Source organism: Bombina bombina, chromosome 4 (genome assembly GCF_027579735.1).
Source record: "Bombina bombina isolate aBomBom1 chromosome 4, aBomBom1.pri, whole genome shotgun sequence".
In the NCBI taxonomy this organism is placed as follows: domain Eukaryota; kingdom Metazoa; phylum Chordata; class Amphibia; order Anura; family Bombinatoridae; genus Bombina; species Bombina bombina.
The window spans coordinates 616,677,664-617,121,711 of record NC_069502.1 but is presented as its reverse complement, the minus strand read 5'-3'; the positions used below and the strand labels follow the sequence as shown (position 1 = coordinate 617,121,711).

The following is a 444,048-nucleotide window of genomic DNA, read 5'->3' as shown; positions in this document are numbered from 1 at the left end:
TAAAATAGTACATGTATTCGGTCATGTTTTCTGGTTAATATACAAGTGATATTGTCGGTAACCATTTCTTTGTTTTATTTTGCTCACTTGTGTATATATACTATAGTTTGCTTTGGAGTGTTTTTTAAGTTTCACCATGATAACAAAATACAGTAGTAGCTCTGTCTAAGTCATGAAAGTTTAAGTATTATATTTAATTAAAGTATTTTCACTCTCTTTTGTATAAAATTCACCCATGTATTACACTATTTTGGTATGTTATCAACAATAATAATAATGTTCTTTTCATATCTGTAATATGTCATCATAAACACATTTCTAGCAATATCTGAAATGCACCATTTAGTGAAGTTATTCTGATATAAAGTTCAATTACATGATAGCACATGGTCACATTGTCAAGGTATTTGAAATATTAGTAAATAATATATACAGGTATGCTTGTTATTATTTAATAGGTCTGTGGATGTGTACATCAAAAAATTCATTTAACTTTTAAAAGCTATAAATGAACACTGGGTAGAAACCAAACCCCTCTCTCTCTCATCAAATGGATTGTTTATAGAACAAAGAAATGTTCTCAAGTAACCTTAGAGAAAATATTTGCTCTAATTAACTTAGGCAATCACTCAAAAAGAAATGACCATGTTTACTTAACTATATACAGAGTTTTTATGGCTTATGATAACATAGTCTTTGAAGCCATCAGCCCTGTGGGGGGCAAGGCCCAGGTTGACAAACAGGGGCCATCAACCCTTTTTAAAATTTCAAAATACAACATTTACTCCTTAATAGGAAGTGCAAATTTCAGAGCACTCTTTACCCCATGCAGTGAGTGAAGACGAAGTGTCTGGAAATTTTCTTTAAGGTAGGATGAGATTGTGGGGAGGAGCAGTGTTGGTTGAAGAAATGACTGTTAACAGCCAGGTGTAAATTGTCCCATGTGGGGTTTCCATGTGCAGAGAGCAGACGGATTGGCATTTGCAGTCCCTGTGTGGCATAAATAAAAAATATATTATTCTTGAAAAAGAAATAATTCAAATAACCCATATATGTATATATATATATATATATATATATACATATATATATATATATATATATATATATATATATATATATATATATGTTGAAATGGGACATACTATATTAAAGGGGTAATTGCTGCATTAAATATATATATGAAGAATAAATTCAAATCTGTAATAGATTAAATGGAAATTGTAATAATCCCATGTTTGAAATATATTTTTTCCAGATGGAGCTAAAAGATGATAAATACAAGATACTGCATGGAAATGAATGTGTATATATATATATATACATATATATTTTTTTTATTTTTTTTATTTGAAAGCATAAAATGTCTTAGCATCTGTGTTTTTATGAATATTTGTGGACCTAAAAAGAAATTATTAATAACACTTATTTTTATTTCAGATGGACCATAGACAAGAAGATTCATGCATGCAAAATTTGTTAGAAATGTAAAACATGCTGTAATTGTCTGAATATATATATAACAGATATATAAATGCCATTAATTTCAGAATAATTAGCAGTATAAATTGCTTTAATATAATATAATGTTAGACACATGATGTTTCATATCAAAATGATCAGAGAGGTGATGTGATACTACCCCATCTGTGATTGATATTGTGAGTGATTGATGCAGGAAGTTATAGTCTAATGAATAACCATTCCATAGAAATATTGAATTGTTAAAAATGTTGGAAAGTAAATGTATTGCTCTGTTGTTGTCTGCTGCCACCCGAGGGCCAGAACCCAGTATGACAGTTAAGGGACTTAAGTATTAAAAGATGCGTTTCCATAGCGACAATATATACTAAACCAATGGGGAGCGTTCCCCAGAGATATCCAATGAGACGGGACAAGCACATTTTTTTTGTGACTTGCTGAGACTAAGTGATTGGATGTCTGGCTGCCATACTTGGAACACATTTCATTTCAGCAAAGAACTGGAAACTTACCCTTGATCTATGCAAAAACTTTCCTTCGAATGAGATGATCTAAAGACCGCTACAAATTGGTTCAAATTGGTGAAGTATAATTATCCTAAACTTTAATATTTGAAACAAAGGTTATTGGTAGAAACATAGTCAATTTATAGTTAAGTAGATTAAAGAGAGCAATTTGTGTTTTAAACTGTATTTCATAGTCTTGAATAGCTCTTAGCTTGCCTTTTGTATGCAAAACTTTTAAAGCAAACATTCATTGTTGTTGTATGTAGCAGATTTAAAGAAATAAATTGTGTTTTAAAATTGGTATTCATAATCCTGTATAAGGCTAAGTTTGTATCTTGCATGCATAAATAATTCATCTGTGCAAAATATAGAATATATATATATATTTTTTTTAATATTATTTATTGTTTTCTCTTTAACAAACACAAAAACAAAAAGAAATAAAAAACAAAAAAAATCACAAATTAAAAATGCAGTCTTGCAGTAAATATTCGTGAAGACACAGCTTCCATCAAAATAAGAAGAGAGTCACAGCTCCCATAGTGATTTTATACTTTAAAGTGAAAATTAAACACAAATTACAATCAAACCATGTCAACTGACTGAATCCTCCTAAAAAATAAGGGAAAAGACCACCACGGCTATCCCCCCCCGACGCTCCCCTCCAGGCCGCTCAATCCAGCTGTGTGGAAAGACATTTAATAAGGTCAATTCCGCAAAGCTCACTGATGATAGGAAGGGGGAGAGAATCAATTTTGCAGCATAATTGTATAAGATAATATAACAGGAGACCATCTCCACAGAAACTTCTTAATTTTTTTCTCTGCAGCGTCATAGAGATGGTATGATTCAAACACAATTTGGTCTTGCAGTGTTTTAAAAACCATAGCTAGACCTGGTACATACCTAGCTTTCCAGTTTTTAAGTATACAGTATCTAACTGCTAATATAATTGTATTTAGGCTATTTATAGTATTACTATTAAGGACATCTTTTGGCGGAAAAAGAAAGATAATATCTTCCGCAGATAAACCTATTGTAACTTTGTATAATTTATTAAACCAGTAAATAATTTTCAGCCAAAGTTGTCTAACTTTAGGGCATGTCCAAAACATGTGAAGTATATCTGCCCTACCATGCGCACGTCGCGGACATAAATTGACCGAAGAAGGCTAAAACTTAGATATTTTCCAAGGTGAAAGGTAGAAATTATTAATCAATTTCATATGCGATTCGTTCTAATACACTGGTACTTTACATTTACGCATTGAATCAAAACTCTGGTTAATTATTTCATGATCTACTGAAGGGATTATTGAAGCCCAAGATTTACATATATTATCACTAATAAGCTGACTCTGTTTATTCAGCATAATGTCATACATCAGAGAGATCGACGAATCCCCTATAGTAAATTTTTGTATACATAGCTTAATATCCGCCCAGGCCGTTATGGTATGGACACGCCACTTCTGCTCTGAAATGAAATGACGAATTTGGAAGTAAGCAAATAAACTAGACCTGGGTATTCCATATTTACTGAAAATATCTTCTGCTGATACCATTTGCTAATTTTCATCCAGTAATTGTTTTACATATTGTAACCCTTTTTCAGCCCAATCTTTAAATACTTTTTGATATAACCCTGGAAGAAAACTTGGATTACCTAAAATGGGTAAAAATTCAGAAAAAGAGTAATCCAAATCTAGAATTGTACAAACTTTTTGCCAGGCATGTACAATATTTTTAATAGAAATAAGACAGCTGACATTCTGCGGCAGTTTCTGTATTGCAGCATGTATGATGGCTTTTAGAGAAAACGGGGCAATTAAAAAGGTTTCCATCTCTTCAGATGATACTATGTTAGATCCAGTGAGCCAATATATCGCTGTTTTAACCATAGTAGCCAGATTATAAAGTTTAAGATTAGGCAAAGCTAGTCCTGCTACTCCCATATTTTGCATTAATCTGCCCAGGGCAATTCGAGGCAGAATATATATATATATATATATATATATATATATCTTAGAATTGATTTTAATTATAAGTAACTAAGAATTTGTTCCAGTTTAAATAAATAGACATTTTTAAGTAACGGTTTACAGTAAGAATATATATATTTTTAGTATCCTAATTAGAATTGTGTTACAATAAAGCGTGGGTAAATAGCTGAGTATATTACTTGTAATTTCATTGTGTTAATTGAATGAAAGGCTATTGTAAATAAGGTTAGTTTTAAAGATAAACTTTTATGAGCTTTGTAAGCAGTAAAGCATATCTTAATAGTTTTTAAATGTGTTTAATATTGTTTCATATTCTGGTATTACAAATATATTCCAATGTGTTCATAGATATTAACTAATAAAAAGAATTCAGGTATTTATATTAATTTTGTGGTTTCTAGTAGATGCATATTGATTGAGGGTTTATTTATAAAGGATAATTATTTAATATATTGTATTATAACCCTGCCATAGACTGACATATTATTTGGAAAGCACTACTGAGATTCTTATAAATATACTGACAACATGGTCTTTGCGTGCGGAATGGTAATTGATTTGATATTACAAATCGCGCATTCTGTCTTTCCTGCGTGCGATATGGCCTTTACTGCAACGATCCATTCCGCACTCAAAGACCTGTAGTTATGTGTTTTGTGAAACCAAAAAGTTTCACAAAACCCATCTAAAATACCTTACAAAGTGTACCTACACCGATAAACTGCACTATTATCCCTTAAACCGCCATCTCCCCACATCTCAACCACTAAATAAAACTATTAACCCCTAAACCGCCATCTCTCACATTGCAACCACTAAATAAAGCTATTAAACCCTAAACCACCATCCCCCCATGTTGCAAAGTATTAAACTAGTAATATCTAAACCTCCTAACCTAACACCCCCTAACTTATACCAAATTAAAATACACCTAAATTAAAGTAAAAATAAACTAACTACCCTAAAAAAAAACTTACCTGTAAAACAAAATTAAAAACTAAGCTTAGGCTAAAAAAATAAAAAAAAAAAAGAAAATTACATAAAATAAAACACCTTCATTACAAAAAAGCCTAACATAACAAAAATAAAAAATACTAACATTGCAAAAAAACTAAAAAAAAACTAAAAAAAAAAAACTACAAAAAATAAAAAACCCTACATTGCACTGGAAGAAAGTTTTGGCCACCAAACAAAAGACAGAAGACATCAAAGGGTGATATGAATGAATTTTTTTAAAAGCATTTTTTATAATTTAGTGCTATATTACAAGTTTGAGCTTAACGTAATAATACTAGAGCACGCAAATTTAAGTGTTCTGGTATTACAAGCGAGGTGCAACGCAAATGCGAGAGCATGTTTCCATGGGCTCCAAAAGAAGCCTCGTTCTCATGCCATGGGACATGGCATGAGAACTAGCGTAGCAAAGGGGATAAGTCATGGAGCGATGGGCAGCAAATATACATATATATGTATATGAATATATATCTATATATTTAAATACACATATTAACACATAAATATATATGTATATAAGCAAATACATATGTATTTAATGGGAACACAGAGTCCCCAGGGCCATTTTGCCCGCCAACTTTATGATACTTTTTTATTTATTTTTTTAAAATGAAAAATGTATACAGACATAAAAAGTAAAAATATACGCCTAGATTTAGAGTTCTGTGTCAGCCGTCAAAAGCAGCATTAAGGGGTCCTAACGCTGCTTTTGGCTGCCCGCTGGTATTTAGAGTCAGGCAGGAAAGGGTCTAACGCTCACTTTCAAGCCGCGACTTTTCCATACCGCAGATCCCCTTACGCCAATTGCGTATCCTATCTTTTCAATGGGATCTTCCTAACGCCGGTATTTAGAGTCTTGGCTGAAGTGAGCGGTAGAGCCTCTACCGACAAGACTCCAGCCGCAAAAAAAGTCAGTAGTTAAGAGCTTTATGGGCTAATGCCGGATTATAAAGCTCTTAACTACTGTGCTCTAAAGTACACTAATACCCATAAACTACCTATGTACCCCTAAACCGAGGTCCCCCCACATCGCCGCCACTATAATAAATATTTTTAACCCCTAATCTGCCGACCGCACACCGCCGCCACCTACATTATCCCTATAAACCCCTAATCTGCTGACCCTAACATCGCAGACACCTACATAATATTTATTAACCCCTAATCTGCCCCCCCCCAACGTCGCCGCTACCTAACTACACTTATTAACCCCTAATCTGCCGACCGGACCTCGCCGCCACTATAATAAATATATTAACCCCTAAACCGCCGCACTCCCGCCTCGCAAACCCTATAATAAATAGTATTAACCCCTAATCTGCCCCTCCCAACGTCGCCGCCACCTAACTTCAAGTATTAACCCCTAATCAGCCGACCGGACCTCGCCGCTACTCTAATAAATGTATTAACCCCTAAAGCTAAGTCTAACCCTAACACCCCCCTAAGTTAAATATAATTTTAATCTAACGAAATAAATTAAATCTTATTAACTAAAGTCTTCCTATTTAAAACTAAATACTTACCTGTAAAATAAACCCTAATCTAGCTACAATATAACGAATAATTATATTGTAGCTATTTTAGGATTTATATTTATTTTACAGGCAATTTTGTATTTATTTTAACTAGGTACAATAGCTATTAAATAGTTATTAACTATTTAATAGCTACCTAGTTAAAATAATTACAAAATTTCCTGTAAAATAAATCCTAACCTAAGTTACAATTAAACCTAACACTACACTATCAATAAATTAATTAAATAAATTTCCTACAATTACATAAAATTAAATAAACTAAACTAAATTACAAAAAAAACAAAACACTAAATTACAAAAAATATAAAAAGATTACAAGAATATTAGGCTAATTACACCTACTCTAAGCCCCCTAATAAAATAAAAAAGCCCCCCAAAATAATAAAGGTCCCTACCCTATTCTAAATTAAAAAGTAACCAGCTCTTTTACCAGCCCTTAAAAGGGCTTTTTACGGGGCATGCCCCTAAGTAATCAGCTCTTTTGCCTGTAAAAAAAATACAACCCCCCAACATTAAAACCCACCACCCACATACCCCTACTCTAACCCAAACCCCCTTAAATAAACCTAACACTACCCCTCTGAAGATCTCCCTACCTTGAGTCGTGTTCACCCAGCCGGGCACCGATGGAACCAAAAGAGGACATCCAGAGCGGCAGAAGTCTTCATCCTATCCGGGCAGAAGAGGACATCCGGACCGGCAGACATCTTCATCCAAGCGGCATCTTCTATCTTCATCCATCCAGAGCGGAGCCATCTTCTTCCAGCCGACGTGGATCCATCCGCTTCAACCAACGCCTACTCGCCGAATGAAGGTTCCTTTAAATGACGTCATCCAAGATGGCGTCCCTCACATTCCGATTGGCTGATAGGATTCTATCAGCCAATCGGAATTAAGGTAGGAAAAATCTGATTGGCTGATCCAATCAGCCAATCAGATTGAGCTTGCATTCTATTGGCTGATCGGAACAGCCAATAGAATGCAAGCTCAATCTGATTGGCTGATTGGATCAGCCAATCGGATTGAACTTGAATCTGATTGGAATTCGAGGGACGCCATCTTGGATGACGTCATTTAAAGGAACCTTCATTCGGAGAGTAGGCATTGGTTGAAGAGGATGGATCCGCGTCGGCTGAAAGAAGATGGCTCCGCTCCCGATGGATGAAGATAGAAGATGCCGCTTGGATACAGATGTCTGCCGGTCTGGATTTCCTCTTCTGCCCGGATAGGATGAAGACTTCTGCCGCTCCGGATGTCCTCTTTTGGTCCATCGGTGCCCGGCTGGGTGAACACGACTCAAGGTAGGGAGATCTTCAGGGGGGTAGTGTTAGGTTTATTTAAGGGGGGTTTGGGTTAGAGTAGGGGTATGTGGGTGGTGGGTTTTAATGTTGGGGGGGTTGTATTTTTTTTTACAGGCAAAAGAGCTGATTACTTAGAGGCATGCCCCACAAAAAGCCCTTTTAAGGGCTGGTAAAAGAGCTGGTTACTTTTTAATTTAGAATAGGGTAGGGACCTTTATTATTTTGGGGGGCTTTTTTATTTTATTAGGGGGCTTAGAGTAGGTGTAATTAGCCTAATATTCTTGTAATCTTTTTTTATTTTTTGTAATTTAGTGTTTGTTTGTTTTTGTAATTTAGTTTAGTTTATTTAATTGTATGTAATTGTAGGTAATTTATTTAATTAATTTATTGATAGTGTAGTGTTAGGTTTAATTGTAACTTAGGATTTATTTTACAGGTAATTTTGTAATTATTTAAACTAGGTAGCTATTAAATAGTTATTAACTATTTAATAGTTATTGTACCTAGTTAAAATAAATACAAAGTTGCCTGTAAAATAAATATAAATCCTAAAATAGCTACAATATAATTATTCGTTCTATTGTAGCTAGATTAGGGTTTATTTTACAGGTAAGTATTTAGTTTTAAATAGGAAGACTTTAGTTAATAAGATTTAATTTATTTCGTTAGATTAAAATTATATTTAACTTAGGGAGGTGTTAGGGTTAGGGTTAGACTTAGCTTTAGGGGTTAATACATTTATTAGAGTAGCGGCGAGGTCCGGTCGGCAGATTAGGGGTTAATACTTGAAGTTAGGTGGCGGCGACATTGGGGGGGCAGATTAGGGGTTAATACTATTTATTATGCAGTTTGTGAGGCGGGAGTGCGGCGGTTTAGGGGTTAATAACTTTATTAGAGTAACGGCGAGGTCCAGTCAGCAGATTAGGGGTTAATAAGTGTAGGTAAGGTAGCGGCGACATTTGGGGGGCAGATTAGGGGTTAATAAATATAATATAGGGGTCGGCGATGTTAGGGGCAGCAGATTAGGGGTACATAGGTATAATGTAGGTTGCGGTGTTGTCCGGAGCGGCAGATTAGGGGTTAATAGTATAATGCAGGTGTCAGCGATAGCGGGGGCAGCAGATTAGGGGTTAATGAGTGTAAGGTTAGGGGTGTTTAGACTCGGGGTTCATGTTAAGGTGTTAGGTGCAGACTTAGAAAGTGTTTCCCCATAGGAAACAATGGGGCTGCGTTGGGAGCTTAACGCTGCTTTTTTGCAGGTGTTAGGTATTTTTTATCCCAAACTGCCCCATTGTTTCTTATGGGGGAATCGTGCATGAGCACGTTTTGCCAGCTTACTGCTACCGTAAGCAACGCCTGTATTGATGGTTGAAGTGGCGGTACATTTGGCTCAACGCACCCTTCTTGGAGCCTAACGCAGCCCTTCAGACAACTCTAAATACCAGTGTTGTTTTAAGGGTGCGTTGGGAAAAAAAGCTGCATTAGCTACGCGGGTCTTTACCGACAAAACTCTAAATCTAGCCGATAGGGTACTGTCAGTATATTTATGAAAATCTTAGTAGTGCTCTCCAAATAATATATCAGCTTATGGCAGGGTTATAACACAATACAAATAATAATTATCCTTAAAAATAGAAACCCTTAACTAACATGCATCTACTAGAAACCATACAATTAATATAAATACCTGAATTCTTTTATTCAGTTAATATCCATGAACATTTTGAAATATATTTGCATTACCAGAATATGACACAATATTATATACGTTAAAAACAACTATTAAGATATGCTATCCTTCTTACAAAACTCAGAAAAATTTTCAGCAATATGATTTACAGTGCTAATTTAAACAATAATACAATATACACTTCTATTAAAACATCAGGAATTTTCACAGATATATCACTTAGCCTACCAGATAAAAATTTAAACAATAATACAATATACACTTCTGAATTATTATTATATATTTGCATAGGTAAACAATTTAAGATTGGGATTAGTTTAACAATACATAGGCTATGAAATGCTAACTTGAAATAAAAACTATTTCCTTAAATCTGCTTATTATAATTTAACTGTAGTGACTATGCATATAACTTATCTTACCAATAACCTTGTATACTTTACCAAATAAACCAGTCGATATCCAGTTTCCAATGTTTCTCAACAGATTCAATTTCACCTCAGAAATTCAAAATTGGGGATATTGCATATGGAGTCCAACAGTAGCCGTGTGCTTTAATAATAACCACAGTAGTTATTCCTTCAGGATTAGCCAGCCAGCCTCCCTTTATCAGTCTCTATGCTTGGGGTTAAATCATCTGATTTTACCCCTCCCCTTTTTGATTATTATCAGTCATTGGTGAGTATTGGAAACGCCCACGGAAGCCTTGTTTCGGATTGGTTCTTTGCAACTGAACATGGATTGGTTTATTTGGTAAAGTATGTTGTCAAGGAAATGCATCCTTGCAACAACCAATCATCTCATGGCTGCAATTTCGCATCATAACACTAGGTGGCAGAAGACAGCACAACACAGCAATACATGCAATATTATTTCTAAACATTTTAACAACTTAATTCAGTATTTCTATGAAATGGTTATTCATTTTATCATAATTTACTGCAACAACTACTCGCAATATTTGTTTTGGATAAGTAATATCTTATGGATTTTCTGATCATTTTGATATGAAACACAGTATATTATATTAAAATAATGTATCCTGTTTCTGAAATCTATGGCGTTTATTATCTAATATGTTTTCAGAGCCGTATTTAAACTTTCATAACCATCTAGTATATAATCAAATAACATGTTATATATATGATTAGACCATGGGATTATTACAGTTTGAAACTATTTTTCATATATCTATTAACTGCAGCAATTATTTATTTAATATAAAACGTACTATTTCAATATATATATATACACATATGGGCTATTTGAATCATTCCAAACATATATGAAGCTATTGGTATAATTTCCTTTGTAAAATGTATTTAATTTTTTTTTATCTGTGTTATACAGGGGTTGTAAAAGTTAATTCTTCAACCCACACTGCTTTCAGTAAATTTTAAAGTTATACCATAGCACATGTCTGTTGGCTAAGGCCTTCACTGCCCCACCCACATAGCATGGGGTCAATCCATGAGTAGTTGTAAAAGTCACAATACAACATATTTTCTGTTTAGCTAGCAATGCAGGCGTGTATTTGATGTTTAGGAGCAATTAACACCTATGTGCATAAAAACTCTATGATTTTGACCAGTTTCAAGAGGGTATTCCAGACACCTCGTCCTTACTCATAGCATGGGGTACAGAGTTTTGCACTTCCTAATTAAGAAGCAAATGTTTCCCTTTTGTTTCTTGGGACATGCTGTCTGTAGTTCAGCCTGGAGATGTATATTCAATTTGCGGGGGTTTCTGAGTCAAATCCTGACATCAGAATTGCAATCCTATTTCAAAGAATATCTGATAAAAATATGGTTTTATACATAAACACATTTCCCTGTCCTATTTACATACATATATATATAAATATGTATTTACCTGTGCCCTGACATAATTCCCCCTTTCAAATTCAAATATATGTAGGACACATGTATTTGAATTGGATCAAAGTCAGTGGTACTCGGTGAGGATATTGGCCGTATACATCATAGGCGGTCCTTTAAGTAGAAAGTCCGTTATTTTTGAGCCAGTCATCTTCAAACTACAGTATGTCTTTAGTGCATTTGGGGATATGACACTTCTTCTTTTCTTTTTTTTTTTTTTAATATACTTTTTTATTGAGTTTAAAATCATATTACAGCATAATCAAACTGAAACACAGTGTATATGAATATAGAAGAGAAAACTCACAATATAAACATTTGTAGAAAACATAGAATCACTTCTATTGTAACATAAAAAGATCCATACAAGAAAAAAAAAGAAAAAAAAGATCTTAACTTCACTTTTCCAAATTTTATACATTGAGATATTCTAAACATATGAATAGCTTCTATTATAACTTTTCAAGAAATCAAAAAAAGTGCTTCATAATCATCTAGTGAGAGATGATGAAAAATAAAAAAATAAAATTCAATTAACTTAATTAGAACTCCAAATAGATCGTGAAGATAACAATCAAAAAACTTATAGGAGTCTTTCAAATAAAGAAGGAGGGATAGAAAAATAAAAAAGAAAAGGGGGGGCGGGGGAGCGGAAAAAAAAAAAAAAAGAGGAAGGGGACCCAGGCCCATCTTGAGATGGCTTCTATCATGTGGCCCTCTCTGTTAGCCATAGCCTAGGTAGTACTCCAGCTATAATCAAATTTAAAAATGGGACTGCATTCTGAAATGTCTCCAAGAAGCGAACCTGCAACTCTGGGGCCCAAGAACTTATGAAACATCCCCATTTTTTAAAGTAATTTTTATAATGTTTGTCTGAATCAGCCTTCAGATTCTGCCTTTCAACAATCATCTGGGTTTTAATGACATTGATAAGTTCCCTAATACTAGGGACATCTCTTTGTCTCCATTTTTTAAAAAGCAGGCTACATGCCACCAATATCGCAAGATTAATGAGATGTCTATCGCCAATATTGGCTGAGTTTTTTGAAAAAAATATATGCTCTGCCTGCAACTCAATCTTATTCTGGAGATGGCAGTTCAGCCAATATTGAACCTTTGCCCAATACTGCCTGACTTTGGGACAACACCAGATGCAATGCAACAGATTTGCCCCTGCCTCTGTACACTTGAAACAGTTCCCTGCCTTGGACTCCGTCCATTTGGCCATTCTTGATGGAGTCAGGTAAAAATTATTAATTAATTTGCACTGTGACTCTCTCCAACTGGTACAGGAGGTCGCCTCGGCAGCGAGTTTGATACTTTCGGTTATCTCCTCAGTTTGTAACCTGTCAAAATATTTAGTAAATTTATCCTTAGCTTGGATAATATGTGCCTGCCCTTTAATCATTAAAATTTTCTGGTACCACCAAGAGATTGAGCATTTCCCTGCTTGATAAAGCTTTAGGCCCGGAACTATCTGAGCCTGTCCCCATTCGGTTGCCACTTCTCTATTGAGTTTTTCGGTATAGTGGCGTACCTGCAGATATGCATAAAAATTATTGGCTGGCAGATGATATTGCTCTGCCAGGCTCTGAAATGTTCGAGTCTGACCGCCCCTATCATCTTTCAACTGGACGAAATGACTCAGGCCCTTCTCTCTCCATTCAAAAAACAGTCTGTATTTAAAACCTGATGGGAAATCAACGCAGCCAATAATGGGTAGGTGCGGAGACACACGAAATTCCTACCCAACTAAAATACAGTATAGCTGCCACCCTTTAATGATGTTGGCAAATGTCAACATCACGCTTAGATTCTGTGGTAACTTCCTATACGGACAATGTAACATAGCTTGTGGACTAAAAGGCCTAATCAGCTCAGTATCTAAATTGTAATATGTTACATAGTCTGATTTAGTAAGCCAGTTTATTCCAAATTTTGCCAGGGCTATTAGATTATAATATTTAATATTGGGGATAGAGAAACCTGCATATTGTTTAGAATTACTCAATTTATCTAGAGATATTCTTGGTCTCTTTTTCCACCAGATAAAAGAGGTACAAGATTTATTATATTTGTCTATATCTTTCCTAGTGACAAATAGGGGACGATTTTGTATCAGAAACAAGAGTTTCGGGAATATGATTGTTTTAATTATCATGCATCTAGCCGATATCGACAAATAATGTAGATTCCATTTGTTTAAGTCATATTGGATTTTATCAAAAAGTTCGCTATAATTTAATCGGTACCAATCACTAGGCTTCCTAGCAATCTTGATCCCTAGGTAATTAATGACTTTAACTTCTCTGAAGATATAATTTGTACTTTGCCTTGTTTTATTAACCCATAATAATTCCGATTTTTTAGAGTTAATTTTATACCCAGAGAAAGCACTGAACTCCGTAATGATTTTAATGACTCGTGGGATAGACTCTATGGTATTCTGCAGAAAAAGGAGTATATCGTCTGCATACAGAGATATGAGTAGACTCTCCCTACCTATCTTGACTGGTTGTATTGTTTGTCTAATATAAACCGCCAAAGGCTCTAGGGCAAGATCAAATAGCAGCGGAGATAATGGGCAGTCTTGACGTGTTCCTTTTTCTAGAGTAATATGTTGTGTTAGTTCCCCAATCACTAAGAGCTGTGATCTAGGATTGTTATAGACCACCCTCACCAGATCAACCAGCCGGCCAGGAAAAACAACATTTTCAAGAGAAGTTATAAGATGGTTCCACTCAATAGAATCAAAGGCTTTTTCGGCATCTACAGTGATTAACGCTAGATCTTTATTCATAATATTATGATAATCCTTACTACCCGGCTGGCCAACCCGGTGAAAGTGGTCCAACACGGTTAAGACTCTTCTCATATTACGGACAGAATTCCTATTCGGGATAAAGCCCACCTGATCTGTATGTATCAGTTTACCTATGACTCTTTTTAGCCTATCGGCTATAATTGACATAATAATTTTATAATCCTGGTTTAACAGGGAGATTGGGCGGTAAACTGATAATTCGTCTGGGCTTTTCCCCTTCTTGTGTATGAGGGTGACAACTGAATCAGAGAAATAAGGGGACTTCAGAGCTTGTCTTAGAAAATAGTCATTGTATAGATTCTCTAGTGTGGCGCCCACTGTTTCAGATAGAATTTTATAGAATTCGATTGAAAGGCCATCCGGGCCTGGGGCTTTGCCTGATTTTATCCTATGTATTACCTTAACTATCTCTGACTCCGTTATTGCAGTGTTAATTTGATTCAGTTCCTCAGGAGATATACTAGGTAGTTTGATTTTATCCCAAAATTGTGCCTTCGCACTCTCATTTATTCCCCCACTAGTATAGATGTTATGATAGTATTTAAAGAATGCATCTCTGATGTCTGTAGATTGAGTAATAGTCTTATTCCCATCTTTGATTGCTGAAATAAAAATTTTCTTTTTCCGAAACTTTATTATCTTTACCAGGTGTTTGGTTGAAACCCCCTGATACCCTTGATACATAGCCCTAGCCTTAAGATCCTCCCCTGCCCATTTTTCTCTAAAAAAATCCTCTCATTCAGTTTTGGATAGTATATATTTACTCCAGGTATCTTGATTCGGGGACTGAAGATATCTGTTATATGCATTTCTAAGCTGGTTAGCCAGCTGTACCTCTCTCGCTCTACATTTGCGTGTTAATTTGACCATGTATGCCTTGATTTCTCCTCGCATAACTGCTTTCCCTGCTTCCCAGAAAATTTCTGATTTGTTTTTATATTCTGCATTCTGATCACAATACTCTTGCCACTTTAATTTCAACCAATTTGAAAAATGGATATTCTGGCTCATATAAGCTGGGAAACGAAACAAATTCCCGGGACTTCTGATTTTTTTGTCCACCCAAACCTTAAGGATAATAATAGCGTGGTCAGACAAAAAAATGTCAGCGATCTTGGTTTCCATCTCAAACCTAGCTACTTGTGTGCCTATCAAGAATAAATCAATACGCTAAAAGCTCCTGTGGGTCTTAGACTCACAAGTATATACCCGATCATCCGGGTGTTGTAACCGCCAAATGTCTTTTAATTTTAATACTTTAACATAGTTCCTAAAAAACTTGGCTTCTCGATTATTCGATTGACGACATCTAACTCTAGACCTATCCATCTCCGGATACAGAGTGAAGTTCATGTCCCCAGCTATGATCAAGTTCTGATCCAGATATGGTATAAGTTTTTGTTGAATCTTTTGCCAGAAACATTTCTCAAATTTATTGGGGCCATATATGTTACAGAGAATCCACCTTACGCCCTCTATCTGAATCTGAAGGACTATAAACCTGCCCTGAGGATCGCATTCTTGCTTCAAATTTTTGTATGTAAGCTTTCTATTTATGATAATGGCAACCCCACGCTTGCGCTTATTGCAGGGTGTCGCTACAATTTCTGCAACCCAGTTAACTTTCAGTTTCTCTATCTCGGGGCCCCTCAGGTGCAGTTCCTGGAGAACAATAATGTCTGGTTTCTCACCTTTCAGTATTCTTAAAACATTCTTCCGTTTAATGGGGATATGACACTTCATTCTCCCTCTATGACTTGTAGTTGGGATCTAGGATGACATGCCCGCAATTGATTGATATGGACCCATTTATCTATGAAACTTTCATTTTTGGGGATCCTTATTTTATAGGCCACTGGAGATATTTTGTCAGTAATGACAAAAGGACCTTTCCATGAGGGAAGAAATTTCTTCTCCCTAACCTGATCTCTTCCAAAGTTATAAAGATAAACTTTATCATTTATTTCATATTCCCTTTTGGACGTTTTGAGATCATAATAGGTTTTAGTGGGAGTTGCGGCTCTTTCTAAATTCCTTTCAGCAAATGCAAAGGCATATTGCAGATGTTTTCTTAGGTTCTCCACATATTGATGTGTATTGGCAGCGTTTGTCAAGTTTTGGTCCGATGTACGGTACAGCAGATGCTGAGGTAGAACCATTCTTCTACCAGTCATCAGTTCAAAAGGTGACATCTTGGTAGCACTACTTGGAGTTGCTCTTAATGCCATTAGGACTAGAGGTAGCTTTATATCCCAGTCTTTACCCGTTTCACTCACAAACTTTTTGAGGATTTTAACAATGGACTGGTTGTAATGCTATACACCACCACTTGAGGCAGCTCTATAAGCAATATGGAGCTTTCTTTTAACCCCTAGAATTTTCCACATTTTGGTCATCACTTCGCTAGTGAAGTGGGTCCCCCGATCTGACTCGATGTGATATACCTTTAAGGTATCTCCCTGCATGCACTTCACTCCTTTAAAAGGGAGCCTCCTACTTTCATACCTTGCCTGATTATTGAGAAGACAAGCAGCCTAAAACCTGCACCTTTCGCTAATCTTCAGGTCTCATTCCTATCACTTGGATAACTCTAAGGATATTCCTCTACTAATCTCCAGATAAGCATACGTGGGACCTTCCAACCATTTCCCAGTACCTTAATCTATGTTCCAGCCGCCACAGCTTTTACGCTCTGAGAAGAATCCAGTTCAACTCTCCCTCTGCAGCTCCTGTCAGTTTTACACTGACCGCGGTACCGCTGCAGCTATCCGACTGTGGAACATCCAACCGGAAGTGAGTCACACATTCACCGCGGACCGATCAGTTCAGCAGCAGTGATCCTCTGTCTCTCTCCACAGGTAATCGTTCCTGGAATTCAACTACCGCTTATTGTTCATATTTAAATTAACCACTACCTGATAACTTTGACCTGAGTTGCCTTGAATACCTATTCCTCCTGCTCAGACCTACTTATATTACCAGTTGCAACTACAGCTGTGAAATTGTTTCTTATTATCCAGAGACTGATTCAACCTAACTGAGTGACTGACTTTGTACATATTTTATGGGTGAATGTGTGTGAAGGAAACTACGTTACCAAGTCATATATACTGATTCTATTAAGCTGTGCTGTAAAGACTTTTTCATGTGATCTTTGCTCTAAATTGACTTCTGATTGAAAGGAGTTCAGTAATACCTTTATCTAATTCTACTGGCTATTAACTGCTCACTGTTTCATTTTTCTGTCAAACAGAGTCTGTGTTTGCAGAAATTGCTAAACAAAAGAGCTACATTTAAACCATTTCTGGTAACTGAGTGCTGGATTCATTACATAATAATCAGGCCTAAAAATAGATCATGTTACATTCATTAAACATGGGTCCCATAGTAAAAAATGAATTCACTAATGTGTACCAGAAACTGGAATATTTAGCCCATGCCGTACAAGAAATCCAGACAGAGAATAAAGCCATAAAAGCAATGATAAAAGACTGTTTAACCCCTAAACAAGTGGATATACCAGAACCACAAGTACATACACCAACACCTTTTTCTGGGAAACGATCTGAGTTCCGTGATTTTAAAAACGCTTGCAACTTGATGTTTTCCCTGAAACCACGCACCTACCATTCAGATAGGATTAAAGTGTGCACCACAATTTCATACTTACTAGGAGAACCACGCACCTGGGCTAACAGATTTTTTGAGCAAAATAACCCCATTTTAGATTCATTAAATGATTTTTTTTCAGCAATGACAAGTCTCTATGAGGACTCTAACAGCCAGCTACAAGCTGAGACAAAACTCCGGTCACTTAAACAAGGGAAAAGGACTGTAGAGGAATACACTACCGATTTCCAGATGTGGGCCTCTGACTCATTATGGAATGAGGTAAGCTTACTTAACCAGTTTCGATTGGGTTTGTCTGAATCATTAAAAGATGAACTCTCTCGACTGGAACTCCCTGAAACACTTCCTGGGTTAATCAAGCTAAGCACCACACTGGACAGACGTCTGAGGGAAAGAAAAGCTGAAAAAGGCATGTATGACCCTACAATCAGGCGCACTTATTCCTCATCATTCACCCAAGACAGAAACTTGACTACAAGCACCCCAATGGAGATTGGGGCAATCAAAGGTCCTCTGACTCAAGAGGAGAAAACAAGGAGAAGATTGGGTAATTTATGCCTTTACTGCGCTCACAAGGAGCACACAGTTTCAACTTGCCCACTCCTATCAAAGCAAAAGAAGGGTAAGACAAAGAATTTAATTTCATTATTTAATCTATCTACTGCTACCCAGCTCACTGTCTCTCTCTCCCTACAGTGGGACCGTCTCCACATCCAGAGTGACGCATTAATAGATTCCGGGGCTTCAGGAATATACATTGATGTTACTTTTGTTAAGAAAAATAAAATTCCCACAGTGTGTAAACAGCAACCAGTCTTTGTGAAGTTAATAGATGGTACTTTGATTCAGAAAGGCCCAATCACACACCATACTATTCCCTTACTCACAACAACTAAAGATGGTCACACAGAATATCTCACTTATGATATTATTCCTATTGATAGACACACTATTATTTTGGGATACATATGGTTAAAAACACATAATCCAAGTATTGATTGGTTAAAAGATGAGATAAGTTTAACATATGTATATTATTGCACAAATACATGTTATCCACATTGTTCTATTTCTTCTATTGAGACTGGTGTTCCAGCGGCATATTCTGATTTTGTAGACGTATTCGATATGAAAGAGGCTGAATCATTGCCGCCACACCGTGAGTTCGACTGCCCCATAGAGTTAATACCAGGGTCTCAAATACCCTATGGCAAAATATACCCACTGTCCCAGGATGAGCTCACTCATTTACGTACATACCTAAACGACAATCTGAAAAAGGGTTTTATTTCACACTCAACATCACCCGCCGCAGCTGGTATATTTTTGTTAAAAATAAGGATCTAAGTCTAAGACCCATAATAGATTACAGAGCCTTAAACGCGATTACAGTTAAAAACCGTTACCCATTGCCTTTAATACCAGAATTATTGGAAAGACTCACCAACGCCACCATATATACCAAACTAGATCTAAAGGGGGCGTACAATTTAATTCGGATCAAGAAAGGAGACGAATGGAAAACAGCTTTTCGTACGCGGTACGGATTGTTTCAGTACAACGTTATGCCTTTCGGGTTAAGTAACGCACCAGCAACTTTCCAGCACTTCATTAATGAGATATTCTGAGATTTAATTGACATATGTGTTGTAATTTATTTGGATGATATTCTTATTTATTCCACCAACTTACAAGATCATGAGAAACATGTACGCTGGGTTCTCACCCGTTTACGACAACATAGATTATTCGCCAAACTGGAAAAATGTAATTTCCATGTTAAGCAAATTAAATTTCTCGGTTATATTTTATCCCCTCAAAAGGTCCAAATGGATCCTGAAAAGATTAACACAATCCAGGAATGGACCATACCACGTACTGTTCGAGCGCTACAGAGGTTTCTGGGCTTCTCTAACTTTTACAGAAAATTCATCAAAGACTTCTCTGCTATCGTTAGACCACTAACGCAACTTACAAGAAAATCCCACAGATATCATTGGAATGACGAAGCTCAAAAGGCTTTCGACAAATTAAAACACTGTTTCTCCACCGCACCAGTATTGACTTTACCAGACTATCGATCTCAGTTCATATTAGAGGTTGATGCCTCCAACGCTGGCATAGGTGCAGTTCTTTCACAAAGAAGTAAAGAAAACCAAGAAACACACCCTGTGGCATTCTACTCCAGAACTCTGCTTCCAGCCGAATCTAACTATAGCATCGGTGATAAGGAACTTTTAGCAATTAAAAGTTCCTTAGAGCCTTGGAGGCATTTATTAGAAGGGTCAAAAGAACCTTTTCTCATTTTCACTGACCACAAAAACCTCGAATATTTGAAGAAAAAAAAAGACTCTCTCAGCACGTCAAGTCAGGTGGTCCCTCTTTTTGGATCGTTTTAATTTTTTGATGACATACAGACCAGGACACTCTAACATCAAAGCTGATGCTCTCTCTAGAATGTCCGACTCTGTGAACAATTCTGCGAACCTCAATCCTATTATTCCAGAAGAGAAATTTATAGGCTCTCTTTCTAACTTGGAAAAAGACATACTCCTTGAAACACAAAAAGAAACTGATTATCCAACAACTTGTGAGATAGATTCCACATCTGGTTTACTATACCATAACAATAGAATATATGTACCTAAGGCTCTTAGGGAGGTTATATTAAATCATTATCATGACAATGTCTTGTCTGGCCATAAAGGTGTACAAAAAAACACCGACTTGATAAAACGATATTTCTGGTGGCCGCAGTTGAAACAAGATGTTATACACCATCTAAAGATTTGTGATACCTGCGCAAGCAATAAAGTGGCACACAAAAAACCTATAGGTTTATTAGTTACTCTACCTATACCAGATATGCCATGGTCCACCATATCAATGGATTTCATTGTAGACCTTCCAGTTTCACGAAACCACACCACCATTTTAGTCGTTATAGATCACTTAACAAAATTGGGTCACTTCATCCCACTCAGAAGTTTACCCACAGACATTATTACTGCAAAGGTCTTTCTGGACAATATAGTTAAACTACATGGTTTACCAACCACGGTGATCACTGATCGTGGTACCCAGTTCACCTCAGCATTCTGGAGGTCCCTGTGCAAACTCCTACAGATAGATACACGCTATACTACTGCCTTTCATCCTCTGTCGAATGGTCTGACTGAACGTTTAAATCAGACATTAGAACAATTTCTACGGTGTTATCTAAGCAATCTCCAGGATGATTGGGTTGATTACCTTCCGATGGCGGAGTTCTCCTATAACAACTCTATTTCATCTTCAACCAAGGTAACTCCATTCTTCGCTACATATGGTTTCCATCCAACCACTATAACGTTCTCTACTACTACAGTGAACTGTCCAGGAGCAACAGATTTCAGCAACACCTTACAGGATAGACTTCAGTTGCTTAAAACTCATCTCCTGGAAGCTCAAGAACATCAAAAAAAGTACTATGACTTACATCATTCCCCAAGTCCCACCTATAAGATAGGTGACTTGGTTCTCCTGTCCACAAAGAATCTGAAGCTCAGTGTACCTTGCAAAAAGTTTGCCAACCAATTTATTGGTCCTTTCCCGATTGAGGCAGTTGTGAACCCGAACGCAGTTCGGTTGACTTTACCCAAAGATCTTACTGTTCGTCCTACGTTTCATGTTTCTTTGATCAAGCATTATGAAGCTGGTTCCTCGCTACGTCAGGTTCCTCCTCCTCCACCTATTTATCACCAAAATCAGTTGGAGTATGAGGTGGAGTCGATCCTTGATTCTCGAATACGTCGCGGACTTGTCCAGTACCTGATACAATGGAAGGGCTATGGCCCTGAGAGCAACTCCTGGGAGTCCCATACGGATGTTCACGCACCTGGTCTGCTCTCCGCCTTTCATCGACGGTTTCCTGGGAAGCCCTGTCCCCGCTCTCTCGCTGCCTGCCCTTAAGGTGGGGGATATGTGATATACCTTTAAGGTATCTCCCTGCATGCACTTCACTCCTTTAAAAGGGAGCCTCCTACTTTCATACCTTGCCTGATTATTGAGAAGACAAGCAGCCTAAAACCTGCACCTTTTGCTAATCTTCAGGTCTCATTCCTATCACTTGGATAACTCTAAGGATATTCCTCTACTAATCTCCAGATAAGCATACGTGGGACCTTCCAACCATTTCCCAGTACCTTAATCTACGTTCCAGCCGCCACAGCTTTTACGCTCTGAGAAGAATCCAGTTCAACTCTCCCTCTGCAGCTCCTGTCAGTTTTACACTGACCGCGGTACCGCTGCAGCTATCCGACTGTGGAACATCCAACCGGAAGTGAGTCACACATTCACCGCGGACCGATCAGTTCAGCAGCAGTGATCCTCTGTCTCTCTCCACAGGTAATCGTTCCTGGAATTCAACTACCACTTGTTGTTCATATTTAAATTAACCACTACCTGATAACTTTGACCTGAGTTGCCTTGAATACCTATTCCTCCTGCTCAGACCTACTTATATTACCAGTTGCAACTACAGCTGTGAAATTGTTTCTTATTATCCAGAGACTGATTCAACCTAACTGAGTGACTGACTTTGTACATATTTTATGGGTGAATGTGTGTGAAGGAAACTACGTTACCAAGTCATATATACTGATTCTATTAAGCTGTGCTGTAAAGACTTTTTCATGTGATCTTTGCTCTAAATTGACTTCTGATTGAAAGGAGTTCAGTAATACCTTTATCTAATTCTACTGGCTATTAACTGCTCACTGTTTCATTTTTCTGTCAAACAGAGTCTGTGTTTGCAGAAATTGCTAAACAAAAGAGCTACATTTAAACCATTTCTGGTAACTGAGTGCTGGATTCATTACACTCGATTCTTTGGGGTAAACCAAATCGGTAAAATACGTGGTTGATGAGCAACGCTGCACATGTTTCAGCACTGTTGTTAGGTGCACTAATGCACTCTACCCATTTAGTGAACAGGCATGTCACGGTAAACATGTATTTGTTACCTCTTGATGACCTTGTTACCGGACCAATAAAATCAATTTGTATATCTGACCATGGCATTACCATCCCCCTTTTCTGCAATGGCGCTCTATGCGTTGGTGCAGTGGGTTGGAACTGTGGGCAGATTAAACAACCTTGACAGTTGGTTTGAACATCTTTCAACATGTGTGGCCAAAAAGCGTAGTCACATAATATTTCATACGTGAGTTTGGCACCACGATGACCAGATGTGGGAGCATCATGGGCATGTTGAAGCATTAGACCTCTGAACTTGGTGGGTACTACCCATTGCTGTATGCCAGTTTTTGAGGTTCTAATTAACAAACCATCCTGTAACTTGAATTGGGATCTAGATTTTATTAAGATTCTAAGATCTTCTTTGCCAATACAATCATCTTTTGAGATGGGGTTGCTTTCAGGATCTTCTATGTGTTTATAGAAGATGCCTACAATGGGGTCTTCTTTTTGACTAGTGATCAGGTCCTCACTAGGAGAATCCTGACTCCATTGTACCAAGTTAGGCTCACTCTGTTGTTTTGCCTGGTTTCTGGTAATGGCTTCTACCTGAATTGCACCCATTAAGTGGTCAATATTAAGGAGTTCTCCAGTTATGGCTCCTTGTTTGGCTAATGAATCCGCAAGGTCATTGCCTTCCTTATCCGGACCTAGAACTCTGGAATGACCCTTGGTCTTTTTCCAGTGTATGGCTAAATCATTGGATACCACCAGATTATCAATCTCGCAGAACAACTTGCCATGCTTGACTGGTTTGTTATTGCTTTTCTGCATGCCATTTCTTTTCCAAGTTGGCAGGTATTCAACAAAACTGTCACGCACATAATTTGAGTCAGTTATGATCACAAATTCATGAATACCATGTTCAATAGCCATTTCAATGGTTTTGAAAACAGCAGTTAGTTCTGCAACTTGACTTGATCTTGGTCCAATGTTGAAACCTATAGATATATTTGAGAATCCATTTGCCCCAGTTATACCAATGCCAGCGACTAATCTGCGCTCATTATCAATAGTGGCATGGTAAGAACAACCATCAACATACACCCAAGGTAATGTTTGGCAATTTTCCTCATTGTACATTTTATATGGGGAAAGCAATTGCTCCTCCAGAAAATCATCTTCTGATGATTCTTCCCCAGGATCTCTAGCAGTACAGTCGTGGAGCTCGGCAAGTCCCTGTGCGACTGGATTCTTTTTATTCTGCTTGTAGCGAATTTCTAATGGCCAGCCTTGTAAGGAAAGAGTCCATGCTGTTATGCGGCTATTTGACAAATTCCCATCTCTTATTCTTTCATTTTGCAAATATAGCAAAGGCTGGTGGGCCGTTTCTACAATAATTTTCTCGCCCTGTATATAGCTGCGGAAATTTTGTAGAGCCCATACAGTAGATAAGAGGGCTTTTTCGCAATCGTTAAACTTTATTTCTACTGGGGATAGATTTTTGCTCGCATAAGCAATGGCTTTGTTCAAATTATCATGCTTTTGGTATAAAACAGCACTCATGTTTACATCTGTGTAACCTGTCTCTAAGAAGAAAGGTTTACCACCTTCAGGGTACGCTAAGCAAGGTGCTTGAGTGAGTTTTCTCTTCAGCTCTCTGATGGCTGTCTCTTGAGACTCACTCCAGTGCCATTTCACATCTTTCTTTAGAAGAAGTAGTAGTGGTTTAGCTAATTCCGCATAATTATCAATGAATTTGCGAGAATAATTTGTCATACTCAGGAATGATCTCAATTCCTTTAAGTTAGTTGGGTTTTTAGAATTCACTATAGCTTCCACCTTTTTCTTCTGGGGATTTAATCCTTCAGAGGTAACTTCATGTCCCAAGAAGTTTACACGAGTGCGGCACCATTGAGCTTTTTGTAGGGATAATTTGACACCTGCCTTTTTAAGTTGGCTGAGGACGTGTTTAAGCTCTGCGATGTGTTTTTCAAAGTCTGTGCTTTTGATTAAAACATCATCAACATAAGATAAGGTCCCCCTTTCCAGTGCATCAGGCATAGCCTTATGCATGAATACAGCAAATTCATGTCCAGAATTTATGTATCCAAAAGGAAGTCTTTGAAATGCATATTGGACCTTTTGGAAGTAAAATGCTAGCTTATATTGGTCCTCTTCATGTACCTTTATGGTCCAATATCCCTGTGCACAATCAATGGCAGTGAATATTTTGGATCCCTTTATTTGTGCAAAGCACTGGTCAATGTATGGTACAGGCCAGCCAGACATGTACACTCGTTTGTTTAGCTGTCTTAAATCAGCACACAAACGCCATTGTCCATTGGGCTTGAGAACACCTAGAATAGGATTATTATAAGAGCTGTGCACCTGTCTGATAATACCTCTTTCTTCCAAATTCCTTATGATCTCTGCAAGAGAATCATACGAGGCTAGGGGAAGTCTGTATTGTTTGACAAATACAGGTGGTGCATCAGGATCTGTTTGTATTCTTGCAATGTGCAAGTCTGTAGTACCACAGTCATAAGAATCCTTAGCAAAAAAATCCTTGTACTCCATCAGGAGTTCTTGCAGCTTTTGGCGTTCATCATCGCTGGAACAGCCATTAGCTAAGGATATTTGCTCTTCGACTATTTGCTGAAATCCTGGAAAGATTTCAGGCTGTCCTATTTCATAGGCTTCTTCCAATCTAGAGGTGAGTAACCTTGCTGTTTGATTGGCTGATCAAACACTAGAGAGGCTTCTTCAATTTTACAGATGCCTTCCTCTGAGCTGAAGGGATAAATAGACTGAATATTAAATAGACCCTCTGGCATAGATGCAAAGGATTGTTCTATTAATTGTTCTTCAGTTAAGTATCCTTCAGGTATTAGCCCAATTACATTATTCTGGAATCCAAAAGTGTAATAACTTGATTCCAGTGCATATCCTATGGTAGTTCCCTTTGATAATGTTATAAGCTGTGGGGTCATGTTATGCATAACAATATGTATTGGAACAGTTCCAATATTCACCATAGGAGTGTAGGTCACTGTGACACCCAGATTTTGTATTCTATAGGAGAGGCAAATCAGTGTTTCAGAAGTTTTTCATTTCTGACCTCTCTTTACCTGTAAGGGTAAAATAAATTTATCAGACCTAGCAGGAATTATAACATCGCTAGATACCTGCATATTCACAGCATATGGCAATTGCTGGTTTGATTTCAGGGCTGCATTTTCATCCTGAAATACTTCAGGGTCCCCCTTTAACCTGCTCCAGAGGCAAGAATTAATCAAATCTATTTGTATGGCATATCTATGTAAGATATCATTGCCAATGTATATTTGATTATGGGGAGTATTTAAAACTAAAAACAGGTGCTTCACTGACTTATTACCAATAGAGATAGATAATAAGCTTAGCTGTGATGTTATAGCTTTCAGACCTGTTATCCAGGTTGTGGACACAGTGGTCTTGGGGAGAAAGATATTTAATCACTTTAGGTTCAGCTATCTGCGCTAATAAATCTTCGCTTATATAGCTAGCTTCCTGTTTTAAGTTTATTTTAGCATACTTGGTTTTACCAAGGTCATGCACTTGTATAGGGATAAATAGATCCTCTTTAACTCTCTCAATCCCTGTGAGGTATTGAGCGTGGCCAACCCCCCTTAGGGATTTTATGATCCCCCTTGTGGAGTGATATGGTTAATACATCGCCATCTAGGGAAATATTCGCTATCTTTCCAGGTGAAATTTTACAAGTATTACCATCAGAGCCACTAAAAGGAGTCTGATCATCTATTTGTAGAATAGTGATTTCAGGTACAGAGTTATTCCTGAAATGAATCTCCACAGCATCTGGTTTCTCTTCCACCACGTGACAGCTATGTCGGGTGCGAGATATACCAGATTTTTCATAATTGATAGGCCTTTTAACTTGTGACCAAATTACATTATTTATGCAATCAATTATGGTGCTTAATCGCTTCAGGAGATCACTACCAATAATTAAACGATCAGTTGGCAGATCCACTATAATGACAGGGTGTCTTATGACCCTGTTCCCCAATTTAAATTTTAACCAGGCAGTACCGTAAACTTTTAGGGAGTCACCCCCAACACCTATTAGGGAACCATCAAATTCTTTTATTTTAGGTTTGTGGGGTGTTAGCTCATTTAGCTGTGTGTAGTACTTGTGGGATAAGATAGTTGCCTGAGATCCGGTGTCAATTAATCCCATGATAGGGTTGGAGACTGAATCTTGCAGCTCAACTAATACATAATACCTTCCTGCATTTTCTACCATTTCACACATAAAGTTGGCGTTATTATACATCTGTGGGCTTCGCCACGTGTTACCTGAGTTCGCCATGTTTTCCGATGCAGAAGAAGCTTCATACCTACCGGTCTCCTCTATGATAGGGTCGGCTGGATTCTTGTGTACTGCATCTGTGGAAATAAGGATAAGGGCGTGCTGCAAAGGAAGAGATTTGTTAACTTTTCCCGGATGAGGTTGCTTGTCACCACAGCTAAATTGTCCGTTTCCGGTCTGTGGGGAGAGAACATGATTAGTATCATTGATATTTATTATTACATTTTGTATATCTCTCCCCTTCTCTTCAGGTGATACTGCAGTATTTATGACTGTGCCTGTGGTCCACTGCTGACCACTGGCTGTACCCCTAAAAAAGTATTGTTCGGTTGCTGAGCCATAGAAGGTTGACTCATATTAGCGAATTGTTCGCTCAACCGATTTAACTGGGGAAACAGCATATCTACCTGATTGTACAAGTTACCTTTACCCCTGGGCCTATCTTTTGGTGCCCCATGATAATGATTCCTGGACCATTGGGTTCCCTCAGAATCAGGGCCGCTATTTCTATTCTGGCGTGGTTGCCCCTGGGGTTCAGCTTGTTCAGTATTAGTACTTTGGGGAGCATTATATACCTGGGGTGTCTGGTTACCCTGAGAATATCTTCGCCGTCTATTGTATCTACCCTTGCGCGGATACCAATTATTTGGTGAGTATTCTCTTTGTGAGTAATTATTTACCTGATTATGTCCCCCACTTTGGTTATAGTCTCCATGCGCCTCAACCTTTGTAGGGGAGGCGGCAGAGTTAAACCTCTGTGGAGATGGCCTGTTTTGATTGGCCACCTCCGCATACGTTTTCTTTTTAGACTCCAAATTGAGGGGGCTAGGTGATACCCTAGTTTCTGCTACAATTTGGGGTTTTGACTCCTTTTTCACCTCCTGTTCACTGGACTGCTGAATAGAGTATAATTTTGTACTCTCTTTGATCAGCCATTCCAATGAGCAGTCCTCATCAAAATCTCTAGCTAAGTTAATTTTGATGGGTATAGGCAGTGCTTCAAAAAATAAATTTACAAATTCTGAGCCATCAAATCTGGGATTATCTTCAGCCATACTGTACGCATTCTTCAATTCAGGAAGGAATTCGATTGGACTCTGATTCGCACTACATTTTAAACCATATACCGCTATTTTCGCGTCAGTTTTAGTGCGATATTGCCCGAATTCTTTTCTGCATTGTCGTTTTATTTCATTCCAGGAATGAATATTCATATCCTTTAGTGAAGTAAAGAATCTGTGATGCTTACTGTCAAATACCCAGGGCAGAAATTCAATTTTTAATTTCTCACTTGTAACATTCATTATAGCTAACGCATTTTCAAAAGCCTCTAAATGATCAATTACAGATGTTGTTCCCTTATTGGAGAATATAGGTACTGCGCGTTGTATGAACGTGATTATTTTATGGGAATCATATACTTTATTAGACTTATTTTGGGATTCTCTGTTAGAGTTTCCCTCCCCCGCACCAGCTGCGTTACAGCAGTCCTCTGGATTTACATCATGAGGTGACTGCCTATTTGGGAAATCTATTTCTGACCCATTAGGGGTCATTTGTCTATACTGTTCCATATATTTTTGTACCTCGTCCCTGACGCGTTCGCTAAAGGAGTTAGTATTATCTGCATTATTCTCACTGTTAATATAAGGGTTTTCATTATGGCGATATGACCTTTTTAAATCGCTTAATTCTCTCTGGCTTTGCGCAAGCTGTTTATTTAAATCTTGTATCTGTGCGAGTAAGCCTATGTTATGCTTATCTAAAGTGGTTTTGGGCAAATTCATCCATTTTATTTTTGGCTATTTTTAAATCCTCTTCACATCTGCGTGAGGAACGAATACTACTTTCTAGCTCCTGTATTTGCAATCGTTTGTCTATGACACAAAACGACATTTCATCAATAATGCATATTAAAAGGGGCCAAGATTTTAGTATTAGTTTGTCTCGCTTTTTGTGAGTCTTGCATTGATTAATCATTAATAATTCTTGGAAGAATTCATTCTCTTCATTCCACATATTATTATTAACGGTAATATTTTTAGCCCTAGTTTCAAGCATATCCATAAAATCATTTAATTCACCCGCAATATTAAACTTCCCTTTAATGTAACTTAAGATATATTTCTTAAGGACCTGACCTTTAGTAATGGGTATTGTAATGGGACCATTTTCATCGCTATGTATAGAATTAAATGAGTCACTTCTGGCTACAGACATTATTATATTGGTTTAGTATTTAGTTAAATTAAAACGCTAATACAATTTTTGCCAATAAAAAGAGAGAAGAAAAAAAAATTATATTTAAAAAAAAAAAATAGTATTAATTTTGAAATATGAAAAATTAATATTTCAAAATATGAAAAATTTATATTTTTGATTAACTTTGAAAATATGAAAAAATTAATATTTTGATTAATTTTTAAATATGAAAAATTAATATTTTTATAAATTTTTCAAAATTAATCTTTAATAATATTTCAAGATATTAATATCAATCTCGAAATATGAAAATCAATATTTCAACTTTTCAAAAATTGTATCTTCAAAATATTAATATCGAAATATGAAACTTTTTCTCTCTTTTATAATAATTTCTATTTACTACAAATATATGGTATCAATATGATGGATTTTAATAAATCTCATGCAATGCCTCCAATATATTATGTCAGTATATTTATGAAAATCTTAGTAGTGCTCTCCAAATAATATATCAGCTTATGGCAGGGTTATAACACAATACAAATAATAATTATCCTTAAAAAATAGAAACCCTTAACTAACATGCATCTACTAGAAACCATACAATTAATATAAATACCTGAATTCTTTTATTCAGTTAATATCCATGAACATTTTGAAATATATTTGCAATACCAGAATATGACACAATATTATATACGTTAAAAACAACTATTAAGATATGCTATCCTTCTTACAAAACCCAGAAAATTTTTCAGCAATATGATTTACAGTGCTAATTTAAACAATAATACAATATACACTTCTATTAAAACATCAGGAATTTTCACAGATAAATCACTTAGCCTACCAGATACAAATTTAAACAATAATACAATATACACTTCTGAATTATTATTATATATTTGCATAGATAAACAATTTAATATTGGGATTAGTTTAACAATACATAGGCTATGAAATGCTAACTTGAAATATAAACTATTTCCTTAAATCTGCTTATTATAATTTAACTGTAGTGACTATGCATATAACTTATCTTACCAATAACCTTGTATACTTTACCAAATAAACCAGTCGATGTCAAGTTTCCAATGTTTCTCAACAGATTCAATTTCACCTCAGAAATTCAAAATTGGGGATATTGCATATGGAGTCCAACAGTAGCCGTGTGCTTTAATAATAACCACAGTAGTTATTCCTTCAGGATTAGCCAGCCAGCCTCCCTTTATCAGTCTCTATGCTTGGGGTTAAATCATCTGATTTTACCCCTCCCCATTTTGATTATTATCAGTCATTGGTGAGTATTGGAAACGCCCACGGAAGCCTTGTCTCGGATTGGTTCTTTGCAACTGAACATGGATTGGTTTATTTGGTAAAGTATGTTGTCAAGGAAATGCATCCTTGCAACAACCAATCATCTCATGGCTGCAATTTCGCATCATAACACTAGGTGGCAGCAGACAGCACAACACAGCAATACATGCAATACTATTTCTAAACATTTTAACAACTTAATTCAGTATTTCTATGAAATGGTTATTCATTTTATCATAATTTACTGCAACAACTACTCACAATATTTGTTTTGGATAAGTAATATCTTATGGATTTTCTGATCATTTTGATATGAAACACAGTATATTATATTAAAATAATGTATCCTGTTTCTGAAATTTATGGCGTTTATTATCTAATATGTTTTCAGAGCCGTATTTAAACTTTCATAACCATCTAGTATATAATCATATAACATGATTCAGGTATCCCATGCAGGCACTCCATCTGAAAAATAGAAAAATTATGTTATATATATGATTAGACCATGGGATTATTACAGTTTGAATCTATTTTTCATATATCTATTAACTGCAGCAATTATTTATTTAATATAAAACGTACTATTTCAATATACAGGGAGTGCAGAATTATTAGGCAAGTTGTATTTTTGAGGATTAATTTTATTATTGAACAACAACCATGTTCTCAATGAACCCAAAAAACTCATTAATATCAAAGCTGAATAGTTTTGGAAGTAGTTTTTAGTTTGTTTTTAGTTTTAGCTATTTTAGGGGGATATCTGTGTGTGCAGGTGACTATTACTGTGCATAATTATTAGGCAACTTAACAAAAAACAAATATATACCCATTTCAATTATTTATTTTTACCAGTGAAACCAATATAACATCTCAACATTCACAAATATACATTTCTGACATTCAAAAACAAAACAAAAACAAATCAGTGACCAATATAGCCACCTTTCTTTGCAAGGACACTCAAAAGCCTGCCATCCATGGATTCTGTCAGTGTTTTGATCTGTTCACCATCAACATTGCGTGCAGCAGCAACCACAGCCTCCCAGACACTGTTCAGAGAGGTGTACTGTTTTCCCTCCTTGTAAATCTCACATTTGATGATGGACCACAGGTTCTCAATGGGGTTCAGATCAGGTGAACAAGGAGGCCATGTCATTAGATTTTCTTCTTTTATACCCTTTCTTGCCAGCCACGCTGTGGAGTACTTGGACGCGTGTGATGGAGCATTGTCCTGCATGAAAATCATGTTTTTCTTGAAGGATGCAGACTTCTTCCTGTACCACTGCTTGAAGAAGGTGTCTTCCAGAAACTGGCAGTAGGACTGGGAGTTGAGCTTGACTCCATCCTCAACCCGAAAAGGCCCCACAAGCTCATCTTTGATGATACCAGCCCAAACCAGTACTCCACCTCCACCTTGCTGGCGTCTGAGTCGGACTGGAGCTCTCTACCCTTTACCAATCCAGCCACGGGCCCATCCATCTGGCCCATCAAGACTCACTCTCATTTCATCAGTCCATAAAACCTTAGAAAAATCAGTCTTGAGATATTTCTTGGCCCAGTCTTGACGTTTCAGCTTGTGTGTCTTGTTCAGTGGTGGTCGTCTTTCAGCCTTTCTTACCTTGGCCATGTTTCTGAGTATTGCACACCTTGTGCTTTTGGGCACTCCAGTGATGTTGCAGCTCTGAAATATGGCCAAACTGGTGGCAAGTGGCATCTTGGCAGCTGCACGCTTGACTTTTCTCAGTTCATGGGCAGTTATTTTGCGCCTTGGTTTTTCCACACGCTTCTTGCGACCCTGTTGACTATTTTGAATGAAACGCTTGATTGTTCGATGATCACGCTTCAGAAGCTTTGCAATTTTAAGAGTGCTGCATCCCTCTGCAAGATATCTCACTATTTTTTGACTTTTCTGAGCCTGTCAAGTCCTTCTTTTGACCCATTTTGCCAAAGGAAAGGAAGTTGCCTAATAATTATGCACACCTGATATAGGGTGTTGATGTCATTAGACCACACCCCTTCTCATTACAGAGATGCACATCACCTAATATGCTTAATTGGTAGTAGGCTTTCGAGCCTATACAGCTTGGAGTAAGACAACATGCATAAAGAGGATGATGTGGTCAAAATACTAATTTGCCTAATAATTCTGCATTCCCTGTATATATACATATATGGGCTATTTGAATCATTCCAAACATATATGAAGCTATTGGTATTATTTCCTTTGTAAAATGTATTTAATTTTTTTTTATCTGTGTTATACAGGGGTTGTAAAAGTTAATTCTTCAACCCACACTGCTTTCAGTAAATTTTAAAGTTACACCATAGCACATGTCTGTTGGCTAAGGCCTTCACTGCCCCACCCACATAGCATGGGGTCAATCCATGAGTAGTTTTCTGTTTAGCTAGCAATGCAGACGTGTATTTGATGTTTTGGAGCAATTAACACCTATGTGCATAAAAACTGTTTCCCTATGATTTTGACCAGCTTCAAGAGGGTATTCCAGACACCTCGTCCTTACTCATAGCATGGGGTACAGAGTTTTGCACTTCCTAATTAAGAAGCAAATGTTTCCCTTTTGTTTCTTATGACATGCTGTCTGTAGTTCAGCCTGGAGATGTATATTTAATTTGCGGGAGTTTCTGAGTCAAATCCTGACATCAGAATTGCAATCCTATTTCAAAGAATATCTGATAAAAATATGGTTTCATACATAAACACATTCCCCTGTCCTATTTACATACATATATATATAAATATGTATTTACCTGTGCCCTGACAATACATACAGTATTTCAAATATTTGCTTCATATCTGACAGTCAAAAACGTACCAAAAAAGTTTCCATCCTCATTATTTTGCTCCCATAGTTAAGTATAGGTCACTCTTGGACCCCTAATACATAGGTTGTCTATAATCTGGGGTTAACATTAATTAATTAATGCATCTCAGCGAAAAGTAATACTTTGCTAGTACTTTTGTATATAGAAGAGCGATGCAAAAACCAAAACTGGAAGCCTATAAGTTCTGTATAACGGTATTATATAATAAACAAGATAGAGGGAAAGTCAGCTAGTACATTATCAAACTAAGTCCCAATGGTCAGAAGGGGCATGTTATCTTCTATTGGGGTGGAGCCCATTTATGTGTGTCTTTAATATATATCTCGCTGGGTCTATGTGTTTTAGCTCTACAATTTAGCATCAGGGCAATTATTCTTGGTGTGTTAATGAGTCAATTCAATGGTCAAATGTCATAGCTCTCGTACCCACTTAATAATCTAATCATTGATAATGATATCATCTTGGTCTCCCTCGATGTTGAGGGACTTTATTCATCCATTCCTCATGAGGTAGGAATGGCAGCCTGTAGATCTTTCCTTGAGAGCCGTGGCCCTTCCTTTAATAAGCACACTGATTTTGTTCTTTCCCTGCTTAAATTTGTGCTTGAAAACAATGTTTTCTATTTTGATGGAAAATACTTTAAACAAATCCGTGGTACGGCAATGGGGGCCACTTGTGCCCCCACATATGCTTGCCTACACCTAGGGATTTGGGAACTATCAGAAGTCTTTGGTACTCATAATGACATTGTGGAGAAATCTGTTCAATTGTGGCTTCGTTATGTGGACGATGTCTTTATGATATGGAAAGGAGATTTAATGAATTTGGATTCTTTTGTAAAAACTCTAAATAAAAATTGTTATAATATTCTTTTGACTTATGAGGCTGATTCTCATGAATTATCTTTTCTTGATATTATGATTAAGAAGCAAGGTAGATATCTCCATACTGAAATTTATCGTAAACCCACTGCTACAAATAGTTTACTTTTAGCCCAAAGTAATCATCCTTATTCCCTGAAAAAGGGAATCCCATATGGACAGTTTCTGCGTTTACGCAGAAATTGTTCCACTAATTCCAGTTTTGATTATCATGCCACAAAGATGAAGGAAAGATTTTTTGCTTGTGGTTATTTAAAAAAATTGGTTAAGAGTTCACTCAGTCGAGTTAAAAAACTTAAGAGAGAAGACATTCTTTTTTCTAAAGGTGAAAGAACGGTTGAACAAACGCATTTCAGATTCATTACACAATACAATTCCCACTGGGACAAGATTCGTTTTATACTAACAAAAAATTGGCATTTTTTGCTTGCAGACAAAAAACTGGCAGGAAAAGTGGGGGATCGTCCCCTACTAACAGCAAGAAAAGCAATGAGCCTTGGTTAAAAGCCATTTTGTGAAAACTCAAAAACTCAAAAACAGAATTGGCTCACTATGCGTCAGTCCTACAAAGGCAGTTTTCCTTGTGGAAAATGCGTTTCTTGTAGGTATATTACTAGGACTGAAACTTTTTCAACTGGTGGTAAGGCTTACCATATTAATCACCCAATTAATTGTCAAACGTTTGGAGTGATCTATCTCTTATATTGTCCTTGCCCCATGTTTTACGTAGGGAAAACAAAACGTCAGTTTCTTGACAGAGTGAGAGAACATCGGGATGATGTTAAAAATAACAAAGATACCAGCAGTGTTGCACGCCATTTTCAGTTATGCCATAATTCCAATTTTGAACTACTTCAGTTTATTGGGATTGATATTGGGCTGACACACAATAGAGGAGGAGATCAAGACAAATGTCTACTCCAAAAAGAAACTGGTTGGATATACCGCTTGCACACATGTGCACCCTTTGGGTTAAATGAGAAACTTGAATTTGCTTCTTTTCTGTAAATACCCTTGATTTTGTCTTCATTTTTAAATAATAACTTTTAACTTTTTTCTTGTCTTTTGATCTGGTCATCATTTTGATGAGCAATGTACTTTTGTTTTCTTAACTATAGATGAAGTAATTCTTTATATTATGTTCCCTCTCTTAAGACCTGCTCTTTGGTGAATTTGGTCTAGTGGACTAGGACTGGTTCAAAATAATTGAATATTTATATACCTTTTCGGTTCCAGGTTCTAACCTTCGCCTCAATGCTAAATAAACAACCAAAAAAGCTTCCTTGATGAAAATTTCTTTTTTACATTTATTGTCCAATAATTTGGACGATGTACTACACATTTAAAAATTACCCAAATTTCTGAGGTTTGCCTGTAAATTCATTGGTGTGACTTAATTAGTTATTGGGGCTCTATAATTTTTAGGCTTTAGATTACCACCCTATGTGGTTCTCTCGTTTAGACGAGTGGGTTAATACTAGTGTAGCTAGCCTTTTTCTCAGGTTACTTGGTTGAGAGGTCCTAGGTTCGATCCTGCTGCAGTCTCCATAAATATACAAATAAATTTCTTTGTATATTTTGGATTTCTGCGCTAATAACTTGTCCGGTCTTATTTACTGAAATACACTTTCCTTGACATTGAAAGATTATATGTTTTAATAATTGATAATTGAACCCTTGTTGGTGCCCTTTGTGCCTCTGGGGTTGCTCTCATTTTTTGGTTCCGCCTTCTGCATTATTATTTATACGTTTTTTTTATTTCATTTAAAATTTGTTTGCATGCGTTCTAAAAATACCTAGCTTTATTATTCAATATATATGTTACGTAGGAATTATGTGAATATACATTATTTCAATTATTGCTTCAATGTTGCATTTATATTTTCATTGATTCCCGGAGGCGTGTTTGAATTTGGCCTATAAAAGGCTATGTTTAGGACTATGACGTCAGCCCTGAGGAAGTCCCTGTCAGTCAAGGGGATGAAACGCGCGTAGGCAGTTGCAGCAGCTGGTCTCTCTGATGAGACGCCTACCTGTGGGATTCGTTTGCACTTTTGGATAGCTTTAAGTGACTCATTGCTTGTCTTCAACTCTAACACCCACTGGATCGCAGCAGCTCAAGGATCAAGTGTTTCACCATATTGAAATAGACTGTAATTGCATGTGAAAGAAATATATGTTATTTACACACAGGCAGTGGAAATTTACATCTCTTTTCCTCCCGCAAAATAAGTGGATGCCTGGGTGGCGCTCCTCACAGCTGGTCTGGAAGGACTGATTATCAGCTCTGTTTTTTCATATGCTGTTGATTTATATTGAAACTGTATCACACTGTGTATCACACTGTTTGAACTTGCTGCGCAATACCTATACTTAAACACATAGATCCTATGCTTATATCATGACAGTATTAACCCTTTTATTTGGGACTGTCCTCTAATTGTGGTGTTGTGTTTGAGACTTGGTATAGTGACAATGCTGTATATGTGTCACTTTTTGCATAACCATTGAAATTGTGGTTTTATGTTCAACTTTGGCTTTATGATTAAGTGAAATGCATAGATCCTCACTATATTATTACGGCAACATGACCCTTATACAAACAATAAATTTTGGGGTTGTCCTTTGATAGAGGTGTTGCAGGTTCACTATTATATTAAGCCATTTTTATGCTTATGACCAAAATTTACCACGAGACGTCTCTCTTAGATATCAAGCTGCATATATAATATTAATCATTTGGTTCTATATTTTATGTTTTCATGAATTTTTGCTTTTTGTTTATAATAAACCATTGGTGTTTTGAACGCATGCTAGTTGTCAGGTGTCTATTCCTTGTATCCACCAGGCTCCACACTCCTCTCTATATATATTGATATTTAGGATTTTACTTATAAAATTTTTTTTCTTAAATGTGTAGTGGAGAGTGCTGAATTCCCTATCTTTTTATAAGGACTACTTATCCTTATTTTCTTTCTCCATATACCTTTTCGATTATAGTATTATAGGGTCTGCACCTCCGTTATAATTATACACATATCTAAATTATTTTTAACAGTTCCCTCATCCCTATGTTTATAGTCTCGTAAAGACAGTCGGCAGGTTGTCGTGTATATTGAGGTGATTGATTGCCAGGGGTTGATGGAGCTGTTTGTTAAGCAGACGCACTATGTTGTACTAATTAAGATATGTATCTCTAACCACAAACACTGATTTGCCGGTGTTGACATTTACAAGATTATATTCAGGTCTGAGTTAGTGAGTATTTTATTTCTTACTAATGAAAACTGAGGGTGATTCCCATGCACATAAAATATACCTCTCGTCCTCTCCATGGCTCCGGCCGTAAGCCGCAGAGTAGGGATCTGTTAGATAACAGAAAAACACACTTTATCGTTATGAGTATAGTAAGTTACAAAAAGATCATATGAGCAAGGGGTATAGTGTGGTATTATTGTAAAAATCATCTCTGCCATAATCTGGCTCCATCAACTCTCAGGCTATGAATGTTGATGACATATGTGGTTCATTAAGTATTATTTGCTGATGTAAGTAAGAAATAGTTGTCTAAACAGTGCGGGAAAGCCTCAATAGTTAATGTGTGCTGTGAATAAGGCCTCTGCCCTAGGAAATTGCCTGCTTGTGAAACATCGTACAACAATTTTATGAATAATGACTATAACTTTTCTTATAAAGAGAGTATGACGTATAAAAGCTAAACTTTATGCACACAAATCAAGCTAGGGCTGGATTGACTTCCTATAAGATGCAACAATAACTTCATATTAATTAATATAGATATAATATCAAGCACAATTGTTATGTGGCACATAACAAATGATAGCTGTAATAAAACCTATGCAGAACATAACTCTCACAGTAATTAAATCATAAGCAGAAATATCAAACTAGTGCTGGCCTGCTTTCTTGTATAATACGATCAATAACTTTTAATGTTTTAAGCACCACTAAATTAGTGGGGATTATCCCCCTTGTCTGGGGTGCTATGCACCTCAAGTCCTCTTGCCTGTGTGCAGAATATCATCCCTGAGCCTGATTGTGAGACTCCATCTAGAGGATATTGTGTCCATTTTGTTGAGGTTAGCTTTTTTTGGTTGCTATTTTTTTAACAAGGCTCAGCTCTCTTAGGAATGTAGGATTGTCCGGCCAGGAAGATGGATCTTCTTGTGTGCCGACTTTAATCATGTTAGAGAGTGAAGGATGGATCACGGAAGTCCCCATGATGGTCCGGGAATCCCCCCCAAGCTCCTGTGGATGCACAGATTCCAGCGGAATCCATCTCGCATGCACTAACATTTGCGGTGTGTCGGCAAATGTCATGGGTGGTGAGGTGATGATGGCTGGACTACCTTCATCGGAGTGTCCACATTGGTCAGTCTGGCTGGAAAGACTGGTAGAGAAACTGTGATATCTCTTTAACAGATCTGTTTCATAAAGTGGAGCTTGTGGCATAGCTTTTGAGGCCTACTGTGGTTTAAGCCTCATCTGATGTTGGATTGCAACGGTAGTATTTGTGGCGGTAGATTCTTCGATTGTAGGGTATAAGATTGGGGCCTCTATAAGATGTATCGGCGTCAGAGGTGTAGAATGTAGATTTAACAAGCATTTTTTAAGGTTTTTTATTCTTTGGTTAATGCGTTTGAGTAGCTCTGATTCCCATTCAGTAGCCATACTTGCTGTTTGATGAGGTGTAGAGTTGTCTTTCTCCCCTTCTATGGCTTGCTGCTCACTCACTACCGTGCTTGGCCAATGTAAATAAGGTTAATGTTAAGATGTTGTTCTTTCTAGTTGTGGTAGTGTAACAAGGCGTACCGAAGGGGGTAGCACTGACTACTATGAGCTACCGCTTTAGGCCTCAAATGCCCGATCCTTTGCTCTAGTATCAAGCACACAGCAAATTTCAGAATAAATAGCACACCACTAAATAGCACAGTGGTAATCTATATAGATTTTGAGTTTTCGCTGTTAGATGACTCCTGTATCGGCAGATTGTCAGAGATTCAGCCAGATGCTCAGGATCGCAGTTTGGACACGCCCCCAAAAATGATAAAAAATGTTTAATAAAAAACTAAATTATACTTTAATTTGGGGCCAATATGGGAACTTTTAAAAAATTAACCAGAGTTCTAACCTCTGGTTAATTTTTTGAGCACTTATTGCTTGTAATGGCTGGTTATTAATCACACGCCCGTAAACAGTGAACTTTGCCTGTTTTCCGGGCACGCAATAAATTAGCGCTCCACTTGTAATCTAATTTTCGTTGGTTTGGGAGATCTTAGGGTAGGTGGTCACTTTAGGTGTGGGCTACTTGTGGTGGAGAATCCTCAGTTCGGAGGGTCCTTGCAGTGGTGGATAGTGTATTAGTGGTTAGGGGTTCTTAGTGGGGGAGAGGTATTTTTGCTTTAGTGTTATGGCAGAGTTTTAATAGCAAAGAGGTATGTTTTTGGATAATTATTGGTTTCACCAATGGTGGTGAGACATTTTGTTTAAGATTATATAAAGCATCTCATTAAAACAAGATTGATTAATTTTGGCTAGGGAGAAACCATGGAGGGGCCAGAAATATATCATTAGTGTAAGATGATAAACATTACTACTGAGCACTTATCAAATGACAACCAAACAACATATTATTCAATCATTTTTATTATCATAAGAAAGTGATTCACTAAACCAAGGCGGAGTTCTCCAGGATGTAGATAATCAAATTTATATACTATCTTAGCCAATGGAGATATTTGGAATCTATATAGTTGGAGTGCACCATGGGGATTTAATATATATACACGTACAAATCCAGAGTACCAAAATCCAAACTTATTCTGAAGTCCAAACTTTTTAATTAATATTATATCAATAGGGGTGGAGCCTGGCCACGCAGGATGATGGCTGTAATTTCTGGCTCTCAAACCTTGCACCCGATTTTTAAGTTTAACAGGGCCAAGCACTTAAAAATAACTCTGCTAAATATGTGCAATGATTGCTGAACACCCAAGGACCACAACTGGAATGGTGGCACGCAAGCCCGTAGCCAATTACCTTTAATCGCACGGCACCACAGTAATCCGGGCCTAGACCGCACTGCGCACACATCCATTTTGGCAGATCGCACATCGCGCAAGCGGGAGGACCGCAGCAGAGAGGTGGACTACCAGCGACCACTACAACCTCAAGAATCAGGTTAGCAAACTACGCTACTAGAAAGGTGGCAGTTTAAAATAAGTCAGCAACATATTGCGACATTGCCACTGTGCACAAGTTGAGGCAGGCCTGGTGAAAGCCCGTTAATCCTCATATGCCACTCAGAGCAGTGTCTACTAATTAGCCGAGAACAGAGGTTAAAACCAGCACACTGATATCCTCTGGATATAGCGATAGCTAAAAAATAAAAAAATTGGCATGTAACTGAAGTAAGGATTATACACAACAGAAAAAGGGTTCGCAACAGAAAAGGGCCATATTCAATACATGCCTTAAACACCTTCTACATTAGGCTGCTACTGACGTTCATGAAGAGGGATCACACACCAGCCCCACTGAACCCACATCCTATTATTAAGTTGAAGCCCTAATCACAGTGCTATCATCATACACTGGGAAGAATAGCGCTACTTATTTTCACACACATGTGGTATTCCAAAAGATATAGCACAGTGTTAATTGTCAGCAGAAGAAAAAGGATTGAGATCTAAGCAACGCCACATATTACAGGATATAAAACCTGTCTAAATTTCTGTTCTCTCTATACAATAAATGTCCAACAGGAAAAAGATGGACAAAGTTGCTAAACATAATAATTTAACTAACTATCTAAAAGTGACATCTCCTAATGAAGACACTATAGAATCCGAGTCCCCCTCCCGTGCTTATGGTATAACTTCTCAGGTCCACACTCCAGACCCACAACAACAAACGTACTTAACCTGAGAAGATTTAAAGACCATATTCTCCAAGGAGGACATTAATACTGTTCTCTCTGAAATGCGATCACTTTTTGGAGGGCCTTGAAGAAGGCACTTAACTAAGTGAACCAAAAAGTTCAAATACTTGAAAAAAAGCATGAATCTCTTCAAAATAAGTGAGAGAAAACTCACAGTATATACAAGATCATGAGGAGAATATACGGTTCCTTTTGTCCAGGATAGAAGACCTGGACAATAGGGGAAGGAGAAACAACCTACAGATAAGAGGAATTCCAGAAACCATCACAAACACCCCACTGGAAGGCTACCTACAGGACCTGTTCAGAACGATAAAGGGCACACCAAGTTTAGCAGCTATACCATAGAAAGGGCGCACAGGGCCCTGAGACTAAGACCTTCACCCAAGGCACCACCAAGGGACATTATAATTAAATTCCTTAGCTATAGGGACAAAGACGAAATATCCCAAAGAGCAAGATCCATCGAAAATGTGACACATGCTGGATTCCCCCTACAATTTTATAAAATTTTTTCTCTGATTTGAGCCAGACCACTCTACAAAAAAGAAGGGACCTTAAATACATTACCACGGAACTCTAAGCACCTAAAATTTCCTACAAATGGGGGTTCCCAGTCTTCATTATCACCACCAAAAAGGGCACACAATCCATCTACAGGACACCAGCAGACCTCCCTGAATTTTGCAAAGCACTAGAAATCAACATCCAGCCTCCTGAGTCGACAAAGCTCTCTCATCTGGACCAATCCTCACAGGAAGAACAAAACCTTAGTTATACTCTCGCCACTTAAAGGACTCAGCAAATTAGTGAGAGATGGACCCTTGCAATACTATAAAGTATCTGATAAGTATTACAGTTTACTTATGTATGCATGAGATTGCAGAGAGACGGCCCTGCAGAGATAAATTAGACTAAAGTTTATAATCATGGATAGGCAAGGTGTCTGTACATGGACACTGGTGTCCGTGACTAGCACTTGCAGTGTCCGCCACAACCTTAGTATACCTTTTCTTTCAGATTAAATAGGAATAAAAAAAATATGTAGTGTGAATAAAGTTAGTGGCTTGTCAAGAGACTGCTAGCGATATTGGGTGATAAGTAATGGACTAAATAAAGCCTGAGTGAAATACTGGATTTGTATCTGCCTCTGTATAACACCCAGCTCTATACAAATACACAGTAGTAACACTGGCACATGCGTAAAGTCCAGACAAGGGCTGGTTATAGGGTCAGTGGTATCTGCATCAGTATAATAACACCCAGCGCTATATAATGACACAGTAGTGACACTGGCACATGGGTATAGCTAGAGGATGGCTGGCTATAGGATCAGTGGTATCTGCATCAGTATAATAACACCCAGCACTATATAATGACACAGTTTAGACACTGGCTCATGGGTATAGCCAGAGGGGGGCTGGGTATAGGATCAGTGGTATCTGCATTAGTATAATAACACCCAGCACTATATAATGACACAGTAGTAAAACTGGCTCATAGGTATAGCCAGAGGAGGGCTAGTTATAGGATCAGTGGTATCTGCATCAGTATAATAACACCCAGTACTATATAATGACACAGTAGTGACACTGGCACATGGGTATAGCCAGAGAAAGGCTAGTTATAAGTAGACTTACCATAATATTTAGAGGTGAAACTGGGACCATCTGGCATGGTGCCAGTGGGGGTGTGGTCAAGGGGGCGTGATGATTGTCGACTGGAGCTGATTTTCTAGAGAGGGTTGCTATACAGAGACAGATATGGTAAATAGCCCAATAATTACTAATTAACCTTTGTGATCACTGCCTATCACAAAGTGCAGCTTTTGCTAAGCAGTTCCCCAGAATGTGTTCTATCTGCAAAAGCTCATTATTACACAGCATTGTACCATATAATATGCCAGACGGGAAATGTCCCCATTACAGAGCAGCACCCGATGCACTTATTACAGAGGTAATGCGTAACTTACAATAGGCACTTACCTAGTACACAGACTCCACACATATGTCAACACTTAATCTGGAAGTGATCTTCTAAGGCAAAGGTCATATAATAAGATGGTGGTGCTCTGTCACTGTTGCTATGGAAACGACTAAGCATACAGTGGAAATGTTTTCTAATGTTCACATAGCTTTATTGTAAACATAACACACCCGTGCACTGTACACACAGGATAAATAACGTTACATATATAGCTATTTACACAGTGTCTGCTACTGAGTGCATGTAGCTGCTGCTATAGCAATGCCTGCTCGGTGACCAACAGTAGCCCTTGGCTGGCAGCCTGATGCTCATTATGTGACCGCAAAGCCATTTGTGCCAGGAAAATACGCTGTCCTAGTCACTGGCACTGCTGGTGTTAATGTGTCACCTGTTGGCCGGACTGTTAGTGTCTTGCTACCATGGCAACTGCATGTCCCATAGTGCTGTGCAACTCACATGCTGCCTACCATCACGCTTGCCGCATATCATATGACTGACGTAACTCACTTCTGCGCTATTCAGTGCTGCACTATTTAGCTTCACAGTGCCACTGACTGTAAACCAAGGCAGTCAGTAAGGCACATGGACAAAATGGACCCAAAACTGTCAGTTTTTTTAAAAAGTATTTTACCAGACAGCAACCAGACATACTGGACTGTCCGGTCAAATACCGGACACCTGGCAAACTGGAACAAAATTAACAATTGGGTGGGACACTGGGACAGCGCCTCCAAACAGGGACAATCCCAGTCAAACTGGTACTTCTGATAAGCCTAGTTATAGGATCAGTGGTATCTGCATCAGTATAATAACACCCAGCGCTATATAATGACACAGTAGTGACACTGGCTCATGGGTATAGCCAGAGGAGGTCTGGTTATAGGATCAGTGGTATCTGCATCAGTATAATAACACCCAGCAATATATAATGACACAGTAGTGACACTGGCACATGGGTATAGCCAGAGGAGGGCTGGTTATAGGATCAGTGGTATCTGCATCAGTATAATAACACCCAGCACTATATAATGACACAGTAGTGACACTGGCTCATGGGTATAGCCTAGAAGAGGGCTGGTTATAGGATCAGTGGTATCTGCATCAGTATAATAAAACCCAGCACTATATAATGACACAGTAGTGACACTGGCACATGGGTATAGCCTAGAAGAGGGCTGGTTATAGGATCAGTGGTATCTGCATCAGTATAATAACACCCAGCACTATATAATGACACAGTAGGGACACTGGCACATGGGTATAGCCAGAGGAGGGCTTTTTATATGATCAATGGTATCTGCATCAGTATAATAACACCCAGCACTATATAATGACACAGTAGTGACACTGGCACATGGGTATAGCCAGAGGAGGGCTTTTTATATGATCAGTGGTATCTGCATCAGTATAATAACACCCAAAGCTATATAATGACACAGTAGTGACACTGGCACATGGGTATAGCCAGAGGAGGGCTTGTTATAGGATCAGTGGTATCTGCATCTGTATAATAACACCCAGCACTATATAATGACACAGTAGTGACACTGACACATGGGTATAGCCAGAGAAGGGCTGGTTATAGAATCAGTGGTATCTGCATGAGTATAATAAAACCCAGCACTATATAATGACACAGTAGTGACACTGGCTCATGGGTATAGCCAGAGGAGGGCTGGTTATAGGATCAGTGGTATCTGCATCAGTATAATAACACCCAGCACTATATAATGACACAGTAGTGACACTGGCACATGGGTATAGCCAGAGGAGGGCTGGTTATAGGATCAGCGGTATCCGCATCAGAATAATAACACCAAACACTATAAAATAATGTTTTTAATTTCAAATGTACCTTAGTGTCCTTCAGTAAGGTCTGGTCCTTGGAAAATGTCTGCCACAGCCTTTGTCTGTGCCTATCCCTGTTTATAATTGTAGTTTTAAAAATGTTTAGTGAAAGTTTTATTTTCCACTGTGTATATAGTAACTATATGTTGTTTGCTCACACACTTACCCCTCCTTGGAGGTCATTGCTTACAACGTAATCCTACTATGTCACCTAAGAACACCCCACACATGTTAGAGGATTTCTCCAACTAATTCTTATTAGAGCAGAAAGATAAGATATAAATACCACCGTAGTAACAAGATAGTAGGTAAAGTAATACTAATGGTAAGTACCTATAGGTGCCAAATATTTTTGTAATCAACAAGCACCTGTTAGGAGACTCATAGAAAAATGAGTTACAAAGTCTGTAACAAAAAAGAGTGCTTTACCCCTACAATTATATAGGAAAAGTTCTCACTGAATAATACAGGAATGATTTTTTAACCATTCATACTTTATCTTTATTGGTTTAACTAAACCAATAAAGATAAAGTATGAATGGTTAAAAAATTGTTCCTGTATTATTCAGTGAGAATTGTTCCTATATAATTGTAGGGGTAAAGCACTCTTTTTTGTTACAGACTTTGTAACTCATTTTTCTATAAATACCACCTTACCTAAGTAGTTCAGGTTTACTTGAGCCCTACACCCACAAATTACAGCTTTTTCACCGAATCGGGTGTGAGGCTACTGACCCCACACCTTTATACCTTTCTTTAACATAACCAGGCTTGGTGAGGTTAATTTCTCATACAGGTAATTAACAACACTTCTACCCTTAACCTACAACAATTAACAGGCGTAAGACGCTACCCGACATCTGTATCTTTTGTCAACTTCTTTTTTCCCACTAATTTCCTTTTACCCTCTTGTATACCCCCTTACCTCTTTATATAAACCTCTCCACTTTCCCCACTCCCCCTTTTTTATTTACCTCTCTCCTTTTCCACCCTCCTTACCCCAAAATGTCAAACCATTGCAAAAATAACTTAGCAATACTGACCATAAATGCGAAAGGCCTGAACACTGCAGAGAAAAGATCACATGTAATACGTGACGTCACTAGATTGCATTGTGACATAGTTTACTTACAAGAAGCGTACTTTAAAAGAGGTAACGAACCAAGATGGTCTAACCCCAAATTCCCGACATCCTTCTTTGCCTCAGGTCCTACAAAAAAGAATGGAGTATGAATACTCATTAAACAATCTTCCCCTTGTACCTTAATATGTGAGGAAAAGACCGGTCACATTAGTTAACGTTTACTTCAACCAATGCCAAAACAGATTCATGAATACTATCACAAATAAAATCTTAGAATTACAAAAGGGAGCGCTGATTCTTGGCTGAGATTTTAACCTTCCCCTAGACCCTCAAATAGCTCCAGGGGGGCTAGCATCTATCTCAAAGAAAATTATTAAACAATGTAACACAAGATTGGGGGAATTAGCAGTGTTTTACACTTGGCGAGTTGCACACCCGACACAACGGGATTACACCTTTTTCTCTCACCCCATGACCTGTATACTAGAATTTATTAAATTTTTATTGATGAATCTACTTTAGCTCTCGTTACAAACACACAAATCCTCCCCATGACATGGTCTGATCATGCTCTTGTAATATGCAAACTTAGATGGCCCACTGTACCAGACCATCCCTTTATATGGAGGTTTGACAACTTTTTGTTTGACAACAAACTGTTAGAGCAAAAATTGAGACCACACTTCTTGACTATTTCACTCACAATGATATAGACGAAAGACCAAAACATACAATATGGGAGGCCCGTAAATGTGTGTTGAGGGGAGAACTTATCAAACAAAAGGCTTTACTAGCCAAATAAACTAGGGCCAAATATGCTTCCCTCTTAACTAAAATACATAATCTGGAAATCCAACGCAAAAAAAAACCTTCTGACATGACCATCTGCTCAGAACTTAAACAGTCCAGATCAGAAATCCAAGAGTTACACTCAAGGGAACACCAAAAACTAGTACTTATAATGCATCAGAAATATTAGGAATTCAGGGATCAACTAGGGAAACTATTAGCGAGAGCTTTAAAAAGGAAACAACTAAAAACCCACATTCACACCATTACCAACCGACATAATTCCACATGCTCAGATAGTCCCGATATAGCGGAGGTTCTACGAACCTATTACCATGACCTATATAACCTGAAGGACCCTGGACACCCATCAAATGACTTTTGCATACAACCAACCCCTTCAGATATTAATTCATACTTGGACACCTTTACATTTCTCCTCACTGACGCAAGAAGAAATTGAGGGACTAGAAGCCCACATAGCTACTGAAGAAGTTCTACAAACTATCAAGAACCTACAATTAGGTAAAAGTACGGACCCTGATGTTTTTAGCACCAAATATAAATTATTTAAGACTATCCTGGCCCCACATTTAACCTCTTTTTTTAACTCACTAGAGGAATCACATGGATTTCACTCTTCCATGCTGGCCGCTCATATCGCCACCATCCCAAAACCTGGCAAACCCGCAAACCACCCAGAAAATTTTCGACCTATATCACTCCTCAACGTCAATATAAAAATCTTCGCCAAGATCCTCTCCACCAGACTAAATAATTTCCTACCAAAACTAATCTCTCCGGATCAGGTGGGTTTTGTGCCTGGCCAAGAGGCCCAGGGACAACACCATAAAGGCCTCTCTTCTGGTGAATTATGCTCAAAATAATAAAGTTCTGATGATACTAGTCTCCACAGATGCAGAGAAAGCCTTTGACAGGGTTAGCTGACATTTTCTGAAAGCAGTCCTGTCAAAGATGAAATTTGGGCAACAATTCATACATAAGGTCTTCTCCCTTTACACCACACCTTCAGCACAGGTCAAAATAAACAACATCCTCTCAAACCTTCTTAGCATAACCAACGGGACCCAACAGGGGTGCCCACTTTCACCACTATTGTTCGTACTAACAATAGAGGTACTAGCACAGAAGATTAGGGAAAATGACTGGATCTCGGGAATCAAAATAGGAGACCACATGTTTTCTCTATACCCAGACGACGTCTTGCTGTCTATTTCTTGTCCACTCATATCACTGCCAGAGGCCTTACAGGAATTTGAGGAGTACGGAAAGGTGTTGGATTTCCACCTGAACCAAACCAAATCGGAGATTCTTAATGTAAATCTTCCTCAAACAGATCTATGTGAACTCTCTTGCGCATATGTTCAATGCGAATTAAAACACGTACACTTAAATATTTAGGAGTAAGCCTTACTCCAAAGATAGACTCACTCTTTGAAGCAAATAATACGGAATAATTCACTGTGGTTGCCAGAGATCTATTCTAGTGGAGAAACAAACCAATCTCCTGGCTGGGGAGAATCGGGGTAGTCAAAATGAATGTCCTTCTCCGTGTTCTTTATTACCTACAGACCCTACCAATCCCACTACCCAATCACTATTTACAACTCCTCCAGGGAATCTTGGAGGATTTTATTTGGAAAGGTATAAGACTCAAAGTTCCTAATCTAATACTATGCAGAAAAGCTATTAATCCCCAAAACCAAGTAGAATGGTGCAATAATAAATGATCAAGTAGACAAAACAATCCTACAAATACAAAACCTGGGTTACCTAGGTTGGACTTCACCTAAATCTCAATCTAAATTGTTAAATAAATATTAATTTTTAGGAGAATTTTTCACACAATGGGACAAAACCCTGGTAGATTACCCCCACATATCCTCAAACCTGTCTTCCCTTACCTCCTATACAGACAACCCAGATATACCGACAACCCAGATATTCCTTGACAAGACACAATTATCTCAAGTGTTCTTTTATAGACTTCTAACAGATAAAAAAAACTTCAACAGAGAGAGGAATTAGAAAATATGGGTCTTAATTTTTTCACCTGGTACTCTCACATACAATTATAACACTACCTTTCAACACACAGAACTATTGAACTTCTGACTAGAACCCTAAAACTCTTGGAGTCACTTTGTTTACTATCCCAGACACCAAAACATTTGATCTCTATCACATGATGTTGCATGCTACTACTACACAAGGAGGCACCTCCCCCTAACTTTGTCAGACACTGTAACCCAGGAACTCACGCATCCTCCTACTGACAAAAAAATGGAATAAGATTTTCCATAACCACATAAAGGCCTCGGTCTCGGCTAGAGTTCTTGAATCTAACTACAAGTACCTCTCTAGGTGGTACTTTACTCCAGATAAAATCAAGAAGATATATAAACAGACAGACGGGAGGCGTTGGAGAGGCTGTGGGGAACAGGGCTCATTGCTCCACATCTCGTGGGACTGTATGTTAATAGAACATTTTGGCGATCAGTGCTAGACACAATAGAATCAAAATTAAACATTAATCTTGCCAGGTCACCCAGCCTCTCTTACTCTTCCACAATCTCCCCAATATAAAAGACAAACCTAGAAAATATCTTCTATTCCTTAGCACCAAGACCCTTATCTCCAAGCAATGGAAAACAATCAATATCCCCTCTTTAACTGACTGGGAGAACCAAACCGAACTATACTTACAATCAAAAGATTTTGATATATGAGAGACGACAAAATATAAATTTATGAGTATATGTTAGACCTCTGGAAACCTCTCATGACTGTTTAAATCTAAGATGCAGGCCATAAGAAGACATGCCCATCAGGCCTTTCTTCCCTTACGCGTACCTAGCCTCTCCACTTCAATTCCCATACCTCACCCTTCACACACACACTTTTTTTTTCTTTTTCCCCTCTCCACTACCTTCTTAGTTCTTTCCCCCTCTTTTCTTAAGCATCCACATCTGTCCCCCTTTCCTTCTATTCACAGGGTTTATTGTTTATAATTAGCAATTTTTATGCTTTTAGCTGTCAGGATATAAGATTGTCATTTGGATTTTATTGGAACACATAAAAGAATTTATGTTATTGCACTTATATGTTACTGTTTGATGTTCCCTCACATGTTTGAGTTACCCATTATGCAGATTATAATGAAAGAACTTAAGGATTTACAAATTATGGATTAAAGACCCACCACCTAAGTAAAGAAGACTACTTCTCCAAAGAGACTTTATCAGTAGGGGGTATAAGTAAAATAACCCTTTAGCGCACTTTATGTACAAATTGGTGACAAGCTGTGCAGGATCCTTAAATTGTATAATTGTATAATGACTGTCGTCTACTTTTATTGATGTATTGTTTTATGATATCTCAATAAAGCATTTAAAAAAAATACAGATCCAGGTTCAAATCCCCCCCCAAAATTTTTATATATATATATATATATATATATATATATATATATATATATATATATATATAATTATCAAAAATTACTATTTAATATACAATCTCCTCTGCCTGTGTGTTTGGTTTGGTTTTTGTGTTCTAAAAAGGCAAATAATACTTTATATTTATTTAAAACAACAAATATTACCTTTCTGGTTACAGTACTGTATTATCTATCTGAGGGTACTATGTATACACAAGTATTAAAAATTAGATTAAACTACCTTTAGCTTAGTAGGTGTGGGCTGCTTGTGGTAGAGAATCCTCAGTTCGGAGGGTCTTTGCAGTGGGGGGCCTTGGTGGGTAGTGTTTGGGGTTCTTAGTGGGGTAGAGGTATTTTTGCTTTGGTGTTATGGCAGTTATAGTTTTAATAGCAGAGAGGTATGTTTTTGGATAATTATTGGTTTCACCAATGGTGGTGAGACATTTCGTTTCAGATTATATAAAGCATCTCATTAAAACAAGATTGAATAATGTTGGCTAGGGATAAACCATGGAGGGGCCAGAAATATATCATATCTTTAGTGCAAAATTATAAACATTATTACTGAGAACTTATCCAATGACAACCAAACAACATATTATTCAATCATTTTTATTTTAATACGAAAGTGATTCACTAAACCAAGGCGGAGTTTAATCAAGTTTATATACTAGCTTAGCCAATGGAGATATTTGGAATCTAAATAGTTGGAGTGCACCATGTGGATTTAATATATGCACAGGTACATATCCTCAAATCCAGAATACCAAAATCCAAACTTATTCGGAAATCGAAACTTTTTAATTAATATTTGTATATAAATAAAATGATCAAAAATGACTATTTAAGTTACAATCTTCTCTGCCTAGTGTTTGGTTTGGTTTTTGTGTTCTAAAAATGCAAATAATAGTCTACCTAATAATAGTATTACCTTTCTGGTTACAGTACTGTATTATCTATCTGAGGGTACTATGTATACACAAGTTTTAAAAATTATATTAAACTACCTTTAGCTTACATCACTGGTTCCCAAACTGTGGGGCGCACCTCCCCAGGGGGGCACCAGAGCACTTAAGGGGAGGCGCGGGAAAGGAGGAACTGAAATTTTTTTTTCTGTGCCTGTATTTTTTTGTTTTACTCTGCTGTGCCACTTGAGACTGAGAGCACAGCGCACCCTCCATGGGAAAGGAGGAACGGAAGTTTTTTTGCTTTGTTTCATACAGCGCCAGACTGACACTAAGCGCGCAGCACACTCACTGTGATGAGTAGACTGACACTGCATTGAGCACGCCGCGCACCCGCCGTGTTTCAAGTAAAACAAAGAACCAGATTGGCTGTACTGTAAATACAAAGGGTCACAGGGAGGGAGGCAGGCATGGTTTTGACTCATGTTCCATCAAGCAGCTCTAGCTGTTACTCGGAGGAACACTGGAACATCCACCATAACTCTGGTTACTAGAAACTTGCAAAGCCATAGTTCATAGCAAAACCTGTCCTGGTGAGCACTGCAGCTTGATTTCTGCAATGCTCACCAGGACAGGTGTTACTACATACTATAGTAAGCAAAATGATGGTGGATGTTGAAGTACTCCTCAGTATTATCCTCAAGCTGCACTAACTTCAACCTCTGTCTTGCCGGGCTACATATCCCTCCACTTTCCAAATTTCTTTTATATTTTCACATGGTACCAATTTTTTAAACAAATATAGATATATGTATATAAAGTGACGGTTTTTCATTTTAGATCTTCCTGGAGTATCACTTTTGTTTGCATCAATATCCCTTACTTCAATCTGGGACTTTTGTGGTTTGAGCGCTACTCCTCTGTGTATTTATTTTCATGCTTTTGCTGTTTGGGGCGTATTCAGCAGGTCCGCCCGGAGTAGCAGCCTATCCGCTCTTTGCAACAAGGGGGTGTGTTCCCGCCCACTCTCCACTGTGCCGTATCTCCGCCCCTGCTCCTGATTCACAGGGGAGCACGAATATTGGTGATCCTGTAACTGTGTATGAAGTTTCTGCTCCACCAATCTGCAGCCCGAAACTGAAACAGAGGTAAGCGACAGTACAGCTTGTCTTTTTATGTGAGAATTCACTTCTTCATGTTATATAGATTCTGCTGTTTGTTTGCATACGGGGCTTTGACAGGGAGACTAAATCGGCTGAAGACGAGGAGGGTTATTAGTTTTTCTAATCTCCATTGGCAGTCTAATTACTTGCTGAACATATTGAGAGCCAGCATTTTTACATACATCTTTTAAGCAGACTTTGATAAAGAACATATAAATCCCTTCTTTTCACAAGTTTGTCATTTACTTTAAGGACTTAAGATATTTGTCTTCAATAAAAGTCTTTCCGTGTGACAAAGGATAAATGCAATAGAAAAGTTTTTACTAGAGGTTATAATGGAGGAAGCTTATGTATTGAGCGAATTTAAGGATAAGACGGCTGAATTATATAATGAGATTATACATACCTTGGATAGTCTCTTCTTTGATATGGATGAATTAAGGAGAAAGGATATTAAACTTGATTTGGATATCAAATCCTTTTTATTATATAAACAGGAACAGCGTCCCTAGGGGATTACGAATTAAAAAATTTCCCTCCTTCATTGTGACCAATGTTGATTTTATTGAAAAATGAAATGCAATATTGGACTCTTGCTCTTTTGCATTGATTGATCTAATAATCACATATAAAAAACAGCAAAGAATAGATCTAGCAATAGAAGTAAAGGAGACACAATTAATTCTCAGAAAATACCAACAAGATCCTGATTTTAGCAAATATGATAAGGAATTTAAAAAAAAGATGAACATATTCAAAAGAGAACTGTGGATTTTTAAATCAAGGAAAATGAGCAGAGATAAGAAGGACTATGACTCCAAACAAGTATACAGATGGTCGCAGGAGGACACTACTAGAAAAGGCTACAAATGGAATCGTAAAAACCGTAACAAAGAGGTTAAAGGTAACAAGAAAGGAAAGAGTGTAACGTTCTCTGATACTGAATATGAATGTGACTCTTCAGATGGGGATCTAACTGAAGAAGGAGCAACAGCTGCGGTATTACAAACTGAAGATAGTTCACAGTATTGCAAAATACCTACTACTCAGTCAAAAAACGGGCAGCGACAGACTGTTCAAGGGGTCAGAAAAAAACACATAGAGGATGCACAGGAGGCCGCCAAAAAGCCCAAAGAAAACAGAAGAACGAACATAAGGACTTCCTATGTAACCAGATCACAGAAGGAGCCCAAGAAATATGCATAAATAAAGATAAAAATGTCATTAACCTCTCTAAACTAACCCTTTCCTCCACACAGGAAAACGTTCTATCTAAAGGTCTCAATTTTGTGCCCTCTCAAAATTTTAATATCTTTGAAACAATTCTGGACATTAACAGATTTGCAAGGAAAATTACATTACAAAAGCATTTTTTTGCTGTAGATGTTGAGGGGACACAGGAGCAAGTTGACCTAAATGTAGATAAAAATGTTGACACACAAGAGTACATTCTACCCATTCCACACATGTCCTAAAGTAATTGACGTTTTTCAGAAAATTGTGGAAATTAAGCTACGGGACTTAGATGACTCTATTTCTAAAAAAACAAGGAATTATACTAATTTGACATCTAAAGAGAAATTGGCCCTTAAAGAATTATCAGGTAATGATGACATCATCATCAGGCCATCAGATAAAGGGGGCAATGTGGTGGTCCTTAATAGATCAGATTACATAGCAGAGGCAAAAAGAAAACTTGAGGATGAAAATGTATACATCAAACTCAGGGAGAATCCCACTAACAAATTCCAAAAAGAGATCACTGAGATCATCAAATATGCAAAGTATAATAATATCATCACACAAACCATTGAGGAAAGGCTTATGGTGCAGCATCCTGTCACACCCATATTTCACCACTTCCCAAAAATACACAAAAACCCCAATTTTCCACCGGGGAGACCTATCATTGCGGGTATTGGCTCCCTAAATTAAGCTTTGTCCGAACTTGTGGACACTTTTCTGCAGCCTTTAGTTAGCAAATTACCCAGTTACATTCAAGACACTACCACTTCATCAATAAAATTGAGCATTTCAGTTGGAAATCCAACTATAGATTAATAGTGGTAGACGTTACCTCTTTGTATACCTCCATTGATCATCAAAAAGGTCTCACTGCTATTGAATTTTTTTTAGACTCAACATGTAAATTTGAAGCAGTGACTAAGATTTTCTTGCTAAGAGCGATTGAATATCTGCTCACCCATAATTTTTTTATGTTTCAGACTCAATACTATCTCCAGAGATGCGGGACGGCTATGGGGGCTAAGTTTGCCCCCTCCTACGCCAACATTTTTATGGGTTGGTGGGAGGAGTCCCGCGTCTTTGGAGATAGTAACCCTTTCAAAAACATCATCCTGAAATATTACCGCTATATTGATGACCTGTTCTTCATCCTGGACTGTGATGAAAAGACAGCAGCTGATTTCTGCAGGTATCTAAATGACAACCAATATGGAATTGAGTTTACAGGGACAAACAATAATCAAAGTGTAAATTTCCTGGATCTCACAGTCCAGGTGGGAGACAATGGGTCCACAGTGCAAACGAGCCTGTACAGAAAGGATACGGCAGGAAACACGCTGCTCAAATATGAGTCATGCCACCCTAGACATGTTCTCAAGGGCATCCCCAAGGGGGAATACATTTGTATTAAAAGAAACTGCTCTGAGGAGACAGAATATCAGGAACAGGCTAGGATAGCCACAGAAAGGTTTATACAACAAGGGTACAGAAAAGATCTCCTAAAAAAACGAAAGACAATGTAGATCAGATTCCACGTGAACAATTACTTAAGTATAAAACAAAGAGAGTGGAAGATAAACAGCCAAAAATTCAATTTATCACTACTTATAGTGTTGAGTATAATAAGATATGTGCTATAGTCAGGGAAGCTTTACCTATCTTATACTCTGATCCAGTCATAAAAGAAATCCTGTCTTCAGGTTGTGATTTTATTCCAAAAAGAGCAAAGACACTGGCTAATTATCTGTCTCCCTCAGGCATAAAGCCCCCTAAAAATACATGTTGGCTAAAAAGAAAACAAGGTTTTTCGAGATGCAGACGTCCAATTTGTAAAACTTGTAATTTTGTTTTTGAGGGTAGTAAATTTCTCTCATGCACTAATAACAAAGAATATGACATTAAATACTCTATAAATTGTGCTACCACACATGTTGTTTATCTTTTAACATGTGAAATGTGTAAAAAACAATACACAGGGAAAACTAAGAGGTCATTAAAGGACAGATTTTTATAACACCTAAGATCTATTGAAAACGAAGACAGTGATACCCCGGTATCTAGACATTTTAAATTACAACACAACTCTGAGGTAGATACTTTAAAAATACAAGGTATTGACCATATACCAATATGGAAGAGAGGGGGTAACAGAGAAATGTTACTCAGCAAAAGAGAAATCTTTTGGATGTTTACATTACAGACCAGTGAGCCTGATGGTCTAAATGTTAGACGAGACTTAGACACATTTACATAGGTTAACAACATCCTTCTATTTGATATGACCATTTCTACCTATTTCTGTCAACATATATTCCTCTTGGCTCTTACACTTCAATAGGAGTGATATTATGTTCATACTTATTTCTCCTCTTACATATCTTTGAGGTCCCAATTACATGTTCATTTCTAAGCATTACATTCGTTTGATGTAAATATTCATATGTGACGTCTTGTTTTGTAAGGATTAGGGATATTATTATAAATCAGGTTTAATTATTTTTCATCCCTATATATAACTACATATTTTGCACTTTTTAACTTCCTCTATGGCTGACATTTCTGTACCTTAATGTCACTCATTCAGCTCATGTTAGAGCGTTATATGAAGAATGTGGTGTACATGCCAGTTTAGTTTTTTTGGTAATTTACAAGCATTGTGTATTAAGGAAGTATGAGTGCTATATCTCCCTTCTTTCCCTCTATGCATGACGTGATTGTATGATTTTTTTATTGCTCGGTATTGATATAAATTTGCTTCATATAATGGAGTTACTTGAAAACCGTTGCGATACCTGAGCACATCATATCAATGTATTCCTTTCTAATGCTCTTCATTCCTACCTTATATTCTCGCATATCCTCTATGATGTAAATAAGGGGGGTGTTCCCTCTAGTCTGCTTTCAATCAGGTACTGTTAACGAACCAATCAAGAAAGATGTCAGCCTTTATGAGGTGTTTGAGCTGATCCCCAGGTAAGCAGTGAACAAGTGCGCATGCACACGAAACGTGTCTGCATGGGGATCAGCTCAACTACCTGATTGACGTGTCTATTGCTGGCTCTCTCTTCTCCTGGATTACACTTTGATGTTTGTCCATTTTAACGAATAAAGTGACGGTTTTTCATTTTAGATCTGCCTGGAGTATCACTTTTATTTGCATCAATATCCCTTACTTCAATCTGGGACTTTTGTGGTTTGAGTGCTACTCCTCTGTGTATTTATTTTCATGCTTTTGCTGTTTGGGGCGTACTCAGCAGGTCCGCCCGGAGTAGCAGCCTATTCGCTCTTGGCAACAAGGGTGTGTGTCCCCGCCTACTCTCCACTGTGCCGTATCTCCGCCCCTGCTCCGGATTCACAGGCGAGCGCGAATATTGGTGATCCTGTAACTGTATATATATATGTGTGTGTGTGTGTGATTGTGTGTGTGTGTTTGTGTGTGATCGTGAGTGTGATATTGTGTGTGTGTGTGTGATAGTGTGTTTGTGTGTGTGTGATATTGTGTGTGTGTGATATTGTGTGTGTGTGTGTGTGTGATATTGTGTGTGTGTATGAGATATTTTGTGTGTGTGAGATATTTTGTGTGTGTGTGTGTATGAGATATTTTGTGTTTTGTGTGTGATATTTTGTGTGTGTATGAGATATTTTGTGTGTGTATGAGATTGTGTGTGTGTGTGAGATTGTGTCTATGAGAGTGAGTCTGTGTGTGTGTGTTAGATTTTGTGTGTATCAGATTTTGTGTGTATATGAGATTTTGTTTGTGTGTGTATGTTTGTGTATTTCTGCAATTTTAAAAAATACATTTCAAGTATTGCAAAGCAATATTGGGGTATGGAGCTAGGAAAGGGAGCTATAGGGTGCAGCTATTTCTAAAAAGATTAACTTTATTTCAACAGATTAAAATCTATTTGAGTATCAATCAAACAAAATATATATACAAAAAAGATACATATATATATATATATATATATATATATATATATATATACAGAAAAAAGTAAGTAAAAAAAATATATATATATATACTATAGGGTATATATCCATACCTACTAAGTCCAAAAAAGAGCTTCTCTCCCCCAGGTGGCAAAAAAGGCCTTGTTTCGGAGGATTCCTTCTCAGGATAAGGAGAAGAACCAGCAGGGCTTTGTAGGAAAAAACTGTAGGAAGATGTCAGAGGGAAATGGCCCCAAGATTCTCGGCCGATAGCTGGATACCTCGGCGTCAGGTGGGGACACCCCTCACGCACAGTACTTTACAGTCAAGGTAACGCGTTTTGGCCCATATAGGGGCCTTTATCAAACCAGAAAAAGAGCTGTATTAATATCTATTGGGTGGGGCTCATCTTGAACATTTCGCCAAAGAGGAGGCCCAATGTCTTACATGTATAAGCTGTATTATTACATGTAAATATTGCCTAAATGACATAAGTTGTTGTTTACATTTGGTTCCATCCCAACTCCAAACTGTATCATTTTACAGATGCAGATATAAAAATACTTTAAAATCCGGTGGGCGGAGCTTGGCCGTTCTGAGACATGGCCGCGTGAAAAGACAGCATCTAGGCCCACTCTACCCAAGCGCCAAACACATAGCCAGCCAGCCATCTAAAATCATACCCCAGTGAGTCGTCAACCATCCTAGGTCCTGGAGGAGCGGAGCGAAACAGCTCTGAGGGAAGTCGCCATTCCTGTGGCATCCGAAAGATCCAGTGGGCTGACATCCCGCGTGAAGGCCGCAGACAGTGGCAGACACAATTGCGGCTCCAGCCGCTATAAAGACCGCAAGCCGCACAGGGGGCAGATACTAAATGCCGCACAGGGGGCAGATACTAAACCGGAACAGCTGCAAGATAGCCATACAGGGGGGCCACGCCATGTAGACCGCAGACGCAGCACATCAAAACAGGGCCTCAGGCAAATGATAAACCGCAGGGGGGGACACCAGAAGGGTCAGAATTAAAGGAGACACACAGGGCAAACTACCCTCTTGTGCAAACGATCAGGCCCCTGCATATCATTTAGTGAAAGAAGGTCTTGCACTTACTGGCCCCAATTGTATGCGACGCAATACAATAGAAAGCAGCTTAGGGTCCCAAGTGGGCCTCACTGGGTCCCTGTGCAACAGTACCTACATCTCCCCATATCTCATATCTTCACCACTCACTGAGGGCAAGCACTGGGACATTGCTCGGAAAGGCCCTGGCCTGAAAGGCCTCAAATAACCAAATAACATTGAACGTGGCTACAGGACCCAAGCAGGCCTAACCAGGTTAATAAGCAGCAGAACTTTCACTGTTCTATATTCCACATCCCCACCCCTCACTGAGGGCAGACACAAGGAAATCAATCTGAAAGACACTAGCAGGCCTTGCACTTTTATTAGCCCTCTCCTATAGGTTCAGATATACAGGGCAGGCAGGCCCCAAGCGGAAGGCGCACAGTCCCTAGTGGCTGCACAACAGTAAATACACAGTTAACCCTATAAATTCAACACACCTCAAGCAAAAGAGGGCTGCACACAGAAAGCACAGCTGAGGAGCCTAATACCCTAACCTGCCGGGTTTGACAGCCCCAACCACTAATCCCTAGGCCTGACGGGTACCTACATGGGGCATACAGCTTAATACTAGCATACAAACGCTCAGGTTTGTACCCCTCATTAATCCACCAATTAAAAGGACATGTCAGGTCATAAACAGAATAAGCCAGACGGGGCCACAAATTCCAAAATGTTGCAACAATACCTGAAGCCAGCAGCTCCTCACTTGACATCGGCCACTGTCACCTCCAATGCCCATACACAATTTGAGGGACAACAGGTCCTACCGCCAGCATTACCCAGCTCTTTAAAACTTACAAAAGAAGATTTACAGTCTCTCTGCACCAAAGATGATGTCAAAGAAATTATGTCAGACGTTAAAACCTGTTACACAGACCTGAAAAGGGATATATCAAGAGTGACACAGAGAGTTACAAATCTAGAAGAGAATCACAACACAACATATAATGATATCCAGCATATGTCCTGTCTGCCATATGAGCAAGATGAAACTATCCATCATCTTCTGGAAAAGGTAGAGGACTTGGATAACAGGGGCAGGAGGAACAACCTTCGGATATGTGGAATATCAGAGACTATCTAACCAGCAGCCCTGGAGGGGCTATTTCGGACACTTAAAGAAGATAATGGCGCGCCTGAGGTGGTTATTAAAAGAGCACACCGAGCTTTGCAAGCCAAACCCCGACCCAAAGCACCCCCTAGGGATGTCATCCTCAAACTTCTCCACTTTAGAGATAAGGAAGAAATCCTTAAGCACGCCAGACAGAAACAGGACTTTACACATGCGGGAAACCGTATTCAATTTTTTGTGGACCTGAGTCCGGCAACTCTACAGAAGAGAAGAGAACGCAATCACATAACCACTACCTTACGTGCACAGAATATACCCTACAGATAGGGCTTCCCGGCCAGCAACAAGAGAGGACACTACTGTTTTCTACAGGACCAAGGAGGACCTAACATTCTTCTGTGAAATGCAGCGGATCACCAGAATATCCAGGACATGAGAACATCGAAGCACAGCAGCCACACAGCAGATCTCAAAGGTCATCAGAGGAGAGATCGAGGCCGGACTCTGAAAAACAAGCTCTTGCAACAAATGTACACTCAAGCCAGAAAGACACTTGCAGGCCTTTCAACAGTGTGCAATCATCAGCTCGAAGAGACACTCACTAATCCTTTATGGCTACAGGTCGTATAATATAAGTTTACATTTAAATGTTTTGGCTTGGGGGTGGGGATACTGCCCTATTTGATATATTTTCTCTCTTGGTTGATATTGTTATCTTGTTACTGTATTGCATTTTTGTCATAAGTTCAACTGAGAGATTTGCTATATTTTCGCTCTCTAGCCATTTTGTTACACTACACACTTCTCAACTGACAGCCTCTACTCCATACGAGATAGTACAGATCTCCCGGTTCTATAATGAGGGTACAGGGACTAAGAGCCACTTTAGCAAGACACACTAGATTCTTTGATTTTAACTAAGACTTGCTCACCCCTCTTCATATCTCTAGCCATTTTGTTACACTACACACTTCTCAACTGACAGCCTCTACTCCATACGAGATAGTACAGATCTCTCGGTTCTACAATGAGGGTACAGGGACTAAGAGCCACTTTAGCAAGACACACTAGATTCTTTGATTTTAACTAAGACTTGCTCACCCCTCTTCATATCTCTAACACTTTAGAAGAGGAGGACGTACATTTCCATATCAGGTCAGGAAAAGACGCAACCACGCAATAGCATAGCAATCAATGCTAAAGGGCTTAACAGCCATGAAAAGCGGTCAATAGCTTTTTACCAGTTGCACAAGGAAGCAGGGGACATACTTTATATTCAAGAGACACATTTTAAAAAGGGGAGAGAGCCCAAGTCTATAAACAATAAGTACAGGACCTTTTTCTTGGCCTCGGGACCATCAAAGAAAGGGGGGGTGGGCATATTCCTAAAAAACTCTGTCCACTTTCAACCAAAGCATATCATTAAGGACCCAAATGGGGCATATGTGACGCTAGTGAATGTATACCTAGCCAACCAGGGACAACACACAGTATTCAAACAAGTGACTCAGCTACTACTTGAGCACACAAAAGGTGTACTGTTTATGGCAGGTGACTTTAACCTCCCACTAGACCCCTTGCGTGACACTTCCACAGGAAGGACATGTACCCCACTGAAAGTAATAAAGTCCACAAACACTCAATTGCAACTTCAAAAACTGCAAGACATTAGGAGAACGAAAAACCCAGACTCGCTAGACTTCACATTCTACTCACACCCACACCATACCTACACTAGGATTGATTATCTTATTACAGACCAGCTAGGACTATCAATGATTGAGACATCCACCATACTGCCAATTACATGGTCCGATCATGCCCCAGTGCTCTGCACGGTTGCTTGGCCGGATACACCACTACGCCCCTTTTTGTGGAGGTTGGATGAGCTTGACTTAACGAACCAATTAGTTACATTAGACTTTGACGAGACCTTAGGACATTATTTTAGGGAAAACGCACCTGATGACACATCCACGTCTACAACATGGGAAGCCCACAAATGCATGGTAAGGGGGGAGTTTATCAAGCATAAGGCGAGAAAAATGTAAACTGACTGGCAGTTCGTGAATTTCACTCTATCACAAATATGATACTGGGAGACGCAACACAAACATGCCTCCAATTCCACAAATATCTTAGAAACCCTAACCAAAGCAAGAAATGACCTTAACAGTCACTGCATCAAGGAATACCAGCACAGGGCTACAATTTTGCAGCAAAAATACTTTGACGCAAACAATAAGCCAGGCTCATCGCTGGCCAAGGCGTTAAAATGACAGCAATTAAATACCCATGTACATATGCTATCAGACGCGACAGGCCATATACAAAGAGACAGTACTAAAATAGGGGAGACGTTTAGGCAATACTATGAGACATTATATAACATCTGCAATGATTGCGGGCAACACAAAATAGATAACTACTTGGATGGGGTGAATTTGCGCGCATTAGACTCAGAGGACACAGAGTCACTAGATTCACCGATTACACATGACAAAATTACAGCAGCCATAAAAAAAACATGCCGAATGGCAAAAGCCCAGGGCCATACGGGCTGAGCATTAAATACTATAAGACTTACATCCACCATCTGCTGGCACCCCTAGCATCTTTATTTAATTCCTTATTACAAGACGGGGGTTTCACGGAACATATGCTAGAGGCCAATATCACAGTACTTCAACAAGGTAAACGCACAGACAAACCAGAGAATTTCCGCCCCATCTCCCTTCTGAATTCTGATATCAAGATTTTTACTAAGATCTTGGCCATCAGAATTAATAAGTACCTACCTAAGCTGATCCACCCGGGTCAGGTGGGCTTTGTGCCTGGAAGGGAGGCACAAGACAATACACTAAAAGTATTACAATTGATGACTTATGCCCGACAACATCATATACCATCAGTTCTTGTATCAACAGACGCTGAGAAAGCCTTTGACAGGGTTAATTGGCATTTCTTAAATGCGGTTCTGCACAAGATGAAATTTAGCAACACCTTCATAGCCCAAATCTTCACATTATACTGGCACCCTACAGCGAGGGTTAAGGTCAACAGTCTCCTATCTGACAAATTCACCATCCGAAATGGTACAAGGCAGGGGTGTCCCCTCTCACTGATCCTTTTTGCCATAACCATAGAAGCCCTAGCCCAAAAAATAAGGGAGGACACACAATTATCGGGGATACACACAAAAACAAGCAAGCATAAGCTTGGGTTATATGTGGATGATGTGTTACTCACGCTAACTAGTGTAGACATCTCCCTACCCAAGGCCCTAGCTGCCTTCAAGGAATACGGATGGTTCTCAAACTTCCACCTCAACATAACAAAATCCAAGTTACTGAATGTCACATATGGCCCTGCCTGTGATCTTACAAGACTGCCCCCTTGGGACCCAACTATCTAAAATAAAGTACCTGGGAATTTACTTGTCCCCAGACCCACAAATTATATTCCAGGCCAATTATAAAACATTGGAGCACACTTTAGTCACTGACCTCTCCAGCTGGAAGAAAGCGATCTCATGGGTGGGGAGGACCAACGTTGTTAAAATTAACGTGATTCCTAGACTACTGTACCTATTCCAGACCACCCCCGTACCGCTGCCAGCAAACTATCTACATAAGACCAAGCCTAGATTAGCTAAAAAAGACACTGTACCTTCCAAGGGACAAGGGGGGCCTTGGAGTGCCCAATATCTACACTTATAAACAAGCCATCACACTACAGAGACTAATTGACTGGTGCCACAATGACCCCAATAAGATGTGGGTAAAACTGGACCGTGACATACTAGACACAAGAAATGCCGGCTTACAGGCATGGGTCACAGACAAGGACAGAGCCTCAGCCACCTCTACATATCAATTACTAGTAGACTTCTACACGTACTGGGACAGAATATTACATACCTCGACAAATATATCTTCCACGCATGCTCCACTAACCCCCATTTATCAGAATCCTGAAATGTCTTGAAACTACATAGAGAAGGAGGTGGGTCAAACGGTATCCTTTAAAGACTTGACACTTGCAGCTCTTTTAGATGGGGATAAACTTAAACCACTAGATGAGATACAAGAGTTGTTACCAGGCATACACATGAATTGGCTATCGCACTCACAGCTTAGTCACTTCCTTGCGACTCATCCCTCTAAGCGCACCTTCACAAGACGAGTGACAGCATTCGAAAACATGTGCTTACGAGACACCCCCTTGGCACACGCCATATCACTAACATATATCCTCCCCACTTACACAAGGGCCTGAGAGAGGGAACTACAAATTGAAATAAGCAATAGTGAGTGGCAGGCTGCATTTCAGATTACTAAAAAAAAGCCTAAATTTTTGTAAGAGTGCAGGAGTCTAGTTACAAGTTCTTATCTAGGTGGTACCTTACTCCCAGTAGGCTACAAAGAATCTATAGGTCAGCATCAGGTGGGTGTTGGAGGGATTGCGGGGGAAGAAGTGCATATCTGGTGGCACTGCCCTAAGTTAGACACATACTGGGTGGATATATTCAATCACATAGAACACACGATAGGGAAACCCCTGCAAAAGAGCCCAAAAACGATACTGTACAAACACGGACAATCCCAATGATAGAGGAATGGAAGCAACAGGTAGACACTCTGTTACAGCTAGAAAGGTACCACCATCTCCAACAGGGCACAGCAGACATACATGATCTTATGTTGCAGCAGTGGCCAGAGAGCAAAAACCGCCAGGAGTAACATACCCCAAATTGTAGCATTAGACAAGTGAGATACAACTATTTACGCACTACACATTATTTTACACCTCGTGGTAGGTCGGAGAGGCTAATACATCTAACCAACAGTCAGGGTGAGAAGTACATATTATCTCAAACTAGGATATTGAAGCGCTATGAGAGCTGTTTTTTCTTTTTTCTTTTATCTTTTTCTTGTCGTCTACACTGTACCTAAGATTTATTTGATCTATATGTTTTTTGTTAATTATTGTTGATGACATTTGAAGGGCTGAAGAGCCTACATGGACATGGATTGCTTATGGACACTATGAAGCAATGATATAGCTCTAGATAAGGCACTGGGTGCCAGAAATTTAATTGTATAATGGAAAACACGATATTTTGAATATTCTGTACAGCTTGTTTTGTTTTCAATAAAAAACAGAATAAAAAAAAAATGCTTTAAAATCCAAACTATGTATATACAGTCATGTGAAAAAGAAAGTACACCCTCTTTGAATTCTATGGTTTTATATATCAGGAGATAATAAAAATCCTCTGGTACTTAGCAGGTCTTAAAATTAGGTAAATATAACCTCAGATGAACAACAACACATGTCATATTACACGTTTCATGATTTATTAAACAAAAATAAAGCTGAAATGAAGAAGCCATGTGTGAAAAACTAAGTACACCTTATGATTCAATAGCTTGTAGAAACTAAGTACACCTTATGATTCAATAGCTTGTATCAGTCTAGGATTTTTACTGAAAATAAAAATCCTAGAATGATAGGAGATTGGTATTAGAAAACGCTGGAAAACCTCAAAGTGAAACAGCACGCAAAGTTCAGCTGATTAAAAACAATTAAGTAAGAAAAATCATGCAGATATTTATGCAATTCAAAAATAATAAAATACGCATTCTTATAAAATAGCCAATCTATACAGTAATAATATTGCTCACAGAGGCGGACAGACAGAGCTGAAGCTGAGACCAAGCTGAGCCACCCATAGTTACAGCACACTCACTAAGGGGTTCATAGTAGATATTTATGAATAATCAGCATTCTTTTCTGAACTTGCACATTACTCCTGGTGATCCATTGGGATACTTGCCAGCTTGTACCTCTTGAATTGGTTTGTGTGTTAGACTGCAGAATAATTTACTATTTACTAATTCTGAGCAGTTCCCTTCTAGACACATAAGTGATTGAACCATTTTCAGACCCACAATGGTGGCCCAAAGATCTGGAGTGGAGACGGGTAGATGAGCACTTGAGATATGTGAACCAGAGTCCGTTTGACACTGAGCGCATATCAAATTTTACTTAATCTTGGGGCCTTGTAATGCGGTCATTGACAGAATCATGAAGGCTCTAAGCATGCCTGTGGATCATTATTTATATAGAATGATATATGAAGGTTATTCTGTTTAAAATGTGATTTTTAATTTGGTTTTGTTTTGTTTAGTTTGCGATCTGTGTATATTTTGTATGTTCAATGTGTGGAAATTTTTACTGAAACCATAATAATGCTATAGCATACACAGAGGCAGAATGAAGTATCTAGTTCCTATATCATTTTGATGGTTCAAACTCAGAAATAGTATGTTGCATGTGTGAAATTCTGAATAATAGGACATTTTGCTGTTAGTTATAAATGTATGTCATGGGTCCATGATTGGCTCTTATGTTTTATTAGGGGAACTAATTTCATAGTATACTTTATTAGGGTCTAAAGGTCTCTCCCGTGGAGTTGTGCAGGACACAGCACTAACTGGCTTAAATGCAAGTCAATAGATAATAAATAAACAGCCCTGAGATAAGGGGACTGTCTGCAGAGGCTTAAATACAAGATATTAGATACAATTCTAATCGTCATTGTGTAACCTGCTAATTTAATCGTAAATTTAAGTTACCTCTATTAGGTTCATATATGTGCTTCTCAGGCGTATCATAGCTACTGCCTCACTAGCCTCTGAGCTCACCACACACACCTGAATGCTACAGACCAGCAAACTACTAAAACCTTGGCGTTTATAGAGGTGGTCACACTTGCTGATGATCAGTTAATCAAGGGCATTTGATTAGCAGCACCTGGCTGCTACTTAGCCTCTTAATTCCTATGTAAGCAGTAAGGGTGTACTTAGTTTTTCACACATGGCTTCTCCATTTTGGCTTTATTTTGTTAAATAAACCATGACACTGTGTAATATGTCATGTGTTGTTGTTCATCTGAGTTTGTATTTACCTAATTTTAAGACCTGCTAAGGACCAGATGATTTTTATTATGTCCGGATACGTAAAACCATAGAATTCAAAGAGGGTTCCTTTTTGCCATGGCTGTATACAGGGCTTTTTTGTGGGGTACTCACCAGTATTGTGTATCCCCACATCTGCCAACTCATAACAGGTATTATTTGTAATCATCATGTAAATACTCTAGATTTAACAAGAGGGGGCTGCAAAACAAATCAAACATTGTAAATAATCTCTTTGGTTTTCTCAAAGTTACTAAGCAGAATATAAATCAATGAGTACCAGCATCTTTTTTTTTTTTTTGAGTACCGGCACCTTTTGTTTTACGAAAAAAGCACTGGCTGTATATATACTGTATATTTACATAAATACACACAAAATGATTGTTTTAAATGATTTAACACTGGTTTTCTGTTAGCTCAGTTTACAAGGTTTTGTAAATCCAGAGCATTACAGAGATACATTTATTTTATTTTTTTTACATAAATTTTGCCATCATTTAAAAGCCAAATGGCAACATTACTGGGCTGATAGATTCTTATTTGCTGTTTAAAATTATCACCTAGATTACGAGTTTTGCGTTGCGGCTTTTACCGCTGAGAAAATGGCAATTTCAGCGTAAAAGCAGTAACGCCACTATTGGGAGTCGTGGCAGAATAACTATTCCGCAAGCATTTGGCCTGTAACGCAATGTCAATCCCGCCCTCAAAAAAATTAAATTTTTGCGTGGAATTTCCATAGTGCCGGTATTACAGGTTGTGCAGTGAAGCTGAAATGCTTGCGTTACAGCCTATACCGACACGATCCATACCACCATCTGAGACCAGTAGTTATGAGTTTTGCGCCACAAAAATGTTTCACAAAACTCATAACTAAAGTGTTACAAAGTACACTAACACCCATAAACTACCTATTAACCTCTAAACCACCACCCTCCCGCATCGCAAACACTATATGAAAGCTATTAGCCCCTAATCTGCCGCCCACCCACATAGCGACTATTCAATAAAGTTATTAACCTCTAATCTGCCGCCCAACAACATCGCCAACACTATTTAAAAATATTAACCCCTATTCCCGTGCACCCCGACATCATCACCACTATAATAAAGTTATTAACCCCTATTCCGCCGCTCCCCCACATCGCCGCCACTAAATAAAGTTATTAACCCCTAAACCTCCGGCCTCCCACATCTCTGCCACTAAATAAACACATTAACCCCTAAAATGCCGCGCCCCCCCACATTGCCAAACACTAAATTAAACTATTAACCCCTAAACTTAACACCACCCTAACTTTAAATTAAAATTACAATATAAATCTATTTCAATAAATAAAAACTTACCTGTGAAATAAATATAAACCTAACATTAAACTATAAATTAACCATAACTAATCTAATAAAATAAAAAATGCTACCAATTAAAATATCTAAATTCAAAAATTTAAAAAACCAAACACTAAAAAAATACCATGTTGCAATCTTCTGAAAAGATGTTACAATATAGTGCATGAGGACTGCAGGAAATAATAATGGTATTTTCAATAAACCTATATTTCGTTATTTAGATTCTATGACAAAAGTAAATCTTACTTAGAGGTAAATTTTACATTCTTCAATTTGAGTTACTGCGTGTAGGTTTTTGAGCTAGTTCCTTAAAGGGACATAAAACCCAAACGTTTTCTTTTATGATTCAGACACAACATACAATTTTAAACAACTTTCCAATGTATATATTATTTATGTTCTTAGTTTTCTTGTAATCTTTTGTTGAAAAGCAGGAATGCAAGTTCAGGAGTGTGCACGTGTCTGCAGCACTATAGGGCAGCAGTTTTGCAACAATGTTATACCTTAGCAAGAGCACTAGATGTCATGTAGTAGTGCTTCACATATGTGCACGCTACCTACCAAGGTATCTCTTCAACATAGAATAACATGAGAATGAGGCAAATTTGATAATAGGAGTTCATTGGAAATGTTTTAAAAAGATTGTATTCTTTATCTGAATCATGAAATAAACAAATAGGGTTTCATTATGTCCCTTTAACCCCTTAACAACCACACCGTACCCTTGTCTGGGGATCTCTACTTCTACTAAGTCTGACAAAGTATTCATGTCCTTGGCAATTATTTACAGGAATTAAATGCTGCTATATATATATATATGGTCTGAGGAAGGGGTTTTTGGACCCTGAAACATCACCATGTTATAATAAATGTTGTTATTGTTTTAAAAATCCAGAGCGTGCAGTTCCTCCTTTTGAAAAAATAGATTTACTTATGATCTGGCACCCTGGTTGCTGTTCGTATGGAAGAGCAAGTGCAGATACCTTGGGACTTTGCTATATATGTCATGTAGTTAGGGTCAAGCTTGTGCTCTGATCTAAGCAATCACTGTGTGATTTCACCTTTCTTAAAAGGACAGTAAAGTCAAAATTAAACTTTCAGATTCAGATAGAATAGTCAAAAGACCGCTGCTCCTTAAAGGATTACTTTCTGTTATAATTTTTAAGCTAAACAACTAACATATTAAAGTTAATAAACATTAATTAAAACCTACTGACCTATATTTTCTCCAAAACGAAGTTTCATAATTTTCTAAAAGTTATATCTTTTATTCGACGATGATGTCACGTTATCCTGCCCACTATTTTCAGCACTGAGTGTTCAAAATACTTAAACCAATAACTTTGTGTTTAAAGCGCCATTTTGAAACCTAGGTATTGTAAACGGATTGGTACAGAGCAAAGGATACCCACGGAGTGGGTTTGGAAAACAATTAAATTTGCAGACAAGATTTCTGATATACGGTAGAGATATGTTAATGAAATGCTATTGATAAAAACCGTATTTGGGGTAGTTAGTTAGAAACAGGCATAGAAAATATTTACTAACAGTGGCCCTTTAACTTGTCTGCCACCTCTGAGGCAGCGGAAAGCAATCAGCCCGTTCAGATACGATCGGGTTGATTGACACCCCCTGCTAGGCAGTATTGCACAAGCATTTCACGAGAAATGCTTGTGCAATGATAAATGCTGACAGCGTATGCGGTTAATGAGTAATCCCAGGTGATATACAACAATTGGAGGATTGGACAAACGACTGGGATCTAAAGTTTAACACAGCAAAGTGTAAAATAATGCATTTAGGGAAGAAAAATCCAAATGTTAATTACAGACTCAATGACACTTTACTGACTGTTACAGATGAGGAACAGGACTTGGGAATTATTATTTTAGATGATTTAAAACTTAGTAAACAATGTAGTAATGCAGCGAGTAAGGCTAGCAGAATGCTTGGATATATTGGTAGAGGTATTTGCAGCAGAAATAGTAAGGTTCTTATGCCACTTTATAGATCATTAGTTGGGCCTCATCTTGAGTATTGTGTGCAGTTCTGGAGGCCATATCTTCAGAAGGATATTACCAAACTTGAATCTGTGCAAAGGAGGGCTACCAAAATGGTACATGGTCTAAAAAATAAAACTTACCAGGATAGGCTCAATGACCTAAATATGTATAGCTTAGAGGAGAGAAGGGAAAGAGGTAATATGATAGCAACTTTCAAGTACATTAAAGGGTTTAGTAAAACTGAGGCTGTGGGTATTTTACATAAAATGGAAAATTCAAGAACAAGGGGTCATGAGCTCAAGCTAAAGGGTAGTAGATTCAGGAGTAATTTGAGGAAGCACTTCTTTACAGAAAGAGTGATTGATTTATGGAATAAACTTCCTCAAGAGGTAGTAGCAACAAACACTGTGGGGGACTTTAAAAATGCATGGGACAAGCATAAGGCTATCCTACAAACTAGATAAGTTTATACTGTTAGGTAAGGTGGGGCAGACTTGCTGGGCCTATGGCTCTTATCTGCCGTCAATATCTATGTTTCTATGTTTCTATGTTTCTATTTGAACTTTCCACCAGTCCAGCTAAACATAATAGTCCACAAAAGTTTATAGGATACTCCACTAGTCCAAACTGCATCGGTTCTGCAAGGTTAGGACACTTTGCCCTAACATATCCTTTTCTGCCACACTCAAAGCAGATTATAGTATTTCCACCAAAGCGATCCTCTTTCACTGTAGTGCAGTCCCTAGAGTCTGTTCTGTGCAAATGCACTCCCAATCCAGACTCCACTTGGGGCTCACCCTTTCGGGGTCTTGGCCTCGGAATCAAAGCAAACGCCTAAGGGGAAGGTTTTTCAAAGTCCTTTACAGACAGATAATAATTCTACTTGAGCTACCATTCTATTATAAGTTGTGGGGTTTCCTTGACTGACCCATTCACGTAGACCAAGGGGAAGCTCTATCTAAAATCTGTCTAGCACCAGGGTCTACACGATTTGTGCAGGACTTTGACTCTCTGTTTGAGCCATTTTCGAGTCAGATGAATTAGATCGAACATCTGTGACCTGGGAACTTTTCCTTCATTAAATCGCCATTTATAGAAGCGCTGAGCTCTTACAGTCGCTGTCACCCCAAACCGGGCCAGAATTTCAGCCTTTAATTTTAGGTAATCTGCAGCAGCCTCCTCTTCCAAGTCGTAATAAGCTTTTTATGCTTCTCCAAGGAGGAAAGGAGCAATTATACCAGCCCACTGCTCTGGAGGCCAAGCTTTACGGATGGACATTCATTCAAACGTGAGCAGGAAGGTCTCCACATCATTATCTGGAGTCATTTTCTGCAGACAGCTGCTACCTGTATCATTCTTACACCTCCAGCTTGTACAATATCCTGCATTTTTATTGATCTTTTTTGGGGGGGGTTCTGTACCTTTAAGGCTCTTGTGTCAGTTAAGCCGGTGCAACACCAATCCCACTTCTGACACCATTTGTGGAAAGGCCACTGCAAATACAGCCAGGCAACTGTATTTTGTATGAAACTTTTCTTTAATAAAAGTAAAACAGTCTTTTTCCAGAGTCAGGGTATACCTCCCCTTTAAATGAAAAATGCTTTTCAGCAGCAACAGAAAATACAAAACAAAAAGGCCTACTCCTGTTAACTAACAGTAGTTTCCCTAACTACTTTTACTGGTCCAGCTACTCTAGCCCCAGTGAAAAACAAACAGATATTCACAGCTTTTACAAAACAAGACCCCTACCTGCTTTCTCAGAGCTTTTATATAGCCCTGGGCCTAATTAACAAGGAACAAGGAACAGGTGTACTAGCTAAAAGAAAAACATTAAAGACTTAACAACTGGGATAGATTGTTCTTTGTAACCTCTGACTGATATACACATGGGCCCATATTTATCAAGCTCCGTACAGAGCTTGAAGGGCCATGTTTCTGGCAAGTCTTCAGACTCGCCAGAAACACAACTTATGCAGCAGCGGTCTAAAGACCGCTGCTCCATAACCCTGTCCGCCTGCTCTCAGCAGGCGGACAGGAATCGCCGGAAATCAAGCCGATCGAGTACGATCGGGTTGATTGACACCCCTGCTGGCGGCCGATTGGCATCGAGTCAGCAGGGGGCGGCATTGCACCAGCAGCTCTTGTGAGCTGCTGGTGCAATGTTAAATGCAGAGAGCGTATTGCTCTCCGCATTTAGCGAGGTCTTGCGGACCTGATCCGCACTGTCGGATCAGGTCAGCAAGACCTTTAATAAATAGGGCCCCATGGTCCTGTACCCTGTCACAATAGTTATAAACAATGTTGCAAACATTGCTGACAGCTTAATACACATGAGTGCTCATGAGCTCACCTGGGATTACTCATTAACCCTTTTATGACAGGGTTATAATGTCTACATCGGAACAACGTTCCGATGTAGACAAATTGAAATCCCGCTATTGTGCACGCGATCGCAAGATTTCAATTATGGGATCGGGTCAGGGGGCGTCCCTATGACGCTAGGCACGCCCTCCAGACCGTGATCACATCCAGGAAGCTTCAGGACAGCCAAATGGCTATGACGTTGTATTCTGTCCTAACAGTGCTAAAAGGTTAACAAGAGAACTAAGCAAAATACATAATAGAAGTAAACTTGAAAGTTTTTTAAAATGTCATGAAAAGCAGGCAGGAAAACCAAACACTAAAAATATTATATTACAAGATACCATTTTGCAATCTTCTGAAAATATGTTACAATATAGTGCATAAGGACTGCAGGAAATAATAATGGTATTTTCCCTTAACCTATATTTCTTTATTTAGATGCAATGACAAAAGTAAATCTTACTTAGAGGTAAATTTTACATTCTTCAATTTGAGTTACTGCATGTAGGTTTTTGAGCTAGTTCCTTAAAGGGACATAAAACCCAATCTTTTTCTTTTATGATTCAGACACAACATACAATTTTAAACAACTTTCCAATGTACATATAATTAATGTTCTTAGTAATCTTTTGTTGAAAAGAAGGAAGGCAAGTTCAGGAGTGTGCACGTGTCTTGGTAAAATAGCTTTGAGACCATGCTATAGTATAGATATATTTTTTACATTAACATTATCAGAAGTATATAGAAATACATATTCAATAATAAAAATATAAAAAAAAAAAATCTATGTGAAGAATTTGGGAATGTAAAATATGTGTAATGAGCTTCGGGTTTCACGCTTAAATCAAATGCTGTGTAGGGTTATTACATATGAAAACTTAGTTATCTTAAGGCACGCTATTGAAATATTAAATATAAAATATTAATAATTATTATTAAAGAGACGTGCATTAGTTTTTGTACAAATGCAAATTTGTCACGGAAATCGGATTTTTGTTTTTGTAAATTTAAATAATTGAAAGAAAACAAAAAAAATAGTAATGAAATCCTTCTGTATTTATTTGTTTCCTTTAAATTACTTTTAAAGAGTTAATACTTACCTTAACACACTCTGGAGAGCGCTATCCCGATCCTCTTCTTGCCATGTCCCTGGCTGCGCTAACTGGAGTCTTAGGCCTCTATTTATCAAGCTGTCTACTTACCTGCATTCAACGGCACCAATACGCTCGCCTAAGATCGCCTAACATCGCCGCCGCGGACCTGAATACGTTCTGCAAAATTAACAAGAAAGATGTCAAAAAGCCGCACACCAAGTACGGAGCGATGAGCAGTGGACTGTTGTTAACTAACAGTCATCGATCTCGCTGCTTTTCGGCTTTTTTACAGCTTTCTTGCTACCCTGTCACTAAGCACCCACACTATACTATACTGTTTACCCCCTATACCGCCGCTCCCGGAGCCCCCAGCAACTATAATAAATATATTAGCCCCTAAACCGCCGCACCCGGACCCCGCCGCAACTCTAATAAAGTTATTAACCCCTAAACCGCCGCTCCCGGACCCCGCCGCCACCTACATTATACATATTAACCCCTAATCTGCCCCCCCTACACCGCCGCAACCTACATAAATTTATTAACCCCTATCCTGCCGATCCCGGACCCCGCCGCAACTAAATAAAATGTTTAACCCCTAAGCCGCCGCTCCCGGAGCCCACCGCCACCTACATTACATTTATTAACCCCTAATCTGCCCCCCCTACACCGCCGCCACCTACATTATATCTATTAACCCCTAAACCTAAGTCTAACCCTAACCCTAACACCCCTAACTTAAATATTATTTAAATTAATCTAAATAAATATTCCTATAATTAAATAAATTATTCCTATTTAAAACTAAATACTTACCTATGAAATAAACCCTAAGATAGCTACAATATAACTAATAATTACATTGTAGCTATTTTAGGGTTTATTTTTATTTTACAGGCAACTTTGTATTTATTTTAACTAGGTACAATAGTTATTAAATAGTTATTAACTATTTAATAACTACCTAGCTAAAAAAAAGACAACTTTACCTGTAAAATAAATTCTAACCTAAGTTACAATTACACCTAACACTATACTACAATTAAATAAATTAAATTAATTAAATACAATTACCTACAATTAAATAAAATTAACTAAAATTAACTAAAGTACAAAAAAACCCCACTAAATTACAGAAAATAAAAAAAATTACAAGAATTTTAAACTAATTACACCTAATCTAAGCCCCCTAATAAAATAAAAAAATCCACCCAAAATAATAAAATTCCCTACCCTATACTAAATTACAAATAGCCCTTAAAAGGGCTTTTTGCGGGGCATTGCCCCAAAGTAATCAGCTCTTTTACCTGTAAAAAAAGAAATACACCCCCCCCCCCAACATTTAAACCCACCACCCACACACCCAACCCTATTCTAAAACCCACCCAAACCCCCCTTAAAAAACCTAACACTAACCCCCTGAAGATCACCCTACCTTGAGTCGTCTTCACCCAGCCGGGCCTAAGTCCTCAACGAATCTAGGCGAAGTGGTCCTCCAGATGGGCAGAAGTCTTCATCCAATCCGGCCAGAAGAGGTCCTCCAGATTGGCAGAAGTCTTCATCCAGGTGGCATCTTCTATCTTCTTCCATCCGATGAGGAGCGGCTCCATCTTGAAGACATCCGACGCGGAGCATCCATCGATCCCGACGACTAAACGACGAATGACGGTTCCTTTAAATGACGTCATCCAAGATGGCGTCCCTTAAATTCCGATTGGCTGATAGAATTCTAAGAATCGGAGAATCGGTATTAAGGTAGGAAAAATCTGATTGGCTGATGCAATCAGCCAATCGGATTGAAGTTCAATCCGATTGGCTGATCCAATCACCCAATAGGATTGACCTCGCATTCTATTGGCTGATCAGAACAGCCAATAGAATGTGTGGTCAATCCTATTGGTACGCTGGGCCGGAATAGTGGCGAGCGTACCTGGTTGTTCTTTGATAACTAGCCAAAGTAGTCAGATTGTGCCGAACTTGCATTCGGAACATATGTAGTGACGTAAGCATCAATCTGTATCGGACTGAGTCTGGCGGATCATATGTTACGTCACTATATTCTACTTTTGCCGGTCTGTAGGGCTTGATAACTATGGTGAATCAGCCTCGCCACAAATACGCTGCGGAATTCCAGCGTATTTGCGGTTGACGGCTTGATAAATAGAGGCCTTAGTGTGCTCGGCACCCAGGACCTGCACTAACTTTGCTCTGGCAAAAAGAGGACCGAGTTAGCGCACTATCCAGTAGGAGTGTGCATCTTCACTAGTTTCACGATTCGATTACGATTATCATGTCAGCGATTCGATTCCACGATGCATCACGATTACTGCCCATGGTTTTCATCAACAAATATTTTTATTTAGAACAGTAAATACTAAATGTGTGTGTGTATAATATATATATATTTATATATATATATATTAGCACACAGAAGAGCACTCTCACTTTACAGGGAGTGCAGAATTATTAGGCAAGTTGTATTTTTGAGGATTAATTTTATTATTGAACAACAACCATGTTCTCAATGAACCCAAAAAACTCATTAATATCAAAGCTGAATAGTTTTGGAAGTAGTTTTTAGTTTGTTTTTAGTTATAGCTATTTTAGGGGGATATCTGTGTGTGCAGGTGACTATTACTGTGCATAATTATTAGGCAACTTAACAAAAAACAAATATATACCCATTTCAATTATTTATTTTTACCAGTGAAACCAATATAACATCTCAACATTCACAAATATACATTTCCGACATTCAAAAACAAAACAAAAACAAATCAGTGACCAATATAGCCACCTTTCTTTGCAAGGACACTCAAAAGCCTGCCATCCATGGATTCTGTCAGTGTTTTGATCTGTTCACCATCAACATTGCGTGCAGCAGCAACCACAGCCTCCCAGACACTGTTCAGAGAGGTGTACTGATTTCCCTCCTTGTAAATCTCACATTTGATGATGGACCACAGGTTCTCAATGGGGTTCAGATCAGGTGAACAAGGAGGCCATGTCATTAGATTTTCTTCTTTTATACCCTTTCTTGCCAGCCATGCTGTGGAGTACTTGGACGCGTGTGATAGAGCATTGTCCTGCATGAAAATCATGTTTTTCTTGAAGGATGCAGACTTCTTCCTGTACCACTGCTTGAAGAAGGTGTCTTCCAGAAACTGGCAGTAGGACTGGGAGTTGAGCTTGACTCCATCCTCAACCCGAAAAGGCCCCACAAGCTCATCTTTGATGATACCAGCCCAAACCAGTACTCCACCTCCACATTGCTGGCGTCTGAGTCGGACTGGAGCTCTCTGCCCTTTACCAATCCAGCCACGGGCCCATCCATCTGGCCCATCAAGACTCACTCTCATTTCATCAGTCCATAAAACCTTAGAAAAATCAGTCTTGAGATATTTCTTGGCCCAGTCTTGACGTTTCAGCTTGTGTGTCTTGTTCAGTGGTGGTCGTCTATCAGCCTTTCTTACCTTGGCCATGTCTCTGAGTATTTCACACCTTGTGCTTTTGGGCACTCCAGTGATGTTGCAGCTCTGAAATATGGCCAAACTGGTGGCAAGTGGCATCTTGGCAGCTGCACGCTTGACTTTTCTTAGTTCATGGGCAGTTATTTTGCGCCTTGGTTTTTCCACACGCTTCTTGCGACCCTGTTGACTATTTTGAATGAAACGCTTGATTGTTCGATGATCACGCTCCAGAAGCTTTGCAATTTTAAGAGTGCTGCATCCCTCTGCAAGATATCTCACTATTTTTGACTTTTCTGAGCCTGTCAAGTCCTTCTTTTGACTCATTTTTGCCAAAGGAAAGGAAGTTGCCTAATAATTATGCACACCTGATAAAGGGTGTTGATGTCATTAGACCACACCCCTTCTCATTACAGAGATGCACATCACCTAATATGCTTAATTGGTAGTAGGCTTTTGAGCCTATACAGCTTGGAGTAAGACAACATGCATAAAGAGGATGATGTGGTCAAAATACTCATTTGCCTAATAATTCTGCACTCCCTGTAGAGTCAAATTGCCAGGATGCTAGTAGACAATAACTAAAAGTAACAAAAACTTGCACTCGCTGGTCTTCTTTTCAAAAACACACTTTACTGTGATGTTTCGGAGACAGAGTATCTCTGAGGAAGGGTCTGAGGAAGGGGATACTCTGTCTCCGAAACGTCACAGTAAAGTGTGTTTTTGAAAAGAAGACCAGCGAGTGCAAGTTTTTGTTACTTTTATATATATATATATATATATATATTTATTTAAACAAACACACATATACAGTATATATATACTGTATATATAGCACGCAAGATAAGTGTGGTAGGGTGTGTGTTTTATCTATCTTTTATCTTTTCTGTGGTTTCAGACCTTAATTCCATAGTCTATATCACATAAAAAGTTTTATCCTTCAAATTATTATTACTTTGTCTTCAACACTGGGTACAGGTTCCTAAGATTACAGCAAGGTTTTTAAAGCACACTATCATTATAAATGACATTGGGTGTCATGATTCTGTAAAAGACCTGCCTAATTGATGAGAAATTATTCTGGCAAAGTTAGCTGTTTTTTCTAGGCACTCACTTATGTATATTATTGAATGTACAGCTACATAATCCATCCTGGGCGCTTTTATCTCAGGCTCAGAAAGCTTTGTGGTTATTGGATAATACTTCTAAACATATCTGTTGTACATTGTTGGAACTTCCAGAAACTTGGAGATTTATACCAGGATATTTTGAATACCAGGTTTCTTTAGACTTAGCTTGAAGAGCTTTTCTTGGGATTTAAATTATAAAAAATACCAAGAAAAGATTTCAAACTAAGTCTAAAAAAATCTGGTATTCAAAATGTTCTGGTATAATCCTTTCATTCAAAAAGAAAGTTGCCATTTGCAAGGAATAGGTAAAAAAAAAAAAAAAGTTTTGCAGAGTTGCATATAAACATATAAAAGATAAAACTACTTCATAATAATCAAACTATTAAGCTACATAAATAACTATCAGTCCTTAATACGCTCTCTACATTAGTTAGATTAATAACATTAAGCCTTATATTGTACTTTATCATTATTATATAGTCCAGTCCAAGTGGCAATCACAAGGGGTGTCCCTTCCCCCCCCCCCCTCAGAATTAGTGTGCGGCATGCGCGCAGCACTACCCAGGGAGATAAGTCAAGGCGCAATGCGTGCAGTGCTGTTTTGGGTGCTAAGTCAGAGTGCGTGCAACATAGCTCTTGCTTATTCCCAGAAATGCTTGGTCTGGTCCCCGGGTAGTGAGCGGGGGATGGCTTTGGCTCGCAGGGAATACATCGCTCCTAATTGGCTGCACAACCTTCCTCACTTACAACTTGACCTACAACTGAGGAGCAGCGAATTCAACCCGACGGTAAGTTTTGTAACACTGGTGTCACTTCATCTGCCCCCTGGGTTGGGGGCCACACCTTCATGCTGTTTTATAAACAAGATTTGGTTTCTTGAATTGTTTTGATTTATTCCAATTGAAAGAAGGTATCCAATTAGAGCCAGGGGTTTTTGGAGAGGGGGAAGGTTTTTGATCTTTGTTTTGAAAAGTATGAAAACGATTAGGAGCCTTGAATTTCCCCTTAGATCTATAATCTTGAGGCAGAAAATCTGACTTACCTCCAGTGATAGAGGAAATAATTTAATCTAATTGTGAACCAAAAAGATTCTTTCCCTGAAAAGAAATAGATAATAATCTCATTTTAGAGACCATATCAGCATTCCAAGATTTAAGCCATAAAGCTCTTCTAGAAAGAATAGCTAAGGACATGGTCTTAGTATTTATCTTAATAATTTCAAAAACTGCATCACTAAATAAAAATATTTGCTTCCTGTAGTAAATGAAGAATATTACAACATTCAGGGTCTAAAGAAAATTGCTGAGCAAGATTGGAGAGCCAAAAAGTAGAAGCAGCAGCTACGTCAGTAATAGAAATAACTGGCCTAAGGACATAACCAGTATGTAAATAAGTCCTTCTCAAAAAATATTCAAGTTTCCTATCTAAAGGATCTTTGAAAGAAGTACTATCCTCTAATGGAATTGTAGTAAGTTTAGCTAGAGAAGAAATAGCCCCATCTACTTTAGGGATAGTTTCCCATAGCTCTAAATTAGCAACAGGTAAGGGATACAATTTTTTAAACCTAGATGTAGGGTTAAAAGAAGTACCAAGTTTAGACCATTCCTTAGAAATAATATTAGAAACTGCGTTAGGAACAGGAAATATTTCTGGAAGATCAATGGTAGACTTGAAAAAAGAATTTAACCTGTTACAAGGAATATTCTCAGAAGGTTTAGCTTCTTCAATTCCTAAAGGGACTAAAACTTATTTTAAAAGAGAATGAATATGTTCAATTTTAAATAAAAAAGAAGATTTATCTGTTCTGTATCAGCTGGGGGAAGGGGGACTTCATCATCATGAGAAGATACATCAGCATTAGTCTGATCATTACATACTTTACTAGATGAAGGTAAAACATGGGCTGATCTCTTACGCTTATTTGAAGGTGGAATTTCAGTCAGAGCCTTCTATATTAGAAATGAGGGTGAAAAACATACAAGACAGAATCTATTTAAATAAAAAGGCGCAAAAATGCCGCAAAAAAGCACGCTGGTGCAATTATGATGTCACCAGGAGCTCAAAAAAAGGCGCAACACGGCAGCTGCTCTTGTTAGATAATTTCCCCGAAAGCAGCACAACCCTCTGCACACTTAATGCTCTACATCCTGACAGAGAAGCTCCAAAAAAGCTATAACGCTCCCATTAAACAAATTTAAAAGCAAAAAAATACCTTACTCTAAAAATGTTTGGAAATTAAAAAACATACTTGTCCCTGGGCTGCAAATATATTATAATATATAAGCATACACTTAACAACTGCCCAATATAAAAAGTGACTTTATGTTTAGAAAAAAACTATATACTTTACTTTTTGTGGACGTGTGTCTGAATAAAACAGGTGACAGACAACCAGTACTGAAAACATAGCAGCAGAGGAAGAAAATAGGAGTATGTAGATCTGTAAAGGGAGGCAGAAAGAGATTCAGTGTGAACGAATTTACAGGGAGACTCTCTTTTAAAACTTGGGGCGCGATCCGATATACGGCACAGGTTTCGGCGCAAGCGTGGAAACCTGCACCGTTCGTAGTTTTAGCTCGCAACTCGAGCTATCACATATACGGCGCCGTCAGAGGCTAAAGTGCCGTAAGTCTCACAAACCAGCGATGTCCGGAAATCTGCATAAGTACAAATTTCTGGAGTCGCCAGTGACTTACGGCACTCTAGAAACTGCCGGCGCCTACAAAACCTGACTAAGTTATTAAATCACCCGTACTGTCTAACACGCCTCCTAAACATAGCCCTACACGTATACCCTTCTATTCGCTATCCCCCCTCACTCTCCTAATAATAATAAATGTATTAACCCCTAAGCCGCCGCCACCTATATTAAATAGATTAACCCCTAATCTAATCCCCCTACACCGCCGCCAGCTATATTAACTATATTAACCCTAATTATATTAGGGTTAATATAGTTAATATAGTTATTATATTATATATATTAACTATATTAACCCTAATTATATTAGGGTTAATATAGTTAATATCGTTATTATATTATACATATATTAAGTATAATAACCCTATCTAACTCTAACATCCCTAACTAAATTCTTATTAAAATAATCTAATTAATATTAATATTATTAATTAAAATATTCCTATTTAAATCTAAATACTTACCTATAAAATAAACCCTAATATAGCTACAATGTAATTAATAATTACATTGTAGCTATTTTAGGGTTTATATTTATTTTACAGGTAACTTGGTATTTATTTTAACTAGGTACAATAGCTATTAAATAGTTAATAACTATTTAATAGCTACCTAGTTAAAATAATTACCAATTTACCTGTAAAATAAATCCTAACCTAAGTTACAAATACACCTACACTATCAGTAAATTAAATAAACTACAAATATCTAAACTAAACTACAATTAAATACACTAAACTAAATTACAAAAAAAACAAACACTAAATTACAAAAAATAAAAAAGATTACAAGAATTTTAAGCTAATTACACCTATCCTAAGCCCCCTAATAAAATAACAAAGCCCCCCAAAATAAAAAAATTCCCTACCCTAATCTAAATTACAAAAATTAACAGCTCTATTACCAGCCCTTAAAAAGGCCTTTTGTGGGGCATGCCCCAAAGAAATCAGCTCTTTTGACTGTAAAAAAAAAAACAACACCCCCCATTACAACCCACCACCCACATACCCCTATTCTAACCCACCCAATCCCCCTTAAAAAAACCTAAGTCTAACCCCCAAGTGCTCCTTACCTGTCCAGAAGACCGGCGGAGAAGGTCCTGTTCCAGGCGGCGACCTCTTCTTCTTCCAGGATCCAGCCGGCGCGGAGGACGAGTTGAAGACTGATGACCGCGGAGCTGAAGACCGTCCATCTGGAACTGAAGACCGGCGATGCTGGAACTGAAGATCAGCGACACTGGAACCGAAGACCTCTGGAACTGAAGACCGGAGCCGGAACGTGGAGGATCCTCTTCATACGGTTGCCGCCGTACACTGAATAGGAATTCAAGGTACGCGATTAAAAATGGCGTCCCTTGAATTCCTATTGGCTGATTTGAGCCTTCAAATTCAAATCAGCCAATCGGATGTGAGCTTCTTTAATTCTATTGGCTGATTTGAATAGCCAATAGAATAAGAGCAACTGTAATTCTATTAGCTATTCTAATCAGCCAATAGAATTACAGTAGCTCTTATTCTATTGGCTATTCAAATCACCCAGTAGAATTAAAGTAGCTCGCATCCGATTGGCTGATTTGAATTTGAAGGCTCAAATCAGCCAATAGGAATTCAAGGGACGCCATTTTTAATCGCGTACCTTGAATTCCTATTCAGTGTACGGCGGCGATCGTATGAAGAGGATCCTCCACGTTCCGGCTCCGGTCTTCAGTTCCAGAGGTCTTCAGTTCCAGCACCGCCGATCTTCAGTTCCAGATGGACGGTCTTCAGCTCCGCGGTCATCGGTCTTCAACTCCTCCGCTCCACGCCGGCTGGATCCTGGAAGAAGAAGAGGTCGCTGCCTGGAACAGGACCTTCTTCGCCGGTCTTCAGGACAGGTAAGGAGCACTTGGGGGTTAGACTTAGATTTTTTTAAGGGGGGATTGGGTGGGTTAGAATAGGGGTATGTGGGTGGTGGGTTGTAATGGGGGGGTGATGTTTTTTTTACAGGCAAAAGAGCTGATTTCTTTGGGGCATGCCCCACGAAAGGCCTTTTTAAGGGCTGGTAATAGAGCCGTTAACTTTTGTAATTTAGATTAAGTTAGGGAATTTTTTTTATTTTGGGGGGTTTTGTTATTTTATTAGGGGGCTTAGAATAGGTGTAATTAGCTTAAAATTCTTGTAATCTTTTTTTATTTTTTGTAATTTAGTGTTTGTTTATTTTTGTAATTTAGTTTAGTGTATTTAATTGTAGTTTAGTTTAGATATTTGTAGTTTATTTAATTTATTGATAGTGTAGGTGTATTTGTAACTTAGGTTAGGATTTATTTTACAGGTAAATTGGTAAATATTTTAACTAGGTAGCTATTAAATAGTTAACTATTTAATAGCTATTATACCTAGTTAAAATAAATACCAAGTTACCTGTAAAATAAATATAAACCCTAAAATAGCTACAATGTAATTATTAATTACATTGTAGCTATCTTAGGGTTTATTTTATATGTAAGTATTTAGCTTTAAATAGGAATATTTTAATTAATAATATTAATATTAATTAGATTTATTTTAATAAGAATTTAGTTAGGGATGTTAGAGTTAGATAGGGTTATTATACTTAATATATATATAATATAATAAAGAATATTAACTATATTAACCCTAATATAATTAGGGTTAATATAGTTAATATATATAATATAATAACTATATTAACTATATTAACCCTAATATAATTAGGGTTAATATAGGTGGTGGCGGTGTAGGGGTATTAGATTAGGTGTTAATCTATTTAATATAGGTGGCGGCGGTGTAGGGGGATTAGATTAGGGGTTAATAATTTTAATATAGGTGGCAGCGGTGTAGGGGGATTAGATTAGGGGGTAATACATTTATTATAGGTGGCGGCGGTGTAGGGGGATTTAGATTAGATGCAAAAGAGCTGATTACTTTGTGACAATGCCCCTCAAAAAGCCCTTTTAAGGGCTGGTAAAAGAGCTTATTTCTTTGGGGCATGCCCCGCAAAAAGCCCTTTTAAGGGCTGGCAATAGAGCTGTTACTTTGGGGCAATGTCACGCAAAAGGCCCTTTTAAGGGCTGGTAATAGAGGTGATTACTTTAGGGGGATTAGATTAGGGGTTAATACAATTAATATAGCTGGCGGCGGTGTAGGAGCTCACATTAGGGGGTAGTTTAATGTAGCTAGCGGCGGGGTAGGAGCTCACATTAGGGGGTAGTTTAATGTAGCTGGCGGCGGTGTAAGGGGCTCACATTAGGGGGTAGTTTAATATAGCTGGCGGCGGGGTACTAGCTCACATTAGGGGGTATGTAATGTAGCTGGCGACGGTGTAGGGGGATCACATTAGGGGGTTATACTTTTAATGTAGGTGGCGGCGGGGTCCAAGAGCGGCAGTTTAGGGGTTAAATACTTTATTAGGGATTGCGGCAGGGGATCGCGGTTGACAGGTAGATAGACATTGCACATGCGTTAGGTGTTAGGTTTTATTTAGCAGTTCGCGGTTGACAGGTAGATAGACATTGCGCATGCGTTAGGTGTTAGGTTTTATTTGGCAGGTAGTTTAGGGAGTTACGGGGCTCCAATAAACAGCGTAAGGCTTACTATGGCTGCATTTTGTGGCGAGGTGAAAATGGAGTAAGATTTCTCCATTTTCGCCACGTAAGTCCTTACGCTGTATAATGGATACCAAACTGCGCAGGTTTGGTATACCTGCCTATGGCCTAAAAAACTATGGGCGAAGCGTAACTTCTAGGTTACGGCGTATATAGAATACCAAACCCGCGCAAATGTTGGCGTCGCCGGCTTCTGCGGGCGACGCTGTATATCAGATCGAGGCCATGGTGTCTTAAGGCTAAACTCCCCATACATCCCTCTGACAAACATAGTAACTCTGAGGGGTACCCCGGACTTTAATATACACTGAAGCACCTATCTTAAGCACATCATACTTTAACCACCTCCAAAGGATGTAAAATTTAAACTGAGATATGAGAGAGGTGGGTGGGCTATTTATAAGCTTTGAGGTTTGGGAAACTTTGCCTCCTCCTGGTTGGAATGTGTATCCCATGTGTAACAAATCGTGGATATCCAACATAACGAATGATAGGAGCACCAGGCACTTGTAGTGGTTTAATAAAATTTAACTTTTATTCTGCTTGTAAGCAGTTTGCAGCAATTAGCAATAAAACAAGTTTAATTCAATATTCACACATCATGGTATGACACAGGCAGTGTCCCAGCTTACGCGTTTCGGTTATTGCCGTAATCATAGCTACCTATTGGGATCAATACCTTGAAACGAAGGCTATTAAATCAAGATTTTTTTTGTCCGGGAACAATTAAATGGGACATAACATAACATGCTGTTTTAAGTGGTGCTGGGACTTTTTTGCTTTGTATTTGAATATTAACAAATCATGGACTCTCGCCACTTATATGAAAGAAATAGCTACAGATTAACTTTTCACCTGTAGCTTTAAAACAGTATTTGTTTTGTTTTAAACTAAAAGAATTCCCAATAGTGTAGCCAATGAATATTCGGCGGAACAAATTTTTTATTGAATATTCGGATTGAAAATTTTATCTTAAATGAAATTTCCTTGGCTGCACATATCTAATATATATATATATATATATATATATATATATATATATATATAGGAATATATATTTAATAATAAAAATAACATGTCCCTGTATGTGAGGAACATTGGAATGTGAAATATTAATAGCTACTGTCGAGTTAGCATGCAAGGGATAAGTGTAAGGTTTTTTTCTTCTGTGCTCTCCAATGAAGTCTATGGGGGGGAGTTAGCACGGTCACGATATCCAAGGTCCTGCAGTTAGTGCACATCAGGTTTCGCTCGCAAGCAAAAAGATTACTACTAGCGATGTTATGCTCGAGCGGGAGCACTAAATAGTGTGCCACTTGTAATCTAGCCCTTAATGGGCCCAACTTAGCTCTGTGCTAAAACCAGTAAGAAGAATGCAGATGTAAAGAAACTGTGAAAAGGGTGTGACAATGATGTTATGATGGAACCATGGAAATATAAGTCAACAAGGCAGAGGAATTATTGTACGTTGTTAAATTATTGTAAATCTAGTAGCAGTTTTTTTACTTTATCTGGTTTTAACATTTTGGTATATGATTTTTGAGAAATATCCCTTGTTCTGAAGGATAAATGATACTATACCAGTAAAAAAAAATCTTAAAACCCAAAATGTTTCTTTTGTGATTTAGAGTCTACAATTTTTAAAAAGTTTCCAGTTTACTGCTACTATCAAATTTACTTTGTTCTCATGGTATTCATTGTTGAAAAGGTAGAGCACACATGTCTGGAGCACATGGCAGGAAAAAGTGCTGCCATCTAGTGCTCTGGCAAATGTATAACATTCTTACAAAACTACTGCCATATCGTTTTGCTGACAAGTATACTCCTGAGCTTATTTTCCTGCTTTTCAACAAGGGATACCAAGAGAATGAAGAAAATTTGATAATAGATGTAAATTTGGAAGTTGTTTAAAATACATGCTCTGTCTGATTCATGAAAGAAACATTTTTGGATGTATGTCCCTTTAAATAGCATAATTGTACAGTATTATGGGCCTTCCCACAGGTATTTATACGTGAAGCTGACCCTACTTCCCCTGCTGACCATACCCCCCACAGCACATATCAAGCTTTTTTAACAGAACAGGTTTACAGTTTACTACCTCCCCAATATTCTAAACATATTTCTGGGCCTGGGGGCAGGGCATGGATGACACTGGGGAAAAGCGTGGACAATCGTAAGACAGGGATTGTACAGTTCACAGCATGACCTGTGAAATTTTTGTTGGGGGGATTCTACAGCATCATTTGTTATACAATGTCATATATGACATAAGATGTCATATATCCTAAAGAGAAACTGGGGCATCAGAAATGATGAATAACCAAACCGGAGCTGCTAAAATTATATTTATTCAAAAAATGTTAAAAAGGCTCACATGTGAATATCTAAAATCGGCACAGACATGCCAGATGCATTTTACGTGTTTCGGCTCTGACAGCCTTAATCATAGACAAATAATCACCTCCACCTGTAAAGCTTTATACACTTCCTCATAATCTTATTGGTTAGTCAGATGACTGTGCCAAAAAAGTTTTCTGGATTGCAAAGACAGTGTTGATACATAAATTCATTTTTAATAGACAACTCACACAATAGCTTGTTGTCTTGACTTTTCCAATCTTAGTAAACATTAAAGGGACAGTCAAGTCCAAAATAAACTTTCACGATTCAGATAGGGCATATAATTTTAAACAACTTTCCAATTTACTTTTATCACTAATTTTGCTTTGTTCTCTTGGTATTCTTAGTTGAAAGCTAAACCTTTGTAGGCTCATATGCTAATTTCTTAGACATTGAAGGCCGCCTCTAATCTGAATTCATTTTGACAGTTTTTCACCACTAGAGGGCATAGTTCATGTGAGTCCTATAGATAACATTGTGCTCACGCACGTGGAGTTACCTAGGAGTCAGTACTGATTGGCTAAAATGCAAGTCTGTAAAAAGAACTGAAATAAGGGGGGTAGTCTACAGAGGCTTAGATACAAGGTAATAACAGAGGTAAAAAGTGTATTATTATAACTGTATTGGTTATGCAAAACTGGGGAATGGGTAATAAAGGGATTATCTATCTTTTTAAACAACAAAAATTCTGGTGTTGACTGTCCCTTTAAGCTCTATGGTAAATGTTCTTACTATTTTCCAATACACATTAGCTTTGTGATTCATACAGCCCTACTGCTTTAATATCTCCCTTTCTATTATGTGGTCACTATAGTGCATAAATATGATTACATATTCTTACTGATATTGTTACTCCTACTTTATGGACAAATAACTTTATAGCAACTTTACTAGGGCCTCAAAGATCCGCTATCATACAAATGGACAACTTTTACTGGTGACCTAAGTCATAGCAACCTCAAGCAGCATACTACCAATTAATATTCCAATTTATCTAGATAGCATTTGCCATTTTAATGCTGCTGCATGTTTAACATCAATTTGCCTAAATAGTACCATATCCTATCAATATTCAAAATAGCATGTCTAACCTATGGCAACATTTTTTATGAAGTTTTATTGCCAATAACTAATTAAGTCTCCATCAATGTTTATTCCCGTTGGTCGGTGGTTTTTAAGGGTAAAAATCCAGAAGGTTTCTCTCTTATATAATTTCTTAATGCGGTCTCCCCCTCTTGGTTTCCTCTTAATAAGATCACCATCCATGTAAATGTATTTACTCTCTGTTGATGTTCATACAGTATATGAAATGTTTGGAAGCACCGGTACAGGGGTCCCCCTTATCAATATCTCTAAGGTGCTCCCTAATCCTTACTCTTAACAGCAGAACCGATGTCCCTATCTGGGATTACCCTGCAAATAGACTAATTTATGGGAGGTATCCTTTCCCTGTAAAACACATGCAAGATGTAACCTACTCTTTTGCACTTTTATGCTGAATATTTCACAAAATGATAAAGAAAATATGAGACTTCATGGGCAAGACATGCTACATTTGTAGCAGGAGATAACTAAAGTGCAAAACATTTTGGGCCCCCCCTACACACACATAGATAATGAACATGCTGCACTTGATGATACGCAGTATTTTTACACTGACAGTGACCACAGAGTGCTAAATTTTGATGCGATTTTCTATACATTACACTGCTCTGTATGAATACTCTGATGAAGATGTGCTGTATAATGACAGAATATTTATACCCTCATAGGGACCACAATCCACTGTATAATGCTGATGAGTATCTATACACATATAATGATCACATAGGCACATGCCCACTTATATCTATAAGTCTTACACGCACACAGCGTTCTGCTCCAGGCTCCGTCTGCTTGGGAGTATAACCAGAAGTGTATTCTGCACGTAACCCCGGTTATGGCAGTAAAGAAAAACATTTCCCACCTAACTTGGGGGCCTAACGAGTGGTGAATCCAACCACTTAATACACACAAAAGCACAAGAAGGCCATCTCCACACTCCAGAATTGTTGTTGTTTAAAAAGATAGATAATCCCTTTATTACCCATTCCCCAGTTTTGCATAACCCACACGATTATATTGATATACTTTTTACCTCTGTGATTATCTTGTATCTAAGCCTCTGCAAACTGCCCCCTTATTTCAGTTCTTTTGACAGACTTTCATTTTAGCCAATCAGTGCTTACCCCTAGGTAACTTCACGTGCGTGAGCTCAATGTTATCTATATGACACACATGAACTAACACCCTCTAGTGGCGAAAAACTGTCAAACTGCATTCACATAAGAGGCGGCCTTCAAGGTCTAAGAAATTTGCATATGAGCCTACCTAGGTTTAGCTTTCAACTAAGAATACCAAGAGAACAAAGTAAAATTGGTGATAAAAGCAAATTGGAAAGTTGTTTAAAAAGACATGCCCTATCTGAATCATGAAAGTTAATTTTGGACTTGAATGTCCCTTTAATAAATAAATAAAAATGAGTAAGCGCCACTAGAGGGCGCTAAACACATCAGACATTCCTTGTTGGAGAGCCCCCATGTCTGTATGTATTTTTTATTTTTTATTATTTTTATAAGTTCACGTGTGGAGATGGCCTTCTTGTGCTTTTACTTGCCTACATATAAAATAGTTGCTATGCACCCCCCCCCCCCCCCAGCACTTGGGTCCCGGTGCCACTGCACCTGCTGCACCAATGGTAGTCGTCCTGACCCTGCAGGAGATGTCATATGGAAAATAACTACACATTAAAGCTTATAATATTGTCTTGTTTCAATTAAGCAGTGCATTTTATAGCATATTTTACAAAAAGAAAACAGATTTTTAGAAATGGTTTTATAGAATTTTAAAAGAGAGGTTTCTAAAATATGCTTATAACTACTTGTCTGTGAGGAAAATTAAAATAGACCCAGCGTTTAAGTAAAACAGGTTGTCACTGTTCTTGGTGCAACTTTCATGATTCAGATAGGGCATGTAATTTTAAACAACTTTCCAATTTACTTCTATCACCAATTTTGCTTTGTTGGTATTGGTAGTTGAAAGCTAAACCTAGGTAGGCTCATATTCTAATTTCTTAGACCTTGATGGATGCCTCTTATGTAAATGCATTTTGACAGTTTTTCACCACTAGAGAACGTTAGTTCATGTGTGTCATATAGATAACATTGAGCTCACGCACGTGAAGTTACCTAGGAGTAAGCCCTGATTAGCTAAAATCAGGGTGGATTTGATTTAAATCAAACTGATTTAATTCACGATTTAAATCACTAGTCAGTAAAGCTTGATTTCAATCATAGTTTTCTACATAAAGACTAATTCTTGCTGGTATAACTTTAATATGCAAGTAGATGAAGATTTTTAGAATAACAACGTTTCATATTAGTTTTTTTATCCCCAGTTTAATAGGTTAATCAATATAATTCATATTAGGAAGGGGAAAAATAATCATTACCTTAATAATAACAATTTAAATAGATTTATTCAACTGAAACAATAACATTACAGCATATGTTATTTGCTTAAACAAACATCAATTTTTGTTAACTAATTTGGCTAAACAAAATATATATATATAGTTTAAGAAACTTAGGCCTAGATTTAGAGTTTTGTCGGTAAAGACCCGCGGTGCTAACGCTGCTTTTTTTTCCAGCGCACCCTTAAGACAACGCTGGTATTTAGAGTTGTCTAAATGGCTGCGTTAGCCTCAGAAAAGGGAGCGTTGAGCATAATTTAGCTCCACTTCAACTCTCAATACCAGCGTTGTCTACGGTAGCGGTAAGCTGGAAAAACGTGCTCGTGCACGATATCCCCATAGGAAACGATGGGGCTGAGCTGGCTGGAAAAAAACCTAACACCTGCAAAAAAGCAGCGTTCAGCTCCTAACGCAGCCCCATTGTTTCCTATGGGGAAACACTCTCTAAGTCTACACCTAACACCATAACATGAACCCCGAGTCTAAACACCCCTAACCTTACACTTATTAACCCCTAATCTGCCGCCCCCGCTATCGCTGACACCTGCATTTTATTATTAACCCCTAATCTGCCACTCCGGACAACGCCGCCACCTACATTATCCCTATGAACCCCTAATCTGCTGCCCCTAACATCGCCGACACCTATATTATATTTATTACCCCCTAATCTGCCCCCCCAACGTCACCGCCACCTACCTACACTTATTAACCCCTAATCTGCCAACCGGACCTCGCCGCCACTATAATAAATGTATTAACCCCTAAACCGCCGCACTCCCGCCTCGCAAACACTATAATAAATTGTATTAACCCCTAATCTGCCCTCCCTAACATCACCGCCACCTACCTACAATTATTAACCCCTAATCTGCCGCCCCCACCGTCGCCGCTACTATAATAAAGTTATTAACCCCTAAACCTAAGTCTAACCCTAACCCTAACACCCCCCTAAATTAAATATAATTTAAATTAATCTAAATAAATGTGCTATCATTAAATAAATTATTCCTATTTAAAACTAAATACTTACCTATAAAATAAACCATAATATAGCTACAATATAACTGATAGTTACATTGTAGCTATTTTAGGATTTATATTTATTTTACAGGTAACTTTGTATTTATTTTAACTAGGTACAATAGCTATTAAATAGTTATTAACTATTTAATAGCTACCTAGTTAAAATAATTACAAAATTACCTGTAAAATAAATCCTAACCTAAGTTACAAATACACCTAACACTACACTATCAATAAATTAATTAAATAAATTAACTACAATTAGCTAAACTAAAATACAATTAAATAAACTAATCTATAATACAAAAAAAAACACTAAATTACAGAAAATAAAAAAAATTACAAGAAGTTTAAACTAATTACACCTAATCTAAGCCCCCTAATAAAATAAAAAAGCTCCCCAAAATAATAAAATGCCCTACCCTATTCTAAATTACAAAGTAATCAGCTCTTTTACCAGCCCTTAAAAGGGCTTTTTGCAGGGCATTGCCCCAAAGTAATCAGCTCTTTTACCTGTAAAAAAAATACAACCCCCCCAACATTAAAACCCACCACCCACATACCCCTACTCTAACCCACCCAAACCCCCCTTAAATAAACCTAACACTAACCCCCTGAAGATCTCCCTACCTTGAGTCGTCTTCACCCAGCCGAGCCGAATTCTTCATCAAAGCGGAGCAAGAAGATGTCATCCATCCGGTAGAAGTCTTCATCCAAGCGGTGCAAGAAGAGGTCCTCCATCCGGTAGAAGTCTTCATCCAAGCGGCGTCTTCTATCTTCATCCATCCGGAGCGGAGCGGAGCCATCTTCCATCCAGCCGACGTGGAGCCATCCTCTTCAACTCTTGATCTGAACAGCTAATAGAATGCGAGGTCAATCCGATTGGCTGATTGGATCAACCAATCGGATTGAACCTCAATCTGATTGGCTGATTGAATCAGCCAATCAGATTTTTCTTACCTTAATTCCAATTGGCTGATAGAATCCTATCAGCCAATCGGAATTCGAGGGACCTCATCTTGGATGACGTCCCTTAAAGGAACCTTCATTCATTGTTAGTCCGTCGGTTGAAGAGGATGGCTCCACGTCGGCTGGATGGAAGATGGCTCCGCTCCGCTCCGGATGGATGAAGATAGAAGACGCTGCTTGGATGAATACTTCTACCAGATGGAGGACCTCTTCTTGCCCCGCTTGGATGAAGACTTCTACCGGATGGATGACATCTTCTTGCTCCGCTTGGATGAAGAATTCGGCTCGGCTGGGTGAAGACGACTCAAGGTAGGGAGATCTTCAGGGGGTTAGTGTTAGGTTTATTTAAGGGGGTCTGGGTGGGTTAGAGTAGGGGTATGTGGGTGGTGGGTTTTAATGTTGGAGGGGTTGTATTTTTTTTAAAGGTAAAAGAGCTGATTACTTTGGGGCAATTCCCCCGCAAAAAGTCCTTTTAAGGGTTTGTAAAAGAGCTGAATACTTTGTAATTTAGAATAGGGTAGGGCATTTTATTTTTTGGGGGGGCTTTTTTATTTTATTAGGGGGCTTAGATTAGGTGTAATTAGTTTAAACTTCTTGTAATTTTTTTTATTTTCTGTTATTTAGTGTTTGGGTTTTTTTGTATTATAGATTAGTTTATTTAATTGTATTTTAGTTTAGCTAATTGTAGTTAATTTATTTATTTAATTAATTTATTGATAGTGTAGTGTTAGGTGTATTTGTAACTTCGGTTAGGATTTATTTTACAGGTAATTTTGTAATTATTTTAACTAGGTAGCTATTAAATAGTTAATAAATATTTAATAGCTAATGTACCTAGTTAAAATAAATACAAAGTTGCCTGTAAAATAAATATAAATCCTAAAATAGCTACAATGTAACTATTAGTTATATTGTAGCTATATTAGGGTTTATTTTATAGGTAAGTATTTAGTTTTAAATAGGAATAATTTATTTAATGATAGTACATTTATTTAGATTAATTTAAATTATATTTAACTTATGGGAGTGTTAGGGTTAGGTCTAGACTTAGGTTTAGGGGTTAATAACTTTATTATAGTAGCGGCGACGGTGGGGGCGGCAGATTAGGGGTTAATAATTGTAGGTAGGTGGCGGCGATGTTAGGGAGGGCAGATTAGGGGTTAATACAATTTATTATAGTGTTTTCAAGGTGGGAATGCGGCAGTTTAGGGGTTAATACATTTATTATAGTGGCGGCGAGGTCCGTCAGCAGATTATTGGTTAATAAGTGTAGGTAGGTGGCGGCGACGTTGGGGGGGCAGATTAGGGGGTAATAAATATAATATAGGTGTCGGCGATGTTAGGGGCAGCAGATTAGGGGTTCATAGGGATAATGTAGGTTGCGGCGGTGTCCGGAGCGGCAGATTAGGGGTTCAAAAAAATGATTATATAGGGTTTGCGATGTGGGGGGGCCTCGGTTTAGGGGTTCATAGGTAGTTTATGGGTGTTAGTGTACTTTATAGCACAGTAGTTAAGAGCTTTATGTTCCGGCGTTAGCCCATAAAGCTCTTAACTACTGACTTTTTTTGGCGGTAGGAGTCTTGTCGGTAAAGGCTTTACCGCTCACTTCTTCCAAGACTTGTAATACCAGCGTTAGGCAAATCCCATAGAAAAGATAGGATACGCAATTGACGTAAGGGGATCTGCGGTAGCCTCGAGTCGCGGAAAGAAAGTGAGCGGTAGACCCTTTACTGTCTGACTCTAAATACCAGCGGGCGTTAAAAAGCAGCGTTAGGACCCCTTAACGCTGCTTTTGACGGCTAACGCCAAACTCTAAATCCAAAAAAATCCGATTTAAATCAAAAATATCAGATTTAAATTAAAAAAAAATCTGATTTTTTTAATTTTTTTAAAAAAATCATTGATTTTTATCCACCCTCGCTAAAATGCAAGTCTGTCAAAAGAACTGAAATAAGGGGGCAGTTTGCAGAAACTTAGATACAAGGTAATTAAAAGGTATATTTATATAACTGTGTTGGTTTTGCAAAACTGGGAAATGGGTAATAAAGGGATTATCTATTTTTTTAAACAACAAAAATTCTGGTGTTGACTGTCCCTTTAAGAATAGTTTAAGAGTGTCATTCATTAGTTACACACCTGAGAGCGCAATACAGAAATGTTTCCTCTAAGGAACATGTTATGTGCTCTTTCTATAAGGATATGTTTAACAAATGATTTGGTGTTTGAATACTTCCTGGTATAAATAGGTCAGTGAACACTTGTCTTATACCTCATGTCACCTTCTTATAGCTGCTCCCCAGCTGCTTTCTGATTCTTCTCTGGCATTTTCCTTTTAATATGCAGACACTCCAGAAGTTATTTATTCGCATTATCTTAGTTGATTTAAATAATCCAATAAGAATGATCATATTGGTCAATTTTAAAATTCAGTTTAGCCAATAGAAAGGATTTTAATCATTGATTTTTATATGGCAGTTAAATGTTTACTTGAATGTCAATCTCTGTTTCATTTCTTAAATTACTTTCTTAAAAGGACATGAAACCCAAACATGTTCTCTCATGATTCAGACAGAACATACAGTTTTAAACAACTTTCCCATTTAATTCTTTTATCTAATTTGCTATGCTCTCTTGGTTATCCTTTGTGAAAAAGCTTATCTAGGTCAGCTTATTTGCTGAAAGCTAGTTGCTGATTGGTGGTTGCACATATATACCTCTTATCATTGGTTTATCAATGTGTTCAGCTAGCTCCCAGTAGTGCCTTTGCTGCTCTTTCAATAAAGGATAACAATAGAATGAAACAAAATTGATAATAGAAGTAAATTGCAAAGTTGTATGTTCTATCTAAATGATGGAAGAAAAATTGTGGGTTTCATGTCTTTTTAATGAATTAAGTAAACCGTATATTCAAGTACTTTCTGATTAACTTATGCACAATGTATATTATATAATATAGAAAAGATTATCCGGCTTGCATGATTTCTATTGAATTGTATTGTATCTGTTTTTTGAAATACCATTAAGCAGAAACTAAAAATTCCTTGCTTGTTCATACTTAAAACTGACAAATTATTTTCAAAAACATTATTTTCAATGATCGAACAGGCTTAAACGTGTTATCTGTATCTTATTTAGTTTTTTCCCCTTTTTTGATGTGTCTTTTCAAGTTCTTGAAGGGATTCCCCCCACCTGATTCTAAAATTTCCAGCTATCAGCCAGGAAAGTGGGGGCATCTTCAGGGGGAAGCATTTTGGACATCAATTTGGTTTTCCTTGTTATGTTCCTCTTCCCCCTCTTTTGTTTTTTTTGTTTTTTTATTTATGAATACTATGAGGTTAGGGATTATTGCTGCAGAGTATTTTCAGACCTTAACACTTAAAAGAGCAAAACACTTGTGGGCCCTTTGGCCTTTTATATTTTAATTAATCTAAGTAAAAGTTACATTTTACTGGAGATAGTGTGTGCACCCAAAAACCCAAAATGTCAGATGTTTTTTTGGTACAATATATATCTATACTTGTATATATATATATATATATATATATATATATATATATATATATATATATATATATATATATATATATATATATATAGATAGATAGATGATTCTATATAGGTATAGATATATACAGATATATAAAGGCAGGGCTCAAAATTTCCACTAGCCCACCAATGGCTAGCCACTGGAGAGTGGAAATTTAGAAGGTATAGTTATTTACAGTAAATACACAGCATAAAACTTTATTAAATATGAATATTGCATAAATATGATTTTATATATATATATATATATATGTGTACATATGTATTTATGTGTTAATGTGTGTATACATATCTGACTGTAAACATGTATACATACACATATAAATACATATGTGCACATATATATATATATATATATATATATATATATATATATATATATATATATATATACATATACATCTTTAGAGTCTTTACTAGACATGTATATGTATGCATCTCTTTTTTTCTGAGACCTCATCTCTGAGCACTTATAACTTTTTTTGTGCAATATTTTTTTTCAAATAATTTCCATTAGATGGTGTTATTATGAGTGTAAGTCTACTTTGTAATATTTTGTGACTTTTTTATTTTGCAAAACAGTTCACCAGAGCCCTTAGGACGCGCTAACCTGATGCGCTATAACTTCAATTGCGCTCATGTGTTCGCGTTTACTTTCAACTTGTAATATGAGTGAAAAACCAGACTGCAATAAACGCTTTTCCAATCAGGCGTAACTCGTAATCTGGCCCATAATCTTGATCCTACACAATACAGCTCTCTTCGTTTTTTTTTTACAGAAACTGGGTCAACTGGGTCTATGTCTTATTTATACACAGATCCAAGTCTAATCCTCATGAGCATAATTATACCCAGCTGAGTATAGGGGCAGAACTACCATTGGTGCAGCAGGTGCGGTGGCACCAGCGCTCAAGTGCTGGGGGCCCTATAGCAGCCTGTCTATACATAGGCATGTGCAGAACGTGTACAATCCTAATGTAGGGAGCCTTTTATTAGTGCAGGTTGCAGGTCCATCTCTATCCTCTAAATCATTATACAGTGATGCATTTATATTATTACTATTGCTGGGGGGGGGGGGGCAAAAAGTGTTTGCATCAATTCTGCAACCTGATTCTGCTCTATTTTGTTCATTAATATTTTGTAACATTTCACAGATATAATAACAAAAGAGAAACCATAGGAATCCAATAAAGTATTAGCGGAAATAGTGGCACTAACTATTGCGTTTAAAGTCCTTTCCTTCTTGAAAGATTGTATTTATGAGTCCATGTGAAGGCTCTTTAGAAGGTCCAGGTGATAATAAACTTCTATTGTAGCTTATCCCTGGTAGCGAGAGAGGGGAGATGAGATCTCAGGTTAGTGCAAATCTTCTTTCATTATGACCTAACTGGCTTTATTTTAATTTAGGTTCTTTTATGATTTAAACAGATGAGATTTTAAACAACTTTCCAATGTACTTCTATTATATAATTTGCTTTGTTCTCTTGGTATTCTTAGTTAAAAAGCATTCCTAGGTTCAGGAGCAGAAATGCCTCATTGTCATTGTCATTGGTTTACCAGATCTGTTTAGCTAGCTTCAAGCACTGTATTGCTGCTCCTTCAATAAAGGATGCCAAGAGAATGAAGCAAATTTGATAATAGAAGTAAATTGGAAAGTTGTTTAAATTTACATACTATGACTCTTGAAAGAAACATTTTGGGTTTCATGTCCCTTTAATAATAAGGTATATCCTGTTACTAAATTTAAAGGTAAAAACATAACATCTGTTTCATAATGTATTCTCTGTTAGCTGTTTTTGATGTTGAGTTCACTCCTCTTCAAAGTCTTTATGTAGATTGGGGCTTAGTGTAGATACAAATAAATTATTGGGAATTTCTAAGTACCCATACAGACAGTATGCTACTATTCTTTATTAACAAAGTGCCTGATTAAAAAGATATATTATATTTGATGTATGTCACAAAAATAACAGAAAAAAATTCAAAATATAATAGCCATTTATGTTTCAAGTCCAGGAGTGAATTAGGTGTGGCAGGAAACTATCTGCATGTTAGTAGATCTTGTGCTCAGTAATAAGGAAATGAGTACAGTAATTCAATATCTAAATGATATAAATCCTATTTCATAGCCAGTATAATCTTTCTGTAGTAAGCTTTTGATTATGCACTTTGAATTAGTTTCTCACATATATCTTTAAAGGGATAGTAAACACCAAAAATTTTATTGTTTAAATATATAGATAATCCCTTTATTTACCATTCCCCAGTTTTGCATAACGAACACTGTTATAGAAATATACTTTTTACCTCTGTAATTACCTTGTATCTAAGCTTCTGCTGACTGTCTCCTTTTCTCAGATCTTTTGACAGACTTGCATTTCTGGCAATTAGTGCTGACTCTTAAATAACTCAACGTGTGTGAGCACAATGTTATTTATATGAAACACATGAACTAACGCCCTCTAGCTGTGAAAAACTGTCAAATGCATTCAGATAAGATGCGGCCTTCAAGTGCTTATAAATTAGCATATGATCCTACCTAGGTTTAGCTTTTAACTAAGAGAACAAAGCAAATGTGATGATAAAAGTAAGTTAGAAAGTTGTTTAAAATTACATGCCCTATCTGAATCATGAAAGTTTAATTTGGACTTTACTATCCCTTTAAGTAAGCGTTCTATAATTACTAATTTAATTACCTTAGTAAAATTAGGAAATGAAAGCAATGTAGTCTCTTCTTCCTCTTATATCATGTGCTAAAAAAAAATTTTTGAACCACAACAATGTGATAACTCTGAGGGAAACGATTCCTTTGAAAGTAAGCAATTTCCGCAATCATGTCTTATAACTTCATCATTTTATGCTCTAAAAATACAGTGCAGAATAATTTCCCCCAAATAATTTTGGATTTTCTGATTCAGCAAGTTCAGTGACAAAGAATATGTATTATTATACACAATATACAATCAATATTCATTAGATAATTTATACATTTTTTCTTAATCATTCATGCTTTTTAATTACCCAGAACATTTGAGAATACAGGCGTACCTCAGAGATATTGCGAGTTTGGTTCCAGACCACCGCAATAAAGCAAATATAGCAATATAAAGTCGCACAATTTGTTTTGTTTCCCAGTGCATATATACAGTAGGTTATATTTACACTATATTGTAGTCTATTAAGTGTGCAATAATATTATGTCTAAAAAAACAATGTACATACCTTAATTTAAAAATACTTTATTGCTAAAAAATGCTAACCATCATCCGAGCCTTAAGGGAGTGATCTTTTTGCGGGTAGTGTGTATATAAAGGTGTGTATTCATGTGTATTTGTGTGTTTATATGTGTATATATGTTGGAAAATGGCTACATTTAGCCACCAATCAGCAAGTGCTACCCAAGTTCCTGAACCAAAAATGGGCCAGCTCCTAAGCGTACATTCCTGCTTTTCAAATAAAGATACCAAGAGAACGAAGAGAACTAACCTTTCTCCCCCAGAGATCTGGGAAGGGAGAGAAACAATACTGCCTATACTTTATTCTATACGGACGTGAGTTTTAAATAGTAACTGTGCTTTACAGGTTTTGTTATTCTGTCATTGCTGCAACATTGTTTATAGCAGAGTTATACATTGTTGTAAACACTGCGGCCATAGAGAAATCTTCACTTTGCTGCTTGCCTAAGTAAATTATCCCTTTAGTGTCCTTTTAATATGATATATAATAATTCTAAATAGGAAGCTCTTCTCTATAATTTTTATATTATAGGGTTTTTAGTAAACACTGTAATTTATGTTCCAGCAGACACATTATTGTGCAATAATTACTTTAAGGTATATTATCTGACATTCTTTAAAGTCCCATCACCTATGGTAGCCCTTTTTTTGTAGCCCAGGAGTTTGTTGTGTATGTTTCATACATCATATGGAATTGATTTTTTTTCCTGCTATTTATTTGTATATTGATGGAATCTGTCCTAGTTGTTAATCGTGCTACTTTACTTAATAGTTTGGAATTTTCAAATAAATAGTGCAGACTATAACTAAATATTTTCTGAATCCATTTGCTTGTTTGTTTTTTATTGATGTAAGTTTCAATATAGCCCAATTTAGAACCTAATAGCTATATATTTATAATTAATCATATGCTATGAAAGACATGATTCAAACTGATTTTCTATAAGATCCTCATTCTGTTGCTAGGGATACGTATTTGGATCTTGTATGAGAATGAGGATTCGTATGTGGAAGTAAGCAGCAGCTTGTGCCCTTTGTATAATTTCATAGCCAGATTGATTTCCACATGAAGATCTCTGCAAATCCAGATCTTAGAATGGGGATATCCAAACAAGAACCAATATGGCAACGAAAATATCCGATGGGCATGAGCTGCTAATTACTTCCGCATTCAGCTCCTCACAAAAGATCTGAATGTGCGTTGTCTACCCAGCATAGAAGGATTATTTTACGCAGAATCGATCCGAAAATTTCGGATTTTGCCCCTACCGAAATGGGTCCCCAGGCTGAGGGCTTATTATTTGGAGACTTAGGTTTAAAGGAGCTAAGTACTTATGTTAATACCTTTAACTTATTAAATAAGGCTAAAATTATTTCCAAGAAATTTTTTTACCCCTCTAATAACCGTGTTTTTGAATGGGCTGGGAAAGGAAGAGGTCGTTTTCCCGGCCGTCCTTACTCATCAAACAGACCTCAATTCCAAGCCTTCCCACCTTCAAACCCCTCCCTTACTCGACCATGGAACCAAAGATTCTCCAGGGCTAGATCACGTTCAAGAAACTTCTCAGGTAAGCTCCCTATTTTTACTCAACACAATTTTTTTCCCACACAACATTGGGGGACGATTATCCCTTTTCATAAAAAATTGGGAATCCATAACTTCAGAAGTTTGGGTCATTCAGACTGTCTCCTTTCTCCTTCTAGACTTTGTCTCTCCTCCATTTCAGACTCATTTCCCAAATCCGATAGTTTTCTCAAAAACAGAATCAAATCTCTTAGACACAGAGATAAATCTCCTTCTCTCCAAACAGGCCATAGAACTTGCCCCAAACAACGAAAATTCTTTTTTCAGCAACATGTTTTTTGTGAGGAAGAAAGAGGGTTCTCTTCGACCTGTTATAAATGTAAGGAATTTGAATGCAACCATTTAAAGATGGAAGGGATTCATCTTCTAAGAGATTGTCTTATGGACAAAGACTGGTTAGTAAGACTATACCTTACAGACGCTTACCTGACAGTTCCCATCCATCAGTCTCATCGCAATTTTCTCAGGTTCCTTTGGAGAAACCAAATTTGGCAGTTTACCTGTCTCCATTTTGGACTCTCTTCAGCCCATTGGGTATTCACAAAAAAATTTAAACCGGCAGTAGCCTGGTTGAGATTGAGGGGTGTTCGTCTAATTATTTATCTGGACGACATTCTTATAATGAATCAAGACCAATCTCTTCTTCTCTATCATCTGAATCTAACTATGGATATGTTAAAAAAAACTGGGTTTTCTTATCAATTCCAAGAAATCGGTTCTCACTCCTTCACAAAAAATTATATTTTTGGGTTTTCAAATAGACACCTCTTTTTCTACTTTGAGTCTTCCCTTGGAGAAGGTGAACAAAATCAAATTAGAAATTTCTTAATTGTTAAAGAAAAAGTTCTTTCCTATCAGAACTCTCGCTCGAATTGTGGGTCTTCTTTCGGCCTCAATTCAGGCAATTTTCCCAGCTCCCCTTCATTACAGGGCTTTACAGAGATGAAAAATTTCTTATTTAAGGAAGGGTTTTTCCTATTCTCACAAAATCTCTTTGCCAGAAGATGCTCAGACAGAATTGACTTGGTGGCTTTCCAATATAGAATCTTGGAATGGCAAAGCTATATTCGGAAAAGCTCCAGATATTATTATTGAATAGGATGCAAGCAATTCGGGCTGGGGTGCCAGATGTGGTTCCCAGATAACGGGAGGCAAATGGTCTCCTTGGGAACGCAAACTGCATATAAATTGTCTAGAACTGAAGGCAGGTTCCTTTGCGATAGAGCTTTATAAAGCAGAAATCTCCAATTTCATGCATGGACAATATTTCTGCAGTCAGATATCTGAATCGTTTGGGTGCCACTCAGTCCAAACAATTATCAGATATAACAAAAAATGTTGTTCATCAATGTCTCCACAACAATATCTCTGTTCGAGCAGAGTATATCCCAGGTCTCTCCCACATTGCAGCAGACTGGGGTTCTCAATATATTTCGGACTCAAGCGATTGGAGACTACACCCAGATATCTTTCACAAATTACAATCTATCAGAGGTCCCTTCTCGATAGATTTATTTGCTTCATGTCTGAATTACCACATTCTCCCTTTTTTCAGTTGGCGTCCGGATCCAGAGGCATCAGCAGTGGATGCCTTCCTTCAACCTTGGCCTACTCAGGGAGCCTACGCTTTTCCTCCTTTTTCAATGATCCCTCGCATACTGAATGTGATCAGGAGGAACAAGATCTCTCTGGTTTTGATATCCCCATTTTGGCCGACCCAATCGTGGTACCCATTTCTTCTCTTCCCGGTCCTTCTTCCACTTGTTCCCCATATCTTATTAGATCCCTTAGGAGGTTTTCATGACCTTGTTCTTCAAGGATTGCACCAGCTTATTGCTTGGACAATTTCCGGGGATCCTGAACTTCCAAAGGACTTTCTGCATCAGCTAAATCTTTATTACAGGAAGCCTGGGCTCCAGGAACCAATTTATCTATCCTCCTGGTCTAGATGGGCTAGCTGGTGCGATCAAAGACACTTGGATCCCATTTCAGCTCCTCTAGCTGAGATCTTGAATTTTCTTACTTCTTTATTTGATGACGGCTTAGCTTATAGATCTATCAATGTTTATAGATCTGCTATTTCTGCCGGTCATGAATTAATCAACAATTTACCAATCGGCCAACATATTTCTATTTCCAGACTTATGAAATCTATCAAACTTAAAAGACCCCCTTCTTCTAAATATTCTTTTTGGGATGTTAACCTAATTTTTTCTCTTTTCCAATCTTGGCCGGTTAACCAGTCTCTTTCTTTAAAACAGCTTTCTTGCAAATTAGCTACTCTTCTTTGCCTTTTATCTTGTAGAAGAGTATCAGATGTGAAAGCTATCAATTTTTCTTCCAAAATGTTCTCTCCTCAAGGAGTCATTTTTAACTTTTATAGAAGAAATAAATACATGTCCTTTTTTGGATTGCCCGACCTTGTGTGTGGTTCTTTGCCTAAAAGAATACGAGAATCGTACCTTACCCTTTAGAAATTCTGATTTTAATCAACTTTTAATTTCTTTTTCTCCTCCTCATGTTCCTGTTTCTTCCACTTCTATTAGTAGATGGATTAAATGGGTCATGGACGAAGCAGGTATAGATAAATCTTCTTCTTCTCATTCAGTAAGGGGAGCTGCTGCTTCTAAAGCTTTCTGTAAATCAGCCTCCCTTTAAAAAATTCTAAATGCAGCAGACTGGTCATCCGATTCAGTCTTCAGACAGTTTTATTTCAAACCTATCAATTCTTTGCCTCAATGCCTTCTGGATTAAATTTATATATAGCTTTAAACTTGCAAAATAGGAGTCCCTGTCCTTGTAATAAAATTCCGATTATCCTAGCCTTGGTGAAGGAATAATCTAGATTTTATTAAAGAGACGAGTATTTTCCCTTCCCTTCCCATACCCTTGGGCAATTTTATTTAGTTACATAATTATAACTTATTTTCTGTTATGTAATTTATTTGTATCTTTTCAGCTCCTGGTCTCTCTCATACAGGATTTCAACCTTCTATATGAATATGAGGATAATCTTCATGATCAAGATTCTCTCAGTCAAGTCTCTTCATTTTCTGCAGGACTTCAACCTCAGACTTCGTTTCTCCCGGATGATCTACACGGAAAATGTTTTCTTTTATTCCTATGGTTCCTGTTCATGTTTTTTCTGTTAACTTTTGGTCTTATTTCCGAAGATCCTTACAATATTTTTTTCAGCACCAAAGTTCAAAGAGGAAGTTGGAATGTAATTGGGACTATTTATAGCAGAATGAACTTCTCTGATTGGTCTGCCTTTGATCATACCATTCAAGCTTGTTTCTCATTGGTTACCATATTCATTTATTTTATTTCTATGTTAAACTTTTAATGTGTTTTTTGTTACTTTAAATAGCTGTTGAGCAGTAAAGGAAAAGGTTTTGCAAAATACTCGTCTCTGTCTCTTTAATAAAATCTAGATTATTCCTTCACCAAGGCTAGGATAATCTGAATTGTTTGCATTCTTTCCATCTGGTCAACAACAAGAGGTCTTGCCTAGGGAGCAGATACTACCATAGTTACAAGGAGAAGGGAAGAATGTCACCTGTTCTGTTGGGGCTTGTTTTGAAGTATCAGAGCCAAACTTGGAGAAGCAAAGACACATCAAACAGCCTGGTTTGGTTGTGCTCACGTCAATCCGAGTATGTGTACAATTTGATACCTTTTCATTTGAAAACTACTGCAAACTTCTTGGCTTGGGCATCATGCCTGTATGAAAACACACAGATTATAAAAAATTCTAAAGTCAGCCAGTCTGCTTTCTTTAATTTAGTTCCCATCTACTGCCCCCTCTATTCCTACTGTTGAATACTGATATTCAGACATGTATAAATTCAAAAAAGAGAAGAGTAGAATCTCAAATTTTAAGAGATTCCTTAAAGACAGGGAATACAGCACTCAAACAACAAAAAGATTAATGCAGGTTTAGCAAAGGTTAATACCCATTCATACAACAGAAGCAGTCATATGCAGTTATCTCCTGGGTTCAAATATACAAATCCTAAGATATAGCTACATCTGCATTAATCTTTTTGTTTTCTGTTCTTGGTTTTAGAACTGGATGAATAAATAGGTGTTTTGTAATATTTAAAGAGTGCTGTATTCCCTGTCTTTAAGGAATCTCTTAACATTTGAGATTCTACTCTTCTCTTTTTTGAATTTATACATTTAAACATAGATGGGTCTGCACCAATAAGAAGTTATCTTGCTTCTATAAATATACACCAAACTGTTTGAATAGGTTATTATAATATATAAATCTAACTGATACTAAGACATCTGTCTTGATTCCAGAGCCTTATCCTTGACTGCTGTGTTACCTGATCTGGCCTCTTCTTTATCGTATCGGTCTCATCTCCTGACCCATTCTTTTATATACTCTGGAAGAGTACAGACTTTCTTTAACAGTAGCCTAGGAAATGGTAAGCACTGTTCCTGCAACTTTGGTTATAGTTCTTCCAAAGAACTAACTCATGTATGGACATATAATACCCAATAGTAATGCATATGCTGCTGTTGTGAATATAAAGAATTAATTTAATCATAAATCTTGTTATATATACAAGCCTATGTAAAAAAAAAACCAAAAAAAACACTTGTATCAACATATTTTATTCAGTTACACGAAGGTATCTGAAAATGTAGCCATGCAATTTAGGAGAGTTACAGCTTATAAAATATAGTGCTGCTAGATGTGTGACTCCACACATAGATTCCAAAAACTAGTCTTCCTGCAACACTGTATGACATACATGTTCATAATGAGCAATGATGCCACCACTAAGATTTAAATTTTCATTTTAAAGTATCAACAGATTTAATCTACACATTAGCGGATACTTCCGGTGGGCAGTTACCAAAGATGGCAGCAACTTCACAGAGCTCTGCAGGTTTTGTAGTTTCTTAATGAAGCTGCTGCCCTCAAGTCTTTTAAAACTACCTAAGCAGCAAGATCTGTTTGGCACTACCTTTTCATTGGTTCTGTAGGGTAGATGTGTGAGAAAAGGTCTCAAAAACACCTCTACCCTGGAGGACACATTCTCACTTGTTGAACGCTTGCAGACAGTTTCACTATGGTGTTAACCCTTTCATCACATGTAATGAATACCAAAAACAATATTGCAGCAGAATTTCTTTTGATTCCTCTCCCTACATGGTTTTGGCTTCTCTCCAGTTGTACAAGGCTGAGCAAGGTGGTGCAGACAGTGGAGCAGCCATGCTTCCCACGGATGGAATATGCTGCTGGCTTGGCATCACAATTTACCGTTGCAATCGTTAAACACAAATGTTTCTTACTCTCTGGAGACTGAATTAACTTGCAATTTTACTACTGCAGCTCCCTCAGGAATAATCAGAGTAAAGACAACATAATGGTGGGAAACATCTTACTTATCTCCTAATTTGTCAGCCGTTTACTTCCCCTATCCTGCAGGGATCACCAGGGCCACACTCAGTCTTGGACTCGGCTACTATGATGCATAAGATGGTGGAGAACTTTTTCAATAAATCTGGTGTTTTCTTAATTACAATATAGTAAAGTTGTTCTGTTGTAAACGCCAGCAATCTGTACTGATATAATTTTGGGTAACTGAAACTGATTTTTGGCAGTTTTGTGCCGTGCCTTCAAATTAGCTTTAATCTCAGAAGAATGTGCAATAGGAATTGGCTGAAATAAAGTCCAGATTTTATTGTTGGAGGTTGTTTATAGACTTTGGTATAAAGATTTGAGATTTTTGCAGTTCTCATTTATAACATTGTACAGTACTATATATATGCCTTCCACGTTGGACTACATCTACATCAATTCTCAGTTTGTATTGGAGTGTTTTTGTCACTACTCAACACTGCAGCCGTGTTGATTGTTAGTGCTTGACCACACATCTAGGCAGTATTATTATAAATAAAGACACAACACAGAAAATGGGGGGAAAAGGCAGCAGCCCGCGTTTATTATTTAAAATAATTGATAAAATTTATTAAACAACAATAATATTAAAAGGTGCTTGCCAAATAAAATCACGTGCCTTCCACTGGCGCTCGGCCAGGCACGCCCACATCCTTAACCTCTCCCCATACCTGAGGAGGTACCCAGAATAATTAAATATAACTTAGCGGCTAGCACCCCGCTTTAGCTGCGACAACCACTTACCAAATCCAGGGAGGGAGGGAGGGCGGACGGGATCTTCGTGCTGGCCTGGATGCCTCACCGCCCGCCGTGACGACTCCTCCGGTTCCGGTATCCTCTTCGACCGCCAGCCGCTTCTGGATCCATTCTTCACCCTTTGACGACAGCAGCTCCTGGACCGTCGACAGGATATTCTGAAGCTCCGCCATGGTAAGTAAAAATTTCACTGCTTCACTTCGCAGGTCTTCACTCCTGCTTGGCCAAACATCAAGTGAGCAACGGCTCACGTGACCACGCCCCTAATGCCTAGCGTGAGGTCATTAGCCCCTCCTCACATAGGCATTAATACGGGGTTGCATTGACCACACATCTAGGCAGTATTATTATAAATAAAGACACAACACAGAAAATGGGGGGAAAAGGCCGCAGCCCGCGTTTATTTAAAATAATTGATAAACTTTATTAAACAACAATAACATTAAAAGGTGCTTGCCAAATAAAATCACGTGCCTTCCACTGGCGCTCGGCCAGGCACGCCCACATCCTTAACCTCTCCCTATACCTGAGGAGGTACCCAGAATAATTAAATATAACTTAGCGGCTAGCACCCCGCCACTGCTCGAAAAGACTTTCAAGCACCAACCCACAGGGCTAAGGCCTTTTTAACCCCTTCGCTCAAGTTGAAATTAAAAAGATGCAAACCGATTTTTTTAAGATGAACACCATCTTTTAAGAAGAAACAGCTTCCAGACTCTCCTTCAAACTCCACATGCCTGATGCTGAAGCCACCCAATTTTGCTACAAAGCTTGTGATAGTCCGATTAATCTTTTTACGGGATGAGTCCAATCTTTTAACATCCCAAGCAGACCTCCACGCTAATCTGCACTCAATGTCGGACCAAATAATCATTATCTCAGGTAATAATTCCTTTAACCTAACAATATCCCTTTTAATCATATCTATAAAGTCTTTCTGTGCCATAAACCCCAAATCATTACCCCCTGCATGAATAATTAAAATTTCAGGTGGGTGAAACAGTCTAGCCCAACTAATCACTTTAAATAGTAACTGGTCCCACTTCATACCCCTAATCCCGAACCATTTGATTAATATTTCTTCAGATGAACAGCTAAGCTGCAGCCCTGATTCTCTTATTGCTGCCTCTTTCCTTGCCCAGTATATGTAAGAATGTCCCACGATCCAACAATGAATAGGACCTGCCGAAATAAAAAACTATAACTTATAGCTTATTAACAAGCTCAGGTCTCACATATAACCTAAAACATTCAGACCTCCATCTCCCAATCTTTTTAACTGTACCCACATTCAATCCAGAAATACTAGCTTCAGTCGCTGCCCCCATTCTAAATGATTGACAGCCAAATTCGCTACTATTCAAACCAATCCTTTCTAACGCTTTCTTTAAGACTGATTCAAATTGGAAACGAGATGGAAAGGTGCCATCCTCGTGCACCAATAACGGAATACTATCAATATATTTTCTAACAGTAAAAAATTCCCTAACTGCCGTGACCGGGCAGCACAAACCCCCAATTTCTCTCAAACAAATCCAACATCCTTTACCCATTTGATCCGTCTTAGACTTCTTTAACCAAATTAAAACTTCATGCGGGTTCAATACTACATCTTTATAACTCAAACCCCTGCAAATCCACCTGTTAGCAGATACTAATTCTGAAATCCTAAAAGCACCAAAAAATGCTAGTAAGAATGCCACTCTGAATAACAAAACTTCAAATTGCGAAAAACAAATAAAGGGCAACACTTCAACCACCCTGACAACCACTGCAAAAACCAAGGGTCTTCTATTATCAACTGAGACTTTACCCCTAATTAGACTCCTAACTGCCATTCTCACAGAAAAATTTTTGGACAGATCGACCCAACCCAACAGGTTAAACAAAAAGGATAAAGGCGCCATGTTCCTCTGCACCACCGATTTAGAAACAACCTTCTCTCTCCATTCTTCAATCCAATCTAATAAGAGGAATTCCTCTTTGTCCCCCTCAAAAACAGATAATTTATTCAACCATTGAACCCACACAGGTAAATACGCTTTCCAAGTACTAGGAGCCAAGGCTCCCCTCACTGATCTCAACAATCTAGGAAGTTCAAATGCCACATCTCCTCCGGGCAAAGAGAACCGATTTCTTCTGCATCTGGCACTGCCTCCCGGAATCTCCGCCACTGAAAACGAGAAAGAGCGTCAGCCCCCACATTCTCTTTGCCAGGAACATGAATAGCTCTAAAATAGACATTATGCTTCATACATTCAAAAACGAACATCCTAAGCAACCCAATCACTGGCTTCGAACTGGATGATAAGCGGTTGATTGCAAAAACAACCCCCATATTATCAGAATGAAAGACTACCTTTCTGTTCTCAAATTCGAAACCCCAAATTTTTAAAGCTACCACTAGCGGAAATAATTCCAGAAATACCAGGTTTTTTGTTAAACTTGCCTCCACCCAATATTCAGGCCACGCACCAGCACACCATTTGCTCCCAAATAGGGCTCCAAAACCATGAGCCCCCGAAGCATCAGTGAATAAATGAAGTTCACTACACAAAATCTCTGTAGTTTGAATTAAAGATTTACCATTAAAATCCTTTAAGAAAGCTTTCCAAATCTTCAAATCTTCCTTTACCTGAGCCGATAAACGAATCCGAAAGTGGAGAATTTTAACTCCCACAGTGGCTAAAGATAACCTTCTGCAAAATATCCTACCAACCAGAATGATTTTACACGCAAAATTCAGTTTACCCACTAGTGACTGAATTTCTTTCAAAGAAAGCTTTTTTCTTGCAAGGACCAAGTTAATTGAGGATACGAGATCACTAATTTTTTCCGCAGGAAGTCTGCATTCCATGGAAACAGCGTCAATACAAATTCCCAGGAAATTAATCACATGAGAAGGACCTTCAGTTTTTTCACTAGCAACAGGGATCCCAAAATCCCTAGATATCAGCATAAAAGAATCCATCAGAACTTGGCATGACTGGATACCTTCAGGGCCCACAAACAGAAAATCATCCAAATAATGAGTAACTGATGACAAACCAGAAATCTGTTTTACCACCCATTCTAAGAAACAACTACATTTCTCAAAGTAAGAACAGGAAATAGAACAGCCCATTGGTAAGCATAGGTCCACGAAATAGGATCCGCCAACAAAACATCCTAACAAATGATGACAAGATGGGTGAACAGGTAACAGCCTAAATGCCGATTCAATGTCCACCTTCGCCAACAAGGCGTTAGGACCCGCCTCCCGAACCAAATCTAAAGCTTTATCAAAAGACGCGTATCTGACTGCAGATAACTCCGGATCAATACCATCATTTACGGAAAAACCTTTCGGGAAGGACAAATGATGAATCAATCTAAATTGATTTGGAACCTTCTTCGGAACCACTCCCAAGGGGGAAACTCGTAAGTTCTTAAATGGAGGGGCCTCAAAAGGACCCACCATCCTGCCCAAAGAAATTTCTTTCTGAATCTTTGCCATCACCACTTCCGGAAAATCCAATGCCGACTTCAAATTACCAGCGAAAACTGACTCAATCCCCTCTGAAAAGGGGATATAAAAATCAACTGAAAAACCCTTCAATAAAGTGCTCGCATCTAATTTTTTAGCTTTCTTCCTACCGTACAATTCTAACAACGGCGCCATCCTTTCGACTTTCACTGGCGTCTTGGCTTTGAATAGTACTTTCTCCCTTTGTGAAAGATTTACCTTTCTTGAAGTATTTTGCACTTGAGTGGATTCCTCCACAAAAGGAACATTCATGCTTGTATTTACAAGCTGTCCCAAATTGACATGCTCCTTCGTTAAATTGGAAGCCCTTTTCTGAGGGCCACTGCTGATGATGATGATGAGGAAGCATTGCTTCCTCCTCCCGAACCACGAAAGGACTGAGACCTTAAAGGAGTCATAAGCTCCAGCCATATGCCCATATCCCTATCGTCCCATCTCATCTCCGGCCAAACCGCCAGACGTTGACGGAACTGCTCGTCATACTTCCACCACGCAAGGCCACCATACGTACGACAAGCACTGGCTATTTCATTTAGATAACAAAAGAGGGAAGAACAAAGCTCCGGGCTTTTTTCCCCAATTACACTTGCCAAAATACAAAACGCAGTCGACCAATTAGATAGAGTTTTTGGCAGTTTCCTAAATTTCCTTTTACGCTCCTCCTCCTCTTTTTTAACAGACTCACTCCTTACCTCATCTTTAATGTCAAAAACCTGATCCACCGGAAGCAATGAGAAAATTTCAATAAACTCTCTCCTCCAAATCTTTTCTTTTATCTCTAAAGATAAATGAATACCCAGAGGCCCCACAGAACATAAGCAAGGGCGTCTAAAAGCCTGATCAGATACTTTTGATTGCCCAACCATACTTGCACTACTTAAAATTACTGAAGCAGCCTGATCTGGAGGACCACCTCCCGAGGGCGCAATTTGCGGAACCCAAACACCTACAGGGCCTGAAGTGCCCTCGGCACTCACCGGTCCACTATTTTTTAATTGACAAACTAATGCTTTCAAGTCCTTTAACATCAACTCACACCTTACATCAGAGGCATTCACATCATGATGCACATTTGCACTTGTACTCTCACCTGCAGTATTAGACATTACAGGATTCTCCCTTGTAATGACCGTCTCCCTCCTTGCTTCCTGACGTGCTGATTCACTACCTTTTCTCTGTTTTTCTCTTTCATTTTGTCTCTTTTTAACCGGAGTCCTAGACCTTCTAGGTCTCCCTCTCTCTCTTGACTGCTTCTCCAGGGATCCCCATAGAGAAGAATCACCTATTTCTTTATTTTGTCTGAATGTAATAGGCGAACAGGATCTCTCCCGCCGCCGTGACACTGGACTCCTGGAACTTTCCTCCTGTCTCTTTCTTCCACTTTGGACTACCTGAGGCTGAGAGGATGCATATTCCCTGTTAGCTAACCCTCTATCATAATAACTAACACCCCTGTCAAAAGAGCCCCTGCTAAGAAAATCCCTTCCACTATCATTTCTAACCCTAGGATTCTCCCCTGAAAAATTACTCAACCTGTTACCTTTAGAATTATCATTGTCTGGGACTAGTGCTCTGATTAACTGTGATAGCATTTCTAAACTGTTTACCTGTTCCATCGCTACTGGTCCTGGCGAAGCTGCTTCATCTTCCCCGAAGTCACTGTACTGTTCATCAATCCATAATGAATCTGCTTCCTCCTGTGTCCTAGAAGGAAACGTATCACTGCTCCGGCCGGGTGTCATAAATCTAGAATGCACAGAATCTGAGGAAAAAGAAACGTTAACCTGCCTAGAGGCAGCCTCCCTATTCACGAACTTACTTGCTCTATCATTACCATTATTTTCCCTCAAAACCTCTCTCTGCTACTATCACCTACACTGGCACTTTCCCAATTTTTAAAACTCTCTGACCTAACATCCCTCTCGGCGTTTTTTTCTCCTGAACCTGAAAAGCAATGCTTCCTTTTTTCCAATGCTTTTCTACCTGTTGGAGCAGAAGCTCTGACAGGAACTGGCTTATTAGCCGTAATGTTACTTAAATTAATCTTATTTATTGAATCTGCACTTGATGTTCTAGGCTCAGTGGCCGTTGCAGATTGCACCTGCATTTCCTGACTAAAATGTCCCTCATAACACTCTTCCTGCAGTATATAAGGCTCCTTAGCCGTAAACTGTTCCTGACCCCTGTCGTTTAAATTATCTCCATTGCCTGACTTTGATACAACATCTCTCACCCCATGAATAAATTCATTTACCCGGCATGTATTTACCTCAGGCCTAGAGGCCGTAATCACTTCTAATTGCCCTGCATTATTTGGGCCTATTAAATCTAAAGGCCTAGCGGCCGTAATCAAATCCTGATGTGGTGCTTCCCCTTAGGCCTGATGCCGTTATCACCTTTTTTGGCGCCAAAATACTTACATTCACAGCCTCGCAAGATTCTTCCTCACCTGCCGCCATCTCCGCTTCTTCTGATTCCGCTTCATCACCACGCACGAAGACTGCTCCTGAAAAAGAATTACCTGCTGCAGCTTCGTCCGTTCTGCTGATGGTTCCTGGTCCTGTCCGATTTCCTGCAGCTCCTCTCTTCCTCGCCGACACCGACCCGCTCCTCCTGCTGAAGACCTCACCGGCTTTCCTCTACGGCTCCCGGATTCCTGTCTTCTCCCGGTCGATGGACTTAACCTCTCTGGCGGACGGGATCTTCGTGCTGGCCTGGATGCCTCACCGCCCGCCGTGACGACTCCTCCGGTTCCGGTATCCTCTTCGACCGCCAGCCGCTTCTGGATCCATTCTTCACCCTTTGACGACAGCAGCTCCTGGACCGTCGACAGGATATTCTGAAGCTCCGCCATGGTAAGTAAAAATTTCACCGCTTCACTTCGCAGGTCTTCACTCCTGCTCGGCCAAACATCAAGTGAGCAACAGCTCACATGACCACGCCCCTAATGCCTAGCGTGAGGTCATTAGCCCCTCCTCACATAGGCATTAATCAGGGGCTTCATATATTGTAGTCCGTATTTCAATTGCCTTAAACAGTATATGCTTCATCAATGTATTATCCAGACAGAATTCACATTATATGAAGATACCCATAACCTCAGATCTTATTTTACATATATGGTAGAGTTTTAGAATACTGCCCCCTAATCAACCTATTGTAGATTTTGACAGGATTAACTCTTTAAACATAGCCACATATATGTTTAACTATATTGAATGGTAAGATTCTAGACATTTGGGTATAGTATAAAATAGGAATCTACCACGTTGGCTGCATGCACTAGCTGTTCTGTTGATTTTCTACCAATTAGTCTTTTCAGCCTGCATTCTTAGCAGTAATGCAGGAGGTCAAAGAGATAGATCTCCAGAATACCAAAGTAAACTAAATCTTACGTGATTTACTTTTGCACTAAGACCTCGATTAGGTCTTTCTCGTCAATTTGTGTGTCTTAATACTTAAATATTAAATTCATTTTTATACAAATTCTGTAAATGTCCTTCAGATTACTATGATCCTTAATGTGGGCAGCAATAATTTTGTACATGTTTTGTGTGTATGCTTTTATGTTGATGTATATCTGTGCTTCCTCAATATAAAAACAAAACTTTATTATTATTATTTTTTAAAAATGAAGTGTATTTAGCCCAGATTACAAGATGCTAAATTGTCAAGTGCATTACATTCCCTGCCATAGGTAAAGAGAGAGCAGAGTCCATCTATGAACCCTAGAAGGAGAGCCTCTGAGGCTAGAAAAGCATAGCTTTTGAGATATCTGCATGTCCAACAGCCTAGAATTGGTGCTGATCGCAAGTGGCGAACAACATCCTTTGCTTTGGGGCACCTTTGGCACAGTTTTGCTATTCATAGGCTTGAGTTTGGCAAATTCCAGGAGCAATAGCTACTAAATTGTTAGTTCCTAAACTTTGAGATTATTTTGTGCATATCTATATCTAAAATCAATCCCCAACTCCTAAAAAATGGTTTACTAGATCCTTAGTATTATAGATGGCTCTTATGCTTCAAATAAATATCAAGTAAAACTGCACATTATACAACAATCAACTTTAAAAAAAAAAAAATTAAAAATTCATCCTTCTGTGTAAAATAGGACATAAAAATGACTGAAATAGAGAGCATGTGTCTGTTCAAAAATCAGCTAGTAAAAGTGTTGACAAAAGACAAGAAAGGTATTGGTGTGTCCACTTTATTGTAATGAAACAATGAAAAATTCAGCATTCATTCATTTTTATTAAGAAACGATAATACTACAGAAAACCCATTTCTTTACAAAATAAACATGTATTTGTACTGTGTTGCAAAATGTTGTTTTGTCCATGAATAAAAAAAAAACCAATACTGTAATAATATGTATGAAAATCTACACCCATCTTTTTTTAAAGAGCCAAAAGTGTCACATTTCTGTTCCAACGAGATTGTACAAGACATTCTTTTAATATTATACACATGGTAATAGTCTGATTTGATTACCAATTCTTACATTTGGTTTTGTGGGTATGGGAGTAAACTGCTCAAATTTTATTGCAGTTATCATCATTATCACATGGACTTTTCTAAGCATTTGGTCTGTCAGTCTCTCTCTCTGTATTTAGTCCTCTCTTTATAAGGCTTTGGGCTTCTGTCTCTTCTCCGGTCTCGGTCCCTCTCCTTTGGTTCTTCTCTGTACTTCTCTTTTGTGCTGTAGTAGTTATTGCGCTCACGTGAGCGGCTCCGGCTTTGTCGAGATTCCTTTTTCTCACTGCGCCTTTTTTCTCGACAGTAGTCTTCCTCATGCCTTCGGTGTCGGGAATTCTTTTCAGGATCCTGAGGGTAGAAAAAAGAAATAAAACATTAAATCTGTCCAAAAAGTTTAAACATACCATTCAAAGATTCAAAAACAAATCTATTTTAAAACACACCCCTGTTATCTTTACAATATGTGTATTTATTTTCCTATACGTATTGTAAGTATCAGTTGTGATCTATGATTCAGCCGGTGATAAAAGTAAAGTTAAAAATGAGGATTATTATTGTAAAGCCTTAATAACTAGTTTTAACAAAAGGGGTAAAATGTCTAGATAATATTGTATTAAATAACCACTATCTTCTCACACAATGAGATTCAGCTTTCATACTGCAGATTCATATTTCCAGCACAATTTCACAAAACTAATATAATTTCACAAAATAGATCCTTTAACGTACAATACCTGAATATAGTGTAAGCAACATCCACTAAGTTTACATACACACTGCCTAATGTAGGAACACCGATCTCAAAATGTATTCATATTACTCTGAAGTAAACCTTATTCATTTAAATTTTTGAAGCAAGCTTGGAAATGATTGGCTCTAAATACAAAAACTAAAATGCCAAATTCAAATTCCAAAATGAGATCTTAAAAATACTGCACAAATAAGGTCAGGACAAAGGAATCCTGCCACTAAAAAAAAAAAAAAAGTGTGAATTTCAAGAAAACTAGTAGATAAAACCATAGCCAAAACTAAAACCAAACACTGTACTCAAAATAAGCGTAAGCTTCCAGCCAAGTACAAATGACAACCAAAGATTCATCAGCCACCAAGCTGACTTTTAGGCAGGGCTCAACACATTTGTTCAAAATCTAGGAGCCAGCCCATACATTTGGAAGCCAGGTAAAGAAATTTACCTCCCTTGAGCCCATTAAAAACCGTAACCAAAGTGAAAAAACTGGAAGTTTGGAAAAACATAATTTATGCTTACCTGATAAATTTATTTCTCTTGTAGTGTATCCAGTCCACGGATCATCCATTACTTGTGGGATATTCTCCTTCCCAACAGGAAGTTGCAAGAGGATCACCCACAGCAGAGCTGCTATATAGCTCCTCCCCTAACTGTCATATCCAGTCATTCGACCGAAAACAAACAGAGAAAGGAGAAACCATAGGGTGCAGTGGTGACTGTAGTTTAATTAAAATTTAGACCTGCCTTAAAAGGACAGGGCGGGTTGTGGACTGGATACACTACAAGAGAAATAAATTTATCAGGTAAGCATAAATTATGTTTTCTCTTGTTAAGTGTATCCAGTCCACGGATCATCCATTACTTGTGGGATACCAATACCAAAGCTAAAGTACACGGATGATGGGAGGGACAAGGCAGGATTAAGCGGAAGGAACCACTGCCTGAAGAACCTTTCTCCCAAACACAGCCTCCGAAGAAGCAAAAGTATCATATTTTGAAAATTTTGAAAAAGTGTGAAGCAAAGACCAAGTCGCAGCCTTGCAAATCTGTTCAAAAGAGGCCTCATTTTTGAAGGCCCACGTGGAAGCCACAGCTCTAGTAGAATGAGCTGTAATCCTTTCAGGGGGCTGCTGTCCAGCAGTCTCATAGGCTAGGCTTATTACGCTCCGAAGCCAAAAGGAAAGAGAGGTTGCCGAAGCTTTTTGACCTCTCCTCTGTCCAGAGTAAACGACAAACAGGAAAGATGTTTGACGAAAATCCTTAGTAGCTTGTAAGTAAAACTTCAAGGCACGGACTACGTCCAGATTATGTAAAAGACGTTCCTTCTTTGAAGAAAGATTAGGGCACAACGATGGAACAACAATCTCTTGATTGATATTCTTGTTAGAAACCACCTTAGGTAAAAACCCAGGTTTGGTACGCAGAACTACCTTATCTGCATGAAAAATCAGATAGGGAGAATCACATTGTAAGGCAGATAGCTCAGAAACTCTCCGAGCCGAGGAAATAGCCATCAAAAACAGAACTTTCCAAGATAAAAGTTTAATATCAATGGAATGAAGGGGTTCAAACGGAACTCCTTGAAGAACCTTAAGAACCAAGTTTAAGCTCCACGGGGGAGCAACAGGTTTAAACACAGGCTTAAATCTAACCAAAGCCTGGCAAAATACCTGGACGTCTGGAACCTCTGCCAGACGCTTGTGCAAAAGAATAGACAGAGCAGAAATCTGTCCCTTTAAGGAACTAGCTGATAATCCTTTGTCCAAGCCCTCTTGGAGAAAACACAATATTCTAGGAATCCTAACTTTACTCCATGAGTAAGTCTTGGATTCACACCAATAAAGATATTTACTCCATATCTTGTGGTAGATTTTCCTGGTAACAGGCTTTCGTGCCTGTATTAAAGTATCAATGACTAACTCGGAGAAGCCATGCTTTGATAGAATCAAGCGTTCAATCTCCATGCAGTCAGTCTCAGAGAAATTAGATTTGGATGATTGAAAGGACCTTGTATCAGAAGGTCCTGTCTTAGAGGCAGAGTCCATGGTGGAAAGGATGACATGTCCACTAGGTCTGCATACCAAGTCCTGCGTGGCCACGCAGGTGCTATCAGAATCACTGATGCTCTCTCCTGTTTGATTTTGGCAATCAGTCGAGGGAGCAGAGGAAACGGTGGAAACACATAAGCCAGGTTGAAGAATCAAGGCGCTGCTAGAGCATCTATCAGTGTCGCTTCTGGGTCCCTGGACCTGGATCCGTAACAAGAAAGCTTGGCGTTCTGGCGAGACGCCATGAGATCCAACTCTGGTTTGCCCCAACGATGAATCAACTGAGCAAACACCTCCGGATGGAGTTCCCACTCCCCCGGATGGAAAGTCTGACGACTTAGAAAATCCGCCTCCCAGTTCTCCACGCCTGGGATATGGATTGCTGACAGGTGGCAAGAGTGGTACTCTGCCCAGCGAATTATTTTTGAGACTTCTAACATCGCTAGGGAACTCCTGGTTCCCCCTTGATGGTTGATGTAAACCACAGTCGTGATGTTGTCCGACTGAAATCTGATGAACCTCAGTGTTGCTAACTGAGGCCAAGCCAGAAGAGCATTGAATATCGCTCTTAACTCCAGAATATTTATTGGAAGGAGTTTCTCCTCCTGAGTCCACGATCCCTGTACCTTCAGGGAATTCCAGACTGCACCCCAACCTAGAAGGCTGGCATCTGTTGTTACAATTGTCCAATCTGGCCTGCGAAAGGTCATACCCTTGGACAGGTGTACCCGAGACAACCACCAGAGAAGAGAATCTCTGGTCTCTTGATCCAGATTTAGCAGAGGCGACAAATCTGTGTAATCCCCATTCCACTGACTCAGCATGCATAATTCCAGCGGTCTGAGATGAAGGCGCGCAAATGGCACTATGTCCATTGCCGCTACCATTAAGCCGATTACCTCCATACACTGAGCTACCGAAGGGCGCGGAATGGAGTGAAGAACACGGCAAGCATTTAGAAGATTTGATAACCTGGACTCCGTCAGGTAAATTTTCATTTCTACAGAATCTATAAGAGTCCCTAAGAAGGAGACTATTGTGAGTGGGGATAGAGAACTCTTTTCCTCGTTCACTTTCCACCCGTGCGACCTCAGAAATGCCAGAACTATCTCTGTATGAGACTTGGCAACTTGAAAGCTTGACGCCTGTATCAGGATGTCGTCTAGATACGGAGCCACCGCTATGCCTCGCGGTCTTAGAACCGCCAGAAGTGAGCCCAGAACCTTTGTAAAGATTCTCGGGGCTGTAGCCAACCCGAAGGGAAGAGCTACAAATTGGTAATGCCTGTCTAGAAAGGCAAACCTTAGAAACCGATGATGATCTTTGTGAATCGGTATGTGAAGGTAGGCATCCTTTAAGTCCACTGTGGTCATGTACTGACCTTCTTGGATCATGGGTAGGATGGTCTGAATAGTTTCCATTTTGAAAGATGGAACTCTGAGGAATTTGTTTAAGATCTTTAGATCCAAAATTGGTCTGAAGGTTCCCTCTTTTTTGGGAACCACAAACAGATTTGAATAAAAACCCTGTCCTTGTTCCGTCCGCGGAACTGGATGGATCACTCCCATAACTAGGAGGTCTTGCACACAGCGTAGGAATGCCTCTTTCTTTATCTGATTTGCAGATAGCCTTGAAAGATGAAATCTCCCTTGTGGAGGGGAAGCTTTGAAGTCCAGAAGATATCCCTGAGATATGATCTCCAACGCCCAGGGATCCTGAACATCTCTTGCCCACGCCTGGGCGAAGAGAGAAAGTCTGCCACCTACTAGATCCGTCGCCGGATAGGGGGCCGTTCCTTCATGCTGTCTTAGAGGCAGCAGCAGGCTTTCTGGCCTGCTTGCCTTTGTTCCAGGACTGGTTAGGTTTCCAGGCCTGCTTAGATTGAGCAAAAGTTCCCTCTTGTTTTGAAGCGGAGGAAGTTGATGCTGCACCTGCCTTGAAATTTCGAAAGGCACGAAAATTAGACTGTTTGGCCTTTGCTTTGGCCCTGTCCTGAGGAAGGGTGTGACCCTTACCTCCAGTAATGTCAGCAATAATTTCCTTCAAACCAGGACCGAATAAGGTCTGCCCCTTGAAAGGAATGTTGAGTAATTTAGACTTCAAAGTCACGTCAGCTGACCAGGATTTAAGCCATAGCGCCCTATGCGCTTGGATGGCGAATCCGGAATTCTTAGCCGTTAGTTTAGTCAAATGAACAATGGCATCAGAAACAAATGAGTTAGCTAGCTTAAGTGTTCTAAGCTTGTCAATAATTTCAGTCAATGGAGCTGTATGGATGGCCTCTTCCAGGGCCTCAAACCAGAATGCCGCCGCGGCCGTGACAGGCGCAATGCATGCAAGGGGCTGTAAAATAAAACCTTGTTGAATAAACATTTTCTTAAGGTAACCCTCCAATTTTTTATCCATTGGATCTGAAAAAGCACAACTGTCCTCAACCGGGATAGTAGTACGCTTTGCTAAAGTAGAAACTGCTCCCTCCACCTTAGGGACCGTCTGCCATAAGTCCCGTGTAGTGGCGTCTATTGGAAACATTTTTCTAAATATAGGAGGTGGGGAAAAAGGCACCCCCGGTCTATCCCACTCCTTGCTAATAATTTCTGTAAGCCTTTAAGGTATAGGAAAAACATCAGTACACACCGGTACTGCATAGTATTTATCCAGCCTATACAATTTCTCTGGTACTGCAACTGTGTTACAGTCATTCAGAGCAGCTAATACCTCCCCAAGCAACACACGGAGGTTCTCAAGCTTAAATTTAAAATGAGAAATCTCTGAATCAGGTTTCCCCGAATCAGAGATGTCACCCACAGACTGAAGCTCTCCGTCCTCATGATCTGCATATTGTGACGCAGTATCAGACATGGCCCTTACAGCATCTGCGCGCTCTGTATTTCTCCTAACCCCAGAGCAATCGCATTTGCCTCTTAATTCAGGCAACCTGGAGAATACCTCTGACAGGGTATTATTCATGATTGCAGCCATGTCCTGCAAGGTAATCGCTATGGGCGTCCCTGATGTAATTGGCGCCATATTAGCGTGCATCCCCTGAGCGGGAGGCGAAGGGTCTGACACGTGGGGAGAGTTAGTCGGCATAACTTCCCCCTCGTCAGAATCTTCTGGTGATATTTCTTTTATAGTTAAAGACTGATCTTTACTGTTTAAGGTAAAATCAATACATTTAGTACACATTCTCCTATGGGGCTCCACCATGGCTTTCAAACATAATGAACAAGTAGTTTCCTCTGTGTCAGACATGTTTAAACAGACTAGCAATGAGACTAGCAAGCTTGGAAAACACTTTAAACAAGTTTACAAGCAATATAAAAAATGTTACTGCACCTTTAAGAAACACAAATTTTGTCAAAATTTGAAATAACAGTGAAAAAAGGCAGTTACACTAACAAAATTTTTACAGTGTATGTAACAAGTTAGCAGAGCATTGCACCCACTTGCAAATGGATGATTAACCCCTTAATACCCAAAACTGAATAATAAAAGACAAAAACGTTTTTTTTTGTTTTTTTTTCAAACAGTCACAACAACTGCCACAGCTCTACTGTGGCTTTTTACCTCCCTCAAAAACGACTTTGAAGCCTTTTGAGCCCTCCAGAGATGTCCTGGATCATGCAGAGGGAAGCTGAATGTCTCTGTCAGTATTTTTAGCTGCACAGAAAAGCACTAAAAAAGGCCCCTCCCACTCATATTACAACAGTGGAAAGCCTAAGGAAACTGTTACTAGGCAAAATTCAAGCCAGCCATTTGGAAAAAAACTAGGCCCCAATAAGTTTTATCACCAAATACATATAAAAACGATTAAACATGCCAGCAAACGTTTTATATTACATTTTTATAAGAGTATGTATCTCTATTAATAAGCCTGATACCAGTCGCTATAACTGCATTTAAGGCTTTACTTACATTAGTTCGGTATCAGCAGCATTTTCTAGCAAATTCCATCCCTAGAAAAATATTAACTGCACATACCTTATTGCAGGAAAACCTGCACGCCATTCCCTCTCTGAAGTTACCTCACTCCTCAGAATATGTGAGAACAGCCATGGATCTTAGTTACTTCTGCTAAGATCATAGAAAATGCAGGCAGATTCTTCTTCTAAATACTGCCTGAGATAAACAGTACACTCCGGCACCATTTAAAAATAACAAACTTTTGATTGAAGAATAAACTAAGTATAAAACACCACAATCCTCTTACGACCTCCATCTTGGTTGAGGCTTGCAAGAGAATGACTGGATATGACAGTTAGGGGAGGAGCTATATAGCAGCTCTGCTGTGGGTGATCCTCTTGCAACTTCCTGTTGGGAAGGAGAATATCCCACAAGTAATGGATGATCCGTGGACTGGATACACTTAACAAGAGAAATGACAGTTTACTAGGGCTGCAGAAAACACCCCTTAGAGTATCTATAATAAGTCAGCCAAAAGTTCAGGGAAGACCTCATATGTTTTTAAAAAAATTAGACTAGAAAAAAAGCACTAGGAAGAGTTATGATGAATTGTAAAACTGAAACACATCTAACAATAGCTGCCATCCATCACAACAAAACCATGTGATGCCTGCTCCCTTGAAGGGACAGTATACACCAATTTTCATATAACTGCATGTAATTGACACTACTATAAATAATAATATGCACAGATACTGATATAAAAATCTTAGTGTAAAACTGTTTAAAAACTTACTTAGAAGCTCCCAGTTTAGAACTGTTAAAAAGGTTACTGGAACACCCTACTTTAAGTGGGAAATAACAGACACCCCCCTCCCGCTGCATATGAAAAGACTCTTTACACAAACACGAGCAAGCTGGAGTAGGTATACATCAGTATTCTTCTAAAATTTTGGGGCTTGGTTAGGAGTCTGAAAATCAGAGCAATGTTATTTTAAAATAAGCAAAACTATACATTTAAAAAAAACAAAAACTATATGGGCTATATAAATGGATCATCTACAAAACATTTATGCAAAGAAAAATCTAGTGTATAATGTCTCTTTAAAGGGATACTAAACCCAAATTTTTTTCTTTAATGATTCAGATAGAGCATATAATTGTAAGCACCTTTCTAATTTACTCCTATTGTTAATTTTTATTCGCTCTCTTGCCATCTTTATTTTTTTTAAAAGCAGGCATGTAAAGCTTAAGAGCCGGACCATTTTTGGTTCAGAACCTGGGTTATGCTTGTTTATAGGTTTGCTAAATGTAGTCACCAATAAAGCAAGCGCTATCCAGGGTGCTGAACCTAAAATGGGCTGGCTCCTAAGCTTTACATCCCTGCTTTTTAAATCAAGATAGCAAGAGAACAAAGGAAAATTGATAATAGGAGTGAATTAAAAGTTGCTTAAAATTGCACACTCTGTCTGAATCATGAAAGAAAAAAATGTTGGTTTAGTGTCGCTTTAACAAAACCATGTAATGCCTGCTGCCTTAACAAAAACATACAATCCCAAGTCTTCACTATGCTTAGTGTTAAAGGGACATTACTCTGTACAACTACAGTAGCCCCCGTGTCTGAGGCTCTCTTAGAAACTGTTCTATATTTAAACCCATTATAGGTGTTGGCTGCTTAAGCTCTATATTTTCTTTCTGGGCGCGGTCATTTTAGAGCACAAATATTCTTACACCCTCTAATAGGAGCTGTGTGAATTCACATATCAGTGATGGTGACTTTTTGACAATGGTACCCTGCACTTTAGTTTAGCTCACACAATAGAGAGTGGAAGTTTTACATTTTTTAAGGATTTTTCTTTTTTTTACACAATTTAAAAGTTAAAGGATTACTTTCTGTTATAATTTTTAAGCTAAACAACTAACATATTAAAGTTAATAAACATTAATTAAAACCTACTGACCTATATTTTCTCCAAAACGAAGTTTCATAACGTTCTAAAAGTTATATCTTTTATTCGCCGATGATGTCACGTTATCCTGCCCACTATTTTCAGCACTGCGTGTTCAAAATACTTAAACCAATAACTTTGTGTTTAAAGCGCCATTTTGAAACCTAGGTATTGTAAGCGGATTGGTACAGAGCAAAGGATACCCACGGAGTGGGTTTGGAAAACAATTAAATTTGCAGACAAGATTTCTGATATACGGTAGAGATATGTTAATGAAATGCTATTGATAAAAAGCGTATTTGGGGTAGTTAGTTAGTAACAGGCATAGAAAATATTTACTTACAGTGGCCCTTTAAAGGGACATTTCAGCCAAAATTGGAATTCCCATGGATGCATTTCAGTTTGGAATAGAAATATTTTTTGAAATATACATGTATTAGTAAACATGCTTCCAATAAAAAAGAAAATTTATGCTTACCTGATAAATGTATTTCTTTCCGGATATGGTGAGTCCATGGCTTCATCAATTACTGTTGGGAATATCACTCCTGGCCAGCAGGAGGCAAAGTGCACCACAGCAAAGCTGTTAAGTATCACTTCCCTTCCCACAACCCCCAGTCATTCGACTGAAGGGAAATGGAGAAAAAAGGAGTAACACAAGGTGTAGAGGTGCCTGAGGTTTAGACAAAATTAACAATCTAGAAATAAAGGGCGGGGCCGTGGACTCACCATATCCGCAAAGAAATTAATTTATCAGGTAAGCATAAATTTTCATTTCTTTCATAAGATATGGTGAGTCCATGGCTTCATCAATTACTGTTGGGAACCAATACCCAGCTAGAGGACACAGATGAATAGGGAGGGACAAGACAGGTAGACCTAAACAGAAGGCACCACCGCTTGAAAAACCTTTCTCCCAAAAGTCTGAGGCAAAAGCAACAACTTTGTAAAATTTGGAAAGAGTATGCAAGGAGAACCAAGTTGCAGCCTTGCAAATCTGTTCCACAGAAACTTCATTCTTGAAAGCCCAAGAAGATGAGACAGCCCCGTGTAATGAGCCATAACTCTCTCAGGAGACTGCAACCCCACAGTCTGAAAAGCAAACGAAGTAGCAGTAACTTTCTGTTACAGAGAAAACAAACAAAAACAGAAGAAAAAATAATAAGCATGCACAACATCCAAATTGTGCACACACGTTCCTCAAGAGATAAAAATGAGGACACAGAGAGGAATAACAAATTCCCAAACAATATTTCCACTTAGGTTAAAAAAAGATAAAGCAAATCACACTGCAAAGCAGAGAGTACCTAAACTCTCCGTGCAGAAGATATAGCAATAAAAGAAAACTTCCAAGATAAAAATTTAAAATCTATGGAATGCTATGGCTCAAACTGAGCCTGCTGGAAAATCTAAAAACAAGGTTAAAGCTACAAGAGGAGCAACAGACAAACACAGGCCCAATACTAACCAGAGTCTAACAAAAAGGTTACACGTCTGACACGTCTGGCACATCCGCCAGACACTTGTGTAAAAAAGGATAACGCAGAAATCTGACCCTTAGAGAACTGACTAACAAACCATCCTCCAGACCATCCTGAAGACGGGTAAAACCCCTAGAAATCCTGACCCTACTTCCAAGAGTAGTCCATGGATTCACACCAATAAGGGAATTTACACCATACCTTATGGTAAAAGTTACCAGTATTAGGTTTGTGAGCTTGAATCATGGTCTCAATGACCGATTCAAAAAACCACACTTAGACAGAACTAATCATTCAATCTCCAAGCAGAAGGCTTCAGAAAAAGAAAGTTGGATGAAAGAAAAGACCCTGAATTAGAAGGTCCTTCTTCAGGAACAACCACCAAGGTGGAAGAATTACATCTCCCCTAAGTCTGAATACCAGATCCTGCGAGACTATGCAGGAACTACTAAAATACCGATGCACACTCCCATTTGATACGAACAATGACTCGTGGAAGAAGAGCAAACTGAGGAACTGGGATGTCAGACTGAAATCCAAAGGAACCGCCAGGGTATTTAACAGAGCAGCCTGCTGATCTCTTGACCTTTAACATAACTTGGAAGCTTGGCGAACTGCCATCTCCAACTCCAGCACCCCCATTTGAGGGTTAACCTAGAGAACACCTCCGGGAGAAGCGCCCACTCCCCGGGATGAAAAATCTGACTGCTCAAGAAGTCAGCTCCCGGTATTCACTCCTGAAATGTTAATAGTGGATAAACAACGAATGTGAGCGTCCGCCCACCAAACAATCCACGCCAATCATGGCAAAGGAACTCCAGGATCCTCCCAGGTGGTTAATGTAAACCACTGAGATGAAATTGTTCAACTATAACCTGAAAAAACAGTTAAGACGACTGAGGCCAAGCCATCAGAGCATTGAAGATTGCTCTCAACTCCAAGATGGTTATAGGGGGAGCAGATCCCAAGTCCATAATCACCAACCCAACAGGCTAGCGACCTTGGTCACTATTACTCAGGAAGGTCTCCAGAAGTATGTGCTCCAAGACAGAAGCTCCTGAGAAAACCAAAAGATTTTGGATAATGCAGACAACGATCCCGCTACCTCTCGCAAGCCAAGCGAACGCTCTACCACTAATTCCCCTCTCTGATCCACAGGGAAGAATCTCATGTCAACAGATCTAGATCTATCCTCCGAGACAGAGCCACAAGATCCCCGGTCCACTATCTGAACATACATAACAGCAGACTCTCAGACGGAATTGAGCAGAGGGATGATGTCCAATGAAGAAACTATCAGACCAATTACCTCTATACATTGATCCGCTGAAGGGCCAAACAGTAGAGTGCCGAAAGAGGCAAGAGGAAAGAATACTCTATTTTCTGACTTCTGTCAAAAATATTTTCAGAGATAGGGAAACTAATAAGGTCCCTAAGAAACTACCCATTTAGTAGGAACAAGGGAACTCATTTTCAGATTCACTTCCATCCGTGGGAAAAAAACACAACTTACCTGATAAATTCATTTCTTTCATATTGGCAAGAGTCCATGAGCTAGTGACATATGGGATATACAATCCTACCAGGAGGGGCAAAGTTTCCCAAACCTCAAAATTCCTATAAATACACCCCTCACCACACCCACAATTCAGTTTAACGAATAGCCAAGCAGTGGGGTGATAATGAAAGGAGTAGAAAGCATAAAAAAAGGAAATTTGGAAATAATTGTGCTTTATACAAAAAATCATAACCACCATAAAAAGGGTGGGCCTCATGGACTCTTGCCAATATGAAAGAAATGAATTTATCAGGTAAGTTCTTACATAAATTATGTTTTCTTTCATGTAATTCGCAAGAGTCCATGAGCTAGTGACATATGGGATATCAATACCCAAGGTGTGGATCTCCACTCAAGAGTCACTAGAGAGGGAGGGAATAAAAATAAACACAGCCATATTTCGCTGAAAAAAATTAATCCACAACCCAAAAAAATAAGTTTATTTTCATTTTTGAAAGAAAAAAACTTAAATCAAAAGCAGAAGAATCAAACTGAAACAGCTGCCTGAAGAAGTTTTCTACCAAAAACTGCTTCAGAAGAAGCAAATAAATCAAAACGGTAGAATTTAGTAAATGTATGCAAAGAGGACCAAGTTATCGCTTTGCAAATCTGATCAATTGAAGCTTCATTCTTAAAAGCCCATGAAGTGGAAACTAATCTAGTAGAATGAGCTGTAATTCTCTGAGGCGGGGCCTGACCCGACTCCAAATAAGCTTGATGAATCAAAAGTTTCAACCAAGAAGCCAAGGAAATAGCAGAAGCCTTCTGACCTTTCCTAGGACCAGAAAATAAAACAAATAGACTGGAAAATCTGAAATCTTTAGTAGCTTCCACATAATATTTCAAAGCTCTTACCACATCCAAAGTAATTTTCAAAGCTCTTACCACACATCCAAAGAATGTAAGGATCTTTCCAAAGAATTCTTAGGATTAGGACACAAGGAAGGGACAACAATTTCTCTACTAATGTTGTTAGAATTCGCAACCATAGGTAAAAATTTAAAAGAAGTCTGCAAAACTGCCTTATCCTGATGAAAAATCAGAAAAGGAGACTCACAAGAAAGAGCAGATAACTCAGAAACTCTTCTAGCAGAAGAGATGGCCAAAAGGAACAACACTTTCCAAGAAAGTAGTTTAATGTCCAAAGAATGCATAGGTTCAAATGGAGGAGCCTGTAAAGCCTTAAGAACCAAATTAAGACTCCAAGGAGGAGAAATTGATTTAATAACAGGCTTAATACGAACTAAAGCCTGTACAAAACAGTGTATATCAGAAAGTATAGCAATCTTTCTGTGAAATAAAACAGAAAGAGCGGAGATTTGTCCTTTCAAGGAACTTGCAGTCAAACCCTTATCCAAACCATCCTGAAGAAACTGTAAAATTCTAGGAATTCTAAAAGAATGACAGGAGAATTTATGAAAAGAACACCATGAAATGTAAGTCTTCCAAACTCTATAAATCTTTCTAGACACAGATTTACGAGCTTGTAACATAGTATTAATCACTGAGTCAGAGAAACCTCTATGACTTAGTACTAAGCGTTCAATTTCCATACCTTCAAATTTAATGATTTGAGATCCTGATGGAAAAACGGACCTTGAGATAGTAGGTCTGGCTGTAACGGAAGTGGGCAAGGCGGGCAACTGGACATCCGAACCAGATCCGCATACCAAAACCTGTGTGGCCATGCTGGAGCCACCAGCAACACAAATGATTGTTCCATGATGATTTTGGAGATCACTCTTGGAAGGAGAACTAGAGGCGGGAAAATGTAAGCAGCATGATAAAACCAAGGAAGTGTCAGCGCATCCACTGCTTCCGCCAGAACATCCCTGGACCTGGATAGGTATCTGGGAAGTTTCTTGTTTAGATGAGAGGCCATGAGATCTATTTCTGGAAGACCCCACATCTGAACAATCTGAGAAAACACATCTGGATGGAGAGACCACTCCCCTGGATGTAAAGTCTGGCGTCTGAGATAATCCGCCTCCCAATTGTCTACACCTGGGATATGTACCGCAGAGATTAGACAGGAGCTGGATTCCGCCCAAGCAAGTATCCGAGATACTTCTTTCATAGCTTGGGGACTGTGAGTCCCACCCTGATGATTGACATATGCCACTGTTGTGATATTGTCTGTCTGAAAACAAATGAACGGTTCTCTCTTTAACAGAGGCCAAAACTGAAGAGCTCTGAGAATTGCACGGAGTTCTAAAATATTTATTGGTAATCTCGCCTCTTGATATTTACAAACCCCTTGTGCTGTCAGAGATCCCCAAACAGCTCCCCAACCTGAAAGACTTGCATCTGTTGTGATCACAGTCCAGGTTGGCCAAACAAAAGAAGCCCCTTGAATTAACGATGGTGATCTATCCACCATGTCAGAGAGTGTCGTACATTGGGATTTAAGGATATTAATTGTGATATCTTTGTATAATCCCTGCACCATTGATTCAGCATACAAAGCTGTAGAGGTCTCATGTGAAAACGAGCAAAGGGGATTGCGTCCGATGCTGCAGTCATGAGACCTAAAACTTCCATGCACATAGCCACTGAAGGGAATGACTGAGACTGAAGGTGCCGGCAGGCTGCAACCAATTTTAAACGTCTCTTGTCTGTTAGAGACAGAGTCATGGACACTGAATCTATTTGGAAACCTAAAAAAAGTGACCCTTGTCTGAGGAATCAAGAAACTTTTTGGTAAATTGATACTCCAACAATGTTTCCGAAGAAACAACACTAGTTGATTCGTGTGAGATTCTGCAGTATGTAAAGACTGAGCTAGTACCAAGATATTGTCCAAATAAGGAAACACCACAATACCCTGTTCTCTGATTACAGAGAGTAGGGCACCCAGAACCTTCGAAAAGATTCTTGGAGCTGTTGCTAGGCCAAATGGAAGAGCAACAAATTGGTAATGCTTGTTTAGAAAAGAGAATCTCAGAAACTGATAATGTTCAGGATGAATCTGAATATGAAGGTATGCATCCTGCAAGTCTATTATGGACATATAATGTCCTCGCTGAACAAAAGGCAGAATAGTCCTTATAGTCACCATCTTGAAAGTTGGTACTCTTACATAACGATTCAAAATTTTCAGATCCAGAACTGGTCTGAATAAATTTTCCTTCTTTGGGACAATGAATAGATTTGAATAAAACCCCAAACCTTGTTCCTGAAGAGGAACTGGCGTGATTACCCCTGAAGACTCCAGGTCTGAAACGCACTTCAGAAAAGCCTGAGCTTTTACTGGATTTGCTAGGATACGTGAGAGAAAAAATCTTCTCACAAGAGGTCTTACTCTGAATCCTATTAGATACCCTTGAGAGACAATGCTCTGAATCCATTGATTTTGGACAGATTTTATCCAAATATCCTTGAAAAACCTTAATCTGTCCCCTACCAGCTGAGCTGGAATGAGGGCTGCACCTTCATGCGGACTTAGGGGCTGACTTTGGTTTTAAACACAACACTTTTTCAGAGAACCTAAAGTGCTTGTACAATCTGGTAATGACTCAATTAGTTAATTGCTGACCTGAACCCCAATGGCAGCTGCAGTGTTTAAAATGCTGGTGCGGATCTGGACGGTGGCCATGACTGGTTGCAAGAATAGAAAGCTCCAGATATTCTGCAATTAATCCAATGTATATCTAAAAACATTCTAAGAATCCAGGACCCCATCATATAAAAACAACATTATGAATCATTGCCAGATCAATGGATATTATTTTTATGGCTATCACATTATCTGGGGAGCTATACCAGATTGTTAGGTGAGGCAACGGCCTTATAACATCATTCCTAACCCCCTCTCTCAGTGCGCCGGGTAAAGCAGGTCTAACTCAACTGCTGATACTAGCTGATAACATCTGCTTGATCATGGATGAGGTACAGAGTCAAACAATTCGAGCCCTGCTGTCTGATCTAGCTCACAAAATGAACAGCTACTTCTCACAGTTGGTGTGCCTTATGAGAGCTCCAACTTCAGAGAATAAAAGAGCATGGAGTGTGTCATGGAGGATGTGCAGCACTATTTCCCACAGCCCTTCATAGCTACAGCGGAAGTTGCTTGGAGCATCAGTTACAGAGCATCACTCTGTGTAACCGTATACATAGGATCCTATACCTTACTACGGAACCTTCTCTAACCAGATTTGAAACCGCACTTGAAGCCAGTCCACTGCGAGATTGGGTAGGTGTGGCCAACTACCCGAGACGAAACCTGGGCCAATATCGCACTCCAAAAGTGATCAGTGCATCTGACATTTCTCCTTTGTGTTTAGAAACACGATCAACCGTGACTTTGGAAGCCCATATCTGGCGGGTGGAAGGTGATATTATAGAGACTAATCCCTCTCAGCAATCAAACCATCATTCTCATCCTTATGTGTTTGGGGACATACGATCGGGTAACATAGACTTCACTCTCAATCCAACTTAAAAGGGCTATGTTTCTATAATATACTTGCTGCATACACTCAAATGATGACCCTATAGTCTGAAATACTTTTATAGTTACATGTAGCTCTATCTAGCCCATATGTTATATATATTTGGCTATCCTATTTGTATTGTCATATATTCAGCTTTTATTATTTTTTTGCATATTTCTCAGGCACCTGTATCGGTAACTGTACATTTTGCTATTTACATAAGCAGTGTTCAATGGCTTAGCCAATATAAACAACATTACATTATTCTCCTTCATACGCATCTCAGATCTATTTATCAGCATTATATGGTTCTTCATTATATGGGATACCCGAGGGCACAATTAGAGATAATTATATTTCTATTTGCCTATAATGCAAGATAGTTTTATCCTAGTAAGCTCCATTTACATTTTAGTTGTGTACATGTTTCAAATATAAGAGATCTAATTATCAGCTACTCCTATCTAATTATGAGCAGAATTCATAGAGGCCAATATTTGATTAGGCCATATTAGGGAACCCTAGAGGTTACCCCTTTATATCCCATTAGGACACTACCCATATACTATTGATGGTATCTCATTTACTAAACACAACAAGTAAGGGTTTGAGCATAAGGAAAAACAGCCATCATTAACACAATGAGCCAAGATTATGTGGTGTATTATATTGAACTAAATTGTTTTGACTGTTTTTCTTTTGTATTGAAACTTAAGTTATGTATGTGGATGTCTCACTAATGATGGTTTCACACCCATCTTCCTACCATTTCTGGTAGGTTTAACTCATATTGTAGTACATTTTATTTAGCCATCACCTCCTATACATTCATAAAGACATACTGTATGTCCTTGTTCTCCCTTAGCCGGCAGGGGAGAGGGAGGATCTTAACACCTTATAACAACGTCAAATAGCCTATTCATCTGACATCCCATAATATATAATATAGAACTAAGGAGGGCTGTCTCTGTAGGACCTAGTCAGAATTACCATATGATAGCTGAGATACACATATTAAAGTGGACTTAAAGTTTCTTAACAGTTTTATTCCCAATGCCAACTGAACATTTCCTATGTATGCTTAGGTCTTTTTGGAAGATCACATGCTCACAAATTTTGTATATGGTTATATTGTTATTCGCAGATGCCTGCCATCCTTATTATAAGTGGTACATTTTGCTTCATAGAAGTTAAACATATGAGTTACACTACTACTGGCCATTGTTATTTTTCTTGCACTGTTCTCTAATTCCCTGAAACTTCCAATACTATGGAAAGTTCATTATCCTAGTTTAAAAAGAGTTGCATCTCCACAATCTTATATCTTACATAGCCTGCCTCACATTGGAATTATCTTACTCTACCCTTGTAGCATGGATATTGTAATTCAGCTGGCTACATATAACATAATGCGTATGATTGCCTTTTCAAGTGCTTTTCCAGGAGGAACAAGCTTTGGGAGAAAGAGTCTTTCCCCCCCGTCCACCCTACAACTCTAAGCGGTGGTTATCCGCTGAATACTATAGCTGTATCATTTCTGTGGTTATCATATTTAGAGAGCTCATGTTACCTATATAAGATGGTTCATAAGTAACCATTGCATTAGCCACTGTTAAATGCCATCACCGATATGTAACAAAAAGAGATTCTCATTACTGATAATCATGTAATGTACAATCCTCATTGAAATGTGTGAATGTCAACTTTACATGTAGATTGCTGGTTATGTTATTTTATTGTTGTTTGCATATCAAGAATCTCAATAAAAGATTATTTTTAAAAAAATGCTGGGGCGGAGCCTGGATGAGCATGGTGGCAGACATGTAAAGTGTGAGCTCCTGCTGTAGTTTCAAGAGAAAATGGATTTATAACGCTCAAAAGCTTGCAGGTCTGTTATAGGACATTAAATACCCTTTACAATAGCAGACCGCAACCAAAAACATAATTTATGTAAGAACTTACCTGATAAATTAATTTCTTTCATATTAGCAAGAGTCCATGAGCTAGTGATGTATGGGATATACATTCCTACCAGGAGGGGCAAAGTTTCCCAAACCTTAAAATGCCTATAAATACACCCCTCACCACACCCACAATTCAGTTTAACGAATAGCCAAGAAGTGGGGTGATAAGAAAAAAGTGCGAAAGCATATAAAATAAGGAATTGGAATAATTGTGCTTTATACAAAAAAATCATAACCACCACAAAAAAAGGGCGGGCCTCATGGACTCTTGCTAATATGAAAGAAATGAATTTATCAGGTAAGTTCTTACATAAATTATGTTTTCTTTCATGTAATTAGCAAGAGTCCATGAGCTAGTGACGTATGGGATAATGACTACCCAAGATGTGGATCTTTCCACGCAAGAGTCACTAGAGAGGGAGGGATAAAATAAAGACAGCCAATTCCTTCTGAAAATAATCCACACCCAAAAACATAATTTATGCTTACCTGATAAATTCCTTTCTCCTGTAGTGTAGTCAGTCCACGGGTCATCCATTACTTATGGGATATTAACTCCTCCCCAACAGGAAGTGCAAGGGAATCACCCAAGCAGAGCTGCTATATAGCTCCTCCCCTCTACGTCACACCCAGTCATTCGACCGAAAACCAAACGAGAAAGGAGAAACTATAGGGTGCAGTGGTGACTGGAGTATAATTTAAAATTTAGACCTGCCATAAAGAACAGGGCGGGCCGTGGACTGACTACACTACAGGAGAAAGGAATTTATCAGGTAAGCATAAATTATGTTTTCTCCTGTTAAGTGTAGTCAGTCCACGGGTCATCCATTACTTATGGGATACCAATACCAAAGCTAAAGTACACGGATGACGGGAGGGACAGGCAGGATCTTTATACGGAAGGAACCACTGCCTGAAGAACCTTTCTCCCAAAAACAGCCTCCGAAGAAGCAAAAGTGTCAAATTTGTAAAATTTGGAAAAAGTATGAAGAGAAGACCAAGTTGCAGCCTTGCAAATCTGTTCAACAGAGGCCTCGTTCTTAAAGGCCCAAGTGGAAGCCACAGCTCTAGTAGAATGAGCTGTAATCCTTTCAGGAGGTTGCTGTCCAGCAGTCTCATAGGCTAAACGTATTATGCTACGAAGCCAAAAGGATAGAGAGGTAGCAGATGCTTTTTGACCTCTCCTCTGTCCAGAATAAACGACAAACAGGGAAGAAGTTTGGCGAAAATCTTTAGTTGCCTGTAAATAAAATTTCAGGGCACGGACTACGTCTAGATTGTGCAGAAGTCGTTCCTTCTTTGAAGAAGGGTTAGGGCACAATGATGGAACAACAATCTCTTGATTGATATTCTTGTTAGTGACTACCTTAGGTAAGAACCCAGGTTTAGTACGCAGAACTACCTTATCTGAATGAAAAATCAGATAAGGAGAATCACAATGTAAGGCTGATAACTCAGAGACTCTACGAGCCGAGGAAATAGCCATTAAAAACAGAACTTTCCAAGATAACAGCTTGATATCAATGGAATGAAGGGGTTCAAACGGAACACCCTATAAAACGTTAAGAACTAAATTTAAGCTCCACGGTGGAGCTACAGTCTTAAACACAGGCTTAATCCTAGCCAAAGCCTGACAAAAAGCCTGAACGTCTGGAACTTCTGACAGACGTTTGTGTAAAAGGATGGACAGAGCTGAGATCTGTCCCTTTAAAGAACTTGCAGATAAACCCTTTTCTAAACCTTCTTGTAGAAAAGACAATATCCTAGGAATCCTAACCTTACTCCATGAGTAACTCTTGGATTCGCACCAGTGTAAGTATTTACGCCATATCTTATGGTAAATTTTCCTGGTAACAGGTTTCCTAGCCTGTATTAAGGTATCAATTACTGACTCCGAAAATCCACGCTTTGATAAAATCAAGCGTTCAATTTCCATGCAGTCAGCTACAGAGAATTTAGATTTTGATGTTTGAAAGGACCCTGAATTAGAAGGTCCTGTCTCAGAGGCAGAGACCAAGGTGGACAGGATGACATGTCCACTAGATCTGCATACCAGGTCCTGCGTGGCCACGCAGGCGCTATTAGAATCACTGATGCTTTCTCCTGTTTGATCCTGGCAATCAAACGAGGAAGCATCGGGAAGGGTGGAAACACATAAGCCATCCTGAAGGTCCAAGGTGCTGTCAAGGCATCTATCAGGACCGCTCCCGGGTCCCTGGACCTGGACCCGTAACAAGGAAGCTTGGCGTTCTGGCGAGACGCCATGAGATCCATATCTGGTTTGCCCCAACGTCGAAGTATTTGGGCAAAGACCTCCGGATGAAGTTCCCACTCCCCCGGATGAAAAGTCTGGCGACTTAGGAAATCCGCCTCCCAGTTCTCCACTCCTGGGATGTGGATCGCTGACAGGTGGCAAGAGTGAGACTCTGCCCAGCGAATTATCTTTGATACTTCCATCATCGCTAGGGAACTCCTTGTCCCTCCCTGATGGTTGATGTAAGCCACAGTCGTGATGTTGTCCGACTGAAACCTGATGAACCTCAGAGTTGCTAACTGAGGCCAAGCCAGAAGGGCATTGAGAACTGCTCTCAATTCCAGAATGTTTATTGGAAGGAGACTCTCCTCTTGAGTCCATGATCCCTGAGCCTTCAGGGAATTCCAGACAGCGCCCCAACCTAGTAGGCTGGCGTCTGTTGTTACAATTGTCCAGTCTGGCCTGCTGAAGGGCACCCCCCTGGACAGATGTGGCCGAGAAAGCCACCATAGAAGAGAATCTCTGGTCTCTTGATCCAGATTCAGCGTAGGGGACAAATCTGAGTAATCCCCATTCCACTGACTTAGCATGCACAATTGCAGCGGTCTGAGGTGCAGGCGTGCAAAAGGAACTATGTCCATTGCCGCTACCATTAAGCCGATTACCTCCATGCATTGAGCCACTGACGGGTGTTGAATGGAATGAAGGACACGGCAAGCATTTAGAAGCTTTGTTAACCTGTCCTCTGTCAGGTAAATTTTCATTTCTACAGAATCTATAAGAGTCCCCAAGAAGGGAACTCTTGTGGGTGGTAAGAGAGAACTCTTCTCCTCGTTCACTTTCCACCCATGCGACCTTAGAAATGCCAGTACTAACTCTGTATGAGACTTGGCAGTTTGGAAGCTTGACGCTTGTATCAGAATGTCGTCTAGGTACGGAGCTACCGAAATTCCTCGCGGTCTTAGTACCGCCAGAAGAGAGCCCAGAACCTTTGTAAAAGATTCTTGGAGCCGTAGCCAACCCGAAGGGAAGAGCTACAAACTGGTAATGCCTGTCTAGGAAGGCAAACCTTAGATACCGATTCACAAAGAACATTACCGGTATGTGAAGGTAAGCATCCTTTAAATCCACTGTGGTCATGTACTGACCTCTTTGAATCATGGGTAAGATTGTCCGAATAGTTTCCATTTTGAACGATGGAACTCTTAGGAATTTGTTTAGGATCTTTAAATCCAATATTGGTCTGAAGGTTCCCTCTTTTTTGGGGACCACAAACAGATTTGAGTAAAACCCTTGTCCGTGTTCCGACCGCGGAACTGGGTGGATCACTCCCATTAGTAAAAGGTCTTGTACACAGCGTAGAAACGCCTCTTTCTTTATCTGGTTTGTTGACAACCTTGAAAGGTGAAATCTCCCTTGTGGAGGAGAAGCTTTGAAGTCCAGAAGATATCCCTGAGATATGATCTCCAACGCCCAGGGATCCTGGACATCTCTTGCCCAAGCCTGGGCGAAGAGAGAGAGTCTGCCCCCCACTAGATCCGTTTCCGGATCGGGGGCCCTCACTTCATGCTGTCTTAGGGGCAGCAGCAGGTTTTCTGGCCTGCTTGCCCTTGTTCCAGGTCTGGTTAGGTTTCCAGCCTTGTCTGTAGCGAGCAACAGCTCCTTCCTGTTTTGGAGCAGAGGAAGTTGATGCTGCTCCTGCCTTGAAGTTACGAAAGGCACGAAAATTAGACTGTCTAGCCCTAGGTTTGGCTCTGTCTTGAGGCAGGGCATGGCCTTTACCTCCCGTAATATCAGCGATAATTTCTTTCAAACCGGGCCCGAATAAAGTCTGCCCCTTGAAAGGTATGTTAAGTAATTTAGATTTAGAAGTTACATCAGCTGACCAGGATTTTAGCCACAGCGCTCTGCGTGCCTGAATGGCGAATCCGGAATTCTTAGCCGTAAGTTTAGTTAAATGTACTACGGCATCAGAAATAAATGAATTAGCTAGCTTAAGGGTTTTAAGCTTGTGTATAATCTCATCTAATGGCGCTGAGTCAAGGGTCTCTTCCAGAGACTCAAACCAAAATGCTGCCGCAGCCGTGACAGGCGCAATGCATGCAAGGGGTTGCAATATAAAACCTTGTTGAACAAACATTTTCTTAAGGTAACCCTCTAACTTTTTATCCATTGGATCTGAAAAGGCACAACTATCCTCCACCGGGATAGTGGTACGCTTAGCTAAAGTAGAAACTGCTCCCTCCACCTTAGGGACCGTTTGCCATAAGTCCCGTGTGGTGGCGTCTATTGGAAACATTTTTCTGAATATAGGAGGGGGTGAGAAAGGCACACCGGTTCTATCCCACTCCTTAGTAACAATTTCAGTAAGTCTCTTAGGTATAGGAAAAACGTCAGTACCGCAAAATATTTATCCAACCTACACATTTTCTCTGGGATTGCAACTGTGTTACAATCATTCAGAGCCGCTAACACCTCCCCTAGTAATACACGGAGGTTTTCCAGCTTAAACTTAAAATTTGAAATGTCTGAATCCAGTTTATTTGGATCAGATCCGTCACCCGCAGAATGAAGCTCTCCGTCCTCATGCTCTGCAAATTGTGACGCAGTATCAGACATGGCCCTAGCATTATCAGCGCACTCTGTTCTCACCCCAGAGTGATCTGGTTTACCCCTAAGTTCTGGCAATTTAGATAAAACTTCAGTCATAACATTAGCCATGTCTTGTAGAGTGATTTGTAATGGCCGCCCTGATGTACTTGGCGTTACAATATCACGCACCTCCTGAGCGGGAGATGCAGGTACTGACACGTGAGGCAAGTTAGTCGGCATAACTTCCCCCTCGTTGTCTGGTGAATGTTGCTTAACATGTACAGATTGACTTTTATTTAAAGTAGCATTAATGCAATTAGTACATAAATTTCTATTGGGCTCCACCTTGGCTTTTGAACATATTGCACAAAGAGATTCCTCTGTGTCAGACATGTTTAAACAAACTAGCAATTAGACTAGCAAGCTTGGAAATACTTTTCAACTAAATTTACAAGCGATATGCAAAACGTTACTGTGCCTTTAAGAAGCACACAAAAACTGTCACAGTTGAATAACAATGAACCGGATTAGTTATAGAAACCAAATTTTCACAGTAAAAAGCATAAATTTAGCAAAGGATTGCACTCATTAGCAATGGATGATTAACCCTTAATACCAGAAAAAACGGATAACAATTGAAAATATAAGCGTTTTTATCACAGTCAAAGCACAGTCTCACAGGTCTGCTGTGAGTGATTACCTCCCTCAAAACTAGTTTTGAAGACCCCTGAGCTCTGTGGAGACGTCCTGGATCATGCAGGGAGAAAAAGGCAGACTGTGACTGAATTTCTGATGCGTAGTAAAAGCGCCAAAATAGGCCCCTCCCACTCACAATACAACAGTGAGGGAAGCTCAGTAAACTGTTTTAATTTAAAACAAACGACAGCCATGTGGAAAATAACGCCCAAACCAATTTTTCACCAAGTACCTCAGATAATTAAACGATTTAACATGCCAGCAAACGTTTAAAATCTAATTTATGAAATGTCATTAAAAGCCTGCTGCTAGTCGCTCACACTGCAAGTTAGGCTAAAAGTTATATGCATACAGTATTTTCCCAGTGAAGTGCCATTCCCCAGAAATACTTAAGTGTAAACATACATACATATCAGCCTGATACCAGTTGCTACTACTGCATTTAAGGCTGTACTTACATTATATCGGTATTAGCAGTATTTTCTCAGTCAATTCCATTCCTTAGAAAATAATATACTGCAACATACCTCTTTGCAGGTGAACCTGCCCGCTGTCCCCTGATCTGAAGTTACCTTACTCCTCAGAATGGCCGAGAACAGCAAATGGATCTTAGTTACGTCCGCTAAGATCATACATAAATTAGTAGATTCTTCTTCAAATTCTGCCTGAGAAGAAAACAACACACTCCGGTGCCGTTTAAAATAACAAACTTTTGATTGAAGATATAAAAACTAAGTTTAATCACCACAGTCCTCTCACACATCCTATCTATTAGTTGGGTGCAAGAGAATGACTGGGTGTGACGTAGAGGGGAGGAGCTATATAGCAGCTCTGCTTGGGTGATCCTCTTGCACTTCCTGTTGGGGAGGAGTTAATATCCCATAAGTAATGGATGACCCGTGGACTGACTACACTTAACAGGAGAAATAAAGTTTAATGAAAAACATAAACAGAAGATTCAAACTGAAACCGCTGCCTGAAGTACTTTTCTACCAAAAACTGCTTCAGAAGAAGAAAATACATCAAAATGGTAGAATTTAGTAAAAGTATGCAAAGAGGACCAAGTTGCTGCTTTGCAAATCTGATCAACCGAAGCTTCATTCCTAAACGCCCAGGAAGTAGAAACTGACCTAGTAGAATGAGCTGTAATCCTTTGAGGCAGAGTTTTACCCGACTCGACATAGGCATGATGAATTAAAGATTTCAACCAAGATGCCAAAAGAAATGGCAGAAGCTTTCTGGCCTTTCCTAGAACCGGAAAAGATAACAAATAGACTAGAAGTCTTTCGGAAAGACTTAGTAGCTTCAACATAATATTTCAAAGCTCTAACAACATCCAAAGAATGCAACGATTTCTCCTTAGAATTCTTAGGATTAGGACATAATGAAGGAACCACAATTTCTCTACTAATGTTGTTGGAATTCACAACCTTAGGTAAAAATTCAAAAGAAGTTCGCAACACCGCCTTATCCTGATGAAAAATCAGAAAAGGAGACTCACAAGAAAGAGCAGATAATTCAGAGACTCTTCTGGCAGAAGAGATCGCCAAAAGGAACAAAACTTTCCAAGAAAGTAATTTAATGTCCAATGAATGCATAGGTTCAAACGGAGGAGCTTGAAGAGCCCCCAGAACCAAATTCAAACTCCAAGGAGGAGAAATTGACTTAATGACAGGTTTTATACGAACCAAAGCTTGTACAAAACAATGAATATCAGGAAGATTAGCAATCTTTCTGTGAAAAAGAACAGAAAGAGCAGAGATTTGTCCTTTCAAAGAACTTGCGGATAAACCTTTATCTAAACCATCCTGAAGAAACTGTAAAATTCTCGGAATTCTAAAAGAATGCCAAGAAAAATGATGAGAAAGACACCAAGAAATATAAGTCTTCCAGACTCTATAATATATCTCTCTGGATACAGATTTACGAGCCTGTAACATAGTATTAATCACAGTCAGAGAAACCTCTTTGACCAAGAATCAAGCGTTCAATCTCCATACCTTTAAATTTAAGGATTTGAGATCCTGATGGAAAAAAGGACCTTGCGACAGAAGGTCTGGTCTTAGCGGAAGAGTCCACGGATGGCAAGAGGCCATCCGGACAAGATCCGCATACCAAAACCTGTGAGGCCATGTCGGAGCTACCAGCAGAACAAACGAGCATTCCTTCAGAATTTTGGAGATTACTCTTGGAAGAAGAACTAGAGGCGGAAAGATATAGGCAGGATGATACTTCCAAGGAAGTGATAATGCATCCACTGCTTCCGCCTGAGGATCCCGGGATCTGGACAGATACCTGGGAAGTTTCTTGTTTAGATGAGACGCCATCAGATCTATTTCTGGAAGCTCCCACATTTGAACAATCTGAAGAAATACCTCTGGGTGAAGAGACCATTCGCCCGGATGCAACGTTTGGCGACTGAGATAATCCGCTTCCCAATTGTCTATACCTGGGATATGAACCGCAGAGATTAGACAGGAGCTGGATTCCGCCCAAACCAGAATTCGAGATACTTCTTTCATAGCCAGAGGACTGTGAGTCCCTCCTTGATGATTGATGTATGCCACAGTTGTGACATTGTCTGTCTGAAAACAAATGAACGATTCTCTCTTCAGAAGAGGCCAAGACTGAAGAGCTCTGAAAATTGCACGGAGTTCCAAAATATTGATCGGTAATCTCACCTCCTGAGATTCCCAAACTCCTTGTGCCGTCAGAGATCCCCACACAGCTCCCCAACCTGTGAGACTTGCATCTGTTGAAATTACAGTCCAGGTCGGAAGAACAAAAGAAGCCCCCTGAATTAACCGATGGTGATCTGTCCACCACGTTAGAGAGTGTCGTACAATTGGTTTTAAAGATATTAATTGAGATATCTTTGTGTAATCCCTGCACCATTGATTCAGTATACAGAGCTGAAGAGGTCGCATGTAAAAACGAGCAAATTGGATCGCGTCCGATGCAGCAGTCATAAGACCTAGAATTTCCATGCATAAGGCTACCGAAGGGAATGATTGTGACTGAAGGTTTCGACAAGCTGAAATCAATTTTAGACGTCTCTTGTCTGTCAAAGACAGAGTCATGGACACTGAATATATCTGGAAACCCAGAAAGGTTACCCTTGTCTGAGGAATCAATGAACTTTTTAGTGAATTGATCCTCCAACCATGATCTTGAAGAAACAACACAAGTCGATTCGTATGAGATTCTGCTAAATGTAAAGACTGAGCAAGTACCAAGATATCGTCCAAATAAGGAAATACCACAATACCCTGTTCTCTGATTACAGACAGAAGGGCACCGAGAACCTTTGTAAAAATTCTTGGAGCTGTAGCTAGGCCAAACGGCAGAGCCACAAACTGGTAATGCTTGTCCAGAAAAGAGAATCTCAGGAACTGATAATGATCTGGATGAATCGGAATATGCAGATATGCATCCTGTAAATCTATTGTGGACATATAATGCCCTTGCTGAACAAAAGGCAAGATAGTCCTTACAGTTACCATTTTGAACGTTGGTATCCTTACATAACGATTCAATATTTTTAGATCCAGAACTGGTCTGAAGGAATTCTCCTTCTTTGGTACAATGAAGAGATTTGAATAAAACCCCATCCCCTGTTCCAGAACTGGAACTGGCATAATTACTCCAGCCAACTCTAGATCTGAAACACATTTCAGAAATGCTTGAGCTTTCACTGGATTTACTGGGACACGGGAAAGAAAAAATCTCTTTGCAGGAGGTCTTATCTTGAAACCAATTCTGTACCCTTCTGAAACAATGTTCTGAATCCAAAGATTGTGAACAGAATTGATCCAAATTTCTTTGAAAAAACGTAACCTGCCCCCTACCAGCTGAGCTGGAATGAGGGCCGCACCTTCATGTGGACTTAGAAGCTGGCTTTGCTTTTCTAGAAGGCTTGAATTTATTCCAGACTGGAGATGGTTTCCAAACTGAAACTGCTCCTGAGGATGAAGGATCAGGCTTTTGTTCTTTGTTGAAACGAAAGGAACGAAAACGATTATTAGCCCTGTTTTTACCCTTAGATTTTTTATCCTGTGGTAAAAAAGTTCCTTTCCCACCAGTAACAGTTGAGATAATAGAATCCAACTGAGAACCAAATAATTTGTTACCCTGGAAAGAAATGGAAAGTAGAGTTGATTTAGAAGACATATCAGCATTCCAAGTTTTAAGCCATAAAGCTCTTCTAGCTAAAATAGCTAGAGACATAAACCTGACATCAACTCTGATAATATCAAAAATGGCATCACAGATAAAATTATTAGCATGTTGAAGAAGAATAATAATATTATGAGAATCATGATCTGTTACTTGTTGCGCTAAATTTTCCAACCAAAAAGTTGAAGCTGCAGCAACATCAGCCAATGATATAGCAGGTCTAAGAAGATTACCTGAACACAGATAAGCTTTTCTTAGAAAGGATTCAATTTTCCTATCTAAAGGATCCTTAAACGAAGTACCATCTGACGTAGGAATAGTAGTACGTTTAGCAAGGGTAGAAATAGCCCCATCAACTTTAGGGATTTTGTCCCAAAATTCTAATCTGTCAGACGGCACAGGATATAATTGCTTAAAACGTTTAGAAGGAGTAAATGAATTACCCAAATTATTCCATTCTCTGGAAATTACTTCAGAAATAGCACCAGGAACAGGAAAAACTTCTGGAATAACCACAGGAGATTTAAAGACCTTATCTAAACGTTTAGATTTAGTATCAAGAGGACCAGAATCCTCAATTTCTAAAGCAATTAGTACTTCTTTAAGTAAAGAACGAATAAATTCCATTTTAAATAAATATGAAGATTTATCAGCATCAATCTCTGAGACAGAATCCTCTGAACCAGAAGTCATTAGAATCAGAATGATGATGTTCATTTAAAAATTCATCTGTATAAAGAGAAGTTTTAAAAGATTTTTTATGTTTACTAGAAGGAGGAATAACAGACATAGCCTTCTTGATGGATTCAGAAACAAAATCTCTTATGTTATCAGGAACATTCTGAACATTAGATGTTGATGGAACTGCAACAGGTAATGGTACATTACTAAAGGAAATATTATCTGCATTAACAAGTTTGTCATGACAATTAATACAAACAACAGCTGGAGGAATAGCTACCAAAAGTTTACAGCAGATACACTTAGCTTTGGTAGTTCCAGCACCAGACAGCGATTTTCCTGAAGTATCTTCTGACTCAGATGCAACGTGAGACATCTTGCAATATGTAAGAGAAAAAACAACATATAAAGCAAAATTGATCAAATTCCTTAAATGACAGTTTCAGGAATGGGAAAAATGCCAGTGAACAAGCTTCTAGCAACCAGAAGCAATAAATAATGAGACTTAAATAATGTGGAGACAAAAGCGACGCCCATATTTTTTTAGCGCCAAATAAGACGCCCACATTATTTGGCGCCTAAATGCTTTTGGCGCCAAAAATGACGCCACGTCCGGAACGCCGACATTTTTTGGCGCAAAAGAACGTCAAAAATGACGCAACTTCCGGCGACACGTATAACGCCGGAAACAGAAAAGATTTTTTGCGCCAAAAAAGTCAGCGCCAAGAATGACGCAATAAAATGAAGCATTTTCAGCCCCCGCGAGCCTAACAGCCCACAGGGAAAAAAGTCAAATCTTTAAGGTAAGAAAAATATTTGATTCAAATGCATTATCCCAAATATGAAACTGACTGTCTGAAAATAAGGAATGTTGAACATCCTGAGTCAAGGCAAATAAATGTTTGAATACATATATTTAGAACTTTATTAAAAAAGTGCCCAACCATAGCTTAGAGTGTCACAGAAAATAAGACTTACTTACCCCAGGACACTCATCTACATGTTTGTAGAAAGCCAAACCAGTACTGAAACGAAAATCAGCAGAGGTAATGGTATATTTATAAGAGTATATCCTCGATCTGAAAAGGGAGGTAAGAGATGAATCTCTACGACTGATAACAGAGAACCTATGAAATAGACCCCGTAGAAGGAGATCATTGAATTCAAACAGGCAATACTCTCCTCACATCCCTCTGACATTCACTGCACGCTGAGAGGAAAACCGGGCTCCAACCTGCTGCGGAGCGCATATCAACGTAGAATCTAGCACAAACTTACTTCACCACCTCCATAGGAGGCAAAGTTTGTAAAACTGAATTGTGGGTGTGGTGAGGGGTGTATTTATAGGCATTTTAAGGTTTGGGAAACTTTGCCCCTCCTGGTAGGAATGTATATCCCATACGTCACTAGCTCATGGACTCTTGCTAATTTCATGAAAGAAAATGTGATCACAAAACTGCAGATAAAGGAATTCAAGCTGGAAAAAGATCTTACAAGCTGCAGGGAAACAAGAAAAAGGAGCTACTCAGAAATGGAGACAGAAAAATCATCTCAGCATCAACAACATAACGACAAGTAACCTGATATATCTCCACTAGAAGTCCGGTAAGCATATAAACACTATACATGCTTAACCCCTTAAGGACCAAGGCCATTTTTCAATTTCTTTCCCTTAAGGACCAGGGCTATTTTTACATTTCTGCGGTGTTTGTGTTTAGCTGTAATTTCCCTCTTACTCATTTACTGTACCCACACATATTATATACCGTTTTTCTCGCCACTAAATGGACTTTCTAAAGATACCATTATTTTCATCATATCTTATAATTTATTATTAAAAATATTATAAAATATGAGGAAAAAAAACACACTTTTTCTAAATTTGACCCCCAAAATCTGTTACACATCTACAACCACCAAAAAACAACCATGTTAAATAGTTTCTAAATTTTGTCCTGAGTTTAGAAATACCCAATGTTAACATGTTCTTTGCTTTTTTTGCAAGTTATAGGGAAATAAATACAAGAAGCACTTTGCTATTTCAAAACCACTTTTTTTCAAAATGAGCGCTAGTTACATTGGAACCCTGATATCTGTCAGGAATACCTGAATATCCCTTGACATGTATATATATTTTTTTAGAAGACATCCCAAAGTATTGATCTAGGCCCATTTTGGTATATTTCATGCCACCATTTCACCGCCAAATGCGATCAAATAAAAAAAATTGTTCACTTTTTCACAAACTTTAGGTTTCTCACAGAAATTATTTACAAACAACTTATGCAATTATGGCATAAATGGTTGTTAATGCTTCTCTGGGATCCCCTTTGTTCAGAAATAGCAGACTTATATGGCTTTGGCGTTGCTTTTTGGTAATTAGAAGGCTGCTAAATGCCACTGCGCACCACACGTGTTTTATGCCCAGCAGTGAAGGGGTTAATTAGGGAGCATGTAGGGAGCTTGTAGAGTTAATTTTAGCTTAAGTGTAGTGTAGTAGACAACCCAAAGAATTGATCTAGGCCAATTTTGGTATATTTAATGCCACCATTTCACCGCCAAATGCGATCAAATTTAAAAAAAAAAAATTTTCTCACAATTTTAGGTTTCTCACTGAAATTATTTACAAACAGCTTGTGCAATTATGGCACAAATGGTTGTAAATGCTTCTCTGGGATCCCCTTTGTTCAGAAATAGCAGACATATATGACTTTGGCGTTGCTTTCTGGTAATTAGAAGGCTGCTAAATGCTGCTGCGCATCACACGTGTATTATAGCTAGCAGTGAAGGGGTTAATTAGGTAGTTTGTAGGGAGCTTGCAGGGTTAATTTTAGCTTTAGTGTAGAGATCAGCCTCCCACCTGACACATCAGACCCCCTGATCCCTCCCAAACAGCTCCCTTCCCTCCCCCACCCCACAATTGTCCCTGCCATCTTAAGTACTGGCAGAAAGTCTGCCAGTACTAAAATAAAAGGTTTTGAAATATTTTTTTTTATTTTTTGTTTAGCATATTTACATATGCTGTGGGGTAGCATCCCCCCTTAGCTCCCAACCTCCCTGATCCCCCCCAAAACAGCTCTCTAACCCTCCCCATATGCCTTATTGGGGGCCATCTTGGGTACTGGCAGCTGTAGTTTTTTTTGTTTGTTTGTTTTTTTCTGTAGTGTAGCTCCCCCCCCCCCCACAGACCAACCCCCACCACCTGCCTGATCTTTTTTTTTTCTTTTTATCCTTTTTTTTTTATTTGTACTCCAACTTTTTCTGTAGTGTAGCGGTTCCCACCCGCTCCCTCCCCATGCGCGTGCGTGCACGCCCCCGGACATCCCCGCCCACGATCCCGCCCCCCTCCACATCACCGATCAACATCGATGGCCGCCACCCGCCTCCCACACAGGCTCCAACCCACCAACGATACCGGCCATCGATGTCCGGTGCAGAGAGGGCCGCAGAGAGGGCCACAGAGTGGCTCTCTCTGCATCGGATGGCCAAGGGGTGTTATTGCAGGATGCCTCGATATCGAGGCATCACTGCAATAACCCGAAAGCGGCTGGAAGCGAGCAGGATCGCTTCCAGTCGCTTTAAACCCCTAATGTCGTACAGGGTACGTCGCTGGTCTTTTAAGACCAGGTTGTGTGCGACGTACCCTGTACGACATGCGTCGTTAAGGGGTTAAGGATGATAAGAATATAAGAGTTATAAAACTTATAGCCATGTGGGAATAATCGAAGATGGCTACCGGACAGGACTCCTAGCTAGCTGCTGAATACAACACAATGTCTAACAATCTATTTTAAACAGTGCAAAGGGAAATCGATACACAAATAAACCAGGGAGGTTTTAGCACTACATACAGTGATATTTAAGACTGAGGGAAATAAATATTAAGATAAAGCAAGTGTGGAGAAGTCAGTTCATAATCTTAACACAGCAGAGAGAGAAAACAGTGACAGTTTGCACTTCTTTCTCTGTCATAACTCTTCCCAAGCTACAATATAAGCTAAAGGCAACAGAGATTACAACAGGTCTATGTTTTCTAAGAAAAGGAGGGGAAAAAAAGCTACAGCATTTAAATTTTAATGAAGATACAGTTTGAGATAACAGCTGCATTTGCCCTCATTAACTAAACTCTGCTATCTGCATTGTTTGAACTCTGATGACTCTGTATTAACATACAAAAGCAAAGGCAGCACAGTTTCTCTAGCACTAGCAATATTTATTGCAACATAGCAACTAAAAGACAAAATAAATTATCTACACCAGGTAAATCTGCTGCAGCAAATCTTTTCTTCAAATCATCTAAAAGTGATAAAATAAAGGAAATGGAGCCTAACACACAAGATGAGGAGTTAGAACATGAATTGGAACCTCAGCAGCATGATGGTGACATTCCTGCTACTAAAGGGGACTTAAGGAACCTAGTCTCCGAAAAAGATATCAATGCAAACTTTAATAAGATGTGGGAAAAAATTGATTCATTTCAAGATACAATAACAAATAGTCTTGCAGAAATTAAACAAGATATATTGGAGCTTGGAACAAGAGTGGACACACTAGAAGAAAAGGATGAATCCATAGAAGTAGATATCACTAACATTACACATCAACTGACAGATCAACAACAGGATAGAAGATATTCGTGAACAGATGGAAGACTTAGAAAATAGAAGCAGGAGGTGCAACATACACCTAAAGGGTGTTCCAGAATCAATAACTGCAACAGGACTAAATGAGTATTTAAAACATCTATTTCAAGCCATCACAGGGACATCTGAAGAAGGAAAATTTCAATTGGAAAGAGCTCATAGAGCTCTAAGAGCGAAACCAAAGCAGGGGGAACCTCCAAGAAATATAATATCTAAATTATCCCGCTTTCAAGAAAAGGAGGAGATAATGGCAGCAGCTAGGAAGAATCCTACTTTTAAATTAAAAGGATCTGTAATACAATTCTACCAAGACTTATGTCTCAGAACTTTACAGAAACGTTCAGCACTACGTCCCCTAACACAATTGCTACGGAAGTATCAAATAGCGTATCGATGGGGATTCCCCTTCGCGCTTCATATATTTCAGGATGGTAAAACAACCACAGTGAAAGTCAAAGAAGATATCTCAGAGGCCTGCCAACTTCTCAAATTAGAATGTCCAGAAATGCGGGAAAGTCAGCCAGACACCAGAAGAAGACCACACGGACAACAACAACAACGCATCTCTCAAACAGAGAAGTGGTCTAAAGTTCCAAAGAAGAAACAGAGACCCTGAATCATGGAGTAGACAGTGACCAAGCTAGGATTTTTTCTTTGCCTTCTTTTGGCGCATCTTTAGAAGAGCGCTACTCCCTGATCTCTTGGACTATACCCTACATGTGTCCCTCATAATATTGGCAGAGGATACTGGATACAGATGAGTATATAAATGTCAAGCTACAAAATTAACTTTGCTTGGGATATATCAATGGACATAAAGATGTAAAATTTATGTTATATATAGTCATTGTTTACTTGTGATGGAGGGTAAGCAGATTAAGTCCAATATTCACATAAGATCTGGGCAATATATTTTCAATAAATTTAAGTTGTTAGTAACTCTATATATTAAGAAACTACTATCCCGACATTATGGTTAGAACTATGCAAATATGCTACAGGGAAAAACAATGTTATAAGATTCAAATGTTTATTGCTGTTTGTTTTTTGTTTATTTCAATTTATTTTATGTACCGTCGAGCAGGTGAGACGAAAGTTTCTCCATCAGGAAAAGTTATACAGGAGAGCAGAGGATTTCACAACATTGCAAGTGGAGATATTGGTCAGCTACAGGTAGAGAAGGGGAGGAGAACCGACTCATGACTCCCAAGATAAGAATAATCTCACATAATGTAAGAGGGTTAAATACGGATAATAAAAGAAAAACAGCAATTACACAGTATCACAACTTAAATGCTAATATTATATTCTTGCAAGAAACCCACTTCACAAATAATCAAATACCCAAATATTGGAGTAGATATTTCACGCAACAATACCACTCCACTACTGACAAAAAAAGACAGGAGTGTCAATACTTATACATGATGCAATTAACTTTATCAAAGAAGTAGTGCTGACAGATAAAGAGGGCAGGTATCTTATAGTGAGAGGACGTATGCAAGACACCTTGCTTACACTTTGCAATATATACGCACCCAATGAACAACAGCACGACTTTTTTCACCACTTGTCACATCTACTGACACAATGGTCACAATCAAAAATCATATTACCTGGAGACTTTAATATTAATCTGAAAACGCACAAAGTAGATACGCCCCACAAACTCACTAATTAACAAACCAGACATAATTCCATCTCTAAAAATATTAAGAATATCTTAGAAACTCATAATGTGATAGATACCTGGGTAACGTTATATGGGCAGACGAATGACCATACTTACTACTCCCCAGCACACAAAATTTATACCATTTAGATTATATATTTATTAGTCAGATTTTACTCCCCAGTTTACACAGTTACACAATTCATGCATGTGTCTGGTCGGACCATTCTATTATCCAGATACAATTAGAGGGACTGGTCAATGTGAACAGACAAAGGTCATGGACTTATGATCCAAATTTATTGAAAAAACCTGAATTATATGAAAAAATTATGCATAACTTGACAGAATACTGGAAGATAAACACAACCCCAGAAACCACTCCAACGATCACGTGGGCTGCTCACAAAACATTCATAAGAGGTTTATTGATAAATGAAAAAGCTCTATACACAAAAAAAATTAAGGCTCACATAGAGATACTTCAACAGGAAATAGAAACGCTTGAAATCCAACATAGAAGCACACTAACCTCAGATATTTTCAATAAACTAACACATAAGCGACAAACACTAGCTAAGATTTTAAATGAGAACTCCCTCAGAGCTATGCATAAGTTGAAGGCACATTACTTTATATATGCTAATAAGCCAGACAGATTTCTAGCTCACAAACTAAGGGAAAGGACAAAAAATCTAACTATACAACAACTACAAAAAGCAGACGGGACGCTAACATCTCACCCTCAAGACATTATGGACTGCTTTGCACAATATTATGAATCTCTTTATGATGGAAAAAAAGTTCAACATACTACTCAGACGAAAACACTTAGACACCATTTTCTACAAAAGGCTAAACTCCCGAAACTTAATGCTACAGACATGGAAGCCCTAAACACAGAAATAACATTAAACGAAATCGCCCTAGCAATAAAAGATCTTAAAATAGGCAAGGTGGTGGGTCCTGACGGGTTCTCAGGTGAATATTATAAAGTATTTTAAAAATGTCTGGTCCCCAACTTGCACAAATTCTGCAATTACATCATGCAGGGTAACCGTATCCCACAGGTCATATTACAGGCCAAAATAGTGGTTATACCCAAACCAGGAAGGAATCCCAAAAATTACCAAAACTATAGGCCAATCTCATTGATTAACCAAGATTTAAACATTTTTACAAATATTTTAGCAAATAGACTCAAATTATATCTACCCTCATTGATACATCCTGACCAGGTAGGATTCATAAAAGAAAGGGAAGCCCCAGATAATGTGAGACAAACGGTGTCTCTGGTGGAGTACTTGGTGGGGACAAAAACATATATGCCCAGTCGACTTTATCAAATGCCTTCTCTGTGTCCAGAGATAGGAGCAGAGAAGGCGTTTGATAAAGTCGACTGGGAATATATGTTTGAGACACTAACATTCATGGGTTTCAAAGGACAATTCATGACGGCTATTAAAAACCTGTATTCAGACCCAACAGCAACTATTAGAGCAACGGGCCATCAATCTAGGCCAATTAAAATATTAAATGGGACACGTCAGGGCTGCCCGCTATCTCCTCTATTATTTGCACTAAGAATAGAACCTTTAGCGGCCTACATCAGGGGAGCAAAAGACATTACCGGAGTAAAAATTAACAAAGAAGAATATAAACTCACCTTATTTGCGGATGACATTTTGCATACATTGACGAGACCTTTAAGATCACTCCCTCATCTATATCAAGTCATTGATGAATTTTCAAAAATCTCAGGCTTCAAAATAAACTCAGATAAATGTGAGGCTATACCACTGACACTACCACTACATACTTGTAAGTTGATAGAAGCGAATTTTGACTTTAAGTGGGCTAAAAAATCTATCAAATACTTGGGAGTTAACATAACAAACACACTAGAGGGACTCTATAAGGCAAACTATATTGAGATCTTTAAGACCGTAAGAAGGGATTTTGGTAGATGGAGGAGGGGGTGTTTCTCCTGGTATGGCAGATTATCGATTATAAAGATGAATATTCTACCGATAATATTATATCTCTTCAGAGCATTACCAATCAAAGTACCACAAATAGAGCTAGCAGATCTCCAGATGGACCTAATTAGGTTCCGATGAGGATCCAAAACAGCTAGAATAGCCTCCCAACTATTAAAACAACACAAACAGCTAGGGGGAGTGGGGGTGCCTAATTTGTTAGACTACTATCAGGCAGCTAGGTTATCACAAATTACACTGATAAGCAAAAACTGTCGAGAAATAACCTGGACTAGACTAGAGGCAGACTTAGCTGGGGAGAATGATCCAGCAACAATTGTTTGGAACACCTCAAACACTACAAACAAAACACTATACAAACTCAAGGTGACAGAGGAGTCCAAACATATGTGGAAATACCTCACATCTTCTCTAGGCCTCATACCCATGGGTACTAAGATAATACCATTGGGTGCTATACTTCCTGCAGAATTTCAAACACTAATAAGTAAGTGGGAAAATAAGGGCCTCTACAGAGTCGCAGACTTTTTAGATAAAGGTAAAATGCTCACATACACCCAACTGAAATATAAACTTCAGCCGACACCTTACATTGGTTCCTATATCTTCAGATATCCACCACAATATACAAATACAGACAAAACAAACCATTAAACCAATACACTACAACAGAACGCATTATTGCAACCCCAGGTAGAAATAAAAAACTAATATCACAACTGTACTTGGCAATAAAACTGTAAAAGGCTCCAAATTGACGCTTCATGAGAACTGGGAAAGAGACTTAGGTGAAACATATGATGATGACAGATGGAAACAAATACTTTCTAGGATTAGCAAGGGGCTGATATGCGCAGACTTTATCGAAAATTCTATTAAAACATCTTACAGGTGGTATCTTACACCCATAAGAACTGCACATTATACATTGAAGAAAAGTAGACTCTGTTACAGAGGCTGTGCAGAAATTGGAAATTATATGCATATGTGGTGGGAATGTGGGGAGATTAAACAAATTTCTAACAAACTATCTAAATTGATAAGTATCCTATTAGATAAATCTATGACGCTAACGGCAGTGCAGGCCCTCTTGCATGTCTCAGATGAATCCTTAAACTTATCTACCAATATATTCATAAATATGCTTTGTACAACCATGAGGATATGTATAGCCAAACACTGGAGAACAGGTTCACCAACATGGTCAGAAGTGATTAACAGGTTAGAGAATATATATGCTACGTCAGAATCTGCCTCTTGGTTGCTGGATAACACAACACATTTCCAAAATATTTGGGTCCACTGGATCATGAACAGAGATAGAAGAGAGATAAGGGAGATTTAAGTCTTTCAAGAGTTATAACACGATAGGGGATCTCTCCTAAACGTATTGTCACTAAGTCTTTTATGGGGAACTTATATACATCTTAGATACAATTTGATGGACCTCTCTCTGCTTGACGGGAAAGGTTATACAGTTATGAGTTTATTGTTTTACAGTTACAAAAGTTTATGTTTAATGTTTACAATTATTAAAATAAAAGGAAAACACATTAGAAAAACATAATTTATGCTTACCTGATAAATTTATTTCTCTTGTAGTGTATCCAGTCCACGGATCATCCATTACTTGTGGGATATTCTCCTTCCCAACAGGAAGTTGCAAGAGGATCACCCACAGCAGAGCTGCTATATAGCTCCTCCCCTCACTGCCATATCCAGTCATTCGAACGAAACAAGCCGAGAAAAGGAGAAACCATAGGGTGCAGTGGTGACTGTAGTTTAATTAAAATTTAGACCTGCCTGAAAAGGACAGGGTGGGCCGTGGACTGGATACACTACAAGAGAAATAAATTTATCAGGTAAGCATAAAACAGAATTTATGCTTACCTGATAAATTACTTTCTCCAACGGTGTGTCCGGTCCACGGTGTCATCCATTACTTGTGGGATATTCTCCTCCCCCACAGGGAAAGGCAAGGAGAGCACACAGCAAGAGCTGTCCATATAGTCCCTCCCAGGCTCCGCCCCCCCAGTCATTCGACCGACGGTTAGGAGAAAAAAAGGAGAAACTATAGTGTGCCGTGGTGACTGTAGTGTATAGAGAAAGAAATTCTTCAAACCTGATTAAAAAACCAGGGCGGGCCGTGGACCGGACACACCGTTGGAGAAAGTAATTTATCAGGTAAGCATAAATTCTGTTTTCTCCAACATTGGTGTGTCCGGTCCACGGTGTCATCCATTACTTGTGGGAACCAATACCAAAGCTTTAGGACACGGATGAAGGGAGGGAGCAAATCAGGTTACCTAAACAGAAGGCACCACGGCTTGCAAAACCTTTCTCCCAAAAATAGCCTCCGAAGAAGCAAAAGTATCAAATTTGTAGAATTTGGACAAAGTGTGCAGAGAAGACCAGGTCGCTGCCTTACATATCTGATCAACAGAAGCCTCGTTCTTGAAGGCCCATGTGGAAGCCACAGCCCTAGTAGAGTGAGCTGTGATTCGTTCAGGAGGCTGCCGTCCGGCAGTCTCGTAAGCCAATCGTATGATGCTTTTCAGCCAAAAGGAAAGAGAGGTAGCAGTAGCTTTTTTTGACCTCTCCACTTGCCAGAATAAACTACAAACAGAGAAGACGTTTGTCTGAAATCCTTTGTTGCTTCTAAATAGAACCTTAAAGCACGGACTACATCTAAATTGTGTAACAAGCGTTCCTTCTTTGAAAACTGGATTCGGACACAAAGAAGGCACAACTATTTCCTGGTTAATATTCTTGTTGGAAACAACCTTTGGAAGGAAACCAGGTTTAGTACGCAAAACAACCTTATCTGAATGGAACACCAGATAGGGCGGATTACCACAAACTCCTCACCATCCCCGAGGAGATGCTACTTGTTCAGAGCGGCAAGGAGAATGACTGGGGGGGCGGAGCCTGGGAGGGACTATATGGACAGCTCTTGCTGTGTGCTCTCCTTGCCTTTCCCTGTGGGGGAGGAGAATATCCCACAAGTAATGGATGACACCGTGGACCGGACACACCAATGTTGGAGAAATTATGTTTTCTCTTGTTAAGTGTATCCAGTCCACGGATCATCCATTACTTGTGGGATACCAATACCAAAGCTAAAGTACACGGATGATGGGAGGGACAAGGCAGGAACTTAAACGGAAGGAACCACTGCCTGTAGAACCTTTCTCCCCAAAACAGCCTCCAAAGAAGCAAAAGTATCAAATTTGTAAAATTTGGAAAAAGTATGAAGGGAAGACCAAGTTGCAGCCTTGCAAATCTGTTCAACAGAGGCCTCATTTTTAAAGGCCCAGGTGGAAGCCACAGCTCTAGTAGAATGAGCTGTAATCCTTTCAGGAGGCTGCTGTCCAGCAGTCTCATACGCTAAACGGATTATACTCCGAAGCCAAAAAGAGAGGTTGCAGAGGCCTTCTGACCTCTCCTCTGTCCAGAGTAAACAACAAACAGGTTAGATGTTTGGCGAAAATCTTTAGTAGCCTGTAAGTAAAACTTCAAGGCACGGACTACGTCTAGATTATGCAAAAGACGTTCCTTCTTTGAAGAAGGATTAGGACATAATGATGGAACAACAATCTCTTGATTGATATTCTTGTTAGAAACCACCTTAGGTAAAAACCCAGGTTTTGTACGCAGAACAACTTTATCTGAATGAAAGATCAGATAAGGAGAATCACAATGTAAGGCAGATAACTCCGAGACCCTTCGAGCCGAGGAAATAGCCATCAGAAAAAGAACTTTCCATGAAAGAAGTTTGATATCAAAAGAATGAAGGGGTTCAAACGGAACCCCTTGAAGAACTTTAAGAACCAAGTTTAAGCTCCATGGAGGAGCAACAGGTTTAAACACAGGCTTAATTCTAACTAAAGCCTGACAAAATGCCTGAACGTCTGGAACTTCTGCCAGACGCTTGTGTAAAAGAATAGACAGAGCAGAAATCTGTCCCTTTAAAGAACTAGCTGATAATCCTTTGTCCAAACCCTCTTGGAGGAAGGACAATATCCTAGGAATCCTAACCCTACTCCATGAGTAATTCTTGGATTCACACCAATGAAGATATTTACGCCATATCTTGTGGTAAATTTTCCTGGTGACAGGCTTTCGTGCCTGTATTAAGGTATCAATTACTGACTCGGAGAAGCCACGCTTTGATAGGATCAAGCGTTCAATCTCCATGCAGTCAGTCTCAGAGAAAGTAGATTCGGATGATTGAAAGGACCTTGTATTAGAAGGTCTTGTCTCAGAGGCAGAGTCCATGGTGGAAAGGATGACATGTCCACTAGGTCTGCATACCAGGTCCTGCGTGGCCACGCAGGCGCTATCAATATCACCGATGCTCTTTCCTTCAGACGAGGGAGCAGAGGAAATGGTGGAAACACATAAGCCAGGTTGAAGAACCAAGGCGCTGCTAGAGCATCTATCAGTGCCGCTTCTGGGTCCCTGGACCTGGATCCGTAACAAGGAAGCTTGGCGTTCTGGCGAGACGCCATGAGATCCAATTCTGGTTTGCCCCAACGGAGAACCAATTGAGCAAACACCTCCGGATGGAGTTCCCATTCCCCCGGATGAAAAGTCTGACGACTTAGAAAATCCGCCTCCCAGTTATCTACACCTGGGATATGGATCGCTGACAGGTGGCAAGAGTGAGTCTCTGCCCAGCGAATTATCTTGGAGACTTCTGACATCGCTAGGGAACTCCTGGTTCCCCCTTGATGGTTGATGTAAGCCACAGTCGTGATGTTGTCCGACTGAAATCTGATGAACCTCAGTGTTGCTAGCTGAGGCCAAGCCAGAAGAGCATTGAATATTGCTCTTAACTCCAGAATATTTATTGGGAGGAGTTTCTCCTCCTGAGTCCATGAACCCTGAGCCTTCAGGGAGTTCCAGACTGCACCCCAACCTAGAAGGCTGGCATCTGTTGTTACAATTGTCCAATCTGGTCTGCGAAAGGTCATACCCTTGGACAGATGGGCCCGAGAACCACCGGAGAAGAGAATCTCTGGTTTCCTGATCCAGATTTAGTAGAGGGGACAAATCTGTGTAATCCCCATTCCACTGACTGAGCATGCATAATTGCAGCGGTCTGAGATGCAGGCGCGCAAATGGCACTATGTCCATCGCCACAACCATTAAGCCGATTACTTCCATGCACTGAGCCACCGTGGGGCGCGGAATGGAGTGAAGAACACGGCAAGCATTTAGAAGTTTTGATAACCTGGACTCCGTCAGGTAAATTTTCATTTCTACAGAATCTATTAGAACTCTTTTCTTCGTTCACTTTCCACCCATGCGACCTCAGGAATGCCAGAACTATCTCTGTATGAGATTTGGCAATTTGAAAGCTTGACGCCTGTATCAGGATATCGTCCAGGTAAGGAGCCACCGCTATGCCTCGCGGTCTTAGGACCGCCAGAAGTGAGCCCAGAACCTTTGTAAAAATTCTTGGGGCTGTAGTCAACCCGAATGGAAGAGCTACAAATTGGTAATGCCTGTCTAGAAAGGCAAACCTCAGGAACTGATGATGATTCTTGTGAATCGGAATGTGAAGGTAGGCATCCTTTAAGTCCACTGTGGTCATGTACTGACCCTCTTGGATCATGGGTAAAATGGTTTGAATAGTTTCCATCTTGAATGACGGAACTCTGAGGAATTTGTTTAGGATCTTTAAATCCAAAATTGGTCTGAAGGTTCCCTCTTTTTTGGGAACCACAAACAGATTTGAATAAAACCCCTGTCCTTGTTCCGTCCGCGGAACTGGATGGATCACTCCCATTACAAGGAGATCTTGTACGCAGCTTAGGAATGCCTCTTTCTTTATCTGGTTTGCAGATAATCTTGAAAGGTGAAATCTCCCTTGTGGAGGAGAAGCTTTGAAGTCCAGAAGATATCCCTGAGATATGATCTCCAACGCCCAGGGATCCTGAACATCTCTTGCCCACGCCTGGGCGAAGAGAGAGAGTCTGCCCCCTACTAGATCCGTTGTCGGATAGGGGGCCGCTCCTTAATGCTGTCTTAGAGGCAGCAGCAGGCTTTCTGGCCTGCTTGCCCTTGTTCCAGGACTGGTTAGGTTTCCAGGCCTGCTTGGATTGAGCAAAAGTTCCCTCTTGTTTTAAAGCAGAGGAAGTTGATGCTGCACCTGCCTTGAAATTTCGAAAGGCCTTTGATTTGGCCCTGTCCTGAGGAAGGGTATGACCCTTACCTCCAGTAATGTCAGCAATAATTTCTTTCAAACCAGGCCCGAATAAGGTCTGCCCCTTGAAAGGAATGTTGAGTAATTTAGACTTTGAAGTCACATCAGCTGACCAGGATTTGAGCCATAGTGCCCTACGCGCCTGGATGGCGAATCTGGAATTCTTAGCCGTTAGTTTAGTCAAATGAACAATGGCATCAGAAACAAATGAGTTAGCTAGCTTAAGAGTTCTAAACTTGTCAACAATTTCAGTCAATGGAGCTGTATGGATGGCCTCTTCCAGAGACTCAAACCAGAATGCTGCCGCAGCAGTGACAGGCGCAATGCATGCAAGGGGCTGTAAAATAAAACCTTGTTGAATAAACATTTTCTTAAGGTAACCCTCTAATTTTTTATCCATTGGATCTGAAAAAGCACAACTGTCCTCAACCGGGATAGTGGTACGCTTTGCTAAAGTAGAAACTGCTCCCTCCACCTTAGGGACAGTCTGCCATAAGTCCCGTGTAGTGGCATCTATTGGAAACATTTTTCTAAATATAGGAGGTGGGGAAAAGGGCACACCGGGCCTATCCCACTCCTTACTAATAATTTCTGTAAGCCTTTTAGGTATTGGAAAAACATCAGTACTCACCGGCACTGCATAGTATTTATCCAGCCTACACAATTTCTCTGGCACTGCAATTGTGTCAGTGTCATTCAGAGCAGCTAATACCTCCCCAAGCAATACACGGAGGTTCTCAAGCTTAAATTTAAAATTAGAAATCTCTGAATCAGGTCTCCCCGATTCAGAGACGTCACCCACAGACTGAAGCTCTCCGTCCTCAGGTTCTGCATATTGTGACGCAGTATCAGACATGGCTCTTACAGCATCTACGCGCTCTGTATCTCGTCTAACCCCAGAGCTATCGCGCTTGCCTCTCAATTCAGGCAATCTGGATAATACCTCTGACAGGGTATTATTCATGATTGCAGCCATGTCCTGCAAAGTAATCACTATGGGCGTCCCTGATGTACTTGGCGCCATATTAGCGTGCGTCCCTTGAGCGGGAGGCGAAGGGTCCGACACGTGGGGAGAGTTAGTCGGCATAACTTCCCCCTCGACACATCCCTCTGGTGACAATTCTTTTATAGATAAAGACTGATCTTTACTGTTTAAGGTGAAATCAATACATTTAGTACACATTCTCCTATGGGGCTCCACCATGGCTTTTAAACATAATGAACAAGTATCCTCTGTTTCAGACATGTTTGTACAGACTAGCAATGAGACTAGCAAGCTTGGAAAACACTTTAAAGCAAGTTAACAAGCAATATAAAAAATGTTACTGTGCCTTTAAGAGAAACAAATTTTGACAAAATTTGAAATAACAGTGAAAAAAGGCAGTTACACTAACAAAATTTTTACAGTGTATGTAACAAGTCAGCAGAGCATTGCACCCACTTGCAAATGGATGATTAACCCCTTAATAACAAAAACAGAATAATAAATGACAAAAACGTTTTTTAAACACAGTCACAACAACTGCCACAGTCTACTGTGATTGTTACCCTCCTCAAACACGACTTTGAAGCCTTTTGAGCCCTTCAGAGATGTCCTGTATCATGCAGAGGGAAGCTGAATGTCTCTGTCAGTATTTTTAGCTGCACAGAAAAGCACTAAAATAGGCCCTTCCCACTCATATTGCAACAGTGGAAAGCTTCAGGAAACTGTTTCTAGGCAAAAATCAAGCCAGCCATGTGGAAAAAAACTAGGCCCCAATAAGTTTTGTCACCAAACATATATAAAAACGATTAACATGCCAGCAAATGTTTTATATTACACTTTTATAAGAGTATGTATCTCTGTTAATAAGCCTGATACCAGTCGCTATCACTGCATTTAAGGCTTAACTTACATTAATCCGGTATCAGCAGCATTTTTCTAGCAAATTCCATCCCTAGAAATATATTAACTGCACATACCTTATTGCAGGAAAACCTGCACGCCATTCCCCCTCTGAAGTTACCTCACTCCTCAGAATGTGTGAGAACGGCAGTGGATCTTAGTTACTTCTGCTAAGATCATAGAAATCACAGGCAGATTCTTCTTCTAATGCTGCCTGAGATGAAACAGTACACTCCGGTACCATTTAAAAATAACAAACTTTTGATTGAAGTTAAAAAACTAACTATAATACACCACTCTCCTCTTACTACGTCCATCTTTGTTGAGAGTTGCAAGAGAATGACTGGATATGGCAGTGAGGGGAGGAGCTATATAGCAGCTCTGCTGTGGGTGATCCTCTTGCAACTTCCTGTTGGGAAGGAGAATATCCCACAAGTAATGGATGATCCGTGGACTGGATACACTTAACAAGAGAAAGGGAGGGGAAGGAAGACTATAGATAATTTCGTTCCTACTTCAGGAAAATAAACAGGACCTCATATATTTCCTACGCCTGAAGGCAACTTCAGTAGGTGGGAGCTTTTCCTAGGACTCTATGGACTATCAGTGATTTCAGTAATGATGGAGATACATTGGGAAAGCCAGATGGATATACAAATTGCTGAGAGAAGTTGTTTCATTCTCCAACTCTTTTTCATGTTGTTTGAGACAGATATATGGAATTATAAAACTTTATCGAACATGATAAGAGTTCCTGAAACTGTAACAATGAATATAAATATGTTTATCTGAACTAGGGGCATGATGTATTAGATATAATGTCTCTTGTCTTCCTTTCTAAAAATAAAGATTATTTCAACTAAAAGAAAAATGCTGGTGCACTGAGAATATCTAGCTATGCTTCACATGCAGAGAAAAATATATTAGTACAAAAACAGTGATAACTTTTACTAGAAGCATTTTTGCCACTTTGTCATTGATCTGTAAATGCGCACCACTTCTGTCACAGGGTGTGAGAAAACGAAACCTCCTGCATACAGGAACTGTTGTAAAGAGAGCTGCAGGCACAGGAGAAAACAATAGCAAGACGAGTAGTAACTCTTGTAACGTAGCTGTACCCAGCAATTTAATAATACCATTGTAATACATAATAGCACTACATTGTAACGATTTCTTATCTTCTTAGATATAAAATGTATACAAGCTCACTTTAAGAAATACATTTAAAGGGACAGTCAACACCAAAATTGTTATTGTTTAAAAAGATAAATAATGCCTTTATTACCCATTCTCCAGTTTTGCACAACCAACATTGTAATATTAATATACTTTATAACATTTAAACCTCTAAATTTTTGCTCTTTTCTAAGCCACTACAGACAGCCTCTTACCACATGTTTTTTATTAGCTTTTCACAGCAAGACACTGCTAATTCATGTGTGCCATATAGATAACATTGTGCTCTCTTCCGTGGATTTGTGTATGATACTGCACTAATTGGCTAAAATGCAAGTCAATAAATAAATAGCCATTTGATCAAGAGGCAGTCTGCAGAGGATTAGGATACAAGGTAATCACAGAGGTAAAACGTATATAAATATAACAATGTTGGTTGTGCAAAACTGGGGAATGTATAATAAAGGGATTATCTATCCGATTAAACAATAAAAATGTAGGAGTTGACTGCCCCTTTAATGTTAAATATGAAAGTCCCACAATAACATTTAAAAAAAAGTTAACAAACATTAGTTCCATAATGCTTTGTTTCAACAAAAAATACACCCTATGGTTCAAAAGGCATGTAACAAGACAAAATATAATAAAAGTCAATATAAAAGTACACAGCCCACTATATAATGCAGTCTTGGGGAAAAGGAGTTATGATAGAGCACAGAGCATTTTGCTTTAAAAATAACCTTTGTGACATAGGAGCTGTAATCTCAAAGCTGCACTTAATGTTACAGGAATGTGAAAACTAAACTTTCATGATTCAGATGTTATTTTAAATCACTTTTAAATTCACTTATTTTCAAATTGTATTTGCTCTCTTGGTATTCTTTGTGTGTATAATCAGCAGCAATGCACTACTGGGAGATAGCTTGTGCTAGTGTTCAGCTAGCTCCTAGTGGTGCATGGCTGCTATGAAGCGGACTTTAACTACGAGTTTAATCCCATTGCATTGGGTTAAACCCATAGCTAAAGGCAAGCCACTCTGCAATAATAAAACTTCCAAAAAAACTTTCAATTTATATGGAGAATTTAAATGCAGCCTATGACATGCCCTTTGTAAAGGCTTTAGAATATGTTTTCATTATATCCTCTGCTGTAGTCAGTTAGGGAAATATATAAGTGAGCATGTATTGTCCCTTTAAGAGAAGAAGAGTGCTGATGATTTCAGCCTTTATTTAAGAATGTGGTGCCTTCCCATCAAACATATGTCCAGATTTTTCCTTTCTATCTCAATAAATCTTAGCAAATGGCTGAAAAACGTATAGAATCTCTGAATAAATTATGAACAAGTCACAGATAAGGGATCAAATTAGGTTGTTTTCTAAAAAAACAGAATTTATGTTTACCTGATAAATTACTTTCTCCAACGGTGTGTCCGGTCCACGGCGTCATCCTTACTTGTGGGATATTCTCTTCCCCAACAGGAAATGGCAAAGAGCCCAGCAAAGCTGGTCACATGATCCCTCCTAGGCTCCGCCTACCCCAGTCATTCGACCGACGTTAAGGAGGAATATTTGCATAGGAGAAACCATATGATACCGTGGTGACTGTAGTTAAAGAAAATAAATTATCAGACCTGATTAAAAAACCAGGGCGGGCCGTGGACCGGACACACCGTTGGAGAAAGTAATTTATCAGGTAAACATAAATTCTGTTTTCTCCAACATAGGTGTGTCCGGTCCACGGCGTCATCCTTACTTGTGGGAACCAATACCAAAGCTTTAGGACACGGATGATGGGAGGGAGCAAATCAGGTCACCTAGATGGAAGGCACCACGGCTTGCAAAACCTTTCTCCCAAAAATAGCCTCAGAAGAAGCAAAAGTATCAAACTTGTAAAATTTGGTAAAAGTGTGCAGTGAAGACCAAGTCGCTGCCCTACATATCTGATCAACAGAAGCCTCGTTCTTGAAGGCCCATGTGGAAGCCACAGCCCTAGTGGAATGAGCTGTGATTCTTTCGGGAGGCTGCCGTCCGGCAGTCTCGTAAGCCAATCTGATGATGCTTTTAATCCAAAAAGAGAGAGAGGTAGAAGTTGCTTTTTGACCTCTCCTTTTACCGGAATAAACAACAAACAAGGAAGATGTTTGTCTAAAATCCTTTGTAGCATCTAAATAGAATTTTAGAGCGCGAACAACATCCAAATTGTGCAACAAACGTTCCTTCTTCGAAACTGGTTTCGGACACAGAGAAGGTACGATAATCTCCTGGTTAATGTTTTTGTTAGAAACAACTTTTGGAAGAAAACCAGGTTTAGTACGTAAAACCACCTTATCTGCATGGAACACCAGATAAGGAGGAGAACACTGCAGAGCAGATAATTCTGAAACTCTTCTAGCAGAAGAAATTGCAACCAAAAACAAAACTTTCCAAGATAATAACTTAATATCAACGGAATGTAAGGGTTCAAACGGAACCCCCTGAAGAACTGAAAGAACTAAGTTGAGACTCCAAGGAGGAGTCAAAGGTTTGTAAACAGGCTTGATTCTAACCAGAGCCTGAACAAAGGCTTGAACATCTGGCACAGCTGCCAGCTTTTTGTGAAGTAACACAGACAAGGCAGAAATCTGTCCCTTCAGGGAACTTGCAGATAATCCTTTTTCCAATCCTTCTTGAAGGAAGGATAGAATCTTAGGAATCTTAACCTTGTCCCAAGGGAATCCTTTAGATTCACACCAACAGATATATTTTTTCCAAATTTTGTGGTAAATCTTTCTAGTTACAGGCTTTCTGGCCTGAACAAGAGTATCGATAACAGAATCTGAGAACCCTCGCTTCGATAAGATCAAGCATTCAATCTCCAGGCAGTCAGCTGGAGTGAGACCAGGTTCGGATGTTCGAACGGACCTTGAACAAGAAGGTCTCGTCTCAAAGGTAGCTTCCATGGTGGAGCCGATGACATATTCACCAGATCTGCATACCAAGTCCTGCGTGGCCACGCAGGAGCTATCAAGATTACCGACGCCCTTTCCTGATTGATCCTGGCTACCAGCCTGGGGATGAGAGGAAACGGCGGGAATACATAAGCTAGTTTGAAGGTCCAAGGTGCTACTAGTGCATCCACTAGAGCCGCCTTGGGATCCCTGGATCTGGACCCGTAGCAAGGAACTTTGAAGTTCTGACGAGAGGCCATCAGATCCATGTCTGGAATGCCCCACAGTTGAGTGACTTGGGCAAAGATTTCCGGATGGAGTTCCCACTCCCCCGGATGCAATGTCTGACGACTCAGAAAATCCGCTTCCCAATTTTCCACTCCTGGGATGTGGATAGCAGACAGGTGGCAGGAGTGAGACTCCGCCCATAGAATGATTTTGGTCACTTCTTCCATCGCCAGGGAACTCCTTGTTCCCCCCTGATGGTTGATGTACGCAACAGTTGTCATGTTGTCTGATTGAAACCGTATGAACTTGGCCCTCGCTAGCTGAGGCCAAGCCTTGAGAGCATTGAATATTGCTCTCAGTTCCAGAATATTTATCGGTAGAAGAGATTCTTCCCGAGACCAAAGACCCTGAGCTTTCAGGGATCCCCAGACCGCGCCCCAGCCCATCAGACTGGCGTCGGTCGTGACAATGACCCACTCTGGTCTGCGGAAGGTCATCCCTTGTGACAGGTTGTCCAGGGACAGCCACCAACGGAGTGAGTCTCTGGTCCTCTGATTTACTTGTATCCTCGGAGACAAGTTCGTATAGTCCCCATTCCACTGACTGAGCATGCACAGTTGTAATGGTCTTAGATGAATGCGCGCAAAAGGAACTATGTCCATTGCCGCTACCATCAAGCCTATCACTTCCATGCACTGCGCTATGGAAGGAAGAGGAACGGAATGAAGTATCCGACAAGAGTCTAGAAGTTTTGTTTTTCTGGCCTCTGTCAGAAAAATCCTCATTTCTAAAGAGTCTATTATTGTTCCCAAGAAGGGAACCCTTGTTGACGGAGATAGAGAACTCTTTTCCACGTTCACTTTCCATCCGTGAGATCTGAGAAAGGCCAGGACGATGTCCGTGTGAGCCTTTGCTTGAGGAAGGGACGACGCTTGAATCAGAATGTCGTCCAAGTAAGGTACTACAGCAATGCCCCTTGGTCTTAGCACAGCTAGAAGGGACCCTAGTACCTTTGTGAAAATCCTTGGAGCAGTGGCTAATCCGAAAGGAAGCGCCACGAACTGGTAATGCTTGTCCAGGAATGCGAACCTTAGGAACCGATGATGTTCCTTGTGGATAGGAATATCTAGATACGCATCCTTTAAATCCACCGTGGTCATGAATTGACCTTCCTGGATGGAAGGAAGAATTGTTCGAATGGTTTCCATTTTGAACGATGGAACCTTGAGAAACTTGTTTAAGATCTTGAGATCTAAGATTGGTCTGAACGTTCCCTCTTTTTTGGGAACTATGAACAGATTGGAGTAGAACCCCATCCCTTGTTCTCCTAATGGAACAGGATGAATCACTCCCATTTTTAACAGGTCTTCTACACAACGTAAGAATGCCTGTCTTTTTATGTGGTCTGAAGACAACTGAGACCTGTGGAACCTCCCCCTTGGGGGAAGCCCCTTGAATTCCAGAAGATAACCTTGGGAGACTATTTCTAGCGCCCAAGGATCCAGAACATCTCTTGCCCAAGCCTGAGCGAAGAGAGAGAGTCTGCCCCCCACCAGATCCGGTCCCGGATCGGGGGCCAACATTTCATGCTGTCTTGGTAGCAGTGGCAGGTTTTTTGGCCTGCTTTCCCTTGTTCCAGCCTTGCATTGGTCTCCAAGCTGGCTTGGCTTGAGAAGTATTACCCTCTTGCTTAGAGGACGTAGCACTTTGGGCTGGTCCGTTTCTACGAAAGGGACGAAAATTAGGTTTATTTTTGGCCTTGAAAGGCCGATCCTGAGGAAGGGCGTGGCCCTTACCCCCAGTGATATCAGAGATAATCTCTTTCAAGTCAGGGCCAAACAGCGTTTTCCCCTTGAAAGGAATGTTAAGTAGCTTGTTCTTGGAAGACGCATCAGCTGACCAAGATTTCAACCAAAGCGCTCTGCGCGCCACAATAGCAAACCCAGAATTCTTAGCCGCTAACCTAGCCAATTGCAAAGTGGCGTCTAGGGTGAAAGAATTAGCCAATTTGAGAGCATTGATTCTGTCCATAATCTCCTCATAAGGAGGAGAATCACTATCGACCGCCTTTACCAGCTCATCGAACCAGAAACACGCGGCTGTAGCGACAGGGACAATGCATGAAATTGGTTGTAGAAGGTAACCCTGCTGAACAAACATCTTTTTAAGTAAACCTTCTAATTTTTTATCCATAGGATCTTTGAAAGCACAACTATCTTCTATGGGTATAGTGGTGCGTTTGTTTAAAGTGGAAACCGCTCCCTCGACCTTGGGGACTGTCTGCCATAAGTCCTTTCTGGGGTCGACCATGGGAAACAATTTTTTAAATATGGGGGGAGGGACGAAAGGAATACCGGGCCTTTCCCATTCTTTATTTACAATGTCCGCCACCCGCTTGGGTATAGGAAAAGCTTCTGGGAGCCCCGGGACCTCTAGGAACTTGTCCATTTTACATAGTTTCTCTGGGATGACCAACTTGTCACAATCATCCAGAGTGGATAATACCTCCTTAAGTAGAATGCGGAGATGTTCCAACTTAAATTTAAACGTAATCACATCAGGTTCAGCTTGTTGAGAAATGTTCCCTGAATCAGTAATTTCTCCCTCAGACAAAACCTCCCTGGCCCCATCAGACTGGTTTAGGGGCCCTTCAGAACCATTATTATCAGCGTCGTCATGCTCTTCAGTATCTAAAACAGAGCAGTCGCGCTTACGCTGATAAGTGTGCATTTTGGCTAAAATGTTTTTGACAGAATTATCCATTACAGCCGTTAATTGTTGCATAGTAAGGAGTATTGGCGCGCTAGATGTACTAGGGGCCTCCTGAGTGGGCAAGACTCGTGTAGACGAAGGAGGGAATGATGCAGTACCATGCTTACTCCCCTCACTTGAGGAATCATCTTGGGCATCATTGTCATTGTCACATAAATCACATTTAATTAAATGAGAAGGAACTCTGGCTTCCCCACATTCAGAACACAGTCTATCTGGTAGTTCAGACATGTTAAACAGGCATAAACTTGATAACAAAGTACAAAAAACGTTTTAAAATAAAACCGTTACTGTCACTTTAAATTTTAAACTGAACACACTTTATTACTGCAATTGCGAAAAAATATGAAGGAATTGTTCAAAATTCACCAAAATTTCACCACAGTGTCTTAAAGCCTTAAAAGTATTGCACACCAAATTTGGAAGCTTTAACCCTTAAAATAACGGAACCGGAGCCGTTTTTAACTTTAACCCCTTTACAGTCCCTGGTATCTGCTTTGCTGAGACCCAAACAAGCCCAAAGGGGAATACGATACCAAATGACGCCTTCAGAAAGTCTTTTCTATGTATCAGAGCTCCTCACACATGCGACTGCATGTCATGCCTCTCAAAAACAAGTGCGCAACACTGGCGCGAAAATGAGGCTCTGCCTATGATTTGGGAAAGCCCCTAAAGAATAAGGTGTCTAAAACAGTGCCTGCCGATATAATCTTATCAAAATACCCAGATTAAATGATTCCTCAAGGCTAAATATGTGTTAATAATGAATCGATTTAGCCCAGAAAAAGTCTACAGTCTTAATAAGCCCTAGTGAAGCCCTTATTTACTATCTTAATAAACATGGCTTACCGGATCCCATAGGGAAAATGACAGCTTCCAGCATTACATCGTCTTGTTAGAATGTGTCATACCTCAAGCAGCAAGAGACTGCTCACTGTTCCCCCAACTGAAGTTAATTCCTCTCAACAGTCCTGTGTGGAACAGCCATGGATTTTAGTAACGGTTGCTAAAATCATTTTCCTCATACAAACAGAAATCTTCATCTCTTTTCTGTTTCTGAGTAAATAGTACATACCAGCACTATTTTAAAATAACAAACTCTTGATTGAATAATAAAAACTACAGTTAAACACTAAAAAACTCTAAGCCATCTCCGTGGAGATGTTGCCTGTACAACGGCAAAGAGAATGACTGGGGTAGGCGGAGCCTAGGAGGGATCATGTGACCAGCTTTGCTGGGCTCTTTGCCATTTCCTGTTGGGGAAGAGAATATCCCACAAGTAAGGATGACGCCGTGGACCGGACACACCTATGTTGGAGAAATACCTTTGAATTAATTTACTGCTATTAAAAGAAAATACACAAAAAAGGCTTGTGTCTGTAGGATAACATACATTTAAAATGCATTTGCAACTACCCCTAATTGGCCAGAGAAGAGAAGGTAACCTAAGTTACAACATGGTAGCTCCCATTGTTTTATAGACACTAAAGCTTTACACTTATTTTGTCAATACTTAAACAGCTAATGAAACTTTAAAGGGACAGTATACACCTTAGTCATCTTAAAGTCTTACCTTAGATTAAACTGCAAATAGCCTCCTGCACCCCTTTAAATATCATGCAGCAGGAACGGGGAAAAAAGTTATTTTAAAATAAATATTGTTTCTCTCCACTTTGAAAGGCTGCCCAGCTACGCCTACTGACGACATCACAATCTGGGCTGCATATAGCGACCAATCACAAAAGGCTCACTAGTTAGATTCAACAGACTGTCAAAGCTATTCAGCAGAGTGCCTAGATGCAGCCCAGATCGTGATGTCATCAGTGGCGAAGCTTGGCATCCATTTTAAAGTGCCTAGAAACAATATTCGTGTTAAAAACACAATTTATGCTTAGCTGATAAATTTATTTCTCTTGTGGTGTATCCAGTCCACAGATCATCCATTACTTGTGGGATATTCTCATTCCCAACAGGAAGTTGCAAGAGGACACCCACAGCAGAGCTGTTATATAGCTCCTCCCTTAACTGCCATATCCAGTCATTCGACCGAAAACACGCAGAAAAAGGAGAAACCATAGGGTGCAGTGGTGACTGTGGTTTAAATGAAAAAAATGACCTGCCTTAAAATGACAGGGCGGCCGTGGACTGGATACACCACAAGAGAAATAAATTTATCAGGTAAGCATAAATTGTGTTTTCTCTTGTAAGGTGTATCCAGTCCACGGATCATCCATTACTTGTGGGATACCAATACCAAAGCTAAAGTACACGGATGAAGGGAGGGACAAGGCAGGTACTTAAACGGAAGGTACCACTGCCTGTAAAACCTTTCTCCCAAAAATAGCCTCCGAAGAAGCAAAAGTATCACATTTGTAGAATTTTGAAAAAGTATGAAGCGAAAACCAAGTCGCCGCCTTGCAAATCTGTTCAACAGAAGCCTCATTTTTAAAGGCCCAAGTGGAAGCCACAGCTCTAGTAGAATGAGCTGTAATCCTTTCAGGAGGCTGCTGGCCAGCAGTCTCATAGGCTAAGAGGATTATGCTTCTTAGCCAAAAAGAAAGAGAGGTTGCCGAAGCCTTTTGACCTCTCCTCTGTAAAGAGTAGACAACAAACAAAGCAGATGTTTGACAAAAAACAGAATTTATGCTTACCTGATAAATTACTTTCTCCAACGGTGTGTCCGGTCCACGGCGTCATCCATAACTTGTGGGAATATTCTCTTCCCCAACAGGAAATGGCAAAGAGCACAGCAAAAGCTGTCCATATAGTCCCTCCTAGGCTCCGCCCACCCCAGTCATTCGACCGACTGACAGGAGAAAAACAGGAGAAACCATAGGGTGCCGTGGTGACTGTAGTTAAAGAAAGAAATTCATCAAACCTGATTAAAAAACCAGGGCTGGCCGTGGATCGGACACACCGTTGGAGAAAGTAATTTATCAGGTAAGCATAAATTCTGTTTTCTCCAACATTGGTGTGTCCGGTCCACGGCGTCATCCATAACTTGTGGGAACCAATACCAAAGCTTTAGGACACGGATGAAGGGAGGGAGCCAATCAGGTTACCTAAACGGAAGGCACCACGGCTTGCAAAACTTTTCTTCCAAAAATAGCCTCCGAAGAAGCAAAAGTATCAAATTTGTAGAATTTGGCAAAAGTGTGCAGGGAAGACCAAGTCGCTGCCTTACATATCTGATCAACAGAAGCCTCGTTCTTGAAGGCCCATGTGGAAGCCACAGCCCTAGTAGAGTGAGCTGTGATGCGTTCGGGAGGCTGCCGTCCGGCAGTCTCATAAGCCAATCGGATGATGCTTTTCAGCCAAAAGGAAAGAGAGGTAGCAGTAGCTTTTTGACCTCTCCTCTTGCCAGAATAAACGACAAACAGAGAAGATGTTTGTCTGAAATCCTTTGTTGCTTCTAAATAGAACTTTAAAGCACGAACTACATCTAAATTGTGTAACAAACGTTCCTTCTTTGAAACTGGATTCGGACACAAAGAAGGCACAACTATTTCCTGGTTAATATTCTTGTTGGAAACAACCTTTGGAAGGAAACCAGGTTTAGTACGCAAAACAACCTTATCTGAATGGAACACCAGATAGGGCGGATTACACTGCAGAGCAGATAACTCAGAAACTCTTCTAGCAGAAGAAATAGCAACCAAAAACAGAACTTTCCAAGATAACATCTTGATATCTATGGAATGTAGAGGTTCAAACGGAACCCCTTGAAGAACTGAAAGAACTAAGTTCAGACTCCAGGGAGGAGTCAAAGGTCTGTAAACAGGCTTGATCCTGACCAAAGCCTGAACAAAAGCTTGAACATCTGGCACAGCTGCCAGTCGTTTGTGTAACAAGACAGATAAAGCAGAAATCTGTCCCTTTAGAGAACTCGCTGATAATCCCTTATCCAAACCTTCTTGAAGAAAAGAAAGGATCCTAGGAATTTTGATCTTACTCCATGAGAATCCCTTGGATTCACACCAACAGATATATCTTTTCCATATTTTATGGTAAATTTTTCTAGTTACAGGTTTTCTGGCTTGTACCAGAGTATCTATCACAGAATCCGAAAATCCACGCTTAGATAAAATCAAGCGTTCAATTTCCAAGCCGTCAGCTGGAGAGAGACCAGATTTGGATGTTCGAATGGACCCTGAACAAGAAGGTCCTGTCTCAAAGGTAGCTTCCATGGTGGAGCCGATGACATATTCACCAGGTCTGCATACCAAGTCCTGCGTGGCCACGCAGGAGCTATCAAGATCACAGAGGCCCTCTCCTGTTTGATCCTGGCTACCAGCCTGGGAATGAGAGGAAACGGTGGAAACACATAAGCTAGATTGAAGGCCCAAGGCGCTACTAATGCATCCACTAGAGTCGCCTTGGGATCCCTGGATCTGGACCCGTAGCAAGGAACCTTGAAGTTCTGACGAGACGCCATCAGATCCATGTCTGGAATGCCCCATAATTGAGTCAACTGGGCAAATATCTCCGGGTGGAGTTCCCACTCCCCCGGATGGAATGTCTGACAACTCAGATAATCCGCCTCCCAGTTTTCCACTCCTGGGATGTGGATCGCAGATAGGTGGCAGGAGTGATCCTCCGCCCATTTTATGATTTTGGTCACTTCTCTCATCGCCAGGGAACTCCTTGTTCCCCCCTGATGGTTGATGTAAGCAACAGTCGTCATGTTGTCTGATTGGAATCTTATGAATCTGGCCTTTGCTAGTTGAGGCCAAGCCCTGAGAGTATTGAATATCGCTCTCAGTTCCAGAATGTTTATCGGGAGAAGAGACTCTTCCCGAGACCATAGACCCTGAGCTTTCAGGGAGTCCCAGACCGCGCCCCAGCCCACTAGACTGGCGTCAGTCGTGACGATGACCCACTCTGGTCTGCGGAAGCTCATTCCCTGGGACAGGTGATCCTGGGTTAGCCACCAACGGAGTGAGTCTCTGGTCTTCTGATCTACTTGAATCACTGGAGACAAGTCTGTATAGTCCCCATTCCACTGTTTCAGCATGCACAGTTGTAATGGTCTTAGATGAATTCGCGCAAAAGGAACTATGTCCATTGCTGCAACCATCAACCCTACTACTTCCATGCACTGAGCTATGGAAGGTCGTGGAACAGAGTGAAGAACTTGACAAGCGTTTAGAAGTTTTGACTTTGACATCTGTCAGGAAAATCTTCATTTCTAAAGAATCTATTATTGTCCCCAAGAAAGGAACTCTTGTCGACGGAGACAGGGAACTCTTTTCTATGTTCACCTTCCACCAGTGAGATCTGAGAAAGGCCAGAACGATGTCTGTGTGAGCCTTTGCCTTTGAAAGAGACGACGCTTGTATTAGAATGTCGTCCAAGTAAGGTGCCACTGCAATGCCCCTTGGTCTTAGAACCGCTAGAAGGGACCCGAGTACCTTTGTGAAAATCCTTGGAGCAGTGGCTAGCCCAAATGGGAGAGCCACAAATTGGTAATGTTTGTCCAGAAAGGCGAACCTTAGGAACTGATGATGATCTTTGTGGATAGGAATATGTAGATACGCATCCTTTAGATCCACGGTAGTCATAAATTGACCCTCCTGGATTGAAGGTAAAATCGTTCGAATAGTTTCCATTTTGAACGATGGCACTCTGAGAAATTTGTTTAGAATCTTTAAATCCAGAATTGGTCTGAAAGTTCCCTCTTTTTTGGGAACTACAAACAGATTTGAGTAAAACCCCATTCCTTGTTCCACAGTTGGAACTGGGTGTATCACTCCCATTTTTAACAGGTCTTCTACACAATGTAAGAATGCCTGTCTCTTTATTTGGTTTGAAGATAAGTGAGACATGTGGAACCTTCCCCTTGGGGGTAGTTCCTTGAATTCCAGAAGATAACCCTGAGAAACTATTTCTAGTGCCCAGGGATCCTGAACATCTCTTGCCCAAGCCTAAGCGAAGAGAGAGAGTCTGCCCCTACTAGATCCGGTCCCGGATCGGGGGCTACTCCTTCATGCTGTTTTGGTAGCAGCAGCAGGCTTCTTGGCCTGCTTACCCTTGTTCCAGCCTTGCATCGGTTTCCAAGCTGGTTTGGTTTGCGAAGCATTACCCTCTTGTCTAGAGGCTGCAGAGTTGGAGGCCGGTCCGTTCCTGAAATTGCGAAAGGAACGAAAATTAGACTTATTCTTGGCCTTGAAAGGCCTATCTTGTGGAAGGGCGTGGCCCTTACCCCCAGTGATGTCTGAGATAATCTCTTTCAATTCTGGCCCAAAAAGGGTTTTACCCTTGAAAGGGATATTAAGCAATTTTGTCTTGGAAGATACATCCGCTGACCAAGACTTTAGCCAGAGCGCTCTGTGCGCCACAATTGCAAACCCTGAATTTTTCGCCGCTAATCTAGCTAACTGCAAAGCGGCATCTAAAAGAAAGGAATTAGCTAACTTAAGTGCGTGAATTCTGTCCATAACCTCCTCATACGGAATCTCTCTACTGAGCGACTTTTCTAGTTCCTCGAACCAGAACCACGCTGCTGTAGTGACAGGAATAATGCACGAAATAGGTTGCAGGAGGTAACCTTGCTGTACAAAAATCTTTTTAAGCAAACCCTCCAATTTTTTATCCATAGGATCTTTGAAAGCACAATTATCCTCGATAGGAATAGTAGTGCGCTTAGCTAGTGTAGAAACTGCCCCCTCCACCTTAGGGACTGTCTGCCATAAGTCCTTTGTGGGGTCGACCATAGGAAATAATTTCTTAAATATAGGAGGGGGGACAAAAGGTATGCCGGGCTTCTCCCACTCCTTATTCACTATGTCCGCCACCCGCTTGGGTATAGGAAAAGCGTCGGGGTGCACCGGAACCTCTAGGAACTTGTCCATCTTGCACAATTTTTCTGGAATGACCAGGTTGTCACAATCATCCAGAGTAGATAGCACCTCCTTAAGCAGTGCGCGGAGATGCTCTAATTTAAATTTAAATGTCACAACATCAGGTTCTGCCTGTTGAGAAATTCTACCTGAATCAGAAATTTCCCCATCTGACAAAGCCTCCCTCATGGCCACTTCAGATTGGTGTGAGGGTATGACAGAGCAATTATCATCAGCGCCCTCCTGCTCTAAAGTGTTTAAAACAGAGCAATCGCGCTTTCTCTGAAATGCAGGCATTTTGGATAAAATATTTGCTATGGAGTTATCCATTACTGCCGTCAATTGTTGCATAGTAACAAGCATTGGCGCGCTAGAAGTACTAGGGGTCTCCTGCGTGGGCAAAACTGGTGTAGACACAGAAGGAGATGATGTAGAACTATGTCTACTCCCTTCATCTGATGAATCATCTTGGGCAACTTTACTATCTGTGGCAGTACTGTCCTTACTTTGTTTGGACGCTATGGCACAATTATCACACAATTTTGAAGGGGGAGACACATTGGCTTCCATACATACAGAACATAGTTTATCTGAAGGCACAGACATGTTAAACAGGCTTAAACTTGTCAATAAAATACAAAAACCGTTTTAAAACAAAACCGTTACTGTCTCTTTAAATTTTAAACAGGGCACACTTTTTTACTGAATATGTGAAAAACTATGAAGGAATTGTTCGATTTTAGCCAAATTTTCACCACAGTGTCTTAAAGCATTCAAAGCATTGCACCCCAAATTTCAGACCTTTAACCCTTAAAATGACGAAACCGGAACCATTTACAGTTTTAACCCCTCTACAGTCCCAGTTACAGCCTTTGCTGCGACTTTACCAAACCCAGGGGGGTATACGATACCAAATGAAGCCTTCTAGGAACCTTTTCAACTACTTCCAGACCCACACACATGCAGCTGCATGTCCAGCTCTCAAAAGTAACTGCGCAGTAATGGCGCGAAAATAAGGCTCTGCCTACTACATAGAAGGCCCTTCCTGACTGGGAAGGTGTCTAACCAGTGCCTGACGTAAAAAAACGTTCCCCAAAGTTATAAAGTGTGAATTTCAACATCAAGCTGTATAAAATGCCCAAATAAAGCAATCGATCTAGCCCATAAAAGTGTCTACCAGTTTTATAGCCCATATTAAGCCCTTTATTCTGTTTGAGACTAAGAAAATGGCTTACCGGTCCCCATGATGGGGAAAATGACAGCCTTCCAGCATTACTCAGTTTTGTTAGAAATATGGCTAGTCATACCTTAAGCAGAAAAGTCTGCCAACTGTTTCCCCCAACTGAAGTTATCTCATCTCAACAGTACTATGTGGAAACAGCAAACGATTTTAGTTACTGCTGCTAAAATCATATTCCTCTCACAAACAGAACTCTTCATCTTTTTCTGTTTCAGAGTAAATAGTACATACCAGCACTATTTTAAAATAACAAACTCTTGATAGTAGAATAAGAAACTACAACTAAACACCACATACTCTTCACCATCTCCGTGGAGATGCTGCTTGTTCAGCGGCAAAGAGAATGACTGGGGTGGGCGGAGCCTAGGAGGGACTATATGGACAGCTTTTGCTGTGCTCTTTGCCATTTCCTGTTGGGGAAGAGAATATTCCCACAAGTTATGGATGACGCCGTGGACCGGACACACCAATGTTGGAGAAATCTTTAGTAGCTTGTAAGTAAAACTTTAAAGCACGAACCACGTCCAGATTGTGTAATAGACGTTCCTTCTTTGAAGAAGGATTAGGACACAAGGATGGAACAACAATCTCTTGATTGATATTCTTGTTAGATACCACCTTAGGTAAAAACCCAGGTTTGGTACGCAGGACTACCTTATCCATATGGAAGATCAGATAAGGAGAATCACATTGTAAAGCAGATAACTCGGAGACTCTACGAGCTGAGGAAATAGCTACCAAAAACAGAACTTTCCAAGATAAAAGTTTGATATCTATGGAATGAAGAGGTTCAAACGGAACTCCTTGAAGAACCTTAAGAACCAAATTTAAGCTCCATGGGGGAGCAACAGGTTTAAACACAGGCTTGATTCTAACCAAAGCCTGACAAAATGCCTGAACATCTGGAACATCTGCCAGACGCTTGTGCAAAAGAATAGACAGAGCAGAAATCTGTCCTTTTAAGGAACTAGCTGACAATCCTTTGTCCAAACCATCTTGGAGAAAAGATAATATCCTGGGAATCCTAAGCCTTGGATTCACACCAATAAAGATATGTACGCCATATTTTATGGTAAATTTTCCTGGTGACAGGCTTTCGTGCCTGTATTAAGGTATCAATGACTGACTCGGAGAAGCCACGCTTTGATAAAATCAAGCGTTCAATCTCCAGGCAGTCAGTCTCAGAGAAATTAGATTTGGATGGTTGAAAGGACCCTAAAGTAGAAGGTCCTGTCTCAGAGGCAGAGTCCATGGTGGAAAGGATGACATGTCCACCAGATCTGCATACCAGGTCCTGCGTGGCCACGCAGGCGCTATCAAAATCACTGATGCTCTCTCCTGCTTGACCTTGGCAATCAGTCGAGGGAGCAAAGGAAACGGTGGAAACACATAAGCCAGGTTGAAAGACCAGGGCGCTGCTAGAGCATCTATTAGCGTCGCCTTGGGATCCCTGGACCTGGATCCGTAACAAGGAAGCTTGGCGTTCTAGCGAGACGCCATGAGATCCAGTTCTGGTTTGCCCCAACAATGAATCAATTGTGCAAACACCTCCGGATGGAGTTCCCACTCTCCCGGATGAAAAGTCTGACGACTTAAAAAATCCGCCTCCCAGTTCTCTACACCTGGGATATGGATAGCTGATAGGTGGCAAGAGTGAGTCTCTGCCCAGCGAATTATCTTTGAGACTTCTAACATCGCTAGGGAACTTCTTGTTCCCCCTTGATGGTTGATGTAAGCCACAGTCGTGATGTTGTCCGACTGAAATCTGATGTACCTCAGAGTTGCTAACTGAGGCCAAGCCTGAAGAGCATTGAATATCGCTCTTCCAGAATATTTATTGGAAGGAGTGTCTCCTCCTGAGTCCACGATCCCTGAGCCTTCAGGGAGTTCCAGACTGCACCCCAACCTAGAAGGCTGGCATCTGTTGTTACAATTGTCCAATCTGGCCTGCGAAAGGTCATACCTTTGGATAGATGGACCCGAGATAGCCACCAGAGAAGAGAATCCCTGGTCTCTTGATCCAGATTTAGTAGAGGGGACAAATCTGTGTAATCCCTGTTCCACTGACTGAGCATGCATAGTTGCAGCGGTCTGAGATGTAGGCGTGCAAACAGCACTATGTCCATTGCCGCTACCATTAAGCCGATTACTTCCATGCACTGAGCCACCGAAGGGCGCGGAATGGAATGAAGAACACGGCAGGAATTTAGAAGCTTTGATAACCTGGACTCCGTCAGGTAAATTTTCATTTCTACAGAATCTATCAGAGTCCCTAGGAAGGAAACTCTTGTGAGTGGGGATAGAGAACTCTTTTCCTCGTTCACTTTCCACCCATGCGATCTCAGAAATGCCAGTACTACGTCCATATGAGACTTGGCAATTTGGAAGTTTGAAGCCTGTATCAGGATGTCGTCTAAATAAGGGGCCACTGCTATGCCCCGCGGCCTTAGGACCGCCAGAAGCGACCCTAGAACCTTCGTAAAGATTCTTGGGGCTGTAGCTAATCCAAAGGGAAGAGCTACAAACTGGTAATGCCCGTCTAGAAAGGCAAACCTGAGAAACCGATGATGATCTTTGTTATCGGAATGTGAAGATAAGCATCCTTTAAATCCACTGTAGTCATATATTGACCCTCCTGGATGATAGGTAGGATGGTACGAATAGTTTCCATCTTGAATGATGGAACTCTGAGGAATTTGTTTAAGATCTTTAGATCCAAAATTGGTCTGAAGGTTCCCTCTTTTTTGGGAACCACAAACAGATTTGAGTAAAAACCCTGTCCCTGTTCCTCCTTTGGAACTGGATGGATCCCTCCCATAACTTTGGAACTGCCTCTCTCTTTATCTGGTTTGCAGATAATTGTGAAAGGTGAAATCTCCCTTTTGGGGGGGAAGCTTTGAAGTCCAGAAGATATCCCTGGGATATAATTTCCAACACCTAGGGAACCTGGACATCTCTTGCCCACGCCTGGGCAAAGAGCGAAAGTCTGCCCCCTACTAGATCCGTTACCGGATAGGGGGCCGTTCCTTCATACTGTCTTAGATGCAGCAGCAGGCTTTTTGGCCTGCTTAACTTTGTCCCAGGTCTGGTTTGGTCTCCAGACCGTCTTGGACTGAGCAAAAGTTCCCTCTTGTTTGCATTAGAGGAAGATGATGCCGCACTTGCCTTGAAGTTTCGAAAGGCACGAAAATTAGACTGTTTGGCCCTTGATTTGGACCTGTCCTGAGGAAGGGCATGACCTTTTCCTCCAGTGATATCAGCAATAATCTCCTTCAAACCAGGCCCGAATAGGGTCTGCCCCTTGAAGGGAATGTTAAGCAGCTTAGATTTTGAAGTCACGTCAGCTGACCATGATTTAAGCCATAGCGCCCTGCACGCCTGTATAGCAAAACCAGAATTCTTAGCCGTTAGTTTAGTCAAATGAGCAATGGCATCAGAAAACAAAGGAATTGGCTAGCTTAAGTGCTCTAAGCTTGCCAAGTATGTCATCCAATGGAGTTGCTACCTGTAAAGCCTCTTCCAGAGACTCAAAACAGAACGCCGCAGCAGCAGTGACAGGAGCAATGCATGCAAGGGGCTGTAGGATAAAACCTTATTGAATAAACATTTTCTTAAGGTAACCTTCTAATTTTTTATCCATTGGATCTAAAAAAGCACAACTGTCCTCGACAGGGATAGTAGTACGCTTTGCTAAAGTAGAAACTGCTCCCTCCACCTTAGGAACTGTCTGTCATAAGTCCCGTGTGGTGGCGTCTATTGGAAACATTTTTCTAAAAATAAGAGGGGAAGAGAACGTCACACCTGGTCTATCCCATTCCTTATTAATAATTTCTGTAAACCTTTTAGGTATTGGAAAAAACATCAGTACACACCGGCACTGCATAGTATTTATCCAGTCTACACAATTTCTCTGGCACTGCAATTGTATCACAGTCATTCAGAGCAGCTAAAACCTCCCTGAGAAACACGCGGAGGTGTTCAAGCTTAAATTTAAATGTAGAAATATCAGAATCAGGTTGCATCATCTTTCCTGAGTCAGAAACATCATCCACAGACTGAAGCTCTCCTTCCTCAGCTTCTGCATATTGTGAGGCAGTATCAGACATGGTTCTTAAAGCGTCAGTATGCTCTGCATTTCGTCTAACCCCAGAGCCATCTCGCTTACCTCTAAATTCAGGTAGTCTGGTTAATACCGCTGACAGTGTAAGTAATCGCTATGGGCGCCCTAGATGTACTTGGCGCCATTTGAGCGTGAGTCCCTTGAGCGGGAGTCAAAGGATCTGACACGTGGGGAGAGTTAGTCGGCATAACTTCCCCCTCGTCAGATTCCTCTGGTGATAAAATTTTTTAAAGACAGAATATGATCTTTATTGCTTAAAGTGAAATCAGTACATTTGGTACACATTCTAAGAGGGGGTTCCACCATGGCTTTTAAACATAATGAACAAGGAGTTTCCTCTATGTCAGACATGTTTGTACAGACTAGCAATGAGACTAGCAAGCAATGGATCTTAGTTACAACCTGCTAAGATCATAGAAAACTCAGGCAGATTCTTCTTCTATTTACTGCCTGGGATAAAATAGTACAACTCCGGTACCATTTAAAATAACAAACTTTTGATTGAAGATAAAAAACAAACTATATTTCACCACTCTCTCTTACTACCTCCATGCATGTTGAGAGTTGCAAGAGAATGACTGGATATGGCAGTTAGGGGAGGAGCTATATAACAGCTCTGCTGTGGGTGTCCTTTTGCAACTTCCTGTTGGGAATGAGAATATCCCACAAGTAATGGATGATCCGTGGACTGGATACACCTTACAAGAGAAATACGTTTTTTACTGTTCCTGCTACATGATATAGAAAGGGGCGCAGGAGACTATTTGCCGCTTAATCTAAGGTAAGACTTTAAGATGACTAAGGTATAGACTGTCCCTTTAAAAATACATCTACATGTTATTCTCAGACTAATCTTTTCTTTGAATGCATCATTCTATCTAGCATTTATTTAGTGTTTAGTGTCCCTTTTAAGATTACAGTAAAGGGCTTTTAAATGAATCCCTTTCTTTATTGTGAAAGGGAAACGCTCATTTACATGTTTGAGGTTAACCTATTGCAATGCAAATCCATCCTCACCATTTCTAAATCATCTGAATGCTATCTCTATGTTGGCATGATGGGCACATTTGCTCAATCACTAGATTGTCCCTTTTAATCTTTGACCATTCTTTTTTGTAAAAATATTTATTTTTATTCTTTGTTGTTTATTGTTTTGAGACAATGGGTTTCTATTAGAAGGACATATCTTCTTATACTAGACTTTTTTTTTTTTAATTTGTAGTTTTTATTAGTTTTTTGTAACAAGAGAATAAGAGATAAAACAACTGTACGAGACATTCGTACAACAAATACAAATACACCAGGACATAAAAAGTAAGCAATACAGTCATGACGTCAATACCTATTAAAAACGGATACCATCATTCCAAGAGGACGTAGAGTGACGTCGAGAGGGGGTGGTGGAGAAGGGGGGAAGGGAGAGGAGTATGCTAAGAGGCCTTAAAGGGGAGGGAAAGGATCACGGAAGGAGCCAGTTCAGATACACAAGGGTAAGGCCAGGCATTCTGCCAAAGTGGTTGGGGGTGTACTTTCACCTAGGTGTCAAAGCTGGGGAGCCAGATAGTGGTAAATCTATTTTTCCAATCGGACCATACTAGTTCGAAGAAATCAGTCCTACCAGAGGCATAATAAATGCTCTTCTCCATGGAGTATATGTAAGCCATAGTGGATATAATATCCGACCAGGCTGGGGGGAGGGATCTTTTCCAAGATCTCGCTATATTAAGTTTAAATGCCGACAAAAGGTAAATACTAAGTGAACCATAATGTTTGGGCAGTTTGCATGTGCCTAAATGGAATAGAGCCGTCTCGGGTGTTCTAGGTAGGGTGATACCTAAGCTGGCTAGCGTAGAGAAACATTTGTTCTATATAGGTTTGAGTCTGGGGCAGCTCCACCAGATATGGATCATGTCCCCTATATGCGAGCAGTCTCTCCAACAGGTGGGGGAGGCTCCAGGGAAGATCTTCGCGAGTCTAGCTGGGACGTAGTACCAATGCGTGAGTACCTTAATGTAGGTTTCAAGGATGGTAATGCAATGGAGGGTTTTCTTCGTCAATAAGAGCGTACGTTGCCACTCTGTGAGGGGTTTCGTGATGTCTAACTTCCATTCCCATTTTAGGATATGTTGAGCTTTGTCAGCTGGGACAGCACCTTCCATAAGGGTGTAGTGTAGGGATAGTGGTTTGCTCAGCCTGAGCCCCTGTTGCCATCGAGCTTCCCATATGGTGAGCTGCCGAGGCGAAGAGGGTTTGAAACCCCACCTTGACAAGAGGCTAATAACTCTTGAGTATTCAAACTTCATATACAGGGGTGTGGACGGAGAAACATCCAGTTGGTTGAAGGAGGAGAAGGTTATGGGAGGCAAGGTAGACCAAAGGTCCACCACTCTTGTGACACCCAGCCTAACCCAAGCAATCGGGTGTGAATCAGGTAAACCGGATAAGAGGCCGGCTATGGAAGTAATTGGGGACGGGTGGGGGGCTACCTTAGGGTTATGTCGTAGGCGGTCCCAGGCGGACAGGCATTCCTGAATAATTGGGTTAAAGGCATCTAGGTTCCTTCTACAGTGAGGTGGCGTCCATATTAGGTCCCTCAGGGCAAGATTGTGCGGTAGGGAGGCTTGTTCAATTGTCCATTGCAAACTGACTCCTTAACTCCCCATTGGGAGATATGGGTGAGCATAGCGGCATCCGCATACCTAAAAATAGAGGGGGAAGCGACCCCACCGTGTATTCTAGGGTATTGTAAGATGTTATGGGCAACTCTAGGGGGCTTACCCTGCCAAATGTATTGAGTACAAGCGCTCTGGAATTGTATGAGAAGGGTTCTGGGAACCCTGATTGGGAGACAGCGAAGGGCGTACGTATATTTAGGAAGGTAGCTCATTTTTAGGGCCGCTATGCGCCCTAACCAAGAGACGCATTTGAAGTTCCATCGTAAAGGCAGGGACCGAAGCTCGGTCAAAAAGGGTTTGAAGTTATCTTCAATAATTTGGGGGAGAGAGTTGGACAATTTAACACCAAGGTGAGAGATGTACTTATGACTAGGGATAAACTTATAATTTTCGCACAGGCTCCTGGAGACCTCCTCAGGGAACCCAGATGTAAATAATTCTGATTTTGAGTGGTTTAATTTATAGTACGACATGGTACTAAATGTCTCGAGGAGGGACAGGAGTCTCGGGATCTCGCTCAAGGGTCTGGAAAAGAACAGGGTAGTATCATCGGCGAAGAGGGCCACTTTACGAACCGTACCGTGTAGGGTAATTCCCGAAATCTCTTTATCTGCCCTAATAGCCGCGGCCAAAGGCTCCATGGCTAGCGCAAACAGGATCGGGGAGAGGGGGCAACCCTGTCGGGTGCCATTGGAGATAGAGAAGGGGGTGGGGTCAAACCCCACTCCTCTTACTGAGGCTATTGGGGAGGAATATAGGGCCTTAATTGTGAGTATAATTTGCGTGGGGAATTGGAAGTTTTCATGGCTGGAGGGGGGTTTCTTAGAAGGGCTGGTTTTTCTATCTATCTTCCCATCCCTCACCATATTCAGGTCACCTGCAAGGATTACCCTGCCCTGTTTAACATTTTCCACATGTAGGAGAACTTTCCTGAGGTACCTAGGTTGGAGCGAGTTCGGAAGATAGACCGAGACCAGAGTATATGTGACATGGTCCAGATTACAAATGAGAATGAGGTATCTGGCCTGAGGGTCTCTGAATATGAAGAGGGGCTCATATGCCACTCTTTTGTGTATTAGGATGGCTACTCCTCTGGCTTTTTTAGTGAAGGAAGCCGCCTCAAATACTGGGTAATCCCTAGATGTGTGAAGGGGGGGGGGGGGAGTCTGCTAGTAGATGCGTCTCCTGGAGGAAGGCTACATCCGCCCCATGATGGCGTAGGGACCGGGACAGGAGGCATCTCTTGCCCACAGTATTAAGGCCTCTAACATTATGGGTGAGGAACCTGAGGGAGGCCATTTAGAGATCTTGTGGAAGGGTGGGGGAAAGGGTAGGGATCAAGGATTGGGTAGGGGGGATGGGGAATAGGGGGGAACAAGTGGAAGTAGTCCACCTATGTGGGGCCCTAGAATGGGCACCAGAAATTGGGGGGGAGCTAACCTTGCCTGAGAGGCGGAGGGACTAGTGCAAGTAGCCCCGCTCTTCTGCAAGAAAGAAACAAAGTAACTAAGTAAACATATAGATACTCGAACTCTAACTAGAGCTAGTTACAATAACATTAAGCAGATAAACAAATAACAGTGCATGAAAATGACATTGGTATTGAAGTGCAGTTCAACATCCTCAAGTGGGTGAGGCTTGGGGCCTCAAAGTTTGGTCAGGGGGGTTGAGTTTTGGTCGCTTTGGTCTCTGTTCTTTAATGGACCATTCTGGTGCTGTGACCCTAAATCTGGAGCAAACCTCCTGCTGGTTGTCAGTAGCGGCTTGGAGGCCCCAGTTAGCTAATAGAGTGCCTCCCATAGAGGGTGATGAGACTGTGTGGGTTTGGTTATCCTTGGTCACAATCAGTTCAGTGGGGAATCCCCACCTGTATTTTATCCCTGCTTTCCTCAGCTGAGTAGTAATTGGGGCGTAGAGCTTTCGTTGTTGTAAAGTATGTGAGGAGAGGTCGGGTAAGAGTTGGATGTCCTTAAAATTATCAGGTAGAGTGGGTTTGCCGTATGCTGCTTGCATCAACCGGTCTTTAAAGGTAAAGTGGTGGAAGCAGACGACCACATCTCTCGGCTTGTCTGATGATACTGAACGTGGCCTAAGAGCCCTGTGGGCCCTTTCCATAGCATGCATGTTGCCTTCCAAAGGGCCTAAGAATGCTGTGAACAAAGAGATAAGGTACTCCTGCAAGCCACCTGTGTTAACCGTCTCAGGGATGCCTCTAAACCTGATATTGTTCCTCCTAGCTCTGTCCTCCACATCCGCGAGTTTTAGCTCAAGTTGGGAAATTTGTTCGGCCAGATTTTCTGCATAGGCTAGAAGGTTCGAGTTGTCAGTAGCCAAATCATCTTGTTGTCGTTCGAGAGAGTCAACTATCGCCTATTTCCTGAATTTCTTTTTTAAGTTCAGCTGAACTTCTCTGGATCTCTGTAGTGATAGATTTGGTCTGAGCTGTAAGAAGTTTCTGTAGAGTGCTTTCTGTAATGTAATGATTAAGATGCGCAACAGATTGAGAGCTTGACTGGGAACCCTCATCTTGAGATTCGGGGTCGCTAATGTCCTTGTTCACTGAGGTAGGCATCTTGCGTGGTTGAGAGAAATGGTCAAGAACAGTCTTTTTTGAGGCCGCTTGGGACTTGGTATTTTTTCTAGCCGAGTGTGACATATTTGGCTATGTAGGGAGACCAAGGAGTGGATCAGTAGAATGTAAAGGAGGCCCGGCCTGACCACTTACACACAGAGGAGTCGTTAGACCACTGGGCTAATCACAAAGAGAGAAAGGATGCCTAGGTTATCACATAAGTTAGGCTTCCACACGTAGTTAGAGCATTTGTAGTAAATGTTACACTGTAAGAGCGGGGCCAGCACAGCCCTCGGTTTGAATTACACTTGGCACATAATATTAAACCTTTACATTAAGGATGGAGGAGGCCCGACAAGTGGACCGCGTGTTGATGATTGTGACGGTTCCCAAGAGCCCCCACGCGCCTCAGGGAGGGAGGATACGACCAGGAGGAAGGGAAAAAGGAGAGTGGAAGTGACCAACCCAGACGAGCTGGGCCGGAAAGGGGGAAGCGCGAGGGGGACCAAGGCAGCCAGTCTCGTACGGCGAGACTTGTAGATAAACCCTATAAACAGAGTATAGAAAGGATGGTGAAAAACATATACTGATATTAGGTCAATACTGGGTATTATAGGCCCTGCGGGTGGTTAATGTAAATTGGGGGGAATACCAGACTTAAGTAGGGGGGAGTCTTAGGCGGTTACACCTAAGAAGTGTATTTATCAGTTTAGTATCTATGACCTCTACTGCAGGGGGTACCTGAAAAAGATAAGTATGGTTAGGTAGGCAACAAGACAAAATAACACTCCACTTTGGGTTGGAGGCCCAAAGACACAGATGCTGACGCAGCAGCCAAATATTGCAAACGAAATGATCAAACTATTGCACTATAAGGTCCATGTAGGGTAACAGATGTAGTGGTTGTAGTAATGTCTGTGCACCTGAGGCAGAGGGACAGGGCTCAGGAGCACCCACAGGGGGCAGATAAGCTGCGGTAAATAAAGTAGGTTTAAAGTCTGAGGGTGGTGGAGAAAGTGTTGGTAATTCCACCTGCCACATTTTTTAAAGAGAGCAAAGTCCACAGTTAGTGAGGGTCCAGCTGGGACCTGTGGCAAGCTTTCTGAAACAAGTGGGGCGAATATGGAGCAAACCCAGGGTCAATCCAGGTGTACAGTACATAAGAGGGTGCTTTATTCTGCTCGCTTATTCCCCCCTGAGGACACCAGCAAATGTACAGAGGGATCGGTTCTCTGGGTACAATTAGATAACAAAAAGAGACCCTCAGGGATCACAGGTGGAAAGCAAAGCTAGGCTGTGTTCAAGTCAAGCTTAGTTGAAGAAAAAGGACTTTCCTACCAGTGTATTGCCCCCTTTTATTGTTGGTCCTCTTATGCTCTTAGAAGGACAGGGCCCCCCATGAGTGATTGTGTGATATAGCCCCCCAGGGCTTGCAACTGAGGTGATAAATAGCAGTCTAGAAGGTGGGTATTAAATGGGGGTGAGTTACACTTAAATATGTGGCCTTAAATTATAAACAGTTCAGCAGACAGTCTCTTAGCCCTGCTTTAAATGGTCCAGGTTCCTGCAGAATGCTCCGGTCAGAGCTGTCCCTGTGTCGCACTCTTGGTAGCTGTTGTGTACTCACGGGCACCGCGGCCAGTGCAGGAGGATGCGGGCCCAAACCGTGACAGCTGCAGTCTGGGAGCTGCAAACAACTCAGGGGCAAATGAAGGGGATGTACGTGACCAGATGGAGGACGGCAACTATCAGAGACTCCACACAGGTATCAGCTCACTTTCTTAGGTAGCCACCTGAGGAGCCACGGATATCGCTCCAATTCAACCCCTCAGACCCGGCAGATCACGGCAAGTAGCTCCCAGTAACCGCTCAGGATGCGGCCTTCAATCAGTCCCCTAAGCGGCAGTATTACACCGCAAGCAAGTGCGCACCTCTCCGGGTCTGTTTTGAGAGATCGGCAGTCTGTGAGGTATGTTCCCCACTATAGTGAGGCGCTCCGGCACAAAGGTAGTTGGGTCTGTGAGGGTAGTGGAGAAGATGGCAATATGGCGGCTTTTCGCGCCCTTTCCGTCAGTGCCCTTGCAGGTCTCTCCTTTATGTCCCAGGCAATTTCTATGTTGGGGCAACCGTTGCACACCTCTCACCTCAGCTCACAGCCTCCCGCCGGTGCCCGCAGAGCCGGCGTCTGTAGCGAACCGTAGAGAACCCGGCTAGGGAGCAAGTAGTCTGGATTTGCAATAGCGGTGCCAGCAATAGGGTGCTTCCAGCTCTGTGCTTCTCGGTAGGCAAAACTTCAATTCTTACTGTTGAGTATATCTCCGGAGCGGAGCCCCGACCCTCCGGAGATAGCTTTGGCCAGAAGTGCTTAGCAGAAGTTGGTAGTTTATGCCTCAGGTTAGGTGAAAATTGCGGCACTCACAAGTTCTTGCGCTCCTTATTTCTAACGTTATCGCCTCCAACGGTCTTCTATCCCAGTTCTGAGACCGGTAATATATGTTTTTAAATCCGGTTGTATCTATTTATTACTGAAATGAGGAATTTTCCTCCAGGAGCTCACCACTGATGCGACCGAGTCGTTAGGCAGTTAGCTCCGCCCCCCCTACTAGATTTTTAAAGTACTGAAACTATAAAGCGTGAACCTGCTCCCTTGCAACATGCTATCTGCATGGAGGATGTTCAAAATGAGATTGTGCCTTTGTGACCAAACACTGTCACAGCAGTGCATTTTACAGTGCTTGTGCATACTTTATTGAAGTTACATAATTTAGGTGCAAGAAATTTAAAACACACTCTTTAGACTGTGTTTGGCGCGCATGCAGACATGTCCCCTATAAAAACTAGGTCACGAAGGCGCAATATCGTTTGAACATCTTCTATGCAGATAGCAGGTTGCAAGTGAGTGGTTTCACACTTTATGATACAAAATACATTACACTTTTCTTCTAACAATCTATTCAGGATTGTATGTTTTTAAAATTTTATTTTTGTGTAATGTTTAATTTACTTTAAGCAGGCCCCACTAATGTGTGAAGCTAAATCAATTAACACTTTTTATGTAGCTTTATGACAATTAAAGATTACCTTGGACTTTTTCATTCTCCGCTCATCCTCATCATCAGAATAGTGGGAGTGGTGCTTTTTTTCTTTTTTGTGCTTTTTAACATGATGCTGCTGGCTACTTCTTGATTCTTCCAGGTCTTCATCTAGAACCAGTTCATACTTGCTACTGATACCTTTCATTAAGGATTTACAATAACAAAAAAAGCCTACAGCACTTGGATATGTAAATCCACAGTAAATTATACTTTATCATCTTGTCTGAAGAATGCAAAAGTAGGTATGCAAATTAAAATATATTCGCTGATTTAGACTACCAATAATTTGCTTCTAAACTAACTGTATGGATCAAAAAGAAAGCTGGCTATTTTGTAAGTTGAGTTTGATATTTTAGTGTGATTTTGTCAACTGGGCTTTGCACCCTGGCTTGGCTGGGATTAACTACCTAAATCACTGGAAGTAAACCCAGCTGTCTGAGTGCCAAGTAAGCACCCAAAGTGGCCAGTCATAGGATGTGTACCAATTGCGGTTTCACACTGCAGTACACTTCCATGTTTTGAGTTTAGGAAAATTGCAAAAGCCTGTACCACCCTTGTTTGCATCTCAGTTTGTTTGGGTGGAAGCTAGCATGTGTGGCTGTACTGCAAAGCACTGGATGCAATGCGTCTAAAACCCATTAAAAGGTAAGCATTCTCATGTTATTACTGCAATGCTTTTATTTGTAGTGATATTTAAGGTTTACTCCCCCTTTAACGGTAAAGGTAGGAAAAAAAATGTCTTACTTAGCAAGGACTAGCAGAAATGTGTGTGAGAGAGTGTATCGTGTGCATGAGTGTGTATTGTGTGTGTATGTGTAAGAGAGTATGTATATGTGTAAGAGAGAGTGTGTATTGTGTGTGTATGTGTGAGAGAGTATGTATATGTGTAAGAGAGAGTGTGTATTGTGTGTATGTGTGAGAGTGTGTATTGTGTCTATGTGTGAGAGTGTGTATTGTGTGTATGTGTGAGAGAGTGTGTATTGTGTGTATGTGTGAGAGTGTGTATTGTGTCTATGTGTGAGAGTGTATTGTGTGCATGTGTGAGAGAGCGTGTATTGTGTCTATGTGTGAGAGTGTATTGTGTGCATGTGTGTGAGAGTGTATTGTGTGCATGTGTGAGAGTGTATTGTGTGCATGTGTGAGAGAGTGTATTGTGTGCATGTGTGAGAGAGAGTGTGTGTATGTGTGAGCATGTGTGAGAATGTATTGTGTGCATGTGTGAGAGAGTGTATTGAGTATTGAGAGTGCATTGAGAGTGTATTGTGTGCATGTGTGAGAGAGTGTGTGCATGTGTGTGCATGTGTGAGAGAGTGTATTGTGTGTATGTGTGAGAGTTTATTGAGTGTATGTGTGAGAGAGTGTTTTGTTTGCATGTGTGAGAGAGTGTGTATGTGTGTGAGAGTGTATTGTGTGTATGTGTGAGTGTATTGTGTGTATGTGTGAGAGAGTGTATTGTGTGTATGTGTGAGAGAGTGTATTGTGTGTATGTGTGAGAGAGTGTATTGTGTGTATGTGTGAGAGAGTGTATTGTGTGTATGTGTGAGTGTATTGTGTGTATGTGAGAGAGTGTATTCATGTGTATGTGTGAGAGAGTGTATTGTGTGTATGTGAGAGAGTGTATTGTGTGTATGTGAGAGAGTGTATTGTGTGCAGGGCCGCCATCAGGGGGTGACAGGGGTGACTCCTGTCAGGGGCCCAATGGGCCAGGGGGGCCCCATGAGGCAAGAACTAAAAAAAACATTTGGCAGCCACCAGTGGGTACTACAGCAGAGTGCTAATTGAGCATGGGAAATGTTATTACAATGAGTAAAGTATTAGCATTTGAGAGGATATCTGAGTGTGCACTAAACCACTATGCACAGTGTGAGACAGACTTGGCACTTTGTTTGTACAGTGTATGCCTGAGTCAGACGGCAGATCACTTTCATTTGCAGAGGTAGGACTTACTTAGCAAATGTTTTTTATTTCTTTGTGCAATTTCGGATTGTAACTTCAGTGTGGTAGTAGTTGTATGGTGGGGCCAGGGGTCCATAAAAAACAATTTTTTTTTAGCAGCAGTGTATTTATGATTATTTGACAATTCTATATTTAAAACCATGCAGAAATGTTTCCTCCTCAATACACAAATAGTAGGTGCCCTTTTGGCAGATATGCATTTTATATATATATATATATATATATATATATATATATATATATATATATATATATATATAAAATCATGCATGTCACACACTGTTGATTTAGGGGATGCAAGGTGCATAAATGTTTCCTCCTGTGAGTGTTTCTGTGGGTGTCTGTGTTTATGTCTTTGTGCTTCGGTTTGTGTCTCTATGAGTGTGTATGTGTTTTTTTCTGTGGGTCTCTCTGTGAGGGTGGGTGTGTATGTCTTTGTGCATTTTCTGTGGATGTCTGAGGGTGTGTGCATATGTTTTTGAGCTTTTTCTATGGGTGTCTCTGTGAGGGGTTGTGTATGTTTTGTTTTTGTGTATTTTCCCTAGATGCCTCTGTGAGGGTGGGTGTGTATGTCTGTGTTTTCTGTGGAAGTTTTTGTGTGTATGTGTGAGAGAGTGTATTGTGTGCGTGTGTGAGAGAGTGTATTGTGTGCGTGTGTGAGAGAGTGTATTGTGTGTGTGTGTGAGAGAGAGTGTATTGTGTGTATGTGTGAGAGAGTGTATTGTGTGTATGTGTGAGAGAGTGTATTGTGTGTATGTGTGAGCGAGTGTATTCATGTGCATGTGTGAGAGAGTGTATTCATGTGTATGTGTGAGAGAGTGTATTGTGTGTATGTGAGAGAGTGTATTGTGTGTATGTGAGAGTGTATTGTGTGCATGTGTGAGAGAGTGTATTGTGTGCATGCGTGAGAGAGTGTATTGTGTGCGAGTGTGTATTGCGTGTATGTGTGAGAGTGTGTATTGGGTGTATGTGTGAGAGTGTGTATTGGGTGTATGTGTGAGAGTGTATTGGGTGTATGTGTGAGAGAGTGTATTGTGTGTATGTGTGAGTGTGTATTGTGTGTATGTGTAAGAGAGTGTATTGTGTGTATGTGTGAGAGAGTGTATTGTGTGTATGTGTGAGTGTGTATTGTGTGTATGTGTGAGAGTGTGTATTGTGTGTATGTGTAATAGAGTATATTGTGTGTATGTGAGAGAGTGTATTGTGTGCATGTGTGTGTGAGAGTGTATTGTGTGTATGTGTGAGTGTATTGTGTGTATGTGTGAGAGAGTGTGTATTGTGTGTATGTGTGAGAGAGTGTGTATTGTGTCTATGTGTGAGAGTGTATTGTGTGCATGTGTGTGAGAGTGTATTGTGTGCATGTGTGAGAGAGTGTATTGTGTGCATGTGTGAGAGTGTATTGTGTGCATGTGTGAGAGTGTATTGTGTGCATGTGTGAGAGAGTGTATTGTGTGCATGTGTGAGAGAGTGTATTGTGTGCATGTGTGAGAGAGTGTGTATTGTGTGTATGTGTGAGAGTGTATTGTGTGTATGTGTGAGAGAGTGTATTGTGTGCATGTGTGAGAGAGTGTATTGTGTGCATGTGTGTGAGAGTGTATTGTGTGCATGTGTGTGAGAGTGTATTGTGTGCATGTGTGAGAGAGTGTATTGTGTGCATGTGTGAGAGAGTGTATTGTGTGCATGTGTGAGAGAGTGTATTGTGTGCATGTGTGAGAGAGTGTATTGTGTGTATGTGTGAGAGAGTGTATTGTGTGTATGTGAAATAGAGTGTATTGTGTGTATGTGAGAGAGTGTATTGTGTGCATGTGTGTGTGAGAGTGTATTGTGTGTATGTGTGTGTGAGAGTGTATTGTGTGTATGTGTGAGAGAGTGTGTATTGTGTGTATGTGTGAGAGAGTGTGTATTATGTGTATGTGTGAGAGAGTGTGTATTGTGTCTATGTGTGAGAGAGTGTGTATTGTGTGTATGTGTGAGAGAGTGTGTATTGTGTCTATGTGTGAGAGTGTATTGTGTGCATGTGTGTGAGAGTGTATTGTTTGCATGTGTGAGAGTGTATTGTGTGCATGTGTGAGAGTGTATTGTGTGCATGTGTGAGAGAGTGTATTGTGTGCATGTGTGAGAGAGTGTATTGTGTGCATGTGTGAGAGAGTGTGTATTGTGTGTATGTGTGAGAGTGTATTGTGTGTATGTGTGAGAGAGTGTATTGTGTGTATGTGTGTGTGAGAGTGTATTGTGTGTATGTGTGAGAGAGTGTGTATTGTGTGTATGTGTGAGAGAGTGTGTATTATGTGTATGTGTGAGAGAGTGTGTATTGTGTCTATGTGTGAGAGAGTGTGTATTGTGTGTATGTGTGAGAGAGTGTGTATTGTGTCTATGTGTGAGAGTGTATTGTGTGCATGTGTGTGAGAGTGTATTGTGTGCATGTGTGAGAGAGTGTATTGTGTGCATGTGTGAGAGAGTATTGTGTGCATGTGTGAGAGAGTGTATTGTGTGCATGTGTGAGAGAGTGTATTGTGTGCATGTGTGAGAGAGTGTGTATTGTGTGTATGTGTGAGAGTGTATTGTGTGTATGTGTGAGAGAGTGTATTGTGTGTATGTGTGAGAGAGTGTATTGTGTGCATGTGTGTGAGAGTGTATTGTGTGCATGTGTGTGAGAGTGTATTGTGTGCATGTGTGAGAGAGTGTATTGTGTGCATGTGTGAGAGAGTGTATTGTGTGCATGTGTGAGAGAGTGTATTGTGTGCATGTGTGAGAGAGTGTATTGTGTGCATGTGTGAGAGAGTGTATTGTGTGCATGTGTGAGAGAGTGTATTGTGTGTATGTGTGAGAGAGTGTATTGTGTGTATGTGTGAGAGAGTGTATTGTGTGTATGTGAAATAGAGTGTATTGTGTGTATGTGAGAGAGTGTATTGTGTGCATGTGTGTGTGAGAGTGTATTGTGTGTATGTGTGAGAGAGTGTATTGTGTGTATGCGTGAGAGAGTGTATTGCGTGTATGTGTGAGAGAGTGTATTGCGTGTATGTGTGAGAGTGTGTATTGTGTGCATGTGTGAGAGTGTGTATTGTGTGCATGTGTGAGTGTGTATTGTGTGTATGTGTGAGAGTGTGTATTGTGTGTATGTGTGAGAGAGTGTATTGTGTGTATGTGTGAGAGTGTGTATTGTGTGTATGTGTGAGAGTGTGTATTGTGTGTATGTGTGAGAGTGTGTATTGTGTGTATGTGTGAGAGTGTATTGTGTGTATGTGTGAGAGTGTGTATTGTGTGTATGTGTGAGAGTGTGTATTGTGTGTATGTGTGAGAGTGTGTATTGTGTGTATGTGTGAGAGTGTGTATTGTGTGTATGTGTGAGAGAGTGTATTGTGTGTATGTGAGAGTGTGTATTGTGTGTATGTGAGAGTGTATTGTGTGCATGTGTGTGTGAGAGTGTATTGTGTGTATGTGTGAGAGAGTGTATTGTGTGTATGTGTGAGAGTGTGTATTGTGTGCATGTGTGAGAGTGTGTATTGTGTGTATGTGTGAGAGAGTGTATTGTGTGTATGTGTGAGAGAGTGTATTGTGTGTATGTGTGAGAGTGTGTATTGTGTGTATGTGTGAGAGTGTGTATTGTGTGTATGTGTGAGAGAGTGTATTGTGTGTATGTGTGAGAGAGTGTATTGTGTGTATGTGAGAGAGAGTGTATTGTGTGTATGTGTGAGAGTGTGTATTGTGTGTATGTGTGAGAGTGTGTATTGTGTGTATGTGTGAGAGAGTGTATTGTGTGTATGTGTGAGAGTGTGTATTGTGTGTATGTGAGAGAGTGTGTATTGTGTGTATGTGAGAGAGTGTGTATTGTGTGTATGTGTGAGAGTGTGTATTGTGTGCATGTGTGAGAGTGTGTATTGTGTGTATGTGAGAGAGTGTGTATTGTGTGTATGTGTGAGAGAGTGTGTATTGTGTCTATGTGTGAGAGTGTGTATTGTGTGTATGTGTGAGAGAGTGTGTATTGTGTCTATGTGTGAGAGTGTATTGTGTGTATGTGTGAGTGTGTATTGTGTGTATGTGTGAGAGTGTGTTTTGTGTCTATGTGTGAGAGTGTATTGTGTGTATGTGTGAGTGTGTATTGTGTGTATGTGTGAGAGTGTGTTTTGTGTGTATGTGAGAGAGTGTATTGTGTGTATGTGTGAGTGTGTATTGTGTGTATGTGTGAGAGTGTGTTTTGTGTGTATGTGAGAGAGTGTATTGTGTGTATGTGTGAGTGTGTATTGTGTGTATGTGTGAGAGTGTGTTTTGTGTGTATGTGAGAGAGTGTATTGTGTGTATGTGTGAGTGTGTATTGTGTGTATGTGTGAGAGTGTGTATTGTGTGCATGTGTATACCAGGAAAAGTCCTGTATAAAAAAAGGAAATGTAACCATAATTAAAAGGATACTCTTGTTTAGGTTTTGCTTTGTCTTTCAGGGCAAGCTTGGACTGCTTATCCGCATCCTTTTCATATTCTTTGAAATCATCTTTTGTGTATTTACCACCTGTTAAAAAAAAGCAAACAAGTATTTCAGGTAACTACAAAATGTCATATATAGCTGGAGGGAAAATATTTTTCCCTTTGAAATATTTTTGTGGCATGGAAGTACCCATAGCTGTTTTTTTGTGTCAATTGGCACTAAAACAGAGGAAGTACTAGTTAAATTTTTCTTTTGTTCAAGCTTATATGACTGTGCTGACAAAAACTCCTACAATGAAGTAAACCACGCTCATCTGGATAGTTAAGCAAATTAAATTGTCAAAAGATTTACATATCTACTGTTGAAGCTATTACAAACATTTTTACAATATACATATCTATTATCTAAATATGCATATAGTGCAAATAAAAAAATAATAATTCAAAAACTAAAACTTTTTGAATATTAAAACAAAAGTAATCCATAAATTCATACATTCCGTTTGCAATAATGCTATCAATCTTGTCAAGTCCTCAGATACCAGAGATAGTAACTCTCAATGTTGTGGCATCTACCCAATAAAAGGGTGCAAGCGCAACAAAAGTCATGTTTCTAAATAAAAAACATAATGTATGCTTACCTGATAAATTAGTTTCTTTCATGGTGGTGAGAGTCCATGATCCATTACTCATGGGAATTAATCTTCTCTACCAATAGGAGGAGGCAAAGATTCCCAAACCCCAAGAGCTGTAGAAACCGCTCCCACCTCAAACATACCTCAGTCTAACGTATAGCCAAGCAAGTGAGGTACAAAAAATGAATAAGAGTCATAAAATGAGCAGGGAAAAAAACATGTGCTAAAAAAAAATACAAAGAGTGGGGTCTCGTGGACTGTCACCACCATGAAAGAAATGAATTTATCAGGTAAGATTAAATTATGTTTTCTTTCATACAGGTAGTGAGAGTACACGATCCATTACTCATACTGAACTAATACCCAAGCTGTGGATTCCATGAGTAATAACATAATATGAGGGATCATCTTTTTCACTGAGAAAATAAATACACAACACTAAAGATTTTTTTTTAATTATAATGCACTTAAAACCAGGCATAACCATCAAACTGAGACAAACTGCCTGAAGAACTCTTCTACCAAAGGCTGCTTCAGAGGAAGCAAAAACATCAAAATGGTAGAATTTAGTAAAAATATGCAAAGAAGACTAAGTAGCTGCCTTGCAAATTTGATCAACTGAAATCTCATTCTTCAAAAACCCAAGTAGAATGTAGCAATAATTAGCTGCGGTGGAGGCTGACCTGTCTCCAAATAAGCTCTGTGAATTAAAGATTTTAACCAAGAGGCTAAAAAAAATAGCAGAGCCCTTCTTACCTTTCCTAGGCCCAGAATAAATAATAAACAAACTAGAAGTTTGTCTAAAATCCTTATGGCATTAACATATTATGTTGATGCTACTAACAACATCCAGAGAATGCAAAGATCTTTCAGAAGCATTCTTAGGATAAGGACACAAAGAAGGAACAACAATCTCTCTACTATTCTTGTCTGAAGAAACAACCTTAGGCAAAAAATTAAATGATGTCAGTAAAACAGCCTTATCCTGATGAAAAATTAGATAAGGAGGCTCACAATAAAGAGCAGAGATTTCAGAAACTATTCAAGCAGAAGATATAGCCAAAATAAATAACACTTTCCAAGAAAGTAGTTTAATGTCCAATTTATGCATAGGTTCAAAAGGAGGGACCTGCAAAACCCTTAACACTAGGTTAATATTCCATGGAAGTGTAATAAGCATGCTAAAAAAAAGTCTAATACAGACTAAAGCCTGGACAAAACAAACATCAGGAAAACAGGTTTAAGAGCCTGAATCAGAGTTTTAATCACCTAATCTGAAAAACCTCTATGTCTTAGAACTAAGCACTCAATTTCCATGCCATCAAGTTTAGAGACTTAAGATCCTGATGGAAGAAAGGACCTTGAGACAGAAGTTCTGACCGCAGAGGAAGAGGCCAAGGAGGGAAACAGGACATTTGAACCAGATCCGCATAGCAAATCCTGCGAGGCCAAGCTGGGGCGATCAGGATTACAAACAAATTCTCTAGCAGCATCTTGGAAATCACTCTGGGAAGAAAAAACAGGGGAGGGAACAGATAAACAGGTTGAAATGACCAAGGAACTACTAGAGCATCCACTACCACTGCCTGAGGATCCCTGGACCTTGCAAAGTACCTGGGAAGTTTGTTGCTCAAACGAGAGGTCATCAGATCTATTTCTGGGAGACCCCAAAGATCAACAATCCTCGTGAGGAGACCACTCTACTGGATGTAGAGACAGATGACTGAGAAAGTCTGTCTTCCAATCGTTCACACCTGGGATGTGAATTGCAGAGAGTAGACAAGAATTGGCTTCTGCCCAAGAGAGAATCTGGCCAGAACATTGATTGGCAACCTTGCCTCCTGAGGAGCCCAAACCCCCTGTGCTGAAAGAAACCCCAAAACAGCTCACCAACCTGAAAGACTTGCATCTGTAGTGATAACAGTCCAGGTAAAACGATCAAAAAAAGCCCACTAAATAATTAACCAATGATCCAGCCACCAAAATAGAGACTGACTTGTACTGGGATCCAAAAATATATTTTGAGACATTTGAGTATTATCCCTGCACCATTGACGCAGCATAGAAAACTGAAGAGGTCTTGTGAAATCGAGCAAATTAAATTGCAGCTGCAATCATGAGACCTAGTACTTCTATACACAGAGCCACTGAAGGGAACAAGAGAGACTCAAGCTGACACCAATCTCAACCATCTCTGCTCTGTTAGAGAAAGACTTATGGACACTGAGACTCTTTGGAAACCCAGGAAAGTAACCTTTGTCTGAGGAACCAAAGAACTCTTTGGAAAATTGATCCTCCAAAAATTCTTTTGAAATTCTGATAAAAGATAGAGCTTGAACCAAGATATTGTCCAGGTAAGGAAATACTGCAATACCCTAAGCTCTGATCACAGACAAAAGGGTATCTAGAACCTTGGTAAATATTCTTGAAGCTGTAGCTAGACCAAATAGAAGAGCAACAAACTGAAAATGCTTGTCCAGAGAAACAACCCTAAGAAACTGGTAATGTTATCTGTGAATTAAACATGAATAATCTATTGTGGTGTTCAGGAGATTTGGTTTCTTGGGTATATTTAGGGACAGAAACCTGCTGCTCCATTATAGCATATGGCAAAGCAATGCAATTAAACTATAAAACCACTTTAAAAAGCTCTTGAGGAATGGAAAATCATTTATCCCCACCTAAGTAGCTTTGACAGGAACAGTTAGGGCTAAGCCGAGCTGGAAAAAAAAACAAAGAACAAGAGAAAATAACATTACCTCAGAACGAGTGCCAAACTGCTGACAGTTTAAATGAGGTTGAGCACGTCAAAAACCTGACGTGTGCATAGCCGAGAAAACGTGCACTACACCAACGGGTGGGAAAACTAAAAGGGACGTGTGCAAACCTGATAGGAAAAAACCTGGCGCAAAGAAAACCTGCAGCTTCTAAAAAGACTAAGGGATGTGCTCTAACCTGATGAGCGTAAACCCAACGTGCGAAAAAATAAATGCGCCAAAAAAACGCTGCACAAGGAAATAGTGAAAGATCTGTCCCAGGGCCATATGAAAAACATATAGTGTATAGATAAACTTTTTAAATAAAAAAAGTGCCCATAATACAGCTAAATGAGTGTCTTACATGTTTTTAAAAAATAAAAATATATTTACCAATAGACGTCTGCTAGCAATCAAGTAGCAGACAACCAAACCAGTACTGAAACATTTCAGCAGAGGTTATATAATAGTAGTGTATTGTAGATCTATAAAAGGAGGCAAAAGACAGATTACCGAGGGTTTATGAAAGATTTCCCATGAGGTGAAACAAAGAATCATAAACCATACCCCCAAATACATCCTAGCATATAGACTAAAAATCCCTTTTTCTAAAAAATCCCATGCACATCTTCATTCTTCAACCACCACCAGTGGAGGCAAAGTAAAGACTGAGGTATGTGTGAGGTGAGAGGGTTTTTAAAGAGCTCTAGGGGTTTGGGAATCTTTGCCGCCTCCTCCTAGTGGTAGAGAAGAGTATTTTGCATGAGTAATGGATCGTGGACTCTCACCACCTGTATAAAAGAAATACTAATATGGGGGGGCAAATTTTTTGCATTTCTCTGACTGAGCAGAACTCAGCCACTGTATTCTTTCAGAATTCAGGTCCACACCATACATTTTTTTAAAGTTTCCAATTTAATTATATTATCAAATTTTGTTCTTTTGGTATTCTTAGTTGAAAAACAGGTAGAAGTGTGCACATGTAGAAAGGCTTCGCAAGCCTTTTGACCCCCTACGACTGCAGGTTCTCACAAGAGAACCTGCAGTCGATATTTAACAAGCAGTGGTCATCATACCGCTGCTTCCCTAAACCTTTCGCCACCTCTAAGGTGGCAAATTTTTAATCTCCCCGGTCTAGCTCCTTCCCGCGCGTGATTGACTGTGCGCAGGCAGGGGGCGGCATTACACAAGTGCGCAAAATTGCATTCTTGTGCATTGCTGAATTCCGGCAGTGGAATTCAGCCCGCCAGAGGCGAGCGGCGGCAGACCGGGGCGCATATGTACGCCCCTGTCCGTCTCAGCTTGATAAATTGACCCCTATATGGCAGAAGGTTTGCAAGAATGCTTTTGGGCACTAGATGGTAGCATTGTTAAAATCATTCATGCAAAACTGCTGCCATATAGTGTTTCAGGCACGTGCACACCCCTACCTGCTTTTCAACTAGGCATGTTTCATTTAAAAGAGCAGACGCTCATCTTGTCCCAGTAAGTAACCAGGGGGCTGAGATATGGGCTTACTTCATCCCTCCGGCTTAGCCTTTATAACTCCCTGTAGTAACAGAGAGTTCCCGCCCCCTTGTGACGTCACTACACGTGCCTGTGGTGACATCACACTGCCTACCTGGAAGAGGCAGCAATTTCCCCTCTCCAGTGCAGTGGGTCTCCAGGATATGTATTGGAAGGGAGACCCCGGGATAACGATACATAGTCGTCGTTTGCACTTGGAAGTGGATGTGCGTGACGACAATGGATCATCATGTGCATCAAAGGGGTTAATATACAAAACAAGCACAATTAATATAATGGCAATTATATTATCACATTTTATTATTATATTAATTGTGCTTGTTTTGTATATTAATTTTACAAGTGCAAGAGACCCCTCACTTGAAAGAGCGTGACCTGTAAGATGGCAATAACTTGCTCTTGAAAGTGAAGTTTAACTTAAGGAGGAGGTGGCTCAAACATTGATCCAACCTTGCCCCCTTTTTGTGTTGGAGGAACAAGTGACCCCTCATTTGAAAGACGGGTGTCTGCCCTTTCATACGAGTGAGGTCGTAATATTTTTACAGCTAGAACCCTTATTACAAGTTGTAAGTTAAAACAAATATCACAAACTTAGGCTCCTATTACAAGTCCATGGTTAATACTCGTACTTAAATGGATAGTCTAGTCAAAATTAAACTTTTATGATTCAGATAGAGAATGCAATTTTAAACAACTTTCCAATTCACTTTTATCATAAAATTTGCTTTGTTCTCTTGGTATTCTTTGTTAGAAGCTAAACCTAGGTAGGCTCATATGCTAGTTTCTAAACCCTTGAAGGCAGTTTTTTCGCAGCTAGATGGCATAAGTTCATGTGTGCCATACAGATAACATTGTGAACACAAATAATAAGAGAGAAGCGCTCAACCTGGGAACGAACAATAGCATAATAGCTTGTTCTATGGCTAGTTACCAACCTAGAAGAAGCCTCTTTTTGCTCAACATCTGCCTTTCTCAGAGAAGAACTTTCCTGTAGCATATCAGTCTGATCCTGACTGAACAGTGCAGTCCAGCCCCAAAATACCAGGCAATCACCCCTCTGAACGAGAGAAACGGCAAAACCCCAGACGTACGTTTGGGCCTAGTGTGGGCCTCGTCAGTGAGTTGCAGCCATATCCCCACGTCTGGATTCCCACATCACACTTAAGGAGACTTCCCTAAGTCAGGTTGAGCGCTTCTCTCTTTTTATTTATGCAAATTATGACACTTAGGGAAGTCTCCCTGTGTGATGCGGTAATCTAGACGTGGACTCGTTGCTCAGTGTGCCTAGAGGGATATGGCTGCACTTCACCGACGAGGCCCACACTAGGCCGAAACGTACGTCTGGGGTTTAGCTGTTTCTCTCGTTCAGAGAGGGATTGCCTGGTATTTCGGGATGCTTTTTATAATGAGCATTAAAGATCATACAGCATTATATGTGGTATTAAAGACAGTCTCGTTCCCAACAAGTGACCACAGATCAAACTGCACACTAATTTGCAAAAGGTAGTAACTTGCATCAATCAATTTGGGATTATATTCTTATTCAGAGACAGTCTTATTGCCTAAATGAGGTAACCGTAAACCAAACAACATGCTGAGTTTTGAGCACACTACTTTGTAGGTATTATTTCACTTATCTTAGAAGCGGGTTTCAGCGTTCATATAGCGTTTAAACTTCCACTGTGCATAACCTCAGTATAACCAATCGGATGGAGGAGTGGCCCAGCTACCCACTCTTTCCTGATTGGCCAAAGACATCCAAGTCCGTTTTTGATTAGCCAACAAGCATTCACACTGAAGTAGCAAAGATATCCACGCTAGATACAATGTATCCGATCTTACCACAGATGTACCATGTAAACAGGATTACACATCCAAACACTCAGTGTATAGCGTATCTTACCACAGATGTACCGTTCCTTTTTAACTTATATCATGCTGCTCGATCCGCTCCAAATCTCCACCAGATTAATTATACATGCAGTCTGGCAGCTTCAAAGGTATGGCTCCATACAGCAATGTTTTGCTGAAAACACAGGCATAATGACAAGTCGTCAGAAGTAACAGGCTGGTCAGTCATATAACAATAGTTCCCATTTAGAAAACCTAGGAGATAGTCGACTTACTCCAAGGTATAAAGACACATAGGTGTCAAACACATAAGTGCCAACACACGTTTCACCCCCATAGGAAGTATGTGTTACAGGGGCTCATCAGGGCATGTTAGTCCTCTCAGGACCTCCTCTTTTTATAGCACCTGGCGGTGTTCAATCTAGGTAATTACTACCTCACCTCCTTGCATTCTCTTAAAGGAACAAATCAGTACATGCAATGCATGCATTGAAATCACTGCCCTTTCTTGTATTAACAAAACCAACTAGAGATATCTCATAATTTATTCACACATTATAACACATAATTCCTAGTGTATGGTGACTTTCTATCTCTTGTTTGTTAAATACCCCTACTTTATTTATACGGCACTCACCCCATCGGATGTTATACTGGTGTATCCACCACAACTTAGCATTTCAAGTTGAATATAATATTGATTTCATGTATAATGATATCGCATTACAGAAAGCTGGCAAACTTCAATTTATCATTCAGACCTACAGGGATTAAACGCTATATGAACGCTGAAATCCGCTTCTAGGATAAGTGAAATAATACCTACAAAATAGTGGGCTCAAGACTCAGCATGTTGTTTGGTTTACGGTTACCTCATTTAGGAATAAGAATATAATCCCAAATTGATTGATGCAAGTTATTAACTTATGCAAATTACAACCTAGTGTGCAGTTTGATCACTTGTTGGGAACGAGACTGTTTTTAATACCACATATCATGCTGTATGATCTATAATGCTCATTTATTGCGGTTCTCTCTGCTCTATTTCATACGCTATGATTTTATGTGTTTGTATATACATAATTTAAGATGGTTTTTGATATCAAACCATTCTCAGATAAGGTTGTAGGTTTATATACGGTACCAGTACGATACAGGCCTGTGTCATAGATAACTGAGATTAGTTCCCTTTGTGTATATGCATATATTTGTTTGTCTATAATGCTTCTGCTTTATGCAGTGCTAAAGGGCATAGATGGGCGAACACCAATTGTTGATATGTTTTGCTAGTTAATTAAAACTGTTATATATATAACTTCTTATGTGTGCTGGCCTGATTTCCCTTTCTTGCTCTTAGGGGATTATTATATGCCCTAAATTTCTTTCTTTTGAATATTATATACCTTACTGTTTGAGGGAAGTACCAAGAGGAAACAATAATAAGTGGTATATACTACTCTCTATTTTTCTATGTATGTATATTGAAAACACATTAACACATTATCTGATGTTTTACTTTGAGAATTGAATGTATTTTGGAAAATTTACACTAATTTCAAATCTGATGACTGCAACACACTCCAAAAAAGTTGAGGCAGTCGACTTTTTACCACTGCGTAACATCACCTTTTCTTTTAATAACACTTATTAAGCGTTTGGGCACTGAAGACACCAGTTGGTTTAGTTTAGCAAGCAGAATTTTCCCCCATTTATCCATTATGCATGTCTTCAGCTGCGCAACTATACGGGGCCTTCAATGCCTTATTTTGCGCTTCATAATACGCCACATATTCTCAATCAGAGACAGGTCAGGACTGCAGGCAGACCATGTTAGCACCCACACTCTCTGCTTACGCAACCATATGCTTGTGGGCAGAATGTGGTTTGGCGCCATCCTGCACAAAATGCAGGGACATCACTGAAAAAGATCACATCTGGATGGCAGCATATGTTGCTCCAAAATGTATACATATCTTTATGCATTAATGGTGCCCTCACAGATGTGCAAGTTACCCATGCTATGGGCACCGACACCCCCGATACCATGACAGACGCTGGCTTTTGGACCTGATGCTAATAACAGCTTGGATGGTCCTTTTCCTCGTTGGCCCGGAGAACACGACGGCTGTTTTTTCCAAAAATGATTTGAAATGTTGACTCGTCAGACCACAAAACACGATTCCACTGTGGTACTGTCCATCTCAGATGAGAACGAGCCCCGAGAAGTCAGTGGCGCTTCTGGACAGTGTTGATGTATGTCTTCTGCTTTGCATAGTAAAACCTTAAAAGGGACACTGTACCCAAATTTTTTCTTTTGTGATTCAAATAGAGCATGCTATTTTAAGCAACTTTCTAATTTACTCCTATAATCAAATTTTCTTAATTCTCTTGGTATCTTTATTTGAAATGCAATAATGTAAGTTTAGATGCCGGCCCATTTTTGGTGAACAACCTGGGTTGTCCTTGCTGATTGGTAGATAAATTCATCCACCAATAAAAAAAAAGCTTTCCAGAGTCTGAACCAAAAAAAAGCTTAGATGCCTTCTTTCTCAAATAAAGATAGCAAGAGAACAAAGAAAAATTGATAATAGGAGTAAATTAGAAAGTTACTTAAAATTGCATGCTCTATCTGAATCATGAAAGAAACATTTTGGGTTCAGTGTCCCTTTAACTTGCATCTGTGGATGCAGTAGCGTATAGTGTTTACTTACTAGAATTTACCAAAGTATTCCCGAGCCCATGTCAGGATATCCATCACAGACTAATGACAGTTTTTGAGACAGTGACGTCTGAGGGACTGTAGATCACGCACATTCAGAAGTGGTTTTCGGCCTTGCCCTTTACGCATAGAGATTTTATCGGATTCCTTGAATCTTTTAATTATATTGTGCACTGTAGAAGGTGAAATGCCCCAAATCTTATTGTTTTGTCTTTGGGGAATGTATTTCTCAAAGTGTTGGATTTATCGCTGACGCATCTGTTGGCAGACTGGCGAGCCTCGACTCATTCTTGCTCTTGAAGGGCTAGGACTTTTTTGGAGGCTCCTTATATACTATGATTACATGATTGCCTCACCTGTTTCACGCCACCTTCTTATTTCAACTTGTCACATCGCTATTAGTCCTAAATTGCCCCTCTCCCAACTTTTTTTGGAATGTGTTGCAGTCATCAGATTTGAAATGAGTGTATATTTTAAAAAATACATTAAATTCACAAAGTAAAGCATCAAATAATGTGTTTTCAATATAGTTCCGGGATGAATTGAATTTTCAAATGACTCTGTTTGGTTGCGTGTGAAGCAACAAGAAATCTGGCAAAAATGGTGATTTCTGTAGCAGCTGATGTATAGGGAGTTAGAGTTGGGTAGTGCTTTTAGGGTATACATTCAATTTTCACTGTAACCTGACATTTTTAAGCCTAAAAAAAGATTGACATAATTAGTGAGTCCATCAGCAAATGGTTAACTGATTAGAAATATCAAAACTATAATCTAGGGCCCAACAATGATCTAAAGCTCTGCGCGCTCTGGCAAAATTATCTGTGATGTCTCGTCAACACTGTGAAGCCCCTCAAATAATTTTATAAAGGCAAATTTTACCTTGATTACTGTTTACCTAGCTATGCAGGGATGTGGATGCAAAGAAGGGACATATATATTACAATATAATGCTCAAAAAAAGTCCTCCAAAATTTAGTGTGATTTTTCTCTGTGTCAGCGAGTTTTTGATCATCATAACCTAGAGAGAAGCTTATCTTTGTATAAAATATAAAACAGTACAATCCATGAAAAATTTATTTAAAAATACAATAGATCTACATATTTTGATTTACCAATTAATATAAAAATTATATAAAACTAGAATTGTTCCCCTAAAATTCTATAAACAATAATTGTATTTCATAATAATTTTTAGGTCAAAAGAATGGATACTGGTTACTATACCTTTTCCTTTCCATTTAATTTTGGAAACAGACTGACTGAAATCCACATGTATTCGCCGATCATCAATCAATACATTGTCCATCTTAAAGTAAGCTTTCTCACAGTCTTCTTCCTTGCATTAACAATAAAACCAAACAGCAAGGTTACTTCATAGTTCAATTTTATGTTGACGTAAGATCTAGTCACAAAAATAGATCTGTTTTATACTACACATCTATACTAGGAACATTTTCAGAGGCAGTAGTTTAAAATTACACATGACAATCTGGAAGGTATCTACATCAATAAAGAAAATAAAGGATACTTCCACAAGCAATAGAAATGATTAAGGGCTAGATTACAAGTGGTGGGCCTAATGTTAGAACGCTCGTGGGTGGGTTGTTTTGAGCGCATATTACAAGTTAAAAGTAAACATGTTCGCTTGAGCGCAATCACATTTAATGCACGTTGGGTTAGCGTGACTGAAGACCTCGCATAAAGGGTTGGAGATAAAAACATAATTTATGTAAAACTTACCTGATAAATTAATTTCTTTCATGGTGGTGAGAGTCCATGGGCTGTTACGTATGGGATATACATTACTACCAGGAGGAGGAAAAGTTTCCCAAACCTCAAAAGCCTATTAAAAAAAAAAAAAAAAACACCTCACTCATATCTCAGTATTACGAATAGCCAAATGGTGAGGTATTTAAAAGGAGTAAAAGCCAAAATGAGGAGCAGGAGAAAAAAAAAGTGCCTCAAACAAAAAATAACCCCAAATGGGTGGTCTCGTGGACTCTCGCCACCATGAAAGAAATTAATTTATCATGTAAGTTTTACATAAATTATGTTTTATTTCATATAGGTGGCGAGAGTCCACAAGCTGTTACATATGGAATATAATACACAAGACATGGTAGTCCATGAGAAACAAGAAAAGGGAGGGATCAAATAAAAACAAACAGCTTTTTTTTTGCTGATAAATTCAATCTATAGCCCAAAACATTTTATAACAAAAATTCAATATATAGAAACAATTATCATACTGAGACAACTGTCTGAAGGACCTTTCTACCAAAAGCTGCTTCTGACGAGGCAAAAACATCAAAATGGTAAAATTTAGTAAAGCTATGAAGAGAAGACCAAGTGGCCGCTTTGCAAATTTGATCAACTGAAGCCTCATTCTTGAAAGCCCAAGATGTAGCAACCAATCTAGTAGAATGAGCTGAGCAGCCTCCAAAGAAGCTTTGTGATTCACAAGTTTTAATCATGAGGCTAAATAAATAGCAGAGGCCTTCTGGCTTTTCTTAGGGCCATAAAAAAGAATAAATAGGCTAGAAGTCTATCTGAAATCCTTAGTAGCATCAACATAATATTTCAATACTCTAACATCCAAAGAATGCAAGGATTTTCAGAAGCATTTTTTGGATTAGGACACAAGCAGGGAATGAGAATATCCCTATTAATGTTGTAAGAGTTAATAACTTTAGGTAAAAATTGAAAAGAATTCCACAAAACAGCTTTATCCTGGTGAAAAAACAGATAAGGATACTCGCGAGAGAGCAGACCATTCAGAAACTCTTCTAACAGAAGAGATGGCCAAAAGGAACAACACTTTCCATGAAAGTAGTTTAATGTACAATTTATGCATAGGCTCAAAAGGAGGAGCCTGTAAAGCTTTTAACACTAGGTTAAGACTCCCAGGAGGAGAAATAGGCCTAATAACAGATTTAATCCGGATTAAAGCCTGAACAAAACGATGAACATCAGGAAGATTAGAAATTTTCTTATGAAACAATACAGAAAGGGCAGAGATTTGGCCTCTCAAAGAACTGGCAGATAAAACTTTATCAAAACCATTCTGTAGAAATGGAAGAATCCTAGGAATTCTAAAATAATGCCAGGAATAATCATGGGTAGTACACCACGAAATTTAAGTTTTCCAAACTTTGTGATAGATCTTCCTAGAAACAGGCTTGCGTGCCTGAATCAGTCTTAATCACAGAGTCAGAGAATCCTCTATGACTGAGAACTAAGCATTCAATTTCAATGCCATTAAGTTTAGAGACTTTAGATCTGGATGTAAGAAAGGACCTTGAGAAAGATGGTCTTTGGCCCAGAGAACACAACGGAATCGTCGGACCACAAAACACGATTCCACTGTCCATCTCAGATGAGTTTGAGCACAGAGAAGTCAGCGGTGCTTCTGGACAGTGTTGATGTATAGCTTCTGCTTTACATAGTAAAGCCTTGACTTGCATCTGTGGATGCAGCGGTGAATGACAAAGTTTTACTAAAGTATTCCCAAGCCCATGTCAGGATATCCATTACAGACTCATGACGGTTTTTGAGACAGTGACGTTTGAGGAATCGGAGATCACGCACATTCAAAAGTGGTTTTCCTTTCCCTTTACTCACTGAAATTTGACCGGATTCCTTGAATCTTTTAATTATATTGTGCACTGTAGAAGGTGAAATGCCCAAAATCCTATCGATTTGTCTTTGGGGAATGTTGTTCTCAAAGTGTTGGATTATTCACCGACGCATCTGTTGGCAGATTGGCGAGCCTCGACCCATCATTGCTCTTGAAGGTCTAGGCCTTTTTATGGAGGCTCCTTATATACTATGATTACATGATTGCCTCACCTGTTTCACATAGCTATTAGTCCTAAATTGCCTCTGTCCCAACCTTTTTTGATCGTGTTGCAGTCATCAGATTTGAAATGAGTGTATATTTTTAAAAATACATTAAATTCTCAAAGTAAAACATCAAATATTTGTTAACATTGTGTTTTCAATATAGTACAGGGTGATATTGAATTTTCAAATGTATTTTTGCATTTTTCACACTGTCCAGAATTGGGGATGTATGTATGTATGTATATATATATATATATATATATATATATATATATATATATATATATATATATATATATATATATATATATATATATATATATATATACATACATACACACTGACACCTGTATATCTATTCCTATAGATATATAGGTATATATTTTACATTAAATGAACAAAGAAAAAGTTAAGACAGAGAAAATGTACTTGTAATGGGTCCAAGTAGTAATGTAATTGATGGCCCAAACAAAGTTAGTTTTGCAAAAGTAAATGCCAAATGGCAAGTGGAGGAGCCTTTAGCCGGATTTAGTAATTAGTGTAAAGTTACTGTTGCATTAAATGTAGTGACCGGCACTCATTGCAATACGTTCAACTTGGCTTACCCGGTCCGGTCCTGATATCCCCCTCGTAAACCGCCAAGACTTGGGCGTGTATATGCTTACTGCTTCCAGGGACTGACCACTCTATGGAACACGGCCTGAAAGCTCTTTGAACCAGACGTCTGCAGGAAGACCGACCGGATCACACCGGGTCCTCTAATCAGCCTTTGACCTCTCCAGGCAGCTCACTCCGCTGTCCGTATGTGCAGAGACGCACCGGTGGCTGTAGACGGTTCCCAATAACGCCAAGACGTGGGCGTATCTTGATCCCGCTGCAACTCGCCAATCGATGGGTCTGTTTGAGGAGGCCTGTCCCAGGATCCAATCAGTATCAGCTTTGGGGAAGGCTTGTCCCAGGCTCCAATCCAGATCAATCTTCTCCGGTAAGAAAGGCTCAACTCCAGGCAGGGGTGGATGGCTCAAATTGCTGGACAATTATCAGGAATAGAAAATTAATATATATTGATTGGAGTAGCTGTGTTAGTCCAGAGATTTAGATATCAAAATAACAAGAGTATTGCATTGAGCAATGATACTTTTTTTTATTGGACTAACTATACATTTATCTTCCGAAAGCTTTTCAACTTATAAATGTATAGTTAGTCCAATAAAAAAAGTATCATTGCTCAATGCAATACTCTTGTTATTTTGATATATATATATATATATATATATATATATATATATATATATATATATATATATATATATAGTATATCTCAATATATCAATATCAGTCTATGTTAATAAAACAAGATTTAGCAGCTGTGGCCCCTCATATATCATATAAATTAAAAGGACAGTCTACACAAGAAATGTTATTGTTTAAAGAGATAGATATTGCCTTTACTACCCATTCCCCAGATTTGCACAACCAGCATTGTTATATTAATATACTTTATAACATTTAAACCTCTAAATTTCTGCCTGTTTCTAAGCCACTAAAGACAGACTCTTACCACATGCTTTTTAATTAGCTTTTCACTACAGGGAAGTGCTAGTTCCCCTATAGATAACATTGTGCTAACGCCCGTGGTTTGTGGCAGACACTGCACTAATTGGATAAAACGCAAGTCAATAGATAATAAATAAAATGTCATGTGATCAGGGGGCTGTCAGAAGATGCTTAGATACAAGGTAATCACAGAGGTAAAAAGTATATTCATATAACTGTGTTGGTTGTGCAAAACTGAGGAATGGGTAATAAAGGGATTATCTATTTTTTTAAACAATACATTTTTTGGCGTAGACTGTCCCTTTAAAACATACATTTTATGCATCAAGTGCTATTCTAAAAAATGTAAACACCAATCGTACATTACTCATGCCTAAGCAGGTAGTGCCTGGGGGATAAACGGATCTAAACTTCTACAATGTATACAAAGAGCCTCGCAAGTCATTGGGGCCCATTTATCAAGCTCCGAACGGAGCTTGTGGGCCCGTGTTTCTGGAGAGTCTTCAGACTCACCAGAAACACCAGTTATAAAGCAGCGGTCTAAAGACCGCTGCTCCATAACCCTGTCCGCCTGCTCTGATGAGGCGGACAGGAATCGCTGCAAATCAACCCAATCGAGTTGATTGACACCTCCCTGCTGGCGGTCGATTGGCCTCGAGTCAGCAGGGGGCGGCGTTGCACCAGCAGCTCTTTAAATGCGGAGAGCGTATTGCTCTCCGCATTCAGCGAGGTCTTGCGGAACTGATCCGCACTGTCGGATCAGGTCCGCAAGACCTTTAATAAATAGGCCCCATTATCTGCTCATATTCTAGATGGTTCATGAATGTTAACCTTGTATCATCATGCATGTATTACTGCGGATGGGCTGTGTCATAAGATTGACTATCACCTTCTCAACTCTATGAACACTGTTAGTACATTTCAGTCATGTATACTTAATTACATACAGGTTTCTGTGCTTTATACTTTCACCTGGTGGATAAAAAAAAAACAGTCTGTACAATAGTGACATCATGTGGTTAAAGTGTGGTACTACAATTTATCCATCTTTTCATTTGTCTTATTAATGCAGACTGCTCATAAACAAACTTTTTTTTATATAAAAATATCTAAAGAAAAAAAAGAAAAATATAAAAACCCATATATACAGTTAAAAAGGAGAACATTTCACAATACATCTGATATATCAGATTATAAAAACCGGTTTTTGCTTTTCTTGTGAGATTCCTTATCTTTTTTACTATTAGGATAAGATTTTTTCTTTGAATTTTTTACAATTTAAAGGGGCAGTCTACACCAGATTTTTTTTATTGTTTAAAAAGATAGATAATCCCTTTATTACCCATTCCCCAGTTCTGCACAACAAACACAGTTAAATTAATACACTTTTTACCTCTGTGATTACCTTGTTTTTACGCCTCTGTAGACTGCCCCCTTATCTCAGTTCTTTTGATAGGCATGCATTTTAGCCAATAAGTGCTGCCTCTTTAATAAATCCACAGGAGTGAGCACAATGTTATCTATATGACACACATAAACTAGCAGTGTCTGTCAAAATACACTGAGATAAGAGGCAGTTCAACTGCTTAGAAATTAGCATATGAGTCTACCTAGGTTTAGCTTTCCACAAAGAATACCAAGAGAGCAAAGCAAATTTGATGATAAAAGTAAATTGGAAAGTTGTTTAAAATTGCATGCCCTATATTTAATTTTGCCTAGACTGTCCCTTTAATATGGATAATGACCAAAATGACATTGCCAAAGGATTTGGACAATCTTCAAAAGCAGCATCTTCTAAAACTTTATCACACAAATTTAGATATCAAAGTAATAAGAGACTGCAATTACCCTAGAAATTTCAAATCTGTTGAAAACAGGGAACCCACATGTAGAAAACAAGGCCTTTCAAAAAAAAACAACCAAATTTCATAACTATCCTCAAAGGGAATATAAATCATATGACTGAAGTAGAAATTGCCAGTCACCTAGGCAAAGATTCCCCAAAGCTCTACAATAAATGCTGATAAAGGGGACATTTTTAAAACTAAGAAAACTAAAGAAAACTAGGTAAAGTAAGTCCTGGCGAGGCCTATTCCTAGAAAAGAAAATTCCAATATGGCCTCAGGAATAGGAAATGTCACTAAAGGTGTAATAAAAAAAAAAAGAAATCAAAATATATTTTTTTTTTTTTATATAGTCAGATAAGGGTCTTGGACACCTAAAATCTCTCTTAGTCCAGGAAATTAATGTATTCCATATCTTAATCAGGATTAGATTCCCTACCATCAGAAATGATCTCGCCTTCAGAAGACAATTGAAGAAGATAATGCTGAACTAGAGTAGGTATAGCCTTCCTAACTGCACGCAGTTGAAGAGTGCAGAAAATCCTGAATCCTGGAGCAGAACTCCTTTGTATGGAGAACAGAATCCTTTAAAGGAAAAAGATAGCATTGGTCACAGAATACACTAAATCAACCTTTTTATCAATGGTAGCAGAGCTAACACTGAGCTATACAGCTTTTTTTTGTTGCTTTTTTTTTTAAAGGCAAAGATAGGTTGCTAAATTTACATAAAAGCTCACAAAAATGAATCTCTGTAAAGATCAGAAAGGAGAATACTACCCACTGAGTAACACCCCCCCACTCCTGGAATAGTGTTCTTACCCCCTCCTGATATTATCACTGGAGAATCCACAGCAGCACATCTGGAGAGATTAATGGAAGCCAGCAAAATGAGGGAGGAGAACACAAGCGTGCGAAGCACCAAGCAAAGCAGGAGAACAGTTAATCTCATTATTATAAACCAACAAACCCACGCTGCATGGTCCTAGTGCAGGACAACCATCACGCTCCTGAAGCTTCATATGCGCTGATCAAGAGTGGAGAAGTGCAAAGGAGACAGCCGCATAATATAAGTGAAAAACACAGTTCCTGCCCAAAAGAGGCATAACTCACTTAAAGAGGGCACAACCAAAAATACAAAAGTACACTGAGCAACCCAAATGCTCTCAATAAGGTCCACCCATACACCTGTGTGCAGTCCTCTGGCTTAAATGTACACATATAATATGTACCTACTGATGGCATGTGGGTTGTGTGAGTGATAAGATACTTACCCCTGCAGGACACCCACTCCACTTTACCAGTGGATATAGTACAGAGCCCATCCAATACTGTACTAAACATTAGAGCATATACTGAAGGACAACATCAACATGACCAAACAGAGGAGGCTAAAGGACCAGTCCCAGCGACACCTGTGGCAGAATGTGACCACAACTCCTGCAGGAAATTTACATTGCACAGCCAAGTGATCACCTATGCCCCTCTCTTCAAAGATTCACCTGATCCTGGCAAAGCAAAGAAAAAGAGTGGGATATCAGAAAGATGACAGGGTTTAAAAGCTTGTGCAAGGTTGGCTATATTTGCCTCCTCCTGGTGGCCAGCAGTTGAATTCCCAGGAGTAATGGCTGGCTCATGGACTCTCACCACCTTATGAAATAAAAAGTGGAGTTTTAAACTATGCTTTTATATTCATATCTATATCAATAGCTATATATATATTGATATATAGGAAGGGGTGAATGGCCCGAAAGGTCATAGAATAAAGGATGCTGTGATTAAAATCCAGAGAGAGTGACAATTGGATTTCCAATTGTGCTTTCCACAAACAATACTATGCAGACCTGACAAATTGTGTGTATCAAATTTGTCCCTAATACAGCATTAATTGAACAGTAAATTATATTCAGAATCATAGGGCTGCCTGCAAAATAATTATTGCGAATATGTTCCTGTATGCATCATCAGAACTACCATGTTTCATACTAATGTGCAGAATTAAAGTATTTTGATGTTTTTAATCGCAGGTCCTCAGATTAGCAAATAAAGTCTTAAGACCCGGTGAGTGCCTTCCTCTACATGGATTGTATGTATATACTGTATATGTGTTTTTCTTTTTTTCAATGTTTTTCTTCTTTAGATTTATTTCTACAGATTTATTTTCCTATACATTTGTTGTACATTGTAGAGAAAACTGTGGGTTATTAAAGTCTAGTTGGTATTTTTATTACATAAAAACAGAAGAGACAGTGCCATTTCAATTCATTTGTGTGGTTAAAAATATACCAATTTGCTCATTACCTTATTTTTATATTAAATGTATATACAAAAGGGCAGAATAGTATTTATGCAACTATAAATAGTGTGAAGCAATTCCTTTGGATCAGCCCATATCAAAGGGCATAGCCCGAAACGAGCATCACCTGTGACGTCAGACACCAATCTGTAAGGTGCACAGTGGAGACCATTGGCCTTGGACATTATAAAACTACGAGGTGGCTGCATTTAGCCACCAATCAGAAAGCGCTACCTAGGTGCTGAACCAAAGATGGGCTGGCTCATAAGCTTACATTACTGCTTTTTCAAATAAAGATACCAAGAGAACGAAGAAAAATGTATAATAGGAGTAAATTAGAAAGTTGCTTAAAACTGCATGCTCTATCTGAATCATATGGAAAAAAATTGGGCTTGGTATCCCTTTAAGATAGAAACGGCAATTTCAGCATTTCTTTGAAGCACGGTCTAAAAGGACTTGGGGATACCGAAAAAGTTTCATAGTGTGTGCACCCATCTAGACATGTTGTTAATTTATACTGTTACAACGTTTATTCCATTATGATCTGCTATTTTTAATTTATGTTCTAGAACGTATTTACAGATTGGCTCTGGGTTTTTAAGTAAACTGGGGATGCCCAGCCCTGGGGATATTTTATCTTTTCCAGAGTTATGCTGATGTTGCTTAATAAATTATAAGAATCTAGCACATTAGCGTTGATCTTTCATAGTGTGTGGCAATATGAATTGAATAATAAGTTATTATATATTTCCCTTGGCTAAAGAGGATTTAGTCCCAAGCAATAATTCAATATTATCTACCTTATAATATATGAATATGGTGATGCTGCAGTGAACATTACGCTACTGTCAGAGAACACTCAAATCCCACAGTGAAGTGTACTTAAAAAGTCACTTTGTGAGACAACCTTCAAACAAACATTTGATCCCTTTAAAACATTTCCCCTGCACTTTCAATAGCGATGCAACATAGCATTATTATGATGATCCTTTTTACATTGGGTTCTAAATGGGGTTCTGGATGAGAAGGAGAGACACACACAGTACAATAAAATGCTAAAAAAATAAAAATATGACTTCTCTCCACGTTTTTGATCTTCAGGCCCAAAGTATGCTTATTGCAGTGATAAAGAAAAGTAGTAATTCTATTCAAACCTATATAGATGTATTATTATTATTATCAGGTATTTGTAGAGCGCCAACAGATTCTGCAGCGCTATAAACATAGCCGGTATACAAGGAAACATTTATAGGGGGTCAAATGGGTAGAGGTCAATGCCGAGAGTTGCACTGTTGTAATCGGCTCTTATGCAGGTGATCTACAAACAGCTGGGCTCATAGGCTTACATGCCAAGGGGTTCAAGGGGACAGCAGTGGAGTTAGGAAAGGTTAGTGTAGGTTGTATGCATCCCTGAATAGTACAGTCTTTAGGGAGCGCTTGAAGCTTTCAAAACTAGGGGAGAGTCTTGTGGAGCGAGGCAGAGAGTTCCACAAGATGGGAGCCAGTCTGGAGAAGTCTTGTAAAAGGGAATGTGAGGAGGTAACAAGAGAGGAGGAGAGTAGGAGATCATGGGCAGAGCGAAGGGGTCAGGAGGGAGAGTATCTGGAGACAAGGTCTGAGATGTAGGGGGGGTGCAGTGCAGTTGAGGGCTTTGTATGTCAGAGTGCGAAATTTTTGTTTAAGCCTGGAGGCAAGATGAAGCCAGTGAAGGGATTGGCAGAGAGGTGCAGCAGATGAAGAGCAACGTGTAAGGAAGATGAGCCTGGCAGAGACATTCATTATGGATTGTAAAGGAGCTTGGCGGCAGCTAGGGAGACCAGAGAGGATGGAGTTGCAGTAATCAAGGTGGGAAAGGATGAGAGAGTGGATTAGAATCTTAGTTGTGTCTTGTGAAAGGAAATGTCTAATTTTAGAGATGTTTTAAAGGTGGAAGCGGCAGGCTTTAGCCAAGGACTGAATATGAGGAGTGAAAGAAAGATCTGAGTTAAGTGTGACGCCAAGACATCGAGCATGTGGGGAAGGGGTAATGATGGAGTTAGACAGTTATAGAGAATTTGGGGGTGGAGATTTTTGAAGAAGGGGGGGAAATAAAAAGCTCAGTTTTAGAGAGATTTAGCTTAAGGTAGTCAGAGGACATCCAAGATGAGATATGAGAAAGACAGTTAGTGACACGGCTTTGCAAGGAAGAAGATAGGTCTGGTGCAGAGAGGTAGATTTGGGTGTCATCGGCATACAAATGGTATTGAAACCCATGGGACTTTATTAAGGAACCTAAAGATGATGTGTAGATTGAGAAGAGAAGGGGACCAAGGACAGAGCCTTGCGGTACCCCGACAGAAAGTGTTAACGGGGCAGAGGATGCCCCTGAGAAGGCTACACTAAAGGTACGGTTAGATAGATAGAAAGAGAACCACGAGAGAACTGTGTCGTAAATGCCGAAGAACTGGAGGGTTTGGAGCAAAAGAGGGTGGTCGACAGAATCAAAGGCTGCAGACAGATCAAGGAGGATAAGCAAAGAGAAGTGGCCTATAGGTTTTGCTGTATGTAGGTATTTGGTAACCTTAACAATTGCTGTCTCAGTAGAGTGGTGGGGGCGAAATCCAGATTGCAGTGGGTCAAGGAGGGAGTTTAGTGTAAGGAAATGGGATAGACGTACATATACTAGCTTTTCAAGAAGCTTCGAGGCAAGAGAGAGTAGGGAAATAGTGCAGTAGTTGGATGGGGAGGTTGGGTTGAGAGGTTTTTTGAGGGTAGGTGTGACCAATGCGTGTTTAAGAGATGAGGGAAATATACCAGTGCTGAGGGAGAGGTTGAAGATGTTTGCGAGTCTAGGGGTAAGGGTAGAAGAGAGGGCGGGAAGTAGCTGTGAGGGGATGGGGTCGAGGGGACAGGTAGTAAGGTGAGAGGATAGTATAAGGGCAGAAACTTCATCCTCTGTAACAGGGGCAAAAGAGATAAGTTTATGGCTATGTGGGTTTTGGATGATAGTGAGGTTTTGAGGGGGTTTGAGACAGGTAGCATATTGAGAGCCGATTTAATTTCTGATGGAGTCTAGATGTGAAGCTTATTGTATTAATTATGCATGTTTCTACGCCTTTTGGTACCTAGTGGCTAATTTATTGGGGTTTACACAAGAAGCATCTATTTTGGTGCATTACATTGCCCTGAATAAAGTTATTTTTGCCTTATCAACCTAGATACTTGTTAACTGGAACATATATAAAAGGTTTTGTGTGCTCAATAGTACCCAGTTATATGACATAAGCAAGGAGTTAATAGTACTATTAGTGTATTTTTTAAAGTTATTTCATGCATTTTAAAGTGCTTTACATTTTGCGCTTTATATTGCAATACCTATGTTTAACCTAGTATGCCATATAAAGCGATTATTGAAATAAAACCTTTCCTTCCTCTTTTATTTCAATATAAAATGTTACATCTAATTTGCTAATTGTAATTGTTCATTTATAAGTAAAATTATTCCATAATGCATGAAAAGAGTGAATACAAAGAAATATTCACAAAGAAAGAGATGGGCTCTGTTCCAAAAGAAGTTATAATCTAAGTGATAAAAATAAATATGACTATAAACTAATATTTTTCTCAAGGTGCTATGTAAATATATAGTTAAATAATGAGGATTACCTTTTCAAATTCTATAAAGGCATAACAAAGAGACTCTCCGGTCTTCCAGTCACGAATGATTTCACAGCTAGGAATAAAAGGAATATTTATTAATTTACTTTTTAGGTAGCAACCAACCTTATATTTCTAAGTAAAATGAAAAGGAACACAATGGCCTTCATGCAAAATAACATGTTTTCTTTGACAAATGTACTAAAGTGAATAAATCAAGTTCACTCTTCTGTTGAAGCATGGTGTGTCAATAAAACAGGCTAGGGAAACTGTAAATAAAGGGAAAATGATAGAGTAATAAAGAAGTCCTTGTAGAAAAATGCATTTACACCAGACAATTAGTCATTGCACACAGCCAGTATAAGATAGCTAAGGAACAAAAAGAAAACTAACCAGGAGAGCCCCAATTAGAGTCTCAATCAAACAGAAAACCTGTAGCATGAATTAAAGATTAATGTTTACCATTGTTCCCTAAGAAACCCACAAAAACCTGAGCAGCTTTTTTTTTCATTCTTTTTATAAAGGGTGGATACATTTTGCCAAATAGAGCAAAGTAAAAGTGGTAACACATCTTTACAGTGTAGGGAGAACAACTGTATTATCTTGAAAGATCATTAAAGGGACACTAAAAGAAAAAAAATAACTTTCACAATTCAGATAGAGTATGCAATTTTAAACAACTTTCTAATTTACTTCTATTATCAATTTTCCTTCGATCTCTTGGTATCTCTATTTGACAAAGCAGGAATGTAAGCATAGGAGCCGGCCTATTTTTGGTTCAGGGCCCTGGGTAGTGCTTGCTGATTGTTGGGTACATTTAGCCACCAATCAGCAAGTGCTACCCATGTTCTGAACCAAAAAGGGGCCAACTCCTAAGAAAAATAGATAATAGGAGTAAATTAGAAAGTTGTTTAAAATTGCATACTCCATCTGAATCATGAAAGAAAAAAAATGGGTTTTATATCCCTTTAACAAAGTATACATAAATTATAAACAATGAACTATAGGTCAAAAGAACATCATGTTTAGAAAGAAAAAATAAATTACCTTTTAATTGTGCCAAATCGTGAAAAGATAATCTCAAGGTCCTCATCTGTTGTAACAGGATTCAGCTTACAGACAAAGAGAACATTTTCAGGAGGCTTTACCTCGGCATCAGGGATATCTCCAACCTATTAAAAAGAAATCAGCATGACTTTGTGTTTTATATATGTCACATAAACTGATCAGAATTAAAGCAAAACAAAGGGTATACCTTCCTTGCATTAAAAATCCCATAACATCACTTAAAAACAAAAATCCCATATTCCTGCATGTACATAATAGAGCTGTATTTAGAAATGTGTCCCTCTTTATCTTTAAGATGAACCAGCTTTCATTCTGAGCACACATATCTGCCTTCCACACTGAGCAGAACCACCAGTTTAAGCCATGTGTTGGCAAGTAAGTGATATTCCCCAGATGCATAGGTTGATACTGAAAACAATATGGGCTTGATTAGGAAGCCATGTTGTTTAGAATCACTATTAAAAAAAACTATGCAGACTTATCCTATTTTATTTTTACCTAATTCCACACTAATTCCACAAATTTTTGGAAACTTTGGGATCTCTGTGACTTCCAACTGGAGATTACATTACATCCACATAAGATCATAAAATTGATTACAATTTTGCATTAATGAGACCTTTCTCTTTTTCTTTTTTTTTTATGAAGATGATATCTAACTTATTGATCTCAATCGTAGAATTCAATATTTTAGAAATCCAATGTATGATCATAGCCCAAATTTTTTTAACTTTTGGACATAATCCTAAACAGTGCAGAATGTTAGCATTCGGGAAGCTACATCTATAGCATGCCACTATTCTGGCTTGATTCCATTTTGTAAGCTTGTCAGAGGTGATATAGGCAAAATTTATCAATTTGAGATGGGACTCGCGCCAGGAAGATAAAAGCCTGGCGTTATATGCTCTTTCAATAGTTTTGCTAATTAAATCATCTCTCACTGATTGAATCTCTTTTCTCCATTTTGCAGTTAGTTTATAATGTTATTCTTGCCTTCTTTTTTAGCATTAGTCTGTACCAGTATGAAATCGAAGAAATACCTTTTTTAAAAAGATTTATCCCAACCTCAATATCTTTCCAGCGTTCTGGAAGTGTTCTGGAAGTGATGACGGTAGAGTTGCCCATCTCTTTAAATCGGCACAAATTGTATTAATAATTTCTGGAAAATCGAGTGCATACCACCTTTTCAGGGATCTGGAAATGTTAATACCTAAGGATTTTATATAAGAATTGGCGTCTTTGAAGGTGGAACTAGAGTCTGATCTTTTATTTATCCAGAGAACCTCTGATTTTTCAGTATTTACTCAGTATCCTGTAAAGGAACCGAAGTCCTGAAAAATTTGTGCGAGTATGGGCATATTTATTCTTGTATTGCTGATGAATATCAGTAAATCAATAGCATACAGTGTTACTTGTAGTTCATTATCCCCTATTTTGATTCCTTTTATTTTACTTCTTATTATGAATGCTAGCGGTTCTATAGCTAAATTGAAGAGTAGGGGTGAAAGCCGGCATCCCTGTCTTGTACCCTTTGCTAATTGAAAACCTGAAGAAATATCTCCATTGATAATTAAGGCCGACTGAGGACATCTGTATAGGTGTTTAATGAAAGAAAGAAAGAAAGAAAGAAAGAAAAAAGCCGCTTAATCTAAATTTTTCCAAGGTGGAGTATAAATGATCCCAACTCACGTAATCGAACACCTTTTCTGCGTCGACTGATATTATAGCTTTATCTATATCTTCTTCTTCCCTTTTTTTATTCTCATCATGCGAAAAAAATTCCAATTTAAGAAGAATTTTATATTGGAAAAAGATGTTCTTCCGGACATAAACCCTGTTTGATCTGAATGGATTAATTCCCCAACAAAGATATTCATTCTGTTAGCTATAATCCCTGTTAGTAGTTTATAGTCTGTATTGAGGAGAGAAATAGGGCGGTATGCACTTACATTTTCGGGGGTTCTTATTCTTTTTACAAATTAATGTAATATATGATTTCGTAAATTCCTGGGATATTTTTTCCTTTTTAGCTTTAAGATCTTGACTGAGCATTTTCTCATTTATTAAGAACAAGTCGATCCTAGAGAAGGTCCTATATGTTTTTGATTTGCATGTGTATTCTCTCTGGTCTGGATTTTGAATCCTCCAGATATCTTTTAAATTGAGACACATTGTATTGATTATTCACTAATGATTTATGTCATAAATTAAGCATAATTATGCAATTTGCTAGAGGGTCCACTGGGGGCAGTGTGTAGAATTAATTTCCAGGCAGTGACATCATAGACCAGCCTACCTGATATAGTACCTCCCCTGTTTAGAGTAAATTGGGGAATTTTGAAAAGGCTTGTCTCTTTCCACCATGAGCGGGCAAGGATTAAGGAGTGGAGCTTAGGCTGGGCCCTGTAGGTTAGAATTTGTACTGTTGTGAGTATTGTTTTGATTCATGGTTGTGTTTATTGTATTGTAATGTGTTATCACTGTGTCGAGTATTGTTTCTGTCTTTTGTACTAGTATTGTTTTATTGTATTAACTTTTAATATGGATTGCCAAGTAAATTGTCAATTGATATTATACTGTTTCATGTGTTTTTCTTCCACATATTCGACCATAATACCAAGAACTAAAAAATATTAATGTTGTAATTTGGTTGCATGTTAATTTATTTATTGATATTCATAAATTATTGATGCCTAACCATCACACACATCCTAAACTTCTTGAGGATTTTGATTCCTCTATGGTGTATTCCATGTGACTTTTTATTCTTGTCTGTTCTGTCTATTGGAAATTAAGTAAAAATCACAATGATTTGTCTTGAGTATTAGGACCATAGATTCTACATAATGTTAACCTCTGACTTCCTATTTGTATTTGTACTAAAATGTATCTGCCGTCTAAATCTGTCTTTACTAATTATTTTGTAGATAAGCTCTTTATGCAATAATATAGTTACCCCTCTTTTTCTATTTTTCCTATTTGATGTTCCAAATGCCGCTTCCGGAAACCTCCCGGGAGGACCACCAGACTGCCCTTCCTTGGACTCGGGATGCCTTGTTTACCGATTGACCTCAACAGTGGTGTTTGGAGCAGAGTAGGCACTGTATCCTGTAGCGAGTAGGCAGAGTGGCTGCACATTTCATTCACTGCCGCGTGGTTTCCCCCTACGTCACATCCGGTGTAGCACATGTGCGGAAGCCCCAAATATGCAGACTTTTCTCTGCCACACAAACCTATTCTTAATTACACTGTAACATTTCACCATCTGCTTGATGGGAACACCATTGATAGCAAATGGCAAAGAGCTGACAGCAGCACACACAGAAAAAACATAATTTATGTAAGAACTAACCCGATAAATTAATTTCTTTCATATTGGCAAGAGTCCATGAGCTAGTGACTTATGGAATATACAATCCTACCAGGAGGGGCAAAGTTTCCCAAATCTCAAAATACCTATAAATACACCCCTCACCACACTCACAATTCCGTTTAACGAATAGTCAAGCAGTGGGGTGAGTAAAAAGAATCAAAAAAGGAACTGGAAATATAATTGTGCTCTATACAAAAAATCATAACCACCATAAAAAGGGTGGGTCTCATGCACTCTTGCCAATATGAAAGAAATTAATTTATCAGGTAAGTTCTTACATAAATTATGTTTTCTTTCATGTAATTGGCAAGAGTCAATGAGCTAGTGACGTATGGGATAGTAATACCCAAGATGTGGAACTCCACAGAAGAGTCACTAGAGAGGGAGGGATACAAATAATAACAGCCATTTTCCGCTGAAGAAATTAAATCCACAACCAAAAAAAATAAGTTTTTCTCATACTTGAAAAGAAAAAACTTAAAACATAAGCAGAGGAATCAAACTGAAACAGCTGCCTGAAGAACTTTTCTACCAAAAACTGCTTCTGAAGAGGCAAATACATCAAAATGGTAGAATTTAGTAAATGTATGCAAAGAAGACCAAGTTGCTGCTTTGCCAATCTGATCAACTGAAGCTTCATTATTAAAAGCCCACAAAGTGGAGACTGATCTACTAGAATGAGCTATGATTCTATGAGGCGGGGCCTGACCCGACTCCAAATAAGCCTGATGAATCAAAAGCTTTAACCAAGATGCCAAGGAAATGGCAAAGCTTTCTGACCTTTCCTAGAACCAGAAAAACACTAAAAATAGACTAGAAGTCTTCCTGAAATCTTTAGTACCTTCAACATAATATTTCAAAGCTCTTACAGCATCCAGAGAATGTAAGGATCTCCCCAAAGAATTCTTAGGATTAGGACACAAAGAAGGAACAACAATTTCCCTATTAATGTTGTTAGAATTCACAACTGTAGGTAGAAATTTAAATGAAGTCCGCAAAACTGCCTTATCCTGATGGAAAAATCAGAAAAGGAGACTCACAAGAAAAAGCAGATAATTCGGAAACTCTTCTAGCAGAAGAGATGGCCAAAAGGAACAACACTGTCCAAGAAAGTAGTTTAATGTACAAAAAATGCATAGGATCAAAAGGAGGAGCCTGTAAAGCCTTCAAAACCAAATTAAGACTCGAAGGAGGAGAGATTGATTTGATGACAGGCTTGATAAGGACCAAAGCCTGTACAAAACAGTGAATATCAGGAAGTTTAGCAAGCTTTCTGTGAAATAAAACAGAAAGAGCAGAGATTTGTCCATTCAAGGAACTTGCAGACAAACCTTTATCCAAATCATCCTGAAGAAATTGTAAAATTCTAGGATTTCTAAAAGAATGCTAGGAAAATTAATGAGAAGAACACCATGAAATATAAGTCTTCCAAACTCTTCCTAGAAACAGATTTACGAGCTTGTAGCACAGTATTAATCACTGAGTCAGAGAAACCTCTATGACTAAGCACTAAGCGTTCACTTTCCATACCTTCAAATTTAATAATTTGAAATCCTGATGGAAAAACGGCCCTTGAGACAGAAGGTCTGGCCTTAGAGGAAATGTCCAAGGTTGGCAACTGGACATCAGGACAAGATCCGCATACCAGAACCTGTGAGGCCATGCTGGTGCTACCAGAAACAAAGACTGTTCCATGATGATCTTGGAGATCACTCTTGGAAGAAGAACTAGAGGCGGGAAGATATAAGCAGGTTGGTAAAACCAAGGAACTGCTAAAGCATCCGACTCCGCCTGAAGATCCGTGGACCTGGACAGGTACCTGGGAAGTTTCTTGTTTAGATGTGAAGCCATTAGATCTATTTCTGGAAGACCCCACATCTGAACAATCTGAAAAAACACATCTGGTTGGAGCGACCACTCCCCCGGATGTAAAATCTGACGGCTGAGATAATCCGCTTCCCAATTGTCTACACCTGGGATATGTACCGCAGAAATTAGACAAGAGCTGGATTCCATCAAAGAAAGTATCCGAGATACTTCTTTCATAGCTAGGGAACTGAGAGTCCCACCCTGATGATTGACATATGCCACAGTTGTGATATTGTCTGTCTGAAAACAAATGAACGATTCTCTCAACAGAGGCCAAACCTGAAGAGCCCTGAAAATAGCACAGAGTTCTAAAATATTGATTGGTAACCTTGCCTCTTGAGATTTCCAAACCCCTTGTGCTGTCAAAGATCCCCAGACAGCTCCCCAACCTGAAAGACTTGCATCTGTTTTGATCACAGTCAAGGTTGGACGAACAAAAGAGGCCCCTTGATTTATACAATGGTGATCTAACCACCAAGTCAGAGAGAGTCGAACATTGGGATTTAAGGATATTAATTGTGATATCTTTGTATAATCCCTGCACCATTGATTCAGCATACAAAGCTGGAGAGGTCTAATATGAAAACGAGCAAAGGGGATCGCGTCCGATGCTGCAGTCATGAGACCTAAAACTTCCATGAACATAGCTACTGAAGGGAATGATTGAGACTGAAGGTTTAGACAAACTGTAACCAATTTTATTCGTCTCTTGTCTGTTAGAGACAGAGTCATGGAAACAATCTATCTGAAAACCTAAAAAGGTGACCCTTGTCTGAGGAATCAAGGAACTTTTTGGTAAATTGATGTTCCAACCATGTCTTTGAAGAAACAACACTAGTTGATTCATGTGAGATTCTGCAGAATGTAAAGACTGAGCTAGTACCAAGATATCGTCCAAATAAGGAAACACCGCAATACCCTGTTCTCTGATTACAGAGAGTAGGGCACCGAGAACCTATGAAAAAATTATTGGAGCTGTCGCTAGGCCAAATGGAAGAGCAACAAATTGGTAATGCTTGTCTAGAAAAGAGAATCTCAGAAACCGATAGTGGTCTGGATGAATCGGAATAACATAATTTATGTTAGAATTTACCTGATAAATTCATTTATTTCATATTGGCAAGAGTCCATGAGCTAGTGACGGGCAAAGGAGGGAGGGGCAAAGTTTCCCAAACCTCAAAATGCCTATAAATACACCCCACACCACACCCACAATTCAGTTTAACGAATAGCCAAGAAGTGGGGTGAAAAGAAAGGAGCAAAAAGCATCAACAAGGAATTGGAATAATTGTGCTTTATACAAAAAAAATCATAACCACCATAAAAAGGGTGGGTCTCATGGACTCTTGCCAATATGAAAGAAATGAATTTATCAGGTAAATTCTTACATAAAGTATGTTTTCTTTCATGTAATTGGCAAGAGTCCATGAGCTAGTGACGTATGGGATAGCAAATACCCAAGATGTGGAACTCCACGCAAGAGTCACTAGAGAGGGAGGGATAAAATAAAGACAGCCAATTCCACTGAAAAATTAATCCACAACCCAAATCAAAAGTTTTAATCTTTATAATGAAAAAAACTGAAATTATAAGCAGAAGAATCAAACTGAAACAGCTGCCTGAAGTACTTTTCTACCAAAAACTGCTTCTGAAGAAGAGAAAACATCAAAATGGTAGAATTTAGTAAAAGTATACAAAGAAGACCAAGTTGCTGCTTTGCAAATCTGATCAACAGATGCTTCATTCTTAAAAGCCCAGGAAGTGGAAACTGACCTAGTAGAATGAGCCGTAATCCTCTGAGGCGGGGATTTACCCAACTCCAAATAAGCATGATGAATCAAAAGCTTTAACCAAGATGCCAAAGAAATGGCAGAAGCCTTCTGACCTTTCCTAGAACCAGAAAAGATAACAAATAGACTAGAAGTCTTTCTGAAATCTTTAGTAGCTTCAACATAATATTTCAAAGCTCTTACCACATCCAAAGAATGTAAAGATCTCTCCAGAGAATTCTTAGGATTAGGACACAAAGAAGGGACAACAATTTCTCTACTAATGTTGTTGTGGTTCACAACTTTAGGTAAAAATTTAAACGAAGTCCGCAAAACCGCCTTATCCTGATGAAAAATCAGAAAAGGAGACTCACAAGAAAGAGTAGATAATTCAGAAACTCTTCTAGCAGAAGAGATGGCCAAAAGGAACAATACTTTCCAAGAAAGTAATTTAATGTCCAGAGAATGCATAGGCTCAAACGGAGGAGCCTGTGAAACCTTTAAAACCAAATTAAGACTCCAAGGAGGAGAGATTGATTTAATGACAGGCTTGATACGAACCAAAGCCTGAACAAAACAATGAATATCAGGAAGATTAGCAATTTTTCAGTGGAACAGAACAGAAAGAGCAGAGATTTGTCCTTTCAAGGAACTTGCAGACAAACCCTTATCTAAACCATCCTGAAGAAACTGTAAAATTCTAGGAATTAAAAAAGAATGCCAAGAGAATTTATGAGAAGAGCACCATGAAATGTAAGTCTTCCAAAATCTATCAGATGGCAAAGGATACAATTTCTTAAACCTTGAAGAAGGAGTAAAAGAAGTACTCAGTCTATTCCATTCTCTAGAAATCACATCTGAAATAGCATCAGGAACTGGAAAAACCTCAGGAATAACTACATGAGGTTTAAAAAACGAATTTAAACGTTTACTAGTTTTAATATCAAGAGGACTAGTCTCCTCCATATCTAATGCAATCAACACCTCTTTTAATAAGGAACGAATATACTCCATTTTAAACAAATATGAAGATTTGTCAGTGTCAATATCTGAGGCAGAATATTCTGAACCAGATAGATCCTCATCAGAGATAGATAAATCAGAATGTTGTCGGTCATTTAAAAATTCATCAATTTTATGAGAAGTTTTAAAAGACCTTTTACATTTATTAGAAGACGGTATGACAGACAAAGCCTTCTGAATGGAATTGGAAACAAATTCTCTCACATTAACAGGAATATCCTGAACATTAGATGTTGAAGGACCAGCAACAGGTAATGGATTACTACTAATGGAAATATTGTCTGCATGTAAAAGTTTGTCATGACAACTATCACAAACTACAGCCGGAGGAACAGTTACCACAAGTTTACAACAAATGCACTTAGCTTTGGTAGAACCGACATCAGGCAGCAGGATTCCAGTAGGTATTAGATGTTCTACATCTTCATCAGTCAGAAATCCTAATTGTTTACCAAAATGCAGAATGTTCTCTAATTCTAATTTGTACTTATTATTGTACCAGTCTAATGTATGTTTCTTGACTGCTTAATTGTCTTTCTGCTTCTGCTCTATAGCTCTACAGCTTTGGTAATCATCAGTTTTTCTTTTTATTGGCCACTCCTACTCTATATGTAGCTTGATCTTCCTGTGTATTAGAATCTATTTGTAGATCTTTAAGTTGTTGTAGAGTACATTTGTCTTGGAAATCTAATATATCACTCTCCCTAATGGGAGTTTCTTCATGCCTGTTTGGAGTATGGTTTAGAACTTCCAGAGATATCTCATTTATATTACCACTTGTTTCAACATCATCAATTATACAAGAGAAATGTCTCTTCAGTGTTATATTGTGGAAAAATGTATTTACATCAGTTATAGTTCTGAACAAGTCCAGATCTATAGTAGGGGAAACCCCTAATCCTCTGCTTAGTAGCTTTTCTTCTTCTGGGCTCAGAACATATGATGATAGATTGATCAGTGTTCTTGTTTGCTCCTCTTCTCCCATTTGGCATTCTTTTCTACAGGGAGTGGAGAATTATTAGGCAAATGAGTATTTTGACCACATCATCCTCTTTATGCATGTTGTCTTACTCTAAGCTGTATAGGCTCGAAAGCCTACTACCAATTAAGCATATTAGGTGATGTGCATCTCTGTAATGAGAAGGGGTGTGGTCTAATGACATCAACACCCTATATCAGATGTGCATAATTATTAGGCAACTTCCTTTCCTTTGGCAAAATGGGTCAAAAGAAGGACTTGACAGGCTCAGAAAAGTCAAAAATAGTGAGATATCTTGCAGAGGGATGCAGCACTCTTAAAATTGCAAAGCTTCTGAAGCGTGATCATCGAACAATCAAGCGTTTCATTCAAAATAGTCAACAGGGTCGCAAGAAGCGTGTGGAAAAACCAAGGCGCAAAATAACTGCCCATGAACTGAGAAAAGTCAAGCGTGCAGCTGCCAAGATGCCACTTGCCACCAGTTTGGCCATATTTCAGAGCTGCAACATCACTGGAGTGCCCAAAAGCACAAGGTGTGCAATACTCAGAGACATGGCCAAGGTAAGAAAGGCTGAAAGACGACCACCACTGAACAAGACACACAAGCTGAAACGTCAAGACTGGGCCAAGAAATATCTCAAGACTGATTTTTCTAAGGTTTTATGGACTGATGAAATGAGAGTGAGTCTTGATGGGCCAGATGGATGGGCCCGTGGCTGGATTGGTAAAGGGCAGAGAGCTCCAGTCCGACTCAGACGCCAGCAAGGTGGAGGTGGAGTACTGGTTTGGGCTGGTATCATCAAAGATGAGCTTGTGGGGCCTTTTCGGGTTGAGGATGGAGTCAAGCTCAACTCCCAGTCCTGCTGCCAGTTTCTGGAAGACACCTTCTTCAAGCAGTGGTACAGGAAGAAGTCTGCATCCTTCAAGAAAAACATGATTTTCATGCAGGACAATGCTCCATCACACGCGTCCAAGTACTCCACAGCGTGGCTGGCAAGAAAGGGTATAAAAGAAGAAAATCTAATGACATGGCCTCCTTGTTCACCTGATCTGAACCCCATTGAGAACCTGTGGTCCATCATCAAATGTGAGATTTACAAGGAGGGAAAACAGTACACCTCTCTGAACAGTGTCTGGGAGGCTGTGGTTGCTGCTGCACGCAATGTTGATGGTGAACAGATCAAAACACTGACAGAATCCATGGATGGCAGGCTTTTGAGTGTCCTTGCAAAGAGAGGTGGCTATATTGGTCACTGATTTGTTTTTGTTTTGTTTTTGAATGTCAGAAATGTATATTTGTGAATGTTGAGATGTTATATTGGTTTCACTGGTAAAAATAAATAATTGAAATGGGTATATATTTGTTTTTTGTTAAGTTGCCTAATAATTATGCACAGTAATAGTCACCTGCACACACAGATATCCCCCTAAAATAGCTATAACTAAAAACAAACTAAAAACTACTTCCAAAACTATTCAGCTTTGATATTAATGAGTTTTTTGGGTTCATTGAGAACATGGTTGTTCAATAATAAAATTAATCCTCAAAAATACAACTTGCCTAATAATTCTGCACTCCCTGTATGTCTATCTTCTTCCTTTTTTCATTCCCTTGTGGAGGATCTTTTATCAGTGACCATTCCAAGTTTAAATCGCACTGCTGATTTTCAGCTTTTGTGCTTTTTTGCTTATCGGCTGTTGCTCGTTCTCGGACTCTGTGTAGTCTGTAACATCTTCATCATGTGACTGTCTAGGAGTTGATACAGAGTAACTGCTAGCTTCTCTGCTGGTATCCGAGAAGCTTACTTTCTTATTTCCACTGTAATGTCCCTTGTTTTTGTTGGATTTAGTGTTTTTATGACCTTTATTATTCCTTTTGTCTGTTTGGTCCCATGTGTTTCTTCTAACACTATGGCAATTATACACCCTATTTAGATGGTAATCTTTCTCATCTCTTTCATATTTGGAGACCTTTCTTTCTTAAATTTCTTTCTCTAATTTCTCCAAGTTTTTTTTCTAAATCTTAATCCAAATTTTTGTATTCAGGGTCCTCTTTCTTAATCCTCAGTTTCACTTGTAGGGCTTTAATTTCTTTTAGTATATTATCCCTCTTTGATTTCTTGTGTTTAATCAATTGTTTCATCATAATGATTGGACAGTTTGACAGATTTTCTGTCCACTCATTCATAAATTCTTTATCTTCGTCTTCCATAATCGTAAACTTCTTAAGTCTGAGACCTCTTGGTATAATTTGACTTTGTACATATTTTTTAAAGAACATTATTTCATACCAGAGCTTCAGATCTTTTATTCTGATCTTATTCATCAGACCAAATACTGCCTTTAAATCATTAACATCTGCTGTGAGGTGTGAGTGTGTTGTAATAAGCTTTGAAGTATATTCTGACCGATGGAAACATCCTCCAATGCCTTGCCTGTTGCCATGATTCTTGTAATTATAAATAAATGTGATTATATAATCATCAATGATGTCAACTTAGCCTGGGATTTAGATACACAGTCTTTTTATTTGTGCTTAATTACACTCCAATATATGCGGCTATTCAATACTGTGACCTCTAAAATCGTAATCTTTAGTCTTCAAAAAACACTCTCTGGCATCTGTGTGCAGTGCAAATACCAATTGTTATATGGGAAACACAGTTTATATTATGAATACTTCATCCGCTTAAGAATCCCTTTCTTATTGTTGTATTGTTATTTATATAACGTTATGTTAGTTTATAGGATTTTCTTTTATCTCCTCAAGTCTGAGTGTAATTGCAGTAGTTATGTTCTTGTGTGTCAAACCAATTAACATAAGTTTGAACAAGGAAAATTGCAGTCTGCGGTCTATAAGTGTCAACTTCAAACAGGCTTAACTCTTACAGCATACCAAAAAACAAGATACAGTATAATATACTCAAACTGTTCAATCATAATGATGAAACAATTGATTAAACACAAGAAATCAAAGAGGGATGATATAAAACAAATAAATTAAAGCCCTACAAGTCAAACCAAGGATTAAGAAAGAGGATCCTGAATACAAAAAATTGGATGAAGATTTAGAAAAAAAACGAAGAAATTAGAGAAAGAAATTCAAGAAAGAAAGGTCTTCAAATATGAAAGAGATGAGAAAGATTACCATCTAAATATGGTGTATAATTGCATAGTGTTAGAAGAAACACATGGGACCAAGCAGACAAGAGGAAGAATAAAGGTCATAAAAACACTAAGTCCAACAAAAACAAGGGACATTACAGTGTAAATAAGAAAGTAAGCTTCTTGGATACCAGCAGAAAAGCTAGCAGTTATTCTGTATCAACTCCAAGACAGTCACATGATGAGGATGTTACAGACAGGTAGAAGACAGACGTAGAAAAGAATGCCAAAACGCGAGAAGAGGAGCTAACAAGAACGCTGATCAATCTATCATCATATGTACTGAGTCCAGAAGAAGAAAAGCTACTAAGCAGAAGATTAGGGTTTTCCCATACAAAAAGAGAAGCGCTCTACTAGGAACGAACAACAGCTCATAAGCTAGTTCTAAGGCGATATAGCCACACGGAAGCAGCCTCTTTTAGACCAGTGTGTTTTTCACAAAGGAAAACTTTCCTTAAGTATATCAGTCTGATCCCGCCAAGTAAGGTCAGTCCAGCCCCGAAATACCAGGCAATTCTCCTCTGAACAAGGAACATGACAATCCCAGACTATCGTTTCAGCCTCCTATGGGCCTCGTCAGTGAGGTGCAGCCACATTCCTCAAAGCACACTGGGCAAGGAGTCCAAGTCTGGTTTCCCCCATCACCCATAGGGAGACTTCCCCAGGGTCATATTAATTTGCATACAAAGAGAGAAGCGCTCTACCAGGAACGTACAACAGCTCATAAGCTAGTTCTATGGCGATTTACCACCCGGAAGCAGCCTCTTTTAGACCAGTGTGCTTTTCACAAAGGAAAACTTACCTTAAGTATATCAGTCTGATCCCGCCAAGTAAGGTCAGTCCAGCCCCGAAATACCAGGCAATTCTCCTCTGAACAAGGAACATGACAATCCCAGACGATCGTTTCAGCCTCCTATGGGCCTTGTCAGGGGATTAGGGTTTTCCCCTACTACAGATCTGGACTTGTTCAGAAATATAACTGATGTAAATAAATTTGTCCGCAATATAACACTGAAGAGACATTTCTCTTGTATAACTGATGATGTTGAAACAAGTGGTAATATAAATGAGATATCTCTGGAAGTCCTAAACCATACTCCAAACAGGCATGAAGAAACTCCCATTAGGAAGAGCGATATATTAGATTTCCAAGACAAATGTACTCTACAACAACTTAAAGATCTACAAATAGATTCTAATACACAGGAAGATCAGGCTACATATAGAGTAAGAGTGGCCAATAAAAAGAACAATTCTACTTTCTACCCTGTTAACTCCAGCAGTAAAGAAATAGAATTATTTCAGGAGACAGTCACTAGACAAATCACCAAACTATATAAACAAAAACTAGATCCAAATCTAACATTCCAACAAGATACAGCAACTTAAAGGGACACTGAACCCAAATTTTTTCTTTTGTGATTCAGATAGAGCATGACATTTTAAGCAACTTTCTAATTTACTCCTATTATAAAATGTTGTTCATTCTCTTAGTACCTTTATTTGAAATGCAAGAATGTAAGTTTAGATGCCGGGACATTTTTGGTGAACAACCTGGGTTGTTCTTGCTGATTGGTGGATAAATTCATCCACCAATTAAAAAGATCTGTCCAGAGTCTGAACCAAAAAAGGCTTAGCTTCCTTCTTTTTCAAATAAGGATAGCTAAAGAATGAAGAAAAAATGATAATAGGAGTAAATTAGAAAGTTGCTTAAAATTGCATGCTCCATCTGAATCACGAAAGAAAAAAATTGGGTTCAGTGTCCCTTTAACCTAAAGTGAGAGAAGGGCTCTACATAATCTACAAAAACAGGAAAAACTGATGATTACCAAAGCTGATAAAAGGTGGCTCAATAGTTATCCAAGATATTGATAGCTATACAGCAGAAACAGAAAGACAATTAAGCAATCAAGAAACATACATTAGTCTGGTACAAGACCACACAAATAAGTACAAATTAGAATTAGAGAACATTCTGCATTTTGGTAACCAATTAGGATTTCTGACTGATGAAGATGTAGAACATCTAATACCTAAATATCCCAGAGTGGCAAATTTCAGACATGTCCCAAAAATACATAAAAATGAAACTTCTCCCCCAGGGAGACCAATAGTGTCAGGGATTGGGTCCCTGGGGGAACGATTGGGGGAATAGCTTGAAAATATATTGCAGCCCTTAGTGAATAAATTGCCCGGACACTTAAAAGACACTAAACATTTAATGCAGATAATAGAAACACTAGAGTGGCAAAGTATGTACACATGGATCACTATTGACGTAGGGTCACTATACTCTTGTATCCCACACGATAGAGGAAAAGTAGCAGTGAATTATTTTTTGAAGCACTATACTCAATTCTCAAATGAATTTGTATATTTTATAGATTTAGTTTTAGATTTTTTACTTACTCACTACTATTTTTTGCTTAATGGCACTTACTATCTCCAAAAATGCGGCACAGCTATGGGTGCGAAATTTACACCAACATATGCTAATTTGCATCTTGGATGGATGGAAGCGTGCCGCATTTTTGGAGACAGTAACAGATTTCAGGGTGCAATTTGTCTATATACCAGGTATATAGAAGATTTACTGTTAATTTGGAAAAGAGACGCACATGATATACCAAGTTTTGTAGCACATCTTAATGATAACATTCTCAATCTTAAATTCACTTTCAAAATTGCAAGGGAGGAAATTAATTTTTTGGATTTGACACTGAGGGGCAACACTAAAACTCATAAGATAGAGTCTGAAATATATAGAAAGAAAATCTGAGGAAACACCATACTCAGAGCTGACTCATGTCACCCCCCACACCTCAAAAAAGGTATACCTAAAGGACAATTTGTCCAAATTAAACGGAACTGTACAGACTGAAAGGGACACTGAACCAAAAAAGACATAATTTATGCTTACCTGATAAATTACTTTCTCTTGTGATGTATCAAGTCCAAAATGGGCCTAGATCAAAACTTTGGGATGTCTTAAAAAAATATATATATATATATATTATATATATATATATTTTTTTTTTTATTTTTTTTTTAAATCAAAAAATATAATCTGTCTTAAAATGACAGGGCGGGCCGTGGACTCGTCGTATCATAGAAGAAATCAATTTATCAGGTAAACATAAATTTACTTTTCTTCTACAAGATACGACGAGTCCACGGATTCATCCTTTACTTGTGGGATACCAATACAAAAGCTTTAGGACACGGATGAAGGGAGGGAACAAGACAGGTACCCTAAAAGGAAGGCACCACTGCGTGTAAAACCTTTCTCCCAAAAATAGCCTCCGAAGAAGCAAAAGTATCGAATTTGTAAAATTCTGAAAAAGTATGCAGCGAAGACCAAGTCGCTGCCTTACAAATCTGTTCAACAGAAGCCTCATTTTTAAAAGCCCATGTGGAAGCCACTGCTCTGGTAGAATGAGCAGTAATTGTTTCGGGAGGCTGCTGGCCAGCAGTCTCATAGACCAAACAGATGATGCTTTTCAGCCAAAAGGAAAGAGAGGTAGCAGTCGCCTTCTGACCTCTCCTCTTACCAGAATAGATAACAAACAATGAGGGTGTTTGTCTGAAATCCTTAGTTGCTTGTAAATAGAACTTTAAAGCACGAACCACATCAAGATTGTGTAACGGACGTTCCTTCTTCGAAGAAGGATTAGGACACAGAGAAGGAACAAAAATGTCCTGGTTAATATTCTTATTAGACACAACCTTGGGAAGAAAACCGGGTTTGGTACGCAAAACTACCTTATCTGCATGGAAAATCAGGTAAGGTGAGTCACATTGAAAAGCAGATAACTCTGAAACTCTTCGAGCAGAAGAGATAGCAACCAAAAACAAAACTTTCCAAGATAAAAGCTTAATATCTATGGAATGTAAAGGTTCAAACGGAACCCCTTGCAGAACTGAAAGAACTAAATTCAGACTCCATGGCGGAGCCACAAGTCTATAAACAGGCTTGATTCTGGCTAAAGCCTGACTAAACGCTTGAACGTCTGGTACCTCTGCCAGACGTTTGTGTAAAAGAATAGACAAAGCAGATATCTGTCCTTTTAAGGAACTAGCTGATAATCCTTTCTCCAATCCTTCTTGGAGAAAGGACAATATCCTGGGAATCCTAATTTTACTCCATGAGTGACCCTTGGATTCACACCAAAAAAGATATTTTCGCCAAATCTTATGGTAGATTTTCCTGGTGACAGGCTTTCTAGCCTGAATAAGGGTATCAATAACCGACTCAGAGAAACCACGCTTTGATACAATTAAGCGTTCAATCTCCAAGCAGTCAGACGCAGAGAAATTAGATTTGGATGCTTGAAAGGATCTTGTATTAGAAGGTCCTGCCTCATTGGTAGTGTCCATGGTGGAACAGATGACATGTCCACTAGGTCTGCATACCAGGTCCTGCGTGGCCACGCAGGCGCTATCAGAATCACAGAAGCCCTCTCCTGCTTGATTCTGGCAACCAGACGAGGGAGGAGAGGAAACGGTGGAAAAACATAGGCCAGATTGAAGGACCAAGGCGATGCTAGAGCATCTATCAGCACCGCCTGGGGATCCCGGGACCTGGACCCGTAAAGAGGAAGTTTGGTGTTCTGATGGGATGCCATCAGATCCAATTCTGGAGTGCCCCATAGCTGAGTCAGCTGGGCAAATACCTCCGGGTGGAGTTCCCACTCCCCCGGGTGAAAAGTCTGACGACTTAGAAAATCCGCCTCCCAGTTGTCTACTTCTGGGATGTGAATTGCTGAGAGATGGCAGGAGTGATCCTCCGCCCACCTGATTATTTTGGTTACTTCCGTCATTGCTAGGGAACTCCTTGTTCCCCCTTGATGATTGACGTAAGCTACAGTCGTGATGTTTTCCGACTGAAATCTGATGAATTTGGCCGCGGCTAGCTGAGGCCATGCCTGAAGCGCGTTGAATATTGCCCTCAGTTCCAGAATGTTTATCGGGAGAAGAGCTTCTTCCCGAGACCATAAACCCTGAGCTTTCAGGGAGTCCCAGACTGCACCCCAGCCCAACAGACCGGCGTCGGTCGTTACGATGATCCACTCTGGTCTGCGGAAACACATTCCCTGAGACAGGTGATCCTGAGACAACCACCAGAGAAGAGAATCTCTGGTCCCCTGGTCCAGCTGTATTTGAGGAGACAAATCTGCATAATCCCCATTCCACTGTTTGAGCATGCATAGTTGCAGTGGTCTGAGGTGTATCCGTGCGAAAGGGACTATTGTCCACTGCCGCTACCATTAATCCGATTGTCTTCATGCACTGAGCTACAGATGGCCGAGGAATGGAATGAAGGGCTCGGCAAGTGGTTAAGAGTTTTAACTTTCTGACCTCCGTCAGAAATATTTTCATTTCTACCGAGTCTATCAGAGTTCCTAGGAAGGAAACTCTTGTGAGGGGGGAGAGAGAACTCTTTTTGATGTTCACCTTCCACCCGTGAGACCTCAGAAAGGCCAATACCATTTCCGTGTGAGACTTGGCTCTTTGGAAAGTCGACGCCTGAATTAAGATGTCGTCTAGATAAGGCGCCACTGCTATGCCCCGCGGTCTTAGCACCGCTAGGAGGGACCCTAGCACCTTTGTAAAAATTCTGGGAGCAGTGGCCAACCCGAAAGGAAGAGCCACAAACTGGTAATGCTTGTCCAGAAAGGCGAACCTGAGAAACTGGTGATGATCTTTGTGGATAGGAATGTGCAGATACGCATCCTTTAAATCCACGGTGGTCATATATTGACCCTCCTGGATCATTGGTAAGATTGTCCGAATAGTCTCCATCTTGAATGATGGGACTCTGAGGAATTTGTTTAGAATTTTGAGATCCAGGATTGGTCTGAAAGTTCCTTCTTTCTTGGGAACCACAAACAGGTTTGAGTAAAAACCCAGCCCTTGTTCCGCAATTGGAACTGGGTGGATCACCCCCATTGTATGTAGGTCTTCTACACAGCGTAAGAACGCTTCTTTCTTTGTCATGTCTGTAGACAGACAAGAAATGTGGAACCTTCCCCTTGGAGGGGAGTCCTTGAATTCTAGAAGATATCCCTGGGATACAATCTCTAAAGCCCAGGGATCGAGTACATCTCTTGCCCAGGCCTGAGCGAAGAGAGAGAGTCTGCCCCCTACTAGATCCGGTCCCGGATCTGGGGCTACCCCTTCATGCTGTCTTAGAGGCAGCTACAGGCTTCTTGGCCTGTTTAACCTTGTTCCACCCTGGTAAGGTTTCCAGGCTGACCTGGGTTGGGGAGTGTTATCCTCTTGCTTTGCAGCAGGGGAGGATGAAGCGAGACCGCTCCTGAAATTCCGAAAGGAACGAAAATTATTTTGTTTGTTCTTTGTCTTGAAGGACTTGTCCTGAGGGAGAGCATGGCCTTTTCCCCCAGTGATTTCTGAAATAATCTCTTTCAATTCAGGCCCGAAGAGGGTCTTTCCTTTGAAAGGGATGTTCAAAAGTTTGGATTTTGACGACACATCGGCCGACCAGGACTTTAGCCATAGCGCCCTGCGCGCTAAAATGCGAAACCTGAATTCTTTGCAGCTAACTTATCTAGTTGGAAAGCGGCATCTGTGATAAAAGAATTAGCTAGCTTAAGAGCCTTAATTCTGTCCATAATGTCCTCATATGAGGTCTCCGTCTGGAGCGCATCTTCCAGCGCCTCGAACCAGAAAGCAGCTGCAGTAGTTACAGGAACAATGCACGCAATAGGTTGGAGAAAAAACAGAATTTATGCTTACCTGATAAATTACTTTCTCTTACGGTGTATCCAGTCCACAGATTCATCCTTACTTGTGGGATATTCTCATTCCCTACAGGAAGTGCAAAGAGAGCACACAGCAGAGCTGTCCATATAGCTCCCCCTCAGGCTCCGCCCCCCCAGTCATTCGACCGACGGTTAGGAGAAAAAGGAGAAACCATAGGGTGCAGTGGTGACTGTAGTTTTATAAAAAATAAATTTGAACCTGACTTAATTGCCAGGGCGGGCCGTGGACTGGATACACCATAAGAGAAAGTAATTTATCAGGTAAGCATAAATTCTGTTTTCTCTTACATGGTGTATCCAGTCCACGGATTCATCCTTACTTGTGGGATACCAATACCAAAGCTTTAGGACACGGATGAAGGGAGGGAACAAGTCAGGTAACCTAAATGGAAGGCACCACTGCTTGCAAAACCTTTCTCCCAAAAATAGCCTCCGAAGAAGCAAAAGTATCGAATTTGAAAAATTTGGCAAAAGTATGCAGTGAAGACCAAGTCGCTGCCTTACAAATCTGTTCTACAGAAGCCTCATTCTTGAAAGCCCATGTGGAAGCCACAGCTCTGGTGGAATGAGCTGTAATTCGTTCAGGAGGCTGCTGTCCAGCAGTCTCATATGCCAAACGGATGATGCTTTTCAGCCAGAAGGAAAGAGAGGTAGCAGTCGCTTTTTGACTTCTCCTCTTGCCAGAATAGACAACAAGGATGATGTTTGTCTGAAATCTTTGGTTGCTTTTAAATAGAATTTTAAAGCACGAACCACATCGAGATTGAGTAATAGTCGTTCTTTCTTAGAAACTGGATTAGGACACAGAGAAGGAACAATGATTTCCTGGTTAATATTCTTATTAGAAACCACTTTCGGAAGGAAACCAGGTTTGGTACGCAAAACAACCTTATCTGCATGGAACACCAGATAGGGTGAATTACACTGCAAAGCAGACCATTTTGAAACTCTTCGAGCAGAAGAAATAGCTACCAAAAACAAAACTTTCCAAGATAATAACTTAATATCTATGGAATGTAAAGGTTCAAACGGAACCCCTTGAAGAACTGAAAGAACTAAATTTAGACTCCATGGAGGAGCCACAGGTTTATAGACAGGCTTGATTCTGACTAAAGCCTGTGCAAACGCTTGAACGTCTGGTACTTCTGCCAGACGCTTGTGTAACAGGATAGACAGAGCAGATATCTGTCCCTTTAAGGAACTAGCTGACAACCCTTTCTCCAATCCTTCTTGGAGAAAAGACAATATCCTTGGAATCCTAATCTTACTCCACGAGTAACCCTTGGATTCACACCAAAAGATATTTCCGCCATATTTTATGGTAAATTTTCCTGGTGACAGGCTTTCTAGCCTGGATCAGAGTATCTATAACTGATTCAGAGAACCCATGCTTAGATAGAATTAAGCGTTCAATCTCCAAGCAGTCAGTTGCAGAGAATCTAGATTTGGATGCTTAAATGGACCCTGTATTAGAAGATCCTGCCTCGATGGCAGTGTCCATGGTGGAACAGATGACATGTCCACTATGTCTGCATACCAAGTCCTGCGTGGCCACGCAGGCGCTATCAAAATTACCGAAGCCTTCTCCTGTTTGATTCTGGCTACCAGCCGAGGGAGAAGGGAAAACGGTGGAAAGACATAAGCCAGACTGAAGGACCAAGGCGCTACTAGAGCATCTATCAATGCCGCCTTGGGATCCCTGGACCTGGATCCGTAAAGAGGAAGTTTGGTGTTCTGACGGGACGCCATCAGATCCAACTCTGGAATGCCCCATAGCTGGGTCAGCTGAGCAAAAACCTCCGGGTGGAGTTCCCACTCCCCCGGGTGAAAAGTCTGACGACTCAGAAAATCCGCCTCCCAGTTGTCTACTCCTGGGATGTGAATTGCAGATAGATGGCAGGAGTGATCCTCCGCCGATTTGATGATCTTGGTTACTTCCTTCATCGCTAGGGAACTCTTTGTTCCTCCCTGATAATTGATGTACGCTACAGTCCTGATGTTGTCCGACTGAAATCTGATGAATTTGGCCTCCGCTAGTTGAGGCCATGCCTGGAGCGTGTTGAATATCTCTCTCAGTTCCAAAATGTTTATCGGGAGAAGAGATTCTTCCCGAGACCATAGGCCCTGAGCTTTCAGGGAGTCCCAGACCGCACCCCATCCTAACAGACTGGCATCGGTCGTGACAATGATCCACTCCGGTCTGCGGAAGCACATTCCCTGAGACAGGTGATCCTGAGACAACCACCAGAAAAGAGAATCTCTGGTTTTCTGGTCCAGTTGTATTTGAGGAGACAAATCTGCATAATCCCCATTCCACTGTTTGAGCATGCACAATTGCAGTGGTCTGAGATGAATTCGGGCAAAGGGGACAACGTCCATTGCCGCAACCATTAATCCGATTACCTCCATGCACTGAGCTACAGAAGGGCGAGGAATGGAATGAAGAACTCGGCAAGTAGTTAAAAGCTTTAACTTCCTGACCTCCGTCAGAAATATTTTCATTTCTACCGAGTCTATTAGTGTTCCCAGGAAGGGAACCCTTGTGAGCGGGAACAGAGAACTTTTTTCGACGTTCACCTTCCACCCGTGAGACCTTAGAAAGGCCAGAACGATTTCTGTATGAGCCTTGGCTCTTTGAAAAGACGACGCCTGAATTAAGATGTCGTCCAGGTAAGGTGCTACTGCAATGCCCCGCGGTCTTAGTACCGCCAAAAGGGACCCTAGCACCTTTGTGAAAATTCTTGGAGCAGTGACCAACCCGAAAGGAAGGGCCACAAACTGGTAATGCTTGTCCAGAAAGGCTGAAAAGACGACGCCTGAATTAAGATGTCGTCCAGGTAAGGTGCTACTGCAATGCCCCGCGGTCTTAGTACCGCCAAAAGGGACCCTAGCACCTTTGTGAAAATTCTTGGAGCAGTGACCAACCCGAAAGGAAGGGCCACAAACTGGTAATGCTTGTCCAGAAAGGCTGAAAAGACGACGCCTGAATTAAGATGTCGTCCAGGTAAGGTGCTACTGCAATGCCCCGCGGTCTTAGTACCGCCAAAAGGGACCCTAGCACCTTTGTGAAAATTCTTGGAGCAGTGACCAACCCGAAAGGAAGGGCCACAAACTGGTAATGCTTGTCCAGAAAGGCGAACCTTAGGAACTGATGGTGATCTTTGTGGATAGGAATATGAAGGTACGCATCCTTTAAATCCACGGTAGTCATATATTGACCTTCCTGGATCATTGGTAAGATTGTCCGAATGGTTTCCATTTTGAATGATGAAACTCTGAGGAATTTGTTTAGAATTTTTAAATCCAGGATTGGCCTGAAAGTTCCTTCCTTTTTGGGAACTACAAACAGGTTTGAGTAAAAGCCCAGTCCTTGATCTACAATTGGAACTGGGTGAATCACTCCCATCTTTAGAAGATCTTCTACACAGCGTAAGAACGCCTGTTTCTTTGTCTGGTCTGAAGACAAACGAGAAATGTGGAACCTTCCCCTTGGAGGAGAGTCCATGGATTCTAGAAGATACCCCTGAGCAACGATTTCTGATGCCCAGGGATCTGGAACATCTCTCGCCCAAGCCTGAGCAAAGAGAGAAAGTCTGCCCCCTACTAGATCCGGTCCCGGATCGGGGGCTACCCTTTCATGCTGTCTTGGTAGCAGCAGCAGGCTTCTTGGCCTGTTTACCCTTTTTCCAGCCCTGCAAAGGCTTTCAGGTTGCTTTAGGCTGGGAAGTGTTACCCTCTTGCTTTGCGGTTGAAGAGGCTGAAGCAGGTCCGCTCCCGAAGTTGCGAAAGGAGCGAAAATTAGCCTTGTTTTTGGCCTTAAACGGTCTATCTTGCGGGAGGGCATGGCCCTTTCCCCCAGTGATATCCGAAATAATTTCTTTCAACTCGGGGCCGAATAGGGTCTTTCCCTTGAAAGGAATATTTAGTCATTTTGTTTTGGACGACACGTCAGCCGACCACGATTTGAGCCAAAGCGCTCTTTGCGCCATAATGGCAAAACCAGAATTTTCCGCCGCTAACTTAGCTAATTGTAAAGCGGCATCTGTGATAAAAGAATTAGCCAGCTTTAGAGCATGAATTCTATCCATGACTTTGTCATATGAAGTCTCCCTCTGGAGCGACTCCTCCAGCGCCTCAAACCAAAAAGCCGCTGCAGTAGTTACAGGAATAATGCAGGCAATCGGTTGAAGAAGGAAACCTTGTTGAACAAATATTTTCTTTAGTAAAGCTTCTAATTTTTTATCCATAAGATCTTTGAAAGCACAACTGTCTTCTACTGGTATGGTTGTGCGCTTGGCTAGTGTTGAAACTGCTCCCTCTACCTTAGGGACCGTCTGCCACGCGTCCCGCCTGGGGTCAGTTATGGGGAACATTTTCTTAAAGATAGGGGGGGGAACAAAAGGTACACCTGGTCTCTCCCACTCCCTAGTCACAATATCCGCCACCCTCTTCTGGATCGGAAACGCATGTATACAGGGACTTCTAGAAACTTGTCCATTTTACACAATTTTTCTGGGACCACCATGGGGTCACAATCAACCAGCGTAGCTAAAACCTCCTTAAGCAGTACGCGGAGGTGTTCCAGCTTAAATTTAAACGCTAAGGAATCCGATTCTGCCCGCTGCAAAATTTTTCCTGTGTCAGAAATTTCTCCCTCAGACAGTACATCCCTCACTGCCACTTCAGAGGGTTGTGAGGGTACAACAGATAAATCATCCAAAACTTCTGATTGCTCATCCTCTGTTCTTAAAACTGAGCTATCACGCATTTTAGGAAAAACTGGCAGTTTGGATAGAAATGCCGCAAGGGAATTATCCATGACTGCTGCTAATTGTTGTAATGTAATAGGGGCCAATGCGCTAGAAGTACTAGGCATCGCTTGTGCGGGTGTAACTGGTGTCGACACATGGGGAGAGGAAGGAGGACTATCCTCGTTACCTTCCGTTAAAGAATCATCTTAAGCTACATTATTAAGTGTCACTGCATGGTCTTTAAAATGTTTAGATACCTTAGCACACTTTAAACACAAATGTAAAGGGGGTACCGGCATGGCTATTAAACACATAGAACAAGGTCTATCTGAAGGCTCAGACATGCTAAACAGACTTAGACAGCACTCAAATACAGTAAAATACAATTTTTGAAAAAACGGTACTGTGCCTTTAAATAATAAAAAGTGCACACTTTTTTACTAAACCTCCAAAAATCATCCAATCTTTATGAAATTTTCACCATATGATCCTAATGCTTTGAAATGATTGCACAGTAAATTTCAAGTCCATTAACCCCCTACTGCCCAAACCGGAGCAAATTAACCATGCCACAGCCTTGCTGTTGCCCTACCTTCCTTGGGGATTAGTTTTGATCGAAAACAAAACCTCTCTGAAGTCCTCAAGTAATCTTTGGACCCTTCACATGGATCTGCATGAAGCTGTCTGTAAAATCAACTGCGCAACTGAGGCGCGAAATTCAGGCCCCCTCCATCTTCACTCTGGAGTTGTGGGGCCTTCCCAAGCCAAAATAGGTGTCTAAATATATGCCATGCGGAATAAACCCCAAAAGAGTGTTTCAAATGTAATAAAACTTGTATTAAAGTCAGATTTATGTTAAAAAATAATCGATTGCCCCTTAACAGTGTCCACCAGTGTTTTGAGCCCTTCCAAAAAAGCCTTCCTTCTATACTAAGTCTTAGAATATGGCTTACCTTTCCCACATGGGGATTCTTGTCAGTCTTCTAGCATTACGAAGTCTTGACTAGAAAAAATTGACTGAAACATACCTTAAAGCAGTTAAGCCTGCAAACTGTTCCCCCCAACTGAAGTTTTCTGGTACTCAACAGTCCTGCGTGGGAACAGCAATGGATTTTAGTTACAACATGCTAAAATCGTTTTCCTCTCAGCAGAAATCTTCTTCACTTTCTGCCTCAGAGTAAATAGTACAAACCGGCACTATTTTAAATTAACAAACTTTTGATTGAAGAAATAAAAACTACAAATCTAACACCACATTCCCTTCACACTCCCGTGGAGATGCTACTTGTTAGAGCTGCAAAGAGAATGACTGGGGGGGCGGAGCCTGAGGGGGAGCTATATGGACAGCTCTGCTGTGTGCTCTCTTTGCACTTCCTGTAGGGAATGAGAATATCCCACAAGGATGAATCCGTGGACTGGATACACCATGTAAGAGAAAAACCTTGCTGAACAAAAATTTTCTTAAGTAAACCCTCTAATTTTTTATCCATAGGGTCTTTGAAAGCACAACTGTCTTCAATTGGTATGGTTGTGCGTTTAGCAAGTGAAGAAATAGCCCCCTCCACCTTAGGGACCGTCTGCCACGAGTCCCGCATGGGGTCAGATATGGGGAACATTTTCTTAAAAACAGGAGGGGGAACGAAGGGAATACCTGGTCTATCCCACTCCCTAGAGATATCCGCAATCCTCTTGGGGACCGGGAACACATCAGTGTAAACAGGAACTTCCAGGTACTTGTCCATTTTACACAATTTCTCTGGAACCACCATAGGGTCGTATTCATCCAGAGTAACTAATACCTCCCTGAGCAAAAAGCGGAGGTGTTCTAGTTTAAATTTAAAAGCCAATATATCTGAATCTGTCTGAGGAGAAACCTTTCCTGAATCAGAAATTTCTCCCTCAGACAGCACATCCCTCACCCCCACTTCAAAGCGTTGTGAGGGTATATCGGATACGGCTACTAAAGCGTCAGAATGCTCATTATCTGTTCTTAAAACAGAGCTATCACGCTTTGCAGGTAACACGGGCAGTTTAGATAAGAACTCTGAGAGGGTATTATTCATAACTGCCGCCAAATCTTGAAAGGTAAAAGAGTTAGACGCACTAGAGGTGCTAGGCGTCGTTTGAGCGGGCATAACTGGTTGTGACACTTGGGGAGAGGTTGACGGGCTAACCTCGTTACCTTCTGTCTGAGAATCATCTTGGGCCACATTTTTAAGTGTAACAATATGATCTTTAAAGTGTATAGACATATCAGTACAAGTGGGACACATTCTGAGAGGGGGTTCCACCATGGCTTCTAAACACATTAAACAAGGATTTTCCTTGGTGTCAGACATGTTTAACAGACTAGTAGTACAACAAGCAGGCTTGGAAATCACTTTAATCAAGTAAAAACACACTTTGAAAAAAACTTTACTGTGCCTTTAAGAGATAAAAAAAGGCACACAATTTTGCAAAACAGTGAAAAATGCAACAAACTTTTCGAAATTTTTATAGTATGTATCTAAAGCATTAGTAAGATTGCACCACTAGCAATAAAAACGATTAACCCCTTAATGCCCAAATCGGATCGACAGTAAGCCAAAAAAACGGTTAAAAAACGTTCAGCACCTTGCCACAGCTCTGCTGTGGCCCTACCTTCCCTTAGGAACCAGATTTGTGGGGAAAAAGCTTCTTGTAGGCCCTCAAACTGCAGCAGGACCCTCCATGTGAAACAGCCTGAACTTCTAGTCAAATATAACTGCGCAACAGAGGCGCAAAATTAGGCCCCTCCCACCTCACTACGGTGCTTGTGAGGCCTAAAGAAACACTCCAAAGTGTTTTAATATTAGCCATGTGGGTAACAACCCCTGAAAGAAACCCAAAGGAACCTTCAAAGTGTCTCAAAAAACGATATTTTCAATAAAAAACTGTTTGTCTTGAAAGTAGTGTCAACCAGCATAAACTAGCCCTGTTATGTAAGCTTGAAATTCCATACTTAGTCTCTGAATACAGCTTACCCTTCCCTCATGGGGATATTATCAGCCTTCTCTAGCATTATCACAGTCTTGTCTAGAAGAAAAAGGACTGAACATACCTAACCTGCAAACCGTTCCCCCCAACTGAAGTTTTCTTGTACTCCTTAGTCCTGTGTGGGAACAGCAGTGGATTTTAGTTACAACATGCTAAAATCATCTTCCTCCCTGCAGAAATCTTCATCTCCTTTCTGCTAGAGAGTAAATAGTACACACCGGTACCATTTAAAATAACAAAATCTTGCTTGTTGAAAATAAAAACTACAATTTGTCTACCACATTCACTTTACCCTTCCAATTGCTTAGAGCCGGCAAAGAGAATGACTGGGGGGTGGAGCTAGAGGGGGAGCTATATGGACAGCTCTGCTGTGTGCTCTCTTTGCCACTTCCTGTTGGGAAGGAGAATATCCCACAAGTAAAGGATGAATCCGTGGACTCGATACATCTTACAAGAGAAAATGTATTTTGTGATTCAGATAGAGCATGCAATTTTAAGCAACTTTCTAATTTACTCCTATTAACAATTTAGCTTCGTTCTCTTGCTATCTTTATTTAAAAAATAATGCATCTAAGCTTTTTTTTTTTTTTGGTTGAGGACTATGAACAGCACTTTTTTTATTGGTGGATGAATTTATCCACCAATCAGCAAGAACAACCCAAGTTGTTCACCAAAAATGGGTCGGCATCTAAACTTACATTCTTGCATTTCAATAAAGATACCAAGAGAATGAATAAATGAATGAATGAATTAATAAAATTTGATAATAGGAGTAAATTAGAAAGTCGCTTAAAATTGCATGCTCCATCTGAATCACAAAAGAAAAAATTTGCGTTCAGTGTCCCTTTAACTAAATATGATGCACATGCACATAAATTAGGAAAACAAACAATTGACAGAGGATATGATAGAGAGAAACTTAAAAATATCAATACAGAGGTGAGGAAAATACCCAGGAAGATTCTTGTGAGAGAAAATAAAATCTTCCAAGAAATATAAGAATAGAGACCATAAAGACAGCATTTATTTTGCGACTACATATAGCCATCAAAATAGACAGATAAGCAACATAATAAAGAACAATATTGAGATACTAGAACAGGACACAAAATTAAAAGGAATTAAATTTTCTGTGAGAAAGGCAAAAACACTAGAATTACAACTAACAAAGGTTGAGTATAAAAGTGAGAAGCAAACAGGTTCTAAAGAAAATTCGCTTATAAGGAAATGCCATTTTAGATGTGGTAGAAATCCGTGCCTAAGTTGTAAATATGCTAAAATAACAAATGTGTTTAGTTCAAATTCTACAGGTATACAATACCAAATTAATCTGAGGACAGATTGTAATAGTAAATTTGTCATATTTAATAAATTGCAAGGTTTGCAACAAGCAATACATAGGATGCATGAGCAGTTTTCTGAAAGATAGGATGCGAGAACATCAAATGCAATAGATCAAGATCCCCTCGGACCCCGATAGGCAAACTTTTTAACTTGCATGAAGAAAAAAAAAAAGCCTTTGAATTTTTGGCTATAGACTTTATCCCAAAACCATATAGAGGAGGAGATAGAATGAAACAGTTATTAGACAGAGAAGCAAAATGGATATTCTATATGGATACAATGGAACCAAAGGGTCTAAATAAGAGATGGGATATAGGCCTATATCAGGGAGTGAATTATTAGGTTAATGTGTTTATGATCCATGAGAACATTCTATTCTATTCACCCGTAATAAAAAACAAGTTAGTTCACACTCTAATCATAATAACTTGCCAGAATAACGGTATAATCTAGGCTTATAGATCCTATACAAATAAATCTGTATATATTACGTAAGTTCGTAATAAATAAGTATCTAACTTTGTATATTATAAAGAATTATAGTTTTTGCTCCCTATTATGTCCTGTCCTATCGTTACATCTGTAAAGCTGCTAGCTCAAGAAGTAACACTCAAGGTTAACTTTCCCATACGATTTTTAGTAATATGGATGTTTTTAATTGTATAAATATGTTGTAAGTTACACTATTAGCGATCACTATGTAACATCTTACATTATATAGCACTATGGTATGTAAACATATCATCATCACAAGAGTATAGCATTGACGGTTATCTAATGTTACCCAATAATTAGAATGTGCCATGGAAAGAGTTAAATAGTGAATCGCTTACGTAGGAACAGGGGTGGAGAGGAGTTTAGTTAAAATACGGAAGCCTCATGAGTTACGTCATCTTTGGGAAAGCGCCAATCAGATGCGCGAAACGCGTCAGTTGACTGAGCAAACAGAGAGGTGTGTGTGATTTGTTTGAGCAATTGTAACAAAGTAATAAATTAACATTTTAATTTGAAAAGCGGAGCCTGTGCCTTTTTCGGCCAGCAATTGAACTATTGTTGTCGGGGTTCCGGAGAGGAGGTAATTTAAATACTGTGCAAAATAAAAACTACCCAAACAAAATTGTGGGGGGCTCGTGGACTCTCACCACCATGGAAAGAAAGAAAGCATAAATGATGTTTTCTTTCATACAGGTGGTGAGAGTCCATGATCCTTTATTCATGGGAACAAATACATAAGCTGTGGCAGTCCACGAGTAAATAACATAAAGGGAGGGATTTAAAAATCATCTTTTTTTCACTGAGAAAATAAATCCACAACCCCACATTTAGTGAAGGTATACAAAGAAGACCAAGTAGCCGCTTTTCAATATGATCAACTAAAGCCACATTCTTGAAAGCCCAAGAAGTGGCAACTGACCTAGTAGAATGAGCTGTAATCTGCTGTGGCAGAGGCTGACCTGCCTCCAAATAAGCCCTGTGGATCAAAAGTTTCAACCAAGAGGCTAAAGAACAGCAGAGGCTTTCTGACCTTTCCTAGGACCAGAAAAAAGAACAAACAGACTAGAACTCTGTCTGAAATCCTTAGTTGCATCCACATAATATTTCAATGACCTAAAAACCTCCAGAAAATACAAGTTACTCTCTGAAGCATTTTTAGGATTAGGACACAAAGAAGGAACAACAACCTCTTTGCTATTTTTGTCAGAGGAAACAAATTTAGGCAAAAAATATATCCACAAAATAGCCTTATCCTGATAAAAAATTAGATAAGGCGACTCACAAGAAAGAGCAGAAAATTCAGAAACTCTTCAAGCAGAAGAAATAGCCAAAAGAAACAACACTTTCCATGAAAGAAGTTTAATGTCAAATTTTGCAAGCTTCTGCTTTTGAGCCTATGCATAAACTATTAAGATTCCATGAAGGAGAAATAGGCTTGATAACAGGTTTAATACAAACTAAAGCCTGAACTGAACAATGAACATCAGGAAGACTAGCAATCTTTTTGTGAAACAAAACTGAAAGAGATGAAATCTATCCTTTCAAGGAACTGACAGATAAAGCCTTACCTAAACCATTCTGCAAAAACTGAAGGATCCTAGGAATTCTAAAATAATGCCAGGACAAACCATCATCTATACACCAAGAAATGTAGGTCTTCCAAACCTTGTGAAAAAAATCTTCCTAGACACAGGCTTACAAGCCTGAATTAGTCTCAATTACAGAATATGAGAAACCTCTATGCTTCAGATCCAAGCGTTCAATTTCCATGCCATCATATTTAGAGACTTTTATATACGAATGGAAGAAAGGACCTTGAAACAGAAAGTCTGACCGTAGAGGAAGAGGTCAAGGAGGACTACTGGACATTTAGACCAGATCTGCATACCAAATCCTGCGAGGCCATACTGGAGTAATCAGGATTACAAATGACTTCTCTTGCTTTATCTTGGAAATTACTCTGGGAAAAAGAACCAGAGGCGTAAACAGATAAGCAGGCTGAAATGACCAAGGAACTACTAGAGCACCCACTGCCACAGCTCGTGGATCCCTGAACCTTGAAAAATACCTGGGGAGTTTGTTGTTCAAATGAGAGCCCATCAGGTCTATCTCTGGTAGGCCCCAAAGTTCCACAATCAGATTGGTCTTTTCATCAGGATGTGTTCATTCACCTGGATTAAAAGACTGACGACTGAGAAAGACTGACGACTGAGAAAGTCTGCTTCCCAATTGTTCACTCCTGTGATGTGAACTGCAGAAATTAGGCAAGAATTGGCTTCTGCCTAAGAGAGAATTTGAAACACTTCCTTCATAGCCAGGGAACTGAGAGTTCCCCCCTGATGATTGACATAACCTATTGCAGTAATATTGTTTGACTGGAAAGGAAGAAAAGATTCCCTTTTCAATAGAGGCCAATCTTGAAGAGCCCTGAGAATAGCATGGAGTTCTAGAACATTAATTGGAAGCCTTGCCTCCCGAGGATCCCAGACCCCCTGTGCTGTCAGAAGCCCCCAAACTGCACCCCAACCTGAAAGACTTGCATCTGTGGTGATCACAGACCAGGTAGGACAAGCAAAAGAAGCCAGCTGAATAATAAGTTGATGATTCAGCCACCAAGTAAGAGACTGACTTGTACTGGAATCTAAGAATACCCTTTGAGATAGCCGAGAATAGTCCCTGCACCATTGACGCAGCATACAAAGCTGGAGAGGCCTCATGTGAAACCAAGCAAATGGTATTGCATCTGAAGCTGCAAACATGAGACCTAAAACCTCCATACACTGTAGGGAATGTAACAGACTGAAGATTCAGACAGGTTGAGACCAATTTCATTCTTCTCTGTTCTGTAAGAAAAAAAAGTCATGAACACAATCTATCTGGAAACCAAGGAAAGATATCCTTGTCTGAGGAATCACCGAACTCTTTGGTAAATTGATCCTCCAACCATGTCTTTAAAGACACAACAACAGTTGTTTGGTGTGAGATTCTGCAAAAGGAAAAGACTGAGCCTGAACCAAGATATCGTACAGCTAAAGAAACACTGCAATACCCTGAGCTCTGATCACAGAAAAAGGGCACCCAGAATCTTGGTAAATATTCTTGGAGCTGCAGCTAGACCAAATAGAAGAAGAGCAACAAACTGAAAATGCTTTTCCAAAAAAGCAAACTTAAGAAACTGATGATGTTCTGGGTGTATAGGAATATGAAGGTAAGCATTCTTTAAATCTATTGTGGACATAAACTGACCTTGCAGAACAAAATGCAGAATAGTCCTGATAGGGTTTCTTCTTTCAGAATAGAAACTGATAAACACTTTTTTAGAGTCTTTAGATCTAAAACTAGTCTGAAAGTACCTTTCGTCTTTGGAACGATTAAGAGATTTGAAAATCCCATTCCCTGATCCTGTAAAGAAACTGGTACAATCACTCCCATTCTTACCAGATCTGAGACAGATTGAAGAAAAGCTTGAGCTTTTACAGGATTCCTTGGAACATTGGACAGAAAAAAACTCTGGGAGGCCTTGTTCTGAATCAAATCCAATATCCCTGAGAAAGAATATTCTGAACCCATGGATCTGGGACAGGTTAAAACCAAGCCTCCTGAAATACCTTTAATCTACCATCTATCAGAACACCTGTATCGGGGGGCGCACCTTCATGCAGATTTGGAGGCTGGGGAAGACATTCCCCTGTTTGGACTTATTCCTACTGGCATTAGGCCTCCACACAGAACCAGAGTTACCTTGCTTCTGAAAGGAGTCAGTTTTCTGTTCCTTGTTCTGACCAAAGGAACAAAACCGATTAGGAGCTTTGAATTTTCCCTTTGATTTCTTGTCCTGAGGAAGAAAACCTCCCTTACCCCCAGTAATAGTAGAAATAATAGAATCTAAATTAGACCCAAATAATTTCTTTATTTGTAAGGAGAATAGAAACAGACTTATATACTGTCTTTTAAAAGAGAAAACAAATATGTTAAACTTAAAAAGAAAAGAGGAATTATCAGGCTCAACATCAGATGAGGGATCCTCACTCCCAGAGAAAACCTCACCATCTAAAGATGCCACAGAATCCCCAGTATCAGGACACTCGTTACTATTAGTATTACTATTATTATTGCAGAAGCAATAAAAAATTTCAAAGGTGGAGGTAATCCATCAGTATCTTTCTGTAATGAACCGACAGTAGGTGCATTATAACCCTGAGAAACATTAGATTGATCAGCATGTAATAACAAATCTAAACATGAGCCACATAAATGAGCTGAAGAAAGGACTTCAGTTGATTTACAATAAACACACTTAAAGTGAAAGTCAATCCTAGCGTTTTACAAACACTAGGATTGACTATTGAAACAAATAAAGGGGACTTTCATTCATGAAGTATAAGATACTTCATGTAGAAAGCTCCTTTATTTGTTTCAATCGATCGCCGTTTTTAGCTGCTAAGAGGTGACGTTTTCACCTCTTAGCCAATAGCCATGCGGTAAATCCGGCTTGGCGTCCATGGGAGCCGGATTTACCGCACGGCTAAATTTTTTAGCTGTGGGCTTTTTTTTTTTTAAGGAATTATGAAAAAAACTTTTAGGAGGTGGTTAATGATTCCTGGATAAGTTCAGTTTCCAAGTGTAGTAGTATGGAATAATAAGTCTACTTTTAAAGCATGAAAGATCATGACATATCCTGTAAGATACTAATCTTTCAGCATTGGGTATCCTAGCAGCATACTAAACAAAGAAATGTATCCTAAAACAACAACTTTACAACTTTATTGGTAGACAACTCTAAAGATACGAGTTCAATATTTACGTAGCAAATACAGTGTTTGCTTATACATAAGTGTCACTTTACTTGGCACACACAATTCAATACAAAGAAATGTAATCTTTTCTATGTCCCTAAACATGTCACTAAAAAAAATGTTCTACTAAAATTGGAAAATACAAAAGTTATCAAAAGGTCAATCAACACTGAAAAGCACCATTTGTTATTAAGTCTATGGACATAATTGTGACAACTAAAGCATATTGGTGAAAATGTTTTTTCATTAGTTCTAGGTTACTTTACCATTTCCAAAAGAACAGCTTGAGTCTTGGCTTCTTTGTCAGCAAGCATTTCCTCAACTTCTTCAGCAGTTTTCCCTTTAGCTTCAACAATCTCTTCATCCGCACCAATTCTACCACTCTAAAAATACAGAATTACATATATTCATTAGTGCTATTGAATGATTGTACTGGGAAAAAAAAATGTTTACTCTTCCACAAATATTAGCTAACACTTGATTCTCAGCCATGGAATCCAGAATCCTTGGGGTGTTACAGCTCTTCACACCAAATTAGGAGGGAGGGTGAAAAAACATTTTATGGAAAATTAGTTTAGGCATAAACTCTCACCTTTACATTGTTTTACGGACACACATTCTTTTTAATAGTGTATTATGTTAATAGAGTCATTGTTATGTCACAGGCATATTACAATGGATTAAAAAAAGTATGCCAAATATACCCTAGAGAGCAAAAGGTTGAATACCCCAACAGCTATAAAATAGTGGCCTGAACCAGGTGTGAGAGGATGGGGTCTGGCCAGGGTTTTTTTAAGCAATCTGGCTTTTGCTTGGATAGTCTCAGGCTTCTCATTGTGATTTTGCCTGAAATTCGTACCAGGAGAATTCAGAAATATGAAGCATGCAGGTAAAGTAAGAAAATGCATACATCAAGCTGCTCTTTGGTGGGCTCTGGGGAACGATCTGGAATGGGTAGTCCTGGGGGGTCATCAAAAGGATCATCTAAGATAACAGAATGGTTTATCCTATAAAGAGACACAAATTAGTTAATTATAGCACAGACTGAAACACAAAATATATACAATACTATAAATATTTTTGCAAATACCATTATTATTATTCATAATAATAATAATAATCCCAAAGGGTCACAACCAAATACCTACAAACATTTGAAGGACCATTACATACCGCAGAATTGCACAAAAAGTGCATAACAAAATGACAATGCAATAGTACTTACTCTGTATTGTAAATAAGCAACAGATTATTTTTTTTCTAACAAATTTCAAAATCTCCTGGCCTCCTGTATCATGTGACAGCCATCAGCCAATCATAGACTCATATACACAGTGAACTCTCACACATGATCAGTAGGTGCCTCAGAAAGTGTGCATATATAAAACTGTGCATAAACAGGAGCAAGCTGGAGTAGGTATACATCAGTATTCTAAAACTTTGGGGCTTGGTTAGGAGTCTGAAAATCAGCACAATGTTATTTAGAAATAAGCAAAACTATACATTAAAAAAAGCAAGCTGTATAGGCTATATAAATGGATAATCTACAAAACATTTATGCAAAGAAAAATCTAGTGTATAATGTCCTTTTAAGGTCTTTTTCTCAATTCGGCAAGTTTATTTTATACCATGTTTGCTATGAAGAAGAGTCATGTTATCTCTGTAGACAAAGTCACCGTTTTAAGAACTGCAAAACCAGGTATCTGTTATATTTTCTAGACAGACAAAAACGCCCAAAATAACTTTACAGAAACCTATGAAAGTGTGTGACATTGTCAATGGATTAACAGAATTAATTTACCAAAACAATTAAATATTACAGCCATGAATAGACAGCCTCATGGTACATAATTAAAAACTAATTATTAGGGGGGGCTCTCAGAAGCAGCTATTATGTAAGCTGCTAAAACATTCTGGCAATCATGAAGAGTTTACAATACTAGACAAATCTATGTTCTATCTTAACATCCAGCTCAAAAATATCTCAATCTTGTTTGCTGAAGGTTTTCTGCTTGTAAAGAGTTATTTATTGTTTGGTTTGAACTCTCATCAGAGTGAGAAGTTGAACGCTGGAATCATCTCAAGGTGAATCTCAAACTAGTGCAGCATTTGTGTTTACTTCAAGCTTAACCCCTGTCTCTGTTGAATTGCCATCATCACACTCAACACTTGCTATATATTTATCTTAAAGGGGAATGAAACCCAGTTTTTTCTTTCATCATTTAAATAGAGCGTGCAATTTTAAACAATGTTCCAAACTACTTCTATAATTGAATTTACTTTAATCTCTTTGCATTCTTTGTTGAAGACCCAAACATGCACTACTGGGAGTTAGCTGCTAATTTGTCGTTGCACACATATGCCTGTTGTCATTGGCTCACCCGGTGTGTTCAGCTAGCTCCCAGTATTGCATTTCTGCTCCTTCAACAAAGGATAAAAACAGAATAAAGCAAATTAGATAAAAGAAATAAATTGAAATTTAAAATAGCGTGAAAGAAAATTTTGGGGTTTCTTGTCCCTTTAATCAGTCAACCTTACAGAAGAGATATACTTGCTTAAACCAAGGCTTTCTGGTGGTACAAGAATTCCCCTTCCTCACCAGATGTAAAGAAGATGGCACAAACAGCAACGGGGGAGCAAAGTAAGGGCTATTTCAATATGGTTTATCATTACCAGTTTGTCTCTGACAGCTGTGACAAAGGATTCTCTACTAGATCAGATTTTTCTACCGTTGGTGGTAAAAGTAATCAGGAGGTGTGGTTGGGAGGCAGGGGAGATCTCACAAACAAGCCTACCTTCTATCAAAGACCCAAGCGGAGCTTGAAGGGAAGACCATTAACAACATGCCCTCCCTAAGTCTCCCTAAGTGTGATGCGGGAATCCAGACGTGGACCCGTTGCTCAGTGTGCCTAGAGGGATATGGCTGCACCTCACTGACGAGGCCCACAATAGGCCGAAACGTACGTCTGGGGTTTTGCTGTTTCTCTCGTTCAGAGAAGGATTGCCTGGTATTTCGCGGCTGGACTGTACTGTGAAGTCAGGATCAGACTGATATGCTTCAGGAAAGTTCTTCTCTGTGAAAGGCACATGTTGAGCAAAAAGAGGCTGCTTCTTGGGTGGTAACTAGCCATAGAACAAGCTATTATGCTATTGTTCGTTTCCAGGTTGAGCGCTTCTCTCTTTTTATTTATGCCCTCCAGAACACCAATGAGACATCAGTTTGGTGCCTCTTCTACAATCCTGGTGGACATATATGCTGCCCAGCAGCGAGAGGGTCTCAGGGCAGTCAAAATGAGGATGGTACTCACAACAAGCATAGAACACTACACGGCAGATGTCATATTCATTTCATCAACTATGAAGAGACTGCAGTCGAGCACAGAGTTTTCAAATGTGCTTAGCAAGTTCCATGAAGGTCCCCCGAGGATCCAATGTTGCTTGGTGAGGACAGGGGTGTGGTTTGATCTGTACAGAATGACTGAGCAGCTAAGGGGCTTGCTGCATATGCAAGCCAGGGTAGTTGATTAACGTTATTAAACTGTATTTTACAACATGCTTGTTTCTTAACTTCACAAAAAATCAATGTTGACTCACAATATTTTCTCAAGTATGATCCAGTGATTCTGGTGCAAATTTTGTAGCTTTTCATGTAATCTTATGAGCCTTGTTGCTTGTATAGTGATTTAAAAGGTACATATACATATTTTGGTTCCTTATTATTATTTTTATTTAGTTCTGGATATGCCTGGATTGCTCTTATATAATGTTAGTCAATTGTATTATTGATGTTACAGTTGTTTGGGTAATGTGTCAATGACAATTGTATGTGTAATTACTTAACTCATATCAATATAGATAGAGATTATACCACCTTCCGTATATCGCCCTTATCATAACATAAATTAGTTTGATTTTATCAGCTTACGTATCTCTAACTCAGACTACTAGATCTAGCAAATAAAATCACTTTATTGGTTCAGACGGAATAGGCAAACCACAAGTTTATTTATAAAGAGATACTGCCATCTGTAATTTTAGATGGTTATACCCCCGTTCTGAAAATTCAAAAGCATTTAGTAGCTATATTTAGATACATGGTACCAGAGGGTTCCCTCATTATGCTAACATGATTAAATTCTTCCCTTTATGTTAAAAGGACAGTCTACTTGAAAATTTTTATTGTTTAAAAAAAGAAAGATGTCTTTCTTACCTATCCCTAACTTTGCATAACCAACACTGTTATATTAATATACGGTTTACCTCTATGATTACCTTGTATCTAAGCCTCTGCTTAGATGCATTGAGACTGCCCCTTATCTAAGTGCTTTTTACAAACTTGCATTTTAGCCAATTAGTGCTGGTTCCTGCATAACTCCACGGGAGTGAGCGCAATGTTATCTATATGGTGCACATGAACTAGCACTGTCTGGCTGTAAAAAGCTTTAAAAAAAAGGCACTGATATAAGAGACGGCCTGTAGGAGCTTAAAAACAGGCAGATGTTTAAAAGGGACACTAAACACAATTTTTTCTTTCACGATTCAGATGGTGCATGCAATTTTAAGTAACTTTCTAATTGACTCCTATTATCAATTGTTCTTCATTCTCTTGCTATCTTTATTTGAAAAAGAAGGCATCTAAGCTAAGGAGCCAGACAATTTTTAGTTCAGACCCTGGACAGCACTGGTTTATTGGTGCTGTCCAGTCAGCAAGGACAACCCAGGTTGTGAACCAAAAATGGGCCGGCTTCTAAACTTACATTTTTTGCTTTTTAAATAAAGATAGCAAGAGAATGAAGAAAAATTGATAATAGGAGTAAATTAGAAAGTTGCTTAAAATTGCATGCTCTATCTGATTAATGAAACAAACAATTTGGGTTCAGTATCCCTTTAAAAGTTATAAAATACATTAATATAACAATGTTGGTTATGCAAAGCTGTGGAATGGGTAGTAAAGGCATTATCTATCTTATATTGTTTAAGGTTTATCTATTATTTTGTCATAGTAAAAGGGATATGAAACCCATTTTTTTTTTTATGATTTAGGTATAACATACAATTTTAAACAACTTTCCAGTTTACTTCTATTATCAAATTTGTTTCATTCTCTTGGTATTATTAGTTGAAGGAGCAGCAATGCACTACTGGGTTCTAACTGAACAGATGGGTGAGCCAATAACAATAGGTATATATATGCAGCCACCAATCAGCAGCTAGAACCTAGGTTATTTGCTGCTTCTGAGCTTTCATAGATAAACCTTTCAGCAAAAGATAAGAGAAGGAAGCAAATTAAATAATAGAAGTAAATTGGAAAGTTGTTTAAAATTGTATTCTCTATCTAAATCATGAATGTCTAATTATGACTTTACTGTCCCTTTAAGCTATTTTTTTTTATATATAGTTTTTTTGTCACGCCAATTAATCACTAATTTATAATGTGAGACCCAAGTGGTCTCATTTTGTCAATGTATACTGGGTCTAAGAATGGCCCTATTTGTTTTCTTCCCTTAATGTTCCCCAGTATTATCTGATTGAGATTCTGGGTGGTCCAAGAGAGGCCACAGATCATCATCAGGGGAATTCCTTTCATTATAAATACTGATCTAATCATAGGGGATAATCAAGCATCATTTTATTAGAAAATGTAATGTTTGATTGTACTCTATCTGCATCATGAAAGTTTATTTTTGACTTTCATGTTCCTTTAATTGATACATAGCTTCTGTCAACATTTTAGAGCAAAACAATAGTGAACACAAATGTACAACAGAAATTCATCTCACCTAATATCTTGGTAAGGAACAAAATCCTTGTCGACAAATGTCTCATTAATTTTCTTCACCACATCCATTCCTTCAGTAACTTCACCAAACACTGTATGGACCCCATCTAGATAATCAAGGTTTTCTGCTGTGGTGATAAGAAACTTAAAAAAAATAGATAATGTAAACATCTGAATTTTATTCAATATCTTAATAATGTGCTTATGAGAATGAGTTAAATATATAAATAATAACGAAAAAAATATATATTAGATGCTACATGAAAAGAATCATCAATTTATGGAATTATTTATAGACAACCCTTACCAGATACACTATATGCAATAATTACAGTGCTAAATATTTCTCTCACTTAGCAACTTTACAGTTTAAATAAAGTACAGCAATTGTTTAAGTCAATGTATTAAACCAATAAGTGAGACAATATATTAAAGAAACAGATATAAACCAAAATGTCAACTAACCTGTGACCCGTGCTGATCACTTCCATTGTTTACCATTGACACTGTTCCCAGTTTCCTGTGTTTAATCCTTGGCACTTTTTCTGACTCAAAATATCTAGCCTGGTCCCCATAGACTTTACTAAGGAGAAAGAAAAAAAAAAGTGTATAAAAATCCAAACAATTGTATTCATAACCAAACAGTCGGCTAGATTACGAGTCTTGCGTTAGCCTTAAAAAGCAGCGTTGAGAGGTCCCAACGCTGCTTTTTATAGCCCGCTGGTATTACGAGTCTTGCAGGTACAGGTGTACCGCTCACTTTTTTGGCCAGACTCAAAAATACCGCAAATCCACTTACGTCAATTGCGTATCCTATTTTTTCAATGGGACTTGCATAGCGCCAGTATTACGAGTCTTCCAAAAAGTGAGCGGTAGACCCTCTTCTGTCAAGACTGGTACCGCATTTTAAAGTCAGTAGTTAAGAGTTTTATGGTCTAACGCTGTAGTATAAAACTCTTAAATAAAGTGATAAAAAGTACACTAACACCCATAAACTACCTATTAACCCCTAAACCGAGGCCCCCCCACATCGCAAACACTATAATAAATATTTTAACCCCTAATCTGCTGAACCGGGCATCGCCGCCACTATAATAAATATATTAACCCCTAAACCGCCGCACTCCCGCCTCGCAAACAGTTACATTTTATTAACCCCTAATCTGCCGTCCCTAACATTGCTGACATCTACCTACATTTTATTAACCCCTAATCTGCGGTCCCTAACATCGCCGACATCTACCTACATTTATTAACCCCTAATCTGCCGCCCCCGTCACCCCCCACTATATTAAATTTATTAACCCCTAAACCTAAGTCTAACCCTAACCCTAACACCCTCTAACTTAAATATAATTTAAATAAATCTAAATAAAATTACTACAATTAACTAAATTATTCCTATTTAAAACTAAATACTTACCTATAAAATAAACTCTAAGATAGCTACAATATAACTAATAGTTACATTGTAGCTATCTTAGGATTTATTTTTATTTTACAGGCAACTTTGTATTTATTTTAACTAGGTACAATAGTTATTAACTAGTTATTAACTATTTAATAGCTACCTAGTTAAAATAAAGACTAATTTACCTGTAAAATAAAACCTAACCTAAGTTACAATTACACCTAACACTACAATTAAATTAATTCCCTAAATTAACTACAACTAAATACAATTAAATACATTTATCTAAAGTACGGGGGGGGGGGGACACTAAATTACAGAAAATAATAAAATAATTACAAGTTTTTTCAAACTAATTACACCTAATCTAATCCCCCTAATAAAATAAAAAAGCCCACCAAAATAATAAAAAGTCCTACCCTATACTAAATTACAAATAGCCCTTAAAAGGTCCTTTTGCGGGGCATTGCCCCAAAGTAATCAGCTCTTTTACCTGTAAAAAAAAAGTAAAATACCCCCCCAACATTAAAACCCACCACCCGCACACACCCAACCCTACTCTAAAACCCACCCAATTCCCCCTTAATAAAACCTAACACTAACCCCTTGAAGACCACCCTACCATGAGAATTCTTCACCCAACCGGGCCGAAGTCCTCAACGAAGCTGTGCGAAGTGGTCCTCCAGACGGGCAGAAGTCTTTATCCAAGCCGGGAAGAAGAGGTCCTCCAGACGGGCAGAAGTCTTCATTCATCCGGCGCGGAGCGGGTCCAGCTTCAAGACATCCAATGCGAAGCATCCTTCCTGGCCGACGACTACCTGACAAATGAAGGTTCCTTTAAGTGATGTCATCCAAGATGGCGTCCCTTCAATTCCGATTGGCTGATTAATTCCAATTGGCTGATAGAATTCTATCAGCCAATCGGAATTGAAGGGACTCCATCTTGGATGACGTCACTTAAAGGAACCTTCATTCGTCAGGTAGTCGTCGGCCAGGAAGGATGCTCCGTGTTGGATGTCTTGAAGATGGACCCGCTCCGCGCCGGATGAAGATAGAAGATGCCGTCTGGATGAAGACTTCTGCCCGTCTGGAGGACCTCTTCTTCCCGGCTTGGATGAAGACTTCTGCCCGTCTGGAGGACCACTTCGCCCGGCTTCGTTGAGGACTTCGGCCCGGTTGGGTGAAGACTTCTCAAGGTAGGGTGATCTTCAAGGGGTTAGTGTTAGGTTTTATTAAGGGGGGATTGGGTGGGTTTTAGAGTAGGGTTGGGTGTGTGGGTGGTGGGTTTTAATGTTGGGGGGGGTATTGTACTTTTTTTTTACAGGTAAAAGAGCTGATTACTTTGGGGCAATGCCTCGCAAAAGGCCCTTTTAAGGGCTATTTGTAATTTAGTATAGGGTAGGGCTTTTTATTATTTTGGGGGGCTTTTTTATTTTATTAGGGGGATTAGATTAGGTGTATTTAATTTAAAAAAACTTGTAATTTTATTATTTTCTGTAATTTAGTCGGGGAGGTTTCGTACTTTAGATAATTGTATTAAATTGTAGATAATTTAGGGAATTAATTTAATTATAGTGTAGTGTTAGGTGTAATTGTAACTTAGGTTAGGTTTAATTTTACAGGTAAATTTGTTTTTAATTTAAATAGTTAGCTATTAAATAGCTAATAACTATTTAATAACTATTCTACCTAGTTAAAATAAATACAAAGTTGCCTGTAAAATTAAAATAAATCCTAAACTAGATACAATGTAACTATTAGTTATTTTGTAGCTATCTTAGGGTTTATTTTATAGGTAAGTACAGTATTTAGTTTTAAATAGGAATTATTTAGTTAATTGTAGTAATTTTATTTAGATTTATTTAAATTATATTTAAGTTAGGGTGGGTTAGGGTTAGACTTAGGGGTTAAGAATTTTAATATAGTGGCGGAGTTGGGGGCGGCAGATTAGGGGTTAATAAGTGTAGGTAGGTGGCGGCGACATTGGGAGCGGCAGATTAGGGGTTAATAAATAAAATGTAGGTGTTGGCGATGTTGGGGCAACAGATTAGGGGTTCATAACTATAATGTAGGTGGTGGCGGTGTCCGGAGCGGCATATTAGGGGTTAATAATATAATGTAGGTATCGGCGATGTCAGGGGCGGCAGATTAGGGGTTAATAAGTGTAATACTAGGGGTGTTTAGACTCGGGGTTCATGTTAGGGTGTTAGGTGTAGACATGACTTTTATTTCCCCATAGGAATCAATGGAGCTGTGTTAGGAGCTGAAAGCTGCTTTTTTACAGGTGTTAGGTTTTTTTTTCAGCCGGCTCTCCCCCATTGATTCCTATGGGGAAATTGTGCATGAGCATGTTTAGCCAGCTCACCGCTAACGTAAGTAGCGCTGGTATTACAGTGAGATGTGGAGCAGAATTTGCTCTCCGCTCACTTTTCTGCGGCTAACGCCGGGTTTGTAAAAACCCGCAATACCAGCGCTGTCTGTAGGTGAGCATAAACTGCTTGTTAGCAACGCACACCATTACCGACAAAACTCGTAATCTAGGCGTACGTGTTGCATAAAAAATAAAGACACAATTCACAAAGGGTCAGGATGGCAGTGATAGATTGCTGTATGATTGATGTCATTTCTAAGACTGAATCCACAAAATCCACTAAAATGCTAATTTTAAAGTGTTTTCTGAGAATAGTATGCTATTTAAAGAAAGCGCTAATGATTATCCTATAAGTGTGTTGTCCTAAACATATTCCCAGTTAATAATACCTAGGGAGTTGCTGTTGAAAAATGAAACAGAACTCACAAAATGATAATTTTTCTATATATAGAGATTGAAATGCTGCTTCTTTGTCAAAAGTGCAATCTTAAAGGGATAGTATATCTTACTTTCTAATTGACCTCAAAAGTCAATTTTCCTATGAGCTAACGGTTTGAATTGTTCTCCAATCAGGGCTTTAGCTACAACAAAAGTGCCATATGGGGAGAGTGCTGATTGGACAACATTTCAAACAGCTTACAGAAAAATTTACTTTTGAAGTAGGGGGAAGAATGCAGAGTATTTGAATTTCATATCTATATTAAAAAGTAAGTTATAGCGCATCTTCATTATATCTGATTAATTAAACGCCATCAAAAATAATCACTAACAGTCCGGGTCTGGTTTTAAAAAGGGGAGACTTTACCATTACTTTAATAGAATTGTGAAACAGTTTAAAAAAAAAAAAAAAAAAAAGGATTCTCCCACAATCCACCAGAACTTAGTACAATAGAAGGAACACAAAGTAATAAATAGAGAAAGAAACATGATAATATTACTGTCACAGATACCAGACAGCTAAGGCTACCCTCCACCACCACCCTACAACCTCAACCCTGTTGTTTCTCAGTGGTTTTGGGCTCCTCAGAGCAACCACAATCCCTGGAAGCTTTGGTTTGCTTGTCTTGTGAAAAGCTGGTGTTTGACCAGGAAAACCCTCCTAGGCTGGCCAGGCCCCTGGAACTCCCGGTCGGCCGCCTCACCACGGACACCCGCCTAACCCCTCTCAGGCTGTCCGTGCTCCTGGAACTCCCGGTCGGCCACAGGACAGCAGGACACCCGCTAACTTTACCCCTGGTCGCTCCAGCAACCATGTGCCCCAGAGCTCCGCTGTTTTGGGGATTAGTAGCCCCTAGGGCAGTGCTTTCCAAACTGTGTGTCGGGACACACTAGTGTGTCGGCAGCAGTGTGTAGGTGTGTCCCTGCTTCAGCACAAATTTTTTTAAATGTATTTATTTTTTTGGTTTCTGACTTTCACCTGCCTGCTACGCATATCACATGGTTGACACATGATTGATACCTTGTGGGTCACAGATCATCTTAACCAATTGGAGCAGGTCAGTGGGAACGGAAACTATTCCCATTGACGGCTTTGGCGGCACATTGGCTCCTGACTGCACGTGTAGTCTGCTTAATTGGCTCGTGACTGCATGTGTAGTCATTGAGTGGGACAGCAGTGTGTTTGCAGCGTGGTCAGTAGTCAATCGGACTAACCGAGCTCTGAGGGCAACAGCTTAAACGCTGAGCTGAAGTCAGAAGTCAGTGGGGGGTTTTTGCAACTACCTCCCAGTAGTGCATTGCTGCTCCTGCTCTTGATATAAGGATAGGAAGTGGAAACTTAAAAATGCTTGATGATGAAATGTGAGTGTCTTTATCTAATATTCCACCAAATATTCAGAAATTGTGTTCATCCCATCAACCTCATACATCCCATTAAAATAGTAAGTAGCTATTGGTGTTAAACTTTTTTTTAATTCTTGCACATACATACTGTTACTTGCAAATTTCATTATTATATCATTTATGTATGTGTCCGTATCTCTTAAAACAAGTTAGTTTAACCTCCTTTTTGCTAGTACAACTGAATTAATTACTGTGTCGCAAAATTATGTAGGTCTAAAAAACATAATTTATGCTTACCTGATAAATTTATTTCTCTTGTAGTGTATCCAGTCCACGGATCATCCATTACTTATGGGATATTAACTCCTCCCCAACAGGAAGTGCAAGAGGATTCACCCAGCAGAGCTGCTATATAGCTCCTCCCCTAACTGCTATTACCAGTCATTCGACTGAAAACATGCAGAGAAAGGAAAACCATAGGGTACAGTGGTGACTGTAGTTTAATGGAAAAATTACCTGCCTTAAAGTGACAGGGCGGGCCGTGGACTGGATACACTACAAGAGAAATAAATTTATCAGGTAAGCATAAATTATGTTTTCTCTTGTTAAGTGTATCCAGTCCACGGATCATCCATTACTTATGGGATACCAATACCAAAGCTAAAGTACACGGATGACGGGAGGGACAGGCAGGCTCTTTATACGGAAGGAACCACTGCCTGAAGAACCTTTCGCCCAAAAACAGCCTCCGAAGAAGCAAAAGTGTCAAATTTGTAAAATTTGGAAAAAGTATGAAGAGAAGACCAAGTTGCAGCCTTGCAAATCTGTTCAACAGAAGCCTCATTCTTAAAGGCCCAAGTGGAAGCCACAGCTCTAGTAGAATGTGCTGTAATTCTTTCAGGAGGCTGCTGTCCAGCAGTCTCATAGGCTAACCGTATTATGCTACGAAGCCAAAAGGAGAGAGAGGTAGCCGAAGCTTTTTGACCTCTCCTCTGACCAGAATAAACGACAAACAGGGAAGACGTTTGTCGAAAATCCTTAGTTGCCTGTAGATAAAATTTCAGGGCACGGACTACATCTAGATTGTGTAGCAGACGTTCCTTTTTCGAAGAAGGATTAGGACACAAAGATGTAACCACAATCTCTTGATTGATATTCCTGTTAGTGACCACCTTAGGTAGGAACCCAGGTTTAGTACGCAGAACTACCTTGTCAGAATGAAAAATCAGATAAGGAGAATCACAATGTAAGGCAGATAACTCAGAGACTCTTCGAGCCGAGGAAATTGCCATTAAAAACAGAACTTTCCAAGATAACAACTTGATATCAATGGAATGAAGGGGTTCAAACGGAACCCCCTGTAAAACATTAAGAACTAAGTTCAAACTCCATGGTGGAGCAACAGTTTTAAACACAGGCTTGATCCTAGCTAAAGCCTGACAAAAAGCTTGAACGTCCGGAACTTCTGACAGACGTTTGTGTAAAAGAATGGACAGAGCTGAAATCTGTCCCTTTAAGGAACTAGCGGATAAACCCTTTTCTAAACCTTCTTGTAGAAAAGACAATATCCTCGGAATCCTAACCTTACTCCATGAGTAACTCTTGGATTCGCACCAATATAAGTATTTGCGCCATATCTTATGGTAAATCTTTCTGGTAACAGGCTTCCTAGCCTGTATTAAGGTATCAATAACTGACTCAGAAAAACCACGTTTTGATAAAATCAAGCGTTCAATTTCCAAGCAGTCAGCTTCAGAGAAATTAGATTTTGATGTTTGAAGGGACCCTGGATCAGAAGGTCCTGTTTCAGAGGTAGCGACCAAGGTGGACAGGATGACATGTCCACTAGATCTGCATACCAAGTCCTGAGTGGCCATGCAGGCGTTATTAGAATCACTGATGCTCTCTCCTGTTTGATTCTGGCAATCAATCGAGGAAGCATCGGGAAGGGTGGAAACACATAAGCCATCCCGAAGGTCCAAGGTGCTGTCAAAGCATCTATCAGAACCGCTCCCGGATCCCTGGATCTGGACCCGTAACGAGGAAGCTTGGCGTTCTGTCGAGACGCCATGAGATCTATCTCTGGTTTGCCCCAACGTCGAAGTATTTGGGCAAAGACCTCCGGATGAAGTTCCCACTCCCCCGGATGAAAAGTCTGACGACTTAAGAAATCCGCCTCCCAGTTCTCCACTCCCGGGATGTGGATTGCTGACAGGTGGCAAGAGTGAGACTCTGCCCAGCGAATTATCTTTGATACTTCCATCATTGCTAGGGAGCTTCTTGTCCCTCCCTGATGGTTGATGTAAGCTACAGTCGTGATGTTGTCCGACTGAAACCTGATGAACCCCCGAGTTGTTAACTGGGGCCAAGCCAGAAGGGCATTGAGAACTGCTCTCAATTCCAGAATGTTTATTGGTAGGAGACTCTCCTCCTGATTCCATTGTCCCTGAGCCTTCAGAGAATTCCAGACAGCGCCCCAACCTAGTAGGCTGGCGTCTGTTGTTACAATTGTCCAGCCCTCCCCCTCACACATAACAGTGAGAGAGATCAGTAAACTGTCATAAATTAAATAAAACGACTGCCAAGTGGAAAAAAATAGTGCCCAAAACATTTTTTCACCCAGTACCTCAGAAAATTAAACGATTTTACATGCCAGCAAAAAACGTTTAACATTAATAAATTGAGTGTTATTAAAAAGCCTGTTGCTAGTCCCTGCAAATTAGGCTAAAGTTTTATGCATACAGTATAATTCCAGTGAAGTGCCATTCCCCAGAATACTGAAGTGTAAAATATACATACATGACAGCCTGATACCAGTTGCTGCTACTGCATTTAAGGCTGAGTTTACATTATATCGGTATGGCAGAATTTTCTCATCAATTCCATTGTCAGAAAATAATAAGCTGCTACATACCTCTTTGCAGATTAATCTGCCCGCTGTCCCCTGATCTGAAGTTTACCTCTCCTCAGATGGCCGAGAAACAGCAATATGATCTTAACTACTCCGGCTAAAATCATAGAAAAACTCAGGTAGATTCTTCTTCAAATTCTACCAGAGAAGGAATAACACACTCCGGTGCTATTATAAAATAACAAACTTTTGATTGAAGGTATGAAACTAAGTATAATCACCACAGTCCTCTCACACATCCTATCTATTCGTTGGGTGCAAGAGAATGACTGGTAATGGCAGTTAGGGGAGGAGCTATATAGCAGCTCTGCTGGGTGAATCCTCTTGCACTTCCTGTTGGGGAGGAGTTAATATCCCATAAGTAATGGATGATCCGTGGACTGGATACACTTAACAAGAGAAAGTGTGTCACCAACATGAAAAGTTTGGAAAGCTCTGCCCTAGGGAGTACAAGAGGTGGGGGAATTACCGAAGGGAAGCTGCTTTGGGAACCGGGAGTTTTGGACACCCCTACCCCATAACTTCAACGGGCTGTATCTCCGGACCCCAATAACGAATCACGCCGCTTTTTGGACTGCGGCATCTGGGAACCGAGAGCTTTCAAATGACATTCTGGAAGTGCCGCCGCTCCCCTTGGATCACCCCAAAACCGTCACCACTGTGTCCTGGGATTCTGTGGAACTATGGTTGCTATGGAGTGCGCTGGTCAGTCTGGAGGGGCGGGAATGGCGGGAAAACTGTGGCATTGTCTCCCTGTTTTATCAAGATGTGTGTGTGTATAAAAGATGTGTGTTTGTCCCAATAAAGGCAGTTCTTATTTCACCTGAATGCTAGTCTGTCTAGTCATTTAGGTGGGCTCCTGCTAGAATCACTTTCCTGGGCTACATAGCAGCCTGTTCCAGGCAAAGGAAGGACCCTCTGGCAGAGCTACCCAGTCGGGGTAGCTGGAGTCTGCCACAGGGTGGGACACCGAGTACTGGTGCTGTCAGGCATCAGGGGTGGCTACAGGCTGTGGTCACTTGCCAGCTATATAGCTGCAGTCGGCAGGGAGGAAGCAGGACCCGTTTGGCGGAGCTACCCTGTCAGGGTAGCCGGGGTATCCGTCACATTGGTTGGCAGTGGTGGGATCTGCTTCTTCCACACGATTCCTGCTGACAGAGAAGGGCCACAGTAGCTGGTAACTATGGAAGCCAAGTACCTAAGGAGAGTACAGGAGGCACTGACCCAGCTGGACGGTCCTGGTTCTGAACTGGACCAGCTGAGCTGCAGGAGCATTGTCCGCCGGCAACTATGGAGGGAGAGGCTTCTACAAGAAAAGGATTGTGATGGAAAGGTCCTGCCCACAGATAAGAGGTATTGGGTCCGGTGGGACTTGCGAGTTATTTTCCTGGGAGAGCAGCCCATGGAGGAATGGCTATCGGAACTAGATCGACTGGTCCGGGCAGAGATGTGGGTGGACGGCTACCGGGACCTCCGATGGCTCGCTATGCAAGCACGGCCATGGCTGGAGGATTGCTCCCCCACATAGGGCTTTAGCGGCCCTGGGTTACTATTGGAAAAGTTGACAGAAGACTCAGAATTTGGGAGCGGGGCGAAACAGAGTAACGAACATTGGCCTCTCCCGAGAGCAGCTGTTGGATCTCTCGGGGGTACCCTGGCTGGTATCCGATATGGTATCGCTTATTGTCAAAGAATGGGAACTGGAAAAGGCATACAAGAGGCTGCTAGACCGAGTTCTGCAGCATGCCACAGAGTCTGCACGGAGCTGTGGTGCAGCACTCTGGGAATCATGGAGGATGGCCTCAGATGAGTGGCAACAGAGCATAAGAGACGACGAGCTGCTAGATACAGATCAGCAGCCTGGCCCCGAGCTTATAGACTTGGACAAGGGAGCCACCCAGCAGAAGCGCTGGCAACAGGGCAGAGAGCCACCGGCCTCTGCCCAGCCCCTGTAACAGCTCCAGGAAACCAGGGAGAGGAGGAGGTCGTCCTCCCTCCCCTTACAGAGAACCCCTTGCAGGGATAGATGGATGTCGATAACTCTCCCCAGCAGCAGAACCCCTTCCCGGGAGAGGAGAGTTGGTCTCTCTCCCCAGCGGCAGAGCCAGGAGCCGGGAGAGGAGACAATCGGTCTCTCTCCCCAGCGGCAGAGCCGGGAGAGGAGACAATCGGTCTCTCTCCCCAGCGGCAGAGCCATCCCCTGGGAGTGGAGGTAGCCGTCCTCCCTCCCTTTACAGAGAACCCCTTGCAGGGAGAGATGGATGTCAATAACTCTCCCCAGCAGCAGAACCCCTTCCTGGGAGAGGAGACAGTCAGTCTCTCTCCCCAGTGGCAAATCCATCCTTCGGGAACGGAGGTAGTCGTCCTCCCTCCCCTTACAGAGAAGCCCTTGCAGGGAGAGACGGGTATCGATATCTCTCCCCAGCGGCCGAATCCCTTTCTGGGAGAGGAGACAGTTGGTCTCTCTCCCCAGCAGCAGAACCCCGTACAGGGAGCAGAGACAGCCGGTCTCCCTCCCCAGCGGCAGCACAGTTTCCCATGGAGCGGAGGCAGCAGACCTCCCTCCCCAGCGGTAGATCTCCTTCTCGGCAAGGAGGATAAAAGCTTATACAGTTGGTGCCACATGTTTGGGCACCCGAGCTTTGCCTGCCCCACCAAGGAGGAACCTCCCCCTCTGGTCTGGGGTGGGAATACAGCTGGGAAACCGGCACTAGCTTTGTTTGTGGGAGGGTCAGCCGGTACTAAACAGAGTGTCACAGAGAGAGGCAGTGTGGCCATGGAACTTAAGGACACTGGAACTTCTGGGACAGCAATTGTTTGGGAGCTGGCCTTAGCAAACTTGTTTGGGACTTTGCCTTATGTGACTATCCCTGCACCCAGGGCGCAGGGTATAAATGCCAGCAGGGACCCCCCAGGATGCCCCAAGCTCAGGAGGGATGGGATAACCTCTCCCAGCAACCGAGAAGTGGAGGGCCACCGTTGGACAGCCCCAGGCCGACCCGTTAAGGGTCTAGCCGGGTCTGCCGAACTGGAGGGGGGGGAGATGTCACGATACCAGACAGCTAAGGCTACCCCCCCCCCAACCTCACCCCTGTTTCTCAGTGGTTTTGGGCTCCTCAGAGCAACCACAATCCCTGGAAGCTTTGGTTTGCTTGTCTTGTGAAAAGCTGGTGTATGACCAGGAAAACCCTCCTAGGCTGGCCGGCCACTGGAACTCCCGGTTGGCCGCCTCACCACGGACACCCGCCTAACCCCTCTCAGGCTGTCTGGGCTCCTAGAACTCCCGGTCGGCCACAGGACACCTGCTAACTTTACCCTTGGTCGCTTCAGCAACCATGTGCCCCAGAGCTCTGCTCTTTTGGGGATTAATAGATCCTAGGGAGGACAAGAGGTGGGGGAATTAAAGGAGGGGATCTGCTTTGGGAACCGGGGGTTTCGGACACCCCTACCCCCATAACTTCAACGGGCTGTATCTCCGGTCCCCAATAACGAATCACGCCGCTTTTTGGACTGCGGCATCTGGGGACTATGGAGGCGCCGGTCAGTCTGGAGGGCCGGGAATGGTGGGAAAACTGTGGCATTGTCTCCCTGTTTTATCCAGTTGTGTGTGTGTGTATAAAAGATGTGTGTTTGTCCCAATAAAGGCAGTTCTTATTTCACCTGAATGCTAGTCTGTCTAGTCATTTAGGTGGGCTCCTGCTAGAATCACTTTCCTGGGCTACATAGCAGCCTGTTCCAGGCAAAGGAAGGACCCTCTGGCAGAGCTACCCAGTCGGGGTAGCTGGAGTCTGCCACAGGGTAGGACACTGAGTACTGTCGGGCATCAGGGGTGGCTACAGGCTGTGGTCACTTGCCAGCTACATAGCTGCAGTCAGAAGGGAGGAAGCAGGACCCGTTTGGCGGAGCTACCCTGTCGGGGTAGCCGGGGTATCCGTCACAATTACTGAGCATTCATTTTTTATTTCTGACTTGGTGGACACCAAAAAATTATTAGTCTACAACTCCTAGTATAGACAAGACTGAGATAAACCCTAGGAGACATTATAAGACATAAACTAGGATTCTATTAGTATTTTTCCTAGTTTTCACATTAATACAATTTTTTTTAACCCTTAATAAACGTTTATGTAGGGGAAGAGACACTAAAATGTTCATTTTTCATTGTCTTCTCTAAGTATTGCTCTTTGAGTATGCAGTGAGATAAGATAACAAGGAGGGAGAGAGAGACAGAGAGACAAGATAATGAGATCTACTTTTCCTGCAAGATCAGCTCATTTGATTAGATTGTGGTTTCAATTAGCAGAAACTGATATTTCATATACACAAAATAAACCCAATGGAGCAATTCCAAATAACACAATGTGGCCCCTGAAAATACTTACCTAAATACAGATTCTCCTCCTCGACCAGTCCCCAAAGGATCACCTGTCTGTATAATAAAATCTCTCTAAAAGTAAAATAAAAACAGTAAATGTATGTGTTGAACAGCAAGTAAACATCATAAACATCAACATTTACAGAAATATAAATGCTGTAGCATATTTTATTTCTATGATATGATCTTTTCACTGATATTTGTCAATGGGGCTTCAATAGGTTAAAACTAAATAAACAGTAATTAGCCAAGTTTAGAAATCAAAGAGTAAAAGATGTATCTGCTTTAACACTTACCTGAACATTGTGGATGAGGCAGTAATTGTAATATTTGATTTTGCAGAGTTTCAGGAAATTGAGGCATGCTAGAAAAAAATAGAAGTATCTTTTAATTAATGCAAACTAACAAGATGATTTTGGCAAAAGAGGGAAATAACAAATCAGACTTGCTGGAATTAAAGGGATAGTAAACATAGTTACAAGATATTTCTGTTGTATTGCTATAGAATAACACATCGGTCAAGTCTAAATGTTTATAGAACAAATTAACATGCTTTTTTACTGATTGTTTTTTCAATAGCCAAACTCCATCATCATTTTACTTAAAGGGACACTGAACCCAATTTTTTTCATTTGTGATTCAGATAGAGCAAGCAAATTTTAAGCAACTTTCTAATTTACTCCTATTATCAAATTTTCTTCATTCTCTTAGTATCTTTATTTGAAATGCAAGAATGTAAGTTTAGATGCCGGCCCATTTTTGGTGAACAACCTGGGTTGTTCTTGCCGATTGGTGGATAAATTCATTCACCAATAAAAAAGTGCTGTCCACAGTTCTGAACCCAAAAAAAAGGCTTAGATGCCTTCTTTTTCAAATAAAGATAGCAAGATAATGAAGAAAAAATGATAATAGGAGTAAATTAGAAAGTTGCTTAAAATTGCATGCTCTATCTGAATCACGAAAGAAAAAATTTGGGTTCAGTGTCCCTTTAAAGTGAAAGTCAATTCTAGTGTTTTACAAACGCTAGGATTGACTATTGAAACAAATAAAGGGGAGTTTAATTCATGAAGTATAAGATACTTCATGTAGAAAGCTCCTTTGTTTCAATCGATCGCCGTTCTTAGCTGCTACAGCAGCCCACGGCTAAAAAAAAATTTTGATAAGAGGTGAAGTTTTCACCTCTTAGCCAATAGCTGTGCAGTAAATCCGGTTCCCATGGGCACCAAGCACGATTTACTGCACGGCTATTGGCTAAGAGGTGAAAACGTCACCTTTAGCAAAAAAAAAAATTTAGCCGTGGGATGCCGTAGCAGCTAAGAACGGCGATCGATTGAAACAAATAAAGGAGCTTTCTACATGAAGTATCTTATACTTCATGAATGAAACTCTCCTTTATTTGTTTCAATAGTCAATCCTAGCATTTGTAAAACACTAGGATTGACTTTCACTTTAATTTAAGGAGCCAATCAAGATTTGAGCCCGCAGACATCAAGGCTAGCCACAGTCATCAAGTAAAAATAAATGCAAAATGATGCATTTATTATCAGTTAAAGTTGTGTTCCCCAAACCCAGTTCTCAGGACCCTTACTCAGGCCAGATATTCATTGTTTCACCTGTGCTCTAGTTAAGATATAAAGAATATCTGGCCTGAGTAAGTGTCCTGAGGACTGGGTTTGGGAAACACTGAGTAAAAGCCAACTAGGTAAAGATATGTAGCAATGTTAGCCAGTCAGCAGGGTGCATTTCAATCTCTGCGAATTACAAAAATACACAATTTTCAGAGCTAAATTACATGGGGCACAAGAAATAATAAAAGCATATTGCAAAGTTATTTCATAACATGCCTAAACATTTTACATATAAATGTCAATGTGTTTTACTGTCCCTTTAAAGGAACTCTGATTATTATTGTAACCAGTGTAGTAAAACACAAACTGCTGAGTGCATGGTAAAAAAAAAAAAAAGGGACACTGAACCCAAATTTTTTTCTTTTGTGATTCAGATAGAGCATGCAATTGTAATCAACTTTCTAATGTACTCCTATTATCAATTTTTCTTTGTTCTTTTGCTATCTTTATTTGAAAAAGAAGACATCTAAGCTAAGGAGCCAGCCAATTTTTGGTTCAGTACCCTGGACAGCACCTGTTTATTGGAGGGTGAATTTATCCACCAATCAGCAAGAGCAACCCAGGTTGTTCACAAAAAATGGGCAGGCGTCTAAATTTACATTCTTGCTTTTCAAATAAAGATACCAAGAGAATGAAGAAAATTTGATAATAGGAGTAAATTAGAACGTTGCTTAAAATTGCATGCTCTATCTGAATCAAGAAAGAAAAAATTTGGGTTCAGTGTCCCATTAAATATCAAATGATTTAAAGTTGTATAACGTAACAGTAACTGCATTACGTCTAAGTTTTACAGTAGGGTATTTGCTCTTATGTAAAATTAAAAACTAACATACATTTAGTATATTTTTTACAACACTGGTTTCCTCCATGCCAAGGAGGATTGAGTCTGCCATCAAAAATAAAGATAGACATGCAAAGTATTGAAGAAAATAATAGATTTGAATGTCATGGAGGAAACCAGTGTTGTAAAAAATATACTAAATGTATGTTAGTTTTTAATTTTACATAAGAGCAAATACCCTACTGCCCTTCTTCAGAGATAATTTTTAAGTCAGGTGAAATACTTGGCCAGGTCATAGTTTTAACTTGTTTCTCCTTTAGAAACTCCTTTGTGATTTTGGCAGTGTGCTTTGGATCGTTATCAGGCTGGAATATTCATCCTCTGCCAAACTTCTGGAGACTGGGAATCATCTTGTCAGCCAGTATTTTGGTATATCCCAGGCATTCATGGTGCCATCTATAAATGTCATCTCCCCAACACCTATTGCAGTCATGCAGCCCCATATCGTCACACTCCCACCTCCATGATTTACTGTTGGGACTATGCATTCACTGTAATAATCCTGACCAGGTTCACACCAAACATGCTGCACCCCATCTGACCTGAAAAATTGTATCTTGGTCTTGGCCATCTAACCAAATAATGTGCTCCCAGTATTAATCAGGCTTTTCATGTTGTTAAGCAAAGTTTAAAAGGGACACTGAACCCAATTTTTTTCTTTCCTGAATCAGATAGAGCATGCAATTTTAAGCAACTTTCTAATTTACTCCTATTATCATTTTTCTTCGTTCTCTTACTATATTTATTTGAAAAAGAAGGCATCTAAGCTTTTTTTTTATTATTTAGAACTCTGGACAGCCCTTTTTTATTGGTGGATGAATGTATCCACCAATCAGCAAGGACAACCCAGGTTGTTCACCAAAAATGGTCCGGCATCTAAACTTACATTCTTGCATTTCAAATAAAGATACCAAGAGAATTAAGAAAATAAATTAGAAAGTTGCTTAAAATGTCATGCTCTATCTGAATCACGAAAGAAAAAAATTTGGGTTCAGTGTCCCTTTAATCTTGCAGTTTTGTGCCGAAGAGCAAGCAAGGGTTTTTTCCTTGGATGCTGTCCATAGAAGCTGACATTATGCAATGTCCTTAGCACTGTCTGAGCTATCACAAAAACTCCAATTTATATTGATAATCCCTGAGCCAAATCTGAAGCACTTGCCTTGATGCAAATCTGAAGCACTTGCCTGTTTTTCAGAGCTAGATTGTGCAAGCAGCGCACTGTCCGTGGCGTCATTTTAGGAGGAGAGCCACTGCGGCTCTGATTTTTGGCACTTTGTATCGCTCTGTACATCCTGATTACTGCTGCAACTGTGTTTTGAATGATTTTTAGTTGGTCACCAATCTTCCTGTATCCTTTTCCATCTTTTTGAAGTCTCACAATCAGATTTTTTAATTCCTCTGGCAATTCTTTTCCATGTGGAGACATGATGCAGACTTGCAGATAGACACAGCCCATTGGTCAAAAAATTAAGACTGTTCTGGTAACTATGCCCATACAATTAGGCTAATTGGAAATCATATGTGTACTCAATTTTGTTTCAGTGATCTAACTTGTGTGTTAGTGACCACTGGTGTATTCACTGTTGTTGCATTGTTTCTGCTTTAAGGGCTGTATTTTCAATATAATCTTTCTAAAGTATTTGTTTTTGATTGTTTATAATAGAAAATACTCTACTTGTCAACTTAGAAATAAAACAATTATTGAGAGGTGATACAATTTTGAATAATTTGATATTTAAAGGGACACTATACCCAAACATTTTCTTTCATGATTAAGGTAGAGAATACAATTTTAAACAACATTCCAATTTACTTCTATTACCTAATTTGCTTCATTCTTTAGATATACTTTAATGAAGAAATAGCAATGCACACGGTGAACCAATCACAGGAAGCATCTATGTGCAGCTATCAATCAGCAGCTACTAAGCATATCTAGATATGCTTTACAGCAAAGAATATCAAGAGAATGAAGCAAATTAGATAATAGAAGTAAATTAGAAAGTGGTTTATAATTGTATGCTCTTTCTATATCATGAAAGAAAAAATGTGGGTTTCATGTCCCTTTAAGTGATATTGGCCAGGTGTGTAATCACTTCTCTGCATGTTCTCATTTACTCATCAGCTATAGCCACATCTGGAGTGACGCAGGAGCACAGCTTTAACTAGTTATTTATCTGTGTCACACAAAAAAGTAAAAGAAACTAACTGGTTAAAAAGAACCCTCTGTGCAGGAGGACAGCATACATACTGTCTCCCTCTGTAAGGGAATAATGTGAAGGGCGACGCTGTGTAATCAAAAGTATTTATATGACTAGTAAATACAGTAGATTTGCATAATAAACAAATGCATGATAAAAAGACAATGCAATAGCACTTGGTATCCCTTGTTGAAAAATAATACGCATCCTACACTAGAGTTAGCTGCTGATTGGTGCCTGCACACATTTGTCTCTTCTGATTGGCTAACTAGATGTATCCAGCTAGATGCCAGTAGTGCAATGCTGGTCCTTCAGCAAATGATAAAATAATAAAGCAAATTTAAAATTGTACATTCTATCTAAATCATGAAATAATTTTTTCGGGTTTCCTGTCCCAAAGTTTAAAGGATTAAAGGAGATTGTGGAGCATCTTTGAGTGTTAGAATGGCAAAGTATCATGTTCCTCATTCATTACCCGGCCTGTACAGATGATAGTTGTCCCTAAAAAAAAAATTACTAAAGCATTCTAAAATGAAAAATGTATTGCAAAATGCCTTTAATAATACAACCTGAAATGTACCGCTGACTATAACAAAGAATGAACTTTAACGGTTTCAAACAACTCCCAATTATTATATTTACTTTATATGGTTCCAGAACAATTAATAAAACAAATTAAAATAAAAATTAAACATTCTGGGTTTTCAGTCAGAGGTTTTCCTCATTTATGAGATATTTATGAACAACTGTAAACGTAAGCAGTCGCACATTTCCCTATAAAATATATCTATGCACACATAGTACTAACACATATTATGTCATTGATGTTGGTACACATACGCATCCTGCATACCTCTTGGTCTCTCTTCAGTGTAAAGATCTATGACAATGTCCCCAAGGGTAGTCTCCAGCAGTACAGCCATGACCAGTTTTTGTGTTACACTTCCACCAGTCTCTGGAGCCTCACTACACTAGGAGGCGCACAATGAAAACGTCAACCCACAGAATTCACATCCCAGCCAAAACACGGTCAGTACGTCATCAGTAAGACAAAATCGTGGTTGGCGGTATCGTTCTGTGAAGTGATGTAAAATGTGGAATGTTGAAAGAGACATGTTGTGGTTGGCAGAGGGTGTTTTACGTTAGGGATACAAAATAAAAAAAAAGATGGACTCCATGAATACGGGAATAAGCGTCACGTTGTGGCTGGCAATATGTAAAAAGGAAGTGATTGTATGACTGGCGCTGGTATAAACAAAACAAGTTTCTGAAGATATATTTATATTTGTTTTATCCCATGTGTCAGTAAGCCTGACCATTGTACATTTGCACACATAATTATCAATAAGAGGCGTGGGAGGACCGACGTAGGCAAAGTAATGACTAATTAATGTTTTTGCCTGCCAAGCTCCGTCCTCTTCCTTTGCGCTCCTCCTCCAGATGATTTGTGTTCTGAAGTACTGTGAAGATGGTGGAGTGTTCGATATGTCCGGGGCCCTTGTGGACCTTCTGTATCAGTTTATCTATTCTCTTTGCCACACTATGCTTTGGTCAGATCCCAGGGCACAAGCAGTTATATCAGGTAATGATCCTTCTGGCCCTTTGCAAGCTTGGGGGGAGGCGATAGTGTAACATGCTGCATATGGTTTGCTCGTCTGTCAAAGTAAACATTGTAACCCACTCAGTTATCTGAGATTGTTTATAGTCCTAACACCATAACCTATACATATTATTTACTTTTTTTTTATTTATGGTTTATCGCTCTCTTATTCCAGTTGGTATTTATTCACTGTTTATATCACACGCATGATTTTTAAACATGTAAACATTTTTTATTGCTTTAACACTGATAAGACGAAATCCTATTCCTTTGGATTCCAGAAGTTATAGGGCTATTCTTATGTGGGGGTTTTTTATCAGAAATATGTCAGTATTCGGTTCTTAAAATGTGCCTCTAACACCTTAGTATTTGAGGGTGCCATGCACGTATTTTGCAGATTTCTTTTCTAGTTTTCTTGTTTTCAGTTTTCTTGTTTTACTTTTTTTAACACTCAAACTTTCAGATATCCTTATTTATTTGTATTTACATTTTAAGCACATATACTGCTCCGTTCTTGTAGTAATGTATATTTTAATACATTAGGGAATACCCTCTTTTCTTTGTTTTGATTTTAACAAGCAAACCTAAACATTGTAATTATGCGTAAATATTATTATAATGCAATTATAGAAATGTATTAGCTAATTATTTTGTAATTGAGTCATCATAATTGCTTTAAACATTGAAATCTGATCTGATACATAACACTCAAAACAACATTCAAAACAAATTTCAATTTAATTTCTAAGTATCAATTTGTTTCAGTTGCTTCTGAGCATTTTTTGATCATGTCAACCTGCAACAATAACAAAATGTTTGTGAAATACCTGTGTTAGCTAGAGATTTCTTCAATAAAAATTACTGCATATGCATATTAATGGAGGTTTTGTATAAGCACATATCTTGAACTGATTTTTTTTTCGACTCACATTTTAAAAAACAAGAACAGTACACCATCCCTTACCCAAGAAGGCTTAACCCCTCCTGTAATGTTAGTATACAGTACATTGTTTTACAGGTTATCAGGGACAGATATATAATAGCGTTGGCCTTGCTCAAATTTCATAGCTAAATTACATGAAAAGGAAGGAAAATAAATAATGATAAAATATTGCAGTCGTTTCATTGCACGTATATATAAATCTCAATGTTTTTGCTGTCACTTTAAAGGACCATTAACACCTTAAAGACCAGGAATTTAGAGATAGTAGCAGAGCATTATTAGCATTTTTGCTATCACTCCATTTAACCCTTTCACGCTGTTAGGATGTTCCATGGCACCCTAACTGCGCTGGGCTTTAGCGCTGTGGAACATCCTAGCTGTTTGGCTGTCCTGGAGCCATAGCTACTTCTTAAATGGGAACGTGGGCTGGAGGGCATTCCTAGCATCCTAGGCACTTCCCCCTGACTCGATCCCATTATTGAAATCATTTTTACTTATTTGTTTACAGTTCCAATGTAGACAAGTCCCAACAGGAAAGGGTTAAAGGGACAGTCTACACCAAAATTGTTATTATTTAAAAAGATAGATAACACCTTTACTACCCTTTGCACAACCAACATAGTTATATTAATATACTTTATAACATTTAAACCTCTAAATTTCTGCCTGTTTCTAAGCCCCTACAGACAGCCTCTTATCACATCCTTTTTTTATTAGCTTTTCACAACAGGAGACCGCTAGTTTATGATGCCATATAGATAACATTGTGCTCATGTCCGTTGAGTTATTTAAGAATCAGCACAACACAGCACAGAATTGTGTTTATGTTCAGAAACCGCAGACATGCATGGCATTGTTTTTGGTTATTAGAATGCCGCTAATTGCAGCTGCACCCCACACTTCTGAAATTTCAGGTAGTGAAAGGGTTAATCAGGTTACTTGTAAGGTTAATTTTATCTATAGTCTAGCGATTACCCTCCCACCCCCTGATCCCTAATTGATCCCTCCCAAACAGCTCTCTTCCCTCCCTCACCCCCCATTGGTCACCACCATCTTAAAGGGACATGAACCCAATTTTTTTCTTTCATGATTTAGAAAGCACATAAAGTATTAAACAACTTTCCAATTTATTGTATTATCTAATTTACTTCATTCTCTTTATATCCTTTGTTGAAAAGCATATATAAAAAGGCTCAGTAGCTGCCGTTTAGTGGATGCACATAGATACGTTGTGTGATTGGCTCACCCATGTGCATTTCTATTTCTTCAACAAAGGATATCTAAATAATGAAGAAAATTGTATAATAGACGTAATTTGGATTGTAGTTTAAAATTGAATTCTCTATCTGAATCATGAAAGAAAAATGTTGGGTTTCATGTAACCTTAAAGTACTGGCAGACAGGCTGCCAGTGTGACAGCTGTCTGCCAGTACCAAATTTGTATTTTTAAATTTAGTTTTACTACATATTTTAAAAAAATATCTATAGTTTAGCGATCCACCCCCAACTGATTTGATGAAAGACCCCCTCCCTCTTTTCCAGTGTTGGGAAATCAATCCCTCACCTAGTCAAACTAAACATGGTACTATGTTTAAAGGGACAGTCTAGTCCAAAATAAACTTTCATGATTTAGATAGAGAATGTAATTTTAAAAATGTTCCAATTTACTTGTATCACCAATTTTGCTTTGTTCTCTTGGTATTCTTATTTGAAAGCTATCATATGCTAATTTCTAAGGCCTTGAAGGCCCCCTCTTCTCTCAAGGCATTTTGACAGTTTTTCACCAGTAGAGGGTGTTTGTTCATGTGTGTCATATAGATAACACTGTGCTCATGCACGTGGAGTTCTAGTGAGCCAGCTCTGATTGGCTAAAATTGATGTCTGTCAAAAGACTGAAATAAGAGGGCAGTTTGCAGAGGCTTAGATACAGGGTAATCACAGAGGTAAAAAGTGTATTTACATAACTGTGTTGATTATGCAAAACTAGGGAATGGGTAATAAAGGGATTATCTATCTTTTTAAGCAATAACAATTCTGGTGTAGACTGTCCCTTTTAAGATTAAACTATTAACTTTTTAAAGGGGCAGCAGTGTTTGTAATAATGTTATACAATTAAATGTGCATTCATTTTAGTTACTATCCAAATGCTGAAAAAGGTGGCTGCTTATGGCATTCGGCTTTTTTCAGAGCCGGATTTCTTCTTGTGGTCGTGCAACTCACTAAGATCTGTGCAAATCCATATCTTAGTGTGTTGCATTTTCACAAGCAGAAATCGGGCTACGAAAAGTAGCTGAACAATGCGAGCGGCTGCCGCCTCCTGCTTTAGGATAGTAACTAAATATATGAATGCACATGTCTATTAAAGTCACTCCTCTGTGATATCAGAATGTTTGTTTATTTTTTTTATTGTTATTGGGTTTTAACATTTTTTTTACAGGAGTTACAAAGGAACCAACAACATATTTACTTTGACATAAGAGATCTCATTAAATAGTTTCCGTTAGTCCATAACTGAAGTTCCTTATAGACCACTTAATGCTATATATTAAAGCTTAGAAGGAAAAAAAAATAAAAACCTATCGATCCGTTATATAGGCCACTTTTGGGCTTTGGATAAAATATTATATAACATTTATCATTGTCAGCATTAGAGATATAACATTTGCTTGATATAAAGCCATACATTAACATAACAATAACATTATACAAATCAGCAATATGATAATTGGTTAAAGGGACACTAAAGTCAAAATAAAGTTTCATGATTCAGATAGAGCATGACGTTTTTTTAAGAGCCTTTCCAATTTACTTCTATTATCAAACTGTACACAGTATTTTATCTGCATGCTATAGTCTCCATTTTAAAACAGCCGGATGGACAAGGGTGGACATCTCTGCCCATATCCACATATGCTGCCTGCATTTATCATTGCTGTCAATCACCCCAGTCTGAAAAGTCTGGGGAGATGGAGAAACTCCACTTTAAAGTTGGCGAGCCTGCAGCCAAAGACGCTCCAAAGCTGCATCCACAGCCCAAAGTAGGCACCAGCTCCTACGGTTAAAACAAATAGCATATCATAAACAGTACAATAATATCGATGTAGGCAGATTTGTGTGTGTGTTATAGCAAGCTTTCTTAGATTAGTGGCATTTACACTTGTGGACACAAACAGGTGCTGGATTAATAGAATAACAAAAACTAGTGTTGAATTATAGTAGCCTTGAATTTAGTTTAAAAAAAAAAACAAAAAAAACTGCCAAGTAAGATTTTAAGTTTTTTTTCTTCATATTTAAATAATGTAGCATGTTTGCTAGTGTAAAAACTACATGATGTAACAAATGGTCCTTTGATATTAAATATACTGAATGTTTTTCCCTGTATAGCAAACTATAATATTATAGTGGATCAAATCTTTCCACCTTCATGGAAATAGAAATTATCTCAATTTTATGGCTATGAATACTTTTTTCATTACAGATTTTTGTAAAATTACAAAATAAATCTACTCATAAAAACTTACTTTGTTGTAGAATAAGCCAGACATAGCAGGGACTTCTGAAAACCACACTATTGAAAAAAATTAAGCCCACAGGCACAGCCTCATGTACTCCAGTATGCTTCTCTCTTTGTTGAAAAAACTTTTTTTTTTTTTTTTTTAATGTCTGGTAAAGGTTAGGCTGTAGCTGTAATATCTGGTAAACTGCATACGCAAACTGCGGCTCCAGGTGACAGCCGGATGCTGAATCCGTAATTACTAAGGTGCTGAGCTCAAAGGTAAAAAACCAAGATCAGGCTGAGTAGTCCTGGAGTGCCAGTAAAGCGGAGGATCAGACCGCAAATAGTAAAAGCACAACAGAAGACTGGCACTCAAGTGAGCAGAAAAAAAATCTATTTTATCCAATTAAAAAGTACCTGCTACAGCATTACAGGGTAACCACAAATACAAGACACCCGACACGTTTCTTATTTGTGGTTACCCTGTCATGCTGTAGCAGGTACTTTTTAATTGAATGTAAACATTTTGGAATTTACTTTATTTTTTTCTGCTCACTTGAGTGCCGGTCTTCCGTTGAGCTTGTAATATCTGGTAGACCCTGCACAGTAGACCAGAGCTGCTAGGGGTGGGTGTTTCTATGGGGAGAGTAGGGAGGAAAAGTAAGGAGGAGGGAACATCAGCCCTGGAAGGTCACTGCAACAGGAAAGAGACAAGCAACAGCTAGCAGTAGCTCCTTTTCCCTTACAGCATAAAAATATATCAGTCAACTTAGAAACTCGTATGAAATAATATAAGCTTTATATTATTCATTACATTTTATAGTTTGTGTAACTACACAGAAACCAACACATTTTGCAACAGTCTGCACTCTGCAGAAGCGTATAGAAGGACAAAACCGATGCATTACTAACTGGCCTTGCAGGGAAAGATACACCAGGGCAGCCCTCAGTCCCTTCAGCAGTTCACCCTGCATGACAGTCTGCTTGAGGAATGCTGCTAGAGGTCTGTGAAGCAAATACAAAACACGGGTGGGGTCAGCACTCTCAGGCCGGACCGGGTACACATCCTATGACCCTGTAACATGCACAGCCCTGGGTGCAAAACAGCACTCTCAGGAAGCTGCACTGTCACCAGAGTCACTGGCAGTTAACCCCAGACAGGCCTGGGTTCAAGGCCCAAACAGGGAAAATTTAAAAAAAAAAAAAAAATACATTAATATAGCACACAGAAAAAGTCCAGCACTCACTCACAAGCTCTCAACTAAGATAAAAAGCAGCAATGGAAGAGTTAGTTACCGCATCTGGCCAAATGGGAAAAGCCCAGGTACCTCGTCAAGGTCTCCACCAAAAACCTGGGTCTCTAAACAGCCACACAATGCAGGCTCACAATCAAAAAAAAAGAGAGCAAAGGGTTAACTGCGCAAAAAAAGAAACCTATTATACCTGTGGTGATTAAGAGGAAACTCCCAACCTCTATTGGAAAAGTGAGATAAAGAGAATACTATGGCATCTAAAAAGAGACCATAGGATTCAAAAAACACAGGCGCTAAACAGCTTAAAATAGAAAAAATATATATAATAGCTTATTGAGCATATAACGCCAAATATATGTGCAAATAATAACACCTGGTGCAGATTGGATCAACCAAAAAAGTGCTAACAACAAAGAAATAAAAATGTATAAATTTAATTACATATGTGAAACAAAATGAAATACAATGTATTTTGCAAACACGATAGCGCTGATCAGGCGCAAAATTGGAGTGTAGTATACAAATAACAACAATGTGGTATAATATACAATACAAATGTAACAATGTGAAGAGTGTAATTGTAATTGATTTCCTTGTAAGATTCGATGTGGTGGTTTTTGAATTAGCCCAGATTTTGAAGGATTTAGATATTTAATGGGAGCTGGAACGAGATGAGGAAGACCAATAAAACAGCAGAAAAGGCAACAATATAAGGTTTTCACTTATACTTACACCGGAGATCGGTGGTTAGATCCTATATGTTCCTCTCAGTGACATAAGACTCCAAACCGCAGGAAGCAGGAAATTCAGCCCAGCATGGAGAAATGCAAACACCTTTACACACAGGTAACTGGGAAACTGCACCTACGGAGGCCGGAGAGAGACAAAAACAGAATAAAGCAGAGCAACGCGTTTCAACCCGTAAACAGGGTCTTTTTCAAGCTCCCAACAATAGGTAAGTATGCTATATATAGCCGATGCAATTGGGCTATTGGTTACTTCGCTTCAGTGGGCGTGTGTATTCGGAAATCTTTTACCGACCATATTATTCGTATATCACAGTTAACTCAATGCGATAACATGTGCTGTATCATACTTAAAAAACTATTTCATGTATACATATGCGCGTCTTTTAAGATGCACAACTCTGGTTATATCCAATCCGCATCAAGGGATCTCTGAACATACAGAAAAAACATCATGCTCAATGCAAAAACTTTGCCAGAAACTGAATAATATTTTGAAAAAATCGCCAGAACAGGCACATAAAAATAAATAAATAAGTTAAAATTATAAGATATGTATAAAAAATATATATGAAAAATATAAAAATGGACACATAATGTGGAATAGAAAAAATATATATATAAAAAATATATATATAAAAATGAATATATAAAAATATCTACATATACCATTAACAATGAAAAGGATATATTTAGAGGGAGAACAGCAGATAACCCTAGAAAGATGAAAAACACTTAAAATATATATATAAGCTGGATTTATAGATAGAGTAGGAGGTCAGTCGTTTAAGAAGCAGTTAATATCAAAATCGACATTCAGACCTAGGGGATGTAAAGTTTTTAGATCAAAGATCCATTTACTTTCTCTTTTTAAAAGATCATTAATTATATTTCCTCCTCTCCATTTCTTTTTAACTTTTTCTATTCCTAGAAAGGAGAAATGGCTTAAATTCCCATTATTGCAAACGCCAAAGTGTTTAGCAATTTATAAGTCTTTATTTCTTTTTAGTTTAAAATTTTCTATAGACCACATATGTTCCCTAATTCGCGTACGTAGGGGCCTGTATATTGCAAACCACATTTGCACTGGATGATGTAAATAATATTACTATCCGAGCATCTGATAAGATCTTTTATCTTGTATGATTTACCTGTTACATTTGATTTGAATTCTCTGCATTTATTAGAATGTTCACAAGACTTACAAGTTAAACAAGGATAGAAACCAAAAAGACTATTGCCTTTTATGTCAAGTTGGTTAGCACTATTTACAGAATTCTTTGTACTATGTGTAGGTGCCAAAATGGTCTTAAGATTTTTAGCTTTTTTATACACTACTTGTGGTCTTGGTGGAAGAACAGGACCTAGTATTTCATAATTTTTCAGTAACTTCCAATGCTTATTCAAGATTTTCTCTAGCAGATTTTTATTTTGGCTGTAATTTGTGATAAACGGAATCAATGTCTGCTCATTCTCCTCTCTAGCTTTATTAATGGTGTATGCAGTTTGTCTACATTTGGGGATTAATAAGGAATTTCTGTCGACTAAACGAACCTCATTAAGAGTTTTGTCTATATCACTTTCCCCATAACCTCTCTCTATAAATTTTTGTTTGACCAAACTTGACTGATTTTCAAAATCTGTCAGATTTGTGCAGTTTTTGCGAATACGCAAAAACTGCCCTTTAGGGATATTATCCAACTATTTTTTGTGGTGGCAACTTGTGTAATGTATGTAGCTATTAGCATCAACTTTTCTGAAGAAGGTTGTAGCATTTATTTCATTATCTTTAACAAAAATTTCTAAGTCAAGAAAGTTGATAGTGGTTTTATCACGTGTATGGGTAAATTTAAGATTAATATCTATCTATCTATCTAAATCTATCTAGTGATGGACAATCTCCTCGCCAAATAATTAAAATATCGTTGATATATCTTTTGAAGGACACCAGGCTTGCCCCAAGTGGGTAATTTTGTAGAAATTGGTGTTCCCAATACCCCATAAATAGATTGGCATAACTTGGGGCAAACCTGGTGCCCATCGCTGTACCTCTCTCTTGATTATAAAAGTGTCCTTCATAAAAAAAGAAATTATGTGTCAAAATGAACTCAATAGCTTCTAAAATAAGTCTTTTGTTCATATTTCATAGATATATCTTGTTCTAAATAGAAATTAATAGCTTTTAGTCCATCTTTATGATCAATACACGTATATAGAGATGCAACATCACAGGATGCCAGCAAATAATCATCCTGCCATGATACATCCCCAATAAGATTCAATACGTCTGTTGAGTCCTTTAAAAAGGATGGAAGTAGTTTTACAAACTTTTGCAAAAAGACATCCAAATATTCAGATAAATTGGCTGTTAGAGAACCTAAACCTGAAATGATTGGCCTGCCTGGAGGATCTATCATGCTTTTATGTATTTTGGGCAGACAATATAGCAGAGAAATTCTTGGATACTTAGGGAGAAGATATTCACGTTCTTTTCCATTTAGGATTCCTTCCTCTTTGGCCTTATTGAGAATAGATGTTAGACTCAATTTATATTTCTCTGTAGGATCAAACTGTAACTTTTTGTAAGTTAATTCATCTGTGACTATATCATTGCACATTTTCTGATAATTACAACTATCCATAACCACAATCCCGCCGCCCTTGTCGGCAGGCTTGATCGTGATGTTTTTATTATCTTCCAATTCTTTGATTACTTTTAGTTGTATTATTATGAGCATTTTTCAGTGTTTTTTCAGACACATTTTCGATATCCCTGAGTATCAGCTTTTCAAAGGATTCAATAAATAGGTCCCTTTTCATTTTTTGGGTAGAATTTAGATTTTTCTTTTAAATTAGTATGAATAAATTTATCAGGTATCAAACAGTTAGAGGCTGCTTTCTCTGCACTAGATTTCATAAACCAATCACAATCAAACAACTGTGAAAAAATGGAGGGTGCACAGGCTTATGTAATCTCCCCAAACATATACAAAACACGGGTGGGGTCAGCACTCTCAGGCTCTCTCAACTAAGATAAAAAGCAGCAATGGAAGAGTTAGTTACCGCACCCAGGCCTGTCTGGGGTTAACTGCCAGTGACTCTGGTGACAGTGCAGCTTCCTGAGAGTGCTGTTCATCTCAGGAGTGTCCTCCAACATGTTATATATTTATGTAACAATATTTTTGATTAATGGAATTATGAATATTAATAATCAATCATAAAATTATAGTCAGCAATACCTCCAACTAATATAGTAGCATCTTATCAATACACTACAGTGAAACGTTATATAATCTCTGTAGTGTATTTCAAAATGCTATTGATATATCTAGAAATTATGACGATAAAAGTATTATAAAAATTAATATTTAATCTCTCAAATTAAATGAAATCCTAAATTCTGACCAGTTAATCTCTATGAACACATTGATTATGTTTATGTAGTAACTGAATATCACTTATGACCAGATAGATAGATACGGCTACGGCTTATATATATTATTTTTTTTCTTAAGCTGACCTGAGTTGTTCTAGTGTTAACGTGAGTGGGAGCAATTACTCAATAAGCTAGAAATTCCATATTGAGAAATAATTTCTGGAAGCTGGAGGATTGCACTAATGTTTAACCCTGGCTTACAATGCAGAAGGTCTTCTGTTCCGTACGGGCTAGATTACAATATTCTCAGTGAGCTTTTTTTGTATGGGTTCATTTAATATGTTAAGGGATTTCAAATTGTGAAACGTTACCAAAAAAAAGGCTTGGGAATCTTTTTTTTCTTCATGACATCATTGACACTGATGACAAATAATTTTTTGAACTAGTGCAATTGTATGTACAGGTATAAGTAATTGGGTGACTAATGTGGGAATGTCCAGTATTGCACACAAAGGTGAATATTTACAGAGACATTGCAATCAAAATGTTTCATATATATGAAAAATCAGTAATTAAACATGCTAAAATACTTTTTAAATGGTTATGTAAAATCTGTTTACATTTAGAGGGATACTGTATGATATTTTCCCACTTAATGTGTTTCAAATGATAGGCGTGAGTATACGACAATGCCTACTGCAGGGTATTACTTTTTTTTATTAAATTGCTAATTTATTTATTTTTGTGTATTTAAAATAATTGTTTTGTTTTTTCTCATTTAAAGCCATTACCTATTGTTTTCATGGACATGCCCATATTAATGGGCTGCATCTGCATGAAAAGCAGACCTGCTTATGTTATCTTTGTCTAAACACACAGCCTAAAAGTTAGGTATTAGCATGCTAATTATGGGGGAGGAGGGTTCAGTGGGCACAACAATCGTTCAGATGCAAACAAAACTCTCTTCTATTCCCCCACTGGGATGTTCATTTGTGTTGTTGTCTCCTATTTACATAACTTTTCTACAGAGAATACATGTGTATTCATATTTTCAGCATGGGTGGCAGCTTCAGTGAGCAAAATTGGCTATTTCAAATAACAAAATAAATGCAAAGAAATTGTTTGCAAACTGTTAAAGGGACACTGAACCCAAATTTTTTGCTTTCATGATTCAGATAGAGCATGCAATTTTAAGCAACGTTCTAATTTACTCCTATTATCAATGTTTCATCGTTCGCTTGCTATCTTTATTTGAAAAAGAAGGCATCTAAGCCTTTTTCTTGGTTCATAACTCTGGACAGCAGTTTTTGATTGGTGGATGAATTTATCCACCAATCGGCAAGGACAACCTAGGTTGTTCACCAAAATAGGTCCGGCATCTAAACTTACATTATTGCATTTCAAATAAAGATACCAAGAAAATAAAGAAAATTTGATAATAGGAGTAAATTAGAAAGTTGCTTAAAATTTCATGCTCTATCAGAATCACAAAAGAAAAAAATTGGGTTCAGTGTCCCTTTAAATACTCCGAAGCAGGTAAACACTAAAATGGGAGAATACAATTTCCCTTTAATGAGAAACTAACAGGCAGTGCATGGTGTTCTATATATCTGGTTCCTGGGACTCTTGTACATTAAAGAGGGGGGAAAAGGTTCGATAGTCAGCAGAAGATTGACCGGAAGGGGCGGAGACACGCACGGTTCTAGCGTGTTGTTACTCAGATGGGATAGAGTAAAGCCTCACTTTATTGTCATGCCAGCAAGCAATCCTTGGGGCCGTGCCTTATTGCGGCTTGTGGATTTCTGAGCTCTTGCCTTGAGCAGCTTGCACCCAGTCCCTGCATAGGAGATTGCAGGCCTTTTTACCCAGGCCTATTTGGCCAATATTGGTCTTGACATCGGAGCAGCAGCGGAGGGTGAGCGACACGGTGCGGCGGAGGGTGAGCCTCGCCTGACAGCTGTGAGAGCTGTGGATTCCTGGCTCAGTTGGCGCACGTAGGAGACACACAAACACCTCGAGTGAGCGGCACTACGGTGAATCACTTGCCAATTACCTCAAATAAGGAAGGCATCCCATCTGCGATCCTGTAGACTCTGGAGCTAAAAGAGAAAGCCGGAGAGGGGATAGGCTTGCCGAGAAGTGAGGTGGACTCAGTTCTGTCTGGAGCATGCAGTTTGTGGGGTATTAGGTTGCCATACTTACATGACCCGCCGGTTTGGCTTTGCACCAGCCACAGCTATAAGATTGTTAACAGAAGATCGATACTATAAAGAGAATAAAAGCTTTTAAAACGGAAGACCCTGAGAGAGGCACATAGGAGATACATGCTCATTAGTTGTGCAGCACTAATTTGTGGCCTCAAGGAATTTGTTTATAAGCTGTTTTGGTGGGTTTCTGGCATTCTCATCTTATTAGTGCATCTGGAAATCATTGATCTGAATTAGCAGACCTATAAAGCATTTAAAGGTGCTCAAATAATTTTTTCCACTTAGAGGCGACCAACTGCGAACTTAACGTGTGGCAATCCGCCTTGACTGGTAACTTACTTTCTGTGTATCGGGCAAATGACTGATTTTTTCCCTAGAAGACAGTTTGATGAACCTCTTGGGCTGGACATATAACATTATTATTATGACTCACACCTTTTATAGAGATCCTGACCAGCAGAGACTGATATCTCAGATGAAGCGCATGTGCTCATGTGCGAAACGCGTAAGATAGGAGTTTACCTTGTATCCCGAAGCCTGCTCCGCAATAAACTTGTTCATTGACTCCAGGACTCAGCTTCCCTTCTTCCTCATTCTGTAACATTATTATTATGCTTACTGTAATAGGCTAGTGCACCCTTTAAAAGCTACTTATTTTATAACTCATGATATAATTGTATGTTGTAGTACCTAAAAGGGAAAGGGGGGAAAACAGAAAGGAAAAGGAGCTAGTAACATTTGTATAAAGCCCAGTGCCCTATCTTCAGTTTTTTTTGTTGTATAAAGGGCCTTAAAGGTGATATTAGTTCTAACCTATTGAACCTGATAACTACAGTTTATAAATACTGCCTAGATTACTTCAGTTGGAGTTTTGTATGCACATGTGTGCCGGTACTTGACAATAGAACCTTGGACAACGTTGCTAACAAAATATGCTATCTACAAACAATTTAAAGTTTTTCTACTGCCTCTAACATTCCAAAGTTTAAACATAGATACTAATCACTGACATATTACTGTCACATGACCTAAGAGTTAATTAAGGTATCTTTGTACAGGGAATTATTTTCACGCACTGTTCACGTAAGGTTAACTGATCCCACATTTATTGGAAAAGGGGGGTGGGAATACATTTAGGTACACACTAGATTTGTTCTTTGCTCGATGGCCCTTCCTAAGGGCAAATAATGCACTCATCACAATATCACAACTTATTGCGTGTCTGAACACTATCACTCTCTCTTTTTGTGTTTTATTTTCTTTCTTTTTTTTCTCTCTCCTCCTCTCTCCCCTCTTTTTATTACATGGAGAGATTTATCAATAATTATAAAACACAATGACCAAATATGCCAGCAAAAGTTAGACAGGAAAAACAGGTCCAGTACTGATAATACGGGGAATATCCCTTTAATAGTTACTACTACAGATACCGCTACTTCAGATTCAAAAGATATAGTAAAGCAGATAGCCAAACTTATGTTATATCCATTTTAATTTGGTCAAATTGAGATAAGTAACTTGACCTCTGAAGTTAAGCAGTTCACATTGAGATTAAACGAGGCAGAACAACGTATTTCTGATTTGGAGAATGCTAGGGTAATACAGGACCAATTAACTAAGGATCAAAGCATACAAATGGCAAGTTTACAATATAAATTAAAGGAATTGGAAGACCGACGTCAGATTCCTGGGTATCCCTGAGTCAAATGAGTACCAAGACTTACTTAACCTTATTTCTTTAACAATTCCTCAGAGTTTAGGAATAGCATCCAATGTACCGTATTACCACTAGCAGTTGAAAGGGCACACCGTTTGGGACCACTAAAAATATTACCAGATGGATCAATCAAGGCTAGACTGGTTATTACTAGGTTTCTTAATTTTCATAATAAGGTCAAGATTATGCATTATTATAGACAGAAGGCCCCATTCACAATTGAAGGTAAATCTATTTGAGACGTATCCAAAAACGTAGAGAAATAACTCCTTTATGTACAAAATTAATCCAGGCAATTATTTACATTGCATAGGTTAAGATATTAACAGATGGTGAACACAAGATTCTGAATAATCCTGAGGAAGTCAGGGAATTTGCAAAAACTAAAGCTATCTCTTTTTGAAATGATGCCTTATAAAAATGCTAATATAATTTTCATTCTTGTATAGTTAGGAATATATGGATTATTAGGATATGCTACTTTTGCACTATGCTCCGGTTAAAGATGTCAATGTTGTTCAAATGTCTTATTTTAATATTTTTTTTCCCCTGCTCCCCTCCCTCTCTCCTCACCGGCCCAACCCTCCCTTATACTTTATAAAATGATTAGAGGTTGGACACATCCTATGCATTTACTAATGTTGTTTGATATTTCTTAATGAAGAATATAGTTAATTTTGCCTCTTGGAATGTAGGGGGATCTCCTCACCGCAGAAGCGCAAAAAGATTTTAGCACAATTAAAGAGACATAAAACTGACATTGCTTTCCTCCAAGAAACGCATTTGAATGATTCTGAACTAAGTAAACTCAAAAATGGTTGGGTGGGGGAAGTAGTGGGTACCCCTTGTGTAAATAGGAAAAAATTGAGTTGCTTTTCATTTTCATAAACTCCATTATAAAATTATAAGAATGGAGATAGATCCAGAAGAAAGGTATCTTATTATTCAGCTTAAAATAGCAGGAATGATTTTTACACTGTGCAATGTTTATGGACCCAATAAAATAGATAAATCTTTTTGGGCAAATTTACAGTCTAAGTTGCTATCATCTAGTTTTGCAGAGAATCTGATTATTGCAGGTGATTTTAATCTAACTAAGTAACCTACACTAGATAGATTAAAGCCCTCTCTAAATAGGAACAGTAAACAGGAAGTCAAAGTGTTCAAGAATTTTTGTAACTTATTACATCTTAAAGACATCTAGTGGATTAAAAATCCAGATTTGAGAACGTTTTCATGTGAATCCCGATCACATCAAACGATGTTCAGAATAGACTATTTTTTAGTGAGCGAAAAAATGCTCGGATTAGAGATGAAGTCTGACATACAAGAAATAATCATATCAGACCATGCTATTCTCACCCTGAATTTTAGATTACGCAATTCACAGGAAATCAACTTCAACAGTTTTTTTTCCCCCAGATATCTTATGGCAAATACCCAATTTGGCGTGGTTAAGAGTAAAATGGATAGATTTTATCCAGATTAATTCCACACCAGGAGTGAAAACAGAGACCTTATGGGAAACTTTTAAGACAGTGATAAGGGGCAAAATTAAAGCCTATTTGGTAATTCAAAAGCGCGGCTAGGGACATTGAACTCTTCTGTCAATTACGTAATATATATAACTCCTATATTAGTGATCCATCTAGGGAACTATGGGATTCATACCATAGAGTTAAAAAGGAAAGAGAACTATTTTTATGGCACAAAAGGTTGTACAAGATGACCTTAGGAAGAGGGTTTTTTTCTTTAGACATGGGGGTAAAGCAGGGAAATTCTTAGCAAATCTAACCAAATCCCCAAAAAAGAGGGCTATGATTGAATCTCTTAAGACCCCCAACAGGACGAATTATCAGTATTAAAAAACTCAAAAATTATAAATCCTCTTACTTTCAGGAAGTATATTCTGAGGCTCCAATAAATACGCAAATTAAAAATGACTTCTGGGGGAGAATTCAGGTTCCAAGGTTAGACAGGGCTAGACTAAATTAACTTAATCTCCATAGAACACTTTTAGAGGTAACTAATGCTATTAAGAAATTGCCAGTTAATAAGGCCTCAGGCCTAGCCGAGCTATATAAAATTCTCTCTGAGGATATTGCACCTTTGTTAGTATCCTTATTTAACCAATATTTTATTATTAACACCCCATGTTCAAACTATTTTGCTGCATCACTCATAGCCTTGATCCTTTAAAAAAAAAAAAAAAATCCAGAAGAGATCGGCTCGTATAGACCGATCTCGCTCTTAAATAGTGACTACAAAATTCTTATGTCTATTATAGCACATAGATTCAAACTCCTCATTGGTTCATTGATCCATAATGACCAAGTCAGCTTCATGCCGGACAGAAATTCCACTCGTAATTTACGCAAGCTTCAACTATTAAATTTCTTTCAAACCCAAGCAGATAAGAAATACTCTACAGCAGGGCCAGATGCAGCAATAGTGTCAATTGATGCAGAGAAGGCCTTCGACTCCATTACGTGGGACCATTTGTTTACAGCATTAAGGAAGTATGGGGTCGAAGGTCCCTTGCTACAATTTATTCGCCTAACGTATAATTTATCTATAGCTTCTGTTATTGTTAATGATACCCTTTCAGATTATTTTCCTCTGCACAAGGGCTCAAGACAGGGATGCCCATTATCCCTTTATTTGTTTAACCTGGCCCTGGAGCCTCTCGCCATACAGTTAAGGAAAGAGCTGGATGGGATTAAGTTGGGTAAAAGGAAGGTAACAACATTATTATATGCTGATGATTTACTAGTTTTATTGTCTCAGGCTACAAAGTTAATTCTTTAAAAACAGAAATTTACTGGCTAAGTAAGAATAAGGCTTTCTTCCAATCTTCTCCTTTTAAAGAAGCAAACTGTTTTTTTTATATACTTAGGTATTAAATTATTGATTAATTTTAAAGAATGTTACGACTTTAACTATCCCCCAATTTTTCTTAAAATAAAACATAATATGGAAAAATGGGCAAAATTTAAGCTAACCTTAACTGGTAAAATCAACTTAAAGGGACAGTCTAGGCCAAAATAAACTTTCATGATTCAGATAGAGCATGTAATTTTAAACAATTTACTTTTATCACCAATTTTGCTTTGTTCTCTTGGTATTCTTAGTTGAAAGCTTAACCTAGGAGGTTCATATGCTAGTTTCTTAGACCTTGAAGCCCACCTCTTTTCAGATTGCATTTGAACAGTTTTTCACCACTAGAGGGTGTTAGTTCACGTATTTCATATAGATAACACTGTGCTCGTGCACGTGAAGTTATCTGGGAGCAGGCACTGATTGGCTAGACTGCAAGTCTGTCAAAAGAACTAAAAAAAGGGGCAGTTTGCAGAGGCTTAGATACAAGATAATCACAGAGGTTAAAAGTATATTATTATAACTGTGTTGGTTATGCAAAACTGGGGAATGGGTAATAAAGGGATTATCTATCTTTTAAAACAATAAAAATTCTGGTGTAGACTGTCCCTTTAATAAAAATGTTATTATTCCCTAAATTGCTTTACCTGATGCAAAATCTCCTGATTTTAAATAAAATCAGGATCTTAATGCATTTAAGCAGGCATGCTTACAATTTTTATGGGGAAAGAAAAGAAGGGCAATATCATATAAAAAAAACTTTCCCTCTTTAGAACGGAAGGAGGACTTGCATTACCTGATATAGAAGCATATAATTTAGTTTGTATCGGAAAGATTGCTCTAGACTTGTTTATTATGCAGTACTCCCTTTAGAGGAAATTCTAATATACCCATTCTCTCTTTGTGCTCTCCTTCATACCCCCACTGATAAATGTCCTCATAAAATTAGACAATTTCCTACGATACAGACGGTGATGGCAGAAATGGCAGAAAATACTTAGAATTCTAGGTATCACTCTCTAAATATCTTCCCATTGTGGGAATTCTAAAATATTCAAAAACTGGGCTCTGAGAGGAATTAAAATGGTACACCAATTGATAGATAAATAATTAGGGGTCTGTAAAACCTTCACTAAAATTAAACAAGAATTTGATATAACAAATAGAGAATTCTATGCTTTTCTATATCTTGCAGAATAATACAGGGGAGGAGTTGTGGGATAATCTAGAAGAAGGGAAAGAGGTGATATGATAGCAACTTTCAAGTACATTAAAGGGTTTAGTAAAACTGAGGCTGTGGGTATTTTACATAAAATGGAAAATTCAAGAACAAGGGGTCATGATTCAGGAAAAATTTGAGGAAGCACTTCTTTACAGAAAGAGTGATTGATTTATGGAATAAACTTCCTCAAGAGGTAGTAGCAACAAACACTGTGGGGGACTTTAAAAATGCATGGGACAAGCATAAAGCTGTCCTACAAACTAAATAAGTTTATACAGTTAAGTAATATCGGGCAGACTTGCTGGGCCTATGGCTCTTATCTGCTGTCAATATCTATGTTTCTATGTTATAACCCTCTTTAAGGCAGGCAAGTATAATCTTTCAGCCATATATAAAACAGTTATTGCTTCCTACGGCCATAATAATTTGCAAAGACTAACAGATATTTGGCAGGTCTCACCAGAAAGAATGCAGGAAAGCTTTAATCTTATAGATCTCTTCCTCCTGGAGAGAAGCACACACTAAAATTATAAATAGAGCATATGTCACACCCCAGGTGAAGGCTAGATGGGATAAAACATTGGCACGTTGTCAGAAATGTAAGACTGTAAGTGCAGATTTAGATTATTGTTTCTGGAATTGTGCTAAAATCAAAAAATTCTGGTATACAATAACCAATTGGGTCAATAAAATATATCAAAGCAATATTCATTTAACTGAATTTTCTTGCTTATCAGCCAAGAAGAAACCCTGTTTAAAAATACTCGTCGCCTAAATATGATAATTATAAGGGGAAGACTTTTGATCTTGAAATGCTGGAAATCTATCAAAATCCCAAGTGTGAAGGAATTCATTCAGAAACGTAAAAACCAATTAATATTGGAACAACTTGACACCTCAGTAAACTCAGGGTCCCAAGTTAAACAATTTTTCTATAAATGGAAAAGTATGATTGTAAGCTTCCCTGAAGAAATACAGAAGCAATTAATTGCACCTTTTAGGGGTACTACCTATCTTGAGTTGGCCATTGCAAATGAAGAATATCCTGCTTAAAGGGACACTGAACCCAATTTTTTTCTTTCGTGATTTAGATGGAGCAGGCAATTTTAAGCAACTTTCTAATTTACTCCTATTATCAATTTTTCTTCGTTCTCTTGATATCTTTATTTGAAAAAGAAGGCATCGAAACTTTTTTTTTTTGGTTCAGACTCTGGACAGCAGTTTTTGATTGGTGGGTGAATTTATCCACCAATCAGCAAGGACAACCTAGGTTGTTCACCAAAAATGAGCCGGCATCTAAACTTACATTCTTGCATTTCAAATAAAGATACCAAGAGAATGAAGAAAAATTGATAATAGGAGTAAATTAGAAAGTTGCTTAAAATGTCATGCTCTATCTGAATCACGAAAGAAAAAATTTGGGTTCAGTGTCCCTTTAATAGAAGGATAGAGGGGGAGGGGGTGAGCGGAGATATAGAGTTGACTAGTTCAGTCTTGAGGGGTTTTTTTGTTTTTGTTTTGTTTTTCCCTATTATGTTTATGCTTATTTGTGTTTATTTTTGTATATTTTAGTTTACTAAGAAAATTACCATACAGTATACAACTTAGTCTATAGTGCCAAACTTTGGAAATGATAAATATGATAAATATCGTTAATTGTGACATTCTCTAGGAAGATAAGGGATATATGTTCTCCAACTTTAATTGGAAACACCTAATGTTTTATATTTATTTTGTGGCTATATTGTCAATGTTTGGTACAATCTGCCTAATAATGTTAAATATGTCAATTTCATTTATGTTACTGTTGCCACTACGGTCTCCCCCTATATAAGGGTTTAATATTTGCTACGACAAATATATTTCTTATATGTATATTGAGGCACTGTTAGTAATGACGATATCTGTAAAATACCTTTAGGGTACTACTTGTTTTTTTTTGTTTTTTTTTTTCTGGAATTGTATACTGAATCGGTTTATAAATAAATAATAAAAAAGAGGGGGGAAAAATCTGGTTTATTCAACACATTTTTACTAAAATATACACTTCTGAAACCGTTGATAAAGGCCCTAAGGATAGATTTTAGAGTTGGATTAAGCTTCCTCACACCAGAAATGGAAAATGATTATAAAACCAAAGGCAGCAGGACCAGATAAATTGGCAATAAAATTTTATAAAATACTATTAAAAGAAATGTCACCTTATTTAACTAGACCATATAATGGATTCTTACAAGGTACACAAAGTGACAAGCCAAGTAATATTTTCTCAGTAGCATATATTTGTCTTATCTAGGCTCATGTAGACCCATTTCATTACTTAAAGGACCAGTCAACACCGTAGATTTTCATAATCAACAAATGCAAGATAACAAGACATTGCAATAGCACTTAGTCTGAACTTCACATGAGTAGTTGATTTTTTTCTTTTTTTTGACAATTTTAAAAGTTGTCTATTTCCACTCCCCCTGTACCATGTGACAGCCATCAGCCAATCACAAATGCATACACGTACAATGTGACAGCCATCAGCCAATCACAAATGCATACACGTACCATGTGACAGCCATCAGCCATTTACAAATGCATACACACTTTTTCTTGCACATGCTCAGTAGGAGCTGGTGACTCAAAAAGTTTAAATATAAAAAGACTGTGCACATTTAGTTAATGGAAGTAAATTGGAAAGTTGTTTAAAATGGCATGTTCTATCTGAATCATGACAGTTTAATTTTGATTGTGTCCCTTTAATGCAGACTATAAAATACTAGCAAAAATAATGGTCGATAGATTAACGGTCCAGTAAATACAGCAGTTTTCCATATTCAAAAAGGCATGATAACAAGACAATGCAATAGCACTTAATCTGATATCCAAATGAATAGTAGGTTTTGTTCTGGCAAATTTCAAAGTTACGGCTATTTCCACCCCCACTGCACCATGTGAAAACTATCATCCAATCAAAAATGCATATACTTATATTTTGAGAATTCTTGCACATGCTCAGTAGGAGCTGGCGACTCAGTGTAAATATAAAAAGACTGCTTACATTTTGTTAATGGAAGTAAATTAGAAAGTTGTTTAAAATTGCATTCTCTATCTGAATCATGAAAGTTTAATTTTGAGTTGTGTCCCTTTAAGTAAAAGAATGCCAGTAATCGAGGCGGGAAAGGATGAGAGTGGATTAGAATCTTAGTTGTGTCTTGAGAAAGGAAATGTCTAATTTTAGAAGCAGCAGACTTTAGCCAAGGACTGAATTTGAGGAGTGAAAGATCTGAGTCAAGTGTGACCCCAAGACATCGAGCATGTGGTGTAGGGGTAATTAAGTTATCGATAGTTATAGAGAAGTTGGGGGTGGAGATTTTTGAAGAAGGGGGGAAAATATGGAGCTCAGTTTTAGAGAAATTTCACTTAAGGTAGTGAGAGGACATCCAAGAGTAAATATGAGAGACAGTTAGTGACACGGGTTTGCAAGGAAGAAGATAGGTCTGGTGCAGAGAGGTAGACTTAGGTGTCATCGGCATACAAATGGTATTGAAACCCATGGGACTTTATTAAGGAAACTAAAGATGATGTGTAAATTGAGAAGAGGAGGGGACCAAGGACAGAGCCTTGTGGTACCGCAACAGAAAGTGTTAACGAGGCAGAGGATGCCCCAGAGAAAGCTACACTAAAGGTATGGTTAGATAGGAAGAGAACCACAAGAGAGCTGTGTCGCAAATGCGGAAGGATTGGAGGGTTTGGAGCAAAGAGGGTGGTCGACAGTATCAAAGGCTGCAGAGAGGAGTGGCCTTTGGATTTTGTTGTAAGTAGGTCGTTGGTAACCTTAACAATTGCTGTTTCAGTGGAGTGGTGGGAGCAAAATCCAGATTGCAGTGGGTCAAGGAGGGAGTTTAGTGTAAGGAAATGGGATAAACATACATAAACTAGCTTTTCGAGAAGCTTTGAGGCAAGAGGGAGTAGGGAAATAGGGCGGTAGTTGGATGGTGAGGTTGGGTCGAGAGGTTATTTGATGATAGGTGTGACCAGTGCGTGTTTAAGAGATGAGGGAAATATACCAGTGCTGAGGGAGAGGTTGAAGATGTGTGTGAGTATAGGGGTAAGAGTAGAAGAGAGGGCGGGGAGTAGCTGTGGGGGGATGGGGTCTAGGGGACAGGTAGTGAGGTGAGAGGATAGTATAAGGGCAGAAACTTTATCCTCTGTAACAGGGGCAAAAGAGATACATTTATTGCTATGTGGGTTTTGGATGATAGTGAGGTTTTGAGGGGGTTTGAGACTGGTAGCATGTTGAGAGCTGATTTAATTTTGGATGGAGTCTATTTTGTTATTGAAGTAGCTAACAAAATATTGAGCTGAGAGAGAAGTTGTAGTAGGAGGTGAGGGTGTGTGGAGAAGAGTATTGAACGTGGAGAACAGACGTTTTGGGTTTAAAGAAAGATTAGAGATAAGAGTGGTGAAGTAATGTTGCTTATATAGATTAAGGGCAGAATAGTAAGAGTTCAAGATGAACTTGTAGTGAAGAAAGTCAGCTGAACTTTAAGAGTTTCTCCAGTGTCGCTCAGCAGTACAGGAACATCTGCGTAGGTACCGTGTCAGGAGTATGACGGGGCTGAGGATGAGTGTGTGATTTCTGAGCTATTTTAGGTGGGGCCATATTGTCAAGGTCCGATGTAAGGGTAGAGTTATAGTGGCAGATTCATCAGTGCAGGAAAAGGAGGGGATGGAAGAGAGGAAAGTTTTGTTAGAGCTAGCAAGCTGTTTCTGATCTAATGACTTGATGCTTCTGTGAAGTTTGGTCTGAGGGGTAGGAGGGAGAGTTGTAGGGAGGGATGTGATGTTACAAGTTAGGAGATGATGGTCCGAAAGAGGAAAAGGGGAGTTTGTGAAGTTTGAGAGAGTGCATCAATAGCTGAAAATCAGATAAAGGAAGTGACCATTTGTGAGTAAGAGAGTCAGTCCATTGAGACAGGCTGAAAGAGTAAGTGAGTTGCAGAAGTTGTTTTGCAGAGGAGGCAGTGGGGTTGTCAACAGGGAGGTTGAAGTCGCCAAGAATGAGGGCAGGGGTGTCTGAGCAAAGGAAATAAGGTAGCCAGGCAGCAAAGTGATCTAGAAATAATGTTGATGAACCAGGGGGGGGGCGGTATATGACTGCAACACGTATAGAGAGGGGAGAGAATAAGCGAATCGTGTGTGTTTCAAATGAAGAAAATGTGAGGGAAGAGAAGGGTTGTATTTGTTGAAAGGTGCAAGGAGAGGAAAGTAAAATACCAACACCACCTCCTTGTCTGTTATCAGACCTAGGAGTGTAGCTAAAGTGAAGACCCCCATGTGACAGTGTAGCGGTGGAGCTTTGTCTGAAGAAGAGAGCCAGGTTTCTGTGAGAGCCAGAAGATTGAGGGAGTGGGAGATAAAGAGGTCACGGATAGAAGTGAGCTTATTGCAAACAGTGAGAGTTCCAGAGTGCACAAGTGAAGGGGGTGGAGGCTTTCGATGCAAGAGGAATGAGATTAAGGTTACTAGAGTTTGTTTTTGAAGTCTATTGAAAGGCACACATGGGTGTGCAAGGCTAGGAAGTTGTGGGGGACCAGGATTAGGGGAGATGTCACCAGCAGCTAGTATGAGCAAGAGGTAGAGTCTGACATGAGATGCAGATTTGCAGTAATGAGACGAGGGGGAGAGAGAGTCTTTAGGAAAATGTGAAGTTCATGAATACAAAAGTAATGTGAGGTTAAGAAAGATGGGCTAATGTGCAGTGCAGGTGGTGAGGGGGAAGGAGTAATTGAGTGATTATTTATGTCTAGGAATAATAGGAAAACAAGAGATTAGAACCATTGCAGGTTATAAAATAAACTTGGATAAATCTAAAATGTTATGGTTACGTAACAGATATTTATTTACCAACCTGATCCAAGTTTTCCATTTAAAGTTTCTGAGGACTATATTGATTATTTGGGGATTAAATTGTTTATCCAGATGGCTGTTATAAACTAAACATTATACCTATAGTTAAAGATATGCAAAGGAATCTGGATATATGAAAGAATCTTCCATTATCAACTTTGGGTAGAATTAAAGAGACAGTCTAGACCAAAATGAACTTTCATGATTCCGATAAGGCATGTCATTTTAAATAACTTTCCAATTTACCTTTTATCACCAATTTAGCTTTATTCTTTTGGTATTCTTAGTTGAAAGCTAAACATAGGCAAGCTCATATGCTAATTTCTTAGACCTTGAAGGCTGCCTCTTATCTGAATGCATTTTGACAACTAAAGGGTGTTCATGTGTGTCATATAGATAACATTGTGCTCATGCACGTGGAGTTACCTAGGAGTCAGCACTGATTGGCTTAAAGGGACAGTCTACACCAATTTTTTACTTATTTAAAAAGATAGATAATCCCTTTATTACCCATTCCCCATTTTTGCATAACCAACACAGTTATATTAATATACGTTTTACCTCTGTGATTACCTTGTATCTAAGCCTCTGCAGACAGCCTCCTTATCTAAGTGCCTTTGACAGACATGCAGTGTAGTCAATCAGTGAAGACTCCTAAATAACTTCACAGGAGTGAGCACAATGTTATATATATGCCACACATGAACTAACACTGTCTAACTTTCAAAATGCTCTGAGCTAAGAGGCGGTTTTCAACGGTTTAGAAATCTGTTTGAGCCAAGCTAGGTTTAGCTTTTCAAAAATACCACCAAGGGAACAAAGCAAATTTGATAAAAGTAAATTGGAAAGTTGTTTAAAATTGCATGCCCTATCTGAATCATGAAAGTTTGGTTTTGACTTTACTGTCCCTTTAAATGCAAGTCTGTCAAAAGAACTTGAATAAGAGGGCAGTTGCAGAGGCTTAGATACAAGGTAATCACAGAGGTAAAAGGTGTATTAATATAAAGGTGGTTTCCAACTTCCTGATTTTGAAAAATATAAATTGCCAACACTCAGTATATTTTTGATTGGTTAGCAGGGACTAATCACTATACAATAAAAGAACTTTCCCCACTTAATGTGACTGTTAAGTTTAATGAATAAGTGCCGGTATCTAAAAATACTCCTAAAATAAGGGGCCCTTTCATTAATTAAACTTTACATTTAAGCTTCTTTTTTTAAAATAGCTTTTCTTAATGGAAAACAGACCGCCGATCCTCCGCCTGCTTCTCCTGCTGTAGTTAGCACAGCGATGACGAATCCGACTTCCTCCAATCGCTGCGTTCCTCACGAGCTGGACGCCAAAGAGGGCATGCAACAATTAGAGGAAGCCTGATTCGTCATTGATCTGCTAACTACAGCAGGAGCTGCGGGCAGAAGATCGCCGGTCTGTTTTCTATAAAGAAAAGGTAAGTATTTTATAAAAGAAGCTTTAATGAAATGTTTAATGAATGAAAGTGCCCCTGTTTTTATTTTTAGATACCGGGCACTTATTTATTAAACTTTTCATTCACTTTAATCTTGTATTCCTCTTTCATATTTTACCTAAGGCTATTTAACAAATTATAGCTGCAAATGTCTTATATAAGGGTATATCAATAATATAGAGATGTATGGCTAAACATATGCAAAGAGATTATCATAAAACAATATTTCTCCCCATCATAGGGAATTCTTATTTAAAACCTGGATTTGAATCGAAACCCAAAAACACAATTTACCTCCATGGACATTTCTGCATCTGGCATGGCATAAACCAGGTCTTAGACTTGGGGGGTAATTTATGGGAACCACCATTCTTTTCTATAATTATATCATTTATTTAAAGGGACAATCTACACCCCGAATTTTATTGTTTTAAAATATAGATAATCCCTTTATTACCCATTCCCTAGTTTTGCATAACCAAGACCGTTATATTAATATACTTATTTACCTCTGTGATTACCTTGTATCTAAGCCTCTGCAGACTGCCCCCTATTTCAGTTCTTTTGACAGACTTGCATTTTAGCCAATCAGTGCTGACTCCTAGGTAACTCCATGTGCGTGAGCACAGTGTTATCTATATGACACACATGAACTAACACCCTCTAGTGGTGAAAAACTGTCAAATGCATTCAGATGGGGGCTGCCTTTAAGGTCTAAGAAATTAGCCTATGAACCTCCTAGGTTTAGCTTTAAACTAAGAATACCAAGAGAACAAGCAAAATTGGTGATAACACTAAATTGGAAAGTTGTTTACAATTATATTCTCTATCTGAATTATGAAAGTTTATTTTGGACTAGACTGTCCCTTTAAACAAGGTAAATAATAGCAAAATGGTGCAATTAAATGTAGAATAAATGTAAGAAATGTGGGTATTCAGACCCAGATATGTTGCATTACTATCGGCATTGTCGAAAGGTTAAAAGATTCTGGAAAAGAATGTGGCAATGGATTCATAAAAAAATTGGAAACAATACTTCCATGGTGGATGACCTCAGTCCTGTTCTTTGATACACCAAAAATGAAAAGTGGGTTAAGAGAAGTATTATATACAGTATCTCACAAAAGTGAGTACACCCCTCACATTTTTGTAAATATTTTTTTATTTTTTTTTTATTTTTTTTATTAAGGTTCAATTTGAGGTATACAAGAAATAAATGTAAAAAACATTTTTGACAATACAAAAATAAATGGTTACATGTCTTTCATTAGGTACAAATCGGGAAAAATGTATAAATAAAAAGTATATTAAACATTTGCAGCCTATGTTGAAATAAAATTTGCCATATAAACTGTATACCGACTAGATGCTTTATGAGGCCACTATTGGACCTCTCACCTATATACAAAATAAGACGTTATAGTTGGGAAATGAAAACATAACGAGACCACTCATGGATCTCCAATGCTGAACCTTGTTTTTTTTTTTTTTTTTCTTATTATTTTTGTTTTTTTACTCGCTAGAATAACACTTAATTTGAAGGGGAAGGGGGGTATATTGGTATCACACTAAAAATGAACATTATTAAACAAAATTGGGGAGTTCGTATGGGGTCTACGTCCCTAGGCTTAACCAGTAAGTGATGGAAACAAGGGAGGGGGGTGAACTAGTAGTGGTCAAACAGGATGTAGTCAATATAGATAAAACCATGTTAGGCTGTGTCAAAATGATATTAAATGTATTTACATGGCAAAGTGGAAAATTCAGCTATTACTAGGTAAAATATAAGGTATAGTGACATCCTGAATGGTTAGGGTTAAAGCTGTACTACCAAACTGGCACAGGACTACCATAAGAAATAACTGTATGCACCTCTTATGGGATCAGGTTATAAGCTCTCTTCACAGATGAAAGGTAGAATGTCAGAGATCATAAAATATATGAATAGTAGAGTTTTTACTTCAAAACGGCTAGTTGTTAAGTTACAGATCACCAGCTTATCTAGACTGTAATTAAGGCTCAGAGATGGGATGTTTAAACAAAAAATGCATCAGCAATTCTTGGCATACTCACTTTAACAATAAATGCACATATAAAAAAACTAAATGTAATTGAACTTGAACCATTCCTCCATTCACCCGGAGAATTATATTATGTGTACCATAATAAATCAAGTCTGGACCTAATGTCTCTCCTTAGCCCACACCCTTTCTGATCATACCAGAAACACAAGCCTGACTAAAAATGTCCTGAAAGGAAAACTTGCCAGCTCCACAAAGTCAGTATTAACGATGTCGTCCCTCTGTGCCAATACTGGCGCTCAAAAACGATAATCAGCCGCTGGGCCCTCACTTTTCTCTCTGGTACAGGCAAGAGTGGCAAATAGGAAGGGAAAATGCAGTCCGAGGTCAGGCATGCAATCCTCCGATCCGTTGATCCTAAAGAGGTAAGGCATAGCGCTCCTCTCTGTAACTCCTCCACAATTCCATCCGAGTGCTGCCAAAATTCTAGACACTCCACCTGTACTGCACTTTCCAACCACCATCTTGTCATCTTAATCTCAGACTCCCGCATTGAACGGTAGGACTCAGGAAATAGCTCAAAGGTGTGCAGCAGCGGTTCACTATATGTCGCAAAAGCCTCTTCATACGGTACATCTGGCATAGTCAGAGATGTCTCTTCGTCTGAAGTGACGTCAAGTAACGGAGTTAGCAATGTTTCCACGTCTCTGATGAGACTATTAAAATGTTCTTCCATCGTTAGGCATAATTCTTCTATGATCAGCTCAACTTTTGTCGCCATATTAATAGTGAATATCCCAATCTGCCTCTATCTTTATGTAAAGGGTCTATCTGTGCGTAACTTCGACCAGTAATATCAGATATTTTAGTGTTCACAAAATATTTCTTGCTTCAGTGCACATGACTCAGTTACCAAAAGTTCACAGTGTTCACTATGCCTTGCGGTGAATTGGTCCTGGTAGTTGGGAAGCTTACAGTATATACAGCTGTTCGTTCTGTATCAACAGAAATATAGGGAGGGCGAGATGAAGGCCTAGGTCGTTATATGACCTCCGCTCTGCACTTCATCTATTAAGGTGTTCCGGGCTGGAATCTCTCTGAAAAGTAGTGTAATCTGTTCAGCGTCACTTTAACTCTGCTTCAATGCTAGAAAATTACTCAGATTACAAATCCTCTGAGTGATAAATAGCGGATTCATCAACTCATTTGCTCAGCCGAGTAGAAAAGCAGCCATCACTGCTGCTGGCCAGACATGCCCCCCCTGTAAATATTTTATTATATCTTTTCATGTGACAACACTGAAGAAATGACTCTCTAAACCATTGGCATCAAAAATGAGTACATCCCTAAGTGGAAATATCCAAATTGGGCCCAAAGTGTCAATATTTTGTGTGGCCACCATGATTTTCTAGCACTGTCTTAACCCTCTTGGGCATGGAGTTCACCAGAGCTTCACAGGTTGCCACTGGAGTCTTCTTCCACTCCTCCATGACGACATCACAGAGCTGGTGGATGTTAGAGACCTTGTGCTCCCCCACCTTCCGTTTGAGGATGCCCCACAGATGCTCAATAGGGTTTAGGTCTGGAGACATGCTTGGCCAGTCGTTATGTTCGAATACTGCCCCGCGGCACAGTTTCCGAAGGGAGGGGGATCATGCTCTGCTTCAGTATGTCCCAGTACATGTTGGCAATCATGGTTCCCTCAATGAACTGTAGCTCCCCAGTGCCGGCAGCACTCATGCAGGCCGAGACCATGACACTCCCACCACCATGCTTGATTTTAGGCAAGACACACTTGTCTTTGTACTCCTTACCTGGTTGCCGCCACACATGCTTGACACCATCTGAACCAAATAAGTTTATCTTGGTCTCATCGGACCACAGGACATGATTCCATTAATCCATGTCTTTAGTCTGCTTGTCTTTAGCAAGCTGTTTGCGGGCTTTCTTGTGCATCATCTTTAGAAGAGGCTTCCTTCTGGGACGACAGCCATGCAGACCAATGTGATGCAATTGTGCGGCGTATGGTCTGAGCACTGACAGGCTGACCCCCCACCCCTTCAACCTCTGCAGCAATGCTGGCAGCACTCATACGTCTATTTCCCAAAGACAACTTCTGAGCCCCTGCACTCAACTTCTTTGGTCGACCATGGCAAGGCCTGTTTTGAGTGGAATCTGTTTTGTGAAACCGCTGTATGGTCTTGCCCAACGTGTTGCAGCTCAGTTTCAGGGTCTTGGCAATCTTCTTATAGCCTAGGCCATCTTTATGTAGAGCAATAATTCTTTTTTTCAGATCCTCAGAGTTCTTTGACATTAGGTGCCATGTTGAACTTCCAGTGACCAGTATGAGGGAGTGTGAGAGCGATAACCCCAAATTTAACACACCTGGTCCCCATTCACACCTGAGACCTTGTAACACTAACGAGTCACATGACACCAGGAGAGGGAAAATGGCTAATTGGGCCCAATTTGGACATTTCCACTTAGGGGTGTATTCACCTTTGTTGCCAACGGTTTAGACATTAATGGCTGTGTGTTGAGTTATTTGAGGGGACAGCACATTTACACTGTTATACAGGCTGTACACTTACTACTTTACATTGTAGCAAAGTGTCATTTCTTCAGTGTTGTCACATGAAAAGATATAATAAAATATTTACAAAAATGTGAGGGGTGTACTCAGTTTTGTGAGATATTGTATGATCTTGATTTTGGGACAGAAAGTAATTAGCGATGGATTTCTTAACTAACTCCATCTTTGTGAAGATTCCCCCCCACACACACACACACACACACACTGCATGAGCCAAGGAGTCCTATAGTATTCACCTGATTGTTTTAGGTGACCGTAGCCACCCTTTTTTTTTTTTTTTTTTTTTCCCAGTCAATAGTCGAGCTGTCACTTATTTTTTGCGGAATGAAGTTGTCACACTTTGTTTTTTTCCTCTTTGAATTCTCATTGGACATTGGACCAATGAGACCTGATGGAAGCTACTGAATATTTTTGGTGCTTTACAATATTTTTTTCGCAACAGGAGACTAATTCATGTGGGCCATATAGATAACATTGTGCTCTGCCCGCACTAATTGGCTAAAATGCAAGTCAATAGATAATAAATAAAACGTTATGTGATCAGGGGGCTGTCAAAAGAAGCTTAGATACAAGGTAATCACAGAGGTAAAAAGTATATTGATATAACTGTGTTAGCTGTGCAAAACTGGGGAATGGGTAATAAAGGGATTATCTATTTTTAAACAATAACAATTTTTAATATTTAACTGTCCTTTTAAGCACTTATAACAGTTAATCAAAAAGTCACAGAAGCCCCTCTTTAATTTTATTTGAAACCCAATTTTTTTCTTTCATGATTTAGAAAAAGCATGCAATTTTAAACAACGTTCCACTTTACTTGTTATCTAATTTGCTTCATTCTCTTGATATCCTTTGTTGAAAAGCGTATCTAAATAGACTCAGAAGCTGCTGATTAGTGGTTGCACATAGATGCGTGGTGTTACTGGCTCACCCGTGTGCATTGCTATTTCTTCCACAAAGGATATCTTAACAATGAAGCAAATTAAATAATAGAAGTAAATTGGAATGTTGTTTAACCCCTTAACGACCGAGGACGTGCAGGGTACGTCCTCAAAAAAAGGCAGTTAATGCCTGAGAACGTACCCTGCACGTCCTCGGTTTGGAAAGCAGCTGGAAGCGATCCTGCTCGCTTCCAGCTGCTTTCCGGTTATTGCAGTGATGCCTCGATATGGAGGCATCCTGCAATAACTTTTTTAAGCCATCCGGTGCAGAGAGAGCCACTCTGTGGCCCTCTCTGCACCGGAGATTGGTGGCTCCCTGCGTTGGTGGGTGGGAGCCGGACCGGGAGGCGGGTGGCGGCCATCGATGGCCCTGGTTATCTGCAGGGGGGGCGGGATCGTGGGCGGGGATGAGCGGGGGCGCGCACGGACGCGCGCACGTGCACGGGAGGGCGGGGGCGGGCGCGTGCACGGGGAGGGAGCGGGTGGGAACCGCTACACTACAGAAAATATCTTAAAAAAAAGTTTGTAAATGCCTTTTTATTAAAAAAAAAAAAAAAGATCAGCAAGGTGGTGGGTGTTTGTCTGTGTGGGGGGGGAAGCTACACTACAGAAAAAATCCAAATAAATATAAAAAAACCACTTTTTTTTTGCAAACTGGGTACTGGCAGACAGCTGCCAGTACCCAAGATGGCCCCCAATGAGGCAGAGGGGATGGTCAGAGAGCGGTTTTGGGGGGGATCAGGGAGGTTGGGGGCTAAGGGGGGGATCCTACACCCTAGCATATGTAAATATGCTAAAACATTTTTTTATTTTTTTAAAAAAAAACACTTATTTTAGTACTGGCAGACTTTCTGCCAGTACTTAAGATGGCGGGGACAATTGTGGGGTGGGGGAGGGAAGGGAGCTGTTTGGGAGGGATCAGGGGGTGGGATGTGTCAGGTGGGAGGCTGATCTCTACACTAAAGCTAAAATTAACCCTGCAAGCTCCCTACAAACTCCCTAATTAACCCCTTCACTGCTAGCCATAATACACGTGTGAGGCGCAGCAGGATTTTGCGGCCTTCTAATTACCAGAAAGCAACGCCAAAGTCATATATGTCTGCTATTTCTGAACAAAGGGGATCCCAGACAAGTATTTACAACCATTTGTGCCATAATTGCACAAGCTGTTTGTAAATTATTTCAGTGAGAAATCTAAAATTGTGAAAAATTTAACTTTTTTTTCAATTTGATCGCATTTGGCGGTGAAATGGTGGCATGAAATATACCAAAATGTGCCTAGATCAATACTTGGGGTTGTCTACTATACTACACTAAAGCTAAAATTAACCCTACAAGCTCCCTAAAAGCTCCCTAATTAACCCCTTAACTGCTGGGCATAATACACTTGTGGTGCGCAGTGGCATTTAGCGGCCTTCTAATTACCAAAAAGCAACGCCAAAGCCATATATGTCTGCTCTTTCTGAACAAAGGGGATCCCAGAGAAGAATTTACAACCATTTATGCCATAATTGCACAAGTTGTTTGTAAATAATTTCAGTGAGAAACCAAAAGTTTGTGAAAAAATTTGTGAAAAAGTGAACGATTTTTTGTATTTGATCGCATTTGGCGGTGAAATGGTGGTATGAAATATACCAAAATTGTCCTAGATCAATACTTTGGGATGTCTACTAAAAAAAAATATATACATGTCAAGGGATATTCAGGGATTCCTGAAAGATATTAGTGTTCTAATGTAACTAGCGCTAATTTTGGAAAAAAGTGGTTTGGAAATAGCAAAGTGCTACTTGTATTTATGGCCCTATAACTTGCAAAAAAAGCAAAGAACATGTAAACATTGGGTATTTCTAAACTCAGGACAAAATTTTGAAACTATTTAGCATGGGTGTTTTTTGGTGGTTGTAGATATGTAACAGATTTTGGGGGTCAAAGTTAGAAAAAGTGTGTTTTTTTCAATTTTTCCTCATATTTTATATTTTTTTTTATAGTAAATTATAAGATATGATGAAAATAATGGTATCTTTAGAAAGTCCATTTAGTGGCGAGAAAAACGGTATATAATATGTGTGGGTACAGTAAATGAGTAAGAAGAAAATTACAGCTAAACACAAACACCGCAAAAATGTAAAAATAGCCTTGGTCCCAAATGGACAGAAAATGGAAAAGTGCTGTGGTCATTAAGGGGTTAAAATTGTATTCTCTATGTGAATCATGAAAAAAAAAATTGGGTTTCATGTCTCTTTAAAATAGAGCCTCTATACAAGTTGTAAATACAGCAGAATTGCATCATCAACAAATACTTAAAGGGACACTGAACCCAATTTTTTTCTTTTGTGATTCAGAAAGATCATGCAAATTTAAGCAACTTTCTTATTTACTCCTATTATCAATTTTCCTTCATTCTCTTGCTATCTTTATTTGAAAAAGAAGGCATCTAAGTTTTTTTTTTTTTTTTTTTGTTCAGACCTCTGGACAGCACTTTTTTATAGGTGGATGAATTTATCCATCAAACAGCACAAACAACCCAGGTTGTTCACCAAAAATGGGCCAGCATCTAAACTTACATTCCTAAGTTCAAATAAAGATACCAAGAGAATGAAGAAAATTTGATAATAGGAGTAAATTAGAAAGTTACTTAAAATGTCATGCTCTATCTGAATCACGAAAGAAAAATTTTGGGTTCAGTGTCCCTTTTATTAAAAGACGACATAATAGCGCTTGCTCCAAATGAGCAGTAGATTTGTTTTCTAACAAAATTAAAAATCCGCCCATTTCCCTGCCCTGTGCATCATGTGACAGCCATTAGCCAGTCAGACTTGTGTATATACTGGGAATGCTTGCACATGTTCAGTAGAAGATGGTGCCTAAGAAACGGTGCACAATTTTGATTATTCAAATAAATTGGAAAGGTTTTTTGTTTTGTGTTTTGTTAGTTTTTTTTTAGCCAGGTGATCCTATGGGATAATAGTGATCACCTGGCAAGAGTAAATGTCTAGAGGCTCATGGGATCCCCTGTGTGCAGATCAAAGTTATATAAATATACCCAAATACCCTTATTTTCATGAGGATAAACTCTTCTTCTTTTGCACGCTATTGTTTACAATATTCATTTATTTCATACTTTATATATACATAAAATAATGTTAAAGTAAAAACGATTAGTCCCTAGGTTGTGGAAGAAAACACAAGTGCCAAAGTTTTCTTAGTGGGTTTATGAGGTGGACCATGTCCTCTCCCTAGAAAAAATATTATATAGTTTTGCAGGGGAACAAGACTTTTCTTTTCTTCTTAAAGGACCAGTAAACACTGTACACAGAAGATTTGCATAATCAACAAATACAAGATAACAAGACAATACAATAGCATTTACTCTGAATTTCAAATAAGTAGTAGATTTTTTTCTAACAAATTACAAAGTTATGTATATTTCCACTCCCCCTGTACCATGTGATAGCAATCAGCCAATCACAAACGCATATACGTATAGTCTGAATTCTTGCACATGCTCAGTAGGAGTTGGTGACTCAAAAAGTGTAAATATGAAAGAATGTGCACATTTTTTTAATGGAAGTAAATTGGAAAGTTGTTTAAATTTGCATGCTGTATCTGAATCATTAAAATTAAATTTTACCGGAGTGTCCCTTTAATATTGTCTTTATTAACTCAATTACACACTAGAATACAGTTGTGTTTTTATTACCTTTTATTGGTTGATAATAATTACAAGGCAAATCTCATCTATACATATAAATATATACATTGACATTGTCTTGTGGGAAGATACTTTTTGCATTAAGGTGCTAGTTAAAGGGACAGTCTACACCTTAGTCATCTTAAAGTCATCTTAGATTAAGCTGCAAATATCTTCCTGCACCCCTTTCTATATCATGCAGCAGGAACGGTAAAACAGTTATTTTAAAATTAATATTGTTTCTGGCCAGTTTGAAAAGGCTGCCAATCTCAGCCCACAGATACCATCACAATCTGAGCTGCATATTGCTTCCAATCACAAAAGGGCCACTAGTTGGATTAAACACACTATCAATGCTATTCAGCAAAGTGCCTAGATGCAGCCCAGATTGTGATGTCATCGGTGGGTGCAGTTTGACAGCCATTTCAATCTGGCCAGAAACAATATTCATTTTAAATTAACTTTTTTTTAACCCTTCCTGCTGCATGATATAGAAAAGGTGCAGGAGACTATTTGCAGCTTAATCCAAGGTAAGACTTTAAAGGGAATGTCAATTTTGATGCTAAAGTGCCCGGTTTTTAAAAATTTGATTAAAACAGGGGCACTTTAATTCATCAAAATTTACAATTCAGTCCTGTTGTGAAAAAAAACTTACCCTCCAGCAGCTCCAGCTTCCTCCGGTCATTGCAAGCCATTTCTGATGTTAGAAATGATGGATAGGTCATCCTCCAATCATGGCTCCCCCCCCCCCCCCCCCGGGAGAATCATTGTCTGATTCAACGCCGGGATTGGAGGAAGCCGGATTCCTAATTTTAGACCCAGGAAGAGGCTTTGCGACGGGTGGAGGAAGCTGGAGTGGCTGTCAACTTTAAAAGGTAAGTTGTTTTTTTTTTGTTTTGTTTTTCACAACAGGAGTGAAATGAAAATTTTGATGAATTAAAGTGCCCCTGTTTTTAATCAAATTTTTAAAAACCGGGCACTTTAGCTTTAAAATTGACATTCACTTTAAGATGACTAAGATGTAGACTGTCCCTTTTAGTGCTTTTTTTTTTCACTGCTGTTGGTTTGCATTGTCTTATTTCCTACGAAAATCTTTAATAAACACAGTTAAATTAACCACTTAATGCTGTTTCGACATTCCATGCCGTCCTAAATGTGATGAGTTTAAATTCCTTTAGGACGGCATGGAACATCCTTACTTTTGCAGTGTCCTGCTCCATTCTAAAACTAAACAGAGGTTGATCCGACTGGAAATGTGACTAGCAACGCAGTCAGTTCCCCAGGAGCCAATCGGCACCGGTTTTGAAGTGACGATCATGTGCTTCATTTTTCTTTTTTGTTTACAAATGGAACTTTGATGTATCGGTCCGTCCTGAAGGGGCTTAAAGCAAATAATTGAAAAGTTGAATATGCTGGAAAAAAAAGAAGCAATATATAATGTGTGGGTTTCTCATTAAAAAGTCACCTACAATAGGGCTTAAATGTGAGCAGCATCTAAAAACTCCAAAGCCGCTCAGCACAAAGAGGTGAAATGGGTTGCTTAGTATATAGAACTACAGATTCTGAAAAAGTATGTAATTTTCTAGACCATTTGTTAATGGGTTTTATATTAAGTGTCATATGAACATCTCTGTAAAAAGGAAGATATTTTAACTAAAATTAGAATGTGCTCTGTGAATAGTTTATATTTCAGCTGAATGTTGAAAAAAAGAACAGCCAATCTGCTTCATCAGTGCTGATGTCTCACTTTGCTTTACATTGATCTTATGTGATTTAAACTTAATGATAAACTTTCTGACACTGATGAGGGAAATAGCATGGCTGTACCTGCACATGCCAGATACATGCTCTCTTTCAAGTCCTATGACTAACATCCTGATTGGCTGCTTAAAGTCCCTTTACAATGGAATGTGGTACTGAGGAAATTTGAGGTAAAATATCTTCCTTTTTTACATAGCGATGTTCAGGGGATATTTTCTAGTCGGCTTTTTACAGCTGTGATGCATCACTTTCAAGTGCTTAAAGGGATAGTCAACACCAAAATTGTTATTGTTTAAAAAGATGGATAATGCCTTTACTACCCATTCCCCAGCTTTGCACAACTAACATTGTTATATTAATATACTTTATAACATTGAAACCTCTAAATTTCTGCCTGTTCCCATGCCACTACAGACAGCCTCTTATCACAAAAAGAAAAAGCAACAGGACTAATGGCACTACTATCTAAATGGGCTTAGGATTCCCTGTTGGTAATGTGTAGGGTTGTATCAAAACCTCATTATAATTAGCAGGGTTTAGGTGCAATGTACTGGGTTTATTCTGAAAAGAAAACATAATGGTGTACACTTAATATCACTCTTTCCTAAGGAGAGGGTGGCTGTTGTTAGAACAATTGAATAATTTTTAAAGGGACAGTCTAGTATTAATTAAACTTTCATTATTCAGATAGGACTTTTAATTTTAATCAACTTTCCAATTTACTTTTATCATCAAATTTGCTTTTTTCTCTTGGTATTCTTAGTTTAAACTAAACCTAGGTAGGCTCATATGCTAATTTCTAAGCCTTTGAGGGCTGCCTCTTATCACATGCTTTTTAAATCTCTTTTCAACACAAAGAGACAAAGTACACGTGGGCCATATAAATAACACTGTGTTCAGGCACAGGGGGTTATTTAAGATTTAGCACAAAACAATGCTAAATGCAAGACAATAGATAATTAACAGTCACAGTCATGGGGGGGGGGGCCTGGAAGAATCTCCCTAGATACAAGGTAATCACAGAGGTAAAAAGTACATTAATATAACTGTGTTGGTTATGCAAAACTGGGGAATGGGTAATAAAGGGATTATCTATCTTTTAAAACAATAACAGTTCTATGGTAGACTGTCGCTTTAATTCAAAAGAGGAATGGGTGCTAATGTTTTAAAATATAACCTCTATTAGGAAATAGGATAAAAATGTCCACAAACAAACATATGAGTTGATTAAAAAACACAGGGTGTTAGTGGGGATATAATATTCAGCGTACTAAATATAAGTATGGAAAATTACATATGGGGTTAAATCTTCAACCTAGGATGAGGAAATCCATAGTTGAGATATAAATCCCCATTATGAATTGATTGGTTATTGGTAGTATCGTAAGTGTTATAACTGGTGTTAGGTGCAACACAACTTCAACATTCAACTTATAAGCGTAATTAGCATGTTTATCCCTTTTAAGTGAAACGCTAAATTAACGTAGTTTGCTTTACACAAAAGTAATTGTCAGCTTGAGTATACTTGCATCATGTTTCACATCCTAGATTAAGTATGAGTTTCTTATGTTGCAATTTCCTGTTATTATATATTTCTTAGGTATTGCGTTAATAATGATTGTAAGGTGCAACACAACTTCAACATTCAACTTATAAGAGTAATTAGCATGTGTATCCCTTTAGGGGAAACGCTAAATTAACGTAGTTTGCTTTGCACAAAAGTAATTGTGTCAGCTTGAGTATACTTGTATCATGTTTCACATGCTAGATTAAGTGTGAGTTTCTTATGTTGCAATGTCCTGATATTATATATTTCTCAGGTATTGGTTTAATAATGATTGTAATTCACCATACTTGGTGGTTCTCTATAATTATAGATAATATCTATGTCAATAAATCTATATTCATGTAAACTGAATTTAGAGTCTTCAAGTAATTATATTGATTCATGTATATTCTCAATATTATGAATTCGCTTATATTGGTGGAAATATCTATAATATACGGTGTATAATACTGTAGATAGATTTCTCTGCCTATATTATAATTAACACTTGATCCTTTCACTCAATGCAGAGGTTAATATATCTTATATGTTGCAGTAACAGAATCAATACTGCAGATAAATAAATCTGCTTAATATAGCAATATGCCGGTATATATGTTATATAGATTCGACAATAGATTTGCAATTAAACCAACAGATTATTAAATTAAAACACCAAGTAACTAAACGATAATTCTATGTTAAGTTAAATTCTACAATTAACATTCGGTAAAGCTAGTACGGCTGTGTAAGTAACATACAATCTGGGCTATCTATCGCCCATTCTCATAGGTCAGTACTATTATTGTATAGCTTAGGTACAACGATTCCCCATATCATCCTGCAAATTAAAAGGTTGTGCTTATAGAATTACAACCGGCTTGGCCCTAACATGTTTCTCCACTAACGGCCATGTTTTAAACAATAACAATTTTGTAGTTGACTGTCCCTTTTAAACATTTGGGTATCATGTCCCTTTAATGGAAATTCAAAAGGTAAACTCTGCATATGCCCCCAAAAATGATAACTCTGTTAGTGAAGAGCTCTTTGGTAAGGAGATGCAGTGATTTTCTAGATGTGCTGCTTGCAAGCAGTGTATCAGAGCTCCTAACAATCCAGCATATTGCGGTATGGTCACAGATTGGCAGCTCTGCTCCGGTGCTCCTTTTATCACCTATTATTGTGACTCCACCCACAAACCATCTATGAATCTGCCCACAAATATCCCACACTCAGCCTTGACCTCCATTAACAGAACGCATTGTGCAAATATTGTGAGATATTGGTTAGAAAGTGTACAGTTTCCAATAATAGAGAACTTAAACCAGGAATTCCCTCTTAACTCTGTTATTATTTATTTATTTTTATTATTATTATTATTATTTTTTATAAGCAATACAGTTTGTTGCTAGACCTAAAATAGACTCTTGCGGGTCAATTTATCATATGCTGGACGAACATGATTCGCTGTAGCGAATCATGTCCTCCCGACATTGCTAAATGCCGACAGCGATTAAACATTGCACAATCATTTCTTGTGAAATGCTTGTGCAATGCTGCCCCCTGCACATTCGTGGCCAATCTATCGTATCAGATTGCAGTCCGCAAATCTAAAAGGTGGCGGACAAGATAACCGACCGCTGCTTCTTAATTTCAGTTTCCGGCGAGCTGGAAACCAGCATCCGCTGCTTTTTTTTTTTTTTTTAAACTTCATTTATAACCAAGACAGAGAAATCCACAACATTAATGGTTACCAAAAGACAGAAAATAGATAACACAGTAATTATACACTGGTCTATACATGATTAAATACAAACAAGGTAAACCATAGCGGGAGCCAGAAGAGCCCGTGCGTAATTAAATACCCTTCTTATAACCTTAAATAAAATGATTATTCAAAATGACTGAAAGTGTATGGTGTAACCAAATAAACCTTTGTAAGCTAGCTAGACTTTCTTCATCTTAGTTGCTTTCCCCCTTTTTCACCCCCCACATTATATAAGCAAAACAAAACAAGACAAGACAGGAAAAAAAAAAAAAAAAGTAAATAAATAATCTCTTCCCGTCCCCTCGTCCCCATCCCTCCCCAACCTCTCACTCAGTGTCTGTTGCCCATTCTCCAGGGAAATGGCCTGCCAAAATGTTCATCTGTATAAATTCTGAATTTCTAATTGGTTTGATTCATTTTTTTTGATGTATTAGGGGCAAAGATCTTACAAATATCTCCCATTTCTTAAAGAGTACTACTAAGTGTTTATCTTGTGGATAAGGTACATTAATCTGTTCTGTTATAAATTGATCAGTCAGAGCCCTTTTAAATTGTGCCATTGTAGGTGTAGAAGATGCTTTCCATGCTTTAAAGATAAGATTACGTGCGGTTAGTATAATGGTGTTTATCAGGCTATAGTTCTTAAATGTGTCCCGGTATTTTACCAAAAAAAAGATCTCAATAGGGGAAATTTTATGATCCATCTTCAAAACTACCGTCATCCAAAATATGATTTTACCCCAGTATTGACATACCTTGGGGCAACTCCATAGAGAGTGAAAAAGATCAGCACCTGTAATTGAGCATCTAGGGCATAGAACCTGTGTTTTATACCATTTGGTTAGAACAGCAGGTGTAAGGTATCTATGTAACCCGACTTTTATTTGTGATTCCCTCCATGCTGTTGGAACCCAGGTCTGTTGCGTTATTTTAAAACTCCCTATAACAATCTGCTCATCTATATCCGGAAATACAGTAGCCCATTTAACAACCATCTCGTCTACTTGTAATTTTGACGCTTTCTGATTTAATAGTAAGTATAGAGGGGAAATTGCATATATTCCTGCTGCATACATTGAAATCCTAGGCTGCAGCTCACCCAAGCACCAGTCATTCCCATAATTCGTGAGCATCTCCTGGAGAAAGTGTCTAACTTGCAGGTAGGCGTAAAACTCATGTGTCCCTATATCAAACCTAGATGCAATTTCTTGAAATAATAATGTATATCCTGATGCATCCCATAACTGACATAAGGTTTGGAGACCTTTTGTCTCCCAATCCTTGAATATCCGGTTAGAGAGGCCTGGGCTAAATTCTGGATTGCCCACTATAGGTAGATATTGTGAAACATATGGAGAATTCCCCACTTCTATACATAGCCTTTGCCATGCCATAATGACATTCTTAAAGGTATCTAAATAAAATATGTTAGATGGGATTGAGGTAAGTGGACAGTGCAAGAGAGCCTTCAGATTGAATGGAGCCACAAGCTGTGATTCCCAGGTGAAAGAAGTAATTTGTTCCTTCGCAGTTAGCCAATCTAGTGCAAATCTAGCTATAATGGCCAGATTGTATGTCTGGATATTAGGAAGTGCCAAGCCTGCTGAAAGCTTAGAATTCATAAGCCTATATGAGGCAATCCGCGGTCTTTTGCCGTTCCATAAAAATTTGGAGAAGGCCTTATTATATATAGTGATATCTTTCTTGTGTAGAAACCATGGAATATTTTGCATAATATAGAGTAGCTTTGGGAAAATGACTGACTTAATCAAAGTCACCCGCGGCGTTAATGAAATAGGTAGCCTGGTCCATTCGTCCAGCTTCTTTTTGCAAGAATCCATCACTGACTTATAGTTTAATCCGTACCATTCCTCCGGATTTCTGGATAACCGTAAACCCAAATATGTAATCTGGGAGACCTCTCTGAAAGGATGGTTTACCTGCAATAAGGGATTTTTATCTATCCACATTAATTCAGATTTAGAGGTATTAATCTTGAACCCTGATATTTCCCCAAACTCTTGAGTAATACTCTGTAGAGTAGGTAGTGATACTTTAAGATTAGATAGAAATAGAATCAAATCATCCGTATAGAGAAGAAGGATCAACTTCTCACCCGCTAATGAAATCCCCTCAAGTTCTTGCCGTAGTTGAATGGCCAAAGGTTCTATACTAAGATTAAACAAGAAGGGAGAGAGTGGACAACCCTGTCTAGTCCCTCTGAATAGATTGAATTGCTGAGTAGACGCATTATTGATAATCACCGCGGAAGAGGGAGTACTATAGATTAAACGTATATAATTATTGAAAGGACCCGAAAACCCGAATTTATCTAGCATCTGGAAAACAGATGATCCCAACTGACCCTATCGAAAGCCTTTTCCGCATCGACTGTTAAGATAGCCTTGTCTATACTTTCATGAGATTCCTTAGTTTTATATATGTTCCAAAAGGATTCAATCAAAATTAGTAGTTTCCTTGTGTTCCTTACCGGCTTACGACCATGCATGAAACCAGATTGATTCTCATGGACTAGGTCGCCCATGTGTGGTTTTAGTCGTAGGGCTATACACTGTGTGCAGAATTATTAGGCAAATGAGTATTTTGACCACATCATCCTCTTTATGCATGTCGTCTTACTCCAAGCTGTATAGGCTCGAAAGCCTACTACCAATTAAGCATATTAGGTGATGTGCATCTCTGTAATGAGAAGGGGTGTGGTCTAATGACATCAACACCCTATATCAGGTGTGCATAATTATTAGGCAACTTCCTTTCCTTTGGCAAAATGGGTCAAAAGAAGGACTTGACAGGCTCAGAAAAGTCAAAAATAGTGAGATATCTTGCAGAGGGATGCAGCACTCTTAAAATTGCAAAGCTTCTGAAGCGTGATCATCGAACAATCAAGCGTTTCATTCAAAATAGTCAACAGGGTCGCAAGAAGCGTGTGGAAAAACCAAGGCACAAAATAACTGCCCATGAACTGAGAAAAGTCAAGCGTGCAGCTGCCAAGATGCCACTTGCCACCAGTTTGGCCATATTTCAGAGCTGAAACATCAATGGAGTGCCCAAAAGCACAAGGTGTGCAATACTCAGAGACATGGCCAAGGTAAGAAAGGCTGAAAGACGACCACCACTGAACAAGACACACAAGCTGAAATGTCAAGACTGGGCCAAGAAATATCTCAAGACTGATTTTTCTAAGGTTTTATGCACTGATTAAATGAGAGTGAGTCTTGATGGGCCAGATGGATGGGCCCGTGGCTGGATTGGTAAAGGGCAGAGAGCTGCAGTCCGACTCAGATGCCAGCAAGGTGGAGGTGGAGTACTGGTTTGGGCTGGTATCATCAAAGATGAGCTTGTGGGGCCTTTTTGGGTTGAGGATGGAGTCAAGCTCAACTCCCAGTCCTACTGCCAGTTTCTGGAAGACACCTTCTTCAAGCAGTGGTATAGGAAGAAGTCTGCATCCTTCAAGAAAAACATGATTTTCATGCAGGACAATGCTCCATCACACGCGTCCAAGTACTCCACAGCGTGGCTGGCAAGAAAGGGTATAAAAGAAGAAAATCTAATGACATGGCCTCCTTGTTCACCTGATCTGAACCCCATTGAGAACCTGTAGTCCATCATCAAATGTGAGATTTACAAGGAGGGAAAACAGTACACCTCTCTGAACAGTGTCTGGGAGGCTGTGGTTGCTGCTGCACGCAATGTTGATGGTGAACAGATCAAAACACTGACAGAATCCATGGATGGCAGGCTTTTGAGTGTCCTTGCAAAGAAAGGTGGCTATATTGGTCACTGATTTGTTTTTGTTTTGTTTTTGAATGTCAGAAATGTATATTTGTGAATGTTGAGATGTTATATTGGTTTCACTGGTAAAAATAAATAATTGAAATGGGTATATATTTGTTTTTTGTTAAGTTGCCTAATAATTATGCACAGTAATAGTCACCTGCACACACAGATATCCCCCTAAAATAGCTATAACTAAAAACAAACTAAATACTACTTCCAAAACTATTCAGCTTTGATATTAATGAGTTTTTTGGGTTCATTGAGAACATGGTTGTTGTTGTTCAATAATAAAATTAATCCTCAAAAATACAACTTGCCTAATAATTCTGCACTCCCTGTAATAGCCGCGAGCAGCTTATAATCTGTGTTTAAGACCGAGATAGGTCTAAAGGAGCTTGGTAATTCAGGATCTTTCCCCTTTTTTAGGATCAGTGAGATATTTGCGGCTGCGAAAGATGCGGAGCACCTCGTGTTCTCAGAGAAATAAAAATTAAATAGTTTAACTAATATCGGTAGCACCTGGGGTTGGAGGATTCTATAGTATTCTATGGGGAGAGCATCTGGGCCCGCTGCTTTATTGGGCTTCGTGTTTTTGATTGCCCAAATTATTTCCTCTTCCGTAATGGGAGCATTAATGGCATCTCTGGCTTCTGTGGGTAAACATGGGACTTTAATCTTTCCCCAAAATAACTCTTTTTTTTTTTTATCTGGTTTGATAGGCTCTTGGCTATATAAGTCCTGAAAGAAGTAAAAAAAAAACTTTTTCTATGTCAGCATGACTTGTATATCTCAAGGCTCCTTGTTTAATAGAGGTAATTGTATATTTAGGTGAAGACTTGACTAACCTTGCTAAGAACTTTGCTGATCTACCTGTGAACCCCCCATACTTTGCTTTAGTTCTCAGTTCTTCCTGGGCACTGATCTGTTTCAAGTACGAGTCCCGAAGTGTCTTCGCTGTTACATAGGCTTCCCAACATTCTCTTGTACGCCTAATAATATAAGCTCTGTATGTATTCTTGACCCGGTTGGCTAGTTGTCTAGCCACTGTACTACAACTTTTTGACCAGTAGAGAGTATAGGACTTAATCTCTCCGCGTAAAATGGCTTTGGAAGCCTCCCAAAATGTCTCAATCCTGTCTACATAACTAAGATTATTATTAAGGTATTCTGTCCATTTCAATCGGAGATGGTTCTGAAATTTAATATTATTACTTAGATATCTAGGGAAAGAGATATAATTCTTACCAAGCCGCCTGCCTGCGGCATTAAGACCCAGTGCGATAACCGCATGGTCAGAAATAGCTATGTCTTCAATTCTAGTGGTCCAATTCCGGGCTAACATGGTTTCTGAAACCAGAAAATAGTCAAGCCGGGAAAAAGATCGTTGAGCGTGCGATATACACGTATAGGAACGCACATCCGGGTTCTGTACTCGCCATAGATCGACCACCCCCAGGTGGGAACATAATCTCTGAAATATCCGCATTTTTCTACCTCTGCTATTTAGCATCCTATTGTTAGAGTTATCCAAGAAGGGGTCTGCTAGTAGGTTAAGATCACCTGCAATAATTTAAGTTTGATCCTATAAATCTATGTAATTTTACAAGTAGGATGGACCAAAAATTATGGTCAACTTGATTGGGGCCATATATATTACAGAGTATATATCTAATACCTTTAATTTCCAGCTCCAATATTAGAAATCTCCCTTCGGGATCTAGTTCAATATTAGTTATACTATATTCTAATTTCCGATTCAATAAGATTGCCACCCCCCTATTCCTTGAAGTAAATGGGGCCGCTACAACTTCCCCCACCCACTTGGATTTGAGTTTGGGTATTTCAATAGCATTAAGATGTAACTCCTGTAGGAGGACTATATCAGGGTTAAGTTTCCCCAGGTGTTTTATTACAGCTTTCCTTTTAATCGGTGAGTTAATGCCCCCTATATTCCAAGATAAAAAATTCAGATTATATGTCATCATTACTAATCACCTTGCTGGTCTAGTATACAGCAAAGAGTAAAAGGTGTTCCTTATATTCATCCTAAGGTAAAGAAACAAAGGCCCCTTCCCCACCGCGGCCCATAAGAAGGGACAGAGAGAGAGAGGGGAGGCGCGAGAGGGAAGAGGAGGAGGAAAGAGAGAGGAAAAAAAAAACCACAAGAAAACAAACGCAAGAGACACAGCCCAAACCCACAAACCCCCCCCCCCCCCCCCAACAAAACATAAAAACACCATTTCTGAAACTATCATAATCCTAGGTTCGGAGCCCATAGTACTCACTTCTGCATCTCTAAGTAACATAGTATTCTCATTCTGTGATCAAGGATGCATCCGCTGCTTATTAAATCTATCCCTTGGAATATTTTAAAACTTAGGCTATTTCCTTATCCATGTAAAAGATGATGCAAGGAAAAGCAAATTCTCGCTAGCCCTGGTTTGATAAGATGTTAAAAGTATGTCAATATCAGATTCCAACCTGTCCAAGCTGAATCTTTAGCATCTAAATTTAATCTGACTTTAATTAAACCATTATAGAGTAATGTTGGTAGCGAGTCCTGAACTTTATTTCCCTGATTACATGTTTGATTTGAACATTAACTATAACATGTTTAAATATGTTTTCTTCCTTTTCTGCCATTTTACTCTGAACATTGTAGTGTTTCCACTTCCCCCAGAGAGGCTGGAATGCATTCCATGGAATGCAGAACCCTGGGACTTCTACATAGTGATTGGCCGATTTGTGCATGAACTTGGTTATATCTTTCCCTAAATGGCCACAGCAAAATAGTAAGAGGGACAACATGTAAGAGGCTTTTCATAGGGTGTGCCCCTAAAGTCAAATTTTAAACTTTCATGATTCGGATAGAGCATGCGATTAACAAAAAAAACAAAACTTTCCTGTTCACCTCCATTATCAAAATGGACACACTATTTTTATATGCACACTTTCTGAGGCACCAGCTCCTACAGAGCATGTGCAAGAATTCACAATATATACATATATGCATCTTGTGATTAGCTGATGGCTGTCACATGATACAGGGGGGAGGAAAATTGAACTGACATTTTTCAGAATTTTTTTTTACTCATTTAAAATTAAAAGTGCTGTTGCATTGTCATGGTGTTATTCATTTGTTGATTATACAATTCTGCTGTTGTATGGTGCTTTAACAGAATGACAGTTTTAAAAACATTTATTTTGCATGCAGATATTTTGTAATGCTGTGAATTGTTTCTGATGCATAAATAAAATTGACTTTAAAGGGATACTAAACCCAATTCTTTTTCTTTCATGATTCAGATAGAGCACGACATTTTAGGCAACTTTCTAATTTACTCCTATTATCAATTTTTCTCTGTTTTCTTAATATCTTTAGAAGGCATCTAAGCTAAGGAGCCAGCCAATAGAAAGTTGCTTAAAATTGCATGCTCTATCTGAATCATGAAAGAAAAAAATTCGGTTCAGTGTCCCTTTAATGTTCCTTTTAATCACCTCACCTGCAACTACATGTATTATGGGGTTGCTCTTGCCCTGTTTAAAATATATAAATACATAATGTCATATCTATAACATATAGAAATGTTTGATGCTGTATTTTTTTTTTTTTTAAAGTATTTTTGTTTTTTTGTTTTTTAGGAGACTATCATAGTGAATGTATCAACGTTGCAAGAAACAGAGAGAGTAATAGAACAGGTAAGTCATTTTCTAATTTGATATGTATATAATGTGTGTGTGTTTTTATATATATATATATATATATATATATATATATATATATTATACTTTACTGTGCTAATCATATGAGACATTATTATAAATTTTTATTTCTATTGATGGAAATGACAATGATTGCAGCCTTTAATAGGTTGTAATAAGCAGCTTTATCGGCACATTATCATGCAACAAAAGTAGATGGCTTGGCCACTGTTTTATATAAAAAATGTTTCTCTATACATTAGCATTCTATTTCAGTCATTTTCTTTTATGAACCATATCATGATTTCTATTGTAGATTAGTTATAAAGAGAGATTAAGTTAATCATATAAACGAACCCATCTGTACCTCTTCTTAAACGATTTTACTAATTGTCCAGGAAATAGTTCAAAATACATTTATATTGTATTTCTAAATGATGCACTTCAAAACCATAAATAACTGTATTTTATTGAAATTAATGATTTTGATTCAATTACTCAAGAACAGCTCAATTCAATTTTTTATTTTGGTTGCACTTTCCAAGATGCTTCTCTGTAGCAATAGAATAATATTGGCCTAGTCAGTTTAACAGCTGCAGCACAGCATTAATTTCCAAAATATCTCATCACTGGCAGTTGCCACGTCATTTCATATTTCAATACAGGCCATAGTATTTTGTTTTGGGGTAAAGGTTTTTAAAAAATAGACAAACCACGTCAGAAGATTAAATGTTTATGTGGTTATTGATATCACTTGCAAATGAGGATAAACTTCTTTTCTTTCATGTAATTAGCAAGAGTCCATGAGCTAGTGACGTATGGGATATACAATCCTACCAGGAGGGGCAAAGTTTCCCAAACCTCAAAATGCCTATAAATACACCCCTCACCACACCCACAAATCAGTTTTTACAAACTTTGCCTCCCATGGAGGTGGTGAAGTAAGTTTGTGCTAGATTCTTCGTTGATATGCGCTTCTCAGCAGGCTGGAGCCCGGTTTTCCTCTCAGTGTGCAGTGAATGTCAGAGGGATGTGAAGAGAGTATTGCCTATTTGAATTCAATGATCTCCTTCTACGGGATCTATTTCATAGGTTCTCTGTTATCGGTCGTAGAGATTCATCTCTTACCTCCCTTTTCAGATCGACGATATACTCTTATATATACCATTACCTCTACTGATTCTCGTTTCAGTACTGGTTTGGCTTTCTACAACATGTAGATGAGTGTCCTGTGGTAAGTAAGTCTTATTTTCTGTGACACTCTAAGCTATGGTTGGGCACTTTTATATAAAGTTCTAAATATATGTGTTTAAACATTTATTTGCCTTGATTCAGGATGTTCAATATTCCTTATTTCAGACAGTCAGTTTCATTATTTGGGATAATGCATTTGAATATAAAATTTCTTACCTTTAAAAAATTTGACTTTTTTCCTGTGGGCTGCTAGGCTCGCGGGGGCTGAAAATACTTCATTTTATTGCGTCATTCTTGTCGCGGACTTTTTTGGCGCAAAAATGTTTTTTCCTTGTTTCCGGCGTCATACGTGTCACCGGAAGTTGTTTTGTATTTGCGTCATTTTTTTTACGTTTTTTGCACCAAAGATGTCGGCGTCGCCGGATGTGGCGTCATTTTTGGCGCCAAAGCATTTAGGCGCCAAATAATGTGGGCATCTTTTTTGGCGCTAAAAAATATGGGCGTCATTATTGTCTCCACATTATTTAAGTCTCATTGTTTATTTGCTTCTGGTTGCTAGAAGCTTGTTCATTGGCATTCTTTCCCATTCCTGAAACTGTCATTTAAGGAATTTGATAAATTTTGCTTTATATGTTGTTTTTTCTATTACATATTGCAAGATGTCTCAGGTTGACCCTGAATCAGAAGCTACTTCTGGAAATTCGCTGCCTGATGCTGGATCTACCAAAGTTAAGTGTATTTGTTGTAAACTTGTGGTAACTGTCCCTCCAGCTGTTTGTGATAAATGTCATGATAAACTTGCTAATGCAGAGAATATTTCCTTTAGTAATGTTCCATTACCTGTTGCTGTTCCTTCAACATCTAATGCTCAGGGTGTTCCTGTTAACATAAGAGATTTTGTTTCTAAATCCATTAAGAAGGCTATGTCTGTTATTCCTCCTTCCAGTAAACGTAAAAGGTCTTTTAAAACTTCTCATTTTTCAGATGAATTTTTAAATGAACATCACCATTCTGATTCTGTTTCTGATGATAATTTCTCTGTTTCAGAGATTGATACTGATAAATCTTCATATTTATTTAAAATGGAATTTATTCGTTCTTTACTTAAAGAAGTCTTAATTGCATTAGAAATAGAGGAATCTGGTCCTCTTGATACTAAATCTAAACGTTTAAATACGGTTTTTAAACCTCCTGTGGTTATTCCGGAAGTTTTTCCTGTCCCTAATGCTATTTCTGAAGTAATTTCCAGGGAATGGAATAATCAGGGTAATTCTTTTACTCCTTCTAAAAGGTTTAAAAAATTGTATCCTGTGCCATCTGACAGATTAGAGTTTTGGGACAAAATCCCTAAAATTGATGGGGCTATCTCTACTCTTGCTAAACGTACTACTATTCCTACGGCAGATAGTACTTCCTTTAAGGATCCATTAGATAGGAAGATTGAATCCTTTCTAAGAAAAGCCTATTTATGTTCAGGTAATCTTCTTAGACCTGCTATATCTTTGGCAGATGTTGCTGCAGCTTCAACTTTCTGGTTAGAGGCTTTAGCACAACAAGTAACAGATCATAATTCTCAGAGCATTGTTAATCTTCTTCAACATGCTAATAACTTTATTTGTGATGCCATCTTTGATATCATTAGGGTTGATATCAGGTATATGTCTTTAGCTATTTTAGCTAGAAGAGCTTTATGGCTTAAAACTTGGAATGCTGATATGTCTTCTAAGTCAACTTTGCTTTCCCTCTCTTTCCAAGGTAATAAATTGTTTGGTTCACAGTTGGATTCTATTATTTCAACTGTTACTGGGGGGAAAGGAACTTTTTTACCGCAGGATAACCTTTTAGAAAGCCAAAACAAGCTCCCAAGTCCACATGAAGGTGCGGCCCTCATTCCAGCCCAGCTGGTAGGGGGCAGATTACGATTTTTCAAAGAAATTTGGATCAATTCGATTCACAGTCTTTGGATTCAGAACATTGTTTCACAAGGGTACAGAATAGGTTTCAAGATAAGGCTTCCTGCAAGAAGATTTTTTCTTTCTCGCGTTCCATTACATCCAGTGAAAGCTCAAGCGTTTCTGAAATGTGTTTCAGATCTAGAGTTGGCTGGAGTAATTGTGCCAGTTCCAGTTCTGGAACAGGGGCTGGGTTTTTACTCAAATCTATTCATCGTGCCAAAGAAGGAGAATTCCTTCAGACCAGTTCTGGATTTAAAAATATTGAATCGTTATGTAAGGATACCAACATTCAAAATGGTAACTATAAGGACTATTCTACCTTTTGTTCAGCAAGGGCATTATATGTCCACAATAAATTTGCAGGATGCATATCTGCATATTCCGATTCATCCAGATCACTATCAGTTTCTGAGATTCTCTTTTCTAGACAAGCATTACCAATTTGTGGCTCTGCCATTCGGCCTAGCAACAGCTCCAAGGATTTTTACAAAGGTTCTCGGTGCCCTGCTATCTGTAATCAGAGAACAGGGTATTGTGGTATTTCCTTATTTGGACGATATCTTGGTACTTGCTCAGTCTTCACATTTAGCAGAATCTCATACGAATCGACTTGTATCGTTTCTTCAAGAACATGGTTGGAGGATCAATTTACCAAAAAGTTCATTGATTCCTCAGACAAGGGTAACCTTTTTAGGTTTCCAGATAGATTCAGTGTCCATGACTCTGTCTCTAACGGACAAAAGACATCTGAAGTTTGTTTCAGCCTGTCGAAACCTTCAGTCTCAATCATTCCCTTCGGTAGCCTTATGCATGGAAATTCTAGGTCTTATGACTGCTGCATCGGACGCGATCCCCTTTGCTCGTTTTCACATGCGACCTCTTCAGCTCTGTATGCTGAACCAGTGGTGCAGGGATTATACAAAGATATCACAGTTAATATCTTTAAATCCGATTGTTCGACGCTCTCTGACGTGGTGGACAGACCACCATCGTCTAGTTCAGGGGGCTTCTTTTGTTCTTCCATCCTGGTCTGTGATCTCAACAGATGCGAGTCTGACAGGTTGGGGAGCTGTATGGGGGTCTCTGACAGCTCCGGGGGTTTGGAATTCTCAGGAGGCGAGATTACCAATCAACATTTTGGAACGCCGTGCGATTTTCAGAGCTCTTCAGTCGTGGCCTCTTCTGAAGAGAGAATCGTTCATTTGTTTTCAGACGGACAATGTCACAACCGTGGCATATGTCAATCATCAAGGAGGGACTCGCAGTCCTCTGGCCATGAAAGAAGTATCTCGAATACTTGTATGGGTGGAATCCAGCTCCTGTCTAATTTCTGCGGTTCACATCCCAGGTATAGACAATTGGGAAGCAGATTATCTCAGCCGCCAGACGTTACATCCGGGCGAATGGTCTCTTCACCCAGAAGTTTTTCTTCAGATTGTTCAAATCTGGGGACTTCCAGAAATAGATCTAATGGCTTCTCATCTAAACAAGAAGCTTCCCAGGTATCTGTCCAGATCCAGGAATCCTCAGGCGGAGGCAGTGGATGCATTGTAACTTCCTTGGAATTATCATCCTGCCTATATCTTTCCGCCTCTAGTTCTTCCAAGAGTGATCTCCAAGATTCTAAAGGAGCGTTCGTTTGTTCTGCTGGTGGCTCCAGCATGGCCTCACAGGTTTTGGTATGCGGATCTTGTTCGGATGGCTACTTGCCAAACTTGGACTCTTCCGTTAAGACCAGACCTTCTATCACAAGGTCCTTTTTTCCATCGGGATCTCAAATCATTAAATTTGAAGGTATGGAGATTGAACGCTTGATTCTCAGTCATAGAGGTTTCTCTGACTCTGTAATTAATACTATGTTGCAGGCTCGTAAATCTGTGTCTAGGAAGATATATTATCTAGTCTGGAAGACTTGCATTGCTTGGTGTTCTTCTCATCATTTTTCTTGGCATTCTTTTAGAATTCCTAGAATTTTACAGTTTCTTCAGGATGGTTTGGATAAAGGTTTGTCTGCAAGTTCCTTGAAAGGACAAATCTCTGCTCTTTCTGTTCTTTTTCACAGAAAGATTGCTAATCTTCCTGATATTCATTGTTTTGTACAGGCTTTGGTTCGTATAAAACCTGTCATTAAGTCAATTTCTCCTCCTTGGAGTTTGAATTTGGTTCTGGGGGCTCTTCAAGCTCCTCCGTTTGAACCTATGCATTCGCTGGATATTAAATTACTTTCTTGGAAAGTTTTGTTTCTTTTGGCCATCTCTTCTGCTAGAAGAGTTTCTGAATTATCTGCTCTTTCTTGTGAGTCTCCTTTTCTGATTTTTCATCAGGATAAGGCGGTGTTGCGAACTTCATTTAAATTTTTACCTAAGGTTGTGAATTCTAACAACATTAGTAGAGAAAGAAATTGTGGTTCCTTCATTATGTCCTAATCCTACGAATTCTAAGGAAAGATCTTTGCATTCTTTGGATGTAGTTAGAGCTTTGAAATATTATGTTGAAGCTACTAAAGATTTCCGAAAGACTTCTAGTCTATTTGTTATCTTTTCCGGTTCCAGGAAAGGCCAGAAGGCTTCTGACGTTTCTCTGGCATCTTGGTTAAAGTCTTTGATTTATCATGCTTATGTTGAGTCGGGTAAAACTCCGCCTCAAAGAATTACAGCTCATTCTACTAGGTCAGTTTCTACTTCCTGGGCGTTTAGGAATGAAGATTCAGTTGATCAAATTTGCAAAGCAGCTACTTGGTCTTCTTTGCATACTTTTACTAAATTCTACCATTTTGATGTGTTTTCTTCTTCAGAAGCAGTTTTTGGTAGAAAAGTACTTCAGGCAGCTGTTTCAGTTTGATTCTTCTGCTTATAGATTCAATTTGTTTCACTTTTTTGGGTTGTGGATTATTTTTCAGAGGAATTGGCTGTCTTTATTTTATCCCTTCCTCTCTAGTGACTCTTGCGTGGAAGTTCCACATCTTGGGTATTTATATCCCATACGTCACTAGCTCATGGACTCTTGCTAATTACATGAAAGAAAACATAATTTATGTAAGAACTTACCTGATAAATTCATTTCTTTCATATTAGCAAGAGTCCATGAGGCCCACCCTTTTTTATGGTGGTTATGATTTTTTTGTATAAAGCACAATTATTCAAATTCCTTATTTTTTATGCTTTTGCACTTTTTTCTTATCACCCCACTTCTTGGCTATTCGTTAAACTGATTTGTGGGTGTGGTGAGGGGTGTATTTGTAGGCATTTTGAGGTTTGGGAAACTTTGCCCCTCCTGGTAGGAATGTATATCCCATACGTCACTAGCTCATGGACTCTTGCTAATATGAAAGAAATGAATTTATCAGGTAAGTTCTTACATAAATTATGTTTTCTTTCATGTAATTAGCAAGAGTCCATGAGCTAGTGACGTATGGGATATACATTCCTACCAGGAGGGGCAAAGTTTCCCAAACCTTAAAATGCCTATAAATACACCCCTCACCACACCCACAATTCAGTTTTACAAACTTTGCCTCCGATGGAGGTGGTGAAGTAAGTTTGTGCTAGATTCTACGTTGATATGCGCTCCGCAGCAAGTTGGAGCCCGGTTTTCCTCTCAGCATGCAGTGAATGTCAGAGGGATGTGAGGAGAGTATTGCCTATTTGAATGCAGTGATCTCCTTCTACTACGGGGTCTATTTCATAGGTTCTCTGTTATCGGTCGTAGAGATTCATCTCTTACCTCCCTTTTCAGATCGACGATATACTCTTATATATACCATTACCTCTGCTGATTCTCGTTTCAGTACTGGTTTGGCTTTCTACAAACATGTAGATGAGTGTCCTGGGGTAAGTAAATCTTATTTTCTGTGACACTCTAAGCTATGGTTGGGCACTTTGTTTATAAAGTTCTAAATATATGTATTCAAACATTTATTTGCCTTGACTCAGAATGTTCAACATTCCTTATTTTTCAGACAGTCAGTTTCATATTTGGGATAAATGCATTTGTTTCAATCATTTTTTCTTACCTTAAAAAATTTGACTTTTTCCCTGTGGGCTGTTAGGCTCGCGGGGGCAGAAAATGCTTCATTTTATTGCGTCATTCTTGGCGCAGACTTTTTTTGGCGCAAAATTTTTTTTTCTGTTTCCGGCGTCATACGTGTCGCCGGAAGTTGTGTCAATTTTTGACGTTTTTTTGCGTCAAAAATGTCGGCGTTCCAGATGTGGCGTCATTTTTGGCGCCAAAAGCATTTAGGCGCCAAATAATGTGGGCGTCTTTTTTGGCGCTAAAAAATATGGGCGTCATTTTTGTCTCCACATTATTTAAGTCTCATTATTTATTGCTTCTGGTTGCTAGAAGCTTGTTCACTGGCATTTTTTCCCATTCCTGAAACTGTCATTTAAGGAATTTGATCAATTTTGCTTTATATGTTGTTTTTTTCTTTTACATATTGCAAGATGTTCCACGTTGCAACTGAGTCAGAAGATACTTCAGGAAAATCACTGCCCAGTGCTGGAGCTACCAAGCTAAGTGTATCTGCTATAAAATTTTGGTATCTGTTTCTCCAGCTGTTGTTTGTATTGCATGTCATGTCAAACTTATTAATGCAGATAAAGTTTCCTTTAGTACTGTTACATTACCTGTTGCTGTTCCGTCAACATCTAATTTTCAGAGTGTTCCTGATAACATAAGAGATTTTATTTTTTAAATCCATTAAGAAGGCTATGTCTGTTATTTCTCCTTCTAGTATACATAAAAGTCTTTTAAAACTTCTCTTTTTTCAGATGAATTTTTAAATGAACATCATCATTCTGATACTGATAATGGTTCTTCTGGTTCAGAGGTTTCTGTCTCAGAGGTTGATGCTGATAAATCTTTGTATTTGTTCAAGATGGAATTTATTCGTTCTTTACTTAAAGAAGTATTATTTGCATTAGAAATAGAGGATTCTGGTCCTCTTGATACTAAATGTAAACGTTTAAATAAGGTTTTTAAATCTCCTGTAGTTATTCCAGAAGTGTTTAATCTCCCTGATGCTATTTCTGAAGTAATTCCAGGGAATGGAATAATTTGGGTAATTTATTTACTCCTTCTAGACGTTTAAGCAATTATATCCTGTGCCATCTGACAGATTAGAGTTTTTTGGGACAAAAATCCCTAAGGTTATGGGGCTGTCTCTACTCCTGCTAATGTACTACTATTCCTACGACAGATAGTACTTCATTTAAGGATCCTTTAGATAGAAAAATTGAATCCTTAAGAAAAGCTTACTTATGTTCAGGTAATCTTCTTAGACCTGCTATATTTTTAGCGGATGTTGCTGCAGCTTCAACTTTTTGGTTAGAAGCTTTAGCTCAACAAGTAACAGATCATAATTTTATAGCATTATTATTATTCTATAACATGCTAATAATTTTATTGGTGATACCATCCTTTTGATATCATTAGAGTTGATGTCAGGTATATGTCTCTAGCTATTTTAGCTAGAAAAGCTTTATGGATTAAACTTGTAATGCTGATATGTCTTCTAAGTCAACTTTGCTTTCCCTTTCTTTCCAGGGTAAATAATAATTTTCGTTCCTTTCCTCACAACAAGGAACAAAAGCCTGATCCTTCATCCTCAGGAGCGGTATCAGTTTGGAAACTATTTCCAGTTTGGAATATATCCAAGCCTTATAGAAACCTATAGCCAGCTCCTAAGTACCTATGAAGGTGCGGCCCTTATTCCAGCTCAGCTGGTATGGGGCAGATTACGTTTTCTTCAAAGAAATTTGGATCAATTCCGTTCTCAATCTCTGGTTTCAGAACATTGTTTCAGAAAGGTACAGAATTGGCTTCAAGTTAAGGCCTCCTGCTAAGAGATTTTTTTCTTTCCCGTGTCCCAGTTAACACAGCAAGGCTCAGCATTTCTGAAATGTGTTTCAGATCTAGAGTTGGCTGGAGTAATTATGCCAGTTCCAGTTCTGGAACAGGGGCTGGGGTTTTATTTTATCTCTTCATTGTACCAAAGAAGGTCAATTCCTTCAGACCAGTTCCGGATCTATCATTATTGAATCGTTATGTTAGGATACCAACATTCAAGATGGTTACTGTAGGACTATCCTGCCTTTTGTTTAGCAAGGGCATTATATGTCTACAATAGATTTACAGGATGTGTATCTGCATATTCTGATTCATCCAGATCACTTTTAGTGTCTGAGATTCTCTTTTTAGACAAGCATTACCAGTTTTGTGGCTCTACCGTTTGGCCTAGCCTCAGTTCCAAGAATTTTTTTCAAAGGTTCTCGGTGCCCTTCTTTCTGTAATCAGAGAACAGGGTTTTGGTATTTCCTTATTTGGACGATATCTTGGTACTTGCTCAGTCTTCTCATTTTCGAAGAATCTCATACGAATCGACTTGTGTTGTTTCTTCAAGTTCATGGTTGGAGGATCAATTTACCAATCAGTTCATTGATTCCTCAGACAAGGGTAACCTTTTTAGGTTTCTAGATAGATTCAGTGTCTATGACTCTGTCCTTGTCAGACAAGAGAAGTTTAACATTGATATCAGCTTGTCAAAACCTTCAGTCACAATCATTCCCTTTGGTAGCCTTATGCATGGAAATGTTAGGTCTTAGGACTGCCGCATCAGATGCGATCTCCTTTGCTCGTTTTCACATGCGACCTCTTCAGCTCTGTATGCTGAACCAATGGTGCAGGGATTACTCAAAGATATCTCAATTAATATCTTTAAACCGATTTTACGACACTCTCTGACATGGTGGACAGATCACCATCGTTTAGTTCAGGGGGCTTCTTTGTTCTTCCGACCTGGACTATAATCTCAACAGATGCAAGTCTTACAGGTTGGGGAGCTGTGTGGGGGTATCTGACGGCACAAGGGGTTTGGGAATCTCAGGAGGTGAGATTTCCGATCAATATTTTGGAATTTTCAGAGCTCTTCAGTCTTGGCCTCTTCTGAAGAGAGAGTTGTTTATTTGTTTTCAGATAGACAATGTCACAACTGTGGCATACATCAATCATCAAGGAGGGACTCACAGTCCTCTATGAAAGAAGTATCTCGAATTTTGGTTTGGGCGGAATCCAGCTCCTGTCTAATCTCTGCGGTTCATATCCCAGGTATGGACAATTGGAAAGCGGATTATCTCAGTCGCCAAACGTTGCACTTGGGCGAATGGTCTCTTCACCCAGAGGTATTTCCTCAGATTGTTCAAATGTGGGAACTCCCAGAAATAGATCTGATGGCTTCTCATCTAAACAAGAAACTTCCCTGGTATCTGTCCGGATCCCGGGATCCTCGGGCGGAGGCAGTGGATGCATTTTTCACTTCCTTGGAAGTATCATCCTGCCTATATCTTTCCGCCTCTAGTTTTTCTTCCAAGAGTAATCTCCAAGATTCTGAAGGAATGCTCGTTTGTTCTGCTGGTAGCTCCGGCATGGCCTCACAGGTTTTGGTATGCGGATCTGGTCCGGATGGCCTCTTGCCAACCGTGGACTCTTCCGTTAAGACCAGACCTTCTGTCGCAAGGTCCTTTTTTCCATCAGGATCTGAAATCCTTAAATTTAAAGGTATGGAGATTGAATGCTTGATTCTGGGTCAAAGAGGTTTCTCTGACTCTGTGATTAATACTATGTTACAGGCGCGTAAATCTGTATCTAGAGAGATATATTATAGAGTCTGGAAGACTTATATTTCTTGGTGTCTTTCTCATCATTTTTTGGCATTCTTTTAGAATACCGAGAATTTTACAGTTTCTTCAGGATGGTTTAGATAAGGGTTTGTCCGCAAGTTCCTTGAAAGGTCAAATCTCTGCTCTTTCTGTTCTTTTTCATAGAAAGATTGCTATTCTTCCTGATATTCATTGTTTTGTACAAGCTTTGGTTCATATAAAACCTGTCATTAAGTCAATTTCTCCTCTTTGGAGTTTGAATTTGGTTCTGGGGGCTCTTCAAGTTCCTCCGTTTGAACCTATGCATTCATTGGACATTAAATTACTTTCTTGGAAAGTTTTGTTCCTTTTGGCAATCTCTTCTGCCAGAAGAGTTTCTGAATTATCTGCTCTTTCTTGTGAGTCTCCTTTTCTGATTTTTCATCAGGATAAGGCGGTGTTGCGAACTTCTTTTGATTTTTTACCTAAGGTTGTGAATTCCAACAACATTAGTAGAGAATTTGTGGTTCCTTCATTATGTCCTAATCCTAAGAATTCTAGGGAGAAATCGTTGCATTCTTTGGATGTTGTTAGAGCTTTGAAATATTATGTTGAAGCTACTAAGTCTTTCCGAAAGACTTCTAGTTTATTTGTTATCTTTTCCGGTTCTAGAAAAGGCCAGAAAGCTTCTGCCATTTCTTTGGCATCTTGGTTGAAATCTTTATTTCATCATGCTTATGTCGAGTCGGGTAAAACTCCGCCTCTAAGGATTACAGTTCATTCTACTAGTTCAGTTTCTACTTCCTGGGCGTTTAGGAATGAAGCTTTGATTGATCAGATTTGCAAAGCAGCAACTTGGTCCTCTTTGCATACTTTTTCTAAATTCTACCATTTTGATGTGTTTTCTTCTTCTGAAGCAGTTTTTGGTAGAAAAGTACTTCTGGCAGTGGTTTCAGTTTGAATCTTCTGCTTATGTTTTTCATTAAACTTTATTTTGGGTATGGATTATTTTCAGGAGGAATTGGCTATCTTTATTTTATCCCTCCCTCTCTAGTGACTCTTGTGTGGAAAGATCCACATCTTGGGTAGTCATTATCCCTTACGTCACTAGCTCATGGACTCTTGCTAATTACATGAAAGAAAACATAATTTATGTAAGAACTTACCTGATAAATTCATTTCTTTCATATTAACAAGAGTCCATGAGGCCCGCCCTTTTTTGTGGTGGTTATGATTTTTTTGTATAAAGCACAATTATTCCAATTCCTTATTTTATATGCTTTCGCACTTTTTTCTTATCACCCCACTTCTTGGCTATTCGTTAAAGTGAATTGTGGGTGTGGTGAGGGGTGTATTTATAGGCATTTTAAGGTTTGGGAAACTTTGCCCCTCCTGGTAGGAATGTATATCCCATACGTCACTAGCTCATGGACTCTTGCTAATATGAAAGAAATGAATTTATCAGGTAAGTTCTTACATAAATTATGTTTTGTTTTTTTTTTGTTTTGTTTTTTACTGAACATAATATATAAAATACAGGCATATATTATGCTGCTGCCAGCTTTTTTTTATACGGATAAAGGACCATTCCATACAATACACTTACAGTGAACTTCAAACAAGCAGGAGCTTTCTTTCCCCTGAAATAGTTCAGAGTTTCATATCTTTCCTGTCCTCTATATCAAATATATACATGTTCAGCAATAGCTGGTGCCTCCGAAAGTGTGCACATAAAGACTGCACCCAGAGAGCACTTTCATGTGCCTTTTTGTAGTGTGTTTGAGGAATTTAAAAGTTAATATAATATTATTTCTCATTTGTCAGTATTCCTCTTATATTCCCATATTCTGTTGGCTAAGGGACTCTCGTTTTTGCCCTGTGTGTATACATGCATTTACAAATACAAGTTGTTTTAATTTAACAGAGCTCCCCAAGCCTTCTCTGTTTTACGAATATTCCTCCTTTACCTAATGGTATAATGGTAACCTGATTGTTTTCTACAGTTACATCTGTGAAAGGCTGTAGATTCTTTTCAAGATTCTTAGGATTGTTAAACCAATCATAACACCACACAGTGGAACCATAATGTAATGCAACCTTTTATGAGCTTATCAAAAAACTGGTGTGATCATAAAAGGACTATGGACCGTAAACAAAAGATTAAACATTTTAATGATTTATCTAGTTGGAACGCACTTGTAACACAATAATAAAATAATTGTAAATGCTTGTGAACTAAGCACTTGTAAAGCAATTAGAAGTAGCAGATCAAGTGGCATTAACAGTGTTGTACACACAAGAGTGTAGTATTTCCCTGGAACGTAAACGCCCACTACACGCGTACAGCCAATCATGCACACGTAGGAGCTGTCAATCTCCCTAGTCGGACGAGACCGGGGAGATTTAAATTCTACACCTAAGAGATGGAGAAGAGGCTAAGAAGCAGACCGCTGCTTGATAAATCCTAACTGCAGGTTCCTCTTGTGAGAAGCTGCAGTCGGAGCTGAGCGAACGGCTTGATAAATCGAGTCCATAATGTATTTTCAAAAGTATACACAAGTGCAGTAGCATCATATATGGCACGTGCAGTCCCTTACATGAACAGTACTAGAACAAATATATCAGTAACATATATATATATTAGTTACATATAAAATGAGTTATTGAAAATATTATCCAAATATCAACTAATAGAATCCACACATCCTTGCGTACTAACAAATACAGACGTGGATATTTATACATTTTAAGGGTGCTGGAAACTCTAGGAATAGAAAATGGACTAGAAGAAAATTTCCATCAAAAATACCCAAATGTTCTTTTAATTCTCAGAACAATTCTAAGAACAATAATAAAAACTTAGAGGGACAGCAAAGTCAAAATGAAACATGACTTAGATAGAGCATGCAATTTTAGTCAACATTTCAATTTACTTCTATTATCAAATTTGCTTAATTCGTTTGGTATCTTTTATTGAAAAGCATGCCTAGTTAGGCACAGGAGCAGCATTACACTGCTGGGAGGTATCTGGTTACTGGTGTCTGTATATGTTATGCCTCTTGTCATTGGCTCACCAGATGTGTTCAGTTAGCTCCCAGTAGTGAATTACTGAGACTTCTCTTCAATAATGTATACCAAGAGAACAATGCATATTTCTCCTGTTAAGTGTAGTCAGTCCACGGGTCATCATTACTTATGGGATATTAACTCCTCCCCAACAGGAAGTGCAAGAGGATCACCCAAGCAGAGCTGCTATATAGCTCCTCCCCTCTACGTCACACCCAGTCATTCTCTTGCACCCAACTAATAGATAGGATGTGTGAGAGGACTGTGGTGATTAAACTTAGTTTTTTATATCTTCAATCAAAAGTTTGTTATTTTAAACGACACCGGAGTGTGTTGTTTCCTTCTCAGGCAGAATTTGAAGAAGAATCTACCTGAGTTTTTATATATGATCTTAGCGGACGTAACTAAGATCCGTTTGCTGTTCTCGGCCATTCTGAGGAGTAAGGTAACTTCAGATCAGGGGACAGCGGGCAGGTTCACCTGCAAAGAGGTATGTTGCAGTATATTATTTTCTAAGGAATGGAATTGACTTTGAAAATACTGCTATTACCGATATAATGTAAGTACAGCCTTAAATGCAGTAGTAGCAACTGGTATCAGGCTGACATGTATATATGTTAACACTTAAGTATTTCTGGGGAATGGCACTTCACTGGGAAAATACTGTATGCATATATCTTTTAGCCTAACTTGCAGTGGGAGCGACTAGCAACAGGCTTTTTAAAGACATTTCATATATTTGATTTTAAACGTTTGCTGGCATGTTAAATCGTTTAATTATCTGAGGTACTTGGTGAAAATTGTTTGGGCTTTATTTTCCACATGGCTGTCGTTGTTTTGCATTAAAACAGTTTACTGAGCTCCCCTCACTGTTGTAGTGTGAGTGGGAGGGGCCTATTTTGGCGCTTTTACTACGCATCAGAAATTCAGTCACAATCTGTCTTTTTCTCCCTGCATGATCCAGGACGTCTCCACAGAGCTCAGGGGTCTTCAAAACTAGTTTTGAGGGAGGTAATCACTCACAGCAGACCTGTGAGACTGTGCTTGACTGTGATAAAAACGTTTATATTGTCAATTGTTATACGTTTTTTTCTGATATTAAGGGTTAATCATCCATTGCTAATGTGTGCAATCCTTTGCTAATTTTGGTTTATATAACTAATCCGGTTCATTGTTATTCAACAGTTTTTGTGTGCTTCTTAAAGGCACAGTAACGTTTTTACATATTGCTTGTAAATTTAGTTGAAAAGTATTTCCAAGCTTGCTAGTCTAATTGCTAGTTTGTTTAAGCATGTCTGACTCAGAGGAAACTCTTTGTGCAATATGTTCAAAAGCCGAGGTGGAGCCCAATAGAAATTTATGTACTAATTGCATTGATGCTACTTTAAATAAAAGTCAATCTGTACATGTTAAGCAACATTCACCAGACAACGAGAGGGAAGTTATGCCGACTAACTTGCCTCACGTGTCAGTACCTGCATCTCCCGCTCAGGAGGTGCGTGATATTGTAACGCCAAGTACATCAGGGTGGCCATTACAAATCACTTTACAAGACATGGCTAATGTTATGACTGAAGTTTTGTCTAAATTGCCAGAACTTAGAGGTAAACGAGATCACTCTGGGATGAGAACAGAGTATACTGATAATGCTAGGGCCATGTCTGATACTGCGTCACAATATGCAGAGCATGAGGACGGAGAGCTTCATTCTGCGGGTGACGGATCTGATCCAAATAAATTGGATTCAGACATTTCAAATTTTAAGTTTAAGCTGGAAAACCTCCGTGTGTTGCTAGGGGAGGTGTTAGCGGCTCTGAATGATTGTAACACAGTTGCAATCCCAGAGAACATGTGTAGGTTGGATAAATATTTTGCGGTACCGACGAGTACTGACGTTTTTCCTATACCTAAGAGACTTACTGAAATTATTACTAAGGAGTGGGACAGACCCGGTGTGCCTTTCTCACCCCCTCCTATATTCAGAAAAATGTTTCCAATAGACGCCACCACACGGGACTTATAGCAAACGGTCCCTAAGGTGGAGGGAGCAGTTTCTACTTTAGCTAAGCGTACCATTATCCCAGTGGAGGATAGCTGTGCTTTTTCAGATCCAATGGATAAAAAGTTAGAGGGTTACCTTAAGAAAATGTTTGTTCAACAAGGTTTTATATTACAACCCCTTGCATGCATTGCGCCTGTCACGGCTGCGGCTGCATTTTGGTTTGAGTCTCTGGAAGACACCCTTGACTCAGCGACATTAGATGAGATTTCACTTAAGCTTAAAACCCTTAAGCTAGCTAATTCATTTATTTCTGATGCCGTAGTACATTTAACTAAACTTACGGCTAAGAATTCCGGATTCGCCATTCAGGCACGCAGAGCGCTGTGGCTAAAATCCTGGTCAGCTGATGTAACTTCTAAATCTAAATTACTTAACATACCTTTCAAGGGGCAGACTTTATTCGGGCCCGGTTTGAAAGAAATTATTGCTGATATTACGGGAGGTAAAGGCCATGCCCTGCCTCAAGACAGAGCCAAACCTAGGGCTAGACAGTCTAATTTTCGTGCCTTTCGTAACTTCAAGGCAGGAGCAGCATCAACTTCCTCTGCTCCAAAACAGGAAGGAGCTGTTGCTCGCTACAGACAAGGCTGGAAACCTAACCAGACCTGGAACAAGGGCAAGCAGGCCAGAAAACCTGCTGCTGCCCCTAAGACAGCATGAAGTGAGGGCCCCGATCCGGAAGCGGATCTAGTGGGGGGCAGACTCTCTCTCTTCGCCCAGGCTTGGGCAAGAGATGTCCAGGATCCCTGGGCGTTGGAGATCATATCTCAGGGATATCTTCTGGACTTCAAAGCTTCTCCTCCACAAGGGAGATTTCACCTTTCAAGGTTGTCAACAAACCAGATAAAGAAAGAGGCGTTTCTACGCTGTGTACAAGACCTTTTACTAATGGGAGTGATCCACCCAGTTCCGCGGTCGGAACACGGACAAGGGTTTTACTCAAATCTGTTTGTGGTTCCCAAAAAAGAGGGAACCTTCAGACCAATATTGGATTTAAAGATCCTAAACAAATTCCTAAGAGTTCCATCGTTCAAGATGGAAACTATTCGGACAATCTTGCCCATGATCCAAAGAGGTCAGTACATGACCACAGTGGATTTAAAGGATGCTTACCTTCACATACCGATTCACAGAGAACATTACCGGTATCTAAGGTTTGCCTTCCTAGACAGGCATTACCAGTTTGTAGCTCTTCCCTTCGGGTTGGCTACGGCTCCAAGAATCTTTACAAAGATTCTGGGCTCTCTTCTGGCGGTACTAAGACCGCGAGGAATTTCGGTAGCTCCGTACCTAGACGACATTCTGATACAAGCGTCAAGCTTTCAAGCTGCCAAGTCTCATACAGAGTTAGTACTGGCTTTTCTAAGGTCGCATGGGTGGAAAGTGAACGAGGAGAAGAGTTCTCTCTTACCACTCACAAGAGTTCCCTTCTTGGGGACTCTTATAGATTCTGTAGAAATGAAAATTTACCTGACAGAGGACAGGTTAACAAAGCTTCTAAATGCTTGCCGTGCCCTTCATTCCATTCAACACCCGTCAGTGGCTCAATGCATGGAGGTAATCGGCTTAATGGTAGCGGCAATGGACATAGTTCCTTTTGCACGCCTGCACCTCAGACCGCTGCAATTGTGCATGCTAAGTCAGTGGAATGGGGATTACTCAGATTTGTCCCCTACGCTGAATCTGGATCAGGAGACCAGAGATTCTCTTCTATGGTGGCTTTCTCGGCCGCATCTGTCCAGGGGGATGCCCTTCAGCAGACCAGACTGGACAATTGTAACTACAGACGCCAGCCTTCTAGGTTGGGGCGCTGTCTGGAATTCCCTGAAGGCTCAGGGATCATGGACTCAAGAGGAGAGTCTCCTTCCAATAAACATTCTGGAATTGAGAGCAGTTCTCAATGCCCTACTGGCTTGGCCTCAGTTAGCAACTCTGAGGTTTATCAGGTTTCAGTCGGACAACATCACGACTGTGGCTTACATCAACCATCAGGGAGGGACAAGAAGTTCCCTAGCGATGATGGAAGTATCAAAGATAATTCGCTGGGCAGAGTCTCACTCTTGCCACCTGTCAGCGATCCACATCCCAGGAGTGGACAACTGGGAGGCGGATTTCCTAAGTCGCCAGACTTTTCATCCGGGGGAGTGGGAACTTCATCCGGAGGTCTTTGCCCAAATACTTCGACGTTGGGGCAAACCAGATATGGATCTCATGGCGTCTCGCCAGAACACCAAGCTTCCTCGTTACGGGTCCAGGTCCAGGGACCCGGGAGCGGTCCTGATAGATGCCTTGACAGCACCTTGGACCTTCAGGATGGCTTATGTGTTTCCACCATTCCCGATGCTTCCTCGTTTGATTGCAAGGATCAAACAGGAGAAAGCATCGGTGATTCTAATAGCGCCTGCGTGGCCACGCAGGACCTGGTATGCAGATCTAGTGGACATGTCATCCTGTCCACCTTGGTCTCTGCCTCTGAGACAGGACCTTCTAATTCAGGGTCCTTTCAAACATCAAAACCTAATTTCTCTGAAGCTGACTGCATGGAAATTGAACGCTTAATTTTATCAAAGCGTGGATTTTCAGAGCCAGTAATTGATACCTTAATACAGGCTAGGAAACCTGTTACCAGGAAAATTTACCATAAGATATGGCGTAAATATTTACACTGGTGCGAATCCAAGGGTTACTCATGGAGTAAGGTTAGGATTCCTAGGATATTGTCTTTTCTACAAGAAGTTTTAGAAAAGGGTTTATCTGCTAGTTCGTTAAAGGGACAGATCTCAGCTCTGTCCATCCTTTTACACAAGCGTCTGTCAGAAGTTCCAGACGTTCAGGCTTTTTGTCAGGCTTTGGCCAGGATTAAGCCTGTGTTTAAATCTGTTGCTCCGCCGTGGAGCTTAAACTTAGTTCTCAACGTTTTACAGGGTGTTCCTTTTGAACCCCTTCACTCCATTGATATCAAGCTGTTATCTTGGAAAGTTCTGTTTTTAATGGCTATTTCCTCGGCTCGTAGAGTCTCTGAATTATCAGCCTTACATTGTGATTCTCCGTATCTGATTTTTCATTCAGATAAGGTAGTTCTGCGTACTAAACCTGGGTTCTTACCTAAGGTAGTCACTAACAAGAATATCAATCAAGAGATTGTTGTTCCATCATTGTGTCCTAACCCTTCCTCAAAGAAGGAACGACTTCTGCACAATCTAGATGTAGTCCGTGCCCTGAAATTTTATTTACAGGCAACTAAAGATTTTCGACAAACTTCTTCCCTGTTTGTCGTTTATTCTGGACAGAGGAGAGGTCAAAAAGCATCTGCTACCTCTCTATCCTTTTGGCTTCGTAGCATAATACGTTTAGCCTATGAGACTGCTGGACAGCAACCTCCTGAAAGGATTACAGCTCATTCTACTAGAGCTGTGGCTTCCACTTGGGCCTTTAAGAACGAGGCCTCTGTTGAACAGATTTGCAAGGCTGCAACTTGGTCTTCTCTTCATACTTTTTCCAAATTTTACAAATTTGACACTTTTGCTTCTTCGGAGGCTGTTTTTGGGAGAAAGGTTCTTCAGGCAGTGGTTCCTTCCGTATAGAGATCCTGCCTGTCCCTCCCGTCATCCGTGTACTTAGCTTTGGTATTGGTATCCCATAAGTAATGATGACCCGTGGACTGACTACACTTAACAGGAGAAAACATAATTTATGCTTACCTGATAAATTCCTTTCTCCTGTAGTGTAGTCAGTCCACGGCCCGCCCTGTTTTTTAAGGCAGGTCTAAATTTTTTAATTATACTCCAGTCACCACTGCACCCTATAGTCTCTCCTTTCTCGTTTGGTTCCTGGTCGAATCACTGGGTGTGACGTAGAGGGGAGGAGCTATATAGCAGCTCTGCTTGGGTGATCCTCTTGCACTTCCTGTTGGGGAGGAGTTAATATCCCATAAGTAATGATGACCCGTGGACTGACTACACTACAGGAGAAAGGAATTTATCAGGTAAGCATAAATTATGTTTTTATAATAGAAGTAAAATAGAATGTTGTCTAAAATTACACTCTGTATGGGAATCATTAAAGTGTAAATTTGACTTTACTGTCCCTGTAACTATACTAAAAACATCTTGAAATCTATTGGACCATGCTAAGACTACACCATGATCCATTTGTTATATATACATAGAAAAAACAATCTTTTATATGCAACAATCTGAATAAATTACTAAATTATTTTTTTTTTTTTGCTAAAATGAATTCAGAATGTACAAATGTACAGGTTTTAATATTCTACACTTATAAAATTATTAAAGAAAACTAATACAGTTTCTAAAACAAATAAGAAATTATATATAGTTTATAAAAAAATTATTAAAATTAATTTTTTAAATCTTTTTAAAACTAAATTAGTAAAATTGAAAAATGAACAATGGTTAATACTGAAACAAACCATCAAGGAAGATTTTCTCTCTAAATAGCTATACATTATGTCAACAATTTTATTTTTTATATCTTTCTGTGATTTAGTGCACTGTGAGTCAGAGACTCAAGTCTGAATATCCATTTACCCTTTCCAAGTGGCAGCTGTTCCCAAGATCTCCTCACCCCAGTTTTTCTGTACTTTAGGAATAGCAATATACTTTAAATTGTTATACATCTTAAAATACTAAGATTGAACTTTATTCCATCTTTAGTTGCTAAAAGATGTTCAGTTTATTTTGCAAACTCGTATGGCTTTCTTGGTGGGTTGTAAATGTTGGGGGGGGTATTGTATTTTTTTTTTATTTTTTTTACAGGTGAAAGAGCTGATTACTTTGGGGCAATGCCCCGCAAAAGGCCCTTTTAAGGGCTATTTGTAATTTAGTATAGGGTAGGGAATTTCATTATTTTGGGGGGCTTTTTTATTTTATTAGGGGGATTAGATTAGGTGTAATTAGTTTAAACTTCTTGTAATTCTTTTTTTTCGTAATTTAGTTTATTTAATGTAATTGTAATTGTAGGTAGTTTAGGTAATTAGTTTAATTATAGTGTAGTGTTAGGTGTAATTGTAACTTCGGTTAGGGTTTATTTTACAGGTTCTTTTGTATTTATTTTAGCTAGGTAGTTATTAAATAGTTAATAACTATTTAATAACTATTGTACCTAGTTAAAATAAATACAAAGTTGCCTGTAAAATATAAATCCTAAGCTAGATACAATGTAATCATTAGTTATATTGTAGCTAGCTTATCGTTTATTTTATAGGTAAGTATTTAGTTTTAAATAGGATTAATTTATTTAATTATGGTAAATTTATTTTGTTTAATTTAAATTATATTTAAGTTAGGGGGGTTAGACTTAGGTTTAGACTTAGGTTTAGGGGTTAATAAATTTAATAGAGTAGCGGCGACGTTGGGGTCGGAAGATTAGGGGTTAATAAATGTAGGTAGGTGTTGGCGATGTTAGGGACGGCAGATTAGGGGTTAATAAAAATTAACTAGTGTTTGCGAGATGGGAGTGCGGCGGTTTAGGGGTTAATACATTTATTCAACTGGCGGCGATGTACGGTCGGCAGATTAGGGGTTAAACATGTTATTTAAGGGTTTCAGATGTGGGGGGGCTTGGTTTAGGGGTTAATAGGTAGTTTATGGGTGTTAGTGTACTTTTAGCACTTTAGTTAAGAGCTTTATGTTCCGGTATTAGCCCATAAAACTCTTAACTACTGACTTTTAAATGCGGTAGAAGTCTTGCCAGGAGAGGGTGTACCGCTCACTTTTTTTAGGCGATCGTAATACCGGCGTTAGGCAAATCCCATTAAAAAAAATAGGATACGCAATTGACGTAAGGGGATTTGCGGTAATCTAAAATCGCGGAAAAAAAGTGAGCGGTAGACTCTTTTCTGCCTGACTCGTAATAGTGGGCGTTAAAAAGCAGCGTTGGGACCCCTCAACGCTGCTTTTTAAGGCTAACGCAAGACTCGTAATCTAGCCGTTATTTTGTTAACTTCTTCTCATTGCAAATTGTTTATATTTAGCAAAACCTAAGTTGAATATTTCAAGTATGAGGGCAAGCCTATTGCAATCTGTATACCTCACAACATTTGTGGCTGGGTATCAGACTCAGGAGGTTGATGGGGGCCCATCACCATTTTGTGGGTGGAGTTGTTTATGGAGGGTGGGATCATGGGTGGTTAGTGGGAAGGATTGTTGGTTTGTCTGGGTGGTCAGTGTGTGTGTCTGAGCCATTTGAGGGTGTGTCTGGGTGTTCCATGGATGGGACTAAGGGAAATTCTGCAAAATATGGACTTATGATTATCTCAGAGGGACAGCAGGGCAGAGCTCAGAATCAGGGACTGTCCCTCTCGCATGGGGGCAGTTGGGAGGTCTGAAACTGTGATGGAATAGGCCTATGTAATCAGACATATTGTAATATATTGGCCCTATCACAGAGAACGTTTTTTAAAATTGCATGCTCTATCTGAATTCATTTTGACTTTACTGTCCATTTAAATTGCAACATTTTTTTTTCCCACTGAGACCTTTGGCTGCAGTGCTTTGTAGTGCATCAAGAGATTAATGATATTTTATGCATCCTAAAACGTTTAACAGAACTAGGAAAAACATAATTTATGTAAGAACTTACCTGATAAATTCATTTCTTTCATATTAGCAAGAGTCCATGAGCTAGTGACGTATGGGATATACATTCCTACCAGGAGGGGCAAAGTTTCCCAAACCTTAAAATGCCTATAAATACACCCCTCACCACACCCACAATTCAGTTTAACGAATAGCCAAGAAGTGGGGTGATAAGAAAAAAGTGCGAAAGCATATAAAATAAGGAATTGGAATAATTGTGCTTTATACAAAAAAATCAAAACCACCACAAAAAAGGGCGGGTCTCATGGACTCTTGCTAATATGAAAGAAATGAATTTATCAGGTAAGTTCTTACATAAATTATGTTTTCTTTCATGTAATTAGCAAGAGTCCATGAGCTAGTGACGTATGGGATAATGATTACCCAAGATGTGGATCTTTCCACGCAAGAGTCACTAGAGAGGGAGGGATAAAATAAAGACAGCCAATTCCTGCTGAAAATAATCCACACCCAGAATAAAATGTTAATGAAAAAACATAAGCAGAAGATTCAAACTGAAACCACTGCCTGAAATACGTTTCTACCAAAAACTGCTTCAGAAGAAGAAAACACATCAAAATGGTAGAATTTAGTAAAAGTATGCAAAGAGGACCAAGTTGCTGCTTTGCAAATCTGATCAACCGAAGCTTCATTCCTAAACGCCCAGGAAGTAGAAACTGACCTAGTAGAATGAGCTGTAATCCTTTGAGGCGGAGTGTTACCCGACTCAACATAGGCATGATGAAATAAAGATTTCAACCAAGATGCCAAAGAAATGGCAGAAGCTTTCTGGCCTTTTCTAGAACCGAAAAAGATGACAAATAGACTAGAAGTCTTTCGGAAAGACTTAGTAGCTTCAACATAATATTACAAAGCTCTAACAGCATCCAAAGAAAGCAATGATTTCTCCTTAGAATTCATAGGATTAGGACATAATGAAGGAACCACAATTTCTCTACTAATGTTGTTAGAATTCACAACCTTAGGTAAAAAATTCAAAAGAAGTTCGCAGCACCGCCTTATCCTGATGCAAAATCAGAAAAGGAGACTCACAAAAAAGAGTAGATAATTCAGAGACTCTTCTGGCAGAAGAGATGGCCAAAGAAACAAAACTTTCCAAGAAAGTAATATAACGACCAAAGAATGCATGGGTTCAAAAGGAGGAGCTTGAAGAGCCCCCAGAACCAAATTCAAACTCCAAGGAGGAGAAATTGACTTAATGACAGGTTTTATACGAACCAAAGGTTGTACAAAACAATGAATATCAGGAAGATTAGCAATCCTTCTGTGAAAAAGAACAGAAAGAGCAGAGATTTGTCTTTCAAGGAACTTGCGGACAAACCTTTATCTAAACCATCCTGAAGAAACTGTAAAATTCTCGGTATTCAAAAAGAATGCCAAGAAAAAAGATGAGAAAGACACTAAGAAATATAAGTCTTCCAGACTCTATAATATATCTCTCTAGATACAGATTTACGAGCCTGTCACATAGTATCAATCACAGAGTCAGAGAAACCTCTTTGACCAAGAATCAAGCGTTCAAACTCCATACCTTAAAATTAAGGTAATGAGATACTGATGGAAAAAAGAACCTTGAGACAGAAAGACTGGTCTTAACGGAAGAGTCCACAGCTGGCAAGAGGCCATCCGGACAAGATCCGCATACCAAAACCTGTGAGTCCATGCTGGAGCTACCAGCAGGACAAACGAGCATTCCTTTAGAATATTGGAAAATACCCTTGGAAGAAGAACTAGAGGCGGAAAGATATAGGCAGGATGACACTTGTAAGGAAGAGATAATGCATCCACTGCCTCCGCCCGAGGATCCCGGGATCCGGACAGATACCAGGGAAGTTTCTTGTTTAGATGAGAAGCCATCAGATCTATTTCTGGGAGTTCCCACATTTGAACAATCTGAGGAAATACCTCTGGGTGAAGAGACCATTCGCCCAGGTGCAACGTTTGGCGACTGAGATAATCCGCTTTCCAATTGTCCATACCTGGGATATGAACCGCAGAGATTAGACAGGAGCTGGATTCCGCCCAAACCAAAATTCGAGATACTTCTTTCATAGCCAGAGGACTGTGAGTCCCTCCTTGATGATTGATGTATGCCACAGTTGTGACATTGTCTATCTGAAAACAAATGAACAACTCTCTTTTCAGAAGAGACCAAGACTGAAGAGCTCTGAAAATTGCACGGAGTTCCAAAATATTGATCGGAAATCTCACCTCCTGAGATTCCCAAACCCCTTGTGCTGTCAGATACCCCCACACAGCTCCCCAACCTGTAAGACTTGCATCTGTTGAGATCATAGTCCAGGTCGGAAGAACAAAGAAGCCCCCTGAACTAAACGATGGTGATCTGTCCACCATGTCAGAGAGTGTCGTATAATCGGTTTAAAGATATTAATTGAGATATCTTTGAGTAATCCCTGCACCATTGGTTCAGCATACAGAGCTGAAGAGGTCGCATGTGAAAACGAGCAAAGGAGATCGCATCTGATGCGGCAGTCCTAAGACCTAAAATTTCCATGCATAAGGCTACCAAAGGGAATGATTGTGACTGAAGGTTTTGACAAGCTGATATCAATGTTAAACTTCTCTTGTCTGACAAGGACAGAGTCATAGACACTGAATCTATCTAGAAACCTAAAAAGGTTACCCTTGTCTGAGGAATCAATGAACTGATTGGTAAATTGATCCTCCAACCATGAACTTGAAGAAACAACACAAGTCGATTCGTATGAGATTCTTCGAAAATGAGAAGACTGAGCAAGTACCAAGATATCGTCCAAATAAGGAAATACCAAAACCCTGTTCTCTGATTACAGAAAGAAGGGCACCGAGAACCTTTGAAAAAAATTCTTGGAACTGAAGCTAGGCCAAACGGTAGAGCCACAAAACTGGTAATGCTTGTCTAAAAAGAGAATCTCAGACACTAAAAGTGATCTGGATGAATCGGAATATGCAGATACACATCCTGTAAATCTATTGTAGACATATAATGCCCTTGCTAAACAAAAGGCAGGATAGTCCTACAGTAACCATCTTGAATGTTGGTATCCTTACATAACGATTCAATATTGATAGATCCGGAACTGGTCTGAAGGAATTGACCTTCTTTGGTACAATGAAGAGATAAAATAAAACCCCAGCCCCTGTTCCAGAACTGGAACTGGCATAATTACTCCAGCCAACTCTAGATCTGAAACACATTTCAGAAATGCTGAGCCTTTGCTGTGTTAACTGGGACACGGGAAAGGAAAAAAAAAATCTCTTAGCAGGAGGCCTTAACTTGAAGCCAATTCTGTACCTTTCTGAAACAATGTTCTGAAACCAGAGATTGAGAACGGAATTGATCCAAATTTCTTTGAAGAAAACGTAATCTGCCCCATACCAGCTGAGCTGGAATAAGGGCCGCACCTACATGGGTACTTAGGAGCTGGCTATAGGTTTCTATAAGGCTTGGATATATTCCAAACTGGAAATAGTTTCCAAACTGATACCGCTCCTAACAGTTGAGATAATAATTTATTACCCTGGAAAGAAAGGGAAAGCAAAGTTGACTTAGAAGACATATCAGCATTCCAAGTTTAATCCATAAAGCTTTTCTAGCTAAAATAGCTAGAGACATATACCTGACATCAACTCTAATGACATCAAAAGATGGTATCACCAATAAAATTATTAGCATGTTATAGAATAATTATAATGCTATAAAATTATGATCTGTGACTTGTTGCGCTAAAGCTTCTTAACCAAAAAGTTGAAGCTGCAGCAACATCCACTAAAAGTATAGCAGGTCTAAGAAGATTACCTGAACATAAGTAAGCTTTTCTTAGAAAGGATTCAATTTTCCTATCTAAAGGATCCTTAAATGAAGTACTATCTGCCGTAGGAATAGTAGTACATTTAGCAGGAGTAGAGACCCCATAACCTTAGGGATTTTGTCCCAAAAAACTCTAATCTGTCAGATGGCACAGGATATAATTGCTTAAACGTTTAGAAGGAGTAAAAGAATTACCCAAATTATTCCATTCCCTGGAAATTACTTCAGAAATAGCATCAGGGAGATTAAACACTTCTGGAATAACTACAGGAGATTTAAAAACCTTATTTAAACGTTTAGATTTAGTATCAAGAGGACCAGAATCCTCTATTTCTAATGCAATTAATACTTCTTAAAATAAAGAACGAATAAATTCCATCTTGAACAAATACAAAGATTTGTCAGCATCAACCTCTGAGACAGAAACCTCTGAACCAGAAGAACCATTATCAGTATCAGAATGATGATGTTCATTTAAAAATTCATCTGAAAAAAGAGAAGTTTTAAAAGACTTTTATGTAAACTAGAAGGAGAAATAACAGACATAGCCTTCTTAATGGATTTAAAAAATAAAATCTCTTATGTTATCAGGAACACTCTGAAAATTAGATGTTGACGGAACAGCAACAGGTAATGTAACAGTACTAAAGGAAATTTTATCTGCATTAATAAGTTTGTCATGACATGCAATACAAACAACAGCTGGAGAAACAGATACCAAAAATTTATAGCAGATACACTTAGCTTGGTAGCTCCAGCACCGGGCAGTAATTTTCCTGAAGTATCTTCTGACTCAGTTGCAACGTGGAACATCTTGCAATATGTAAAAGAAAAAACAACATATAAAGCAAAATTGATCAAATTCCTTAAATGACAGTTTCAGGAATGGGAAAAAAATGCCAGTGAACAAGCTTCTAGCAACCAGAAGCAATAAATAATGAGACTTAAATAATGTGGAGACAAAAGCGACGCCCATATTTTTTTAGCGCCAAATAAGACGCCCACATTATTTGGCGCCTAAATGCTTTTGGCGCCAAAAATGACGCCACATCCGGAACGCCGACATTTTTGGCGCAAAAGAACGTCAAAAAAATGACGCAACTTCCGGCGACACGTATGACGCCGGAAACAGAAAAGATTTTTTGCGCCAAAAAAGTCCGCGCCAAGAATGACGCAATAAAATGAAGCATTTTCAGCCCCCGCGAGCCTAACAGCCCACAGGGAAAAAGTCAAATTTTTTAAGGTAAGAAAAAATGATTGGTTCAAATGCATTATCCCAAATATGAAACTGACTGTCTGAAAAAAAGGAATGTTGAACATCCTGAGTCAAGGCAAATAAATGTTTGAATACATATATTTAGAACTTTATAAAAAAGTGCCCAACCATAGCTTAGAGTGTCACAGAAAATAAGACTTACTTACCCCAGGACACTCATCTACATGTTTGTAGAAAGCCAAACCAGTACTGAAACGAAAATCAGCAGAGGTAATGGTATATATATAAGAGTATATCGTCGATCTGAAAAGGGAGGTAAGAGATGAATCTCCACGACCGATAACAGAGAACCTATGAAATAGACCCCGTAGAAGGAGATCATTGAATTCAAATAGGCAATACTCTCCTCACATCCCTCTGACATTCACTGCACGCTGAGAGGAAAACCGGGACCCAACTTGCTGCGGAGCGCATATCAACGTAGAATCTAGCACAAACTTACTTCACCACCTCCATAGGAGGCAAAGTTTGTAAAACTGAATTGTGGGTGTGGTGAGGGGTGTATTTATAGGCATTTTAAGGTTTGGGAAACTTTGCCCCTCCTGGTAGGAATGTATATCCCATACGTCACTAGCTCATGGACTCTTGCTAATTACATGAAAGAAATAATGTTCTAAACCTACATGTAACTTTAGTAATACCAGAATTACATTTGATTAAAGGGAGAGTAAGCACCTTGATATTTTTATATAAAATGTTTTGTTATGCGTAATGAAACCACGTCCATTGTTTATTTTGCTCCCTTTTCATGGAATTTAACTTTCAAATTAAGCAATTTCTAATTCTTCTCAAGGCTAACTCTGTTCTATATCTGTGCCTAATTTGCTTAAACTGAAAACAACTGCAAAATAGAGTAACTTATACTAATTTTATGACACTTGCTAGCTCTGTTATCTAAAGCCCAGATTGGCTCCTCCAAATAAGGCATATGGGGGGGGGGGGGTGAAGTATGCCAATTTAAAAATAATTGCAGTAAAAGGGATGTTAAAGGGGTCGGTATACACCAATTGTCATTTAACTGCATAAAATAAACAGTACTATAAAGAATAATATGCACAGATACTGATAGAAAAATCCAATGCAAAACCTTTTAAAAACGTACTTAGAAGCTCCCAATTTGAAACTGTTGATGAGATTAGCCTGGGACAACCACTGAAATGGGCTGAGAGCAGACCCTCCCCCCTGCATATGAAAAGACCCATTATACAAACAGAAGCTACATCAGTATACATCTAAAACTTTGGGGCATGGTTAGGAGTCTTAAAATAAGCACAATGTTATTTAAAAATAAGAAACACACACCCAGAAGGGCTAAAAAACATTTATGCAAACAAAAATCTAGCGTATAATGTCCCTTTTTAAAGGAGCATGAAAGCTAAATTTTTTTCTTTCATGATTCCGATAGCTTTTAAACAACTTTTCAATTTACTTCTATCTAATTTGTTTTGTTCTCTTGGTATTCTTTACAAAAAAGGATACTTAGGTTGGCTAAGGAGCTGCTGATTGGTTGCTGCAGATGCCTTATGTAGCTGGCTCACACAATTCTCCCAGTAATGCATTGCTGCTTCTTCAACAAAGAATACTAAGAGAATGAAGACAAATAGATAATAGAAGTAAATTGGAAAGTTATTTAAAATTGTATGATTTTGGGTTTCATGTCCCTTTAATTTGTTTTATAAAACATTAAAACTTGACTAATATAAGGGTAGGCGAGCTACTTACAAACAATTCAATACACTCTAACAGGTAAAATAGATCATTTGGAAAAAATTAAAGGGGAGAACATTTTTTGGTAAACTGTCCCTTTAACTCATGAGCTTCGTCATTGTATGTGGGATGGGTTATCCAAGTAAAGTACATGTGTTGCAGACATTAAAGGGACAGTCTAGTCAAAATTAAACTTTCATAATTCAGATAGGGCATGCAACAAATTTCCAATTTACTTTTATCATAAAATTTGCTTTGTTCTCTTGGTATTCTTTGTTAAACGCTAAACCTAGGTAGACTCATATGATCATTATGAAGCCCTTGAAGGCTGCCTCTTATCGGAGTGTGTTTTTACAGCTAGACAGTGCTAGTTCATGTGTTCCATATAGATAAACATTGTGCTCACTCCCATGGAGTTATTGATGAGTCAGCATTGATTGGCTAAAATGTGAGTCTGTCATGACTCATAAGAACTGAAATAGGGGGCAGTCTACAGAGCCTTAGATACACGTTAATCACACAGGATGAAAAAGTGTATTAATATAATAGTGTTGGTTATGTAAAACTGGGGAAAGGGTAATAAAGGGATTATCTATATAAACAATAAAAATTCTGGAGTAGACTGTCCCTTTTAATATGTAAACCTTTGCCCTGTTCATATGCTAACAGTGCAGTGAGATATGAGTAATTCCCAAATCAACTGTATGGGTTATTATTGTTTTATTTATTAAAAAAATAAAATATTACCCCTTAGGTTTAAATTTAGTTTAGTAAATGTGATGTATTTTTATTTAATCTAACTAAACCCACTAACCATCACAAATAAGTGATTAAAACTAAGTGACGCTGACATTTCCTTAATTTATTTCAGAGTTTTTTTAGGAACTGAAAACACCCACACATCAGTCCAGTTTCTACAGGGCAACCCTAGCTATCATAACTCAATTTGCACAACACCACTAACTAATTATAAAAATCGGAGAATTATGCCCAAGAAAATAAGGTACTTGGCCAAATTCTCTGTGTGCTTTATCTCTCTGTACAACAGAAAGGGATCAAAAAGAATTGACAGATATAACGCACCTAAATTGTATTAATACCCTTACAAAAGAAAACCTTATTGCATTAGAATCTGAGAAATTGCTTAAACACTCTAAATAAACCATGCAGGATTTAAAAATAAGTCAGACTTTTATCCGATTCATACCAGAGGTAACATCGTAGAACAATTTCAGAATAGAAGCGGATCTCACTAAATTATCAGAAGAGATAAACAGTCCCTATAAAATATAATTTAACAGGTAGCGAATGGGAAGCGTTAAAGAAATTACAAGAAAACAAAAATATTATCATTAAAAGATCTGACAAGGGTGGTAGTATAGTGGTATGGGACACTACTAGTTATGAAGCAGAAATAAAAAGACAACTAGATGCTAAGGCGCTGTGGCTGAGCTCTGTAGCAACCCAAGGGTTGCAGGTTCGATCCCCGGCGAGGTCCACTCAGCCTTTCATCCTTCCGAGGTCGATAAAATGAGCAGCGCATTGAGACCCTTATGGGTGATTAGCCACGCTTTACAAGTACCCCATACATACATACATACATACATACATACATACATACATACATGCTAAGAGCAATCGCCCAAAACAAGTCTTTAAGGCTATTGCGAAAGGACAGTTTAGAAGAACAAAAAGAAATTGCTTGCAAGATAGTCTTTTTAGCCAGGAAGCAGATATACTAGAAAAAAATCTCCAACAAAGGGGCTTCACTAAGAAAATAGTGAAAAATGCGAGATCTCAAGTTGCTGCAATAGACAGGAAAGATCTTATTAAAGAAAAAAAATTGTCATCAAGTACAACAAAATAAAAATAGATATAAAATCAAAATAACTTTTACAACACTATATTCACCACAATACAATGATACGTGACATCATTAAAGGGGCAGTCTAGTCAAAATTAAACTTTCATGATTCAGATAGGGCATGCAATTTTAAACAACTTTCCAATTTACTTCTATTATCTAATTTGCTCAATTCTTTAGATATCCTTTGTTGAAGAAATAGCAATGCACATGTGTGAGCCAATCACACAAGACCTTTATGTGCAGCAACCAATCGGCAGCTACTGAGCATATCTAGATATGCTTTTCAGCAAGTGATATCAAGAGAATGAAGCAAATTAGATAATGGAAGTAAATTAGAAAGTTGTTTAAAATGACATGCTCTTTCACAAAATAATGTCCCTTTAAGAAACATCTACCAATTCTTGCTGCAGATGATAAATTACAATACATGACTAAATGCTATAATTTCTCATATTGGAGGGGAAAAACTATTGGGAATCTAATATCCCCTACTGTAAGAAAAAATTCAGGGAGAAAATTATCCTGGCTGGAAATAAAAGGTACACATAAATGTGGTTACACACAATGCAAGGCATGTCAATATGTGACCACAGGAATACAATTTGCCCCCAGTGTTACAGGAGAGATTTTTGATACTGAACAATGTGTCAATTGTAGAAAATCAAATGTAGTCTATCTTATAACATGTCAAGAGCGCCATCTACAGTATGTTGGCAAAACTACACGTGAGGCCCGAGTAAGAATAATAGAGCATCTCAGTAGTATTACCTCACAATCAGATAGTAGGAAGAAAGAAGATGGAATGACACCAATTGCCAAACATTTCATCGAATTACATGAAAGGAAAGTTGACACATTTTAGATGGAATATTATAGATAAAATACATTTAAATGATTGAGGAGGTGATTTAGAAGCTCAGCTTAATAAACAAGAAATCTATTGGATCTTTCGAATGAAGACAAGAATATCCCAAGGGCTAAATTCGAGATTCGATCTTATAAACTATTGGAAATAATTGAATGTATAAATATCATAAGTCAAGCAAGTATAGAAACAGGTCTCATATGTATATTTATTTAATGAAATGATATTTAGTAATATCTTCATATAATCATGTTTTCTGTTACTGTGATAAGTTAGGATTAAAGGGCAATGATACCCAAATGTTGAAACACTTGAAAGTGATGTAGCATAGCTGTAAAAAGCTGACTAGAAAATATCACCTGAAAATCTCTATGTAAAAAAGAAAGATATTTTACCTCAAAAGTTCCTCAGTAGCCACATCCCATTGTAAAGGACTTCTAAGCAGCAAATCAGAAGGTCTGTCCCGGGACAGCTAAGGGAGAGAGCTTTGTGAACACTCCTCTTCTTTCCCTATTCAGTTTAAGGAAGTTTACTATGAAATCTCATGAGATCACAGTAAAAGAGTTCATGACCTCCGCACTGTTGATGCTGATTGGCTGCTGTTCATTTCTTCATTTATTTATTTTTTACCTGCAGCTGGACTGCAGCTAAGTATAACTTTTTACACATAACTTACTCTGATGAGCTGAGGAAATTGTGAGGTAAAATATCTTCCTTTTTTACAAAGAGATGCTCAGGTAATATTTTCCTGTCAGCTTTTTAGTTATACTGCATCAGTTTCAAGTGATTTAGCATATGAGTATTATGTCCCTTTAACTTAAGGAGGGTATTGAACTACCAACAAAGAGGTATTGAACCTATGATGATCATAAAATGTATATAAAATTGACACAACTATATGTAAAGCTAAGAAAACTTAATACAGGAAAAATCATGTTTGTTACAAAATCTATATAAAACTATAACATACATATACATTGTATATAAAGAGATATTTCGTACAGAATATTTTTTGGTGGTCCTTAGAATTTATAAATAAATATTATTCAATATATTGAGAAATGTGGAAATAGATAGAACTGAGTTGTGTAATCTGAGGCTCATAATAATAAAAATATCTTAAATGTAACATACACAAAATGTGCAATATATACCACAACATATCTTAAACTATACTTTATATACTTAGGACATCATCAGAGTTTGTTCTCCAAATAGAATATTTAAACATTACTGCAAACTATGTATGCATAAATTAATCACGTTTTGATACGATGCAATATAAAATGAATTGAATACATAGAATGTTTAAGTTAATTGTGTTCAGATGATTGTGTGTTTTTAATCAATATGTTATATAAGATCATCAAATTAGACACTTAGATAGGTCTATGAGTACGGCTGAGAAAGCTGAAACGCGTCAGACTATGTGATCTGAACATATTACCTGTTTTTTAATAGTTTGCCGAGTTGCTGTTTTTAAAGAAGTGGAAATAAACAATTGACAGATTTTTAAGCTACATTGTTTGGATTGTTCTTCTATTTTGCTCTTTATCTCTCTGTCCAAGATCAGCCATCTTCAGCAGGAGAAGAGATGAGACTAGTCACTGGTTTTCCCCTTTATGATCAATTCACTAGGATGTGGCTTATTATATGATATTCAAAGGCTATATGGAAGTATAGTTTAACTAGGCCAAAAGCCTTGTCTCTGCTACAAAGGTGTTTCGGGGGGGTGGGGGTGGATTTCTTACATGAAATAGGCCTGGTGTTTTGAACAGTTTGCTTTAATCAGTGGCTATGTGATTATTTCAAGGATAAAATCACTATGCTATGTCACCACATACCCCCCACACACACACACACACTTTTACTTCTCATATGTTGCCCCATTTTCTAGTTATACCCACTAGTACAGAAGAACCCAGTGGGTGCGAAAAACAAGAAAAATTCTGCCCACTATCCCTCCGGAATAATTCCCTCCGTAATACAAGCTATTCTGTACTTTCCTAGGGCTGTGAATTCCTAGTATAACTTTTATACAATTCATTAAAAAAAATCTTTTAAGATTATACACCAAAACACTAAATCTTATGCTAAACCCAATTGGCAACATTTATACAATGTTCTTAAATTTCAGAAGAGGGTTAAAAGTTCATGTTTGAGTGCTCAAGGGAATGAAAAGAAATTCAAATCCAGCATACATTTTTCATTTGCATTATACGTCACACTACAATGCTCTTCATCTGCAGTAGAACCCACGTTCACTGTTAACTTTGTACAACTTCTAGTTTTAAAGTGCATCTACTCACCCCTTAATCTTATGTTGCTTAAACTATATGATTGATTGACCCCTTTGTGCCATATATTGTTTGGCCTAATGCCCCATTTTATATCTCCATTTTGATACATTTTATACTTTAATTAATTTATCCAATTTCACTGTCATATCCCAGTCAGTGGCTTTTTTTTTAGAAACTCCTCTCATCATTTTGCTTTATTGCATCTCTCGTTTGTCCTCAACATAGTTTTTTTTTTAATTATTTCCTATTCTGTTTGTTTATATCCCCAATTAAGTTAATCTGTCTCCAGTTCTGTAGTTGATCTATTATATTGTTTATGTCCCATCAAAATTCTCCTGTTACCCCTCTGTGGTTCTTGGCTGTGATTTCTCAGATTGTTCTCCATTGACTGTTATACTATGGAAATTGCCTTATGGGTATTTGGGTGATTGATCCACCAGTGGTCTGCTCTAGTAAGCACAATCTCTAAGTTTGTGGGGGTTGGATCAAAGAGCCTCACAAACTGCTGACACATTCTAAGGAGAGCATCAAGTACCTCCTGTATGTGAAGTGGTGACCCAGAATTTGAAGGGGCATTATGCCTACAAAACGTTTTAACAACTTTTCACATTAGTTTCATAAAGGGGCTGATAAAGCCATAAAAGTAGGAATAAACTTACAGGAAGTGACAGAATTGCTTGAAAATGCAATGCCAATAGGAAATTGGGGTTCAGTTCAATCATATTTAATCAGGCTGGGAGAATAGTTTAAAACATTTTTTAATTGTACTAATCTAGAAAAAGAGATCAGTGAAATTACCATGAGACCCGTTGACAGGCCCCGTGAAATATCAAAAAGAGTATTATTCTGGTGTGTGCTACAACAGCCACATACCCAAATGGTCTAAATGGTTGTTGGATTTCAACTAGCATTAAATGCTAAAACATGGCTAAAGTAACTCGCTGGTTTTTGAGTATTATACTACTTGGCACTGACTTTATTTAAATTTGAGCTTGTCAGGAAAATGTGTGTTCATTTTGTTTTTTTGCAATTTTATTGTTTTTAATTAGTTTCTCAATATTTGCAAATCAATTAACTGTTTTTCTTTCCTATGATGTACCCAATTATATAGAACTTCTATATGTGTATCTATATAACCTTATATAGCTTAATATCTAGGAACGTTAAGTTTATTTATGTGTTATTTTGTTTGTTTTCAAGGTCATGTTTAATGTCAGCTGTGATCAAGGACAGATTCATATAAATGGATATCCTGTAAATCGAGGAGTTACACGGATAACATGTAAAATGGACATATGTATGTATTGGTTGTATGTATTTATGCCATTCCATATAGTTTACATACTAGTCATTTCCTCAGCTCTGTCTTGCTTTTTTGTGATTATAAATCACTCTAGACCAATGGTTTTCATAGTGTGAGGTGGGCCTCCCTAGGGGGTGCTGGAGCATATAAGGGGAGGTGCAGGAGCAGTGACACATTGCACTATTCTATGGAAATTACAAGCAACAGTTGACGTTTTTAAAAAACAGTTTTTAGGTGCTAACAATGACACTTGCTATGTAGTGATGGAATAAGGCCAAGGGCGGGATGTAGGTAGAAGAAAGGGCTAAATCACAGAGACTGCGTTGTGTTTGTTGTCTTGATCAGTAACTTGAAGTAATAAAGTGCACATTGAAACATGAATTAAACACTCTATAGATTCCGTAGAATCAGCTCTTGAGTGTGTGTGAACCCTGGATTAGATGTAAATTCCCATGAACTAAAAATAAATATCACATCTATTATGGGGGGGCTGCTGTCTTGTAAATATTGTCAGAGGGGAGGCCTAAGACTCATGACAAGTAAATATATTTATGTGGTTTTAAAGATTTAAGCTGTTATTAAAGTTCAAATATCCCTTAGAACTTTTTTTTTTTTATGGATATAAAAGTCAAAATTTAAATTTTTAAATCTTACTATTACTTCAACAATCACCATATGTTTTTTTTTATTAATAAGCTTTATTGAATATTTACATTAAACATTTGGAATAACACAGTATGCATACCAATAGTTTTAAAACAATAATGAAGCAGGAGAAAGAGAGGAGGGCATCCAAATTGAGCAAAATTATAACAGCATGTAACTTCTATTGGATGGGCTCCCAACCTTGGCACTATATTAAAACCTTGAGATTTTTATATAAAATGTTTAGTTATGCACAGTGAAACAACTTTGCAATATATTTAATGATTTATTTTGCCCCATTTTCATGTATTTTAGCAATTTGTATTTCTCAGAACTTGAAATGTACCCAATGATGTATCAAGGCTAAATCTGCTACGTATCTGTCCCTAATTGTACTAACTTTACAACAGTGGCTAGCGGCGTTGTCTGCAGACTAAAGCCCAGACTGGCTCCTCCAAATAAGGAAAATGAAGGGTGGATATTAATTTGTCTTAAAAATGTTAAGACTTGGCTGATCTGTTGTTCTATAGCAGTGATGGCGAACCTTGGCACTTCAGATGTTTCAGCACTACATTTCCCATGATGCTCGACTGGACTTTGGAGTGTTTAAGCATCATGGGAAATGTATTTCTGAAACATCTGGAGTGCCAAGGTTCGCCATCACTGTTCTATAGCAACTCAAGACAAATGTCTTGTAATTACACAGTGTTTACTGTCCCTTTAAATACATAGTAAACTATGCTCACTAAATGACATGCTCTAATTCAATATAGCATGTAATGTTTGCATTTTAATGTGTCTAATTATGCACAGTAAAAAGTGCTCTGTTGTTTTTGTACCTCCTTTTGCTGTATTGTTTTCACTCACCCCAGAAGTCCTAAAGAGATAGAAAGCAAACTGCAATTCACTTGATTTTTTTAGGCACTTAAAACACTGACTGAAAAATGCTTTTGACCAGGGGCTGATTTTTTGCAATATGGGGCTAAAAGGGACAGTATACACCAATTTCTCCAACATAGGTGTGTCCGGTCCACGGCGTCATCCTTACTTGTGGGATATTCTCTTCCCCAACAGGAAATGGCAAAGAGTCCCAGCAAAGCTGGTCACATGATCCCTCCTAGGCTCCGCCTACCCCAGTCATTCTCTTTGCCGTTGCACAGGCAACATCTCCACGGAGATGGTTAAGCGTTTTTTGGTGTTTAAATGTAGTTTTTTATTCTTCAATCAAGTGTTTGTTATTTTAAAATAGTGCTGGTATGTACTATTTACTCTGAAACAGAAAAGAGATGAAGATTTCTGTTTGTAAGAGGAAGATGATTTTAGCAGACGTTACTAAAATCGATTGCTGTTTCCACACAGGACTGTTGAGATGAAGTAACTTCAGTTGGGGGAAACAGTTGGCAGACTTTTCTGCTTGAGGTATGACTGGCCATATTTCTAACAAGACTATGTAATGCTGGAAGGCTGTCATTTCCCCTTATGGGGACCGGTAAGCCATTTTCTTAGATTAAGTAAAAGAATAAAGGGCTTCATAAGGGCTTAAAAAACTGGTAGACATTTTTCTGGGCTAAAACGATTACTTTGCTAAGCATAATTTGCAGATTCTAACTCTTAATAGTTATTATAATCTTGGGGATTGTTTAGAAAAACGGCAGGCACTGTATTGGACACCTTTTTCAGATGGGGGCCTTTTCTAGTTATAGACAGAGCCTCATTTTCGCGCCACTAATGCGCAGTTGTTTTTGGAGAGCAAGGCATGCAGATGCATGTGTGAGGAGCTAAGAACCACTGAAAAAGCTTATAGAAGGCGTCATTTGGTATCGTATTCCCCTCTGGGCTTGGTTGGGTCTCAGCAAAGCAGATAGCTGGGACTGTATAGGGGTTAAATGTAAAAACGGCTCCGGTTCCGTTAATTTAAGGGTTAAAGCTTTGAAATTTGGTGTGCAATACTTTTAAGGCTTTAAGACACTGTGGTGAAATTTTGGTGAATTTTGAACAATTCCTTCATACTTTTTCACATATTCAGTAATAAAGTGTGTTCAGTTTGAAATTTAAAGTGACAGTAACGGTTTTATTTTAAAACGTTTTTTGTGCTTTGTTAACAAAAATATTAACCAGGAGATAGTTGTTCCTTCTTTGTGTCCGAATCCAGCTTCAAAGAAGGAACGTTTGTTACACAATTTGGACGTAGTCCGTGCTCTAAAGTTCTATTTAGAGGCTACTAAAGATTTCAGACAAACATCTTCCTTGTTTGTGGTTTATTCTGGTAAAAGGAGAGGTCAAAAAGCGACTTCTACCTCTCTTTCCTTTTGGCTTAAAAGCATTATCCGATTGGCTTATGAGACTGCCGGACGGCAGCCTCCTGAAAGAATCACAGCTCACTCCACTAGGGCTGTGGCTTCCACATGGGCCTTCAAGAACGAGGCTTCTGTTGATCAGATATGTAAGGCAGCGACTTGGTCTTCACTGCACACTTTTGCCAAATTTTACAAATTTGATACTTTTGCTTCTTCGGAGGCTATTTTTGGGAGAAAGGTTTTGCAAACTGTGGTGCCTTCCGTTTAGGTGACCTGATTTGCTCCCTCCCTTCATCCGTGTCCTAAAGCTTTGGTATTGGTTCCCACAAGTAAGGATGACGCCGTGGACCGGACACACCTATGTTGGAGAAAACAGAATTTATGCTTACCTGATAAATTACTTTCTCCAACGGTGTGTCCGGTCCACGGCCCGCCCTGGTTTTTTTAATCAGGTCTGATGAATTATTTTCTCTAACTACAGTCACCACGGTATCATATGGTTTCTCCTATGCATATTTCCTCCTGTCCGTCGGTCGAATGACTGGGGTAGGCGGAGCCTAGGAGGGATCATGTGACCAGCTTTGCTGGGACTCTTTGCCATTTCCTGTTGGGGAAGAGAATATCCCACAAGTAAGGATGACGCCGTGGACCGGACACACCGTTGGAGAAAGTAATTTATCAGGTAAGCATAAATTCTGTTTTTCATATAACTGCATGTAATAGACACTACTATAAATAAGAATGTGCACAGATACTGATCTAAAAATCCAGTATAAAAACCCTTTTAAAAGCTACGGTTAGGCTGGAACACCCACTGAAAGGTGTTGAGTGCAGACACTCTCCCCCGCCCTTCCCTACATATGAAAAGACAGATTACACAAACAGGAGCAACAATAGTTTGTAAACACATGTATACATCTGACACTGTGGGGCTTGGTTAGGAGTCTGAAAATCAGTACAATGCTATAAAAATAAGCAAAACTATACATTGTTACAAAAACACTCCCAGATGGGCTATATAAATAGATTATCTACACAACATTTACTGTATGCAAAGAGAAATCTAGTATATAATGTCCCTTTAACTGCTGAAATATAGATACCTGCTAACACGTGGACAGAGAGTACTAGTTCTTAAAGGGCCAGTAAATATAGTAGATTTGCATAATCAACAAGTGCGTGATAAAAAAGACAATGCACTAGCACTTAGAGGGCGATTTATCAAGCTGAGGTGGACAGGGGCACATATATGCACCCCTGTCCGCCGCAGCTCGCCTCTGGCGGGTTGAATTCCCCAGGCGGAATTCAGCATTGCACACGTGTGCGATTTTGCACTTGCGTGCAATCCCGCCCCCCGCCCACAGCCAATCACGCGTGGGCAGGAGCTGTCAATTTCGCCAACAAAGAGGTGACGAAAGGTTAGGAAAGCAGTGGTCTGATGACCGCTGCTTGTAAATACGGCGTGCAGGTTCTCTTGTGAGAACCTGCAGCCGTAGTGGGTCGAAAGGCTTGCAAAGCCTTTGATAAATCGACCCCTTAGTCTGAACTTCAAATGAGAAGTAGATTTTATTTTTTTCTGACCAATTTCAAAGTTATGTCTATTTCCACTCCCCCTGTATCATGTAACAGCAATCAGCCAATCACAAATGCATATACGTATATTCTGTGAGTTCTTGCACATGCTCTGTAGGAGCTGGTGACTCAAAAAGTGTAAATATAAAAAGACTGCACATTTTGTTAATGGAATTAATTTGGAAATTTGTTTACAATTGCTGCTCTATCTGAATCGTGGAAGTTTAATTTTGACTTGAGTGTCCCTTTAATTTCTTTAGGAAACTAAGCAGCTAATTGCTAAAGTTTATAACTTTACTGATATCCCTTCTGAGAAAACGTGAAACACACTGAATTTTCTATTAATTTTCTAGCTTTTTGTTTGTACTATCTGGCCTTTCTGGTAGGAAAATGTCTCATTAATGAACCCATATAAACGGACAAAGATGTATGAATGATAAATACTTAAAGGGACATTACAAGTTATTTTGCATTTGGAAGAACAGTATTTAAATATGTTTAAAATACTTAACACATTGTGGGAATATAAGAGAGATTCCCACCAAAGAATGGGAATGTAGCACTCACTGCCCTGACTACCAGATGGAATAGAACAACTAAATTAAGAACATAACTTTTATTATTATGGTATATAAAAAAAGGGGGGGGTAAATCACAATTTAAAACCAATTGAAGGAGTAGTTACTATTATGTAACCTAAATATATAAATATACTATTAATAGGCCTCTGAGGTATGATAGCCTTAGTAAATATTAAGGTTAAGTATACAGCATCAGTTCCAGATAAGAACAATGTTATTATCCTATATTAGCACTACTTTCTATTCGACTAGCTAAGATCAAAGGTAGGAGTAAGTAAGTTAGATGCTCATATAAATGCATGTAATATAGAGAATTCAATCTACTGGTTAAAGGACTTGAGAGAAAACTTGGGAAATGTTTAATGTTGCGTTTAAATAGTAATATCCATGTGTAGTAATATTTAATTACGATACACTTGTATCGATTGCAACCTAGTAACTGTCTATTGGAATTATTCTAAATGTCACCAGTGTATCTAACTCCAAGCGCTTATGTACCGCAGTTCCGATGTTTATGTTCCATAGAGTGCACATTCCCCGTGGTGTCACAGATGCTAGCAGCCTGTATTATGTAAATATTGCTACATTTGTGTAGTTGACATTTAATATGCACAATATTCTGCTGCCCTACCTTGCATAACCAATCCGTTCTCAGTACTTATAGCCCTGTGGATAAGTTGATATTAGTAATGATGTTGTGATATTATGCTACCCAGCCAAAGCAGATGGGTGCACCTATGAAGTAAACCGCTAACTTGAAAATGAAAAAATATTAAAACGGTTGTATACATCCATTCAGATGTTTCATGAAGTATACATTCCCCGTAGTGACTCACATACTAGCAGCGTGTACTTATGTAAATATTATTACATTAATTTCCCAAGGTTGGTGTTTAAGTTACTGTCTGTATATAGTCTGCTTGCTGATATGAATCTACTGAGTGCAGATTCACTATTTCAAGTGGGTGGTATATGGAGTATCCTAATGTCCCATCTCGTACATTAGTACGGAGGAAGTCCTGCTCTCCCATTTTCCATTATCGATCTGTTCTTAGTACTTGTAATTCTCTAGATGGCCTTAGTAATAATATTGTAATATTACGTTATCCAGCCAACGCAAATGGGTGCACCTGTGTGGTTCACTGTTAACTCATTGTGAAGGTACCTGGTTGTTATAATGACAACTGAGAAATATATAATTACTGTTAGGGTAAAGTCGCTTTATAGGTGCAGTTAAGGTGGACACATATTAGATTTGATACCAAATTATATTTGATGTACAGTTTATCCTTATGATATATTATCATGTGTCCACCTTAACTGCACCTATAAAGCGACTTTACCCTAAGAATAATTCCACCATAATAGAAATCGACACGCCAATATCATCTAACCAATACATAGTTGACTTTCTCTATGACTGACAATTAGATTCACCAATGAGGTGAATTCATTAGGCGGGACTTCCGGTTTACACCGGGCCTATATTTCCCGAGAACGGGCGGCTCGCCGCCTTTGATAAAGCCCAGTCGGGCGAAATGCTTTAGGAGCGTACAGAAGAGCACAAGGGAGCTCTTTTTTTAAACTTGGACAGGAGTAGCTAACATTACAACGTTCAGTTACCATTATATTCTATCTAGCAGTTAACTATACAGATGCACCCATCCACTTTGGCTGGGTAGCGTAATATTGTTACTATACCTAGGGCAAGATTTATCAAAGTGAGAATAAGAAAATTCTCACATTTGTCGTCAAAAAAAAACCTCACAAATGATATCACCATATTTATGAAAGGTTATGCGCCAATAAAGTCGCAACTTTTCATATGTGCAAACAAATTGACTCATAACCATTCGCAAGTCTTAAGTATATGCGAATAAGTTGTCTGGAAATGCCTAATTCTTGTATTAATCTCTATTGGCATTTTAAAATGCCCGTATATATTCGCAGTTCTCATATATTTATGAAAAGTGGTGCATTCAATATTCACTGCTTTTAATCTCGACAATTTGTAGGTTGCGAGGAGTGAAATATAAAGAGCGATATTGTTGTTTGTCTGGAGGGAAAATGGAAATATGTCTTTTTCTTGCTGTATCTAGGGTTAGAAATTGCCCACAACAAGGTGCAGAACCTGAATAATAATATATAATATATTATAAAAAAGTAAAATAATTTAAGTATATTAAAACGAACGAAGATGAGCTCCAAAAAACGGGCAACCTTCCCTAATGAAAGAGAGCCAAAGAAGGGGCAAAATAAAAATAACTTTAATATATAAGAAATAACATTCTTTTACACAATCACTTAATTAAAACAATAAACCATTTACCGGTGTCTAAAATTAAGATTGATAAATAAAGTGAAAATGACATTTTTGCAAGAAAACTAGGATCAGCCATTCGCTTGACATCGCAAAAAAGTTTTTCCACAGAAATGTCTCTAGAATTTTGATAAATACGGGCGACATTTTTTACTTCACACATTGCGAACTATTGCAAAAATAAACATGACTTTTTAGGCACATTTTTTCGGGGCTTGATAAATTTTGCCCTTAAAGGGACATAATACGCATATGCTAAATCACTTGAAACTGATGCAGTATAACTGTAAAAAGCAGACAGGAAAATATCAGCTGAGCATCTCTATGTAAAAAAGGAAGATATTTTACCTCACAATCTCCTCAGCACAGCAGCGTAAGTTCTGTGTAAAAAGTTATACTTCACCTGCTCCCAGCTGCAGGTAAAAATAAAAAAAAATGAAGAAATGAACAGCAGCCAATCAGCATCAACAGCGCTGAGGTCATGAACTCTTACTGTGATCTCATGAGATTTGACTTAACTCTCATGAGATTTCATAGTAAGCTTCCATTACCTGATTGGTGAAATAATATGAGAGTTCACAAGGCTCATCCCCTAAGCTGTCCTAGGACAGACACACTAAAATGCTGCTTAGAAATCCTTTACAATGGGAGGTGGCTACTGAGGAACTTTTGAGGTAAAATATCTTTCTTTTTTACATAGAAATGTTCAGGAGATATTTTCTAGTCAGCTTTTTACAGCTATGCTGCATCACTTTCAAGTGTTTAAACATTTGGGTATTATGGCCCTTTAATCTACCTAGAGAATAACCAGTACTGGAAACAGATTAGCAGCATAAGATGGGGCATTAGAAGGTGCTATATAGTACTTTAAATTCAAGTATTTTATAATATGCTTTAATTGATGAATGATATATTTTACTGAATCCGTAGCACTGAATCGCCATAAGTTGTCATAACAACCAAGTGTCTTCACAATCGAGTTAACAGCGAACCACACAGGTGCACCCATTTGCATTGGCTGGATAACGTAATATTACAATATTATTACTAAGGCCATCTAGAGAATTACAAGTACTAAGAACAGATTGATAATGGAAAATGGGAGAGCGGGACTTCCTGCGTACTAATGTTAATCACTAAGCACAAACAATTTACATTATACCCTATACCTGATATCCCTTGCCTAACCTGTAGTATTAAAACAGCATATATTAAACAGGTGTCAGTACCAATATTATAAACCCGCATTAACCGTAATACCAATCCTGTGAAATAGAAATATATTTAGTTTATCTAGAGAGTGATTAATACTGGGAATGGATTGATATTACGAGATGGGACATTAGGATACTCCATATACCACCCACTTAAAATAGTGAATCTGCACTCAGTAGATGGATATCAGCAAGCAGACTATATACCCACAGTAATTTAAACACCAACCTTGGGAAATTAATGTAATAATATTTACATAAGTACACGCTGCTAGTATGTGAGTCACTTCGGGGAATGTATACTTCATGAAACATCTGAATGGATGTATACAAGCGTTGTTTTAATATTTTTTCATTTTCAAATTAGCAGTTTACTACATATGTGCACCCATCTGCTTTGGTTGAGTAGCGTAATATCACAACATCATTACTAATATCAACTTATCTACAGGGCTATAAGTACTGAGAACGGATTGGTTATGCAAGGTAGGGCAGCAGAATATTCTGCATATTAAATATCAACTACCAAATATTAATGACCTACATTACACTACAAACGTTGAACGATATTCCTTACTTAACCCATAACAGTGAAACTACCCGCAGTAACTTATATTTCTCCAACATTGGTGTGTCCGGTCCACGGCGTCATCCTTACTTGTGGGAATATCTCTTTCCCCAACAGGAAATGGCAAAGAGTCCCAGCAAAGCTGGCCATATAGTCCCTCCTAGGCTCCGCCCACCCCAGTCATTCTCTTTGCCGTTGCACAGGCAACATCTCCACAGAGATGGTTAAGAGTTTTTTGGTGTTTAAATGTAGTTTTTTATTCTTCTATCAAGTGTTTGTTATTTTAAAATAGTGCTGGTATGTACTATTTACTCTGAAACAGAAAAGGATGAAGATTTCTGTTTGTGAGAGGAAGATGATTTTAGCAGACAGTAACTAAAATTGATTGCTGTTTCCACATAGGACTGTTGAGATGAAGTAACTTCAGTTGGGGGAAACAGTTAGACTTTTCTGCTTAAGGTATGACTAGACATATTTCTAACAAGACCATGTAATGATGGAAGGCTGTCATTTCCCCTCATGGGGACCGGTAAGCCATTTTCTTAGTCTCAAACAGAATAAAGGGCTTAATATGGGCTATAAAACTGGTAGACACTTTTATGGGCTAAATCAATTGCTTTATTTGGGCATTTTATACATGTTTATGCTGATAATTCACATTTATAAACTTTGGGAACGTTTTTTAACGGCAGGCACTATGTTAGACACCTTTTCCAGTCAGGGAGGGCCTTCCCTGTTGTAGGCTGAGCCTCATTTTCGCGCCATTACTGCGCAGTTGTTTTTTGAGAGCAAGACATGCAGATGCATGTGTGAGGATCTGAAAATAGCTGGAAAAGTTTCTAGAAGGCGTCACTTGGTATCGTATTCCCCTCTGGGCTTGGTTAGGTCACAGCAAAGGCTATAGCTGGGACTGTATAGGGGTTAAATTTGTAAACGGCTCCGGTTCCGTTATTTTAAGGGGTAAAGCTCTGAAAATTGGCGTGCAATACTCTTAATGCTTTAAGACACTGTGGTAATTTTTGAACAATTCCTTCATACTTTTTCACATATTCAGTAATAAAGTGTTTTCTGTTTAAAATTTAAAGAGACAGTAACGGTTTTGTTTAAAAACGTTTTTTGTACTTTATTGACAAGTTTAAGCCTGTTTAACATGTCTGTGCCTTCGGATAAGCTATGTTCTATATGTATGAAAGCCAATGTGTCTCCCCATTTAAATTTGTGTGATAATTGTGCCATAGCGTCCAAACAAAGTAAGGACAGTACTGCCACAGATAATGAAATTGCCCAAGATGATTCCTCAGATGAGGGGAGTAAACATGATACTACATCATCTCCTACTGTGTCTACACCAGTTTTGCCCACGCAGGAGGCCCCTAGTACATCTAGCGCGCCAATGCTTATTACCATGCAACAATTGACGGCTATAATGGATAACTCCATAGCAAATATTTTATCCAAAATGCCTACATATCAGAGAAAGCGCGATTGCTCTTTTTTAAAAACTGAGGAGCAGGAGGGCGCTGATGATAATTGTTCTGTCATACCCTCACACCAATCTGAAGTGGCCATGAGGGAGGTTTTGTCAGATGGGGAAATTTCAGATTCAGGAAAAATTTCTCAACAAGCTGAACTTGATGTTGTGACATTTAAATTTAAATTAGAACATCTCCGCGCACTGCTTAAGGAGGTGTTATCTACTCTGGATGATTGTGACAACTTGGTCATTCCAGAGAAATTATGCAAGATGGACAAGTTCCTAGAGGTTCCGGTGCACCCCAACGCTTTTCCTATACCCAAGCGGGTGGCGGACATAGTGAATAAGGAGTGGGAAAAGCCCAGCATACCTTTTGTTCCCCCCCCTATATTTAAGAAATTATTTTGTATGGTCGACCCCAGAAAGGACTTATGGCAGACAGTCCCTAAGGTCGAGGGGGCAGTTTCTACTCTAAACAAGCGCACTACTATTCCTATCGAGGATAGTTGTGCTTTCAAAGATCCTATGGATAAAAAATTGGAGGGTTTGCTTAAAAAGATTTTTGTACGGCAAGGTTACCTTCTACAACCCATTTCGTGCATTGTTCCTGTCACTACAGCAGCGTGGTTCTGGTTCGAGGAACTAGAAAAGTCGCTCAGTAGAGAGACTCCATATGAGGAGGTTATGGACAGAGTTCACGCACTTAAGTTGGCTAACTCTTTTATTTTAGATGCCGCTTTGCAATTAGCTAGATTAGCGGCGAAGAATTCAGGGTTTGCAATCGTGGCGCGCAGAGCGCTTTGGCTAAAGTCTTGGTCAGCGGATGTGTCATCCAAGACAAAATTGCTTAACATCCCTTTCAAAGGTAAAACTCTATTTGGACCAGAATTGAAAGATATTATCTCAGACATCACTGGGGGAAAGGGCCACGCCCTTCCACAAGATAGGCCTTTCAAGGCCAAGAATAAGTCTAATTTTCGTTCCTTTCGCAATTTCAGGAACGGACCGGCCTCTAATTCTGCATCCTCTAAGCAAGAGGGTAATGCCTCACAACCCAAACCAGCCTGGAAACCGATGCAAGGCTGGAACAAGGGTAAGCAGGCCAAGAAGCCTGCTGCTGCTAACAAAAAAGCATGAAGGAGTAGCCCCCGATCCGGGACCGGATCTAGTAGGGGGCAGACTCTCTCTCTTTGCTCAGGCTTGGGCAAGAGATGTTCATGATCCCTGGGCACTAGAAATAGTTTCTCAGGGTTATCTTCTGGAATTCAGGGAACTACCCCCAAGGGGAAGGTTCCACATGTCTCACTTATCCTTAAACCAAATAAAGAGACAGGCGTTCTTACATTGTGTAGAAGACCTGTTAAAGATGGGAGTGATACACCCAGTTCCAATAAAGGAACAAGGAATGGGATTTTATTCAAATCTGTTCGTAGTTCCCAAAAAAGAGGGAACTTTCAGACCAATTTTGGATTTGAAGATCCTAAACAAATTTCTCAGGGTACCATCGTTCAAGATGGAAACCATTCGAACGATTCTACCCACTATCCAGGAAGGTCAATTTATGACTACCGTGGATCTAAAGGATGCGTACCTACATATTGCTATCCACAAAGAACATCATCAGTTCCTAAGGTTCGCCTTTCTGGACAAACATTACCAGTTTGTGGCCCTCCCATTCGGGTTAGCCACTGCTCTAAGGATTTTCACAAAGGTACTAGGGTCCCTTCTAGCGGTTCTAAGACCGAGGGGCATTGCAGTAGTACCTTACTTGGACGACATTCTAATACAAGCGTCGTCCCTGTCAAAAGCAAAGGCTCATACAGACATCGTTCTGGCCTTTCTCAGATCACACGGATGGAAGGTGAACATAGAAAAAAGTTCTCTGTCTCCGTCAACAAGAGTTCCCTTCTTGGGAACAATAATAGATTCCTTAGAAATGAGGATTTTTCTGACAGAGGTCAGAAAGTCAATTACAACTGTGCATGCTCAAACAGTGGAATGGGGACTATACAGACTTGTCTCCAATGATTCAAGTAGATCAGAAGACCAGAGATTCACTCCGTTGGTGGCTGACCCTGGACCATCTATCCCAGGGAATGAGCTTCCGCAGACCAGAGTGGGTCATTGTCACGACCGACGCCAGTCTAGTGGGCTGGGGCGTGGTCTGGGAATCCCTGAAAGCTCAGGGACTATGGTCTCGGGAAGAGTCTCTTCTCCCGATAAACATTCTGGAACTAAGAACGATCTTCAATGCTCTCAGGGCTTGGCCTCAGCTAGCAAAGGCCAGATTCATAAGATTCCAATCAGACAACATGACGACCGTTGCGTATATCAATCATCAGGGGGGAACAAGGAGTTCCCTGGCGATGAAAGAAGTGACCAAAATAATTCAATGGGCGGAGGATCACTCCTGCCACCTATCTGCGATCCACATCCCAGGTGTGGAAAACTGGGAAGCGGATTATCTGAGTCGTCAGACATTCCATCCGGGGGAGTGGGAACTCCATCCGGAGATCTTTGCCCAACTAACTCAATTATGGGGCATTCCAGACAGGGATCTGATGGCGTCTCGTCAGAACTTCAAGATTCCTTGCTACGGGTCCAGATCCAGGGATCCCAAGGCGACTCTAGTAGATGCACTAGTAGCACCTTGGACCTTCAACCTAGCTTATGTATTTCCACCGTTTCCTCTCATTCCCAGGCTGGTAGCCAGGATCAAACAGGAGAGGGCCTCGGTGATCTTGATAGCTCCTGCGTGGCCACGCAGGACTTGGTATGCAGACCTGGTGAATATGTCATCGGTTCCACCATGGAAGCTACCTTTGAGACAGGACCTTCTTGTTCAGGGTCCATTCGAACATCCAAATCTGGTCTCTCTCCAGCTGACGGCTTGGAGATTGAACGCTTGATTCTATCAAAGCGTGGGTTTTCAGATTCTGTGATAGATACTCTGGTTCAAGCCAGAAAACCGGTAACTAGAACGATTTACCATAAAATATGGAAAAGATATATCTGTTGGTGTGAATCCAAAGGATTCCCATGGAATAAGATAAAAATTCCTAAGATTCTCTCCTTTCTACAAGAAGGTTTGGAGAAAGGATTATCTGCAAGTTCTCTAAAGGGACAGATCTCTGCTTTATCTCTCTTACTACACAAAAGACTGGCAGCTGTGCCAGATGTTCAAGCATTTGTTCAGGCTCTGGTTAGGATCAAGCCTGTTTACAGACCTTTGACTCCTCCCTGGAGTCTAAATCTAGTTCTTTCAGTTCTTCAAGGGGTTCCGTTTGACCCTTTACATTCCATAGATATTAAGTTACTATCTTGGAAAGTTTTGTTTTTGGTTGCTATTTCTTCTGCTAGAAGAGTTTCAGAGTTATCTGCTCTGCAGTGTTCTCCGCCCTATCTGGTGTTCCATGCAGATAAGGTAGTTTTGCGTACTAAGCCTGGTTTTCTTCCAAAGGTTGTTTCTAACAAGAATATTAACCAGGAGATAGTTGTACCTTCTTTATGTCCGAATCCAGTTTCAAAGAAGGAACGTTTGTTACACAATTTGGACGTAGTCCGTGCTCTAAAATTCTATTTAGAGGCTACAAAAGATTTCAGACAAACATCTTCTTTGTTTGTTGTCTATTCTGGTAAAAGGAGAGGTCAAAAAGCGACTTCTACCTCTCTTTCCTTTTGGCTTAAAAGCATCATCCGATTGGCTTATGAGACTGCCGGACGGCAGCCTCCTGAAAGAATCACAGCTCACTCCACTAGGGCTGTGGCTTCCACATGGGCCTTCAAGAACGAGGCTTCTGTTGACCAGATATGTAAGGCAGCGACTTGGTCTTCACTGCACACTTTTGCCAAATTTTACAAATTTGATACTTTTGCTTCTTCGGAGGCTATTTTTGGGAGAAAGGTTTTGCAAGCCGTGGTGCCTTCCGTTTAGGTAACCTGATTTGCTCCCTCCCTTCATCCGTGTCCTAAAGCTTTGGTATTGGTTCCCACAAGTAAGGATGACGCCGTGGACCGGACACACCAATGTTGGAGAAAACAGAATTTATGCTTACCTGATAAATTACTTTCTCCAACGATGTGTCCGGTCCACGGCCCGCCCTGGTTTTTTAATCAGGTCTGATGAATTATTTTCTCTAACTACAGTCACCACGGTACCATATGGTTTCTCCTATATTTTTCCTCCTGTCCGTCGGTCGAATGACTGGGGTGGGTGGAGCCTAGGAGGGACTATATGGCCAGCTTTGCTGGGACTCTTTGCCATTTCCTGTTGGGGAAGAGATATTCCCACAAGTAAGGATGACGCCGTGGACCGGACACACCGTTGGAGAAAGTAATTTATCAGGTAAGCATAAATTCTGTTATTACCCTGGGACACAAATGTAGCAATATTTACGTAATACAGGCTGCCAGCATCTGTGACACCACGGGGAATGTGCACTTTATGGAACATAAACATCGGAACTGCTGTACATAAGCGCTTGGAGTTAGATACACTGGTGACATTTAGAATAATTCACATTTAGAATAATTCCAATAGACAGTTACTAGGTTGCAATTGATACAAGTGTATCGTAATTAAATATTACTACACATGGATATTACTATTTAAACGCAATTATACATTTCCCAAGTTTTCTCTCAAGTCCTTTAACCAGTAGATTGTATTCTCTATATTACATGCATTTATATGAGCATCTAACTTACTTACTCCTACCTTTGATCTTAGCTAGTCGAATAGAAAGTAGTGCCAATATAGGATAATAACATTGTTCTTATCTGGAACTGATGCTGTATACTTAACCTTAATATTTACTAAGGCTATCATACCTCAGAGGCCTATTATATTTATATTTCTTTCATGTAATTAGCAAGAGTCCATGAGCTAGTGATGTATGGGATATACATTCCTACCAGGAGAGGCAAAGTTTCCCAAACCTCAAAATGCCTATAAATACACCCCTCACCACACCCACAAATCAGTTTTACAAACTTTGCCTCCTATGGAGGTGGTGAAGTAAGTTTGTGCTAGATTCTACGTTGATATGCGCTCCGCAGCAGGTTGGAGCCCGGTTTTCCTCTCAGCGTGCAGTGAATGTCAGAGGGATGTGAGGAGAGTATTGCCTATTTGAATTCAATGATCTCCTTCTACGGGGTCTATTTCATAGGTTCTCTGTTATCGGTCGTAGAGATTCATCTCTTACCTCCCTTTTCAGATCGACGATATACTCTTATTTATATACCATTACCTCTGCTGATTTTCGTTTCAGTACTGGTTTGGCTTTCTTTAACATGTAGATGAGTGTCCTGGGGTAAGTAAATCTTATTTTCTGTGACACTCTAAGCTATGGTTGGGCACTTTTTTTATAAAGTTCTAAATATATGTATTCAAACATTTATTTGCCTTGACTCAGGATGTTCAACATTCCTTATTTCAGACAGTCAGTTTCATATTTGGGATCTGTTCCTCCAGCTGTTGTTTGTACTGTTTTGTCATGACAAACTGTTAATGCAGATAATATTTCCTTTAGTACTGTTACATTACCTGTTGCTGTTCTGTCAACATCTAATACTCAGAATGTTCCTGATAACATAAGAGATTTTGTTTTTAAATCCATTAAGAATGCTATGTCTGTTATTCCTCCTTCTAGTAAACGTAAAAAGTCTTTTAAAACTTCTCATTTTTTTCAGATGAATTTTTAAATGAACATCATCATTCTGATTCTGATAATGGTTCTTCTGGTTCAGAGGATTCTGTCTCAGAGGTTGATGCTGATAAATCTTCATATTTATTTAAAATGGAATTTATTCGTTCTTTACTTAAAGAAGTCCTAATTGCATTAGAAATTGAGGATTCTGGTCCTCTTGATACTAAATCTAAACGTTTAGATAAGGTTTCTAAATCTCCTGTAGTTATTCCAGAAGTTTTTTCCTGTCCCTAGTGCTATTTCTGAAGTAATTTCCAGGGAATGGAATAATTTGGGTAATTCATTTACTCCTTCTAAACGTTTTAAGCAATTATATCCTGTGCCATCTGACAGATTAGAGTTTTGGGACAAAATCCCTAAAGTTGATGGGGCTGTCTCTACTCTTGTTAAGCGTACTACTATTTCTACGGCAGATGGTGCTTCCTTAAGGATCCTTTAGATAGGAAAATTGAATCCTTTCTAAGAAAAGCTTACTTGTGTTCAGGTAATCTTCTTAGACCTGCTATATCTTTAGCGGATGTTGCTGCAGCTTCAACTTTAAGTTAGAAGCTTTAGCGCAACAAGTAACAGATCATAATTCTCATAGCATTTTTATTCTTCAACATGCTAATAATTTTATTTGTAATGCCATCTTTGATATCATTAGAGTTGATGTCAGGTATATGTCTCTAGCTATTTTAGCTAGAAGAGCTTTATGGCTTAAGACTTGGAATGCTGTTATGTCTTCTAAGTCTACTCTGCTTTCCCTTTCTTTCCAGGGTAATAATCGTTTTCGTTCCTTTTGTCACAACAAGGAGCAAAAACCTGATCCTTCTTCCTCAGGAGCGGTATCAGTTTGGAAACCATCTCCAGTCTGGAATAAATCCAAGCCTTTTAGAAAATCAAAGCCAGCTCCTAAGTCCTCATGAAGGTGCGGCCCTCATTCCAGCTCAGCTGGTAGGGGGCAGATTACGTTTTTTCTAAAGAATTTTGGATCAATTCCGTTCACAATCTTTGGATTCAGAACATTGTTTCAGAAGGGTACAGATTTGGCTTCAAGATAAGGCCTCCTGCAAAGAGATTTTTTCTTTCCCGTGTCCCAGTAAACCCAGCGAAGGCTCAAGCATTTCTGAAATGTGTTTCAGATCTAGAGTTGACTGGAGTAATTTTGCCAGTTCCAGTTCTGGAACAGGGACTGGGGTTTTATTCAAATCTCTTCATTGTACCAAAGAAGGAAAATTCCTTCAGACCAGTTCTGGATCTAAAAATATTGAATCGTTATGTAAGGATACCAACATTCAAAATGGTAACTGTAAGGACTATCCTGCCTTTTGTTCAACAAGGGCATTATATGTCTACTATAGATTTACAGGATGCATATCTGCATATTCCGATTCATCCAGATCACTATCCGTTTCTGAGATTCTCTTTCCTAGACAAGCTTTACCAGTTTGTGGCTCTCCCGTTTGGCCTAGCTACAGCTCCAAGAATTTTTTCGAAGGTTCTCGGTGCCCTTCTGTCTGTAATCAGAGAACAGGGTATTGTGGTATTCCTTATTTGGACGATATCTTGGTACTTGCTCAGTCTTCACATTTAGCAGAATCTCATTCGAATCGACTTGTGTTGTTTCTTCAACATCATGGTTGGAGGATCAATTTACCAAAAAGTTCATTGATTCCTCAGACTTAGGTAACCTTTTTTAGGTTTTCAGATAGATTCAGTATCCATGACTCTATCTTTGATAGACATGAGACGTCTAAAGTGGATATCAGCTTGTCGAAACCTTCAGTCGCAATCTTTCCCTTCGGTAGCCTTATGCATGGAAATTCTAGGTCTTATGACTGCGGCATCGGACGCGATCCCCTTTGCTCGTTTTCACATGCGGCCTCTTCAGCTCTGTATGCTGAACCAGTGGTGCAGGGATTACACAGAGATATCTCAATTAATATCTTTAAAACCGATTGTACGACACTCTCTGACGTGGTGGACAGATCACCATCGTTTAGTTCAGGGGGCTTCTTTTGTTCTTCCGACCTGGACTGTAATTTCAACAGATGCAAGTCCTACAGGTTGGGGAGCTGTGTGGGGGTCTCTGACAGCACAAGGGGTTTGGGAATCTCAGGAGGTGAGATTACCGATCAATATTTTGGAACTCCGTGCAATTTTCAGAGCTCTTCAGTCTTGGCCTCTTCTAAAGAGAGAATCGTTCATTTGTTTTCAGACAGACAATGTCACAACTGTGGCATACATCAATCATCAAGGAGGGACTCACAGTCCTCTGGCTATGAAAGAAGTATCTCGATTTCTGGTATGCGCGGAATCCAGCTCCTGTCTAGTTTCTGCGGTTCATATCCCAGGTATAGACAATTGGGAAGCGGATTATCTCAGTCGCCACACGTTTCATCCGGGCGAATGGTCTCTTCTCCCAGAGGTATTTCTTCAGATTGTTCAAATATGGGGTCTTCCAGAAATAGATCTGATGGCTTCTCATCTAAACAAGAAACTTCCCAGGTATATGTCCAGATCCAGGGATCTTCAAGCAGAAGCAGTGGATGCGTTGTCACTTCCTTGGAAGTATCATCCTGCCTATATCTTTCCGCCTCTAGTTCTTCTTCCAAGAGTAATCTCCAAGATTCTGAAGGAATGCTCATTTGTTCTGCTGGTGGCTCCAGCATGGCCTCTCAGGTTTTTGGTATGCGGATCCTGTCCGGATGGCCTCTTGCCAACCGTGGACTTTTCCGTTAAGACCAGACCTTCTGTCACAAGGTCCTTTTTTTCCATCAGGATCTCAAATCCTTAAATTTAAAGGTATGGAGACTGAACGCTTGATTCTTAGTCAAAGAGTTTTCTCTGACTCTGTGATTAATACTATGTTACAGGCTCGTAAATCCGTATCTAGGGAGATATATTTTAGAATCTGGAAGACTTATATTTCTTGGTGTCTTTCTCATCTTTTTTCCTGGCATTCTTTTAGAATTCCGAGAATTTTACAGTTTCTTCAGGATGGTTTGGATATAGGTTTGTCTGCAAGTTCCTTGAAAAGACAAATCTCTGCTCTTTCTGTTCTGTTCTTTTTCACAGAAAGATTGTTAATCTTCCTGATATTCATTGTTTTGTACAAGCTTTGGTTCGTATAAAACCTGTCATTAAGTCAATTTCTCCTCCTTGGAGTTTGAATTTGGTTCTGGGGGCTCTTCAAGCTCCTCCGTTTGAACCTATGCATTCTTTGGACATTAAATTACTTTCTTGAAAAGTTTTGTTCCTTTTGGCCATCTCTTCTGCCAGAAGAGTTTCTGAATTATCTGCTCTTTCTTGTGAGTCTCCTTTTCTGATTTTTCATCAGGATAAGGCGGTGTTGTGAACTTCTTTTAAATTTTTACCTAAGGTTGTGAATTCTAACAACATTAGTAGAGAAATTGTGGTTCCTTCATTATGTCCTAATCCTAAGAATTCTAAGGAGAAATCATTGCTTTCTTTGGATGTAGTTAGAGTTTTGAAATATTATGTTGAAACGACTAAGAATTTCCGAAAGACTTCTAGTCTATTTGTTATCTTTTCCGGTTCTAGGAAAGGTCAGAAGGCTTCTGCCATTTCTTTGGCATCTTGGTTGAAATCTTTAATTCATCATGCTTATGTCGAGTCGGGTAAAACTCCGCCTCAAAGGATTACAGCTCATTCTACTAGGTCAGTTTCTACTTCCTGGGCGTTTAGGAATGAAGCTTCGGTTGTTCAGATTTGCAAAGCAGCAACTTGGTCTTCTTTGCATACTTTTACTAAATTCTACCATTTTGATGTGTTTTCTTCTTCTGAAGCAGTTTTTGGTAGAAAAGTACTTCAGGCAGCTGTTTCAGTTTGATTCTTCTGCTTATATTTTCAGTTTTATTCATTATAAGTTTTAAACTTTGTTTGGGTGTGGATTATTTTCAGCTGAATTGGCTGTCTTTATTTTATCCCTCCCTCTCTAGTGACTCTTGCGTGGAAGATCCACATCTTGGGTAGTCATTATCCCATACGTCACTAGCTCATGGACTCTTGCTAATTACATGAAAGAAAACATAATTTATGTAAGAACTTACCTGATAAATTCATTTCTTTCATATTAGCAAGAGTCCATGAGGCCCACCCTTTTTTGTGGTGGTTATGATTTTTTTGTATAAAGCACAATTATTCAAATTCCTTATATTTATGCTTCGCACTTTTTTCTTATCACCCCACTTCTTGGCTATTCGTTAAACTGATTTGTGGGTGCGGTGAGGGGTGTATTTATAGGCATTTTGAGGTTTGGGAAACTTTGCCCCTCCTGGTAGGAATGTATATACCATACGTCACTAGCTCATGGACTCTTGCTAATATGAAAGAAATGAATTTATCAGGTACGTTCTTACATAAATTATGTTATTTAGGTTACATAATAGTAACTACTCCTTCCATTGGTTTTGAAGTGGGATTTACCCCCCCCCCCCTTTTTTATATACCATAATAATAAAAGTTATGTTTTAATTTAGTTGTTCTATTCCGTCTGGTAGTCAGGGCAGTGAGTGCTACATTCGCATTCTTTGGTGGGAATCTCTCTTGTATTCCCACAATGTGTTCTTAAAGGGACAGTCAAGTCCAAAAAAACTTTCATAATTTAAATAGGGCATGCAATTTTAAACAACTTCCCAATTTACTTTTATCAACAATTTTGCTTTGTTCTCTTGGTATTCTTAGTTGAAAGCTAAACCTAGGAGGTTCATATGCTAATTTCTTAGACCTTGAAGACTGCCTCTTCATTTTGACCACTAGAGGGCATTAGTTCAGATGTTTCATATAGATAACATTGAGCTCATGCACGTAAAGTGACCTAGGACTGGGCACTGATTGGCTAAACTGCATGTCTGTCAAAAGAACTGAAATAAGGGGGCAGTCAGCAGAGGCTTAGATACAAGATAATTACAGAGGTAAAACATTTATTATTATAACTGTGTTGGATATGCAAAACTGGGGAATGGGTAATAAAGGAATTATCTTTCTTTTTAAACAACAAAAAAATCTAGTGTTGACTGTCCCTTTAAATAATTCAATTGTGTGAAGCACCCCTCCCTATTATAATACATCAAGATATATATTCGATAAATAAACCCTATTACTGTAATTTCATTCAGGAGTGTGTCTGCCAGTGGTGCCATAGCTCTATCCATTTCAAATGTTTAAAATACTACCTGGCATGAAATATTTTAAGTGAAATCTGTTTAAAGGATTATAAAAGTAATGTAAAATAAACATGCACATGAGTTAATATTGTCATATTAAATAAATCCCACTTACAGTTTTCTTAAAACAAAGTCTCTAAGTAATAAAATAAAAATGTCTTCTTAAATGGAAAGAGTCCACAGCTGCATTCATTACTTTTGGGAAATACAGAACCTGGCCACCAGGAGGAGGCAAAGACAACCCAGCCCAAGGCTTAAATACTCCTCCCACTCCCCTCATCCCCCAGTCATTCTTTGCCTTTCGTCCCCGGAGGTTGGCAGAGACGTGTCAGAATTTTTAATATTTGTTTTTTTTTGTCTCTTAAGGAGGGTAGTACTCTTCGGCATGGAACAGGAGTTTTAAAGTTAGAGTCCAGAGATGCAGGGATAGTCTTTCTAAGAAACCATCTCGACTCATATTAACAGCTCCTCAAGCAATCAGTATTGTTGAACTTCGCTCCGCTGCCTGCTTTCTTCTCTCAAGTCCATGGCGGAGGCAATGCCACTATTGATCACACTTGAAAGACCGTGTTCCTGTTCCACGGTGTTGATTCTGACAAGATTGTTTCATTTTACTTTATCGTCAATGTACTGTAATGTGAATGTTTTCCTGAGAGGGTACACACCTTTGCGGGTCTAACTATATGACGTAAGGGTCTCAGTGAGTCTCTGTAAGTATCTTGGAATCGAGGGTTAATATCTTCTGAGGGGGGTTATTGAACAGGGGGGTTTATAATCATGTATATGTGATTCTACCTGCTTATGTGTGATATTTATGGGCTCGTGGTTGGAACTTTGAGGCCCTTGGAAGTGATGCAGCCTTTTGGTCGGGTGCACTTTTTTTGGACTGTACAGTTCACCTTATGTTCGGGCGTGGTTCCGTTCCCTATTTCCGCATTCTTGACCATGTGGCGAAGGAGATCTTCTAGTCCGCAGGGGTCTGGTCATAGGAGGTGGTGAGTGCCCCAGCCATTATGGGTGTCAGGTGCCGTTTTTATTTAATACTTTAGTCCATATTGATATTTCTTCTATCTAGTTATGGAGGATTCTGATGCTGAGACTGTGCTCATTTCAGATTTAGTTATGGAGAATTCTGATAGCCAGACTATTTTGATTTCAGATTCTGTGTCCGGTGACTAATCTGGATTGGCCTCAACACATGTATACCAGTTTTGGTCCGTATGCCATATAAGAGCGCCTGGTTCCTCGGGCTCAGGGAATCAGGGGACTGCTGAGCCATCCGCCTCTGGGGGTCCCATCCTTCAAGAGGCGAGTTCCCTACCAAATCATACTTCTACACATGCGGGTAACCCAGTTTATGGTTCCTCCATGCGGGGTGGCGTGTTCCCCCCCCCCCCCCCCCCCGGAGGTTGCAGCAAGTTTTCGCTTCCATAGCATGTTGGCGATTGTTCGTCTGCAGAGTCCAGATGTTTATTTAAGAATGTGCTCATGCCCTATTGTCCCGGGCCTTCTGCCTTGGGGTGGGCCTCTACAGTTCCCTGCAGGTGTAACTGTTCCTGAGTGTTTTGCCTTTCGTTACAGGATTGCGCACCTTCGCGTATTGCTCAGACATGTATTTCAGTTATTGAATGACCCTATCGTTACAGGGATTTTCAGTCTGATAATTCGAATGGTGCACCTCATTAGACATGTGGGGATGAGGTAATCTCCTGATTGTCATTTTTTTTTTTTAGATCTTTCCCAATTTTGTAAGATAGGGCTCCATTTGGCTGATCCTGCGGGTAGGCCTGTGTCTTTTGGGGCGCTAATCTCCGGGTTGCCTTATATTTTATTTTTACCCGATGGGATGTCTTTTGTTTTTGTTTTTCCTTTGGGAACCTTCTGGGATTGATACTCTTTATTACTTCTTCGGAAGTTGTTTTGGACATGTTAGTCCTATGTTACAAAAATGTCTGTTTTCTGTTTTTTCCCCTATGAGGGAGAATTTATGCAGCTTGCCGGTTGGGACCCTAGGTGCAGGCTGGTCCTGTTGGGTTTGTTCGGTCTTGCAGCTGTTCAGACACGTGGCGCTGTCCTGCTCGGCTGGTTTGGTAGAAGCGCAGAGTGCTCAGGTTATCATTGTTTTTCATGTTCAACTAAGCATTCGAGTGGACCTGTGGGTCCGTGAGGTGGGAAAGGATTATTTCAGTCCTTATAGCCTTCAGTCATAAATGACTGGGCAGGGGAGTTTTCCGCTACGTCACTCTATCCGACATCTGATTTCATCAGACCTTGGCAGTGACGTGCGGTGAGGTCAGAGGCTAGTGAGGTACTTGTTTTGATATGCCTGAGCATCACATATATGAACTCTGCTATGGCCCCCAAGCCAAAAACTGAGCACTTCCTTGTATTAAACACATAAAAAGATGAACCCTAAAAATATATTCTTAAAAAACATATTTTGCAATAAATATTTAAGTTTAATACAATAATATGAACACCTTATATTCTACTGTACAATGCTCACACTTCAGATTTTCTAAAGCATAAAACATCACATCACAGACCTAAACAACATATATATATATATATATATATATATATATATATATATATATATATATACAGGGAGTGCAGAATTATTAGGCAAATGAGTATTTTGACCACATCATCCTCTTTATGCATGTTGTCTTACTCCAAGCTGTATAGGCTCGAAAGCCTACTACCAATTAAGCATATTAGGTGATGTGCATCTCTGTAATGAGAAGGGGTGTGGTCTAATGACATCAACACCCTATATCAGGTGTGCATAATTATTAGGCAACTTCCTTTCCTTTGGCAAAATAGGTCAAAAGAAGGACTTGACAGGCTCAGAAAAGTCAAAAATAGTGAGATATCTTGCAGAGGGATGCAGCACTCTTAAAATTGCAAAGCTTCTGAAGCGTGATCATCGAACAATCAAGTGTTTCATTCAAAATAGTCAACAGGGTCGCAAGAAGCGTGTGGAAAAACCAAGGCGCAAAATAACTGCCCATGAACTGAGAAAAGTCAAGCGTGCAGCTGCCAAGATGCCACTTGCCACCAGTTTGGCCATATTTCAGAGCTGCAACATCACTGGAGTGCCCAAAAGCACAAGGTGTGCAATACTCCGAGACATGGCCAAAGTAAGAAAGGCTGAAAGACGACCACCACTGAACAAGACACACAAGCTGAAACGTCAAGACTGGGCCAAGAAATATCTCAAGCCTGATTTTTCTAAGGTTTTATGGACTGATGAAATGAGAGTGAGTCTTGATGGGCCAGATGGATGGGCCCGTGGCTGGATTGGTAAAGGGCAGAGAGCTCCAGTCCGACTCAGACGCCAGCAAGGTGGAGGTGGAGTACTGGTTTGGGCTGGTATCATCAAAGATGAGCTTGTGGGGCCTTTTCGGGTTGAGGATGGAGTCAAGCTCAACTCCCAGTCCTACTGCCAGTTTCTGGAAGACACCTTCTTCAAGCAGTGGTACAGGAAGAAGTCTGCATCCTTCAAGAAAAACATGATTTTCATGCAGGACAATGCTCCATCACACGTGTCCAAGTACTCCACAGCGTGGCTGGCAAGAAAGGGTATAAAAGAAGAAAATCTAATGACATGGCCTCCTTGTTCACCTGATCTGAACCCCATTGAGAACCTGTGGTCCATCATCAAATGTGAGATTTACAAGGAGGGAAAACAGTACACCTCTCTGAACAGTGTCTGGGAGGCTGTGGTTGCTGCTGCACGCAATGTTGATGGTGAACAGATCAAAACACTGACAGAATCCATGGATGGCAGGCTTTTGAGTGTCCTTGCAAAGAAAGGTGGCTATATTGGTCACTGATTTGTTTTTGTTTTGTTTTTGAATGTCAGAAATGTATATTTGTGAATGTTGATATGTTATATTGGTTTCACTGGTAAAAATAAATAATTGAAATGGGTATATTTTAGTTTTTTGTTAAGTTGCCTAATAATTATGCACAGTAATAGTCACCTGCACACACAGATATCCCCCTAAAATAGCTATAACTAAAAACAAACTAAAAACTACTTCCAAAACTATTCAGCTTTGATATTAATTAGTTTTTTGGGTTCATTGAGAACATGGTGGTTGTTCAATAATAAAATTAATCCTCAAAAATACAACTTGCCTAATAATTCTGCACTCCCTGTATATATATATATGGCAATCAGGGCCGCCACTAGAAATTTTGGGGCCCCTGACTTAACCATTGATCAGGGCCCCCCCCCCTCCTTTGACATGTGAAATTTTTGACCAAGTGACTAAAACGTATATGCACTTTATTCTTAAGTGTCTATTTAAACTTGGAAATGTTGTAAAGGTAGTAACATACACACACACAGACACACTCATACACTGAAACACACTCACACATAAGTATTTACATATAGACACTCTAGCAGACACGCCAAGAAACACACTCACACATAAGGATTCACATATAGACACTCTAGCAAACACGCAAAGAAACTCAGACACAGACACCCAAACAGACACTTAGCACTTGTTTACATTGACCACAAGTAATGAGGTAAATTACAGTTTTGTAAAAAAAGGAGATTTAGAAAACAAAATATGGATTTTTGATTATCTTTTTGTAAAGGAAGATGCCAACTAAATGATGACAACAGCATGCAGTGGCTGAAAGGAAGGGCCCTGAACTGCCTAAACAATAATTTAAAGGTTAAATGGTAGATTGGTGACTTCCGGAAAGGTCTCATTGCATGATAAAAAAAAATGCAGAAATTAAGAGATCACTTTTTAAAGAATCATATTTGTAAATGTGCAAACAAAAATAATTCTGTGAATTCAAAATTGTACATTAATGATCTGGGTAGATGGCTAGATGAAGAAAAGTACTTTTAAAAGGTTGACATATGTTTGTTTGATATTTTCCCCATTTCCCCCAACCAAGAGCACCACTTTAAATATAGTGTGCAAATGTTCCTATCTGTCAGCTGTACTTGTGGATTTTGAAAATGCTGTACTCTATATGGTCTTGGTGGAACCATAAGCTGTGGTACTCATACAATTAGATCTGGTTAAATGCAGGACTTAAGCTTGTTGGTATGCATTTCACAATTAAGTCAGCTGTAGAGTAAACTGAACAGTTTTAAGTTAACCTGTCTCATTTTCAACACTGAGCAATCTTAGTCTGAGAGTATAACATGTTATGTAGATGTAAAAATCTTAGATAAAATGCCTCCTTGTATCTGGAAAGTCCTTGCATAAAGGGGCAGTAAACTGGAATGTAATATATATCATTTGTGTATTGAGGAGGAAACATTTCTGCATGGTTTTAAATATAGAATTTCTACAGCATTGTCAAATAATCATAAATACACTGCTGCTAAAAAAAAAGTGTTTTTATGGACCCCTGGCCCCAACATACAACTACTACCACACTGAAGTTACAATCTTAAATTGCATAAAGAAATAAAAAACATTTGCTAAGTAATTCCTACCTCCTCTGCAAATGAAAGTGATCAGCCGCCTGACTCAGGCACACACTCTACAAGCAAAGTGCCAAGTCTGTCTCACACTGTGCATAGTGGTTTAGTGCACACTCAGAAATCCTCTCAAATGCTAATACTTTACTCCTTGTAATAACATTTCCCATCCTCAATTCGCTCTCTGCTGTAGTACCCACTGGTGGCTGCCAAAATGTAAAAAAAAAAAAAAAAAATTTTTTTTTTTTTTTTTTTTTAGTTCTTGCCTCATGGGGCCCCCCTAGCCCATTGGGCCCCTGACAGGAGTCACCCCTGTCACCCCCTGATGGCGGCCCTGATGGCAATCTACTTGTCCTGACACACAAATGTAATGGGACCAATATTTTTGTTACATAGGGGAACTATCTACGCCACCCAACAATTAAAACAATTTAAAATAAAATCCTGTTGTATAAGAAAAGTTTTTAAAGAAAAAAAAGTCAATATTAAGTATAACAAAATTATACACTTCTTTGTACCTTCTGTTTTTATGTCAGTTATTGAATCAGTTATAGCACCTAGAATAAAATAAAGTATTCATTCCAGTTGTGTGAGTAATTAGGCTTGCTAAAGGTAGTTTACTATACAATTATGGAGTTATGAAAAAGAGCAAGAAAGGAAAAAAACCAAAAAAAAAACCCACTGTTGAAGTGAAAAATTGTTGTCAAATCTAGTCTTTTGATTGCTATTGACAGAATGTGATATTACTGATTGATTAGCGGATAAGTTAGTGCCCAGTATGTGCACTATGTAGCTATCATTGTGAGATCTGAGAAAGGCACAGAGAGCTTGTGCATGGTACTAATTTCAGAGTTAAAAACAGGCTAAAGCAATATTTTTTTTTTCTCCCTAATTTAACCGCTTACATCCTCAGTCCACCTTCCAAAATTCTCATTATGACATCTGATGACCTGGTAACCTATGCCTTTCCTCACTCTGCCCACTCTTGGCACCTTCACCCTAGCAAACTCACTGAACCGCACGGGGGTGGTAACATCCACGCAGGTGTGACTATCAATGTCCCAGGACAGGATCAACACCTGCCTGAAGTTCTCCTCATACTTCACTTCAACGTTGTCCAAATCCAGCCCCTGGTCAACATTACGGTCCACCCTGCTAACAGTTACGAATACCCGGTCGGCCTCAGGGTAGGGAAATGGATCCTGCAGTGTCACCCTCACATGACATGTTTTCTGCACCCGCAGCTCACTCGGGGCTTACAATTAGGGTCCATTGCTTCAGCAGTTTGTTCTGGGTTTTCACCGCCCATCTTCCCTTTCCCTGAGACAGTCCCCGGGCAACAGGCATAAGCAGCCTGTCTCTGCTCACCAAAGACCAGCAGTGCTGGCCACGATGCACCAGGTAACCCATCAGTGCCCTAAACTGGCCATGTGCCCCTCTCTGCCATTCACACAAGGTTCATTAGTCCCACTGCATGCTCCGTTATTAGTCGTAGATGAACTACAAACACCACAGTTCACCACGTCAGACATGAGAACGTGAAATGTACCATCATTTGCTATATGTTTGGGTTTTCTGATTTATTTTCATTCTAACATAATATATAGAGAAATACAATAAAATAATATTAGTAATAAGGAGGTGTTAAAAGCAATAATTTGCTATGTAACAATTCCTAGTGATTAGTGTCATGATACAATCATGTGGAGTAGTTGATACCTGGATTGGCTACCCCGCAAAGGTGGTACTGTGTTCTCAGCCTGGAAAAGCTTAATGTGAATTGCTTTTTCCTGTGTGTGAAAACTGCTTTCAGAAAAGCTGTAAGCTGAAACCCCCCTCCTTCCCCCCCCCCTCCTTAGTAGTGTAACTGTGTGTAGGAATGCAGAATGCTCCTCCCCTTGGAGACTGATAGTGGGAGCTAAGACTTCTTTGCATTGGTTGCACTCGTTGTAAATTATAACCCGGGCGTTGTCTTTGACAAGACAAAGAAAATTTGGTTCAAGTATGCAAGAGAGAGACTTTTTAGGTAGAACTGCCCTGTGGACCAAACCACTAACATCAGGACCGGCATTCTCCACATATCTAAAGGAACTTGGTAATAAGTTAGATATTGTGTAATTCTTTTCATGTCCCATTTTTTTTTAAAGAACTGTAGCTTTGCAATTGTATGTTATTTTGAATGTCTATAATTTTGCACTGTTTAACCTGTGTTCTGTATTGATATTTTGTTATTAAACATAGAAAATCTAATTCTGTCTTTTGGGCTCTAATATCCGAATTCACACTCCTGTTGAGACAAGGTTAAAGGCACGTTACCTAATTGTTAACTAGTGTGAGTTTTTAGGGGTTCACCCAAACTCCCCTTTAATTTAAAAGTTTTGGTGGTGGCAGCAGGGAAATTGTTTATTAGAGCAGTGTGTACAAGATTTGGGGCTAATGTGGTATCCCTTTTAAGGTCCTTTTGCAGAGTTGCAAGGATAAGGGAACCAGAGCTGTGTGCCATTAACCCCTTCATGCCCACACCCCTCTATTGTAACGGTGAGAAGGTTTGATTCGTCACAATTAGGTATAGGACGGTGTAGTTCAGACTAATATCGTAATTTTTTTATTGAATCTTAGGTATCCAGTTAGCTTAGTGACACCGATATTCTACTGTAAAACTCATTTTGTGACATTTCAATAGATGTTGGTAAACTGTTCCATAATCGTGCGCGCATGTGTTTTATGGTCCAAAAAAGTTTCTGTTCCCCAGTAGTTTGTGTCGCACACTGTTGCTTGTCACACATGCATTGAGTACAAGGCACAGTAATGTGAACTTCAGGAACTGTAGTATTTCAATAATTCACATGCTAACTGACTTCTATGCCTCCCTCTGGGTTAATTGTGTAAGCGGTTGCAGTAGGCAGCATAGAAGTCAGTTAGCATGTGAATAATTGGAATACTACAGTTCCTGAAGTTCACATTACTGTGCCTGTGAGGCTGTGACAAGCAGCAGCGTGCAGCACAAACTACTGGGGAACGGAAACTCCGGACATTGCAACAACGAGCGCTCCCTGCCCGCCATTACTAACAAACGTTGACACAACAGATCCTTATTATAAGGTCTCCTTTGCAATCTCCGCACCCACCCAGTGCCCGCCTCTGTTTCATTGGAGCGCAGTTACTATTGGATTACGTTGTCTGTAATAATAAAATGAAACTGCAGCACAAGACATATACGTTTCCAACACGTACTTAACTCTCTCTGTCTCTGACTCGCTGACCGCGTCCTGTGCACTGCTAGCCCGCAGCAGGGCTAAAGGTGGGGAAAATCCACCTGCCCGGTGCCCGGAACTGCATGTCCCGGGCGTAGGGCGATAAAAATTGCGCATCCCTGTCCTCAGCAGAAGAAAAGGTGTTGTTAGCTCACCTGTTAGATCACAGGGTCCAGTGATCAACGTCGTGTACCTTTCTAGATATGCAGGAATAACTTATGTGCCCATAAGTAAGTTAGACGTGTAAATGCCCAAATAGTCTAGTATCTAGACTGCAAAAGAAATTGTAGGAATACCCCTCTGGTTCCACTCTGTATAATTGGACAGAGGGTGGATAGAAGGGGTATTCCACTTTATTCTGAGCTGTATATCTGTGTGGATAAAAGAGTTTAACAATAGAGAAATTTTAAAAAAAAATCTTTATTTACAAAATGTTAAAAAAAGAGTTAATTTTATTTTATTAAAAAATAAATATGAAAATTAATGATGTTAAATGAATTTATGAAGTGCAATCAAATATGTCAGAGATAAATGCACGTAAAAAAAGGGGACTAAGTACTGCTGTGGGTATAAAAATATATGGTAAAAAATCTGATGATAAAAAAAAATTGCTGGTGGTATACAAAAGTTAACTGTTTGTTACGTCTAAAAAAGATTTAATTGAAAGAGTAGTGTTAATAAAAACTGGTGAATAAATATAAATCTGTGCGGGGGTACTGCTAAAAAAAATTGATATGCAATAAAAATGGTAGCGATAATAGTAACGGGTGAACAATGATTCAATAAATATATATGCCTCTGATGAAGTGAGCTGATACGCTTACGAAGCGCTTACGTCACTTCCGGATATCCGATAACACTGTTTGGGCCGCACGGCCAACAGTCTCTCTTTGCAGCATCTATTTCGTTTTATTTTTTGCAACCCTCGCCTTGCAAACTTATTCCACACAACAAAGTACGTTTTTATTCACATTAGTGCTCATATTCTAGGCACTGTTCGTCATCACCGTTTTTATATATATAATATTTATTGAATCATTGTTCACCCGTTACTATTATCGCTACCATTTTTATTGCATATCTATTTATTTATATACATACCGAGTACCCCCGCACAGATTTATATTTATTCACCAGTTTTTATTAACACTACTCTTTCAAGTAAATCTTTTTTAGACGCAACAAACAGTTAACTTTTGTATACCACCAGCATTTTTTTTTTATCATCAGATTTTTTACCATATACTGTATTTTTATACCCGCAGCAGTACTTAGTCCCCTTTTTTTACGTGCATTTATCTGACATATTTGATTACACAAGTAACAAATGTAGGTAGCAAGAGTATTCACTGTAAGTTTGTCCTGTACGCTAATAGTTGCGTTGTGTTAGTGAAGCTTCTTAGCCTTAAGGTACAGTTAGGATGGCGGTCTTAGAGCAACTAATTAATAGTATGGTAATCAGTCCTGTTTATCAAACAGCAGATACACTGTTTACACAAAGTTCATAGGTGGATCGATATGTAGCGGACACAAGCTCATGTGCTGGCTGTAACAAACAAATCCCAAAATTTGGGCTCGGCGGCCCTTCCCGGATAAATGCAGTTATCAAGCGCTGTGCACCATACAGAGATATATTGCCACGGCGGGCCCTCGCTACATACCTGTTCCCATACTTCAGTTCCGTGTCAGGATCCTTCTCTAGGTAGCGTGTACGGGTGTTTGCCGGAGACTCGCAGGGAAACCAGGTTCCGCTCCTTGACCCTTCCGCTTGCTTACGCTCCTGAGCCCCAGATTCCTCTGTTCGATCCAACTTGCGGTACGTCAGTGACGTCACGGACAGGTGTGTGCTTGCCAGCCAATCCTATTGCGACTTCGATAGACCTGATTCGGCGTGGTGCAAATGGCAAGTAGATAATTTTCAAAGAACAAGAGAGCACCAACGCCGTTAAGTAAAACAAAATTCTTTATTTCAAAAGGTTAAAAAATGTTACAGGACAGCAGTACCCTGTAATTAGTTAGATCAAGTGTAGAAAAATTGGCTTACGCGTTTCAGCATATAGCCGTAGTCATAGCCTGTCATTTTGTAATACACTTCGGTTTAAAAAGTACTGCCTAAAATGTTATTGGTTATCCAAACTCCACCTCTAACTAATTAGCCAATGCCAGGTTGGGATTTTGTTGTTAGTGTTCAGCACAGTCATTGATTGCGAAAACATATGTACACAATAAACCCTATTAACAGGGCATATGTGCTGACAAATAACAAAACAAAACTCAATATGAAAGATACATTGTGGGTATAAGTGAATGATGTATTCTAAATAAACTGTGTGTCCTATTACCCTCCGTTAAGCCATGTTGCTATTATAGTGGGTAAGTTAGTATTACTCTCTTATAACATATTCCCTAGTTACTCTCAATCCTTGTTGGAGTATAGCAACCATTATATATAGTAGTTGGTTGCTTGATACAATATACAAAATACTCGGTTAGTAAGGATAGGTACAATGTAACATAGTTAACTATTAGATTTCACTTTTAGGTTTCACTATTTGATTACACTTCATAAATTCATTTAACATTATTCATTTTCATATTTATTTTTTTAATAAAATCAAATTAACTATTTTTTTAACATTTTGTAAATAAAGATAAAACATTTTTTTTAAATTTCTCTATTGTTAAACTCTTTTATCCACACGGATATACAGCTCAGAATAAAGTGGAATACCCCTTCTATCCACCTTCTGTCCAATTATACAGAGTGGAACCAGAGAGGTATTCCTACAATTTCTTTTGCAGTCTAGATACTAGACTATTTGGGCATTTACACGTCTAACTTACTTATGGGCACATAAGTTATTCCTGCATATCTAGAAAGGTACACAACGTTGATCACTGGACCCTGTGATCTAACAGGTGAGCTAACTACACCTTCTGCTGACATAACCATTTTACTGATTGGAGATACATTTATTTCCTTTGCACTTGTATATGCACATGTGGAACGCCTCCTGGAAGCGCTGATAGAAACACCATCTCTACAAACTACTAACATTTCATCTTGTTCCGAAGGAAGTGGGATACCCCTATCAGCATCAATCATCAGACTGACTCCAAGTGCTTTTCACCACTCTCTACCATTAGAGGCGCAACTACCTACAAAACACAGCTATATATATATATATATATATATATATATATATATATATATATATATATATATTAATTTTAACTGCATTATATAGCAAAAACATCACATGATCATCATATACATCTCTCCAGCCAATGTTACCACCCCTTCTTGTATAAAAGATTCAGCATGTTCCTTTTATAATATTCCACATCATACAGCCTGTCATGGAATCATGTGACCAGTTCACATAATTTAATTCTTGCAAAATCAGATTCTACCACACATGATCCTATATCCCTGATTCCCTGTCACATTTCAACCACACAGTATAGCTTCCATTCCGCAGAGCCAGACCCTTCACCAATGTTTTTTTTTTGTATTACAGCAAAGAGGGTTAAACACATATGCAAGGTTCACTCAAGAGCCAGTCCCACAAGCATTGCAGGTCCTGAGCAGACTAACACTAGGGATTGGTTCATCCACCAAATCCTTTTCAGGATCTGCAATACTCTGACTCCCAAGCTGGTCTTTATCTATGTGCTTAACTGGCTACATGCATACCCATATATACACATGAAATAGAAGTAAAGTTGGAAAGTTTTTTTCAAAATTGTACACCCCACACACCATCAGAATTAGAAAAGTTTAATTTTGGATTATATGTCCCTCCCTTTAATATGATCATAACTTTGCAAGCTGGGCCTTAACCTTTGAAGAGCTACTTTGTAAACCAACCAAAGGATTAATAGTGTTTTTCTAGTGTTTCCCACTAGCTCTTGAGACTGGCCAGATGCTATAAGAAGTGAACAGTCTTGGTTTTGTTTTCAATAAGCACAAAATATGCTTATTTTTTAATTCTAGAATTAGATTTCTGCATTTAAAGATGTTATATCCCTTTAATGATAACAAAAAATGTATAGATTGATGTACAACATACATTTTGTTGAGTGTATAATAAAAACAGAAACTGGGATTTGTCATGAACAAACTAAAACCAATTTTAACTCTGATTACCTGAACCACTGGCATAATAACTTGCTAGTCAAGTAGTTACTAGTTAATAATACTAATAATAAATAAAAGTCACAGTGTACTAACTTCCTACAGCCTCCTCCAGGCTCTCTGCAGAACCGCCTTGTAAACTTTGTGCCTCATAATACTCCTTGGGGTTGTCACTCTCGGTTAACAGCACCTGGGACAGGATCTTCTAGCCGCAGATGTACAGTGTGTGGCCCAGGTAGCACTGAAGCTAGCCACACAATACTTCTACTTCCTCTGTGCTTAGCTCTGGTGCCCCGAAGAGCAAAGACCACACACCAGATGGCTCTTCAGGGAATGTCGGCAAGTAGGGCGGCTAGTGAGTCCTCACACTGTGTCCTCTCTTCTGTGCGTGTTACTCCGTACCTCGCTGTCAGTCTGCCGCCCGGCACCAGTGAGTCCAGACCTGCAAATGAAAAGAGAAGTGTGCCGCTGTCGCTGATTGGCTGCCGACTGAGTCTCGAGGCTGCTAGAGAGCAGCCTCTATTGGGAGCGGAATTGGCCGCAAAGAGAAGAGAATAAGCTTTTATTGCCACTGGGTGGCAGTCTCTAGCGGCCCATATGAATAAATGCATTCATATTGTGCAACAGAAGGGGAGCTGAACAGCCTCTACTTCCTTGCGCAATATGGATGTGTTTGTAGATTTGTGAATTTACTTAGTAGTTAAAAGGCACGGCAACAGGCTTCTTCTATAATAATTATGGTGGTGGAGTCGGCGGCAGGGGGTGGGAGGGTTGTTTGGGATCTTTGAGAACCCCAATTTTTTTTTAAAAACCTTATTTTTTTTTATTTATTATTAAACATAATTAAATTGAAATTGTGTAATTACATGCTGCCTCACCTGCCTACTATGACAGCACGTCACTGGACCTTAGAGTTTTCCTCCCCCATAATGCCCCTTACCGCAATTGAGCAGTTTTGCCTTCATTTTTAGGCCTCTGGATTTGTTCTTTTGGGCTTGATCCAACAGCTTGTACAGGATAGCTGTCTAGCATGCGGAAGGTTTGCAGTTTCAAACCAGTTGCAGCTCTTGACACCTTGCAAGTGTACGCGTAAGCTGTTTATAGTGTATCTAGATGCAGCTCTTACTCTTGACGTGTACTGTCTGTCTGAGTTATAAGAGACCTTTGGGTCTTCTTCCATTAAGTGGATCACCTTTTAGAGATCTGTGTTTCTGGGTGATGGTTATTCCCTGTGGGGACTTTGTTTAGCTCAGGGTTTTCTGGAGCTGGATAGGGTTAGTGCCTTTCTCTTCCTCTGCTTGTGCGGAGGTGAAGTCTAGTCCTGCTAGTAGGATTTTTTTTACCTTGAGGTATCTCTTGGTTGTCCTGAGGCTTTGAGAAGTATGTTATGACTTCTAGCCTTGCTCCCTGGAGCATTGGACTTTAGCTAGGGGTTTTCAAGTTCTCTCGCTATCCAGATTCTCTGGATATGCTTCCATTCCCTGGTGTCTGGCTTTTTGGCAAGTTGGGGTGTTTAGTTCTAGGATAAGGTTTGCCTGAACTATTAGGTGCCTGGACCTGTTTTTCTACCTGAGACTTCCGGTTGCTGAAGCTTCGCTTGGCCTTTTTCCTGACCCAGCCTTGGGTGGTTTTGGAATCTCGGGGCTGGTCGGGGCGTTCCACGGTAGTGTGAACGTGGGCTATGTCCTTGCTCCATCTACCTAACCTGGTAGGGGTTGGCCAGGTTTTCGGAGTTTTCTTTAATCTTTGTCACAGAATAGCCCATGTCATCTGGTGGTTAGCCGTGTGACTTGAGCCTCAAGGGTGGTTGGTTCGTTCCCAGCTGCTGGCGTTGGATGTCCAATTTCTGGTGCGCCTTAGGGTTGCATTCCCCTGGTCAGCTTGCCAGTGTTCCTGTGGATTCCCTGCTCAGCAGGCGAATGGGTTGGCTGTGCTTTTGCTTATTGCCCTTCTGGCATCATCCCTTTTCTTTACTGGATATTCTCCTCCCTATGGAGATAGAGTCCTTGCTTGGGGCTTCTCCTGGATGGGAGGCGGAAAGGTGGGATTGGCCCCCCCTGGGGTCTTGCTGGCTCCAAGCAGACTTGTCGGGCCTTTATTTGATAGATCCTTAGGTCTATGGCCTTGTTGTCTGTCTTCAGAGTCAGGTTGTACTTGTACTCTGTGGGGATGGCTGTGCTATCCTTACGCTCGTTCCTGTACCTGTTTCATGATTCTTTTGTTCCCCTGTCTTGGATCCCTGAGGCTGGGTTGGTCCAGCTGGGTGTGGGTCTGCAGGTCAGGATGGCCGAGCGTTCTAGGGAACTGTGTTCGGGTCACAGTCTCCACTGGATGTGTGAGCTTTGTTGAACCTATCCTAGCTTAGTCTGCTAGGGTATAGATTTTTCTTTCAACTTGCTCCATTGATTAGAAGAGGGTTTACTCTTCCTTCAGGTTCTAAAGGTATACTCTCCTTCTCAGGGGGCCTCGATTGAGGTTTTGTGTTCCCCTACTTAGGGACCTGTGTGTAGGACCGGCGACTTAGATTGCCTGGAACGTGCCCCCTGTCTGGGAGTTGCCTTTGCAGTCTGTTCTTGCTTGACTGCTTCTCTTCCTCACAAGTACCCTCTGTGTTGTCCTGTTATGGACTCTGTGTTCTCAAACTTGGGGTTTTTCACCTGGGTGTATTACACAATTTTACATGGTCGAATGCTTTGGCATTCTATGGTCAGACACTGGGAGGACTTTGCCTCTTTCAGTTGCATTCCGTGCTTGCAGGATGTTGGATAGACGTCTGTTCTGTCTCTGTGCCCTGTCTTATCCCGGGTTTCGCTTGATATAGGCGTGGCCTCCTTTCCCTGTTTGGGCCCCTTTGGGTCTCTGAGCTGGACTCACTCGTGGTGATGTTCTTTTTGTATTAGGGGACCTTTCGGTTTCCTTGGTTCTTCTTAGCCTTGTTCCCTTGGGGGTTTTGGCTGGTGTCTCCTTCATTTGTGAAGATAAGTGGTGGAGGACCGTTTGTTGGGCGACGGTGGAAAGAGTCCACAGCTCCCCACCTAATTTATTCTTCTGGCACCTTTCACCCTGATATTTCTTCTACTGTTCCTTGTTCCTCGGCAGAATGACTGGGGGATGAGGGGAGTGAGAGGAGTATTTAAGCCTTTGGCTGGGTTGTCTTTGCCTCCTCCTGGTGGCCAGGTTCTTATTTCCCAAAACTAATGAATGCAGCTGTGGACTCTTTCCATCAGAAGAAAAGGAAATTATCAGGTAAGCATAATTTGTTATTTCTCAAAGTCATAAACGACAGCCCACAAAATAGGGCTTTCCAACAGGTATTCTAACTGACCAATCACTTAATTTGCATTTCTCCTCAATGCAAGAGCATGGTAATCCCTGAAAACTATTGCCAGGCTTTGGGATTTTTTTTGCTGTTCAGACAATGCTGGTTAGTCTAGGGTAAATTACAAATTGCAGCATAATAAATACTTTTGCTTGTTTTTCTATGGGTGATCCTTATATGCTCACAACAAATTTGAAGCCTTTCTCCCTCTTCTGCGCAGCTCCCTATCTAGGGAGTCACGTGACCACATTGTGTTCAGAGTCTGAACACACTGGGGTCACGAGACTACCAAGATAATGACGTCTGCACTCAGCTCTGCAATGGATAGTGCATGCACTAGACGATAAAATTCCATAGCGCATGCATGGGTACGTGAAAGATAGAACTGAGGTTGCCCACCGTGATTGGCTAATGCAAATTAGCTTCCCGTTTGGGTTTGAACACATACCTCTTATCAAATGAAGATTGCAGAGAAAATGTTTACAATAGACAACAAAAGATATTTGAGCATATTTTCACTTGATATTAATCTAGACATTGAGAAATTATACATTTTTGCCTTTCATATCCCTTTAAATTGACTTTAAACCTTGCGGGAAGTGCATATAAGTGCACAACTTATACCATGGGGAAATATATTTTACTAATAACAAGAATAACTAGATCTCGATTGGCAGCTACACACCACACAAACACAAGGACTAACAAAAAAACAAAAAAACGGTTACACATTTATAATCCTTCTTTTAGACAACATTGTAACTTTATTTATTTATTGCTTTGTTTGTTGAATCCATGTTGGATTTACCCTTCTTTAGAACAATTTATATTTCATTTAAGTATGTGTATAGTAATATTTAGGGATAAATACATTTGTGTTAAACAAAATCGTAACAGTCACAGTTATTTATTTTGTCCCCTTTTCAGTTGATTATAACAATATAAATGAATGGGAGGACCAGGCACACCAAGGGCTTGTGAGCTTACGTGTGTTTGTCCAGGATAGGCCTGTGGATTTGGATCCTGAACGAACAATGATTGTTGTTCAAGAAGAAGTGGTTACAGTCAACGGGAATCAGGTAAAATAATAAAGTTCATGATAAAAGTGTGAATTAGAATCTGATTGTAAAACAAATAGCAGTGAAAAATCCTTGAGTTCTTTAGGATGGTGAATATAAATGTTGTTGCTTCACATCTTAGTAGTTAAAGGAACACTGATCCCAAAAAATTTTCTTTCATGATTCAGATAGAGCATGTAATTTTAATCAACTTTCTAATTTACTCCTATTATCAATTTTTCTTGTTCTCTTGCTATCTTTATTTGAATATCATGAATGTAACTCTTAGCAGCCAGCCCATTTTAGGTTCAGCACCATGGATAGCGCTTGTTTATTGGAGGCTGACGTTTACACACCAATAAGCAAGCATAACCCAGGTTCTCAACCAAAAATGGGCCAGCTCCTATGCATCACATTCCTGCTTTTTAAATAAAGATAGCAAGAGAACAAAAACATTTTTGCGGTTAGTGTCCCTTTAAGGTGTGAGTGACTAGGAGCTGTTTGTTTGATAGCTGAAAGAAGAGTATCTGAGAACTTATTCTGCAGTTTTTTTGAGAGGGAAGAAAGCTGCAGGGGAGTGGTGTAAAAATGACGCAGAAATGCAATGAGACAGATATGTAAATATTTCCAAATATTAGCATATTACTAGAATGTTTTAACCTCAGTGTATAAAAAATGTTAACGTGATAGCAATTGTTTCATTTAATTGGAAACATTCCATTAAAATTTAGCTTTTAGTCTAAACAAATTGCTGATTTAAGAGTTGATCAGTTTGCTTCTTCCATTACAGGTTCAACAGAAAGACGCAACTGAATTGCAACTGGTAGTTAATAATGAAATGAGGATAATAAATCATTCAAGTGTATTCCTTGCACTAGAAGAAACTTTACTGTATGCTATCCCAAGGGGTAATGATGTCTATTTTACAGTCCCTAACATCGAAGAAACAGGTAAGCTTTACCAGCAGGAAAAATAAAAAAAACATTATTTGTGCTAGATTATATCTTTGGTATTGGTGGTGTTCTTATTATGCTTTTATATATTTGTAACACAAACCGCGCACAGATACGTAGATTAGAGACACAATGATTGCAAACCATTACAGAAGTTACCATACCGATACAGTTGAGGGCCCGGCTCCTTCAGGGGCTTACAATTTAGGGCGCCACTTGACAAACACTGGGTACCAAGCCTCCATGGTGCCTACAAATTGCAGCCTGGTCCATAGGTAAATAGGGCCAATTCCGTAGGCTTTGCTTTTTACTTTCATTTTTCAAAAGTATTCCCTTTTGTAAAGTTAACTTGTTGTCACTATAACTGTTACCTTTAACCACTGAATGGTGGTGCTCACTAATGCAACATCTTCCCTTTATTTATGGACTTCAAAAGGGACTTCCATGATTCAGAGCGTAACATTTTAAAAAACAATTTCAGATGTATCTCCTTTTTCAATTTTACTTCATCTTTTTGGTATCCTTTGTTGAGTACCATATGTCCACAGTGTTTTGTATAAGCATTTAGGCAGTGTCATGTAAGTTATTGAGAAACCAGGACATGATTAAAGCAAAGCAAAGACGAAGTGACCTCCTAAATCAGGATTGTCAAGCAGATTGGTACAGTCATTCAACAGTGCTGCATGTGATCTCTTCAGCAGTACTACAGAGATTTGTTTAATAATAAAAAAAACACATGGGGATTTGCTTTGGGATATTACATTATATGCACAATAAAAATAAATCTGGTATGTCTATAGACCCCTAATAGTTAATTTTCTTGTAGACAAGTCTTTCTCTTACAAAAGATGTTTTTTTCTGTATAGTCAGGTACCCTGCAAGAAAAAAAGGGCTTTTATTTCTGTACTGCACAAAGGGGGCGCCTCTAAATTATAACCCCAAAAAGCCCATATGCACTACCTATGATGATACTTTAGTAATGTGAACAAAGTAACAGCAGTGGTTACTTGGCCATTTTCAATATTATTTACTAAAATCTAAGCAAAAATATATTTATGTTTTATATATGTTTTTGCCACCGCAATCGCACGTTTCATGAAATATAAATAATAATAATGGTATATTTTGAATCTGCTGGGCCTACTGAAAAAGAATATATAATTTGTGTGGGTCACTCACTGAAATTTGACTTACTATAGGGTTTAAATGATTATGGGTTAGATTACAAGTGGTGTGCTATTATTAGCAAGGGTCACGATAACAATTATCACAACCACTCTTGCACACGTATTACAAGTTGAAAATAAACACAGTATAAGTACATTAAAATAGTGTTACACTTAGACAATATATATATTAAGGGTTGAAAGGTATATGATATATGACAAGGTATTTGACTGGAAAGGGCTGTGTGTGTGTGTGTGTGTGTATGTATGTGTGTATGTGTGTATGTATACATACATATGTCTATTATAAATACCAGTCAGCTTAAAATTACCTTCCTAAAACCACTGTAGTGAGAGCTGGAAAAAATGTGAGGCGCTAGTGGCAAACCCAATGTATTATCCGATTGGTTGTGCATCCGGTGACCTCACAGAGACACAGGCCAATCAGATGTGCACTGTAATTCACCCATCTTCACTATTTGTTTTTGCCTCTTCCGGGGGGGTTAGGGGGGCGCCCCGCCGATCCTCTGGCCTCCACCCCAAATGAACTTTGGAGAATCAGGTTTACAAGGGGGGCTTTGCCCCCCCTTGAACCCCCCAGGCAGAGAAAAAAATAGTGAAGATGGTAGAATTACAGTACCTCCCATCATATATACGGTGCAACATGTATGTGTGGTGTATAATGCCTCCCATACATGTTACATGTATGGGAGGCATTGTACTGGTGTAAGGGGCTCCTACAAGGCATTAGAGCTCATCCCGAATGGACCATATGCCTTATCTGATTGGCCATGTCTCTGTGAGGTCACCAGATGCACAACCAATCAGATAATGCATTGGGTTTGCTGCTAGCGCCTAGTGAAACAATGGTGACCACTAATTCCTATTAGCACATTATTATTTATAATAATATAAAAATAATTTATGTCCTAAAAAGGACTGCACAATATTATTGATGCTATTATATGTTTAAAAATATGATATGATTTTTTTGTAGCCCCACAAATAGAATTCTGTAACTATAAGCACAGCGGTGTTTCTAGTTGGTAATGTGTCTGTATAATTTAATATATCTGTATTCTTCATAAACTAAATACAGGATTTACATTGCACCTTCTCATACCCTTACCACTAATGAAAGTATGGGGGGACGTGCTGTTATTTCACTGCCTTTGACCATCTTAAAGGGATATAAAACCCCAAAAAAATATTTCATGATTCAGAATAACAAGAGAAGGAAGCAAATCTGATAATAGAGAATACAATTTTTTTTGTGACTACACATACATACATACACCTGTGTGTGTATATATATATATATATATTAGGTATAGATATATATTGTTTATAAATACATAAATAAATAAAATGTTCTTCTATGTTAAAGGGACAGTCTAGTATAAATTAAACTTTCATTATTCAGATAGGACTTTTAATTTTAATCAACTTTCCAATTTACTTTTATCGTCAAATTTGCTTTTTTTCTCTTGGTATTCTTAGTTTAAACTAAACCTAGACAGACTCATATGCTAATTTCTAAGCCTTTGATGGCTGCCTTTTATCACATGCTTTTTAAATCTCTTTTCAACACAAAGAGACAGAAAGTACACGTGGGCCATATAGATAATACTGTGTTCAGGCACAGGGAGTTATTTAAGATTTAGCATAAAACAATGCTAAATTTAAAACAATAGATAATAAGCAGTCACAGTCATGTGATCAGGGGGCTGGAAGAAGGTTCCTAGATAAAAGGTAATCACAGAGGTGAAAAGTATATTAATATAACTGTGTTGGTTATGCAAAACTGGGGAATAGGTAATAAAGGGATTATCTATCTTTTAAAACAATAACAGTTCTATGGTAGGCTGTCCCTTTAAGAACGCAGTGTCGTTTTAGTGTGTGAGCGATTTGTGTTACTTTTTTTTTTTCTTTCGCGCACTCCGTCAAAGTCTGGGGAGAAGTTTATGAGGTTGCCATATCCAAAGTCCTGAAGTTAGCGTGCATCAGGTTTTACTCATGCACAAGCAATTTACGTCCAACTTGTAATACGTGCACTAACCTGCTTGTGTTAAAGGTTTACTTTGAGCAGTGTTTGTACGCGAGTGAAAAAAATTAGCACACCACTAATCTATGTAGGTAACAAAAAAAACTAAAAACTGGGGTTTAAAGGGACAGTCTAGTATAAATTAAACTTTCATTATTCAGATAGGACTTTTTAATTTTAATCAACTTTCCAATTTACTTTTATCATCAAATTTGCTTTTTTCTCTTGGTATTCTTAGTTTAAACTAAACATAGGTAGGCTCATATGCTAATTTCTAAGCCTTTGAGGGCTGCCTCTTATCACATGCTTTTTATATCTCTTTTCAACACAAAGAGACAGAAAGTACACGTGGGCCATATAGATAACACTGTGTTCAGGCACAGGGAGCTATTTAAGATTTAGCACAAAACAATGCTAAATTTAAGACAATAGATAATAAACAGTCACAGTCATGTGATCAGGGGGCTGGAAGAAGGTTCCTAGATACAAGGTAATCACAGAGGTAAAAAGTATAGTAATATAACTGTGTTGGTTATGCAAAACTGGGGAATGGGTAATAAAGTGATTATCTATCTTTTAAAACAATAACAATTCTATGATAGACTGTCCCTTTTAAGGGGCACTCCATTTACTATGCTCTAATTAACTCTTGACTGTGTTACTATTCCTACTATTTTTTGTAATTATACTATAATTTATTTTATATATTGACAATTCTTAATATAACCTGTTTTTAAAATATAGTATTTGTGTAACAAGAGAGATGGGCAATACAGGTTACATGATCTTCTGGGATTAGAGAAGGTATTTCTTATATTTGTATCTGGCAAGATTAACGACTGGTTGAGAGAATTTAAGAAGAAAATGAGGTGATTTATGCCAAGTGAGTAGTTTTCTTTCAGAAGTAAAAGAAATAAAAGCTGTTTGGGCATTGTGTTTGACTTCTCCATGTGTTATGAATACCACAATAGGCAGCTCCATATTTACACATTGGGAGTTTATGGCAAATATTTTGAAGAAATGTGCATAATTGTAATTGTAACTATCACTTTATCTCACACCAAACCAATCACTTATTAGTGGGCAATTAACTAGAAGTCATTTGAATTTGTACATTTAATTTGTAGCTTTGGTAACATCTGTATATAATGACTGTTCTCTTTAAATTAGCAGATGAAAGTTCTCCCCAGCACACTACTGGTGAATATAACCTCAGGCAGAACACCACAGTGGATGAAGAGCCATTTCCTGGCAAGCTCCCAGAGACCCCAATAAGGGCAGAGATTCCAGCTTCTTCATATAAGGTAATACAATTGCTCCTGTTGAAACCACTTTTTACTGTATGAGAAACTCCAAACATGTTAATTTATCCCTCTTTTTTTTTTTTTAACCAGTATAAGTATAAAGTGTATATAATCTGTAAAATATTTTTGACACTTTGTTATTGTATAAATTAAAAGAGAGAAGCGCTCAACCTGGGAACGAACAATATCATAGTAGCTTGTTCTATGGCTAGTTACCACCCAAGAAGCAGCCTCTTTTTGCTCAACATGTGACTTTCTCAGAGAAGAACTTTCCTTAAACATATCAGTCTGATCCTGACTTCACAGTGCAGTCCAGCCCTGAAATACCAGGCAATCCCTCTCTGAACGATAGAAACATCAAAACCCCAGACGTACGTTTTGGCCTATTGTGGGCCTCGTCAGTGAGGTGCAGCCATATCCCTCTAGGCACACTGAGCAACGGGTCCACGTCTGGATTCCCGCATCACACTTGGGGAGACTTCCCTAAGTGTCATAATTTGCATAAATTAAAAGAGAGAAAAGAGATAAATTTGTTATTGTACCCATCAAAGTTGATATATATATATACTCATAAAAAAAACTGGCACTCACTAGCAGGCACACAGTGATGTTTAAAAGCAACAATGGGAGAGTCAGTTGCATTGGGTGCTAAATGTTCAAACCCAGGACCACGTCAGGGTCTAACCAGCACCCACATAATGCATGCTTTCAAACAAACCAACCTGGAACCTCCCAGGGTGACACAGGCATTTGTAATTTTCCCTGATAAAATTCAAAACACAGAAATGGACCACACTCTCAGACCGGACCGGGTACACATCCTAAGTCACTGTAAACTCCACAGCCCTGAACACTGACAAACCGTAGTACAGTTAGCAGGTAACTCCTGAGCTGCCTGGATGTCAGGCCTATAGGGAAACTTTTTTTTTAAAAAAAAAAGCACTCACCAGCAGGCACACAGTGATGTTTAATAGCAAAAATGTTACCAAATGCAACCGACTCTCCTATTTTTGCTTTTAAATATTACTGTGTGCCTGCTGGTGAGTGCCAGGTTTTCTGTGTGTTGTGTTGATAATTTTTCGTAAGTTTCCCTATGGGCCTGACACCCAGGCAGCTCAGGTGTTAACTGCCTGGGTTGCTGGGAACTGTACAGGTGTCTGTCAGTGTTCAGGGCTGTGTATATATATTTATTTATGAATAAATAGAAAATTAGAACATATTCTTCTATGTGAAGAACATTGGAATGTGAATTCCTATTTTCATGTCGGGTTAGCGCACTTTGACATATGCAATCGGGTTTGTGCACAATATTCTACGTTTGGCGCAAAAAGCTTACTTCTAGCGCAGTTAACGCTTGAGCGGGAGCATTAATTAGCGCTCCACTTGTAATCTGGTCCTATATGTTTTAATTTCATCACTTTCTTTTTCTCATTAGGTTTCAACAAGTCTTCTCTGTTTAGCAATCCTGATTTTATATCATCATAGAAGATTAAATAAAGCCTTTATGGCCAGGCGTACTTCTACATATTTCAAACATATCCACTTTTCTTAACAAGAGGTCCTGTATAGACTTTAAACATCACATTTTTTGTTATGATGTTATATACCAGCATGAAGAAATATGTAATAGAACATTTTAACTTTCTTGAGTTGTCTTGTTTAATATATTAACATACATTGCTGCTGTTACAGGTGATGTGTCAGTTTGCAGAAGATTTGAGGGAGAAGCTCTGTTATATCTGGCTCAACTCCTACCCTGTGTTAATGTACTTTGTCCATGTTGTTGTTATTGGGATCATAGGAGCTGCCATTGTACTTGAAATCCTCAAGACTGTGTATCCTTCCCGGGAACGAAAGTAAGGATGCATGGAATTTTCTCCTATTTAAAAAATGCACATTATTGTTTGTAGGATGTACAGTATTTAATCAAATTATATTGTTGGGCTTTTCTTTCATATAGGAGGCGAGAGTCCACGACCTGTTATGTATGGGATATACATTCTTTTACCAGGAGGAGGCAAAGTTTCCCCAAACTCCAAAAGCCTAAAAAAAACCTCCAACCTCACTCATACCTTAATTTTTACTTTGCCTCCGTTGGAGGTGGTTGAAGCATGATGTGCTTGATTTCTTCAGTGAAAGATGCTTCAGAGCATATTAAAGCCCAGTTTCCCTCAGAGTACAGTGCTTGTCAGAGGGATGTGAATGGATTACTGCCTAATGATACGATGTTTTCACCTCATGGGAAATCCTTCATAAGCTTTGTAAATTCGGTCGCAAGGGCTCATCTTCTGCCTCCCTTTACAGATTGACGTTATACTCCTATTCCATTACCTCTGCTGATCTGTTTCAGTAATGGTTTGGCTGTCTGCTACAAAGTGGACAGGTGTCTGGGTAAGTATGTTTTTTGTATTTTTAATAGACACTCACAGCTGTTGAACTATGTAAATATGAGTAAGTATGGCCTCTTACTTTTCCCTTTGCATAAATTTTTTGCGGCAAATACATTTTCACATGTGCATGTTAAAAACGCAGACATGCGGGCGGAGCCAATAGTCAACAAAAATGGGTGCTTAACATCGGGGCTCCGAGACATTACAAGACAGAGGGACTTAATTTCAACACACATTTCGACTAGAGGGATAGCAAATATGGTCGGAATGATAAAGAATACCTAGGGGGCAAGAAAATATTAAAGCCATTGACCTTACTATTCGGAAGCAATTGTACTCTCCACAGCTCTGAACTTAGACAGGCCGCAACCATTATCCAGCAGCCGGTAGCGATTTCACAACACGCTAATCGCCGACAGACAAGCATAGATAGGATAAGCTCTTTTTTTGTTTTAACTGTAACTATTAAAGTGAACTTTTATTGAAGTGCTGTGGACCGTCTATTGATTGCATAGGATAAGCTCACGATAGCCACCTCTGGGCACAACTTCATCTATGCGAGTCTCTGACGCCTCAGTAATAGTTTACCATTAAAAGTGCGCAAAAGATTATAGCCCAGATATCGGCTGATAAGATTATAGGTGCGACCCGCCACGAGGGTCACTTCTATCCCACAACTTTGAGGTGTTGCAGATAGATCCACCCGACAACAATATGGAGGAAGAATACCAGCTAAAGGATAGATTGCTAATCAAACTGGAATTGCAGATGCAAAGCAGCTTTGATGACCTCATATCCACTCTACAAAATCCACAGGATTCAGAAGCTGTTCCAGAGCCTAGATTGCCAGACAGGATAGCTCCCGCAGCCCACCATGACTGCCTTCAGATAGCAGTTGGGTTAAGTGTACCTGCATTAGATCACGGCTACCAAATGGGAGATTACTGTGAAAAGATTGAACATTTCTCACAACCCTCTTCTCCAGTCAGGGAGAGGATGTGGCTGACCTCCTAGAGTGGAATGGGAGAGTTCTATGGATCCCCGGCGCCATTGCCCCTGAACATCTCTCTCCGGTGCGCAGCTAATATGTCAGACAAGCTGTGGGACTTAAATATTCTAGTGTTACTCACAGGAACACTGAGCCTCCTAACACCGGACTTTGCAAAATCCGTCAAGTTTCTCATCTGTTGTGATCTGGACCTTATTGGAAGGGAAGAGGGTGGGTACGACCCTAGAAGAGCAAGTGTAGGCTAAAATATTGACAGTTATTTACTTAGCCATATCTGCGGCAGGTATGGTCACTTCTACTTATTGTCACGGCACAGCCTGATAGCTACGGAGATGACTCACACTGTTGAATGACAATACCCTCCATTGTTGCCTGTTTGTGTTGCACATTTTTCACCTTTAAATAAGTGCTTCATTTTCACATAGGTCTCAGTTTTGAGTTAAATAATTTATACTATTATATCCAAGTCTGATATTCTAGAGACTGCCTAATACTTCCATGAGAAGAGTGTACTGAGACGCAGCATTCACAGCATTGTTTCCATTAGCCTAACTTGTTAAACTTACAATAATTATAACCTATAGTGATAATTGTTATAGAGATGATCTAGTATATAAGCTTGTAATGTTTATCTATATAGCTAAATATTTGATTAATTTGATCATTCTGTAACTAGATTTAGATGACCGTTTCGCCCCTTGGGAGGAGGTTATGCATTGATATTCTCATATTACCCATCTTATACCTAAGCTCTATTTGGGGGCTAAAACATCCTTACATCAAGCTAATGCTAATTGATATTTTCTGCAGCAGATATAGTAGCCATAAGGTTATAAATTTAATATTCCTACTGTGTTATACGAGACAGGAATTATATTTCAGTTTCCGAGATTTTTTTATGGTAACTTCAGCCAGTGCTCCTCTGCCTATCATTTACAGAATGCACATAAAGTGCTATGCCTCAGGGTCAGCGGCCGAGACTATGGATCGTCGTCACTCTCAAAGTACAGTAGTATAGAATGCCCTACTTTTTTTCAAAAAGGAGTACTAATAATTTCTAGAATCTGTAACACATGTATTTGTTATTTAAGTACACCTTATACTATGCACTTATTCACTTAAAATTATATTATTATTTAATGTCACATGTACTTAGGTTTGGAGTGTCGCTAAGACAGTTTTCTACAACTCATCAGGATATGAGCCCTACCTTCTATTTTATTTGACAAATGGCACACTCATAAGCTGAAGTTAAAGACTACAAAAGGTCAGCTTGTCCTTATAATGTGTATATTCACTCTTTCAAATCACTCATACCAACAGAATGCTGGAGTAATACATGTTGACAGAGGTTCTATGGCCAGTAGATATTACGCAGTATAGTTTGGGTTACTGTTCTATATGGCTAATTTTTCTTTTTAGATAAAGAGAACTATGTCCTTATTAGTAAGCTGATAATTTTAAGAACTACTACCTAAATAGTAGCGCTCATAACGGGATGGGTTCTCTATAAACCAGTCTGAACATGTGCCTCTCCCTTACATGCTAATTGAGCGCATTTGACGTATATAGTGGCCCTTTATTCCAGTGTATTATTTTATCTATTATTCTTTTAACTCCCTAAGTTCTTGCTCATCATCATTCCCCCCCCCCCATTATTCTCAAGCGGTGCTTACCCGGTGATTATATCCATACTTATATTTCTATTATGCGTCATTAGACCCAATAGGGTCTCCAATTTGACTAACATGTCTGACCAGTGGTACCAATATCAAAGGGTCCATAAGTGACCAGCTCATTAGTCACTCATGAATATGTTGTCAGTTATGCCATGAGATTTTTGTGTGGTTAGTGTGCCATAATACACGCACTTAGAATCACATTTAATATATGGGTCACTATTGGCACAATAGCACTTCATAATATGCACACATCCGACGGACAGTGTGTCAACGGATGCGCACATTAGCATGCCCTTTTGTCTATAAATTGGTAATGAAAATTGCGCACACTGACGCTGGCAGTTACTGCTTACCTAGGCTGCATTTGCTTAGCACTTTAACGTTCATGCAACGCTATATAAAGGGGACATATTTTTTACTTTCCTCAAAAAGCTTGCTATAAGGGGGTAATAATAGTAATTATTGCATCTATTTTTACTGACATTTTTTCCATAGTGGAGCAGCATCAATCTGTCCCTAAATTTACCATAGGAACTGAATCTACTGAACACCTTTCTACCAAAGCTAAGTGTGCTTATTGTAAAACAACTAAATTAGCTTCTTCTTCAGCTCATTTATGTTTCCTCCTTACAGATAGATGCAGAAGGAGTACCTCCAGCAATTAAAAAAATTAATGCTACTGCCATTATGAAGGCCCTGGCTGCACTACCACCTTCAAATAAGCAAAAAAGGTCAGTTCAAATTTTACCTTATTCCAGTAATATAAGTCCTGACCTACAAAAAACTGAAGTAGCTTCAAGCGATGAGGATTCCTCTAACTGTGAGGCTCCCTCATCTGACGTAGAAAATTATAATTCCTCATTATTTAAAATTGAACATTTTCATTCTCTTTTAAAGGAAGTTGAAGAATCTAAACCTTTTGATGAAAAACCCTGTGATAATTTAAATTCAGTATATAAAATGGTTGTCAATCGCCCTGAGATTTTCCCTATACCTGATGCTGTTTCTGATATGATTGTTAAAGAATAGTTTAAATCAGGTGTCTCTCTTAATTCTTCTACAAGGTTTAAAAAAGATATCCTCTACATTCTGCTAACTTAGAGTTGATGGGGCCATTTCCACTCTGGCTAAATGTACTTCAATTCCTCTTGAAGATAGTACTTCTTTTAAAGACCCTTTAGACAGAAAACGATTCTTATCTAAGAAGGGCATTTTTGCATACTGGCTATGTACTTAGACCAGTTATATCTATTTCAGACGTGGCTGCTACTTTTACATACTGGTTAACCAGCTTTGCACAGCAGTTATCCACTGACCCTGAATATTCTAATCTATTGAATTTACTTCAAAATGCAAACAATTTTGTTTGCAATGCACTATTAGATATTATGAAAAATAAATCAAAAGCATGTTTCTAGCTATACTTACCAGAAGAGCCCTATGACTTAAATCCTGGAATGCTGACATGGTGTCTAAAACGAGATTATTATCTCTTTCTTTCCAAGAAAATAAATTGTTTGGGTCTCAACTGGATTATATATTTTCTACTATTACTGGAGGTAAAGGAGCTTTTCTTCCTCAAGACAAAAAGTCCAAAGGAAAATTCAGAGCTCCTTATCGTTTTTCGTTCCTTTCGTCAGAATAGAGAACAGAAAGCTGTATCCTCCCTTAAACCCCACGCCTCAGTCTGGAGACCCACTTCAAATTGGAACAAATCCAAACAGAATAAGAAATCTAATCCAGCCTCTAAGATTGCATGAAGGTACCGCCCCAAACCCAGTATTACTGGTAGGGGACAGATTAAACCTTTTTCAGAATGCTTGGTTACAATCGGTCCAGAATCCCTGTATTAAAAACATTATTTCTCAGGGATATCAAATTGGATTAAAAATAAGAAAGTAAGACCTCCCACAGGAAGGTTTTTTTCTAACCCATATTCCAAAACATCCAATAAAAGCTCAAGCTTTTCTTCAATCTGTCTCAGATCTGGAAGATATGGGAGTAATTGTTCCAGTTCCTTTGCAGGAACAGGGGATGGGATTTCTTTCATGTAATTAGCAAGAGTCCATGAGCTAGTGACGTATGGGATATACATTCCTACCAGGAGGGGCAAAGTTTCCCAAACCTTAAAATGCCTATAAATACACCCCTCACCACACCCACAATTCAGTTTTACAAACTTTGCCTCCCGTGGAGGTGGTGAAGTAAGTTTGTGCTAGATTCTACGTTGATTTTCGCTTCACAGCAGGCTGGAGCCCGGTTTTCCTCTCAGAGTGCAGTGAATGTCAGAGGGATGTGAAGAGAGTATTGCCTATTTGAATTCAATGGTCTCCTTCTACGTGATCTATTTCATAGGTTCTCTGTTATCGGTCGTAGAGATTCATCTCTTACCTCCCTTTTCAGATCGACTATATACTCTTATATACCATCTTATATACCATTACCTCTACTGATTCTCGTTTCACTACCGGTTTGGCCATCTGCTATATGTAGATGAGTGTCCTGGGGTAAGTAAGTCTTATTTTTTGTGACACTCTAAGCTATGGTTGGGCACTTTATACGTAAAGTTCTAAATATATGTCTTTAAACTTATATTTGCCATGATTCAGGATAATCAGTATTCCTTCTTTCAGACTGTCAGTTTCATTATTTATATTTATATAAAATGCATATGAATAAAATATTTTTTCTTACCTTAAAGAAATTTTCTAATTGACTTTTTTCCTTGCGGGCTGTTAGGCTCGCGGGGGCAGAAAATGCTTCAATTTATTGCGTCATTCTTGGCGCGAACTTTTTTGGCGCAAAATTTTGTCATTTAGTTGACGCCGGAAGTTTACACGTGGTTGCGTCATTTTTTACGCATGTGTGTTACTGACGTTTTTTTTGCGCCAAAAAGTGTGGGCGTCATACTTGGCGCCAAAAAATGTGGGCGTCATACTTGGCGCCAAAAAATGTGGGCGTCATACTTGGCGCCAAAAAATGTGGGCGCCATACTTTTTTTCACATTATTTAAGTCTCACTTTTTTGTTGCTTCTGGTTGCTAGAGGCTTGTTTGTTTTGCATTTTTCCCCATTCCTGAAACTGTCATTTAACCCCTTAATGACCGCAGCACTTTTCCATTTTCTGTCCGTTTGGGACCAAGGCTATTTTTACATTTTTGCGGTGTTTGTGTTTAGCTGAAATTCTCCTCTTACTCATTTACTGTACCCACACATATTATATACCGTTTTTCTCGCCATTAAATGGACTTTCTAAAGATACCATTATTTTCATCATATCTTATAATTTACTATAAAAAAAATTATAAAATATGAGGAAAAATTGAAAAAAAATACACTTTTTCTAACTTTGACCCCCAAAATCTGTTACACATCTACAACCACCAAAAAACACCCATGCTAAATAGTTTCTAAATTTTGTCCTGAGTTTAGAAATACCCAATGTTTACATGTTCTTTGCTTTTTTTGCAAGTTATAGGGCCATAAATACAAGTAGCACTTTGCTATTTCCAAACCATTTTTTTTTTCAAAATTAGCGCTAGTTACATTAGAACACTAATATCTTTCAGGAATCTCTGAATATCCATTGACATGTATATATTTTTTTTTAGTAGACATCCCAAAGTATTGATCTAGGCCAATTTTGGTATATTTCATGCCACCATTTCACCGCCAAATGCGATCAAATAAAAAAAATTGTTCACTTTTCACAAATTTTTTCACAAACTTTAGGATTCTCACTGAAATTATTTACAAACAGCTTATGCAATTATGGCACAAATGGTTGTAAATTCTTCTCTGGGATCCCCTTTGTTCAGAAATAGCAGACATATATGGCTTTGGCGTTGCTTTTTGGTATTTAGAAGGCCGCTAAATGCCGCTGCGCATCACACGTGTATTATGGCGAGCAGTGAAGGGGTTAATTAGGTAGCTTGTAGGGAGCTTGCAGGGTTAATATCACATTTAGTGTAGAGCTCAGCCTCCCACCTGAAACATCAGACCCCCTGATCCCTCCCAAACAGCTCTCTTCCCTCCCCCACCCCACAATTGTCCCCGCCATCTTAAGTACTGGCAGAAAGTCTGCCAGTACTAAAATAAAAGCTATATTTGTTGTTTTTTTTGTGTTTTTAAAAAGCATATTTACATATGCTGCTGTGTACTATCCCCCCCTTAGCCCCCAACCTCACTGATCCCCCCCCAAACAGCTCTATAACCCTTCCAATCTAACTTAATATGCGCCATCTTGGGTACTGGCAGCTGTCTGCCAGTACCCAGTTTAGAAGAAAATATGGGTTTTTTTTATTTTTATTACAATTTTCTGTAGTGTAGCTTCCCCCCACACAAAACCAACCCCCCACCCCTCCACGATCTATTTTTGTGCTTTTGCACAAACAAGATTGGGCCCTTTTTCCTATCAATATCCTATCAGTATTTTCCGTAGTGTAGCGGTTCCCACCCGCTCCCGCCCCGTGCACGCGCCCACCCGCCAACCTCCGTGCACGTGCGCGCTCCCGCGCGCCCCGCCTCCGATCCCGCCCCCCTTGATGGCAGAAAATACACCGATGGCCGCCCACCCGCCTCCCAAGTCGGCTCCCACCCACCAACGATACCGGCCATCGATGTCCGGTGCAGGGAGGGCCACAGAGTGGCTCTCTCTGCATCGGATGGCCATGTAAAGTTATTGCAGGATGCCTCCATATCGAGGCATCACTGCAATAACCGGAAAGCAGCTGGAAGCGAGCAGGATCGCTTCCAGCTGCTTTCCACACCGAGGACGTGCAGGGTACGTCCTCAGGCATTAACTGCCTTTTTTTTGACGACGTACCCTGCACGTCCTCGGTCATTAAGGGGTTAAGGAATTTGATACTTTTGCTTTATATGTTGTTTTTTTCTATTACATATTGCAAGATTTTCCATAAATTATTCCTGGATCAGAACATACTGAGGGATTCCTGTTGACTAAGAAGTCCTACCAAAGCTAAGTTCATTTATTTTAAATGTTATGAATCTTTATCTTTAGCTATGGTTTGTAATAAGTTATCATGATAAACTTTTACATGCAGAATCCATTAGTATTTATGCTTTATGTATTGCTTTTCTTTTTACATCTTATGTACAAGATATACTTAGAAAATTTATAAGAATATTTTTCTGATTCTAGGTTAAGGCTTTGTCTGACTTTGCGCCTTCTATTAACCCCTTAATGACAACAGTACTTTTCTATTTTCTGTCCGTTTGTGACAAAGGCTATTTTTACATTTTTGCGGTGTTTGTGTTTAGCTGTAATTTTCCTCTTACTCATTTACTGTACCCACACATATTATATACCGTTTTTCTCGCCACTAAATGGAATTTCTAACGATAGCATTATTTTCATCTTATATTATAATTTACTATAAAAAATTTTATAAAATATGAGGAAAAAATGAAAAAAAAAAACACTTTTTCTAACTTTTAGCCCCAAAATCTGTTCCACATCTACAACCACCAAAAAACACCCATGCTAAATAGTTTCTAAATTTTGTCCTGAGTTTAGAAATACCCAATTATTACATGTTCTTTGTTTTTTTTGCAAGTTATAGGGCCATAAATACAAGTAGCACTTTGCTATTTCCAAACCACTTTTTTTCAAAATTAGCGCTAGTTACATTGGGACACTGATATCTTTCAGGAATCTCTGAATATCCCTTGACATGTATATATTTTTTTTTAGAAGACATCCCAAAGTATTGATCTAGGCCAATTTTGGTATATTTCATGCCACCATTTCAACGCCAAATGCAATCAAATCGTTCACTTTTTCACAAATTTTTTCACAAACTTTCGGTTTCTCACTGAAATTGTTTACAAACAGCTTGTGCAATTATGGCATAAATGGTTGTAAATGCTTCTCTGGCATCCCCTTTGTTCAGAAATAGCAGACATATATAACTTTGGCGTTGCTTTTTGGTAATTAGAAGGCCGCTAAATTCCACTGCGCACATACGTGTATTATGCCCAGCAGTGAAGGGGTTAATTAGGGAGCATGTAGGGAGCTCTTTGGGGTAATTTTAGCTTTAGTGTAGTGTAGTAAACAACCCAAAGTATTGATCTAGGCACATTTTGGTACATTTCTTGCCACCATTTCACCGCCAAATACGTTCAAATAAAAAAAAAACTTTCAATTTTTCACAATTTTTGGTTTCTTACTGAAATTATTTACAAACAGCTTGTGCAATTATGGCACAAATGGTTGTAAATGCTTCTCTGGGATCCCCTTTGTTCAGAAATAGCAGACATATATGGCTTTGGCGTTGCTTTTTGGTAATTAGAAGGCCGCTAAATTTCGCTGCGCATCACACGTGTATTATGGCTAGCAATAAAGGGGTTAATTAGGTAGCTTGTAGGGAGCTTGCAGGGTTAATTTTAGCTTTAGTGTAGAGATCAGCCTCCCAACTGAAACATCAGACCCCCTGATCCCTCCCAAACAGCTCTCTTCCCTCCCCCACCCCACAATTGTTCCCGCCATCTTAAGTACTGGGAGAAAGTCTGCCAGTACTAAAATAAAAGGTATATATTTGTTTTAATAGCATATTTACGTATGCTGCTGTATAGAATCCCCCCTTAGCCCCCAACCTCACGGATCCCCCATCAAACAGTTCTCTAACCCTCCCCCTCTAGCTTAATGGGCGCCATCTTGGGTACTGGCAGCTGTCTGCCAGTACCCAGTTTAGTAAAAAAAACATGCTTTTATTATTTTTTTGCCTTTTTTTGCTGTAGTTTAGCTTTTCTGTAGTGTAGCTCCCCGCCTCCTTCCCTCCCAGAACCCTTTGATTGTTTTTTAAATTAAAATCCCCCCCTTTTCTCCCAATATTGCATTAAAATTTTTCTGTAGTGTAGCAGTTCCCACTCGCTCCCGCCCTGTGCACGCGCCCGCCCGCCGCCCCCCCGTGCACGCGCGCCCGGACACTGCCGCCTCCGATCTGGCCTCTGATCCCGCCCCCCTACACATCACAGGCCTTTGGCAGACCGCCCACCCTGCTTGTTAATGCATGACGTACCTGGTACGTCAGTTGTCATTAAGGGGTTAAAAAAAAATTTTAGGTCTTTTTCAAACTTCTTTTTGATGAAGTTTCAAATGACCAACAACATACTGAATTATCCTTCTCTGATGTTTTTTCTCTTTCAGAACTTTTCTTCATCAGATATTGACACTAACAAATCTACTTTTTTATTTTTTATTAGAGTACATTTGTTTTTTGTTGAAAAGGTGTTGATTATTTTGGATATTGAGGTAACTAGTTATTTTTCAAAACTAGCTAACATTTAATTTTTGCTTATTTTATCTTCTGTGTCTTCAGAGGTTTTTTCCATTCCTTCATACTAGGGAATGGAATAGGCTGACAATTTTCTTCAAAGGTTTTAAATTATATTCTTTGCCGGCAGTTAAATTCAGTTTTGAGGGTTCTCCAATTTAATGGGGCTATCTCTACTCCTGCTAAATTATGCTATTGTTTCTATAGCAAAATAGTATTTATTTTCTTTTTAAATGGTTGTATCCTATTTAACCCCTTAACGACCGAGGACGTGCAGGGTACGTCCTCAAAAAAAAGGCAGTTAACGCCTGAGAACGTACCCTGCACGTCCTCGGTGTGGAAAGCAGCTGGAAGTGATCCTGCTCACTTCCAGCTGCTTTCCGGTTATTGCAGTGATGCCTCGATATGGAGGCATCCTGCAATAACCGTTTTAAGCCATCCGGTGCAGAGAGAGCCACTCTGTGGCCCTCTCTGCACCGGAGATCGGTGGCTTATTGCGGTGGTGGGTGGGAGCCGGACCGGGAGGCGGGTGGCGGCCATCGATGGCCCTTCGTGATGTGGAGGGGGGCGGGATCGTGGGCGGAGAGGCCAGGGGGCGCGCACGTGCACGGGAGGGCAGGGGCGGGCGCGTGCACGGGGAGGGAGCGGGTGGGAACCGCTACACTACAGAAAAAGTTTGTAGGAAAATGAGAAAAAAAGAAATAAATAAATTTTAAAAAAAACATCAGTTAGGTGGTAGGTGTTGGGCTGTGGGGAGGGGGAAGCTACACTACAGAAAAACCGGGTAAAAAATAAAATAAAACATATTTTTTTGCAAACTGGGTACTGGCAGACAGCTGCCAGTACCCAAGATGGCCCCCAATAAGGCAGAGGGGAGGGTTATAGAGCGGTTTTGGGGGGATCAGGGAGGTTGGGGGCTAAGGGGGGGATCCTACACAGTAGCATATGTAAATATGCTAAAAAAAATGTTTTATTTTAGTACTGGCAGACTTTCTGCCAGTACTTAAGATGGCGGAGACAATTGTGGGGTGGGGGAGGGAAGGGAGCTGTTTGGGAGGGATCAGGGGGTGGGATGTGTCAGGTGGGAGGCTGATCTCTACACTAAAGCTAAAATTAACCCTGCAAGCTCCCTACAAACTCCCTAATTAACCCCTTCACTGCTAGCCATAATACACGTGTGAGGCGCAGCAGCATTTAGCGGTCTTCTAATTACCAGAAAGCAACGCCAAAGTCATATATGTCTGCTATTTCTGAACAAAGGGGATCCCAGAGAAGCATTTACAACCATTTGTACCATAATTGCACAAACTGTTTGTAAATGTTTTCAGTGAGAAACCTAAAATTGTGAAAAATTTAACTTTTTTTTTTAAATTTGATCGCATTTGGCGGTAAAATGGTGGCATGAAATATACCAAAATGGGCCTAGATCAATACTTTGGGTTGTGTACTACACTATACTAAAGCTAAAATTAACCCTACAAGCTCCCTAAAAGCTCCCTAATTAACCCCTTAACTGCTGGGCATAATACACGTGTGGTGCGCAGTGGCATTTAGCGACCTTCTAATTACCAAAAAGCAACGCCAAAGCTATATATGTCTGCTATTTCTGAACAAAGGGGATCCCAGAGAAGAATTTACAACCATTTATGCCATAATTGCACAAGCTGTTTGTAAATAATTTCAGTGAGACACCGAAAGTTTGTGAAAAAATTTGTGAAAAAGTGAACAATTTTTTGTATTTGATCGCATTTGGCGGGGGAATGGTGGAATGAAATATACCAAAATTGGCCTAGATCAATACTTTGGGATGTCTACTAAAAAAAAATATATACATGTCAAGGGATATTCAGAGATTCCTGAAAGATATTAGTGTTCTAATGTAACTAGCGCTAATTTTGAAAAAAAATGGTTTGGAAATAGCAAAGTGCTACTTGTATTTATGGCCCTATAACTTGCAAAAAAAGCAAAGAAGATGTAAACATTGGGTATTTCTAAACTCAGGACAAAATTTAGAAACTATTTAGCATGGGTGTTTTTTGGTGGTTGTAGGTATGTAACAGATTTTTGGGGTCAAAGTTAGAAAAAGTGTGTTTTTTTCCATTTTTCCTCATATTTTATAATTTTTTTATAGTAAATTATAAGATATGATGAAAATAATGGTATCTTTAGAAAGTCCATTTAATGGCGAGAAAAACGGTATATAATATGTGTGGGTACAGTAAATGAGCAAGAGGAAAATTACAGCTAAACACAAGCAACGCAAAAATGTAAAAATAGCCTTTGTCCCAAACAGACAGAAAATGGAAAAGTGCTGTGGTCATTAAGGGGTTAAGGAAAATTTTTTATTTTCAGGTACTTTTCTTGGACCTGTAATTTATTTGGATGATGTTGCTTTTGCTCCATTTTTTCTGTTTACTTTAAAGATCAAGTATCAGATTATGTATTATTTAGCATTGTTAAGGGACAAAGTCTACTGCTCATTTGAGGTTCAGACTGGGTGCTGTTGCATTTGTCTTGTTTTGCATTTTTGTTTATGCAAGTCCGGTGTGTTCTGGTCCCTTAACTGGATTAACATGCTAATAATTTTATTTGTTTCTTCATTTTTATTGAATATTTTCACAAATGAGGTTTAATCTATGTCTTTAGCTGTTTTTAGCTAGAAGAAATTTTGTGATTTCTAAAAAATCCTTATTTCTTTTTTTCCAAGATAATCAATTATTTGATTCATATTGGATTCAATTCTTAACTGTTACTCTGGGCTTCAAGATTAAGTTCTTAGACTAAAACTTTAAGCTTATTTTAGTTTGGTTGTTCTTACTAAAGAACAAAATTCTAAATTCTTACCCAAGTAACATGTTTTTATTTAGAAGTTTTTTTGGGTCTATTCGGTCCAAAATTCTTAGATTTTGGGTACAAAATAAAATTTGAAGTAAAACCGTCTGTGAGAAGTCTTTTTCTCTCTATTATATTCCAGCTATTCCAGTAAGGCTAACACTTTCCTTAATGTGTTTCAGTCCCATATATTTTGGGTAATGTTGAAGTGCGGTTGATCACCTGTTGAGGATCAAGCGCTGCTCAGATCTGGAATCTTCTGGGGTATTTATTCCAGTTCCATTTTTAGGATCTGGGTTTTGGGGTTTTATTCAAATTATTCATTGTTCCAAAGATAGAAAATCTTTTTATTATATAAATGTACCATTTTTTAGATTGGTATTTATATGGTCTATTCTGACTTTTTTTGGTCAGTGATAGCATTATTTGTTTTCATTAGATACAATAGATGCATATCTTCATTTCTGTTTTCATTCAGATTATTTTTATTTTCTGAGGCTACGGAATCTCATATGATTCAATTTTGTTTTTTCAAGACATGGTTAGAGGATCTTTTTATCAAAAGCTCTTGATTCCTCACACAAGGGTCACATTTTTTAGGTTTCCAGATAGATTGTGTCACTGTCTTTGTCTCTAACAGATAAGTGTTTTTTTTTTTCTTATTGGGTTCCGTCTGTTGGTACCTTCAGTCTCTATTATTTCCTTCAGTTGCTATATATGCATGGAAATTTAGGTCTTATGGCTGCAGCATTGGATTCATTTTCCTTTGCTCATTTTCATAGAAAACCTTTCCAGTTTTTTATGCTGCATAATGGTGCAGGGATTCTAGGATTTCACTTTTTAAATCTTCAACTTCTATGTTTATCTATCTTTGATTCGGTGGTTAAGATCACCATCATTTAGTTCTACAGGTCTCTTCGATTCTTTCAACCTGGACCATGATCTCTATAGATGCAAGTCTTTTAGGTTGGGAGGCTGTCTGAGGTTCTCTGTCAGCACAAGGGGTTTTGAAATCTCAGGAGGCGAGATTACCATTTGATATTTTGGAACCCAGAGTTCTTCAGTTGGTTTCTTTTGAAGAAGAGACGTTTATTGTTTTTTTCAGACATTATCACATCTGTCGTGTATGTCAATCATCAGGGTGCGACTATCAGTCTTTAGATTGTGACAAAGTATCTCGGATATTTGCTTGGGCTAAATCCAGCTCCTATCTAAATTCTGGGGTCCTTTTCCCAGGTATAGACGTTTGGGAAGCGGATTATCTCTGTTAATGAAGCTTTACATCCGGGAGAATGGTCTTTACCCAGATGTTTTTCAATTTTTCAGATGTGAGGGCTTCCAGAAATAGATCTGTTGGCCTCTCGTCTTACCAAGGAATTTCCCAGGGGCCTATTTCATGTCCAGGATCCTCAGGCGGAAGTAGCATATGCATTGATACTTCCTTGGAATTATCATTCTGTCTATATCTTCCGCCTCTAGTTCTTCAAAAATTCTAATGTAGCGTTCGTTTGTACTGCTGGTGGTTCCAGCATGGCCTCACAGGTTTTGGTATGCGGATCTCATTCGGATGGCCAGTTGCCAACCTTGGACATTTCCGTTAAGACCAGATCTTTTATCTCAAGGCCCATTTCTTTCATGTAATTAGCAAGAGTCCATGAGCTAGTGACGTATGGGATATACAGTCCTACCAGGAGGGGCAAAGTTTCCCAAACCTCAAAATGCCTATAAATACACCCCTCACCACACCCACAAATCAGTTTTACAAACTTTGCCTCCTATGGAGGTGGTGAAGGAAGTTTGTGCTAGATTCTACGTTGATATGCGCTCCGCAGCAGGTTGGAGAGCCCGGTTTTCCTCTCAGCGTGCAGTGAATGTCACAGGGATGTGAGGAGAGTATTGCCTATTTGAATTCAATGATCTCCTTCTACGGGGTCTATTTCATAGGTTCTCTGTTATCGGTCGTAGAGATTCATCTCTTACCTCCCTTTTCAGATCGACGATATACTCTTATATATACCATTACCTCTACTGATTCTCGTTTCAGTACTGGTTTGGCTTTCTACTACATGTAGATGAGTGTCCTGGGGTAAGTAAGTCTTATTTTCTGTGACACTCTAAGCTATGGTTGGGCACTTCTATATAAAGTTCTAAATATATGTATTCAAACATTTATTTGCCTTGACTCAGGATGTTCAACGTTCCTTATTTCAGACAGTCAGTTTCATATTTGGGATAATGCATATGAATAAATCAATAATTTTTTTTCTTTCTTAAAATTTGACTTTTTTTTCCCTGTGGGCTGTTAGGCTCGCGGGGGCTGAAAATGCTTCATTTTATTGCGTCATTTTTGGCGCAGACTTTTTTGGCGCAAAAAAATGTTTTTTTCTGTTTCCGGCGTCATACGTGTCGCCGGAAGTTGCGTCATTTTTTGACGTTTTTGCGTCAAAAGTGTCGGTGTTCCGGTGTTGGGCGTCTTTTTTTGGCGCTAAAAAATATGGGCGTCACTATTGTCTCCACATTATTTAAGTCTCATTATTTATTGCTTCTGGTTGCTAGAAGCTTGTTCACTGGCATTTTTTCCCATTCCTGAAACTGTCATTTAAGGAATTTGATCAATTTTGCTTTATATGTTGTTTTTTTCTATTACATATTGCAAGATGTCCCAGATTGACACTGAGTCAGAAGATACTTCTGGAAAAACGCTGCCTGGTGCTGGATCTACCAAAGTTAAGTGTATCTGCTGTAAACTTGTGGTATCTATTCCTCCAGCTGTTGTTTGTAATGAATGTCATGACAAACTTGTTAATGCAGATAATATTTCCTTTAGTAATGTAACATTACCTGTTGCTGTTCCATCAACATCTAATACTCAGAGTGTTCCTGTTAACATAAGAGATTTTGTTTCTAAATCCATTAAGAAGGCTATGTCTGTTATTCCTCCTTCTAGTAAACGTAAAAGGTCTTTTAAAACTTCTCATTTTTCAGATGAATTTTTAAATGAACATCATTCATGATTCTGATAATGGTTCCTCTGGTTCAGAGGATTCTGTCTCAGAGGTTGATGCTGATAAATCTTCATATTTATTCAAAATGGAATTTATTCGTTCTTTACTTAAAGAAGTCTTAATTGCATTAGAAATAGAGGATTCTGGTCCTCTTGATACTAAATCTAAACGTTTAAATAAGGTTTTTAAATCTCCTGTAGTTATTCCAGAAGTTTTTCCTGTCCCTGATGCTATTTCTGAAGTAATCTCCAGGGAATGGAATAATTTGGGTAATTAATTTACTCCTTTTAAACGTTTTAAGCAATTATATCCTGTGCCATCTGACAGATTAGAATTTTGGGACAAAATCCCTAAAGTTGATGGGGCTGTCTCTACTCTTGCTAAACGTACTACTATTCCTACGGCAGATAGTACTTCCTTTAAGGATCCTTTAGATAGGAAGATTGAATCCTTTCTAAGAAAAGCTTACTTATGTTCAGGTAATCTTCTTAGACCTGCTATATCTTTTGCGGATGTTGCTGCAGCTTCAAATTTTTGGTTAGAAGCTTTAGCGCAACAAGTAACAGATCATAATTCTCATAGCATTGTTAATCTTCTTCAACATGCTAATAATTTTATTTGTGATGCTATCTTTGATATCATTAGGGTTGATGTCAGGTATATGTCTCTAGCTATTTTAGCTAGAAGAGCTTTATGGCTTAAAACTTGGAATGCTGATATGTCTTCTAAGTCAACTTTGCTTTCCCTTTCTTTCCAGGGTAATAAATTATTTGGTTCTCAGTTGGATTCTATTATCTCAACTGTTACTGGAGGGAAAGGAACTTTTTTACCACAGGATAAAAAATCTAAAGGTAAATTTAGATCTAATAATCGTTTTCGTTCCTTTCGTCACAATAAGGAACAAAAGCCTGATCCTTCATCCACAGGAGCGGTATCAGTTTGGAAACCATCTCCAGTCTGGAATAAATCCAAGCCTTTTAAAAAACCAAAACCAGCTCCCAAGTCCACATGAAGGTGTGGCCCTCATTCCAGCCCAGCTGGTAGGGGGCAGATTACGATTTTTCAAAGAAATTTGGATCAATTCAATTCACAATCTTTGGATTCAAAACATTGTTTCAGAAGGGTACAGAATTGGCTTCAAGATAAGGCCTCCTGCAACGAGATTTTTTCTTTCCCGTGTCCCAGTAAATCCAGCGAAGGCTCAAGCATTTCTGAAATGTGTTTCAGATCTAGAGTTGGCTGGAGTAATTATGCCAGTTCCAGTTCTGGAACAGGGGCTGGGGTTTTATTCAAATCTCTTCATTGTACCAAAGAAGGAGAATTCCTTCAGACCAGTTCTGGATCTAAAAATATTGAATCGTTATGTAAGGATACCAACGTTCAAAATGGTAACTATAAGGACTATCCTGCCTTTTGTTCAGCAAGGGCATTATATGTCCACAATAGATTTACAGGATGCATATCTGCATATTCTGATTCATCCAGATCACTATCAGTTTCTGAGATTCTCTTTCCTAGACAAGCATTACCAGTTTGTGGCTCTGCCGTTTGGCCTAGCAACAGCTCCAAGAATTTTTACAAAGGTTCTCGGTGCCCTTCTGTCTGTAATCAGAGAACAGGGTATTTCCTTATTTGGACGATATCTTGGTACTTGCTCAGTCTTCACATTTAGCAGAATCTCATACGAATCGACTTGTGGTGTTTCTTCAAGATCATGGTTGGAAGATCAATTTACCGAAAAGTTCATTGATTCCTCAGACAAGGGTAACCTTTTTAGGTTTGCATCGGACACGATCCCCTTTGCTCGTTTTCACATGCGACCTCTTCAGCTCTGTATGCTGAACCAATGGTGCAGGGATTACACAAAGATATCTCAATTAATATCTTTAAAACCGATTGTACGACACTCTCTGACGTGGTGGACAGATCACCATCGTTTAGTTCAGAGGGCTTCTTTTGTTCTTCCGACCTGGACTGTAATTTCAACAGATGCAAGTCTGACAGGGTTGGGGAGCTGTTTGGGGGTCTCTGACAGCACAAGGGGTTTGGGAATCTCAGGAGGTGAGATTACCAATCAATATTTTGGAACTCCGTGCAATTTTCAGAGCTCTTCAGTCATGGCCTCTTCTAAATAGAGAATCGCTCATTTGTTTTCAGACAGACAATGTCACAACTGTGGCATACATCAATCATCAAGGAGGGACTCACAGTCCTCTGGCTATGAAAGAAGTATCTCGGATACTGGTATGGGCGAAATCCAGCTCCTGTCTAGTTTCTGCGGTTCATATCCCAGGTAGACAATTGGGAAGCGGATTATCTCAGTCGCCAAATGTTACATTCGGGCGAATGGTCTCTTCACCCAGAGGTATTTCTTCAGATTGTTCAAATGTGGGGACTTCCAGAAATAGATCTGATGGCTTCTCATCTAAACAAGAAACTTCCCAGCTATCTGTCCAGATCCAGGGATCCTCAAGCGGAAGCAGTGGATGCATTGTCACTTCCTTGGAAGTATCATCCTGCCTATATCTTTTCGACTCTAGTTCTTCTTCCAAGAGTAATCTCCAAGATTCTGAAGGAATGCTCGTTTGTTCTGCTGGTGGTTCCAGCATGGCCTCACAGGTTTTGGTATGCGGATCTTGTCCGGATGGCCTCTTGCCAACCGTGGACTCTTCCGTTAAGACCAGACCTTCTATCGCAAGGTCCTTTTTTCCATCAGGATCTCAAATCCTTAAATTTAAAGGTATGGAGATTGAACGCTTGATTCTTAGTCAAAGAGGTTTCTCTGACTCTGTGATTAATACTATGTTACAGGCTCGTAAATCTGTATCTAGGAAGATATATTACAGAGTCTGGAAGACTTACATTTCTTGGTGTCTTTCTCATCTTTTTTCCTGGCATTCTTTTAGAATTCCGAGAATTTTACAGTTTCTTCAGGATGGTTTGGATAAAGGTTTGTCTGCAAGTTCCTTGAAAGGACAAATCTCTGCTCTTTCTGTTCTTTTTCACAGAAAGATTGCTAATCTTCCTGATATTCATTGTTTTGTACAAGCTTTGGTTCGTATAAAGCCTTTCATTAAGTCAATTTCTCCTCCTTGGAGTTTGAATTTGGTTCTGGGGGTTCTTCAAGCTCCTCCGTTTGAACCTATGCATTCATTGGACATTAAATTACTTTCTTGGAAAGTTTTGTTTCTTTTGGCCATCTCTTCTGCTAGAAGAGTTTCTGAATTATCTGCTCTTTCTTGTGAGTCTCCTTTTCTGATTTTTCATCAGGATAAGGCGGTGTTGCGAACTTCTTTTAAATTTTTACCTAAGGTTGTGAATTCTAACAACATTAGTAGAGAAATTGTGGTTCCTTCATTATGTCCTAATCCTAAGAATTCTAAGGAGAAATCATTGCATTCTTTGGATGTAGTTAGAGCTTTGAAATATTATGTTGAAGCTACTAAGAATTTCCGAAAGACTTCTAGTCTATTTGTTATCTTTTCCGGTTCTAGGAAAGGTCAGAAGGCCTCTGCCATTTCTTTGGCATCTTGGTTAAAATCTTTAATTCATCATGCCTATGTCGAGTCGGGTAAAACTCCGCCTCAAAGGATTACAGCTCATTCTACTAGGTCAGTTTCTACTTCCTGGGCGTTTAGGAATGAAGCTTCGGTCGATCAGATTTGCAAAGCAGCAACTTGGTCTTCTTTGCATACTTTTACTAAATTCTACCATTTTGATGTGTTTTCTTCTTCTGAAGCCGTTTTTGGTAGAAAAGTACTTCAGGCAGCTGTTTCAGTTTGATTCTTCTGCTTATAATTTCAGTTTTTTTCATTATAAGATTTAAACTTTATTTTGGGTGTGGATTATTTTCAGCGGAATTGGCTGTCTTTATTTTATCCCTCCCTCTCTAGTGACTCTTGCGTGGAAGATCCACATCTTGGGTAGTCATTATCCCATACGTCACTAGCTCATGGACTCTTGCTAATTACATGAAAGAAAACATAATTTATGTAAGAACTTACCTGATAAATTCATTTTTTTCATATTAGCAAGAGTCCATGAGGCCCACCCTTTTTGTGGTGGTTATGATTTTTTTGTATAAAGCACAATTATTCCAATTCCTTATTATTTATGCTTTCGCACTTTTTTCTTATCACCCCACTTCTTGGCTATTCGTTAAACTGATTTGTGGGTGTGGTGAGGGGTGTATTTATAGGCATTTTGAGGTTTGGGAAACTTTCCCCTCCTGGTAGGAATGTATATCCCATACGTCACTAGCTCATGGACTCTTGCTAATATGAAAGAAATGAATTTATCAGGTAAGTTCTTACATAAATTATGTTTTTTCCATCAGGATCTCAAATCATTTAATTTGAAGATATGGAGATTGAACGTTTGATTCTTAGTCATAGAGGTTTCTTACTCAGTGATTAATACTATGTTACAGGTTTGTAAATCTGTCTCTAGAAAGATTTATTATCGAGTTTGGAAGACTTTCATTTCTTGGTGTTCTTCTCATAAATTTTTTTGGCATTCTTTTAGAATTCCTAGAATTTTACAATTTTTCAGGTTGGTTTTGTCTGCAAGTTATTTGAAAGGACAAATCTCTACTCTTTCTGTTCTTTTTCACAGAAAAATTGCTATTCATTCTGATATTCATTGTTTTGTACAGGCTTTGGTTTGTATCAAGCCTGTCATTAAGTCAATATCTCCTCCTTGGAGTCTCAATTTGGTACTGAGGGCTTTACAGGCTCCTCCGTTTGAACCTTTGCGTTCTCTGGACATTAAAATTACTTTCTTGGAAAGTATTGTTCCTTTTAGTTATCTCTTCTGCTAGAAGAGTTTCTGAGTTTTCTGCTCTTTCTTGTGGATCTCCTTTTCTGATTTTTCATCAGGGTAAGGCAGTGTTCCTTCCTGTTATTCATTATTTTGTTCAGGCTTTGGTTCTTATCAAACCTGTCATTAAGCCAATTTCTCCTCCTTGGAGTTTTAATTTGGTTCTAAAGGCTTTACAGGCTCTTCTATTTGAGCATATGTTTTCTCTAGACATTATTTACTTTCATGGAAAGTATTGTTCTTTTTAGACATCTCTTCAGCTAGAACAATTTTTAATTATCTGTTCTTTCTTGTGAGTCTCCTTTTTCTGATTTTTTCATCAGGATAAGGTGGTTTTTGCTATCCTCATTTCAATTTTTACGTAAAGTTGTGATTTCTATCAACATTAGGGAGGAATTATTGTCTTTTACTAAGACTTCTTTGGTAAGATTCTTACATTCTTTGGATATGGTAAGAGTTTTGAAATCTTATGTTGAAGCTATTCAGATTTCAGATAGTCTTCTAGTCTATTTGTTATCTTTTCTGGTGTTAGGAAGGTCAAAAGGCTTCTGCCATTTATTTGGCATCTTGCTTAAACTTTTGATTCATCATGCTTATTTGGAGTCGGGTGGATTCCCGCCTCGGAGGATTATGGCTCATTCTACCAGGTAAGTTTCTACTTCCTGGGCTTTTTAAGAACGAAGCTTCTGTTGATCAGATTTGCAAAGCAATGACTTGGTCTTCTTTGCATACTTTTACTATGTTCTACCATTTTGATGTTTTCTCTTCTTTAGAAGCAGTTTTGGTAGAATGGTACTTCAGGCAGCTGTTTCAGTTTGATTCTTCTGCTTAGATTTTCAGTTTTTTTCATTATAAAAATTGAAACTTTTTTGATTTGGGTAGTGGATTAATTTTTCAGCGGAATTGGCTGTCTTTATTTTATCCCTCCCTCTCTAGTGACTCTTGCGTGGAAGTTCCACATCTTGGGTATTTATTATCCCATACGTCACTAGCTCATGGACTCTTGCTAATTACATGAAAGAAAACATAATTTATGTAAGAACTTACCTGATAAATTCATTTCTTTCATATTAGCAAGAGTCCATGAGGCCCACCCTTTTTTGTGGTGGTTATGATTTTTTTGTATAAAGCACAATTATTCCAATTCCTTATTTTTTTGATGCTTTCGCTCCTTTTTTATCACCCCACTTCTTGGCTATTTGTTAAACTGAATTGTGGGTGTGGTGAGGGGTGTATTTATAGGCATTTTAAGGTTTGGGAAACTTTGCCCCTCCTGGTAGGAATGTATATCCCATACGTCACTAGCTCATGGACTCTTGCTAATATGAAAGAAATGAATTTATCAGGTAAGTTCTTACATAAATTATGTTTTTATTAAAATCTCTTCATTGTACCAAAGAAGGAAAATTCTTTCAGATTTGTAAGAATTCCAACTTTTAAAATTGAAACTATCAGGCAGGATGCTTACCTTCACATCCCTTTTCCCACAGAACATTACCAGTTTCTGAGGTTTGGTTTTCTGGAAAAGTATGATCAGTTTGTTGCTCTTCCGTTTAGTCTAAATACAGCTCCAAGAATATTTAACAAGGTTCTAAACGCACTTTTTGTCTGTAATCAGAACTCAGGGTATTTGCAGTATTTCCTTACCTGGACGATATGTTGGTACTGACTCAATCTTCTCATTTAGCAGAATTTCACACAAAACAACTATATGAAAGAAAACATAACTTATATATTACCTGATACATTCACTTATTTCATGGTGGCGAGAGTCCACGAGCCCCCACACGTTTGGAGTTGTTTTTTGTTTAAACACTTTTTTCCCTGTTCCTAATTTTTGGCTTTTACTCCTTCTTAACACCTCACCACTTGGCTATACGTCAAACTAAGGCATGAGTTAGGGGATAAGGGTTTTGGAATTTTGTCTCCTCCTGGTAGGAATGTATATCCCATATGTAACAGGTAAGATATAAATTGGGTGTTTTTTTGTTGACTATTTTTCACAAACTCCTAAGCTGGTTTTGTTCAGTATTAGACCAGGGGTTCTACTCTTCATGTTAAAGAGATCTGAAACCCAAAAATATTCTTTCATGATTCAGATAGAGCATGCAATTTTAAAACGACTTTATAATTTATTTCTATTATCATTTTTTTTATTCTCTTGGTATCTTTTGTTGAAAAGCAGGGATGTAAGCTCAGGCGCGTGCATGTGTCTGAAGCTCTATATGGCAAAGAATGTTATCCATTTCTATGAGCACTAAATGGCAGCACTGTTTTATTGCCATGTAGTGTTCCATAAATCTACCTATTTATCTCTTCAACAAAGGATACCATGGGATCAAAGCAAATTTGATGATAGTTAAACTGGAAACTTTTTTTTTTATTTTATTCTCTGTCTTAGACATTTTTTTGAGTTTTATATCCCTTTATTGAATTGGCCAGAGGTTTTCTTTCTTGTTTTATTTAGATGCTACTATTGTGACATCATAATTTTGGATAAAATAATATGTAACATACAAAAATGACACTACAGAAATATAGCATAATACATAATAATGATGATAATTCCCCTGTGTTTTTACAATCTGACCTGTCAATAGATTAAATATACATGTCAAGCGTATGTCCACAAAACAAATGTATTACTTGTTTTATAAATCAAATTAATCTTTCAGCATAAAAAGTGTTGTTCCAGATGGTGACATACTTTATTTAGTACACAGTTAAAAATAAATAGGATGTTGTAGAATATCATACTGATTATGTAGGTCTTGCATGGAAATTATTATTGCTTGCTAAGGTTTAGAAAACAGTAGTAAAACCTATGAGGTGCCAGTCAATATAAATTGCTTAGGAAGGGCCCAAGTGTCAAAGACCAGGGTCGTAGAAGTGTTTCAAACATTATTTCCTTTGGCAATTCATTCGATGTGAAAAGATTGAAGGCTAGATCTTGTTCAGTGACCTTGGGATTGAGACAATGTGAACACAGAACTACAACTAGCTAAGGTGTTTCCTTCATTACCTCTCATGCTTCGAGTTTTGCATAAATTATAACAGGACAAAGAAGAGGCGATGCCAGCAATGATCTATTGGCCAAGACATCCCTGGTTTATGTCTTTAGAGAGAGTATGGCTTTAACAAGCCATGGACTTGACTCTTAGTCCAAAACTTCTTGTTCACAATCTGCTCTTCCACTTAGATAAACTGCAAATTACATATTATATCCTTTAGGGAAAAGCACTGTATTCCAATGAAATATAAGTTCTTAAACTTATTGCTACCAACTAAATATAACTATGCAAGTGCACTAACCTTTGTTCCTTCAGCCTCGGTCAGTGGTGATTTATAAAAAGTACTGTCCACCATAATAAGAAGTAGAAAATGCTGCTGCAAGCCATATTCCAGGGGTGATATGTTTCGTAGGACACTATAAACCAGTGTCATTCATGGTCACTTTCTACTCCACAAGGGTGGCACAAAGTTTTCTTATTTCAGGTTCTTTCTTCCATGGGGGCAGCAAAACAATCTTCACTGTGTGCATTGTGATTTCCAAGGCTGCCACATATGAATATGGAACACAATATCTAATTCAATAAGGAAAATAACCTAGCAAAATAGGCCAACTTCTGAAGTTTCATGGTTCCATTTAGATACAAAAGCGACTTTGTGGCAAATCATTGCCATTTGAAGAAATTTTAAATATCTATCTGATAGGGTGGTGTAAGCTCACAAATTGTCTATATCCAGCTTACTACTACGGAATGCCTTTTCTGTCACATTTAATATCTCCCCCCCCCCCCCACAAGAAAGGGCTTAGTCATTTTAGCTTAAAGGGTCAGTAACGTCAAAACTAAACTTTAGTGGATTGGATAGAGCATGACATATTAAACAACTTTCCAGTTTACTTCAATTATCAATTATGGTTCCATCTCTGGGTATCATTTTTTAAAGAGTAATCCTAGGTGAGCTTAGGATCATCCATGTGTCTCTAGTCATCTGGCATCAGTGGTTGCAACAATGTTTATTGCGGTGTTATACATTGTTGCAAATACTGCTTAAAGGGACAGTAAACACCTTGAGATTTGTATATAAAATGTTTAGCTATATGTAATGAAACAACTCTTCAATATACTTTCATTATTTACTTTGCCTCCTTTTATGTAATTTAGCTCTGAAAACTGAGGATTTTTTTCTAATTCTCAGAACTTGAAATGTACCCTGCTAATTATCTTTCCCTAATTAGAGTTAGATGATAACTGCACACTATACTTATATTATGACTGTGACTAGCATTGCTATGTGCAGACTAAAGCCCACATTGTTTCCTTTGAATAATAGAAATTGTGGGTGAAGTTTGGCTGTTGAAAATGAATTACAGTAAAAAGGATGTTAATTTGTTTTATAAAGTGATTTGGAAAGAATATATATGGACTCTGAAAAGAGACCACAAAATTAAAAAAACACAGGCGCTAAAACAGCTTAAAATAGGCAATAAAAACGTGATTTTAAACCATATAGTGCAGTATATATATGCTTGCAAATAACGACACCCAGTGCGGACTGAAACAACAAAAGATGTGTGAACAACAAAAGTGTATAAAATATATGTTTAATTACATAAGTGAAATGAAAATATTAAAATATTTATACATATAAAGGCGCTGATCAGGCGCAATATTGAAGTGTAGCATACATATTAGCAATAATGTGATACAAAAAATGATAATAGAACAACGTGAGAGGTTTAGTTTTTCCCAGTATGAGATTCGATGCGATGATTTTTCCAAATGGCCCAGACTTTGAAGAAAGATTTATGTCTTCAATGGGAGCTGGAACGAGATGAGGAAGACCAATAAACGACAGAAAAGGCAACAAAATAAGGTTTTCACTTTTACTTACACCGGAGGTCGGTGGTTGAATCCTGCAAGTTCCTTTTCGTGGCGTAAGACTCCAAACCGCAGCGGGCAGCAAAAGTCAATCCAGCAGAATATGCAAACACCTTTGCACAGGTAGCTGGAAAAGATGCACTGTGCAAGTATTGCGAAGACTACCAAGTTAATAAACAGCGACAGGAGACCTTTTTGTCTGTATTCTTCCTGCAGCACAAGTGGCAGCTCTCTCGCTAGTACTTTACCCGTTAGAGAAGTAGTGGCAGTGACACTCAAAACGAGGATTAGCAAAAGCCTTGCTGAGCCAATCAGCAGCGAGAGAGAAGTCCTGTGGTTTCACAGAGGAGGTGTGTGATCTGTTGCTAGAACAGTTTGCTACACCAGAAAATAGTTCGGGTATGAATAGTCTTGACAAAGCGCGCATTCAGTAGTGCTCAGACTCTGAGTCTGAGCACTACTGAATGCGCGCTTTGTTAAGACTATTCAAAATATTCAAAATATTGCCTATTTTAAGCTGTTTTAGCGCCTGTGTTTTTTGAATTTTGTGGTCTCTTTTCAGAGTCCATATATATTCTTTCCAAATCACTTTAGCAATTGAGGTTGGGAGTTTCCTCTTTATCATCACAGGTTTAATAGTTTCCTTTTTTGCGCAGTTAACCCTTTCGTTTTTTGTCATTAATTTGTTTTATAAACATTTAGACTTGGCTGATATGTTTTTCTATAGCAACACAACAGAAATGTCTTGTAATTACAAGGCTGTCACTTTAATGACCTCTGCTTTTGAACTATAACATGAACCATCCCTCTAAAATCTGAAATTAAAGATTGTTTTTTCTTTTGGCCATTATGATAAGTAACTGAGCTGCAGGCTCTTTCCTACAGTTCAACGTTGGTCTTTCAAATTAGATAGATCCTTTAGTCCCTGAACTCTAGTCTGTGATTTCTGAGTTTCATAGACACTGACATGTTTTTTGTTTTATTTTTGGCCCATCAATGCAGGGCATTAACATAGCTGTGATTTGTTGGAGTGGAGTCTGAGCCAATTTCTTACCTGGAGGCTGACTAAGGAAATCTAGAGTTGCTCATGTGAACTTCTTCATATGATATAGAATCCTTTAAAAGGTCCAACAGTTGCCATAGTGGGGATTAGTCTATTAAATATTTAGGCAGTGATGCTATAGGCAACAAAAAATTTGCTAAGCAATTTGCTTATAGAGGCAATGTATTAAATTGATAACATTTAGTAGAAAAACCATTTTTGCCAAATTACATTGCTACATGCACTAAGATGCTTTTCCCACAACATCTCATTGTCCTACATTTTCGGCTTAACTGGAGGAGATATCTCTATCCCTCTACCTTGCATGGGGACAATTTGACAGCTGCATTGCAGTCCATCAGAAATAGCTTTTCAATGTTATTTTTTAATTTTTCAAATTCAATAACTTTTACCTTTTGAACAAGAGTCCGCAACATTGGGTCCCTAGATGTTTTGGAGCTACATTTTCCCATGATGCTCAGACAGCCTAAAGAGTGTCTCAGCATCATGGGAAATGTAGTTCCAAAACATCTGGGGGCCCAAGGTTGCTGACCACTGCTCAAAAGGTCAAAGTTGTTGAATTTGAAAAATTAATAAATAACAGGGAAAAGCAACATATTTTGCATACAGGGAGTGCAGAATTATTAGGCAAGTTGTATTTTTGAGGATTAATTTTATTATTGAACAACAACCATGTTCTCAATAAACCCAAAAAACTCATTAATATCAAAGCTGAATATTTTTGGAAGTAGTTTTTAGTTTGTTTTTAGTTTTAGCTATTTTAGGGGGATATCTGTGTGTGCAGGTGACTATTACTGTGCATAATTATTAGGCAACTTAACAAAAAACAAATATATACCCATTTCAATTATTTATTTTTACCAGTGAAACCAATATAACATCTCAACATTCACAAATATACATTTCTGACATTCAAAAACAAAACAAAAACAAATCAGTGACCAATATAGCCACCTTTCTTTGCAAGGACACTCAAAAGCCTGCCATCCATGGATTCTGTCAGTGTTTTGATCTGTTCACCATCAACATTGCATGCAGCAGCAACCACAGCCTCCCAGACACTGTTCAGAGAGGTGTACTGTTTTCCCTCCTTGTAAATCTCACATTTGATGATGGACCACAGGTTCTCAATGGGGTTCTTCTTCCTGTACCACTGCTTGAAGAAGGTGTCTTCCAGAAACTGGCAGTAGGACTGGGAGTTGAGCTTGACTCCATCCTCAACCCGAAAAGGCCCCACAAGCTCATCTTTGATGATACCAGCCCAAACCAGTACTCCACCTCCACCTTGCTGGCGTCTGAGTCGGACTGGAGCTCTCTGCCCTTTACCAATCCAGCCACGGGCCCATCCATCTGGCCCATCAAGACTCACTCTCATTTCATCAGTCCATAAAACCTTAGAAAAATCAGTCTTGAGATATTTCTTGGCCCAGTCTTGACGTTTCAGCTTGTGTGTCTTGTTCAGTGGTGGTCGTGTTTCAGCCTTTCTTACCTTGGCCATGTCTCTGAGTATTGCACACCTTGTGCTTTTGGGCACTCCAGTGATGTTGCAGCTCTGAAATATGGCCAAACTGGTGGCAAGTGGCATCTTGGCAGCTGCACGCTTGACTTTTTCCACACGCTTCTTGCGACCCTGTTGACTATTTTGAATGAAACGCTTGATTGTTCAATGATCACGCTTCAGAAGCTTTGCAATTTTAAGAGTGCTGCATCCCTCTGCAAGACATCTAACTATTTTTGACTTTTCTGAGCCTGTCAAGTCCTTCTTTTGACCCATTTTGCCAAAGGAAAGGAAGTTGCCTAATAATTATGCACACCTGATATAGGGTGTTGATGTCATTAGACCACACCCCTTCTCATTACAGAGATGCACATCACCTAATATGCTTAATTAGTAGTAGGCTTTTGAGCCTATACAGCTTGGAGTAAGACAACATGCATAAAGAGGATGATGTGGTCAAAATACTCATTTGCCTAATAATTCTGCACTCCCTGTATGTCCAGTTTACATGTTAATCGGTGTTATTTTATTTTCTTTCTTTCAATAAAAAAAGTTATAAATACAACTGGAAAATGTGTACACAACTTAATTTGTGACATCATGATCTTCATTTGTGATTGCAATTACATGTTTAGATGTAACAAAAAAGTTACCTAAGGGAGGAACTTCTGGGTGGTGGCCATTTTTGGCCTTAGTTTTGTTTGCTGCTCCAGCTTTGAAGATGTATCCGTCTAAAATTGTTTTATCTAGATAGCACCTTGCACCAAAATAAGCTCTAATTTATGACCCTAATATTGAGAAGATTGCTGCCAGCAACAAGGCTCCGGATCTTTTTTGAGGTTGCAGCCTCCCACTGACCCCCCGGCAGAGTACTTCCAGTCTCAGTCATATCGCAAAGCAGTGTGTGCATTGTACATTTCTCCTATATTGATATGTTTTTCTAACGGAACCTAGGAAAAAACTTGCCTTTTTTTGGAGCATGCTTCTATTTTGAGGACAGAAGTCATTATTGCAGGGATCGGCAGTGTTTTCACCTGGAGAGCTCATGGTGGCATTTAATACTTGGGAAGAGGAGGTGCTACAGCTCCTTGAGTCACTTTAAAAAAATAGATTTGCGGCCTGACTGAGCCTTTGAGAAGATGAGAGCATGTGAAGTGTCACAGATTCCAACCTCAGAGAACAGAGGACAGCGCTATAGCAACCCCGAGATATCCGCTTTGGTCAAACCTTATGCAAATTAGCTAAAGGCTGAATTGGCTGATGCAGAAGCAGATCTGATTCAATTACAGTTCCAAGCATCGTCAGAATTAAAGCACCAGACCTTGAACTTAGACCCACTTCAAAGGATGGTAAACTACTTCAGAGAGGTGACAGAACATTGTTTACTCTGTTTAAGGGGGCTGCTACAGAGACCCGCTGTATCTCCCTGCCTGCTGCAACCCTGACACAGCTTCAAGATTTCCGCACTTATTTTACGATGGGACAGCTCAGTTTCTCTAATTTTAAGGTTGCGCTGTCCTCTGCAGTTACTTTAAATGGCAACGCTGTCCTTTTCACAATGTCTGCAGTATATTTCTATAATGGGGACTGTTATTTATGAAACTTCAAGGTTGGTGAGGGGCAATGGACTGGTTTGTGTTTTGCTGCTGCCCAGAACACCTTCCATATCGATGGAAGAATCTTGCATATACAATACATCTGCTATATTATAGAACCGGCACTGGGTAATCTCAATTGAGCTGCTGGATTATAGCATTTTTGTCTTTTGTGTAGTATAATTTCCTTCATATGACGATCCTGTGATCTGATATTCTGTTGTTGAATGTCATCTCCTGCACATTATTTGTACCTTGCTTTGCTTCTTGGTATGTAGGATCTTCTTCGGTATTATATATTTCTATATATGTGGCCATATTACAAATACTCATTTTGTCCCTACAATTTTGAGATTAGACAAAGGCTAATTATAAGAGAAGTTATTATTTTAGCTTTTATATACAAAAATTGTTCTTATAGGTTGTATTGCATGTTGTACTTGTACATGTTCTTTATTCAATATGTCATCTGCACTTTGCTAATATATTCAATGTATGTCCTCCTTGGACTCTTAGAGCTTAGCCTCCTGCACATTGTTTATATCTAATAGTATTTACAGGCTTGATATTAGTATCAAAACTTATTTCCTCTATCCTATAAATTTTAGTTTGTTTCACAAGCAGGCTGTCCATATTTATATACCATGATGTAGGACTTCTATTAATCCGCTATATTACAATCCCGTAAATTATTTTTCTCATCTCCAGTATAACCTTTTCTCATCATCTAGTTGGTACTGGAAGCCTCCCTGGGTTTGCCGTCACTGGCTGACTTCTCAGCAAGTTAATGGAACTATTAGGTTGTCCTACTCAGACCTTCTGTATATTTGCTTTTGTTTGTAAGGTTAACGTTTTTTTTGGGTTACTATGAGGTATATATCTCATTTAGTAAATTCTACCACAACATTATATGATAGTATGACTGGCATATACCCACCTTCCCCTTTTTTTCTTTTTCTTTGGGGAGTATTTGAATGCTATAATGCAAATCATGAAAAGAAATAGGTTGCTTCTTACAAAATGTATTTGGAGTATCTGGAGGTGTCATGTAAAACTCTATTACTTGTGATTTTATTACTTGTTAAGACGACCTATTAAATTATATGCATATAGAGCTTACATAACAAGGTAGGACATAATTATAACTTGAAGACTTATTTCTTTTGGCACCCTGGAGAGGCTCCAGTTCTTACCTTAGTACTCGCAGTATCCATTATAGTGGTATTAAGTATGGACCTTTTTTATATACTCTATTTGAGTCAGAGAGGCTCATTTTGCTCTTCTCTTACTATATATATACTCATGTTATAATCATCCTCCCCCACTTAACTTTTTCTGTTTTATTGTGTTTTTGAGGTCCAAAAGAGGCCTCTGATATTGAGGAGGATGAGCTATTTATAGTTAAAATGTTTGTTAATATCATCCTTCTCCTATTAATTCTTGGTTTTATTTGAACTATTGAGATCAAAGAGAGACTCTGATATTGAGGAGGATGAGATTCTTGTAATTAAAAAATAAAAACTGAGGTTTGGTACTTATAGCTACTACTATTTTACAGTTTAAAATGTATTTGGCGTGACCTATGTTTACTTTATCTTTGGTGGTATTCATATATTACATTATACTGCTAGATGGTAAATGTTAACATATACATACAATAATGTATCGAGCTAGTAGTTTAAGAATTCCATTTTGTTCTATTGTTTTCAGATTTTGTATTACGAGGTAACCTCTAATACTTTGACATAGTTATTACAGAGATAGACTTGTATTTATATCAATGCATATTGTACTAACACTTTTATATATACTTTCAGTAAAATTCTGTCACCCTTGTCACATGAATGTATGGCTTTTTCTTTGTAACCTCAATAAAAATTATAATTTAAAAAAAAAGTTAACTAAATATATTAAATATTTAAACATATTAATTTGTGCAAATCATAAGTTGATATTTTTGGTTGATAAAAAAAAATACATTCAAAAACAGTCACCATCATTATTTCATTACATTTTTTCTTTTGTTTTGGTCTTTTGCTTATGTTAAAGGGATACTGAACCCAATTTTTTTTCTTTCATGATTCAGATAGAGCATGCAATTTTAAGCAACTTTCTAATTTACTCATATTATCAAATTTTCTTCATTCTCTTAGTATCTTTATTTGAAATGCAAGAATGTAAGTTTAGATGCCGGCCCATTTTTGGTGAACAACCTGGGTTGTCCTTGCTGTCCAGAGTACTGAACCAAACAAAAAGCTTAGATGCCTTCTTTTTCAAATAAAGATAGCAAGAGAACGAAGAAAAATTGATAATAGGAGTAAATTAGAAAGTTGCTTAAAATTGCATGCTCTATCTGAATAATGAAAGAAAAATTTGGGTTCAGTGTCCCTTTAAGACCTGTGAAAAAAATTATTAAAAGCCTGCAATACACCCGTCTAAGGTGTGGGATTTATTCATTTTCATAAAAAAAAAAATTAAACTAACTTGTTATATTGTTTACTATTTTTTTTCACACTGACTAATCTTTTTGTTCTTATTTTATTAGGGGTATTCTTCTCTCTAATGAAATTAAAGATGCCCCAGTGTTTGTTCCTCTGATGTCACCTGATATGGGGAAGATGGATAACTCACAAGACAAAGAAAATATCTTATAAATAACAATATATTTTAGCGGTTGCGTTTTGTTGTCGGTAAATGTCTACACTTGGTTGTACTGTCATCCAGCATGGTCTTTGTTTAGGGTGATTACCTGAGTTAGACATGCAGCTGACCCTAAAGCCATATACTGGAAGAGTGTACTTCAACTATATAAAAAGCAACAGGTATAGGAAAACACATCTCTACAGTGATTGAACACTTTTCCTTAGCAAAAAATAAAGTGAAATGAGGTTATGAAAACAAACACAGTGCTGAAATTATACTATCAAAGATTCAAGGTGTAAAAATCTCCATTTATTATCTAATTTGATTCAATTCTAGGATTTTTATTTAATGGTGATGTTTTTTTCTCCCACTGTACCCGTAAGGAATTATATTGTAAATACAATTATATAAAATATATGCAATTCTAATTTCACATTTATCTTCAGAAATAATACACATACATACACAAACGGAATATATATATATATATATATATATATATATATATATATATATATATATATATATATATATATGTATATATATATATGTTTCCTATAAAAGTTAAGATATTACACTGAGCTATCTCAATCGGTAGTTGTCTGCTGGATTTTGTAGTCCGTTATATTCTAGTTAAATTTCCAGACATTTATTCCTTATGGGCCAAACCCTACAAGATAACTGATATGGCTGGAAAAAAAAAGTTCATAGAGGATTTATTTTTATATGATGAAGTCCACCTGCATTTATCATATTTTTTTATTTTCTTCAATCTGGTTCTGTGACGTGCTTTTGTGTAAAAATTATTACAGGCTCCCTAATGAGATTCAAGATCTGTAACCTAGGTTTTCAGAAAGCTGCGGATTGTCTAAACCAGTTATTTAATTTGCAGTATTTACAGGTTACAGAATTTGCTGTTTGGCCTCTTTAGTGAGAGTTGAACAAGTACAATTTTTACACAAAAGCAAGAGATGTTTATCACCCTTTTTAAATACATTTGAAAGGAATACAACTGACTTTTCAAAATGGCTGTACAGTAAACAACTGTTTGTTACATTTACTGTAAAACTGGAGTATGGTTAATGCTCTATAATCAATATTTTGACAACTTTGATTCTAACTTAGACTTTAACACTTTAATGAGCAATATTTAGTTTTTAATCTTAATTATGTAATTTGTTCCCTTGCTTTTACAACAAAGCTCGCTTCAAAATACTTTAACCGCTTCATTTCCTTTTTGTTATATTATGGAGTGTAATATAATTTATTCTCAACTTGGAAAACATGGAATTGGAGAGCTTACTCACACACTTATTTTCTTAGTAAAATAGTTTTAATTAATCATTTTTATTGGTGTAGTTTATATGTCCTGTATGCAGAAAAAAATGTATGCACTTATTAAAGATACAGATAAAAACATACTTGATTTTTACTAGAAAGCCTTATATGGCATCTTTGGTATTCATATATTCATACTGTAAAACTACAGAATAAGGTAATATAGCCTTAAATATTCTTTATCCTATATTTATTGAAAAACAACCATAAAAAACGTTTGCCTTTCTTGGAAGATGTATATGTTTCAAATGTTGCCTTAGAATGTTTGTTTTTTTCCAATTTAATAATATATCAAATAAATACCACTCCTTTTCTCTACTGATATTGACAAATTGATTAACATGTTTAAACAGTAAAAAAATTTTTTTAAAAAAAAGGTAAACGCATAATGTGATTCAAATAGTTTTAAACTGAAAGAAGTTTAGCCCCAAGTACAAAACAAGCCATGCTTGTTTTTGCATTCATTTTTGCACTTTCTTGTTGTTTTAAGAGCTAAACAACCAAATGCTATTTATTTTATCATTGTGTTAAATGGTTTTCTTGTTTGTTACAAATCCAATTGGCAAATTACTTAATAAAAAAGTAGGATCATTTTGTATTCATTTACTGCATGTATTTATTGGTAAATTTAAACACACAGTATTTACAAAATAATTTAAAGATTATGAAACTCAAAATTTTCTTTCATGATTCATATAGATTGTGCAATTTAGAGAAAAGAAAAGTTACGATGGGAGCCTCATACTTCAATGATTGGGCCATAGAGAAAGGCTTAAAGTGACAGTCAAGTAAAAAGAAAAAAAAAACGTTCATGATATAAATAGGGCATGCAATTTTAAACAAATTTCCAATTTACTTTTATCACCAATTTTGTTTGTTCTCTTGGTATTCTTAGTTGAAAGCTAAACCTGAGGTTCATATGCTAATTTCTTTCATGTAATTAACAAGAGTCCATGAGCTAGTGACGTATGGGATATACATTCCTACCAGGAGGGGCAAAGTTTCCCAAACCTTAAAATGCCTATAAATACACCCCTCACCACACCCACAAATCAGTTTTACAAACTTTGCCTCCAAGGGAGGTGGTGAAGTAAGTTTGTGCTAGATTCTACGTTGATATGCGCTCCGCAGCAAGTTGGAGCCCGGTTTTCCTCTCAGCGTGCAGTGAATGTCAGAGGGATGTGAGGAGAGTATTGCCTATTGAATGCAGTGATCTCCTTCTACGGGGTCTATTTCATAAGGTTCTCTGTTATCGGTCGTAGAGATTCATCTCTTACCTCCCTTTTCAGATCGACGATATACTCTTATATTTACCATTTCCTCTACTGATTCTCGTTTCAGTACTGGTTTGGCTTTCTACAAACATGTAGATGAGTGTCCTGGGGTAAGTAAGTCTTATTTTCTGTGACACTCTAAGCTATGGTTGGGCACTTTATTTATAAAGTTCTAAATATATGTATTCAAACATTTATTTGCCTTGACTCAGAATGTTCAACTTTCCTTATTTCCAGACAGTCAGTTTCATATTTGGGATTATGCTTTAAATTATCATATTTTTTCTTACCTCAAAAATTTGACTTTTTTCCCTGTGGGCTGTTAGGCTCGCGGGGGCTGAAAATGCTTCATTTTATTGCGTCATTCTTGGCGCGGACTTTTTTGGCGCAAAAATTCTTTTCCGTTTCCGGCGTCATACGTGTCGCCGGAAGTTGCGCCAAAAATGTCGGCGTTCCGGATGTGGCGTCATTTTTGGCGCCAAAAGCATTTAGGCGCCAAATAATGTGGGCGTCTTATTTGGCGCCAAAAAATATGGGCGTCGCTTTTGTCTCCACATTATTTCAGTCTCATTTTTCATTTGCTTCTGGTTGCTAGAAGCTTGATGTTTGGCATTTTTTTCCCATTCCTGAAACTGTCTTATAAGGAATTTGATCTATTTTGCTTTATATGTTGTTTTTTCTCTTACATATTGCAAGATGTCTCACGTTGCATCTGAGCCAGAAGATACTACAGGAAAACCACTGCCTGCTGGATCTACCAAAGCTAAGTGTATCTGCTGTAAACTTTTGGTAGCTATTCCTCCAGCTGTTGTTTGTAATAATTGTCATGACAAACTTGTTAAAGCAGATAATATTTCCTTTAGTGATGTACCATTGCCTGTTGCAGTTCCCTCAACATCTAAGGTGCAGAATGTTCCTGATAACATAAGAGATTTTGTTTCTGAATCCATAAAGAAGGCTTTGTCTGTTATTTCTCCTTCTAGTAAACGTAAAAAGTCTTTTAAATCTTCTCTCTCTACAGATGAATTTTTAAATGAACACCATCATTCTGATTCTTTGGACTCTTCTGGTTCAGAGGATTCTGTCTCAGAGATTGATGCTGATAAATCTTCATATTTATTTAAGATGGAATTTATTCGCTCTTTACTTAAAGAAGTATTAATTGCTTTAGAAATAGAGGATTCTAGTCCTCTTGATACTAATTCTATACGTTTGGATAAGGTTTTTAAAGCTCCTGCGGTTATTCCAGAAGTCTTTCCTGTTCCTAATGCTATTTCTGCAGTAATTGCTAAGGAATGGGATAAATTGGGTAATTCATTTACTCCTTCTAAACGTTTTAAGCAATTATATCCTGTTCCGCCTGACAGGTTAGAATTTTGGGACAAAATCCCTAAAGTTGATGGGGCTAGTTCTACCCTTGCTAAACGTACTACCATTCCTACGTCAGATGGTACCTCGTTTAAGGATCCTTTAGATAGAAAAATTGAATCTTTTCTAAGAAAAGCTTATCTATGTTCAGGTAATCTTCTTAGACCTGCTATATCATTGGCTGATGTTGCTGCAGCTTCAACTTTTTGGTTGGAAACTCTAGCGCAACAAGTAACAAATCGTGATTCTCATGATATTATTATTCTTCTCCAGCATGCTAATAATTTCATCTGTGATGCCATTTTTGATATTATTAGAGTTGATGTTAGATTTATGTCTCTGGCTATCTTAGCCAGAAGAGCTTTATGGCTTAAGACTTGGAATGCTGATATGGCTTCTAAATCAACTCTACTTTCCATTTCTTTCCAGGGAAACAAATTATTTGGTTCTCAGTTGGATTCTATTATTTCAACTGTTACTGGTGGGAAAGGAACTTTTTTACCACAGGATAAAAAGTCTAAAGGTAAAAACAGGGCTAACAATCGTTTTCGTTCCTTTCGTTTCAACAAAGAACAAAAGCCTGATCCTTCGTCCTCAGGAGCAGTTTCAGTTTGGAAACCATCTCCAGTCTGGAATAAATCCAAGCCTGCTAGAAAGGCAAAGCCTGCTTCTAAGTTCACATGAAGGTACGGCCCTCATTCCAGTTCAGCTGGTAGGGGGCAGGTTACGTTTTTTCAAAGAAATTTGGTTCCTTCATTATGTCCTAATCCTAAGAATTCTAAGGAGAAATCATTGCATTCTTTGGATGTTGTTAGAGCTTTGAAATATTATATTGAAGCTACGAAATCTTTCCGTAAGACTTCTAGTCTATTTGTTATCTTTTCCGGTTCTAGGAAAGGCCAGAAAGCTTCTGCCATTTCTTTGGCATCTTGGTTGAAATCTTTAATTCATCTTGCCTATGTTGAGTCGGGTAAAATTCCACCTCAAAGAATTACAGCTCATTCTACTAGGTCAGTATCTACTTCCTGGGCGTTTAGGAATGAAGCTTCGGTTGACCAGATCTGCAAAGCAGCAACTTGGTCCTCTTTGCATACTTTTACTAAATTCTACCATTTTGATGTATTTTCTTCTTCTGAAGCAGTTTTTGGTAGAAAAGTTCTTCAGGCAGCGGTTTCAGTTTGAATCTTCTGCTTATGTTTTTTGTTAAACTTTATTTTGGGTGTGGATTATTTTCAGCAGGAATTGGCTGTCTTTATTTTATCCCTCCCTCTCTAGTGACTCTTGTGTGGAAAGATCCACATCTTGGGTAGTCATTATCCCATACGTCACTAGCTCATGGACTCTTGTTAATTACATGAAAGAAAACATAATTTATGTAAGAACTTACCTGATAAATTCATTTCTTTCATATTAACAAGAGTCCATGAGGCCCACCCTTTTTTGTGGTGGTTATGATTTTTTTGTATAAAGCACAATTATTCCAATTCCTTATTTTATATGCTTCGCACTTTTTTTCTTATCACCCCACTTCTTGGCTATTCGTTAAACTGATTTGTGGGTGTGGTGAGGGGTGTATTTATAGGCATTTTAAGGTTTGGGAAACTTTGCCCCTCCTGGTAGGAATGTATATCCCATACGTCACTAGCTCATGGACTCTTGTTAATATGAAAGAAATGAATTTATCAGGTAAGTTCTTACATAAATTATGTTTTCTTAGATCTTGAAGGTCGCCTCTAATCTGAAAGCATTATGACAATTTTTCACCACTAGAAGCTCCTAGGAGTGAGCACTGATTGGCTGAAATGCAAGTCTGTCAAAAGAACAGAAATAAGGGGGTAGTTTGCAAAAGGCTTTAGATACAAGGTAATTACAGAGGTAAAACATATATTATAACAGTGTTGGTTATGCAAAACTGGGGAATGGATAATAAAGGGATTATCTATCTTTTTAAACAACAAAAATTCTGGTGTTGACTGTCCCTTTAATACACCCACTACATATAGCCTTTTTGCCCAATGCTCTGCTTCAATCTCTCCCACAAACATTGAGAAATAAAATTTCTTTCATGATTCAGATAGAGTATGTAATTTCAAGCAACTTTTTAATTTACTCCTATTATCAATTTTTCTTCATTCTCTTAGTATCTTTATTTGAAAAAGCAGGAATGTAAGCTTACGAGACAGCCCCTTTTTGGTTCAGAATCCTGGGTAGCATTTAGCCACCAATTAGTAAGCTCTACCAAGGTGCTGAACCAAAGATGGGCCGGCTCGTAAGCTTACATTCCTGCTTTTTCAAATAAAGATACCAAGAGAACAAAGAAAATTTAGGAGCTACATTACTCCTAAATTGAG

The 444,048-nt window shown here is 38.9% G+C and overlaps 2 protein-coding genes across 3 annotated transcripts; one reads left to right on the top strand and one right to left on the bottom strand.

Annotated features, from left to right (window-relative positions):
• Positions 1-114,875: 114,875 nt before the first annotated feature.
• Positions 114,876-275,503, bottom strand: PPIL4 (peptidylprolyl isomerase like 4). The gene is made up of 13 exons (XM_053710634.1): positions 275,318-275,503; positions 270,091-270,158; positions 269,802-269,866; positions 257,410-257,527; positions 256,946-257,088; positions 252,076-252,172; positions 251,432-251,548; positions 217,784-217,908; positions 216,746-216,812; positions 204,788-204,899; positions 194,064-194,160; positions 187,687-187,831; positions 114,876-115,508 (listed from the first exon to the last, which is right to left on the bottom strand). Exons 1-13 carry the CDS (start codon positions 275,385-275,387, stop codon positions 115,275-115,277), a joined length of 1,458 nt encoding a protein of 485 aa, XP_053566609.1. The 5' UTR covers positions 275,388-275,503; the 3' UTR covers positions 114,876-115,274.
• A 116-nt stretch (positions 275,504-275,619) lies between these two features.
• GINM1 (glycosylated integral membrane protein 1) lies at positions 275,620-439,657 on the top strand. Of its 2 annotated transcripts, none has more exons than XM_053710636.1 (8): positions 275,620-276,046; positions 323,030-323,086; positions 358,647-358,743; positions 397,405-397,556; positions 398,326-398,485; positions 402,872-403,002; positions 404,695-404,858; positions 437,620-439,657. In XM_053710636.1, the coding sequence occupies exons 1-8, from the start codon at positions 275,933-275,935 to the stop codon at positions 437,726-437,728; spliced, it is 984 nt and encodes a 327-aa protein (XP_053566611.1). In that variant the 5' UTR covers positions 275,620-275,932; the 3' UTR covers positions 437,729-439,657. The 2 variants fall into 2 exon arrangements, with proteins under 2 accessions (XP_053566611.1, XP_053566610.1); XM_053710635.1 differs by having other exon boundaries at positions 275,623-276,046; positions 402,869-403,002.
• The last annotated feature ends 4,391 nt before the right edge of the window (positions 439,658-444,048 follow it).

What these genes read in the sequence shown, in the direction of transcription:
- PPIL4 (XM_053710634.1), bottom strand. Translation starts at nt 275,387, where the DNA reads ATGGCTGTACTGCTGGAGACTACCCTTGGGGACATTGTCATAGATCTT. An exon ending in GCCTCATCCACAATGTTCAG is followed by an intron (nt 269,867 to 270,090) that starts GTAAGTGTTAAA and finishes TTTTACTTTTAG; the next exon opens with AGAGATTTTATTATACAGAC. An exon ending in AAAGCAAAACCTAAACAAGA is followed by an intron (nt 187,832 to 194,063) that starts GTATCCTTTTAA and finishes GAAAGGTATCAG; the next exon opens with TAGCAAGTATGAACTGGTTC.
- GINM1 (XM_053710635.1), top strand. Translation starts at nt 275,933, where the DNA reads ATGGTGGAGTGTTCGATATGTCCGGGGCCCTTGTGGACCTTCTGTATC. An exon ending in CAGAGAGAGTAATAGAACAG is followed by an intron (nt 323,087 to 358,646) that starts GTAAGTCATTTT and finishes TTTGTTTTCAAG; the next exon opens with GTCATGTTTAATGTCAGCTG. An exon ending in TATCCTTCCCGGGAACGAAA is followed by an intron (nt 404,859 to 437,619) that starts GTAAGGATGCAT and finishes TTATTTTATTAG; the next exon opens with GGGTATTCTTCTCTCTAATG.